At 34.4% G+C, this 491,478-nt stretch overlaps 4 protein-coding genes and 3 long non-coding RNA genes across 22 annotated transcripts in view; 4 read left to right on the top strand and 3 right to left on the bottom strand.

Moving 5' to 3' along the window:
- Positions 1-101,250: 101,250 nt before the first annotated feature.
- On the top strand, positions 101,251-446,513 carry LOC111050043 (glutamate receptor ionotropic, NMDA 2B). Of its 5 annotated transcripts, XM_039429685.1 has the most exons (22): positions 101,251-101,483; positions 165,276-165,334; positions 236,098-236,941; positions 247,199-247,370; positions 283,430-283,608; positions 286,103-286,290; positions 290,271-290,497; positions 314,214-314,397; positions 327,678-327,816; positions 339,484-339,713; positions 374,821-374,968; positions 379,551-379,734; positions 405,504-405,613; positions 421,442-421,557; positions 423,124-423,247; positions 424,438-424,598; positions 427,240-427,421; positions 431,000-431,235; positions 433,426-433,616; positions 438,024-438,083; positions 441,159-441,260; positions 443,012-446,513. In XM_039429685.1, exons 3-22 carry the CDS (start codon positions 236,657-236,659, stop codon positions 443,043-443,045), a joined length of 3,252 nt encoding a protein of 1,083 aa, XP_039285619.1. In that variant the 5' UTR covers positions 101,251-101,483; positions 165,276-165,334; positions 236,098-236,656; the 3' UTR covers positions 443,046-446,513. The 5 variants fall into 5 exon arrangements, with proteins under 5 accessions (XP_039285619.1, XP_039285620.1, XP_039285621.1 ...); XM_039429686.1 differs by lacking the exon at positions 165,276-165,334 and having other exon boundaries at positions 443,012-444,677; XM_039429687.1 differs by lacking the exon at positions 438,024-438,083 and having other exon boundaries at positions 443,012-444,677.
- On the bottom strand, positions 111,137-124,669 carry LOC111064509. 9 transcript variants are annotated; one of them, XM_022352253.2, is made up of 2 exons: positions 124,429-124,620; positions 111,137-111,994 (listed from the first exon to the last, which is right to left on the bottom strand). In XM_022352253.2, the coding sequence occupies exons 1-2, from the start codon at positions 124,480-124,482 to the stop codon at positions 111,278-111,280; spliced, it is 771 nt and encodes a 256-aa protein (XP_022207945.1). In that variant the 5' UTR covers positions 124,483-124,620; the 3' UTR covers positions 111,137-111,277. The 9 variants fall into 9 exon arrangements, with proteins under 9 accessions (XP_022207945.1, XP_022207948.1, XP_039285625.1 ...); XM_022352256.2 differs by lacking the exon at positions 124,429-124,620 and adding an exon at positions 118,797-118,933; XM_039429691.1 differs by lacking the exon at positions 111,137-111,994 and adding an exon at positions 112,060-113,387 and having other exon boundaries at positions 124,429-124,669.
- LOC120351696 lies at positions 126,585-128,310 on the bottom strand. The gene is made up of 2 exons (XR_005571475.1): positions 128,105-128,310; positions 126,585-127,068 (listed from the first exon to the last, which is right to left on the bottom strand). It is a non-coding gene; the product is annotated as an uncharacterized LOC120351696 (long non-coding RNA).
- Positions 131,511-134,019, bottom strand: LOC111064533. The gene is made up of 2 exons (XR_005571474.1): positions 133,405-134,019; positions 131,511-132,251 (listed from the first exon to the last, which is right to left on the bottom strand). It is a non-coding gene; the product is annotated as an uncharacterized LOC111064533 (long non-coding RNA).
- A 1,878-nt stretch (positions 446,514-448,391) lies between the features above and the next one.
- Positions 448,392-465,609, top strand: LOC111050045 (chymotrypsin A). The gene is made up of 7 exons (XM_022336280.2): positions 448,392-448,546; positions 451,163-451,263; positions 452,366-452,516; positions 454,248-454,342; positions 455,770-456,035; positions 461,267-461,418; positions 463,191-465,609. Exons 1-7 carry the CDS (start codon positions 448,523-448,525, stop codon positions 463,377-463,379), a joined length of 978 nt encoding a protein of 325 aa, XP_022191972.2. The 5' UTR covers positions 448,392-448,522; the 3' UTR covers positions 463,380-465,609.
- Positions 465,610-478,265: 12,656 nt separating this feature from the next.
- Positions 478,266-482,048, top strand: LOC111061488. Its single transcript, XR_005571473.1, has 3 exons — positions 478,266-478,541; positions 479,584-479,731; positions 481,862-482,048. It is a non-coding gene; the product is annotated as an uncharacterized LOC111061488 (long non-coding RNA).
- Positions 482,049-491,392: 9,344 nt separating this feature from the next.
- LOC111051765 (tyrosine-protein phosphatase Lar-like) overlaps positions 491,393-491,478 on the top strand; it is a 560,641-nt gene continuing 560,555 nt past the window's right edge. For 3 of the 4 annotated variants that reach the window (XM_039429679.1, XM_039429675.1, XM_039429678.1), the window contains exon 1: positions 491,404-491,478. This exon is cut by the window's right edge and continues 198 nt beyond it. The gene's annotated coding sequence lies outside the window, so the exon portion shown is untranslated. The other variant, XM_039429683.1, reaches the window with a different exon arrangement.

Below are 491,478 nucleotides of genomic sequence, written 5' to 3'. Positions count from 1 at the left end.
CAATAATGGAACTGTGTCTGTGAATCAAAATGATAATACATTTTTGTATTTTTTCTTGAAATTAGTAGCCAAAACATGTAGTGACAAAATAGATCATTTATAAGGGTACTCAGATTAATATTTTCATTTATGATATATTTTATTTTTCTCATAGGGTTACTACAATTCTTAGTAGGGTAGTGGAGACTTTCTATTCCATTCTAATAATAGTGATGTATCGTACCGTACGTATTTTATGTCGTAAAACGCTTTGTAGGCCTATTCATTAATATAATATTGAAATGAATATCAAAAACTTTCATTGAGTTTAGTGGTTCCATTACAACTCTAGACAAAATAAATATTAAAAACAATGTTTTGTAATATCATTCACCATTGTCACTCTTCTAAGCATTGGCAATCTGAGCCATGTTAGTTGGCTGCTAAACAATGTTTAATTCACCAACTAATTAATCCTGTGTCGAACATATTCAAGGGAGAGACCAGCATAATTACATCCAGACAAATTGGTGAATTTTGGTTAACTGCAGAGTAAAGCCTATTTCACCTATGAATAATGCAAATTGAGAGTTAATTGAAAGCGGACTCTTCCAATAAATGACAATCGTTTTAATAAGTGCTCAACCCTGCAGCATTCTGCTATTTACTCCAACTACTTTTCACTGTAAATTTTCACATGGAATACAATAACTATAATTATATGTAGGTAATTTAATGCTGTCAGAAATTCGATCAAATACAATAATTATACGGTATAGGTAATTGAATGCTGGCAGAAATTCGAATGATTCAAGAATCATTTCATTATGATTATAATATAAATGATTCAGATACAGTAGTGTATTTATAGTGGGTTATTGGAAAATTATTCATGTTTGCATAATCAGTTTTATAGATGAACTTCTAAAGTGATTCAAGATCGTTTCAATAGGAAGTATGAGAGGAGAAGACATCAGGATTTGTTCTTCTCATTTCTTACCTTACATTGATTTTTTACGATCTACACCAATCTGGAATCGATTTTTATTTACCACGAGCTGAAATAAATCGTAGTTTATAGGGCTAGAAGCAATGCTCCACTTAGGAATTTCACTTTTAGACTTCAGCCTGCAATCGCAGCGTCTAGTTGTGGGTTCCAATCTCGCTCGAATTTGGTCATTATATCATTGCATCCTATTACTCACGCACATGTGAATGCTTATGTGTGCATCATTCCACGAAGAAATTATAAAAAAACAATAAACAAGAAATAAATTGTCCATGAAAATGTTTTGGAAAAATACAAATTCCTACTTTTCAATCAATATCTCACCCCTCTCTATCCATCTAAAATATAGTATATTGTTGCATGATCAATTAATTAACGAAGGAGCATCAGCTCATTTTCTTTATTATTCTATTAATTTGATTTTTGAAAACTATGAGAGAGAACTGATTTAATCGTCTCCAAAAATCACTCCGATTTTATAAATTCAATCTGGAACGTTTTGCTGCTCCAACATATTAATATTATATCAATATGTTATTGAGGCCTATAAAAGTGGAAAAAAACAAGTGAATTGAATTGAGAAAGTTTTAAATAAAGGAGAACTTGATTCAATAATTGGGAATGGTATAATGCAGCACTTTGATCATTGAAACGAGGTGGTAATTGAAACAAGATGCGGATGCCTTGGCCCAATTGTAATAGTCTACAAAGCATTCAATGCTGCCGGAATGCAATTCAGGAAGTAATATAGATTGTTCTTCATTCCAAGATTACCTCTCAGGCTCAAAGGATTAAATAGTCAGCGCTGAAATTAGAAATGCAATATTCCTCCTCAATGCTAATAATCTCGACATTTCTAAGATCTCATATAAGCCTTGCAAAATGTTAATCAGAAATGTTCGAAATATGGTGGTATTTCAGTCATTATTGACTGATTACAAAGATTTGAAATTACTTGACTCATATGTCAGGCTTCTATATTTAGGGAACCATACGTATAATAATAATTGAGGTATGAGCCAGAGGTATGAGGTTGAAGTATTATCAAAAAACTTCTTGAAAAAGGTGAAAATGAAAACCAGTTGTTTTGCATTAGGAATAAACTACCTATAAAATGAAATTTACTACTTTATCGACCAGTAATACATTTCCTGTATTATTAACATAATAATAGTGATAAATTGCAGACAGGGTTTCTTGAATGTATGAATCTATATTCAATCCTTTAGAAAGGATCTCCTTCCACTCCAATCTTCCTAGCATTGTAGTATTGATTGGAAGAAAGGATATTCGTCATTTGTAAGAATAAATGGTTATCTGTTTCAACTCCGATGATTTAAGCAGAAGCAAATGGCGAAATTGCATTTCAAATTGAATTCCAACTTCAAACTCATGAATAATTCTCCAATTTTAATTTAGTAAAAATAATTCGATAGTCAACTTCCTATAAAAATATTGTCATTTTATCATGATTTAGGGTGTAAGTCATTGTATATTAAAATCCACATGAATAATGAAATCTAATCTAATCCACCTCCAGGTATTCTCAAAATAGTGCGTAATTGTAAGATTGCTTCTTGATTTATCAAATCGATATAAAATCGAGATTCTAAGTAATTCCAGAAGACGTACTCTTCAATCTTTGTAGGAGGCTCGGATCGAGTTGGATACATGGGCCATGTAGCCATAGGGTATAATGCCCTCAAGAAAGTGAAAATTTCCAATACAGCCAATTAGCTGCAACAAAGGAGTTCTACAGACTGCGCTGGAACGAAACTTCATTATGCATCTGGTACTGGTGCTTGTAGGGAGAGACTTTCGATTCTTCTATTCTCAAGAAATAAAGAAGACGAAACTTTGGTAAGCCTGTCTCCTTTATCACAAGTTTAGAGAGAATAATTGATATGAGGGATTTTTCAAGTTGTACGTATAGGGAGGGGAACTTGGAAAGTGCATGTAGCTGGGGACTTGCCAAAAGTTTTGCAGCTTAAAAAAACATCCAACTGGTTTTGAGAAGTGAGATGTACCTCACCCTTGTTACTTTTGTTATGGTTGTAGCAGTCATCATGATCATCATCACCATTGTCGTCGTCATGATGGTGACGTTGCTGGGTTGTCGTCACTCTTAAATTATTCCGTATTATTCTCCGACATTACTCTCTGCAAAGTTTTTGTTCTTCATCTCGCCGAGGTTTTGCGCTTTACAGCGTTCATTAGCTTTTTAATAAGCACTCAACCTCTTTTCTTCTATGATTCTCTGATATCTGAACTGGCTCACAATAACTGAATGTGTTTGTATGTGTGTGAGTGGGTGTGATGAGAAAAGGAAAAGTGATGAAAATGATGGGAAAAAGGAGATCAAGGAAAAGTGAATAGATGAAACAGTGGAAAGGGAGAAGAGGGAAATAGAAATTGCGAATATAAGAGTAAGAATTAAAGAATTAAATCCCGTGAGATAAGGGTGGGATGCGAAAGACAAAGGATGGATATTGTGAGGAATACTAGTGTGTGTGTACGCGGTTGTGGAGTTATAAATTGTATGTAGAGATGGAAAAATAAAGAGAGAAAATATGATGGAAAGGAAAAGGGAAGGTGAATGAGTGAGAGTGAGGAAGCCAGGGAGAATATGAGTGTGAATGATAGGTAGTGATGGAAAGAGGAAGAAAAGGATGAGGAAAACGAAGAAGCAAAATTAATGATAAAGATAGAGGGAAGAAAGAAATTCAGAGGGTAAAAGAAAGAAAATAGTGATAGATGAAAGAAAAACAAATCGAGTTCAGCCATCACCTCCTCCCTCCTCATCCTCGGGGCACCACATGAACTTCTTTTGTCCATGCCACCCCCCTCCCACCACTCACCCGCTCCTCATTGGCAACTTATCAACGCGGCTTTTGTCTCTCAGCGACATTTTCCTGCAGCTGATCTCCGAGATTTACTCAGGTTTCTTTATTAAAATCGCTACCAGCAACCGAAAATTCACCACCAAAACGTCTCGTCCTGATTACGTTGCCATAGAATTAGCGGTTCATCTCATTTATAAAACACATTCACTCAGACCCAAAGTTCCTATGCTGTGTGATGGAAACTGAAAACGATGAAATGTTGAGTCCTCTTTCGTAGATGGTGGAAGACTAACGATATTGAGTTCACAGCAAAGAGAGAGACAAGAGCGATCACAAGCAATGATGAATTCGAATAAGAAATTAGTATTTAATCTCATTCGGTTCGCTGATAAGAAATAACTTGATGCTGGAAGGATATGTATCAAGGAAATATATCTTGATCGAGGTTAATCAGATATGGTATCAGTAGACCTGTCTCAGTCTACTGGAATCTCTTTAATGTTCCACCTGAACTAAAAATTCCACACACTGGGATGAGTGTTTACTGATTAATACACGCAATGAATATCATTATTGATTTATTATAGAATAGTTTCATGTTCCTATACCACTAATTTTTTAGAACCAACTTTGTCGTTCAGAACAGAAATCCATTTACTTACTGTAATGAAGTGGAATATTGTTTGTTGATCTTAAGTTTCAAGTTACACAAACTGCTGCACAAACTTTGTTAAGTATTGTATTTGATCGGCTTTCAGTGTTATATAGCCTACTTGGAAGTAATATCATTGTTGCATTGTTAATTTCTATTCATGTCGCCTAGAGTGATGAATTTTAAGTTTGGGGAAAAGGACGAGTGAGGATACATTCGATCAAATAAATGTTTGGCGATCGAATCGCTAGATGCGAAAAAGAGGAAGAAAGATGGGAATCAGTGTAGAAGAGATTACAACTGACACTTTCGTAGGGGGAAACAAAGAATGTGTTCATCGCTTACAAAGTCTGGCTGTAAATACGCTTGAAGGCTTCTATTAGTATCCAATTAGAGTGATGTTTGATTTCCCAGTGGGCCAAGTAGAACGATAGAAGAAAGCAACGCTATAAAGTGTTATCAGCTTGATCCTAGGCTGGCTGAGCTGGCGTTCTGTTCAGGACAGTCATTCAGAGTTCAGCCTTTATCGATTCGCGTCTTCCAGTTGGCCTTTCAATTGGCCATGCTTCGCTCCCCAGATTTAATCCACTGTTTTTCTATTAAATTACGTCACCCAAGTTTTTCTCTCAGATAGAGATGGACTCAGATTTTTTCTAGAAAAATTCTCAGGCACGTTCCAAATTTGTGAAGCTGCGAAGGGTAAGTATTGTGCAGTATTTGGGAAAAATTCTGTTATCTCACGTCTTTTCTCCATACTAGATTAGCGATGATCTTGTGATTTTTCTTAGTGTTCAGTAACTTATTTCTACGAAGACAATAAATTCATACTTCGCGTGGGAATAAGCATGGAGACTTTTATCGAGATTGACTCCTTTTTCGTTTCGTTCCAGAATACTTCAGTGCATTGGAAACTCTAGTAACGAAGCTAGCTGGGTTTCAAGGTCTACTCTACCTCAAAATGCTGGCAAATTTCGGTATGTGAAACAAATACTAGGAAGGGATGTTGTGTTTGAGGTAGTACAAAGGTAAGAAGGAACATAAAGCCCTTCATGAATAAGGTGGCACGCAGGAGCTTGATTGATTGAAGAGTAATGCCAAGTGACAAATTATTTCGCTCGTCTGCCTTACCACGGCAACCGTGACTTGCATCTTGTACGAAAACAAAACAGAAAAGCGAGAAGAATGCAACGGAAAATGAAGACGAACTGCTACATCTGAGCTAGAAATTAATGTTCAGAAAAGAGGGAAAGTCAAAAGACTCAGACTGGAAGTGTGGAGAGAGGAGAAAAATGGTATTTGTTAATTTTATTTATTTGCTGAGGATGATGCCCACATGAGCTCCAGGCTTGTGTGTGAGTAAACTGATGCTGATGAGATCAGAATAAACTTATAGCTTCAAATGGGCTCAGAATCACTGTAAAGCTTATAAAATAAGCTTTTTAACTTATAAAATATTAAGAGTATACTGACATTTAGTGCAGTGCAGGCTCTTAAAGTGGTCATCATTACAACAGGAGTAGCAGGCACATATATCTTAACTTATTTCTCATCGATAGCTTTTCAGCACGACCACGAAGCTTATCACTACCCACAATATTTTCCTTAGATGTAAAAATATTCCATATTGAAAACTTTCCTGACTTCATGTTTATATCATTCATTAATAGTTGATAGTTGGAAAATTCCCATAGCATTTATAATAAATATTTGTATAAAAAATACAAACTCGAGTTTGTACAGGAATGATTGATTTTCCAAGTCCATCAATCTAAGCTCAAATATCCTTAGGAAAGGAGAGGATAGGAATTCTTGCTCAAACTACTTCTATTGAGCGAAAAGTGATTCATTCTTCAAACGAAAGCTTGAGTCACTTTGAAAGGAAGTCTGAATTTCTTGAAAAGGAAGTTCAAATTTCTTCAAAAAGAAGTTTTTTGAAAGTTTGACATCTATAGGTTTTGCTTCCAATCATGAGCAGTGGTAATGAGCCTGAGATTGCTGATGTATTGTTGAAGGTGTATAGAACCAGTAAGGTGAGTGTTCGGGAGAATTGAGAAAACAAAACGAAGGAAAACACAAGAAAAAAGAAACCGAAAAGGAGAAAATGGGAGTTTGGCTACCCAACAGTTTTTGGCGTCTGTCGTTTTTTCCATTAAAGGAACCAAAAGATAAGCTTGGTCGGGGCTTTACATCACCGTTTGAATGAAATGGATGCTCTAGATGTGATCAATGCACTGGCAGCGCGACCTAGCCTTTTTCCCTTCTCCAAGAAAACGCCAATTTTATTGCGGAAAGCCCAGTAACGCCACTGCCTGTTCTGTAAAATACCGCTTACGTTACAAACATATATCACTCACCGACTCACTCAGCGGAAAAGTGCTGGTCAATAACGGTTTCAAAGAGAGGAACCATCGCACGAGAGCTGAAAGATGTGTGGATTTTAAATTAATATTGATTATGTAATGCTGTGTACTGATATAGAGAAAATATAGCATATGAGTAGATATCCCATAGTATGGATCGTTTCGGTTCCAAATTTTAAACAGATTTTTGTTAACTCAAGCCGATCACTGTCGACTTATGTCATAGTCACCTCCAATACACAAGGCCCTGGCCTACGATATTGCAATGTCACAGTGTAGACCTAGAATCTAATACATGATTGGTGAAAAAGATCAGCTGGTATTTTCTAAAATCTTTTCCACCAATCATGCTATAGATCCTAGGCCTACGCTTCGACGTAGCAATATCATAGGCCAGGGCTTTGTATTAGAGGTGGCTATGCTTATGTCCATTACAACAGTTTTGGCCGGGTGCTTGTGTAAGAACAGCACATTATGAGTACAGTGACTATAAATAAATGATTATATAGTCTCTGTAAGTATGAGAGACTACTAGCGTCACATAGATTCACGAAAAATAACTACTAGGACTACCGGCTTGAGTTAACAGTGAAATTTGGAACATAAACGTCCTATACCATGGGATATCTTCTTATACTATGTTTTCTCTATGGTACAGACTTACGCGACACACGACCGGGTCACACGTATATACCATGCAGCGTTCCGATCCTACTCATGTCTCATATTTCTGTTGTGTGAAGAGGTGGTGGTGGTGGTGGTGGGATAAATCACATGACGGACATGTGTGACATGCAGCATTCTAGGCCGTTGTCATGACTGATCACAGCATGATCATGACTATTATGCAATCACTGATTGTCAAAGTTGTATTGATTTCAAACTTACTCAGTTTAATGTTGAATTTCATTATCTTGAATCACTATAAATTAATAATATATTTTGAAATATTTGAGTCATGTGATCGGATCAGGGTGGGATCGGAAAGCTACATGACAGGTGTAGTCCGGGCTTCATGCTTACTGTCTTACTACATCTATACAGATACAGAAAGCATAGAATCAGCTGATGAAAAGCATACAGCGTATGCTTCTGGCGCGTAAGTAAGACGAAGACAGTCTGATTAATGAAACTCGCAGTGGTCTTTGCTTTGAACCTATTACACTATATTGAATTTCTTTACAATCTTTAATTAAGAGAAAATCAGCCTATTAAACTTTATTGCACAATTTTTCAATAACAAAGGAAGATCAAGTATCCTTCAAGACTGACTGTGATTGATAGGTCGATTCTTCCCGTGTTATCTAAATTTTCCTTCCAATTCTCGTTCCCGATATTCATTTTGACCTCTAATTTGAGGAGAATGGACGTGATTGACTTTGAGTGCACTCTTATTATAACAAGAAATTTTCTTTAAAAACCAGAGTGGCCAGGGAACTACTCGGCTACGACAGTAGCAATTTATTCATGCTCATGGCAGCAACTCCAACAAGAACTTCGGTGATCCATCAACAAGAAATTGATGAGAAAACTTCGACAAGAACAAGAATCGAGCTTGAATGTTGACGTCTTTTGTTCTGGTTGCAGTTAATAAGGAACAAAGTTGTATCAATTGGACGAAATTAGGTTGCAGAGGTTCTCTACTTCAATAGGAGGCGTCACCTCGTTTTACAACTAATTGAATGATGTACAAAGCTGCCTTCAAATTACATTCTCTGCGGTTGAACACGAAACAATAGGAATGGCGGAAAAATAGAATCAGTATTGAGCCATTGTTATCTACGGAATGGTATGAGATTAGACAGGATGCAGTATTTCAATCAATGTTGTCAGTTTTCCATCAATTTCCTCCAACATATTTGGAAAGGGAGCAGTTTATTGTCTACATTAAAATTGCTCCTCAACTAAACTGTTCTCATGGAAATGTACCCTATTTCCCATGAGAGCTCCTCTAACTATATCATTTGGAAACATCAAATAATTTGGTTGCAATTGATTTCTTCATTTTCTGGAATGTTGGATGTTTTCGTTTCGGATTTCTGTTATAGATTTTGCTGGATTCAGTTTCAGATACACTCGAACTTTCCTTTCCCATAAACAGGCTCTCTTACAATCAAATACTTCTATGTGACAAAATAAAGCATTTCTATTTCGAGTAGAGAAAATTATTTTGATTATATTTCGATTTTCTGTAGCATTGAGTTTTCACATTTTTGCGAGGGTATTGAATTTGTATTCAATGAAAGCTGAGTAGAGAAGAAGAAAGTTACACTGTAACTTACTTGAAAATTCTGTCTAATGCTTCGTATCTAGAAGAAATAAAGTACCTATTAAAGAGCACTGTGAACTATACAGCTTTGCTCGGATCTATCCTTGAGGGAAATAATGATGGTTCTTAAAGAAGATGGCTTCTCTAGGAATTCCCTCAGGTTGCAGTCAGTAAGAAGAGTAGTTAGTGGGTTGGAATTAGTTGGTAATGGCAGAACATTGAGGAATAACGGGAGGGACGTAAACGTAAAGAATAACTCCATGACATTATAGAAGTAGGTGTTTACTTGCTATAAAAAGTTGCGAAATTGAGACTACATCCCAGAAGGGTCGGATCTTCTAACGTCATTCTTTGCTGCTAAAATAGCTTTGAATCTAAACGAATTCCCTACATGAATTCATAATATTATCAACCTATTGCTGTATTCTATTTTCTAGGAGCATAATGTGTTTACATTCTATAAAAAATATTTATTCATATTTATTTACATATATTTATTCATATACAAATACAATTCTAGGTAAAAACAACAGGCATTCGCCCAAAACTGCTCTAAACCTTAATTTGGAATACACAGTCTAGAGGTTATGTAAAAATGATAACTTAATTCACACACTATCTATATATAAAAGCGAAATGGCAATCACTCACTGACTGACTCACTTACTGGCTCACTCACTCGCAGAACTAAAAATCTACCGGACCAAAAACGTTCAAATTTGGTAGGTATGTTCAGTTGGCACTTTAGAGGTTCACTAAGAAATCTTTTGGCTATATTCTAACTCTAAGGGTGGTTTTTAAGGGTTTAAAGTTCGTCTTTTAGCATGTATATTCTTCTTATTCGCTTAATTATAATTGAAAAAAGGCCATACCATATGTTAATATAGAACTATAATCTAGAGAGAGTACAAAACAGTTGTTATCTGGTAACTAAATTAATAATTTTGTCAGGTTGGCATTAAGTTGAGTTGACTTTGTTAGGTTGGCACCAAGTTGAAGATTGAAATGCATTTATCACGGAAAAATTGATTGGACACTGCTACTTCAATCACAGCTATTCCTATATTATATTACTAGCCATCAGGCTCGCTTCGCTCGCCATATCTGTTTAGCCAGACGTTTAGTCTGGACCCCCGACTGGATCGTCCTAACATATGATAAAAATTCTCAAATGAAAAATGCAGGCGAGCGAAGCAAGCCTGCTGATCTCATCTTGGATGATCCAGTTGGGGGCCCAGGGGGCGGAGCCCCCTGGCTAGATGGATATGGCGAGCGAAGCGAGCCTGACGGCTAGTTTATAATATACGTCATCCACGATATCGATGTGATTGTGATATGCAACTTGTGCATCGATCACTTGTATGACGATCTAATGCGATTCACGATTCAATGCATTTTAAAATGCCAAATTTAGTAGATTGAAGGGTTTTGGAGGCGATAAAATATGAAAAAATAATATTTTCATGAAAAATATTGGGTGGAATTGAGGGAGATGTTATTTGATGGAATGGGATGAAATGAATACGGAAATATATGATTAGATAATTATTGGAGGAAGAAGATAATGTTAAAAATGTGAAGTGGTGAAAAGGTGGAGAAAGATAAAAATGATAGAATAAGGGAAATGAGAAGACTATGGATGAAAGAGGAGAAAGGTATTTTCATTGGGAGAATAGAAAAACATTCAAAGCAGAAATGATAGTTATACAAATTGAGTAATTAGTTGAATGGGTAGGATAGAAAGAATAGTTCATTCAATTGTGATGTCAGGAATTAGAGAGATTTACAGATATTTTTTGCCCAACGTAAAAGTTAATGAATATTCAACATTGCCATTTTTAGAACATAATAATTGATGGAACACCGTGCTCCCACAGGAATTTATTTTAAGAGTCAATTTCCGATATGAATCAATGCTATCAATCAATAGATTTGGATGATTGATATTGGGAATGAATGCTTTGCAGATCTCTTGACTTTAAATCAATCTTCATTCATCCCTCCAATCATTCATAATAGCAGAAAGATCAAGTATCTCATCACATAAAAGTGAAGCATATATAATGCAGATGTTTCCACTTGGAATACGGTACATAGAATATTTCACAAATTTTATTAGAGAAATGGCTTTACCCTTTGCTGTTGCGTTCCATTCCTTTTGCGATCTAAAATGTTGAAACTCAACAGAGATATTCAATATCCATAGAGATTCACAGAGCGAGAATTTTTTCCTGAATGCCATCAGCAGGCTTTCATTAGTAGATTCCAGTCTGGGGAAATTCGTTGATCAGTGCGGTAGAAAGCGCATTTCAATTCGAGGAATGATGAACGGAAAATATATCACTGATATTGTCTGATTTCATAAAGAGATCTCAACGGAATAATTTGAATTTGAGTCAGGTAATCGAGCTACTCCACTGATTGAAATATTTCCTTCAACTCGTATTGGAAATCTGAAATGGCTTTTAACTCTAATTAAAAGTCTTTCCAGATTGAAATATGAAATACTGGATTATCTGGATCGAGAATTATCAGTATTTACACTAATGGAGATTTTCGTGAACACTGTATTGTTAAATAGGTTTGATACTTAACTTACTATACGATCATTCATTCATTCTAATTTTCATTCTCGCTTAACGAGATTGATATCAATCATGTTGATGAAGTTTGACAAAATAAAATTTCAAATAGTAGATTTTTATGTTTTCCAGGAAATTTAGTAGACTTACTCAAAACTGGGTTACAACTTCACTTATACCGTTAAAAATATTTTCCAAGTTTTAGATTTACATTTACATAGGTTAGATTGAATTTAATTTATCATGTGAAATTCATACGGCCAACTCAATAGCATGATAAGTTTTATCAGTATTCTGTTTGATTAAACTATTTCGTTGAACCATATTCATGTGGTAATAAAATTGATCAAGAGTAGGCTACTATTATTTGTTAGAGGGTACTCGCTGAAGCTTTAAAGTTAACTCTATCTTCACAGTAAATTTCGAATTTTGATACATCGGCTTCACAGTAAACTCCCCAATAAATATTCAAAATGTAGAGTGAGGTTTAAACAGTTCAGTTTGTTCCAAGATCAAACTGAGAGAGCTTCCCGAGTAATATAATTTTCCTATATATGGTGTGAATATAATGGAATTGTGGTCTCCATAGAGCGGTATTGTATGACGATCTAATGCGATTCACGATTCAATGCATTTTAAAATGCCAAATTTAGTAGATTGAAGGGTTTTGGAGGCGATAAAATATGAAAAAATAATATTTTCATGAAAAATATTGGGTGGAATTGAGGGAGATGTTATTTGATGGAATGGGATGAAATGAATACGGAAATATATGATTAGATAATTATTGGAGGAAGAAGATAATGTTAAAAATGTGAAGTGGTGAAAAGGTGGAGAAAGATAAAAATGATAGAATAAGGGAAATGAGAAGACTATGGATGAAAGAGGAGAAAGGTATTTTCATTGGGAGAATAGAAAAACATTCAAAGCAGAAATGATAGTTATACAAATTGAGTAATTAGTTGAATGGGTAGGATAGAAAGAATAGTTCATTCAATTGTGATGTCAGGAATTAGAGAGATTTACAGATATTTTTTGCCCAACGTAAAAGTTAATGAATATTCAACATTGCCATTTTTAGAACATAATAATTGATGGAACACCGTGCTCCCACAGGAATTTATTTTAAGAGTCAATTTCCGATATGAATCAATGCTATCAATCAATAGATTTGGATGATTGATATTGGGAATGAATGCTTTGCAGATCTCTTGACTTTAAATCAATCTTCATTCATCCCTCCAATCATTCATAATAGCAGAAAGATCAAGTATCTCATCACATAAAAGTGAAGCATATATAATGCAGATGTTTCCACTTGGAATACGGTACATAGAATATTTCACAAATTTTATTAGAGAAATGGCTTTACCCTTTGCTGTTGCGTTCCATTCCTTTTGCGATCTAAAATGTTGAAACTCAACAGAGATATTCAATATCCATAGAGATTCACAGAGCGAGAATTTTTTCCTGAATGCCATCAGCAGGCTTTCATTAGTAGATTCCAGTCTGGGGAAATTCGTTGATCAGTGCGGTAGAAAGCGCATTTCAATTCGAGGAATGATGAACGGAAAATATATCACTGATATTGTCTGATTTCATAAAGAGATCTCAACGGAATAATTTGAATTTGAGTCAGGTAATCGAGCTACTCCACTGATTGAAATATTTCCTTCAACTCGTATTGGAAATCTGAAATGGCTTTTAACTCTAATTAAAAGTCTTTCCAGATTGAAATATGAAATACTGGATTATCTGGATCGAGAATTATCAGTATTTACACTAATGGAGATTTTCGTGAACACTGTATTGTTAAATAGGTTTGATACTTAACTTACTATACGATCATTCATTCATTCTAATTTTCATTCTCGCTTAACGAGATTGATATCAATCATGTTGATGAAGTTTGACAAAATAAAATTCCAAATAGTAGATTTTTATGTTTTCCAGGAAATTTAGTAGACTTACTCAAAACTGGGTTGCAACTTCACTTATACCGTTAAAAATATTTTCCAAGTTTTAGATTTACATTTACATAGGTTAGATTGAATTTAATTTATCATGTGAAATTCATACGGCCAACTCAATAGCATGATAAGTTTTATCAGTATTCTGTTGATTAAACTATTTCGTTGAACCATATTCATGTGGTAATAAAATTGATCAAGAGTAGGCTACTATTATTTGTTAGAGGGTACTCGCTGAAGCTTTAAAGTTAACTCTATCTTCACAGTAAATTTCGAATTTTGATACATCGGCTTCACAGTAAACTCCCCAATAAATATTCAAAATGTAGAGTGAGGTTTAAACAGTTCAGTTTGTTCCAAGATCAAACTGAGAGAGCTTCCCGAGTAATATAATTTTCCTATATATGGTGTGAATATAATGGAATTGTGGTCTCCATAGAGCGGTATTATATGAAGATCTGAGACACTTCCCATCCCCACATACCAGCAGTATTAATGTTCAAATGACCCTGCGGTTGAGCAACGAATAATAATATTTCGAATGACCCAAACAGAGTGTAATATGTAGGTTCAATAATAGTTTCTCTCTCACTTTATATACGAGCTCATAAATCTAAGGTGTAGTTATGGTAATATAATTATTATGTTATGTCAGCATAAGCTCATACTATTAATGTTATGTAGATAATTATCTCTGGATTATTACTTTCCAAGTCACAATCTTAAATTCATTGAATGGGATGTTATTTAATGAGATCTGAGGAGAAAAAGTGGAGCTCAGTCAAGCTTTAAGTACAGTACGAATCAACGTTATAAAATATTTCAACTAACTATAAAAAATGTATGAAAGAAATATAGAGGGACCATCCCTTTTCAATTCCATTCATTAATTCATATTGAACCCTATAAAAAGCACTTTCGATTTCCATCAAGATGATATAATGTCACTTTTGGGAACACATGCCCCACGTTGGTTGTGACATGTTTATGTAAAGCCGTATTTGACCTACATGTGCCCAGCTGGCAGTAGTCGGTAGAGCAAATGAGATTTGGATATTTTTTTATATTTATGCACCTGCTGAAATAAAAGATACCATATGGTTCTTACCAGCTCTTCAAGGAGCTTATATAAAATTCTGCAATCAATTGCTGTAGACTGCTGCTGCTTTATCAATCAGCAATTCTGACTGCCACTCTGATTAACTTCATAATTATAGATGCTGAAGAGGTAGATAAATATAAGGATTCTGAATATTGCACAAGACAATATGGTACCGACATCAATCCAATCCACTACCATCTGACAAAGGGGTCAGCAGTGTGAGATAATACCGAGTGTGATCAACGATGGTATTTTAGTCAGAATTCCTTATACTTTCTATGACTTGTAGTACTGCTTTGGCCTTATTCTATGACCCTGTGATCCAGTCAATTCGATTTTAGTGATTAGGTTGAACCATTCAAATAAATCTTGAGAACGTGTTATTTCTGAAGATTTAATGATCAATACTGTATATCACTGATTTATCCAACTCATTTGGTGAAGAATACAGTTGGTTGATAATTTTATTAATTTGTCAATAATAATAAAAATACTAGTACAAGATTGGTCATGCATGAAGACAGGATTAAAAATGAAAGGTACACCATTCAACAAATAAAACTTATAATTACAAATGAAATCAATAAGCAAGAATAAAATATGAAACAATAAATATATAAAACAATATGAGAAAATATGCAGGAAAAATATCACAGATGGCTCAATTAAAACTCTTATTATGCTTACTAGCATTGATTAATAATTTTCATAATTTTTCTATCAGCATATATTATAGATTTATATAGCTCACTCGTCCGACTTGATTTCACTTGTCGAATAAGAATTTATAATTCTGTATTCCAACAATATCAAAAACTTCAAATATTAATACTCAGGGTATGAGTTCGGCCGTCAGTGGAATTTAGATAAAATAATTTATCTTAGGAACTTTGAGCTTATGGTAATTATGTTTAAAATAATACTGATATTCAAATACATTAAATGAGCATATGCAATAATTCAAATAGTGATATATACTTAAATATTCAATTCTCATCAATGTTCTTAATAAGACTTTTTCCTTATTTATAACTACTTGTGCAAATAAGTTTAAATCAAGCTTGATCTCTAAATGTAACCTTCGATGAGCTAGCTTTAAGAAATTTCTATAAATTCGTTGCACTGAGGGTCCTCTAAAAATTATTTTTGTAACTCACCTGCGTCAATTTTTCACAAATTTGAAGATGTGGCATGGATTTGCCTCATGTGTCCTATGCCTTTTTTCTGGTGGGCTGCTGTCGTCTTTTCCATTGGAAATAATTACTTTAATAACTCATGTCATAAAGCGACTTCACCGAGTTATATTGACTGTTAAATAGGAACATTATAAATTTAAACTTTGGCAAAAATAAAAATTAATTATTATAAGGGATTCAGTCTAATGCTCTCATATTGGTTGGCGTCCCGGTCGATCTCTGGCAAGCAAGTGGGCAGAAAAACATAATTTATGATGACATAAATTGATACTGTCAAATAGTTCGCCATACAAAGGCATATTAATAAGATATATGAATATATTCACACTTAAATTTCATCCAAACATGCAATTTACAATAATATTATAAATTTTTATAATTTTAAAAAAGACTACGTGGTGACTTTTTGAAATATTTATTTTTAGCGCCTACCAAATACTGAATTCTGATTGGTACATCACCAGATTTTTGTACAAAATGTGCTATTGTATTAATACGCCTAATAAAACTAGATCCCATTTCCCTTTTATTTTTATTATGTTCTCATGATTTTTATTTGCTCATATATACACAATAAATATTTAGATTTGTTTTTAAACATTTATGTCCTTTATTTTGCATGCTAGAATCTACAAAACCCTTTTTGTCCTCGTTTTAACGAATACTGTTTACTTGCAATTATTTTGCTAGAAAGTATCTGACTGAATTGCAGATGTACAGCTTCACCGTTGTTGATATTGCCGACAAGCGTTATTTACAAAGAACTTAACATCAAATACAATATTATTATTTTTATTAAATAATTGAAAAATGATTTCCATTTCGAATTGTTACCAATAATCTCAGCCTTTATAGTCGTTATCACCTTATCTTTATGGTCGTCTGATAATACCATTGATGATAAAAGTTTCTGGTTTCCTTAAATAAGACCTAATAATAATTCATTTCAATGAATGAATTTTATTTGTGCCAAAATGTACCGTTATAATGATTATCACAATAGCGAGTTTATTTGAACATGAGACACGAGTGCTTCACAGTAACTACGCTGATTATTGGAAAAAATATCTCTAAAATTTGAATTTTTCGCACAAGCAATTTTCCAGCAATCCAATAACAACTCTAGTTTTGTTATAGAGAGCAGTTCTTGAAGGGTTAGTACAAGTTGACTGTCCCAAACTCATTCCATGACAATGATAATAATATCCTGATATAACTTGAAATTTCAACTTTAATTACGCTGATCCCCATCTTGCTCTCCAACTCCCATTGTACTTTTCCAAGAAAACTTCTGCGGAGATTATTTTCGTCCTTCTATTCCAACTTTCTAGCTTGTATTTCCGGTAGACTATCCTCATCTCTTTCCTCGCTCCGAGCAGTAATAAACGCCCACCCTTCATTAACTTTTAAGTGAGAAACTTCTACTTGTTTTCTCACTGCAACTTCTAATCAGTTATTGAAGGCTAATAAGATTAAATTTCAATAAATTCATACCGAAGTTAAGGCTTCTTGAAAGGATTAGCCTTCTTTTAAACGTCGACGTTCATTTAAGGATATTATTTGATGAATTCTTAGTAAGATTATCCAGGTCACTATAATCGTCTTCAAATAAATAATCATCACTATTTCATAGAAACCAAAACATTTTCTCCATAACTTTTTCCTACTCTGTTAATACCATTTTCACCTATGTTTCACTTTTCTATCTTTCCATTTGAATTTCTCTATCATATATTATTATGTGACGTCATATGCAGCTTTGTAGTGAACTATAGTTTACTGAGAATAATACTGCAAAGCGTATAATAATAATTTGAATGAAGGAAGAAGTTACTTATCTAAATTTATCGACATAGTGAAGACAGCACAGGTTACACTAATATAGGGTTGGGCAGGGTGGGCAGATGGGCAGATTTTTAAACGAAACTCGAAATTCACTTTCTAGTGTTTACCTTGGATGTTGCCATTATAAAAATTGAAGAGAAAAAAAATTAAAACATTGATTATGTACGAAATATAAAATCTGTCAAATGCTGTCCGTTTTTTGTCCTGCAGACGTTGTGAGAAGTTATCCATACTCCTCTGAAGTATTGCAATGCTCGAATTCCCAGTGTTATTGTTCCACTCAGGGCTTCAAGGGTTTGTGGTTTGCTTATGTATATACGCGCTCTTAGGTAGCCCCATAAAACTAATTATTGGACCTTACTTTTTCGAGAAAACGGTCGAACCGTCACTGTCAAAACGGATCGTTACCTAACTATGCTGTGTAAATTTCTCTGCCACCATTGAGAAGACGACGTATCAACAACGTTAATACTATATGGTTTCAACAAGACTGAGCGACATGCCATGCATCGAGAGCAGCTATTATGGAATTTGTAAGGCAGACCTTCCCTGGACGCCTCATCTCGTTGCATGGAGATGTGGAGTGGCCTCCTCGGTTACCGGGCCTGTTACCTTGTGACTATTTCTTATGGGCTACCTAAAAGTACGTGTATAAATAGCAGTGACGTAACGTTTCCAAACCGGGCCCCCCGCAAAAAAAATCCGGGCCCCTCTTCTAAAATCGTACCACCTTTCTCCAGCCCCCTCTCCCTTGATCCCAAGCATTAAACTCTAATGTGAACGTACATCTTTCATTAGTGAATTACATAGCTCAGTTGAAAAAAATAAAACTTGTTCTCGAATGAATTCTACAATTCAAGTCAAGAATTATGTTTTAAGCTACAAATATAGAATCCAAACTTTAGAGCTAGAACTAGAGTTAGTAAGTAGTATCTAGTCTTAAGATTCATGAATTATTAAAATAATAAAGATAATAATTTATAAAAACCTTTGATTTGATGTCTCCTACAAGCCTCCAAGTTCTGCAATCACTGCTTTCTGGTATATATGTTCAGGAATTGAATGGGAAAATAATTTATTTCCTCCAACGTTTACTTAAAGGTAGTAAATAAAGATAACGATCTACTTTAGAACCATTCTGACAATCTTTGTTCGAATCAGAGAGAAAAGAAGTAAATCTTATCTATAAGTAAGTGGTTTGAATAGTCTCAGTCTGGATTGTCTCACCGGATGTATAAATTTTAATGATTTGTAAACAAACAGCATTCCTAATTTTTCAATTAGCTCACTACCAGCACACAATTATTGAAGCTCTGTCAATGGAACTATAGTTATTATTACGAGTAGATTTGAACAATGGTTGTTTTTCTTTCTTGCCTTATTCATTATTTTCTACTTGTATTCTCTTGATATTAATTTATAACCAGACTGATAACATAGTTCTGTTGCATATTTCTTCTTACACAATGAATGAAACCTGTCATTTTCCACAATAAAACTTCTGTTTTTTTATCAAAAGTTACTTCCATGATTATTTAATTTTTCTTTTTAAAGTATGCAATATATAATTATCATTTCGGGCCCTAAAGTATGCAATATATAATTATCATTTCGGGCCCTAACCCGGGCCCCCTAGACCGGATAATTTTATTTTTTCAGAAAACCTATATTAGCCTACATATTATCCGGGCCCTAGCCCGGGCCCCCTAGGGCCCGCGCTGCGCCGCGGGGGCAGCGGGGGTGTACGTTACGCCACTGATAAATAGACAAACCATAGACCCTTGAAGCCATGAGTCGAACAATAACACAGGAAATTCGAGCGGTACCACGTGCCATGCTTCAGAGGAGTATGGGCAAGTTCTCACAATGTCTACAGGAGTGAATGGACGAAAACGGACAGCATTTAACAGATGTTATTTTTCGTACATAATCAATGTTTTAATTTTTTCCTCTTCAATTTCTATAATGGCAGCATGAAAGGTACACACTAAAAAATAAATTTTGAGTTTCGTTTAAAAATGATTGTGTAACTGTTATTTCAAATCATCCATACCTCCCTGCCCAACTCTGTACGATGAAAGATTTTCATTCATTTACTTCAAGATAAAACAATATTCATCTTGAAAATTATGACGGTATTTATAAGATCATCAAAATGAGTGGACAAAGCCACTTCGAATCAACTTTAAAAATAAATCAACGAATCAACTTAAAAATGAGTTAAAGGTAGTCAGAAATTTTTACGGTATTCATGAGATATGTGTGGACAAAGCCACTTCGAATCAACTTTAAAAATAAATCAACGAATCAACTTAAAAATGAGTTAAAGGTAGTCAGAAATTATTACGGTATTCAAGAGATCATAAAAAAAAGTTGTCAAAGCCACTTCGAATCACTTGGATTCTATGAAAGCCGTTGTATTATATGAAAAAGTCGTTTCAGCTATGACCCTTATTATACAGAGTGACAGTGAAGCTCGTGTGAACCACACTTTCGGAAGCGTAGTCGAGCAGTAGGCCTACTTTGAGTCGTACGAAAACCATCTCCTCTATTTGTAGGGTCGTAGACCTCTCATTATGATCTCTGCCATTTCCCAGGCACAAGTCTAGCCCTGGGTATTTTGTGCTCCCTCAGAAAAAATTTGTTATTACAGTGGATATCAAAGACTCCAGCCAAGGATACCCTGCAGTTATGGGAGATAATGTGATGAAGTTTTTCACACTACACATTCAATCTCAAAAATGCTTTCAGGCTCTTCATGGAAGCCGTTTGATAAAGTTTGAAGTGCACTCGTGATATGGAGTGTGATTTGTTCGCTCAACTCAATTTAGAAGTGGAACACTTTTTTTGGAGTTGAGTTTTCGAGAAATAAATCTCGAAACTAGAATAAAACGGAAGGGTCTGCCTTATTTGCTTGTCGCACTCAGCTTATTACTTTTCTCGCGCCAACACTGCATCTGAATACGAAATTCTTTTCAATGCATGAAACATTATGAGGGAAATATTAATCTGGAGCATTTCCAAGCAGTTGCATAGAATAATCATAATATTATTTGTGGTTCAGAACTTAAATACTTCCGGATTAGGGCGAAATGAATAACATGTTGTCAGAAGTGTGAATTTTCAATATTTCCAATAGAAATGGAAAATATTTCTTACGAAAACGTCTTCTTATATTTATCAGATTCAATTATATAGAAAATATTATTATACAGTAATTCAATGCTGCTCAATTCCATGAAATACTACATATTTTGGCGGTTTTAAAACGCCTTTTTCCTTTTGTAACTGTAAAATGAAGATAGAGACTATCCCTTGAAATGATGAACCGTGCTGCTGCTCAAGATCCCCCCCTAGAGTTCAACATGATTAGATTTACGTGTACCTAGTATTATTATCTTGTATTCATTTTAAATTTTGGAATTCTCATACCATCGGATCTTTTTTCTACGATTTTTATTCATAAATATGAATATAAATATATTCATTATAGTATAGTTCATATGTCAAATTGGGCAATATTATACACTGGATTAGACTATACATGCTAGGTACAACAACATTTATCTTGAATCAACTACTTTCATCGTTCAAATCCATCAATCATTGTTCTGATCACGGTATTAAGATTAATCTTTGTGAATGTAACCGAACATGTATAATTTGATACAGGAATTCATATGATCAACTCCAGGAGTTTTCGGTGCAATAAATTTGCGTTTGATGAAAAATATGAAAAATCACAGATAGCCAATACTATGACAAAATGTATGAATGCAATTCAACAATAGTTCTGGTCGATAGGAGAGATTGATGGTCAAGTTGCAATGTAAAGTGCACCTGTGTGCTTGAGATGTCTGTTGATGGCAAGAGTGATTGAGTTCGGACTTGAATGTTGCAACAAAGCCAGCCAGCATCCCCCCAAATGACAGGGAGCCACTCAACTGAAATGTCTGTCCGGAACGTGGCCCTATTACGTCATGGACGACGTCTGGACAAGACTCACCTTGGAAGCTGCAGCTAAAGCCCCCTGAGGATAGGGGACAGGGTCGTGACAGTGGAGGGGGAAACAAGGGGTAGGGGGTCAGGGGGACATGGAGCAGTGCCGTTAAAGCGATGACAACCGTCTGCCAATGTGATGGCACAGTCGTAGAGATAGATCTTCTGGAAGCTGTTTCGATTTTTTGTCGATCTGACCTTTCTCAAACTGGACTGGCATCTTATAAAGGTTCATTCGAGTATGACAAACAGGAGAAGACTATTTCTTATGAGTGTTATTCTCTCTAGGTCTCTAGGACGTAATATACGAACTAGATGTAGTTTCCCAGAAAACTGCAAACTGTCCTATTTTCTAGGAGCTAAGAGATCCCAGTAAATCAACCGTGACTAAATTATTCATCGGAAACAATTTTCGAAGCACTTGAATTGCACTTGAATGAGGAAGGATTCTCTAACGTACCTTTTGTTACATTGTAAAGGAAATAGCAAATAAAGCATTTAAATAATCATGAATGAATTAGAAGATTATAAGAGAGAGATAATCATGATCCTTATAGAAATACATTGTAGAAGTTTACAACTTTAAAATTGAAGACTATTCTTAAAAACAGTTTTATAGTATATTTACTCTGTATTCACAAACAATTAAAATAAAATTGAATATTTGCAATCAAGCAAAATGCAAACTTCCCAGTATTTATTATCGATTCCAAACAAAAAAGTTTTCTCTGTTTTTCAGAAGAATGTCTTTTACAGTTTTGTATTGATATTGTACACTTCCATTGAAATTATTCCTTCAGATATCAATGCTCAACGTATCTTCACTCTGATATCATTTAGATTACAGATGCTCACTTCATTTTCTGATGATTTGTATGGGAGTGAATTTCGAATCGTAATGGGTACTATTGGTGTAATTATGGTGTATTATTCCATACGCTTGTTAGTCAAGTTGGAACTGATTCCCATTGTATGGCATTCTCTAGCAAATTTTGTTTTCCTGAAAGTTGGAGTGACAATATGGAATACCTTACCGTTACCCTATAGTATACGACGTCCTATGAGATTACAGTCCATTCCTTGTCAAAACCAAAACAATTTTAAAATGAGAAAACTTATTAAGATTTCGACTCTCGTGAGTTAATCAATTTCTAGAATCAATCTGTTGATAGCATGATCTCTTGAGAACAGTGACTTATTACAATTACACCATTTTGGAGCTGCTGAAATCATTATTTACTAGCTCAGATTCGAACGCGAAGACTAATTTTATTGGAGAATTCAATGTTGTCTGAGGCGTTGAAAAGACTTATAGTCCAGCGGACAGAAAACATTCGTTAGATGTGATTCGCTTCTGATTCAGTGATAGGAGTGGATTTATTGTGAGAGAACCCCTGCAGATGAGCTCATTCATATTCAGTGCGAGAGAACATTTTTCAATTTGTCAGCCTTTACTTACACATTGATGGGATTGATTTATATAATGATAGTGACTGTTATTGTCACTACCATATAACTTTCCACTTCAAAGTAATTTATTATTTCCAATTTTTATTTGAAAATAAATGATCGAATACTGATTTTCAACTCTATGGAATAGATAACTCTGATCTATGATTATGAGGTTCATTTCCTGGAAACTCGAAGTCATATACTGTAGAACATCATGATGACAAGAGTTCATTGAGTTTGATGTGGCCTGTATGAATATGAGTATTGATTCAGGCTTTACTAGGGTTGGAAAAGTGTTCAATATTTCGCGAACTCTTGATAAACAGAAAATCCATAAAAAAGGTTGGGAATTTTCGATCACTTGTTTTAACTCTGAAAGGGTGGTTCACTTTGTTTCTTTCAGCTCGGGAGCTTTTAATCAGCCAGCCAATCATCTTTGTTGCCTCTTGTATCGACTTATCATTGCATATGCAATGAATTGAACACCCTTTGATGCTTTGAAGCTGCTCCCCTTCCACAAACGTTGTAAGTTTACTCATACATTATTCATAGACAAGAGAGAAAGGAAAAATACTAATTTTCCAAGTAAAAGTGCAACAAAATGCTGTAGAGAAGGAGGAGCTGTTGTTGGAAGGCATGTTGGTTTTAGCCACAAGACAGGAACGCGGTCAGTATAAACAAAGGAGTGCTCCTTATATGGCTGTCCTTGTCAGACGCACACACTCACATTGCCTTTACGTGTTGGGCATGCAGGAGTGAGTGGCCTACCTGTCCCTAAGCACGCCGACTATTTCTCTGTTAAAGGTAAGGGAAATTCTCCTCCCCATTCCCTTTAATTACCGCCATTTATCAAAAGCAGACACCTTCCGACCTGAAAGGAAACAAATTTTCTGCTCCGACCCAACCGATGCTTCCACTAGTTTTTTTTCTATTTTTTGGGCGGAAAAATAAATTATCAGAATATGATGGTCCGAAGTAAATATGAGAACCGGGACTGGCTTGATGTTATCTCCCAAATTTATGTTCGCTCAACTCAGAAGCACCGCAAATAAATTATCAAATGTCAGCACTCGCTGGAAAAAGTTGCGAAACTTGATCAATCTGCAACATTCCGGCTTGATGATTTTAATCATGTGCTGAGTGAATTTCAGAGATTATTTTTCTCAAACGTGTAATTTATTTTAAGATCTTGAGAAATCCTTAGTTAATTTTGATAAAGACGGCTAGATGCGATCGAAGATTATGCTGTAGCTTTAAAGTTTAAATCATCTGAAGAAAACTATGAATAATTGCGATATACAATATAATACATTATACAATTTAATAGGATACATGGCAACATTGATTTTTGATAGATTAATAGTCACACTTTCAAAAACCTTGTTAATATTTGTGGGTTTCACAATTCTTGTTGATAATATTTCTGAGAATGATTCATGGAAACAATATGTTGTTCGATTTCGATTGAAAGCAATTTGAAAATCAGTTTTATCACTTTCTTAATGATGTTCCACAGGTCTCCACATCTCCTTTATGAAACTGTTTCCTACTCATGAACGCAGTAAAATGACCGACTACTGATATCTTCAACAAATACATACGTTTCCTTATCAATCACTGTGCAAAGTTGTAATTCTTCTGAAAAGGTCACAAGTGGACTCCGCAAGCAGACGCTGTGTCAACATTGGAACATTCAGCATTCGGACATGAATCGATTCGAAAATAACATATATCTCTAGTTATATGCATAAATTCACAAATGTTTGAATAGCTACTATGAGTTATTGGTGCAGGCGTGTAAGTGAGTGAGTGTGAGTGTGTGAGGGAACAAGAAGAAGGGAAAGGAGAAGAAGAGAAAGAAGGAGAAGAAAATGTTCGATTCTGAAAGTAGAGAGAAGAAATGGGATTCAATCCCCAAGGGGTGTCTTTTCTCGGCTGCGTACTTCAGCCATCAGCTGCTGCGCTGCACATGCATCATCGGCGATATGTCTTCTACAAAAAATGTTTTCTTCGAAGAAAAATGTTTGGATAAATCGACAACCCGGTAAGAATCTTCTCGAGCAGAGTGCTCCTGTCTGTAAACAGAATCTAGAAAATTTGTAGTTGGAATGAGCGAAAAGGAGCAGTTTCACCGATAAACTTTTTCATGCGGCAATTGAGACTTTTATTATTTACAGACTTGTATAGAGGCGAAATAGCTAAAGGTGTTAGTCAAATCAATTATTGTATTACATCAATTATTATTGTAGCTTTATCGGACGCTGAGCTTATTTAGAGGTAGGAAATTCAAGTATTCTCATGTTTTATTTGTGAAAATTATAATAATTGGTCAATTCATGTACAATGTTCAAGCTAATATAAATTATAGCAGAGTGACTAATCGGAGTAACAGAAGACAGATATCCGCTTTCGAGAGATTCCAAGCGAAGTTCACTACAAGTCATAAGAGACATTATTCCACTATAAAAAATAATTAGAGATTGATAATATTAATAATCAAGATCGCCAATATTGTTAATATGAACCCTATGAAAAGTATAGTATCATACGGTACCCTGTATCATACGATTTTCACGAGAATCAAATATGTTTGTGTGTTTGAATAGATTACAGTACTTAATCTGTGTGACTGGTAATATCTCATGACTATAATATTGCGATGGAATTCAAATTCTGGAGGGAAAACTCTTAACGTTGAATATAGAAAAATGTAAATATGCTTTATGAATAATTTATGGATCGCCTGAGGTTTTAAATGTTTTGTACACATCGATTTAACTGGATACAAATTAAAGTTTTCCATTTTATCTTCACATGCTCCATCTGTGCCCAGGAATTCCACTCAATGTGCTCCAAATTTAAATGTGCTCTATGTGTTCAGTGTTCCCTACTATAAATATTGAGATAATCCTCGGTTGGGCTGAACCGTCATTGCAGCCGCCTTGATCCGTCCGCAGCATCCAACTGAAGAGAGCTATGATATAAAATGCACAGCTGTTTTTCTCTATCGACTCCGATCAACTCCCGATCTATCAATACAGGAATATAGGAAAGTGGGCTGACGGACGGCTCCAATGAAGGTCCTATCCTGAACAAGAAAATTTCCAAAATATTTCATATGAATAGTGCAGCAGAAGCTCCAACATTCTCTCATCAATACCAATCGATTTGGAATTTATAATTATGATTATTGTATTAATCTCTATAATCGAAAATTCCATGGTGTAATGTAAATATAGGAAGTGTTAATAAAATGTACAGAATCATGATAGGAGTTACATTTTAGCATTTTAATTATCATTTTTCATTAGAAATGGTGCTGGTATCATGATCCGTCATCAATGCTCTAAGAAATTCGAAAAATTAAAACTACTATTTCACAATGAACAAAGCAAAAAATGTAAAATATCCAGTGCCAGGTTGCGCAAAAAAGTTTTTATGGCTGATATTTTATTGGCTCATTCACAGAAGCTGAAGTAGACTTTGAAAGAGTCTAATGAATGAAAATATAATAAATGATAGTGTCTATGATGAGTGAATAAATGAAAGTAGGAAATCTTAAAGACTGTTTGAACTTAGCAGCTCTATTTGATCTGAAAATCGTTCAAATCAATCTCAATTCATTCTCCAAGACTAAAGATGGACTGTTTATAGTAGTCGTGTGCTGAAGAACATGGTAGTTGGAGTAGTTGTGCTGGAAGATCAGCATCATATTTATTCGCTCAAATCAAGAAAAAACTAAATAGAAACTTCTTTAATAAATACTCCTTTAATAAACTTCTAGTGATTACCGACTAGTAAATTATTATAGAAGAGATCCACTAGTTCAAGGGGATGATGCATTACAATAGTCGCCGCAATAATGGTCGAGTTCTGAGATGGGAGAGTGGTTGGAGGGCGGCGGTGCAGAATCAATTACCCAGAGATCTCGTCTGTTGTCATCCTGCTCACGATGATGGACTCGATTGCAAGCCTCTCGAATTCGCTTCGAGCGATCAGGCATCCACACAAATATAAGCCGCTTAATGCAGATAAGACAATAAGCTCACCAAACGGGTTAATCAGTTTTCATGAATTATTGCCGACTGGAATATTCTCGCACGTCACACCGACTACTCAAACATTCATGGAAGCCCAACTGTAACCATTACATTGCTACTCGACACTTGTTGAACTTGATTGAGCATCACAAGTTAATCTCTCTTGCAATGGAGTGTATGCTTCCAATTATGTGCCTAATAATTCGTGACTTTGTATTTTTGGTAATTCCTGTGGCAAGTTTAATTTTTGACATAATTTATCAATTATTATTGTTCTCATAATATTCCCATGATAATTCTCAAATGAATTTGCCACATTCAGAGTTGATTTACATGCTGATTTCCAGCATTTATTGGAGAAGTTTCTTTTTATTTTTTTCTTGATTTGAGGGAATAAACATTATGATATTCCAGCACAACTAGCCTACTTCAACTACTATGTACTTCATCACACTACCACTATCAACAGTTTTAACGTTCATCTTCAATCTTGGGGAATGAATTGAGATTGATTCGAACGATTTGCAAATGAAACGGAGCTGCTATTTCAAACAGTCTTTCAGATTTGCTACTTTCATTTATTAACTCACCACATACACTATCCATTTATTCACACATTCACTGAGCATACTAGTGTTGGAGAGACACCAATAGACCCAGACAAAGATTTTACCTCAAAACGCATAAGGCGAAACTTTCTCTCTATCAACTTGAGAAACGTTCCAAGAACATTTCAAATCTTGGTATGAGATTTACGGTTACAGCCTTTTTTCAAATTTTTCCATAGGGAATTTCTGCAAAATGTTTGTGTGGGAGTGTAAGTGCGCGTGCGCGCACACTGTGTGTCAGTCTCATGGGTGAGTTGAGATTTGTGGTCTGTGGCGTGTGAAGTGCGTTGACCGGACGCTTTTTTGACAAATGGTGTATGAATAGGCAAGTGACAGGCTGCCGTCACCTCTCCCAGAGGGCGGATACAGGATACAGCATCCAGCCGTTAGTTACACTCATGAACTCTACCTCCACTCAGCCAATAAGCACACAACAAGCGCTTGAGCGACTTCAAGCTCACACATTTGCTTTTGATGGCCAGTAAATAAATTTGCGAGCAGGCGACTCTTGAAAAGTCCTCTTTGATCGGCGAGTTTTTCCAGCTAGTTGTATTTTACTCAGAAAATGTGACCTCTGAATTTAGGTAGGTACATAAAAACGTCTGGAAATGCTCTTCTCACATACATGCACTGACTCAAATCAAATGCAAAAATGGAGAACAGTACAAAAAAGTTTCTCTGCTCCTACAATATGGTGTAGGAAACACATGTCAATGCAAAAAAATTATTACAGATGCTATCATTGTAATTACAATGTTCCCTAGTATCACCATCTTCATTTCAATAAAAGATTAAAACAAATAGTAATAGTATGAGGTAGTTCCAATACCTCATATTCGGTGTAATTATCGGTATCTGTGTCATTTTCATTATGATCAACCAATTTCTACTTTTTTCCATGGCAGTAGAAGTCTTTGCAATTGGATATTCGGTTGTGATGTTTATTGAGTTGGTTGTTTTCTTGAACATAATGGGAATTTTACCATCTAGTGAGGCATTTATTCACAATCTTATCCTCCACAATCACATAAGATTGCACAGAATACGAATATGATTGGAAGATAAGACATATATGTAATGTGGAGCTTACTCAACAACAATGAAGCAAATATAAGTCTATAAACTCTATTCATTTATTCATCTTTGCTGAGAATAAGTCTCGATAATGTTCACGAGAAATAGGGATGATGACGATGTAAGAAATAAATGACTTTACAGTTGCAGTTAGATTTCAAACTACTGTATAAATGGTTATGCAGATATAAGTTATTCATTTCATGACTACAAATATAAATGAGTAGAGAAAATAGAATTTGTTTGTCCTCTCGTGTTTTACGTGAAAAGTGGGATGGATTCATTGTGATATACCACATTCTAGCTTGAATCCTTGATGATGGTTTCATAATTTTCTTCAAAACAAATCATCACTTCACATAAAAACTGTTTTTTTACACTGGTGTGGAATGTTACAGAATGAGAAACAAGACACGTGTGAGTTTTTGAATAAAGTGAGAGTGGCTCCATTGAGAGGATTTTCCGTCAACCTTCTCGTTTTTATAATATTTCGACAGAATGAATTGCAATTTCAAAGGCATTCAACAAACTGAGATGGCTCTCGTTTCCGTTTCATTCCAGCTCCAGATTCAAAAGTATTTCCCAATTTTCGTTCCGACAAGGAAATAACTACGAGAAAAACAGCAACTTTTCAGAGGTATTTCAAGCTAGAAAGCTGTTCGTTGCAAACGTCTAGACACTGAAAAGCTAGAAAGACTATTTGAAGAAGATCTCATCTTAGTAGAAGTGTATGATTATGTTTGAAATTGTTAACCTTTTTAATGATTACGGTAAAACTCAACTTTGGCTTCGTTGAGCTCGTTCTCTCAATGTTGCTTCAACTTCAATGTTGATTCATTCGAATGTGGATTCATCCGATTGATTCAGTTGATTCATTTGTTGAAATTCATTTTTATCAGTGTACCCTGTTTTACATGATGAACTGTATCTCAAATATAATTTTAAGGATTAATTCAGATGAATATTTAGAATAATACTATAGATTAGTCAGTAAATTCCACGTTTGGATACATTAGAGATAAATTTTGAAGCTCAGCATAAATTTCGTTGCTGGAGAGAGTGCATAAAGGTTAAAGCTAAAATAATAACGCTGCCAATGAAGTATGGCCGTATTATTGGGTAGCTAAAAGCTCTCTCGATAGGTGAAGGTAGCCTCTAATTCACTTTATTATCTCATCTTGCACGTATATTGGCCGCATATTCCACAGTGCCTTCACCGTGTTGAAAGCCCAATAACAGATAATTATTCTATATTCTGAAAATTCCAATTACTCATTCTTATGATTCCTACTCTCAATAGAGTATTTATGGTTTGATCATAGATCTTATCACACTTCATACAAAACTTTATAGAATCAAATTGAACCGAAATATTTTTTACAGACTATAATCAAAGAAGATTTCCAATTGTTCATAGTGAGTGAGTAATGGTCATGGATATGACAGATGATTCATCCATGTCAACATGATAATATCGTCCCCTTACGATAATTCAACCCTCACCATGGGACGACACCTTGGAATTCAGATCTAATTATATAGACGTTGGTTGAACAATGTCCCCACACTGTGGAATGCATTACATTGAGACATTCATACAAGCGTGATTGTCTCAATCTCAATTCAATGATTACTCTGATTCACTCAACCTCAAGTTCCACTCAAGTAGAATAGATAGATAGATGAGAACAGCCTATGATTAGATTCAATCTAATCTCACTTTATTTTTCATTTTCAAGCATTCAAATCTTCATTATCATACATCATTACTCGATTGAATTGTTCTATGAAGAAGAGGAGAAAAAGATCTATCCAATACCTTGTTACCTTTTCTCTTATTAAATTGAAAAATGGATTTCTTCCTTTTTCTATGAACTATTTCATATATCCATTATTTTTGACGATTACCCATTTCAATTCATTACTCATGATTCACTTCCAAGTTATATTGTATGGAGTCTCATTTATAGATGAATTATTCAAGTTTTATAAGCATCCCAGTGTATTCGAATGGATTACTCTTAATGAGATGTTGTATTCAGTGCAGGTTTATCATGTTCAAAAACTTTCGTGAAAGAGAGAGAAATTTTACATAAGTAGCTGATCTGCTCAATTTGGAGCTACAAAAACATGCCCTCAATGAAAATATATTGCTCTGAATTCAAAAACGTCAATTAAATGTCTCTTTTTTATCTCAGTATTTCTCCTTGAAGCATGGTCAAATTTACTACTTGTAATGTGAAATTGAGAGAAAGTTGAATGTAACTAGAGGGATATTTAAGTAAGCAGTTAATTGCTCCAACTAGTTGGAATTCCTCTTCAACGGAAAAAAGAAGAGAAGGTACAAAGTATAAGAAAAGAATCGCTCCAGAACAACGTCTAATTTAGGAGAAAGGAAACAATTGAAAATATTTAATGAGGGTGGGAGAGCTACCTTCGTATTTTCCAGTTTCGTTTCTATGTAGGACGTGTCTTGCTTTGAAGACTCGCAGTGATTCTTTGCTGAGTTTGCAAGTATTGGAACCTCTCTTTCGAATCTCTTCTCTTCCTTTGTCGATTCACCCTCACAAAACTCACACAATTGGCGTTCTGTGAATAGGTGATACAGATTCTACCATTTTCAAAGAGAAAATTTCTATTTCATAAACTCTAGGATTGGCACATCCGCATCACGAATCTCATGTGACTTCCAAAGCTCCAGTGAACTGAGAATGGCAATGAGAATACTTGCCAATCGTAATAACTCCAGGAGCTTCAGGCTAACACCAGAAAAATTTTCGATCTCTCACGGTATTATGACAGGTACTAGTAATATTTCACCGGAAAAAAACTTATTTTCCAATAAAAAATGAAAAAAAAGTCCTGAGATACAAAAAAAAATTTAAGAAAAGAACTAATTTTTAAAACATTTATATTTTGTAGTACGAAAACCAAACCAATTCAAATCTCACATTAGAAACTCCATTTACCGGTCACTCAGTCATGGCTGCAGCTCTGTAAATTATATACAAAAATATTAGATAATTTATAGCAATTAACTACGATGTTAGTGGTCTCTTTAATTCACAATGTGTGATAATTCTATGGTTTTCTGATTCCGAAGCTTCACGTTTTGAAAAGTAGAATAGTGTAGCAGATTCTGATGAAGACTGAAATGAATTCTTGATAAATATCCAAACCCTTAAAAACCAGGTTGATGAATGAGATGAGGCATTAGCAGGGTTATAGTAACAGTATACTGAAAAGGCTGAGTCCTGAATGCTGTGTCGATATTTAGCTGCAGTATCCATGTTTTTTGAGAGCCGCTCCGGGATCATAAAGCAGAAGATGTGGATGGAGGGTACAGTTTGGAAAATAGCGGATAGTGGATAGAGAATAGGAGTTAGGGGAAAGAGGGTAGAGGATAGAGGATAGTAAATAGAGGTGATGTGGCTCGGCTTGATTTAGACAGCGCACCAACGATGACCCGAATATCAGGCTGACAAATGGACCGCGAATAAAAGAACTGACATCTCGTTGCCTTTTTCACATCCAGACAGCTCGACTCGTTAGTTATTATGCTCATATACAATTTTCACTCGACGGATGAGGCACTCTCCACCCAACCACATCGTTACAACGCTTGTACCCCGTTCCCGAGAAGACATCATCACTCAGATAAAACTTGGTGGTCCATTAAGTGTTGAAGGGTCAAGAAATCATAACCGCGTCTTCAATAAATTATTGAAGAGAATGAAAATGACATATTCATTGTATTTCAAAATGAGAGAGATAGTAAACACCCTCAAGAGCGTCATTTCGATTTTCATCAAATGATGAAGTATAATGGTATATAATACATAGAGTAGAGAGAGACTCACCTAAAGGCTACATGGAGTGAGTCCTCAATAGTCTCACATGCAGAAAAAAATCATGAGTGATTACAGGTGTTTCGAGCATAGTATACTATTTTGTTATTTATAAATACAATAAGTCTGTTGAGAAGAGCACTGTATTAGTTTTCCTTCGGCGATACCAGAGAAAACTTCTATAATGTATTCTGTGGCGATACCTACTGAATACCTTTGTTGACAATCCAAAGGGTCAATGTGGGCTTCGAGCGAAGTGATCCAGTAATCTAGTTATTAATACAGACAATAAACATGTTGGGAGAAAAACTGTACTTTTCTATTTGTGAATACCAGCAGAATACCTTTATTAATTGGAGAATCCAAAGTTATATTGTTGTAAAATGACTTATTAACAGGGAAAGTGGAGACGGCATGTTACTGACTGCCACTGCTTTCCTTTAAATAACTCACCACCAATTTCCATTTACCACACATTAATCAAAATTGAGAGTAATGGTAAGTGAAGAGCACTGGCCTTCAGTAACTTGTCGCATCTACTTTACCAGTGTATAAGTGAACGGCTCAAATGTTGTTAAAGCCAATATTGTTGTAAATTTATCAGGAGCTAATAATTACATTGATCTTTTGTGTTTTATTTTTCAGTATGAAACACGTTATTGGTGTTGAACGTATCTTAATGATGTGATGAAAAGGTATGTTAAATTTGTGCGTATTCTTTTGGAAGCGAAAAGGAGGAAGACGCCCTGCCCTGCTCTGCCTTTCTGTAAGGAGACTCTGCGCCGTGTGATTACGACGCTACATGAGTAAACTGGAAGAGAAAAGTGATGCTCTGCTCAAACTCCAACCTCTGCGCCTTTACTTGAGGAAGAGTACACGTTATTTATAGCATAATCTTTTTCAGCTGACCTGGATTAAGCGCGAGTCTGGTTGTATTTTTCTAGAGCAAACGCTTCTGAGTTTGGTGGTAAGTGATGCAAGTAATCGCATCATCTCCAGCTTACCTGTTCATGATGAACCAAAGAATAGTGAGAGTTTACAGCATTGAATACGAGGATGATTCACCTGAGTACTTGATTCTAATTGCACTGTAATTGCTGTTATCTCATATTAATTGAGTGTATTCTGGAGAGCGTTTTATTATAATAATGTGCATGATTCGCTGAGCATTGTCGTTTCTCAGAGTTCAGCAAATAATATTCGTTATACATTATAATTCATATATCTTGAAGAAAATTTAAAGTATAAAATCGGTTACTTTCCACCACAAACTGATTCCACTGTCTAACCAAACACCAGACAGCTACAATTGAGTATGAAATTTGTTGTTAAGGATGAATAATACTAGATTTGTGTAGATAATTCACTTTCAAATGTCATATATAATTCTTTAACTAATAAGAAAGTGAGTGTTTGAGGATCTTGGAGAAGTCACTCCGTTATCATAGCTGCCTGACTAAACATATTCTAATATGGAGTTTCGAAAAGTGAATTGATTATGCAGTTTAGAATTTTATATTTTTCTATACATTTGTGAGATAACATTATCTATTGAAAAATGTATGGGATATAATTATATGCAATATGATAAGATATAGTAAAATGTTTATTTCAGTTATGGTAGGACCTATGTGGAGGATATGATTAGTCTATTGAATACGGTACTGCTTCTACTAGAACCTGGATGATTATCTTGTTTTTGAAATAGACTGAATACACTGGCTGCTCATTGAGACATTAATTTTAGGAAAGCACCTATTAATTTACCACAGGTAAGATTTATATTCCATTCCAAGTATCAACGATGCAAAACAAACGGCCAGAGGCCAAGAGTAACAAGAGAGAGGTGAGAGAGAAAGAGAGGTAAGACTAAAATGAGAGGAAGAAAGAGAATGATAGTGAACCTCTGAGAGCGGGATTTAATTTGGAATGACAGCTCTGTGCTAATTATCATCATTCACGTTGCGGACCTCCATTTAATCAACGCTGTGCCATTAGCGATTTTCAACAGTTCAAGATGATTTACGTCAGCTAATCCTCATTCTGTCCTTGCTGTTTTGTCCTACTTGACGTTCACACAGATTTCAATATTTTATACATATATATTGCCACATGTGCCATTTAAGATCATAAATTGATCATAAACTGGAAATTATATATTTATTTATTTAATTATTCAGATTCACACAACTTTCAGAGAAGTAACACATGATTAAGCCCAAAACAATTTCAATTCCAATTTATACAACAGTCCAAATTTCCACATTTCCGAATCACACACTCCAATTAACAATCCAAAACAAGCAAGAAATATCCTTCAATTTGGAAATAATTCTAAATCGAATTAAACCAATTGAACTACAAACAATTAAAAAGTCAAAACTTTTGAGAAACTGAAAATTTTTAGACCAAATTATGATTGATGGTTTAGAGAAAAAAGTTATTGTTTGTGAAACTTTATCATTTCGAAGAAAGAATTGATTTGTCCATCTAGATCTGTCATAAAGGTTCCATTGAATATAAATAGATAGCCATACAGGCTTCATTGACTATGTAGAATAAACAAAATTTATGCTTTTACTTTGGGGTAAGGTGGGGATTAATATTGATTGATGATTTTCTGTCCTATTTATCAATTAACATTGTGGAGGAATATAATAAAATATTGGATTGTTCTAGGTTCTCCAAGGTGAATTCCATTCTGGAACATTTCACCGATTCGTTTACATGTGTATTCACTTAATGTGTCACATTAGATGTACTCTTAAAATAACTAGATTGTAAATGCTCTGGATGTTCCATGTACTTTATGATGAGATAACATTTTAATGATTTTTATTTCTAGAAATTAATGAAAACCTGCATTTGTTAATAAATCATGATAATTGATTGTGTGATACAGCTGTATGCTTTTGTTGAACCACTTCACAGAAGGCTCATGTAGAAACATCAATTCGTTATTTTAATGGAAGGATAAAGCTCAATAAAAAGCTCAGAAGTACTTTATTAGGAAAGTAGACGGCTATTGCCTACAAGAATTACTGCATTTAATCGATAGGCCCTCAATGGATTACAATTGGATTTATGTGCACTCAACTCAACTTAACCATCCCCTTTAAAATGCGTGCTGCTTTTGGAACGTTGCAGTCAGACTCTTTGAGCGCGTGACGGGTAGTAAATTGTATCAAATCGATTTCTCTTCTCTGTGATGAAGCAAAATACCAAGCAAGCGTTTTCGACAGCTGGAAATCAATTTGAAGGAGCTGTTAATCAACGGCAGCGTGCTCTTAAACTGAAATTGAATTTCAACTAGGTAAAGCTACTAGTCACTGGTAAACGCTCAATATTTATTTTTCATCAGAAACTAGTAAACAAAATAGTCAGTCTTCAGGAAAATTAGTTTTAAAATTCTACAGAGATTGCTTCATTCTTAATGGATATGAAATGCTACAGTCAACAGTGAACAGTGAATATTTACGTCAAGAATGTCTCCGTTCACCGTAATCTCATTCCCCGCAGTTTTCAAATGAAATCATTCATTTATTGTTAAAACATGATGTAATGTGAAGCTAGTTCCTAAGACAACGTTACTTTCAAATAGTCTCATGTTCGTCATAGTTTTCTGGTCTTCTGTTCGAATAAATTCAGCGCATCTATGACACTCCTATAGTTGGGACCATAACGCATTCAATCTATTTTATCCGTAGAAAAATGTTCGAGCTCAGCCTTGCAGTCTTGCTAACTCATTCTGATGCTGTTGAAATGAGTGTTTCCAATATGCATCTCATGAATTTTATCGGAGGTTTAATCCAATCAGTAATTTACTTGATCGGAATTTTTGCAACACAAATGTATTTTATTTTGAAAGAATAATGCTTAATAAAAATTGAAAATAATTCCATAATAGGTGCCCATACACTAGACAAACATAATCTTGAAAAAATAGTCGTGCTATGCTGGTTATTGAATTTACATGGACTTTTTCAATGTATATTTTATGACTCAATACATTCCATACAACCTTGAACCTGCAACTTTACAATCCACCCTTGAACTAAAGTTTTGGGTGGGTTGCAAGATCGTCTTCGCTTAGTCCAAGAAGCTGATGATTCTCTGGATTTTCCGATAATTCTAGAAGGCAAGACGCGTATGAGGTGGGATCGTTACCAGTGACGGGACGAAGTGGGAAATTGAGAAAACGAAGGGAAAGCTAACAGACCAGAAGCAGAAGAAAGGATGACGAGATAATGTTGCCAGGCACGTGAATAGAATAAAGTTGGAGAAGTGGTGGCGGAAATTTCCAATAGCTGGTGAAGAGATGAAGTTTATCACGAACGTCATGACCTCAATTGAGCCATATATCGGGACCAGGAGCTGCTGCTTGCATAAGATACACACAAACATCAACCATGAATACTGATTTCTAATGAAATTGAAAATTTCTCACTTTACTCACGATGAGTTCCACCTCCACGTGATAATATCATTATCGCATTCTGCAGGTGTCGATAGCTCGATCACTCAGTAGTTTATTATGGTTTGTGCTCTTCAATTTTCTCAAGTAGGTACTTTCGTAATTTTTATACAAGATCAATGAATACATGTATAGATTCGGAATGGAATTTTAACTAACTAGGAGCCGGAAATAGTGCTACGGTAATGCCTGGAAAATATAAGTTTAAAACGTCATCCATACTATTTATTCAATTGATTGAATATAGAAAATTACAAACTTACTATTACGGTAAACTAAACGCGTGCCCAGAAGAATGTTGACGAATGCTTCTATAACTATAACCTGAGCTGAAAACAGTATACCTTATGAAAAACGCATAAAGAACCCTTTTTCTTTCGCTACTGATCAACAGGTACCCGAAAGAGTTTACTGGCGATTGATAATGATTTAATAAACGAAACCAGTATTTTTAATTCTTATTATGAATTGGTGGTTTTTACAATATCAAGACTTTTTCATCCAATCTGTAAGAGTATGACGATACAAAAGATAGTAAAAATAACAATTAATAATAGAGACAACAGTTTATAAAAAATTTCGTGTTATGACATCTTTCGTCACTCAGATTGATTAACAAAAGATTCAAAATTATTATTCTTATTTTATAATGATCTATACTCTCATTGTGTTTTGAATAGTGAAATTGCGATATCAAAGAAGCCATATCAGACGTTGAAGACCACATAGAAGAAGCTAATGACCAATATAAAAACTTTTTCAACCACTAAAGCTTTTAGCTAGGTCAATCCCATCATTTTTAGATGGGCAAGGTGTCAGTCTCGTCTGAAATATAACAGTTGTGAGGCTCGTTAACGGGCCTAAATATATTTTTCAGGATAGGTGACTCTTTCAAATTAGAGAATCTCCACGAACAGTCATATGAAATATATCTTCATATAACTCGCTGACTCCATGTTAAACTGCCGTATGAATCAAAACTGCTCTGATCAGTGTAGTATTTATTCATATTATGGCAGTTTAACATGGAATCAGCGAGTTCCGAGTTAGCCAATTCTATCAGCGCCAATCATACTGTACACAAAAATCATCAGTATCCCTCAATACTATGATATTTTTTATGAAGCTATTATCATCATCATTATAAAAGTAGTTGAAATAATCAATAAGAAGCAACATTATTTATCTATTGTTCATATTTGATACTTCTAGAATCGTTATCCCTCATCGTCAATCTCTATAATATTGTATCTTAACGGCGACTCGTGGATTTTTTATGGTGAAATTAATCTCAGCCATAATATTATGATGGCGTTAAAAAGTTGATGAGAAGCTCGGAGACAAAGACAAGTGTGAAGATCAGTTTCAAGATCTACTTCGATAAATTGAAGGAGGCTGTAATCGGTTTCAGTGAAGAGAGAAAGAAATCTTGCAGCCTTATAAATAGCTCTCAGTCATCAAGCTAATGACTTTGAAAAGTCGATTGACTTGATGGGCATTAAATGTTATGATGGTATTAACTTCTGGAAATTAATGGTCCAACTCAATCCAAACCATCGCTGTATTAAACTTTTTTATCCCGAGTGGGTGGAAATAAGCTTGGAAAAAGAAAACTTTAACAGAAGGTGATTCTGATAGGGATGAGTGATGAAGGAATAATCTGCTTACCTCATCCTGTAAAAAAACTCACTGAAGTAGTATTCATCGTTCTCAAATTCATTACTATTGAATCAATCAGACAGCAATATCAATTTGATCATTGGAGTTATTAATACTTCTTCCATTTTGATCCTGTTATCATAATTCAATAAGCACTACCAACTCATAACTATAATATTGGATAATGATTTCAGGTAAAAATATATGATGATTGAGCATGACTGCTGATTGAAGTTTATAATAACTCCCTATTTTCTTATAATACAAACGATTTATTGTACTACTGCAATGATTTTTATTTACCTTGATTTCCATCAATAAAATTGCTCTGAAATGATGTTCATTAACTACAACCAGTCAAAAGAGCCTTCAACATTTCCTCTCCAATTATCAATCCCGTGCTCCGTAAGGGTTATTAAAAACTTGACCTACTAAAATCTTGAAGTTTTTAAAATAGTCGTGCTATGCTGGTTATTGAATTTACATGGATTTTTTCAATGTATATTTTATGACTCAATACATTCCATACAACCTTGAACCTGCAACTTTACAATCCACCCTTGAACTAAAGTTTTGGGTGGGTTGCAAGATCGTCTTCGCTTAGTCCAAGAAGCTGATGATTCTCTGGATTTTCTGATAATTCTAGAAGGCAAGACGCGTATGAGGTGGGATCGTTACCAGTGACGGGACGAAGTGGGAAATTGAGAAAACGAAGGGAAAGCTAACAGACCAGAAGCAGAAGAAAGGATGACGAGATAATGTTGCCAGGCACGTGAATAGAATAAAGTTGGAGAAGTGGTGGCGGAAATTTCCAATAGCTGGTGAAGAGATGAAGTTTATCACGAACGTCATGACCTCAATTGAGCCATATATCGGGACCAGGAGCTGCTGCTTGCATAAGATACACACAAACATCAACCATGAATACTGATTTCAAATGAAATTGAAAATTTCTCACTTTACTCACGATGAGTTCCACCTCCACGTGATAATATCATTATCGCATTCTGCAGGTGTCGATAGCTCGATCACTCAGTAGTTTATTATGGTTTGTGCTCTTCAATTTTCTCAAGTAGGTACTTTCGTAATTTTTATACAAGATCAATGAATACATGTATAGATTCGGAATGGAATTTTAACTAACTAGGAGCCGGAAATAGTGCTACGGTAATGCCTGGAAAATATAAGTTTAAAACGTCATCCATACTATTTATTCAATTGATTGAATATAGAAAATTACAAACTTACTATTACGGTAAACTAAACGCGTGCCCAGAAGAATGTTGACGAATGCTTCTATAACTATAACCTGAGCTGAAAACAGTATACCTTATGAAAAACGCATAAAGAACCCTTTTTCTTTCGCTACTGATCAACAGGTACCCGAAAGAGTTTACTGGCGATTGATAATGATTTAATAAACGAAACCAGTATTTTTAATTCTTATTATGAATTGGTGGTTTTTACAATATCAAGACTTTTTCATCCAATCTGTAAGAGTATGACGATACAAAAGATAGTAAAAATAACAATTAATAATAGAGACAACAGTTTATAAAAAATTTCGTGTTATGACATCTTTCGTCACTCAGATTGATTAACAAAAGATTCAAAATTATTATTCTTATTTTATAATGATCTATACTCTCATTGTGTTTTGAATAGTGAAATTGCGATATCAAAGAAGCCATATCAGACGTTGAAGACCACATAGAAGAAGCTAATGACCAATATAAAAACTTTTTCAACCACTAAAGCTTTTAGCTAGGTCAATCCATCATTTTTAGATGGGCAAGGTGTCAGTCTCGTCTGAAATATAACAGTTGTGAGGCTCGTTAACGGGCCTAAATATATTTTTCAGGATAGGTGACTCTTTCAAATTAGAGAATCTCCACGAACAGTCATATGAAATATATCTTCATATAACTCGCTGACTCCATGTTAAACTGCCGTATGAATCAAAACTGCTCTGATCAGTGTAGTATTTATTCATATTATGGCAGTTTAACATGGAATCAGCGAGTTCCGAGTTAGCCAATTCTATCAGCGCCAATCATACTGTACACAAAAATCATCAGTATCCCTCAATACTATGATATTTTTTATGAAGCTATTATCATCATCATTATAAAAGTAGTTGAAATAATCAATAAGAAGCAACATTATTTATCTATTGTTCATATTTGATACTTCTAGAATCGTTATCCCTCATCGTCAATCTCTATAATATTGTATCTTAACGGCGACTCGTGGATTTTTTATGGTGAAATTAATCTCAGCCATAATATTATGATGGCGTTAAAAAGTTGATGAGAAGCTCGGAGACAAAGACAAGTGTGAAGATCAGTTTCAAGATCTACTTCGATAAATTGAAGGAGGCTGTAATCGGTTTCAGTGAAGAGAGAAAGAAATCTTGCAGCCTTATAAATAGCTCTCAGTCATCAAGCTAATGACTTTGAAAAGTCGATTGACTTGATGGGCATTAAATGTTATGATGGTATTAACTTCTGGAAATTAATGGTCCAACTCAATCCAAACCATCGCTGTATTAAACTTTTTTATCCCGAGTGGGTGGAAATAAGCTTGGAAAAAGAAAACTTTAACAGAAGGTGATTCTGATAGGGATGAGTGATGAAGGAATAATCTGCTTACCTCATCCTGTAAAAAAACTCACTGAAGTAGTATTCATCGTTCTCAAATTCATTACTATTGAATCAATCAGACAGCAATATCAATTTGATCATTGGAGTTATTAATACTTCTTCCATTTTTGATCCTGTTATCATAATTCAATAAGCACTACCAACTCATAACTATAATATTGGATAATGATTTCAGGTAAAAATATATGATGATTGAGCATGACTGCTGATTGAAGTTTATAATAACTCCCTATTTTCTTATAATACAAACGATTTATTGTACTACTGCAATGATTTTTATTTACCTTGATTTCCATCAATAAAATTGCTCTGAAATGATGTTCATTAACTACAACCAGTCAAAAGAGCCTTCAACATTTCCTCTCCAATTATCAATCCCGTGCTCCGTAAGGGTTATTAAAAACTTGACCTACTAAAATCTTGAAGTTTTTAAAATAGGCCTGTAACCATCCTCGGTAAATCGATATGCAAAATTTCAAGTCGATCAGTTGAGTAGTTCAGACGTGTTGATGCGTCATTCATGAATTTCCGATCCCGTACGTGTATAATATAAACCAATTCTTTCCTGTCTTTTTGACCGAATGTGGTGAGGTCTATGTTTTAACTCGGATTTTCTTTTGTCTGTCTGTATGTAACGCGATTACGGCCAAACGCGTTGATAGAATTCGATGAGTTTTGGCAGGAATATTCCTTTTTTCAACTGCGCGTCTATTCATCGACTTGAATGATTGAATGAACTGAATAATGCTGAAGAAATAATAATATTATTGATTAAAAAGGATTAATCTTAAAATAGTTGAGAAATACTTTTATCAGATGGAAAGATTATCACGAAACTAGATAAATCATTTATGGGATAAAAATTCAAACGTGAACTGAGTTTATTAACATAAGTGAGATTTTGATCTCTGAGAAAACAAATAACAGTTTTTAAGAGTAAATTATGATTCAACTGCGAATTATGATTCAACTGAATCAATTAGAACACGTGACATCAGATACTTGTGGATGAGAAAACTGCGTGAGGTCTACTGTTCACAGAACTACTAGTATATTATTGCATGATCAACTTATCAAGAAAGGAGCATCAGCTTCTTTTCATTATCATTCTATTAATTTGATTTGAAAACTATGAGAGAGAACTCATTTGATCGCCTCCATGTATCTGACTGTGGATGAGAAAACTGCGTGATGTCTACTGTTCACAGAACTACTAGTTATTATGAATAAGACATTTTGAGAAAATCTCAAACTTGTGTCTTGAATGCATGCTTCATCAACTACAACTCTGTTTTTCAAATTTGAGATTTGTTTTCAAAATATGGATGTTAAATCGAATTTGAATTTACTCATAGCCTGATGCTTATGGGGAGCATGCAGCATCTTGTAGCTAACTTCTAAGAAGCGCGTGATGGCTATTAACTCTCACTCACAGTCAACACTGAACTTGCAAGAGTTTCGGTGAGTAAGACAGTGTGAGGCAAGAAAGGCTTCTTCTATCGTGAAAAGCGAGATTAAAATCCATTCAAATTCAGTTATCGTGTAATCTTCCTAATTCGAGAATGCTAGACTCAGACTAGAAGTTTTGTGCAAGAGAGTATTTCGTAGTTTAATAAATCAGTTTTACAAGTAAACTTCAAGTAAATTATGAATGAGTTTTATTTGAATCAATATTGTCTCTTCTCCTTATTCTAATAGATCAGAATAATTATTATGAAGAATGGCAGCTGTATAAATAGCAGTGATTTATTAATAAATTACCAATAATTAATCGTTAATAAGGTTCCTACTACCTTGATGAGTTATTTTGACATTACATCAATGGATTCACAAACAAAATTAATAGCAGGACTTCCTAACAGATCTGAGCCTTCAAAAAAAAAAATGAATAGATAGTGTGACGTTATTTTTGTGAATAACGGTTTGCCTGGCTTGGCTGCAGTTGGTAAAGCATGAGTAAAAAATTATATGACTCTGGTTGTGGTTCTTAGAACATAAACTAGACCAAATTCTTACGGGCTCGCCCAGGAGCTCCCGCAATTCCCTGCTCTGAAACAATTTATATAAATCTCTAGAACGTGTTATTTCCAAATATTCGATCATCAATGCTAAATATCGCTGTCTAAACCAACTTATTCGGTGAAGAATAGAGCCGGATGGTAATTTTCTTAATACTTTAATACTGGTAACTCGATAAATAAATATGAGATTGGTCATGCATGGAAGTGGGGAAATAAATAAAGGATACACCATAAAAAATTTGATACATATATTGTACAGGAAAATATCAATGCACAAATAAATGTAGAAATATATAGAGCAACAAGCAATAATCTATATAATAAGAGAGAGTAGGGATGTGTTTGTTCGTGTGTTCGTTTGTTCGTTTGTTCGCATCAAAACATGTCAACTTGTGGATTGCATACCGGAAAAACGGGAATGATTTAGATCTCCAAATTTTGAACATAGATTCTAAAAATATCAATCTCGTGCACCTGGAAGCCCAAATTTCAATTTTCCTTCTAGATTTTTCAGAATTAATGTTCAAATTCATCTTTGCTACCGTAGGCTACATGAAGTTCCATAGCCCAAAGTGTGTCTTTTCATCAGCAGGTTATAAGACTTCAATTTACAAACGTCTATGTAGCGCAGCGGCAAAACGCTTGCTTACGGAGTGATGATTCCTCGGTTCGAATCCCCGATAATTCCCATTTTTTTTGTTCTTAATTTTTTCCCTCGAAACGTATTATTATCAATTATTATTTTTTGAAGGAATTTGTTTTCATTACTATTGAACTTGGATTTTATCAAATAATTATTTTCAATGTAAAATTTTGCCACCAGTACAAATGAATTGGACATAGTCTTCATGCTGTAGGCCTATAATTGAATTTCATAAGAAAAACATGAATAGATCACAATAAAATAAGTAATAATTTATATTCTTCAGTTATAATGTACTATCAGACACGAATTCCCAGTGAAACTAGAATTGGGAAAACAAAACAGCTGCCTGATTCAAATTGAGGAGGATCCTAATCGAACTAAAATTTATTGATTTATTGGAAAAATCAATATGATTCTGTGAGGTTTCCAAGTATTATGTATTCTTCAGTTTTCTATACTATAATAAAGGAAAGAACTAGCTTATACACGTAAGGAATAGGGAATTATGTTTGACGAATTATCACGTCTGAAATATACTCAACTGATTAATTTGAAATTTTGCATATCGATTCTTCATTAACCGAGGATGATTATAGGCCTATTTTCAAATTTCGATTTTTTATTACGTCAAGTTTTCATTCCGCAGTTTCAAAATAGACCCTTGCCAAGCACGGGTTACCTACTAGTAGTAAATATAAGAACAAATATATCAAAAATAAAATATCACATATTAGCTCACTAGTTTTTTAGCACGAAACGTTACCATGTGCTTTTAAATCATTAATTGTATGCATTTATTCTATGCAGCTCAGATATCGACTTGCCGCTGCTTTTCGATTTAAAAATCTCACTATATATCTTCTTTCCAAAAATCATCAATTGATAAATCAAAAATCTCAAATATAATAATATGTATAGACCTCAGAATATATCTCAGGGCTTAAGGTTCGGCCTCTGGTGGAAATAGATAAATTAATTTATCCAGTGAACAAGAGCTACATTTGTATCTTTACAATTTGCTAATGAAATTAATGATTGAGTGAGCATTCATTCATTATAATATTAAATTTAAATATTTCTTTAATATGTGTATCCTTAGACATATGCATTTGATATAATTCATTTAACTAGTAATATATATGTTTCTTGTACCTTGTAAGAATGCGCAAGTTTTATAATAATTTTTAATATTTATAACCTTTCGACGAGCTAGCTTTTTATATTTTTGTTTCACTCGAAGCACTGAGGGCGCCCTAAATTTATATATTTCGATAATTTATCACTCACGTGCTGAATTTCACAAGATGTTGGTGGCGATCCGATTTTTCTGGTCATCCTGAATTTTTTGGTGGCCGAAGTCATCTTCTCCAAGGGAATAAATAAATATCTAATGACTTACGCTTTAATACAGCATCACTAAGTCTTATACAAGTTAATTAATGAATTTAAACTTTAAGTCTTTCAAATGTACAATTCAACAAAAGGGACTTGTGCTCTATAAAATTTAGTGGCGTTCCATGGCAGCGTCTAGCAGGCAAGTGGGGTCTGTCCTACCCTTATTTTCTACAACCATACTTCCGACTTACAAATTTGCATAAATTTAAATATTCAGTTACTACGCCATTAAAAAGATCAAATAGTCCGTGTCAATCTGCTAAATTATTACCTATATCTTAGGTATTACATTTTATAATTACTCGGACCACATCCAATACGTAAACTGAGTAGTGATAACTGTCACCTGGTCCTGCCGTCCATATATTGTTTACATAACTTATAAATTCTTATCATTTATAAAAATATTTATAGATAAATTTGAATCGGCTCGCTATTGCCGCCCATCGATTACTGTTATTTGATTGGTTCATGCAAAATTCATAAATGTATCCATGCGCCTATTGAATATCCTACTTCCTTAATATTTTTATTTATTTTTTGGTTTATTTGTTCATGCTCATTACAGATAATAAATATTTTTGAATTTTATAAGTTGTTTTTCCCTCTACAACAAGTTGCCATGTGCTTACCAAATCCTCTAGTTGAATACTATTTGTTTACAACAAATTTTTCCAAGGTGTCTGGCTAGATTTCACATTATACGGCTTGATCGATTATTAGGTTGCCGACCAGTAGGTATTATAGCCTAACCTCAAAATTTCAATACTCTATATAATGTAATAAATAGCAAATAGAATTCTTTTTTATTCGGCTGTTCTAATTTTAGCCATGGTACCCGTTATTATCTAATCTTTCACTTGTTGCTATCGCACTTGGCGATAATAGAGCAGCTGTTTGCTCAAGACCTATAAAAATTCTTTCCATTAGCAATTTTGCTTGCTTATCAAATTTTAATACGTTACAATAGTTGGTGGACTTGACGAATTTCCACTAAGAAAAATTCAATAATAAGCTGTTTGTGAAGGTTTCAATTCATCAAAATCTCAGTTCGTCTAGTTCCCGTTTAAAATACTAATACCGGCCACCAACTAGGTGACAATTTTTTGGTAGGCTCAGGCTCGGTATATAGAAGGTCCTGTATAGTGTTAAAGTACATCAATAAATAACTACTCATACGGATTGCATCAACTTATTCGATCATATGATCCATCAAGGACTGAAGCATATTTTAATAATTTATTTCTGATATTGATCAATTAATATTGGTCAGTGAATGCTGAATGTTAACACGTTCAATATCTACATTCTATGAGAAAAAAATCTGTGGGCACTCCCACCCACATGAATCTGGGTGTTTTCATGAGAGTTCCACACACATCATCCACTAAAACAACTATGTACATTGTATTCCGTGGCCAAACAGGTTGTGATAGATAAATGTTTACTTAAAATGCATTATCAGTTGTGTCAGCTTTGAACTTTGAACTATAGTAATTGAAAACTCTCTTGTAGGCTACTCGAAATGACAACTTTAAAAACTGTACCGTGGTTTGTGAAGTTTGGTTTATCATGGGAGCCAACATAGAATGCTCGCATATTGGCACATCCAAAAATTGAAAATACGGAAAAATAAGCAGCCTTTATTGAAAACCAGTAAGCAATGCTGTCAATATGTGTTATTATTTTTCGTCCACAAAGTGAGCTATAACGTAACTTTTTTGTAATCAATCACTAGAAAGTTTCCATCAAATACAACGATATTTTCCTCAAAATTGGAAAATGGAAAAATTTCAGTCTTGTTTTTTGACCGACAGAGGAAAACACATTTTGATGTTTCGATGAAATTTCTATAATTTCTCCGGACTCGATGTTCTTGTGAATGAATCTGTCCAATTTACAGGACCGGATTTAGGAATTTTGCCCCCCATAGGCCCAATATTTTCTCCGTTCGACTATATTTAGAGTTACTCACCTGAAACATACTTTAAAAATTTATAGAAGGCTTATCATGTTGATTGCTTGAACATTGCAATATCACGATGTAGCTTCAAATTTTGGGCCCAGATTCAAATATAGACAGAGCGAAGCAGATTTAAGCTGCAAGCCTCATACCACTATACCAAACCGGCCCAAGAACATATTATCATACTTCCATAGTATTCAACAATACATAATTTCTTCAGGAGTATTTTATATACAGTATTAATTATCTCTCAGTGTTCATTGCAAGGTGATAGGCTATTATTCACATTCTTTACACTTAGAGAAAGCAAGATTCGTCGGGTTACTCTATTAATTTTCGGTATCTATTCAGTTTAATTCGAATTAGACGAACATTTGCTGTGGTGGCATCAGATAGCTGAAGCATGTTTGAAGTTGCAGTAATAACTTTCCTAACAACGTTATGGGTGAGAGAAAGAAGCTTTGTAGCGCGGAAAATTCCATTGGGCGAACTTCTACATCGGCGTGCCTTCTCTGTCTCTCTGAGCCTGAGCCACGGGAATTGAGGCTCTGATAGAATCAGGCTTTTATGCTATCTTGATACGTCACCCTCTTCCAAAGTCTCTCAAGCTTCGAAAGCATCTCAGATTAAAGTCAGCCACAGGCTTCTCTTCGTCTCTTTAATTAATATTCTCAAGGATTTCGAACATTACGATATTATGTGAGATAGAATGAGACCCAGCACCGAACAATTCACAAACTTATTGCTTTCACTTCTTCCATTGTAGACACAAAGACCTTCATAAACTTGTATTTGTACATTGGAAGCGCCTTCCCATCTCTTTTTAAAAAGTCTGTCTAGAAATAGGTGATTAAGAAATCTTGTTTTTTTCATTGTAAACTGTATTTCTTATACAGTATAATAATCATTTAAGTTAATGTTTCTAAATTCATAGTCAAAGTAGCTCAATTTCAACGATTTTCATATCAGAATATACGGACGAACATCATATTATAGCGCGTAATATGGTGGAATATATTAAAAACAACTCATAACAATAAATCAATTGACCCAGTGAGAAGTAAAGAGTCAATGACTTTTCAATTGAAAGATGATTTTGAATAAATCCTCCCTCGTCAATGAAATCTTCAGACAACCACCCTTGATATAATGGCATGAGTGCATTTTAGCAGTTAATGAAGGTTAAGCTGTACACAAAAATCAATCATTGTTTCCAATATTTGAATGTGCACTTGCATAAGCTTTTCAGTATACGAGATTTTCCGTGAATAATGATCATGAAGTGGATTAAATGATTGATCTATTTCGAATATCCATCATCCAATAGTGTTAGTCGATATTTCGTCAATTAATAAATTTGTACTAGAATACTGAAGGTTTACAAAGTAACCTTACAGTTGTGTTGTGAGTGATGTTGTGGTACTTTTTCATAATGAAAACACAAATTTGAAATTGTCAACCACTTTTTAGTGGTCAACATAAAAAGTGGTTGACAATTTCCAATTTGTGTTTTCGTTTAAAAAGTACTCGTTCCGTCTAGACTAGAATCAGAACTATCTTTCACATGATTTAATCCAAACTAACCTATGCTCCGCAAACTTTACATTCATTAACAAATTCGTGAGTAGAGCACGTCATGGAGGATTCCAGTCATGTGCATCACATTATATGTTGATGAATTTGTGGAAGCAACCATCAAACCTTGCAATTCTCTTACTGAAATGTGTTCATGGCTTACCAAATCTCTCCTTGGCTACGAACAAAGCTTGAATGGAAAGGCTCATTTTCCTATCGAGCTGTGATATCACAGCATCCCTTTATTTTCCTATCAGCTAATAGTTATAGTATGCTTCTTCTCCCTCTTCTAGCCCATCCCATTTCCTCTTCCTCAATTCATCACCCTGCCACTTGAAGCCGTTATCAGCCGAAACTCGCAGCTATTGACTCCTCGGTGTGTTCCAAAGTGTTCTAGAAGACCGGAAATATCAACACAAGTCGCCAATCTCGGCAGCTGTCCATTAGTCACTGCGCTGGTGTGCTGTGCTCTCACACTGTTTGTGCTACCCTTCACCACCAACTCAGCTGGGATCATGTTGCCTCTAAAGTGGACCGTATTAACTCACCGTAATCTGGGAAATAATTCCGAGTTTCCTCTTGTTTAAAAATTCTGAACAGGCTTCACAGTCTGAGATTCGAATCTCTTAAAGTCTTTCTATAATAAATATTAGGCTAACTAGGAACAACGTTCACGGAAGCGTTTGGTTTGTGTTCGTCGAATTCAATCATCCTTTCAAATCAAATATCTTACAGCGAATCAACAAAATAACATAATTATTCATAATACTGTATAGCTTATAATTTAGAATGAAAAAAAAGTATATTTGTCATTGACAATTAAAGTGCAGTTTATGAGGTTATTTAACGTAAATGATCGTGATCTGCTCTTCGATTGTGAAATAAGTCCATTAAGTTGCTCCAGTTCACTCAAAAAACAAAACTAGTATGATTCTATATTCTCCGATTTTGTTGTGTTTTCAATCAAGATACAAAACAATATCAATATTGCTTCACATTCTGCAATTTCTTGTGATTCTCCAATCAAGATACAAAATTCAAAAATCCTTAATCATATGTCTTGCTCTACGAACACTCAACTTCAATTGAGTGAATACGAGACTTGGCTGTAACATAAGGAGTTATTACAAAAATATTTTCTTATAATTTCCAAGTGACTAGATTTTATCATTAGGGGGAATGAATAGTAAAATCGTTGCGGACGTTAGGTTCAGGAACATTGAGATGTCTCAGTGTTACGTTGTGGATTCACATGAAGTAGATTTTTTGGAGCTTTGATTCTTCAACTCGTTTCCACGTTATATCTTAACGATCACTTCCGCTTGCTCTAATGGGTGTATTGATGTACAGGACAGAATTGAACAGTACTTATGTGCTGTTTGTAGAAACAGTGTTACTATTGGTCACATAGAAAAACCCTTTCTCACAATAGCATGAAAACTCTAAAAAAGACTTTGTAAAAGTCCACATAATACTCCAGATAAACTTTGTAGAACTTCAGATATCGTGCATAAGATATATGTGTATGATATATATGTGGTCAATGCTTATGAGTCTATGATGAGAGACTGTCTTATAGGAGAGTCTTAGATATCGTACTTCAGATATCATACATAAGAGATTATGTGGTCAATGTTTATCAGTCTATGATGAGAGACTGTCTTATGAGAGTCTATCTCTTATGAGAGATTAGTTCCGTTGAGTGCTAGTGCTCTGTTAGATTGTATCTATCTAAAAGAGATAGACATCTGTGATTGTATCTTGAATGTACAGAAAGTAGTCAAATACGATTTTCAATCTCTCAGATGGCCTATTACCAGTCGTGATTCGTACAAAAACATGCAAATAGAAAATGTAGCTAGTAACGAATGATCCGATACTGAAATCAGTGAACTATGGCTGTGACTTCCCTTTTCAAAGCGTAGAAATGCTTTCCTCGGGCGTGAAAGCCCTTTTATCCACTTCCTCAAAACACACTTCCCCCGCCAACTTTGTCTTCTTGCTTCGCACAGTTTTGCATGCAGAAATAAACCGTGGCCATGAGTCAGGACTTCCTTTCTGAGCATGTTTTGCATTCAAATGGCGCTGATTTTGTACATGCATGTGAGGCTGGAACTACATCTACTTAGCCTATCTGCGACACACGTTCTCTGCTTTCCGAAAAGCACTCTTTCGCGCACACACATGCATGTGTGTACCAATGAATATGTTTGGAGCTGTTGCCCCCCGTTATTTAAGTCCGTATAATTTTTTCGAGTCAACGGAATCGTGGTAAGCTTTTTGTCCTGCATCTCCACTCCTCATGACACCTAAAGGCGCAGGCAATTCACCAGCCTCCATCATTCCACCAAAAGTAGTGTTGAATCTATTCTGAATCATAAAATTCAACATCACAATGCTAAATTGATTTCCCTATTTATGACGAGAGGTAGAAACGGAGCCGTATAGTATTCTTAATTTTCAAGATTCTTTGTTCCTAGTCCTACTTTTCTATTTCAAATGTGTACTGGTACTATTGTGAAGTTAAGGAGCTCAGCACAATACTTCCTTTTTACCTTACTACTCTAAATTCATTGTTCTTTTTCCTGAAAAAAGAGATTCAATTCAATTATTTCTATTCAACAAATGTACAGGAAACATTGAATAACGTCATATATAATGAAACAGCAAAACAGTCAATAAGAAATTTATCACAATCAAATCTGAAAAAATTGTTCAAATGAATATGAGAACAATCCTATCAGATATTTATCCAGCTTAGCTCTTAAAATCGTCAACTTCACTATGGAAGATTACGATTGTTCGTTTCATGTACAACCACATATCTAACCAACGTTTACTTAGTCTATTGTGAAATAAACTTTGTTCAACCTTTGTAAACTTCGGTCTGATTGTGGAATAAATTTAAATTTGAATATGAGTTGGTTCTATATGATGCACTTAGAAAATCATGAAAAACCTAATAAAGTGGAAGAATATTCCAAACAGTTGAAAATGTGTTAAACTGAACTGCTAAATTTTTTAAACAATAATTTTTTGAATCTGTCGTTTGTTTTTGTATGAAATCAATACCGATATATTGCTTTCAATATAATAAGTATTAGATATTTTCAGTTGATAATGGTTGAGTATGGTCTTGCTCTATCGAATCCAAGAACTTGAATATTCAACTATTCCCTGCTCTCTTACCATTTCTCCAAAAATCATAATTTTCTCCTAAAAAATATGATAGATTTGCTGATGAAAACTAAAATATAAAGCAGAACTTATATTTTATTTTCAGAATTATTATGTTTCGGTTTTACTGTGTGGGAAGCATTGTACAACATATTGTCAGACTTTATTAGGAACTGGAAAATATGATATAGAATTTCTTGGGGGAACAGATGGCTCATGAGAGAAATACCAGACTCTAGGGGGCCAGTAACAGCTGGATTGGACGGTCTACTGGCTTGGTTCATCGTTTCACATCCTCCTTATCCCCTTATTCCTATCGTTATTTCGTGAACAATTTTGTTTTCATATGAAAAACTTATTTGTTACAAAAATTCAAAAACAAAGGAATTCGTCAATATGAAACATCTCAATTTCGGAGATAGCCTTTTTTACCGTTAATACGTTAATATCTTTTGTTAGTCAAATCTCAATAGAAGAGCGTATAAAGATCTATTGTTCATGGATGAGTACATGGCATGTGCATCTGTGCACGACTGTGATTGTTTAAATTGCTATCAAGCCAGATAGTTACTGTTTTAATAAGTATCATCTTTGCTTTACGTCCTGGTCTCCCAATTTATTAATATTTTCAAGAGAATCAAGATAAAAATGTCATTAATTCATAAGATTTATTTGGATAGGCCAGGAGGACTCTGCAGTACTACATCAATCCTTCCCGTAGTACTCACGAATGTTTGTGGAAATTGAAGAAGATGCAGCTGTTGGAAAAAAATTGATTTGTTTCTACATGATCGAACGAATTATCTTATTTATGATGGAATCCTTATGCATCTTTTCATTCTCATGCTCTATTGTAGTCTTTACAAGATTAAATCTTTTTCTTTGTAGTGAGTGATACGTTTCTCGTTCAATCTAAAACGTAGGAGCGTTTAATTCATAACTTTTCGAATCCAAAGTCATGAATGCGAGAGTGGAGGCTATGAAGAGATGACTGGTTACCAAATGCATATATGTAGAGGATATAAAGAACATATAAATATCAGTATACTTTTAAATTCAAAAGGGTTTTGAGATTTATATTTTATTTATAATAAAAGTAGCCCTAGAGAATAAAGACAATGTAGAGGATATGTATTCATTATTATAAATAGTGCAATCATGATTGGAAACATTTGGTCAATAAGGGTTAACAACACGATAATATATATTATGTTTGACGTATGATTCGAAAAATAAACGGATTTGTCAAGGTTTCATGGAAAATCATCGCACAATAATAACAATGCTTGATCTTGTGCTGCTCGGTACTTTGTGAATAAGGTCATGTGAAACAGACTTACGAATCAGCTGAATAAGTTCGGATGTGATGAGCCCTGCAACTGTGCTATTTAATATTGATGAGATTTGGTTGTGTTGTTGGTACGTATGGAAACTGTGTTGGCCGTTCTCCAAGTTCGCAGTTTGAGTTGGACCAGTGGTGCCATGCCATGCCTCTACTTTATAGACCGGAGAGACAGCGGATATTATTATAGAGCCATGTGATTCAACTTCTCTTTCTATAAGGTTTATTTCTCGACCAAGTTTTGATTCTTTATTGGCTCAGTGTCCGACGATCTATTGACGATGGAAGAGAGAGGGAAATAGAGTTGCAAGACTAGTAGGAAGGAAGGAGAAGAGATGAGAGAGGGAAAGAGAGGACAGAGATGAGGAAGAGAGAGTGAGATGATAAAATGACATGAGAGAGAGACGATAAAGGACGAGAATGAGAGGAGCAAAGGAATGAGAAATGATAGTCCATGAGAAAAAGTTCACAAGAAGAGTAAGAGAGAAAGGAGAGGATAGAATGGCTGATTAAAGTAGGAATGGAGTCTAGAGGAGGGTAACGTTGACCATGGATGAGTCGAGGAGTGTTTGAAATATGAAAAAAAACTTGGGGTGGTAATGGATACAAGGTAGGCAAGACATGAAGAGATATGGTGCAGAAGCATAAGGTACTTGGAGTAAGCTTATTGAGTGAAATTGGTTGATATGTTAGGAATATGGATGAGATAAACAAGAAGTATCACGAAGTAAACAAGAGTATCGCGGGAAATAGTAGATGCTGACTACTCCAGAAAAGACGGATGAAAATGATGGAAAAGCATAACGAAAATGAAAATGTTTAAAAGGGAGTGAGTTACATTGAGAGCATGTAATAGGAGAGACTGTGGCGTGAGGGAATATATGAGAGACATTGCTGAAGAAAGTGAGAGAAGGAAATATTGATGGATCATGAAGCGAGGAAATAAGAAGAGAGTTTGAAGTATCAATAGAAAAAGAAAAATCGAGAAAAGAGGAAAGAGGGTCAACCAGTGAAAGAAGATTATGATTTAGTGTAAACATAACGTGAATATTATTATTATTATTATCAATGATATGTGGAAAAGTGATGGGATGGTACTGTGACATTACTTAATGTTAGAATAAAGTTTAAGACAAAAAATGTTCGTTAACTATTGATCGGAGAATCAGGAAGTCAATGAAATGTATTGCATTGAAAAATTGGCACAAGGAAAAATATAGAAAACAGAAAAACAAATAATTGGAAAGTTGATAGCTCTGGCATCAAATCAGAAATCTATTAGAACTAAACTATTGGCAGAATAGTGGACGCTCGTAGAGAAATCAATGAGGAAGCTCTGCGCCTGTGAATCAACCGAGATTTTGGCAAAGCGAACAAATGTGTGGCGAATGTGAAGAAGAAGGAGAATGAGGAGTGAGGAGGAGCCAAACATTTAATTAGTGAGCGTGGAGCAGCAGAAGATAATGGGTGTCCGCTGTCCGAACTAAACAAACAAGCGCGCTTCAAAAAATCAGTAGAAAAGCAGCAGCGCAGTGTGTGGAACGAGAGCTGGAAGGAATCCACGATGGCGAATAACAGCAATAAACAGAAGAGCGGGTGTCCGATGTGTCTGAGAGCTGCTCTTCCACAAATCCGTTCCCAATCTCATCATTCCACCAACCGATAGTGGCAGTGATCCTTTGTTGCTCCTCCTATTATCAGCTTTGATTTCCATTGCAGGCCTTCGTTCAAATCAAGTAAATAAATTTCAATTCACAACCAAGGATCCGATGAATTATATGACAATGTGTAGTTTTAATTGATTAATTTGAACTGAAAATAAAACCACAAAAAATGTATTGTTTGGAAAAAGTTGATGAAGAGAATTCTTAGAGATTTGAGAAATGTTGTCAGAAATTACTCGTGTTATCCCTCATCATCACTCTACTTATTAATCACGGACAAGCCTGATGCCAATGTGGCCCAAAAACCATTACTCTTACTCGCATACAGTGAGTTGAAAAGGTTGGATAGTGTGACCCATCACACTCAGCCAAAAATACAATTACGCAACACACAGATTGTTGCTGTAGTGAGATTTTATATGCTTTCTTGTTTTGTACAGATACTCTCTGAAGAATCCAAACGTCTTATTCCCCGTTGCATGAGAAATCAATATCTCCAATAGAAATAGTTGAGCACAATTTATTTTGCTCTGTCAAGAGTAGAATGTTGAGATGTTGAGATGACACGTCACGGGATGATAAGTTATTTGCAGCGTGCAGGAAATGTATGCGCGCGGCAGCCAGTGATGGCTGAAGGATTTGAACAGCGATGCGTATGACTGGAATGACTCAGAATAATTTTACGGTTGTCAAGTTGCGGCCGAGTTTAATATTTTACGTCAGGTGGAGAGAATGTAATGGGGAATGAAAAGCCGCCCAGCGTATGAAAATTGCAAATTGCGCGCGCGGCTTCCAGCATGAACAACGTCTGCGTCTTGTACACCAAACACAGCCAACATAGATTTGTAAATTCATTCATGAGTTTGATGAGATCATATAAGATCATATATGAGAGCTGTAAGGAATAGATGGAGGCATGAATGATGGTATTCTCTGCTCATACACTAAAGAAAATGAAAGAAATGAACAGGTGTATTATTAAAATGAAGCTATCAACTATCATATAATTCATGAATCCCAAAAAAGCTCTTGCAATACTTCAATGAACCATCCATTTTGAATAAGTAACGCAATAACCTGAAACAGCTTCAATAAAAAAATTGAGGTTAAACTCACGACCTGTCTCAAGATATAGGGGGATAGCCTACTTCCCATCTTTATTCCATTTTCCATCATCATTGTCTGTACAGAATAGCTCATGGTCTTCAATTCAAAACAAAAAGTGTTATATTGAAATCAAGAATTCAAATAATACAAGTTCAAGAGACAATGACTCCTATTGCCAGCTTACTGCATCAATACTGTGGTATGTACTGAACTCTTTAATTACCTAGTTGATGGATCCGGACAATTGCACATTTCAAAAGTGATTGAATAAGTTCAGTTGAAGTATATTCAAACAAGATTCCCACATGTCTGGTACAGTGAAAACGTCCTTTCCATAAGTTATGGGACTCTACATATTTGCCCGGCCGGGCTTTCTGGGAATAGTTCTATCTGGGAATATTTGAGAGTAGTTCTATCGCATCAAAACTATTGAGAATAACATTTTCACTGAACCGGGGATGGACACTGATACTGATGAGTGAAAATCCAGCTTTACCGAGTGAAGTTAATATTGATAAATTATGCATGATGACAAATAACGTGGATCTTGATAAGTCAAATATCCTTTGGTTGAAAACTCTTGAAAACAGGAAAAATCACTCTAAACGTCAATATTATGGGCTATGGTAATTAGATGAACAACATAACTCAAGGATTTAATAGTAGTTATGATGAACTGACATGTTTGATAAAGGAGAGTTCATTCGATATAATATGTATAAGCGAGCATTGGTTAGTAAATACAGCTGAGGTTGAGTCTATAGGTATTCCTGGATATAAGATTGCAAGTTACTATTGTAGAGCCAATATGACTAGAGGAGGAACAATGATTATAGTTAAGAATTGTCTTGATACTATAGAATTAAATGAAATTAATGAATTGTCTGTAGAGCATGTTTGTGAAATATCAGCTATTGAGATTCCTATCCTTAATGTAATATGTTTGTCCATATACAGACCTGACACTAATCTTGAATTGTTCTTCTCTGTATTTGAGGATGTATTATGTTCGCTAAATTGTGGAAATAAGTCATTGATAGTGTCAGGAGACTTCAATATCAATATCAAAGAAAGCAATAGAATTACAAGGAGTTTACTGGCTCTGACTGAAGCCTTTAACTTACACCCTGTAACCTTTGAAATTACCAGGCCAGGAAGAGATAATAGTGGAACATGCATAGATAACATTTTCACAACAATTCAAGAGGAGAATCGCATCTCATCGGTTCTGCATACAGTCATGTCTGATCATGATGCAGTTGTGCTGAAAATTAACAATGATGGTCAAGTACCAAGCTCTGTTGCATCATATAGATTTCTTAGAGTAATAAATAGTTCCCACTGTCAACATTTCTGTCATTTATTGAATAACTTCAATTGGTTGCCAATTTATACTTTCAAAACAATCACTGAAAAGGTAGAGTATTTTTTCATCATTTCATGCAACAGGTTGAGGTAGCCTTCCCAAGTAGAAAAATAAAGTGCAAGGGACGCTTAAATGGTCAAATAAACAGATGGTATAATGCAGAGTTAAAGAAGCTTAGAACTCAGTGTCTGACATTGTATAGAACGTATAGAGATACTGGAATAGAGAGGTATAATGAAGAATACAAATATTATAAGAATAAATATAGAGCTGCAATACATAATACTAAGCTTGAATACAACAAAAATTTTATAGGTAGTTCTAATAATAAGGCTAAGGCGATGTGGGATATAATAAATAACTCTTTGAATAGGAAAGATAAGAAAGAGCCGGCAGGAAGAGATATATCTCCTGATATGTTCAATAATTTTTTTGTAAATAGACACAATATAAATTATAATGTCTCTGAGTGTAATAGTAGAAATGATGTGCCACTTTTTAATCATAATAGATGTATAAGTGAAAAATTCAAGTTCCCAGAATTCACAGTTACCAAAGTGTACAATACCTTGATGAAGTTGAAAAATAGCGAATCGTATGATGTATATGGTTTAAAATCATTAATAATAAAGATTGCAGCCCCTTACATAGCGGAAATTGTCACCTACCTGTTCAATGAATGTATAAATAACTGCATCTACCCAGATTTCCTAAAATATAGTAAAGTATTACCAATACATAAGGGAGGCTCTGAAGGTGACGTCAGAAACTTTCGACCCATAACCATCATTCCAATTTTTGGTAAGGCTTTTGAATACCTAGTTAGTGAACCTCTTGTACAGTATTTTGAAGAGAATAAACTTTTTAGTTCAAGTCAATTTGGGTTTAGAGGTAATTTGAGCACAACATCTGCCATATCTGAGTTTGTGGAGTTTGTAATGAACGGAATTGAGGACAAGAAGAGCAATGTTGCCAGAATGTACGATTATTCATGTGCTTTTGATACGGTCTCGCATGAAATACTATTAACAAAACTTTCTGCCTACAATATTGATCATAAAGTATTGAAGTTTTTCAAAACATATCTAGAGGGGAGGTTCCAGTCAGTTTACCATTGTGGTCTGAGTTCTGATTTCTTATCAGTAGAACGAGGGGTACCTCAGGGATCTATACTGGACCAATACTGTTCTTAATTTATATTAATGACTTACCTACTTACTTGGAAGGCAATGGAAGAAGAATATTTTTATATGCAGATGACCTGGTAGTTATTATTAGCGATGGAAATCAGACAGATGCAAAGTCCAATTTGGAACGATGTAATCTTTTGATTGACAGTTGGAGTAAGGAAAATAAGTTACATATTAATGATAAAAAAACCACTACTATAAGTTTCAGTCTAGCCAACAGCCCAAACATTGAATCTACCCAGTTCCTCGGAGTTTTTCTGCAATCTAATCTTAAATGGAATACCCATATAGGAAATATATATAATAGAGTACTAAGAGGGCTTTTTATGTTGAGAAGGTTGGCTGGAAGTGTTATAATAGAGGTCTTGAAAACAGTTTACTTTGCGATTATCCACAGTCACCTAGCCTATGGTATAATTTTGTGGGGAAATAGTCCTTTGGCTGGTAAACTTTTCCTGCTACAGAAGAGAGCCATTAGAATATTAAACAATGAAGAGCCACGTAGTCATTGTAGACCATTGTTTATTGAGAATAAAATTCTGACTCTTCCTTCTATGTATGTCCTGGAGTGTCTGTGTTATGTCAAAAAGAACCTGGATAAATTTAGCCTCAACTCTGATAGGCATACATACAATACAAGAGGGGCAAGTAATATAGGTGTCGAATGGTGCTCTTCCAGCGCATCATTGAGAAGTTTCAGGGCCCAATCTCTCAGATTTTATAATGCCCTTCCGTCATTGTTAAGAGACCTAGATGCCACCCAATATAAAGATAGAGTTAGGAAAGGCCTAATAAGAAGTGGACTTTACAAGGTACCTGAATTTTATAAAATTTCACAGTCTATGTAAATCTGTTACTATTGTTTATGTTTAGGCTGTGTATACTTAGTTTGTAATCTTGTTTAATAAGTAAATTTTAGATGTAATTGTGTTTTAGCTGTGTAGACTTTTGTATTGTTAATTATTTTGTATTATTTTGTATACTTGTGACGATGACCAATGTTTATTGTAAACCAAATGGTAATAAATATATTATTATTATTATTATTATTATCATCATCTTAAGGAAGCAATGCCAGAAGAACTATGAGAAAATGACATTTTAATTTTAATTGGAAAATATCCGTGATGGAGTTCTTCGAATAAGATCAAAATAAGAACGAATTTCGGAATATCCTACATTTGTCCGAATTAATTCAAAGACTTTGATGGCTAGAACTCATCTCATGATGGGAATCGTTCATCGAATTTCCATCCTCATTCCCATCAACCCATTTCCATGACCAAGAAGCTCGATCTGCAGTTTTAAGTATGCCTTTGTAAAGTTATTTGAGCGCTCATCTCAAAGGGAACACAACTTACCCCCAGAATTTGATTTTAATTTTGGATCACAATCGACTTCAAAGGAATGATACAACTCATCTATTCTGGCCAACTCGCTCCTTCTCATCTCGAGATTCTTGAACCGACATTCTAAGCCTTCCACAAACGTTCAAAAGATTCGAGGATATTTCGTCGGTGAAGTGATAAAATTCTTATTCTTATTATCTTTCATCTTCATACATACGAACAGAGAAAACTTACACGTTTTGTTCTATTGTTTTATTCTATGATACGACATTGTTTAGTTTCCTTGAGCGCTATACAGTATAGTTGAAGTGATATGGACAGAATAAAAAATACTCAGATTAATTCATACTTAGATTAGTATGAGAAATTCATTTATTTCATTTGACATCTCATTCATCAGAATATTGTAAATCGTTGAGGTGCGTACAGATATACGCGCCGCGAACATGAGCAATTCACTTTTAATCAGCTGACTATATCTGTATTTTTACAGAAACGGTAAGATACAGTTATAAAAAGCTTGGCATTAGCTGATTAAAAGTGAATTGCTCATGTTCGCGGCGCGAAAATCTGTACGCACCTTTAGAGCTAAGTAAGTTAGCCAATTCTCCCTCGATTGACTCAAACAAGGCGTTTTAAAATTAGCCTTTCTCGCTCTGAGAAGAGGGTGCACACCAGTTGAAAAACTGCTCGATGAAACAATCACCAACATATCTATTACTTCCTTGCTTGAAGAAAGATACAGACTATCCTGGTTGTAAAAATTAGAATACTTCAGTCTTCACAAGTGGTTTTGTTTACCAAACATGCATAGATTTTCTTAATTTAAAATATTTTGGTAGCTTGGCGAATGCACATTTTCAACCATGAATTTGTTCATGAGATTTGAATTTTCAAATATCAAATTTTCGGCTTATAGCTGTAGGTTTGTACATAGAAGAATACTTGGGCAAAAAGAGTTATCGCTGGAGAGCAGCAGGATGGATTAATTAGAGATAGAAATTGAATATTTTAATTAATTTTCATTGAGATTTGAAGCATGAATCACATAACATAGGTGACATGACGATAACATTGGCATAGGTTCGTCAGAAATCGCACGCTATTTGTTATCCCCAATAATATAACTCTGAACTCGAGCATGAATTTATGTGAGGAGATTCCTGGATGCTTTACGTTATTTATATGTTGATTCATGATGTGGATTCATTCCAAATATAGTCTTCCTATTTGTTGAAAGAAGAGGTAAGAGTTTTTGAGTTTCATCCCTGTTTACCTGTAAGTTATTGATGTTTTAAAATCAATAAATGGTCACATGAATATGTATAATATTTATTCGATAGAGTAAATATTCTCATTGTATTTACGTTGTGAACATGAACTGCAACGCCCTCTCTCTTCAAAAAGTGGTTCACCATTGTTGTAGCTGTGTTGGCGAGTTTAACACTGATTTTTATTTCGGTTCTGATCCTTTCAGAGCGTGTTACTCCCTTGATACCCATCATGATGATCGTTACTTTGTCCACCCCAAGCTGTAACGACTGTTATGGGAATATCAGCGCGGCAAAATTCCTATAAAACGAGACCGCCTTTTATCAGAGCACCGCTTCAAAGTTTATGTCATTTCTCCGTGTTGTTGCAAACTTCACTGCCACAAAGCTTCTAATCAGGTTGAACTCTGCACTTGAATAGTCAAATGATTGAGTTGGAGGAGAAGCCATTCAAGTAATCACAATATTTTTCAGTATACTATGTTGAAGTAGGCGTACCTACTTTTTATTATTTTTCGCCACACTGCACAGAAAGCAGCTGTTTTCCAGTCCCTACGTAGATCTGAAAAGACATTGTTTGCAGACGACTCTCGTTTGACGTTAGAACAAGTTTCTTTCCGGCCAAGGCCGGAAAGAGTACCCTTTCCGGCCGCTAAATTCCAAGTGTGCTAAAACAGCTGATTAAAAAACTTTTTATTATTTGAGTTTATTATTCAATAATTAAAACATTTATAATAATATCATCTTATTGTCATTTGAAAAAATAAAAAAGTATAAACTCAACCTACCACATAATTGAACATAATCTTTTAGCTTATTTAGACAGATCAGAATAAAAAATAAAATTACTTGTAGGCCTACAATTTCCTTATATCAGATACCTCAGATTTGCTAGAGCTATGACCTTTCACTTTTGCTTTCAGAAGTGCATAATAAACTATTATTCTCATATATTTATATTGTTTATTTTTCTGTGTGGCGAAAAATAGCGTTTGCACCACGGGAAAAAAATGTTTTTCCGGCTCTCAATCTTTTCTAGTCCTCGGCCTACGGCCTCGGACTTGAAAACCGATTTCGAGCCGGAAAAGTCTCATTTTCGGCCCTAGGTGCGAATTATACTATTTCAAGTCCGAAAAATTCAAAGGAAGTTCATAAAGAAGACTTTTCCAATCAGTACATTGTGGCATTGCCTATTATGTTTGCTATTGTATCTGATAAGTTAGAATTATAAGACATAATATGAGATTATCAGGTTCGATTGCACAACAATGCATTTTGCTCCCTCGACAGTACCTACATAGTTTGAGATGTGTTATAAATATTGCTGCGTTCAAATCATTTGTTAGGGGAGATTTCTCATATAACGGGATATTATTCAAACTTTGCTGTATTGTGTAAGTGTTTTATTATATATTAGTGTATAAGCCAGTATATATTGTAATCTACATAATCAATCAATCAATATTATTATGTGGCAAGACCTATTGTGACTCATTCGGAAAGGTGTGTACAGCACTGGCATAAAATCCGAGATTTTGCGAGCTTCATCTGGGAGCTAGAATGCTTGTACCATGAACACAACTTACTTTCTAGTATTGTTTCCAATATGTTATGTACTGTGTAAGCTATAAATACTGTTGCTCAACAAAAAACATTCCATTTGAGTTAACACAGGAAAATAAACAATATATATATGAGAATAATTGTCTATTATAAGCACTTCCGAAAGCAAAAGTGGAAGGTCATAGCTCTAGCAAATCTGAGGTAATCTGAATATCAAGAAATTGTCCAAGTATTTTTATTTTTATTCTGATTTGTCTAAATAACCTAAAAGATTATGTTCAATATATGTAAGAGGTTGAGTTTATACTTTTTATTCTTCCAAATGACAATAAGATGATATTATTATAAATGTTTTGATTATTGAATGATAAACACAAAGAATGAAAAGTTTTTGATCAGCTGTTTTAGCACACTTGAAATTTGGCCAATCTGAATGTCAATGGAAAGTTTTTGATCAGCTGTTTTAGCACACTTGAAATTTGGCCAATCTGAATGTCAATGGAAGTTTAGGTTAGAAGTTCTATCCTACTCTGAAAATAGAATTATTTGAATAGTTTATAATATATATCTTATCTGTATTTTATTCATCCAAATAAAATGATAGTATATTATTACAGAATACTTTATTGAATTCTAAAAGCATAAAATGATTCCGTTTATCCACCATGTTCCATGATAAATGCTGTACTAGGAGGTTTGAGGTTAGATTCTATTATACTCTGAAAATTGAATTTGAATAGTTTATAATATCTCATTATTGTATTTCATTCATCCAAATAAAATGATAGTATCTTATTGCAAAAACTTTATTCAATTCTAGAAGCATAAACTGATTCCGTTCATAAACTATTTTGTAAACCGTTCACATCAAATCAGAATCAGCTGACTTCAAGGTTATTTTACAGCCCTAGGGCCGTAAAAATTTTACCGGCCTGGTCAGAAAACAATCACTTTCGGCCTCCATATGACGCACGTAAACCAGCTCATTACATCCAAGGGGGCGAAAACACTTATACATTGATGTTACAAAAACTTTCTATGAAACAAACTCCATCACTAAAATGACTTGAAAATATGTTTGGAATAAATAATATGTTTGGTTATTCGTATTCATTATCCGAATAACTATAAATAATATTCTGTTAAGAAATATCCAACGATAACTTTCATCAAGTCCTCACTACTTATTTACTACACTTCATTCAATTCCATTTATTTTTGTTTAATTATTTGAACAAAAAAACTATAATCGTAATATGATTATGACCATGGAGGAAAAACTAGGCTGAGCCTGTTTAGCTCCAGAATTTTTATAAGAAGTTGATGTTTTCCAAAGTATTATTAGGTTATGAAATAATGAATCCATGATGAATAATGATAGGATATTTGGATCACTAATCCGCATAATTTGACATATTTCATCAAGGATAGCGTATTCCAAGATTATTTCCAGCAAGAACTTACTTGTTCATAGCCAACCTCACATTGAATGATCAATATTAATCTTTTTGACTACGAAGTCATTTTGAAGTTACCAGAATCGAGCTAGTATAAATTTTGGTTGTGCAATACTACCAACTATCATCAGGCCACTACTATTTTCGTGTTGTATCAATAATTATCATCCTGTCTGATGTATGCAGATGATGTGAAGCTGTACAAAGCGATTTTGAGCCCTGATGACTGCCGTAGCCTTCAAATGGATGTTGATAAACTAAGTGCATGGTGTATGAATAATGGCCTTAGAATAAATATAGCTAAATGCAAAACTTTATCATTTACCCGGCAGGTAGCTTCACACAGATGCATCTATAGTATTGATGGTATACCGTTGGAGGAGGTAGAGTCTTTTAAGGACCTGGGTGTGATTTACAGCTCTGATTTTACATTCAATAAACAATAGACCTTTTGTGTAGTAGGGCCAATCAGCAGATGGGGTTTATCCTGAGAACATGTTCAATTTCAATGATGTCTCACCCATAATATTTCTGTATAAATCTCTTGTCCGAAGTATTCTTGAGTATGCGTCTGAAATTTGGAACCCTTATTGTAATGATCAAGTGCTACTTTTGGAGCGTTTACAAAATAAATTTTTAAGGTACATTTACTTCAGGAAATTCAATTTCAATTGTCCGTTTGACTTCCCTCTGACACTCTGAGAAATATGTTTCAATTGAAATCATTAAAAACAAGACGAGATGTTAAGTCTTTAATTTTTCTTCATAGCTTATTAAATAATAAAATAGATTCCCCATATTTGCTTTCATATGTAAATATTATATATCTACCATATCACGTCGCTCCACTTTCTCTTTTTTTGTGCCCCGGTCCAGAACTGTGAGTCACTATAATTCTCCAGTCAACAGAATTCAAAGACTTTTCAACTCTTTCTCTGGGCAACTGGACATCTTCTGGTTCTCTCGTGAAAAATTTTATAGAATATTAAACAGCCTATTGTGAGATATCCTTGCTCAGTCGTGTTGTCGATTATTTGTTGCTGTATATAGGTGTGTATCTATTGCACTATGTGCTCGTACATCTTACTCATTCTGTTGCTTCATTGGCAGGTACCAGTCCTCTGACATTCATTTGTTAGTTTTATCCATTCTTTGTAACATTTTTATTTTAATTTTAGAACCTTTTCATTTCTATATTCCGTTTTATAATTATTTTATTGTATACATCTATTTTTTTCTTCCTTCTCTTGTATTTCTATAGTTTTTTTTCTTTTAACAATATTGCAATTGAAAGTTACTTTGTTCATTTTTTTTCATTGTATTGTTGTATTGTTGTATTCACGTATTGTATCTTGTATTGTTGTATTTGTGAAGGAGACACATTAGGGGTAACCTGTTATATAAATAAATAAAATTATAAACTAAATAAACTAAGTTTATTAATAAATCAACTAGTAACCATCTTCTTTCATTATTATAACATAGAAATGTGTGACATGTCTAAAAAAGATAAGTGGAATGATACAAGTCATTTCTTCAGAAAAGTGTTGAGCAGACCATGAAGTAATCGTTCATCAATTCAATGATATCTGATTGATGAACGATGAAACTGATAAGTAAATATCAAATGAGTAAAATTCAAATTGGAGAATGTTGATGGAAAAGTAACATAAACAGTCTATTTTGACACCTGGTGTGTTATTCAATACTATACAGGACATAATGATTTAATGAGAAAGGGAATTGTTAATTGTCGAGGAAAAACGGGAAGGAAGTGGTGAGAGAAGGATTAAAAGGATTTCCCGACTGCGAGTAATGAATTGTGAATGACATGACGGCCCAGCTCATGTGTCATCGTCCCGGGAGTTCACGATGGCATAATAATAATTAAATGGCGTTGCTCTTTTAAAGTATCTTCCATTTTCCGCATGCCGGCAGCCTATACCCTTCTGCCGTGCCGAGTGCAATACGCTTGGGACTTCGTGGCAACTTAAGTCTAATTCCTTCAAATGTTCTCTTACCTCTCAGCTTTCCAGGGGAAGACTTTTCAACTCTTTCTCTGGGCAACTGGACATCTTCTGGTTCTCTCGTGAAAAATTTTATAGAATATTAAACAGCCTATTGTGAGATATCCTTGCTCAGTCGTGTTGTCGATTATTTGTTGCTGTATATAGGTGTGTATCTATTGCACTATGTGTTTGTATATCTTTCTCAAAATTTGAGATTTTTACCAGTCTCCTGTTAGGAAACGGCAATTGAAGTAACGTTTTACCCCTTTTATTTAATTTATATATTTTCATTTTTCTATTTAGAAAAAACTAAACTTATCAACAGGCCCAAGTTATCTACGATAACTTTTAACAATCTAACAATTAGATTTAGATCTGATATTTAAAATTGAATTTAATTCGACTAAAAAACCCTTAGGTAATAACCGAATAGGCGTTAAACGTTATAACAATTGCCGTCACCGAACAGGAGACTGGTAAAAAATCCTTAAAATGCTCAAGACACATTTGAAGTAATACTCGAGTGTAAAACTTTAAGTGTGTTAACTTTTCAAGTATTGAACTTCAAGAAATTCTCGCACTCCAATGAGGAAAATTTGGCGGAGCCCACGTAGCTTTTATAAATATTAATTGAAAGGCTTAATTCTAGTTATTCAACAGTTTCTTCTCCAGTTATTTCTTGATAGTTAAATTGTTCCTAGAATCGATCATCTATACGGCTATTGAGGCGAAAACTGCTTCAAGTTGAAAAATCCAGCTTGCATTTTTTTGTTTCCTTCACTGTGGAAGGGAAGGGATGAAATTGTTTTCAAGTGGGAGATGTTAATTATTGTCGAAAGAGAGAAATTCAATGTACAATAATTCAAGCCCACAAGTATTCGAAAACCGTGTCCTTTTGGTTGGTAAAAGAAAGTCACGTATTTCAACTATTGAGTTGATACATTCCAATAACAAATAACATTTGTGTAGCATAAGGTATCATGAGCTTCACTATGCTTATAACAATCACATAATGAGAAAATTGTATAATGGTGGGAAATTTAGGAGGCTGAAAGCTTGGAATTCTGTTTTTGCGGTAGGCTACTAAAGGTAGGAACCATTAAAAAACTGCTCAGCCTATCCAACTACACTACCATCCAATTACACAGAGCCATTGCAGTATCTCATCAGAATTCTCTCTCTGAATATTATGCTTTTTTCAGAAGTTGAGAATGGGACTCCTGAGTAATTAAGTTGAAAGCTTTCCGTACTCAGATCATTTTGTTGCAGTGCTAAATGAAGCACGTTCATCAATTCAATGATATCTGATTGATGAACGATGAAACTGATAAGTAAATATCAAATGAGTAAAATTCAAATTGGAGAATGTTGATGGAAAAGTAACATAAACAGTCTATTTTGACACCTGGTGTGTTATTCAATACTATACAGGACATAATGATTTAATGAGAAAGGGAATTGTTAATTGTCGAGGAAAAACGGGAAGGAAGTGGTGAGAGAAGGATTAAAAGGATTTCCCGACTGCGAGTAATGAATTGTGAATGACATGACGGCCCAGCTCATGTGTCATCGTCCCGGGAGTTCACGATGGCATAATAATAATTAAATTGCGTTGCTCTTTTAAAGTATCTTCCATTTTCCGCATGCCGGCAGCCTCTACCCTTCTGCCGTGCCGAGTGCAATACGCTTGGGACTTCGTGGCAACTTAAGTCTAATTCCTTCAAATGTTCTCTTACCTCTCAGCTTTCCAGGGGAAGAATTTTCGCCTTTGAAACTCTGAATACACTCCTACCTGCTCATTTTCTCTGACGGACATTCCGTGGATGAACATTCATTGTATGTTTGAGTTGCCGGTTGAGAATAATTATTCGAAAAATCTCAATAAAAATAATTAATTATTTGAGATGATTCATGTTTTATGATCAATCAGCTTCATATTTAATACTCCAATTCCATATAAACTACGAATACATAAAATGACAGAGCAGCAAAAAACGATCTAGATATTTATTCTGTTTGAGTTGATGTAGATCTTTGTTCTATTAAACACAAGCTGGTTCATAGAATGTAATTAGTTTGTATATCTTTCTCAAAATTTGAGATTTTTACCAGTCTCCTGTTAGGTAACGGCAATTGAAGTAACGTTTTACCCCTTTTATTTAATTTATATATTTTCATTTTTTTATTTAGAAAAAACTAAACTTATCAACAGGCCCAAGTTATCTACGATAACTTTTAACAATCTAACAATTAGATTTAGATCTGATATTTAAAATTGAATTTAATTCGACTAAAAAACCCTTAGGTAATACCCGAATAGGCGTTAAACGTTATAACAATTGCCGTCACCGAACAGGAGACTGGTAAAAAATCCTTAAAATGCTCAAGACACATTTGAAGTAATACTCGAGTGTAAAACTTTAAGTGTGTTAACTTTTCAAGTATTGAACTTCAAGAAATTCTCGCACTCCAATGAGGAAAATTTGGCGGAGCCCACGTAGCTTTTATAAATATTAATTGAAAGGCTTAATTCTAGTTATTCAACAGTTTCTTCTCCAGTTATTTCTTGATAGTTAAATTGTTCCTAGAATCGATCATCTATACGGCTATTGAGGCGAAAACTGCTTCAAGTTGAAAAATCCAGCTTGCATTTTTTTTGTTTCCTTCACTGTGGAAGGGAAGGGATGAAATTGTTATCAAGTAGGAGATGTTGATTATTGTCGAAAGAGAGAAATTCAATGTACAATAATTCAAGCCCACAAGTATTCGAAAACCGTGTCCTTTTGGTTGGTAAAAGAAAGTCACGTATTTCAACTATTGAGTTGATACATTCCAATAACAAATAACATTTGTGTAGCATAAGGTATCACGAGCTTCACTATGCTTATAACAATCACATAATGAGAAAATTGTATAATGGTGGGAAATTTAGGAGGCTGGAAGCTTGGAATTCTGTTTTTGCGGTAGGCTACTAAAGGTAGGAACCATTAAAAAACTGCTCAGCCTATCCAACTACACTACCATCCAATTACACAGAGCCATTGCAGTATCTCATCAGAATTCTCTCTCTGAATATTATGCTTTTTTCAGAAGTTGAGAATGGGACTCCTGAGTAATTAAGTTGAAAGCTTTCCGTACTCAGATCATTTTGTTGCAGTGCTAAATCAAGCACGGGGAAGTGCATCAAAATAGAGCTGATTATTTAATAGTCGGAAACCAGTTCTGTTAGTTCCATGCATTATTCAAATGAGAGAAGTTCAAACATATTTTTTCAGAAGTTATGATAGTATTGTTCTTCTGACATAAGCTTTCCAATTAAGAAGTGGTATCATACTTTCTAAATAGTAAATGATAACTAGGAAAAAAATATTAATTTTTGAACCTGTTTCTGTGTTGAATGATAAACAATTAAGTTCACCAAAAATATTAGGTTCCTACCAGACTGCGAATCATATAGGGTTGCAACTGAGAATAACTGATTTTGAATAACTTACTCAATTGTTGTCGCTTCTGGAATCCTATTGTTCATAAAATTATTATTGTTATAAGTTATCAGATATGAATGGTCATTGTGGACAAATTACACTATTCAGGAATGCCGATATTGATACCTCTTCAGTAATCTATAGAACTATTTTCTCTGTGATTCCAGCCTCTTCCTTTAATTGAACATTGAAACCGGTGTTGAACAAAACTCATACGAATCCTTCGATATATTCGCGAAAAAATTTCAATTTCCGGTTTTCAACAGTCATAAAATGATAATCATCGATGGTTGAAATGAGTTCGTGACATAACTTGGAACCCAATCTGTCCTGAAACCGAACATAATAATATAAATCAGTTCCTTCTATAGACCATCTAACCTGATTTAACCAACGCGCGCCTCTACACAAGAATTTACCATATGTATTATACGAAACATTTCAAAACTGAAAATAATTGATCCTGTCTGATATTGCACTAATTGAAAATTGATCATCTTAATCAGGTTTCAACTTTCGGAGAGAGCACGACCAAAGCACTACAATAACAACGCCATACCACGGTTACATTTTGGATTTTATTAACGCTCTAAGAAAAGAATGTTCAATATGAATAAATTCACAATATTAATTTACAGAGTAACATATATAGTACACTTTAAATGGATGGAAATATCGTTATTTGCAATGTTATATGGTTCAGCAGCCTTGTTCATTAGTTCCCAGCTAATTAGAACGTACTCCTGTTCCTGTCACCTGTACACAAAGCATTGTCAATGGGAGAGACTTGTTGCCAAGGGGCGGCCAGTCTAGAAGATTAATTCCTTATCTGGAATCACATTTGCCACAAGGACACCATCGATCTTCATCGCAGTACACTCACTGACTTCCAGCAGCCGTCCAGTCTCCATTAAGCCGGGACGAAGCGCTCGAAATTAGTTTCTGACCGGCAATTTGTAGATCGGTTGCGGCTGAAACTTGCCTCCGGTCGTTTTCACTTAAAGCCGGCGACAATGGCCTTGCACGGTGACATCGGCTCGATCACTCGGATACAGGGCTGATAGTACTAGTTCCAGACCAATCCGAAACTTTAAGATAACCGATTCACAGCTAGCTATTAGAAACTGAGTCTATTTTAAGGTGAGGAGTCAAAGTGAGAATTTAGATTGAAATAGGATATTACCGCTCAATATTAAATAATGTCAAAACTTATGAATTGGGTGCTCAATAATAGAGAGAGTTGGGAAATGGTCACTACGGTCTTCAGATCAAATGTTGCAGATTGTTTAGTCAAGTTGCACACCTTCTCGAAATTTGGGAACCAGCCTGAAACAGTTGCTTGAATTATCTACCATTCATCATCACTGTCATTCCCTAACAAAAGATGCCAGATTCATGAGTGTGGAATCTATTCCATCCACGTTAAACGCTGGAGTAGGTTGACTTGTTAATGTTATGGTCGCATCTATTAATTAGAGTGTGTTACATTTGTGTTACAAACCAACAGCTGACCAACCATTTTTGAACTGGGTTGAACCATAGAGCCCTTTGGAGTCGATGACCAGTCCAGCCTCTGAAGTATTAGAAGTGGTAAGTATAAAAATGTTTCAATTTTCAATACATATTGATAAAACGAATGAAATTCATGTCAAACATAATAGATCGAAGGCATTGAGTAATAAAACATTAATAAAGAACTGGACATCATTAGAGTGTTAGACTCTGATTGCTCAGCACTAAGGAATAAAAAATCTAAGTCATTGTGATAACTACCAGGTTGTCTGCCAGGAGTCGATCTGAAGCAGTATTGAAAATGTGAAGAAAAGGATAAAATCCAAGGAAGGGAGGGAGAGATAAATTTTAAGTGATATCATAATAATAATTTCGAGTGATCTGGCTGGCTCAGGTCTGGTGACAAAGTTTTCAGGTCGCAACTGATTAATTTCTGGGCCTCTGACATGACCTAGCGACTGATTTTTAGGCAGCCGGGACCGACGACTTAACGTGTCCATACGAAACACGGGAGTGACCCGAAATAAATATCTTGCCCGGGCCGGAATTTGAACCCGCGCCCCTGAATCATAAAGCCAGCATCTGATTCACTTAAGTTATTTAATTGATTAATTTTGTTAATTTAAGTGATGATAAGCAAGGAAGGGAGAATTTATTGAGTGGTAAGCGTTACCATCTTCTTCTTCTTCTTCTTCTTCTTCTTCTTCTTCTTCTTCTTCTTCTTCTTCTTCTTCTTCTTCCAAACAGGGATTAGGCTATTGCCTGTTTCGCCTCACATTCAGATTGTAATCAGGATAAAAAAAAAATTAAAAAATTAATAACATCAATACTATCTAATCGAATAACATCACTATCATCATAATCTACTGTTTTTTATTTTATAATAAATAATGATCATTGCCATTTTTTTCGTGGCCTGCCTATGTCTCTTTTGCCTACCGGTTTATACTTGAAAATTTTCAGTGGAAGCCTATCGGCTGACATTCGTTCCACATGCTATTTCCATTGCTGACGATACGATGCAAACCCTCATTCAGGCAGAAGATATTTAGTTCCTTCCGTATTTATCCATTTGGGATGATAAGGAGCATTCACAATCTTTGATAACTGAATATATATTTCATTTTGATTCCAACGACTACAATATTAAATTTCTCCTGCGAAAAGGTTCATGGAGATCATTCATCACAGGTGAGCCATACTCACTTGTAAATCTAGAGATTCACACTTGCCGGCCCAGCACATCATCTCTCACAAGACGTCTTTTGTCAGTTGGCAACTCGGTCGATGTTTGAATCCAGACCAGTGCGAGTGCAGAGCAGACACTGACGAGCGAATTTATCGGAGCAATGCACACGAACTGAGCGGGCCAGACAAAGGCGTTTGGCAGGTTCAAAGCTGCCATCATTCAATAACCTGCTTCAAACCAGGCAGGCGAGCTCATGCTTTGTTTCATTGTTTTGTCACATGTGACAACCGCTCTCAATGGCTGAGCTGTTCATGTGGGGCTGGGGCTTGATTATCAAGAAAACGAATAGTTCCCATAGAAGATTGCGGTTACTTTCATCTCAGAATATTCAGATCTCATTTGTGCCTTCATCATACTTTGTCACAATGAACATTGAGTTTCAACGTTTCGAAAGTTGAGATCGACGTTATCTCCATTTCGTGTCCATTGAATGTGGACTTGAGTACAATTGTGAACTATTGGATAAAATATGATTGTCATGAATCAGATGTGGAAGGTGCGTTACCACAACATGACAATGTAACTGATGAATTGGGAAAATGATTTGAATTAATTGAGTATGCGATATCTTCTTTTTCATTCCAGGATTTAGTGTACAAACCAGTTCCAGTTTTTAAGGATATAACTACTCCACTTACCTATGGAGTAGGTGATGGATACCTCTTCAGAAATCCACCTTATACTTTCTATGCCTATACTCCATGACAGCTTTTGTAATTCTATTATCTGGAATTCAAAAATATTTTTCCAGTTCACTCTGTTCATTTTAAGCTATGCAGATTGTATGCAATTCGATTAATACGATTTGTATAAACTACAGAAATGTTTTCAATATCATGGAACTACAGTTTCGATTGAAATTTCTATTTCTATTTCAATTTCAGTTTTTATTCAATCATGGTTTTGAGAATATTTTGCTAATAATGAATCATATTTAGGATGGGATGTAATGGACGGGTATTGTAATTGGGGTGTAACAACGGAAGAATGAGACTAATCAATATAACTGTACCTAGTTATTCAGTAATAATTATTATAATCATTATCATGATTATTGGATCAATCAAGACATGATAATCATATATGATGATGATTTTTGATAGAGATGCTGTGAACAAATTTACTGGAAATGTGTAATATTTATAGTATACCCAATATTTTAAAATGATTGACAATAATAATCTTTATCAGTTATTATTTTAGTGAATTTACATAAAAAAAGTTTGGAGAAGTGAGGTACAATCGGGTGCTATACTAATTCACATGTCAAAGTCTGCATACTTGGATGAGCTTCTAACTTCATGAGAATGTTGAAGCAATTTGAGAATGTGAGAGTATTATCAAAGTTTGCATGCTTGGATAAACTTCTAACTTCCTCAAGTTGTTTAATACAGAATTGTTTTGGAATCATTATAAATCAAGATCATGGAGATCCGATATCCAATTCATATTCTGCTTATTTAACAGTTGATTGATGACACATCTCAGGGTTTCCAGGGACAATGTGATTACATGGTGTTTGAGAGTATAGCAGGAAATATGTGGGAGACTTTTGTAGTCCTGATGAGTGTGTATAGACGGTATAAGAAAGAGAGAGAATGAAAACAAAAAGGAAAAAATTGTAGGACCGGTTTTAGTGGTGGGATTCGGAAAGACAATTCCCGCTCTTAAATTCTTCTCACCATTTTCTCTTTCCCTATAAATACTGTGAACAATTGGTGTTTATGTGTCAAGGGATAGTGCTTTTTGAGATACCGAGAGCAAAGACCAATGTAATATGCTATATAAAGTTGTATTACGTTTTTCTTCCAACTACTTGCGATCCACCGTATTTGAGCTGATCTCTCTCTTCCTCGCTCTTTACTATTTCCTATCCGAGACTATTTTTAAGTTTTGTTTTGTTTCTGTTTCCCCATTCCCAAGCTTCAAATATAAATAGCTGACGATAAAAAAATCATCTCTTGGTGAATATTTTCAGAGTTTTAGTGAAACTATGTGGAAATAGTCTTGTGTTGATTTGATCAATCTCTAGAGATCTCGTAACATGATGTTAAAAAGTCTACAGAATTGGTTTCTACATGAACTGAATCTTGATAAGCATAAGTAGGAAGTTCAAAATCCAATCAATACAGTAATAATTTAAACCTAATAGATTAAGAATAATATCACATCATCCGAACTGTCAAAAAGAGTTGTTTATGGAAAAATATTCCATTTTGAAAATGAATTCAATACAAAAACTTGAAATTGCCGATTTCTGTTATAGAGTTTTATCTTGAACTCACTGTTGGATTATCAAGAGTATTATTAGATGTGGATGGGAGAATTCCTTCTTAGACAAGTGATAATCTCAACTAAAAGATAATATTAGATATATTAAAGTCAATGAAGATCATCAACTATAACTGAGAGACATATTTTGTCAACGATAAGTATTTGTAAAAATGTATTTCATCCACTTTATTGGGTGGATGTGAAATGTGAGAATGAGCAATATTGTCCATAACAGTATTACCTTGAAGAAATCTGCGGATAATTCATTTATTCATTCATACATTGATAGAAACAATATCATTCTCAACTATGAATGATTCGGAAAGGAACAACAGGTTTTTTAAGCCCAAATTTGGGTAGACATTGTCCAAAAACAGGCTATGTTTATCACTTCATATGTTTTGGACAAGTTTGAATCCAAAATACACATATATAAGCTAGGAATTTGGGATTGAGATAAGTTGAAAACCAAATCAAATAAGAATATTCCACAAAACTATCACTGATAACTTGAAAATACTGTATTAATTATTGGAAATAAATTAATATCATGAAACAAAATAATATGTATTATGATAGGAAGCTCTGTAGTATGTGTAGATTGCCGATTAATTTGGGAAATATTTTTCCGAAATACAACTTCTATGCTCATTTAGCAAGCTGTCACTGTACCTGACTAACACTGTCTCTTTGTAGCATAGCACATCCTTTATAACTTGGTACGGCAAAAAACGCATGCTATCTCACTCTAGTCTAGAAGTTTGGAATGTTCAGTTTATTGTAGCCGTGGTGGACATTGAACGTTCACATTAGTCCCACGGGGATAATGATTCTTGTATGCTTCCTCCATCAAAAAACATCATCCGAAGAACTTTCCAAGCATTTTCCAATCGGTCCCACAGCGGAAATTCCGGCCTCACTTCTCACACATGAGAAAAGACTGGTGAGAGAACGTTTAAATGATTCATCTCATCATATCTACCATAAGAATCGTGGTTTCCTTCAACAATATTATCATGATATCAGGCTTTTAGAATGAATTTCTGCATTAGAATACTTTTGAAGAAATTGCATTATCACAGAATTCCTGAGTAGTTTGAAATCATCGTTTTCTCTTCCAGTACGATGATTGATACTTATCTAATGGTGAATTGAACCTTGAACAAACGATATTAATTAAAAAAAAAACATAATATAATTTTGATTCTCTGATATAATCTGAAATAAATCACATCTTGATCAGAACATTTTCATAGTCAATAATAATTATTATTGATGAAAAAATGAATAATATTGATTTCGGATGTTCAAATTTGATTCATGAGTTGTAAAATCGCTCCCCGGTGATTCGGAACACATATAAAACTGTAGGTCCACTCATCTCTCATTATCATCCACCTCATTAACCACGCACAAGCCAAGTACTAATGTGATAGCCCTCAGAAGAAAAAAAAACGATAAATTAATCGCGATGAATTATGATTGTGAGAGTTTTCATTTCATCATTTTCACACACGTACATTTTCCCTATTGATTTTTATTCGTTTTATTCGAATAGAAAGCAGTATCCTTGTGCAATAAATGCAGAATACTTCGGTAACCAGAGTAGATTCTCATTGTTCAGTGTTATTACCTCATTTCATGGAACCTGAGACCTTTTGAATCCAGCCTATTATAATATCACAAAAGCTCACCATAGTCCTGAACAATGTCTTGACAATTCTCTTGTAACACAAGCTGTTGAGTGCTTTGCAATGATACTGGCAAAGTCAAGCTTGTTTCCAAAATGTTAGCTAGAGTAACATTTGGGTTCACTGAAACACAGGAAAATTATCCTGTACAGGACTTCACGTGACTTCAATTTGGTCACATTAATGATTTACTTAGATTCGAATGGATCAACTGATTCATCTTCACCAATACTTTTTTACTGCCTTTGTTCGTCTATTTATAAGTTTTGAAACAGAAATTAGATCTCAAATCATGATTTTGAATATGATATAGGTGATTATTGTTGTGAATGTTATAATGGGATGGAGTTTCTTGAAACTGTTCTATGATGTATCAACTCGATGTAAAATTTGAATAGGATAGAATATCATGTAATGCTAATTATCCACTGCTTAATACTGCTGCATTATGTTTGATGTACTCTATTCAATAATTTCCATTATAATCACATGATAATAATCAATATTATTGAAATTATTAACACACTTTTAACATTATTAATGATTGATCAGTGTGCGTATAAACATAATAATAATATTAATGTTACTGAGGGTGATGCCCAACGAAGCTCTTAGGCTTGTGCCCAAGTAATGAGTTGGAGGGATGATGAAGAGAGACTACTTTTTAGGTAATCGGGACCGATGGCTTATCGTCTCCTCCGATAGACGGGGTGGCCGTATCTATGTGACTATCCACTGCTTATTAAATGATGACATTTTTCTATGTCATTTGATTCAAGTGATTATTACTGGAAGTCACATTTTAACGTGCGAAATGCTCTTAGATAGAATACAGGTCTTCCCTTCACTTGAGAGCTTTAATCAAATCGGCTGCCCGATTTGAGTGACCAGGTTCTTTTGTGAAGCGGGTTGCATACTCTACCCCTAAATCATAATTCTTTAATATTATAAAAAGAATAGTGTATTTGGCTTATACACGTACGGGATAGGTAATACACGAGCCTTCGAAACGAAAAAGGCAGTCATTAAGCAGGCGTATCCACTCACTCTAGACTACAAATAGCAATTGGAAAAATACTAGTGACAACCTGGGATGGAGAACTCGCTCATGAACTATTGTATTGTAATCTTTGAAACCAACAAGTTTCAATTATACAGTGTTGGTGGAAATCATGGACCAGCTGAATATTTATTTTACAAGGATAATTTGAAGGAAGTTTCATTGGGGATCCTATTTGAAATGGAAAATGACTTCAAAAATAAGTCCGTCGCTTCAACATCTTTGTTCCTCATATGAATCCAAATTCATTGTGATAGGCCTATATGGATTCGATACAGAGTTCCAAGAGAAAATGATTGGCTGAAACCGTACATTTATATCTCAACCCGTAATTAGTTTGTTGATGTAAAAGTTGTAAATAATGCTTCATGTTAACTAGCTGAAAACATGTTTCAGCAAAGGACTGACTGTTTGATAGCTCCCAAATAGCCTCAGTGCTGATGTTATGAATTAATGAATGAATGGGAATTTTGTAGTAACTGCAATTAATTCCTCAGCTGACTAAATGATGAATCACAACCTTTTTTTCATTTTGCCCTTTCAATGTAATTTCAAATTCTGAGAAAGGGCGAAAGTGTGACACAATCATGTTGTCCAACGAACTTGACCTGTGAAAAGGTTTGAAGAATACAAGTTCGAAATTTGATGCTAATTGATCAATTCTTTATAAAAGTTATTGTAGACCATACAAACAGACGGACAACGGCTTTGGTCTTGAGTAGGTCCAAAGTGAGAATCTGCTTACGCTCGTTCAATCAACAGTTAAGGAATTCAACGAGATTGTTCAATTCAATTTATTGTCACATCCAGTTACATTCAAGAGATCTTCTTGACCAGCTTCTTGACACTATGACACTCCAATTGTCAAATAAATGATCATTATCATCAGATGTATTGAAAATTGATGAAATTGCAAGGCATAGACACACACAATTTTTCCAAATGTGAACTATATCTGAGTGTGGAATAGAGAGATGTTTGGCTGAAAACGCATACACATCAAGAGCAGGAGCACTTGATTGCATGTTTACACATGGAACTTTGTGCCAGTATCTGTGATGAGAGATCAGTGTGTTTCACATGTGGAGGTTTCCATTATCAGCAGGTCTGAAAGCAGCGCTGACAAACTCGTGCGATGCGAGGCGAGGCGATGTTTGACGTGCGACGATTGAATGCGTCCCATCAGCGACGAATAAACTTTCATGTATACGAGATTATTCAGTTAGAAGCGCACATGCAAACATCGAACACAATTTCGCTCAGCAAACTCTGATTTTATTCATCAATATTTTCATACAAAATATTTAGGAAACTCAGATGCTGTTATCTCTTAATAAGATTATGATGTGAAATCATCTTGAATACAACGGAGTTCGATTATCTTCATTCTAGTATGTGTTTTGAGAAGAGCTCTATTAGTTCAAATAGTTCTCAAAATTGTACTTTCAACCGACAATGAATTTTCCTATGACTTCCTATTACTTAATTGGAGGTCTTCAATCTCACGAATTGTGTTTTCTTTTGAGGTTATGAACGGAGTGTATCAATTTTCATTTCTTCCCTCACCATGTCCTTCTAACTCCTTGGCAAAGTTAGGTTGAGAAGAAAACGGTCGACCTTGGAAACATAAAGGCATTGTCCAATCAGTTTTATGCACTTCAATCTTGGAGAGTTGTAGAGGGAGTTGCAGAAGTATAAGAACACCACAACTGCTAATGGACTGGAGAACAGTCGTTTTTCTTATTGTGCAAACAGATATCTAATGGACTGCACAATGAAAGGAAATCTATTAAAGACTGGTGGAGTGGGCTCTTCTGGAAAATTGACAGAAGCTAACTGGATCAATACAGTCATAACTGCAAGGCCGCCTGGAATAGTCCTTAAGTCAATTTGAGAAGTGCACTCGTAAATTCTCGAGTAATTGGATTATTCATAATTCCAAACTCTGAATTTCAAACTGAATTCCAAACTCAAAAGAAAAACAGTTTGTTCATGTTCCTGTTTTAATAGAAATTAACAAATATAATTTCTTCCTGACTGCGGTTTTTAACATGTTGTATACTTTGTCGACGTCAAGTTCAAGTTTCGTTTAAATATTAGCGTTTCCCACTTAATAAGAATGCAATTCAATTTCACAGTTTCAGTTGTAGGCTGTAGGTTTCAGTAGCTATAATATTGACCTTATAAGAGTATCAAGCGATATAAGAAATATCAAACCACTCATTTACAATTCAAGTGATGGACATCATCATGAACGATGATCTCAATTCATCAGCAAGATAATAGAAAAAAATAGTAATGATTATCACTCTCGGATTTCTACAGTAGAACACCACTGTCATTTCAATCTTACATAGAACACAAATGATTCCTACTAGTTCATAAATTGCGGAAGTCAAGTCATGAGTTCTCAAAACGATGAATCCAAGTGTTCAACAAAAAAATGAAAATATTCTAGGGCTCTTGGATGCATGATAGAGTGATTTATATGGGTATGATTATGAATGTAACAATTTTCCAATAATTTGACAAAACAAAACTAATTTAAACTATTCCCCTAGAATCAGAATATGATTAGTAACACTGTAACATTGATAACAACCAAGATTTCAAACAATAATATTTATAAGAATATATACAAAAATAGTCCATTCAAATCCATGCGAGTTATTCGAAAATGAATCACAATAAAAAGGAAGTTCTCAATGGAAGATATAAGTAGGAAATTAAGCAATCGTGGAATCTAAGATCAAGATGATAGAATGTAGCAGTAGTATGGGAACGGAATAAAATAGTAGGAAAAATAGGAGAAAAGAAGATATGATGGACATTAAAAAATAGGAAATAAGATGGATTGGATGGAGAGAACGTTGGGTTGGTACAGAAGAACGAATAGAATTCAAAATAGAAACGAAGAGAGTGAATGGAATAAGCGTGAGACAGTTAACACGATTTCACAGGACTCAGAAACTCTCGGAATAAGCAGAGTTTGCTCAGTTAAAACCTTTTCTAGCCCTTCCTCCTTCTACAGTCTACACCTTCAGTGCTATTTGCATGCCCATATCGATCCAAGCTATCAACTTGAGGTCGGTTTAAATGAATCTAAGGGTGAGTGCAGTTCATGTTGAGAGAGGGCATAATGAGAGACTCATACATGAGATGTTTTCATAATCACCAAGTTTACCATGCTTCATTTTTATTTAGGTGTGTAATCAAGTCAAGGAATGATGAAGGATAGCTTCGAGATTTTGAAAAATTCATTCTTACCCAACTGAAATGAATTATCGTTCAATTTAGAAGGGAGTGAAAAGAGAAAATAACTGTGCAATATCATTTCTAAATATTCTGGAATGATGCATCATCAACACCCAGTTCTCCTGGAACAATTATAATCAAAACTCCATTAGCCACAGGGCTTGTCGCTCATCAAAAGAGAATTCGGTGGGAAATTCAATCAATAAATCATTTATTTCTTTCCAAAACATACATGGGAATGTACATGGGAAATTGAATACTATCAGTATCATTTTCCACCATACTTAATATTTCACAAGTTGCTTATAAATCTATATCACTTCAATTATGTAGAGCTGTCGGATACAGCTTCCTATTCAGGATTATTTTCAGTATTAACTATTTATTCAAGTAAGTTACAATACATTCTGGTTCATACACAAATCAACAATAAATTACAGTACAACAGCCAATTATGCAACAAATTTCACATATTATGAAAACTTATTGATTACAATTAAGATTGAATGCAACATTAGAGTTTTGACAATATAGTATTGGAATATAACTACATAAATCAGCGGTGTTTCAACTAATTCGGTAGATTTTCCGTTATAATTATATCGCTTATGAAGATGGAGGTACCTTGATATGTGTATTATTATGACGTATAAGATATATACGGGACTAGGCAGTAACGGGAGAATCCGGCACAAATATGTTAGTACCAACTCTAGATTATTTATCCAACATGCCATCATGATACCTATTAGCGCAACAAAATTAAACAGAAGTAACATAAAAACATGCCCAGTTTCCACTGTCAGATACACGTAGCTCGGTGCCTACTGTATTGCAAGATAACTTCTCTGGGGGATGCTAAGGTACGGAATGAGATTCAGTCCACAAGATGAGGATGGTGAGATTTGAACGTGACCTTAATTCAGAAGCACAGACCAGAGCCAGTCAAGATATATACGTACGTGAACGATGCTCTGCGCTGGGTCGGCCATATCCTGCATACTATGCAAGTTTCACATGATGAATCTTATCTGTTAGGTAAAAAAATGTTGGTAAATTGAGTTAGTACACGGAAGAGTGGATGTTATCTGTGGAAGAAACTTTCTGGTAGTGTCTATTTATTCCGTATCCTATGCACGCCTCACGTACATTATGATGTACTCAGTTTCGTTGATAGTGCAGCAAAACTATAGTGATATACCCATTCCAAAAAATTCATAGAGGTCCTCCTAGTTGAGACCTTGAAGATAATCTTGAGAATGTAATTGATGAAGAGAGAAGAAAATGATAATCGGAAATGAAGTAAATATTTATTTTGATTTCAAAAGGATTCAATTTCTATAAAATGAATATTGGGGCTTCGCTGAAAATGTTCTCAAATAGGATTCGTGGAAATATTCATTACAGTGGAGAGGATCAATGGGAGAGTTTTTCGTTGTATACTTTGTAATTGAAAATAATCTGGAATTACCGCAGGCAAATTTACGGAGCAAGTATTCGGTCTCTTTTGAATGAACAGGAGAAGTGTTTTTCGAATCTCAAGTAGGCTGTTACATGATGAAAAAGAAAATCCAATTGATGAAATAATGGATCATCTCATTGACTTGTGATGAATTATTCACTGAATTAATTGCTCCAAGAATTCATTACAAAGTTATAGAGCTACTGATTATTTAGCTTAAACCTGAAATTAATGATGGAATGGATTTTTATGGAGTTTCTTTCTTGAAGAAGAGACTTGTCTATCTTCTCAAAAAACCCAGTAATCAATTCTGATTCTTAGAATCATCTTTCTTCACGAAAGATGTTTAAAGAGTCAAGAAATGCGGTAGTGTTAAGTATGATTACGATGAAAAATGCATGGGCTACTTCCGAATCACCGGGATTGATGAAGTAAAACACCAGTGTTAGGTTGCTTACGAATCACCGGGCAGCTCATAACTGATTATAAGTGAAACTGGACGTGAGCACCCATTCATTCAGGGGTAATGCCCGTTCGATAGTCATTTGGTAGTTCAAGTGATAAGATATATCACACAAACCGCTAGGCAAATTGCTTCGAGTTAGTTAGGGATGCTCATATCGAGATTCAACCCGGGTAACAATAATATACAGGGTGTTTCAGAAGTAGTGTCGAGAATTTTAGGGTATTGTACCTGGATGCTAGGAGACTACAAATGTCATATTTGAAGTGTCCAAAACTCAGCGGTTATCCTTATAGCTGCCATTTTGTTTTTTTCACTTAAAAATTTTTATCTCAAGAACGAAATGTTGTATTGATCTGAAATTTGGCATGAATATTTATGCTATAAAGACTCAACTATAAAAAATAAAAAAAAAAATTTTAGTTGAAATTTTTTAAAATGGCGGCCATATTAAATTTTTGATGACGAATATCTCGAAAACCGTCCATTTTACAGAAAATTTACAAGAGACAAAAAAGTTAGCAAATTTTTTCACAATTCCAATGATACCTAATTTATTAGGATTGGTTGAAGAATAACAGAGAAATTAATTTTTTTCGTACTGCATGCATGACCACTTTTCACCATTTAAAGATCAATATTAATTTTTTAATTCCAGATGTATTTAAGATGAAGCTTTGAAACTCGCTATGGCTCCATATGGGCAAACAGATGATTTTACAATGGTTTTCAGATGATAATGTTTGTCTTGTAAAAGTATTGTTGTTTCATTAAAAGTAAAGAACCAGATGTAGTGCTTCCTATTTCTTAGTCTCACGTTTCCTAGGTCTTATTTCTATCTTAAATTTCCAGTTTCAATATTTTCTTACGTTGCTTCTACACAAATATTTAATTATTGTAATGGAATTTAGTTCGCTGGAGTACACCGATATTCACTTCATGTATGGAGCAGCTCTTGGCAATGCGACCGAAGCAAGAAGAATGTATGCAGCTGCATTTCCAAACCGCCGTCTCCCTTCCGACAAGGTGTTCACAAGAACTCACAATCGGCTGAGAGAAGTTGGTTCATTTGAACGGAACAGGGTAATTGCTGGTAGGCCTCGAGCAGTTCGAAATGTTGCTTTTGAAGAGGAAGTATTGCAGAAATTCGATTTCAATCCTAGAACGAGTACGAGAGCAGTTGCAAAGCAAATCAATTCAAGTGCTTCTTCTGTGTGGCGTGTACTAAACAAGGAAAGACTTCACCCCTTCCGCTTTCAAAAAGTTCACTCATTGGTTGAACGCGACTATGAGCCAAGAGTAAACTGTGCCCGTTGGTTTCTTCAGCAAGACATTATCCAACCAAATTTTCTAGAAAATGTGTTATTTACCGATGAGTCCAGCTTTACAAGAGAAGGAATCTTCAACTCTCGCAACAGTCACGTCTGGGCCTTAGACAATCCTCATGAGGTCAAAGTGCGTGGTTATCAGCATAGATTTTCGCTGAATGTTTGGACGGGTATCTTAGGTAATCGCGTGATTGGACCATACATTCTTCCTAATCGTCTGAATTCTCCCACGTACATTACTTTTTTAAGAGACATACTACCAGAACTTTTGGAAGATGTGCCTCTTGCAAACAGATATAATATTTGGTTTCAACATGATGGTGCCCCTGCTCATTTCGGAAATGTTGTTACGGACTTTCTGAACATGACCTATCGTCAGCGGTGGATTGGGCGGGGTGGACCAGTACCGTGGCCCGCACGTTCACCTGACCTCAACCCTTTAGATTTTTTTTTCTGGGGCCATATGAAAGACCTTGTTTACAGCACGCCAGTAGAAAACGAAGAAGACCTTGTGGCAAGAGTGGTTGCTGCAGCAGGTGCCATTCAAGATGATGAAAATGCTTTTATAGCAGTTCGACGGTCCATGATTGAAAGGTGCAGACTGTGTAATCAAGTTGAAGGACGGCATTTTGAGCAATTGCTGCATTAGTATCAGTGAACCGATTTGAGTGAAATTAATATTTTTCAATGTAAAATAAAATTTGGAGGAAAGTTATTCTTGTATATTTCTGTAATAAGAACGGTTTTCATGAAATTATAAAAAAAATTAATATTGATCTTTAAATGGTGAAAAGTGGTCATGCATGCAGTACGAAAAAAATTAATTTATCTGTTATTCTTTGACCAATCTTAATAAATTAGGTATCATTGGAATCGTGAAAAAATTTTCTAACTTTTTTGTCTCTTGTAAATTTTCTGTAAAATGGACGGTTTTCGAGATATTCGCCATCAAAAATTTAAAATGGCCGCCATTTTGAAAAATTTCAACGAAAAATTTTTTTTTCATTTTTTATAGTTGAGTCTTTATAGCATAAATATTCATGCCAATACTATATTTCAGATCAATACAACATTTCGTTCTTGAGATAAAAATTTTTAAGTGAAAAAAACAAAATGGCAGCTATAAGGATAACCGCTGAGTTTTGGACACTTCAAATATGACATTTGTAGTCTCCTAGCATCCAGGTACAATACCCTAAAATTCTCGACACTACTTCTGAAACACCCTGTATATTGTATCATTTGCTCTCAAAACTGAGATTGTTCATTCTTCCTATAATAATGAAAGAACAATGGAATTGTAACAACGTGATAAGGAAGAGCAGATGAGGAGATCCCAATTTTTAAACTTATTTGTGCTTCATGATTCGACTCCTTGATCCTGATAACAATGGAAACTGGAGAGGCTAATCAATTCGAAAGTTACCCTCCAAGGACAAGACACTTAAACATTGAACAGTCGAGACACATACAGTCTTGAGCCCACTAATGAAGACCCCATTTGCAATGTCTTGTGAGCCCTTGTGGTTAATCTTTCTCAATTATACTGTTACACAACAAAGAAGAGTCGTTGTTAGGTGGGAAGGGGTAAATGCAAGAGATAGAGAATGAGAAAGAGCGTACAATACTGTGGTTACTAAAGCAAACTTTAACTGACCCTTCACTGTGGACCTGTGTAATATCCTTTTGGGATTAGGGGGGAACTTAACTTCCTAGCTGCTAAGATCAGCTGGATATTATGCGACCCAAGTTACTTCCCAGCAAATTGAACCTTGCAAATGAGTAGGGTATCTAATGCTATTTCTGATTAACGCGCTGTGTTCTTACTAATGAACTTGAGCAAAAATACATTAAAATTACAATAATTCATTTTTCTATATGAACCAGATTCAATAGTGTATTTATTGAAAATATATCAATTAATGACTGGCAGTCTACTTTGTGAAACTTGAGATTTCACTCGAAATATATGGATTTTAATAGAACATGACACAACAATGCAAAGCCATAATTTATTTGCCAACAATCAACATTTTGAATTGATGCCTAAAGTTGATCAAATCCTCATTGACACATTGATACTTGATCAAATCCATAATTTAGAAAAATGTTTCCCCATAATTTCTTTCCAGAAAATATTTGTCATACAAACAGTGTCAAACTTCTTTGTGTAGAAGATTCCATAAGAAAATGTATTTAAGATGAGGAGTGCTATCATAAGACTGATCAATTTCCATTCATATGATATTATTTGATAAACATGATTGGAAAATCACAAGGACGTTTTGGAGTAGAATTATTAATTTCTATCTTATTTGGAATTCTTGAATACCATCTTTCTCTCGCCTAAGAATATAATACGTTCAATGTCTGGAAGCTTCAGAATCGAGGACAATTCTTTCAGGAATGGAAAATAAAATGGGGAAAAGGTGGGTGATAAGTTTAAACAATAGATTACTTTGCAATACAATAGATTACAATGGTTGATGAGCCAGGAGTTGGCTGGAGGAAATTGAATTAGGGTTAATCAAGTACTATCTTTTATGTGGCAAACTCCCATCCTAGAGTGAATAAATATTCTTGGAATGAGTCAATTTAAGAACCAATGAGGAAAGAAAACTCTAAAGATGTCTACTCGACTAGATTAAAAATCTGGTGTGGTACACTCACACAACTTTCCTTGCTCATTGAACTATAAGCCTCATTATCAAACGAGAATAATTTATGGGAATAACATAATGACGATTGACGGCAACATATTTGCAACTACGATCAGACTACTGTATATATGTGTATATACAATTGTTTTCAGAGTACTTTTTCCTTTATGTAAATTGTGAAATTCGATGACTTTTTTTTAAAATTCGTCAAAACAGCTGTTCTACAGATGAAATATCTTGACTATGACTGTGTTCTTTTTATAAACTGCTCTACCTACCCACGGTATATGGAAGAAGAAAAAGTAAAAACCGTGTACCAACCTACCTCATGCACGAGAAGGAGGTTACAAAGTCCATTTCTCAAGGATTGGGTGGACCCCTCATCAGTACCCCAGGAAAAAGACTCATGTCAGTTGATAGAGCTAATAAATAACTATACAGGGTATGGATTTCAAAAAATTCGTTAGAGCCGTTTTTGAGAAAATCGTGAAAAAAATGTTTTTTTAGTAACTGTTATTTTTCTCAAGAGTATTACGGAGCTCCTGCAATTTTCTCATAAATAAGACTCATGTCAGTTGATAGGGCTTACAAATAGCTATCTATGGTATAAATTTGAAGAAAATCGTTGGAGCCGTTTTCGAGAAAACCGTGAAAAACATGGCTTTTTAGTCATTATCCGCCATTTTTCTCAAGAATATTACGGAGCTCCTGAAATTTTCCCAGAAATGAGACTCATGCCAGTTGATAGGGCTTATGAATAGCTATCCATGGTTTAAATTTGAAGAGAATCGTTGGAGCCGTTTTCGAGAAAAACGTGAAAAACATGGCTTTTTAGTCATTATCCGCCATTTTTCTCAGGTATATTACGGAGCTCCTGAAATTTTCCCTGAAATGAGACTTATGCCAGTTGATAGGGCTTATAAATAGCTATCCATGGTATGAATTTGAAGAAAATCGTTAGAGCCATTTTCGAGAAAAACGTGAAAAACATGGTTTTTTAGTAATTATCCGCCATTTTTTCCGCCATCTTGAATTGAATTTTATTGAATTTCTTATTGTCGGGTCCTCAGGGTATAAGGACCTTAAGTTTAAAATTTCAAGTCAATCGGTTAATTAGGAATGGAGTTATCGTGTTCACAGACATACACACACACACACATACACACACACACACATACACACACACAGACCAATACTCAAAAATCATGTTTTTGGACTCAGGGGACCTTGAAACGTACAGAAAACTTGAAATTGGGGTACCTTAATTTTTTTTGGAAAGCAATACTTTCCTTACCTATGGTAGTAGGGCAAGGAAAGTAAAAAGAGGAAGAGCTTCAATGATCTTACAGAAGTTCTATTCAAAGCTAGATCCTTTGCGAAAATACGGTAGTATTGAAAGTAGGTTAGTTACGAATATCAAGCCGAAAGATGAAATGTTACTTCATTTACATGACCTTCGTTCTTGACTCTGTTTTTCTCGTGTGCAAATGAGAATAACATCCGAAAAGGGTAGTGAAATCATTGGTTCTTTGTCTCACACAGTTTCTCTCCTCAATCAACTTCTTTATGAAATTTGGAATAGACGGTTATTGAATTCCAGGCTTCTGAGACGCAATACAAAGGCCTTTGTTGATAATACAAAGACGTCTCTCTTGAGACATTCTCTTTCAGAACTAGTCCAATAATTCAAATACTGTAGTTCCCCTGAATTTCGAGAAATCACTTTGATGCTTCCTCTCCCAAACACTGAGGCTAGAATTACACTGACTGTATGTTATCAAGCTTCAATTCTGTAGTCCAATTCAAATAAATGTTGGGTTTTTGTTGGAAAATAAATCGATGGAGATCACTAAATAATATTGAAATTGATCACCACTTCGTAAAGAATGAAAAATGAAATTTTTTAAATCCTATTTGGATTTTTCCATGTTGAAAAATGAATTTTTCCATTATCTTTGAATTTTAAATGAAGTTTAAAAAGCCAGAAAACGTTTCAATAATTGCTCGAAAATCAGATCAATTTTCTTTAAAATTGAAAATTTGAATATGCATTTCAATTCTTTCATTCTATCAGTCAGATGTATAGAATAGTTTTTCTCTCTGTCACTTAGCAGAAATTCTCCATGTAAATCATTGTGTAGTATTCAATTCAATTCAATTTCATTTTTCATGTTATGCATCGTATATAATACAATATTAACACCTTATAAGTCATCAACATCACATCATAAATACATTAAAATGTTACTACAATATTTATATAATATAGTCTAAATCATTTTGGTTTTCAATTATTCAGGTTCAGTAGTTATATAAAAATTATCTTGTTAAATACTTACTGTTTTTGATTCTATAAATTTATTTCTGACTAACTTTTTCATGCTTAATTTATTAAAACTATTATTTAACGTATTGCAAATACACAACACATAATTTGATGCATCTGAGTTAAGTAATAATTGAAAGTTGAAATTGGAACATTTTTTAATCCAATATTGTTCTACCAATTATTACTTTTCATAAATGAAAATATGTGTAACATCAGTTGTACAGATTGGTCAACACTTAATGGACTAGCAAATAATGGCTCTCAGACAAACTTATATTCTTCTGACATGAGAAGATCTCACTACACAAGATCTCAAAGAAATTCAAGAATGCCATGAATGAGGTTCTCAGGGAACAGAAAAGCTTTGTGAATAATGTAATTATCAGGGAACCCATGAAGAATTCAATTTATCGATTCCTCTGAAGGTGCGTACACATATACGCGCCGCGAACATGAGCAATTCACTTTTAATCAGCAGACTATATCTGTATTTTTACTGAAACGGTGAGATACAGATATATGAAAAGCTTGGCATCAGCTGATTAAAAGTGAATTGCTCATGTTCGAGGCGCGTATATCTGTACGCACCTTAATATTGTGCTTGTTGCTGCTGTTTCCATCCTCTGGAATGGACACATCGCTCTTCTCTCAATTTAAAGATAGACAACCATGAAAGAACAATTTTTACGACTTTTTAAGAGCAGTCCAAAGGTACGTCATTGTACTTTCAAGTACACCATGAAGATCATTAAGACACCAATGAATGGGTTTCTTGGAAAAATTCCATAATCAATGGCTCCCTGAATATGTAACTTCATTATTCAAATACTTGAAAAAAATGAATTTCATGGATCGTAATATTGTTGATATCGATTCAAATTTACTTCGGTATACTATACTATACTATACTTTTCATAGTTTTGATACATTCATTTATTCAGTTTCAAAATTAATTTCTTTAGAGTAATTTTAAGAGAATCAAGCTCAACTTTAAAAGTGAACTCCAAAGACAGATATAAAAAATACTCTTTCTCTCTCTCATAATTAATTTCATGCTAGAAGTTTTTATTAATTTCCCTATTTTCTCATCTTGCTTATAAGGTTTGTAGCCATATTGCTCTTTTTGCTCCTTCGATCCTATCATTCCGTCGTAAATGTTGTATTTATTTCTCAACAGATCTTGTTATTTCACATTTTAAGAATGCTCTACTTTCAAGTTTGTTCAACTTTTCTACTTATTATTATTATAATCATTTTTTTTACTTTTTTCATTTAAAATATTGTTTTGTTTCATTTTATTTTACTGTGTATTGCTTGTTAAATTATAATTTAGTATTGTATTGGAGGGTTAAGTGTACGAGAGGGCCGACTGCGCCCTAACTTCGCCCTCCCAGGTATAAAATAAAGGCAGTCATTCTATTCTATTCTATCCAATCCACGTAGTGGATTCCTATTCCTATCAAACCATTCTAGAGCATCAATTTGAGAAGAAATGATTTGAAATGGTAGAACGCTATTGCGTAAAGAAAGTAGTCTCCCGTTCAAGCAATGACTTACGCAATAAAACGAATATAATTTGAGGTGGATGCAGTGTGAACGGAACTGGAGCGAGGCCGCGTTGCAAAGAAGATGAAATGAATAGACTCTTTTTAATGTACTGTTACAAAACTGACATAACTTTTGCCCACCTACACATCTTCTCAGGCACATGCCGCAATAACGTTTCCACAAAATTTTTCCTCCACGTTTCCATTTTAGAGGAGAACGCATAATAGGCCACTTTATGGAAAAATGCTTCTTTCTCGAGCGTGATAGACGTTATCTGTTGCTCTCTGTGATTTTCCACGTTCACTTCTCTGGCACTTCTATTCAACAATGAATAAACTTTTCCTAATGTTCTATATGATATTTTCTCCAATTATTCTAGGTGATATTCACGTTGATGTTTCAGTTCTCAAACATTATTGAAATGCTCTATGCATTTGGACCTGAGATCCTAACAAATGTTCCTAAGAAAGGAGAACTAACCTCATTCATTGCAGACTCCACTGCAGGATATACTCATCAAGTTATTACGTATTGGTAAAATAAATTGTATGGATTGAAGATGAAGTTTAATCGAAAGTTTCAAGGTGCCTGCAGTACCCCTTATACCAGCTTTAAGCATATTCTTGAATTCCTATCTAATGATTAAGTTGGATCTACACACATGGATATGATTCGGAATCTGGTTATTTATTGCTTACGATCATGGAAACCTGTCTGGTCTCATGGCTAGATGCAACATGTGAGTTAAGCAGCACGTTCGATAGAGCAGGCAATGTAATTCGTCATTGTCGTGAACGGACGATCTCGAGAGAAAGCTGAGGAATAGTGAAGAACATCATTTGTAATACTTCTATGATGTCCACTATGCTCCATCAGCTAGTAACTAGTCTTTGTTCGAGTTTCCTTACCGTAGGAGGGTAAATACCCTGAATATGTTATAATTATGCTGGCGACTTGCTATTATAATCCTGGGATATGAGCGAGAATAGTAGAAAGGGTTAAAAAAGTTGAATTACCTTCAATCATCTTTTAAAATAGAAATTTCATCAGAATACAGGTTTTGAAGTACTATGATATATTCATACAATAAGATTCAACTTTTTTCCCACTTGTTGATCTTTATATTTTCAAAGGTATTTATGATTATAATTGCATCATATTCAACACATTCACTCAAGCCTCAACTCTTGGTTACTTGGTCATGAGCTATTTCCTATTAGGAGAAGAGAACATGCTTCACATAACAACGTCTTAGGGATGACAATCCCTTGTGAATGGGATGAGAATCATTAGTGAATTTTGAAATTATCACTCACAAGCCTATCATATTTTGTAGGGGAGGATTAATTACTACAGTTTGGCTTCTAGGAACTGAAGATGGATCTGAGGCATGGTTTGAATAAATTTTAGTGTATAGACTATTGTGCTTATGGTCATGCTATAGAACAGGAGATCCATTCAGTCAATAATATTGACATTCCTCTCTTGAAATTATTATCGTGGAGGGATTGTGCTGGTAAGCAATTTCTCTTTGGGAAATGCGAAGCAGCTTTGCAATGGATAGTGTTCGCGTTTGAACATCTATCCTGAAAGCCTGGAAGCAGTAAGTTTGGAACTTCTTCTTGGCTGTCTGTAATGAGAATCCACGTTTTCGTATATTTCGGAGAAATGCTTTCAGTGGAAAAGGGATTAGGGCTCCTGAAAGGTGAGACGAGCGTAAACAAAAGGATGCTTGGTGAGATGAGACTCGATCGAGAGGTGTGAGCTCTATCCTTTTGACGATTGACACGATATCCATCTCTTCAATTCGCCTTTACAAACGGGATAACACACATTTTACCATCCTTCCTTACAATATTCCACTTCATTTTATTGCTTGTGAAACGATATGCAGATAATATATAGTACTGGTCTACTAATCCCAGAATAAGTAGACGTATGAAACAACGGAAAATATAATTTACGCTCTTGGCATTGAAAAAGAACTATGTACATTGAATATGATCATCTTACGACTGGTGATGATCTTTCTAATAGATGTGTTATTTAATATGAAGGTAAAGAAAAAGCAGTTGACATTTTTGGGAATCTGCTTGGTAAATTAAACAAAACCTACTCAATCAATAGAGAAATAAGAGACGAACGATTCTCTCAACCGTCCAGCAGCTTATTAAGATTCTCTGGTAAAGTTGATCCGCTTGGATGAACACTTGATTAATATTAATAGATCAAGGTTGAGTTAACAGGAGGGGCATTGATGAATTTACGAACAAAAGTAATGAGAAAATGTCAAGCTCTGGACCTGAAAAAGTAGCTGTCAGGCCGCCTCATTTCACACTGGCTTGATCTGAAACAAATGGCAGAAACTTCCGCAACAATGACCTTAATGGCCCTAAAGCTTCCTTCACCGCACAAAATTCTCTTCTTCCATCCAACTTATGTGATACAGAATATTTTTCATCATCTCCATTGTAATATCCAATGCTAGACGAGCCGGCGGGGAGCTCAAACATGGACTTGTATAAAAGACGAATGCTCGCTTCCTAGATTCACCCCATTGTGCTTGGTGTCAGACTCTCTATCTGTTCAAATTCTTGCCTCGTTTCTGTTCCTTGGGGGTTTTCTCTGCTGATCAAAGCAACAGTTTTCAAGGAAAGGTCGAAGGTCACATCTTGCAACTCTATTATAACATTGCTTTGCATTCATTCTCGAACTAGAGCTCCATCTTTATTAAAACTTCAACCAGTACTAATCTCGAGAAAATACTTAATATCTAATAATACCTTAATGCCTAGATGAAATGTACCTATGTTTGGAATATAAAGAACTCACTGTTGACCGAGTGAGGGAAGACTATCTTCAGGTTGGGGTTCGGTGAAACTATCTTACATGCTTCATCAAGTAGTCTTTTTTCTTTAGGGCTTCTTTTAATATAAATAAAAATATAAATCTGAGTACCCTTTTAAATTATTTCGTCACGACATGCTCCGGCTACTAATTTCATTTTCATTTTGAAATAAATAAAACGGGTTCTTAGATTTGTATTTTTATTTATATTTCATCAAGTAGATCTAACGCATATATGATGATTCTATAATCTGATTCCTACATCGGAAACCACAATAGATGGAAAATATATATTAATCTTCAGATTGCATATAAATTTCAATTATATAATAATACAGTATACATTTATACTGTTGTATTAATTAGAATTGGAACTGTTTTGGGTGTGAGCCTGTGGTCCTTTTCTGTAAGTTGTGTAATTCTGAATGATTGAATAAATAAATAAACATGAAAATGCATATCACAATAAACCATTGACTATCAACTGCCTAGGTAGTAGTATGACCTCCTGTATTTGTAATAATTGAACCAACGGCTGCAGTACTAGACAGGTCAATATATTTGAGATCATCAACATAATTCACAGGTCTAATCGTATCTACAGACTTGGAATTATTCTCAGCTTGAAATAATGTGCGTCTGAATTAGGAATTTACTCGACAATTATGCTCATTTCATCACCAGTCATTAACGAGATCTTCTAATTATAATCATAATAATAATTATCTTTTTATTATTATTATTATTATTATTTTATCTTCTTCTAATTAACGAGAGCTCATCATGATAATTATACGAAAATGGATACATCGTACAGTCATATTCTGTGAGCAGTAAGTTTATTTTATTCCAAGTTAGTACATTAATCTAAGCAATATAGAATATTACTTTGTAATTATCATGAAGTATTGCATGGGGAGAATATTCCCCCATGGTACAATACTGGTATGTATCAATGAATAAACGATGAATTGAGTCCGTATGGATTCATAAAATACAATGTAAAGGAAAGCGTCCAGTGCAGTTGGGCTGTGCGTGAAATAGATGATTCGATGTTGGGTCTGTGGAGTGGATGCACATTGCACTGCACTGCGCGGCCTCCCCGCTTTGTTGATGTTGATTTGTGGCCTTGGCATGAATCAGGAAGTGAATTCATTAGAGAGGAAAACCGACGACTTTGGTTGGTTGCTTTGGTTCGGTAGGCCTGTGAGCATCACACGTCACCAGCAGCTCCACATCGTGTGAAATCTTCGTTGTGAAACAAGGAGTCAATCATTATAAATCACATACATCACCGAATCCATCGTCATCATGGCAATGATATATTATGATATTCATGGATTGATTTCATTATTGACCTAATTCATTAAATTAAATCCCCATATTCCCTTTACAATAATTCTCAGTAATTACAAAAAATACATAATATTATTCGAACATACAAAATTAAAAATCTACATCTCAGTACCCTCTCAAATTATTTCATCACAACTTGTTTCGGACATTAGATTTATATTTTTATTCAAATTGAAAGCAGCCCTTAAGAAAAACAACAAATTAAAAACATATTTATAGCGTGATCGATCAGCCTATAATATGTAGGTTTAACAATACTATTCTATGTGATTCATCGAAATATACTACAGTGGAGTGTTTGAATTAGTTGCCTATATGAACATTCCAGATTCAAAATTATTGTAGGACCAAATATATCTGTGTTCAAAAGTGCTAACGAATCATAACTCTTTTGGATTAATTTTCAATCAAAATTTGAGAATGGGATAGTAAGGACATAGTAATTTAGATAGATAGATAGATAATTTAGCAGCCACTGACCTCCTCTCAAAAAGGGGTTATGGACTCAATCATTTAAATCATTCAACTTTTTTGTCACGAAGAATGACACGAGGTAAGTAGAGCCTGGTTTTACATTTACAATTATTCTATGATTATGTGTTTTTGTCTTTGATGAATGAATGAATAAATAAACATGCAAACGACAACCAATAGAATGATATTTCTTCATATTGTTTACTGGACTAAAGGTTTTAAAAAACTTCCCCATTTCAATTCATTTCATGGAGTGATGTTTTATGATTTTATTAAATTCTTTGGAATATGAAAAACATGTTTCCATTATATCAGATTCATCTATTGCTGAATATGCTTATAATCTCTTATTTTTACGATGGCCTATCTATTTTTGTGACATGAAATCAAAGCCAAAGCTTTGAAAGAGTGACAAAACTGTCCTAATCCACGTTGCTGCCAGAAGAAAAGTGAGTGGGAGATTGAGGGAGTTTAGACAGAGGCGTTCTATTCCAGTCGATCGACTAACGAGATCAACGAGCAATTGCCCGGTTCAAGCAATCCTGCCTCAGCCTCATTCTTGTGCCGGCTTTCAACCTCAGCCACTGAGTGAGTTGATCCCTCACGTATCGCTCTGCCACATCGCTGATGCCTGAGTCCGGGCTTCGGCCGCTTTTAGTAAGTCGTCATTCCATCCCATGAGGCTGTCCAACAAAAGCTCAACTATATAAGATTCATTCTACAGTATAATAACTGATTAGATGTGTATGATTTCGTTATTAGGATTTTATAATGTACATCTCCTGCCTGACTTTATACTTGGGGGTTTTCTCTGCTGATCAAAGCAACAGTTTTCAAGGAAAGGTCGAAGGTCACATCTTGCAACTCTATTATAACATTGCTTTGCATTCATTCTCGAACTAGAGCTCCATCTTTATTAAAACTTCAACCAGTACTAATCTCGAGAAAATACTTAATATCTAATAATACCTTAATGCCTAGATGAAATGTACCTATGTTTGGAATATAAAGAACTCACTGTTGACCGAGTGAGGGAAGACTATCTTCAGGTTGGGGTTCGGTGAAACTATCTTACATGCTTCATCAAGTAGTCTTTTTTCTTTGGGGCTTCTTTTAATATAAATAAAAATATAAATCTGAGTACCCTTTTAAATTATTTCGTCACGACATGCTCCGGCTACTAATTTCATTTTCATTTTGAAATAATTAAAACGGGTTCTTAGATTTGTATTTTTATTTATATTTCATCAAGTAGATCTAACGCATATATGATGATTCTATAATCTTGATTCCTACATCGGAAACCACAATAGATGGAAAATATATATTAATCTTCAGATTGCATATGTATACAAATTATAAATTCCAATTATATATTAATACAGTATACATTTATACTGTTGTAATAATTAGAATTGGAACCGTTTTCGGCGTGAGCCTGTGGTACTTTTCTGTGAGTTGTGTGATTCTGAATGATTAAATAAATAAATAAACATGAAAATGCATATCACAATAAACCCTTGATTATCAACTGCAGTATGACCTCCTGTACTTAATAATTGTACCAACGGCTGCAGTACTAGACAGGTCAATATATTTGAGATCATCAACATAATTCACAGGTCTAATTGTATCTACAGACTTGGAATTATTCTCAGCTTGGAATAATGTGCGTCTGAATTAGGAATTTACTCTACAATTATGCTCATTTCAACACCAGTCTATTAACGAGATCTTCTAATTATAATCATAATAATAATTATCTTTTTATTATTATTATTATTATTATTTTATCTTCTTCTAATTAACGAGAGCTCATCATGATAATTATACGAAAATGGATACATCGTACAGTCATATTCTGTGAGCAGTAAGTTTATTTTATTCCAAGTTAGTACATTAATCTAAGCAATATAGAATATTACTTTGTAATTATCATGAAGTATTGCATGGGGAGAATATTCCCCATGGTACAATACTGGTATGTATCAATGAATAAACGATGAATTGAGTCCGTATGGATTCATAAAATACAATGTAAAGGAAAGCGTCCAGTGCAGTTGGGCTGTGCGTGAAATAGATGATTCGATGTTGGGTCTGTGGAGTGGATGCACATTGCACTGCACTGCGCGGCCTCCCCGCTTTGTTGATGTTGATTTGTGGCCTTGGCATGAATCAGGAAGTGAATTCATTAGAGAGGAAAACCGACGACTTTGGTTGGATGCTTTGGTCTGGTAGGCCTGTGAGCATCACACGTCACCAGCAGCCTCACATCGTGTGAAATCTTCGTTGTGAAACAAGGAGTCAATCATTATAAATCACATACATCACCGAATCCATCGTCATCATGGCAATGACATATTATGATATTCATGAATTGATTTCATTATTGACCTAATTCATTAAATCAAATCCCCATATTCCCTTTACAATATTCTCAGTAATTACAAAAAATACATAATATTATTCGAACATACAAAATTAAAAATCTACATCTCAGTACCCTCTCAAATTATTTCATCACAACTTGTTTCGGACATTAGATTTATATTTTTATTCAAATTGAAAGCAGCCCTAAGAAAAACAACAAATTAAAAACATATTTATAGCGTGATCGATCAGCCTATAATATGTAGGTTTAACAATACTATTCTATGTGATTCATCGAAATATACTACAGTGGAGTGTTTGAATAGTTGCCTATATGAACATTCCAGATTCAAAATTATTGTAGGACCAAATATATCTGTGTTCAAAAGTGCTAACGAATCATAACTCTTTTGGATTAATTTTCAATCAAAATTGAGAATGGGATAGTAAGGACATAGTAATTTAGATAGATAGATAGATAATTTAGCAGCCACTGACCTCCTCTCAAAAGGGGTTATGGACTCAATCATTTAAATCATTCAACTTTTTGTCACGAAGAATGACACGAGGTAAGTAGAGCCTGGTTTTACATTTACAATTATTCTATGATTATGTGTTTTTGTCTTTGATGAATGAATGAATAAATAAACATGCAAACGACAACCAATAGAATGATATTTCTTCATATTGTTTACTGGACTAAAGGTTTTAAAAACTTCCCCATTTCAATTCATTTCATGGAGTGATGTTTTATGATTTTATTAAATTCTTTGGAATATGAAAAACATGTTCCCATTATATCACTTCATCTGTTGCTGAATATGCTTATAATCTCTTATTTTTACGATGGCCTATCTATTTTTGTGACATGAAATCAAAGCCAAAGCTTTGAAAGAGTGACAAAACTGTCCTAATCCACGTTGCTGCCAGAAGAAAAGTGAGTGGGAGATTGAGGGAGTTTAGACAGAGGCGTTCTATTCCAGTCGATCGACTAACGAGATCAACGAGCAATTGCCCGGTTCAAGCAATCCTGCCTCAGCCTCATTCTTGTGCCGGCTTTCAACCTCAGCCACTGAGTGAGTTGATCCCTCACGTATCGCTCTGCCACATCGCTGATGCCTGAGTCCGGGCTTCGGCCGCTTTTAGTAAGTCGTCATTCCATCCCATGAGGCTGTCCAACAAAAGCTCAACTATATAAGATTCATTCTACAGTATAATAACTGATTAGATGTGTATGATTTCGTTATTAGGATTTTATAATGTACATCTCCTGCCTGACTTTATACTTTGAGGTTTTCATTTGTATTTCATACCTCAAATGCCATACCTTTCTCATTTACTATTGTGAGGGTAATGGGGGTAATGTGAATGAGCTTCTATAAAGTTGATGATTTTTCTCAGCTCTAATTTTAAAATTTATATCTTGAGAGAATCATAACTTTTGAGTAGCTTCATATGATATATGATGCTTATTTTTATCAATTTCAAAAAAGGAAGACTCATTATTATTCAATAGCGATAAAACTCTTTTGGACTTGAGAAGTAGAGGCTCAGATTGATATAGATCCTTGATGATTGATTTGAGTTTCTGAAATTATCGATTATTGATTTCTAATACTTGCTCTTTATCTGTTCTTGAAGGAATTGGATATTAAAGAACTTGTATCAGGGAATTATTATTTGTTCCTTTTATATCAGACTAATCTTCCAGCTATCTGTCATTTCATCGGGAATGACACACCACTTACATTACTGAAATGAGTGTGCACTTGGAATAAATTGAAATTACAGTATGTGACAGAGAGCATCTCGATGTAATCCCAGCTATCCTTGAACCAAGTTAACTGGAGACTTCTGGGAATATGCAAAACTCTTCCGGAAACCACAACCGTGAATATCAGGGGAAAAATTGAGATAAGAGGAGGTTTTGAATTATTCACCGTAAGTAAAGAGATTAGAGCCGACTCGGTCGCATTTTCGCCTAGCGTCAGCTCGGAACTTTGCTTTATTATCAAATGGAAATGGTTGGAAATACTGCACTATACAGCTCAATTTCTCTTCAGATGAGCTTGGCTCTTAAGTAAATTTAGAATGTGTCTTGAAATCTGAATTTTCTCATCTAATCATTGAATCACATCTTCTCCAGTTTGGATAGTGTTATTTATTGTGTTTGTTATACTAGGAATACTTACATCAATTCCTTGAGATTGAGAATATTGAGATTTTCAGAGTATTGCAATAGTCAATAGTCGTATGTGAATATTAATTTATTCTAATTCCACATCGCAGTCGGAACAAAGAGGGTAGTGAACTCATGAATCCCACTCCTTGAATCTCCCAAAAATTATTCCATTGCTCTCCAGTGTTTATATGCAATAGTGTATTAGTATAATAGTGTATATGCACTCGTGCCTGTAGGCATGGATACTCGTCACACGTGAAAAAGCCTACAAACGATATAAGTTATGTATGGTTCCATTAGGCTCATATATATTCTGCAATATTATTCTTTGTGCTTTTTTTGTAATGAGATATAATCAACATAAAACCATGCATAACTCTCAATATTCATAATAATATGATGAATACTCTATTTGTAATATGTATCCACAAATAAATAAAAAAAATGAATGGAAAATTCACTGAAACACCATTGAACTTAGTTTTCCACAAACATTAATGGATAGTGAAGAATCCTGTTAACAAAATATTGACAAATGAAAATACATGAATAAATGAAGAAATCAAGAAAGAGAAAAATTGATTTTAATGAGCGTAGAGTTCGGATTCTAGGTCTGCTCTACCACACAACCCATAAATATTATTATTTCCTCATAATAGAATAAAAAATATATAACCGAGAACCGACGGAACAACCTGGTAGGCCTATCAAGTGAGAAAATTCTAGCTTTGAGGATGATTCGTATTCCAATATAGCATAATAAATCTAGCTACTTATGTGTGTGAGGAATTCGGGTATGCCAGACCTGTGGTTGATAGATAATTGTTAGGTTAGTAGGGAGTCTGGCTGTGGAGGAATATGACTCTGGGTGGCCCTGAAGGGGGGGGGGGCAGAGTCATGCGCGCTGAATAGGCAGCAATTTTCGTGACCCCTCGGTCGGTCGGGTTCGGCTAGTCGAGCGCTTCTCTAGTGTTTCTCACAGACCCCCCAAGTGCGCGCCAACCCAACGTAACGCACATTGTCTGCCCGCCGCTACACCCCCGGTTCGGTCCAAATCGAATTGGGCCGTGTCAAGTTTAGCCGGTAACCCCAATAAAACGTGCACTGTAGATACTTGTCGGAATGTCCTAATTAAAGTTGGGAAAACATTCTTGGAGAAACGTCATGGTGTAAAGTGACACATCACTCACTTGGATAAACATCAACTACTAGAAAAGTGAGTGATACTTTATTCTACTCACTTTTTTCATATCACATAATATACACCTATATAGTTATTATAATTATATAATTTCAAATAGAACTATTTGAATTTGTTTGATACTTATTTTTATCTGTATGTGTCAGCCAATATGATTGTATGAATGAGAACTTTCGATTTGTTGGAAAAATATATTTTTTGAAGTCTGTATGCCTTATGGAAGAGTTCGATATCATATTAAACTACTCAAATCGCATTCTTAGAACGAATAACACATTGAACTGAGTAAACTAAAAGGAAAAGTTATTGCCTAATATTTCCCCAATTTATTGCTCAGTAAAATTATGTAAGTTTTGTATAGAGTGTATAATGTCCATACATTAACAAGTTTCTCAGAAACTTATTATTATATACAGTAACAATACTCTCCCAAATCTACTTAATCATTTGGAAGAATCAACTAGTACCGTTACGGTACTATTTTGAGACAATTTGTATTTTTAAAAAATGACTTTCATTTTACTTACCAACTCCAGCTACTAAGTGATTCATTTCATTCTGGTAGATTTCTAGACATTTGCCCATCTGAATTTCTGGGGGTGTTTCATTTTGGTGAAAGACAATTTAATAATCGCGAATGATCGAAAGCAAGAAAAATAGAGGAAATAATTGGTTTATTCACTAGCACTTGGAGCTGAATTTAAGAGTATAATTTTCAAGAATGTTCTCAGCCGAATATGCTTTGTTCACTCAGCAACTTCACAAAAGTACTTGGTATGCCTTCACACAACTTGGTGTGGCGCACTCACACAACTTTCCTTGCCGTTTTGAAAATTGATCCCCTGACGCTGGTGTTCACGCGCATCTCGAGTCTTCTATTCATAGATCTGAGCCAGCTGGTGACAGGACAATAACGCTGGAGACACACGAGGTCTGCTATCTCTTCGTAGTGAATGATTTAATAGAATCAACAGTTTGCAATTGAATAATCACGTTTTCTCGACATTCGAGCTTATTTTCAATTTTAGGTGAAAATGGTACTGAACATTAATTGTAGAGATTTCCATGCTCAATCATTTCCACTCAAAAGTTTTTCTTTAAATTGTATCTAAAGCCTGATAATTGGGAGTCCAAAATCAATTGGGAGTCATCTATTTGCATAGATGGGGCGGAGCTCCAGAAATTTTCACACATATGAGACTTGTGGGAGTTGATAGAGCTCATCAATGAATATTTTAGGTATAGATTTGATCAAAATTGTTGGAGCTGTTTTTAGAAAATCGCGAAAAACCCTGTTTTTCACCTAAAAAATTTGCCATTTTAGCCGCCATCTTGAATTGCATTTGATCGAAATTGTTCGTGTCGGATCCTTATAGGGGTAGGACCTTGAGTTTTAAATTTCAAGTCATTCCGTTAACTGGGAGATGAGGTATCGTGTACACACACACACACACACACACACACACACACACACACACACACACACACACACACACACACACACACACACACACACACACACACACACACACACACACACACACACACACACACACACACACACACACATACATACATACAGAACAATATCCAAAAACCACTTTTGTTGTACCTTGAAACGTACAGAAATTTAGAAATTAGGGTACCTTAATTTTTTCGGAAAGCAATACTTCCCTTACCTATGGTAATAGGGCAAGGAAAGTAAAAATGGAAAATTCAGATTCTGATGTACGGACAATGATGCAAGGATTAAGGATTCTCTCCCACATGAATGTTGTTGAACTCTCACTTTTTTGAATTGAGATACTCTGAAATATAAAAATGGTAGAATAGAGATAATTTTAGATTTCAACCAACTTAATTAAGATATTCAATTATGACTGGATATTTTTAGACAATTAAAGAAACAACATTTGCAGCAATATTTTCCATCTTTATTAAAGATAATAGTTTATTTGAGATTTTATATTCACACAATTCATGTAATCACATTTGCAGCAATACTTCATAGTTATTGATAAACGAATAATGTAATATTATGAGAATAATTTCAAAAAAGTGTCGTAAAAATTAAAAAAAAACACAGATCGGCTCCAACACCCGGTTCATGTTATTCATTCATTCAGAGTGAGAGATTACACATATCAAACCTCAATTCCATTCGCATGCGTGGTCCAAGGGTGGAAGTAGTCAATAATCGGATTAGGATGACTCGTTGACTGGATGGATCAGAAATCTACTTGTTCTGTTTACGCAACACGAATTGTTATTCAAGCCAGGAATTGGGTCACAGCCAATCTGACATCAGACGCAACCTTATAATCCTTGAACTACTGAGATCATACACAGGCAGCCAGAAGTTCTACTCGTGAAAATAATACCTGATTGCCTTAAACTTTATTATGGAATGTGATTAATAGGCTTCACACTACTGTAGCATGTTGTATTGTCTTGTCCGCTCATCTGGAATAGTTCATGATGAGAACAATAACAAGGCCAATAAGAGTACTCGGATGCTGGGTATTGAAGTGCAACAAACATCCCAGCAAAACTAGGTTAATGGGATTGAGATACATGGGAGTTCAGATGAGAATATAGAACACAATACAGAAGGATTGAGATTAAGTTGAATTCCTGAGCTCTGATCTATATCCCTTCTGAATACGTGTCATCGATAATTATTCTTACACAATTATTACATTTGAAAGTAATACAGTATTAAATCTAATCTTAATACATTATTGTATCTTATGCTTCAATTTCATAGAGATAAGCTATTGTCAATGAATTTCTATTTGAATATTTTGATCTATCACCCACTGCAAAGGAACTGATACTCAAAATATTCTATGAGATTCTAAGAGATTCAAGACTTAGAAAGTGGGATTCCTAAATAGCTCCAAAATAGCCGCTAGTGAATAGTGAACCATTCATTATGGCTTGTTAGTTGACTTGATTCTCAGAGTTTAATATTGTACTTAATTCTCAGTACCCCATTGTGGGGCGAGGTTTACGTAGGAGTAGAATGGTACTCACAAAATATAATATCGGAAATATGAAAATAGATAGTATTCAGAAGGATTGCTGTGAAATCACGCAATAATTGGTACTACTACACTGTATAGAGATAAATTACATCATATTCATGATGGGAGTATGTATGGAAACACAATATCAATCGAATAAGAATTAAAATATATTGAAGCTGTTTATAATAATTACTACTTGGTATAGTTTACAATGAACTACTGTACCTTACTGTCTAGCTGATTAATACCCTTCAATATCTTCCTTATAGAAATAATCTTCATAATTTCAATATTATTAATTATAAATATAAACCCTCTCTACCTGATCAAACCCTCTTAACTGTTGATATTCCCTCATTATAGAAAGATAAGAGATTCAAGACTTAGAAATTGGGATTCCTAAATACCTCCAAAATAGCCCCTAGTGAATAGTGAACCATTCATTATAGCTTGTTAGTTGACTTGGCTTCAAATTCCATTCATCTTCCAAGAGCTAAAAGCGAACAGTATATAATTGTAAAATTAAAAAAACTTACTCTTTTGTTATATGAAATGACCAAAAAACACCATTCATAATACACCTCCCACATCCATATCTGATACAAAATCATGATTGGCACGCGGTGAGTGAAGGGGTGGAATATGATCAGGTTTTTTCCATTTCCAGTCTGACCCTGTATTGAGTTATTCCAGGTATCATCCACACCATTCATATTTCCAATATGCTGCTTCATTCATACAGCAGGAGGGAGAAAATTTCAAACGTACTGGATGAATGAAACTTCTCTTTTTCAGCAAATTTGCTGCATACTTCAATAACGTTTCATGAGTGGGAAGTCGATGACTTTGTACACCACACTGCACTGCCTGATGTTTGCCTACCTCAGACAGATCGGCAGTCTATTGTTTGTGGAAGAATTTGTTCGATTCGATGTGTACGATGATGACAAATACAACTCTCTTGCATTCGTGTTGCACTCTTCAAACATCCTGAAAACACCAATCGATTCGTATTGGAGAGATCGCATCAACAAATGATTAGTCACTCAATAAAGCAAGACTGTTCTACATTTTCACACTTGTAGCAATGGAAAAAAGCTTCCATTCAAAAGTTACTGAATTTCTAAGAGCTACCATTACTTCAACTGTTTGAATTTTTAATTCAATGTAACAAATCGCATATCGAAATGGAATGCAAATTTTACATTCAAAAAATATAATTTATTGTGAAATCTCTAATCTCAATTATTCATCCACTGTAACTCTAAAATCCGTCATATTAACTCAGATTCCTCATATAATTATGAATATCAGGGAAATAGCTTTGCTCTGAAGTACAAAAGCATAAAAAATATATCAGCCTACGATAAAATTTTATTCATAGTTCATACAGAAATGTTCTATCTAATCACAGTAAATTGAGATTAATTCCTATAGGAATGCAAAAATTTCCTTCACAAAGGCCCGGTTGCTCAAAAGCCGGTTAAATTTTAATCCTGATTAATTTCACGTGAACCAAATCAGTGAAGACCATTTCAAAAAGATGAAATTCATCAGGATTGAAAATAACCCGACTTTTTTGCAACCAGCACTAAGTACCTGATTGAATGATTACAAATGTTGAACAGCTGAGTCATAATTTTGACACAGTCCCACACACATGAACTCGCTCACTCACTTCCATCATCAACAAACGACGAAATAATTATCATCAGCTGCTACAAGGATGAATAATAATTATCCCTTTAATGTTGTTCAGCGAGTTTTCCCAGGGATGAGACCTAGTGCAATCGAATTTTTATATTATAACCTACTATGTTCTGAATTTCGTGAGAATCGTTAGAGCCGTTTTCGAGATCCGGTGAAATACAAAAATATAAACATCTAAACATATGAACAGAAATTGCTCGTTTAATAGTATTGGATTCTATACATGATTTATTTGAATATAATAAATTCATGTGTACGGAACTATCCACAATATATTATATTTCAGATAGTTCCGTAATTTGAATTGAATGAATTAAGATTGCATTGGCAGTCCATGTATATTCCAATAAACATAATGCTTCATGCTTTTATAATGGATAGTGAATTTTGTATGATTTGTCTTTTTCGATGCAAATAATTGTTTGAGAGTGTCATCATCTGCTTCACTGGTTATTTAATCCAATTACTATTTCATCACATTACTTCTTATTCCTGAGAGAATTTATTCTCCGCATAAACTGAGACTGTTATGTTACAACTCAGCCATTTCAACAAGGATGTATATAATATAACACTCTATGAGCTGCTATGAAAGCTGTGAGTATCAAATGGGTGATATTCAGTCTAATCCATAGATTACAAATTATAATAATACAACATGTCATTCAAGTTCATGTGAATATAATGTTTCGTATATTATTGAGCAGAATTCTGTCTACCGTACCCCTGTATCAAATTGATTTGTACTTGGATATTCATTCTATTGAACCAAACGTATAGCTTTTCAAGATAAAATTTTGTACCAAATCCAACCACCATAATCGACCATCATTTTATAATAATACAAAACTCAGAGATTCCCAGCTATTGTTAGATTACTTGAACTTCAATAATCTCCATGAATTATTATTCTCTCGTAGGCCTACTGACTCATATCACTTCTATCACAAGACTTGGAAATAAAACAATTTGATTAATTTTTGGAGTTATGAAGAATTTTATAATTTAATAGAGAGTCATTATTTGCTTCACTGGTTATTGAGTTCAATCACTATTTCTCCTCACGACTAATTCCTGAGAAAATTTCTCCTCCGCATGAACTGAGACGGTTATGTTACAACTCATCCATTTCAACTGCGTTGTTATGATAATATTATAAAGTGCGATTGAAAAGTATAGTGCGCTTATAAAGTAATAAAAATTGGTGTGATTATTATTATTGATGGAAGGAAAATCATTACTCATTTTTTTACCGTGAATTGTTCTGGCCGAGACATTATGTCACTAATCTGGTGAATTGAATGTTGGAGAATGTTGAAATTCAATTCAACCGCAGATTAGAGGCTGGTGATCCACTTGCAAATGTCTGCGAGTGAAACCAATCAATCACTCAGCTTCAGGCAACTCAAACTTGGGTGAAGTAACTTTCAGCTAGTTAATCCACGGCTACTAGCAGCTAGCAAACGTTTGATCTGCATGTTAATCTGGCTTGTTAATGACATAACGAGAAGCGTGATTATAGAACTTTTGCTGAATCTTAGATGGAAAATTTGAAGTAACTATTTGGCAAAATTAATTTGATAATTCTCTTACATAACAATTTTCACAGATCGTTGCTGTAACCTCATTTAATTTCGACTATGTGGAATGCTGATTAAAACTACAGTAGAACTCCAATTATCCGAACTCCAACTATCCGAATCGCCAATTATCCGAATCACTTTCAGAAAAAAGAAAAATTGTCCAAAAAAGTCTAAATGCGCTATTATTCTTCCCCCCGCGAAGCCAGTGTTTGCGCGTTCGCTCACTATTGTCCTTCCCTCTGCGAAGTCAGTGTAGGACAATGTGGTATATTGTTTAAAAACAATGATTTTTATTCCTAAACTTGTACAAAAGTACATTTTATTTATATTTGAAACATGTGGAAATATCATGTTTCTTTCATTTAATTCAATAAAGAATAGTGCAATATCAAAACACTTTTTTCTCTCCAATGGCAATTTTTTCAAAAAAGCTCCGATTATCCGAATGGGTCCCGGTCCCCATAAATTCGGATAATTGGAGTTCTACTGTAGTCAGCCAGTTGGCTGTGTTAGTTACAACCGATTTCGTATCAAATCGAATAGCTCGTGAGTCCTAAAACAAACACGAAAGTTTGTTATGTTGAGTTTTGTGAATAAACAGAAGTTGTTTAAAAGTGTGGGAGGAAATGTAGAACTTCAACCAAAATAAAAAATTGTTAGGAGAGAGATTCAGATTCCTCTATTCATGTGTTTAACGAAACAAATTCAACTTACGTTCTAGCGTTAAAATATTACCAGGAAAAGTAAAATAACATGGTGAATAATATTAACCTGAAGAGATTTACATGATATCAAGCAAGAAATATGATGAAATATGCAAAAGTTGCGGTATTACAGTAATATTTTCACATGAAACAGTGAAGTTCGGACTTTTAGATGTCCATTTTCAGAGAGGGTATCGAGGATATCCTCCCCTATTTATGAGATTATTGGAGAGAAACACGGGATAGTATTCCATGAATATATTGTGCAGTGTATAAAGAATAAAATTTCATGTTTCACTCATCAAATACTATTTCGAGATATTCTTGAGACTGCATTGAGTTGCTACGAAATCAGAATGGGCCGAGCAGAGGAAGAGCTTTTAAACTCTAAATCAAACTCAAATTACACGGAACAATAAAATTCTATTAATAGTTGATGGTTATTCGAAATTCGATTGACGGACACTTTTGTAAGTTAGTGATCAAAAGATACAGGTAATTAGAATATTTGGCTGCCCACTCTGAATGAATATGTGTTTTCGAATAATATAGCAATAATGGTACTGTTTTCAAGTAAAATTCTAAAGAGATCATGATTTCTCAATCTAGCTAAGCTTGTAGAGTGAGACAAACAAAAAAAGGCGCAATCCATTTTTTATTTCTTCAACTCGGAAAAACAAGTGGGCAGAGTGTTCAGCACGAATTCCCATCAGATTCGCATTTGCAACAAAAAGTCTGTATGGCTTCTAAGTAGAATTTCATGGGTACGAATGAAGCCGCTACACCAAATAAATCCCCTTTTCAATTTTGCATTTTTCATGTCCATATTGCAAGACCCGCAAACCAGTCCTGCCAACTCTGGAATACGATTGCTGCTCTCCTAGAGTTCATTGCTAGTGACAATGATGTGTTGAGAGGCGTGAAATCCTCCCACATTCCTATAAACATTTCAGTAGCCTTAGAGCTACATTTTTATGACTTGAGCTTGGAAAACGACTAATGGCATTTGAGCTGGTTTTCCAAACATTATCATGTCATGTGAGCAGATTATAATGTTCTACACATCAACTCATTGTAGAGAATCATATTTTTCAAATGAATAAAGCATAAAAGATTGGATGCACCCCTACATATCGAGAAAGCATGAATTGCCGATTATTTGATGCTGGGGAAGAGTTAGAGGAGTTGAATTCTGAATTTAAGTTCTAGAAGTGATTGATTAGATAGAAATCTAAATTCATCCAGTTCACTAACAAGTTCTATATTGTGTCGAAGACAATGAGAATAGGTGATTTGCAATACATGTACTGTCTTTGTTTGAACGCTTACTTGTTAATTGTGACGGGATAACAATATATTAGTGTAAGATTTCAGTAGCTACTTCACCTTATACATATTATGTAATGTCTGTCACCTAGGACTTTTGACTCCCTGGTACGGTGTTGCTTCAAATATTGGTGACTCTATGAGCTAGTGGTATAAGCCGGCAGGTTCGCTTCGAGCCACACACGTTTTTTAAACAGGTATCTGAGCTATCTGGATACTAGGCGCAATCAGTCATTATCAGAATATTATGAGGAATGATGTATTTTAATGAACCAAGGGCTGCGATAGAAGGGACCACATCAGAAACGATGATATCCGAGCAGAGCTAGGAATTTACAGCTTGTTGGAAAAAGTCACACAATACCGGAAGCAGTGGAAAGACCATGTGGAAAGAATGCCGGCAGAAAGGCTTCCACTACAGATATTGAATTATAAACCGGCAGGGAAAAGATCTATTGGTAGGCCACGGAAGAGATGGCAATAAATACACTACTTGTTTATATTATAGCGTAATTTTGTAATTGAAATATAGATATTAATAAGCTGTTTGTAAGTCGGAACAGGCATTAACCTAATCCTTGTACGTAAGATGATGATGATGATGATGTATTTTAGATCGTATTTTTAAATGCAAATACTGCAAAGATTGTATTATCTCAATATTATAGCTTCAGTCAAATTATATCAGACACTTAAATATCGACAACTACTAGAAAAGTCTGGTGCAACGCATATAACTGGAAAAACGTATACTACATCAATAGTAATCCAATTATATTTTCATCCTCTAACCCAACACGTCCAAGACTTCAACAAAAGCTGTGTATCAAGTTTATTGTTTCACTGCTCAGTCGTTCTTGGAAATACTTGAAACGTAGTAATGTTAGGTAATTAAGACGCTGTGATGCTGGTTAGCAAAAGTGCCTTGAAGGAAAAGGGAGGGACTAACAGAATATTCTTCCGAGTGGGAGAATTTTAATTCAGTGACAAAGAATATAATTACAATGACATGAATTAGCAGCTTATTTTTTATGTATGTGCTATAGTTTAGTGCAGTAGAATATTCTTATTTTCTGTTAAGCTTCTTTGCATTTTGTTTTAGGCAAACACAAGTGGAATAAATAACAATAGGTAATTGCTGACGTTGCGGCGTGCCACTACAACGTCTGTGTACCTTTATGTGATACATCGATCTGACCTTTACATATTGTTGTTGTCAGCCTCTTCTAGTTTTGATCAAACATATAAATTATGAAGAACCAAGCCATGAATAAAAATGAATGAAACTCAATGGTATTTAATTTGTATGTATGGGTTTATTTTTGACTTGAATGGAGAGAAAAAAGTACGCAACATAAACATGGCACATCGTTTGTGTTAATCTCTTTATTATATCGAAGTTAAGAGAGGAGGAGAGAAAGATTATTCTGAAACATGCAATAAAAATCAATCATGCCTTACAAGTTATCTAAATATTCATACTGCTTTTTCAGATCATTCAATTGTAATGATATATTTTCAATAGATTCCTGCATTATTTTTCGCCATTCCATGAATTCTTCTATGTCATTATTGAAAGTTCCCTCATCGAGAAGCTTGAACAATCTCAAATAGAAACGTCTTTCATCATGCGTATTCACATTGTTGGTCATAACCAGCCACAATCTGTTGAAAATCGCCGTGTTAAGATTGGCTTGTAATTTTGAATCCTTACTCAAGGTATCAATGAAAGTCTCATTCACAAATTCAAGATCTGCTATCAAATTCTTACAATCCAAAAAACTCATAACATCATCTACGTATCTATCTTTATATCCTCCTTCCGGATATCTTGCTGGCATAGAATCAGTGTATCTAGAAGGAGGCCAGTAGGATGTGATAAAAGCATCAATCAGTTGTTTCATATTGGAGTCTTTTGACAAGAAGGTGTAGTCTTGGATGTAGGTGTGCAGGTACAATTCAAACTTTTTGTTCGCTCCGTCATCTTTTATGAAATCAGAGACTTCTCCTGGAACGAGATCGTTGAAGTAAGGGTTACTCATAATGAGGGCGGCAACATATTGTGGTTGCGATTTCTCGTATTCCTCGAGAATCATACTTTCAATAGACTGGATCGTTGTAGCAATTTTTCCTGGATAATTCTTTCCGGCTTCTTTCCCTGCTACGTCCGGCATCTGTAAGTGATAGTCAAATAATAGTTAAAGTAGTAGTCAATAATCAGTAGTCCTGACCGGCCAGGATGGCCGAGACGACTGAGGCGTTGCACCATTCAGTCTGCTAGCGCTACCTGATCAGGGATCGAATCCCGCCGGTAGGTATGAACGTTTCATCATTATTATAATCAAATGGCCCTCGCACTTTCCATCACCCACACACACGCAAAAAGATCATGTGGATATAATGGACATCAAAATAAAAAATTATCTAAGATACATACCAGTTCAGACTCGTAATAATTTCAAGCATCAGAGCTGTTTGTCAATAGCTATTCATGTCTAGTGTACTACATGAGTTGCATATAACTGTTTTTTTTTATATTTTTTGAAAACCTATCCCAGGATGAATAACTTTTATGTTCGAAATTACCTCACTTTTCTCATAGTGCTTGGAGAAAGGAACTAGTTTTGAAAGCTGATGAATGATGCTAGTAGGACACTTCAGCTAAGTTTTGATTGGAAAAAATTGCTTAGTATGAGTTCGATCATTCGATCATTCAACTCTATTTCTGTACTACATTAGTTTATTAATCAATCAGTCTCTTCTTTAAGATTCAAATTTAACTCAATGAGTGTAATATTCATAAGCAATCAAAAAGATGAATGTGTTTGAAAAGAAAAATGCATGATTTTGTAATGTTCTCAATTCTATTGTTTTATAGGCGAGATATAAACATCACATCCAGAGATTGTTACTTATTCGGTCAATAAGCATCGCAAGCTCCATAACATCGTTTTTCGCCACTTCCTTCTCTTTCTTAATGAAATTTTGAATTTGACTATAAAAGTTTGAATCATCTATGACAAGAAAAAGCTTTTTATAAAATGTCCTCTCTTCATCCATGTTGTACGCATTTCTCATCCATATATCCAATCGATTATTGATTATTGAAACAATTTTCTGGTGATATTTTGTCTTGTTCAATAACAATTTCAAACGAGAAATCTGATTTTCTCCATAATTATTATTGAATTTATAATCATCCAATGCATTCTTCAGTTCGTTGATGTATTCGAAATTGGGTTCTCTCATAAATGACGTGACAAATAGATCTCCAATCAATCGTTTTTCAATGAAATCGGTCAATAAATTTGATAATGAAGAATATTTGGCCAAAAGTTCATAATGGATGCAGTATGACGTCATGTATATTTTGAACTTTTCAAATGCCTCTTTATTCTCCAAGAAAGCATCCACATCATTCTCTTGTAAGCTCTTCAACAGAGCATCACTTCTCAGTATCGCTTGCATTAGAAATATTTCATCCTGGTCGTCATACACTTCCATCATTATATCGTATACCTTTTGTCTCATCATTCTCATCAAGCTCATTTCTTCTCCGAGTCCAACCTGTAAGACATGATAATAATATATATAATCATCCAGTATGAAATTCAATTAAGCTAAAGAAATTGTTTTTCACTACATGGCAAATGAAAAACAAGCTACCTTTTGTGAATTTGAAATATTTGGAGACCTTAAACAAGATGACAATGATCTTTTTTTTTCTATTTCTCCTCTCCGTTTCTTTGTTATCTCATCTTTCCACACCAAAATATTGAGTCGAGCCATTTCTATTGATGATACGCAAGTCACTATTCATGATAAATTATGGAGCTGCCAAAATGATTGCTCTCGATTTGTTCACTCTCCAGTTTCTCCGTTATCGTCTCCAACGTCATGAACGTATTAAACGAACCAGGGAAACCTCGCTAGTTCTACCCTGAAGCTAACCACTCAGAATAATAGTCAAAGAAGTAAGAAATGTTTTAAAATGAGGTATTTATCTTCCTCAGGTATTATATGATTTATTATATAAAATATATATAAGTTATCTATCAAAAGTTATCATGGAAAATAATGTTAAAAAATCTATCAAAAGAATGGAGAAAGGAGTTATAGTATTGATATTGTAAGGCATTGTTTCCATGTTTTCTGTAGAGTGAGAGCTTGTGAATGCGACGCTCTTGATCATAATATACTATCAAAAATTATATTGTGAAATTGAAAAACAAGGAGTAAGACTCCAATCATTATTCTCGACGTAGAAGTTGCTGAGATCAAATAAGATAGCCCATGTAAATGTGATTTTACATCCCATTTATGCTGGCAACGTCCTTAGGATCTGAGGATTGTGGAAACCAGGCTTTCCATTGGAATTGTGGGAGCGATAAAGCTTGCCAAACTTCCTGTGAGGCAGTTTCCTTGCAGCAAGCTCTACTAGAATTTCCACTAGAACGCGCAAAGAATGGATTGCATAAACTATGCAAACTCTATATACAGTCCACATTCTTCTCAAAACTATGTGAAACAATAAACTGTTCAAAATTTGTTAAATTCTCTATTCAAAAATCGTCAACGTGGTTTTGCTGTGAAAATCGTCAAAATCTTGTTGTAGATTAGCATGAATCCAGATCTGATTATAAGAAGTTTGTATAGTGTTATGTGAGAAAACTTGAGTATTTATTCTCTTAAGGGCAATAACTCTGGAATATTCACGTTATCAAAAGCATGATACGTTGAAGCCAAAACAAATTGGAATCCAATTCATCTAAATATCTTGCTCAACTGCCTGTAAGCTTTGTTGAACTTTATAGAACGTTCAAGATCATTATTCATGATCAAGGTTGATAATTTCAAGGAAAAGATTTCAAATTATGATTTGCACAGTGGAACCAATGAAAAAGAATAAGTTTTTCCATTTTCGTGAACGAATTATTCTCGTACTAAACAAAAGTTCTCGAACTGAGAACTATACATTACTCTGTATTATATGAATTTCAATAGCTGTGCAGTAAATTCACGTCTGGTTTTGGCAATGAATTCAGGTAATGATGAAATTTCATACACATGCATCCATTGAATGGTATAAATAATTTCATAGAATTGGTTGTAACATTGATAAAATTCAGCACAATGACAAACGAGCCATTATTATGAATCATGGACAAGATTATTCGTCATAAATAATCTAATATTGACTGGATGTAATCTGTAATCTGGACCTCATGGATTCCACTCATTTGTTCAACGAAATAATATCTCATTAAGAAAAGTAGTTCAGTCACGAATTGTTCAACTAGAACTTCTCGTTCCAGCTGATTCATATGTAAATTGAAGAGAGCTCATTATTTGTGGGTAACTTTGTTTGCAGAGTTGCCATAACAGTGTGGAGAAATATTTGCATTTTAATACAGACCAGAGCTTACGACGGGTCCGAACTGGCCAGGACTCTTTGTCAACACACACACATGTTGGAAGACTAAATTAGAGCACAAAAGGAGAGAGGTGATTTTCTTCGCATGCCACTTCCCACCGCTGTTCGTATTGTCTACGAAAACGTGGACAATAATCAAAACATGAAGAAAATATTATTCATGTTTCGTACATCAAGTTGAAACCCAACTTTCAAATGAGCACACATGGTTCTCTGTTTTGGTTGCCAATTACAATCATCTCGAACCTTGTTAATTCTTGATGCGCTTTGGATTTAGATATAATATTGGGATCAGATTGGATTAGATTAGATTGGGATGAGAGACAAGGAGAAAATAATGGATAGCACAGAGAATGTTTCAGTACGCTTGTATGTCAGAATTATCTCTGTACTACTAAGATATTCTAAATTACTAAGTTATCCATTTTTAAATAAAGTTATGAATAAGAGAATAGAATATACTCTAATCGTTTATGTAATCTTCAAAAAAAAATTCATGACAACAGGAAATGCAGCATTCAAAAACATCAATATTGTGAGCAAAATACATTATCAAGAGTATCTCCAACAATTAATTTCCAATGTGATCATTGATCAATATTTATCTTCTTCACAATCTATTATTTCTTGTTTCATGTGACTGATGTGGAGATTCAATGTCCTCATTTTTGTTGTGGTGTCTGTTTTCCAAGCTAAAAACTCTTTTATATCATTATCAAACAAACCTCGATCAATCATTTCAAAAAGCTTCTCATAAAAATGTCTCTCGTCATCAGAGTTATATTTGTTCCAATATACAACCTCAACTCGATTTTTGATTCCATCTTCAATGTTGAACCGAAAATCAATGTCCCTCTTGAATTTCAAGATGAAATCATCATTTACAAACTTCAAATTCCTAGTAGCGATTTCATCTTCGAAGAAACATTCAATATCTTCCAAATACGACTTTTTATGTTCAGCAACATGTAGCCGAACCGTGATGTATCCCAGGTCCAACCAGTAGGTGACGAAAGCATTGACAAGATCTATCATGTTTTCATTTCCCAACAGAAACGGTGAGTTACAAATGTATTGATGTAAGTACAAACGGAATTTTCCAGAAGCTTCAGCATCATTCAGGAATTCTTTAAGATTCTTATTCTCTATGAGTTCAGAAAAAACTTTGCTTTGGACTAATATTTGTGAAAGAACTCTCATCTCAGCGACTTGTCTGCTTTCTCCTAACAGCTTTCTCAGATTCTCCAACTTTTGTAGAGTTTTCTCCTCAAATTCCAGACTTGATTCAACAGCTCCAAATTTAGCCTGAAAGATATATAAAGAGCTATAGTTGTCGGGATCTCTCTTTGATTCCACTTTCATGTGATAATAATACCTTTGAAATTAATAGTCGATTTGATTTGATTTCTATATATTTTGATACTTAAATTTTCCTTCTCAATGATTATAATTTCTACTTTAGGATCGGCCTCTGCTATTGACTAATAATCTAAATTCAGGCTATCCTGATGAATGATAATCATCCAAATGATGATCCTTCCCATCTCTAATTTATGAATGTGTAGCAATTCTAATTATTTAAAGGCTGTAACACTCATCATGAAATATTTATCTTGGGTAGGAGAAAATTCAGAATTCTTTTTCATTCTGTGAATTTTTTATTTTTCCAATAATGGTACTTGTACATAATATGAACAATAGAATCAAAGCATTCAAGAAACAGTTTTCAATTCTTTAATACTTCAGATAAGTATTCAACTACTTCCTTATAATTCAATGTGGTGTCTTCTAACCAGTCGTCATATGCGAGCAATGCGTCCTGAAAGTCCCCATCATCTATAGCTCTGAAGAGCTTGTCATAGAAGATTCTTTCATCCTTGTAATTCAAATTGTTTTGAATGGCGATGCTGATTCTATTATCTATTGTTTCCTTGATTTTACTCGTCATTCCGTTACTCTGAATCTTTCCTACAAATTCATCGTTGACGAAGGATAACCTACATTCAGGGCTCCTGATGAATTCCATAAGCTTCAAATGATAATCTGGTTTGCTAAACCCTTCCTTAGTATACTTTGATGGTTGTTTCAGCTCTCTTGTATCCCTTTCTGAGCTGATTTCCCTATTCGGCCAATAGTCGATGAAGGCATTGATGGCTAAAATCAGATGAGGTATCCTATTCAATTCAATCAATCCTTTACAATAAGCAAACACAGATTCCTGGAAAGTTTTAAAGGATCCCGTCCGTATATTAGTCCAAGTACTTGATTCATGAGTATTCTTCTTCAAAAAGTTGTGGAATGAAACACTATCAATGATGAACTCTGTGAGAGCTTCGACCTCTTCCTGGTTGTAAGCATCCAGAATTAGTTGTCTCACATAAGTATTTCTGTTCTCTCTGTTCTGTTGGTCTCCACTGACTTCAAGAATCACCTAAAAGCAAATGCCTATTAAGGCCTTGAAATAATGAAAATTCAAAGATGATTTAACATGTGATTCAGAGACCATTGCTGAAGTGGATAGTCAATACAGTGTAGTTTGAAAACTGTTATGAAATATTTCACTATAATATACTACGGTATTGGAAACTTTTCAGTGCGATTTCGATCCCAAGTGTTTGCCTGCCTATAGGAAACATGGGAAACCATAGTTGGCTAGGTATCTTCCTCTCTTTTTTTTCTCTTCTCCAACACACCCAACCACAGAGTCCATGGTTTTTTCATATTTGTAGCATTTTATTGTATTCCATTTGTTTTGTAATTCTCTGTCATTTTGTTTTGTCTTGTTTTGTGTGTTTTAATAAATTGAATTGAATTGGAAGGAATTCCCTCAAGCTCAGTTTTCTCACATGTTGTGAATACCAGCTAACGGGTTTTGGGGGTTTGTTCAATGCCATGAAATTCAATATTATCTGTGATGCACAATAAGAATTCTGAATTGATTGTGCTCAGAAATTATTAACTTTTAATTGAATGGTATGAGATGTAGCTTATTGTATTGGGAGATGGAAAAGGAAGGATTGGAAAAATTCCAAGAAGCTACCATATTACTTATTATTGACATTTCAAAGTTCGATCCAACTATAATCATTAGGAAAAATGTAGTTCATTGGAAAAAACACTAGATCACAATAATGCCAATTCTATGGTTCTCGATCACTTATTCAGAAATATGAAATTCTTCTTATTGAACTATGTTAATGATTATGAGAAATCATATTATTTTTTATTTTCATGTATAGCTCTCCGACTTTTGAACTTCTACCATAAGAATAAGCTATTATTCATAGAAAGCTATCATCGAAACGAGTTTGAATATCGTTTTGTTACCTCTGATCATCAAAAAAGGAAATAATAATATTTGTGAACATTTTCATCTTTCCTGGTAGAGTAGTTCAAATTGAAGTTCTATGAAAGAGCTACTTCTTATCAATGAATGTTCCACAGTTATGGAAATCCTTTATCATTAACAATGAATTGTGAAAGCCATCTATGGAATTATCGCTTTACAGAATATAGGATCAGATAGGTGGAAAAATACTCACCAGAACCTGGCCTGCAACAAGCATTAGTATCAAGAACATGTTATGTTGATTCGCTCCCGAATTCTATCTACCAAAAACGTTTGCGAACCTAATACCACAGAGTAGAGAAGCACTGGTATGTTTATTCCGTGCTAATACCTTTCAGAACCTCAAATAATCAAGAATTGGATTTGACGTTCGACTATAGGTTATCGATTACGGAGCATCTGAATAAATATTACGTGCTCCATATCATCAATACCAATTCCATTAAAATATTCAACTCTTGAAATGAGCATTCATAGAAAATGCGGGAATTGTATTTGAGAGAATTCAATACTATAAACATTTCCAAGTAATAATGATAGAAGCCGCTTCTGAAATTACAGCTTAACATGGATATATTCTTCATAAACAGCCCGAACAAAAAATACTGTAAATTAATCAAATAACCTGAATATAGCTTAGTTTCGGTTGGTTTAAGCTATTCATTTCGCACCTGATGAATTGTAGGGACTCGATCATCATAATATATTGAATTGATGGATCTTCTCATTTGATCTATCTCTTATAAAAATGAATTTATCATAGCCACTGCATCCCCCAACGTCCGGCTGCGCCACCCCTCAACAACGCATTTTACAACTGTAAATGGGTGGGTAGCAGCCTCTGCGCTTCGCGCTTCGACTGAAGGGTGGCTGACTCCCCAACGTCTTTTTCTTCGACAGTACAGGGGTGGATATTCATTTCATGCATCTTGGAAGAGAACAGTATATCATTTCTTTCGAAAGCAAAGAATCTAATTAGATTTCAGAGAAGGAGTGTAACAGAATATTATACTTGATTACATTTTGAATATTTTATCGTATAACACATCTTATCTCATCAATTTGTATATGATAAATGCTTATGAATATCTAGCCTTTCCCAACACGGTATTATTTAGAACATGAATTCCTTCCTAAACCTCTAAGAATAAATTAATTCCATGTTGAGAATCTGTTACAACTGATAGAAAGGCGTAGTAAGTACATATACCAAATAATAACTCTGTCTCATACCACATACATATATATGTTTTATTCATTTCTCCAGGGAGACTCGATAGTTTTTCTACAGAAATAAAAATCCCTCAAAATACGAGTATAAATATTGATATAGTAAGGTTCATGTGATAATGACAGTGGAGAAAGATAGGAGAACAGAGTTGCCGATTCTCTGTCTTGCTATAGCAGATACCTGACACCGATATATCTGACAAACTATTGTTGAAAATGATAAATTATATTTCATTCGACGAATAATTACATTAAGAAAATGTAACGCTGTGATGTAGCGTTGCGGAGCGAGAAGAGAATAGGGCTATCTGCTTTGTTGAATGATAGACAAGGATAGCAATGTTCATCAAATACTGCCATTATAATGTGGACCTCACTATAACATCACTATAGCATCCATATTATCTAAAATATCTAAATGATAGTAGAACAGCTAAGATGAATTATCAATAATACCAATTAATAATTAGTATTTTTACAAAATTGCTATCTCTGTAGAGTAAAACTTAAACTGTCTTTGTTGATGTTCCATGGTCTCTGTGTATAACTTAATTAGACCGAAATTTATTCTTGTAATTTTTTCCCTCCATTCCTCAAGTCTATCGATTTCTTTATCGAAAACTCCCCTATCGACTGCGTCAAAAAGTTCTTCATAGAAGCGTCTCTCGGCATTAAAATCAAAAATCAATTGTTTCTCAACTTCCATACGACTAATGAGAATAACAATCAAGTCTTTGTTATCAGCAACTCTCCTTATGAACTCATCGCTGATAAAACTGTACTCTCCGCTATTTCTGATATTTCTCAAATAGAATAGAAATTTATAGAGATAGCCGATGGACGAAGGATCCACCCCAAGCTCTTGTACTTTGAGATCGTATGTTGATTGTGACATATTCCTCGTCGGCCAAAACTTAATAAAAGATCTGACAGTCCTCGTGAGATCAAGATCATTCCTAAGCAATTGTTGACCACGACAATATGTGTACATGTAGCCCCGGAACTTATCATACGCAATTTCATCATTATAGAATTGTAACACATCAATTTTGCCTCCGAAATTACGATACAATATTTCACGAAATGATTTGCTGTTCACTATATAGCCAGCAAGAGTCAAGGTCTTCTCCTCGGTGTAGGCTTCTTGAAGTAACTGATGTAGTCTTCTCGATGAAATCACGTATTCCAAGATCTCTTCTTCATATTCTTTATCCGATTTGACCTGAAATAGAGCAAGATTTCCTTGGAATATCATCTAAATTTTAAAAAATTTCCGCTTCGTGTTTGTTTTAGAACATTAATGATATAGCATATTTCCATAATATTACAATACAAACAGAACACATGACATTGGCCGAGCGTGCTATCTACGAATATTCAGGTGCTATCAGGGAATATACAAAAGAGAGTAAGAGAGCTCTATTAATTAGCTCCTATTATGAATACGTTTATAATATAATATTTCATATTATCAAACTGTACTCCAATTATTAACTTATACTGACCAATAGAACTATTGTACTATTACTTCAGTGTTTATATGTATGCAAATTTTATTCTAATCATTAGAGCCTAAAGTTCAGGTGAATCGAAAATACATCTCTACATTAGAATAATACAGGATATGAAACAGGTGAGGATGATTTCCATTGATTTTCAAATTTTCTTTGAATAAAACCATATTTATTTGTATTTATCAAATCATATCCATACATTGGATGAGCTCATAATATGCTTTCCTCAAATTCTCAATTGATAGTCAGTTTGACGAAGTAATGTGTCTTGTATATAGTATTCGATTTTTGCAAATATACCATCATCTTCCATGGCATTCGCTCTCCAAAGGTAATAATTTTTTATTGGTTCATTGAAAATTCCCATATCAATGGCATCAAATAGATCTTCCATGAATCTTCTCTCATTGTTGTAATGAAAAATATGTTCTTTGGCTATCTCTATTCTATTAAAAAGTATTTTATCCAACCAAGTCAAAGATTCCAATTTCTTGATAAATTTATCTGTGATGAATGTCAACTGTTTAGTGACATGAGCATTTTTGATGAAAATCATGAAGCATTGAAAGTAATATCCTCCCCGATAGACTCTTTCAATACCAACTCTGACTGGATCATACATTGTTAGTGACATGTCTCGCTTGGGCCAGTAATCTACGAAAGCTTTCACAGCCCTTAGAAGTTCAGCATCATTTTTCATTTTTGGCCATTGCCGGCAATACTTATAAACCTGCGACTGCAATTGTTTGAAAAATTTCTTGTCTTTGTAAAGTTGTGCAGCCGTAATTTTTCCATTGAAATTAATCTTGAGTATATTATGGAAAGAATCACTATTGAAAATATAGCTAGTGAGAACTCTGATTTTCTCCTCCGAAAATGCTTGATTGACTGTCTGATCCATTTGTTTCAATGTGAACATGAGACTTTTTCCATGGTCAGCAATATTCGCATTCACCTAGAAATATTAAATCATTGAATGAACAAGAAGAAAGTGCTATGTGAAGTATCCTTGTTGTAAGTGAATAATTTTTCTACTAGCAAGAATACATTAGATCACAATGAATGATAATTCCATCGGCAAAATGGTCTAACAATTACTAAACGACACTTGTTAGGGCTATGAATAATTGTGGTAAAAAGCTATAATGCTACATTACTTTCTATTGATATTTTATTTTGCACAGTTATCAATAAATTGGGACAGTTTCTTGAATTCCCATATCACTTTTTTATGGATCACTATTCCTTGATCTTTTGAATTCTGAGAGTGACTTTCCGCTTATTGTACTTGTAAAATGTTGGGAATTCAATGGAAGGGGGGATGTAATGGCGATAAAAAACAAGGGTTTCATAGATTGGGATATCGGTGGAGAACATTCGACCAAGATAAGTCTTTAGAAGCATTAAGACTTTCAAAAACATGCATTCAAGAAAATCGAGATAGACTCTTTATTCCATTATTTGAATGATATCTAATTTGAAAAATTTTATACCTTCTATTTACAATATCGAATAATAATTATTATCAGGTGAATATTCAAACATTAATAGAATTTCATGAGAACAGAACGTTCTAATATACTCCATATCCACTATATAAAGTATAATAGTTGTGTAATCAAGACTTACCAGCAAAATGCTGTTGACAAAGGTTGCTCAATGTAAATTATTATGAGTCTATTCAAGAAAGTATTATTGAACTTCTCTGCTCATGAAAATCAATGAAATATCGGAATACCGTATCATTGTCATGAAGCGGTTTGATACAAGTTATTAATATATTCAGATACTGAATATCAGTTAAATAAACACTAGTTATTAATATATATTCAGATACTCGGTTGCTGATCCAATTAAGATAGGAACTATTCTCTCTCCGATGTGGGGAAGAATTCGATAAGTTTGTAAGAATATTATTCCTATACAGAGATTATTCCTTTAAATCTCATGCAACACAGGAATTCAATCTGTAGTCGGATACCAGATTTTTAAAAATATGATTGAATCATAGAATCTATATAGCCTATATATAAAAGCGAAATGGCACACACTCACTGATTGACTGACTGACTCACTCACTCACTCACTCACTCACTCACTCGCATAACTAAAGATCTACCGGACCAAAAACGTTCAAATTTGGTAGGTATGTTCAGTTGGCCCTTCAGAGGCGCACTAAGAAATCTTTTGGCAATATTTTAACGCTAAGGGTTGTTTTTAAGGGTTTAAAGTTCGTCTTTTAGCATGTATATTCCTCTTCTCCCAATCTCTTAATTATAATATTGAAATTTCCATATCATATGTTACTATAGAACTATAATCTAGATAGAGTACCTCTTCGAAACAGTTGTTAACTGGCAACTAAATTGATAATTTTGTCAAGTTGGCATTAAGTTGAGTTGACTTTGTTAGGTTGGCACCAAGTTGAAGATTTAAATGCATTTATCGCGGAGAAATTGATTGGGCACTGCTACTTCAATCCTGGGAATATTATATTACTAGCAGTCAGGCTTGCTTCGCTCGCCATATCCGTTTAGCCAGCCGTTTAGTCTGGACCCCCGACTGGATTGTCCTAACATATGATAAAAATGCCCAAATGAAAAATGCAGGCGAGCGAAGCGAGCCTGCTGATCTCATTCTTGGACGATCCAGCCGGGGGTCCAGGGGGCGGAGCCCCTGGCTAGACGGATATGGCGACCGAAGCGAGCCTGACGGCTAGTATTGTATAATTCTGTAGGTAATAACATGATTCATTCAAAACTGTTATAATAGGATTTTGTTTTAAATCACGAATACCCTTATAGTGGTTTCCGAATATTTCCTGTGAATAGAACTTGATGGGTTGAATCTCACCTCTTGCATCTCACTTCTTGCATTTCACTTCCAGAATTTTACTTCTGGATCAGCAGCAACAAGCACACAAAGATCAGGTGGATAGCTTTTTGAAAATAAAAGTAATTCCTAGCCCAAATGTTCAATATTCCTTTCCAGATCTCAAGTTATGATATTCTATTTGGGATACTACACATCGTGTTGGTAAATTCAAATTTATCTGAACAAAAATGAAATGTTCTTTCTCACCATAAGATACATTGAGAGTAGGATGAGAACTCTCAACCAGCAACTCTGATCCATGATCTAATGTTTTGTTACTTTTGAATGGAATTGTAGAGCATATAGAGCCAGTAGATAACTAACTGTTTTGAACAAAAAATTCCAATGCGATCAGAAACTCAGTATTTCTAACGATCAACGTGATAATTGAGATTATAAGCTCTAGAAAACTCTGTATGATTAGGTGCTACTGTATCAATAGAACAAACATGATTCTAGCAGTGGAGCAATAAAACTTGTTTAAATAATTTGGAATGGTGTTTGAACGTCACTTAACTTTGCGGCACCTCGTTATTGTATCATCATCTGAATTTTAAACTTGAATATAACTTGTCGGATTTTAGGTGCATTTGATATTCACTGTTTGAGCGCTTGTATCACACTGGATTGTAGTTTGGCGGAATGACTGGTCAATGCTTCTATCAAAGAGCATATAGAGTATTTTATGTTCTGACACATAATATTGATACATACTGATAAATAATGCTGATATAAGAAATGTATCTTTCTTTCGTAACTTGATTCTCAACGAGATATTCTCAACAATAACTTTCTATTACAAGAGTAATTTTTTACTTTACTATTGTATTAAATGGAGAATGAAAATAATGCTTCTCACTTTAGAAAAGAAGGATGAAGTAAATACTAATTGTCCCTGTACAACAATCTTATCGAAATAACAGGGATACAGAAAATGTGTTGTCTTGTTTCATTATGAATTAGCCTGTACGCACATTTCAAAAGTTATGGTTGTATAATATGAGAAAAATAATCAAATGAATTCATCCTTAGTTTCACGAAAGTATGTAGATAAATACACCATATTAATATTATTGTGTTGAAATTTGGTTTTGAAAAAGGCTCCGCGCCATTTCAACATTTCTCATCAGTATTGGAATTGTACCAATTACTGTTCCGATTTTGGAACCATGTTGGCCTATGAGAATTACAATTTTGTATGATATGCCATATATAGAGAATTATAATACTTCAATAATATTCCTTGTTTTATTGGTTTTGTTCTAATAAATATTAGCAGTGATCAGAGTGGACTTGGATGGTACTTGCTGTGAATATTTCATAAATATTGTTGTTTCTCAATGAATCTCTCAATTTGAAACAGATTTTCAGCAGTTGCTGATATCCTCTCCAATAATTCTTATCCCACTTTTCACTTTCTTCAACTTTGAAAACACTGCTAATGAAAAACTATGGACTCCAGGTTTATTTTCCATGATATGGGAATAGTCAATAGCAGTGAGAATACTAGTTGACTGAAGGTATAGGAAAAGTAAGATCGTACATCAATTGACAAAAAGATTAGTGCATTAACTTGAACAAAGAGGTTTGTAGCCATGATATAAAGGTAGTTAGAATACACGAATTCTAACCACCTTGTCATGGTATGTATGCGAATAACATAAGAGAAGAATCATAATAAGAAATTCAATTGCTCAAATTAAATTCTTTAATTCAATTTCTTTATTTGAATTTACATTCGTTTACAATATTAATTACAAAATGTAAAGAATTACTGCTTTGTCAGCATAATACATTTCAATATATCGTGATTTGAGTTTTGATTTGGCTATCCTGCAAGAAATCAAGTACAGGAAATGAGCCTGCGTTTTTTCCTGAAAATTATATTATGGAAAAACACCAAATTGCCTTTTTTCGTTCGGGCTACGCTTGAAAAAGAGATAAGAAAAAAAATCCTATCATTTTTAAAATTGTTATTCACAATTCGGCTATGATGCTATTATCAACATGTTGTGATAGACAATTTTAGAAAAGGATAGTAAGATTTTTTTCCATTTCTGTGGAAAAACAGTACAGTATTAGTTTGAATTTTCTACGATACCTTCAATTCTTTTAATCCTGAAACTTTCCAGGAAGTTGGTTCATGCTTGTAAACTTCCCTTGATCATGTCATGGTCAGTGAGGGAAATAATTTTGGGGATTTTGTAAATGTTAGAATCATTTAATCATTGTGCTTGGGAAAATGGTGATAAGAAAAATCATGTCTGTAAGTGAAATAGCCCTAGTGTAACACTATTCCCTATTGTATTCATTCATTAAATATCAACACTCATCTTCACATTTCGTGGAATGATTGTTATCTATTCAGATTATTGTTCACATGATTAAAAAAATCTGGAAAATGGAAGAACATTCATTTGGAAATTAGACTATTACTATTCCTATAAAAGGAGATGAATAGCTATCCTGATGATATCTATTGGTATACGAACAATTCTGCCAATCACATATATAATGTTAAAGATTACTAGTGAAATTATGACCATAGGTTTGAGTACAATGATAGCAATCAATCCCAGAATCAAAAAAGTCAGTGCCGGAAAAGGTGCGAAGCTTCTTTTTTCTCGGCTCTGAACAAGATAATCTGGGGATTGGGTTGCCTCACTCATCACTTCAAACTCCAAACCGTTAATTGCATCACTGGATTCTGGTAGACTGAGTCCAACTAGGAATTCAAACTGAGTGCAGGCCAGAATCAGGAAAACAGCGACAAGTGATTTTCGTAGTCCGGTAGATACCATTTTGTCTCTGCAGGATCTCTGGTATGTCAAGTTCAATAAAACCTTCCTGTCGACGAAAAAATAACAAAATAAATTTGTCAACTCCATTCTCCAATTTTCGACTCAAATAAACAATGAAAACATTAAGGACAATAAGGCCCCAATACAGTCTTCATAAGGCATAATCTGCCTTTATATTCAATTTGGATATTGTTTCAGTTATCAGCAGACCATTATCAAACTCCCGTTAACTTGAATCTTGAATATTGAGCAGTACAATAATTATAGTGATGATGTAGCCCTCTGATTGACAAGAAACACCTAGTATAATTTTCCCAATATGGGCATAAGACCACATTTTTAAATCATGTTATATAGTGAACTATTATTTGTTGCTGTTTGATGATTATACATCATCATGTAATTCCCAACTGCTCTCTGGTATTTTGAATTTTTTCGATAAATCAGTAATTTTGACAATATGAAATCATTACATTCAATATGTTTGAAGAATGTTCAGACTCTATTGTCTATAATAATAGTATGAAGTTGACTACGAGATAAATTATGCACGTGCATTATTATAGAATGTCTCTAGGCTGTGAAATGTTATAGACATTACATGTGGAAAGTGCAATAGTTTTTTCCGATGCACATTACAACCACATCGACAAGCAATCAAGTGGACCAATAGAGGCCAAATCTCAACAAAAGTATAATCTGGTGAGATTACAAGTCAAAGCCAAAGTATAAAGAAGGACAATCAGTTATTGAGTGATGTACTAGAAAACACGGCTATTTATTTACAATAAATTTTCATTTTATAATGGTTTTACAAAGTATGGAATCAAGAGAATGTACTTTTGTGAATGAAGTGATTCAAACTACTTCATGATAAAACTAATACCTTTTTTTATTGCATCTGTCTATGCTGTCAGCTCAAGCATCAATTTTATCCTACAGAAAATATGTTCACTCAACGCAAACGAAACTCTTTATTAAGAGTTAACTTATTAAGTGTTTTAAAAACACTTAATTAAGAATACAACCAATAGAAGAAATACTTCAAGAGGAAGATAAGTGAAGAAACTTAAGAAACATACCACTGAAAATGAATCTCCCTTGTAGCTGATCAGGCGACTGAAGACCGTGTGTTGTGAATACGTTGGGAAGTGATACAGTATTATAGCAACTCGAATTCAATTAGATTGTAACTTTATATTCATAAATATCAATTAATTCGTATGCAACGTGAAACTCAATATGACAATGAGATGATTTGATGAGAATAATAGCATTGATAATAAATTTATTATTAGCTCCATTCAGCCTACGTTTAACGTTCGTGAAATCAGGCATGCATTGAAAATCAGATTTACAACGCTTCAAAATGGAAGTTTAGTATTCGATGGGACAAAATATAAGAGCAATCAAAGTAGAGTTAGCTTGCTTCCGTCAAATGATTAACAAATCTTACAAAATTAAGATTTGAAAATATTATTGTATTCCAGACTGGTTCTTTGAAATTTGAGATACAATGATATAAATGATGTACAAAACTTACAATACATTCATTCTCAATCCTTTCGAGTTTCAATCTACTTGAGAATTTTAGAAGAATAAATTGAAAACGCAATGAAAAACTAGAGGGAAAGAGATATCTGAATTAGCAGCTCCATTATCTAAGCAAAACCTGTAGGTACGTAGGTATAGAACCGTATGTCGAGTTTTAGACTTTAGACTGTATAACCTGTTTAAGTTCACTTCGACTTTCAAGTTCAGTCGTTTTTAAAAACTCTTTGGTGTAATGTGAAGCCTTCACAACATACACGGAGTTTCTAGACTCTAGCTGAACCTCTCGAACAGGTTTGAACGTTATCTTTCAATTTGTTAGAAAAAAAACTGGGGAATGCAGAAAAACGCCGATTTTGAACGTATCTTTGTTGTCATTTGAAGTACCAATTCGTACATCTTAGTTGAACCGTTGTAATAAGATTCCAAACTGTTCTGTCCATCAGTTCTTATAATACTGAGAAAATACAGATAAATAATAATAATATAGAGTGACCTGGCTGGCTCAGGTCTGGTGTCAGAGTTTTCAGGTCGCAACTGATCAATTTTAGGGCCTCTGACATGACCAAATGACTGCTTTATTGTCAGCCGGGACCGACGGCTCAACTTGTCCATCCGAAACACGAGATTGGCCCGAGATAAATATCTTTCCCGGGCCGGGATTTGAACCGGGGCCTCTGAATCATAAAGCCTCTAAATCATATTATCTGATCCACTCAACTACGGCCACTACAGATAATACAGATAATGGCTGAAAATCGCCGATCTTTTGCGTATCTCAGGCATTATTTTTAACCCTTAAGATAAAATTTCAGAACCATAGCTGAACAATTTCAGCATTTTATGTTGATTTTCTCCCGGAAAAGCTGAGGAAACACAGAGAAACGGCGATTCTGGGCGTATCTTTGGCATAATTTGAAAGCCCTTCCAATTCAATATGGAAGTAAATAGAAATAATTATACAGACCTTAGCCTGAACCTCCAAGGCTAAGTAAACTTCTTACAAGTTTGCTTGTAAAGGAAGGTTTTTGATATTTCTTGACAGCTTTTCTCAAAATCTACTCAAAAGGATCTATATTTTCGAAATAACACTTTTTCTTCCAATTGTCTCTTTTTCAGGCCTTAAAAAACTTCAATAATGCATCGAAAAATGAATGCTAATTATGAGGTTGTGGAGCATCATATTTTCTTGTATTTCCTTTGACTTTTGAAGCTGATCTAGAGATAAAGTGTTGAGTGTGAAATCTCCAGTTACGCAGCAGCATGTGATCAACATTTCAGTTGATAAAACAAATTTGGTAGATTATGATTCAAGAATTGGAAATTTGGAACTCATTTGAAGTTTACAAATAAGTCCATGATTGAGTTTTATTTATTCTCAATTTCTGAAGAGGATTTTAGATTAAATATTTAGGGGGCTGCTCGAGCCCCCTTAGCCTCCCCTACCTACGCCCGCACGGACGCAGTATCAGATGATTCGACAGAGTACTCTGAGTTGTGTTTAAAGGGCGAATAATGAAGTGAATCAAAAGAGAAACTACTGCAGATCTGCAGCACTACCAGAGAAAAAAAATAGAAAAAATTCTTCATGAATAAGGAAAAATATTGTATTTTCATCTACTACTAGCGAGTTGATGAAAGAATATTCAATGTATTTATAAACACAAGCGGTGTGGCCAAGCCACATGAGGCGTTTTCATACGAGTCGGCAGAGCAGGAAGCTCTTCGATTGGCTAATTGGGTTTGCGTTCGGAAATCAACTGATAATCAGCCAATCGGAGAACTTCAATATGATTTTAATATGTTGGTATTCAATAAAAATACTTTTTTAGGCTTTTCAGGCAGGAAGCTCTTCGATTGGCTAATTGGGTTGGCGTTCGGCAATCAGCTGATAATAATCAGCCAATCGGAGCTTCCTGCCTGAAAAGCCTAAAAAAGTATTCTTATTAAATACCAACATATTGAAATTATATTGAACGATTCTTCAACCATTTCTGTTAGAAACTTGAAAATGACATTCGAAGTTCCAATTGAAAAATTGGTTATGGCTGCAGGTTATATGACCAACAAAAGTAAATGTGGTGGATCTGACTTGAAATTATATTTATCTGTCATCTAAGAATATGAAAATCAAAGTACCTTTTTACAGAATTCCATTTTATTACTGAAGTGTAAAAATAATAAGAGTAGTACTTACTTAAATAGCGGATATAAATTTGATTATTTATTGCATTATTTTTGCTGAATTTCTCGGTTATAAATGTTCTCCATCAATCTGTAAACTTATTTAAATTGTGAATGCATTGCATTATTTATGCGGTTTTCTCGGTCATGAATTTTATATAGAGTGATTGATAGCATTCAATAGATAGGCTCGACAAATTAGGGGTATCACAAGCAACAGATATGTCTGATTGATTATAATTATTTAAGTTAATGATATATTTTTGAACCAATTTTTCTAAGGTCATTCAACAATTGAACATAAAATTTGATTTTGAATCAAGCAATCAGAGGAGTTTGTCAAGGATAAATCAGCCAAATTTTTTTTATATCGTGTGACCTGGCTGGCTCAGGTCTTGTGTGAGAGTTTTCAGGTCGCAACTGATCAATTTCAGGGCCTCCCACATGACTTAACGACTGCTTTTTAGGCAGCCGGGACCGACGGTTTTACGTGTCCATCCGAAACACGGGGGTGGCCCGAGATAAATATCTTGCCCGGGCTGGCATTCGAACCCGGGCCTTTGGATTACAAAGCCAGCATCTAATCCACTCGACTACGGCCACTCCATCAGCCAAGTAGAAGCACCTTCTTTGAAATGTAGCTTCCATTGCAATGCAACTGCGTGAACTCTCGGTTAAAATGTCACCATGATTTTATTGGAAAATTTGGTTCGAATACAGAATTTTTATTTCTGGAATGAATAGAAGACAAGGTTTTGAGTGATAAAGTTTTATTACCCACTTACACAATCTTCAAGGTCGAATTTTTCCAAAACTCTTACTACCATCTTAGGAATTCACAATACATAACATGTCAATAATTCTTCATTAAAGTTTATAAAAATCATTTCCTGCTAATTTGCTGTACAATTTGATGAATATAATACATAAGTTACATATCCAGACTAATTTGCTCCATTAAACTAGAAAAGATCTCCAGAAAATAATTTATGGCCAAAAGTCAAAATGTCCATCCATATATTTACCAAAACACTTACTATTTTGGCAATTACTTTTGAAATTACTGGTGCTAATGTTGGAGCGAGCTTTGGAATTGCTAAAGCGGGTAGTAAGATAATGCCAGCTTTAACCAAGAGGAAAACTACTACAACAGGAATTAGGACTAAAGCTAAGGGTTTTAATATGAGTGCAGTTAGCAAGCCGAAACCAAGTAGCTCTAAGAGTCTATGAAGTCCAAAGCCGTGAAGGAAGCTTCTTTTTTCTCGAGTCAAGAGAGAATCGTCTGGTGATTGGTTGACATCACTCATCAAGTCATTGGGTGCATCGGTTGATTCAGGCAGACTCAGTCCAACAATGGAGTGAACCTGAGTAAAGATCACCATCAGGCTGATAAAAATGAGTGCTCTTTGCAGTCCAAAGCAATCGCGCAGTCCACTCGAAACCATTTTGTCTCTGCAGGGCAGCTGGTATATCAACAAATGATGAGGGATGTTCCTGTTGAAAAAATACATGATCAATTATTTTTTTCGAAATGTGAAACGTGAATGTGCAAGTTCGTGAATTACAGTGTGCAGCGTGATTTAGTAGCAAATTATAGCTATGAAAGATTATATGATTAAGTTATTAAAGTACAATGAATATGAGTAATATGAAAAATGATTAATTATCAATTTATACAAATACAATGAATATAAGTAAGAAAAGCTCACATTGGGAACTGGAAACATTGTGAAATCTCGTGAATTACATAGTACAGCCAGTGAGAATAGAATTTAATTCTTAAAAATACAATAAATATAAGTAATTAGGAAATCATATTGTTATTAGGTAATACAATTACAAGGAATATAAATAATATGAGAGAAACATAATTAAGTAATAAACTGAATCAGGCAATAAAGGGAGATTAATATTCCAATCTGAGAATACAAGAAATATCAGTGGAAGAATTAATTAATTGAAATTCAATTGGAGAATATTGTACAAATTGAGAAATAAATAAGTTTGATGGAAACATTGAGAATACGAACAAAGCAGATGATGGAAGCTGATAATAAAATGAGTAAACTTATTCTGTCAATTATCTCAAACATTTGATCCTCCTCCAGTCAATTAATGAAATTGTCATGATAAAAACCTCCAATATTGTTTCTTTTTCAGAAGTGAGTTTCTGTACAATCAATTAGATTCTTTTCATGATTCTCAGTAAATAATTAAAATTGCCTGATAGTTGAAGAAAATTTTTTCAGAATGAATGATTCCAGCTGAATGCTGTGTCTCGATATGACCCAAGTAATAAACTGAACCAGGTAATGGAGGGAGATGGATAATTCAATCGTAAATACAATCCAAGACCAAACCAGACAATCTCTGAACTGATAAAAATAATTTGTTTGTTGTATAATTTTTATAGATTTTCTGATTTTTTTGAATATTTTAGTGGAAGAACTATTTGCTTTACTGAATGAATAAGTTAGTTTAGTATGTAATGAGTTAATAATTAACTCAAAAGTTAATTTATGAAGTTTATAAAGTTGATTCATTTTTTTAATGGATTATTAGTTCAATATTGGAAAAAATTGAAATCTAGAGTATTTCAATTTGAATGTATTCTATTGATCCTGATTGCTATTGAAGGCCTACTCACCGGTATCACTGGAGATGAGTGAATTCTGCTCAAGAACAGTCCAAACTTTGAGCTCTCGAATGGAGCACTAGGGAAATGATCGAGAAATCTGAATAAAAAATTCCCATTTTAATAGCTATTTTGATATCCGACCAATCGGAACTCATTGATTTTATTACCATGGAAATCAATTGATCTTCATCGGAATAATGAACCGAGTATACCTCCTCATTCAGCGTATCAAACCATGAGCTCTATTATTTTTTTCTAAAATCAAGCACATCGCGAATATCCATATTAGATTTAAAATGATGTTTTCTGATTGAACATATCGATTTGAATAATGCTCTTCTGGATAAAAGAGGCAAAAGAGGCAATCATCATTTCAACTATCAAGAGCTGATTTAAAAACAAAATTAATAAGAATGTAAGACATTGATCAATTAGATGAAGAACCCGGCCTTCCAATAAGTAAAAGCACTTTTCCAATCTGGTTTTCTAGTCTAGTCATTCAGGAAATGAGATTTGTCGAAACTTCACGAAAACATTCCACCTCATCGATGGACAGATTCAGCTGCCAATCAGGAATGATATTAATTTATAGTAACAATTTTAGAACTGATAATCTTCACAAATTCATTTAGTGGGCAATAACGAGAAAATAAGTAACCAAATAAGACCTATTCAATTATTTTATCGAAAGCTCTCAGAAATGTCACTTTGTGTGAAATAAACCTTTCGCCTGATATAAATCCATCACAACGCTGGAGGTACCTCATCAATTACCAAATTCATATGAATAAATCATTCTGTCGAGATTGGTGAGATTGTATTTGGAATTTGAAGATTCGAGACTTGAATTAGAGAAATATGTTAGAAGTTGGCCTTTCTGCTCCTAAATATCTTATAGGTAGGTATACTACCTACCTATGTATATGCCTTCCCACTTCAGGGAATTATTGAGTCAAGAATGTGTTCATGTTCGGGCAAGGATGCGGAATCCTCAGTTATGATAAATTTGCTCAAATATCATGGAATGTTAACTAGATGATTAAATACGTGATCCAAACTCACATCAGAGATCTAACTGGCCGGATAAAAATATCTTAATTGCATGCTAATAGATGAAGTGATTTGAGCGTATATTACTTTTGTAAAGGTCCTTGAACTCACAGTAATTTCTTGACCAAGTTTCACTTTCAAACCTCAGGAGTCAAGATTATACAATCTTCAGTGACTTATCATCATGGATTAGGGCTCTATATTACTCTATATAAAAATACTTGTACTAAAGTACTTGCAAGTACTTGGGCAAGTACTTGAGTACTTGCTCTACTTGTAGAGCTCTAAAAGCTCTATTAGTGCAAAATTCATAGTTTAAAATTCACACATTTTTCCAGAACTTTTGGACACTACAAGTTCGCACTTACAGCATAGGGAAATTTACATATTTGTGTGTATCAGATTTTCCCACCACTATCATGGAACTGCATGAAATACATAGACTGTATTATTCTTGTCCAGAGTAGGTCCAAGTACTTCAATAATAAGTGAAATATTCTGAATCTATTCAACCAATTTTATAAGAGGTCTCTGGTGCTGAAAGTGAAATCTGCGTTATTTTGTCTTCGATCTTATTCTTAAATGCTCAAGAAATATTTAATTATACGCAAAATTGATTCTCCACATAATATCACGACACAAAATTAATAATATCTTGTCAATATAGGCCTATTCTATCAAAAATATTGATACTTAAAGTTCACGCAGTCCCTTTACCATTATCTCTAAGGAATTGTTTCATTGCTCCAAATACACATCACACCATGTTGAAGTCAGATACAGTATATTCTCAAATAAATGAGAATGTAGAATGCTCTCTCTTACCAATAGATTTATATGATCCACCTAATGATCAATCAATATCTCTCTCTCTCTCTCTCAAAAAAAGCTCAAACAAAAATGAATTCTAGAAGGGTAATTATTGCTTTTTGCAGCTTGAGAAATCATATTGGTGATATTTGATAAAACTGTACTGAGGGAGTTGTTTTGATCCCCATTGCTTCCACTATCATCGATGGCCTTCGTTTCAGTTCTCGTTGCAAAAGGCCATAATATGTCCATGCCTAAGTCTATGCCTAAGGGAAAAGACCTTCCACTTATTCCAGTCATGTTCTTGGAATTCATAGGTTGTATTTCGTCTATGATTGGTGTGACTGATTCCTCTTCACTACCTGTGACATTTCTCTTAACAAGAACTGTTTCTGATCCAATGTCATCAGCAGCATGAAGAAACTTGATCTGAATACAAGTCAAAACAACGACAATGAATGTCTTCAGCAACACAGAGCTCGAGATGCTGGTCATCATCTTCTTTGAAGGTTTGCAGAATCAAGTTCACTTCTGGTCTATGAGATCTACCTGTGAATAAAGCATTCCAAATATCAAATCAAATTGCCAATAGTTTCAAGACAGAATGCATAGACAGAATGACAAAATTCACACGGCAATAGACAGAATGCCACAAATATTAAGACTGAATAGGAGAAGTTCTGACCCAAACCAAATACATATTTCAAGCCATCAATGAGCCTCATGACTGTTAGCCAAAACCGAAAATTCATCTTGTTCATCTTAACAATTACTCACTTGGCATACCGTGATCAAAAATGCGGTTCCCTCAGAGCGTAACCTTGTCATTGCACTGCGACTTGTTTGACCTCTGCGAATCACCCGAATCGGTTATCGTTGAAACGTACAACGTCAATTTTACGCAAGCGTATATCACGTTATTGTCTCATCTAGACACTAGAGCTCAATCAATACCCACTATTACTTAGTAATAGTAAGTAATCATACTTAGTAATAGTAGGTATTGGCTCAATGCACTTTAGAGAAAACTATCCTACGACTTGACTTGTTCGAAATGGAAACTTTATCTCTATCAATAATGAAACTTGACTTACAAAACTATATTACTAATATTATCTTATCATTTCTAATCAAAAAGCATTTGGAAATGTGATATTCACATAGAATAATTTCCCTGTGTGTTTTTTTAAGATGAGTACAAATCAACAACAAGCATCGGATTACTAATACATATTGACTCATAGAAATATAAATTAATTATAACTATAAAAAATTTATCAACCCAAATACAAAATTCTTCAAAAAAACTATATATGGTCTGTAAATTTTTGTGATCTTTATGAAAGTGTTTTCATAACCTCATTTGGACTATATTAATCAAAATTAGGAGAGAAACAGTTTTGAGTTTATCCTGTTGGTTCTCTCCCAATCATTAATTTGATATTGTGATTGTGGAATGGAATAAATAAATAAATAAATGAATAAAAAGATAAATGAATAGAGAAATATTGAACATGGATAGGTATGTCTGTAGGGAATATTGTTAATAGGAAAAAAACGGGATTGTTTGGAAATTTTTCCCAAACAGGTAAAGCTTTGGGCTTTATAGTTTTCCGAAGGATAATATAATATATTTTGTAAATTTTCATGTGATGTAAACTTATGGACGCTTGAAAAAGTTTAAAAATCGATCAAGATCAATCAATCAGAATATTACTGTCATGTCGTCGAAAACAGTATTAATAATAATAATTTCTATTGCCAAAATTAATACATGCTAACATTTCATAATAGATAAAGTATAAAATCATTCTATTAATACCTTAGAGATAATTCGATAATGGAAATCAAATTTTAGAAGAAAGAAGCACATATTAAAAACAAAACAATTTAAATACACTATTGTCATCACCCTGCAAAGGAAAACTCCTGTCCGCTCAGTGAGAACATCAATTCAAAACAAAATCAAGTCAATATAGAAAAAAGAAAAACAAGGGAGTTGATAGTGGAAAGTAAACTACAATATATTACTGATGTCAAAGAAAACGTTTTCAACGATTCATTCAGTGAAATGTAATCTATTCAGGCTATATCAGCTCCATTTGAGGAATAATCTTGGACAGAGAGGAATTATATAAATATAGACTATAGTATCAAGACAAATAGTAGTTGAGTTGATGAAAACTTGACTATTATTAATTATTCATGAACAAACAGAAGAACCAACTTACCGCCAAAAATAGCAACAAACACTCAGCTCTGATCACAAAACAGAATTTCCAACTGATGACCGGATGAGAAGTTATAATTGAATCCTTTACAAGTTATTAATTCGTAATTGTAATATCAATTTATTCCTTCAATCGTGAAACAGCAAATTTGATACGGCTTGTTGCTTTGAGTGTGATTAATTTCACGATATAATGCGAGCTCATATTTATTCTTTCTCTCTCTTCCTCATTCACCATCCATCACCATTCACCTTCCTCATTCTTCTCTTCCATCATTTGCCAGTTGTCATACTTGATAGAGTCAGCTTGCAGGAATAATCTTGTGTATGTTTTTTTATAATGTAGGTACCCCTTCGATACACTGCAATGAACAAATCGCAAATTAGCTATTGAAATGGAATCTTCTAATTTTGAATTTTAATAACTCGTAGTTATTAGTCCTTCGGATTAATTAATTCAATGTTTTATCAAGTTACTTTTAATTGAGCAAGTTCAAGTTCAACTTGAGTCATGAACTTTAATGGAAACTTAACAGAAAGATTGGAGGCGTATGAGATATGGCTCTAGAGGAGAATTTTGAAGGTATCAACATGTAATCAATGCTACAATTCTCAGAAGGATGTATTCAGAAGAGAGTCACTGTATAATGATAGAAGTGAGGAAGCTACAGTTTGGATCAGGATCATATCAAGGTAGTGCCAACCTTACAAGCCCATGACCCACTTAAATTTAGAAAAAAATCAGCTTCTATCACCTCTATAGAAAAAAGGATCAAGATTTGATTATGAGCCTCCCCCTTCAATAATTTGAAGAAAGCAGAAACTTAACATCATTATGATAATAATACAGTTTATTTTGCAGGGGAGAGTAATGGAAAGGAGAGGAATCGGCAAAAGTAGGATTCCAAGGTTGAGTTTTGGAACCAGTTTGTGAGACTGGTTCTCTATAAAGATACCGCGGAATGGTTCCGTGCAGCCGTGGATTAAGTGAAATTAGTTATTACTAACTAGTAAAGTAGTATAACATTTAGTCATAGTCACAGTAATAGCCGGAAGTCTGGAAATAGATGGCTATATTGAAAAGAAGAGGAAGACCAAGTTCGAAAACGTTCAATTGATCAGAGAAAAACTGGTTTAATTTTCCCTGTATCAACTTCATTTTGCTTGAAAACTTACTGAAATAGCTTCATTGGATAGGGAACCTTTTAAAAATTCCTACAGCTACTAGAATTGGTCCAGCCATGGGAAGTTTCCAACTTTAATTAACTCTCATCCGAAGGACTCATTAAAAATTAATTGTGACAAGAGTTGTAGTGAGCAGATCGATTAGCCCTTGAATATTTCAACGTGACCGACTTCAATGTTGAACCTACATCAGGGTTAAAGTTGCGAATAATTTTTTTTACATTCTCACTTCAAGAATTTTTGAGTTGGATTCGCATCTCTCTCAATATGCTTTGACGAAGAATGGTTTTGAAGGACAAGATTTCATTTGAAATCCTGAAATCTCAATTCTTGCGAAATACAGGTCGCACCTGGTGCTGTGGTAGCCCACTAGTCCATTAGAATTCCCACATGTGGAAAGGTATTGAGCATGCTCTCTCTCGTACGTTTACAATTCAATTTACTCACCTTCTTCTGTTTCATCTCACAGAATCCATTCTCTTGAGAGTATGTACAGTTCATTCTTCATTGATTGAATGTTGAAATTGTAAGTATTGTAACTCTTATTACGTTCACGTTACGATTACAATACCTTTTTTCCATCAACTGAAAAAAATTGATACGATTTATCGAAACCATGGTAGGGAGATTTACACCTTATTCATTCTATGACTTATTATTTCGCCTCCATGTGATCAACATTTTTTTTTCTCAAGGCTCTCATGCTATTGCAAAATATAAATCGAAATGTTCTATTACAAAAAAGAACATTCACAATAAAGTATTAATAAATGTATCATGATTTTTTTGTTATCTTCATCGAGGACCTATAAAAAGAGCTGAAATTTGATCAAACTCGACGAATCATGTTCATGATCGACTCTTAATAATATCTATAATTACGAATTATGAAAGTATTTTGACCCGGCTAATGATTTTGTCCCTCCCTTATTCCATGATCAGAGTTGAATAGCCACCTAATGACTGCGAGTGTTGAACTCTGAATAATTAGTTACTCATGGAATTCTTCAATATTGTTTCTTTGTCAACATTAAATAATTCAAACCTTTTGAAATCAGAAGTGAAAATGAGTTGATAAGGGAGAATATTTATTGTTTTCAGTGGATTAATATGAGAAGGGCTTATACTTATCTCATAGCATTTTAATATCAAATCGGTGCTGTTACGGATATGAATTATGAAAGTATTTCTGTTATGAGATTTCTGGTTGGGAAAATCAGAGCGCTTACTTAGCCTCTCAAGAGCCTCTTGTTAGACTAATGTTTTTCAACAGCACTACTCATCACCATGGTTCTCACGATACACATTTTTCCATATTTTACTAGCTTGTCAGCTCTTTTTTCATCTTTGTGGACAAAGCAGCAAAGCTTTTTTGGGCCACTTTTCTTCATCCGTTGTACAAACATTGCGCAATCCACATCAATTATTCACTTCACTTCTCTCTTCTTCCCTTTCCGTTGCTCCATGGAATCGTTTTTGTTTGGAAGAATGATCTGAAGAGCTTACGTTGGCTATAGGTGGTGAGCATTTGGAAATGATACTGCGTTTAATCGACAATATTTTATTTGAATTCTAATAAATTTTCGATAGAATGAATGAAAAATTGTTGGTCGTTTATTTTTGTCATATTTCATTCATAATATTGAATGATATTCACGACTATTGTGTGATTTGTCACTTGAATTACCATCGTAAAAGCCCAAGCTCAACTTACATGTGTATTATTCTTAGCAGTATGAGATAGCAGGTATATCTTGGGCTTGTTTTCTCGCAAAAATTTTCTAAATAGCCCATTCAAATGAAAGAGATGATTTTTTTATTTAAATTGGTCACTTGTATGGAACATTTGAAAAAGGTAAATATTAAAATCTTTCCTGGTGGGAGAAGAAAATAACGTATTCTGAGAAAAGAATGTAATTTTCTACTTGAGTAATTGAGTCGGATGCAATCAATGGCCTACTGGAAATTCTAAGATTGAATGACAGATAAGAACAAGAAGCTCTGACAGAACTCCAATAAAATGTGAATTCCACTTTTTTCTTATCTCCATCACTAATCACAAATGTTTGCTAAGAATTTATGATGATCCTGAAAAATGATCATTGTCATTAATCGATAAAGACCTACATTCTCATAGTAGTTTTTGATAGTTTACTTTTTATTATGCCAATTTCGGACATCTATATTGATCATTTTTAAATTCAAAATTTGTGTCTTCATTTGTTTTGCTTTTGGAATTTAAATCTTTGTAATGAGACACATAGTACATAGGCTAACTAAGATTTGGAATGTTGTAGCCCATGTATTGAAATGGGTACAGTTTTGAGCATAAGCCTGCTGAGCCATTTCAAACGTTATAATTATTGTACAATATGGAATAAATAAATTAATCAACGTTATAAACGATATACTGCTATCATGTTGGAGTGGAACCTCTCAGTTCCCTCTAATAAATTATTATTGAGTCAAAGATTCAATATTATTAATTATAGTAGCCTGTTCAATGCTTCTCATATTATCAATTTCACTACTTGAACGCAAACTTTCTTAGTATTTTATCACATGCTACACAGACAATGGAATGTTTGAGAACAATGTTGTGAATATATTCGTGATAAAATTCGATTAGATGCGTGTAATAACTTTCAGTATGGACCACGCTCCATTAGCAGAGTGTAATTGAATGAGATGTGAGCTGTGAGCTGTGATGATTTGCATTCATTGAGGCTGCTGCAAACCACTTCATTCTCTTTGTGGCATCATTTCGCGCCAAAGGAATCGCCAAGTAAATAATCCAGGTGAGCTTTGCCAGTATAAATTCTCAACACATCTAAGTTCTTATGCATTAGTCCAGTTTGAATAGGATCGAATCGAATTATTATTTGCCATAATTTAGAACAATGATAAAAAAAACATCAAATTACTTCAATAAATACATGGAATAAATAATAATATTTCTCTAAAAATATCCAGTTGATCAAAACAATCATAGTTCCATGGTAGAAGTCAAAAGATTTCATAGCTCTGGCTTATTATTCATCTGTAATTCTCAATTTTCTATGAATATTATCATTAGCCCGATAATTATACTAACGTCCTCGCTGGACGTTGATGTAATTGAATATAGTTAGTTTAATTCGATTTTAGTTTTGTAATAGTTGATGATTGTAATGATACATTTTGTATTGACGGCTCATAAACTACTTACTTGAGATTCTTCTAAGGCTTGTCGCAAATTGAGACGCGACGCGACTTGACATGACGTCACGTTACTCTGCTTGATAAGTTGATCAATCAATCAATCATTTTATTCATTAAAATGCATTACAAAATTAGTCCGCTAAACCTAAAAGATTTCACAGCAGGTGCCTACAAATATAATAAAATACATAAATGCTAACTTTAACAATAAACTAAGGAAAAAATTCATGAAACTGAGAGTTTAGGAATTTAAAAAGAAGTATGAGGTATTAGATGGTCTAAGGATGATTAATAGGGTATAGGGTTAATGGAAATTGGGAAAAAAGGAAAACTCAAAAACTTCAAATCATAAAACAAAATTAGATTTAAAATAAAATAAACTTGAAACTCGATAGTATCACATGTAATCACATTAAACATCCCCTATCATTACAACAAAGTTATAGGTATTTTAGTATCTCATATTGTGAATTCAATTCCCCTCCCCTATTCCCCATACTAGGATGATTTTCATTTTCAACTCCTTATTCAAAAATTCATTGATATTCTTCATGATTGAAACAGTTCCATCTAGAATATTGAGCCCTAATACGTGAATTGTGTGTTAGATGAATTAAAAACATTCCAATTGAATCATTAGAAAAAGAGATAATTAGCATCTTTCTTACTACTCAAATCATTTCTAATTGTGGCCACAGTTGTATTGAGTGTTCGAAGTTGAATAAATATATTACATATACCTCTTAGAAAAATCCTTTTCCATCAATCTTATTCACTCGATTACTATTGTTATTCTATAACATTTTCAGACACCTGATCATTTACACATCCACATCTACATTGCTTGTACTATTGTTGTAGGAGAATGTATCTTCGGAGATGTCAGCTATTCGCACTATTACTAACAGTAATTCAAATCCATGTCTCGGATGAATCATGGACCTCATCAAATATGAACTTCGATGGACATCACAGAGCACCTCAATCAAACATACAACTACAGCCACTCTACAGGATTAGTCCATCCATGGAAACTCATGATTCCTTGCAATCTTCCGCAAATACACTGGACTAATAAATTATAAACTTTATTATTGCCAAACATTTGTGAATAAACTCGATTTCCATAAATAAACAGACATAAATGAACATGTTAAAATAAACTCGACTGATACTAATAAATTCGACTTGTACGAGCGCAATAGTTCAATACATGGATGCGATTTCTCTTATAAACCACTTTTCAAGATATCGATTTGAGCTGATTTTATTATAAAGTTTCTTTTACAAAAATATTGTATCTTCTCAGTTACTTTAATTTAATTTTCACAGCCACTAGTTAACTAAGGTATCTTAGAGACCGCAATATGCATTGCAATAGTTTTTTCACCAACTGACAACATGGCTCGATCTAGAATCGCTATAGGTCGTCTCATTTCTGCTACAGTCAAAGTTATACACTTCGAAATTATGCTTGAAGCCTATAATCGTTGAATAAATTGTTGTTTATCTCCAGAGTTCTTTACAATTTATTATGAGCGATCAAGATAATTTGATAAGGGAAACAACAGCTAAATCAATAAACAATCTCCTCAATAATAATTGATAAATGGAATAATGTTGAGGGAGATTATTTAAAACTTCTTCATGTAACTTGAATGCACTTCCGTTTCTCATCTATTAACGCGTGGACAGTAAGGAATGATCTCAATATTATAGTCCATAATATGATTGGCTGGTATACGAGAGTCTTGATCAATTTTGTTTTTTTTTGTTTATTTTTACAAAATAAATTTGAACATATTCCCTGATCAAAAATTACATGTTTTTAGTAGCATAGTAATTGAAATAATAAATGGTGATTACTGATGAGATAAAATACTCCTTGAAATGAGTGTTTCCAACAATGGATAGTAACAATCATGAAGGAATTTCTCAAATAATGGGAAGATCCACCATGGGAAGAATCCAGAGAATGAATGTTTGGAGTCCGAAAACGGTTTCATTGCAACATTCTCTGGAAAAAGCACGACAAAATTCTCGCCTCAACTCATTAAGCCTGCTTCCTCATATATGAGGCGGATTATTTGATTACGCGGTTTCTAGAGGATTCACATCTTGCTTTTACATCTCGCCATCTTCATTTGCATTTATATTCTACCACAAAGACCCCATCACAGTCGCCATTTTGTTTCTGAATGCAAGATGTTAATAGTGACTTCAACTTACAAGTAGTATGTGACTCTCACAATCACTTCCAGAATAAAAGTGCAGTGGATACGCTTAGGAATGAGTTACAATAATTAGCTGGAATTGAAAATTGAATGGAGACGTACAACATAATATTTTTAATCTGTCCCTATGAGTTCAAAAACGTTAATATTGTGACCAAACCATAAGACCAGTTTATTTATTTAGCATATGGCAGTATATACAACACATTTATAATCACAAAATTCGAAAAAAAGAAAACAATAGAAAATCCATATATAAAACGAATGAAAATATCTTAGTCACTTTTGACCTGGAAATTAGAGGCATGCTTCCAGGGTATTTAAGTAGGCTATTGATGCTGGTTTAGCCACCAGGAAATCTTCATGTGGACCCGTCTTTATAAGACCAATAAAGAAATATCCCATGGAACAAATTTTATATTTTCGGCCACCAGTCTGATTCCAAGAACGGCCTTAAGACAGAAATAATGAGATTTCCTATTATTAACTATTTTTCTGGGGGCTGGTCTCTAACGGTTGAACGAACATGAGCATATGCAGTCGACTTACATTGTTTTGTCATTAGAGATGATTGTGATCACCGCGAATTGCTTCGAGCAAAATGTTTCGAATTGAGGTTTTCGTATTTTCAATTCATGTTGTTCATTTCTTTATTCGCTGCTCAATTTGAGGTTAAATTATTTTTCTATTGTTGTTAATTGTAATTTTCCAGTAGCTTATTAATTCTTATTGTATGTTTATTCTATTCTTATTTTGTTATGTTAGAAATCTCTCGCTGATTAAGTGTATGTGCATGCACGTTCAAGTGGCTAGCCTTGGTCTCATGATTTGGTCTGAAGGTCAAACTCAACGTGTGGAGGGAGTTTTTCAATTTCAACAGTTCCAAGTTTTACCAATCGCATTAATAAAACATAAGACCTGTTGGCCTATTTCAATGGAGTTCAGCATTGGATAATTATAATCGTTGATGATTGAAAATTTCATTATTAAATGAATAAATTTTGTAAAATTCATTTAAAAAATATTGTAATATGGATAAATCTTAATGATGGGTTGAGGGTTGAAAAATATAGGCTATCGAGAATAACAATGGACAAGTTTTCTACAACCGATGGATAATAGAAAATCAATGCATATTGACAGTCTTGAAAAAACAAGTTCACAATCATTAGTATCAAATAATATCATATCAAATCAAGCTATTGAGTTCTTCCAAGTTATGAAGCTCGATTATACAGCAGAAACACTGTAGAAAATCGTTTCCGAAGAATGGTGAAGCAATACAGCTTTAATTTTCGGATTTTCATGGTATAGGAGAAAGTTCCACAATAGAAACCCAATAAATTTGTATTCGAACCGGAACTTATTCTATCATGAACTTTCAGATTGGAGATTGGGAAGAATCGTAGCACTTTTTATCTGTCACAGAGTAAAATATCCATTCGATTATTGAAGTTGCGGATCGCTGCCGAAAGTTTTCGGAAAGAAAATATTGGAGTGATGTTGAGAGATGACAAATTTGAGTTGAATATTTCTTCTGGAAGGAAATATAAGTTTATCTCAAGATTGTTCAAAAGTAATAACCTATCGATTGATGTGCAAAAGTCGATCGATGTTCGATTAATTTTATGATTTCCCTGTCGCAGTTTGAAATTGTGTAGTGGATTATCGACATGTTTTCAAGATTGACTCAAGAACGAACACTGGAGATCAAAATTGAATGAGATTCGAACACAAGCTTCGTGTACACCCGACCAATATAGTACATCATATACTACTCTTATCATTCCAGTCTTTGTTGAAGTAGAATCGCCAGGATAGAAAATGCTTATCTGTACGGTTTGAGAGTTGAGAAATAGTTATTTGTGCAACTAGTGTGCAAAGTGTCAGTTTGCTGCACCGAAAGAAACGTTTACGCCCGAGCCGTAGGCGAGGGCGGAATGGTTTCTTGAGTGCTGCAGAGGAACTTTGCGCACGTATTTCACATTAAGTTTTTCCTACAGTTACCATTGAATATGAGAAGTGGGTAATTATGGGTAAAATTGCCTGAAATCTATCAAATGTTTTTTCTGTGTAATTTTATTATTGATAAAAACCTTAATCCTAAAATCCTAAAGTCCTCGTTGTCCTTGGTTATAATATATAATGAATAATAATTAGCGCGTTGTGCTTGGTTGCACCTCTGCTCACTATAGCAGCCACAGCAGTCACTGTTACCAACTTCATTTTGATTTTGCTGCATTGTTGCTCCATATAACCTACTAAGTATTTTGTGTTGCCATGTTGCAAATCTGGAGTGCAGAAAAATTTTTCCCGCACTAGAGCGGAAAAGTGATTCTTTGCATTCTGTAATCAGTGCAGCAATGGCCACTTTTCAACGTAACTGTAGGAAAAATTATATAGTTGGATCCAACTTTCAAGCCTATTTTGTGTGTATGATTTCGGCCTATTATGAAATGATGAATGCAATGAATAATACAGTACTTGGGATCTGGAATGGATTATTTGTGGTTGAATAAATCATTATTATAGTGCAGTAAAGAGTTCACAGGAGACCGACATTGTAGGAGGCTGGTTCCAGATTTAATCTTAACTACTTTTTGTCCTTCTGGGCTTTTCTGGAGCTCTCTCAATACCGACTGAGATGAGGATAATATATACATGAAAACACAGGCCCACTGGGAAGATGGTGTTTTCAAATTTTATTATTTATGACGAATTTTCTCATAACAATGAATTAATTTCTATCCCGTTTGAAAAGAATAAATGAAAGAGAAAAAAAAGATATGTTAGGTGATCATATACTCATACTTCAAGTACCAGTAATTAACATATACATGAAACAAGTTACTGCTGTTGACTGGATTACTATAATCAGGATTAATTGGGTTTCACAGTGAGTATCTTGTAGATAAGCGTAGACATCCTTCATAAGAAAATATCTTATAATTAGCTAAGAATGGCAAATTTTCTTTATATGAGCAATAAGAGATTCGCTGGGCTAGGTGATTCAAGTTGAAGGGATACTAAGTAAACTTAATATCATACAATATTCTAACACGACATATGGAACCACAGGTAGGTATTATAGGAACTGTATAAATAGTACTAGTGAATGATATATTGTTGATTCCAAATGTTGATTCATTCTAATTGAACTAGTTTCAATGACAAAGCATCATTTTCAGAAAAGTCAATCACTGAAGATTCTGCCTATAGTATAATGAGTATAAATTCACCAATTGAAGTCTATGCTCACCAACCACTAAAGATACCTTGAGCATCGAAACTAGTTTGGTTGAGAAAATCACATTCGAAATAAAAAGATATTGTTCATTCATCACTCAAAACTTAATATGGTTGATGAATTAATGATTCTTATAATATAATATGATTTCAATATTATATTCTATATGAGCGAGAAATCATATTATTCACAGTGATTCGAGCAGCACACTCGAATATTGTACCTTTGCGATCCACATGTACGTAAATCTATTTCCGTCAGGATATTAATGGTATCGAGTTGTTGGTAATTGGTTGGAGCGTTGAATCGATGGAATTTCTCTTGCTCCTTCTCTTCTCCAATTCACTTACTTTCTCTCTCTCTCTCTCTCTCTCTCTCTTTTGGTCCATTTCTGTCTGCGAGCTGGGAGGCTGGGAGCAGATTTGCCGCTGCCAATTACTGTGGGATCACTATTAACGAGACACACCTTTCAGTCGGTGTACACGCAATTAACTTGTGGAAACTCGCTGTTACCGTAACACTGACTGGACAGTATTTACAATAGATGTAACTTGCCCGGAAAAGCTGCTCCCTCTGAAAAAATCACTTACTTGGAACACTGGATACTGCGATTGATGGAAATTGAATAGAAGGTTCCATTCCAAACTTGGATGAGAAATAATACTTTTATTTATTTTTTATTCGTGGATACAATATTAGAAATCATATGAATATGATTGGGTAGCAACAACAGGCTTGGCCAAAAACTATTCCATTCCCAAATTTCGATCGTGTCACATGTCCAAAAAATAGGATCATAGTTAAATATCTGGACAGCAGGTTTTGGGTTTTCAAAAATCCGGTCAATGACGCTCCAACAGCATCAACTATATCTTGAAAGATCTGGTCATACTATTTTTCATGCGATATTTGATCCAGAATTATAAAATCAATGACTCAATTAATCTACTCGTTTGGTATTGTCTTTCTTTGATGATATTGCTCTCAGTAATATCATACCACAGACAAGAAAATTGTTCAGACTACGAAAATAAGCAACAAACTTGCATCATACTCGTAGATCATACTCTTCTGAATTGTAGAATCATCTTTGAGCGTGATGACAAATTCAAATCTCTCTAAAATCTTGATATATAGAGGTTTTCAAGATGAATCATCATGCAGGGTTCAATTGAATTTATGGAAGCAAATATCCAAATAGATGCATGATTATTGATTGTATTTAGGTCGATTGAAGAGTCACGCAAGTCAGTTGAAGAATTTATTTGTGAGTTGTAGTAATTATATCTCGTTAGGTTTCTAATATACACGCTTTGAAAATCGATTAATTGGCTTATTAAATATGATTGATACAAGTCGAGAGTGATGGCTGATTTTCGGAGTTTCAATAGCTCTTAATTAGTAAATTGCAGGGAGCTCATTCAAAAGTCAAAATAATTCAGCCTGATGATGTGTTGCTCATCAATTGAAGAGACATATCCCCGATACTCTGATTCACTTATTATTAATTCTGTGTTATTATTTATTCGGGAATGCATTTTTTTAATTAGTGATCCATACGAATTGATGGAATTATCACTGCAAATAATAAATATAGGATTGATAATACTGTACATAGGATCTCGTCGAACTTGCTTGATTCAAAAATTTTCAATAACACAAGAAGAGAGTATCGAATGAAATCCTGTACTCCCTGAAAAATTCAAGTAACCAATAAGATAAATCAATGCTGGATCCAACTTTTATTTTTGTAGTTTTTTCACGATCTCGTTAGTTTGAAATCAGTGCAGTTTCTCGTTAACTCATTATATCAGATCTATCCTATGTGAATTGAATAATTCAGATCTGGCTGTTTAAATAATAATAGTGGTAATTGATCTTTTATATAATATAATATATATATATATATTATATATATATATATATATATTATATCAATGATAATCATAGTAGCTTATTTCAGTCAAAAATGATTTTTTTATCACACCATCTACCGTCATCCTAACGGGTTAATACTTTTCCTTTGCGGTATGAAAATCATCATGAGAACTGGACAGTTTTCGAGATTTAGCGCAACAAATAATTCTAATTCTAGAGATATGCACATCCACCATTAATGATTTCTTCCAATTTCCCGATTTGATCATCGACACAAGTCAAACTGATTTGAAGTAATCAAAAATGAGGCTTTTAGTTTATTCATTTTTTTAATAAAATCCCTGCACTTGCTCCCGGCTCAGGAACTGTGACTCTTTCAAAAAATGACAGAGTCATTTCTACAGTAAATGAAATTAGGCTGCCGAAGAAGAAAATGGAATTCGATTATTCAAAAAGCATTTTGTGAACGGTTTTTCTTAATAATCGTCATTACTCGATTTTAAATTCACAATTACATACTATAATTATATTCATATAAGTGATTGATTCCAGAAGTCATTGTCAATTACCAGTTTTTTTCTATCATCACGACAAATAAACCAATATTCAAATCAAATTGGATCCAACAATGATTGTTGTGGATGTAGATATGCAATAATTTTCACAGTAGATTCATTCAAATAGTCCATAGCCTGGCAAGAATCAGAATTGTTTCTGGCTGGAGTCCCACTGATTTCATCTCAAGCTCTATCCATTCAAAAGATTATTCCAAATTATTTTGGCCTGAAGTCAGTAATGGAAGTTGATGGTATGATTCCATTCAATTAAACTTGGTGAGTCCTCAGTAGTTATGGATGATTCAAAAGTTGTTTCAATATATTGCGACTATATATGCTATTATTTATTCGTAGATACAATTATTACAAATCGTATTATAAATATCATCAGGCTTGGCACAAATTTATTCTATTCCCAAATTTTGATGTTCATCAAAGTTTTCATCACAGATCATAATAGTATTAAGTAAAAATGTAAAACTGCAAAGATTTAATACTGAATCCGAACAAATCATCAGTGTGCAGTCATAAATCCACTATACAAGATGTTCAGAATGTATTTTATTGCACCTTTTCCTAAGATTATGGATGCGAATGTTACGGTTACGAATAAGTTAAGCTTATAAGTGACAAGAATATCTATCCAAAATAAATATTTGAAATAAATTATTCAACGCATTACATAGTTTCAAATTCATATTGTACTTTATCTTTCACTTTTTATGTACCTTTTTCTACCAAGGCATCACCTTGTACTTCATATAACCTGCAGAAGTATCCTCTACTTGTTCGTGTGCAGGTAAGACTAGAGCCAGTTTTACACACACATCGATTTTAGGACGTCCTTGCTGTGCATTTTGCCATTCTTATGAATTCTATGAGATTAAACGAAACTTCACAAACAATCTTTATAATCTAATGGAATTTTCAAGGAGGCAAATTGTGTCCAAAAATCTATGTGTGTGGCTTCAAACTTACCTGAACACGGAAAAGAAACGAAAAAGTAGGGGATACTCCTGTAGGTTATATGATGACCAAGGAGATACTTTGGTAGAAGAAGGTAGGCCTACGTAAAAGGTGAAAGGTGAGGTACAATATGAATATTACAATTTATATATGAGGTCATGAATTATGGCTCAACTGGACTAAGAATGGAGTATAATTTTTACACATAATTCATGTATGTACGCGACTGGACTCCCAGTGATATAGTAGGGAATATGGTACAGTAATATAGTACTTCCACTATATGATTGGGAATACTGATGATCACAAGAGCACTTATAGAGTTACCTATACCACCTTAAAAAGAGTATTGTAATATAATACACCTATCTCTTGGCATGTATATGCTTATTATTATTAATTCATTGGCAAGTTGCACCGTGATCAGAATCGAGAAATAAGCCGTGAGACTGAATGTTATGTATGACAAATCACTAGTCAAGTAAGTGATTCCCAAAAATAATGAAATGTGACTAAGAATCACCCTATACTATATAATCTAGGTAAGAAGGTGAACACTTCCTATTGATTATGAAGCTTCAATATTTATTTCTCAGCTTTTCCCAATAGACAGTCTACTAAGACTTGAAGCTCAACAGTTTCACAATTGCTAGAATACAGAAGCTTTATGCTACTATGAGCACATTAATCTGTTGATATAGAGTATGAATAATGTGCGCAAATGATACCATTTCTATATCCTAATGATAGGCGACGCCCACTTCTCCACCAGATTCCATTGTTCTGCAATGATCCATTAAAATCTACGGGACCCGAATAATAAATTTATCATCCTTCACTGTCATCGGCAATGTATCTTACAGTGGCAATATTCTTTGGTGGCCCCAGCACTACAGTGAGTGGCTCTTGGAATGGGATATACAAGCCGAGAAAAAAGCCAACTGCGAATGAGAGAATTCCTCTTTGAGGCGAAAAGAAACTTGACATACGTGACTGGAATAGCGGTCTCATTCGAGTGAGGACTGAGGACTCTGAGAACGTTCAAGTCTCGTAAGCATGCTCGCCATCTCACACAGAGTGTCTGAGTGCGCATCTCTTCAATGCGCTGTGATTAATCAAGACTACGTAAGTTATACGCTTTGCAACGCGTGGTTAATTCTTATCACTTCACGACCTCTCCACTATACAATATACATGAATTCGCTGCCTTGAAATGAATACAGGCTCTGGGTTGAGGTTATCACCACAGAAGTGAAAGGGAAGTAGAGTCAAATGTCGAGGGAAAAAGAAATAGAAGAGAGTGGAAACCTATGTCGAAGAATAATGTAGAGCTTTTCTTCTCAAGTCTAGAATTGATAATAAATTATTGTAACACCAACTGTTAACCAAATAATTTTTTTCATAAATGAAAAAAATTATAAAACCAAGAAGCCTCATAAAGAAATGACTCTATTTTACTTGTTTGATTCCAATTACAAAAAAGTTATCTGATCTCCTTCCTATACAACTTATTCATTCCTGTTGGGTGGTTTCTTATCTTGTAATAAAGGGATACCGTTCTATATCCATCCAAGTATTCTTGAATCTATAGATCAGAATGTGGATTCTTAAAATTTTGCAAATCATATAATATAGAATCAAATCATGATCTATAAATCATGATTTTATAGAAATTTATTCATGGGATGCTGATGTATGGAATTTTCATTGACAAAAATATTATTGCCTCTATCACTCGACAAATTCATAATAAGTGAGCCATTCGATTCCAAACCACAAATAACTGCTACTCCTAATGAATAACTCTCTCACATTCACTCAAAATAAATAATTCCGAAACCATTGAGAGAATTTGTGAGAGAAGAGAACGAAGAAGCGTCGGGTCTTAGTATTGGTGGAGCTAATTTATGAGAGTGAAGTATAAAAGAAAGACAGTGGAGCCCATACATCAGTGACGGTGGCGCAAAAAATTATTATTCGTCGATCTATCACGACGAGCTCACCCAAATGAGTCCACTGATCTCCATCGTCTTCCATTTGAATTCTTTATGGCTCCATTAATGGAAGAAAGGTAATTTGAACAGAAAAAACCACCCTTGTGTCAGTCTTGAAGACACCAGTATTTCCATACTGCTCAACTTGAATCGCTCTCTCAATAGCAATTAGAGCAGAATAGCTCGAGCGTTCATTCTATCCATTGAGTTCTCTCTTCCATTTCTTATTATCACTCTAATTACACCTCCTATCAATGATGATGTTCCAGTTCATCAGAAGAACCATTTGTTCTGTTGCTTTATGATGTGCGGTTATCGTCTATTGTATGATGCAAATATCAAAGGGCTTTGAAGTCCTTACTTTCATTATAAAGAGATGATTGATAAGGAAATGTAGCTACCCAGTGTATTGAATTTCAGTCATGAAATTCATAATCAAAATCTCTTCTAGTGTATCATAAGAGTGTTGAACATTTTTATGTCTAGCACAGTGAAAAGAATGTTTGTCAATGGTTGAATCTGTGATGATATCTGAATACTCGTTAAACTCTCATTCCTGCATAATAGTGTCAATGCAGTGTTTCTATACCATCATGCTAAATATGATTTATTTCATCACTATACGAACTGAATTGGCTCGATTTCACACTTATTCGCATCCAGGCTAAGACATTTCCAATCGAGAAATTAAAGTCGAGTTGAAATAGAATACAATCGGAAAAGTTGAGGTCGGATCCGTATCCATTGTTCAATCAGTGGAAAGAGTAAGCCCTGAATAGCATCTATTTGAGTTAAAAACTTTTGTAACAGATTTAACTACCAAAATAGAAGAAGAAGAGGCAAACTTGTTCTCATAGAAAGCCCTCTTCTTACAGTATTCTTCCATGATACTTTGAATGAAGAAACTAATCATTGAATCCAATCTTCCGATATTATCAATTTCCAATAATAGGATTTTTTTTCGTTTCAAGAGTATATTTCTAGATCAATAGAATCCTTATTGTAATTATTCACATTCAACGCTAGCTGTGAATTCTGGCTCAGACATGAGATCTAACACAAGCCTACTGTTATTTTTTCCATTTTCATATACCATAACTTTGTATTGATGACTATTCAAATTTATCTAGTAATATTATTCACCGAACCTGATAAACTCATTCCCATCATTTGATAAACTTCTGATACAAAAGCCAATATTAATATCGCTGACTTGTGATAAAATAACTTATAAACGGGAGAATCTTCAGACTGCTGGGTTTACAGCTTAGCATACCCGTTGAAATAACAGTGGTATATAGAGCTATGCAACGGCTGAAAAGACAACAAAAACGAAAGAAATTTCCTGCCTCGCGAAGCGAGAATGAGACTTATTCTTCTCTGGAGATAGAGAGAGGAGTTTTTCCACTGACCGAAATGCCTCTTCGCATTAACAGAGGCAAAAAATAAGCACAAATGAAACTACGCTTGGGAAAATAATAGAACCTTCTGATAAATTTAGAGAATGGGAAGCTCTCTGAGCTTGCCTTGCCTTCAGTGCCGTAGTCATGGGTTTTCACAGCTCTTGCGCTCATGAATCTAAGCGTTCATGGAGCGTATCTGCAACCAATACAACTGGTACAGAAAAATAATGTATGCCTCTCTGTGGATACTGTAATTTGAAATTGAATCAAATAATTGTATGACATGCAGAATTGTAAAATATATCTTTCCTGTCCCACATTATGAAGTGTGATAATAGGTTGAGCCTTCGATTACCTCCACATCATGATGAATAACTATTTATGAGTAGATTACTATAATGAAAGACTCACTTTGGATCATCGAAGAATACGCTGGTATTTGCATCAAGCAATGAATTATCAAATCTAAAATTTCTTCCATCGTCTTCACATCTCACTTTTGCATAAGATATTCTTCTCTGGTACTTGTGACTGACTTTGAGTAATTTTCATGTGGTGAATTCCTCACTATTTCCAGGTCTCCTAGATTCTGGTGAAGGGAGAGACAACGCTATAATGATTCTATTCAATGAAGATAAAATTTGTTGCCAAAAAACAATCTATCTTACACGAGTATTTTCATTCATCCTATTCTTCACTCGTTCCACACACGCTGATAAATTACTAGTGCCTTGAGTCTCATACTATCAACTTTCATCCATCAACTCTTGAGTCAATCATGTAAGCTCCTAGGCATTCATGGAAAAATTTTAACTTTCTAACATGAATAATTTTCGAAAATAATATCTCCTTCGTGGAGTAAGAACGTTCCATAATTCAAATTCACTTAACGAGAATGATAATATTTCACTCAAGCGCTGCATTATTTGTTGGGCAAACATTATCAATCATGGTCACTGTTCATTCACGTGCTTGCTGACGTAAGCAGAAACCTGCCAGTGCCATGGTAACATGAATATTGAGCCTGTCAGAGGGTATCAAATCGTTTTTTCAATAAGCTCGAAAAATATATTTGATGGCTGGAAAGGTGAGTCCAGAAGTGACATCATCTCACACTTTCTTTTTTCGAGACAATAATATCCATTTCACTGTACTATCCACCAGAGAAAACTCTTTTCTCAGTTGTCTTGGTGGATATTTTTCCATGAGATGCAATAAAGCATGTAATATGCTCTGAACTATCTCTTTAATTTCTCCATGATTTTATTCATGTACGATGAATTCTATAAGTTTTTCATCTATTGTGATGTTGAACAAGTGAAAATTGTGTCTCTGAATATTGCTTCAGTATCATTATAATAGAAAAATATGGGCTGATGTGGTGAAAATTGCTGTGAAAGCTTGTATGTGATGAGAGCTTGCAGGTGTCACTAAACTATTATTGCTCAGAATGTGAATTTGCTTCCACGATTACTGATAATTGACTACTGAAAATTGAAGTGACTATTGGAAATAGTGTAGTGATCATCGCCTGTTGAAAAAATGTTGACAAGAAACGAAGATTGACAAAAACTGAACTATCATATAATGGGAGTCTCTTAGGTCCCAAGAAACGTTCAGAGTATTTTATGGCATTCATTTTACATTGAATAATATACCAATCATAAATGTATGAACATTTTCAACAGTTATATTCTCTATTGGTATCGGTCAAATATTGGTCATTATTGGTCTCTACCTACTTCATTCATTCAAATTGAAGTACTCTACAATTTATTTCAATAGTCAGCTCGCCTATGTAGCAGTTAAGTAATAGTGAAGTTACTTTGAAGGGCAATGGAAAACATTCAATGATAGAAGACCACACAAGCATGATATTCTCCAATACGAGTTCGAATGATTTTTAATATCGAGTTGAAAAAATTCATTCAGCTCCAATAACAGGCGGTTGAGCCTATGCCTTTTATCGGTTTCCAGAGTTATTGGAGAAAATCATTGCTGCAATTAAGTTTTCAACTCAATTCCAGCGGTTGGATTAAGTGCTCAACCTGAGGCTGGAAGCACAATTCAGATGACAGCACTCCAATCACTATTCGCCAAGTTCGCCAAGTTTAAATTGAACAGAAGCTTTGAATCAGCTCAACCAGAATACAGTTCATCTTCACTTGCGATTGTATTCGCTCTCGCATCGATCGGCTTGATTGCTCTGTTGCCTCGCCACCGAATCAGCGCCCGCAACTAATCAACATTATCATCGCCATAACACGCCATTACATGTGCTCGCCCATTAACTCACAAAATATGCTAGTCTACCTTAATTAAACGTGAAATATCACTGATATTGCGCATTGTTCAATTATATGGATATCATTCATTGTATGAACCTACGATCGAAAAATATGTTCTCGGTTATTCCTTTTGGGGAATGGATTTTCAGAGAGCACTGTAAAAATTTCTATAATAAAATTATACAAGAACACAAACGTATGATTCATAATGATTTATAAATTATACCAGATAAATTATACCTGCTGAAGCGGGTTAGACCATTTGAAGAGAACAGAGCATACAAAAATCGAGATTGACCCAAATGAAAAAAGGTTAATTCTTATTCTTATGAGCTATTATTGAAATATTTAATTTTATTGATGAGTTCAATTGAACATGCAACCGTTAAAAATCTGGTGTGGTGCACTCACACAACTTTCCTTGCCGTTCTGAAAATTGATCAACTGACGCTAGTGTTCCCGCGCATCTCAGGTGTACTTTTCTAAGATCTGAGCCAGCTGGTTACAGGACAATAGCGCTGCAGATACACGAAGTCGGCTATCTCTTCATAGTGAATGAATTAATAGAATCAACAGTTGCCAACAGTTTTCAATTGAATAATCTTTTTTCTCGAATTTCGAGCTTATTTTCAATTTTAGGTGAAAATGCTACTGAACATTGATTGTAGATCGAACATGATTTTCATGCTGAATCTTTTCCACCTGAAATTTTTCGTTTAAATTGTATCTGAAGCCTGATAATTGAGAATCTAAAATCAAACTTTACATAGATGGTGCAGTGCTCCTGAAATTTTTACAGATGTGAGACTTGTGACAGTCGATAGAGCTTATAAATGACTTTTCTAGGTATGAATTTGATCGAAATCGTTGCAGCTGTTTTCGAGAAAATCACGAAAAACCCTTTTTTTGACAACATTTTCGCTTCTTTAGCCGCCATCTTGAATTGCATTTGATCGAAAATGTTCCTGTCGGATCCTTATAGTATAAGGACCTTAAGTTCCAAATTTCATTTTATCTCGTTAAACACACACACACACACACACACACACACACACACACACACACACAAATACCCAAAAACCACTTTTTTGGACTCAGAGGACCTTGAAACGTATAGAAATTTGGAAATTGGAGTACCTTAATTTTTTGTACCTTAATACTTTCCTTCTATGGTAATAGGGCAAGGAAAGTAAAACTAATGTATGTATTCAAGTACTAGGTCAAAATATACCTACCACTATGTGCGATACTATTCAAGTACATACATTATTTTCAAGGACCTTAAGTTCCTAATTTCAAGTCATTCCGTTAATTGGGAGATGAGATATCGTGTACACAGACGCACATACACACACACACACACACACACACACACACACACACACACACACACACTTTTTTCGGAAAGCAATACTTTCCTTACCTATGGTAATAGGGCAAGGAAAGTAAAAATGAAACTTCTAGAATAAAGAACTGAATAAATATTGAGTTTGATATGGATAATCAAAACCACTGAATTCTAATAATTAATAAGCATTCGCTTAATAAATATTCTGATGCATTCCATTGGGAACAGAAGTGTCATTGGTGAAGTACTCAAATTATTCGACGATTAGTTATGCAAAAGCGGCAGCGATTATCATCTTTGCTCTTATCGCATCGCAGACTGCTGCAGCGAACTTTGGCATTAGCAAATTAATAACTATGAGAATGCAAGCCGTCAAGATCGTGAGAGATTATTAGACCGTTGTGGGTTGACGAATGGAGGAGAAGTCAGGCTAACCCGTGACATCTTCAAAAGTTCTCGAGCGCAGCGAACAAAAGCGTCTGAGAAGCGCGGCTCCATACTTTCATCAGTCTTATCACTTTTCGCTTCTTCATCCCATGAATTCTTGTATCCTGCCATCGCGACAAGATAAAGCCCGCAAAACAGGCGTCGTTTCTGTTACAACTTCCTGTTCGCAGCCTGATTCTCGTCTGCTCTTGCTATAATTTTGGCAACACACTTGCTCGTTGCGGCTTCCCTATGGATAGAGGTTTCACACCTTATCATTATAAACTTTGAATTATTAAATATACCACCTTTGTTAGAAAGACTTTCTTTCCCTTAAAATTCATGTTATCAAAAGAAAGTTAGATAATTGTGAATAGCCTAGTTGACATCCTATTCCGTTGTAAATATTACGAGCACGTGAAATGAATATTTCTTTGATTTGAATTGATTTCTCACATTTGATTGAATTACTTGAACAAAAATTTGCATTCTAACTATGAATCGGATGTGAACATAAGGCTTATCTGTGCTTTTCATATTTTACAATCAATTTCACCACTTACCTACTCTAGAGACATTTCTTAGACTATTTGATATCGTGTGAACTGTCAAAACAATTTTACTAAACTGCAACATTTAGAAATAATACGAGTAGAATAAAATAGAATGACTACAGATGGAAATTACTGAGATATTGCAATTATTCAAATGATTATGAATCAATAAACATTATTGAACGAAAATCCAAATTAAATGCTATAATTCACCCCGAAGACTTCAGCTACTGCTTTCCATCTAGCTGTTTACCCTGTTGTCAATATTATTTGCAGTAGCAGAAGTCTTCGGGGTGAATATTACAGCATTTAATTTGGATTTTCGTTTAATAATGATTATTAATTCATTAGCATTTGAATAATTGCAATAACTCAGTGATTTCAATCTGTAGACTGGCTGGCCGCTATGGCTTCGTATAAAATGAACGCTGCTATCCAGATATTGTCAGTGTGGTGTAAGGGTAAGCATTCCTGACCGGCAATTAGGAGGTACTGGATTCGATTCCCGGGCTGACAAATAATTTTTGAATAGTAGCGCTCATTGAATTTCCATCTAGCTGTTTACCCTGTTGTGAATATTCTCAGTAGCAGAAGTCTTCGGGGTGAATTACAGCATCTAATTTGGATTTTCGTTTAATACTAATATAATTATTAAAATAGAATGACTTTTTTATTTGAAGTGGCGAAGCTCTGAAAAAACGATTTTTTTAATACGAGAAGAATAGAATAAAATGACTATTTCATTCGACGTGGCGAAGTTCGGACAGTAATTTCCACTCTACTTGAACCACTTGAACTCCATCTAACCACGAAACTGACATAATTCTATCTCACAAAAAAGTTACGAATTGATTTTATTTGTTTGGTTGTAGTAAAGATAGGATTCTACTTCGCAATAAAAACAATAATTGCACCTTGAAGAGCCCACAACTTTGTACCAATTGTTGAATGAATGAGTCGGGATGCACACACAGAACAGCATACATGTCACTCCCTCCTGAGCCCTGACTGACGACTCATTGTTTTCATCTCTTTTTGAAGAGGCTTATTGGATGAAACAATTGATTGTCCATTGTCTGCTTTTGTTTTACTCTTGCGGAAATATTTCATGTGTTATCAGTATAATTAAGCTGTTGATAAGGATGCTTTGTTCACGTTAAAACAATTCGGATCTCCCAACACACCCTTTACATTTATAACAGCCTCGTTCATCTGGCATCTCTATGAAAATATTCCTCTTCAAGCCAAATACTACGGTCATCTCATCGATATTCCACTCGAAATTTGTACCACGCTAGAATAATAATGTCAAATACCCTCATTTATGATCATAGTTATATCATTTTTATAGGAGCGGTACATATTTGATAATAAGAAAACAACATTATAATAATTAACGAGTAGGCAGTTATTTCAATGGCATCTATGGAATATTAGTGTGGTATACTTGAAATAAATACACTATTTTTCATCTTAACGAATCTTTATTGAATCTTTACGGATACACCAGATTGAGTTACCGTAGAGCTCTAGTATCAACATTATCAAATTGTCTAATTTCAATAATTGAAAGTGTCTTGCCTCAACCTTGAAATTTTTCAGGGTCACTATCGAGAGCAGCATTATTTTTCAATTCCAATGTACCTCACATTAACTATTTTAAATATTTTCATCATCATCATCAAAAGAGCTCGATATTCTTCGAGCAATTGTTCAGCCCAATTTTCTCATATTTATTTTGAAATATTTTAATGCTTCAAAAGTATGTATCATTCCAGAATAGTTTACTCAACAAATTGTTTGTGTGTGTTTTTTTGTGCGTCTGGTGGCTAAAATGGCAAAAATGTTGTCAAAAACAGGGGTTTTCGCGATTTTCTCGCGTGTGTGTGTGTGTGTGTGTGTGTTGTGCGTCTGGTGGCTAAAATGGCAAAAATGTTGTAAAAAACAGAGTTTTTCGCAATTTTCTCGAAAACGGCTCCAACGATTTTGATCAAATTTATACCTAAAATAGTCATTGATAAGCTCTATCAACTGTCACAAGTCTTATATCTGTAGAAATTTCAGGAGATCCGCCTCATCTATGCAAAGTTTGATTATAGATTCCCAATTATCAGGCTTCAGATACAATTTGATCAAAACATTTCAAGTGGAAAAGATTCAGCTTGAAAATCATGTTCGATCTACAATCAATGTTCAGTAAAATTTTCACCTAAAATTAAAAATAAGCTCGAAGTTCAGGAAAATGTTATTATTCCAATAATTTCAAACTGGCAACTGTTGATTCCATTAAATCATTCACTATGAAGAGATAGCAGACTTAATGTGTCTGCAGCATTATCACCAGCTGGCTTAGATCTTTGAATAGTAGAATTGAGATGCGCGTGAACACTAGCGTCAGTTGATCAATTCCCATAACGGCAAGGAAAGCTGTGTGAGTGCGTCATACCAGATTTATTTTTTTTGCGGATGATGTACATACGAACTCTAGCATATGCTAGCGTGGGTAATGGGACGTGCGTGGGTGATCAGATGGTCGAAACGTCCATGCCTACCAGTAGGTTTTTTACCCATGACCAGGTAGCGTTAGCAGACTGAAGAGTGCAACACCTTAGTAGTCTTGGATTTGTTTTGCACTTACTTTGCTGCTTTACCTCGTTGTCATTTATGGCAATAATGATTTTCTATTAAGATAAATAAAAAATATGAGAATAAGGTATTTATCTATGAGGAGATATCCTTCAATTTATTATTGAATGGATCATTGGCTGAAGGGAGGAGTCATTCATTTACGTAACAAAACATGTTGATTATCGTTTATCTGGAGTCATTCTTGAATTTTCATTTCTTTGCGCGAGTGACTCGTAGGTGCATGTGAATTGACTAAGCCAGTCGGAAGTGACCGAGTGCGAACTGAACTTTTCCGTCACGTTTGGTGAGAATTTCTGATTTGACAGAACCGAGCTGAAGTGGAAAGCCCAATATTACCAGCTGGCAAAGAGGGGACGCAGCAGTAGTAATTGTACGTCTCGCCAGATATTTAGTGTTCAATAAAGGAACCAGCAGCCAGCACGCTACGAAAATTGCCTTCTCGCCTCGGCCGGCTCGTCTCAGGGGAATGACGGCTGAGGCGATCGTCACTTCAGCCAGCATTCGGCTCTAATATATCTCCAACTTTCAGGCTGACTTTGTATTAAAGTGTTCGGAAGCATCTCTCGTCCAAGCTGGCAATATCAATTGAGCTGAATTGCATTTCACAAGTTCTGCCGACGACTTTGAATTCATTTTAGAGTCGTCAAAGAAGTATGTTCCCTGTGAAAGTTGTTGATGAGAAGAAATGTGAAAGGAATTTATCAGAAGTCAATGATATTCTATCATTGATATTCAGATGCAAGATGGTTCAAAGCAACCATGATATTATTTAGATTCTACATTCCTTCTTACTCAATGCTACATCAATCAAAAATAGTTTTCCAGAAGAGTGCAAGTTAATGCAGTTCAATTGAATGATAAATTATTTCCATTAGACATGCTATGATGTAGCAGATGCGATATAATGCACCTGAACTGTAGAAATTTATAATAGTATCCAAGGTACTTGTATTCTAGGTACATTGATAGTATCCATAGAACGAGATTTGTCATATTTTTTGGTTCACCATCAACCACTAATGAGAAATCTTCACTAAAATTGATTTTTTCGTGCTCACATAAGCTCATTGCTCATTATGCATGAGTAATGAGAAGCGCGTTGGTGAATTGATGAGATGATCAGACGTCCATTGCATCGGCGGGACTTGAACCCACGTAACAGGCAGTGCTACAAACACGCGCATTTCACCAACTTTTCATCAGCACTGACAACTATACTATTTTTATTATAAAAAATGAAAATCTTAGTATCTTTTTTAAAATTTCACTCACGGCATGCCTCGACATTTATGTCATCATCAAGTAAGTTGATGAAATAAATAAATTGAAACAAAGGTTACTTAGATTTTCATTTTTTGATATTTAAGAATAGCCCTAGCAAAAAAGGTGATTATTATATCTGTTATATCTGTTAAGGTCATTATTATATCCATCTCATTATATCTGTATTTTTACAGAAACAGTGTAATACATTTATAGTAAGAATAGCATCAGCTGATGAAAAGTGGAATGCACGTGTTCGAGTCTGTACCTGATAGTCAATCTGGACTATTTCTTCAATAGTCCAGCCAATCACGTTCCAAATGGAAAGGAATTGATCGCAGTCAACCCACTATTCACAAAGTATCACTTGAATTTTTGGAAGTCAAGCCCAAGTTGTAAGTGAAGAGAAATCGCAATCAACTATAACAAAGTACCTCCTCAATTATTATCACTCTGCACTTTCTGTATGATAGACTATACCAGTCTTCCAATCAGTCTCTCCGTATGCAAGTACAACTTTGACATCAGCCTGTAAAAGGGGTTGCGAAGACAAGAGTGTAGTTGGTGATCCATAATCGAGTTAGGTGGAAAGTTGTGTGACAGTTAGGTGACAGCAGTTTCTCCCATCGATCATTACGCCAAATCGGAAGTTGGCCACCCCGTGGTCGATTCGGTTTATTGAGCTTGGCTGCAGACGGAGCGCTAATGAAGAAGGCAAAGGGCTGTGAGGTCGGCTTCCCGGTGAGTCTGTGGTGGCGCTCGCTTGGATCGTTGAATCGGTTCAAAGCGCTTCGCAGGTCAACACCTGACGCATTCCGTGAGAGGTCGCACCAAACATCCTCGCTTTGTTCGAAATTCACTTGCAGTTTGCAAATTTGGACTGTAAATTAACTTAATTCCAAACAAGTACTTTTGTGAAAGCACGTTTCCATGAAATATATTTCGTTTGTGTGTGGAGTATGTCATGAATTTATCTGGCTAACCGCATCTGCTGATAACTGAATCAAATGGAGCTTTGACCACAGATGAATGTATTACAGATCAAGTTTTCATGAGTTGGCTGAAACATATTTGTTGTGAACTTGATGGTCAGGTTCATCACATCTGATAATAAGTGAATCAAATCATGTTCTATTCAATGACATCACATATTAAGCCACTTTGATCAATATCGGATTGGAACTTAAGTGGAGTGAAAACTATTGCATGCAGAATTATATCTTAGAGATATAATAATTAATTTATTGGTTTGAATACTCTTGAATTCACTGGAATGAGGCTTCTTAAATGAATCAGACTATATTTATCCGTTCAATTGGGATTGTGCAGTGAGATGATAAGGAATATTCCATGTCCTCATTATCAGGAAAGCTCATGGTTTGTATCCGGCTTTTCCTGGTACTCTTCCTCATTTTTCTTCTTAGAAGCTGGTTGATTGATAAACAATGAGTAAGAAAAGCATAACAGGGAGCCTTATTTCAAGCTGGGCTCACGAAAATGGGCAATTCTTTGTTGAAACTGATCGTTAAGTTGACAATAGAACGCCTGGAGCGTTTGAAAATGAGCCGCAGAATTGTAGGGGTTTGGCGAATGCGTTTCTTGACAGGCAATTCATAGAGACGCGAAGAAAACCGAGGAATCGATTGAATGTATGGCAGGAAAGCCATCTCGCTCACCGCTTTCGCGACGGAAAAACTATTCAGCAAGGAGGAAAATTGGAAAAGTTGCGGTGTCGGGAAAGTTTCAGATTTGTTATGGAGAGGAGGCTGTTTGTGCAGTCGTCGATTTGCATGGATCGTCCTATCATCGCTCACCAGGCAGGACGAGGATGAGACATATCGAGGCATAAGGACGAGGCAGGATGATGACGAGGCAAGACCAGGACGAGGACGAGGAAAGACGAGGACGAGGCAGAACGAGTGTGACGCAGCCACAACAGCTGCATTCCTGTCACACCAGACACCGCCACTCATCACTTTATGAGACCGCTTAGCTGTTGAATGTTTCATTCGTTGCCAGTTGCAGGTTCTCAGAGTATGCGCCGCATAGACATTGACTAATGGAAAATAGAATAATAGAGAGAATAATCAATCTTACCAAACCGTTATGATACTGATATCCTTACCATGATTATCTTAATCAATAAAATAAAACATGAATCGACTATTAAGAATTATAATTGTCTTGAAAAAAAAATTATTCATTTTAATAAATATTTATTTAAAACCCATGAAAATAATTCAAAATTGTGAAGGATGGATTCAATGTTATGAAACCGATGATGTTCTGAAAGTGAACTATAAAATGTACGAGTATTATATTATATATGCTTCATTTGTTTGACTTTGAGAAGGATTATTAACTGACTATTGGCTTACTTTATTCTTTTGTAATAATTGTGTCGACAGATGAATAGCTGAATCGAAAATTGAAAAAAGCTGATTACTGTTCTATAGGATTTTACTGTAGTTCATAGATTGTAGTGAAAAATTTCCCGAGAGACATTTTATGTATATAAATTCTACCAACTGCCCTACTTATTCATTCATCTATGAGGATGTTTTGTTATTGATAGTTTTAATTGATTTTTTTTGCAGATCTTGAACAAATGGAAGAAGTGGAAGCTTCTTGAAGACCAAAAAAATGCTTCATCACGGTTAGTAATCTTCATTCGCTAATTAACGATAGGAGGATCCTCTCTCTAGAATTTCTGAAGTGCATTCTCGAAACATCTAGTTATTATTCAATAATGATCACAAATCATAATGTCTAACAATTTCTATAACATCTTCGAACCTGTTTAGTAGATAAAACTTGTAGATGAGATTGAACAAGTAAAGTGGATAGTGGAATTCAGCCATCTAATAGTTTATCCTTGTTTCATAAGTAATCAATTTGAATTTCTCAAATATTTAGTATACGAGCACTATTGAATATCAAAAGATTCAGTCAACTGTCATTAATGAACCAAAGTAGAATGTTTGCTATGTTTTTCAGAGGATTACATAGAGAAAATAATTAGAGGTAGAAATTAACTCAATTATTACACCCCCTTCATCATCTGCTCAGGGAATTCTCTTCACGAAACATGAGACCATAATAAAAAGCTAGGAATGAACTCAACAATATCATTATTCCTATCTGCTCTAGCTATTCCCTCTTCTCAACACAACTATCATCACACAAACTATTGAAAGCAAGTTTTTTCCACAGTGCTACAGATTATGAAGCCATCAGACATCAATGCATTCTTATTTTTACAATTTTTTTATTGTTTTTCATCACGGTTTTTGCAATTTCTGCCCCTCTCAAGAAATGACCAATTAAAGAATAATTAAATCATTCACTGGACATTCATCAACAATATACTGGAAAATTATGATCAGATTTTTGGAATAAGGAGTAGAAGAATCCTTACTTTGTGAACCCTTGGAGAATACAAATGAGCAATATACGATACAAATCTACAAGTAATTATCATTGTTTTAATAGAATTGTGATATATCCTTCGAGAATTAAAATGAGCAATAATCCATGTATGTTACATGAACTATATTTATTGAATATGATACTTGAATATTTATATATCTACATAAAATACCTCTAGCTTTGGATCAACCAGAAATGACTATTGACTAGATAAACATGAATCTGTTCTATTCTTCTGCTAATACAGAATATACTGGTTCAAGTTCATAGTGATAATATTATTCTACTACTTAATCCAAATTGCAGTCTACTGTTTATGTTGTCTTGGAGTTTGGAGTCGAGAGGTGAAGTGAATGAGGATTGTGGGTGCTTTGTTGTCTATCCTTGAAGTAACGGGAAGAGATTACGGTACCCTACTTCAAGTGTTTCAAACTAGAGTGCTTTCTCGGTTTTGATGAACTAACAACTCTCCGGGTCTTTGAATAATTAATTATCATATCAACTGTTAACCATCCTCTAAAGGCTGTTCAATGGTTGAAGAAAATAATTTGTGATACTTGAACAGGCTCAAACAGATTGATTCACGTCGATCGTGATTTGCGAGTGAGTCTCCTGAATCAAGTTATGGAATTGAGTGTAAAATGCTGTATTACTGTAAAATCACCAAATTGCTTGATAACCTTTCCTCTTGAATGATTTTTATTGAACTATTTTCATGAACTATATTACATTGAATAATAATAAATAAGCTATGATTCAAATCAATGAGTAATCCAGATATTGAAGAACAAGAAGTACGTGGCTGAAGTTGGATTCAACTGGAATTATTTTTCTCATTTAGTAGAGGCTTATATTTTGTATTCTAGAAAAATGTGTGATATCATTGAAGAGTACAATCCGTAGTAATTGAGTTTCTCTCTTCAAGCAAGTAATGCTTGGCAATTTAAAGGCCTAATATATTATATTTTCAGATAATAAGTCATGAGTTTGATAAGATTTCAGTGTGTTTATTCGCCAACTGCAGATGATAATGTGTCTATGACAATCAATCGAATATCAAAAATCATTAGGCGAAAATAAATGAATATCAGAGTAGATGGTGATTTGGTGATCAATACTCACTCACATAAATGGAAAATCTATATTATAATATTCACTCTTGGATTTTACAAAATTCTCTCTGCAAAATATCCATGGACCGATTCTACTTCTTTTCTTAGAAATTGCTTATCATTCGATTCATCTTTTTATCTCTCCCCTCCACTTATCCATTCTACGATGAACTTGTCTCGGAGGTGACAAAAATCAATCGTGTCACCGCCTCAAAAAATCCTTACCTTCTAGAAAATCTTACCCGTTTAGATACTCCCACTGAAACTTGAACTGAACAGAGGATAACAGCTTGCAAACACATTACACTGCGGCGTTGTAACGCTAGCACTTATCTCGATAGACATGAAAAGTACGATTATGTGTAAGTGCAATAGCTCGCGATAGTTCTTCCTCCGTAGTTTGAGAAAGTTCTATCACCCTGTTCTATGTCCCTGTTTCGCCTGAGGCAATGTCTAAATGTCAGTATCCATAGAATCCCAAGAGCTCGAGATTTCATGTTTTACAGCTAGGATCTATATGGACAGCCGCAGGATTATTCACATTTCACCTACAACAAGACTATGAGATAAGAAATAAATCAATAATCATTATATCTGAACAAATGTTCAAGAATGTATATATTCATAAACTTTTCAAGGAAAATTTCTTCCCGATACCTTATAATTGTGTTCAGAAATTATCAACCATTAGAATGTAAAGAATGATTATATGTTTACTAACTTATTATTCATCTGGACGAAATCCTGATCTAGAAGTGTTTTGGGATTATTTAAATGTCATAATCAGGATGATGATACTCGTGTCTCTCATTATTCACACTATGACGCTGTTAGTTCAACACAAAAATACAAGATAACTATAACACTGGAATGATATTAATATAAAACATTCCCTCTCATGAGTTGTACTAACTAAATTGTATTCATTTTGTACAATAATAAATATACACAATCCTCTATCAGCTGAGAAGATCAGAGTCAAGAACTAATATAGTTTTAGAACTGAGATCAGGATCATAATTACATTTTTTTTGATTCTCAACCGATGTTCTAGCGGAGTAGGATTTTTTAATCTTTGATTTTTTCGGTAATGATGATAGACTACCATCTCAAGTAAGAAACAGAGTGGAGTTGAAAAGTTTTTGTCGTTGATGTGATTGGTTGCAGCATTCATGATAATATATCTCTGACTTTCGCTCCATCTAGCAGGAGTTGGTCTGACTGATGCAGGACTGTGACTGTGAGCCTCGTGCATTGCCTGGTACCAATGCCACCTCAGCCGTGTAATGCCTCGTCGCAGCCAATAAATCTCGCAGCCAATGTCATTCGATTTCGGCTACTGGGAATAGTCTTTCTCAATACTCTGCTGAACTTGCCCGAATTTTTGTTCACATTATTCAAATCAAAATTGTAATAGAAGCCATCAATTCATCCCTCTCTTGATATAATAGAAACTATTAGTTTCAGAATCTGAAATCACTAGAGAATATCCTACCAAGAAGTTGATAGGTTGAAAGACAGGAATCAAATATTGAATTGTGTTTTTCACAACATTATATTATTGTATGATTCATGTCATTTTTCTCTGTTGACGGGTATCAGTCATGAGAGTTCTGTGTGTATGTAAGAACTAAATACAGTTCACCAGTGTATTTCAGGCCTCAGTGTGAGTGTGCGCCTTGGTCGTGGCTGGGCATAGCTTGTGTTCATTCAGTCTATCATGTGAATTGAGTACGTGTCATATTATTCTGTGTGTGCACACTGCACTATAAATCAAGTATTCCTTTCAACAAATGTGTATTTCACGTATACAGTTTATTAACAATAATTACCACATTCATTGATTGTTTGCTGGGAAGCAGATGCGGGATGATTCCCTTTGAAGTATTTCTTCTTTGAACTTGTCCGTGTGAGTTGATAATTCGTAGGAAGTACGATAAGCTTGAGAATGTTTAATGAATTGGAAATATAGTGAATGTATGTTAAGTAAGCCTACAAAATACAGGATTTGATAATGTTCATCAATAGTAAACCTTAAATTTGATTAATACATGTATAATATTATTTTGCCGAAGCATCCACTTTACAAAAGAATATTGTAGTCTCGTTCCAGTAGGTAGTAGTAAATGGTCAGATTTTACTATTCATCATCGTGTCCCCTGCATTAAAAGGTTCACGAATATCACTAGGTTTGACAAATTCATTAAATACGAAAATCACCTTGCAATAAGCAACAAAATTATTCTTAGCAATTGTATACTTCAAGTTTTCACAGTCACTCCAGAAAAATATTGAAGGTACATACTGATTATTATCCTAATGACCGTGTGAATCGACTTATCAAATCGGATTCACTGTGAAAATAGAATATGAAGGAATATTTTAAAGGATTTTGACATTTCGACGATGAGCGTATGCAGGAAGAATGATATTGAAGAGATACTTCTCAACAATATTATGGGAGTGGAATTGTTGCTCTGTAATCTTCTTTCGCCAAGAGGAAAATGCTTCTCAAATTGAAAGCTGCTAAGATTTCTCCTCGGGGAAATAAATTTAAAATGTGACAAGCTCCTCGATCGTGATCTCGCACTCCATTTCTTCCTTGGACTTAACAGCTATTGTGAATCAAATATTTCAAATCAATGAATCGTTAAATAGGGAGATACATTCAGAATTGAATAAAGAGAATTATTCTTTCTCTGTTGAATAGAGAGTACATTCAGAAATTTTATAAATAAGAAATCTGAGACTTATTCAAATTGTATCAGTTCTCACAGTTCCAATATCGGAGCAATAAGAAAGATATAAGAGAGAGGAAGATTCAGAAATCTTCACATACTCATCACTTCTAGACGATTTGAAGTTTCAGTTAATCTATTCACGCCTCTTTACGTTATTATATTATTTCTGCGAGGTGGAAAAAGTAACTTATTATCTGAGACTTGAAAAATTCAAGAATAGCTCTGATTTTCCTCACATTTTTGAATTTTGTGACAAAAAAAATCCTAATTTCCTATAAAAGTAGCCTTTTATGTTCCTCATCATCATTACTGCAAATATCAATCTTCACTTGATGACATTCTGTCTAGCAAAGTTCATATGTGATCTTCAATATTGTACAAAAAATCTATCCATGACCATACGAGGTTATATCCCAAAACCTCTTCACATAAACCTTGAACAGAGTAATAAAACCGCCCAAAAATAATACCGGCTCATCCCTTTTTATAGCAGTACAAAAGCTAACATCTGCGGAAGCGTTCAAGGGGACTATAAGATAAAAACTGAAAATTTATTGTATGGCCGAAAGTAGGGTTTTACTTGGAAATGATAAAGATGATTTTCCGTTGGACAGCATATATTGCTGAATCGTGTGTCTCAGGTTGTTATAAAACCTCGTCTTGTACCAAGATTCTATTATATTCTGCTCTAATTCCCATCGAGTGATCTTTTTAGAAGACCAAATAATTCAAGTAGCCCAACGGATTAGACCGATAATTTCTGTGAACCTTTTTGATTCCACAAAGAATTTATTGATAGAATGAATTTTCATCAAGACTGTATCAGCAGCTATGCAGCACATTCAACTTTACTTTAGTTATTTTTATAGAGGTGGCTATGAATTCAGTGATCAAATCCAGAAATATCAAGATTTATGAAAACAAGTGATTTTGGATGAGGTAAAATTGATCGCAACAGCTGATAATGTACTGATTGTGTTTGATTTTTTTTCTATTTTTCATTTATCAATAACAGTCCCTCCAAACTAAGAATAAATTCATGCCTCCTGAGTTTTTTGGGGGTTTTTAATATATATTTTTGGCTGAAATCGCTGGAAATGAGTAGTAAGTGAATATCTGCATCAACCAATAAACTTCCCTCATGTCTTGAAAATTGAGTTGCTCAGAAGAGTGAAGCAGGCTGTTATGAAGATTCCGTGAGATCCAGCAAATTATTTCATGAAGAAATCTGAAAGTACATAAAAATATGAATTAGTAAAGGACTGTTTTCTCTGCTTTTAAAATTTTATTTAAATTCATATTTTATCCTTTTCCACTCAAATTCCAAGAATAATCAATAAATTTTAAGTTATTATGGATAATTTTTGGATGACACAGTTGGGAGATTATGTGGAAATGTGTGGTGAGCTTGTAATTGATTATCTTTTCTACTTGATGATATATCTGATTCTAGTTTGGGTCATATTTTTTCTGCTATGCTTGACAATAATACTCCGTTATAAAAATAATAGGCCTCAACAAAATGTTTTGTACAAATGAGTCATCCTAATCTGACTCAAGCTGACTTGTGTCAGCGGAGTTATCCTCAGTCAGCAACTTGATGGAAAATAAAACGTATAGTTTCAATGAAACGATGAGAGTTTTTCTGTTAGTGATAAGTTTTTTCTTTACAGAGTACATTCCATATACGAACTCCGGCATTGTCAATAGTGTTGAATTTCATTGATACTCAAGGGTTGAGCTCCAATATTTTTGGCTGAAATCCTGGAAATGAGTAGTAAGTGAATATCTGCATCAACCAATAAACTTCCCTCATGTCTTGAAAATTGAGTTGTTCAGAAGAGTGAAGCAGGCTGTTATGAAGATTCCGTGAGATCCAGCAAATTATTTCATGAAGAAATCTGAAAGTACATAAAAATTAATTTCTGTTGAATCAATGCTGTAGTGTGGTTTATGAAATACTTATATGACAACTTTTTAGGAACAGAAAAATTATGAATTAGTAAAGGACTGTTTTCTCTGCTTTTAAAATTTTAAATTCATATTTTATCCTTTTCCACTCAAATTCCAAGAATAATCAATAAATTTTAAGTTATTATGGATAATGTTTGGATGACACAGTTGGGAGATTATGTAGAAATGTGTGGTGAGCTTGTAATCGATTATCTTTTCTATTTGATGATTTATCTGATTCTAGTTTGGGTAATATTATTTCTGCTATGCTTGACAATAATACTCCGTTATAAAAATAATAGGCCTCAACAAAATGTTTTGTACAAATGAGTCATCCTAATCTGACTCAAGCTGACTTGAGTTATCCTCAGTCAGCAACTTGATGGAAAATAAAACGTATAGTTTCAATGAAACCGATGAGAGTTTTTATGTTAGTGATAAGTTTTTTCTTTACAGGGTACATTCCATATACGAACTCCGGCATTGTCAATAGTGTTGAATTTCATTGATACTCAAGGGTTGAGCTCCAAGATGTTAGGCTTCAGGAGACATTCAAAATGATATCAATGATATAACATCTATTGTATTCACCATCGATTATGATCTTAATAAATGAGACTCAACTCCTCATCAGTGAGGCGTCTCTAATTCGAAGTTTTGGGCTTTTGAAACATTTAAAAATTGATCAAATTTCAAATTATTATGAATTTTAAGTTCGATTTATCATCATCTTAGTTATTATATTGAAAAACATGGACATGCATAGTTGGAGTTGAATAAAATTGATGTGAGGGCACTGATCCAATTATCTGTTGCGATTCAAGTGAAATCTTTCCGAACATTGATTCAGGAGGAGAAATTCAATTTCTCTCATATTATTCTGAGAATTTCGATTCGCCTTAAACGAAAGATCGCATCTCTGTGGACAGTTTGGAGTTTCACCACAGGCAGCTTGGTATCGCTACTTGATCTTGAAACATGGTATCGGTTTATTCACAGAGAAACTGATACATTGTTCATTGTTATGCATAGAGAAGCATTTTCCCCGAGAAAGGATATTATCGTCGACAGGATAAATTCAAAAACAATAATAATATTTTCCGCTTCCGAAAGATCCGTGGGCTGGAAATCGTTTTCTTGCGGCGGCTACAATAATTCATTGACTGTCACTTGGGTTTATCTTTTTCGTTTTTACTCTTTCGTTTTCAAAAGCATCCGATGTTTCCTATCTATAGTCGTCGCATCATCGAATTTTATTTTTTGGATTTATTATCATGTTATTTATTGCTTTCGTTTATCTGATAACATTTGTCTTGAACCAGTCAATAGACATCGATTCACTAATAGCTGTCAGTTAGCTGTCACACAGCTGTTAGCTGTCACTATTAGCTGTCAGTTAGCAGTCAGACAGTTAGCTGTCTTGGCATGATGACGATCGTTTGCTCATAGGATAGGTCTGAATTAAAAAATCATATTATTAATATTAGTAATAATGCGAAGACAAAATAATACTGTACAGAGTGAGGCAACAGCTATATGTGTGACAACAGCTTAATATTTCTGTTACAAGGATGAATTGGGATTTTGATTGGGAATCCTATTTGAATTGAAAAAACTACTTTCCTGTGGCTTCAAAATTTTTTTCCGCTATCTTGAATATGACATTTTGAATTCAACAAAAATGACCATGAATGGCGAAAACCGCACATCGATATCTCAAACCGTATCAAAAATATTCACATTCAAAGATATTGATAAATCATACAAAAATGTAATTCAACATTTTTACTATGTAGTTTGAACTGTCGGATTTCCAATGTAATCATCCAATTACATTTTTGTACTATTTATTAGTATCTCCAAATGTCTTGGAACGGTTTGAGATATCGATGTCTATCTATCAATACGTTATTGATACACGTTTTACTACGATTTAGTTAATAATATAATGCTCTTTCATTGTGATTTGGCAAAATAAATAGAGTTATTTCTTGTGTAGAGCGAAGCGGTCCTACTACTCTAAAGTCTTTGATTTTTTTTATATGAAGAGAAGTGTACTCCAATAGGGCTTATACCTAGGTGTGCCCATCTTTATTTCGCTTCATATTTTTGTCCTCTGAAGCAAAACAAATAATGTTGGATAAGTTGTTTTTCAAAGTGGATTTTCATTAGTATTTTCTATTTTTGTATTTTCAGCCGGTACAATGTTTTGTAATAATATGTTGTACCATATGTTGTGCGAAATAAATTATTTTTTAAATTTAATTGAATTGAAATTTTCCTGTAGGTTGACTCCCATCTACATCTCTTTCACTCTTTTCATTGATTATTATTTCTCAAGACATCTCTTCTATAATGTCATCTCACCTTCAGCTAATATTATTTGTTTGCTCATTCTATCAACAAATCGTATAAGAACAAAATGGAGTCGGCAGAGTGAGAGAAAAAGACAAGTCTAGAATAAATAACAATTTTCACCAAAACAAACAAGAAGAGAAAACTCCTGGGGAAGCTACATTGCAAGGACACTGACAGGCACATGTTTTCTCGCTGTAAAGATTTCCACGTGAGGAATTATTCATTCCCTTGAAGACTAAACCATGTTTTCCAGCTCAGCCACATTATTCTAGGAAAATCCTCGCTGATGGAACTCGTGATTATGAGTGTCTAAACTATTGAAATTCATAAAAAAGATTGAACAAAAGTTAAATATTTTGGTAAGCTGTGAATGTTTATGAGTTTTCTGATCTGAATAGAACCAAAGTAATAAGTACCCAAGTATAAGTCCCAGATCTGTGTGTGAGTTGTCATCATGGTAAGTTGATCCTTGGACAAGTGTAATGCTGTGAAGCTATGTAAATACTGTTGTAGAAGCTATACAGTATTGTACTGGGAGTTGAATTGGATGTTTAAGATATTTTTGTCTATTCCCACTCAATTTTCAAAATATGGTAAGTTCGAAAATTCGAGTCATGAGTTCAAACGTGTTGCTTAATAAGAATTAATCATTTTTAAGATTTTAAGTGTTTATAGCTATAGATGAATCATGCTCTATCAGCTATAATACTTTGGATAATAATTCAATAATATTGTTCTAATCATAGATTTCCAAATTTAACCCCATGTAACTCAATGATATGTTCGATAGAAGGGTGAAGGGTGTCTGATAGGAAGAGTTGTGCCTGTGATTGATAAACAGATGATAGCTGTAGGGCACCCAAGCCCAATCATCTCGTTCAGATTTTGACAGGACTGATAATTGTTTTTTGTTTACATCATCTCTCTGACAAGCGAGAAAATAGGCCAGCAATCAGAATCATAAATGTGTTGCTGCAGTATCGACGACATCAATATCAACATAAACGTGATTGAGCTGCCAGTCACCAATCAACTGAGGAGGCTTTCAAGAATCCAATCAACTGATTACAATTTCATTGAATTGTTGATTTGTTCTTATGCGATTTGTATGTTGTTTGACTGTTCTCTAGCTCAGCTTCACTATAGAAAAGTAGCTTAAATTCATTGACATCATTTATATTTGATGTCCTTCGATGTACATTCTAACGCTCCATTACTCTGTGTGAAATTAGACAAATTACCAAAATATTCTATACTTTTCAAGTGAGATAAATCAGCGCGATTATTTTACTGAGTCCGTACTAGCTTTGTCTCCAATTTTCTCATCAATGACATGCTAAGTATAAATTTTTATGACTGAAAATTCAAATCTCCCCTCTTGCATTATCAAACTGTATGAATCATACCATGTGAGTCAAATACCCATGTAGTCAGGATTCCTGTATTAGCTTTGGTGTAATATTGCAAGAGTGAGAATTCTAAAGATATTTATTTCATTCAGTGCTTGATTTTCTTGAGATTTTGGAAGCTTTTGAAGTGTTCGGGAATTTTAATTATCTAAAGAAACAAATTTCTGAAGTGGAAAGAATCTTATGAAAAGAGACATTCGTATAAATTTTTCGAAAGCTATAAAAGAGAGAATGATCTGAGCTGTCAATATTCTGTCACTTGACGCTACAGCATTTATTCAGGATTTATTTCAACATATTCCAAAAGAATACAGGCATAAGCTTTGGAAAACTTACCACGGAGGATATTTGAAAAATCAGTTCTTGTACCTTTCAATTAGCTTTCAATTAGTTTCTCTCTATCTTATCGCAACTCCGATTTTGTACATAGTGACACTAAAACTGGGAAGTATCATCTATGTTAATTTCAATACTATGGAAAAAAGGTCTATGTGAGCGCGAAAACTCCCAAAATTAGCTCTGGAGTTGGAGACTTCCATGAAATGAGTATTTTAACATGTATCAGATGGAAAATAGTTGTGTGACCTGGAATCTCAGCTTGCCAAACGCTATGAATCGGAAAATATGGAAAATTTCATAAATTATAATATAAGTCATTTATAATAAGTAGAGAATACTATGAACGCTAACGTGGTTATCAAATTCGACAGAGAATGCATGACCTATTTCGAAGTAGCAGAAACGTAATTCTGCAAATTAATGGGATGAGAAGTTTGATTGAAATTAGTCTGTGGTCGGAGGACAATTTGGTCGAGAATTATACATGAGAGTGTTAGTAAATAATCAAAGGCCACTGGAAGGCCTGTCCTGTTTTCGTATGTGATGGGAATCATTCGGTTGCATAATTATTGAAATTTCATCACAGCGTTCTGATGAACGGATTCCAATCCTCCAAAAGCAAACATACGTGTTTGTGTTGACGTTCTAGAGCCTCTACAATAATAGAAAATGTGAGATGGAATAAATATTTTAACCACATTAACGTCCAAAGAGTGTAACAAATACGTAGGTGGATTTAGGTAGATGAAAATAGCTAACCACAAACCACATATTTTGATGGAGATTCTGAGCGTTATGATTAATAATTAATCCAGGAATAATGCCCATGAGATGTCAAATCGCATTGATGATTTTGGTTCCTGAAAACTCAATACGAATAATGATGCTCAATGAAATGGATTTATTATTTCGTTGTTGACAATAATTTTATGAGATTCATCTTCATGAATTGTGGAGTTGTGTATGAGTAATCGAGGAAATGTTAACTTCAGCAACAAGAGGACTAGATTTGTCAAATTGACGATGGATGGCAGTTGTAGAACAAGACTAAAATGTAATCCGTTAATAATCTCTCAATCTATAGAAGAATATACAACACATTATTTTGTTATCCACATCAACCTCTCTTACAACTGAGTTACATGACTGAGTTATTAGCACTACATTCAGTTGGTAACAACATTGATAATTTTGAAATATTTTTAGTCCTTTTATACTACAGACTATTCTTCCGGTCGGTGCGTGGCAGTATTTTGTATGGAAAACTCATCATTTCCTTAATTAGTGGAACCGCATTTATTGCATGGAGTAGAGCCATTCAGTATCTGCAGTTGGCACCATGGTTAACAAAATTCACATCGAATTCATCGTTCAAATTTTAATTTACTCTCTGAGCTGTCATATCATAATGTCAAGACGTCTGCTATGCCTATCAGCTTAGGTAGGCCTTATTATATTGCAGTGTTCTGTACTGTACATGCCCACTAATATAACTATTTTCCACTCGTTTTTTTGCAAATAGCATATAATTGTCTGTAATCATTATGTAGAAATTCGTATTGTGTAGTTTTCAGCTCTTAAATTTTCAACAAAATTTGTTTTCAACCCAATATAACCTATGAGTGTTTGGAGTGTTTGTTCACCTATAGGATATGACACTGTGTATTGCGGCAATGCAGATCATACTTACATAATTATATCAAATTTTGGTGGGTTCTGAACCACTGAGAAGCGATTTTCAACTTATATTTAGAGGAGTCGACTCCTCATGTGGTCACCAGTTCAGCTGGAGTAATGAATCCCAACTTATATGGGTAATAACATGCAGAGCCAACCGTTCAATCCGGTTGGGCAGAACATTTGACTGAAGATAGCTGTTTCCAGAAACCATAAGTTTCAATATTTCGTTTGAGATTATATTTGTTAAGATTGTTATAATCTCTCAAAAGTCTTATCCAACCATGAAAATAGTCCTAACAATAATACATTTCTAGGCTCTATCATTCATTGTGAATACATCTTAACATAGAAGCATGCTTTCATGCTGTCTGAGATGCTACTCATCCGGAATGCTCAATTTAACACGGAAATTGAGCTTGACTAACTAAACTCGCTTCGCTTCCAAGCACTAGAGAGTTTCTGTCGAATCGGGTCACGACAGGGAGAAAGAAAAAGGGAAGAAGTTCACATCAAGTATCCATTCATCACTCTCTACATTTTCAATCCACTTCTTTCAATGGAGCTAATTTCGCTCAGCATCCGACTCAGTGTAACAGTGTAAGTTACTGGCTAACATTCAATGTGAGGATTTCAGAAAATCTTCTGGAAACTTTTTGAGTTGATTGGTAAGATTGAATAGTGAATGTTGAGATAAATGAGCTCCATAATTTGTCAACTCAAGCTACGAATACAAATTGTTAAAAAGCTATATGCTATTGTTTTCATGATGTTATGGATCATATAAATATAAGAACAAAGGTGAAAGTGAATTCCTCTCTTACTCCCGTACTTGATCTGAAGTGTGATTACATGAATATGTCTTCAAAAGTTGATTGTTCAAAGCCGTGTCTAGTTTTCGTGAAACATAAGACATAAAACTGAAATAGAAATGAGAAATGAAAATTGACTAAAAATTCATCTTGCTCATTCAATAACATGAAAACCATTTTCATAGATTTTTTTTATGATATGAAAAAAATATTGTAGTTGGTTGAATAGTTCATCCAAGTTACAGTTACTCCAGCTTTTAAGTTAGCTAGCTTGGTGCCAGGTAGCGGAGAGAAAAATGAGAATTTCGAACCGTTCATTAACGATTGGGGATTACTTGAAACATCAACTGACTAAATTTTCACTATGATCTATTATTCTAGCGAGCGAGCGGTTCCAATTTGCGATTTCTCTCAAGTACGTGATTCCGAAGCTGAAACAGCAATCATCCCTGTTCAAACAGTTTTGTGGAGTGTGGATGTTTCCCAAGCCCTGGAGTAGTTTCTCTATAGCATCTCATGTGGTTCGGTTGCAACATAATTATTAATTCTCACCAAAAAAATTGTTCCTTGTAGGATTTTCCTATTAATGCCCTACAGTAGTAGTTGACTCATGATGGAAATGCATTTTGTTTTTGCTTCTTCTCTTACATAATGAATAATATGCTCAATAATATAACTGGATAGCGACAAATCAAATCAAGTTTTATTCAATTACATCACTAACATAACAAATTCCGTTACAAATACTGTACATGCCTATACCTGCAGGATCGGCTACATCACGTTATAATGCTATATTTTACATAGAATCATTATGAAAGAAAGGAAGAATACCATTTAAGTCTTCAATTATCAGCGAGTAGGCAAAAGAAATGTTGGCAAACCACGCAAGCGGTGGCAATAATAGGATTTTTATGTTTATTCGAATAATTGTCTTTATAAACGAATGTCAGGCAGGCTTTCGTTCTGGTTACTCGACTGTCGAAAACATATTTGTTCTCCATAGCATTTTTGATTACTTTTTACAAGTTAAAAAAGATTTAAAAATTTTTTCATCGACTTCAAAGGACCATATGACAATATTTATTTATTTGAGATATATGTAATTATTTATTTATTTATTTATTTATTTATGGAGACAACAGGTTACCCCTAATGTGTCTCCTTCACAAATACAACAATACAAGATACAATACGTGAAATACAACAATACAACAAAACAATGAAAAAACAATGAACAAAGTAACTTACAATTGCAATATTGTTAAGAAAAAAAAACTATAGGAATACAAGAGAAAACAAGAGAAAACTACAAGAGAATATGAGAGCACAAGGATATTATCCCATAATTGCTCTCTGATAGGAATGCTTCATTTTTTAGATTGTATGAAAAAATTAATAAATATTTTAAGGGGGATTTATAGCGATAATAGGTGTAGAATTTTGTGTAACAGTGGTAGAGGATTGTCGGCCGAATTTGCAATAAATAGCGGCGTGAAACAAGGCTGTTTAGCCTCGCCAATTTTATTCTCCCTATATTTATAAATGATCTTTGCGATTATATAGGTGGAGGAGTATCTGTGTGAAACCTAGATTCAAATGGGCTCATGTATGCTGACAATTTCGTTATATTAGCCGCTACCCCGATTCTCTTGCAAAAAATGATAAATAGATTAAGAAGTTATTGCATCAAGTGGAACTTAGTTGTAAATATGGAACAAATCTAAAATTGTTGTCTTCCGGAAAGGTGGTAAACTTGGAAGAATTGAAAAATGGTTCTATGGAGATGAGATTGTGGAGGTTGTTAATCACTATAAATATTTGGGGGTAATATTCACGTCCTCCCTGTCACTAAGAACGTATTGGGATGATAGGATAACAGCGGCGAGATATGGTATAAATAGTATGTGGAGAAGCCTAATCCAGGATGAGACAGTTCCCCTTTCAGTCAAGTGGCATGTTTTTAGTGCGTCATGTAAGTCTACAGTGACATATGCAGCGCAAGTGTGGGCTACTTGCATAGTGACCGAGTAGAAATATTTCAAAAATATTTCATTAAAAGATTATTTGGCCTTCCCAAGAATACCCCTGACTATGTGATCTATTTAGAGTGCGGTATGGAGCTGATGTGGATCTACACTTTGAGAATTCATATTGTAACATATTGTCATTTGGATGGATAAATAAAAATCCCTAGCTGAAATATTTATAGGTCTAAGTGAAGTATTTGGCTAATATCGCCAAAGAGATAACATAAAGATTAGATAATATCAGACGTCCTGGCTAAACTGTACAACAGCCTAAGAGGATTGAAATAATTTTTTGCTAATATATAATATTATATAAAATATTGAAAATTGAGGTTAGGCATAAAAATTTAGTGATCGGCGACCTAACGATCGACCGAGCCATACAACGTAGAATCTGACCAAACACCTTGGCAGAAATTTAATGTGGCAAAACGGTATGCAATTTGAGGAACTAAAGGTCTTACGTGGCTAATTATTATGATGTATGAAACAGATAATAACATATAAAAAATTAATTAGCATGTAGAGAGCATATTTAAAAACCCAATAAAAATAATTAAATGTATTAAGGAAGTAGGAGGTTACCAGGCGCATGAATACTGTAATAATTTGCATGCACCAATCACATAATGGCAATTGATAGGCGGCAATAGTGAGCCGATTCAAAAATATTTGTATATATTTCTACAAATAAATAGAGTTTATGAAAAAATTGTTGTATAGTCTATGTCTTGGAAATGGCCCGAAGGCAAAGAAACTATTATATATATTACATAAGTAATAGTTTAATATTTTGGCACGGTCTATTTGAGCCTTGAATGGCGGAGGACTAGAACATTCAAATTTTATGCAAATTTGAAAATCGGCAATGAGAATTGTAAAATTGAGAAACGAGAACGACACTCGCCTGCCAAATGCCACCATGAGAGGTCACTAAAAATTATAGAGCGTAATACCTTGCTATATCTTGTAATAATTTAAAGTTAAATTGAATTACTAAATTTCTTATAAGACTTTGTGATGCTCTTATAAAGCAAAAGTCATTTTCATTTTTAAATAATTTTGTAACCCCTTGGAAGAGACGACTCCGGCTACAATAATCCAGGACCACCAGGAGTTGGATCGACATCAGCAGCTCATAAGAAAATTTCGACACGTGAGTGAAAAATATTGAAATAGTGATAGGGCGCCCTCAGTGCTTCGAAATTACATAAGAATCAAAGCTAGCTCGTCGAAAGGGTTTCTAATAAATTAAGAAGTTGGTAAAAAATACTTGCGCAAGTAAATGTAGTATTAAAGGTATTTTATTGGAAAGTAACAAGTCAATCTACATATCAGAAGTCCTATAAATCAAAGAAGTATGAAATCTAGGCTATTAATACATATTCATATGATCATTAATTTCTGCAATATAATTTGCGATAGTTTGTTGTAGCTCTGATTCACTAGATGAATTGCTCTATTTATTCCGTCAGGTGCCGAATCTCGTACCCTGAGATAAAATATATATATTCATTACAAAGAAATCTATTAGATACCCTAGAATTTAATATATATATTTGGATTATTGGTTGTCAATTTATCAAGCTGATTTTAAGAAATCTATTTTAAATGGAATTGTCCAAGTCGACAAGTATTAGCAAGCTGATATCGCAGCTACATGCAAATGAATGCATATGATCATAAAAATGAAAGCACATGGTAACGTTTCGTGCTGTAGAATTTAGAGAATAGTATTTAGCCTGTGATATTTTATTGATTTCGATTATTGTTCTATTTTATATTATATATTTTTTATCGCTCTATATATTTTTTGCTCTGATTTATATTTTGCAATATTTGTTAATATATGTATCAAATTGTTTATGTTGTGCGTTTTTTTTTTGTTCCTCAATACTATAGGATAAGTACCATATATATATATATTTTTTAATGAATTATCAGAATTATAGTGGAAGCTGGGCCTATAAAGATTTTTATGAGACTGTATCCTATGAAAAACCACGACCTAATTTTTATAATTATTAAAATATTTCATGCTCTACCGACTAATGCCAAGCAGGAGGCTAATCGTTATTCAAATATAAAAAAAAATAACGTGACAATATGAATTATATTAATAAAGTATTCAATTCAGAGAGTCGACGTAGAATAGCGTATCAATTCTTTGTCAGGAAATGCGGTTGGTATAAGGTTTGGCATAGTCTCTGTCAGCGCTATGGTATAACCATAGAATAGTCCGATAACATAATACAAGTGGACAGATGATTGAATTCCATCAATTAGATGCTACAAGAAGTAAAGCAGAGAACTTATGAAAGAGATTCTTATGAAAGACATTGTGAGCTGTTTTTTGCAATATTATGTACAGTATTTGCTTTGTTCAATCAAATAAATCATCTTTCTATCTATCTATCTATCTATCTTGAATAATTAGCTATATGTGAGTCGAAACAGGTTAAAGCCTAATCAAGTAAAAGCCGAGGAAGAAGAAGAAGAAGAAGAAGAAGAAGAAGAAGAAGAAGAAGAAGAAGAAGAAGAAGAAGAAGAAGAAGAAGAAGAAGAAGAAGAAGAAGGAGAAGAAGATCATTATGAAACAGATTGATGATCATCATTTCAACAAGTCATAATCAAAATACCGTAATTATACTGTTGTTTGATTTTTTCAGATTCTAACTCACTCATAGGTGAATTTGATTCTGCTCCTTTTTCTTTATGAATGTAAATGCACTCAACATAATCTAGTAGAATCGACTAACGTGGATAGAGGACATTCTGAACTACATGATGAATAGAAACATTAAACATCATAGCTACATTTACTCATTATTGTGATGATCATCCGAAATCTACAGATCTTATGTCAAAATGTGATTATTAATTTTATTTGATATTTAAATAAATTTCCGACGAGTGATAACGAAGGTTAATTGATTGTACCACTTGATATGCTGGGAATTGGTGGCTTCAAAACTCATTTGATTTATTCTGTTACTCCAACCAAATTTTTCAAAAATTGTTTGAAATCACAAATCAAATCAGAAAATTTCTGGTTTTAAGTATAAAACGTAGCAATAATACAACCAGAGCGTTTATCAAAATCTTTCACAAAGTTTCAAGTTGAATAAACAATTTCGCATAAGATTATTTCCGGTTACATGAATTAAGAATCAATACAACTCTACAGTTCACAAAAGATTATTTATAGAATTCTAATACGTCATTTGAATATTTATTGCAAGTTGGCAAATGTTAAGGATAGGAGGTTCAATATAGATACCCACTTTGAAAATCTTCGAGTTGGGGCTTTTCGAGTAGGAAATGGTGAACTTTTAATCACCAGATAAAACGCAAATTTCCCGGCACTCGAAAGGCAACTGAACGAGCTCTCCGCTGCTCGGAAATGAAGGCAGGTCTGGAGAGTGCCATCACCAAACTCATAAGCTGCACAATCAAAATTTGAATTACAAATTTCATATTCCAACAGACAATGAGAACTCATCTGCTGCGGTCGGACTTAATCACTGCAAATATATTTGATCCACCGTTAACACTTGATTGAGTTCAACTTTATTGCTCAACATGACAACTCCATCAAACACTTCAAACTAATAAACTCTTCAACTCTCATGAATGCTCTAGTTTGCAAATGTATAACGGAAAACACAGAAGTTATTTCGTATGTCTAGAACCGAGACACAGAGCAGCATAATTGATTCAATACGAGAAACGATTGGTGCTTCGAAATATACGGTATTATTCTTAGGACCTCAAATGTTATCAGGGAACTATTTGAAGTAGCTCTCGATCATGATAATGATGAGTTTTGTTGAACGGGCATGAGCGAGTTTTTACTTTCTACTCAAAGGAACTCAAATATTGTCCGTCTGTGTGCTTGTATGTTTTACAATAACTTTGAACACATTGATCAATCAGCTTCAAATTTCGAAAAGATACTCGTATTCTTCAAACCTTTTCACATATCATGTTCGTTGAACAACAAAGTTCAGGCCTACCAATTCCTTTGTATTTTTTCATACAAAAAGGATAGGATCTTAATATTTATAACTAGACTATGCATTGTGTATCATTTGGGCTTATGCCAAAAAATACATTCAGAAGTCATACGGAGTATTGTAAATTGACTCCATCCAGAGATTTAAATAGAACAGCTGGTAGATTATCAGCGGCATTTTTGAAAATTATGTGAGACCAGCAGATAACATGGGTGTGCTCCGAAAGGGTCCAATTGAGAACTCAACAGACTAAGAACTTGATCTACTGAAATCTTGAAGAACTTAAAATAGGCACAAAATCATGGTAAATTGAGAATCTGTATTCAAAATTTAAGGTTAATCAGTCCAGTAGTTCAGACGTGATGATGCATCATTTGTGAATTACCTATCTCGTATCGTACGGGTGTAAGCCAATTTTTCCTTCATAATAATTATTATAGATTCTCTTAGTCTAGAAGATCATTGAACGAGCGTAGTGAGTTCTATTGATGACTAGAGTCTCGAGTCGTTGTCCGTTTGTGGGTTTGTTTGTTCGACATTGCATTGTTTTTATCAATCAACTGCAAATTTTCAACAATATTCTCTGAACCATTATAATAATATAGATCGAGTTTGTTGGCCAACGAAATCGACTCACTTTTTCGTCATTCTTGAATATATTACAGAATAACATTTAGAGTGGATGAGAGAACATTCTATCATACAGTTGACTGCTAATTTGTGTTTTGGCAATTATCACACAAACTGTCTTTTTTGCGCCGACACTTGACTTAAGCTGTCTTGAATTCTGATTCTGACCTAATCAGCCCATATGGAGTGAGCTTTAAAATTCTATTCATTCACATTGAAAAAATAATGATCATTACAAATTGCAAATTTCAAAATCAGTACAATAGGTCATGAACGAGTTCTCCAACCAAGGGGCTTCAATAGTTCAATCACTGTTAAAATGAGGTATTCTACGTGCAATCAAGAGTTGGACTCAGAAATATTATGTAGTGTACAGTAACTGTTGCAACCTACTTGCAGAATTGAGAACTACACCAGTGGGCATTCCAATCCACCAATCAGAAGAGAGTATGGGTATCTGGGAGGTGTGGCTTGCTGTCATTGGTCCGTTATTCTCACGTTATTATTCTGCATTCTCTATAATATTCCTGTTCTCTTCTATGAAATTCTATATAATTCCATTTGGTGAGATTACAATGCTATATGTTGAACAGAGAATCATCGGCTCCTTATCAATTCAGTTTTTATCAGGATCTGGTGAGAAGTCAGAAGTGTTCATAGTTGAGATTTTCAATAATATCACAATAACCATTGAATATAATGTAATGAAAACTATAATAATATAAGAAATAAATCAAATTACAAAATTATCTTTATGTCGAAAAATTACCATCCTCCGGTTTCAATCTTATTAAACATCGAGAATGGGTAGACAAATTTTGATATTACTGTATTCATCCCACTCATATCATCCAAATTTGAAAACCCCTCAAAGATATCGAGAATATAGCGATATCGATAGCGAGAAGATATCTATATCGATATATCACAATCAAGAGGAGAGAAATCTATTTTGCGAGGATCAGTTTGATTGTAATGGGAAGAAATTTACGTGCTTATAAGTGTAATTTTTCATATTTTGTTTCAGCTATCTTAGTGGGAAAGGTTTAATATGTACAATCACTTTTATTGACAAAAATGGGTAGTCAGATTAAATTCAAGCCTATAGTCTAATTATTATGACCTCCTAATATCTGGAAAGAGTTATATCTTGTAAAACATTAAAGCAAGAAAACCACGGATCATTTTCAAAATTCATACTTTATTCATGCTCTTCCCATTTAAATGTTTGAAGAAACTCCAAATTCCAAAATTCCCAATATTTGATCGCTGCATGAGAAACTGGAAACTTCTGTTTCAAGTTTCCTATAGAATATTAGATACTAGCTTGTTTTATTAAACTGGAGACCGTACCATGAGCTTTTTTCCTGTGCTGGCGAGGAAGATTTACTGGAGAAATTTATATTGCAGAGTACAGCTACTGCGAAGTTGTGTTGTTCTTCAGCTTAAAAAGTTTACGCCTTGGAGATATCAGGCTTAATTGAGGAAATGGGAAAAAACGATGACAAATCTTCATTTCCAGCAAAGAGTTATGAATGGAGCGTAGAATTCAATTAAAAACGTATTATCTTTGTGATGTTGTGTTTTTCTGTCTTAAAATTCAATGTTTCTCATGTGATTAAATGCTCAACTACTGTGATGAATCTTTCAAATAGAGCTCATGAAAAGAGAGAGAAAATTGTGATTACCTTTTAAAATAAAGAATTTGCTAAAGGAATGGTTAGCGACCGAGCGATAAAGCTTACTTATCAATAACTGTATATTAGATAAGAGTACCGTTCTGTACTGAATATTTTCTAGAAAAATTATTCAATAAAATTATAATTATTTTGCAAATAAAGCACAAATTGTTTATGAATTGCTCATGATTTTGAGGTTACACTTTGTTTACTATCGATCAGATGTTTTTAAACAGTTCGAACGCAGCTGACTGATTCAAAGTATTGTCAAATGTCATGCTGGCTTCACGTAAGATATAATACCATCTCTAAAAATTATAAAACTATCAATAAAGGACCAAGAATTTCAAATAAAAAATAAAATGTATGTATTATCGTTGAAATTATTTATTATTTAAGAAATTATATTATATGTCAGGTCTTATTGTAACTAAATAGGTCATAGCATGAAATTATATTATTGATAAAACGGCAGAAATTAATTATAACAGTCTCAAACCTAATAAAAATTGTATAAGAATATTAATTTATTAATGATTTAATTCAACTGAACCACATGGTAATTAAATCTCTTTGGCAAGCCTAAGCCAATCATAGTGCATAGAAATAGCACCAAGAAGGTGATCGTTTGAAAGCAACACATGTTAATCTATTATCAGGCAACAACCCTGTCTTATCATTACGCTAGCACATGTACATTGTATGAGAGAAACTATGTCTAGAAGATTAAGCAGTTTTAAGAATTACATAAATTGAATTATTATTGTAATTAAAGGAATTATATTCTACTGCCTGCCACTGACATCATGTCTACGTCACAAGCGTTCTACCAATGGCAAATTTTTATGCAAATTATTACATCGAGATTCTGAGAAGCAAGGTCTAGCCAAGAAGCTTAGAGAAAAAAGACAGCACTTCCCTTTTGAAATCCTCACCGTTCAGATCTCTTTTTATAGTTACCAAGACCTATTTGTGAAAATTTCTTGTTCGATTTTTATATGTTCTATTTGTGAGCCGATATTTTAGGCCAATCTATTTGTTATTTGTAAATTTATACTCATCAATCGATAAATTTAAAAGCTTAAAGTAAATTATCCCTTAATGAATTTGGTGAAGGAAATATTAAATTAAAATTCCCCACGTGCTGAAACCGAAGCCTGGATCCGCTGCCGATCAAACGATTTTTGATCTAAAGAAGAAAACCACGACCGCCAAGGAAATTCACGTGAGTTATAAGTTTTAAAAGGGGCCCCAATCTACGCTTCGAAAATATTTCAGTGCAGAAACATAAATTTTTTCTTCGTTGAATTATTGGCCACGCCGACAAGCGCTTTTAGTCATTAAGAGCCTAGAATTTATTCCTATTGAATTTATAAGAACTTGTAGTTGATTAGCTATCATCCGCTGCCAGAACCACGACCCCGAGCATTTTAAAATATTTTATAATTCATTTTTTTCACTATTTTTTCAAAACTGTTCAATTTTATCAATTGTAAAATTCTGTTGAATCACGCATGGAATCATGCAAGCACAAGAAAATTTTAACTATTCTATTAATGCTAAATTATTATCAACCTGTAAATCAAATTCTGAACCTGCACTGTATGATTACATATTTTATGATAATATATTTCAGTTTTGTTAATTCGCTTTCTGAGTTCGATTATTTCTTGAGCCTGTCAATTATTGCGTCTGATACGTTCTATATCATCAAGAACCGATCGAATACGATCATTGGAATAATTGAATTAAGCTGGATATTGGAACAGGTCTAAGTGGATGTAGCGAGTGGGGTCAGATCGAGATATTTATTCTTTGTCCTTACCTGCTCATATATCAGCTTTTATCTGTTACCTACCTCGACTTAGGAGCGAACACATCAATTGTACAGCAGATGCAGCCAGAGATCGTATAAATTCCTACAATAGAGCTTAAAACCCGACAAGACTCTGTTCTCGAAGTATATTCTGAACGATATTTGGTCCAAATACCGTATTTTAATCCTTCAGAACTTATTAGAGACGCAGTCCCGTAAATTATCTACATCGGGATTTTTGCTCGACCTGTATGATTTTGTATGCTCATTCTTCACAGGTAATAATTTTAAGGTATCCGTATTCAGTGTTTAGCGATCGCTACACTGCTTATAAAAATTTCATCACTATACAATTTGTCATTAGAAGAATCAAGGGTGAGCGAGCGTTTAGGCCTCCCGCGATTCCGACAATTGTATTGAATCTTGTAGTGAATCAATCAGTCTGGTGTACACTCAGCGTCCACACACGCAATTGCAAAATTTATAGCCTCTACACCATTGACTCAGTACAAGATTCACTCTACATGTGTGAAGCCGTTAAAAAACGCACCACATGATTTGCCGGCCCAACGTGAGGCATTTAGATACAGCATTACATCACCCTACGTGTATTGTCCTATCCTTGGAGGTGAGAGTGACTCCCCCAGGAAGAGCTTCACATGATTTGGCGCCCAACAGTGATAGGCATTGAAGAGGTGGATAATCGACTACGAGGATTATTTAGTTGCTCAGTATACTATAGCGCTGACAACGGGAAAATTTTTTGGAAAATTCATGGTTGTGAATTTCTTCAAATTTAATATTAACTGTTCACTGTTATATAAAATAACAAGAAGTACCATACCCAATTTTTGAACAGAAAAGAATTTATTGATTGATGAATTTTTAGAGAAAAAATCGAACTCAGAATTTTATTATCGTGTTATTCGAAAATTGGTCATACTATAAGTCATAGGTATAAGAGATATCATAAGAAAGGTCATATTATTTGAAGAATATTAGGTCTATATTGAAACAATTTATAAAAATTTACAGAAAAGAGGATTGAAGTTATTTATATTTTTAAATTTTTAAAACATAAAGAGGGAAGTAAAATTAAATCACGGATATATTGTGGAATTCAAGCAGAGCATCACTGCTTTTATATAAAATTTTGCAAAGAACACTAGCCTATATATAGAATTGCGGCAGGAAATTATAAAAGTAAAATATTTATAATAATAGTAATAATAAATTATAAGAGGCGTACCTGTATTACCGCATAAGTGTTCACTGTGTATCCTGTATGTTCGTGTCATTTTTATGTTAACGATATTGCTAACTTGACTCATTTTATCACTGAACACATTGCTAAACCACTTTTTCTGTATTTCACTCACTACGGCGCTATAACAATTTCTATTGGATTCCTACCAATTATTTTGTATATCACAACACTTTCACGTTTTTTATTCACTGCACACTTTCGTTGCGCTATTTTTCCGCAAACTATGGCAGGAAACGACCAGGTCAATCCAAGTCTGTCGGACACCGAGGACCTCTCACCCGATTGTTCGCCGCCATCCGCATCCGCCACCGCATCCGCCGATTTCCACCCCAATGTACTGGATGATTTATCTTTGACACAGGTGGAGGAGAGCTGCATCCTAGTGGAAGATCCGTCGGCAGCCCAAGAGCCGGAGGACGAAACATCGGGAGAGCATATGGACGACGACGCTCCGGAAACAGGAACTCCCATTTCTCGCACCGTTGCTCGGATGAAAAACCAGCAGATGACCGTTAGATATACGCCCGCTCCCGCACTGGATACGGACGCCCTCCTGAAAGCAATAGCCAAGATGAATGAACAAACAAAGGAAGAATTAAAAGAAGACAATAAACAAGCAAGGGAAGAATTAAAGAAGGAAATTCAAGAAATAAAGAAAGACAGTAAACAAACAAAGGAAGAATTAAAAGAAGACAATAAACAAGCAAAGGAAGAATTAAAGAAGGAAATTCAAGAGGTAAAGAAAGACAACAAACAAACCAATGAAGCAATAAACAAGCTGAATAAAGAAGTTCAAGAAGCAAAGAAGACAAATGAACAGGGTTTGGAGAAATTGAGTCAACGAATGGACAGAGCATTCCATGACACCGATAATACCATCAAAAAATTAACTGAGCGTCTGGATAAATCCATTGCAGAAACAAATAACCGATTGGATAGGATATCCGAAGATATGCATATGGGAAAAATCAACGTCAAAGTCAGCATTAAGAAACATCTACATGTGGAGAAGGATACAATAAAGGTGGTTAAATTCAAACAAGCAAATGAAGAGCTAACGAAAATATATGAAAAGAGTTTTGAAAAACCGGAACAAAGGTTGGAGGAAGCAGGATGTTAGCACAGCAAATCAAGGAGAAAAGTCAGACAATTAGAATCAATAGTGGACCAGAGACTGAGCCCATGCATGCAGAAGCAAACATACTCAACGAGGAGGTCATAAAACAGGCAAGCGAACATGACACATGTATGGAAAACCAACCCACCGAGAATATTAGGACTGGGATCGCACCACACCCGCAGAACGCCGAGAGGAGCCGGACGACATCATCCGCCGAGCCGAGGACGTCATCAATGGCATAGAGGGACAGCCCATACCACCGCGCGCCGGACGCCAGGAGTCCAAGGATGTTGCCCACCACGTTGAAGAGCAGCCCGGACCGCCGATTGCCCACATCACTGTCCCTCCACCGAAGACAGCATCTGCAACAGATAAACCAATACTCATGAAGATAGTTTGCCAGACAATAGAAATAAAACAAAAATTCACAACAAATCAAATCACCACCAAAACTGAAAACCCTGAATCAAAACAACAAACAAGACGTCAAAGAAGAAAATCATCTAATAGAATTCATCTACACCGCCGTCATATTAGGTTAAAATCTTACATCAAGCTTTCTACTAGCATGCAAGAGAGAAGAACATTATCAAGAAGGCCTACAACCACCGCAGTCATGTCCGGTTAAAATCAAGCAGACTGTACACCAGCATGCAGAAAGGAAAATATTACTTAGAAGAACCCACAGACACCACCAGCATGTAAGGTTTAAGGATAGCAAACTACATGTCACCGGCCGACCAAGAGGAAATGAATTTGTAGGAAATGATCTACACCATAGGCACATTCGTTTTAAGCCAAGTTTGATAAAACGGATAGTTGCAAATTGGAATGGAAACTTGAAACAAATACCGAAATCAAATTTAGATGGGGGCTTGAGGAGAAAATAATTTCGAATTAACTGAAAATTACATTTGTGGAATACACCAATTATCAAACTTCTTCATAGTCACAGCCTACCCACCGAGTCATATCTTTGCAGACTAGCATCTTTTTACTGCAGCTTAATCATCAACATAACCTAAACTTCGCCGCATCTCAGCTAATAGGAAAATATTATCAATCTACTTCAAATGAAGAAATTATTATCAACTTTAAGTCAAGAAAATAAAATTACAAAACAACTCTAAAAATTACCAACCTGATCAAGCCATCCGCCTCATGTCACAGTCATCACAGGAACAATCGCCTGGTATCATCTGCACAACTGAAAAATAGAAACAAGAATTATATTATCCACAGAAAATAATTATAAATTAGAAATAACATGAAGTTAGTAGTGAATAGGAGGAAGAAAATAAACAAAGTTTATTTGAAAAAATGTGTAAATCTAACCTTGAAATACAGAATCAATAGAAAAATCTATTCAGAACCAAAGCCTGTTCGATAATTTTCTTCGTCCCACCAACCAATGTGTGCGAAATCACAGAGTCAATGTATAGGAATCAAAGCAATATCGTTATTCAATTAATGTAACCTATTATTTAATGTGAAATTATAAGCAAAAACGCAACCAAAAATATATATTTATGTTAATTTGCACGAAATGCGCATGTTCTATGTCATATAAATCTGTATTGCTAAAAAGCAAAAAAGAAAATGAAATTCTTACCTTTAAATGTGAAATTTATATCGTTGCATCAAAAGATCATGAATTGAAATTCAAATTGATAAATATAATCTTGAAGACTTAATATTTGTAACCAGCATTGATAAAAATCAAGAAAGCCATTTTAAGTGTAACCCTGTTTGTACACAATGTACTAAGCGCAAATAAGGAATTGCTCGAGTCAAACGGTAGACGATTGTCAAGTCACCGAAGTAAAATCACACTCTCACCCAATTTATGTAAAAGCCAGAATAAAGAGTCGAAACCTGTAATAACTATGAAAAATGATGAAAATCTATATTTGTTACAAATACTGTTTGAATCCTGAGAGGATAATATGTGAAATTTTGTATATTTGTTATAGTTATGGGTCTGCGCATAAGCCACCCGTGAATGGAAGTTGTGGAGTTGTTTTAATGAAGGATCCAAAGAGACCTCATTAATTATTGTATTTCGATTGTATCCAATGGAAGGAACAATCAATTATTTATTTTCTCGTAGCCAAAAGTGCACGATATATTGTTTTTAGTGTTAAGTGTGGAGTTTTCGTAGAAGTAAGGAGATGAAATGGTGTATTCATCACAATATTGGATTTTTCAAATAGTCATTGTTTCGACTCGTCTCCCAATTACCTATTTAAAATATCCTGGGGGCTTTTGTGTGATGAATCTTTCAAATAGAGCTCATGAAAAGAGAGAGAAAATTGTGTACACTCAGCGTCCACACACGCAATTGCAAAATTTATAGCCTCTACACCATTGACTCAGTACAAGATTCACTCTACATGTGTGAAGCCGTTAAAAAACGCACCACACTACTTACAAGTGTAAAATCATTCCTTCAATGAGATTCAAGATTTCTTCAATGCTCCCATGATCAAAGTCCACTAGGGTATTCAGATTTGAATATCAAAATTCATAATTTCTACATTTCTCTCAATAATGATCGAAAATTAATATGCATCAGGAGAAATAGATATCCGTCCCATGTTCCGTCTTCAATTTCAATGGATGAGTATGATATTTATAACTAATTCAATTATCAAATTTAGAATTTTATATTCGGTAGCAGAATAAATAATCATCGTGGGTATGCAAACATTGATTTGTATAGCTCCATATGAGAACAAGAACATTACTTTTTCGTGAGTAGCCTAGGCCTAGAGTAATCTTCAAGTTCTTTATATCAAATCAATGGTTCTTATCACTGTAATGGGTCAATAAGAACCTATCATCTGAAGGAACTTATTCAATTATGATATTTATCAATCTTTGTAATACTCATGAGTGCACATCTATTTGATTCATAGATCGTGTTTTTGGTTGAGATTAGCCAGTTTTTCAATTGAAATGGAAAAGACATAATGATTTCAAGAACTCTAGTGGGTCAAAAAATTAACTCTGATTTTCTGAACAGATCTTTTAGGATCAAAAGCATTTCTACTGTTCATACTTATTGGATTGAGTCTCTTACACACTACATATTGTCACCACTGTCATTGATAACTTGAAGGGTGATTATTGATAACTGTCAATAATCCGCGATAATAAATCAATAATTATCAGAATATTTGGACTAGAGTAATGAAAATTTTTCCATTATTTTTTAATATTTGTATTCCAATTGAATTTTTCACTCCATTCAAATCGATTTCCCACTTCAGGGTTATAAATTAATCATGAGAAAATATTTTTCACAATGCTTTTCACAACTTGAGAACCGAAATACATTTATCGATCGGTAAATTACCATGTTGTTGCTCCACTAATCCACTAATATTAACTGTTTGCAAGTCAATTGTTATTCCTGGCAAGTAGTAAGACTCAATAGTTCACAAGAAGGTAGTTTGGAGAGAGAGAGAAAGAGAGAGTGAGAGAGAGATTGACTGATTGATTACTTGCCCTTATTAGGGCGGAGTTAGGACTCCAGGTCCTCTCTGCCACACAGCCCTATGCAGAAATTGATTGATTGAGTACTTTATTTATGTAGATTACAATATATACTGGCCTATATACTTATATACAATAGCTTACAATACAGAAGAATTATATATGAATTCACATAATATAGAGTAAGAAAATTGAACTGTATACGATATGAAAAAAGCAATTTGTAATAAGTATAGATAATTATATTGTTATGCATCTACATAAATTGGCGGAGCTTTGGGCATATCAATATCCATTCTTTGGAAAGAATATTAAAAATATCCTTCCCACTAACTCTCTACCAAAAGAGAGAGAGAGAGAGAGAGAGAGAGAGAGAGAGAGGAGAGAGAGAGAGAGAGAGAGAGAGAGAGAGAGAGAGAGAGAGGATTTAGAAGCTGGTGCTGGTGTAAAAGTGGGTAACAGTACGCAATTCCAAATGAAGGATTTAGAATGCTTAACCGTTTGAGGCAAAGCTTGTCCCTCATTCGTGACAAAAATCTATAAGGGCTGGTGAGTGAAGGGACAGGTAGAGCTGTGTAGAAAGGAGAGCGGTGTTAGTTGATTGGAGCCTGTGCATTTGCAGAGTTAAGTCATTCTGTCGGCGCGCTTAAATAGGTCGGCCGATTTGTATGCAGGTGAAAGCCTGTTTTCGAGGCGGCTGCTGAAGAAAAGATGAAAAAAGTTCGCATATTATTTTATCGTGTGATGATGATCAGGAAAAGGCGGGAGATAATGATGGAAGCGAGGAGAACTTGGTGATGATTAAGAGGGTGGTGCGAGGAAGGTGGAGCTCGGCAAGGGAGATTGTTGATGATAGAGATAATGGGGTCAGAGAAGGAGAGAGGAGTTTACTGGCTAGAAAAGGATGGAGAAGGAGAGTTAAGGCTGGAAATGATCATTTTAGAAAATTAAATTGGAAGGTGAATAGAGTCATGGTGTAAATATCCTTATACCTTCAATTTGATTAATATTCAAAATCCAAACACACTTCTCTTCAAAATAAGGCCGGATGACTGAATATGCTTTGTGCTAATAAAATAGACAGCAATATCCACTGAATCTCCATGATTGCCTACTAGTTTGATTTTGCAAAACAATTAACTTTTTTCCGACAATCATTTCGATTCACTAGAAAATGAAGTCATTTTGTGTGCCGGTCAACCTGTGGGTTCTCTGGTACGTGCTTGTGAAACCAGAACGTTAGGCTGGCCACTAACGGTTGAACGTGCATGCACATACACTAATCCAGCGAGACCTTTCTAACATATAATAAACAACCAATACGAATAGAAAACCACTAGAAAATTACAATTTAGAATTATGGAAAATTAAATTAACCTCAGTTGGAGCTGCGAGGAAAAGATAAACAACATTAATTGGAAATTCAAAACCCTAACCTCAAAATAAAATTACTAATGAGGAAGTATTTCGAAGAGTTGAGGAAAAGCGATCTCTTTGACGTATTTTAAAGGACAGACGGCATTCTTGGCTTGACCATGTATTTAGACACAACGAATTTACGTTAAGAATACTGGAAGGTATAATAATTGAACTAAGGGCTCGCGGAAGACCCCGACTACAATATCTGAAGCAACTAACCAAAGATTAGATCCAGAGCTACATCCAACTGGTAAGTACAGCTCTGTACAGAAAACGATGGAAGCTGGCTACCAATCGAGTGATTGAAGCTAAAGAAGAAGAACCTCAAAAATGTTGCTGGAAGCGTTCCGCTGTGATTACAGGTATGATGACAAAACAATGTAAGTCGATTGTGTATGTGCATGCTCGTTCAACCGTTAGTGGCCAGCCTGAGATATACCAAACTAGTAAGTTAGAAAAGGTCAGATGGAAAACGATGAAGTTGAAATCGCTGGGATTGAATTTGAAGTAGTATGATCAAACTGAATTTGATGTTACCAGGTGTTTTGTCCAGTGGCAGAAATTGATTTCATTTTGATGAACGCGACGCAAAAAAATCTGGTGTGGCGCACTCACACAACTTTCCTTGCCGTTATGAAAATTGATCACCTGACGCTAGTGTTCACGCGCATCTCAAGTCTACTTATGAACAAAGATCTGAGCCAGCTGGTGACAGGACAATAACGCTGCAGACACATGAAGTCTGCTATATCTTCATAGTGAATGATTTAATAGAATCAACACTTGCCAACAGTTTGCAAATTGAATAATCACATTTTCTAGAATTTCGAGTTTATTTTTGATTTTGGTGAAAATGTTACTGAACATTAATTGTAGAGATTCCCATGCTGAATCTTTTTCACCTGATTTTTTTTTGTTTAAATTTTATCTGAAGCCTGATAATTGGAGAACTAAAATCAAACTTTGCATAGATTGGGTGGAGCTCCTGAAATTTCTAAAGATATGGGACTTGTGGCATTTGATAGAGCTTATCAATGACTATCTAAGGTATAAATTTAATCAAAATCGTTGGAGCCGTTTTTGAGAAAATCGCTAAATACCCTATTTTTGACAACATTTTCGTCGCCATCTTGAATAGCATTTGATCGAAATTGTTCGTGTCGGATCCTTATAGCGAAAGGTCTTCAAGTTCCAAATTTCATTCATTCCGTTAATTAAGAGATGAGATATCGTGTACACAGATACACATACACACACACATACAGACATTTTAGCCGCCATCTTGAATAGCATTTGATCGAAATTGTTCGTGTCGGATCCTTATAGCGAAAGGTCTTCAAGTTCCAAATTTCATTCATTCCGTTAATTGAGAGATGAGATATCGTGTACACAGACACACATATACACTCATACACACACACACATACAGACCAATAACCAGAAACCACTATTTTGGACTCAGGGGACCTTGAAACGTATAGAAATTTAGAAATTGGGGTAAGTTGATTTTTTTTCGGAAAGCGATGCTTTCCTTACCTATGGTAATAGGGCAAGGGAAGTGAAAATTTCAAGAATTGATGTGAAATGACACTGTACTAGTAATTGAATGATGAAAATCATTGTCAGCAATGGAATATTAGTACCTCTCGATCCCATTTATTTAGGCGGCCGTAAGTGTCAAAGCAAGGACCCTCAATAGAGTTGACGTACTCGAACAATGGCCGAACTAATAAACAGAGATGACTTTACGGCTGTTCCCTTTGTTCAGACTTGGATTAACTACGGCGTAAAGCAGTCGACTGTCGTGAATTAATGCTGTCCACAGCACACAACCGGCGCAAAAACGTTAATAAATCTAAAGTTTTGTTGCCAGATGTAGAAGTCCAAGTCACACCCTTTGTCTCGACGGTTTCATATATTTCTAATGAGATTAGCACGCGGCTGGCTGTAAGTAACCAGGCTAATTGCTGGGAACGCGCTTCTCAACATCCCCCACCACCCACTTCCACCCCAAGCCACATGAAATACGATTGTTGCGAAATAAATTCACATGATAGTTATCATGGAACAAGTACGGCACTCAAGTGGATGCATTGTTCAAGAATTAATTCGAGGGTTGGGGTCAGAATGAGAGTTACAAGGTCAGAGGTTGTGATAGAAATGACATTTGTATTGTGTGGGATCATCTTAGGTGGTGGAAATTCTGATAGATCCAACTATTAATGATTTTAAGGCGAACTGAGTACTGATGAGAAAGCAGCTGTTGCGAGGGGCGAGGGAGGAGGATGCCTAGGGCGTAACAGTAATGAGGGCGTGTTAGTACTCAGTATTGTGAATATTTCATTCAATTTTGATCAAACGTTCTTGCCTCAAATGAATGATACTGGGGTTCTTCGTTAATTATTATTCATTAACACGGAAACTTTGAAACGGCAGTTACATGAATCCTTTCATGATACGTGATGTATCTGATTAACTCGAAAACCACTGTTGTTACATAATTAGTTTCCAGGTAGACACACATTTATGAATCTACATGAAATGTTCAATTAATATTCGGTACCATCCAAGCCAAAATTTTTCCTTGTACTATCAATCTGTTTTGGAAATCAATCGATCATGTACTCCGTGAGAGGTCGAGTCAAAAAGATTTTCGACTTGGTATCTGGAAATAATATTAAGAATTAAACGTTAGTTCTGTTCGAGATATGGTCTGTTGAATTTTGTTAGTTCAGGATAATAAAATCGAGAACATACAGCCAATCTACACACCAGACATCCTTTATTGTTCCGTATCATCATTAGGATAGATTATTTGCAGTGGAATATATTCTCATCCTTTCCACCAGTGATGTGGAGGAGCTACTAAAATAACGGATGCCACCACTAGCAACTAGGGATAATTGGAATCTTGAGAAATTCAGGAGCACCCTTCTAAAACTTCCACATTAGTACAATGCCAACATGGAATTGATGTTGATAATGAGTGTGCTGATAACTAAATTGACCTATTCCACTTCGCCAAGCCATGTATTGGACTAGGATTCAAAAGCTACAGGAAGTTTTAGATTGCGATGTGTGAATTCTGAGCATTTGTTCGTGAGAAGCACATCATGAATACAAATAACAGTAAAAGTTAATGTGGACTTCCCTCATGATCTTAAACCTGCTTTATTCTCAACGTAATAAGGATCAATGTTGTTGAACGTTGCCTGGCATACGTGTTTGTTCAAGATCTGAAGTGTTACATTACGAGGTATAACGGATCTTTAAAACTCATGCACTATGAAAAGTGGATTTTATCAGACACCTATCTGTGGAGCATTGTGAGGACATACTAATAATAATCTTTTATTTTGTTCCAGAAGGTATAAACTTTGAATAATTGCTCGTGAAATGGTGTTCTCTGTTCACCTCAGTCTTCTATTCTATTGATGCATACACTTTTGTGAATTCATATCACAACAGAAACAGAAATAATCAGCCGAAAACGATGAAATAGAATCGTAGAAATGAATTATTCCAGAAACTCTAGAAACCATTTACTTCATCAGTTCCCAAAAGATGATATACAGTATGGGGTTTAAATATCATGAGTGAGAATTCATGTGACGAAAAAAACCCAAGTCGATATTGAATTTTTCAATTGAAGTTTTATTAAAGAAATACTTGAGCATTTTTTTTTTGAGTGAGCCATTCAACACCTGAAATTAATCAATTTTTCCCTGCACAAGAATAATTATAGCATAAAATTAATAATGAAATCATTCACCAGCTCAATGAATAAACTCATTTTTTACTCGTTTCATTCTATTCGTTGTATTATTTGAATCAATAAATGGATATGAATATGTAAATACTATGCAATTGAGTGATCATATAGTATCATAAATCAGTGATCATTTAAAGAGCGAGCAATGTTATCGTCTACACTCTACAATATTAGCTGAAAGAACGGTTTTATCACATTGCGTGGGATGTGAATGCGAAACTCTGACGTGCGTGCCAACTTTTTGTTTACAAGTTGAACATTCCAGAAGTTGAGAGATACCCATATCTCTACATTGACTCTGCACGCCCTCTCTCTCCCTCACTCATGATGTTTTTCCACATCCCTATCAGTGTTCTCAACCGCTCTATCCTTCTGGAACATCAGCTTCATTCCATATTCTCCTCGTTTGAAGCTGAACGGCTTTTCCGAATTATTTCTGCCTCCGGTTACAGTTTGCAAACATTTCTCATAGTTTGGTGATTTTGGGAGTATTTTTTCTGGTTCACGCCTTCCAAAAGTTTCCTCTTTTTGAAGGAATTGAGGATTTGAATAGACTGATTTCTCCCTTTATCACAAATCTTATGATGAGTTGTTAAAGTTTAATGCTTGGATATGAGAGAAGGAATGACAAAACTTCCTGTTTTTCTTAAAGCAATGAAAATGTCATTTTACATCATTGTTATATTATAATTAGGGGAGATGTAAATCAAAGCATATGCCTCACTGTGCTCGACTGACTATTACCAGCCAGAAACAGCAAATTGGAATGGGATTTCAAAGTTTGAAAGTTTTGAATTTTGATGATGTAAACTTGAACGCCCAATTTATGAATTGAAAATATTTTCATATCAATTATTGCTGATAGTCATGAACATTGATTCCATAATTTTCGTTTCCCGACTTCTGTCAACTTCATATTTTTATCCATGTATTTCAATTAATTTAGAATATGTGACCTGTTGTGATTACGTGAAATGTGAGAAAATTATTATGTGAAAACGTGAGATTTGGCCAACTCAACCCATTAAGAAAATCATCAAGGCCTTCATTTCCATTCTCCATTTGATTCTACCTGCTGGTTGATTATACCAACCAGGTTTTTGTGAGGTAAACTATCTTATTACCAATAAACATGATCTTCCAGTTTAAACTTAATGTTATAATCCACTCGATCAAGTGAGTGAATATATTGTGAATTTAAATGTTATGTTTCCAATTACATAGCATAAAATGTTATTCAATTCCATTGAAACCGTGTTTAAGTCTTTATCATTAATAAAGCAAATAAGCAAACCCTATATTCGATGGGGTGAGTCAATTTATTATGAATTTTCAGTGAATATGTTCCAAATTTCTACACACTCTACGAGCAATAGCAACTCTATCACACATTGTCTAATGAAGCTATTTAATCCATGATTAAGCTGAAATATACCTCAACCACAATGTGGTAATGATTCTGCACGACTTGCATGACATAAGCGGTACATTTATGGAGATATCTGTATTATGTATGGGGGACATGCATATTTTGTGGTTCCACGAATTGGATACATGCATTCAAATGCCAACTCTGTGCCTGTATATGAACAAATATGATGTGATACATTCATCAATATTCTGGTGAACTCATTCAGCCTTCAATACATTCATGCTACTAATCGTTTCCTTTCAGAGTGCGGTCTATTCATCCATCAAACATCCATTCCGAATGAAGCTACATTATGGGACCTATCATCATTATACTCCTTATTAATCAGAAACACGAGGGGAAGTTTATCATTCATTCAGGTTATTAATCTCACAGAATTTGTGATTCATATGGAACTGATCAAACTCAAAAGATACAACAGCAAGGTATCCACTGCCTACAGTATTCATGGAGTGGTTGATTAATATTAGATTCGAATAACTAAGCAATGTATGGTTAATAGAACCATGAACATGGAATCTGTGAGTTTCATCCTAATCACAGGTAGTGTACTCCAACTCAGTTGCAATTAGATTTTTGGAATCGGTTTCTATCATACCAACAACATTTACTAAAATATTCATCTCAATACATTATTGTATTAGACCAAGGTTTTAAGATTCATTGTGGAAATCATCCAAATTTCATTGGAATTTTTTCCCTAGATTTATTTCACACATTGAATGAAACCAACTCGATATTTTTAAAACCACTGATCCATTTAGTTTCTCACAAAAGACAGAAAGATTGTTCCAAACGTTTGAAAATAACTCTGGATGTTGTTCAACATCATCATCTAAATTTGATTAAAAACACCTCACACCTTCCATAAACATTAAATTCATCTGTGATCCAGTACATATGTCATGCAGTCACAAACCAGTCCACTCCCCCCTATGAATGTATTGTTGATGTTCCATGATTTGGATCATCACAAATAGAAAACTTATTGCGTTTCAAATTGTTTGATGCTTGGATAAACCACGTTTTGTTGGAAAATGGTACTGCCATTTTTTTAAAACACTTATTATTGTCAAAACTCGTATTATGTTAATGCCAAGGAGACTGTATACTGAGCGAATCAATTTGTTTCATGACACTCACAGCATCAAAAACGTCCACCGGTTTGGTAGGTTGGCTACGTTTTTTCTTCCCATCAAAAACACAGGTCGGGGTTGGAGCTAGCCGGTTCTCTTTACGGCTACTGCCAATATTTTATATCTATACTTCTCCCTGCTACAATATAATATGAGGTTGACAGGAGTGCAGAGGAGAGAAGTTTCAAGTATCATACAGTCAAGTTATCTGATGGAGCGCTCCTACCTGTCCTTGCAGGAGGCACACATGAAAAGTAGAATACTTGAATACCTCCTGCACTTCAGCTCACTTCTTCCAGCTTTCTCTCTCACTCTTCATATCTCTCATACTCTTCTTCTCTCACTCTACATATTTTTGTCCTCCGTTTTGCAGAAAGATGGAGTTGAGTGGACGTTTTTCTAAATTGGAATGACACTAGCATGCTCTCTTAAAGGTGACCTACTGTTGAATAATTGAGATTTGAATACCTCAAACACCGATAAAAAAACAACTTTATCTCACATAGAAATTTGTATTATTTTGGATGCAGAGCGAAGTGTTTCTTCCAATAATTCAAAATACCTTCATTGGTCGTAAGTAGACTCCATCAGCAGCACCTTGTGAATATAATATCGAACAGTTTCATTAAAATTCCCACTTGAAATATAGGATAATTATTCATTGATAGAACACTTGAATTCAAAGGAAATTATTATGATGTTAAACAATCATAGCTTCGAATAGTATGTTCTTCAAAGCAGCAATTCTCCAAGATTTTATTAATTACGCACTTCATAATGTTGGATGAAAAAGTTTATGAAAGTACTCCATCCCATAAAAACCATGATTAATTCAATGAGAGGTATTTTGTCAGAATCACTAATTCTCTCTTTTCTCATATAGCCTAGAATATAGAAAAAATCCAGCATTATGCTATTCCATGCTATCTTTTCTCTATGCTTATACCCTATGAAATTCAATTGCGACTGTTCAGTAGCTTGCACCAATACTTGATCCGGTATCAGACTATACGAGCCTGATAGACGAAGCTATCTTCTGTATCTAAATATCTGTCAGATATTTGCCCCTCTGAATCGATCATTGGTTCCAACTAAATTAATTAGTTAATGTTCCACACATAAAATCATTACAACAGCGAGAAATCTCCTCTTACTCCAATTAAAGGCAGATGAGCTGTTCAAAGGACATGTGTTAAATACGCGAAGAACTTGCTTATCAGTTTAGCGTTGCTGAATTGATAATGAGATAAATTCTTCAGACACCAAATATTTATCAAACTTGAGTGGTTGTCGAGTTCAAGTTTGGTCGAAGTCGGTTACAGTCAAGCAAGTGGTCTGTGAATGATACGCCTTCCGATATTCGCAAGTTCACTTGAGCTTAAAGCCATTAACCCTGCACCAAGTTTATGACTCACTTCGTTTCTATCCAGGAACAGTTTTGGTCACAATCCAATCCAACTTTAGACGACAACCTTACATTATCAATGATTAGAATGCGACTTGAGTGAAGACACTTCTTGGTTCTCAGCATGTTCATATTCAAACACCAGAGACAATGCAGTCATCTCTATTTTGGAGGAAATTCGTGTGTTCTAGAATGTGCCGCCACTTGATTCCAGCAATGCATAGATTACTTCACGTGGAGCTTAAAAGCTTACCATTGTAGAAATGTTATAATAATATATTAGTGGAAGTTAAAATTATTCTTAACTTTGTATTGACAAAATCACTTTGGTATTTTAGAAAATCTCGCACAGAAAAACTTATAGAAATAGAGAAGCACCGTGATATTAGAGAGTTCTGTTTGAAAAATGATCTTTTAAATACACCATTTCATCACTCCCAACATATTCTTAATGTATGATACTTGTGAAGTGTCAGTCTGTCACAAACGAATGTAAATCAGGTAATTGGCTAATAAAAATGAGCTTATTTGAAAAGAATATTCGAAGCTGTCCTTGAATCAAAAAACCGACTAGAATTCAAGGCAGAACCTCTGAATTGTTCATATTTCATCATGAGAATTGGATGCTTTGTCCTGAGATTGTCATCATCATCTTTAGTCATCTCCTGAAACGTTCTTGGATATTAATATACTTTAATTCTCGTGAATAAGTTATGCATCTGTGTGAATCAATAAGCATATTATTTGACCACCCACTAAATTTGGCGGCCTTACTGTTAATGTATAAAGTAATAAACTGTTAATATAGTAACAGTAGGCGGCCTCAGGTGACCTCCTTTCTTGCCTACCTATGAAACCAACCCTGAGTGGACTCACATTAGTTACGGGTTCTCAATCATCATAGAATAGAAGCAATTTTCTAATTCATAGAAAATTATATTATCAATGGAGTTGTTCCCCCACCCTACCAACAAGAGGTAACCCGTCTATTCATATTATAGCAGGTGCATGAAACTTGACTTATCTGAGTGGTTACTCATCGCTTCAAGAGCTCCCCACAAAATTCCCTTATTCAGGGAAAGTTTTTTGAGAAGAGATTTTTAAAGAGAATATCAATAATTCATCCAAAATTAATGAGAATCCTTGTCAGCTACAGAGACTGTCGGAACCTGATCCTCTCAGAGAGAAGGACGACAATGAATTTCGCAAACTGATGCCGGTTGTATAGTCTACATCTACAGTCTACAGGCTTCCGTTCTCCGACTAAGGAAGTCACGTGTCCTCTTGATGACAAGTGCTGTGCTTTGTTGACAACATTGTGAGGCAAATCCCTGAAATGTCAAACGCTACAGCTCGACTAATTCAAGCCTTGGGGAGTTGTCTGCTGCCGCCACTGGTTGTTTACAGGATTAATGGCTCAAGCTTGGTTGGTGGCTCTGGTGCACTGTGCACTCTCAATGTGAATATCATCGTTCTCCCAAATCTGTAATGTGTATGTGCTCACTGTCTATACAAGTTCACTGGCATACAAGCGCAGATCTGCAACCACGTTCAGGGTTCAGGCATGTGGGTGTTGTAAACAGAGAGTGAATCGATATAATGGCTACAATTCAGAGCAATGACGGTTTATTAGAGCTCGGGCCATTTGCGGAATTCGTTTCAACAGTTTGTATGCTTACCTAGGAATCGCTCCTGTTGCAACTGGAGGGCGATCATTCTAGCTAGATTATTCATTTGATGATCCTGTGAGATTGATGGAATCTGAGGTTGATGTTGACCTCTTATGGAAGAGATGCATTTCGATGATCGTCCTTCATTAATGTGTATCGTTGGATTTTATAACAAGTCCTTTATTCAACTGGTGAAAATATTATCTACAGTTGATAAAATCAACTTACTATCTTTGCCGGCTGTCTGATGATCCAATATCCAATTATCACAATAGATAATAACTTATATGATAGATAATTTTTACTTTCCTTGCCCTATTACCATAGGTAAGGAAAGTATTGCTTTCCAAAAAAATCAAGGTACCCCAATTTCAAGTTTTCCATACGTTTCAAGGTCCCCTGAGTCCAAAAACATGATTTTTGGGTGTTGGTCTGTGTGTGTGTGTGTGTGTGTGTGTGTGTGTGTGTGTGTGTGTGTGTGTGTGTGTGTGTGTGTGTGTGTGTGTGTGTGTGTGTGTGTGTGTGTGTGTGTGTGTGTGTGTGTGTGTGTGTGTGTGTGTGTGTGTGTATGAGTGTATGTCTGTGAACACGATAACTCCATTCCTAATCAACCGATTGACTTAAAATTATAAAATTAAGGTCTTTATTTCATGAGGATTCGACAATAAGACATTTAATAAAATTGAATTAAAAATGGCGGATGATTACTAAAAAACCATGTTTTTCACGGTTTTCTCGAAAACGGCTCTAACGATTTTCCTTAAATCTCTACCATGGATAGCTATTTATAAGCCCTATCAACTGGCATGAGTCTCATTTCTGGGAAAATTGCAGGAGCTCCGTAATATTCTTGAGAAAAATGGCGGGTAATCACTAAAAAACCATGTTATTCACGGTTTTCTCGAAAACGGCTCCAACGATTTTCTTCAAATTTATACCTATTCATAAGCTCTATCAACTGACATGAGTCTCATTCCTGGGAAAATTGCAGGAGCTCCGTAATATTCTTGAGAAAAATGGCGGATAATTACTAAAAACCCATGTTTTTCACGATTTTCTCAAGAATGACTTGACCGATTTTTTCCAAATTCATACCCTGTATAGTTATTTATCAGCTCTATCAACTGGCATGAGTCTCTTTTCTAGGAAACTAATGGGGGGTCCACCCCATCCTTGAGAAATGGACTTTGTAAACTCGTTCTCGTGCATGAGGTAGATAGGTAGAGCAGTTCATAAAAAGAACACATAGTCGAGATATTTCATCTGTAGAACAGCTGTTTTGACGACTTTTAAAAAAATCATCGAATTTCACAATCTACACAAAGGAAAAAGTACTCTGAAAACAATAATTAGAAGTCTATAGAAGTATATAGAAGTCTGATCGTAGTTTCAAATATGTTGCCACCAATCGTCATTATGTTATTCCCCTAAATTATTCTCGTTTGAGAATGGGGCTTACAGTTCAATGAGCAAGGAAAGTTGTGTGAGTGAACCACACCAGATTTTTTAGATTGTCAGCCAATAAACATCAGCTCCAGTATTTTATGAAATTCTTCGCGGATGAAATCCCAATTCATTTTATTACCAGTCCTTTCCCCCCCCAAAAAAAACTGAACAATGAAATTGATAAATGGGTGAGAGCAAACTTATCTATTTCAATATTACTTGATTACTTTGTTGTCAATGTTCTTTCTATTTCAATTTTATTTCTGTTAATTTTGTAATAACAACTTAACTCTTTCAACTTGTACTCTTTTGTTCTTGTACATGTACATAATATTATATGATAATACTTTTTAATTAAACTCACTACTGGCGTTCAAGTGTTACTTATGCCAGTAGAGCAAAGATTTCAGTATTACTTTGATCAATATTATCACTTTGATTGTACTGTATAGTTCTAAAACTTTGTACTTTTGTTTAATTTATTACTGTCTATACTGTATCTAGTTCCCTCATGATCAATAGTTTTTTCTAAAGATAATGTGGGGAAAATTGATGTTCTTTTTCACCCGGAAGTTCTCATAGTTGCGTCCATTTTTTGAATTGACAGCTTGAAATGTTAACTTTATTACTGTTTATACTGTAACCTATTATTTTGTGGTTGTAAAAATGTCTGTGAAATTATTCGACAAATAAATTTCAATTTCAATTCCAATTTCAAAGCTGATAATGAAATCCGGAATAACAATGCAGCAATTCAATCATTATTTTTAAATTTGTTCAGCTAATATCGAGTGATAATGAGATATCCTTTATTTTCTATGTTGAGAGAGTTGAAAAACTTCTGAGGGAATCAAAATACCCACCAAGCGGTGGTGTAAATCATTCGAACTTTTTAATTTTCATGGAATTAATTGATATTTTATGGGTACAATGAGAAATTCAATAAAAATTTGAAGCGCGTTGACCTACATAACGGAAACGGTACTCCTTTTTATCTGCAATATTCTTCTATTATCTTGAGAAACAGGGAAGGCAAGTGAGATGCAATGATGATATTACAGAGTTCTCCTTGGAGACATTGTGGAAATTGTGAGGTTGGCTGGTGTATGGCTGTGAAGATAGGAGACAGAGACGTCGAATGAACGATGCATTGACGGGATAAAATATGGTTCCACTTTTTTATTGGCCGTCCTCTCCGACCGGCCCACCATTTCTTTGTGCGGTGACCTCAAACTCTGATCTGTGTCTTCCCCTTTGGACGCAACTAAGATAACTTCCGGGTGAAAAAGAACATCAATTTTCCCCACATTGTGCTGAGAAAAACTATCGATCATGGGGAACTCGAATTGGAGACAACAGTGGTACTATGTAGGCTATTATTATAAAACTTCTATCATAAAACTTATATCCAGCATGGAAGTTCAGCAGCTTTATAGTTTCTGAACAACTATTAATATGCTCCGCCACAAACATTCTATTGATGCTAGTATACTTCTTCCTCATTGAGTTATTCAGAAGTGCATCGTAGATAGCTTTATTGTTGTTGATCATAAGTTCAAGATTCATGAAAAAAACTTTAAGATAAAAAGTAGTGATATTTCTTTTGATTATTCATTGATATTCTCATGATTTCCTAGGAAAAACTGTTCATCATCCATGAACGGAAATACATTCAAATGATTTGAAACTGATTACCCAAAGCATTAATTAATGAACTTCATATAACGTATTTGTTTACAAAAATGAGCTTCCTGAGGCCCACTATAATGTATTGATAATGCATTCTACCGTTCAAGTAATAAACTGTTCCAATTACGTATCTTATTTGAAATCCAAGATGTATATTTTTTTCCAGTAACATTGATTCAATTAATGTAAAATACCATAAATATTCGATTTGAACTGATGATGTTCAATCTGAAATAGAATGAGATTGGTTATAAAAATCTATCCATGTTCTATTGAATCATATTTAATAGCTTTCAAAGCTCATCAATTATACTAATTGCTGTCGAGGGGAGAAATTGTTGCAAGCAACACACAAACACAATTTTAGTGTTTATCAATGATTAGAAGATTCTTGAACATGAGATGTGTTCTATATATTAGTCATTTCAATAGCAAATAAGAGAGAGAACGTTATTCCTTACAATTGAAGTGAGAAACCGTCTTACTGTTTAGGTTCCACGGTACAAAAATATATTAAGTAGTGAATGCCAGGCTTATTCTAGTTGAGAGATCACTGAAGGATTATGGAATGTATGCATGGTAGAGCACACAGCTTATTAGAGTTCAGAATTAAAATTGTCCATTCTTTTGTTAACTAGTGCGAGAACTGGAGCTTTTCAATTATTTCACAGGATTTGGAGTTTTGAGAGAGTTTTCACAAACAATCAACGCTCTTTGTTTGTTCTCCAACTGGACAGAACTTGTAAGTCCCGAGACTTTGGGAATTCAATACTACAAACAGAGCTTGAGTACTGAATTCATCTTGTTTTGAACGTTTCTAGTGAAAACAGTCCATCGCCGGAAAAAAAATAATTTTTCAAAATAGTTTCTCTTCCAGAACGATACTTAGAGTAGATGAGTTAGAAAGTTTACTCAATCAGATTCTACTTCTATAAGAAAACGTAATTTGATCAGTGGAATTTACACTGGAGAATCGATTAGGAATTCAGTGATTCATTGAAAAACCTCAAAATTTTCTTCGGCTTCAGAAACAATAGATAATATCAATATTCCACTTACGTGTACATATTTCTCATAAGTGATTGTCATTGAATTCCTGTAATACTAGGATTAGGCTCTATTAGCCAGTACCGACACCTATTCCTTTCTTGATCTTCCTATGCCTCACTTCCATTCGGCTTTGTACTCCCATGCTAATATTGGGAGCCTATTGGATGGCATTCTGAATAAATGAGTAGACCAATTTTACCGATATTTCTTCAGAATATCCAATAGCGTTTCTGCATTCAGCTCCTATTTCATTATTGACCTTTCTTATTTTATCCAGTCCACTACAATACTGAACTGTAATACTGAACTATATAATTTAACTCTATCATACTTGAAACTGGGAAGAGTTCCATGATTTTTACTTCAGATGAAAAAAAAAGATTTCTCTTGTCATATCATCACCTGATGATTAGTTCATTATTCATTATTATTGTCGTATGATCTGAGAGTATAGAATGTCGATGAATGTAATGAATGCAAATGAGAATATAGAATACTAGCCGTCAGGCTCGCTTCGCTCGCCATATCCGTCTAGCCAGGGGGCTCCGCCCTCTGGACCCCCGACTGGATAGTCCAAAAATGAGATCAGCGGGCTCGCTTCGCTCGCCTGAATTTTTCATTTAACCCGGGAGGGGTCGCGCCTAGATATTTTCTTTGCACTCATGAAAAGTATGCATCCCCCCTCCTAAGTACCTTCAAATGGACTCTCCCACTAGACAGTGATCCTGTATTACTCGTACTGGTCGAATACACCCAGCGCGACTTTTCACGTTATCCGTATACGGGTCGAATCCACCCAGTGCGACCTGTCTCGTTTTCCGCATATGGGTCGAATCCACCCAGCGCGACTCCTTGTGTGTGCTACTTTTACTCCTCAAACGTGAATGAAATGGAAGAGGAACGAGTTTTGAGACTTTTAGAAAGTGTTAAAAAGAGGAAAGACGTGAGTGAACAAGAAAGACTAGAAAATACAACAATAGAATCTCAAATTTTATCGTACTCTGTCACATATTACTGCACCTGGTCTAATCCACCCAGCGCGACCCCTCATGTGATTTTCACCTGCGCGACCTCTCTAGGGTTAAGCATGCCTCATTCCATCAGAAAGTCAAAGTACTGAGAAAACGCAGAAGAGCTGAGAAAAACGTTAGAAAAACGCTGATTTTGGGCGTATGTTTGATTAAATTAATATTAAAGTCACCCATCACAAAATTTGTATACCCTAGCTAAACATCTGTACCAAATTTGAACATTTTCTGTCTATTACTTGGTGAAAGAACTAATAAAACGCAAAAAACCCGCTAATTTTGGGCGTATCTTTGGTGTTATTTAGAATTCCTTATAACACAACATTATTATACCCTAGCTTAGCTTCTTTACTAAATTTGAACAATTTCTGTTCATTTGTTCTCGATAAATCTGATAAAAAGCAAAAACGCTGGAAAAACGCAGATTTTGGGCGTATCTTTGGAATTTTTTCCAAATCCGTTCTTAGTGCGCCTCTAAAGGGCCAACTGAACATACCTACCAAATTCGAACGCTTTTGGTCCGGTAGATCTTTAGTTCTGCGAGTGAGTGAGTGAGTCAGTCAGTCAGTCAGTCAGTCAGACATTGAGTGCCATTTCGCTTCCATATACATAGATAGAATTACATTTTGTACTCTCTATGTATGTTATTCAAAATAGAAGAATTTTATTTTCCCCGAATTATTACGCTATATGCATTTCATTTTAATTGGAAACGTATACGAAGTGTATAACTGACGTATCCACTCATACAAATTAATTGCTATATTGACAAGATGATGTATCATGTTTCGTACAATATTCGTATCACATAGTATTTGAAACAATGATTGTTCAACAAATTATGGTCATCATTCGAAAATTTGTCAACTGGACAAACCAGACACTCAGAGAAACAATCAATTTAGATAATGGCTGTCACTATTCTATGCAAATTACAGTTGGTAATCGTGTTACAAGCGGCACTCGTTTGGAAGGAATTTACGATGTGATCGATGCGAGTGGATGTGTTATCATGGAATGCATGAAATTTATACGATGAGCAATAAATTGAGGGATGGCTTGACCCCGATACAACAGATCGTGAGGAACGAATAACGACGGCGTGTCTTCTGGGTTCTGGCTGGTGCGAATTGGAAAGCCATTGCTTGTGAGCAATAAATTTTGAATTGATTCCAAATAGTACCACTTTGGGGCGCTCCATACCAAAGAGCTCAAACACAAATATTCAGATTAGGAAGCACATTGGTTTTGGAAGCCACTAATTTCGGCAGATAAATCTTTAAATGCCCGCGCTGGCGACTACCCCATTTGAAGGGCGGCCAAATCCGTCGCTCTCAACATAAATCCCCAGTCTCTTTTCTCCTTTTGTCGAGTCAAAATCCCGATATTTCAGGCCATGTGAGTGTGTGTGTGTGTAGGTGCGTGTGCGTTGGTGAGAGTCGATAGCCCGTCTTGCTGTCTTTCTCGGCTATTTTCCAGCTATACAAGAGAAAACCTCGTGATAGCTCTTTCCAACGACTGAACTTGAAATCTCACCACCATTCGCTGTTCAATTACAAGATGAAGAGAAATCAATTTCAACTGGCTTTCCTCAGGGAAACCCTGCACTCTGCACTTTCCAGCTTTTTCTCGGTGTTGGTTGTTGTGAGCCTCATATAATAAGTGGTCTGCCAGTGTGTGTGTTCTTATAAGAGATGTTGACTTCCGGAAGAGAATTAAGAAGTCTCCAAATAATCCGGATTCACTCTTTCACCCTCTTGACTCCAAACCTTTTTTCTTGTGGATTCTATCATCAATGCTTTATTGTATTTGTTGGGAAATCTCATAGAAAGATTTTCATGATACGGGGAGTGTATGGGAGTAAGAGGATTATGAGGGTTCCCTAAGGAATGTTTGCCATTCCTTTCAATACACGTCCCCGCCTTCAAATTATCATTGTTCGACTGTCTTCAGTGTAACTTTTCCTTGAATTATATACGTTTTGGAAGTCTCCTTCAGGTGATGAGAATCTTCAATAATTGATGAGAGATTAATGAAATCCATCGAAAGAGAAACAATGAACTACCTTCAAATCGATGGTGAGAAACAATTTGATTGAAGGAAATCAGTTCCGAGGGAAAAATGGATTTTATGAAAGGAAATGGAAACTGAGTAGATTACTTGATCGCTCTTGCATTAATTAGGACAAAATTCTTAAATCCTGAACAAAATAATTCAATTCATCGTGGCCTACATAAAATGCACGTATTCAAATATATACTAATCAAATTATACAATCTCAGAGGCGTATCAAATGAACATTATGCTTCTTAATCATTATAATTGATATTAATCTATGTATTTCATGGAACTATTTCGGTTTAGCAAGGTCTTGAGAGTTTTGTCTCCAAATTGGATCATTTCATTACCATGGAAAATTTAAAAACTGCTTTAGACAATATTGTGTCCACTTGACATTACTATTTAGATTGTTTGTTACTAGGGAAGAATAAGATTTTCCAATCGCATAATCTTCCATAAGTGGTGTTACTTCAATCCACTTGATGGAGTTGTCTAAGATATTTGTTCATCATTCATGTCGATATCGTGGTTCAACCAGTGCTGATGACATTGGGCTCTTGTCCATTCGGTATTATTCCAAATTTTGAACTTATCCAGATACGGCTAGACTGCACTTGTGACGAATGTTACAGACAACTCTGTTCTGTTGAATTTTGCGAACTCCATATTCACTCGGCTCAATTCGAAGCATGCACTGGTAACAGAGTTGTTCGCATAATCCAGATCAAATTCAATTCTGGAAAGCGAATTCGAGTGTTTCCATGTTAGAGACAAGCGGAATTTTAAACTGAATTCTGAAACTCTGTCTGGCTAGTGAGTGGTAACTGGCACCATTCGCAAACACGAAAGTTGAAATTGAGAGTAGTCTTGTTCCAAATTTCAACAATGATCACGAAAATAATTGTATCTCATATTCTTATCCTCTACAGTTCTACATAAATCTGATGATATGTCATTTCAATACAACTCATAGTTTGAGATAGCTTGTTGTGACTCCACGAGGTAAAATTTATTAGATAATATTATTTTATTTGTGTTGATTTCACAATCATGCATTTCTTGCATCAATCAGACTTGAAGAGAAATCAGGAAGCTAATTAGAGAGTATCAATGGTCGAAAAGTATACAGAATGATTAAAGTACGAGTAATCAAGGAAATAATGAATCAATGAATCAATATTGATAATATCTTATTACAATATTATATATAAATTTGAAAATCTAAGTTTATTAGTATTTTCAATCATTGTATGTATAAGCTTCTTAACTCTTGAAACAGGCCAAATGATTTGTATATTACCTTAGAATTGTTTCTATTAAATATGTCTTCACTAGTTATAACCTGATTCTTCCTCAATACAATCGTCCTGTGTTGTACCGGTACTGTGAAAACTCAATATCCTAGGTGATACTATATTTCATCTTTTGTTCTCAAGCATTGTTTCGAGGGAACAAGTTTCTAATTTATCCCCATGAATGAGAAAAACTACGAGCACCAATACTAATCCATTCCATGGAATACCATAAATAATCCTTTGCTCCGAACGGGATTCCTGTTCCGGGTGTAATATTCCAGCAGAATTAGAAGCCCGCTTTTTCGGAGCAAGGGCGAGTCAAGATTGGCTGGTTTCATTTCTCACCAGAATTTCCAGCTCAGTAGATGTTTCACGCTTCGAGGATCCGTGGAACTGACAGTCGAATCAAGCTTAGGCGCGTTGCAAGGCCTTGCCTGGCTTATATGGAATCCCCATTAATCTCTTGCTTCTCCATTACTATACAGTTTTCTATTCATGGAGAACTAATCCAATCGATCACAGGATCTCATGACATGAACCAAATTTGAAATGATTATAGTTTAGCCAATTTATAATGCCTGGATCGTGTAAAATTGAAGTGAGTTACAGACTCAGGCTAGTTTGTGGGATAGGATGACAACCAGAGTTAAGGGCGCATCTCATGACAGTGCATTGATCAATTATTATTAAGCTACACATGAGGAAGATTTGAACATGGAAAGTGTTTTAGACTATTAACGTCGATGAGTGTTGGTTTAGTACTCTAGCAGCTAAAAAATCTGATCAATGAAGGTTGAGCTCTTCTGTCATAGGCTGATACTATACAGACCGAAGTTTTCATATTTTTGTCATGGTCCAATGACAAGCCAATTCTGACAGTCTAATAATGTCCAAAAATATGATAATGATAATCTTAGTCTAACAGCTAATGATCAATTGTAGGGCTTCTCTCATAATATACACTTGTATGTTGTTGCTCAGTGTTCTAGCTTTCAATTTAATAGAGATTGATTTATAATGGTGAGAGTCTTGAGGATATTAAATTGTTTGAATGTGTTCGCGATCATGATAATATAGAGTCGTTATCATTTGAAACCATCAGGGGATGAATTCGTTCGAGTACCTCTTGTCATGAGTCTAATCTATAATGAACCGTTTGAAAAACTAGATTCCAATAGATAATGGTTCATCTCCTTGGTGAACAAGCTTTTGATAGTGTGATAATGAATGCTTCAGTTATACAGCCTAAAAACAATTGTAAAGTATTAAATCTGGGTAGATAAAAAGCCCTAACAGAAACAGTAATAGGTCTGAAAATAAAGTAACTGGCTAATATCGCCAAATAGATAATAACTAAGATTAGATAGCATCAGCTTGTTCTGGCTAAATGGTACAAAAAACCTAAAAAGGATTTGAAGGAATTTTATTGCTCATAAATAGATTATTATATAAAATATTTGAAGATTGAGGTTATGTACATGTATTCACGGATCGGTGACCTAGAGATCGATCAAACCGAGAAACGTAGAATCTGACCAAAACCCCTTGGCAGAGCTTTATTGCAATCAGATGGTGTGCAATGTGAAAAAACACCTGATCACGTGGCTAATTATTAGGTAGCATGGAATTAATATTAATGTATAGAATATTAGCTAGCATGTAAAGAGCATAAATAAAAAACCAAATAAAAATAATTTAATGTATTCAGGAAATAAGAGGTACCAGGCGCATGAATACCGAATAAAATTTGCATGCACCAATAGTAAAACGGCAGTTAATAGGCGGCAATTGTAGGCCAATTCAAAAATATTTATATATATTTCTATAAATGTTCGGAATCTATGTTGAATTGTTATATAGTCTATGTTATCGATATGGCTCGAAAGCAAAGAAATTATTAATCATACAATCTAAGCAATATTTTGGCATTTTTTGTAAGATCTATTTGAACCTAAATGGCGGAGGACTAAGATATTTAAATTTTATGCTAATTTGAAAGTCGGAAATAGGATCTGTAAAACTTGAGAAAGGAGAACCAGCACTCGCCAGCCAAATGCCACCATAAGAGGACCCCAAATATTTTAGAGCGTAGTACCTTACTAATGATTTTGTAAAAGTTAAAGTTAAATCAAATTATTAAATTTCTTAAAAGACTTCGTGATGCTATTGTGAAGCAGAAGTCATTTTCATTTTTAATTAAATTTATAACCCCTTGGAGGAGACGATTCCGGCTACCATATTCCCGGACCACATGGAGTTGGATCGACATCGGCGGCTTACAAGAAGATTTTCGACACGTGAGTGATAAATTTGAATTAGTGATGGGCGCCCTAGTGCTTCGAATTAATCTGATGATCAAAGCTAGCTCGCCGAAAGGGTTTTTATTATAAATTAAGAAATTAATAAGAGTAATACTTGCGCAAGTAAAATTAGTATTAAAGGTATTTATTGAAAGAAAAATATAGATCAATATTTCAGAAATTTCTATTAAATCAAAGAAGTACAAAATCTAGGCTATTAAAACATATGCATATGATAATTTTTTTTTTTTGCAATACAATTTGCGATAATTTATTATAGCTCTAATTCACTAGATGAATGGCTCTACCTATTCCGTCAGGTGCCGAATCTTGCACCCTGAGATAAAAATATATATTCGATACAAAGAAATCTACTAAGTACTAGAGATTTTAATATATATATATTGGATTATTAGTGGCTAATTTATCAAGCTGATCTTAAAGCACACACTTTTAATTGAATTGTCCAAGTCGACAAGTATTAGCAAGCGCATATCGCAACTACATGCAAAAGAATGCATATGATTTTAAGATAAAGGCACATGGTAATGCTTCGTGCCATAAATCTAGAGTATAAAATTTAGCCTGTGATATTTTACTGATTTCAATTATTGTTCTATTTTTATATTATATTTTTTTTTATCGCTCTTATATATTTTTTGCCTCGATCTATTTTTTGCATTATTTGTTAATATATGTATGAAACGTTCATGGTGTGCAATTTATTTTTATTCCTCAACACTATAGTATAAGTATCATATTTATATATATTTATTATTTATTGAATTACAAGAGTTATAGGAGAAGCCCATATCTAGGCCTATCAAGATTTTTTAAGACTGAATACTATTAGAAAACCACGACCTAATTATATCAAATCTCATGCTTTACCGACTGATGCCAAGCAGGAGGCTAATCGTTATTTAAATATAAAGAATAACGTGACATAAAGACATGCCGTACCAACGTGGGACTGATGATGAGAGCCAAGCTCATTGAATAATTATTTGAAATTAAGTCAATAACCATATTGAAAATTATAGATAACTTATACGAGTTTTGAGGAAAACTGGCGAAGGGAAATTTGTATTACTTTTGGGGAATCAATAGCTTTAAATAAGAGAAATTATATGTTTTAAAGAAAATTTTATATTATTAGTACTGTAAAAAAAAAAAAAAATACATGTTTATAGAGAGAGATTATATTTTATAAGCCTAAACTGCTATTACTTTCTAGTCAAAAATATATTATGTGTTTAAGCCGGTTGGAAAATAAGTCACAGCCTGTAAACTAGCCAAGAATAAATTAAAACAAAACATTGGGGGCGCTAGAGCATTATAAAAAACTTAAGTATAAATACCTTGTTGTATGAGTATCCAAACACTTTACACATCACTGTTTCACTGTAAGTCCCGGTTTGTGTCTCTTTTTAAGCATTTTCGCTTATCATTTATCACTTTTTAATTAGCATTTATCATATTTGACATAATGAATCACACTCCCGCAAACTCTGAAGTTTCATATATGTACGGCGGTTGCACAGATCCCACTTTGTCGACTCCAAGCACATCAAACCCCACCACGGTAGATGCCAATACGCCACGAGAAAGGGAACCAGGAAGCGTCGGGTCGATAGTCTTCGATCCACCAGGTCTGCAACCTCTATCATCCACTCGAATCGACGCCGCTGACACACCATTGAATCAACGGATAGTAGAGATCAACTTTGAAGGGGGCGAGGAGCAGCCTGCAGAACCCGCATCGCCGGAGGCCGAGTCACACCTGAGCAAACAAAGTATATTTTCAATCACAGAGTTAGATCCGCTTCAAAAGGTAATAATGGAACAAACTAGCAGTACTTTCAATATTATGTTACAAAAAACAATGGATAATATGATGCAGGAGATTAAAAAAGAGATTGCTACAGTAAAAGAGGAAAATAAACAAACAGTGGAACAGGGCATGAAAGAGACCGCAGGCGCTATAAAATCAGTAGAACAACGGTTGGATAATATTGAAACTAAAGTAGAGAATCATAGGGAAGAATTAAAAGCAATGATAACCCTACAAAAAGAAAGTCAGGATAAAGTTACGGCAGGATTATCGGAAAGGTTGGATACGGTTACATGTGAACTCAATGAAAGGATAGATAACCTAACCACACAAATCACTACACCCATTCAGGATATAACAAATAACATTAAGGCCGATTGCCACCAAGAAATCCACAAACAAATTACCGTTGCCAATCAAACCTTAACAACTACAGTTGACAAAAATATTAACAGTATTAAAGAAATACAAAATAAACAGATAATATGTCCACAAAAATGAACCAACTGCAAGGTAGCATAAATCAAAATACAGAAACCTGTAAAGCTTTAAACGGAACTCTACTAATTCAAAAATCCACTCTGACTCAATTAAATCAAGAAATAAACGCAAATAAAATTACACATAATAGTCAATGGCAGATAACACAGGAAAAAATAATAGCATTAGAAAATCATATTCAACAACGACCTCAAGGGATTCAAACAGACAACCTCAACGTACATAGTATATTACAAGGACTGGGAAAATTTGATAATACTGATCGCCATTTGCAACCTCAACCATTCATTGATCAGATAAAATTAGTACAAACTCTTGCACCTACCTCTTGGAATTTTTGGCGTCTTCGTTTGACTAATTTATTGATTGGCGAACCCCTGATGTTCTTTCGGAGTAGAGCCCATGAATTTACATCATTGGATGAGTTTGTCGCTGTCTTCCTGGAACAGTATTGGAGCAGAAGTAAACAGTTGGACGTGCTAGCGGACATTATATCATGCGATTTCAACCCTAACTTAGACGGTGCATGTACCACTTTCGTCACTGCCCTACAGTTTAAAAATTCTCAATTGAGCGAGCCCATTAATGAATCGGCATTAGCAAGTATTATTTTAAAGAAGCTACCGTATCAAGTTAGAATGGCACTCGCCACACAACCCATTACTGATTGTAAGCAGCTGATAAATCATTTATATGGCATACAGTCTGCAATGGCAATATCAAACCACCGTTCAGACCAGAGATACGCACCAAATCAACATAACTCAAAATTTAATCAGTATAACAGCCAAAATATGAACCGGTATCATATGATCGCTACCGATCTGCTCCTCAATTTGAACGCCGCTATGAGCACAGGCAAAATGGTAACTGGAATAATGAAAAATTTCAAAATCGCACAACCAACCACTATGCCCAGCAGAGCAATCGTAAGAATCACTATGATGGCCGTGATCGATTAAACTCACATAATAATCACACACAAAACAATTACAACAGAAATTATAAACCGCCACCTCAACAAGTAAGTACAAATTATACATTAGCACATGCAATAGGATTGAATCAACAAAAAACCCGGAACCCAGCACCCAACGACCCGCCACCAGATATACAGAAAGCTACAGCTAATAAACCAGGACTATATGATACCCCCGATATAACACCTACAAGCTCCAATGAAACAAACCAAGAAAAGCAGGATATTTCAACGTCATACACCACATTCAGAAGTGATTTACCGAAAACAGATTAGAAGAACAGAAAATATTAGAAAAACAGATGCCAATACAAGACAGCCTACCACTAAAAAACGCCGCCCACCATGCAATTAAAACCAGCCGCAAACATCAACCCATATTAAGTATTCTGTTTCCCACCGAAGAGCAACCCGCCACCAAGAGTCACTACTAAATATAAGCAGTCACCAGGATCATGCACTAATTAAGGAGTAGTGAATATAGAAAAGGTAAAAATGTAACAGATCGCGCCACGAACCTACAAACAGCCTATCAGAGACCGCCACCATACTACCTGTTTTGACCGCCACCATGCACCCGCGCACAGAATCCATGCACCCGCACCATGGACACCACCGAAGGAGACAAAGGACCCAAAATTTTTGACCAAGAGGCTGACACCAGGGAGGATGGACTACCGGACAAAAGGAGCGACCACCGCAAGGCCCGGAGACGGAGGCGCCCGAGGACACCCGACCGGCATCAGGACGAGGAGGACGGACTAGCGGACACAAGAGGCATGCATCATAAGGCCCGGAGAAAGAAGCGAAAGAAACGGAGGAACCACGCGCGCGCATACCGGCCGCATGCACGGTTCAAACGCCCGAAGAGGACACCGGACCGACACCGAGGAGGACAGGAGCGGACCGACGGCGTGCATCCGCGGCACATACGCTTCAAGAGGGCCAATCAGCGATGTGACCGGCAAAATGGACGTAATAAATGGAATAAAAACGGAGCTACTAAAAGGACTATTACGGATTCGTGCATGGGCAACAATAATGGAATGGATTACTTGTGGATATTGATGGACAGAAAGTGGTCAATAAAATTAAGAGCAATAAGGAATTATATTAAGAAAGAGAAAGTACCTGGATATTATATGATGAGAGATAATACTATTAAGGAGATAATAAAGGTTGATATATTATACTATTTGTTATAATGGCTGTGATATGGATAAATACTGTGTTGTGGATAAGATGAAAAATATTGTATTGTTGTTGTTAAATGAAACTATATTAATGATTGGAAATTAATATTATAAAAATGTTATTGTCCGGAGCATAATGAGTTATAATGAGCCGAAATCAAGGATATTAGATGAAAATAAGAGGAAGGTGAATTAAAATACAGGATGAATCAGAAAAGAACAGATTAAAGAAATAATATTAAAGGAACAAGGAGTTATTTGAAGAGAGAATACACAGATACAAGGCTTTAAATTTATGATGAAAAAAGTTATCAATTAGGACTGCCCAACAATCAACAACCGGACAACAGATACCTCACCAGCCTACAACATCTACAAACAAAATGCAAGAAGATGCAAGTAAACCACGGGATTTCTACATGCAATATCGTCGAATTTCAAATAAATATGATAAGAAATCAAGGAAAACATTATTATCAAACCGATTACTAACCTTCCTTAATAAACTTAATCTTGGCATAGGACCGCATGGCAACAATCCAGTGTTTTAATTCCTTCCAGCCGTTAGAAGCCTGCAATAAGAAAAAGAATAATTTTTAAATGTGTAATTAAATTAGCTACATCCACTAAAAAAGGACACAAGCGAGGATAGTATATTAAAATTTGTAAATTACCTTTAAGAGAAAAAAATGCAGCAGTTAGGTTAATTATGAAATTCGACAGCAAATTCTGTAGAATCAGTGACCAGCTGGGCAAGGCCACCTGAATCAAATATGTAATGCCTGCAAACATATGATTATAAAAAAGTATGGTTACCCCGAAAATTGTTATTTATCATTGTTATTTATTATTGACCTGATCACGTGGCTAATTATTAAGTAGCATGGAATTAATATTAATGTATAGAATATTAGCTAGCATGTAAAGAGCATAAATAAAAAACCAAATAAAAATAATTTAATGTATTCAGGAAATAAGAGGTACCAGGCGCATGAATACCGAATAAAATTTGCATGCACCAATAGTAAAACGGCAGTTAATAGGCGGCAATTGTAGGCCAATTCAAAAATATTTATATATATTTCTATAAATGTTCGGAATCTATGTTGAATTGTTATATAGTCTATGTTATCGATATGGCTCGAAGCAAAGAAATTATTAATCATACAATCTAAGCAATATTTTGGCATTTTTTGTAAGATCTACTTGAACCTAAATGGCGGAGGACTAAGATATTTAAATTTTATGCTAATTTGAAAGTCGGAAATAGGATCTGTAAAACTTGAGAAAGGAGAACCAGCACTCGCCAGCCAAATGCCACCATAAGAGGACCCCAAATATTTTAGAGCGTAGTACCTTACTAATGATTTTGTAAAAGTTAAAGTTAAATCAATTATTAAATTTCTTAAAAGACTTCGTGATGCTATTGTGAAGCAGAAGTCATTTTCATTTTTAATTAAATTTATAACCCCTTGGAGGAGACGATTCCGGCTACCATATTCCCGGACCACATGGAGTTGGATCGACATCGGCGGCTTACAAGAAGATTTTCGACACGTGAGTGATAAATTTGAATTAGTGATAGGCGCCCTAGTGCTTCGAATTAATCTGATGATCAAAGCTAGCTCGCCGAAAGGGTTTTTATTATAAATTAAGAAATTAATAAGAGTAATACTTGCGCAAGTAAAATTAGTATTAAAGGTATTTCATTGAAAGAAAAATATAGATCAATATTTCAGAAATTTCTATTAAATCAAAGAAGTACAAAATCTAGGCTATTAAAACATATGCATATGATATTTAATTTTTTGCAATACAATTTGCGATAATTTATTATAGCTCTAATTCACTAGATGAATGGCTCTACTTATTCCGTCAGGTGCCGAATCTTGCACCCTGAGATAAAAATATATATTCGATACAAAGAAATCTACTAAGTACTAGAGATTTTAATATATATATATTTGGATTATTAGTGGCTAATTTATCAAGCTGATCTTAAAGCACACACTTTTAATTGAATTGTCTAAGTCGACAAGTATTAGCAAGCGCATATCGCAACTACATGCAAAAGAATGCATATGATTTTAAGATAAAGGCACATGGTAATGCTTCGTGCCATAAATCTAGAGTATAAAATTTAGCCTGTGATATTTTACTGATTTCAATTATTGTTCTATTTTTATATTATATTTTTTTTTATCGCTCTTTATATATTTTTTGCCTCGATCTATTTTTTGCATTATTTGTTTAATATATGTATGAACGTTCATGGTGTGCAATTTATTTTTTATTCCTCAACACTATAGTATAAGTATCATATTATATATATTTATTATTTATTGAATTACAAGAGTTATAGGAGAAGCCCATACCTAGGCCTATCAAGATTTTTAAGACTGAATACTATTAGAAAACCACGACCTAATTATATCAAATCTCATGCTTTACCGACTGATGCCAAGCAGGAGGCTAATCGTTATTTAAATATAAATAATAACGTGACACAATTAAACGCCTTAAGCACAAGTCAAAACGCAAAAGAGATACTACAATTTTGTGATTCCAATTCATTCAATAGTTATATTTACACGAGATCTTGGACCAATTTGGGCTCTAGAAATGCTGTCAGAATTGATGGATCGACACAGAATGATTATTAGGAGTGATTGAGTAGAGTTCCAATCCCAATTTCCACAAACACGCTGGAAACAAAGCTAAAAAGTCCCCGCAGGGATGGATTGTCAGCTTGCGTTGATAACAACAATTCAGGCATGTTAATTGCGACGCACTCCAATCTATTAATGCACCAGTGTTATCAGACGCATATGTATCGAAACAGGGTCACATACCACCATTATGTTATTGGGCAATGACGTCATCCTGTACTGGAGGAACAAATCGTTCACGCTGATTTGTATGTGACAATGTTGCGTGTGTGATCAGCATTAGCAATATTAGCAGCAGTGGCAGCATCACTAACTGCTGTACAATGGTACCAGATGCACAATATCAGCAGGCTCGCTTCCAATACATTGCATTGAGCAGCATTGTATTGTTCCGGGCTGTAGTCAGCTAATATTGCTGAAGCAGGATGCTGCATTATTCCCTCCAAAGCAATATGAATACAAATAACATCGCTTGAACTCGTCGGCGTATATTCATTACGTAAGTTTTCATTAGCACGGTTTCATTGACTTGAAATAATATTTAGTACGACTCAGCCACATGTTGTTTCGACAAGAGTGAATTTGATATTGAGCTGATGATCAACAGAAAATGAGGACAAAATGAGTAATAATTGAGTGTAGAAAAACCTAACCAACTCCATCAATTATTTATTCATTGAGAGTATTTTCAACTGAGATGATATCCTATCACAAATAGCCCTCTTATAAAATACATTATGTATGAAATTACAGTGTAAAAATGAACTAATGGGAATATTCCGAGCAAATAACTATGATTCTAGTACAACTCTTCCTATTTATGTTTCATAGAAAATGAAGATCGTTGGAGATATGAGAATATCAATGTAGACTTGGGATTAAATCGGTGTTTATTTTATCGGTACTTTTGGAGTTATTTTACTCAAGGAGATTCTATGTTAATCCATGAATGGACAGATGAATAATCTGAATTAGATAGTTGTTGACTGTCAGTAGATCGGGTTGTAAGGCCGATCTGCAAAGTAGTGGACTGTGTGGAAGTGTGTAGATGAGATCTATATCTGATCTAGGCACTGACAGCTTTTCATTATTTGCTATGAGCGGATTTACAACCTTGAATGTGTAGATCCGAAAAAATACCTCTGGTTTACTGTGCGTCTGAGCACAAGTAGAATGCACAAAGTAGTGCAATAATGATGACTAATAATTGAAGAATGATAGATAATAAGTTTCTTATTATCCGAATGTAAGGCTGATATTTGAATGTAACTATTGGAATGCTTAAAATTATGTAGTTGTAAGTAAAATAAAAAAAATTAGGAATGCACTCAAGTTGTTTTTATTGTACCTAGACTTTTGCTAGTGTTTAAGAATACTGATACAATGTTTCAAAAATGATGTTACCTCTGTGAGCGCAAAAGATTGAGTAATACAAAGATAAAGTTGGGATAACAATGTAATGTTAAATACACAAAGAGTATACTGATGCTGAAACTAATAATAGAATAATAATGACAATGAGTAAAGATTGAATTGAACGTACAAAATTTAGCAATGTTTAAAATGAATAAAAATTTAGAATACTTGAAAAATGATAGTAAATATGAGAATCTTAACCTGAATAATAAAATCAATCGAGAGACAAAAATCCTAGATAAAAAGTCCTGCAAAATTCTTAGTAATCTTAAAGGTATGAAAATACAGAAATTATATGAATATGAACAATAACTAATTTCACAGAAAATGAAACTAGGAATTCAGTTTAGGTAGAATCCAATCGTACCTGAAGCTTTCAAGCTGTTGACTATGTAACACTGAAAGAGGACAAATATAGCAACTTGGCTATAATGTAAGCAGAAGGAGCAGAAAGTCTGTCCAGAACTGAAGGTTCGATTAATAATTAAAAATAGAAAAGGTTGAAAAATACCAATACAATATTGAAAGGAGACGAAGCTCAGCATATTGTATTACATAGCGGGCTGGGAATGACAGCTTAACGCATGTCAAGTTACATGGGGAATATTACTATATGTAGAACACATAAGTAATAATAATAGAAGATAAAAGAAATTGAATGATTGATAGTATTTAAATAGTTATTATTTAGGAATAAAAAGTTAATCAGGAACAAAATTGAATGGGATGAAGACTACAGTAAACACAGTGCCTCTGAGAGGGTAAGTACAAAATGTGAATAATAGAATAAGACTTCCCTGAATAATAATGATGTGTTGCCAAAGTGATAGGCCTACGGTGACTCAAATTCGAGGATGAAACTTGACTCCTGTCAAGTACATTGTAGTTGCAGACAGCTGCTGGGCTAATAGAAGTTGAACGATGAAGATATCTGATTATATCCTGATAAACGGTGACCGATGCGGAAGAGAACTTGACTTGAATACGTTGAGATATTGAAAGTTGAGACTGTTCCAATATTAAATTGATAATGAGTATAACGACGAATGGGCACTTCACAAATTGAATGAGTTTCACTGGTTGAATGTTAATTGGAAAAAATTCCACCATGAGTTAAGTAGAATAAAGTTTGAGGTTATGTCCTAACGTTGATGTAATTGCAGTGAATAAATATTTGAAAAAAGAGATAAAATGTTCTTGACGACTGAAATCACTGGCATCAGTAAGAATTGAGAATGACAAAGTTCGACTAAATAACTGATGAGTAGCTAAGACTGAGTAGCTAAAAATGAGTAGCGGTTGACAATGACAGGCAAACTGCACTTGCGCAAATTTCCTGAGTTGAAATGTTGAATAAGGTAAGCTGCACTTGCACAAGACTTCCAAGTTGAAAAATGTATCTCCTATGAGCATACATGAAGAATGAATGTGACCGCTAAAAAATGTGTACTGATGCTCAGAAATTAAGTGATAAATAATAAATCAAAAGTTCATATTGAGGATTGTTGAAAGCTCAGTGGAATTCATGTTGAAATTACTACGTTATTAATTAAATATGATGAATAATTGAAAAACGTTTTGTACCAGAAAGCATGGCGTGATTTGCAAAAAAAGGGACGCTTAGTAGAAAAGTACCGAAAGGTAAGTTAAATTCTAGAATATGGTTGAAAAGTTCACTGTTGAAAAATGCGTTGAATGGTTCTTGAATAAGCACCACAAAAATAGGACATGAATGATGATTCCAAAATGGATAAAGTTTTCAAAGATGGACGCGTTAAAACTGAGATGTACATCGTATGACTGTACAAAGAGATGATTGATTGATTGATTGATTGAGTACTTTATTTATGTAGATTACAATATATACTGGCTTATACACTTATATACAATAGCTTACAATACAGCAAAATTATAGATGAATTTACATAATATAGACTAAGAAAATAATTATTGAACTGTATATGATATGAAAAAGCATTTGTAATATAATAACTATAGATAATAATCATATTGTTATGCATCTACATAAATTGGCGGAGCTTTGGACATATCAATGTCCATTCTTTGGAAAGAATATTAAAAATATCCTCCCCACTAACTCTCTACCAAAACGTTAATTTCGTTATTTAAACTAAGGATTTATTTATTAATGGAAATATTGTAAAAGTTTTAATCAATATGAATATTAAGAGAAAAAAAAACAGAAAATTGATAGAGTAAAATAATTATATAGGTAGATAAGATCAAATAATTGATTAATAAAATGAAGTAGGCTGAAAGTAGATCAGGGTTATCAACTTTCAGTAATATACAGCATTATGCAGTGGATAATTGAAATAACATGAGTTTATATATATATATATATATACAATTCGTTCTATAACATGGTTTAAAGGTTTGTATTTGTGGGATGGGTGGGGGATGGATGTCATGTGATCGTTCTAGGGCCGGACAGTTTCAGTCATTTGTTCCAAAAGATGTTTTTTAAAGTTAGGATGAAGCTCGCTCGGCTCTCGATGGACCTGATAGAAACAGGAAGTGCATTCCATGCACGACAGGCACTGACTAAGAAGGATTTTGTGAAAATAGTAGTTCGATGATTGGGTATCCTTAAAGTACTTTCTCCGGTTCTAGTATGTGAAGCATCTATCCTCCTACCTTCAGAGACAAATTTGAAATCATCTTTAAAATAGTTCGGATTACCGTATTTCAAGATATCTCTAACAAGCTTGACTATTCGAAAAAGCCTCTGATCGGGAAGCTTTAATGTTGAACTAGCAATGTGGGCTGGGGTGATATGATCATGGCGTTGGAGAGAGTAGACGAAACGTAGACAATAATTTTGGCAACGCTGTAGTTTATCATTCAGAGTGACTTGCATATCGTTAAGAACAGAATTACAATACATTAAATGTGGGAAGATGAGAGATTGAACCAATAATAATTTAATGTTTCTAGGGAGGATATCGTGCATTTTCTTCAATGCATGCATGGCTGAGAATACCTTTTTACAAGTTTTGTTCACTTGTTCTGACCAGTCAAGAGTATTATTCATAATAATGCCTAAATTTTTAACTGAGCTACAGTAAGGAATGTCATTACCGTCTACACTAATTTTGTGAATCGATTCAAGGTCAATATTGTTTATAAGACGAGAATATCCAATTATAATGGGTTGTGTTTTGATGGGATTAAGCTTAAGGCCATTTTTCTTTGTCCATTCCACTATCGAATTGATATCCTGATTCATTATTCCAACTGTTTCATTAATTTTTGTTATGGGACAGCTTAAATAGATTTGAAGGTCGTCTGCATAAGTATGGAAACTGGAGAATTTGATAATGGAAGAAAGGTCATTAGCATACAAAGTGAAGAGGAGAGGGCCTAAAATTGAACCTTGTGGTACTCCATGCATAACGTTTTTCCAAGTGACTTTTTGTCACCGACAGATACACATTGTTTCCTACCTAATAGATAGGATTTAAACCAAACTAACGAGTTGTGACTGAAACCAAGAATAGCCAACTTATTCAGAAGGACTGTATGATCAACAGTATCGAATGCTTTAGAAAAATCAAATAGGGTGAGGATGGTGCATTTTCTTTGGTCCATAGCTAACCTTATATCATCAGTGACACGAAGCAGAGCTGTCTCAGTTGAATGGAATTTTCTAAAGCCTGATTGAAAGTTATGAAGCTTACTATTGTTGTCTAGAAATTTTACAACTTGAGCATGAATGAGTCTTTCTAGCACTTTGGACAATGCAGGTAAAATACTGATTGGTCTAAAATCCTCAACTTTATTGGGTGATGGAACTTTATTTAGAGGGCGAACCAGAGCAAACTTCCAGTTTTCAGGGAAAATGCCTTCTTCAAGTGACTTGTTGAAAATGTATGTAATGGTTGGTAAAACAGCAAATAACATCTTCTTGATAAATTTAATAGGAATTTTGTCTACACCCATAGCATTACTATGAATACGTTGAATTGCTCTGAAAGTGTCTTCTTCTGAGATTGGATGGAAATGAAATTGATCAGTGATTGGTAAATCTAAGTTTGTAACCTGCTCTTCAAGATCATCAATGTGATTAGCAATGACAACTTCGTCGCGTTGGTTAGAGTGTGAAACGAAATGGTCATTTATATTATTCAATGGTAAGTCAATTTGTGGATTCGATTTCTCTTTGCCAAGCCCGAATTCTTTTATTCCCTGCCAAAGTGATTTAGAGTCTTGTCTATTGTTTGTCATAAACGAATTCAAGTACCTAATCTTTGAGTTCCGTAATTCCTGTTTAACCCTATTTCTAAGGCTCCTATACTCTATCAAACTGTCCAAGTCAAATGTCTTTTTAAATTTTCTATGTGCTTGTCTCTACGTCCCATCATCTTAAGTATGTCTTCAGTCATCCACGGTACTCGTCGTTTTCTATTAATCCTCCTTGTCACATAAGGTGCATGTTTGTCATACAAAGTCAAAGTCCAATTCTCGAAAGTCTTGACCATGTCATCAACTGAGGGTAATGCTTCAATTTGATGCCATGGAGTCTGAGCCACATCAGTCAGGAAGGCGGCTTCATCAAAGTTTTTGAAGTCTCTATAAGTGATAATTTTCTGTTCTGGCTTGGGTATCTTATGGGAAAGTACACAGTAGATCAAATCATGTCTAGAAATAGCTGGGACTGAGATTTGGCCTGCTTGAACAACCTCATTGGGATCACTAACAATGAGAAGGTCAATGAGTGTGTCTGATTCATTAGTATGATGAGTTGGATCGAGAGGTAAAATAGTCATGTTTAGGCATTGGAAAATTGTAGTCAGTTGAAAGTAGTCAAAGTTACGATTTGTCATGTTCAAGTCGGTGTTCATATCCCCCATAACTAGTATACGGTTATAACAAGGCATAAGAGAAAGCAAGGCACTTTCGAAATCTGTGAAATGACCTATTTTTGGTGGGCGATAACAGATACCAACGAGTAATTTATCAGTACTAGATAAGGATAATTCAAGTAGCATAAACTCTGGTCTGGAACAATACTCTTGTTTAGATGTGATTAAAACTTTTGTTTTGATACCTTCTTTCACATAAATTGCTACACCCCCACAAGCTTTATTTAATCTATCATTCCGGAAAAGATTATATCCAGGCAATGCAACAAAATTTGATGAAATACTAGGCTTCAAAAATGATTCGGAAATTCCGATTATATTGAAGTCCTGAAAACGGAAGATTGCTCTGAGTTCATCAATGTGGCAACTGAGGGATTGTACGTTAAGGTGAGCAGCCTTGAAAAGTTTTTTGAAAGAGTGGAGCTTATTTGCTAGAAACATACCTGCGTCATTATTACTATTATTGAAATAATCATACCTACTTGAGGGCGAGCGAGCTGACGTGTCAGTGAGAGGCATCATGGAAGCAGCAGACCAATCGTGAACCGACCTCAGAACAACACATGACGGGGAAAATGGGGATGAAACTGATAAAACTTAACCTAAATGAAAAAGTCTCTTGATTCGAGTGCATTCAGCATGCCTTGACAGTTCGGCTCCCTTCACTATTTAAAGCACTAGTTCAAAACAAAATTCACTAAACACAATAAGATGTAGATGTGTGGAGTTCCGGTGATGAATAATCCTAATGGTGAATAAGACGAAGATTGAGGAAGAACTGGTAGTGGGAGATCTGGTCCAAGTGGAGATAGAGCGAGTAGGTATCCAGTAGTGGAAGAATCGGGTCCAAGTGGAGGTAAGCGAGAAGGAATCCAGTAGTGGAAGATCGAGTCCAAGTGGAGACAGAGAGAGATGGAATCCAGTGGTGGAAAATCGAGTCCAAGTGGAGATAGAGAGAGATGGAATCCAGTAGTGGAAGATCGTGTTCATGGTGGAGATAGAGCGAAATGGGATCCAGTAAAAACTGAAAAAGAGAAGAAAAAGCCAGCAGAATAACGAAAAATCTTTGAAGAAAGTTATCAATTGAGAAAAGATACATAATACAACTGATAATGAATAATATCCCCATAAAATTGAAGAGGAATGGTATGATTCAATGTGGAAAGAATCGAATATTATATGGATAAATATATGGATATTATAATATAATATATGGATACTAGTAGAAGGTAATCAGATAGAAAGAGAAAAGGTAGGAAGATAAACAGATATAGAAAGAGAAATAAACATTTGAACATGCTGGATAGCTAGTGAAAAAATCACAGGGAAAATAATGATAACAATGGGGAAGAAAAGAAGAGAAAGAAGGAATGTGCACAAATTGAGAAGAACTTATGAAACTGAACTATAGAATAAGAAATAGAACATCGTATTGTGATCTTGAATTAATCAAGGAGAGAAGAAGAAGAGAAAAGAAGAAGAAAAGAAAAAGAAAGAGAGAAGAAGAAGAAGAAGAAGAAGAAGAAGAAGAAGAGAAGAAGAAGAAGAGAAGAAGAAGAAGAAGAAGAAGACGAAGAAGAAGAAGAATAGAAAAGAATAATAATCATCATCGCAAACAACAATATTCAAGTAATCATTATAAATATAAGATCAAGAAGAGAAATTAGAAAGAAAAATAAGAAGTAGAGGAGACGATGGAGAAAGTGTAGATTATTTTAGATGAGTTTTAAATAGGATTGAACGGTGAAGTGTGAAAAATATTATATAGTATTAGAAGTATAATTAACTATTGGGAGTTGCAATAACAATAAAAGTAGTAAATTGAGAAGTGTAATAGTGAGAGAGTGAGTCTTCTTGCCAAAAAACTGGTTGAAGAGACAGGAACTGCCCAATAGCGGAAACATGACGTCCACGGCAGTCATGAGCACAAACTCAACGAATGAAGTGAAAATATAAAATCGATATTAAGCGAACTGAAGGTGTTGAGGTTGAAGTGACTGTTGAAGTATACCAAAGGAGGTTCAAAAACAATGAAAATACAATTCAAAATACTTATAGACGAATATTAAACTAGAAAACATTGAAAGAAGCAGACGACAACTAGCGCTACTATCGATCAAGCGATCAATGAAACCGTGACGTCAGAGATCGCATGACACGTGAGAAAAATGTCTGCGGACTGTAGCAGCGGTAGATTCAAATGCTACAAAAACAAGATGGACGACCATAAGACTGGCTAAAGTATGAGACGAAATCTAACAATAGTCATCTTACTCATTTATAATTACATCAATATCATCCTAATCAGCTTAATCATCTAGCTTTAATCTTATAGTACATCAATTTTTAGAATTTTTACTGGTGACTGATGACTTTGATTGTCATACATTTCAATGGTTAGTTGTTCAAAAAATATGAACATGTTTCAAGCGTGATTTCATTTCTTATTCTTTGCAGATTATCCGATTCTCCTCAATCTAGTCAATTAGGCTTATGTAGGGATTCAATTTCACTCTGGTAGATCATTCCTATTACTAGGAAAGGACGAACGACAATTTTATTTAATGAATACTCACTCCCAGATCCTGCTTGAAATCAAAATGATTCTAAGCTAACGTAAGCGAAGGAGAAATATGATGAAGTTACATTCACATGATGAACTCCGAGTAGTTTGATAGCTTCTGCCAGAAACACCTGAAGATGTAAGCCCAACATTACACCTAATTAGAAGCTCATACATTCTAGGTAGCAGTGACAAATTCTGAGCGGTGCGTGGAAACTAAGTGGGGTAGGGGCTTATCCAATCTGGGTGAAGGTATAATCACTTCGAGAATTCGGGTTGGAAACTATGCTAGGCAATATTGGATCAGAATATCCCAAGTTACTCTGAGCTAAAAGCTGTTCCTCCTGATATGTATTTTCATAGTCACACAAATATGATTCCAGGAACGCATAAATGTGATCACAGTTGTCACGTTATTCTTTATATTTAAATAACGATTAGCCTCCTGCTTGGCATCAGTCGGTAAAGCATGAGATTTGATATAATTAGGTCGTGGTTTTCTAATAGTATTCAGTCTTAAAAAATCTTGATAGGCCTAGATATGGGCTTCTCCTATAACTCTTGTAATTCAATAAATAATAAATATATATAAATATGATACTTATACTATAGTGTTGAGGAATAAAAAATAAATTGCACACCATGAACGTTTCATACATATATTAAACAAATAATGCAAAAAATAGATCGAGGCAAAAAATATATAAAGAGCGATAAAAAATATAATATAAAAATAGAACAATAATTTAAATCAGTAAAATATCACAGGCTAACTTTATATTCTAGATTTATGGCACGAATCATTACCATGTGCCTTTATCTAAAAATCATATGCATTCTTTTGCATGCAGCTGCGATATGCGCTTGCTACTACTTGTCGACTTGGACAATTCAATTAAAAATGTGTGCTTTAAGATCAGTTTGATAAATTAGCCACTAATAATCCAATATATATATATTAAAAATCTCTAGTACTTAGTAGATTTCTTTGTATCGAATATATATTTTTATCTCAGGGTGCAAGATTCGGCACCTGACGGAATAGGTAGAGCCATTCATCTAGTGAATTAGAGCTATAATAAATTATTGCAAATTATATTGCAAAAAATTAAATATCAAATGCATATGTTTTAATAGCCTAGATTTTGTACTTCTTTGATTTAATAGAAATTTCTGAAATATTGATCTATATTTTTCTTTCAATGAAATACCTTTAATACTAATTTTACTTGCGCAAGTATTACTCTTATTAATTTCTTAATTTATAATAAAAACCCTTTCGGCGAGCTAGCTTTGATCATCAGATTAATTCGAAGCACTAGGGCGCCCATCACTAATTCAAATTTATCACTCACGTGTCGAAAATCTTCTTGTAAGCCGCCGATGTCGATCCAACTCCATGTGGTCCGGGAATATGGTAGCCGGAATCGTCTCCTCCAAGGGGTTATAAATTTAATTAAAAATGAAAATGACTTCTGCTTCACAATAGCATCACGAAGTCTTTTAAGAAATTTAATAATTTACTTTAACTTTAACTTTTACAAAATCATTAGTAAGGTACTACGCTCTAAAATATTTGGGGTCCTCTTATGGTGGCATTTGGCTGGCGAGTGCTGGTTCTCCTTTTCTCAAGTTTTACAGATCCTATTTCCGACTTTCAAATTAGCATAAAATTTAAATATCTTAGTCCTCCGCCATTTAGGTTCAAATAGATCTTACAAAAAATACCAAAATATTACTTAGATTGTATGATTAATAATTTCTTTGCATTCGAGCCATATCGATAACATAGACTATATAACAATTCAACATAGATTCCGAACATTTATAGAAATATATATAAATATTTTTGAATTGGCCTACAATTGCCGCCTATTAACTGCCGTTTTACTATTGGTGCATGCAAATTTTATTCGGTATTCATGCGCCTGGTACCTCTTATTTCCTGAATACATTAAATTATTTTTATTTGGTTTTTTATTATGCTCTTTACATGCTAGCTAATATTCTATACATTAATATTAATTCCATGCTACCTAATAATTAGCCACGTGATCAGGTGTTTTTTCACATTGCACACCATCTGATTGCAATAAAGCTCTGCCAAGGGGTTTTGGTCAGATTCTACGTTTCTCGGTTTGATCGATCTCTAGATCACCGATCCGTGAATACATGTACATAACCTCAATCTTCAAATATTTTATATAATAATCTATTTATGAGCAATAAAATTCCTTCAAATCCTTTTTAGGTTTTTTGTACCATTTAGCCAGAACAAGCTGATGCTATCTAATCTTAGTTATTATCTATTTGGCGATATTAGCCAGTTACTTTATTTTCAGACCTATTACTGTTTCTGTTAGGGCTTTTTATCTACCCAGATTTAATACTTTACACAGTATAACGGCAAAACAAGGCGTTGCTCGGGAAATATCTCCTTGATGGCTTGAAGTGCATCGCAAGACACTCGAGTGGGTAGTTCCGCTTTATGATGGGCCAGAAATATGGGGCTGTTTATGTTTTTCGGCCTCCTACCGGCCACTGCTATTTCGCCGGTGCTACTGACACTGATGGCAAATCGATAGACACACGCACGCACAACCTGCACACCAACTATAGCACATTATCAAGAGTGATGATGAGTTGGTTAAGGGTTGGGAGGGGGTGTCGAATTGTGGTGAAGGGGTGGGGATGTATCGCACGGGGATTAGAGACTGCGGCGTAGATATTTCACGTTCGCGGACAGTAAAACCTATAAAGCGTTTCGATTGCTCGCATCCGCCACTGAACATGCCGAAAACCCAAAACGCTTTTTCCGCTCATGCATTATTTAGAGGTCCGGCTATTCAGCCACGCGAACATGATTTCCAGATGACGACATTACGACCACCCCTCACTTCACCCCCCACCAACATCACCACTGCAGCATCTGTCACTCTTGTTTGCAGCACTGGAAAAATATTTTTGTAACTGTGATACCATCAAGATGAATCCCCCGACAAGGATTATGTCACCTGCTCTCTCGTCCGACACCAATTTCTGTCCCAATATCTCTCCAACAATCACCAACCTTCAAATGATCCAATCATTCCTGCGTCGAATAGAATTGCTCACCTATCAATCCACAATGCGGATTTGATGGCTTGGAACGTTTGTACAAAAATATTGTGCTGCATCGCCGGATGTTATTATTACTCACAACTTTTTCATGTAATCATGAGCGTTCACAGAAGAATTTTGCTACCAAATATCAAAAGCACAACTGAATACTGATGCCCGAGTAAATTTGACTGATTACCTCTCTACTGATTTTCCATTAATCCCCTTAATCTCAATTTCACCTTCTATGTGGTAATATAAGAAAATCGCTTGATTATGAATTCCGATTCTAATTTGATCACTGTATTTCCAATTACTCAATTATATCTAATTACTTCACTAGATGAAATTATAACCATTCCCTTTGATCATCATCATCAGTTACTCACAACTCTCTATATTAGAGGCTATATTAGAGTTTTATGATAAAATATGGTACAATATGTTTCACCTTTTATACTGGTTGATGAGATCATCAGTCATTATTTGCTATAGAAAACTTCATCTAAAGAATGAGGGTATAGTACTGTATCAATGAGTAAAACAAAATGAAAACATAATTATAAAAAATAAATATTTGTTAAGAATAAACTGGATAATTCTTTTGAAAAAATTCAACTAGTTGGGGATGAATAACTCAAGTGAATATTATTATGTTGTTCCTAATGAATTGCTTTGCTTTGTTCACAGGTTATTGCCGTTTGTCTTTGAAACTTCCATGCACAAATCTTCGAATTTCAAGAAATGATGACACGAACATACTCAGCAACGCTTTTTTCAATCCCATTTCAATAGAAAAACACACAGCCCCCGTACTCTTGAATTAATAAAGATGGCATTATCTTCAAATGTATTCCAGGAAGGCTCAGACAAATTCTACTTCAAATTTATGTGGTAGTAATATTCAAACCGTGATGTCGACTCAATACTCTCAACCGTTATCCTGAAGAGCATATCAATTCTTGAAATTGGACCGGGAAAATCCAGGCTGTGAGTGAAGCAGGAAAGAAAAAGCTAACGGAATAGTAAATTGGGAACCCGAAGAGAGGGAATCTATAATAGGGCTGTTACGTATTGAGTGATTTTAGGCCACTTTCTCGAAGAGATGGAGGAGGTTTTTCCATTGAAATACGCGTATAAATATTGATATCAGTTGATTACGTATAGAGTGATTTCGGGTCTGTTTCTGGAAAAGGGGAGGGAGGTTTTTATATTGAAATACGTTTATAAATATTGATATCAGCTAAGGATGAGGTGGGTGCTTCTAATGGCGTTATTAGCATGCAGCCCACTGGTGCTGAGTTGGCGAAATCAGTCGGGGGTGCGGATTGGCACAGGACGGGCAGGTAGCCAGACTGGCGGGGGCAGTGTGTTCGGCAAGCAGGGGGGCCGCGGGGGCAGTGGCATCAAGCTGGGCAGTGCCACCCGCAACATTACCACCCCCCTTCCACCACCCACTGCGCCATCAACCATTGAGACACCGACCACAGGCACCTACCATCAAGAGACCGCTGCTAGCAGCAGAGTACTACAGGTACAACAACTTCCCATGTCATAAATCCATTAATCATAATTATCAAGAAAAATTGTATTGCCTTACAAAAAATGGAATTAATAACTTTTTGTGTAGTTGAGAAGTTGATATTGTGGTAATTATTCATATTGAATGAAAAAGACTAAGAAATTGTTCAAGAAATAGTCTATTTAGCTGGAGTAAAGACAAAATTGATATTTGGGATAAAAGTGGGGTGTAGAAACTTAAATGTGGTGATTGTAATGCTTGTTATGTGGGTCAAACTGGTAGAAGTTTCAAAAGTAGAATTTAAGAACACATCAGAGATTGGAATAAACAAAATGGGGAATCTAAATTTGCAGAGCATTTGATAATAAATAATCACAAGTTCACCGTTAAGGAGAATGTTGAGTTTCTGCATGTTAATAACAAAGGCAGATCTTTGAATATTCTAGAGGCTTTAGAAATAACGAGAGTAATTGAGGAAAATTCCTAGTATAGTTTAAATGACCAGATTCATTTCAACCAATACAACACTACGAGTTCAGTTTTATCATAAAATTGTAAGCATACATTAGTCAATAGTTTTTCCATTTACATATTAATTTGTTTTATTATATTTCACACTTGTTTTCTTGGTTCTTAAAATGTACTGAAAGTACATTTTTTTCATCATGGCGATTCTGTTGCTTAAGCCGCAATTTTGTCACACCGTTGAGTGGGAGGAGACTGTCTAGCTGGGCCAATCGCAGGCGTTCATGCCCTTCACCAATAGCAGTACTCGCCTACTAGTAAAAACTCTGCTGCTCTTGTATTTAGTTTCAGTTTATCAGAGATTGACAATGGTGTAATAGCCGAAACCGGTCTCCCTAAGTATCAATAAATCTGTGGTTTTTTGACAATTTCTTAGTCTTTTTCATCGTGTAACATATTTAAATCTGGGTAGATGAAAAGCCCTAACAGAAATAGTAATAGGTCTAAAAATAAAGTAATTGGCTAATATCGCCAAGCAGATAATAAACAAGATTAGATAGCATCAGCTTGTTCTGGCTAAATGGTACAAGAACTTAAAAAGGATTTGAAGGAAGTTTACCACTCATAAATAGATTATTTATAAAATATTTGAAGATTGAGGTTATATAGATGTATTCACGGATCGGTGACCTAGAGATCGATCAAACCGAAGAACGTAGAATCTGACCAAAACCCCTTGGCAGAGCTTTATTGCATTCGGATGGTGTGCAATGTGAAAAAACACCCGTCCACGTGGCTAATTATTAGGTAGCATGGAATTAATATTAATGTATAGAATATTAACTAGCATGCAAAGAGCATAAATAAAAAACCAAATAAAAATAATTTAATGTATTCAGGAAATAAGAGTTACCAGGCGCATGAATACCGAATAAAATTTGCATGCACCAATAGTAAAACGGCAGTTAATAGGCGGCAACTGTAGGCCAATTCAAAAATATTTATATATATTTATATAAATGTACTAGATTTTGTGTAAAAATTTGTGTAATCTATGTTATCAATATGGCTCGAATGCAAAGAAATTATTAATCATATAATCTAAGCAATATTTTGGCATTTTTTGTAAGATCTATTTGAATTTAATGGCGGAGGATTGGGATATTTAAATTTTATGCTAATTTGAAAGTCGGAAAGAGGATCTGTAAAACTTGAGAAGGAAGAACCAGCACTCGCCAGCCAGATGCCACCATAAGAGGACCCCAAATATTTTAGAGCGAAGTACCTTATTAATAATTTTGTAAAAATTAAAGTTAAAGTAAATTATTAAATTTCTTAAAAGACTTCGTGATGCTATTGTGAAGCAGAAGTCATTTTTCATTTTTATTAAATTTATAACCCCTTGGAGGAGACGATTCCGGCTACCATATTCCCGGACCACATGGAGTTGGATCGACATCGGCGGCTTACAAGAAGATTTTCGACACGTGAGTGATTTAATTTGAATTTAGTGATGGGCGCCCTAGTGCTTCGAAATAATCTGATGATCAAAGCTAGCTCGCCGAAAGGGTTATTATAAATTAAGAAATTAATAAGAGTAATACTTGCGCAAGTAAAAATTAGTATTAAAGGTATTTAATTGAAAGAAAAATATATAGATCAATATTTTAGAAATTTCTATTTAATCAAAGAAGTACGAAATCTAGGCTATCAAACGTATGCATACAATATTAATTTTTTGCAATACAATTTGCGATAATTTATCATAGTTCTAATTCACTAGATGAATGGCTCTACCTATTCCGTCAGGTGCCGAATCTTGCACCCTGAGATGAAAATATATATTCGATACAAATAAATCTACTAAATACTAGAGATTTTAATATAGATATATTTGGATTATTAGTGGCTAATTTATCAAGCTGATCTTAGAGCACATATTTTTGATTGAATTATCCAAGCCGACAAGTATTAGCAAGTACATGTCACAGCTACATGCCAAAGAATGCATATGATTTCAAGATAAAGGCACATGGTAATGATTCGTGCCACAAATCTAGAATATAAAGTTTAGCCTGTGATATTTTTATTGATTTCAAATATTGTTCTATTTTTTTTATATTATATTTTTTATCGCTCTATATATATTTTTTGCCTCGATTGATCTTTGCATTATTTGTGTAATATATGTGTGAAATTTTCATGGTGTGCAATTTATTTTATATTCCTCATCTCTATAGTATAAGTATCATTTATATATATATATTTATTATTATTGAATTACAAGAGTTATTGGAGAAGCCCATATCTAGGCCTATCAAGATTTTTTAAGACTGAATACTATTAGAAAACCACGCCCTAATTATATTAAATCTCATGCTTTACCGACTGATGCCAAGCAGGAGGCTAATCGTTATTTTAATATAAAGAATAACGTGACAGAAAGACATGTCGTACCAACGTGGGACTGATGATGAGAGCCAAGCTCATTGAATAATTATTTGAAATTAGGTCAATAACCATATTGAAAATTATAGATAACTTATACGAGTTGTGAGGAAAACTGGCGAAGGAAAATTTGTATTACTTTTTGGGGAAACAAGAGCTTTAAATAGAGAGAAATTATATGTTTTAAAGAAAATTTTATATTATTAGTACTGTGAAAAATTACATGTTTATAGAGAGAGATTATATTTTATAAGCCTAAACTGCTATTACTTTCTAGTCAAAAATATATTAGGTGTTTAAGCCGGTTGGAAAATAAGTCGCAGCCTGTAAACTAACCAAGAATAAATCAACAAAACATTGGGGGCGCTAGAACATTGTAAAAAACTTAAGTATAAATACCTTGTTGTAAGAGTATCCAAACACTTTACACATCACTGTTCACTGTAAGTCCCGGTTGTGTCTCTTTTTTAAGCATTTCCGCTTATCATTCTTATCACTGTTTAATTAGCATTTATCATATTTGACATAATGAATCACACTCCCGCAAACTCTGAAGTTTCATATATGTACGGCGGTTGCACAGATCCCACTTTGTCGACTCCGAGCACATCAAACCCCACCACGGTAGATGCCAATACGCCACGAGAAAGGGAACCAGGAAGCGTCGGGTCGATAGTTTTCGATCCACCAGGTCTGCAACCTCTATCCTCCACTCGAATCGACGCCGCTGACACACCATTGAATCAACGGATAGTAGAGATCAACTTTGAAGGGGGCGAGGAGCAGCCTGCAGAACCCGCATCGCCGGAGGCCGAGTCACACCTGAGCAAACAAAGTATATTTTCAATCACAGAATTAGATCCGCTTCAAAAGGTAATAATGGAACAAACGAGTAGCACTTTCAACATTATGTTACAAAAAACAATGGATAGTATGATGCAGGAGATTAAAAAGGAGATTGCTACAGTAAAAGAGGAAAATAAACAGACAGTGGAACAGGGTATGAAAGAGACCACAGGCGCTATAAAATCAGTAGAACAACGGTTGGATAATATTGAAACTAAAGTAGAGAGTCATAGGGAAGAGTTAAAAGCAATGATAACCCTACAAAAAGAAAGTCAGGATAAAGTTACGGCAGGATTATCGGAAAGGTTAGATACGGTTACATGTGAACTCAATGAAAGGATAGACAACTTAAATACACAAATCACTACACCTATTCAGGATATAACAAATAACATTAAGGCCGATTGCCACCAAGAAATCCACAAACAAATTACCGTTGCCAATCAAAACTTAACAACTACAGTTGACAAAAATATTAACAATATTAAAGAAATACAAAACAAACAGATTAATATGTCCACAAAAATGAACCAACTGCAAGGTAGCATCAATCAAAACACTGAAACCTGTAAAGCTTTAAATGGAACTCTACTAATTCAGAAATCCACTCTGACTCAATTAAATCAAGAAATAAACGCAAATAAAATTACACATAATAGTCAATGGCAGATAACACAGGAAAAAATAATAGCATTGGAAAATCATATTCAACAACAACCTCAAGGAATTCAAACAGACAACCTCAACGTACATAGTATATTACAAGGACTAGGAAAATTTGATAACACTGATCGCCATTTGCAACCTCAACCATTCATTGATCAGATAAAATTAGTACAAACTCTTGCACCTACCTCTTGGAATTTTTGGCGTCTCCGTTTGACTAATTTATTGATTGGCGAACCCCTGATGTTTTTTCGGAGTAGAGCCCATGAATTTACATCATTGGATGAGTTTGTCGCTGTCTTCCTGGAACAGTATTGGAGCAGAAGTAAACAGTTGGACGTGCTAGCGGACATCATATCATGCGATTTCAACCCTAACTTAGACGGTGCATGTACCACTTTCGTCACTGCCCTACAGTTTAAAAATTCTCAATTGAGCGAGCCCATTAATGAATCGGCATTAGCAAGTATTATTTTAAAGAAGCTACCGTATCAAGTTAGAATGGCACTCGCCACACAACCCATTACTGATTGCAAGCAGCTGATAATCATTTATATGGCATACAGTCTGTGATGGCAATATCAAACCACCGTTCAGACCAGAGATACGCACAAATCAACATAACTCAAAATTTAATCAGTATAACAGCCAAAATTATGAATCAGTACCATATGATTGCTCACGATCTACCCCTCAATTTAAACGCCGCTATAATCATAATCAAAATAACAGCTGGAATAATAGAAGTTTTCAGAATCGTCAAACAAACCATTATCCACAGCAAACCTATGAAAGAAATTATTATTATGGCCGTGATCGATTTAACACAAATAATGATAACACTCAGAATAATTACGACAAAAATTACAAACCGCCACCTCAACAAGTAAGTACAAATTATACACTAGCACATGCAATAGGATTGAATCAACAAAAAACCCAGAACCCAGCACCCAACGACCCGCCACCAGATATACAGAAAACTACAGCTAATAAACCAGGACTATATGATACCCCCGATGTAACAAGCACAAGCTCAAATGAAACAAACCAAGAAAAGCAGGATATTTCAACGTCATACACCACATTCAGAAGTGATTTCCCGAAAACATTATTAGAAGAACCGAAAATATTAGAAAAACAGATTTTAATACAAGATAAACCACCACCAAAAACCAGCTGTAAGCATCAATCCCTACTGAGCCTTATATTCCCCGCCGACGATCCATCACCGCAGGAAGAGCAGCCCGCATATCCTGAGACCGCCACCGAAGAGTCACTAATAAAAATAAACAGTTACCAGGAGGAGACCGCCATCAAGCATCCGCCCACAGAATCCATGCACCTGCACCAATGGACACCACCGAAACGCACAAATGACGGGAAGGATGACACCAGGGAGTACCGGGAGGACGGACTACCGGACAAGAGGAGCGACCACCGCAAGGCCCGGAGACGCAAGCGCCCGAGGACACCGGACGGCCGACATCAGGACGGAGAGGACGGCATTCGGGAGAGGAGCATGCATCGTAAGGCCCGGAGGCGGAAGAAGCGACGAAGGAGGAACCGCGCGCGCCGATGGAGGCCGCATGCACGCTTCAAGAGGCCAAGGAGGATTCCGGACCGGCACCGAGGAGGACAGGAAGAAATCACCGACGGCGTGCATCCGCGGCACATACGTTTTAAAGGCTATGATCAGCGATGTGACCGGAAAAATAGGCCAAAGGAATATGACAGAAACGGAACTGATAGGAATAATATTATGGATTCATGCCGGGAAAATAATGGAGTGGACTACTTATTGAGACTGATGAAGGATAAACGGTGTCTAGGAAGAGTGAAAGAATTAAAAAATAATATTAAGAAAGTGAAAGTACCTGAATATTATGCTATTGAAAAGATGATAAATGTTTGGATTTGGTGTTTAATATTTGTTATTATGGCTGTGATATTAGTAAAAGACTGTGTTGTGGATAGGACGAAAAATATTGTATTGTTGTTGTTAAATGGATCTATTATTGATGATTGGAAGTGTTATATTATTGAATTGTTTATTATGATGATGAAGCCTAATAATGAATTTAAGTGGATAGTCTTGAAAGAAAATAAATGGAAGGCTTTGGATCAATTAAAAGAAATAATTAGTAAAGGAACAAGGAGTTGTTGGAAGAAAGAGTATACAAGATACAAGGGTTTTATATTCATGAAGATAAATTACCAATTAGGACAGCCTCACCAACGGATAGCAGATAACCTAACCGGCCTAAACCATGTCAACAAGCAGAATGCAAGAAGATGCAAGTAAACCACGGGATTTCTACATGCTATATCGTCAAATTTGAAATAAATATGATAAGAAGTCAAAGGAAAACAACACTATCAAGCCAATTACTAACCTTCCTTAATAAATTTAATATTGGTATAGGACCTCGTGGCAACAATCCAATGTTTTAATTCCTTCCAGCCGTTAGAAGCCTGCAATAAGGAAAAGAACAATTTTTAAATATGTAATTAAATTATATACATCAGATAAAAAAGGACACAAGCGGGGATAATAAAATTAAAATTTGTTAATTACCTTTTTAAGAGAAAAAATTGAGCAGTTAGGTTAGTTATGAAAGTCGATAGCAAATTCTGATGTAACATGTAACACTATGAATTGTAGAACAGCGAACAGCTGACCAAAGCCACCCAAATCAAATGAATGTAATATCTGTTGAACATATGTTTATAAAAAGAAGTACTGTACCCAAAGAGTTATTTATTATTGTTATTTATTATATTTATTAATGTCGATATATTTATTTATATGTTTTTATATTTATTACTTTTAATTATGCCACGTTTGTTACCTGAAAAGACTTAAAGTGAATACCAGTTACCAAAACCAAAGAGCCATTAGCAAAAGAAAGTATTGTACCTGATGTATAGAAAATTATTTATATTAAGACCTAAGAAATACTATAAGATATAAGCCCAGAAGTTTATGAATCGAAATTATTGTCTAAAAGGAATCATTTATGAGAATTATGAAATGTGTGTAGTTAAGTTGGCGGCCCTGCAAGCGGCGAATTTAAAAATTACTGTGTTGTAAATGTTGTCAGGAGGAGTGCGTTTAGAAGTTTATATTTATGATATTTTTATGTGTGTTGAGGAGGAGAATTTGTTATTGTTTTTGATAAAGGTATAAAGGAGATGCAGCAAATATGTCTGCGAAATGTGATAGAAGTAGGAGAGTATAATTTATAAATAAAGTATAGTGTATATCAATGTATTGAAGGGTGGGTTTTCATTAAAAACATTGTGATTCTCAAATATTTTGAATTCAAACCCAGGGGCGCGTGTAACATATTTAAATCTGGGTAGATGAAAAGCCCTAACAGAAATAGTAATAGGTCTAAAAATAAAGTAATTGGCTAATATCGCCAAGCAGATAATAAACAAGATTAGATAGCATCAGCTTGTTCTGGCTAAATGGTACAAGAACTTAAAAAGGATTTGAAGGAAGTTTACCACTCATAAATAGATTATTTATAAAATATTTGAAGATTGAGGTTATATAGATGTATTCACGGATCGGTGACCTAGAGATCGATCAAACCGAAGAACGTAGAATCTGACCAAAACCCCTTGGCAGAGCTTTATTGCATTCGGATGGTGTGCAATGTGAAAAAACACCCGTCCACGTGGCTAATTATTAGGTAGCATGGAATTAATATTAATGTATAGAATATTAACTAGCATGCAAAGAGCATAAATAAAAAACCAAATAAAAATAATTTAATGTATTCAGGAAATAAGAGTTACCAGGCGCATGAATACCGAATAAAATTTGCATGCACCAATAGTAAAACGGCAGTTAATAGGCGGCAACTGTAGGCCAATTCAAAAATATTTATATATATTTATATAAATGTACTAGATTTTGTGTAAAAATTTGTGTAATCTATGTTATCAATATGGCTCGAATGCAAAGAAATTATTAATCATATAATCTAAGCAATATTTTGGCATTTTTTGTAAGATCTATTTGAATTTAATGGCGGAGGATTGGGATATTTAAATTTTATGCTAATTTGAAAGTCGGAAAGAGGATCTGTAAAACTTGAGAAGGAAGAACCAGCACTCGCCAGCCAGATGCCACCATAAGAGGACCCCAAATATTTTAGAGCGAAGTACCTTATTAATAATTTTGTAAAAATTTAAAGTTAAAGTAAATTATTAAATTTCTTAAAAGACTTCGTGATGCTATTGTGAAGCAGAAGTCATTTTTCATTTTTATTAAATTTATAACCCCTGGAGGAGACGATTCTGGCTACCATATTCCCGGACCACATGGAGTTGGATCGACATCGGCGGCTTACAAGAAGATTTTCGACACGTGAGTGATTTAAATTTGAATTTAGTGATGGGCGCCCTAGTGCTTCGAAATAATCTGATGATCAAAGCTAGCTCGCCGAAAGGGTTATTATAAATTAAGAAATTAATAAGAGTAATACTTGCGCAAGTAAAAATTAGTATTAAAGGTATTTAATTGAAAGAAAAATATATAGATCAATATTTTAGAAATTTCTATTTAATCAAAGAAGTACGAAATCTAGGCTATCAAACGTATGCATACAATATTTAATTTTTTGCAATACAATTTGCGATAATTTATCATAGTTCTAATTCACTAGATGAATGGCTCTACCTATTCCGTCAGGTGCCGAATCTTGCACCCTGAGATGAAAATATATATTCGATACAAATAAATCTACTAAATACTAGAAATTATAATATACACCTTGTTAGTATACTAGGTGATAGGTATACTAATAATTCTAGTAGAACTAGTATACTAGTATCAGTGTTTTTTTGGACCAATTATGGTATCATCCAGTTTCCAAAATGAAGTATCAGAAACATATCAAGTAGTCCTGTTGAAATAATAATGAAAAATCTAAAATAAAACATATTATTACTGAATAACAGTATAAGTATGAAATGCATTGTATGGGAAATGGATATTGATGATAAAATCATCCCAACTATCAATCCTTGCTTTACAATGGGTGAAGATACTGTCCAATTGATTTGCTTTTATAATATGACTCGCATCACCTGCCGTGGTGCCAATCCTCGTTCTAAAAATGCTGTGTGGAAATGCTGAGTTCTGGAACCACTACTTTGACTCACCTTGAATAATTTGAAATCAAGCAGACAAATTCCTGTTTTATCATATTGGAATATACGTACATCTTTCATTCTGATATAGATTTGAAGATACAATTTTTATTATTGTACAATGTGATGTGATGTAGTGGAGATCTGTTGTAGTTGAAGATAAATTTCAATATAATATTAATGTATATTCCGGATGGTAATTCACGCAGGATTATCATTAATCCTCCCATAATGATCAACAGTTCATAAGTTTCACATAACGTAATCAGTATACACCCGATAAAAACGCACGTAACATGTTCCCAATAACAAGATTTAGAGAGAAGTAACTATAAACAATCTACTCATGGTGATGGTGACAAATTCACTTTTGAAATGAAACCGGGATTGTCATCTTGAATGGCAAAAACAATGCGATTCCATACAAGCACTGTAGAGGTAGCTGTTTACACATTTCTGTGGTGACATCATAATATATGTTTCTCTTGGTCACCCAAATCGTTATAATCACATTAGGCTCCTTCACCAACACATTCATGTTAGTAGTTGGAATTTCCCACGTTTCTCGACATCCCAAACATATTTTTGTATTACTGAAATTTACTAGAGGACATTGATTTTTTTTAATCTATTGACTTCAATGAATTTTCTCGGTTAATCACCATAATCTCTTTACAGATTGGACTAGTACTACCTCATCAGGCATTTCTCCGGAGAGATTACAATAAAGCTGTTAGTCAAACGATTGCAACTCTGCTGAGATCTTCTAAAGGACTTCGTTTGCTGCATTTTAAGAAGCATGAACTCAAAGTTGAGCTACGCATGATGATATCCACGCCAAGTCCCACAGGTAAGCCCTGCTCAACCACAAAGTTCTTACTTAAAGTTGGTTATTAGTTTCTAATGAAACCGATATTCTTGTTTATGTTTTGTTGTTAAACGTTGCACTTCTTTGTTTGATGACGGTCTCCGTATAGTGGCTCACCATTCAAGATCAAATTAAACAAAAACCGTTTTGTAATAGATTCATATAAAGTCAATGTCAGCCAATCAATTATTTATAATTGAGTGCAAATAGATTTGCTGGACTTGATACTGTATGCAGAGTGACTATTATTCGCTATACTATGAAGTCAACTGTTTCGTCGATGTTGTCAAACATATATGAGTTAAACAGTTAACATAGGTTCCATTTTGGACTTCATAATTTTCTTGTATTTAGCTTCAAATGGATAAACCGTTATCTCAAATTGATGGAGTATTAGATGCGAGAAACAGCTTTTTGAGCTGTAAGATACCTCGCTTAAGTAAAGTTGAGTCCTCTAAATGAATAATTCCATTAAATATTTAATAATATTCCACTATCCAGAATGGATAATCTTCAATCTCAATATTGAAAGACTATATGCAAGAAACGGGTTTTAGCTGTGAGATAGAGTGAAGTCTCTGGATGGAAAATCTTCATTACTATTTTTATTCAGCAGCTTGCATTCACTCGTGTGTTTTACAACAGTCTCATACAAACAAGGGATAAACGATAAACACGATTCTCACACCTGGAATTATGTTCTGCTGGTACTAAAATCTCCCCATATTTACAATGTAGAGTTAGGACCTGGAACACAATAACATACTGATATGTATATCTTAATTGTATTTCAATAACAAGGAACTTTGATACAAATTGAGGGGTTTGTGGATAAAAATGTATACATCACATAACTTATTTTTCCAAATCATCATTCACATTCACATTCCAAAACTAGAATGAAGACGGATCCTGAATGATTCTATAATCTATATTCTAATATAATGATTCTATAGTACAGTATGAAGATCAATAGTTGTATGGAAGATGTGATTATCTTGTCAATTTGTTGAAATTATGAGGTTCAATAGTTATCTTATGGTAAGTAGAACTTAAATTCTTAGTTCAGTGAGATGATGGGAAAAATATAATTTTTCCATCATAAAAATAATAATGAGTCACAAGTTGGTGGGAAAATTATTGTTGAGCACCATCTTGAGTTTTCTGGTGAAATTCCATTACTGTTACAATTATCGAATGGAATATGAATAATAAAAAGTTCTTCAATTCTGAGAAGCTTAGAATGGATGAAAGTAGCTTATATTTCTTGAAAAATATACTACACTATTGTATCACTCTCCGAAGTTTTTTTAGAACATTAAAAATCTCTGATATACTTTAAAAGCTTCCATTTTGTCTTAGAGATTTTCTTCAATGTTCAGTTCTTGAGAAGTAGACATCCATTATACAAGACGCAAAAGTTGTTCTGCGCCAACTTGAATAAACACTGCTAGGCTGCTAGGCATCGACTGAACGTGCTATTCTTCTGAGCTAGTTTATCACTGCGAGTTGAGTCAAAGTTGTAGCGTTGGATCAGAAAGATTTACGCGTCCTTATTTGCCGCTTGTTTCAGTCGCTCCAACATAGTTCATTTGTTTAATTCAGCATTTACAAGAGTTAGAGTGGTGTTGGACCAGAAGTAGAACTTGCCGCGGCGACTTGAGCTCCGTTGCTATCCATCGATTTCGCCATCGGCAAATTCGGTGTTTGCTCTCGACGTTCAAGTAGCAATCGGTCCAACCAGTTTGACACCCTTGTTCGAGCACCCTCCTCCACCCCCTCCCCCATCGGACACTACAACAGCTGAATATTTATTATACGCTGTGAGTTACATAAAGTGGAAGCCGGACTAGTAACAAACTGCTACCATAAATCAAGTAGTCATTTCGGAATATACTGCGTTCATTTCATCGTGTCGAATAAATCTTTTCCACACTGTCACTGCTTTTGGTAAATAAATGCGCACCAAGATAATTCACAGCTTGCCTCCTTTGCTCCTCCACCCGCTTATTAAGAAGAAGGACGCACTTCGTGAGCGGACTTAATTAAGTGCGATGGGGACAGTTGACGTCAAAGGACTTGCAAACATTCGCACGTTCTACTTGAGAGAAAGTGGCGTTCACTCATTTAATTATCATAAGTTTCGAATAAAGTTAAAACTTGAATTTTACTGTAACATCTCGAATGAAATCAAACTTGAGCCACACTTTAATGAAGTAACGCTTCCCTCTTTAAGTATTCCCACGACTGCGAAAGAGGTCAAACTATTATTATCATTTCTATTAGTTTTCACATGTTTTGTTCGGAATTCTCATGTTCGAGTAACGTTGAATGTTTGAAATCGAATTTTACATGTACCAAACACAAATAAAATCAAACCAGAATAGTCAATAAAACTTTAAACATTCATGCTAACTGAACACTCTCCTCAGTATTTCGTGACACGGAAAATGCATGTATTTCAGAAGCTATTTTCAATGATTTTCAACATTTTTGAGGAATTTTACAATTGATTTATACATCTATTTCTTCCAGATAGCTAGCTATCTCACTTTAACGAGAACTACAAACTTCAACAACTATGAGGATACTGGATACAGTATTTGTGTGAGGGCTGACTAAAATTTGGATTGTCATTGGAATTGGGAGCCGTGGTACACCAGATAAACAAATAATAATTTGAACCACTAAACTATATTGGTAACTTCAATGAACTATCTTCGACAAAGTTCCCATCTACAGGTTTGAAAATTGGCTATAGGCGGAATATATTTTTTCCCATGATCAGATAGAATTGAATTTTATTCAATAAATATTGGAGTACTTCGGAAATAACTTCATTTTGTATGAGAGCAATGAGAGTTTAGTCTTCCAATAACATAAGAAATATGTATTTATGTTGATGATACATTTCAAAAACCATTTTTGCTTACAGCCAGCATGAAACTGATTATTAGAATTACTATTCACACCTCCAAAATTGAAACCTGATTTTCCCATCAGCACTTAGCAGCATAATTCGCCAATAGAGTGAAATTAACTCGAATATGCTGCATGTAGACTGAGAAGCTGAACATGACAACAGCGTCGCTTCAAAGTAAATCCTCTCACTCAGCGTCTATCGAATTTGTTGATAGGTTAGAAGCAGCTTCAGAAGCAGGCAGCTGCTCAGGTACGCTTATACTGACAAGGTCTAGAGATCCATTAAGTAAGATGCCTGTCATCAGAGTGAACTTAATTCGAGTAGAACAAATTGGCTGTTCAACTACTCAACTTCTCGCTTCGATAGTTATAAGGGTTATCACCGGCTTCCTCTATCAGCTAGTACTTAGCATGTATCAAGTGTCAGGTTCACTCAGACCTTTTCAATTGTACTATTCCAAAAAAATTGAGTGGAGGTTATATCAAGGTTTTATTTAATAAAATACGATGAATCAACCTCATTTTATGTAGCAATGTTTATCTGGAAGAAAAAAATATTAGCTTTTTGAATGGGATTCAAGTGATGGGATGAATCATTACCACACAGTACTGTATCACCATTAATCAATCATTATGAAATAACTCAATTTATTCAAAGTGCGGTGATATTAAGTGCAAAATTTGACTATAACTTGGTATTTTAATCATTCTAAATTCAAAATTTTTAGCTTATATAATATATTCTTGGACAGAACTTTGAACTTTAAATTTCCTCAGTAAGAACATAACCTATTTTTTCGGACATTATTTATCAAATTTTGGGAACAGAATAGTTTTGGGCTATGCCTGTTGTTCTATCCCGATCATCATATGATTTGTAATTATATCAACGAATAAATAAATAAATAAATTATTGCAAAGCTGGTATGTATCACATAGATGGAATAACTAGCTCATACTAATAGCTCTAACCTCAACTATGATTTCATAACGTTAAGGTTCAAAAACTACAGAAAATGTAGAAGAAAATTGATTTTCGAAGCTTAAAGAGGAAAACTTCAGAACTAGCGATATAAGTTTCAAAAGAAGTGAGATGAGTTAATTTATGTACTAGAGTGACCCTATCAAGAAGCGATATCAGGAATCGGTGAGCTAATGGTAGTCCATCAATCGATAGAAAAAGTATGGAAGAAATAATAATCAAAAGATGAAAGAGGATATCATCATGCACAGGGGCAGAGAAGCAGAGTGTACTCGAGTCTGATCTGATATGTTTACATAATTTATTATATGATTGTACTTTCAACACAAGTTTCGAAGTTGCGGATTGATAATGAGTTTTCTCTCGTGTAATCCAGTACCACATACAAGCTGCATGAATGTTCTCCCAGATAGCATCTTCAATACTTCAGGCGATAGAATTATTATCAAGGGAAACGAATATCACCAGACAGAACTTTACAACAACTGTTGTTTTTGATTGTCTTGCCCGCGAACTTTCCAGTTTAATGTGGCGTGAAGGGAGCGAAAGGAGAATATTTTGTAGGGAGGAGTGGCAGAAACCTGAGTGCACATTCGTGTAAAAGTGGTATATACATTGTGAAATACTCTTGAATTCAAAGTTCAATGTGGGATTGTTGCGAGAGGATGATACTATTCAACTACAAGAATTTCGTCGCCTCAGAGTTCGCCCAATTTTTGAGTTTGGAGAAAATCGATGGACGGAGTGGAAGAGGAGGTAGGAGATGGAAGATAGGAGATTGGAAGTAATGGAGGAAGAAAGAGTTGGAGAGTGTAGTATGAGCAAGAGTATTCACTGCGGATGAGTTGTGAGCGAGTGCCAGCAAAAGCACGATAATGTTCCACCATGTGAATCTAGTATGCTCAAGTAGATACAGTGGATAGATAACTTGTCTCTGTATCGAGGACGGGTTTGAGACTCACAGGTTTTCTCTTATATTGAACTCGCGCATCGGAGACGATTTCAGTTCAGATCCGAGTTTTATCACATCAGTAATCATTGCATCCAGCTCGGATGCTGATTTCAGCTATCAGAGGGATACAATAAAAATCTCCAGATATCTTATTTTGAGGATTTCATGCACTATAATAATAAACTAGTAGTTTATATTAGTAGGTTATTTCTCTTTAGATTGATTTGAAACGTTTGCGGAGTCGCAATCAATCTCTAATAATAACCTAAAAGCAGTCACAGAAATTCTACGATTTTCCGATGCCGGTGAGTGCAAGTAACTGAGTTTAGAGATTTATCATAGAGATGAGAGAGCAGCACGAAAATCACCTTTACCTCTTCACTATTCGAACTAGCAGTTGCTTCGTTTTCCAATTCAGTTCTAGAGGAGTGAGCCTAGTAAGTACTTCACAAAGTTTACTAAGTAACATGGAGTTTGATGACTAGCATAGCATAATTTTCTATCATCTATTTCTAGAAAACTATTCAGTAAACTCGAATTTCCTTTTCATGCTCCAAGAACAAAGCAATTGCATTCTGAGAAACTATACGGGTCTTGTCGATACATAATTCCATATCAGAGAAGTCTGGAATATTCTACTGGAATAAAGTGAAGTTGAGCCTGAAAAGAGCTTGGAAAAAACTAGTCATTATAACTGAAGACCTACCGTCCTGAAAGAAGAGAGCTTGAAATAGGACGTATTTTACTCGAATACTCTTACCCTACAATGCTCTTAATTCAACTCGTACTACATATTGGTCTACAGAATTGTAAGGCACATTCTGAAACATTGATACGAGTATTTGTGTTATGATGCTGAGAATATCATGATTTTTATGGATACGCGATGTTAATCAAACAACGTTGCAATGATTCGAAATGTAAACTTGAATGTATTTTCGATGATTCATATATCTTTCCGAGTCGAACAAAATGATGAAATTAAATGGTGAGTAATAAAATGACTCATAATTCATATATGTTTTATAGCATCATTTAGATTGTTAGGTTATGTTCAACCGTTGGTGGATATGAAAAAGTACACACCTCTAACGTCATCGGCATCTCTACGAGAGCGTTCATCTAAAGGTACGTTTTCGTTTATGCGAACTTTTCCGCAGTCGACGACGGCAAGCATTGTTGACATTCATATTGTCCAAATTTCAAGTGTGCTAAAACAGCTGATTAAATAACTTTTTCATTATTTGTCTTTATTAATAAAGAAATAAACATTTTCAATAATATCAAAATATTGCCATTTAAAAGTATAAAAAAGTATAAGCTCAACCTGCTCCATTAAAACATAATTTAACATAATCTTTTAAGTTATGTAGACAGATTGAAATCTACCCAATCTGAGATTCTCTCCCTGTCATGGTCGACGACGGCATTTACGCATAAACGAAAACCCACTTTAACAGAGACGACTGAGCGTGTCTGCACAGAAAACAAGATTGCAGGTTATGTTTTTTCTTGGTTACCTACTAAGATCTTCGAAATCCGCTACCGGTATTGTAGAAGTTATTTTCGTTTTTATAAAATGGAAAGTGAGAGTGATGAGGAGTTTGTTCTAACTCCGCCGAACATTCGACACGAAGCTGAAAATGTAACTGAAAATTTGCTTCCGGAAAAATCAAAGGAACTATACATCAAGCGATATGATTTATTCGTTGAATGGTGCAAGAAGAATTGTGGTGGAACAGTAAGAATTTCAGAAAACGTAATCCTTGTTTACCTCTCACAACAAGCACAGGTATGTAGCCCAAGTTATTTATGGACCATTTATTCAATGTTGAAAGCAACAATTATTGTGAAACACAACATAGACATCAGTAATTTTACGAAAGTGGGTGCTTTTCTGAAAAAGAAAAATGTAGGCTATCAACCTAAGAAGTCTAAAACATTCACCAAAGAGGAGGTAAATAAATTCCTGTTAAATGCTCCAGATGAACAATACTTATTGAAAAAAGTAGCCTTGATTTTTGGTATTTGTGGAGCTTGCCGAATGGGTGAATTGTGCAATATGACTGTTAGTGACATTGAGGACAAAGATTCAATTCTCATAGTTAATGTACCTGATTCTAAAACCAACAAGGGACGTGTTTTCACTGTGATCAATGGCACACAACGAGACATAGACTACTTATATTATTTCAGAAAGTATTTAAATTTAAGACCAAAGACAACAAAATCACCCCGGCTATTTTTAAGTTTTAAAAATGGGAGATGCTACAATCAAGCCATGGGGAAAAATTCCCTGGGAAAAATACCCATGAGTATTGCACAATACTTACAACTTCCCAATCCTAACTTGTATACTGGACACGCTCTAAGGCGGACTTCAGCTACTTTGCTGGTTAATGCTGGAGGAACAATGACCCAGCTTAAAAGACATGGCGGATGGAAGAGTACTACTGTCGCCGAAGGCTATATTGAAGAATCAATTGGAAATAAAATACAAACAGCAAACAGGATTTTGAACCAAACAACAAGCAACATTGATTTAAATCACACTTCATCTGGGCCTATGCCAGTGGCCACAACACACCAGCTTCAATCCAGTTCCAGCGATGTTGATGAAACTTCAACTAGGCCTATGCCAGTGGCTGCTACGCACCAGTTTCAATCCAGTTCCAGCGATGTTGATGAAACTTCAACTAGGCCTATGCCAGTGGCCACAACACACCAGTTTCAATCCAGTTCCAGCGATGTTGATGAAACTTCAACTAGGCCTATGCCAGTGGCCACAACACACCAGCTTCAATCCAGTTCCAGCGATGTTGATCACACTTCAACTAGGCCTATGCCAGTGGCTGCAACGCACCAGTTTCAATCCAGTTCTGTTCTATCAACCCCGAACACGGTCTTTCAAAATTGTGATGGGTGCACAATAACAATAAACAATTACTATCAGAAGTAGGCTTTTACACTATCAACAATCATCTCTATCAACAATCATCTCTATCAACAATCATCATCTATACTATAAACTATAAACTATCTATATATAATAGTTAATACGCGACATGGAATTTTGTGACTCATAAGGAAACTATAAACTATCAACTATCAACTATCAACTAGCAACTATCAACAAATTATTATCAGAGGTGAGCTAAATTTTGTTTTTAAAAAATAGTGTGAAAGCGTGAAGATGTAGTAAAATTATTCATTGTTATAGGTATTGGTGTAGGTGGAGGAAAAATGTTGTGTGCATCACGGGACTAAAGTACTTATTCTCCCTCAGGGAAATTGTCGCCCTCGGCTACGCCATCGGGCGACAACAGTTTCCCTCAGGGAGAAAAAGTTGCACTTTAGTCCCTAGATGCACAAATAACTATTTTGTTGAATTTCATATAATCTGTTATCATAGGTTCAGATGAAAAGAATCCAAATTGATGGAACTAACAAGAAAAAATTCTTTTATTTCCCTATTTCTAATCAATGCAAATGATTCAACCTGTATCCTTGAAAAAGCAAATGTTGAAACGTTGTATCAATTTTATCTCACAAGAAATTCAACTTATCGTATTGAACTATGATGACTGGTTCACTCTACTGATGGATGATGATAATTTATTCCAGATCATTAAAAAATGAAGCAGATTATCGGAAGATGAATGTAGTATCACTGATCGATAGATTGTTCAAATCTTCCCCTCACTTTCAATATAATTATCTTGATGAAAGAATATTTGAAGTTGTTTCTTGGCAGATTAAAATCTATTCAGATCCGATCATAGAAGCTATTCATATAGAATTAACAACACCAGTACTCGAATAATGCAGACCCAATACATCCCTCGGTGTGCCTCTAGAAGTTTACCGTTTAGCACCGTGCCTGCTATGCAAATGAGCTCAAACAAGGCAAAGCACTCTGATGAAAGCACGTCACAGCATTCGAACTCCATGATTTTGGCAAATCATCATAATTTTGAGGAAGCCCTTCTCGCGAATCGTGAATGATTGCTACTCACCGTTTCTATAACAAGATGAGTTATTGAATGCAATAACTGCTTTCTACAAACCCTACGTCATTCAGCTATTGGAAAATTGTATCCTCGAATGGAGTGATTAGTACTCCAGTCTCTCGTTCCAGCTAGAATGATGATGAATTCAACAAGTATTAAAAACTCACAAATGAAATGGAACGAATGAATGGACTTAGTCATTTAGTCTGTTGGATTAGATCGACCGATTTGGGAAGCTTTAAACAAAGATTCGTGTGAGAATTCGAGTTCGTAATAAGTTACTCAGGAATAATTATACTATATTTAGGTACAATATGACATGTACTGATATCATAATGTTTCATTCAATATCGTGAGTGAAGCATTGATTGAAGCTATGTGAGATCAGTAGTTTGTATGATGAACGTATTGTTATGCTCTCTCTATGCTTACATGGGAGAGTATTATCAGAAAAAATTACTAATGAGATTGAATATGAAAATTCGAGTATGAAAAAACGTTAAGTGTAAATAGGAATGAAGGAACAGGGATTAGCAATAAGTGAAAGCAAGAAAATGACAGGTTCTACCCTCCCTTAGGATTTTTTTTGTCTTCTGTTGGAGTAGCATTTACATCTTGAAATGACCCAGTATCTTTCTCATCTAGTCTGTAGAATACGGAACATAATCAACTATACTCTGTTCAATGAATGAAAAACACGTAGTTCGATTCAATTGAATGGCAATCTTCCAGGCTCCTTTCACATTCCTAAATTCTCTATCATCCATGGATATCAAAAGGTTATAATAATTTGAAACTTTTATGAAGAGGGTTTTCCAATTCCAGGAAAGTTGACTGCCCCATTTCACTTGATTACATAATGTTTCTTTTGTCATAGCCTGAATGAGATGTTCCCTTATCTACCCCTAATTCAAGACGAAAATTATCTCAAATTACAAGTTGAAGCCTGAAGTAATAAATGTCATCCTATCCTACACTCTGCTTTCACGATCAGATTGGAACCGAGCACGTGTGAAGAGAAATAATAAGAATGAAGAGTATCATTTTTTCTCTCAATACTTCCTTCCAAGTTACTTTAATTCCAAAAAGAGCTCGTTTGATAGAATTGAATTGATTCAAAACTCAAAGAAAGCCAGGTTATATCAAATAAGTGTTCCAAATGAGAATAGATTCATTGCTTTTTAATGGGAGATTCGATCAATACTCAAGATTTAACACTTTAAGTTGGATTGTTTTTGTGTATGTAGTGAAAACCATAAACTTTGTCAGCTCATAAACTCAAACTTTTTCCATTGTTAGCCACTGATTTTATTCCCAACATCTGAACAATAACGTTGGGAGTTGGAAAGCAATATTTCACTTTCTCGTCACGCCACTCCAAGCTCCAGTAGGCTGCACGCTGCAGGTGTCTGAGACAGGAATGGCGAATTCCAGTTCCAGAATGGAAATTTATTTGTTCGTAGTGTGATGTGAGAATTCCTGGAGAAAATATGGCTGACTGCAGGGCACGGAGACGTATCTGGAATATCTCGGCTGGAACAAGCCGGTAAATGTCTCTCTCCACAGCACAGCTTTCTTTGGGAGAATGTCAGCCATGAATGGGTGTTGCAACTGCTTCTACACACCAGACTGACGTTAAGACTCTTCTGTTAACATTCTCAAATTCTCTCTGCTGTTAAGCTGATATGCACTGGAATGTGAGAATTAAGCTCAGATTTGAAATACTGCATTAAATCAATCTGAAAACATATGTGTTGATTATCGAGATTTGATGATTCTGCTAACAATTGTTCATTGTCGAATAATAATCACTTATAAATAATGGAAGCTTGAGTGATACGATTCATTTTATTTCATCATGTATGACGCTAGGTGACAATCAAGGAATAGCTAGAGAGAAATTAAGAAAAGCATATATTTTGCTCTATTTTCATGTTCATTCTTCAGCTCTCATCAAGCTACAATTAATATTTGATTGTTGAACGAGCTTCTGGGATGAGAGTTATCACTTTATTCACCGACTTGTATACTGTGTTGATATTACACTTGAAAAAGGTGGTGGGAAGATTCAAAAAAACATCTTGAATCAGTATTTTAGTCAATGATGAGGGAAAAAGCTATGCATGTAACCAACTATCATTTACATTATTTCTTAAACGGTAAGCAGCATTAATTAACACGGTTATAACATTATATCCTCTTGAATAAATTCCTGGTTGAGGTGATACTAGTATGAATGATTCCACTCCTCTTTCAATATTTCTTAAATTTTCTTGAAGAGTCGTGTTCATTATTGTGGTAGCCATCCTTGTGAGAGTTACAAGAGAAAATGAGCCTGACAGTGCTTGCTATTTTTCTTTGTTGTGCTGAGTTCTTGTTGAGCCAAGATTGTATGTGACGTATCAATGGCTACGTCAGCGAGGAACAATAAGTTTCCCTGGAATAGAAGAAGCAGTCGAACACAGAAGGAGAGCTATTTTCTTGCTCGCTTCCGGTAGTGCGACAAATGGCTGGCTAATGCATTTCAGTCAGCCAAAAGGGACATGATGTGCTTTGTGGAATTCCAATAAAGAATAAGGGCCAGTCTTTCGATAAATAGGTACAATGTAACAAAAGACACATGGTTCGATTCAGGTTTATTGAGCTAGTAGAGTATCCTCATCGGGGATCGTTTGAGTTTCTCCGACCGGGCTTGAAATTTTCAACAGGGTGAATTTTGCTCCTGATAGAATATCGAGAATCGTTTCTAGACTTGCTTGATGCGAGTCTCAGCCTCTGGTTGGTTTTCAGTGAATGCAGCTGGTTTTCAGTTATTTTTAGTCTCAGTTTCAACGATACTATCATTTTTAGTATTCATAACTTCCAGAAATGTTTCTCTCATTGCAAGGAGTCTCATACAATCATTATTGATAGAAACTACAAAGATGATCAATTTTCATTCCAATACAGATTTTATCATGTATCCATTTCCCACAAAAAAAATTCATTGAATCAACTTGTCATCGGAAATCAGGATTCATGAGGAATGAGGTACTCCACATTATTCCACATAATTGATCCCCGTGTTGTTCTACCATTCGATGGTACGATAACGATCCTAATGAGATGATATGATTAGTCTACGATTAGTCTCCGCTAAGCTATTGTTCGAAAATCTGTCTTTTTCTTTTCTAAGCATGAATTGATAATTCCACTTCCGAAATATGTGGCGATAGTTCTTAATCTCTACTAGTCATGAGTATAATATTATGATACTATTGATTGAAATAATTTACAATCCAAAATATTTTATTGTCCGATTCAACGTTGATAACAATACGTCAACTTATCACGAAGAGTGAGATATTGAAAGGATTGCTTTCCATTGAAGGTTGAAGTATCCTTGATTTGGAATAATATTATTATTTCTCATTGTTCCATTGAGAGATTACATGATAGGAAGAGGTACATCGACAAATAGAGAAACAGAGAGAGAAGATAAAAAAAAGTTTTCACGTTGATTCACGATGAATATTCAAATCATAGATGCTGAAGATAGATTATCGGGTGAAAAAGCAATGACAATTTGAAAAAGCTCTTCACTTCTTGGAGCCATAAAGAACTTGAAGTGAAATGATATTTTTCTCTCTGGCTAAATTCTGGAACGTTTTTAAGATGGAACAACTGACTTATTCTCAGTCTCTGTTGATCAAAAGGAATGAAATCTCAACCATATAATGAAAATTGCATAATATCCATGGAAGGATATTAGTTAAAGCCTTCTTTTCATGGATGTTTGTCTTCTCTGTTGGTTAAGTAGATAATAAATAATCAGGAAAAATGTACTTCTAGTTAGATTGAGGAACTAGTTGCTGAACTAGAAGACATTTACAAAATTATCTGAACTATTATCTCCTGATAATGATCGATTACAAATCAAATGCTCTATATAATATATGAAAGTGGGATTATAATATTATAATCTCATTCGACAATCATAAATATTTATAATGACATTCAGCCATCTCCGACAGTGAATCGATTTCAACACAAGTCATTAATTTGTTTAAGAGAGTTATTTGAATAACTCATTCATTTACAGGAATAACTAAATTCCTGGCCAACAAATTAAAAAATTGATTGTACATTCCTTTTTAATGGATTTCCATTGTTAAGAAATGAATATCTAGTTGAGGATATGAATAGTCTCTTGGAAAATAACATTCAAAGTGTAAAATCAGTTTCAAAACCTCTTGAATTCCATTCAAACTCTGATTAAGCAAAATTTTTCTCAGCTGAAATTTCTGTTTTTTGACGGCGAAACATGTTAGTCAGAAAATTGAACAACGAAAGTAGTAATTTTTCTATTCGGGGGATGGAAGGAGAATTAAAGATCTACTTTTTAAAACCTTTAATGCATGAATAGGCCGATCGGAAATACAAGAAAATATTGAGTGCGTCTCTGCTGCAATATTGCTCATTTTGTCTGTCAAACTAGTTAAGCTTATTTGTGAACACTTCAAAAACAACCAATATTAATAATGTTTTTCTGCTAGACAGAAAAATTTGTTGGAAAGTAGGGCTGCAGCGACTGAGGAAACTCAGTTCCGAACTGAACAGCAAGAGCGATCTAGCGGACTTTTCACGAACTACGAAGGGTAGCTGCGTTGGGTGGGGCGCCACAGTAGCAATCCTATTAGATTGGTGCGGGTTTTCGACCGAGCTCACTTCAGTGGCGCAGCTTATCGAACGAGCACCACCCAGCTACTTTATTCTCTTATTGTGCTCATTTCAAAACGCACATCAAATTCTAATCACAGTATAATTCTAATTTGTAACTAAAACCTCCAGACTCGCTTCTCTGTGAAGATGTCAAATGTACTACTGCACATTCTAATTCAAGATTGTGGATTAAAACTTCATTGATCCTCTTTGTGATTTGGATTATTCCAATCACAAGTGAGAACTCTATAGAAGGTCAATCTGAAAAGTTGCTGACATATGAATGTAGTCTTTACCACTCATTTAGAATAAGTGTAATTTATTTATCCCTGTTAACCTAACTAATCCTTTAGTAGAGGATGAGAACAATACTTTAATGAATATTATAGGACGATGTTATTTTATTCAACATGACTCAATAATATAACACCACCATATAATCCATTATCTTGTTCTCTTTTTCTCACAGAAGGATTGAGTACTTGGGCTATAAGAAGATTTTATAAGACAATATTAAATGAATTAATCATTCAAATTGGATCCGCCATCTTGAATGTAGGTTAATTGATTTTTGAATTGAATGATAGTGATGAATACAAAGAAAAAGTAAATGGCAAGAGTTGCTCATTGATATTTTATATACTGATGAAAAATAGAGAGGATACGAGCTCCTGCAATATGGATTGAAATATGAAGTTGAAGTAAGGAAGATGCATGAAATACATACTCATCCTTCATTTCTCGTTGATTTTAATTCGATTATCAGCATAATTACTTTGGAAGAAATTTTCAAAATGATTATTATGGCCGTATTCATGATTGTTTATAACTCCAAACCAGAAAACTAGCAGCTCCCATTGTATTTTATGAACGTAACTCCACAAAATATAAACGCCATGCAAATTATTCCTGAAAACATAGCCTATTTCTTCAGCGGAAAGATATAGTGTATGCTTTCCAGTGTTCATATTACTCTCTGAATAGGTCAACATTGGAAAGTTGTCGACATCTCAGCATTACGTCTGCTTCCTCATGGATTGTAAACAGGTCGATAACCTGGCAACAAAACATGAAATTTCCGGAATGACCTGGAGCATTCTAGATAGGGTTTCATATTTATCGTAAAGATAAACCCAAAAGCTGAGAAAACGTGAAGTCACTTACAGAGAGTTGAGTGCAATCCAGTACAGTAATAATACAAGCTTTCCCCCACATAAACATTTCATGTTGATTGTGAAATCTCTTCACGTTTTGAAATAAATATTCTCTCCACATTCTCTTGCAGCAAACAATAGCTGGTATTATCATTCCTACACGATAACATCTTCATATCATGAAGTGAGAAGGTGTAGTATCTGATACAGCTCTGAATTCTCCACCAACACTTGAAAAATAAACCGTACGAATGTCATACACGAAGAGAATAATCTGATTCTAAGGTACAGTATTTCATTTATTGGAGCAATTGACTTTCCATCTATCTCTCTCTCCTAAGAGGAAGGAGAGAGTCAAAGTCGATATTTTCTTTAGTTTTTTGGACTTATAACTAGCGAAAACTGTACATCTTTTGATATGAAGTACTGAATTTTCCAGAATTATTGGAAAAATGTACAATCATATCCCGAAAACTATGTATTTTCTCATCCTATATCGGCTCTTGAATGTGAGAGTGAATGGGAATGCATAGCGCATGATAAAAGCATTGTTCAGTAACTGAAAAATTCAATTCTATTCCAGTATTTTTATCCTTTGAAGTCCTAAACAACGTTTAAACAGAGAGGCCTTGATAATTCATAAGACTTGGCAGGATAATGCAATTAGACGCAAATTCAATTTACATCTAAATCAGGATAACTGGATGGTGACGAATTTCCTCTGAGGAAAGGAGTAGGACTCCAAATTGAGCCGGAGAAACAGGGGTGCATTGAGAGAGCGCTTCTCACACTACGAGTTCATTTGTTTGAGGACAATCCCTTAATTTTCATTCCTCGGAGACTGTAGTCATGATTCGAGTAAATTGAAATTCCTCTTCCGACAATGATGTAATTAGGAATTCAACTAAAAAAGCTGGGAAATCTGTTAATTTTTCAAATAGGTTCAGTTAGGGTCAGTTGAGTTGGGTGAAATATTTTCTGGAATTGAACTTGAAGATAGATAATTCAATAATCAGATTCAGTTCGTTCTATTTCGAGTGAACTATTAAAAATTCAGATTAATGAATTGCGATTAATTCCCATTTGAAAGTGGATTTATATGAGGATTATCATGCTAAATGAGAAGTATAATAATTATTACTATTTGTTTATGTATTTTAAAGCAATTGAATATTCTATACAGCTCTTTAGAACAATAATTGATAAGATTAATTTGTGACAAGAATAAGGCTTTTGAATAAAAATTTTGTTGTTGTTCGTTGGAGACTCTCCAATTCTCTACTTACGTTAGTTTTGAAGAAGATTACGACGTTCCAATGAAGTAGAAAATTAAAAAAAAAACACAGTTGAACTCTATAGTTGACTATAAATAAACTGGTGACCCCCTGGGTTGGAAAGCTTGCTCTTTAACTGTTGTATTGATCATTGAAATCTGCAACTTGTAATAATTATGTTAATCCATAGAATTCTATAGATTACTCCGTATGGGTGAATAATTCAGAATATGAATTCGCAAACCTCAAACTAACTGATAATACTATCGTTGACATAGCAACTGCTGTCTTAACTATTATTAATATCGGGTCACCACGCTTTGCTCATTATTTATCTATTGATAAACAGAACACAATTATTTTAAATGATTGGGGAAGAACTAACAGGCACAGCCCAAAACTGTTTCTTCCCCGAATTTCGATTCATACACTATAAATAGTCCAAGAAGTAGGTTATGTTCCATACACTTGAATTCAGGTCCAATTTTCAGTCCAAACATTTGAAAAAAGAGAAGTTCCAATTTAGATTGTTTAGAAACCAAATTGAATAACAAATAACACTCACTGATTACTTAAAACTGTAAAATGATGATTAACTTTGAAAATTATGATATACTCTAATTTAGAATGATATACCATGTCATGTCAACAAATCAGATCATTTTGATCAAGTCGATTAAAATTTCTAGATTATATTTTTGAGATAAGCTGATTGATTCAACAGCTGAACATAATTCTGTCTCTCTCCCACACAGGCACTCGCATCTTCTGTTATCGACAGACGATGAAATTCTCATCTGTTTTCCCAAGGATGAATAATTATCATCCTTTTTATATCCTTCAGCGAGTTTTCCCAGGGATAAGACCTAGTGCAATCGAATTTTTATATCATAAACTTACTATGTTCCAAATTTCATGAATATTGTTGGAGCCGTTCTCGAGATCTGTTGGACTTAAATAACCATAAATAATCATATAACCATATAACCATTGTGACATTTTAAATTTATTAAGACCATGAAATAAAATAAATCGGAGAAATAGAAGACATTATTATTGACAAAGGCTAGGAAGAGTATCAAATGTACTGTTACCTGATAGCAATAAAGATTAATATACTTATCAACAGCTGAAACTGAGATAAGAGCACCGTTCTATACCGCATATTTTTGGAAGAATTATCTATTGAAAATTATAATTTATTGCAAATAATTTGTAAATTGTTTATAGTCACCCATCAAATTTAGAGGTTACAACTTTGTTTACGTTAGTGAACAGCTGATTTGAATGCAGTCAAGAAATTAGTTGAAATAAATTCTCTTTACTACTGACCTTACGTTTGAAACGATGATATAATTACTTCTAAAACCAATAATTATTGTAAAAAGGATAAGAGTTTCAAAATAAAAATATTGTTATTATTGTTAAAATAATTTTTTAATGGAAATGTACAACATACAAGCGATATCACTAGTGAGAATATAAATATTCATTTTTTGTTATTTATGATTGTAATAAGAATCTCTTGTATGGAATATTAATATTTTATAATAATAATTATCATAGAATCAACCGCATGGACCAATGTAAAAATCTCTGTAACCCGTTCTGGCCAATCATAGGTCAGAAAAATAACATCAAAATGGGATGATATTCAAACATGATATTTTATTTTTGTTATCAGCAACTAGAAAAGTCTTATCACATGCGGTAACACATTGTATTTTGAATAAGGATGAATATGAAGAAAAATTTTTTACTAATAGAAGGCAGATAATTTAAGTTTTTCTATTGTAAATCAAGAACTATTCTCTTACTCATCTCTGACGTGATGTATACGTCATACTAGTTCCACCAATAGCAGAATTTCTATGCAAATTAAGTAAGACGGAACTGCTCAGCCAAAAGTTTTGAGAAGAGAGACACTGACTTCCCTTTTAATGCCTTCACCGTAAAGACCTTTTTCTTAAAAGTTACCATTTTCTAATGAGATTCTTGTTCGTTAAATTTATGTATTTTAATGTTGTTAGCCTATACCTGAGGCGATATTATTTGTTAATAATTATTCTATCAATTGATTGCTTCCATAAATCTAAATTCTATTATTCATTTTTTGATTGGTGAAGGAAATAATTAATTCCTAAAAAAACCCCACGTGCCAAAGACCGAAGTTTGGACGAGCCATCGATTATAAATTAAATTGAAGAAACTACTATTCCAAGAAGGATCACGTGAGTTCTCTTTTCATTTTATGAGGCCCCACCCTTCGCTTCGAAAAAGTACAGGAATTACTTCAATTTTACTTCGCTAATTAATAATGGCCACGTCAAAAACGCTAATAGCATAAGTGTACTGGATTATTATTGTGAATTTTTGTGGTCGTTTAACTGTCCTTATCTGCCTGAACCACGACACTGATCAAATTTCAAATATTGTTATATTTCTGGTTAAATCATTTAGAATTTTTAATTTATCTTTAAGAATTTTTTAAACTTTGTAAAAGAACGTGCATGTTAGCCCAGCATCATAGCACAAATTCAATTAAGTCTGTCAACATTGAATTATTCAAAACCTGTTTATCAAATCTTGGAACTGCACTGTTTATCAATTATTATTATTGCTCAGATCGAGATCATTATGTTCTCTGTCCTTACCTGCTAATATATCAGCTTTTATCTATGCCCTACTTTGACTTAAGAATAAAGTTCCTACTACAGAGCAGAAGACGCTGCAGTGTAAAAAATCACACAATAGAGCCTGAAACTTGAAAGATTCTGTCCTCGAAGTATCTTCTGAAAGGGATTTGGTTTATCGAACCCATCCTAGACCTTTATTAGTAACGCAATCCCGCAAATGATATGCATCAAGTTCTATGCTCAACCTGTTTGATTTTGTATACTGTCTTCAATACAGGTAATAATTTAAGGTCTCTAAATCTTGCTGAGATCATCAGCTGAAATCATGTGCTGGCACATAGAGGACAGTCTGCGTTACAGCTCCCAAATAACCTAATCTGCTATAAATTCATGGAAAATTATCGTAGAATGCAATAATTGATCGAGCTTACTGATCACAAAAATGTTTTTCATTCACTTCCAATGCTATTTTGTCCTGGAATAGGTCGAAGGAGTGATATAATTTCGTTGTCAAACGACCTTGATCTGTTAGGAGGTTTGAAGAATATGTGTCTATAACTTGATCAAAGCGTTGGAAAGTTATTGTGAAACCTACACACAAACAAACAGACGGACAACTATTTTGGCTTTGAGTCAAAAGAGGAAAGTCGCTGACGCTCGTTCAATTCTGTAGTTGAATTTTTTCCATGTTTTGATAGACTCCAAGTTATTCACGGCAAATATTTATTACAGCATCATTCACATGAGATTATGTTTATTGAGCATTCCGGAATCAAACAATCAATCCAATTGGAACGATTTCTAAAGTGAATCACAGAGAAGAGTTCCTCCTACTTTGTGAGTGAATTCAGTTCCTGACCATCTGATGAAGAAAAACTACTGCTGGAACAACAGAAAAGAGTTTCTTTTCATATGCTCAATATACTTTCTGGGCTCAAACATTATCAATATCAATATTCCATGTAAACATTAGTAAAAATTGAATGGAATGTCTGATCGTTCAAGGTAACGTGCAACATTTTACTTATAACATTCTTCAACTTTAATGATATGCTCCATAACCTCAGATACACTACGAAATTCCGATATTCCAATTTCAATTTGATGATGGATTTTCTATATTCTGATACAATCTATACATTGGTGTGATGTCCTGAAAACATATTCCAGCTCGTAGAAGTGAGTAGCCTATTATTGATTTAATAGAAAGAGCCTTCCTTTCATGGGAAAAATAGCATAAAATAAGGAAAAAATAAGAGATACACAGAATTCTAGAGAAAGAACGTAGAATTTAATTGTGAAGGATTCACTAAGGAGTGAGAGAAAAAGGGAATGAGAAATCCAGGTTCGATGTTCACAATCAGGATAGTCCTTGGGACAAAAGCAGTGCAAAGGAGCAGGTAGAGAAGGTCCAGTTCCTATCTGGAGACAGAATGTAGCGGATAACTGCCTTCTCAATTATTCAGAAGCTCTGACCAAAGTGGAACCTGTTGAAAGCTTTCCTTTCGTCAGCTAAAGAGAATCTTTAATGGAATGCTCAGTGTATTGTCAGGTCTGTTTTGCCCAGCATTCCAATGGTTTCTATTGTTGTAAAATAGTTTAAGGTAGGAATCATGCCTATTTCCGAGAACAGCTATTAATTAATATTTCTCTGCAGTATCAAATAATGATCAATCACTAAGAATTACCCCTAAAATGGTTCTGCTACTTATAGATGCTTCAGATACAAATACTCGAAGTTGGATACTGGAGCTTCACTTTTTGTATTAAACAATACTATAGTCTTATTCAAGGATACTCTATCGGATCGACAAATGATATTTTATTTTTGGATTTAAAATTGGAAATAGTTCCAATCCACTGCTTATTTTTTTCTATTTCACTGCCTGTTAAGATTTGTAAGACTTGATATTAAATCAAAGCTTTTATAGGTCCACAGATTTTAAAATAATTAAAAAGATCTCTGAAACTAACTCTCCTCACTCTCTTGTAATATTCATAAATGAAGCACTCAATCAATTAATCTCCTTTCTGGTTTGAAAATCACTCCATTCCAATCTGTTACTTTCTGAATATTACAACTTTTCCAAATGCATCATTTTGAATGAAGCTAACATAAGCAAAATTATCAATATGAATTCGACACAGTTTTTTCATCTCTTCAAGCACATTGAGTACAATCGTAAAACTTGCTGAAAAGAACAACAATGAGCTGAGGTCCAAAGCTGTCTCTATTCGAATCTATACAACGCTGCCCAGATATTAAGTTTTGGCTAATTTATTCATAGCTTGTAATTCAATAATTTTCACAGTAAACACAAGAAAATGAATTTGGAAACTCTTAAATTTTCAATGTAAAGACGATAGATGGAGTGAGCACAGTGCAAAGACGAGACGATGAAAAGTTTATCTGAGACATTAAGAAAAACCTACAACCTTGGAAAAGTAGTGAATAATCTTGCACCCGGATACATAAAGGAATTTATGAGCAATGTGAGCAGAAGCCAATTGGTCAACAGTGCATTTTTCTTGAAGAAAGATCCCCGTCTGCGGATCGTGGTGACGGCGGAACGTACAGTAGTAACTGATGGCTGGGTCGTTGCCATGGCAACCTGAGGCTGCTTGGTTGTGTATATGCGCACGCAACACAATCCACCCTGAGCGTCGGGTTCGCCTACCTACCCTAACCAGTGTAGTGCTAGTGTCCGTTGGATAGGGACGCGCGTGATTTTCAGACCTCCTCGTAGTTTTCTCATTTTAGTGCGCCTTTTTTCTCTATCTCTTTTAGGTCATTCTCACTTTCCTTCATTTTCGCGCTTTCCTTGACCTAATGACAGCCTCGGAGGCTTCCCTCTGGAATTTCTTTGAAATTCGTTGCTAATCTCCCCTTTTAACTCCGAACCCCCACCGCCTCTCACCACAGCACAGTCACCGCGCCCGTTTGACAACGCGGCCTTTTGACCTAGTCGGGTCAACTTCATTTAACACCAGCTGCAGTGCGTGCGATAAGCTAACTGGCAACCCAACACCTTTCAAAAAGAAGGGTTCACACTTCATTGCCCACATCCAAACTATGACACAACAACTAGAGCAGTGTACTTTTATGAGTGTTGCCTGAAAGGGAGACGACATTATCTTCTATTCAGTAATAATTTTGCGTGTTGATATTTCTCTTCTAGGCTATGAATACTTTCACTCACCAATATTGATATGACAACACCACCAAACCTTATTACTGTAATGCATAAAAAGATTCCAAGATTCGAAATGAATAGATCAAGTACTCGTGTTTAGTATCTCTTCAGTATATTACAAATAAGTTCTTACATTTGGATGTCTCGATGAAAGTATAAAGAGTTCAATGTTGAAATCTCTCATGCTCCCTAGTTAATCAATATTGTATTGGAGAAAAATTAAGTTTATAATAATAATAATATTAATTCTGTCACACTCAGGTATAAAATAGCAAGGACGTGATCAAGAACAACATTTTTTCCAATATTTGCCTGTATCTAGGAATAGAAATATTTTGTATGATTAGATAAATATCTCAATTGTTTTTAGAGAAACTAACAATTGGTTCAGTTTTGAAAAGTTCAACTCTTCCATTCTTAATTATTGAGCTTTCAGGGTAATACTTAAATTATTTTGCCACCTTATTCGAATATCCCCAGCAGGGTGAGACTGAATTTTTTAAATTTACTCAGTACTGTATCAACTCGCCGAATCTTGTATCAGTAATATCATTCCACACGAGACGACTTGAGAGACTATCACAATGTTTAAAAGTTTCACGAAGCTTGAAAATATACTGACTCTAATGCAGAACATAAAGTGATACATTTAATACCTCGAATTAGTAACTCAACTGCTATAAACGATCATTAGAGAGTAAAAATAACAAAGAATTATCTCCCATTACAATTTTAGAGGAAAGTTGATTACATCTCATCATCAAATGGTTCATAATCTAGAATCTATTCTACATGAATAATATTATTCTTATTCCATTTATGGAATTTATGGAGTTTATATCAGACTGTTTGCAAATATTTGTGAAATAGGACACCAAATTAATGGCATTCGGTCTGCATAGGAAGTTACAGAGCCATAAAGATGAAATTGAACATTTCCTAAACAGGAAATGGAATATCGACAGTAGCACAACGCAGTGAGCTCAGTAAATTATTGCTGTTCAAGGCCCAATAGCCACTACTGAGATTTTTCCCGATGAGAATCACAATCGGATTGTCTCTCTAATGGAATTATGATGTACGCAAGTGTAAAACTCATAATGGAAGATAATGCTCGGATTAGAAATATCGCTATTGTATTTTCATCCCACAAGCTTCCATTGTTTATTCATTGAATCTCTCCATGTCGATAGCAAAGTGCACATCCACATACACTCAATTTCCACTCACACATGTTTCACATTTACTCACAAAAACTTCAATTCTTTTTCACACTTTTAAACGATAACTGTAATGGCTGCACCACGCACCACAGTCATCAATATAAAACAAGAGAATAAAGTAATATCACTACCGACCTATATTCCTGCATTTCCGTGTCGATTGACAAAGGCTATTCTAGGAAGCTTGTGTGGACTGATATCAATCTCAGTTCTTGCGTAAAATCCCCCTTTGAATATCGATATCAAACGGATTAGTGATTGTCAACATGACTAATTGAAACGTAGCGTTCATGTGAATTTTTTCTGCGTACAATTGGCATGTATTGGAAGGATTATGTTTGGAAAACAAGACCTACTGATATGAAATAAAATCTTTTCTCATCTGAAAATGTTTATCAATGTTATATAGGCTAGCTCTCAAGCAGCTTTAGTTTACAAATGTTGTTCTTGATCATCATCGTCATCATCATAATCATGACATTATTGAATCTTTTCAAATGCGTATAGAATTTCCCCTCTAATTCTGCTATAGTGGATCAAGAAATACCTAGTCATGAGTAACAGGATAATGCTACTTCAATCACAAATTCACCTTCAAGCTCTTTCAATCCTCCACATACAATCAAAAATCCCTAATTTATTTTATTGATATAACGATATATTCTTGGAGTAATATCATTTAAAATTCTGAAATTTGAGTCTCAGATAGAGAAAACGTTGATAGAGATCATTTTTAATGGGCCTAGCTTTACTGGTTACACACCAAAATAATATACACAAGAAAGTATGTTCAAAATTCACAAGAATCCATGTTCGTCTCCCACCTTCACCAGTATTCTTTCATCGATGCTTTACAGGTAGGGGAAATGTGAGAACTATAATAAATTCCCTCCTGGTAGAAGATTGTAGCAATTACCATGACGCTTCATCAGAGAATATATCTAAAATTTCCCATGATAACACCCTTGAATAAGAATACGGATCTCTGGGACAAAGTGAGGTAATGGGAAAAACAGAGCAGAGAAAAACGGCAAAAAAATTGGTCCGGCGAACGTGAAAAATGGAAGCAAGAACGTTTTTGTTGGTCAGTTTGTTACTGATAGTGTTGGGTGCAGAGGGCTGGGAGCTGCGGAAAGATAAGAACAAAGGTCAGGTGGAGACATCTCCTTCGGACCAAAAGCATCCGAAACACGGGAATTTGACGGTCGGCTTGATTCTGCCGCGTACAGCGTTCGGCGTGAGGCGATACAACAGCACCATCATCAGCGCAATTCAAAGCCTAAACAAGGCGCGCGGCCCCAAGCTCAAGTTCTTCAAAAAGTATGAGTTTTCCCCGGCGCAGGTCAACAGCCAGATGATGTCGCTCACTCCCAGTCCTACCGGTGAGTTTCTCTGTACAACATAAAAAATAAACAATAAACAATAAAAGATGAATGTATTATCAATTATAAAATGGATAGACGCTCAATCTCTATCTCCAATGTTACTGTTCCATATCACATTATCAAAATGTTTTTGATCCATTGGCCATTATAAATCAATTAGATTATTACTGCAACATTGGGGACGATATTAATGTAAGTAGAGCACAAGTTTAGAAGGGTGGATAAGATGAGAGGCTTGAATAAAAACCAATTAGAATTGATTTTCATTAAATCGTATGAAATTTTAAAAGGTTTCCTTTGAACCTGAAGATAGCTAAGCTAAGCTGATTTCACATTATAATTGGTGATGGGCTTTTGATTAGTTCTGTTCTATTCTATTTCCATTCTGCTATGTAACAAAGTAATTTTTTATGTATCATATTCCATCTCTAACTAGATTCTCAAATCAAGATTTCCACTACAGTTACTATAAATTAGACCCACTCTTTGTATTATAGTGACTGATTCCACTAAAATTTATTTCACAATACTCTATCAATCATATTGAACCAAGGAAATTATAGCAGTTATGATATACTCATGAAGATCATTGTTTCACATATCAACAATATCATAATTCGACTCAATCCAAATATTTATGTTCGACAGTAATGTTTAATTGAATTCAGTCCATGTTTTGAGTAAATTCAACAGCATAGTATTACTAGGCTGCCATATAATTTGCAACTTACTATGGAGATGCATCATCATTACATAGTAATGTGAAAAATGTATCAAATATTTATGAATACACATTTACTAACTAGCCTACTTCACTTCTATAAATCATCATGATCCAATTTACATGGACACAATATGCAATCAAAATACGATCATTATTCTGATAACGCTTGATGCCGAACCGAACTCACATTTTCAACAAGCGCTTAATAATAATGATAGTTTTCCATGTAAGCTGAGGTTTTAGAAGCGGTATACCCTTACAGTACAGCTCCAGTGAAACACAATAGGTGATTATAGAGTCATAGGATTTAGTATTGGTTACCAGTGTAGATCCACTAGTATTAAATGATTAGCATACCTTTACAAGCACAACAGAGGATCAGCTCCCAATTCATCGATGGTTTGTTGAGGATTACGCAGTGAATAAATTAACAAATTTGCTAACACTGTCGAAATTAACTAATTTACTTGCTCGCAAATGGCATAGAAAGTTTATCGTCCAATGAATGCCTCCAACATGAACTTCTAACTTCCTTTGACGATAATTTATCGTGCAAAGTTTTGACTCTATTCAAGTAAGCACGAAATGAGCCACCTCCTTACTCAGTTCAAACAAATTGCATCATTCAAAAGAGATGAAAAGGTGGATGAGTGCAGAATTCTAAACGTTAGGTGAGTGTGACCCAACAAACCCAAGCAATGATTACTTCTCACTCATTCATTCGCTTGAAATTGTAGGAATGATATTCTACAGTTTAGATTGTTAATAGGATTTGAATTGTATAACTGATATAATATTGATTGGTAATTGATGAAGTACTATCTGAGGAAATTAAAGATTTTGATGCTCATAGAATTTAGTCGACATTATTACGAGAAGAATTTGATATTTATTGCGTTACAGCTATGTGTTGTGATGCTCATTATCTTAACCATCCTCTCACCAGACAAACATTAAAAATGTTCCAGTCTTTCACAGATCATCTCTTGAACGCTTATGGAAACTCATTGCTGGATATATTGCGTCAAGGCTAGATTGCTCATTTGATCAATGAAAATAATGTCTTTATTGTTCCTGCTATGCTGTTTATGTAATTGGAATCGACAAACATTCCAATTCAAATTCCAAATGCGTTTTCAGCTGGACTATGTGGTGGAGAGGTTCAAGGATAAATCTAAGTTCTAGCATTGAAAGAGCATTGCTCTTTTCGGATGGTTGGATAGTTCGATGTTTTGTTGAAGTTAATATCTCGCCAAGATAGGAGACAATGGGAGGCTAAAGGGAGATTATTATTATTCTCACTCGAAAAAGACTGAGAGAATGAAGATAATGTGATTGTTATTGCATACAATAAAAAGTTCCGGGAATCACTTGACACAAGTCAACAAAGTTTATCAAAACTCTTTCCTGGAGACTTAGAAGATATAGGAGGAAATGGTGATCAAGGAAAAGTTACTTCCAAGTCGAGAAAATCCGCTCTGCATCATTTATGGGAACCACCTGTTCTCCACAGAGAGGGCAAAATCCCAGAATCCATCCTAACAAGTGCCTCACAACGAGTTACAGTGACTGATCAAACATAACCGTGTTTTGTGGAAGGTCAACTTTGTCGCCGGAGAGGTGTTTGTTGATTTCCGAAGTTGAGAGGTTGACTGGTACAGTTAACTGACTAGAACAATATAAACTTCGCAATAGCATACAATAGCATCAAATTCTGCCCCATTGCGATGAAAATTATTGCTGAATTGTAAAGTGACGAGTGAACTCTATTCTCTCGAAGCATTTTGACAGGTTGAAGATCTCAATATTGTGAAAACCACATCAGCTCTCTCGTATTCAGTGGGAATACAATTGATTTACATGAATTCTTTGTCTCACCCATAGCAATACATGTCAAGACTGACAGGCCAAGGTAAACATGATAAAGCATTCCGGAACGATCACATTGGGATAGTAGGAGATGTTGAAATATCAATATTTAGTTGGTGGTGAGTGAGATAAATATTCATATTTCGTTGGCGCTAAGTGAGATATCCATCAATCAGCTACCTTTATCAAATGTGAAGAAGCTATTGAAGATGAATCAAAGCTCTCTCATGGTGTAGATAGAGCCTCGATTTTCATGTCATTTATAAATGCTCTATTGTAAGAAATCCATTATCCAATGGAATAAATTCTACTCTGATGTGAGTTGATTATGGAGTCGATTGATAAATTGTCATACAATCAGCTATTGTTGCTTATTTGAGAAGAATACTCAGCAGTTTTTGTTATTCTTCTGTTATTTTTAATCACGAAGGAATATTTTGAAGTGAAACATTTTTAATAAGATGATGCAGATCTAGATATAGGGAGAGTATTATGCCAACATTGAGAAAGTCAATACAGAGTTAAGAATAAGACAAAAATTTGACAAAAAAAAGACAAAATCAGCCATTGGAATTGTCCCAACAATGTTCCATGAATTATTCATTGTCTCATGATCCTGCGAAGTTGTACATTGATGGAAGCTTGAATGAGCGATACCAATTCCAGCAGTTGATCTTCAATCTGTTTTACAGTATGGCATTCGGGCTTGGGGGGGAGTGCTATGAATGCACATTTGACAAAATTTTTATTATCCAAAAACACCTTATTAAAACTATTTTAGGTAAACATCGTCTTTATCCAACTAGTTTAAAGTGTTAACAGTCCGTCAATTATATATTAAAAACCGCATAATTCTCATTAGAAATGATAAAGATATTTTTCTATTCCGTGAATCAAACCTCCAGAAATAGGTTTGAAAATATAAGAATGGATCTTAATGTTTGCCGGAGACAACACTTTTACCTAGCTAATGAATTAATCAATTAAATTCCAGATTACCTTATGGAGCATATTAATCGAAATTCTGTTGAATTGCTTAAGAAGAGAACTATTGAATTTTACCAGTAAAATCAAGGACATATACTTTTTGAGTGACTCTTATCTTTGTTTCAATAGTACCGTATGTTTGCCATCTCTCTTTCTTTCTCTTTTAATTCTTTCTCTTTTTCTTTCACCCTTATTCCACTTATTTATCATCTTCTTTTATTGAATATTATATTATATAAATTCTTATTTCATCTTTTGTGAGTTCTTAATGACTCATATTGGATTTTCATTAGCAACTCTCACCTGCGCACAGGATTTTCCTTGCAGGTGATTGGTTCCTTTTCTTTTTGCTGAAAGTTTTGTTTTTTTTGTATATTTATTGTTGTTGAAAAACCAATAGAGAGTTTCTGATTTTGATTTTTGATTTGATATAAGTTGATCATTATATGTGACACTACGGTTAGTTTTCTTGAATAAATATAACTATATCGATCACTGTTCAAGAATAATCTCATGCCATTCATGTGGCAATCGATTCTTTACAAATTTTCTACAGAGAAAAATGATATCTTTTATTGCGAGTCTCTCGAGAACCTAACGGCTCTGAATTATGATTGCAATAATATTTATTTTCATTCCATCGTTGATATCCGGAGTATTTGCTCTGCCTTTCCAACAAACACATCCGTTCTTGATGAAAGAACTCTTTTATGTCCAATTTCATAGCCTGAGTCTCACATTCACTTTATTGATTTGTACGATATATCAATTCATCCCAGTTTCTTATGAACGTGACCATTTATCACGCGTAATCCCTTTCATAGGAGATGGGATTGGTTTGGTACTGAGTCTATCACTAGCAAGATCATGAATCATGTTGGTGAACTGTGTGCTCAGAGCACCACACAGGGAAGAGTTCGTGGCAGCTGGAAAGATATGATTCGTTCTGGGCTTCCACTGATCAAACGATGAATTGAAATGTAGGCTGAAGCTGTCTCCCATATTCTTGAGAAAAACCTGTGTTCTAGAAATATAGGGTTATTGAACATTTCATCATAAAGAGGTCAAATAATCACAGAGGTACTCTTTTTGAATATAAATATCGGGGAGTAAGCTTCGCTCTGGAGTACAAAAGCATAAAAGAATTATTATGAAAGAAGAAATTATAATAACATTCATACAGAAATGTTTTATCTAATCACAGTAAATTGAGATTAATTTCCAGAGGAATGCAAAAATTTCCCTCACAAAGGCCCAGTTGCACAAAAGCCGGTTAAATTTTAATCCTGATTAACTTCATGTGACCCAAATCAGAGAAGACCATTTCAAAAAGATGGATCTATCATCATTAATCAAGATTGAAAATAACCCGGCATTTTTGCAACCGGCACTATGTACCTGATTGAATGATTACAAAAGTTCAACAGCTGAGTCATAATTTTGACACAGTCCCACACACATGAACTCGCTCACTCACTTCCATCACCAACAGACGACGAAATAATTATTATCAGCTGTTTTTCCAAGGATGAATAATAATCATCCTTTTAATGTCGCTCAGCGAATTTTCCCAGGGATGAGACCTAGTGCAATCGGATTATAAACCTACTATGTTCTGAATTTCGTGAGAATCGTTAGAGACGTTTTCGTGATCTGGTGAAATACAAACATATAAACATCTAAACATATATACAGAAATTGCTCGTTTAATAGTATAGGATTTCGGGGATTGGATAGAGAACTTAATTATAAAAAACTTTTATTGTCGTTTTGATAATTGATCACCTGACGCTAGTGTTCACGCGCATCTCAAGTCTACTATTGAAAGATCTGAGCCAGCTGGTGACGAGACAATAACGCTGAAGACATACGAGGTCTGCTATATCTTCATAGTGAATGATTTAATAGAACCAACAGTTGCCAACAGTTTGCAATTGAATAATCAAATTTTCTCGAATTTCGAGCTTATTTCCAATTTCAGGTGAAAATGTTACTGAACATTAATTATTGTAGAGATTTCCATGCTTAATCTTTCCCACTTGAATTTTTTTGTTTAAATCATATCTGGAGCCTGATAATTAGGAATCTAAAATCAAACTTTGCATAGATGGGCGGAGCTCCTGGAATTTTTACAGATTTGGGACTTGTGGCAGTTGATAGAACTTATCAATGACTATTTAGGTATAAATTTGATCAAAATCGTTGGAGCCGTTTCCGAGAAAATCGCGAAAAACCCTGTTTTTGACAAAATTTTTGCCATTTAAGCCGCCATCTAGGATTGAATTAGAACGAAATTCTTCGTGTCGGATCCTTATAATGTAAGGACCTCAGGTCCCAAATTTCAAGTCATTCCGTTAATTGGGAGATGAGATATCGTGTACACAGACATACATACACTCACACACACACAGATACAGACCAATACCCAAAAACCACTTTTTTGTACTCAGGGGACCGTGAAACGTATAGAAATTTAGTTATTGAGGTACCTTAGTTTTTTTTGGAAAGCTATTACCTATATAATTGCCTATGGCAAGGAAAGTAAAAAGTTATCATTAATTCGTTTATTGAAGGAATTTTCCTTAGATACCTAGAGTATTAAATACTTGATGATTGAAGACTAGATTTACTGAAACTTCTCTCATAATGTTATAGATACACAGATTTTTATAGAAAACCGATGAGAGATAATCATTTCATCCAATACCAAATAATCCAATTACCAGGTGGACTGAAGACATCCCAGAATATCACCTTATTTTGAAACTTTGATCCCTGTAAAATGTCACAAAATATGTTGTATCACATCGCAATATGTTGTATCGTTATCACTATTATCTTATGAACAGACCATTATTTACTCTGTCGACCGTTATTTTTTCAAAAGCATATGCTTTGTACATTGAATTAGAATTTATAATCTATTAATTGACGGTGCTCAACAGAAACACGTCGTTACATCAACCGCCATTATTTTCCAAATGCTAAGCTCCACTTTTTCGAAAATTACTTTTCACAATGTCATATTTTCAACTTGCAATTTCCAGTATCAATTCAGAAGTATTTTATGAGTGTGCTCCCATTCAAAATTCATGACCCAATCCGCTTCCAGCTCATCAAATTATTCACGAATTTCTTGAGAATAACCGTCATAATTTGTTGAAGATCATTGTTGCTATGCTCAAAACATTTTGAAAAATCAAATTACAGTTGCAAACTGAGAGAGCGCGTACAAACAAGAAGCCATTATCTCATCCGACAAGAGAGTAATTCAACTTCTGAGTAGAGTGATTCATAACAGCAGCTGAGCGATGTTCTCCAGCGAAACTTTTGTGAACCTGCTCCTCATTTTGAGCTTGAAATATTATTGACGTCACAACCACGGATTATTGATCATTCAAGACGCCTCATTTTTCCTTACACAGTCTTGAGAGTACTGCCACATTTATCTCTCCTATTTTTCTCCCACGAGAAAGCTTCATGAATTGTCAAGTCATTAACAGTTTCTTGTTCAATTTAGCGAGAGATAATTCATTTAATAGCTCACAATGAATCACATTTCCATTCATTTTCCTCCGTGATATATTGAACTAAATCGGCACAATATAATTCCCAATCCAATTCAACTGTTGCTGATTAATAATGACCTTCGCAATCAATAAACCCCTTAAACCTGTTTCTCTATCTTGATTTTCTCAATCTCAATCAATCTCATCTATTTCTCTGTATTCAATTGACTAGTGATATCCAAACTTGGACCATTATTTTAATCCATCCAATGAGGCATGAAATGATCCAATGATGTATAATTTTCATGAATAGTGATAGTTATGAAAAAATAACAAGTTCATACAACGAAGATCAAAGTATTATTTTCTAATTTTTACATTAAGATGGTATGGAGTAATTGTTCGAATGTCTTTACTGGAGGCATTTAGAATCTCCACAGGGAGATTGAATATTAGTATATATATTAAAATATCAGTATCAGGTTGAGCAGTCTCTGCTTCTTAGGGATCTAATCATCTCTGTACTTTACGATCTGCCAATTCTCATGAGTGATCTCGATATGGTGATGTACGTGTATACTGTTAACGATGTCAAACCTGTACAGTACATTGCAAAACTTAGGAAGCTTATGATAATATAATTATAATAATTATGAACACGTCATAAGTAGGTTCTGCTCGTCCTAACAAGATAACTTTTAATGAAGATGGCCTACATGGCTGGAATAACAAGGTAGGAACTTCATTTGCTCGAGTTTTGAATTTTGCAAGGATGCATGTTGGCATGATGATGGTGGCTGGAAGACGCTCAGTGTCACATGCGGGACTACCGAGTAAATTTATAGGCCTGGAGAGTTCGCTGCTAGCCTAGAATGTCGCAATGAAGAGTTATGTATTCTAATGAGAGCTGCACCCTATTCGAAATTGAGGCGCCCAGCTCCAAGACAGTTGATTTATTGATTCACTCCGCAGCATGCACTTCCACATACAAGCCGACACAGACCGCCATCTACTTTTGAATTATCGTTGTGGACTTCAGTTAATAGATACAAATTGTAACATCAAGGTTGAAATATAGTTTGCAAGAGAATTCATGATGTTTTTTGAACCTGAGGATTTTTATAAAAACATCAGTTTATGATCAAGTTTGGTGATCATATCATTGTGTTATAGACTACATCCACCACACTCTTGAAGGAACGACTTGAAGTATTAAACCTTATCGATGAATCTGTCGTTAATCCATCGTGGCTCCATCAATATATTCCAAAGACCTGGAAGGTTCCTATTCCTCCTCAACTGAAGCAATAATAATAAATTGAGGAATGTATGTTTTATTTGAACGTGACTCAATCCCAACAGTGAAATAGAAAAGTATGATCAGTTGATTCACTTTAAATGAAAAACAGCTCATAAGCAATCCTATCTAAATTCGGCAGAAAACTAGGAAGATGTAAACCTTTCTCTCTCTCCTAATCATTTCAATGATGAGTTTCTTGTAAAAAATTGAATATTGTGATATTGATTGTAAGCTCTGGAAATGAGAATGTACTGAGAATGAATGATCGAAAATCCAAGCAGTAGAAACTAATTTTGGAAGGATATTTGATATGATTCTCAATCGGACAAACCCTATGGCTTCTTTTCTAAAAACAAATTATACCAGCCAATGTCAATAGAGTGAATAGACCTTCTCCAAATTAGAGACTGAGGCCATAAAAAGCAGAACGCTCTGATTGGAGTTGGTAGCAGGTAGCAGGTGCTCGCAAGCGCACAATGAATGTTGGAAATTATTTTTTTGTTCTCTGTTAGAAATTTATGAACAGACAGCGCTGGTGCTGAGTATTCAGTTGTGAATATTCCAACCTGAGCAAGGATATTGCAAGTTCTAGGGGCTGAATATGCTTTTCTATGTATATTTATGCTCCAATATATTTTATGAAAAGCATACTGAGAATGTTGGAGTTCCTTGGATACTGATGTGTATGTTTCATAGTGAGTTGGGTAGAAAAATAGGAAAATGTTATTTCGAAAGAGAGCAGAATAGTCCTGACAAACCGACAAATATGCAAAGATATCTATCACGAGATATCTTGCAATTGTTGCTTCCCAAACCCATGGGAATTCAGATTTGTACTGTATGTAAGAATAAACTAGTTCACTCTTGGGGTTAATTGAATGTATCTGCGCTGTCAATGAACTACATTATTGAATTACATTTGGAGCACTACTATCAAAGTTAACAGTGAATGCATCAATAAGCTCAACAGAATTTAATAGCAGCTCGATTCCAAACTGTAGCATACAACTCATAGAATCTGGGCTCCAATGCTTTGTTGCGCATGTAATTGTCGAAGAGCTCTCTACTGCTATTCACTTCCAAGTTTCCCTTCAATAGAATTCTACTGTAAGCTACACCGAGAAATTTCCAGAGACATGAACTCGCTATTCTCATTTCAATGAAGGCGTGTATCAGAATGAAAAACTTCACGCTAAGCATTCATGAAAACCTTACTCAAAGTCTAATAAGTTTTCTGCAATGTTTGAATGGATTAGATCCTATATATTCCCGGAGAAGATGAAGGATGGAGTATAATATATGAATGTGGTATAAATAGTATTCATATCACAAATATTACTTGATTTGGATTTTCCGACCGTCGTGGTAGAGTGGTCTGCGGCTCACAACTTCAGTCCGCTTCGCAGTGCCTTGTCGTGGGTACGAATCCTGCCCGGGAGCATGGACCACCTCATCCCATCATCCAAGCACAAACAGTAGCTTATGTGAGCTTTTTTAAAATGTTGCACGCATCAACATCGTTCTCAGCTTTGGTAGATTTCACGAGAAACAGGAAACAAGATTGAAGAATGAAGGAACAGAGCTTTATAATTCAATGACAATTATTAGCAAAATTGAAGATTACGTATAACTTTAACTTTTCTTCTGAGAAGGAACAGCTTTGCATTAGCAGAAATATGAATTGCAATAATGACTTCCAATATTGTAATGGGTAGACCCAATAAATAAAATTCCAAAGAGTGTAAAATCCATACATTCGGTGTTGCAGGATATAGTGTATTGTGCAGGATGTAGTGTGCAGAAATATAGTGTATTGAAGTTTTGTGCCAAGCCATAATTGAACCAACGTAGTGATGTCTATGTTTTAACTCGGATTTTCTTTTGTCCGTATGTATGTAACGCAATTACGGCCAAACACGTTGATAGAATTCGATGAGATTTGACAGGAATAATGATTCCTTTTTCAACTACGCGTCGATGTATACACAAGGTTTTTTGAAATTTTGCATTTTAAGGATAATATGGAAAGAAAAGGAATTCCTCCTTACTCCGATATCAATCAGCTGACAAGTGGATTACACAGATGTCCGGAGAAGCCGTGTCTATTTCTGTAAGGTCCATAGTTTCCATCAAAGTCTTTGAAGATGTATGCATCTTTGAGGTTTTTGGTTTCAATATTTTGTTTTGCATTCTTGGTATTATTATGCGTGCCCATCAGTAAATATTCTCACATTTGAAAAATACTAATTCAATAGGTGATTAAAAAAATAATCAATCTAACTCAATAATGCTGAAGAAATTATAATATTCTTAATTATAAAAAAATAATTTTCATCAGATGGAAGGATTATCACGGAACTGGATGAATTATATCATATGGAATGAGAATTCAAACGTGAACTGAGTTTGTTAACATTTCAAACAGGTGACATCAGATACTTGTGGATGGGAAAACTGCGTGAGGTCTACTGTTTACAGAGCTACTAGTTTGTCTGTTAGTATCTCATTATATTGATTTTGAATCATGGAAAATTGAAATTGAAATGAGGCGCTTAAATCTGATTACTAAATAGTGTGATGACATTCACACAACCAGGGATTCATTCAATTTCCGTTCTCTAATCCGACTACCTTACTAAAAGTCAAAAGCACATAATATTGTGAAAGTTGTGAGTTGAGAGCCAGCTCCGCTGAGGGCTGCTTACGTTTGATGTAAGTGAGACCACAAAGTGATATCGCTATCGTGGTTAACAGCCAAGCCCAGTTTTCGATTAATCATCTCTTCGATATCGCTTACTAAAACTAATCCATCAGATATCGACAGTTTGTTGGTAAAGGAGTATTGATTTCAGTAATAGTGAAATTCAGCACAGCAAATTGGCCGATATCCAAATACATTTGCTTCATGCAGATCAAGAAGAGCGATGATGCTGTTCGCAGTTTGTTCATGAGTTATTATTAGTAAACGAAGATGCTTTCTCGGCTCTATTTTATTGTTGTTTCTATTTCTTGTCACACATCGTAAATGCATCATAATTCACTTATCAGTGAGTCTTGTATTTATTGAAGACTGAAGAGCTCATATCATTATAATCGATCTTAACATAAAACTACAGAATAGAGCATACACAGAACCGTAGAATTTAGTAGAAAGGTTTTCTCTGATTAAACCTATTATCATAGATGATTAACCAGACACGTTTATTCACTCTGTTTCAGCTATCCTCAACTCGCTGTGCAAAGAATTTCTCTCAGTAAACGTTTCTGCAATTCTTTACCTCATGAATTATGAACAATATGGACGATCCACAGCCTCAGCCCAATATTTTCTGCAGTTGGCTGGTTATCTGGGAATACCTGTCATTGCGTGGAACGCCGACAATTCAGGCCTGGAGAGGGTGAGTGATCTTCCCAATACATATTTCACATTTTTTGCCTTTTTCTGGATGATATGGAAGAATGGTTTATAGCCTAGTGTCTTCCTATAGCTGGGGATATGTGGAGCAGCTGGAAACATTGCAATATATTACTGTATTTGAGGAGTTTTCCAAGAGTGGGAAAAAATCACAATGATACTACAGCCTATGAATTCAAAAACGCTTCACTTTATAATTATGTTTTGATTCGCAGCAGATTTCACACTGATCCATCAGTGTTATTTCCTATTATGAAGATGAGACTTGATACGATAAAATTTATTAGTTGGTGACTCAATATAAATCATTCATCCACTCAATGTAATGAATATACAAGGGTTCCTCTGATTAGAGCTTACCTATTTCTATTTGAATCACAAGCATCATTAATATTCTCAGGAAATTAAATATATTGCACAATGTGTATGTCGCCATTTTGATGAATCTGATGAGAACAAACTGAGATGAGAATATAGTTATAAGAGTTTAAGCTTTTTGGAGTTCAAAGGGAAAAGAAATTTCGTGTAAACCAAGTCTTCTGATTCATGAATCAAAGTCTTATCACCAGTGATTGGTTGTGTTAATTGCCCTGACTGTAGGAAAATATTGTCACAGCTACTACCTATAATAAGCGCATCCAATGTGCACTAACTGATCATTAACATATCAATAAATTAACATATTGATTAATATTTAACATATCAATCAACACATTAGTTTACATGTTCCTTAACATATAGGGATGTTCTGTATTCCTATATTGGAATTATTTGATATTTCTCATATCACTTTCAATGTTTCAAGCATTTTGGAGTGGAATTCCACTGCATGAGATACTGAGGATTATATTGATGTAATGATACTTAGTTATGTTCGCTTAATATTTCAGTACAAAATTGTACTGCGTCATACTAATTTGATGAAAAGCAAAGTACATGAACGTATATGAAAAAACATGAAAATCCACGAGGCAATAACAATGGAGATTTAGTCTCGCTCCCATTAATACAAGGACCAATTGAAACGATTGTTCGGAACAATAAATTTCCTAAAATAAGAGGGTTACTATTTCAACAGGGGATTTATCGTACTACTCGTATGATTCATGAGGTTTCAAAATGAAAGTAGAATGTGTGTTAATGTATTGATGGGTGTGAATGCGCCTGTGTGTGAGGGTGTGCATAACTGACGTGTGTGAGTATATAAGCTGTGGCGAACTGATATGAAATTCGAGTGGATTACATTGAGCATCAGAATGTGGTTGCCAACTTCGAATGGAACAGGTGCGTTCCGTTTAATGGGTTACTAACTATTACTCCACGCCAGAGTTATACTGTCTATCTCTAAGAGCTCAAACTCAAACTGTGAACAACTCATGTGTCGGATCTGTTTGAAGGAGAAATTTCTGCCTAATAAAATACAAACTGATGGTGTGAACTGCATAATCCAACCTCAACAAAAAGGGAGACTCACGGCTCACGTTCAGACTGATGACGGTTAATTCAAAGCTCACCAAAGGTCTCGAACTTCATAATAAAATACTCTGCTCCACCTGAAATGTTTTGCCAAACCTCCTACTCTCATCAACACCCAAAAAAAAGCATGGATTGTAGGTGGGCCACAGATAATAACTATTTCAAATGCAATGATTTTCTTTGATATACTACAATAAAGCTAAAAGTGACTCCAATCATGGATGGCAATAATAATATTATTTCAACGAGAGAACATTCAGGGATGCGTCTTTCCAGATAATTTAATAATATACTGTGGCTGAAAATCTAATAAATAAAATACTAGTAATCTAATTTTGAATAAAATATAAATTCACTTTTTCTCAGTCGACTTGATATGAATATTTCGACCTGCTGTAGAGGCTGAAGTCAGTGTTGATGGTTGATAGAGCTCTGAAGAAAAGTATCTTGACCTTGCTATTCTCGATCAATTCTTGGGATAGTTCAGTACCTTTCAAATGATATTGAAACACGTCATACATTTACCTCCCACTTCGAAGACGTTGAAAATTGTTAAATTCTGAATGAACTGGATTCAATTTTTTTATAATGATTGTCATTGGAATTAGTCACATAGACTGATAGTTTAGAATAAAAATCAGTAATGTCTTGTGAGGATCAGTTTTACTGCTCTAGAATTTGAATTGATCAGAGTTTGCCTGTTCATTGTCATCATAAAAGATACATCGGTATATCCATTCTATATAAATAGTCTCAAACAAGTGAACTATTTCTGACTCATCCCATCCAACTGTGAGAATCCTCTCCTGATTATCAGTTTAGTTGGGAAAGGATTCAAGAATTCACTCCACAATAAATTCCATTTACCCGCGATAAATGTCTTTACTATCCTTTATTTTCAGAGAGAATAATACAGTATTACAAATTTACTAATAACGTTAGGTAATTTTCCAAAAACTTAATTGTTGAAACAAAAAATCGTTTTGTTTTTGATTTGACAGAGAGCTTCACAAAGCAGCCTACAACTGCAGCTGGCGCCATCGCTGGAGCATCAGACAGCGGCCATGTTGAGCATACTGGAAAGATACAAGTGGCACAGGTTCTCGGTAGTGACGTCACAGATCGCTGGACACGACGATTTCATTCAGGCAGTCAGGGAGAGAATAACAGCCATGCAGGATAGATTCAAGTAAGACTATCAAAATTCTTATTTATTTATTTATTTATTTATTTATTTATTTATTTATTTATTTATTTATTTATTTATTTATCTATTTATTTTTTTATCTATTTATTTATTTATCTATTCATTTATTTATTTATTTATCTATTTATTTATGAAAAACATGCAAGCATACAGGATTTCTCCCAAAATTCTTCTGAAGCATGTTCTATTTAAATTAATCAAATGAGACCGTTCTGTGAGGTTCGCTATGTTCCGTTTCTATGAGGCACATGTCGTAATAGACCTACACCAATGTCTAAGCTGGCTTAACTGCTAGTTATGTAGTAGTAAATCGGCTCCTCATGACTTGAGACTTAAGAGATTGGAATCAGGATTATATTGACCAATAGCATAGTTATATTACGATAAGTCATGAAGACCCCGAGCAGTAATTGTGTACATTGAAGGCCTACTATAATATTGTTATATACCTCTAGATAAATAAATGTACGTGTCTATTTTCTTATAGACACGAATTTATAAATTCGTGTCTATTTCTGCAAATTGATACATTACTATTATATCAGAGTCAATAGAGATTATTATCTAATATTATTGTTCTCTTATACAAAATCCATTCTCCCACTACAGTAGATCATTTATAACTGATTGCTGATTATACTGAGACAGTATTGATTTGGACACAAACAAAAGCTCTCAAACATTGAATATCCAATTCTTGAATAAGTTGATATAGCTGAAGATTTGAAATGATTCATGAAAAGACCCTGACAATTCATTGAATTTTGAATGTTCAATGATTCATTGGAAATTTGAATGAGGATGCTATCATCATCTTCTTAGTTTTATACTCATTTTGCAATTCAACCTCTGTTATGAGTTTTTCTCAAGGAATAGAGAATCAATAATGGATAGAGAAATTCGCAGTCTTTGCAATCTCATATCATTTGCTATGATTCTTACCATCGCTGATGAATGAAGTGATTGAACCTGGTGAACATGAAGGATAAATTAAGAGGAAAATCATACTGGCTCCTGCTTCCATAGAAGCTCCTGAATTTATCATGTCTCACAATCTTGATAAATCTATCAAAATAATCACGAACTACCAAAAATGTGAACAAAGTCCAATGTACTAATGGGAAGTGATACGATATTTCACTTGTTTCCATCCTGATATGTCTAGCGGAATAGTTATCTTACATTCTCGAAAAGACTTGAAAAATTCGATGAATTTGGGCTCACGGATAACATTTCCGAACGGCTGAGGAAATTTCAGCAGCGTTTGGGGATCAGGGATCAGGTTACGAGTGACTATTATTCGGAAACAGCGGAATTAGATGTAGACTGCTTTGCGAAGTAGCGAACGATTGGAGCGTAAAATGAGCTTCGTTCGAAATTAGATTATCGATATTGCCGTCACGCTGCTGCTAATACTGAGACGGTTTAGCCCATAAATCTACCTCAGCCCTACTCACCAGGACGCCACTTTATCTGGTAAAGCCCATGTGGGGGTGAATTACACTCTACAAAAATCAAGTGTTAATAAAATAATTTATTGCTAGTAACAACTAAGAACCGCTGATTCAAAATTCAGCAAATCTGGTTGTATATCAGATTGAAGCTTGCAAGTAGTAGAAGTTGTTTACATAATTTTTAAACTTTTATCAAGTTTATTTATTGGAAAAACTCATTTTCCACATTATTTTATTATATATTATTGGAATACAGTAATAAGAATGCGATTCTCTCTTTTTATCGTTATCATCCCTGATTCAATATATTTTTCGAGGAAATAATTAAATAGCAAGGACAATAATTGAAATAGAAACATACAGATTCTGTCAATTCCACAAGTATTTTTGGTACAGTACCATTTATTTCGTGGCCACACAGGTCACATCATCAAGCTGAATCATGAAACGGTTCCACAATATCAATAATGACTCTTTGGAATTTTCAGGGACAATTAAACTACAAAATTGATTATTCATTCATTTATTCTGTAACAAACGACACTGATTTAAAAACGTTGGTGGATAAAATATTGAGGCAATATTTGTGTGTATTTTTTCTTCCAAATACAGGTGATGACACAGTTAATAAAGTAGGTGGTTATAGTCTTCCTTTACTTGTCCAATTCTCGAAGTAAACACATATTAACATAGAATTCTGAATTTATGTAGATCAAAAACCGAATCGAATGAAAAAATCGTACTCAATAACGACAAAAAAATTTATTTATTAGTAGTGAGGCGCTTCAAATAATTCCCAAAAATTGATTGAATCACCAAAGAAAATGTAAGGAAAATATATTGGTATGTGAAAGAAGAAACGCTAAGTTCTAGATTCTGAAGCATAAACTTCAAGAGCATGAAAGTTGATAAAGTTAAGATATAGAGCGCATATTGAGAGAAAGATGGAACAACTTCGTGTGGCAAAATCATTATTTAATTTATTCCTAATCCATTGACAGCAATTATACGCCCCTCTTGCCACAGGGAACGCTGCTTCCTTGTTCTTTACATTCAATGGTAGAATCTTAATTCTATTTAGCGCTCAGTCCTAGATTCCAGAACAAAGGATGTCTTCATCTTCCATCAAGAAAACGGAAATATTAAAAGATCCGTAAAGCCTATCTTAGTGAAGTTACAAGAAGAAGGAAATGCCTGGAATAATTTGCGTTGCTCCACTCAAGTTGGATTGTATTCGTTTTCCTTGAGAGAAGCCCCACAGTCAGCTCTACATGCAATCTAGGTTGTATTATAGTTTCAAGAGATGGAATTGAAGGATTCTTATCATGAAAGTCGAATTTGGCTGGGATCTAACAAGCAGCAAACTTTGAAGGTTTCAACAAGAATTATTAGTGAGGATGAGTAAGGGTATCACCCTCACCCTCATATCACTACTCATGCACCAGTAAAATTTCTTGCTTTTTGATTATTTTGCAGTTTGTGATATGAATAATGAATGATATGGCAGGATTCAAGAATGTGCAATATTTGAAATAATGATCAATACTCATTATAGCTTTTTAAATGTAATTCGAATATGACTTTACTGAGAAACCTGATTGAATGATAGAAAATAAAATGCTCAGTGACACATCTCTCGTTCGATACGTTCAATGCCGTCATAATATTATTATATTACTCATTTTAAACATAAACCACTGGATTCCTGATGATTTCCTACTGCAGTCCTATTCTTCATAAATTCACACATCTACAAACCTCAAAAACCAAATAATAATTCAAAAAACAAATAATAATAATTCTTTCTCTTTTTTTTTTTTAATTACTGAATAAGCAATAACTGCTTATATCCAGTGATACTTCCATTCTCTAACATCCATTTTATTATTATTTAACGGCATCTTGGTGAATCTATGAACTTATTTATGTATCTGCGGTGAAATTTAATACTTAATTGTGATTGCATGTATTTGAGCTAAGTACAAGTTCTATTCTGCGTAAGTATTATCATTTTCAGCTTCTCTCTGGAGGGAAATTCTCTCTGAATTTCTATTCTATCATTAATTTATTTATTTATTAATCTCTATCATTTATTAATTAATTCTATCATTCATCAATTTCTAAAATTAATAAATTATTATTACTGCGGATGAAGCCCACATGTGTTCTTTGTACATGGGTAATAAAAAGTGCGTTAATGGATTGATTAGATGATCAAACCTCCATGTCATCGGCGGGATTCGAACCCACGAACCAGGCGGTTCTAGCAGACCGAAGTTTGTAACGCTACTTACTACTAGACCAACACAACCGGCTTGTTCTAGCAGACCAACTCACCCAACCATGTTCAATAACAGCAATAGATTGAACAAATTATCTATTGGAATGAGCAACAAACTAATCTTCACCTTGATTAAAATAAATAGGGGACGAATAAATTGTGTAAGAATTATTTTGTCAAATATTCTTGTTATATTGTAATACTTACCTGATTTTCAATGTTGACAGGTTCAGTCTGATGAATGCTGTTCTGGTAACAAAACCGCAGGATCTTCTGCAACTTGTCAACTCCGAATCCAGAGTGATGCTGCTCTACTCGACCCGTGAAGAGGCCATCCACATCTTGAATGCCGCCAAAGAATACAAAATCACCGGCGAGAACTACGTCTGGGTTGTCACTCAGAGTGTCATCGAGGATCTACAGACTCCCTACCAGTTTCCGGTTGGAATGCTGGGTGAGTTGATCAATATAAATTCCATTCACTTAGATTAATTAATTTGCAATTCGAACCTTTGAAATATATAACTTACTGTCCACTTTTTATCAATTGGAATCAAGTTATGTACTCATTCACCTTCATTCATGATCAAATTTTCTTCTCTTTATTTACTGGAATTGTCCGGCCAGGGACACTGCTTGGCCGCCGGCAGTGGTGCTGTTTGAACAGGATCCGGACATCTACTGGAAGATGCGCCCAGTCTCTTGCCTTATCGGGCTTTACATCTGACCCATACTGTAAATTTGGCGAGATACAGACAATGGAGAACTTGGTTCCAAACTGCCCTCTGTTCCCATGTGAGGGAGGATTGCAGGAGGTGCATGCAGCAAGTGATATGGGGCTTAAATGGATCGAAGGAGTATTACAGAGAATTGACATTTGAGGCAGACCCATGGAGGCCATTCCAAAATATGCAGTAATACTGCATATAGCATATTGTCCTTCGATGTACATCTTTAATGTTAATTTTGTTTGTGTTTTTTAAATTATGACAAGTCACTTCTGACGCTTCCACATGCTGACCCATAAAGCATAAGCTTATATATATACTGGAATTATGAATGGATAAAACTATTCTTTATCACAACATCCACCGTAAGCTGATATGAAATATCAAATTAATATTCTTGGTATGAAGAGCTCCATTCACAAAACTCTACCCATTTTCAAAAAGGATCTTCCTGTTTAACTTTGGGCATCATATAATATGAGAGATATTCGAGATATAATATTGAAATCTATATTATTTATCTGTGAAAATCTTGTAGTTTTGGGATAACTTATTATCGAGAAAGGGAAAAGGGAAAATTATTATTCTATCCAACTTCCATCTTTTACAAAAGAGAAAATAACTCTTTTTTCCAACTATTCCAGCAAAAAACTCTCTTTGTTCACTGGAGTTCTCCTCAATCTCAAAACTTTCTTCATGAAACTTATTCAGTCATAATATTCGGCTCTGAATGTACTCTCCATTCACAGCAAACCTTCAATGGACGTTTTCATTCAGAGGACTCATTTACCGCTTTGCACACAAAAGTGAATTTTGTCTAGTAATTAACACGAAAAGCGTTCCATTATACTGATTAAAATACACACAAAGGTAATTAAACCAGAGCCGACCTCTCCTGAGATTATTCAAACTATATTTCGGAAATCGGAGTGGGAAGCGGCCTAATTTCAACGCTTCCATGACTTAGTATGAGGCAAGACCAACACTGTTCAAAAGGTCATGGGTCAGAAAGTGACAGTGTCATCCCAAAATAGACTGATCCGGTTATAAATGGAATGACATTGCATTCACGGCATGCTAAACAAGCTGCTAAGAGCACGGGATGAGACTGCTTGCCTCATGATCAGCACACATAAACTCATTACAAATTCTGGTTGTACCCAGTGCATGATTTCATGTTGGAGAGCACTATTACGATACACAGTGCTATTTAGTTTATAAAACGTTGAAAACAATTAAAAGTTTCTAATCCTATCTGTATGCAAAATTGCAATGAAAATAAAAACATCGGATTGGAGAATTGTTCTCACTAATTGGGAGTAGAGCTCACATACGCTCTGCGCATGATTTGAAATGCGGAGAGAGTTGTAACTAATGAAGGACGTGAGCCAGTAACTGAATCAGAACAAACTGCTAATGTAAAATTGGTTTTCATATGAAAAATTAATCCAAACTCAAAATCAACATCTCCAACAGATCAAGTAAATAAATCATCAGCAAAATTATCCTCGAAAAAATATAAGTCTGCTTGAAAACTTCAATCGAGTAGAAGATTTTTTGAATATCATGGAAGATGGAATAATATTATTAGGTTATCTTACTTTATGCTCTTTACCTTGGGATAATTTTGAGGGTCGTTCATCAATAACTGATGCATTTTACTTCGATTCACAATTCTACAATAAGTGTTTGTAGGCAGGTGTGCGACAAGGGGGCGTTGTTTGACACTGACTAAACGTTTGTAGAGGTAGCTCAAAAACAGTAATAGATGGGGATGTCCAAGAAAAATGTCTGCAGTGTTTGACGACCTTTATTGCGTGGTTCCCAATTCTTGGCGAGGGAAGGGATTGGAGCTGAATTTTGTAAATTTGGGGGAGGTTATTTCCACCGCTGCTGTGAGATTCTTGTATCTCTGAAGTGACAGCAGCTGACAACTTTGTTTTTTCAATATCAAGACGTTAGAAAGGATCACTAATTACAGTAATTGTGTTCATGTTTCTTCCTTACCGTGTGTTATTGAAGAACAGGATATCAGCTCCTGTAGCTCTAGTGACATTACGTACTTACAGCACAGGATAGAAGAATATATTGTTCTCCATCTATGCCTTGAGCCTTGAAACCAGCAACTTTTATCATGAAATTGTGGGACCGGTGGGTGAGGCAAGTCAAGCTACTGTCGTTTAGATGAATGCAGGAGTCCAGTGAATTGCATTTCTGCTATTAGTACTTCCAAATGGTACAAACAGCAATTCGTAAATTATAGACATGCAATTTGCAATTTGAGAACAACGAACTCTTGTAGATATCACTTATAGCACTTGACTTAGCTCACACTTCTCATTCAACTGAACTAGGAGGTTTCGAAGTAGCCTATTTACAAATGAAGTAGGCTATGTTGCAGTTAACACCTTACCTGAAAACAAATTATTATTTCCATTCAGATCCTATGTGATGCAATTTTCATATTGCGAATACCTTTCAATTTTAACTCCATAATATTTTTATAGTGAATACGATACTACTAGAATATAATAATAAAGCTTGAAATCAATTTGATAACTCTTTATTAATATCATATAGGTGTTTAAGTAACACCTATAGCGTAATTGAGATTATTTTGCTGTGAGACTTGATAAACCAGTAGTGAAGACATCAATTATTCCCTTTTGTATCCTACAACACGAGGATGTTGTGTATTAAACAAGTGATGGCTTCATGCAACAGAAGGAAACAGGAAGGAATTGCTATTTCCTACCTTCGCGCGTTGCCTTGATTCCTCTGTGAAATCTCGAGTGATAATTTGATTTTCAAGAGCTCAAAAGCGTGATTCGAGGGAGATTCCACTGTTTTGATAATCCCTAAATCTCATCAAAGTCCTTTCTCTCTCAAGCTCAAAGCTTTGCATTCTTTGATTGTTATAACGCTCGAAACACGATGCCAAACAACAAAACGTTTCCTCAACATCTCTGAAAGTTTGATAACAATGAGGCTACATCACCGATAATTCAATTTTTTTCTTGTCATTCAACAAAGTATTGTGACTTTAAGCTCGTTCCAGTAACAAATTCATGTTAATCCTAGATCGATAGAATCTATTGTCCTCGAATTATAGCAAATTATATGAATATCATATATATTTCTCGATGGAACTATACAATAATGCTATGCAGCTGCAAATTGAAGATTTTCGATCCGGTATAATATTTGGAAGTGGTTATCATTAGAAGCATAGTATATTTTATGAAAGTTATTTCTGTTCAGAAAGATATAATAATTGAGAAATTTATAATTGAAGAATAATGTCAAATCATATGCTTTTATTCATGAAATGATAATGATAATATATAGTTACTATAATTTACGAAATTTATCTCACAATCTGTATCAAGAATGATCGGATTTACTCTATGACAAGACTTAACCTATATCGGATTATGTGTAACCTTATCTTAATTTGGGAGAGGCATAGCACAAATTAATCTTATTTCTTCTCTTCCTATCATTTTCATGATGTACTTATTGTATTGATAAATGAAGAATAAAGACGTGGTATCTCTATTATATTAAAGCTGCAAATGACAAAAAATTTACAGGCTTGTTGCCTCGCAATAGTTTCATATTAAAGTGAAATTGGAAGAGATGTTGTCAGATCTACATTATTTATTTGAGCCAAACAAAAGTTTCAATGTACTCGAGGCATCATTATCAGTCGTCTGCTTCGGTTGGACTGGAGAAAAAGATAATTATGGTGCCTTAAGTGCATCACAACTTCAGGTTGATTCAAATGAATCATGTGGAACTGACAACATTTATTTTATTCCACCATAATGATCGGATTCTTCGTGACTAGAGAATTCATAATACTTTTCTCAAATCCTCTGAACACCTCCATTTAATTCCATCCATGCAAGATAAGTTCCTTATATTGTAAAATGTTACCTTGATATTCACGTTTAAGCGTCGCCAAGGTGAAGGGAATAGAAGTGGAGTGCTATGATGAGAACGGCAATTCCACTGAAAGTAGTGAAGAGTGAGAGTGAAGGACGTTCTAAAATATGGAAGGATGTGTAGTGAAGAGGGATGATGTAAGAGAGGAGTGGTGGGAGGATAAACGCCAGCTGAAAATGCAAAATATCTTCAAGGGGGAAACAAAAGGTGATTTTTAAGCTTTTGTCTGCGAGATGGCAATAGAGAAAACAGTGTGAGTGAGAAAAGATGATGAGAAGCAGATGAAGTCACAAAATAAGAGAGAATGGAGCTGTCGAAGTAAGGAAGCATTTCAGTAAATGCCAAAGCTGATTCTCATCAGAATATCTATCTTCTTACAATATTCTCCACACATTTATGGGTTCGTTCGCTCTGGGAATCTTCTGAACATCAATACTTTTTACGATGGTTCAATAAACTAATAAATATCGGATCGTTCGTCTGATTGGTGAGTGTTGACAGTGCTAAATTGTCTTTCTCAGTACTAATGAACCATTCACTCTATACAAAGCTCTTGAGGAGACCCACTTCACTGATTCTTCAAATAAAATCAAACTGAATAAACAATATAATTAATCAATTCGTACATCTCACCATTGCTTTTAGGAACATTTTTAAAATAATTTTGAGAAACTTTGAAAAAATGAACCATCATATTCTAGTCAATTTAAATTGCAATGAAAATCTTCCATATAATCTTAATTAGGATGAAACTTGTAATACTGGAATAAAAAATACTATTGAGCTTCCAGGCTGGAGAAATCGCTCATGAACTATCGTACTGATTTTGGAATGCGCAGTTATATTATGTGAATTGATAGAACTGTATAGATTACTCTGTATTGGTGATGGGTATGAGTAATGAGTCAATTCTTGAAAACGATACTCAAGAATATCCGTCACATTAACATTCTAATCAAATAGAGAATATAATACAACCGCTGCCTTTATTTCCATCTAGGAGGGCGAGTTTAGGGTGCAGCCAGTCCTCTCTTACACTCATTCCTGCAACACAATGCTTAATTAGTTGAATAAAATGATGAAATTGAATTGAAAAATATCAAAATTCAAGACAGACAGCTGAACCACCTCATGGTGCATAAAGGACATGAAGGATAATTCACAAAACAGAAATGAGAAATCATCTGGATGAATAATCACTACAAATTTCTTATTCACTTTCAATGTTATCCTGTTGTGTTCTGAAAAAGGAAGAAGGCGTGAGTGAATTTCGTTCGCCAACGCTCTATAAGTCTTTAAAGGATATGTGTTGAGAGTTTCAAGTTGGTAGATGAAACCGTTCAAACGTAATCGTGCAACATATACACACCCACAAACAGACAACGACTCGAGGCTCTACACACACATCGATTTTGGTCGTACGATAAAAAATCGAACGACAAATTCCAATGGTAGCGCAATGAAATAAATGGGTGATTACAAACACATCGATCAACGATTTTTATCTTACGGACGTCGTGTAGTGGTCGTCTCATGTCTCGACTAAACACGACGTCGTGTAGTGGTCGTGAATACAGTGGCGCATGTGATCAAAGCGGCAACTTCATACACATCGAATTTGTTCATACGATCTTTTATCGAACGTTTGAGTAGAGTGATCATATTATAGCAATTTAAAATAAATAATTTTAATGATACAAGGCCATCTGATCCCAAGACAGCACTGTAATGAGCATGCGCACGTAACGAGCCATTCAGCTCTTTAGTTCTAATAATTTGCTCTTGCTTTTTTTAGATTATAAAATTATGAATAAAATGAGATCATTTGGAATTCTCTATCTCCAATGATTACTGAGTTATGATTTTTCAAAAATGAGTGAAATTTGAAGAAAAAATCAATTTTGTTGAATTTTAGTTTTTGATCAACAATATCTTCCGATTGTTACTATCTAGATGTAGAATTCAAAATCCCTCTGCACGTTTTTTTGTGCTCTACAATCTGAGATCAGGTAGAGCGCTCTTTCTCATATGGATTTCCAGGTACACCTGACAACAATGCTCCTTGTATTGTGAAAAACCTAATTTTCAGCTTCAACCATCATCACCAACTACATTGTCCTCATACTGATATTTCACACATTGACATAAGTTCATGAGACTATGTTCTATGAGAAACACCCGTTAGATGCACTTCATTTAAGTATTTCCTAGTGGAGAGGCGCGCTTAAGGACACCTCAAGGATCAAAATTTCAAACACCTATAACTTTTGACACAATGCTCAGATTTCATCGCACTACACTTCATTCTTCTCGGCTCATCAAGGCAATCCAAAATCATGCATCATAAGTCATATTCGGTTGAAAAATGGCAAATTTCTTGTTGAGTGTACTTAAGCCCCTATTCCAATTTACAAAGATTGCCAATTTCTATATTCAATGCTATGTATCTCGGTAATTATAAAAATCATCACTTGATCTTGAAATGTACAGAAGAATTCTCTCTTTCATCTGCTGTACTCTGTCATCTGCTATAGGAGGTTGAAGAGAACAAAGCCCTTCGAGTTGGTGTAGTGCTAGTGGAGTGATTAAAGTATATTGAATAAAAGTGTAGTGAAATAATTTAAAGTAGTGAAATTATAGATTGGAACTGTAGGCTTCACTGGAAGACTTTAGCAATAAAAAATTAATTTAGGATAAGAAATAACAGAACAAAATTAATGGTTAGTCCTAGTGACTAGTTTTAATATAAATAAAAAAAAATAAAAAAAAAAAAATCTGCTGTACATGATTCATGAAAAATATGTTCGTAAAGTGAGATTTGATTGTGGAAAAAAAAATCCGGAAATTGTAGATCTTTTTCTCATATTATCAACGGTTTTGGCAGTTCTATGATTGGGGAAAGCGATTAAAGATTAATTTTAGACAACTGAGCTCGTAGAGGATGAATTTATCCTACAATTTGGAATCAATCGTGAGTTTCTATGATGTATCAGACTCGTTTTATAAACTCTTGATCAACAGTAAAATCACGAGAAAATTTTTAAAATTGAAATCGCCATTTTTAAAATCTTCTGTAACTTTCGAATTGTATTGGAATCAAAAGTATCATTATTATTGGAGTGGATAGTGGGGGACAATTTTCACATCCTCACTGGATTTGGAAATTTATCAGTGGGAAATTTATAATAGGGGCTTAAGTACACTCAACAAAATATGAAGTGTTTGAAATTTTGATCCTCCAGGTGTCCTTAAGCGCGCCTCTCCACTAGGAAATACTTAAATGAAGTGCATCTAACGGGTGATTCTCATAGAACATAATCTCATGAACTTATGTCATTGTGCGAAATATCAATGTGAGGACAATGCAGTTGGTGATATGATGGATGAACCTGAAAATTAGGTGTTTTTCACAATACAAGGAGCATTGTTGTCAGGTGTACCTGGGAATCCATATGAGATAGAGCGTTCTAACTGATCTCAGATTGTAGAGCACAAAAATACGCGCAGAGGAATTTAGAATTTTACATCTAAATAGTAACAATCGGAAGATATTGTTGATCAAATACTAAAATTCATCAAAATTGATTTTTCATCAAATTTCACTCATTTTTGAAAAATCATAACTCAGTACTCATTGGAGATAGAGAGTTTCAAATGATCTCATTTCATTCATAATTTTATAATCTAAAAAATATGCAAAAGCAAATTTTTCTGTCCGATCACGAGATTTGGCAGAAATAGCTGATAACTGGAAAATGAGCCGAAAATACGAGGTTTTTGGGTCACTCTGTATATAGCACAAGGAAATTTTGCATGAAGAAATTGGTTCTGGACTTCTCTTATGTACTCAAATAATAATATATTAAAAAATCAGAACTAAAATATAAATTGCATGCACACCCCCTTTTTTATGTCTATGTATAGTAGAATATATATACTATAAGTTCGTTACGATCGTTCAATACATTGTACATCGTACAATTCAAAAACAAGATTACTGCCAAATGGCAGGGTTTTGTTATTACGCTTGTCACTCGGTATCCGATCAAGATAAATTACTGTTCTCTCTATGGAAATATTTGGAAAAATGACACATTTCAATTGTATTTTTGTATTTCTTCAACTATGTATTTTGCCTAGTCCTCGGTTGCAGCAAATGTGCACGGAAATATGCTTGAAGTATGATGTGAGTCATCGATGACTGGAATGATAAAGTAAATCGTCATGTTTATATATTTTCTGTATTCATAGAAATCTACTACTGCAGAAGAAAACTATAGGATAAAACCAATTCATGTTTTATCCACTTAGATAGTTTTATACACTGTAACATATTTAAATCTGGGTAGATGAAAAGCCCTAACAGAAATAGTAATAGGTCTAAAAATAAAGTAATTGGCTAATATCGCCAAGCAGATAATAATCAAGATAAGATAGCATCAGCTTGTTCTGGCTAAATGGTACAAGAACTTAAAAGGGATTTGAAGGAAGTTTACTACTCATAAATAGATTATTTATAAAATATTTGAAGATTGAGGTTATATAGATGTATTCACGGATCGGTGACCTAGAGATCGATCAAACCGAAGAACGTAGAATCTGACCAAAACCCCTTGGCAGAGCTTTATTGCAATCAGATGGTGTGCAATGTGAAAAAACACCCGTCCACGTGGCTAATTATTAGTAGCATGGAATTAATATTAATGTATAGAATATTAACTAGCATGCAAAGAGCATAAATAAAAAACCAAATAAAAATAATTTAATGTATTCAGGAAATAAGAGTTACCAGGCGCATGAATACCTAATAAAATTTGCATGCACCAATAGTAAAACGGCAGTTAATAGGCGGCAACTGTAGGCCAATTTAAAAATATTTATATATATTTATATAAATGTACTAGTTTTCGTGTAAAAATTTGTGTAATCTATGTTATCAATATGGCTCGAATGCAAAGAAATTATTAATCATATAATCTAAGCAATATTTTGGCATTTTTTGTAAGATCTATTTGAATTTAATGGCGGAGGATTGAGATATTTAAATTTTATGCTAATTTGAAAGTCGGAAAGAGAATCTGTAAAACTTGAGAAGGAAGAACCAGCACTCGCCAGCCAAATGCCACCATAAGAGGACCCCAAATATTTTAGAGCGAAGTACCTTATTAATAATTTTGTAAAAAGTTAAAGTTAAAGTAAATTATTAGATTTCTTAAAAGACTTCGTGATGCTATTGTGAAGCAGAAGTCATTTTTCATTTTAATTAAATTTATAACCCCTTGGAGGAGACGATTCCGGCTACCATATTCCCGACCACATGGAGTTGGATCGACATCGGCAGCTTACAAGAAGATTTTCGACACGTGAGTGATTAAATTTGAATTTAGTGATGGGCGCCCTAGTGCTTCGAAATAATCTGATGATCAAAGCTAGCTCGCCGAAAGGGTTATTATAAATTGAGAAATTAATAAGAGTAATACTTGCGCAAGTAAAAAATTAGTATTAAAGGTATTTAATTGAAAGAAAAATATAGATCAATATTTTAGAAATTTCTATTTAATCAAAGAAGTACGAAATCTAGGCTATCAAACGTATGCATACAATATTTAATTTTTTGCAATACAATTTGCGATAATTATCATAGTTCTAATTCACTAGATGAATGGCTCTACCTATTCCGTCAGGTGCCGAATCTTGCACCCTGAGATGAAAATATATATTCGATACAAATAAATCTACTAAATACTAGAGATTTTAATATATATATATATTTGGATTATTAGTGGCTAATTTATCAAGCTGATCTTAGAGCACATATTTTTGATTGAATTATCCAAGCCGACAAGTATTAGCAAGTACATGTCACAGCTACATGCAAAAGAATGCATATGATTTCAAGATAAAGGCACATGGTAATGATTCGTGCCACAAATCTAGAATATAAAGTTAGCCTGTGATATTTTTATTGATTTCAAATATTGTTCTATTTTTATATTATATTTTTTATCGCTCTATATATATTTTTTGCCTCGATTGATCTTTGCATTATTTGTGTAATATATGTGTGAAATTTTCATGGTGTGCAATTTATTTTATATTCCTCATCTCTATAGTATAAGTATCATATATATATATATATTTATTATTATTGAATTACAAGAGTTATTGGAGAAGCCCATATCTAGGCCTATCAAGATTTTTTAAGACTGAATACTATTAGAAAACCACGCCCTAATTATATTAAATCTCATGCTTTACCGACTGATGCCAAGCAGGAGGCTAATCGTTATTTTAATATAAAGAATAACGTGACAGAAAGACATGTCGTACCAACGTGGGACTGATGATGAGAGCCAAGCTCATTGAATAATTATTGAAATTAGGTCAATAACCATAGTGAAAATTATAGATAACTTATACGAGTTGTGAGGAAAACTGGCGAAGGAATATTTGTATTACTTTTTGGGGAAACAAGAGCTTTAAGTAGAGAGAAATTATATGTTTTAAAGAAAATTTTATATTATTAGTACTGTGAAAAAATTACATGTTTATAGAGAGAGATTATATTTTATAAGCCTAAACTGCTATTACTTTCTAGTCAAAAATATATTAGGTGTTTAAGCCGGTTGGAAAATAAGTCGCAGCCTGTAAACTAGCCAAGAATAAATCAACAAAACATTGGGGGCGCTAGAACATTGTAAAAAAAAAATTTTAAGTATAAATACCTTGTTGTAAGAGTATCCAAACACTTTACACATCACTGTTCACTGTAATTCCCGGTTGTGTCTCTTTTTTTTTAAGCATTTTCGCTTATCATTTTTATCACTGTTTAATTAGCATTCATCACATTTGACATAATGAATCACACTCCCGCAAACTCTGAAATTTCATATATGTACGGCGGTTGCACAGATCCCACTTTGTCGACTCCGAGCACATCAAACCCCACCACGGTAGATGCCAATACGCCACGAGAAAGGGAACCAGGAAGCGTCGGGTCGATAGTCTTCGATCCACCAGGTCTGCAACCTCTATCCTCCACTCGAATCGACGCCGCTGACACACCATTGAATCAACGGATAGTAGAGATCAACTTTGAAGGGGGCGAGGAGCAGTCTGCAGAACCCGCATCGCCGGAGGCCGAGTCACACCTGGACAAACAAAGTATATTTTCAACCACAGAATTAGATCCGCTTCAAAAGGTAATAATGGAACAAACGAGTAGCACTTTCAACATTATGTTACAAAAAACAATGGATAGTATGATGCAGGAGATTAAAAAGGAGATTGCTACAGTAAAAGAGGAAAATAAACAGACAGTGGAACAGGGTATGAAAGAGACCACAGGCGCTATAAAATCAGTAGAACAACGGTTGGATAACATTGAAACTAAAGTAGAGAGTCATAGGGAAGAGTTAAAAGCAATGATAACCCTACAAAAAGAAAGTCAGGATAAGTTACGGCAGGATTATCGGAAAGGTTAGATACGGTTACATGTGAACTCAATGAAAGGATAGACAACTTAAATACACAAATCACTACACCTATTCAGGATATAACAAATAACATTAAGGCCGATTGCCACCAAGAAATCCACAACAAATTACCGTTGCCAATCAAAACTTAACAACTACAGTTGACAAAAATATTAACAATATTAAAGAAATACAAAACAAACAGATTAATATGTCCACAAAAATGAACCAACTGCAAGGTAGCATCAATCAAAACACTGAAACCTGTAAAGCTTTAAATGGAACTCTACTAATTCAAAAATCCACTCTGACTCAACTAAATCAAGAAATAAACGCAAATAAAATTACACATAATAGTCAATGGCAGATAACACAGGAAAAAATAATAGCATTGGAAAATCATATTCAACAACAACCTCAAGGAATTCAAACAGACAACCTCAACGTACATAGTATATTACAAGGACTAGGAAAATTTGATAACACTGATCGCCATTTGCAACCTCAACCATTCATTGATCAGATAAAATTAGTACAAACTCTTGCACCTACCTCTTGGAATTTTTGGCGTCTCCGTTTGACTAATTTATTGATTGGCGAACCCCTGATGTTTTTTCGGAGTAGAGCCCATGAATTTACATCATTGGATGAGTTTGTCGCTGTCTTCCTGGAACAGTATTGGAGCAGAAGTAAACAGTTGGACGTGCTAGCGGACATCATATCATGCGATTTCAACCCTAACTTAGACGGTGCATGTACCACTTTCGTCACTGCCATACAGTTTAAAAATTCTCAACTGAGCGAGCCCATTAATGAATCGGCATTAGCAAGCATTATTTTAAAGAAGCTACCGTATCAAGTTAGAATGGCACTCGCCACACAACCCATTACTGATTGTAAGCAGCTGATTAATCATTTATATGGCATACAGTCTGCAATGGCAATATCAACCACCGCTCAGACCAGAGATACGCATCAAATCAGCATAATTCAAAATTTAATCCGCATAACAGCCAAAAATATGAACCGGTATCATATGATCGCTACCGATCTGCTCCCAATTTGAACGCCGCTATGAGCACAGGCAAAATGGTAATTGGAATAATGAAAAATTTCAAAATCGTACAACCAACCACTATGCCCAGCAGAGCAATCGTAGGAATCACTATGATGGCCGTGATCGATTAAACTCACATAATAATCACACACAAAACAGTTACAACAGAAATTATAAACCACCACCTCAACAAGTAAGTACAAACTATACACTAGCACATGCAATAGGTTTGAATCAACAAAAAACCCGGAACCCAACACCCAACGACCCGCCACCAGACATACAGAAAACTACAGCTAATAAACCATGACTATATGATACCCCCGATACAGCAAGCACAAACTCAAGTGAAACAAACCAAGAAAAACAAGACATCTCAACATCATACACCACATTCAGAAATGATCTACCGGAGACTTTGTTAGAAGAAACGGAAAAAGAAAGCAGGCTACCGGATATACAAATGCAAGCGTATATCGATATAGAAATATATGGAATGAAGGTTCAAGCATTAGTAGATAGTGGTTCACAATGTAGCCTCATACAAACAGACTTATTCCAACGTCTGAAAGAAAAAACAAAATTAGCTACTCTACCGTTAACCAACGTATATGTATCAGGTATCAGTCCAGGACGGCGAATACATATAACTACTCAATGTTTACTGGAAATAAATCTTCAACAACAACGATTCGCATATACATTTCTTGTATTACCTGTTTCCGGTCCGCACATAATAATAGGTACAGATTTTCTACAACACTTCCAGGCCTGTTTAAATTTCCAAACCTCGAAATTTCATGCATTTACCGAAACCGAAGCATACGAAGTCATAGTACCCCTTGATCTGAAGAAACGCACTGAAGGAATCGCTGAGGTACATTTCGCTCACTACATGGAAGGCGTGCCGAGGGAGTGGGGTATCCACGGAATGGAAAATGCTATGGAGTGTATGGAGGTATTAAGCCTAACAACGAAGGACCGAGCACCGTCAAGAGCCGACTCTAGTACCGAAGAATTGTTAGAGATACTGATAAACAGAATTCATCAACGTACCGATTGGCACCCTGACACTAGACAGGAAATAATTCAAGTATTCCGCAAAAATGCAGACGTTTTTTCCGAACAACCTGGCCTAGCTACTCACTTCAAATGTTCACTCAACGTTAAACCACACGACACGTATTACCGCAAATCATACCCCATACCCTTCACCTATCGATCCGCCGCCATAGCAGAAATATCTCGCATGGAACAACTAGGAATTATAGAAGAATCCACAGCACCCTATAGTTTGCCGATTGTGTGTGTAGCCAAAAAGGATGGAACCGTGAGACTCTGTCTGGACGCTCGCGCCTTGAACCGCATATTGGATGATGACCGAGAAGGACCAGACCAAATTGAACAAGTTATGCAAACCTTCCATGGCAAGACCATATATTCAACGGTAGATCTGAGCGCAGGATATTGGCAAGTCCAAGTAGCACCGGAATCGCGCGATTATTTATCTTTCCTGTTTAATGGACGCAATTATAGGTTCACTCGTTTAGCGTTTGGATTAAGAAATGCTATGGCTATATTCATACGATGTTTGAGACAGGCGCTAGGAGACGATATCAGTGACTACTGTACATTGTACGTGGACGATGGATTAATAGCCTCACAGAATATACGTGAACATTGCCAACATTTAGATATAGTATTTGATAGATTGATAAATTGCGGATTGAAACTCAAATTATCTAAGTGTGAATTTTTTGCGAGAGAGGTGAAATATCTAGGACACATAATTACACCCACTGGCATATCACAGGACCCGGACAAATTATTAGCCATCAGACAATTTCCATCACCAACCAACCGTAAACAATTGCAAAAGTTTATTGGATTTTTACAATTCTACCGCCGTTTTAATAAACAAATGTCACACTACACTGCTCAACTCAGTCATATACTGTCTAGTACCAAGCCTTGGATTTGGACTAACAAAGAAGAGATTATATTCCAACAACTAAAAGAAGCCTTCCTAAATTCCGTCGTGTTGAAACACCCTAACCTAAAGAAACCTTTTTTCTTGAATGTCGATGCATCAGATTATGCGATAGGCGCAGAGATTTTCCAAGAAGATGAGCAAGGAGAGAAAGGAGTGTTAGCATTTTTTAGTAAGACACTTAATCCAGCCCAGCGTCGTTATTCTGTGACCGAAAAAGAGTTGTTGAGTATTGTGGAAGTATGTATTAAGTACCGGACATTGTTACTCGGCAATAAGATATTTATCAATACCGACCACAAAGCCTTAACATTTTTCAAGACAGCCAAATTGAATCACAACCGCTTATCTAGATGGTTTCTTGCGCTTCAAGAATACGACATCGAATTGACCCATCTGCCAGGAAAGAGAAATCAGACCGCCGACTTTCTATCCAGAGAAATAGACGCTACATATTGTCAAGATACCAATCTAAGATGTTTTGCCGTAAAAAGTGGAGAAAGCATACCGTATCCTCCCAATATCCAACCACGAATTCATACCGCCATGTTAACACCTGAAAGAATCCGTATCGCCCAATATGAAGACCCAAGACTGTCCCGGATCCGTGAACTGATGGAAGAAGGAGCTGCCGAACCGCCCGACTACCTGCGACAGTATACCCGCTACAAAGGATTTATGTTCCACCGACCGGCTAAAAATACTTACGACTGGCGCCTAATTATCCCCGCTAATATGGAAACAGATTTGATAAAAGAAGCTCACGAACGCATTGGACATTTTGGAACTACGAAGACCCTCCACCTACTAAAAGAAAGCTGTTATTTTAAAAGCATGCATAAAAAAGTGGCCAAAATAGTGAAAGCTTGCGATATATGCCAGAAAGCCAAATACCCGCGATACCATATCAGAGGTGAAATGAATCCCATTCTCCCCAGCGCACCATTGGAATTGATATCAGCGGATATATATGGTCCATTGCCCATGGCGCAATACGGAAAAAAATACATATTCGTCCTTACATGTGTTTTTTCAAAATATACCATGCTATTTCCCATAGGCAAATTGACCGGAGAAGTTTTGGCCCGATGCATAACGGAAAGATGGACAAGTGAAGTAGGAAAGCCCAAACGAGTACTATCAGACAACGCAACCTATTTTTGTAGCAAGCAGTGGAAAGAAATACTTCACCTGGCTAATATTAAATGGTCGAGGACATCTCTTTACAGCCCCAGCGCTAACCCAGTAGAGCGACGTATGGCAGAAATCTCTCGTTTTATGCGGACGTACTGTAATGAAAAACACCAACAATGGGTTAGGTATATACCATTTTTAGAAGAATGCTATAATAATAGCCTAAATGAAAGCACCGGTCGTACGCCTTATGAGATCATATTCGGTAAAAGGAATAATACATTTATCGAAAAATTAATTGATTTTCCAAGATCAGAAGTGAGTAAGTTAACAAACCCCAATATCCATCATCTGGTAAGGTTAAAGCTAGAGCAGAAGGCAGATAGCAGAAAGAGATTCCACGACCGAGCCTATAAAATATTTTCATATAACATTGGAGATGAAGTTTTAGTAAAGAGCCACAGGTTATCAAATGCTTTGGAGAAAGTAACTCGCAAATTCTTTTTAATTATTCAGGGCCATTCACTATAGTAGCCATATCGCAGCATAACACAGTTCAGTTACAAGAGAGTGAGAACACGCACATTGTTTGGTGGGAAAATGTAGCCAATATTAAGCCATATCACAGAATTTGAAATAAATATGATAAGAAGTCAAAGGAAAACAACACTATCAAGCCAATTACTAACCTTCCTTAATAAATTTAATATTGGTATAGGACCTCGTGGCAACAATCCAATGTTTTAATTCCTTCCAGCCGTCAGAAGCCTGCAATAAGGAAAAGAACAATTTTTAAATATGTAATTAAATTATATACATCAGATAAAAAAGGACACAAGCGGGGATAATAAAATTAAAATTTGTTAATTACCTTTTTAAGAGAAAAAATTGAGCAGTTAGGTTAGTTATGAAAGTCGATAGCAAATTCTGCTGTAACATGTAACACTATGAATTGTAGAACAGCGAACAGCTGACCAAAGCCACCCAAATCAAATGAATGTAATATCTGTTGAACATATGTTTATAAAAAGAAGTACTGTACCCAAAGAGTTATTTATTATTGTTATTTATTATATTTATTAATGTCGATATATTTATTTATATGTTTTTATATTTATTACTTTTAATTATGCCACGTTTGTTACCTGAAAAGACTTAAAGTGAATACCAGTTACCAAAACCAAAGAGCCATTAGCAAAAGAAAGTATTGTACCTGATGTATAGAAAATTATTTATATTAAGACCTAAGAAATACTATAAGATATAAGCCCAGAAGTTTATGAATCGAAATTATTGTCTAAAAGGAATCATTTATGAGAATTATGAAATGTGTGTAGTTAAGTTGGCAGCCCTGCAAGCGGCGAATTCAAAAATTACTGTGTTGTAAATGGTGTCAGGAGGAGTACGTTTAGAAGTTTATATTTATGATATTTTTATGTGTGTTGAGGAGGAGAATTTGTTATTGTTTTTGATAAAGGTATAAAGGAGATGCAGCAAATATGTCTGCGAAATGTGATAGAAGTAGGAGAGTATAATTTATAAATAAAGTATAGTGTATATCAATGTATTTGAAGGGTGGGTTTTCATTAAAAACATTGTGATTCTCAAATATTTTGAATTCAAACCCAGGGGCGCGTGTAACATATTTAAATCTGGGTAGATGAAAAGCCCTAACAGAAATAGTAATAGGTCTAAAAATAAAGTAATTGGCTAATATCGCCAAGCAGATAATAATCAAGATAAGATAGCATCAGCTTGTTCTGGCTAAATGGTACAAGAACTTAAAAGGGATTTGAAGGAAGTTTACTACTCATAAATAGATTATTTATAAAATATTTGAAGATTGAGGTTATATAGATGTATTCACGGATCGGTGACCTAGAGATCGATCAAACCGAAGAACGTAGAATCTGACCAAAACCCCTTGGCAGAGCTTTATTGCAATCAGATGGTGTGCAATGTGAAAAAACACCCGTCCACGTGGCTAATTATTAGGTAGCATGGAATTAATATTAATGTATAGAATATTAACTAGCATGCAAAGAGCATAAATAAAAAACCAAATAAAAATAATTAATGTATTCAGGAAATAAGAGTTACCAGGCGCATGAATACCGAATAAAATTTGCATGCACCAATAGTAAAACGGCAGTTAATAGGCGGCAACTGTAGGCCAATTCAAAAATATTTATATATATTTATATAAATGTACTAGTTTTCGTGTAAAAATTTGTGTAATCTATGTTATCAATATGGCTCGAATGCAAAGAAATTATTAATCATATAATCTAAGCAATATTTTGGCATTTTTTGTAAGATCTATTTGAATTTAATGGCGGAGGATTGAGATATTTAAATTTTATGCTAATTTGAAAGTCGGAAAGAGAATCTGTAAAACTTGAGAAGGAAGAACCAGCACTCGCCAGCCAAATGCCACCATAAGAGGACCCCAAATATTTTAGAGCGAAGTACCTTATTAATAATTTTTGTAAAAAGTTAAAGTTAAAGTAAATTATTAGATTTCTTAAAAGACTTCGTGATGCTATTGTGAAGCAGAAGTCATTTTTCATTTTAATTAAATTTATAACCCCTTGGAGGAGACGATTCCGGCTACCATATTCCCGGACCACATGGAGTTGGATCGACATCGGCGGCTTACAAGAAGATTTTCGACACGTGAGTGATTAAATTTGAATTTAGTGATGGGCGCCCTAGTGCTTCGAAATAATCTGATGATCAAAGCTAGCTCGCCGAAAGGGTTATTATAAATTGAGAAATTAATAAGAGTAATACTTGCGCAAGTAAAAAATTAGTATTAAAGGTATTAATTGAAAGAAAAATATAGATCAATATTTTAGAAATTTCTATTTAATCAAAGAAGTACGAAATCTAGGCTATCAAACGTATGCATACAATATTTAATTTTTTGCAATACAATTTGCGATAATTTATCATAGTTCTAATTCACTAGATGAATGGCTCTACCTATTCCGTCAGGTGCCGAATCTTGCACCCTGAGATGAAAATATATATTCGATACAAATAAATCTACTAAATACTAGAGATTTTAATATATATATATATTTGGATTATTAGTGGCTAATTTATCAAGCTGATCTTAGAGCACATATTTTTGATTGAATTATCCAAGCCGACAAGTATTAGCAAGTACATGTCACAGCTACATGCAAAAGAATGCATATGATTTCAAGATAAAGGCACATGGTAATGATTCGTGCCACAAATCTAGAATATAAAGTTTAGCCTGTGATATTTTTATTGATTTCAAATATTGTTCTATTTTTATATTATATTTTTTATCGCTCTATATATATTTTTTGCCTCGATTGATCTTTGCATTATTTGTGTAATATATGTGTGAAATTTCATGGTGTGCAATTTATTTTATATTCCTCATCTCTATAGTATAAGTATCATATATATATATATATATTATTATTTATTGAATTACAAGAGTTATTGGAGAAGCCCATATCTAGGCCTATCAAGATTTTTAAGACTGAATACTATTAGAAAACCACGCCCTAATTATATTAAATCTCATGCTTTACCGACTGATGCCAAGCAGGAGGCTAATCGTTATTTTAATATAAAGAATAACGTGACAACACACAAAATGCAAATTTCTATGCTCTCGATTTCTTATCGTTAGTTGAAGTTACAGAGCAATTGATTAATTTTGTGGAGATGAAACTACTGTATTTTTATCCCAGCAGATATATAATATTAAACTTTTATCCGATCATGGATGAATTCCATATCATTTCCGATTTCAGTGCTTTAACAATCAATAAATTACTTACGTTTTTTTGACCAGGTCTTTGTCAGATGGGAGGACAGATTTCCAATGAAATCGTACAAAGTTGAATAGCCTATCTCTTATTCTCTCCTAATTTTTATTTACTTCCCCATCGTTTCTACAATTCACAAGCACCTAAATGAATAGATTCTCTTCGAACACTCATGTAATTTGTTCGTTACTATTCCTACGTGTATTGCAAAGCTTGTTCTCGGAGCAGGGAGGAATTTTCTGGAGAGATCAATCTCTTCTATCGTAGTTTCTCGTGTCATGAGTTCACACCTGGTTGAAGGCAGAAATCGATTTCCAGCAGGAATTTATCGTGAAAAGATTAATGAAGCTATATAAGTTTGGTCAGCAACACAATAAAAAAGTAATGCTGGAATAAGAAGTGAATGGTGAAAGATCACCCATGGAAGTCATTAGGGAGGGTTGGCCTAGAGTGAAACGATGGCACTATCTATATTTCTACTCTATAGCAGGACAGGCCTGAGAATAACGGATTATCACTTCTGGCGGCTTTTTTGCGATTTTTCATTGCTGTCACCGTTTACTTACGAATCGAGTCATTTACTTGGCGAGATCAACTTGTGAAAATCAATTTGTTAGTCACTGGCTTCTTTCGGCTTTTGCATTGGCCTTTTCCACTATTGATCTACTACTTTATCTTTTTTCAACTTCAGCTCCAAATATTCGATCATAATGTGATCTTAAATTCGAGTTCTTAGAATGAGTTTGTCTTTAACAATCCTAAAGCTTTTGTGGGATCATTCAAGAACAAATTTGAAATCTTTAAAATGTAGAATCGTTAAAACGTAAATTTAAAATCTACCACTACATCCATTTATTTAGCTAGAGAGCTTGAGCTCCGTATATCCCAACATCATACCATCGTGGATTAAGATCACAACATTAATTGAATTGAGTTTGACTTTACTAATCCTGGAGCTTTTGTTAACATCATCATTCAAGAACAAATTTACAATTGTAGAAGCTACGGTGACTGAAAAAAGTGTGGTCGTGAAGTGGAATCAAGGGTTGAATTTTAATTATTTTCACGAGTAGAGTTCAGGGGTCACCAGCTGTTTCTTCCTTCTTTCTCTATCCTCCTAATCCATTTATACGAGAATAAATTTAGAACTCATCAGGACTAGAAAATAATAATATAGGGCCTATCACAGGTTTTTCGAATAATCCAGATTATTTTTCTGGCAATTGTTTAGTTTTTTTATGGAGGTCGAACAATTGCAGTGAATGCATGAATAATCACAATTCAATTCATCCTTCACACATTTGAATTGGACATGATAGAGATCTTTGAGGAAGGGAAGCATCTCTACAATCCTCCGTATTGTGTCGATGCTTTTCCTTCCTCGAAGACCTTTATTATTTTCATCTACAACAGCCGAGCAGCTAACCTATTGCCTGCAAACCTTGAATATCGAATACATACTTTTAAAAAGGATATAATATATCCATATTATGTGAAAGCTTTGTCAAACAATAGACAATAAAGCTTATGTTGTTATAATCTTCCAGTTACAAATTAAATGAGTTGAATAAATTGACAGAAGTCATGAACTGAATTGTTTGTTACATTAATTTATGTTTGTTATATTCCAATTTCCCTCAACATTGCACAAACACAAGCCATCTTAGCGTCCAAACTATGCTAAACAATATGGATCAGATAAGGGTTTGGAAAGAAACAGTGATACAATTTCCGGTTGGTTTTGTAGTGTCACTCAATAATCGATTCTTTTGTTAAGGAATGATGGTTTAATTATTCCAAGGGCCAGGTGTAATTATGTAGAGGTGTTGAGACTTGGATGATTGTCCGCATTCCTGGAATGCCGGCATTAACCGCCAGCCACCTCTGCTCTCCCGTTTCACTCTTCCTGGAAACGATATCAGCAAAATAGTCTAACCATTCAAAGATTTTGAAGAGGATTTGTTGTGTTTCCCTCTCACTATACCCAATAATCGATTTTTTATCTTGAGTACATAATTCATTGAACGTTTTGAAACGTTGACATTCGTAACATCGCAGAAAGCTAATAATCGCATAATATTGCATACTCGTATCTAATACTGCTATAATATTTATGATGGTGGTGAGTGATGTGGATCGCTCAATGGATTATTTCCTTGTAAAGAAAATCAAATAGAATCTCACATTTCGATGAAATGTTTAATATTCAGGAGTCCCCATTTCTTGAAAATAGAAAGTGATTGAATCCGAACAAACTAGAAAATTTATCATAATTTATTCAACCTCGATAGCACACGAAATCAAGTATTTTATGTCCACGGTTATCAGTTGAAGTTTATTAAAAGTTATGTAACTGGTATTTATTCGACGAGATCCTTAGAATGTCTCTTCACTACGCTACGTAGGACAGAAACTGAAACCGTAGAACAGATGATCCGTATATGATGATCAATGTCAACTTCCTAGGCATGGTCATGAAATAAAAGAATCTAGGTTTTCTCTGGTATGGTATAAGAGGAAATTCGTGAAGGAAAATTGAACAGCTTTCGTTGTGAATGAGGATAGGAATGGAAGAAATTATGAAGAAAGGGTGTGAATGTTTTTATGTTTTCCTCCACAATCCAAGTTGCTTCTGTGGTCCCTTCTAATCACTTTCCTATTTAGCCCATTTGGATTGTGTAATTATGTTGTAGGCTGTTACTGAGATTGTTATTAATTGGAAGCACTTTCTATCATCACCAGCAATTGACTTTGAATCAGTTACGTTAATCGTTTATACATAATTGTGCCCGTTGCTCTCCCGTGATAGCCATGTAACTCAACCTTGATTATCTTACCCGATGACAGGGTTTGTCGTAGATTGATTGACTTGGAGCATGAGGATCAATGAGCTTGCAGGCTTTGTTGACTATGGTATCATCCATCAGACGAAGGGCAACGGCAACCTTAGCTCTTCATGTCATTAGATTAATTGAATAATCCATGCTGCTACATTACATTGCGCTTGACAGTGGAAGTGGTAGTCCTAAGCTCTGGCTTTTGAGCCAACGGCAAGTTCAGACACCGAAATCATTATTATCCGTGTTGTTATCATCTCCAACAACATTGTCTACACTGAATATACATGTTTTGAAATTAATAATCATGTTATTAACTCTCACATTTACATAGTCCATTTTAAGTTTACGAGTATTCAAGCTGGATACTATAGAATCATGATCCGTTATAAAAACGTTTCCATCCCAACAAGATTTTCATTCTCAATGATTGTATATGAACACCTTATGATTCCAGATAGGAATCACCCATTTTTGAGTTTTAAATAGAATACACTGCTCTGAGTATTATTCTTAAATTTGTTTTTGTCTTTGAGGAAGTTATTAGGAACTTTACTGAAAGCGGTTATCAGTAATGAAGGCTTTGGGGTGGAATAGAATATCAGAATAAACTCAATGTTTATGAATACTTTGCTATTGCAATAATGCTTTTGTTTTTTGAAATATTAATACTCTTTGCTATTGTCAAGATTGCTATTGTTTTTTGAAATAGGTGCTTGAGAAATTTGTTGATTTTGAAATGCAAGGATCGAGGATTATTGTATCCATTCCTTCACCGTCCATTCCTACTCTCCTTGTCATTTCAGAAGAGTAAGGAGAGAATTGCTTTTCAAAAATTATTAGGATACTCCAATTTCAAGTGAGAATTATTGATGAGAGGATTGCCAATGTATATGGAAAGAAATAATATGCAATATAAGGAGAAAAGGGAGGCCAAGGAATAGATTGACAGATAATGTAGAGCGGGATTTGAGAACACTTGGAACTCGTAACTGAAAAAGGCAGGCTGAAGATCGGGAGGGTTGGAGAGGGAGGCCAAGGGTTGTAGCGACCTGCAGAGCTGATGAGTGCAGTGTACCCCAATTTCAATTTCTCTACATGTTTCGAGGTCCCCGGAGTCCTAGAATATGATTTTATAGTACTCGTAGTTTTCATTTAATATGTTTTTTTTTTTTTTGTTAATATTCAGGCGTTCACTTCGACACATCAAGCAACCGTTTACTCACCGAGATCTCAACTGCCATCAAGGTGTATGCCTACGGTGTGGAAGACTATCTGAGTGATCCGAAGAACGCGAACGCATCCCTCAACACCCAGTTATCCTGCGAAGGAGTGGGGGAGTCACGCTGGAAAGCTGGTGATCGCTTTTACAAGTAAGTAGACCCAAACACAATACATCTAAAGTCCTTATTTATTCTGGAATGGATAGGGATGAATGTTTGATATAACTGATACCTACCAACTGACTTCCTGACCACTGACTACTGAATACTGACTACTGATCACTAACTACTGATTACTGATTACTGACTACTGACTACTGTGCAGCTGCGGATCCAGGATTGAGCTGATGTGGTCAGAGGTTCACCTCTAGAAGTAGAGCAACATAATACTTCTCTCCAGAGAACAGATTATCTTTTTCGGTTATGGTAGTATATTTCAATTAACTGATATATCAAGGAATGAAATATTAAAAATGCAAATGTATGCTTTTCTACTCAGTTTACTTCAAGACCAGAGTTCAAGATTTTCATTATCCAATTTTCTAATTCTAATATACTATCTATATTTTATACATTCAATTAAAGCTTTCATTCACTCCCATTATTTCGATAGGCAAACAGATAACCAAGGTATAGGCTATAATATTTTAGCTCCCATCTGTAGCTTTATTATATTTGTGGATTATAACACATCTAAGGAGTATAATAAATTACAAATCCAACAAAATTGAATTTCCAAATGCGCCATGAAGCATAATGCATTCTTATCTTGGCAACTCACTCCTATGGAAATCTCAAATCTGTTTTACAATCTCAGAAAATATGCTATTCCAGAAAGGAGTCACTCATTTGAAAAAGCTACAACTATAAATTTCATCCACACTGAATAACATATGAAATTTATTGTGGCTTCTTAGGAGTGTAATAGAACTACATAATTTTTATTATTTGCCATGAATTTTCACAATGAATAGATAAATTGTTGACGACGGTGAAAATTCATGACAAGTAAAATTATGGAAAAAATGAGAGGCTCTAGGCAGTCGGTGGTAAGGACGGGACCTGGAAACATCTACAACAGATCAACCAGCCCGACTTCTCCCTACTGAGAGAGTCTCCCATTTGGGTAGAGTGAGTGCCAAATTAATTATATTATTTTTATCTGAGGGTATATCTTGTCAATATTATTTGAAATCATATTTTATCTTTTGAAAATAATTCTTTTTAAATTATCAATAAATATTATATTATTCATTCTACATTTAATTATTTTACAATTAAAACCTTTCTCATGAGATAAAGAGTAAGATCCAAATTTAACCTCTCGTTAGCCAAGCGATATTTAACCCCTCATTTATTTGATCAGTACATCTTATTTATCAATTATAATATAACAGCATTATCTTTTATTAATTTCTGTATCCAACTCCTAGAGAGTTAGGACCTGTAATTCTTGTTGAATACAATCAATATTAATTATTTTGTTACAAATTTTAAATTACATCATAAATCAAATTAGTTCAACCAACAATTAATCAATTCCATTACAGGAGTAACACAGTTTTGACCATAAATCTGAGTACTCAGTGACAATTTATTGACTCAGAAAATGTCCGTTCTGGAATAATACCATGTTGAGAAAGGGAGTCACGTTTCTCTGTAGGTTATTTTCTTGAATAACGATTCCACCCCAGAAAGGTTGTGATAAAGTGAGCTGGTGCATAAAAACTGCATGATCGATAATCAGGCTAATGCTTCACTAATCCCCAGCAAAGGTAAACGATATCTTTTTTATGAACGCACACCCTCACTCGTTCTCGCTGTTCCTCACTTCTTCACCATATCTCCCTCAAACACTCTCTCTCTTTCTCACTCTTCTCTGTGAAACACTCTCTCATTGCCTCTCTCCATTAAAGGTAACGGCTATTTTCCCGAGTGGAATTGCTCCAGAATGTAAAATAAGACAGATGGGATCGATAAGTCGAGTTTATAGGTGTGCACTAAGCCAAGCTCAGTTTTTGTCTCGGGTTTATAGTAGCTCCACTTCAAAGGCATTGGGTTTTCTTCGAATTATCATATTATTATGGTCATGACACTTAATTCATCATTTTCGCAGATCTGAGAGGTTAAACCACCTTACAAATGATAAGATTTTTAGGAGATGGAATGAGTAAAATTTATAATTTATTTATTTATAATTTTTACAAAGTAGCACTGATTGGGAAAGAAAAACTAAGAATACTCCTTGTACTATTTCGCTCCTAAATTTAGATAACATTTTAAATGTCCAAAATAGGGTTATGGTTTCACTTTCCTAAAATTTAGTCCATTTTCACTGAAAAACAACGAAAACTGAGAATTTTTAACTTTGACGGTTAAAAACAGAATGAAAACCAAAAATATCACACTCAAATCACCATTAATTGGAACATTTTTGCGTAATTTGACAAAATTTAGAGCCAGAAAAACACAACTCACTATTCAGAACAGCTTACAAATGATATATTTAAATATATATATATATAAATAAATATTTTTGGAATATGTAATAATAAATAGGTTCTTTGTGAATATAAGTTAGCCAAGAATAGAATAAGAAGGTTTTTGTATAATATCAATATGGATCTTGTTGTGTGGATGAGGTACAAGAAATTGCAATAGAACTCTTACATTTAAAATTATTTTATTGCATTTGCACGGTCCCAAAAAAATGCCAATACATGCAGAAAAATATGAATCAATGGATGAATGAGTTTGATATAAAGAGTGAGTCATATGTATGGGAACCCTTCAATAAATTGCAGACTGTTGTATATAATACTGTAACTTCCAGGATGAGTTATTGGTCAAATACGGTACTCTGCCTCAGTTTTAGTTTTTATGAAGAAATAATTGATAAAGTTTAATCAGCTACCATTTTGGATAAAAGTATCATAGAAAATTGAAAAATTGAAAATTGAAAAATTCTATTGATGTCATCTTATTCGTTTTGAAAAGGCCTTTGAAATGATGAACCACACACAATGAATGTTTACAATCAAAATATTCGAGTTACAATCCCTAAGTCACCCCCTTATGAGGGGTTGAAATTAAGTTGTACGTCAGAAGGAAAATTATCTGATCAATAACTCATCCTGAGAGTTACAGTTTTATATCTACAACAGTCGCCAACTTATTGAAGGGTTCCTATACATATGACTCACTCTGTATATATAGTCCGGGCGAACATGTCATGAATAAGGCACTCCGTGGTCACTTTTGGGTAACAGCCGTGAAGATATCTCAATTTCTTCGTTAGGACTAGCATAATAGGATCGTGATGGTGATAAGTCGAAATCACAGGCAAACACCTCGGAAACAAGATGGCCGCCAAAATTTTCAGGGTTTTGCTATATCGCTTGTATTTTAAAAACCGTTGAAGATATTCAACCGTTTTTTCAGTCGAAAATGTTTTTAAAATCTTTCTCTACAATTCTTGTCTATACAATTTTCCTCTAAAACGCATATTTTCTAAATTATAACCTTCAAATGCCATGAAAAAATTTTCCAATTCTTTTTCAAATTTCATTCCATTATAACTTTTTTTGTGCAAGAGTTACAGATAAATTTTTAATCTATGAAATCTAGAGCGTTCTTTCAACTTTGGATGGATTTATCACCAAAGTGTTTAGAATTAACCAAACTATGATGTTCGAGAGATCGAGAGAATCGTCTCATTTCGACTACTCTTTTCATGTTATCCAACTTCAAAAACTTGAAACATGCATTTTTCGAGGACAATATTCCACTTTCCACCCTGGTAATGTATTTGCAGTGGACATACACTAGTGTTATTGGTACAGTGTCTTAGAATATTTCCGAAGCTTCAAAATTACATCTAATTGAAGGCTGTAAGTTCATATTCCACGGTTGAAGCGTCATCAGAAGAAAGAGAGAAAAGTACTGTTTGCAGCTGAAAACACACTTTTTCCACAAAATGCCAATCCCAACATAATTAGAAAACCGTGTAACTCATGACTCCTTGAAGGTACAGACTTGGGAATGGTATCAATCTCTTTGTATTGTAGTGTAGAAAGAGATTATCCATGATGGCAATCGCAAAAATGTTTGTCATCATGAAAAAACAAGATGGCGGCAAAAATATGTCGATTTTCAAAAAATCGTCTGTAATTCTAATAATGTCGAGAAATATCGGATCTATTTAGTCATCTGGAGGCTCCAAAATAATCATACTACAATATCCGGAAGATTTATCCAATTCCAATAACTTTTATTTTGTTGAATCTCGTTTGGTGAAGAACATTGTTGGATATAACGAAAATAATTGAAGAAAATATCAACATGCCAACTACTCACGTTCTTCTTTTACTGCTTTTGATTGGCACTGCTTATGTGTTTGTGGATGTTTAGTCCAATTTTCCTTATTATACTCAACTGTTTGACAATATTGCCATCCTAATGTCTCCCTATTGATTCAAAGAGCTATGACCTTGTAGTAGCGACATCAGAATAGATACGGATAAGCATGAACAGAGCATAATTTGCACCCAATAGAATCTACCCTTCCCTTCATCTAGCAATCCCTCTCACTCTGTGCTGTTCCTTTTCTCCTGTTCATCATTTTACTGTCTCACACTGTTCCTCTTTCCAGTACATCATATTGTTGCACACTGTTCCTCTTCCCTTTCCATTATATTGTCTCACACTGTTCTTTTACCCTGTTCATCATATTGTCACACACTGTTCCTCTTCCCTGTTCAACATGTAGTCACCAGTGGTGGAGAGAGTGCCAATTGCGAATAGGAAGGTGGCAGCAACGTAGCCTGTTTGCGAATCTGACTGACAATCTGGGTCACGTTTACCAACTCCGACTACAAACAGTGGCGCGATGATTTTCAATTTCCATCTGAACAGCTTCTGCTGTATTAGGTGAAGCTTGTTGAGCCAGGCAAAGCTAGAGGGAGTGAGATCAATGCCAATGTACCGTCTATTAAATGGAGCACTTCAATCAACAGAATATCAAATGTGTCGAAAAGATGCAGTTACGAGGTGTTAGAGTAGCAATACGGCCATACAAGGCTCATGAAAACTCAGAACATTCATTGAGAAACCTGTAAGCCTATCTTTACTTAAAACTATAGCAGTAGTCTTTGAAATTATCGGTCTATTTAGCCTATTTTCTGAAATAGGCTCTAATCTACAAGGCACTATTCTTACGTATATTCATTCATAGAATCTTCGTGAGAAGTTTTAAGAATTTTTCCATTTGAAATGAAGTTTGCAACATGAATTGAATCTATTTGGCACTTGAAAACTTCTGAAACTTTCAATTGGATATAATTGTGATACTTCAAAATCGATTCATGATATCCTCATATTGGGTATTGATTGAATGAGCTTCTGCATAAAATTATATATAAAAGAGTATCGGAATGGGGGTATACCACTATATTTTTCTTCGACTGATTGATAACTTACTTATCTTATAATTTTCATAATTTATTCCAGATTATTTTTTGGTTGATGAAAGTAGATTGAGTTGTCAGAATTCATGATCAGTTATTGTTTTTTTCGCTGAGACTGTGTGATATACATGGAATAAACTTCTACTGCATATTGTATGATATGAAGTGTGGTATGGAAATAGCATCGAAGATTGAAGACTGATGTTACATGCAAAGGAATTTCCTACGACGAGATGAACCGCAAAATGCTGCATGGTAATCTGTCACTTGACATGCATGACGTTCGGTGTCGGAAGAAAGTGGGAATTGTTCAATATGAATATTGTATATTCAATACTCAATGGAAGTTTCCCACTAGCGGAGTTGTCTGTTGCAGGCTTCTTGTCATCAATAGATAATCAGTATTATTGTTTTTTTTGAGGTTCTAGGATGATTCAACCTCATCATGATTTCATAACATACATGTCGTAATATTATCTGATGCGGCTATTGTTTGGAATACAACAGATAGTCTCTATGGCTATTTTTGAAATACTTCATTTGAAAAAAAACAGACTAGCGAATGAAAATGTCTAGCAAATTCATATTTTTATGAGTTTGTTAGAGAGCTTTTCATTTTCATCCAACATTAGGTTCAATACTATTCAAAGTCAATATCCTATTGAATTGTCAAACTAAGTTCATAATCAAACAGTTCAAGAATGAACTACAAATACCTTATTCCCTGATATTAATTTTACAATAGAAGTTATATTTGGGAGAATACCTTTCAATGGTAATTCATTGTCTTCCTTGATAAATAAGAAGTACCAATGAAATATTCACGTAATGATTACAGCTTGAAACTCCAGAAATGTCTAGCTTTCGTTTGCTCAGTCATGAACTGGAAATGTATCTCAGAGAGTAGCCTATACAACAATCGCTAATCGGAAATGAAACGTTAGAGAAAGGAGAGTTTTCCATCCATTGATCTCTGTTTGTTTTTGATCAAACAGTGTAATTTGAATTTTATCCATTCCACGGTACATTAAACTTTGATTATCTATTGAAAAAATGTAATATATTACATGAAGCATGTAATCTTCCACAGCAACTCATGATATGAATGGGAATGAGGAATCATAAAGGTGGAATACCGGGTCTGCAGGTCACATAGAGCTTTGAACCCCGAAGCTGCTCTGACTGCTGACCCATTGTCTGCTATGCAAAAGAGAATGAAATATCGGATCCCTTTTATTCGGTGCTGGTCGACAGAAATGTTCAATCCTCCCTCTTTACAATCAGTTGGAATGGTTCCAAATTTCATGGGATTTGAAGGCATTTTCGTTGAATTATAACGAGATCAACAGCCTTCACAAAGCCAGCTACTCTCATTCAGGCAACTGTGCACTTGGTGAGCTCAAGAGTAATAGGATTATTGAGAAGTTGAGAAGACTCATGTATGTGCAATTACTGTACTCGCTCTCCAATTACTCTTATCCTGAATTCAAATCATTACTTCTGACAGGATATCAATCACAGTCCAAAGAATTAACTCGACGTTGGCAAATCCCGATTCATTCAACGTGGGAAAGATGTAATCATGTTTTAATCAAGAGTTATCACTTCGTAGGACGGTTCTAGTAGTTTGTAAAGCGGAAAGTTGAGATGAATATTTAGTTAGTAAATAGAATATTCATTCTCCAGTCTTCATAAGAAAGAGAAAACAAACAATTTATTGCCAAAACAAAATTACAGTATTATAATATATTAAGTTACAAAGTGATAAACAAATAAGAAAAACTCAAACTTAATTATTAGATCAAAACTTAATTTATCTTTATTTTGGCTACTGCTGGCATAAGTAAGAACTTGAGAGCCAGCAGTGAGTCTACATTATTAGATTTAACAAGTTTAGCGCTTAACTAAAATTTGTAGAATACTTATTCTATTTGGCTTTTTAAATAATGATATATATATATATGATTGAACATCATCAAAAACTTACGAATAACTAAAGAATACTTAAGAGTAACTAAATCTATTGTAGCGTTAATTTAAAAAAGAAATTCCTGTTTATCCACTCTTCCACAGTTTTGTGATATTTACCAGTTGGTTTTTCTATAATGAAATTTGACGGAACTAAGTTGATGAAAAGATTACAGTAATAAAAGAATTGATGCCTACATGTAGTGAGCTTGATCAAATGCATATTATATCTATTGAAATGATTTACTCGCATATTGTAAGGGGTAGTGCGAGCTGAAAATAGAGAGTGATTCTTGTTTATGTAGAGTATTACGGTTTTCATGAACGTTTGCCTCAATGTTGGTACATCAAGTTCAATAAAAATATCTCGGCTTGGGTACAAACGTGGTCTCCCTAGAGCTGCTCTTATAATATGTTTTTGGAGGACAAACAGTTTTCTCAAGTGCGTATCAAAAGCTCCACCCCACACCTCAATGATATATTGGAATAAGGAATGTGCATATGCAAAATAAATTTTTCTTATTATCTCCTGTTTTTAATTTTATTTATTTTATAGAAAATATAGATGAGATATTTCAATTTTGAGCAGAGGTATTCTAGGTGAATGTTCCATTTGATATGGCGATCTACAAAAATACCAAGATATTTTATAGATTGCACTCTTTCCAAAGGTATATTTTCGTGGGCGACCTCATTCATTATTTGGGTGCCATTGTTATTTTTCTTTGATTTTTTTATAGAAAGTTCAAGATCTATTGATGGTTGACCAATTACGGTGGGTGAGAAAGTTATATATTTAGTTTTCTTTGCATTTAGGGTTAGTATATGATCTTCAAGCCATTGTTGAACTATTTTCAAACCATTATTTGCAACTTTGAACGTTTCTTCCCATGTGTCTCCGCTAAAAATCAAAGTTGTATCGTCGGCGAAAGATAAAATAGTACAATTTTCAAGGTTTAATTTTAACAGGTCGTTTACATAGATGAGAAACAAAATCGGGGATAGTACTGTCCCTTGAGGAGTACCGAACTGAGAGGTGTAACTGATGTCTGTCTGTCCATTTAAAGTGAGATACTGTTTCCTATTCGACAAGTAACTTGAGAATAACTTATTCACAGAACCTCTTACACCCACTCTGTCCAGTTTATAGAGGAGTATGTTGTGAGGAACTGTATCAAAGGCCTTGGATAAGTCCATAAAAATAGCCAGTGTTTTTTTGTTTCTATTAAAGTTATCAAAAATTATATTGTTGAGATGGATTACCGCATCTTTGGTTGAACTATTTGCTTGGAAACCATATTGATTGTTGTCAATGATTTTATGTTTATCTAGGAACTCATTAATCTGATTTTCAAAATTTTTTCTAGTATTTTAGAAATATTACTCATTAAACTAATCGGTCTGTAACTATCCGGGTTTCCAAGGTCTCCAGTTTTTGGTAATGGTATAATTTTAGCTTCTTTGAATTTTTTAGGGAAATATCCTTCACTCAAACATTTGTTAAATATATGAACTAAAGGTGAGGTTATAGAGGGTGATATTTTTTTGAGGAAAGGTCCTGTAAAGTTATCAACACCTGGTGTAAATTTATTCTTGAGTTGATCTATTAATAACTCTATTTCATAATCGTTTGTGGGAATGAGGAAGATACTTTTTACATTAGGATTTGCTATTGACTTGGGAATCTCTATATTGTCTGTATTATCGGTTATCTTTTTAGCGAACGATTCTCCAACACCAGCGAAATATTTATTAAGAGTAGTAGCATCTAGATTTATTGATTTTGAATTTTTTTTCAAGTCGAGTAGTTCATTAATGTATTTCCAGGTTTTTTAGAAGTTCTAAAAATCACGCTTCATCCTTCGTGATTTGATGATCAGTGAATAAATATAAATTGTCCGTTGACTACATATACACGAAGCCGCCATTCTGCTTCCTAGTAACGTTCTACTGGTGACATTTTTCAAAGTTATTCGATTTAGTTCAGAAAATTCTGAGAAATGGTTCCTATTATTACCTACGTATTTTTCGAGATTTGAGGGCCTGAGGTTTAATTTTTTTGGAAAAATTTGGCAATAAATCAATGATATTTTTATCAAGTAGAAAAATATTCTCAAAATATAATTTTTTTAGTAAGTTGATTCATTTTTCCAGTATAAGTTATTACAAAAATGATTGAAATTGGGAAATGGAACCTGTAATTGGGAAATAAATCTGTAATAAGATTTTAAAATCCTTTGGCTCAGCGTATATAGCGACGATTGATTCTAGTGACGTATTGTGCATTATGAATTAAATATAATATGGGTAAATTACGTTCTCATTGTCTTTCTCCAGAGAATCTTCACTAATAGCTGGATAATTATAGCTGCTATGATAGAACCCTAGAACTCTAGGAACGTTGAGAACTCTAGAACCCTCATCCTTGGCTTTAATGTTAACTGCAGAAGAGCTTTAAAATCGACTCCGGCTTTTATCGACTTGGAGCCAATAAAAACAACGAACAATTCTCATAACTCATCCAGGTAATGTAGGTCTTGATTCTTAGCCGCCTCACACCCTCTTGTCCAGCCTTGCATTTGAGTTGAAACTTGTGGAATTACTTCCGACGCCGGTCGCCAAGTAAAGTTCACACGTTTATGTCACCTACACGCCATTTTTGCTGCCATTTTATCGCTGAAGCTATAGTGGCGGGGTGTTGACGACATGATGGCTGCAGTCCAATAGTTCCTGTCATTGTGTCGTAACCCCTATTTCATGGAGCACTCTGCCTTGCTTATTGCCATGGGCTAGTTTAAGCTACGAGCTAGCTTAGTACAGTATAAACTACTCCAAATCCTCAAAATAGTCTCATTATTGGATAATGTTAATCATATTGACACATTTTTAATGATCAAAGTTACTTGGTGATATCATATATTATGAAGATTCGGGGAAAATTGATTCATATTGAAGTCATCAATTGATTATATTATATTCTATCATATTAGAGACAGTTTCACATGAAAATTCACGTAATATATCAGGTATGGTACTAGGCTATTAAAAAATCCAGATGATTATTATTGAAAATACTGAATTCCGCTCATTTAGATCGAAATTAATTTGGGAATCACCACAAAACTGAATCACTCAGCTTCACAAATCACAATAAATTTTATTCAGTCTATTATTTCGTGTATGTTTGAATAAGTAGCATGAAATGTAGACAATCAAGTTTCTTCATTACGTATGCATTTTGGAACTTATAAAATATGAATTATGTGATCATTTAAATACTGATAGTTGATACTATATAATTTATAGTATAAAATATTATCAAATCTATTTTCTACTTGTGGAGGTAATGGAGAACACGTTGAAACTGATCTTATCTACCTGAGAATTGTACTATATCGAACAGGTAAGCAGCATTTGAAACTGATACGGTTGGTTTGAAGTGCAACTCTTGATCATGACAGCCCGAAATTCAACTTGGAGCTTTTGTAATTAGTATTGTGAGAGATAGTTTATTAATTATTCCATTGTTGAACCGGCACATTGGATAATGCTCCCTCATTGCATCATCTGTCATCAACTTGTATGAGTGTATCGAAATCAGTTTATTAGACTTCAGTCCTTGATGCAGAGACATGCATGAATATTCAAGTCAACAAGTTATTGATTGCATCTCAATAACAATATTGAGAGTATATTGTTTATTGATGCATGCACAGCCTACAACATGAGAGCTGTTGTAATTTCAAGCAATTATTACATCATGATACATGAGTAGGATTTCAGCTAGGCTATTGAACTTGTTTTAGCGTATTCCTAACGGTACATCGTTTGAAAATACTTGAAACTAGCTATTGGGAAACGACATTATTTAATTTATTCTTTTGTAATACTCGATATTTTCGTATAGCAAATCATAAAAAACAAAGAATTTTGAGAAACACTTGTGCATTTGAGTGAGAATTTCCATATCTCTTGAGAAAATACTTGTACATTTGAGTGAGAATTTCTATCTCTCTTCATTCGGCACGTGCGTTTAATGAAATGGAGTAGCCTACTTACTAAATAATGATGTGAATATTACCCTTTTCTCTCCATCACATTATTGTTCTAGATTGCTTTCCTCTTTAGAGCGAGTTATCTCTGCTCTAAAACCTTCCATCACAGAACTGCTGCCTGTTGAACAGATATTAGTCATCCACTTGTGTGAGAGCCCAACCCCACAAATTGAGAGCTATTCAATATTCGTCTCTCAGCCTCTCTGCTGAGTTGCTCTGATATGTGTTGATACAGTGGCGTTGGGACACAGTGTTCAGTTCACAAATTTCACATTAGATGCGTCATCATCGGAGGGAAGCCACAAACTCATCAACTCACTGGCGTCACTCGTCAGGGCGTCACGTTCACATTGCCTCACCTTAAACTGCTATCATCATTGTGGAGTTGGGCTTCGTGAAATGAGTAAACGCTCGATGAAGCTAATTCATATTCAAGCACTCTTCCATTGAAACATAACCTTAATCATTAATCCTCCATATAGGTACTGTCTCTCTCATTGCTGAACCTGGATATAAATTCGCTCATAATCATCCTTCTTCGAGTTCTTCCCGAGTATATAGGACATGATTGTGTCCATATTATAATTTGATTCATTCAATCAAAATTGGATTCAGCTTAAGTCATTCATATTTTTATCAACTCTCTACAATTGCATTACTTGTAGAATTGCATTCACAATAAGCTTAAATTGGTATAATGTTCTGCTCCACTGTTTTATGGACAATTCTATTTTTCAATAACCTTAAAGAGTTTCTGCAAAAGGCAACGTATCATAGAATTTAAGATCATATTTATATGGGAAACAGTATTAGGATAGGAAGCGGAGTTACATGACAATCACGTGATATCTATATAATAAGAGAGAGTAGGGTTGTGTTTGTTCGCATAAAAACATGGCAACTTGTGAATTGCATACCGGAAAAACGGGAATGATTTAGATCTCCAAATTTTGCACATAGATTCTAAAAATATCAATCTCGTGCACCTGAAAGCCCAAATTTAAATTTTCCTTCTAGATCTTTCAGAATTAGGCCTGATGTTCGAATTTCATTCATGGGACATACAATTTCATGTGGCATACTTTGTTGTAAAATGTGATTGTATACAGGAAGCTCATAGAGAAATTCATAGACACTGGTAGCAATATGGGTTTCGATACAGGAAGCTCATGTTTCGATACAGTAGTTTTGATACAAATGCTGGCAGTCTATGTATCAATGATACTGATAAGATGTTACAGGACATATACAGATCACATGCCAAAGCAACATAATAATTATATTATAAAGGAAAGAATTGGCTAGAAATTCACAAATGACGCATCACCACGTATCAACTACTCAATCGATTAACCTGACATTTTGCATATCGATTCTGAATTAACCGAGGATGATTTTAAGCCTATTTTAATTTCTTCAAGATTTCAGTAGGTGAAGTTCTTAATTAGACCCTTGCGGAGCACGGGTTACCTGCTGCTAGTAATAAATAAACGTCTCTCAAAGTGCAAGGTTTGTTCAGTAGCAAAGAGTAGATCTTCATGAGATGTGCCGGAAAAGCCTACAGGGTGATCAATATCAGTGATTCAATTGTAAGTAAGAAGGGAAAAGCTTGATGTCTGCAATAAAATTTTCAGGATCTCTCCCCATCTTTTTATAGCTGTTAAAATGCTCATTTACTCTGTTAGGTTATAGAGTGTTATTTTTTCTCAGACCCTCAATAATTGAGTCAAATTATTTGAAGAATTTTGGTATTCAATGGACATTGTTCTAATGAACATTACTCACATAAATATCATAATCTTGTATTAACTGATCTCTCCGATAAAATTTCTTGATAATTGATGAAATTAAAATTAGGAGCTCACTGATTGTTGAAATTGGAATAGCTTACAATCATGTATGATTACAACTGATGAATGAACAATGAATTATTCTGTTGCAGGTACTTGAGGAACGTCAGTGTTGAAGGCAGCGAAGGCAAACCGAACGTTGAGTTCACAGCTGATGGCGTTCTAAAAGCAGCTGAACTGAAAATAATGAATTTGAGGCCTGGAGTCAGCAAGCAACTAATTTGGGAGGAGGTGAGCAATTATTCATCACTGTTCTGTTTCACTGAACAATTTTTTCTCAAAAAATCAATACGGTACTGATTTAGATTAAATATTCAAGTTCCAACGGAATGAATTATATTGGTTATTTATTACCAATGAATCAAGAGCTATCAAGCTATTGCTGGTTGTATCAATCGGTGGTCTGGGAATCTTGAATTTTCATAACAATTCATTTCATATGATTCCCTAAGGCCGGTTACAGAGCTTGACCGACCGTCAGTGCGTACGTCAATCGCTCTTGTCTTTCCCATAGATATTCCATGTATCCGTACAGAGCAGGACTGACGGCACGCATGATCACGGTCAGGACCATGCGTTTTATACTGCGTACGAAAACAATCGGTCGAGCTCGTGCGCATCCGTTCCATCGGTCGACTGACGCGTTATTCAAACAAATAGAAGCTTTCAGAGCTGTACTGATCAGTAGCCCGATCGCAACATAACCAATGTGCTGACACCTCTTCCCGACAATCAGCTGATATTGGATTGAATAGCATAATGAATGAATTCAATTAATAGTGTCATATTTGAATTCAGAGTTTTTCTCCAATCATTTCTAAATTTTTATTGGAGAAATCATATATTATTGATATTATCAAAATTTATTTGATCCGTAGCTTAAAGTGACTGCAAGTATTCCCAATGGTGATACAAGCTCGAAATAACTCATCAAAATTTCTGATTGACATTCTGAGGTAGTTAAAAATGTATCTTCATCACCAAGCAATGATAGTTGTATATAATGGTACTAAATTCCCCCTGAAATGCTCTTTGGGCGACTATTGAGTGAACTTGATATCTACGTCTTTTAATCTTTCGTTTACGAAGATAATAAGCTGCAATTAAACAATCTGTAAAGGCGTCCATTTTGTGAGTCAGAAAAACTGATGTATGGTCAGGATGGTGCATACGCACTGACGGTCGGTCGAGCTCTGAATGTGTAAATCTGATTCATCGATGCGTATGGAAAGGATGGTACATATGCACTGACGATTGGTCGAGCTCTGTAACCGGCCTTAGAATTTCATAATCTAATCATACCTGTATGGATGGTAAAATCCACTACCAGAACGCTCAGCTTTCCTGGTTATTGACTGAAACTGTGTGATGTGCAGTAGCCTATGAGAAATAATACATATTCAATTTAAAAAAGAAGGTCGATTCCAATGTACTGTAATGGACTTCCTGGGGGGTGACCTCTTGTAATGGTCTCCACGTTGTTTGAGGTTCACCTTCGCCCGGGAGCAGGAAGGCCAATACGGTGGAAGAGTGGAATGATTCCGGAGTAATCGGTCTGGGAGGTAGTTATTCTCTCCTTTCAACTCGATTAAACCGTCCTCATAGAACTCAAAAAATATATAAGGATAATATCCAATCACAAATGATGGAATGTGGTGTAACGTGGCGTTTGCGAATATATCAATAAGCTCAACACTTCCGGCTGACCCCCGCAGCCAAGAATATAGTTCAGGGAGACCTTTGCTCGTCTTATAACTATACCTTGTGAGTTTGCCAAACACAGGATAAAATGAATTGCTATAAGTTGATAATAAACTGCAAATATAATGCGCACAAAAAATCCACACTTTATACAAAAAATCACTGTCTAATGTGTACAACACATTCAACACTGTGATGATAATTTGAAGAGTTACTATATTTAAGTTTTTAGCAGGATATTTGATTGAACAAAGTCCAGATATTGGATTGGAGAGATTTGAAAAATAAGTTAATTACTAGCCTTGAGCGATTGAGACTCAGGGGGCTGGCGTGGAAAGCAAGAAATGAGATTACAATTAATACAAATTTCATGTATTGTCGGAGACTCTCAGTTTCAAATAATTCGTCGTTAGCGCTTTGTTATATTTTATCGATGCACTTCACTGTGCATTGGGCCCAATACAAAATGATGAAATGAAATTACTCACTCGATGTCTTCGGATGAAAATTAACTGGACCTCGGATGTGGATCGCTCACGTTGTGGCACAGGCAGAGTGTCGGCGGCTAAGTTCGGTGACGTTTTAAATTTTTATTTTTCACTTCACTCCGTAATTAATCAGAAAATATATAAGAGACGGTATTTGGTGCTGATTTACAATTATATGGGACATTTACTTTAACATTTAAAAACAGTTAAACGGGGAACATTCAACCATGGTTGTCTACCGCTAGATGATCATCTCGGAAGTGGTTATTTTTCAAGATACTTAAGTTCATACACCCTTGAATAATTAAATCTGGGCTTCTGATAGGTTGAAATAATTCAAAATGGCTTTCGTCACAATGACGTTTGCAAATAAAGAAAGTAGTTCCCAGAAGTAGTGATTCAAAATCAGTAATTTACATAAATCCGAAACCGGGATATTTTTTAATACAAACAAAAGTCGAACCTCTTATCACTAGAACATACCGTATGAAGCTAGCTTCTCCCTTATCAGACAGACATCACACTCACGTGGTGATTACAAGAATCACTGACCTACGATAACATTGGCACAAGCCATGTGATACAGTGATGTGAAGTGCGAGGAAATAAAAAATAATTACAATAAATAAATTTTAATTCTACGAAAGAAAATAAAGCAATAGCAAGAGAGGCTAATTTTGATAATAACGGTACAAAGATAAGCGCTTGACAGGTGATTGTCTGCTTATAACAACAATTCAACTACTATACACCGGTGAGTAAACACTACTTTAATTTATTTATTTTATTGCATGTTGTCTATCAATATTTTCTTATTCAACATCTTCAAGATATTTTATAAATTCAAACATAAAAAATAGAGAACATTCTTCTCGTCTTATTGACAGGTAAATAATTTATGAGGCTGTGCCCCTTTGACATATTTAAAAACATGTTGACTAAATGAGGTTAGTTTTCCAATAATATTCCTACTCATAACAATAATTTTATATGGAAAAGATTGCACAATAAATTCATTATTATATATAAATGACATACAAGAAAAGATACATAGTGAAACATTATAAACATAAGGTGAGATAATAACAGTAGTTATATTAGCTAGGTCTTGTATTGTTTACAACAGCTTCTCATGATAGAAATATTTCTATTTTCTATAATTTGATTTCCTAAAATTTATTTGTCAATTTTAGTTCCTTAGAAAGAAGGATATCGTGACAGTACCTAGAATACATTCTATTCTAGGTACCTTGGTCGATTCTAATCCTCAGTTTGTGGCTTGTGTAGTTGGAAAATCATAATTTAATTCGTTTTATTCCATCACAGTATGAATAGTATTTTGATTTTACTTCAGCAATCCTAATTTCGACACAGGAGACGTAGGCAGTTAGTGGTCAACTATAGTCTATAGTGAGGTCCACGTTATAATGGCAGAGATTGATTAGCAACGGTATTACTATCCTTGTCTATCATTCAACAAAGCGGATAGCGCTATCTCTTTCTCGCTCTACTATGTTGCCAGATCGTCTTTTAACATGTAGAATTAATAATTAATAAACGAAATATCGTATCTTGATTATGAAAATTCATTAAGAAATTATTGAAAAATATGATTTCTCGCTTGATAAAATATAATTGATTATTTTGAACGAGAATGAACCGTTAATATTACATCAATAAACCTGTATCAGTTACCGTATATAGAAGGCCTTGACAAGACAGAGGATCGGAAACGTTTTTCTCCTATCTTTCTCCACTGCTATTATAACGTGGACTTCACTATATCCATATTACATCAATCTGAGAGATTCCCAATGAATCATACAAATGAGAAATGTTCAATTACGTATGATTAAGGATGATGATTAGGCTTATAAAATCAATAACTGTTTTGTTAGTGGGATCAAACTCGTCAACCAGTTGGAAGCTCTCGTTAAAAATATTATTTTTCATACATCAGAATATAGGCAAACTTGTATGAGAGATTATCTTATGATTCACTTCACTGGAAGGCTTAAAACCTTCCGAATTGAGTAGTCCTCGTACTTCTCCTTTACTCTCTCGTTATACGTTAGTAAAGTGTGTTGTAGTGAATTGTTTGCTATAAATTCCAAGATCGGCTGTGAAAGTTCACAAATAACTAACTATATCCTCATATAAAACTGTGATATTTCAAATGTTATGGGTCTATGTGCTGATGGAAAAAATAATGCTCTACCGTAGAAAATAGCTATCCGTGACGGACTGGGTGAGTTCATCCCAATAACCTAAAATTAATTCCGTTAAGGAACCCATTAGGTGCACGTTATTTCCACAAAATGGCCTTTCTGAATTGAATAACAATTCGAAGAGAACAGAAACCCATTTTTATTCTCTGTAACTTTTATTATAACACAACCCCAAACAAAAAACCATACATCAAATAAATTATTATCAAATAATAAAGTAGAGTCGATCCATCAAACCACACCGCGATTCTAGTCTCTCAATACAATATAGTGATAAGCTATTATATATTCTCGATAAAAATTCTGAAAACTTTGTGAGTTGGAAATTTGGTGGTGTAAAACTAGAGGAAGTTGCATGATCATGAATAATGAGTCCACCAAACAAAACTAGTTCTATGAGTAGGGTGTGAGTGCCATTTGGGCCAACAGTTTGTAGTCTCAGACAACTACAGAAAGCACTCAAAATGATGAGAGTTCAGTTGTTTGTGAAGTATAGCCTGCACTTCCTGATGAATATTTCAAATGTGGTCCGATCCAAAACAAAATATATGAGAGAATATCAATTGCGGGTTTTCTAAATCATAAATGTTATCAAAGCTTTCACTTCAGTAGACCTGGCATCTCTAGTTTGCTACCTCTATAATGTATTGTTTCATCATCAAAATAATACAATTATCACAATAATTACTCAATTGAGGTCAAAACCTATTTCAGTCGATGATTACAAGATTCAATCATAGTTTTCGGGTGAGCTTGGAAGCTCAATAAGAGTCTATGTAGTTCGTAAAGTAATTTGATTTAGATTTTTCTCCTATTTCGAGATTTTCATAATTAATATCACTAAACATGATAAACCAGGTTCCTAGAGCCTGAAGTACACAATAATTTCTAATTAAGTCACTTCTTATACGAGAATAATTAATTTCTGTCTGATGCATCATAGTCATATTTGTGAGTTCAATTTCCCTTTTCTTAAAGATGTACTAAATGAACAGCATGGATATACAGTACATCATACTTGGATTGCTATCATGTACTAGTATTCGTAGTGATAAATCCTTCGTAAGATTTGATAATCAGGATGATCAATATTTTATATCGTGTTTGGTAATTTTGCCTCATCAGTTCAAGAAGTAATATAGAGCTCAAACAATGATAGTATGGAATCATCTATTCGGATTTTTAATGATACTGGAAATTATCACGGATTCAATTGCGAGAAAATCTTTCAAAAATATACTTTTCCATTCCAAATCAAGAGATAGGAAAGATCTGCTCTCAGAGGATTTGGGTAACCATTCAGATAGAATCATTATCTGAGAAGAGAAACTCCTCTTCTTTTGATTAAATAGGAAACAAAAAAGGAATCAAATCTCTGAGACGAATGGTTACTTTGAATAAGATTCAAATGATAATCATTTCACAGTGAATTTCCTTTCCAAATAAGAAACTGGGAATAAGAGAACACAAAATAAAAACACTTTCCAATTCAACAATCACATCTCTTGAGTTAAACAAATCGATAGCTAGGCAGACAAAGTAGGAATATTTCGAGCGAAATACGCCAATGAGCTTTCCTGTTGATAGAGGAAAAGGCTGGAAGTGGGTAGAGGTGGAAGGCCACGTTCTGAGATGACGTTATACAAAATTAAAATGCGCCTTTCATCCCGGCCAACAAAGGGATGCGACTGAGTAGTGAGCAGCTTCCGCCACCGCGGAAACCACAAACACCGCAAGAGATGGGCCCTGGTGAGGGTTGAGATGGGCCCTACTTTCCAAGGACGTTTCCTTCCGCGTCTACACTTCACTTCACTCATCACTAATTGCCTTCTACTAAAAATTTATTACACCTGGGAGCGATATGCTCACTCTCTTGCTATTCTCTCTTGCTCTAGTCTCCATATGGCTCTTCATTACCACACATTAATGAGATCGCTAAAAGGAAGCGTAATTTTCTCTCATGAAAGAGACTTTTCCGAGTTCGCTGAGAAGAGTCTGTGAGAGATCGGAAAAAGGATGAGGCATGAGCCTACAGTTTTCCAAGGGGCGATATACTCATATACTTGCTAATTATCATATACTCAATTATAGATAATAACGTACACGACTTCAAAAATGAATGTTATTTCACAATAATTCATCTAAAATCCAATATCACATTATACTGTTATGAAATGATATGAAACTCTCAGTCATTCCTCCAATATATTCATAAAATATATCCAATTCTCATTTCTACAACACAACAAATCTTCTGTATTTTCGGAATCGGACGCAGGATGCTTTGGAGATTTCAAGAGAACAGCGAAACACTTTGCTTTCCATAAATCACCTGCGCGACAAAAGCTCATAAAATGACAGGTGCGAAACGTAGAAAAGATGAATCGTTCTATCACATCTTCAATACACATTCTTTTCATTGTAGAAGAGTGCTTGTTACACTTCCACCATTCTCTGAAAAGTGCCAATTCATTCCTTTCAGGTTCAAGATATCCAGCTTGTAATATTTATGTATTTTGCAAATTCTCATTGTGAATCACGTTTATTGTTATCGACAAGAGAGAAATTGGAAGTATGAAATTATTAAGTTCCTCTTCTCCCAATCATTTTGAGTATGAGAATTACTTTGAAAATTAATCATATATAATGGAAGTTGAAGTGACAAGTAAGTAAGATGTCTCAATCGCCAATTATAATAATTAAAGAACAGAAATTTTGTGCAGTTACTCATTACTTTGACTTTCAGAGATCCGGAGATACAGATTTCTGGGTCTTCAAACGCATTCCGATTTTACTTACAATTTAATTTCAAATCGATTGATCTGTTCTAGTGAACTTCCAATATTCCTGGATCAGAATAATGATTATTACTCATTCCTCTTACGATTTTAGACGATTCCTCAATCATAGATCAGAATAAAATTTGAAAAACCCACTTCAAAAATGATTGATCAATACTCATATTATTCCCATTCATTATTCATCTAACGTGTTCATGACAGGAAATTATATACTGAAGGTCCTATGACTATCATAGGACCTTCAGTATATAATTTCGTTTGGATATAGTTTGAATATGATCACTCGAGATAAACAAGTCTTGTTTCGAAGAGTTAGTATAATATATTTCAGTGAATGATGTTTTATAATTGTTTTTTCTACTGAATTTACTGGTAATTTTCGGGTGGTATAAGAAGAATTATTTTACCACTCCAGATGGAATATATTATTATCCATTATTTTGGAAGAAAAAAGGCGTTTCTCATTAAAGTTTACCTGTCATGTCGACGGAGTGGTCTAAAAGGCGTCACACCCCTCAGTTCGCTAGCACTGCCTAGTCCTGAGCTCGTATCCCTCTTGATATGAAGTCTTGATCATCTTATAAATTACCCACGAACCTATTGCCACCCATGGCACAAGATAGACTTTATGTTGGCTTCATCAACAATAGAAAAATCATGATTCCAAAATAAGTGCGGTACAATACATCAAATTGAAATATTATAGAAGATTAGAAGATAAAATGTTGAACCTAATCGACAGAACTCTGATTATGAGCTTTAATCCAATTGAAAAAACTCAATAATAATTATTTTAAGTCAATAATGTCAAAACAATATGAGTAGGGTATTGTAGTTAATATCTTTCCATTGAATGCCTTAGTCTTCTTTTTCTTGGTTTCAAATTAATCCAACCCAAGTTGTAGTGTCGAAAATTTCTGCCAGCTGCGTGTAGATTGTAGGTTGTCGGTGTGGGATAAATCGAACCAGCAGATGACCGCCATTGATCATTGGCGGCTGGTAATTGAATCCTGGTCACTGGCCACGCAGGTTGTGGCTGTGAAGAATATGAATGACTCACACGCTCACCCATTTCAAACTCAAGAGAATCACTCTTACGGTCTGCTATTCTCCGCAGATTCTGTTCAGTTCGAGTGGAGAGCAGTTTTTGAAAAATTGATGAGCTGGAAGCTGAAGCTGATCGATAGGCTGTGACTTATTTTCTCCATCAGACTGATTTCTAGCTGGACGTCAGTGCATTAGCAGCCAACTGAAAACTTCAATTGCACTCAGTGCTCTGAAAAATTTGCCCATTATTACTCCTATATCAACTTTTCACATTGAATTCTAACTGAGATTTATCAAGATCCAGGTATGGAATAACTTAGTATCATCAGCAACTAAGGTCCGTCCATTCCATTCCATTTCAGTTGAAAATATTTATTATATTAATTTTAGAGTTTTCAATTATTATCATCATTAACACTATTAAACTTATTCATTCTAATCGTCCTTCAATTCTGTAATGTGATTGCATTGAGTTTTACTTAGATCCTGGTATGGAATCACTTATTACCATCAGCACCTGAGATCTATATTCCATTCCAATTTCAGTTGAAAATCTCCATTATAATAATTTAAAATTTATACTTAATTATAATAAACTATTATGAACTTATTCATTCTAATTCTTCTACAATTATGAAATGTAATAGCGTTTAGTTTATCACGTTTAAAACATTTCAAGTGAATATCAAGCTAATTTGAAATATTGTTCATTCTATCATTCATATTATTCCAAGAATAGTTTCAATAGCCCAAGCCTGGGGACAAAGCGACACAACTGGACAAGTACATATAAGACTTGGTTGCTCATATTCAGATGAATAGAACATCAAAAGCTTTCACAAGACAACTGAAAGAATTCTATGATTTCATTCATCACTGCATAATATGAATCGATGGGGAAATTTTTTAATTTGATTTAATGGTCATACTGTAACCAAATAATTCTATTGTCAATTTACTATTTACTATTGCACGATAACAAACACTCTCCCGCCCCTATGTTTCAAGTGATGGAGACGATGTATTCAGCGATTTAATAATTTATTTATTATCCGTTCTCTAGAGAGCGGACTATAATTTATTTATTAATTTAGAATCACCGGTTCTCATATGATATGATTATAGGATGAAAAATGTTGCTGTAATAGGAACATGATGATGAAATATACTCAATAATTATATCTACAAGTTGGAATCCATTTGATATGGGTAGGCTACTTAGAGATTCCGAGGTTATGCCCAGTGCAAGCTAGAGTTTCATTTCCACAGCACGTTCCATTAGGAAAGGCCAAAACTGAAAGTTTAAATTGAAGTTTTGTTCGGTATCACGTGGTGCTGAAAACTCTTGAGAGAATGTCTGGCCCTGCCAACAGTGAGCGTGTACTGGGAATGAGTCGAAAAGTTGGATTCTTCTTTGAATCTTCGACTCACCTGCAAAACAACCAACTTGTGGCTAAAAGCAAGGCGGAGGCTTTCAAACTTTCATGAAAGAGAGCTAGGATCCTTTTCAAACAATTACAGTTCCTTGGAGAGAAGTAAGACCAAAAAGAAATTTTGCATGGAGCTACAAATTTTGATCTAGAAATCTAGTTAACATTGCAATGAACGTTAATTTAAATTTTCACTTAGTCATCTTATTCTGGATAAATTCTATTTGAATCGAAGGCTAAACATCATTTGATTATATTTATAATAATATCTATGCTTTCTTTGAAACTGGAAGATATTTTCTATGGAATGATTTCACTCAAATTTGGAAATTCAGTAGCTATTGTGCATTCTTAGGTCATTTGTATTCCAGTAATGTAAGTCTGATCATACTTTTCTTTGATCCTATCCAGACTCTAAATCATCAATAATTAACATGATCCTTAAAAAATTTTAAAAATTTTCAAATGTCTTCGGAGTAGTGGAGCAGTAGGTTATTAGAGAAACATTTATTTTTGAAAAATATAAAGTCTTTAATAATGCGCTGGGCTATAATTATAAGCATCTGAATCAAAATACAATAATACCTCGAATATTATTCTCCTTAAGTCCGTGAGTACCTGGGATGAAAATGAGATGAGTATATTCCAATGCATTCATAATAATTGTTAAAATCATCAAAGTTGTATTCCAGGAGCAAATCAAAATCAAATTGGTCATCCAGAAGCTTTCCACGTATAAATGTTGACACGTGATTCTCAGATTGAAGAGAGGAAGCACCCTTGTTATTGATAGGGAACTCATTGAATCATAGCGCCTGAATCGTAATCGGATTTCAGAACAATTATTGATGCCATTTCCAATATTGTTGGAAGCAAACGATGTGGAGTTAGCCTATACTGGTTATGATGCAGACTCCACCTCTCATCATCGAACTCTGATCCATTAACCACTTTGTGGAGTGCTATTAATTATTATTGTTTGGAACTTTCAATATCGTGGAGCTCCACAAACCAGAAGTAATTTCATACCTTTTCAACCTCCACTGAGAACTTAAGAGGTTTGCGGCCTGACTCATTGATAATGCAATTGTTATCTATTTTTATTCACGTCCTCTTCTGCTTATTAATCTTCTTCTCTAATGGCTGTTAAGAATCGCTCATTCTTCACTCTTTTCAGAATTGGAGTGATTGGGAATATTCAATAGCGTGAACACTCTTGGAAATATACTCTACATCATTATATCAGCTTAGATTCTTTCAGTAATCAATCATTTGTGAGGAAGAATGAACAACTGACAAATTTCCATCCCTTAAAAATATCGCGAAATAGATTATTCTACTCTGGAGTTGCAGTGATCCAATTTTGGAAGGATGATTCGATATTTCACGGGCCATTTAATTTATTTGTTGGAATCGTAGCTGCAACAGGAATGCCATTATCATCGATCAATGTCAGTCATGTATCTTATTCTGATTACGAAGGATTGGATTATTTCCAATCGAATCTCAGTATCATTCCAATTATACTTGGAAGTCTCTTAATTGAGATTAAGACTAATGAATCAATCCATTTCGACTGATAATCATTCAAAACTCTTGAGGATGAGCATCGATCTAATCAAATGACCTCAATTATTAACACAATGAGATGAGTTTTAATTCTCAATGAGGGAATCTTGATTTATGAAAATCAAGGGTATTCCGATCAAAAGTTGAAAATTACATGTTGCATGCTCTTATTGATCTCTTCATTAGCAACGTTTCCACCATTTCGTACTCTGTTCATCTGCAAATGAAGTTCAAATGTTTGATTGAATAAATCCCAATCTACTGTTCCAATAGCTTGAATTCAACTGAATGGTTGTAACAAAATCAACAATAAGTTCATCAATGGATACATTATTCTATTTTGCAAAATAATATAGAGCCTATGCTAGTTGGGGAATTGAGCGTTCTATCGTTGATAAACCAGTTATAGATCTTGAATTGTTTATAGTCTCGAATATCCAGTTTACTCCAATACTGGGAAATAGATTTTCCTGGATATAGAACTTCCTGGGAAATAGATTTTTGTCAATGGGTACGTTTAATCTGATCGTCCATGGTGATTCACTCCTGATGTGCCTCAGTGGTATCAGCCGATATTTATGATCTATCTCCTCATTTACATTTTTTAACTTCGAATTCACTTTTTTACTTGCAGATAGGAGTGTGGAAGTCTTGGGAGAAAGAAGGATTGGACATCAAGGATATAGTGTGGCCAGGCAACAGCCACACTCCGCCGCAAGGCGTGCCTGAGAAATTCCACCTGAAGATCACCTTCCTCGAGGAGCCTCCCTACATCAACCTCGCCCAGCCTGATCCAATCACCGGCAAGTGCAACATGCAGAGAGGGGTCATCTGTCGGATAGCCAAGGAGTCCGACATGGCTGAGTGAGTTCCACAATAAATTTTATTCTTCCAGTTCTCAGCTCTCTTTATAATCGGATTCCAAATTCAAGAGTGGGTTTCTCTCTATACGAGGAAATTATATTCTCGAATAAGTTATTTCAGCTTTGCTGAATCAAGTGAACTTTGGGAAGGTAGGTACTAAGAGGATTGAAATTCAGTTTGACTTGATAATTCTCAAGTATATGGAATTGCAGCAGCATAGAAAGAGGAGCTTCATAAATTTCTCTGGAATATTACCAGAAATAATTCGTGCAAACTGAAGCTCAAAGGTAGAAGGTATACGTTTTATATCGATTAGTTTTAAACGTGTAGTTCACACAAATCAGACATCAGTCAATAATTAGACAATTCATTAGAGGCTCGATTCAATCGAATCTACTTAATGTATATAACATGAGAAGCTTCAAATTCTATCACATTGGAAATCCTGGATGGAGATAGGTCTTTGCGGAAAAAATAATACATACTTGACATTGATTAGTGTAAGATTACTCCAAGAATGTTTGTGAACTACTAGTTCAAAACAAATCAATTATTTAGAAGTCATGATAATATATTTTTCATTTCACAAGAAAATTATTTTCCGTACCGTAATAATTATTTGATATTAGTAGAAATTTGCATGTAGGTCAATGCTAATTTTGCATCAGTCCATGCAAAATATACAATGGAATATAATCAATTGATAGCCTACCTCAAGACCTCAAGGATGAGTAACTATTGAAATTACCCAGATAAGTCATTCATTTATCAATGGTGATTATGATTACAAGATTCAGTAAGCTTCTCTATCGGATGTTTTTCAAAATAAGAATATTGTTTGAAAAAATCATGAGACTATGATACCTCGGCAATGTTTGAAATCGAATTTTGAAACTTGAGACTATAAAAGTTATCGCCTCCAACCACTTTAATCAAAAGAGTTCTTATTCTTATCTTTTATGAGATGCTTCTAAAGAGTATTATCATTAATGTTAAGGTACCAAGGTCTATTACAGCCTAACCGTTATGACTGAGCAAGAAGAGAGAAATAAGCACTTATTTTAATGAACTCTCTGACGGTGCGGAACAGTGGACCTGCAACTTACAAAGCACGCAAAGCATTGAGTTAATTCTCACTTTTTCCTTGGTAAAGTTGCTTCGGAAGAAAGCAACTTTGTCTCTGTAGAGTCTCAGTAGCCTATCATTAACATTTTTGGAGACAAAATTCCCTGTTTTAAGATGTTTCATTAGGTAGAACCAACCAGTCATAGCATGGAAGAACGCTTTTATCTTCCACGTGAATAATCACTGTTATTCATTACAAAATTATACTCATGTACTCATGGATCATATTGAGCCAATCTATATTTCAAGGATAGTGATTGATTTCTCTCGCAGTCAGAACTATTTCAAATCGCACAGATCATGTGAGCTTCGCTCTCTCGATTATAAATCACTTCTCGATGGCTCGGAAGCCATTTCAATCTGTATTGCATTATCTTCATCATCGATTCATCATTCTATCACAGAAGCGCAAAACTAGGACTCTAGTAAGCGACAGCAAATTTATTCAAAGAAAATCCAGGTTTTTGATTATAGATTTTCCATTCTGGGCTGAATCGATGAGTCATAAGGACCCATAAGGACCAACTATGTTTAAACGGTGATTGATCAACCCTTTCTTTAAACCCGGAAAGTAGCACATTATTATGAATGCGATATTTTCTATTAAACCTAGAGAAGTGTTGAACATATTATATGGTTCATAGACCGTGAATGTCCTCCTACTTTTCATATTTTTGTAGCGAGGAATTTTTAGAGCTGCAATGAAAAAATTAAATTCCCATCACTTGAGTGTTGTCAATACGGTTTCGAACCGTATGTGTGAAAGGCTGTATTTGATATGGAGATGTCAGAAGCAAGTGCGAAAAGAGTTCCGTAAATGTCGTCTCCACAGCCTGGAAAGCTTGATTGTGAGCTTCAGAGTGAATATGGAATGAGATGTCTTTGAAAAAAGTGAGAAATGGAAATATTTTATCATGACTGCTTTTCCCTCTTCAAACACCAAAGAACAATTTTTTGTATATCTCGTATGCACTTTCCACTGCCGAGTATTTCATGAATCTCATCTATGTCGCCACAAAGTAGTCTATCTTGTCAGCTGAGGATGAAACAAAATTCAAAGTACGAGTAGATGATTTGGTTACGTTGGATTTCTTCTACTGGGGTTCATGAGAAAAGATTCATATTGAATATTCTCATAGATGATCAAAATAGGAGTGATGTTGGAAAGTTCTCATAGACCTGAACTATCATTCTCGATCCAGTAATAAGACCGAAAATATATGTAGTTCACTTAAAAAGTGAATTTTGCACTCCCAGTTATGTTGATTCATGAATATTACTTATCACATCATTATCATGAATACAGTCTCATTGTCTGTTTCAATATGATAGTCCAAAGCATACTAAGAGCCATCATAGCCATCAGATCACAATAATTGTTATTCAATTGGTCAAAAGTGATTAAAATTTATATTTCTGGGAGAATTTTAATTCTTCATGAACTTATTGTGCTGTGAATTTCACGATCCTAAATAATTCCATCCTAGATCGCACATGAGCATTCTGAACAGGTTGAATACTTAAATTTCCTGAGATTACAAAGCAACAAAACATTGATTTACTAACCACTATTTCCATTTATCTATGACACTATCACCAGTTCAGCAATGATCAAGAAGTGATTGTGAATATTGTATTCCGCTATCAATAGAGTAGGATTTCAATACAATTCTGGACAATCGGGAAAACATTCCTGCATGTCGAATAGGAATGACATGATACATAAAATAACTCGATAAGTGTTTTCAGAATGAGATTTCTGAAACATTCTAAAAAGCTGGAAATCGTTGTCAAGAAGTCAGAAGTTGTGAAATTAAGGTACGGATCAACAGCAAAAAAAGTCTTATTATTTCCTACATGGCGCTCTTATCAGTTAATAAAGGTAAAATTCAATTAGCTTCTCGCTGGAGATTGAAAAACTCCAGTTCTTCTTATCCAGTTGACTCTCGAGTGAGATCCGGTACGTGGGAAGGTATTTTCCAATAAAATAGCTCTTGAACTTGAGAGCTCGCCAGAGAGCGTCTTCAGAAATGCTATTCGGAAAGTTGAAGAACTGGAATTCAATGGTAATGTTGAAGCTTTTCAATTCCACAGCTCCCAGCATGACTGTCTGTTCCTGAGGTTATTACAAAATGCATGAATGATGATTTCGTCCAGTCCTACTCTGACTGACATTCATTCTTGCCGCTGTTTAATCATAACTCTGGATGTCAGTTTCTTCATCACTTTTACAAGTGATTCTTAGGTTCTAATCTCTTCCTAACATAAATCCTTCTCGTGCTCGGATATCACAATCAATATAGCTTCATGGAGAAGCTTCAGATATTGATTGGAAAAATACTGCGAGAAATGACCTTTGAATCTAGAGAATAGAAGAGGCGAATAAGTTTCACTCGTAATCGATCTGAACTTCACTTCAGCATGGTCCAGCCATTCTGATTTGAACGAAATCTATTATTATTCTTGATTATTTTTTATCAATTCATATCAATTTTTGATATGATATATAGAAGAAATCGATCGATTTGTGATAGACTAATCAAGATGGAACAATTTCAAATATGGCTTCTTTGAAATATAATTACCAAAAGTGATGGAACGGCGTATAAGAAATACCTATACTAATAAGGAATAATTATTGTGAGTGATCAACAACCATTTTATCAATTTGTCAATTGAGTCTGTCAGCCCTAACTATTCAGACACATGAAAAATTGAAAGAGACTAATTATTGAAAAAATATTCAAATGACAATGTTGCACCTCTCAATCATTCGATTTAAAATAAAACATTTTATTGATATTTTCAATTTGAATGAGAAACAGAACCTCTCATTTTACAATCGACTCAACTATCTGACAGAACACTCTCTCAAGAAGTGTCATTTTTCTTCATTTCACGATGTAGGAATAGTATTTGAAGATTAATAACGGTTAGTTCAAGGAAGAGATAAAAAAGTATTTTCATTCTATTGTAGATGCATGTAAACTAGACACGATGATACACGTTCAGAGAAAATTCATACTTGTATTGTTTTATTTTATGACACGGTGATATGTGAAATTGAAGCAACTTCGGCAATCAGAAATGAATTTGAAAGAAAAATTGATAAAACATAAATCACATAATTCGAAATAGTCCGTGTCAATCTGCTAGGTTATTGCATAAATATTATATAATATCATATTTTTTAATTATTCAATTTACATCTGTTACATGAACTGGGTATTGTATAACTTACAAATTCCTATCATTTTTATAATAAATAAAGTATATTTTTGAATTGACTTGCTTTTACAACCGGTCAGTTACTGTATTTTGATTGGCTTATTCCAAAATTACAATGTATCCATGCACCGAGTAGAATATACCCCACTTCCTTGTTATTTTTATTTATTTTACATATTTGTAGATGCTCGTTTGATATAATAAATATTTTTGTATTATTTAAATTGCTTTTCCTTTTACGTTAACATGCCATGTGGTTACCAAATCCTCGGATCACATTTTAAGCGAATGCTATTTGTATACAACTAAATTTGCCACAAGTGTCTGGTTAAATTTCAAATTATACGGCTTGACCGATTATTTAGGTTGCCGACCAGTAAGTATCATAGAGCCTAACCTCAAAAATTCATTATTTTATATAATTAAATAAATAGCAATAATACTCTTTCCTTTTTGGCTGTTCGAATTGTAGGCAGGTTACCCATTATTATCTAATTTCTCACTTGTTGATATCGCACCCGGCGATAACAAAGCAGCTGTTTGCTTGAGACCTATAAAATCTTTTCATTTAGCGATTTTGCCAGTTATTCAAAAAATTCTGTTACAAAGATTAAGAATAAAAAACTTCCAATCCTGGCTATCATGTTATTGATGTTTCTGACGAGCTGTTAAAGTGTTGTAATGAAAAGCGATGATTTCACTTCACTAGTACGATACACGGGGAAGCGGCCAGAATACCACACATAACTTCTAATAGGATTATATCGGTGTTTGTCAGTTGATCGTAGGCATTTGAATGGAATTGATCAATTATTTTGATACAGAATGATGAGCATGCTAGCTGGAGAGAGAACGAAGCTGAAAATGTGGGTGGAAGAGAGAAAGCAAATTCACGTACAAAAATTAAGACCTACAAGATCGTGTCTATGCAAGGGGCCGGATTACCCATAACGGAGTGGCAAAAATTTCCAGGCTACTGATCATGATCCTTTGTACGTGATCTGAATTTTAGACAGCGCACTGAATATTCGTCGGTCGGGGAGCAAAAACAGAACATGGCGGGCGAAGATGAGAACTATTTCCACTTTGATATCGCTTTCAGTCGGAGTGAGCAAGCAGTACGTCGACAATTGTATAAGCCTATGCTGCTTCAGCAACAATCGTGTCCTTAGAAAAACAGGCAGCCAAAAACATCCACTCTGTGGAGCGCTGAAAGCATGTTACTCAGAAATAGGTCAAATTCAGCTACATTGCTGCTGTACATCTAAATTTGGCATTTAGCCCATATGAGGCTGTTTAGTAGTCAGCCTCAGGGTGAAACATTATTAGCATCAGAAAGTAATCAACTCACGGACCCGGAAGCGGAAATCATAGCCTGGTGCATATTGAAAACCATCTTTCATTCGAAGGTATTGTTAGGTTCATGAAATGAGCTCCAATATTGGGGAGCATTAAAACGATTAGCATTTTACTTGCAGAAAACGTCAACACACATCATAAATTTGATAATTAGATTATAGTTATCGCTTCAAAATTATTAATCTTTGTTAATACTGATTATAACCTATATAAACATAGAAAAATATTAGCATAAAAGATCTTACAATACTAGAAGTGTTATCCAGGAATTATAGAAGTTCCCGGATTAGAAAGCATGTGACTCACAGGTTGCAGCATGCCACATTTCTATGATATCATCATCCAAGAGCTAATATTGTTGTTCACTTACTTGTTGAAATCCGGCAGACGATAATGTAGCCGCCAGATGAGAGTAGAAGATTTCTAATAATTACTTTGAAGGAGTCGTGGGGAGTTGATAGGAATCCTGAATCTAAAACCCAAAAAACAACCAACAATATAAGTACTCGAATCCTACCCGTCACAATAATAATAGGGAACATTTTCTTCCTGGTTCAGGCAAGACATTGGCTATATTAAGTAGATTTGTAACCCTACTTTGATATCGTTGAGAAGAGTCAAAACCAATATAAACTTTGAAGGAAATACAATATTTAAGAGCAACAAGAAACAGAACTCTTCAATGCACCAACAACGTTGATCAAACTATCATGATTTTCCAAAGTGAGATAATAAAAATGTGTGGCATAGATTCTTCAAATGAGAAAAGCCTTATTGAATCAATGATTTAATAATTTGTTAATCAATGATTTAATAATTTGTTAATGGAGTATATCAATAGGGCTACTTGAATTGTTCGATTTCTATAGAAATAACTAGTACCCTTTTTGAACTTTTTCATATAGACACTACTTATTTCAGCCCTCATGCTTTTTGACACTTGCAAATAGCATGAGTGCTGTAACTAATAGTGTTTTTTCAAACCTTCCATAAGTTTACTATTTTCTAGGGATGGGTATCGATACATCGATGTTTAAAAACATCGATGTTTCCTCATCAAACATCGATGTTTTTAACATCTACTGTTCGATGTTTTTCACTTATCGATGGTTTTACCTAGACATCGGTCATCCGATGTTTTTCCCAACTAAAAAGTAAAAACAATTCTAATTTTTTAATTTGATACAAGTTTTTTTTTTGTTTGAAGAGCATTATCTTGATAGCAATAAGCAATAGTAACAGAATTACAATCAATCTCTATCATATTTAGTGTAGTATTCTGTTTAGTGTTTTTTGTGAATAAAGATCACTCTTGTGAAAGATCTCGCATAAATTTTGATTTCATCAGATTGCTATTTTTATTTTTCAATCAGGCTCTCTGTATTTTTATGTGAGACTGTTGGATACTCTTGAAGATTTACATTACTTCTGTGGCCCGTATCAAGGTTAGATAGTTAGTTATTTAGAATTGAATAAGAGGTCGGATTCTTCGTTTCTTAGGAAGAGTTTTTTCTTAGTACAATTATTTCCTCAACATGTGTTTAACACTAATTAATCTAGCTCTGGAAAAGTGGTCCTCTTATTGTAAGGAGTGCAGATATCCATATAAAAAAACTTAATCAATTTTCATTTCCTTAAATTTCTATCAGGTATTGAATGAATACGATATGAGTATCAATGATTGCTAAAATTAGCTTAGGGTGAAATTTCAAGACCGAATCCTCAAGGATATCCCGAGAGGTTTCAGACTAAACCATGAAGTTGACAAATCTTGTGAACTGGAGTTGATGTATCTTTCTAGTCACAACCTGACTTCAATTATTCGAAAGACTGTTACTTGAATACCACAAGTCCAAAATTGCTGTGATTCCAGTTAGTAACTGTTGAAATATTGGAATAATAGCTCCAGATAAAATTGTGGTCACTTTAGAAGCTCTTTTTGCGCTCTACAATCTGAGATCAGGTATAGCGATCTATCTCATATTCCAGGTACACCTGACAACAATGCTCCTTGTATTGTGAAAAACACCTAATTTTCAGCTTCAAGTATCATCACCAACTACATTGTCCTCACATTGATATTTCGCACAACGACATAAGTTCTTGAGATTATGTTCTATGAGAATCACCCGTAAGATACACTTCATTTCAGTATTTCCTAGTGGAGAGGCGCGCTTAAGGACACCTCAAGGATCAAAATTTCAAACACATAACTTTTGACACAATGCTCAGATTTCATCGTACTACACTTCATCCTTCTCGGTTCGTCACGGCGGTTCAAAATCATGCATAATAAGTCAAATTCGGTCAAGAAATGGAAAATTTATTGTTGAGTGTACTTAAGCTCATATTCCAATACACAGAAAATGACCAATTTCTATATTCAAAGTTGCATGTCTTGTGAAATACTTCTGATAAAATTTCCAAATCTAGTGAGAATGTGAAAATTGTCCCCCTCTTCCCACTCCAATAAATAATACTTTCGATTCCAAAACAATTTGGAAGTTAAGATTTTAAAAATGGCGATTTCAGTTTTTACATTTTTTTCGTAATTCTACTGTTGATCAAGAGTTTCTAAAACGAGTCTGATACATCATAGAAACTTACGATTGATTACAAATTGTAGATAAATTCATCCTATACGAGCTCAGTTGCCTGAAATCCATCTTGAATCACTTTTCGCTATCATAGAACTGCCAAAACCGTTGATATGAGAAAAATATCTACAATTTCCGGATTTTTTTCAACAATCAAATCTCACTTTACGAACATATTTTTTCATGTATTGTTTACAGCAGATGAAATAGAAAATTCTATTGTACATTTTCAAGATCATGTAATAATTTTTATAATAAGGGGTTACCGAGATACATAGCTTTGAATATAGAAATTGGCCATTTCTTATGTATTGAATATGAATAAGTACCTACACTCAACAATAAATTTTCCACTTTTCGACCGAATTTGACTTATGACGCAAGATTTTAGACCGCCTTGTCGAGCCGAGAAGAATGAAGTGTAGTACGATTAAATCTGAGCATTGTGAAGTTATAAGTGTTAAGAATTTTGATCCTGAGGTGTCCTTAAGCGCTCCTCTCCACTGGGAAATACTGAAATGAAGTGCATCTAACGGGTGATTCTCATAGAACATAATCTTATGAACTTATGTCATTGTGCGAAATATCAATGTGAAGACTATGTAGTTGGTGATGATGGTTGAAGCTGAAAATTAGGTGTTTTCCACAATACAAGGAGCATTGTTGTCAGGTGTACCTGGAAATCTATATGAGATAGAGCGCTCTACCTGATCTCAGATTGTAGAGCACAAAAATACGCCCAGAGAGATTTTGAATTACTGTATACATCTAAATGGTAACAATCGGTAAAATCATAAATCAGTACTCATTGGAGATAGAGAGTTCCGAATGATCTCATTTCATTCAGAATTTCATAATATAGAAAAAAGGTGAGAGCAATTTTTTCTGTCGGATTACGATATTTGGCAGAAATAGCTGAAAACTGAGCCGAAAATACGAAGTTTTTGGGTCACTCTGTATCTAGCACAAGGAAATCTTGCATGAAGAAATTGGTTCTGGACTTCTCTTATGTACCCAAATAATATATTGAAAAATCAGAACTACAATATAAATTGCAAGCACACCCCCTTTTTTATGTCTATATTGACTGGACTAATCACTCAATCTGTTATAGAAAGTCTATTTTTGAGAATTTGCTGGAATATCGGATTCCCTCATATTATGAGAAAGAAGCACAACCCATTACTGAAACATTTTTGGGGAGATCTACAGTGGATGCACAATCTTGTTCTTCATCGTTGAAATTTGCTCTATTCACATCGTATCATGTTCATTCTGTATACATAATAGTAAACACCACCTTGCACCCTACAAGAGTGAGTACCGATCCTTCTCTATGTACGAGTAGGTCTGAGAAGCAGAATGATCTCATTTCATTCAGAATTTCATAATATAGAAAAAAGGTGAGAGCAATTTATTCTGTCGGATTACGATATTTGGCAGAAATAGCTGAAAACTGGAAAATGAGCCGAAAATACGAGGTTTTTGGGCTATCTTGTATCTAGCACAAGGAAATCTTGCATGGAGAAATTGGTTCTGGACTTCTCTTATGTACCCAAATAATATATTAAAAAATCAGAACTACAATATAAATTGCAAGCACACCCCCTTTTTTATGTCTATATTGACTGGACTAATAGTCTAGTATCATCCATAAAAACGTGGGGCGATAAACGATGTTTAAAAACATCGATGTTCAAAAACATCGATGTTTACTGTTCGATGTTTTTCACTTATCGATGTTGGGATAAAAAAAACATCGATGTTCAAAACATCGATGTTTTGTCTTTCGATACCCATCCCTACGTATTTTCCCTATTATTTGCTCTCTCATCGATATCCTCTCTTCTCCATGTAATGTTTTCTTTTTCTTCCCATGTCTTATATTGTTGAGATTTCGTTTTTACGTCTAGTCATCATCCAAATAGCTGCAGTTCATAGACTGTCATCTTTGAAATGTATAGTGTACAATAATTATACTTCTTATTTATTCTAGGTTCCTCATGGAAAGAAATCTCAATGTGATTATTCATCAAGAATAATTGTTCGGACGGCAATATATTCTAACAGCATAAAAATTATTGTTATCAAATTCAGAATCAGAAATCGTATTATTGATTGATCTCTTATAATTGAGTTCATTGTTCTGATTGACCGTACTTTGACCTTCTTAGTTTTATCAAAATACGAGATAAAGATAGCTTAGGGTTGCCTTATCTTTTTCTCTCCCAATATTGCACACCTTAGTAGCATTTGTAAGAATAAAAAGAAATGGTGTTTGGAAGAACAAAGTTGTATTCCAGTTGTGAATGTACTACATTGTGGCGAACGCTCCCTAGCTTCCAGGCTGTAAGCCGAAAAGACCAAGCTTCCTCTTTTAATCAGGACTTACGGATTTAGTGGAATGAGATAAGCCGAGTATCCAAAGAGGCCGAATCTGTCAGGGCTTGCCAAATATTTGTTTGAACCGCTCTCGACTGTTGATAATGGTGGAAGAGCAATCACTTGCTTTGCCATTTATCTCACTCATCTCGTCTTTCCTCCTCTCACCACCTCTTCATAACTGCGATTCTGATTCCCTTGTTGCCCGCCCCACCACCACCATCTTTCATTTGCTACATTTCAGTTAGGCTGCAGGTTTTCCAATGCAATCAACATGTACCCTCTAGTCTTTTTATTCTTTTACTTCTCAATGTATTGTAGGCTTCAGTTCCGTACGCCGATAATTTATTATTGAAAAAAACATATTACAATACGGTGAGTATCAAGGAGAGTATCAACTTTAATGGGTTGATAGGATTTTTAGATGTTTCCTATTAAAAGGACAGTCTGACTTGGAAAAAAAATTCTATGAATGACACTTTCTTCTTATTAATATATGAATATATAATTATAATAATTATATATTATTATAATATTATCATGTTCAAAAACATCGATGTTTACTGTTCGATGTTTTTCACTTATCGATGTTAGGATAAAAAAAACATCGATGTTCAAAACATCGATGTTTTGTCTTTCGATACCCATCCCTACGTATTTTCCCTATTATTTGCTCTCTCATCGATATCCTCTCTTCTCCATGTAATGTTTTCTTTTTCTTCCCATGTCTTATATTGTTGAGATTTCGTTTTTACGTCTAGTCATCATCCAAATAGCTGCAGTTCATAGACTGTCATCTTTGAAATGTATAGTGTACAATAATTATACTTCTTATGTATTCTAGGTTCCTCATGGAAAGAAATCTCAATGTGATTATTCATCAAGAATAATTGTTCGGACGGCAATATATTCTAACAGCATGAAAATTATTATTATCAAATTCAGAATCAGAAATCGTATTATTGATTGATCTCTTATAATTGAGTTCATTGTTCTGATTGACCGTACTTTGACCTTCTTAGTTTTATCAAAATACGAGATAAAGATAGCTTAGGGTTGCCTTATCTTTTTCTCTCCCAATATTGCACACCTTAGTAGCATTTGTAAGAATAAAAAGAAATGGTGTTTGGAAGAACAAAAATGTATTCCAGTTGTGAATGTACTACATTGTGGCGAACGCTCCCTAGCTTCCAGGCTGTAAGCCGAAAAGACCAAGCTTCCTCTTTTAATCAGGACTTATGGATTTAGTGGAATGAGATAAGCCGAGTATCCAAAGAGGCCGAATCTGTCAGGGCTTGTATTATTTGTTTAACCAAATATTTGTTTGAACCGCTCTCGACTGTTGATAATGGTGGAAGAGCAATCACCTGCTTTGCCATTTATCTCACTCATCTCGTCTTTCCTCCTCTCACCTCCTCTTCATAACTGCGATTCTGATTCCCTTGTTGCCCGCCCCACCTCCACCATCTTTCATTTGCTACATTTCAGTTAGGCTGCAGGCTTTCCAATGCAATCAACATGTACCCTCTAGTCTTTTTATTCTTTTACTTCTCAATGTATTGTAGGCTTCAGTTCCGTACGCCGATAATTTATTATTGAAAAAAACATATTACAATACGGTGAGTATCAAGGAGAGTATCAACTTTAATGGGTTGATAGGATTTTTAGATGTTTCCTATTAAAAGGACAGTCTGACTTGAAAAAAAATTCTAAGAATGACACTTTCTTCAAATTTATATCATGGATAGCTATTCATAAGCCCTATCAACTAGCATAAGTCTCATTTCTGGGAAAATTTCAGGAGCTCAGTAATATTCTTGAGAAAAATGGCGGATAATGACAAAAAATCCATGTTTTTCACCGTTTTCTCGAAAACTGCTTTAACGATTTACTTCAAATTCATACCATGGATAGATATTCATAAGCACTATCAACTGGCATGAGTCTCATTTCTGGTAAAATTCCATGAGCTCCGTAATATTATTGAGAAAAATGGCGGATAATGACCAAAAACCAGGTTTTTCACGGTTTTCTCGAAAACGGCTCTAACGATTTTCTTCAAATTCAAGCCATGGGTATTTCATGATTTAAAAAAACCATGTATTTCATGATTTTTTCTAAATAACTTGACCGATTTTTTTTCAAATTCATACTCTGTATAGTTATTTATCAGCTCTATTAACTGGCATGAGTCTCCTTTCTGGGAAACTAATGGGGGGTCCACCCCATCCTTGAGAAATGGACTTTGTAACCTCCTTCTCGTGCATGAGGTAGGTAGGTAGAGCAGTTCATAAAAAGAACACATAGTCGAGATATTTCATCTGTAGAACAGCTGTTTAGACGACTTTAAAAAAATGACGACTGAAAAAATCATTGAATTTCACAATTTACACAAAGGAAAAAGTACTCTGAAAACAATTATATATACACATATACAAAAGTCTGATCGTAGTTTCGAATATGAGCAAGGAAAGTTGTGTGAGTGTACCACACCAGATTTTTTCACTCATCATCAAAGTAGGAACCTATAATCACAACATTCAAGTGGGAGCTAAACAGTGAAATCATGAATTTTGATTTCAGAATTCACTAGAGATTGCTCTACGCTGGTGATTCCACGAATCGAATGAACTATCCTCATTATCATAACAGTTATCCTCATTCCTATAAACAGGGAAACTTCAAGCATAGTCAATTTATTTACTCTTGATGCTAACAATATTTTGTAATCCGAGTTCAGCACATGTGGGTTCTGCATATTTATAAGAGCATGTATTCTGTTCAATATTCTCCTTCCATAATTTACTCTGATAAACAGAATAAGAACATCGAGGTCTCTCTTGAACAAGGGTTCAGTTTACCGTAGTATAAAAGCAAGAAAGATCTTGTACTGCTCTTGTCTTGGCAAGACGATGTGTAAGAGAAAAAAAATGATGAGATGGTACAGTGATAGTGAAATAGCTGACATCATGTCTCTATTGTGTAATATCATAAATATTAATTCCTCATACGTTACAAATAATGCCAGGAAAATCCACTGTTCCATCTTGGAAATCGAAATGAATAATGAAAAGTATCTAAAATCTGATAAATCGTTGAAATATCATTATTTGCAACTAGAGTTAACATCATAATGGCATAATGGATTCGATTTAAAAATGAGTAGTTACTCTTCCAAATGAAAACTGTGGTTGCCAACTTTACATAATATAATAATATGGTGAATCTCACAATCTCTATCTTATAAGAAGTGAATGATCGTAAATCTTATATCTCCATCTTATGTGAATGATCGAGCCTCTAGAGTCACAAGTATTACGTGCATAACGAGGGCAAAATGTAAGAATTGAGTATGTCTAGGTTTGTGCTGGGAGAGGCGTATAGGGAAGTGGGAATCGATCTTACACAACAAGAAACCAGCATTAGACGACGCCCCACTCTAAGGAGGAGACTTATTTGATGGAGTTTTTGGATGGATATTGTAGTTTGTGTATAATGTTTTGATTTTGGTCTGTGAAATTATTCGAAATTATTGACTTGACTTCACACGAAATGCATCTTCTTCGAAAAGTATAATAGTTTATTCTCTATTCTCGTGAAAAATATATTAATATTCTATTGATATTCTTTATTGGTCTATAGAAAAATAGAACAGAAAATAGAAAAATTCTCTATTCCATACCAATGTAAGGTACATAATATAAATGGAAGGTAGACTGGATTCCTTATGATCACTTATAATTCTATGTGATTAAATTTCAACAATAATACAATAGGAGAATCATTCCAAATTCAGATGCATTCTATTGTATCCGTACGTTCCATATCCTAAGAACATCTCTATCCGACTCTTTCCACATTAACTGCATCACTAGATTATCACTCGTTTGAGTGTGATAATTTTGAGGCACGTTTGTATATATCTTAAATCCATGAGACTCACTACATTGGAAATGTAGGGACTGATACACTTATGATTCCCACAATCAATCAACACACAATGCATTTAATATAATGAATGCCCATAGGTGCGTACAGACTATCTACATAGGTAGGTATGTTTATGTTTTTGAAGAGACGGATTCAAAGATCCAAAGTTCCTAAGAACCTCACACGTCAAACGAAGCTTATTGTGTGTCCCAAAGTATTTTAGTTGGGAAAACCAATTCCTGTGTCCTCTACAAGGTCCAGGAGTTTTTTCTCATACTAACATCCCATTCCTCACCTAGTTGCTTTCAGCCAAACAGAGCCCTTCCTCAAGCTCCAAGTCTTTCGCAATCCAGTAGGATATGCTTAGCAGTCTCTTCAGACTGATTACAAAGCCTACACATCTTGAAATATAGCATTTATGAATATATCCTTAATGCCCATAGGTACGTACTGACCTATGTGTCATGAACACGAGAATTTCATTTTTCATCAGCTGATGCTTATTATATCTGTATCTTACTGTTTCTGTACGTATGAGTGAGTTCGAGGCGCATAAATCTTAAGGCACCTCTACAATTATTTAAATAAAGTTGTTAGTAGTTTTTAGATTGCTATATTATGCTTTTTTGAAAGTTGTTAAGGGCTCTAATGTCTGAGAGTTCACAGAATTACTCTTATCTGAGGAATATGGTACTGCAGATTTCTTTAAAAGATAGCCAGTCCTGACCTGTTGCATTTGAGTCTACTCCTGTTTGTTCAGCGGGCTTTTCCATTCTATTATCCTCTTCCGAAGCTGTGTTAAACAAAACGTAGCAGTTCCCGCGCACTTCTCAGGAATCCGATAAGTACTCAAACAAATGAGACAAAAGTTACGAGGATATCTTTTTCACTCAGCCATTTTATTTTTGTCTGGAATGCAAACTCTTCTCAATAGCAGAGTAGTAGTTCGCTTGAGCTGCATTACAAAGCAGAATAAAGAGCTGTCCTCGTCCTGCAGCCTGATTGGCTACACTCTCTCTGTTTATTCTTCATTGGAGTTATGATCGGACTCCTTCGGGAAATTTCTCGTCGTTCCCTCTTTTTAAACAATTTACAATAGTCGTTCCCTTCTCTTCCCTCTTTCTATACTCTCCTCTCTTCCTCTATCTTCTTCTTGGCCGTGAGGCCTTTTAGGGAAAAGTCGATCGATAGTCAGGCGTCTATCACTGCGTTCTGCTCTTGATGAGTTCCCTTTTCCTTCACAAGTTCAGGAACATATCCAAGTTTGAGAGCCTCTCTTACTCGTTCTGTTGTCTAATTTCAATTCTATTTTCCTCAACTATTTTACTACTTGATCTCCATTTCCCTTTTCAATTTCCTCCTTCATCCACTTATTTTTCTCATAGAAGTGAGGTCCTAGATACTCAAAGTACACTTGAATGGAAAAAAATTGTTGATCAATAGGTTTATGGTCAGTTGATCAATAGGTTGATAATATGTTCCTTCAATATGAACAAATTATATCTGATTAAACAGAACAGATTGGTCTTGAACTTAATCTTAGTAGAACACATCTAATGAGAAGAGTGAGTCTTGAGTAAAGAATTATGATTGTAATTTAACATACTGAATGAGAACTTTTGAAAGATATTTTCAATTCACATACATGAAGTACTTTTCGTTTCATCCCATCTCCTTCTTCACCTCTCTTCCTCATTTTTATTTCCCCTTTCCCCATTTCATCTGACAAAAATCATTTCACAATCTCTAAAAAATTGTTGATCAATAGGTTTATGGTCAGTTGATCAATAAGTTGATAATATGTTCCTTCAATATGAGCAAATTATATCTGATTGAACAGAACAGATTGGTCTTGAACTTAATCTTAGTAGAACACATCTAATGAGAAGAGTGAGTCTTGAGTAAAGAATATTATGATTGTAATTTAACATACTGAATGAGAACTTTTGAAAGATATTTTCAACTCACATACATGAAGTTCTTTTCGTTTCATCCCATCTCCTTGTACACCTCTCTTCCTCATTCTTATTCCCCCTTTCCCCATATTATCTCACAAAAATCGTTTCACAATCTTCACACTTTTTATGTTCATTCCTAACTATCTTCAAATCACCTTGTCTTCTTTTGAACATGGAGATCGGAAATTTGTATTCTTCCGCGATTCAATTTCCATTCCGAGTAGGTCGAACTGGATCTGTCAACTGCAAGAAAGAGGTGAAACGAGAGCTGCGATTGGTGAAGATCGGAGATGAAGGATGTGAGTGACTGACTGAAAGAAAGAAAGCATTTGTTGAGCAAGAGATGTCTGATGTCATCTGATGGAAAAGTGATGCCAGAAAGAATCTGTCAGCATTAGAAATTCTGTTAGGTCTCTATTGGATCAGATATCGACATGACATGAACTTCCAACGTTGTTGAGCGAACTTTAAATTTTGTTCATCTACTTCGGAAGTTGAGGATAAATACTACTTATTATAGAAATATATCTCAATGTCTCCACAACTTTTTAAATCATGCCCTGAGATTGAAGAAAAGTACTCAAAATCTCCTTTAGAATTAAAGAATAACACTACGTTGAGGACTGTTTGAGATAGTATCGACTGAGTTTATATAATATCTGTTTGAGAAAGTATCTTAATCGAGTTTTAAGGATAGCTCCAGCTGTTATGGAAAATCTCATTTGAATACCTAATAGGTATAGAAAAGGATTCGGAGTTACTCGTAAGTACTGTATCACATATTTACAGCACCCTTTTTCAGTTTTCATCAATATTATGATCATCATAATAACCAAAATAATATAAGGAAATTGGGTCGGACTTCGGCATAAGAATCTCACCTCAAAAATCCAAGATAATGGCATTCAGAGGAAAGTGGCCAGTCAGATAGAAAATCGTGATAGAAAATTAAGCATTACATCAAGTGAAAAACTTCAGCTACTTGAGATGCCGCATTCCATTTGATAAGGATGAAGATATTGGTGAAAAAGTAGCGAGATTCAGTGCGGTCTGTGGCACTATAGGACGAACAATAGGAATGCGAACGAGACAAGATACCCAGCTGAAGTTTCACAGAACAATGGCGATACCGTTAATAGCATCGGTAGCGAGGCATGGATTTTAAACAGACAAACTGAATCTCGTATACAAGCTGCTTAAATGAGATTTTTACGAGCGATCAAAGGTTGTAGTAGACTGGATATAATAAGGAATGCCAATATAAGAGCTGAATTGAATGTAGAACCGCTATTGGATATTCTGAAGAAATATTGAGAAAATTTGTCCACTCATTTATTCAGAATGCCATCCAATAGGCTCCCAATATTAGCATGGGAATACAAACCCGAAGGAAAGCGAGGCATAGGTAGACCAAGAGATAAATGGATGCCGGTACAGGTCAATAGAGCCTAATCCTTGTAAGATGATGATGATGATGATTATGATGATGATGATGATGATGATGATGATATTAGGAAGAAAATATACAACAAGTCTAGAATTTCTCCTTTTCTAGACTTTGATGAATAGTTTTCATAGACTTAGTAGAGCAATCAGTTCTCCGAATATTCCATTCCAAGAGTTCCAAATTCATGACTTATCGTGTAGAAATTACGTAATAGATGCTTCAGACGCTTTTAAATTACATCTACCTACATGATCACAGCAAACATGAGGTTCGCCATACTCAATCAAGTTAATTCAATGATGTTGTCAGTATTGGGAGGAGTTGTAAGTCATGAGGGAGTGTATTATTTCGGTGGAAGCTATAAAGTCGTCTACCCGGAGCCTGAACTTGATTCAGAAGACGTTACGTTGATAGCAGTCTATTGGCTATCGCTGTCGTTCAGTACACCTGTGTAAAACTCCCAACAGATATATTCCATCCGCTATTCAGAATTCCGATCACGTTCGCCCTGATCCTTGTGCATTAAATTGAGCATGAAAATATTTCTGTAACGGGCTCTCTCCACGTGCAACGAGCAAACTGATGAAGGTTGATTTTATCCTCTAGCATCCACTATCACTTTGGCTGGCAGGATGGCGTGAATTACTTTATCAATTCATAGTTTTGTAGACTTGGTTGATCATTTAATCTTTCTGAGCTGAACTGTGAAACTGTAATTGCCTTAGCCTATCAAAAAGATTGTTAATATCGACATAGGATAATGTTGATTGATATTTTGGCTGTTTCCTTTAATAATCAGGATAGGGTTGAGAAAATAATTAATTGAAAAGCTCTCATCCACCCATTATCTATTATCCTAAAAATCTGGTGTGGTACACTCACACAACTTTCCTTGCTCATATTTGAAACTACGATCAGACTTCTGTATAATTATGTGTATATATATAATTGTTTTCAAAGTACTTTTTCTTTGTGTGAATAATTGTGAAATTCAATGATTTTTTAGTCGTCATTTTTTTAAAGTCGTCAGAACAGCTGTTCTACAGATGAAATATCTCGACTATGTGTTCTTTTTATGAACTGCGCTACCTACCTACCTGATGAACGAGAAGGAGGTTACTAAGTCCATTTCCCAAGAATGGGGTGGACCCCCATTGTTTTCCCAAAAAGGATACTCATGCCAGTTGATAGAGCTGATAAATAACTATACAGGGTATGAATTTGAAAAAAATCGGTCAAGTTATTTTTGAGAAAATCGTGAAAAACATGGTTTTTAGTAATTATCCGCCATTTTTCTCGAGAATATTACTGAGCTCCTGCAATTTTCCAGGAAAAAAACTCATGTCATTTGATAGGGCTTATGAATAGCTGCTATCCATGGTTTAAATTTGAAGAAAATCGTTAAAGCCGTTTTCGAGAAAACCGTGAAAAACATGGTTTTTTAGTCATTATCCGCCATTTTTCTCAAGAATATTACGGAGCTCATGGAATTTTCCCAGAAATGAGACTCATGCCAGTTGATAGGGCTTGTAAATAGCTATCCATGGTATAAATGTGAAGGAAATCGTTAGAGCCGTTTCCGAGAAAACCGTAAAAAACATGGATTTTTAGTCATTATCCGCCATTTTTCTCAAGAATATTACGGAGCTCCTGAAATTTTCCCAAAAATGAGACTCATTCCATTTGATAGGGCTTATAAATAGCTATCCATGGTATGAATTCGAAGGAAATCATTTGAGCCGTTTTCGAGAAAACCGTGAAAAACATGGATTTTTAGTCATTATCCGCCATTTTTCTCAAGAATATTACGGAGCTCCTGAAATTTTCTCAGAAATGAGGCTCATGTCAGTTGATAGGGCTTATGAATAGCTATCCATGGTATAAATTTGAAGAAAATCGTTAGAGCCGTTTTCGAGAAAAACGTGAAAAACATGGTTTTTTAGTAATTATCCGCCATTTTTTCCGCCATCTTGATTTGGATTCCATTGAATTTCTTATTGTCGGATCCTCATGGTATAAGGACCTCAAGTTTAAAATTTCAAGTCAATCGGTCAATTAGGAGTGGAGTTATCGTGTTCACAGACATACACACACACACACACACACACACACACACACACACATACACACACACAGACCAACACCCAAAAATCATTTTTTTGGACTCAGGGGACCTTGAAACGTATAGAAAACATGAAATTAGGGTACCTTAATTTTTTTTGGAAAGCAATACTTTCCTTACCTAGGGCAAGGAAAGTAAAAAACGTTAGGTATTGGAGAAAGAGCGCGACTAGGCAGGAATGTGGGAGGATATAGTGAGTGAATATTTATGAAGATACAGCAACATGAGAAATTTTTTTTTTATTTTATTTAAGATCTATCGAGCTTTAATACATTATAGCATTATTTTATGACATTATGTTTATATTACAAAAAATGCTGTTACAAAACGAAAATGGATTTGATCAAATAAACAATCATTGATAATCCTAATTGACTTGATAAGATGAGAAATATAGTTAACAGCAAGAAAAGAAGGCTGTATTAGATGAAGTTGATGTATATCTTCACTGAAATATTTTGAATAATCACATTCTAACATTATTTTGCCTCATATCCTCAAAACGTGAGGAGGAAATGAAATGAAAACATTCTTTATTTGGCGTAGTAGGCTATTTTTAGTCCTCTCTATCACTCAACCTTTATATTTCGAATTTTCAATAGAAGGACGTATAACTTGGTTGAACTTCGTTACTAAAGATTTTTTCAATGATGATCTGATGATAATCATTTGATCATCATGATCAGATGTTCATTTCTCTGATGATCCACTTCTGACCTAAAGCCTCTGCTATATCAGCCCACATCCATTACCTCTATTCTCTAAAATACCATTCTTATAAAACCGGCAACCCTCGATAGAATATTGTAACAATCTCTTGGGAAGCTATTGGTGTCGAGGTCGCGCTGATAAGCTCCAAGATGAGTTGTGCTCAATGTGCATGCTACTCTCGTTTTGAGGGTCAAAAGGTTGACCATTTTAAGAGACGAAGAGTTATAAATGATTCCTTTCATGACTTTAAAAATGAGTTTGAAGACCTAAAGCTGTAGGTCCACTTACATCCTCCGTCTAATTATCCACGCACAACCCTAGAGCTCATGTGGGTTCACTGCATACTCAGCAAACAAAAAATAATTTCGTATTTGAAAGAGCTGATGTTGAATCATCAATGTTGACTGTTGATTTCCCTTGCATCCAAACGGCCTACCTGTTCTACAAAGGGTTTGGGGAAGAGTGTTTTCAACGAATGCTTGCAGATGATGTAGAGCGGAAAAGTATTTTTCTTTCACCGGCTACTTATATCCGGAGTGTTGTGAAGTGGAGGGGGGATGAGTGAGCTGGTGGAGTGCAAGTGGGCCATCCCAGCATGCAATGCAACTCCTCTAGTGCCAACATCAGCATCCAGTCACTTGGCCGCTCGCCAAATAGACCGGGAAATGACGCAGGGTGGCAAGGCAGGTTACATTCCAAGGGAGACGTTGACAATGGCGAAAACAAGTTCACGAGTACCTTTCATTTACTAGTGCTGTCTACCGGCTTATCGCCTTCCACTCAACGTCAAGAAAAACGCGGCGTGTTTGTTATTCTTTCGGGCTACAAGGGAAGGGAAACAGCAGATCGTTAAGAGGGTAGAAACAGCGAAATCGTTCCGACATCAGTAGCTTCTACAACGTAGTTTCAAATGTATCAACTGTAAATGTTCGCAGCATTAGACTTAGTTAGCATATTTATGAGTTGTCTGGGATGGTTCTATTATTACTCTAAAACTCTACATAAATTATTCTAGAGGTAATGACATTTCTATGTAAGCTTATGTATGCAAAATAGTACTCAAATTGATCATTGTGTGTCAATGGGTTCAAGGGAAGTAGATGAACTAGATTCGCGTCAAACTATTTCACGATCTTCGACTTTCTTTATTCTTTTATGGATTCAGTGGTACGCAATTATTGAAAAATAATAATTCGGTGGAGTATCAACAGACACTTATTCATGAGTTCTGCTGCGTGTAAGTGAGTCAAGATAAAATCTGCTCATCAGCCTCCAGACTATATAGCAATAGTATATTCATCAATGGATGGAAATTATTATCTTCGAAGTAAATAGCAACGTCGCACTATCTGTTTGAATTCTGTTGTACAGAATTAATTCGATATAGCAGAAGTACAGTGGGAAATAGCAGGTGACAATTAGCCCTGTAACTTGTGTGAAACAACATGGTGAGAACCAAAAAAATATTATTATGATAATATTAATACTCGTCTGGCTTTTATTGGTGGGGAGTGCCTGACGGAATTTCAACCTCGCCTGAATATATCATTTAAGCAGTCAATAGGCCTTACAACTGTCACACTTCAGTCGGGACCGACAATATAAAATGCCCATCCGATAATATGGGATCAAAAATATGTAAGTTTATGTGTGGTGAGAAACAGATGACTCCTTTCCATATACTGTACAATGTACAACTGTCCTTAGTATCCATCAGTCTCCTGGAAATCCAATGCTCTGAAGGATTCTCCATCACTGAGAATGCAATGCAGGTAGTCAATTAGTAGTCTGAATAAGTTTAGTTAACTAATTTTTTATTATGATATTTTGGTGAATGATGGAAATCTTCATACTTGATCTATATAATTGATTTTTGTTGTTGTTTTTATGAAATATATTATATTATATGTCCCTATAACCAACGATAATAATACTCGCTTCTCCCTTACGGATAATCTAATCATACACATCTCTTTTTTACCATACATTTATCAGATACAAACATAGAAAACCTCATAGATAATTTTCAGTACACATCATAGACAATCATACATATCTTTACTTTACCATACATTTATTTGATACAAACATAGAAAAGCTCACAAACATAGAAAAGCTCACAAACAAATTTCTTAACGAACTTTGATGACATTTTCAAGCATCTAATGAAAGAATTCTGGATAATCTCTATTCATTATTTTTTGACTGCAATAATACTTACTTACTCCAATCATAATTCCATTAGAAGAGTTTTGCTCTAAATTGTCACTACGATTACATTGTAAAACACGATTGTAAAACTACGAATGTAGAACTCGTATATTCAATAGGATAGATTTATCAATAGGAGATGTAGACAATATTGTTGATTCTTTGTAAGATCTTCATAAAACAGTCATTCTGATGCTTTGTGTAAGGTTATTTATCATTTTCTCATCATATATTTTTCTGTTAATTCAAACAATATGGGTCAATCGGATTGTAGAAATTCATGACAAATAATCGGCTACATTACAAATGCCAGAACGAATTATCTAGCTATTCTGGATATCTGTATTTTATCTGGATATCTAGCTTTTAAAAACACCAACATCATGCATATGGCACAGTTCCAAATTGATATTACAAAAACAAATTGAATTATTGAGTCTCCAACTTTGCTCATTCAATTAAAAATTTGTTTACCGGTTTGATTGTCTTTCAGTTTGAACATTGGAATAAAAGAGGATGTAGCCTACCTTTTGTTCGCATGTCAGCTTTCGCCGATACAGCAGTCCATAAACAGCGAAAAACTTTATTCGGGCTCTGTTTATTCGGTGAGCCAAACTACGGAGACGCTTTGTTTCAGTCTCCTCAAAGTGCGAATCGAACAAAGAGACAAAGCTTGAAAGTACACACTGACCACTGGCTTTGTCTTGTAGTTTTCTCTTTCACTTTTTACCATCCTGCATCGCGTTCTCTCTGTCTCTCAAACAAACCTTTGTCAATCCAATATTTGTGGTGGGTTTCGGACGCAACATGTTTTCGCGTCGGTCCAATCGAATGAGTCGAGTTACTGTCAGCCTGAATAGATAGCTATTGCCTGAATCTGCGTCGTCTGTTGATAGCTTCTTCCCAGCGCCAGAAAAGCTTGTATCCTGTTATTCTCCTTCACAGGAGAAACTACAGGAGACTAGAGACTATACAGGTACAGAGAGAGATAGAGATTGGAGGCTACTATTGCAGTTTCTGTGTATCGCTGTCAAAAGGTGGAAGGACGCTATTCGATTTGGATTTCAAAATAAGTAGGAATCTAAACTGAGAATTCCCAGACCCTTTTAAAGCTCAACTCCAGTTTTCTGTCTGTGATATTTAACGGTTAGATCGACGAATTAGAAATGAGGACCTATTGCAATTCATCATTTCCTGGACCCTCAGATTGAGAGTTACCTAGTTAAATAGAGCAGTAACTAGAATCCCCTATTGTTTTTTAAAGGAAGAAGAACACATCATTTCCAAAAAGCTCTATGACAGCTTGTGACGAATATTTCTGTCTTTTTGATGATTTTTGGAATGTTCATTCATATCTATTATAGGTATCATAAGAGAGAATGGATATAATACAGCAATAGTGGAGAAAACAGGATAGTCTTCATTTATGTGATAGAAACATTTTAATGTAGACAAGTATTATTGAATGATTGACAGAATTTTTAACAATTGGATACGTAAAAACAGGAATATTCCATATTTCGCAGCATTTCAACTTTTTAATTCTGTTAGAAGAATATATGAAGCTCAGGATGAAGAATCATTTCCACCAAGTTTTTAATTATCCTCTAATTGCATGAGTTACTTGATACTTTTTTCATATCAGATCCCATAATAATGATAAGTTCAGTATTGATTCGCTTTTTTAGAAGGTAAAAGAATCCGGGTAACGAGTTCTTCAAAAAATTCCTTGACTTGATTAAATACTAAAGTCTTGAATAATGATGCTTATTTTGAACAGAATACATCAAGCGAGTTTCAGCTTTGCTCTGTTCAAAGGCGTATAATTAATTGCCGACTAACCACCTTACATTTTTTGCAAGTTGCAAGTCGCTCTGAAGTCTGATGATGCTTCGTGTCAGTTTGGAGCTGCTTCGTCTGTTTCCACAGAATCACCCTGGCTAATCCACTTCAATGTCATAACCTTTTCTGACATCATTTTACAATTCAAATGAGTTATGCATTCATTATCGCAGGTTTCTCGTGTTTCCTGAAGTTTTTGTTCAGAAGTTTCAGTTGAGCAGTTTCCACTCAATTGCAGTATTTAAGATAAATTTACATCGTGTTTATCTCAATCTCTTCTAAACAATGAGAAGAGTTCTGAACAATGAGTCTATCATCCAACAATTGAGCTATAATGCATAAATAATGCCTTCTGCAATCTAAGTCTTCACAATGTGGCATGCGTTTATATTTCCGAGAAGTACAAATCTCAATTTCCTTTTTCTAGAATAATTTTGCCTGGATCACTTTGATCTTATTCTCGCTGTGGAATATCATGAACGTTCTTTCAGTACAATACTCCATAGCTGCAATTGGCTAACCAACCTTCTCAATCGAATAGCTGGGAATTATTGTAGTGTCAAAAGAATAAAACATTTTCAGACATGTTATTGATCGTTTCTTCAAAAAATCATATTGTGGTAATTGATTCAGAGAGAGATTTTCCAATTGAAGATTGAAATCTATAATATGGACTATCTGAATATTTTTGTCTATGCTAAGCTTTATCAAGAGAAAATAGAATAAATATTATCACTGGAGTAGATAGTTGGAAGTAGTTGTGAGAGGTAGAGATTCCTCCGTATTTCATCTTATTATAATGAGTCACATTGAAAAATTCCGTAAGTAAGGTGGAGATGTAGCGAAAGCCAGGTATTTGGAGCAGCGTCGAACTCTTTCTCAAGACGAGGAAGTTTCGTCGAAAACTTAATTTCGTCTGGAAATCAATTTTCTATTGCCCGTTTCCGAACTCATTCTCCACACCTTTTTTAAACGCTTGATGTTCTCCCCTACCAGTGATATTCTCGTTTATATAGCAGCCAAGAAGCCTTCAAAGTTCTAGAAAGAACTTTTCCACTTTGTCAGTGACTACATGGGGACAAACTAAAGGTTATTTTAGCCCTGATGGATTTTTATTTGTCAAATGACATTTTCGTTCATGTATGCATCAATTCCTGTTAAGTACATCATTCAATTCAATTTGATCAATTGATGGAGAATTTATCTATTTAGTTGGCGAAATTTTAGACGCATTCTTCAATGGGCAGTTCCAGTTCATAGGATGTTCTTGGACACTATAATTCCTCTTCATGAGTAGCTGTGGAGGGGATTTCGTGGTAATCCATGCTGACTGAAAAGGCTAGATACTTTCCAACCACAGATCTGTTAGAAATTGAGATACCGGTTTCTGTTTTTTTGTCATTATCAATCTCTGGTGAATCTTGAGTTCACCGAATCGAACAACCGAAACCGGTGTCTCGATTTTTTATGAATCTGTGGTTGAACAATATCTAGTATTTTTTTCCACCAGACCATCATTCAATTCGCAATGCACAATCACGAAACACCGACACAATAATTGTTACACTGAGTCACTCTATTTTGGAATAGTTTTTTACTGTAGTCCAGAGATGGACTTTTCAGCAGTCTCTGAAATTCAGATACAGTAAATAACTTAGCTCCAATGTTATATTGAATGTCATATCTAATTATGTTTTATTTAGAAATCATTTTTCGATAATTTAATAACTCCATTAAAGAAATGAATAAGATTATTCACTAGAGGATATTACCAACTGAATGGAACCGTTGTATTATCCCAGGACTACACTCTGGTTATGTTGTGGTAGACTTTTTTCCAAAAACTGGAATAGGTTGAATCAGAAGCCAACAATGGCTAGCTGCCTTATTCACCAGAACCCAACTGTCAGAAAAGATATCATGACAAGTGTCACTTCAGATAAGGATCATGTCTCCATAATTCTAGATATGCATTAGACTAAACATGCTCTGATGTCACATTTGAAATTCAGATCACATGTGTGTAAAGAATGCAGAAGCATTGACTTTTACATAATAATGTTATGATATTTTTCCGTGTTTGACTAAATTGAAAGATTCCGTGGAATTGTACGACGTGTCTCCACACATCAATGGGCCCGTTCTGGGTACATGAAATGTGGTAACTTGTCCGATTCTCAATTTTCCCGGTAAAAAGTTCTGCGTCCCATGGGAAGAGTTTTGACATATTCTGTACCAGAAACTAGTAACAAATTCTTGCCCCACAGTCGAAGCCTGGTAAATTGTATCAGTACCAAATTGAAGAGCTCTCATTAGTCGATTGGATTGTAGTCTACTTGCTTCTCTGCTCATGCGCTGATAGCTTGTTTGTTTACCATAGCATAGCCATAGAATACATAACCAACAAAATTATGTTTGATAACCATTCGTTAAATGATTTTTCTCTCTATAGAATATTTAAGAGTGATGGGGTGAAAGGAAAGCACACTTTTCTAGACATTAAGTTCGTGAAGCAGTCTTCGTTTATTTACTCAGCTAGTAAACGACACATTTTGGTGTGAATCAACTTCATAAGTGCGCGCCAAAAGCTTGAATCAAAGATTTTAGAATGGTGTTCCATAGAAACATTTTGCACCAATCACGTGATTGAACAATTTACCACTGGAACTAGCACAATTTACCATTTTTTCGTGTTCTCAGACCTTGCCCATTGATACTAAATCATTGAAATTTGTTGGGTGGAGCTCCAAGATCAACAAGCTATAGTTTTCTATCAATTCGGAAATTAATATCTTCCAAGATTTCAACTGTAGGTGCTCATGAAATCTCAAAAAGTGGAGATGATAAGAATCCTTTTTCTAAAAAAGTGTTTCATTTTGATAGTATATCCAAAATTGATATTCTTTGAGAAATGACACTGAGAAAAGTCTTCAAAAGTGTGATGCACAGCCTCCTATCAAATATTTTTTTCCAAATAAATGTTTGTTCTTATACTTCTAATATTCAATACTGAGAGGGCAAAAAGTTTTAACTCTGAAAGTGAAATCTTGTAGGATTGAGAGTTATAATAATTTGTATTTTGACTTTCTAACAGTTATTATCTCAGGAGCAAGAAAACTTCTGCGAGCTTCGAAAGATATGCATCAGATTATTTCCTCATAAATTAATTATACAGATGTATTACTTAGCTGACCAGCATTGTGATCGCAAATGTTTGATTTCTGACATCAGACCTTCAAGCCCATTTGCACCTGTCAATACTACTCCAAGGATTTTAAATGGAAACAATGGCAACATCTTTATCGACAGGACTGAAATTTATTGAAGCAGTCTTCTGTCTTTTCAAATTAAACTCGTTATTAACAAACGGAGAGCTTACCTCGGATGGCATTATTCAATCATCAACAGCGTTTCTCCGAAGTCCGACATTCCATTAGTACTAGTTCACGAATTGTGTCACCATTAGTGTCCCTTTTCCATTCAACGTGCGTCCTGTTCAATTCAACATCAGTGGTATGCCTCTAAAACGCATTCTTCAAGACGCATGCCCCTAATGTCACTAGCGTTGACACGTCAGGGCTTTCTACACAAGGACCGAACTGCACTAACTTTCTTCTTACTGAACTTCAATCCGTTAACTTTGCTCATAAAAACTTTCTGTATGTATGAACATGTTGCAGAACGAACTGGAAAGTTACTGCTACTGTAATCTGAAATTTGTACTGCACACTTTTTCGCTATTCACGCCTTTTTAACAACCTTCGTTGTAGAAGTTCTTGCGAAAGATATTGATTTTCTAGGTATAAGTATTGAATCAAGGTGCAAGAGTGAAGAAGTTGCATTGAAAAAAGGTTTCCATTGCTGAAAGATAGTATTAAATTGAGTAGTAATTCCATATAATCGAATATTACAGAGAGAGCTTAAACCAACGTTTACTCTAGACTGAACGTTGAGCATCCCAAACTTTGAATATCAATTTCACATATTTCCTCATCAATAAGCGAGAAAAACAATTTTTTCAAGATTCTCTTTCCTCTGCGTAGTAGATTCTTCTTTGCGTATTCTCGCTTCATCACAATAAATGAGATGGTAATGTATTTCATGAATCAGAGATTGTTAATTCAATTGATACAAATAATACATTAATTATTGATTCAAAAATACACAATTGGTCATCAAAATAATTCAAATCTACGTGGCTTCTCCTTGCAAGTCTTCAATCGAATTGAAGTGGATATTGTGGAAAAATTTGATAGTTGGAAATGGAGAAATGTTATAAGTATTATATTTAAATACAAATAACATTTTAAGGGAAATGGACGAGGTATGATGGGAATTCTATCCTTGATAGGAAATCAGAGCATCTTATTCAAGATTGTGTAAAACGAGGATTTATATATATGTTCGTAGGAATATATCATATGTTCGTAAAAAATACTGATAATCTTCAACTGTCGTATTATTGTGTTGTTTGCAATGACAATGTTAGATTATTATCTTTAAGTAGTAAATACCACACATCAAAAAGTGTAACAAATGGAAATGTTTCATAATCAATGCAAAACTATTCTGATGATATTCATTTTCACAGAAAATACCAATGGATACTAACAAAATAGATTTAGGCTCAACAATATGTTGGAATAAGAAATTAAATTCTTGAAATGATAGTTTGCTTTCAATCTGAGCACCAGATAGCAGCTGCAAGATAAAGACCATTTTCAACAAAAGCTATTCAAGGTGATGATGGTAATCACTGTTTCACACCAAACAGTAATCGTTGCTCATTAGTTGGTGAGTTTCTAATGTAAATGGTGCATTGTTCAAGTAGCGTAACAACAATCACTCTGCGACATTGCAGATTGATTTCGATGTCGGCAGATGTTCTGAATGGCAAACGGAGCAGAAGTGTAATATGCATGTCTCTCCCTGGTAGGACGTCCAACTCAAAGCAGATGGCACAACAAATAATAATATCAAACAGTGGACCAGCGGATGCAAGCTATTCACTGAACTGGGATTCTACATTGCAAACAACACAGTTCACTGTTCAGCTACCGAAAGCGCTGCAGCTCACAGTTTAAGACGTTCATCCGCTCCATGATTTCTGTACATATTCATTCCATCTCTATCCTCCCATTCAAATTGACTTCAATTGAAAGATTTTAATATGAACAAGAAATCGAAGCTCTCGTTTAATTTGTACAGTTATCAGTGACCTTCTCCCTAAGATATACGTTCTGTGGACTATTGAACATTTAATATTATAGATATAATATGGTATAATGTATTCAGTGCATTATTCATTGTTTATATATTCATGCAAACTTATGCATGGATATTAGACAATATGAATTGTATTATCAGATAATATTCCAATAATATAGTATTATTAGATAATATTCACTGTATTTTGTGGTTTTATTCTAATAAGAATTCTGATCCTCTTACTTTCCAGTGAAATAAGATTTTTGGAAAATTCTAGAACAAGTTATTCAACTCTGATTATCAAGTCTATACTGTATTCATATGAATTATCAATTCAGACTTATTACTTGGCGTTTCAACTTCATAGTCTCACAAAATAATTGTTTAAAAATTTAGAATAATAGTATTAAATGTCATTCTAAAGGAATACAAATTATGAAATATCTATTTTATCAAGTTCCACGCTCGTGATCATCTCAATAAAAAAATTAACTTTTGAATTATCTTTTTCAATCAGAGCTCATCCGCAGTTATTGGAAATTGTTTAAACGCTTATTTTTCTGTCGTCGATTTGATTCAGGAAGAAAAATCGCTCTCTGAATGAACTACTCGTGAAATTTCTGTTGAGGATGGAGTGTTTGCTCTGATTACAAATATCATAGCTTGTGTTGGTTTTTTACCGATAAGAGATAGAATTTTTAACAAAAGGTGGCGCTTATTTGTCGAGTTGCCAGATAACAATTCAATGATGGGAGATAGGTTGTCAATAACATTGCTCTGACTTCCACTGACGCCTTGCATCTAACCCGATTCACGAGTAAAAATGATAGCAAGCTGGCTTCTTTCTGAATCTCTAATATTTCGCACGTGCTCTCCAACACAATTCATACGGTACTTGGCCAATTTGTACAGACTTCGCGACTGAATGTGAATGTGAACACTCCTATTCTCAAATTGAAGCAGATCACACGTTTTCGGTTCACTGTCCAACTGTAACATTCAAATAGATACCAGTTCGAATGCACTAGATAACAAAGTAATTATAACACATATTACATAATATATTGTTTAATATATTGACATACACCAGCTAACGTAAAGGGATGGATTCACAAAAATGAACTAGACTTCATAAAAAATCACCTCAATGAAATCATTTATGATCTCTAAAACCCTCAGCCCTGGATAAACTCTCACTTCAACAGACTGTTGAAACAATATTTTTTGGAACAGTATCTTCATCATCCTCCATTAATGAAATTCTCGAACGTATTAAAACACTCGATTCAAAGTATCACTGCCTGTAGAAAATATTGAACATAACCTAGCACAGTGAATAAGCAGTAAAGATCGAACGTCTCTGTTTGCTTTTCGTCAGCTGTTCCATAGAGAAACAACGCAAGTCAGTGACTAATGTTGTTTCTCAAATGATATGAAAATCACGCTTGTAATCTAATCGAGAAGCCTGACTTATGTGGTTTCTCAGGAGAACTTTGTATTCACCTTCAAAGATTAAGATTCTGCATTAAACCAATTTTGACCAAAAAATGACTCATGTTGTTTCTGAAATGACCTGTTCTTTCAGCTGAATTTCGCAAAGGCCAGCATCCATTCTGTATGAGAGGCTTATTGAATTTGGAACTATTTTATCAAATGACTAGCCGTCAGGCTCGCTTCGCTCGCCATATCCGTCTAGCCAGGGTGCTCCGCCCCCTGGACCCCCGACTGGATCATCCAAAAATGAGATCAACCTGACAAAATTTTTAATTTAGTTACCAGAACAACTGTTTCGAAGAGGTAATCTCTTTAGATTATAGTTATATATTTACATATGGTATGGACATTTCAATTATAATTTTAAGATATTGGAATAAGAAGAATATACATGCTAAAAGACGAACTTTAAACCCTTAAATACCATCCTTAGAGTTGAAATATCGCCAAAAGATTTCTTAGTGCGCCTCTAAAGAGTCAACTGAACATACCTACCAAATTTGAACGTTTTTGGTCCGGTAAATTTTTAGTTCTGCGAGTGAGTGAGTGAGTGAGTGAGTGAGTGCCATTTCGCTTTTATATATATATAGATAGATATTTAATTGTAGTGTAAAACTTTTCAAATTTTTAAATCAATATGCAATTTACCAAAAATCACAGAGACTATTCATCACAATCTTGTTGATAGTAAGTGATATTTCTCAAAACTATATTACTTAAGATGTGTAGCCTACTATATTGTATTCAAGATTCATTTATCATCGAATGCAATTTAGGAATAACAACATCATTTAATAATTTATATAGAATTCCAAACAATTAATTCCCACTGTAACGCATATCATCATCGAATGCAGTTCAGAAATAACTACAGCCTGCGATTGCGATGATTTCTCTCAGAATTCCAAATCGAGTTCAATTATCAGTTATGGAGAACATTCAGCAGAACGTCATTTCAGTAAGATTCTGTGAAAAGGGTTGTTCCTCTTTCAAAGAAATTCTGTTCTTAATGACTCAAATCACATCATATTCACTGATTTCTAATGCAATTTTCCAATTCAATTTTAAATAATAGGTACTTCATTGCCGAGATTGAACAGAACAGTGTTCCATTTACAATGATATGGATAAGTAATAGATGGAAGCTACTGAATACCAAAGAGGAATCGTGCTCACTTAAATCTAGAGCTGATTATAGATACAAGAAAAAGAATCATGCTCACTCAAAACTATTACAATGAGGAAAGTCAGTAATAAAAGGAAGCAATCAAATGAGTATAAAAAATAATCATGCTGAATCAAATCTAGCTACTAATGAATACGATGAAAAGAATCATGCATTCAAAACTATTCTAATTCTGATTGGAATTTTGATCGAAGCAGCCACTTCTACAGCATGAGAGAGGCTCGTCAAGCTGCCACGTAGAGTGTTGCAAGACCTAGTTTTGGAATGGGGAGCCTATACTGGAGATTGCTTCCATTCAAATGAGAGCACTGCAAGCGAGAAAACGTGGAAATCAGCGTCGACCGCATTTTGAGTCGAGAGAACTGACTTCTAGAGGCGCCTGTATAAATTCCCTTCACTCCGCCGGGAACTGGGACGCTCGGATGGGTTGACCTCAGCAGCCCGAATATTAAACGGCACTAGTGTTAGCGAGAATGCTTGCACACGATAAACACGCTAAAATATGAGCCAGTTTCTCCCCGAGGTGACCCAGGGAATCTCACTCAGGCCTTCTCACAATTCCTATTAAGATTCTTCCAGACGTTTACAGACACACAGTGTGTTACACCCCATTGTGTTACACAGACTGAATTTATAAAGATCTTGTTCAACGTTTAACATCAAGTGCGCCTCAACAATCTTTGATCAGTAGTAGTTTTCAACTTATTCCATGAACTCAAGAGCTGCAGTCATTAACCGTTAACTCTACAGTTGCAACTATCGTCACACTACATCACAGGTCGGATATCAATGACCGCTCGAAAAATAATTTTGTGAATATCAGCCATAGAATTTAAAAGAAATTCTCAGTACCATGGAAATATACATGATAGCACAGCTACATAACTTTACTCAGAAGTAGTTAACTTTGAGAACACTATTCACTGATATGTTGATCAAAAAACAGTTAGGATAAAAATCACGTAGGATAATCGATCAATTCATTCGAAATATATTGAGTGAAATATATATAAAGAGTGACTTTCTGTTTTTTGTGTGTTATGTATGTTTTTATACTGAAGCGAAACCAAACAGAATAAACCGAATGAATGAGTTCTTCAGTTAAAGTCCCATATTTATCAAGTAACTCATCATTGTGGAAAGTTGTTATTGATTTGTTTAGTTCAAACGTTATCAGTTTTCTTCAGCTTTTTCAGAAAAAATTGTCCAGTGGATGAATTATCAAATCATGACAACAAATAATTAAGACAATATCGAAATCTCCCAGCACACATTTACCATGCAAATAATTTGCATCGTTTATGAAAAAACTGACAGAAATGCACCCATATAGGATAAAATATAATTATGTCTGATGAATGCCGATGTCATACCACGTATTTTTTAATCGTGCAATGCATTTTGTATGACTTATTGAAACTCTCGTTCAGCAACAATATGAATGGAAAATAGGCTACCGCAGTGTGGATGATCAATAGGGCTTGATGAAGGTTCAACTCGGTTATTGAAATATATTGCAATTTTGTGGTAATCACTACACATATGAATTTCGTCATTGATTGGAATGCTTTGAAATTGCGAATTAATTTTAGAGAGAGCTCTCCCCCACTCCTTCTTACAATCAAGCATTGCAGGTGTTTGACATTTTTCAATTAGCATACATTTTCAACCCTTGTTACGTCCTCACATATGCTACACGTTTCAACGAATAAAATAGTTTCATCTGTCATAGGAGTCATGCTTATGGTTTTACATTCAAAACAAGAATTCTCTTTTCCTCAGGAGGATTGTGGTTTGTCTAAGTTTGTCATTGGTGAGCCAGTAAAGTGAGACTATTGGAGAAATATTTCAGTGATAATTGACATTTTTAAAAGAGAATAATGGAGATAATAGAATTTCATTCAATTTGTCCTTGATTATGAGTCTTCAAATCACGAGTTAGAATGTAAGTTGATGTTGGATTTGAGCTGTGAGTCAAGTAAGCAAGAGAACGAACGTAGGCTTAAATAATACCGTGTGTCTTAAATATTCCATGAGCGCTTGCGTAGGCCTACACTATACTATTATAGAAGAGAACATAAACACTCCTACAATAAAAGCTCATAACATTCAGCACAAAAAAACGAAAATCATAAAATGGAACGTTTCTCCTGTTCGTACGATTCCTAATCGTAATTCCCCTGTCTGACATCAAATTGCACGAGTTTTTATATCGTTCATCATAAATGAATAATTATGATTGAATTTTCATTTTGTCATTTATCAAGTTATGAATGATGTTGGAAGAACAATATTCCATTTTTTCAGAGTGGATGTTGGCTCAGCCCAGCGGAACAGTAGCTTCTACCAGTGCTGCTCAGGATTTTGTGTCGATCTTCTTGAAAAATTCGCCGAGGAATTGGGTTTCACCTACGAGCTGGTCAGAGTAGAAGACAGAAAATGGGGAACACTTGAGGTAATCATCCAGTACAATTATTGTGGAAAAACTGAGAGATTCATAAATCGATGCATGTTTGGATGATATGAAGTACTAATTCAAATTATCATCGTTTTCATAATCATATTATTTTTCCTCCACCTACTGTCTAAAGTACTCACTTTACTCCCTGAAACCTAATACTAAAGTGTCACTTTTTCGCTCTCGGTAGTAAAAAACAGAAAAACTCCCTAGGGAGTAAAAGTGACTCCATTTGAATAACATGGGGAGCATCTCTATTTTGAAACTTACATTGTAATAGGTTAGAAGGTCTAAGCTCAGATGAGAAAGCATAATAGAGGTGTCTGTCATTGAGTCAACTGAATTCAATACCACAACCAGAAATTTGATTAACTCATGAAATATATGTTTGTATGATAATTATTATATTCTTAATATTAGTAGACGATAAAAATTTGTACAATTTTAAAAATATTTTATTCTATTCAAAATACCAGCCAACAAATATTTTTGATCTGCAATTCAAATCTGAACTGCGTGATCTGGAGCTGATATAATTGTTACAACTTTTGCCGATAGATAGTGCAATCGGCAGTGCCAATCAGACGACTGGTTTTTAGGTTTTAGATTTAGGTTATGTTGTTAGGAATCATTGTCACCAATACGTAAGTTATTAGAATGATTTTATTTGCAGTTTCTATAAAAAAATGTAGATGGAGGAAAAATGTTGTGTACATCACGAGCGAAAAATACTTTTTCTCCCTCAGGAAAATTGCTGCCCTCGGCTTCGCCTCGGGCTTCAAACTTTTTCCCACAGGGAGAAAAAGTCTTACTTTTCACTCTAGATATACAAATAACTATTTTTAAGCATGAAATGTTTTCAGGAGCGTATTTAGAGGGAAAGACTCAATCCAGTATGAAATTTCATTTATATCAAAAATTTGATCCCGCTAGAGCTTAGATCGATAAAAATTGAAGAGCTCACTCATATTAATATCTCACCTATGAACTGAAAGTTCCAATCTTCTTCAGAGATCTTATTTAAAAAAAAATGTTGTGTGAAAAATGCGAGGAATAATCGAATATCAATTAGTACTACAGGACTCCAAACAATGTGAGAAGTTGAGAACAAAGTTCGAGGAACTTCTCTCCTACTGATAGAATATGCACTAATCCAATAATTTATACTCGTACACTGTCTACATTAGGAAAACATAGTGTATATTGTATACTCGGAATATACTAAAAACCTGGAAAAATCTTGAATCATCGAGAATCCAACAGATTTTCAATAGTTTCTCATTCACAATAAATTCAACCAAAAACATGGAAATATTTTTAGCTGGATGCCATAAATAAAGTTTGCAGCAAAATATTCACCATTCCATTAGCTTGTTTTCTTCGAACCGTTACACCACAACATGCAAATCCATCAGAACTTTTTATTGGAGCAAAATTGGAATGATTCATGAACTTTGCGTCGCCTGCTCCATGGTCCTGATGGTTTTAATCTTTACTGCTGAACGTTTAGTCGAGAGAAGATAATGGGCTAGATTGAATCTGGTAAGAGGTGATCGCAAACTTTCCTGCTTTAAACTTTGTTTACAAGTTCAGTGTGGAAAACAGGGGTTGATCCGCTGCAAGCTATTCAAGTTAGTCCAGCACTGATGAATTATTATCCAGTGCTTCATGAGATTGTACATTAATCTCGGCCATATTAGAAACTCATTAATTTGCTAGTCACGTTTTTTTAAATGTATGGTATGAGGTATGAATACTCTTCCCGTTGAGCTATGCAAAACACAATATGATGAAACACTTATTATAAGCTTAGCTGATACTTACAGGTAAATTATTTCTTTCTACGTTAAAGCTCTCTTGAAACATTCTCATCTGTGCCTTGTTTTCATCCCTTACTTGATATAGAATTTTCAATATGGCTATAAGTCATATTAAATATATCACTGCTTAGAAGAATGCCGTATGTGAATTCTCTGGAAAATACCTCCTCACAAGTGATGATTCCATGCTAGTCAAAAGAGTGTAGAAAGAGGAATACTGTAAAAGAAAGTACAATAATGTGATATTTCCTTATTATTAGTTTGTACTCTCAATCTTCCAAAAGGCTGGAATCTGGTATTCTAAATTCTGTGTTCAACTTTGAAATTGATTGAATCATTGATAATGTTTTTAATTAAAAAAACAAAATGACCAAGTATTTGGCGTCTTAAAGAATAGTATTCCTTTTTCTTGACTACCAATCACATCATTCGTTTTCGTTTTGAATAGTATCAACTCCAAGTATTATAACTTTTGGATTTATTTCATTACTCCAACATTTTTTTTTCCAGAATAAAACAAGCTTGGAAAATTGTGAATATTTCATTATTTTGAATCAAGACAGAAAACGAAGTAGGCTATAGAGGTAATAATTGCGTGGAACTCAAAACGATTCGAAGAATCATTGAGACATGAGCAATTGTTCGGTCCATGAAAGTGGAATCAGCATGTTGTGTGATACAGAGAAAACATTAAATATAGAATCTGCAAATAAGACTCTGATTGAGTTCATTGAAATCTAAATGAGATCTTCATGTCAGCACTGCCATCTGAAGATCTCATTCAGCAAAACGAATGTGATGGCTTTCCTGGGCTATCCATTCAGATCCAGAATAGTTCTCGATGATAAAGTCCTGGAGCAAGTACACTTGAATTATTTGGGTTGTGATATAACCTATGGATCAAGACTTGAATGTGAAATTGAATGGAAAAAATTCATTTGTGAAACAATAAATTCAAGAAACAGAGCCAGGAAAGAGGCAGAACTCAAATTCTATAAGGTTATTGCTATTCCAACGCTTTTATATGGCTCTGGAACCTGGATACCTGAGAAGAAAGAATTCAGCAGGTTACAGGCTGCCGAAATGAGGTTTTTAAGAGCAGTTAAAGGGTGCACAATGTCGATGTAAGAAGCGAGCTCAACATAGTCTCCATATGGCAGAAGATTGAGGGAAATCGACAAAACTGGAAAGATCATGTTGAAAGGTTGGAGAGCGACAGGATTCCCAGAGCAGTCATGTCGTACAACCCGGTTGAGAGGAGAAGACAGTGTGGGCAGACGCCGCAAAATATGGATTTGATTGGCAGTTTGAGATCGGAACAGGCAAATAGCCTAATCCTTGTAAGAAGAAGACGACGACGACTCCAATTTGAAAAATAAATATCTTGAATTGATAGCCTGGATGACTGATTTTTTTCTCTGTAATAGCTGTGAGAGCTTAGATATAATATGTGATCACTTTTCTCCCCTTCAACGCTTTCCATTGTGAATCAGTCAGAGTTTCCCAGAATCTAATCATTGTGACACAATATGGGTTTATGCATTGCATCCATGTTCTCAAATTCTCGCTCAGTTCGGTTGAAGCGCAGTGAAGATCCGGATTCTGCCTCTAGCTCATCACCGCGATGCAAAAGCCTCAATCAAACATTTGGCACTAAATAAATAATTATTGGTTGTGGTTTGCGGTATCCCCACCCTCTCCCTCAGACTGTCTTCTTGCTCTTGCTGCGAGAATCAATTCACGCTCACCTAGACAAACTTTGTTGATCAAACATTTGATCAACCATCCAGTGCACTCGTAATCAAATCTGTTCGCACCATCTCATATAATCCGTAGCTCCAATTGATAACTCCCGACATCAACTTATCGATTGCGGACTTCGATTCCAAGTTGACATGGACTACTAATAAGTTTGCATTACTTCCTTCATCATTAGGATAAAGTTCCTGAATGAGAAGGGGGAGGGGAATATAGGATCAATGCTAGCTTATTACGAAATTCGCAGTTATTGAACTACCATCTGTTCCGAAAAAATGCTTGATTCTTGTTCTATGGCACGATTATTCATCTCCTGTTTTCTTCAATAATTAATTATAATTGCTTTTTTTCTTACGTTTCTTTCTGGTCCACTCTAACGTTCTTCTATTGCATGGTGGAATGTAGTTATGATAATTTAATTCAGAAAATGAACAAGGCCTAATTTCACATCTCGTCACATTTTTCACCCTCTAGAAAGCAATTGAGTTTATAATGAATATGTGCAATGTTTTTGTGATATTAATTTTTTTGATTGCCAGATCCTCTGATAATGATATTAACTAACAGTCATATTCAATTCAAACAATTTCGATCACAGTCTCTACAGGCTCAATAATAAAAAGAATTTGGATAATAATCAGCCATACCTTAGCTCTATTGGATGTTTAGAGATAATGAATTACTCCCGAGTTAATTACTATGAAATTTTATCTGTCACAGATAAGAATCCAAATGTCTCTTCAACATCTATCATTACTCTAATGAAAATACGGTATATTAATATAAAAATACAAAAAAATGTCAATCCTCCAATTTGCAATACAAGTCATTGAAATCTCGGATATTGTATTGTAATTTTTCCCAACTTCTATTTCTATCTTTCAAATTTGGAGCTACAATATTTACCATCTCTAAAGAAAAGTTTGAGCATGATACTGGACTGTGCCTTGATATTGTTCTAGGGACAGTTTTTATTTATAGAACGTGTTGTGTGATTGCAGAACGGAAAATGGAACGGCCTGATAGCGGAGCTCGTCAACCGAAAAACGGACATGGTAATGACGTCACTGATGATTAATTCGGAAAGGGAGGCGGTGGTGGACTTCACTGTGCCCTTCATGGAGACCGGAATCGCCATTCTTGTGGCCAAGCGTACGGGCATCATCTCGCCTACTGCCTTTCTCGGTGAGTCGTCATACATGCACATGCCACTTGCACAGTGAGCTTCACCTCTCTTATCTCGCTGCTCGTGCCCCATGGAGACACGTAGCCTTTTCTGTCCCGATATGAAACATGAAAATGTTTGACGATCCCTTTCCTAGTTTATTCCGCCGCTCCTGGTTGGTGAGTTCCATTATATAGGAAACAGAGAATGGACTACACTTTATCATGCGTGAAGTATAACTTTTCGAATGAGGTTAGTCAAAATACGTTTCGGTCAATTGTTCAGATATATTCATTATAAATGTGATTGATATCATTATTTTCAATATTGTTTGTTTTTACTCCATCCTTCAAAGTGTTCTCACTATCTTGAATGTATGATAATTTACCCATGAAATCGTAAACTAAAACACCTCTCCCTCAGAGAATTGTCTAAATCTGCTCTAGAGCTCTCCGGTTTACTTACTTGCTCCCATTATATTGTCATAAATGAATAAATAAATAAATAAACCTTTTATTGCAACTTTTACAGTATTTACCTATTGGTACATAGTAAAAATAAAATAAAATTTTCATGGTTGCAAATCAGCTTCCGCTGAGGTTACTTCTTTGGTTGGCACCAAATGAAATATGAACATGATAAATAACATTTACTTTTGAAATTTAGTCTTTGTATAGCCAAACACCGCCGTACACCTTCTTCATCCTCTCCCATTCCGTCCTCTCCTGTGCTACCCTCTGCCATGTTGCTCCACCGCAGACTCTCCTAAATTCCTCGTCCCATCTGTTGGTTGGTCGTCCTCTGCTTCTCTTCAGTGTTCGTGGATACCAGTCTATTATCTTCTTTGTCCATCTGTTGTCTTTTGTTCTCGCTATATGTCCTGCCCAGTTCCATTTTCTTTCTACTATCAACCGTCCTATGTCCTCAACCATTGTCTCTTTGGATATTCATATTTTCGTCTTTTTATCTCTTTTAGTAACTCCCAACATGATCCTTAGCATTGCTCTCATACCAGTTCTCATTTTCCTGATAATTTTTCCTGTGAGAGTCCATGTTTCACAGCCATACAACATAACTGGGATTATACACATCTGAAGTAATTTTCGCTTATTTTCCATAATAACCGTGGAGCGGAAAAGGTGATTAAATCTTTTAAACATTGACCATCCCAACGCAATTCTTCTTGTGATTTCTCCCCATTGACCGTCTTTTCCAATTCTTTGCCCTAAATATATGAAGCTGTTGACATTTTCGATAATTCTTCCTTGGTTCAAATCAATTACTTCATCTGCTTGACAATTGAAACTCATAACCTTTGATTTTTCAAAATTTACTTTAAGGCCTATTTGTTTTGTTTCTTCCATCATCTCATTTAACATATCCTTAACTTCACTTGCACTTCTTCCTATAAGAACAATATCATCGGCAAATTTCAAGCAGTTCAACCTCTCCCCATTGATATCTATGCCTCTATCTTGCCATTCTAAATTTTTGAAGGTTGTTTCTAAAACGGCATTAAATATTTTTGCAGATGGCACATCACCTTGTCTTAATCCTCTTTTCACACGTATCTCTTTACTCTCTCCTCTTACTGAACATTCTAATTTCATATTCTCATATATATATTTAAAAATTTGTAAATATTCATCTTCAACACCAAGTCCAGCTAACGTATTCATAATAGCGTTGGTTGTTACACTATCGAATGCTTTTTCAAAGTCGATGAATAGTAGGACCATTTGGAAATTGTATTCCCTCGCCTTTCGTATCAATTCCAGCAGTACTAAGATATTGTCTAGTGTAGAGAAATTTTTCTTGAATCCGGTCTGATCGTTCTGTGTTGCGGCATCTAAATTTCTTCCTATTCTGTATGTTATTATTGCAATGAAGACTTTGTAAATTGTACAGAGGAGACTTATTGGGCGATAGTTCTTTACTTCTTTTCTGTCTCCCTTTTTATACAGTAGTATTAGGTTAGCCTTCAACCATAAATCAGGAACTTTTCTATTTTTTAGACATATATTAAACAACTTGACTAGTATACTGGTTACAGCTCTTCCTCCCGCTTTTATTTCTTCATTTGTAACTCTGTCCGGTCCTCCCGCTTTTCCTTCTTTTAATTTGCTTATTACTCTCTCCACTTCACTTTCCAGGATTGGAAGGCTATTTTCTACTTGACCTGCATCCAGCTGTTCCTCTCTCCTTCCACTGCACTCTGCCGATGTGTCTGTTTCAGGCCCCTGTATACTATATAATTTTTCATAGAAGTTACAGATTGTCCTGAGAATACCTTCCACTTCTCTCTCTTCCTCGCCAGTCTCATTTTTCATCGAGATCATTATATTGGTGCCTAGCTGTTGTCTTCTCAATGTTTGTTTAATACTTCCTCTTGATTTAATTGTGTCTTCTAATTCTTCAGTTTTCTTGAGCGCTGTCCATTCTTTCCATTTTCGCCTTATTAATTTAGAAATTTCAGTGAATTCAATTCTATCCCTATCAGACGTTTTCAGTCTTCTCCTTTTTGCCAAAAGTCTGATTATCTCTCTTGGAGTTGAACGTCTTCTGTTTCCTTCTCTGTCGTTCAAGGTATCACTTGTACTTTTAATAATAGCAGATAGTTTACTTGATATGTCTTCCATATCGGAGCATTCAGTATTCATTCCATGAGCTAGGTTTTCTTCCAATTTCTCTTCAAATGATTTCATTTTTAGTGCTTCTGAACTCAGTCTCGTGCGGACTTTTTTGTTGAATCTTCTTCTCTCTTCTATTTTTATAATCATCTTAATTGGTCTATGGTCACTTCCTATGTTAACATCATTCTCTACGTCCACATCTTGTACAATGAGTTTTTTGTCTGTTATGAAGAAGTCAATCTCATTCCTTGTTTCTCCATCCGGACTCATCCAAGTCCACTTTCTTGTTTCATTTTTCTGGAAGAAGGAGTTCATCAAATACATATTTTTCCCTTCAACAAATTCAACAAGCCTATCTCCTCTTTCATTTCTTTCACCAAATCCGTAGTTTCCAACACATTTTTCACCGTTGTTCTTGCCAATTTTTGCATTCATATCTCCCATTATTATATTGTACCTACATATATCCTTTCCTAAGGCATCATTCAGTTCTTCATATAGTTCTTCAATTTCCTCATCAGTTGAATTTGATGTTGGTGCATAGACTTGTATTATTTTAATTCTACCCATTCCTTCTTTGAGTTTCCAAATTATTGTCGATATTCTGTGAGTATGTTGCTTGAAGCTTATGATTTTCTTTTTTGTCGCATTGTTTATTAGAAAACCTGTTCCTCCTGTTGGACCATTGCCATTCACGTACAGAACAATATTATCATCATCCAGGCTCAAACATTGTTCTCCGTCTCTCCTTAAATCTTGAATGTATGATAATTTACCCATGAAATCGTAAACTAAAACACCTCTCCCTCAGAGAATTGTCTAAATCTGCTCTAGAGCTCTCCGGTTTACTTACTTGCTCCCATTATATTGTCATACTCATCTCAATTAGAGGATTTGGAAAGTAATTTCAATGAAACTAGAATAAATTGATATTAAAAGAAAAATATTTAAAAAAATAATTTCTGGAATTAAAATTAAAAATCAAGACTCTCAATTAAAACTCCTCTTCTTAAAACTGACGATAAATGGAAAAATACTTATCGTGACTTATTAATGTCACTAGTTGGATGAGCATAGCGAGGTCACAATTTTGACTTGAAGGTCGAGTGGTCCGTTTGTACTTTCGACAGTAATTTTTGTGTACTTCCTTCAATGAAATTTAAATTTAAACCATTATAGATATTGGGTTCTTTGGTCAACGAGTTTGACTTACTCCTTCGTCCTTTTTAAGTGAGTAGCCTTAAGATAAAACGTAATGGATAATGACATTGGAAGTGCATAAAAAGTGTATTAATCCATCATGATAGACCACAAATCAGCTTTCATCTTATCAATAACATTCAATTAACAACTGAATGCAATTTGAACCTGTGCAACATAACTCAATGCAATACTGCTCTTGTCCAACTGCTTCCAATAGAACAGCCAACAGAATATCAGCGTCATTTTAAGCGAGCTCTTCAGCCTAGGGGCTCACTAGTCATTCTCTGCTACAATACAACAGAGGAGAACTATCTAGAACTATCTTTGGATTGAGAGTATCCCCTATGAATCCGTATTTTAACATATCGCTCACAAAACGGTACATTTTTAATCATCCGTGATTCATTTCACTCTAGACCAATAGCAGCCTCATTGGGAACCAGTAATCAACATGAGTTGAAAATATATATCAGAATCATGACATGGAATTGGGAATTGGAAAATCCTGTTTTACGAATTGAAAGCATGGAATCTAATAATTTTTATTGGAATTGGTTTGATGAGCAACAGGAGACTAGAATGTCAGGTAATATACTCTCGATAATTGAAAATTGAAGGCTGCAATATAATTTCATTCTCTTTGAACTGACACATTGTGAGTGATGTGCAGGAAGTACTTCAAATTCCATCATTGTGTGAGAGACAAGAACAATGATGCTCACTTCACCTTTATAATCGTGTTCAATGTGCAGAGGATGTGTAATTTCCATCCAATTTGGCGAGAATTGGTTAGCAGGAAGTGAGCCGTGAGAGAATGGAGCAAGTCGCGACCACTCTTCTGACGACTCATGCGAAAATGATTAGGAACACCTGATTCAACATTTAATTTGAAGCAGCTGGTTGAAATAATTGAGAGAACGTGGCCTCTTCTCACTGTCCTATGGCGGCATTTACGTTCCATTGTTGTAATTAGATAGCGTTTTATTCCACGTAGAAACTCAAACGACTCCTGTCTAACGAGCGTTAACTGGAAACTTTGATCATCGTTGGCTTTGATCATATATGAGTAATTCATAACGGCGACTTCCCAACCACTATAGTCATTACAGAGCAGCCCTTTTACTCGTCACATACAGTTGATTTCAATTGAGCATCATATTATAATTATTTCAACCCCTTTGAATACTTTACTACTTACACATTTGTACGATTGGAATACAATTTTGAATTGGATTTTCTTTGTGTGAATAAAATTGAAAACCTTGAATTTCACTTGTATCTTATATCATTTTGAATTCATTCTTCACGCACATTCAGGTATTATTTGGAATTATTGGGAGAGGAAGACCCAGCTTCCATCAATCAAGAAAATTTCAGGGTGGTGTTTAAAAAATTGATTGACTGTCTTATTCAAAAAACTGCTATTTTAATCTGATGTCTAAATGCGATACTTCATGAAGATATACAAAGATATTAATTCCAACTTCCTTGGATCACGAATAGCATTGAATTTTTATCTCCATTTCTGTGACCAGTTTCATGTTTACTTTGTTTTGTGTATGTTGTCTGACCCTTTCTGATAGTGTTCACTCCTTCACTTCGTAACATAGTTTCAGACGTATGATGTCAAGCAATAATTCAATGGAAGGCATTGAAATGCTCAATCAACATCTTGGAAATATCTCAATATTATACTAGCCGATATCTAGACTATATCAGATGACGTTGCTAGTTCAGGAAGATAAATAATTGAAATAGAAAAAACCCTCCATTGAACAAATAGATATTGTTATTCTCCTCACTAGGAATATCAGTGTGCCATAGTATAATGTGTTTCCTCAGAGATCATAAAATCCTACGAAGATTATAAATAGCCTAACAAAGCTCTCTATTTCAATATTATATCTAGGAAAAATTTGGTTTGTCAACTAGAAATCTCCTCGAAAACAAGATAATTCAAAGTTTACGAGCAGTGATGCAAGTAGCTACAAAGACAACATATCGATTCACAGACACTAAGCGGCGGCTCAAACTTCACAACTTCTAGACCGTAAATATCACAGTAAAAACGTCGAGATGTTGAACGTCATCAAACACTTGAGCGTTTTGTTACGAAGTTGTTATGGAGTGGAAAGTGGAAGTCGACTTAACGCTGAATAGGAAGGGGAAACACACGTTAGTCTGCTTTCCTCCACTTCCTTGATGAGTAGAATCTCTGTGAATGAGAGGTATTGGAAACAGGATTATAAATAATGTTCATGTCGTTGCAAATACTCAGGCACTTATGATAAATTCCCATTAAAAGCCTGATTTAATACTACCATCTGGCTTCAGACTATCACTAAGATGTGTTTAAGTGTTCATGTGGAATTAATTCATTCTCCTCAAATAATGAAGATAAGTGTTGGTTCCACCCTACGCATGTAAGCATAATCAAGGTTCAAATTCAATTCTTGTAGATGAGTCTCTCTGAAGCGTTTATTTTGAAATGTTAGCTCTAAAGCTGAGAAATTTGGTATATTCGAGTTCCTTCGAACGATTTCTCAAGCTCGCTCCATCCTTACCAGGCACATGAGACCATAATCACACTTGTGGAATCATTGTTTCCTTCAAGTATAATTCAAGCTTTGGAGCATCTTGTTTCAACTGTTTGAATATCTCGAGATAATATGACAATACATCACTACAGTTTGATGATTTGATGATGAACGTTTATGTTATATTATCAAAGATATTGTAATTACAAGACAGAGTTTCAAATGCTGAAAGCTATGTGAGATATATATCAGTTCCTATTTTGAGAGGTCTTGAAATAATTGAATAATTCCCCATCAATGAAGGTTGAAGCAGAATTTCTTCTCAGTCAAGTAGCATCAGGATTTTGTTGTTGATCTATACTATCACTATACTATCGTATACTATCCTCGGGTGAGGATCGCCATAAACCAAATATCTTTGACCATGAAGTTTCAGAATAGAAGTAGTATATCACCAATGAATTCCACTTCTATAATAAAGACTGAAAAAGCTTTGATCTGAATTCTAGTGGGAAGCTAACAGCATGGTTTAGATTCTAATTTCCAGATTTCCCTTATGGAACATGTATGACATCAATAAAATCTAATGCTAAGGATTGATGAATTGTGATATCTTCATTGCTGAAATCGTTGACAGGAATTCACTCCAGATTCCGTAATTCATATATCCTTCGAGATATACATATTTATGCAATAAGCGGTGATATACATTATCTATAAAGCTGCATATTAAATTATGTTATAAGCGGAAGGATTCCATTGATGCGAGAGTGAATTGGACTCCATTGTACTTCAAGTACCAACACCGCTGTTAATACGACGGTGTAAATTAATTAGCCTTCAACCTTCCAACATCTCACATGTCACGTTTGATGATTGGTTCGAGCTCAATAACTTCATCTACATCCGTACATGTTCACAGACGAGAAACTATTATTTGCTACTAGAATAATGTACTATAGCATTACTTATAGCATTATTTGTTTATCTGTTTGTTTGTTAACACAATTACATTACAAATAATATAAATATCATCAGGAAAGAACAACAGCCATAGCCCAAAACTATCCTGTAATTATCCTATTCTGCATTATTGTTTGTAATCTGTCACAGAATCATTCCATTGCTGTAATGAGGGTAATTAGGTTCAATTGTAAAAATCTCTAACACGTGTCTCGATAATCATTATTGTCTAAATATATATATATATATATATATAATATATATATATATTAAAACAGGAGACACGATATAAATATATTGAAAACACTTAAAAACTTACATTAGAAATGGGGGAAATTTTCCCAACGACCGTTGGATTCAAAACTGCAGTCTGTGCTCGGTTGAGAAAGGAGACCCAGTCTCCGAAAATTTCCCCCATTTCTAATGTAAGTTTTCAAGTGTTTTCAATCTATTTATATCGTGTCTCCTGTTTTAATTTATATTAAAAACTTTAAAGTGTCTTCTATTATATATATATAATATATAATATATATAAAAGCGAAATGGCACTCACTCACTCACTCGCAGAACTAAAAACCTACCGGACCAAAAACGTTCAAATTAGGTATGTTCAGTTGGCCCTCTAGAGGCGCACTAATAACTGATTTGGAAAAATTTCCAAAGATACGCCCAAAATCTGCGTTTTTTCAGCGTTTTTTAGCATTTTCTCAGCTTTATCGAGAACAAATGAACAGAAAATGTTCAAATTTAGTAGAGAAGCTCAGCTAGGGTGTAATAAGGTTGTGTTAGAAGGAATTTGCAATAACGTCAGAGATACGCCCAAAATTAGCGTTCTTCCAACGTTTTTTTTTTTTGCTTCTTCTCAGATTTATCGAGAACAAATGAAAAGAAATTGTTCAAATTCAGTACAGAAGCTAAGCTAGGGTGTAATAATGCTGTGTTTGAAGGAATTTGAAATAACGCCAAAGATACACCCAAAATCTGCGTTTTCCCAGCGTTTTTTGCGCTTTCTCAGCTTTATCGAGAACAAATGAACAGAAATGTTCAAATTAACTACAGAAGCGCAGCTGGGGTGTAATAATGTTGTATTAGAAGGAATTCGAAATAACGCCAAAGATACGCCCAGAATAAGCGGTTTTTTGCGTTTTCTCAGTTCTTTCATCGAGAATTAGACAGAAAATGTTCAAATTTGGTACAGAGGTTTAGCTAGGGTCTAAAAATGAAGTGACTTGAATATTTCATCAAAGATACGCCCAAAATCAGCGTTTTTCCAACGTTTTTCTCAGCTTTTCTGCGTTTTCTCAGTACTTTGACTTTCTGACGGAATGAAGCATGCTCAAGTGAAAAATGCAGGCGAGTGAAGCGAGCCCGCTGTGGTCATAGATCAGCTGAAGATCCATAGATCAGCTATAGATCCATCTCGCCAATGGCTAGACGGATATGGCGAGCGGAGCGAGCCTTACGGCTAGTATTGTAATAAAATAAAGACCAGAGAGACACAGCCGATAATCCATCTTCAAATTTCGTGAACACTTTAGAACAAGAATTACTTTTTTATTTGATATTGTTTATATTTTGTTTCACTGCTGAAGATAATGCGTCAACATGAGCTCTGAACTTGTGATTGAGACATAAAAGGAAAAACGGAAGCTGCTCAGTCGCTTGGATACATACAGTTTTAAATGTGCTCCGAACTACCAGATAGTGATTTTGTAGCGCATAATAATTGTCTCAAATAGAACGAGCCTCGAGTAGACATTTTTTTATTTATTCAGCGTATGGCAGATACTCAACACATATGAAGCTTATGAATCTCAAATGCCTTTATATATATTTTCAATCTCTTGAAATGTTTTGAAGTTTTTGGTCAGGAGAACAGAAGTTTTTCTGACCGCCATTATTTGCTAGTTCATTTATCGTTACGCAATGTGCACCATGGAGGCACCATATTTGAGTTATAAAAACTAATAGCTGGAACAATTTTTAGGTTGAAACTCAATCTTTCAATTTTCACAAAAAGAAACCCATCTTCAAAATCATCTTCACTATTACAAATGTCTAAAATTGCTTCAAATGGTTATTTATCACACAAAAAAAATCCAAATTTAGAATTTATGTTTGAAAGGAAGACTCAATAGGACGGCACTCATATCAATCGAGACTGCAAGGACACCCTTACATAATGCAATTACACCCTTAACATAATAGCACCTTTACATAATATTGTATAATATTACCGCAGGGTTTTGATATCATGTGCCCATAAAGCCGAATGTTCCCTAGAAGTGAACCACAAAAATAGAGACTTTGAGATTCTCCATGATCATCGTGTAGTTGAACGAACACAATGGTTCCACGTGTAGACTGACTCTGACTAATTGATGTAGTTGCTTATCAAGATGATGATGAAGTATTTGATTGATCGTTCACTCGAAGTCTGCGGGCAACAGCAGCCGATTGACTAACAGCAGTCTATCTAAGTTTGTTGCTCGCAACTGCATCTGATAATAATGGCTGCTTAAGTTCAATTTCCGGAGGCAAACTCCATTGCTGCTCTTCCAGTACGTGATAATGGCTGAGAAGACCATAATGAGTCAAACATTTTATGATTGAAACAATTCATGTTCTCTCCAGTCAATGTTCGGCCTAAAACTTTTCGACCAGACCCTGAATAATACACTTCTTTCGAATCTTCAAAGCTAGTAATTTAGAAAATTCACTTCTCAATTTGATGATGAATTTTATTGTTATAAAATTGAGTTTTCAGTTAATAAGACCTCGAGAAACACCAAATGTACAGTGAAGCACACATTATTCGTCTGTATTTTATGTGAAGTTGACGATTGGACATTTCTTCAAATTGTTATGCTCACATTTATAGTTTGAAGCTGTCTCTATTTTTTATGTCAAAAAATAGTTTAGATTTTTTGAAATCGTGTTATGAACACAATAATATACAATTCGATTTTAAGTAAAGTTAATGGAACTATAGGTCTACATCCCACTGTTAATATGATGAGTTTGGAAATTTTCTACTAGCAATATCAGTGTATAATAATAATATCGAGTAAACTGGCTGACGCAGGTCTGGTGTCAGAGTTTTCAGGTCGCAACTCATCAATTTCAGGGCCTCTGACATAACCTGACGTCTGCTTTTTAGGCAGCCGGGACGGACGATTTAACGTGTCCATCCGAAACACTAATATCAGTTCATAGAAGCATAAATAATTAGTAGAAAAATAACCATTCACTTATAGATGTAGGCCCACTTTGGAATGACCCAGATAGAGTTGATAATGGATCATTCGACCAAAAAATCAATTTTTGATCACAGAATCGTCATTTGAAAATCGGATATATATATATAGCACTGTTGGAAGATTCCAAGGAACTATTGGAGAGAAATAATGTAACTTGATCAGATACACAGTTCCCAGGCTGTATGATCAGACTAAGCTGTCTAATTAATTATCATTCAAGGTTTAAGCCATTAATCGACCCAATTGAAAAGCATTACAATAAATGCGAGCATAGATTCAATCCTTGATCAATGTCAACTATGTTGAAACTGCTATTGGGCTATAGTCTCTGAAAAATGCATTGAGTGTAAGAGAGGGCCGGCTGCGCAATAACTCCGCCCTCCTGTGTCCAAAATATGTCCAAAGCTCCGCCAATTTATGTAGATGCATAAAAATATTATCTATTTTATCTATAGTTATTACAAATTGCTTTTTTTCATATCATATACAGCTCAATAATTATTTTCTTGATTTATATTTTGTAAATTCATCTATAATTTTGCTGTATTGTAAGCTATATTGTATATAAGTGAGGAGGTGATATTCAAAACCTCACATGTCCACTTTTGAAAAAAAACTTGCTTGCACTTGTATCATGTTTGTCTTATTGAACTGCATATGATTTTGATGAAAAAAGTATCAAAACCACTCATGTCCCATTAAAATATAGATATAAAAACAATTAATTGAGAGCAGAAGCTCACATGTCCAATGCCTTGATTACTGCAAACTCCCATATGTCCAGCCAACCAATCACAGACGTTCATTTAGTCACGTGACTGGGAAGTTGGAGTTCACATTTTGTTGTTTGAGGTTATGTTACTGATAGTAGTTCTCTGTTGAACTTTCAAAAGTGAGTGGTGAGTTTGTAATCAAATTATTGTTTTATAAAATGGATTGTGAAGACAATTTAGTTCTGGTTGGTGAAGCAAATCAGGGTTCGCGAAAAAAATTGAAATCTGCTGTTTCAAAGCGTGAATCTCAGAAGAAAGCCAAGTATGGACTTCCCGTCGGCAGTTGTTTATTTGTTCCATGCAACCACAACAACAAGACATTGAAATGTTTTAAAATAAGACCCAAAGACGCATTTGATTCTAGGAAGAGACTGTACAGCCTAGAATCGAAACAACACCAGGATGAATATGTAAGTAGACATAGGCTATACATCAATCAAAAGTGAAAAGACATCGCCCACGCCAGTCTGCTAGAGGCTCAGGTTTGGGACTAGCACCAAAAGATAAGCCCCACTCGTTCCAAGCAAGTTATAAGTTTCCAACATCTAAAGGGGACAGAGTTCAAGTTTGTAAGACTTTTTTACACTTAACAAGATTTTCTAGTGACAGAGTGAGACAAATTTCTAAAAAACTCAAGTGTGACAAGCCATTCAAGGAGTGCAGAGGGGGAGATCGAATTAGTCATAAATCAAAATTAAAAAAAGAATCCATCCGTAAGTTCACTGGGAGTTTAAGGGGAAAGGAAAGTCATTATAATCGTAATAAATCCAAAAGGATCTATTTGAACAGTGATCTATCAGTAAGAAAGCTGTGGAAAATTTACAATGAGACAACACCAGATCCTAACCTTCGTGCTACTGTTTCTATGTTCAGAAAAATATTCTGCTGTGAGTTTAACATTGGATTTAGATCTCCAGCCAGTGATGTATGTGGCTATTGTACTATGCTAGGAAACAAGTTGAAACTAGCAGAAAATGCTCCTGAGAAACAACAGCTAATCACTCAAAAACGTATTCATAAATTGAGAGCTAAAGCTTTTTATAGTCTCCTTCGAAAACCTGCTGAAGGAAATGAATTAAAAATATGTTTTGATATGCAACAAGTACAACCCTTACCATTCAGCAAGCCTTTTACTCAAGACAATTAGGATTCTACAATGTCTGCATAATGGACTTGAATGTGCAAAAACCTTATTTTTATGTTTGGACAGAGGATCAGGCAGGACGTGGGTCCACTGAAATAGCATCAGCACTCTTGAACTTTTTGAAAAACCAAGATTTGGATGGAATAAAACAGATAAGTATGTTTAGAGATGGGTGCATCGGACAAAATAAAAACAATCACGTATTGCATGCAATTATGTATTACCTTGCACAGCATAATGGCAGTATTTGCAATATATCTCTCACATTCCCAGTGCGAGGCCATTCATTTTTACCAGCCGATAGAGTCTTTGGCAGAATTGAAAAACAATTGAGAATCAAGCCTACCATAGTCGACAAGAACGAGTATTTCGAAATCTATGAGAAAATTGTGGTGGTCAGAAAACTTGGTTTTGACTGGGAGTTGTTCGATATTAAAAGCCTCACAAGTTGCTTGAAGAATCTTCCCCAAATAAGTGACATGAAAAGAATTATTGTAAGCAGAACTGCCAGGAATGAACAAGTAAAAATAAAAGTGAACAGTAATAAATTCTACAGATTTGAGGATGCACCACAAGATCAAACATTATTGAAGAGAGGTTATAAATGGAACAATATATTACATAAGACCCCACTGGATAAGATTCCCCTTGTACATCCTATAAGTGCGGCGAAAAAAAAGGACATTTGTGATTTATTAAAGGTCCTATATGGGGAAAAATGGGAAGAGGATGAAAGTTTAAGGTTTTACAAGAAAGTATGTTTTGATATTCCTGAAGACAATGCAGAAGATCATCCCGGTATTGAATGTGATTGTCTGGAGGATGATTGTGCAATCCATATTTAACATTACACTTTTATCATGTGAGTAAAATAATTATAATTGATTCTGTAATGCGGTGTTATCTGTTACTCGCTACCTGTGGTGGTGGAAAACGACAATATATTTTTGAAATAATGTCAAATTCTGTTACTGTATTTTTATCAGCTGACAGGCAAAATGGGCTACAGGAGGCTAACCTACTAGTTAGCTAGTTGGAAATAGGAAAGTGATTGACTTCAATAATGCTGTCCCTGTCCGACAAATGAAGGAACCATCCAAAACCTTTCTTATATATCACCAGAATATTTATTCCGGGTTTGAGCTGTACATTTCTCAATTTATTATCACATTTGAACTAATAGATTTTCTCAGGACTCTCAACTCCTTTAAAACTATAATCATGATCTGAAGATAAAAATGCAACTGAAATGATAAATATATCATATTATCCGGATATTAATTGTGATAAAATTTCTCACTGAAGCGAAAATTAGTTTCGTGAACTAGGTCCTGAAAATTTGGCAAAAACTCCAGTTGAAAAATACTGTATTTGTCTTTCGAGAAATTGTGAATGATGATAAAATATTCGTATGGAAAGATTAAAAATCTGGTGTGGTACACTCACACAACTTTCCTTTCTCATTGAACTGTAAGCCCCATTCTTAAAGGAGAATAATTTAGGGGAATAACATAATGACGATTGACGGCAACATATTTGAAACTACGATCAGACTTCAGTATATGTGTATATATAATTGTTTTCAGAGTACTTTTTCCTTTGTGTAAATTGTGAAATTCGATGATATTTTTTTAAAAGTCGTCAAAACAGCTGTTTTACAGATGAAATATCTCGTCTATGTGTTCTTTTTATGAACTGCTCTACCTACCTACCTACCTCATGCACGAGAAGGAGGCTACAAAGTCCATTTCTCAAGGATGAGGAGGACCCCCATTAGTTTCCCACAAAAAGGAGACTCATGTCAGTTGATAGGGCTTATGAATAGCTCTATTCATAGTGTAAATTTGAAGAAAATCGTTTGAGCCGTTTTCGAGAAAACCGTGAAAAACATGTTTTTTTTTAGTAATTATCCACCATTTTTCTCAAGAATATTACGGAGCTCCTGCAATTTTCCCAGAAATGAGACTCATGTCAGTTGATAGTGCTTATGAATCCATGGTATGAATTTGAAGAAAATCGTTAAAGCCGTTTTTCAAAAAACCGTGAAAAACATGGTTTTTAGTGATTATCCGCCATTTTTCTCAAGAATATTACGGGGCCACCGCAATTTTCCCAGAAATGAGACTCATGTCAGTTGATAGGGCTTATGAATCTATGATATAAATTTGAAGAAAATCGTTAGAGCCGTTTTCGAGAAAACCATGAAAAACATGGTTTCTTAGTAATTATCCGCCATTTTTTCCGCCATCTTGGATTGAATTTTATTGAATTTCTTATTGTCGGATCCTCATGGTATAAGGACCATAAGTAATTTCAAGTCAATCGGTTAATTAGGAATGGAGTTATCGTGTTCACAGACATACTCACATACACACACACACAGACCAACATCCAAAAATCATGTTTTTGGACTCAGGGGACCTTGAAACGAATAGAAAACTTGAAATTAGGGTACCTTAATTTTTTTTGGAAAGCAATACTTTCCTTACCTATGGTAGTAGGGCAAGGAAAGTAAAAATGCGTAGTAGCCTACTAGCACTCTGACAACTAATGATTACCGTACAGTATATCTGGTGTAAACCCAGCAGGCACTGAGTCTTAAAGTTGACAGAGCTATATATGTAGCTCAAATTTGATATAGCTCTGCTACATTGCTCTCCAGCTATATAGTGTAAACCTTAGACCAGTTATAGAATAGACACGGCCAATTGTATATTCACACTAAAAGTCGATGAAGCCAACATGTACTGCAAAATTCGCCCACCTTGACGTCACAACAGTGACGTCAAGCATCGTATAGAAATTGTTGTTAAACATAGCTTGTTTTCCATAGCAGATTATCATTTATTTATGTAATTATTATTATGAAAATTGTAATCTCCTGCGCAGCATATAATTGCACTGAAATTTTTAGGAAAAAAAGTGGAATATCTTTTCATGTGTAAGTTGAAATTTATACACATAAATATTGTAAGTTGTAACTGTTATATTATCCTTGGTTATGATGTAAGTGAACTCATTGCAGCATGACATTAAATTAGTTTTGTAGGCTACCGTACCTTATTATTTTCAAAACACATTATAACTTTGAAGCCGATATCACATAACACATCATAAATTAACATATTATATCGTTTTTGCCCGTAGCTAGAAATAACCTAAAACACCATGAATCTGAAATAGACACAATCTGAAAGTTTTCAATACGATGCGTGACGTCACTGTTGTGACTTCAAGGTGGGCGAATTTGGCAGAATTTGTTGGCTTCAGAGGCTAGACTTCCCAGCGTGTCTGTTCTATAACTAACTGGTCTAAGGTGTAAACGTAAAGGTTTAAGCTTAACATAGATTGAAGTATTATAGATTGATATGGAATCATCGTGAAAGTAACTGTTAAATTACTCTAAAATACAATGATTCTCCAAAAAATTTCTAAAATATATTCATTAAAAATAATTGTAAGCTATAATATTCAATAAGAAATTGAAGCGAGTTTCAACACAAAACTCTGGCGAGAGGCAGCACCTATAAAGTCAGTTCCAGTGATATATTCTGCACCAATTGCATTGAAATTCATTCAGTAAGCTCTTCACGCATCAAAGAAGGTTTCTTGATAGTAAAATTTTCAAAATTCATCTTCCAATTTGATGAAAGTCAGTGATCCAAGTTGCACTGACGGAGAATCAAGTAGAGAAAAGCTTAATGTAGTTATAGAGTGTGACGCTAGATAGCGCTGGCAGCAAACATGATACAAGCCAACGTGATACTGTATCATTCGACAAGCAACAGATGGGAAAAATCGAGGACACTAATAATGTAGAAAGAGACTACATTTAAAGAGACCTCCACGTTGGAGGTGAAGAAAGATAGCAGATCAACGTTGCCGATCCTGTGTCTTGTCAATGCCTTCTGTAGACGGTAGCTGATACAGGTTTATTGATGTAATATTGATTGTTCATTCTCGTTTAAAATAACCAATCCTATACTATTAAACGAGCAGCATCTGTTTACATGTTAAGTTCCAAATTTCAAGTCATTCCGTTAATTGGGAGATGAGATATCGTGTACACAGACGCACATACACTCATACACACACACACACACACACACACACACACACACACACACCACACACACACATACAGACCAATACCCAAAAATCATGTTTTTGGACTCAGGGGACCTTGAAACGTATAGAAAACATTAAATAAGGGTACCTTAAATTTTTTTGGAAAGCAATACTTTCCTTACCTATGATAATAGGGCAAGGAAAGTAAAAATGATGAAATCATTCTATCTGTTCTAAAATTTCTCCCTCTATATATTGTAAAGCTGTATTTTACTCGCCTCACATATGTAGAGAGATTTGCCAAATCATGTAGTGCTGTATCTAAATGCCTCACGTTGGGCCGGCAAATCATGTGGTGCGTTTTTTAAAGGCCTCACACATGTAGGGTGAATCTTGTACTAAATCAACGGTGTTGAGGTTATAAATTTTGCAATTGCGTGCGTGGACGCTGAGTGTACACCAGACTGATTGATTCACTACAAGATTCAATGCAATTGTCGGAATCGCGGGAGGCCTAAATGCTCGCTCACCCTTGATTCTTCTAATGACAGATTGTATAGTGATGAAATTTTTATAAGCAGTGTAGCGGACGCTAAACACTGAATACGGATACCTTAAAATTATTACCTGTGAAGAATGAGCATACAAAATCATACAGGTCGAGCAAAAACCCCGATGTAGATAATTTACGGGACTGCGTCTCTAATAAGTTCTGAAGGATTAAAATACGGTATTTGGACCAAATATAGTTCAGAATATACTTCGAGAACAGAGTCTTGTCGGGTTTTAAGCTCTATTGTAGGAATTTATATGATCTCTGGCTGCATCTGCTGTACAATTGATGTGTTCGCTCCTAAGTCGAGGTTGGTAACAGATAAAAGCTGATATATGAGCAGGTAAGGACAAAGAATAAATATCTCGATCTGACCCCACTCGCTACATCCACTTAGACCTGTTCCAATATCCAGCTTAATTCAATTATTTCAATGATCGTATTCGATCGGTTCTTGATGATATAGAATGTATCAGACACAATAATTGACAGGCTTAAGAAATAATCGAACTCAGAAAACGAATTAACAAAACTGGAATATATTATAATAAAATATATGATCTCACAGTGCAGATTCAGAATATAATTTACAGATTGAAAGTAATTTAACATTGACAAAAGGAGTTAAAAATGTTCTTGTGCTTGCATGATACCATGCGTGATTCGACAGAATTTTACAATTGATAAAGTTGAACAGTTTTGAAAAAATAGTGAAAAAATGAATTATAAAATATTTTTAAAATGCTCGGGGTCGTGGTTCTGGCAGCGGAGGATAGCTAATCAAACTACAAATTCTTAGAAATTCTATATGGATAAATTCTAGGCTCTTAAATGCTAATAAGCGCTTGTCGGCGTGGCCAATAATTTAACGAAGAAAATTTTATATCTTTCTGCACTGAAATATTTTTCGAAGCGTAGATTGGGGCCCCTTTAAACTTATAACTCACGTGAAATTCCTTGGCGGTCGTGGTTTTCTTCTTTAGATCAAAAATCGTTTGATCGGCAGCGGGTCCAGGCTTCGGTTTCAGCACGTGGGGAATTTTTAATTTAATATTTCCTTCACCAAATTATTTAAGGGATGATTTAACTTTAAACTCTTCAATTTATCGATTGATGGAAATAAATTTACAAATAACAGATATATTGGCCTAAAATATTGGCTCACGAATAAAACATATAAAATCGAACAAGAATTTTTTACAAATAGGTCTTGGTAACTATAAAGAGATCTGAACGGTGAGGATTTCAAAAGGGAAGTGCTGTCTTTTCTCTCAGCTTCTTGGCTAGACCTTTCTTCTGAGAATCTCGATGTAATAATTTGCATGAAAATTTGCCATTGGTAGAACGATTGTGACGTAGACGTGACGTCAGTGGCAGGCAGTAGAATATAATTCCTTTAATTACAATAATAATTCAATTTATGTGATTCTTAAAACTGCTTAATCTCATAGACATAGTTCCTCTCATACAATGTACATGTGCTAGCGTATATGATAAGGCAGGGTTGTTGTCTGATAGTAGATTAACATGTGTTGCTTTCAAACGATCACCTTTTTGGTGCTATTTCTATGCACTATGATTGGCTTAGGCTTGCCAAAGAGATCTAATTACCATGTGGTTCAGTGAATTAATCATTAAGAAATTAATATTCTTATACAATTTTTATTAGGTTTGAGACTGTTATAATTAATTTCTGCCGTTTTATCAATAATATACTGTTCATGCTATGACTTAGTTAGTTACAATAAGACCTGACATATAATATAATTTCTTAAATAATAAATAATTTCAACGATAATACATACATTTTATTTTTATTCGAAATTCTTGGTCCTTTATTGATAGTTTTATAATTTTTAGGAATGATATTATACCTTGCATGAAAACCGGCATGACATTTGACAATACTTTGAATCAGTCAGCTGTGTTCAGGCTGCTTTAAACATCTGATCGATAGTAAACAAAGTGTAACCTCAAATTCAATGAGCAATTCGTAAATAATTTGTGTTTATTTGCAGAATAATTATAATTTTATTGAATAATTTTCTAGAAAATGTTCAGTACAGAACGGTACTCTTATCTAATATACAGTTACTGATAAGTAAGCTTTATCGCTCGGTCGCTAACTATTCCTTTAGCAAATTCTTTCATTTTAAAAGGTAATCACAATTTTTCTCTCTTCTCATGAGGTCTATTTAAAAAATTCATCACAATATATAATTTTTTTTTGATTTCTGCCTCTCATGACATATACTTGGACCATTTTCCCAACAGTATTCTTGCAAGCCAGAAAACATCAAATACACTTTCATACGAGGAACAGTTTTGGAACAGTACTCATTCATCTGCCATTTTATTACTAGAAAAGAGTAAAACGGTACCAATTCTTGTCTCTGACAGAACGGAGCTATCAACAAAAAAGCTTATGGCTGCCAGCTTCGACCGACTCAACTGGAAATCATAACTTTTACGTGGACTCGTTCCTCTTCTATTCGAGAGAATTGATTGTGAATCATGATAATCAATGTAATCTTTTTCTTCCATGAAGCGTGTGTAATAAATTATAATGTCAGCTGAGTCATGTATTATTTATTACTGGATAGACAAATACATAACGATAGATCTAGTAACATCATTGATTTTTACTTTCCTTGTCCTATTACCATAGGTAAGGAAAGTATTGCTTTCCGAAAAAAATTAAGGTACCCCAATTTCTAAATTTCAATACGTTTCAAGGGCCCCTGAGTCCGAAAAAGTGGTCCTGAGTACAAAAAAATTTCGAGTGGGAAAGATTGAGCATGGAAATCTCTTTAATTAATGTCCAGTAACATTTTCACCTAAAATTGAAAATAAGTTTGAAATTTGAGAAAATGTAATTATTATTCAATTGCAAACTGTTGGCAACTGTTGATTCTATTAAATCATTCACTATGAAGAGATAGCAGATCTCGTGTGTATCCAGCGTTATTGACCTGTCACCAGCTGGCTCAGATCTTTGACTTGAGATGCGCGTTTACACTAGCGTCAGGTGATCAATTTTCATAAAGGCAAGGAAAGTTGTGTGAGTGCGCCACACCAGATTTTTACATGATGACTGTTATGCACTTATCTGGAGGTCATTTTCATCCACTGTTCTCATACTACATAAGTTGAAAACAGTATGCCTATTACACTAGAGGAAAATTACTTATAAAACAATGTATCCTATTCATAGATTGTCCAGTATATTATTTCTGACTTTTATACTACAAAGTTCGAAATCTAAATCATACAAGTTGATATTCTATTTTCGATTTTTGCGACTAGTAACCAGAGAGTATAGAATAAAACTACATTTCTCTAGAATGTGACTACATTCTATACTCTCTGCTAGTAGTTTGATCGCTGAAGATCGTTGTCTTGACTATTCGCTTCATCTTCTGCTTTCGAGAAAAGTAAATATGTCCTGTTTTGAATAATATTAATTCATCAATGTAGAGTGAATGGATAGGGTCTAGTGAATGTAGGGAAATGGAAAAGATCTGGCTACTCTCACATGTAAAGTGACAAGTGACTTGTTAAATTCACATTTGGAAGTGACAACATATTTTTCATTTCACCTTAATATCATGGAGAAATTCCATAAAATATCTGTATCTAGTGGGAATTTTAAAGTGAATAATATCTCCTGATTACTTCATTGTTATAATAATGATGAACCTCAGATGGTGAGTGTTTCCAACCCTGTGGCTCCTGGTTTCATTCTTATATTGAGTCTACTTTCCAATTTCTTGAGTCTCTTTTCCAATTTTCAGGTCAGATAATAAGCCCAATAATGACATCATGTCGAGTACTATGTCGAAAGGTCAACAGATTTTGGAATGCTAAATAATGCTGAAATGCCCATCAATGTTTCCATCCCGAATAATGTTCAGAGAGAATATCAAAGTTGAAAGTCATGAATGGCAAATTTCGATCAATTTCAAAGGGTGGACTCATTTAATATTTCCCGCATATTGTAATTGAACAAAGCAGGTTCAACCACATTCACCGAACAGTGCGTTTTGTAATATCTTTAAACATTCATATTTGAACTGTATTCAGCGTTGACCTTCCTGTTCCAGAGGACAACAAATATAATAAAGCCTAATTTGGAGTCAGCGCTCTGGTCTGGATCAATTCTGTTTATTAGCAGAGCGATTAAGCCTTGGTTAGCGCCGCTATCATCCACCGTGAGCTGCTACACTATTTCCAGCGTCAGAGCTTGCATTACCACGGCTCTTGTTTATTTGCTTCAAACCACTGCACAGTGGTGGTTTATACAAGCTACTGCTTAGCATCTGATCAGAATAGACAGCCCATACGCCAACAAATCCAGTTGTAATTGATCTTTGTAAGCAACGAAACTGCTATGCAAATATAGGCTACAGAGAGCCAACGAAGATATTTCAATGTGTGTATTGATTGTCAATAAGGGGCATGGAGTGGGGCCGGCGTGTTTTGATTCGATTATGGACAAGCCCATCGTTGGCATCCACGAACCAGGAGGATGGCATTTGCTATCAATACTCCAAGTATGCTAAAAAGGAGGTTCAATTATTCTACTACTGTGGATCCAAATGCATTATGTATGAGATTTTCAACAAGAATTTTGAACCATTATTTTAATATCTCAATATAATACTGATTCTTTTTGTACTCAATAATAATTCTATTCAATGGTTTTGAGAACATAATTCTTCCTGACTTTTGACTCATGATGCGAAACCTTATTAGGTCAACGGTACACAAGAAATAGAAATTCCAATCATCCGTAGAACAAATTTAGAATGCAGGATATCTAATAATTCCCCACGATGGGTGATGGACAATATTCTTCAAACGATCATACCAATATAAAATCTGGCATGAGGCAAAAATGGAAGTGAGATTCAGAATGTAGGCCTACCTTACCTTCCAAAAACAATTAATAAAATTTTAACAACACATTCACTTTCCAGTTAATTTCACAGACCAATGAGTATTGTTGTCATCTCCGTTTAGTTGTTGAATTACTTCATGTTGTCACATGAACAATAATGGTCAGTAACTTGGGATGCCATCAACAATTTCTCAACAATCTTGCTCCTTAAAACAACCATCAGACTTATCCAATGCATAACAGACTCATTGATTATGAAATCCATTATTCATTCACCAATTCCAACCAGATGTATTTTGATGAATCCGAGTTATATAAAATTCCCAAGTTTCCAAGCCATCTCAAATGAGTCCTGTAGTCTACAGTGAACGTTTCCACCGAATGAGCATCCACGGCGAAATGTTTTGTGAGCAAACTGAATAGATAATCATTGACTGGTGTGGGATGGGACTCGATAGATTTCAGGAACTGACTTTAGGAATCTCTTGGGAGACATGTCAGGACGCTACCAGCATCGAAATTCGTATCGAATCGATGCTTGCAAGATAATGTGACAGAAGGACGAAAATCTCTTCGCATCTGAAACGACCTCAACAATCTAAATCATTGAGCTATCTCAACATACATTCATCTCAGAATATTAGGGCATTCATAATGGGAGTCTTGATGCCAGTACAAATGAAATGCATATTCAATAATAACATATCTTTGTTCAATAACGAGCAGAACATACTATTGTACCACATCAATAGGGAGCTACAGCACAATTGATTGCAGTCGAGTAAGTTGGACCATTAGAACTTCAACTTCTCCCATTCCTCACACAATATAGTTGAATAGTATCAAGTTCTACTCGAAAAGTTCTATTCCACTATCATTCTTTTCATATATTTTGTTATTCCCAACCAATTGATTATTCTTGGAATTGCAGACTTCTCAGCTAAATTTCCTCGACTTAATCACGCATTCTCCATACAAATAGGCCTACCTGGTTGAATGTGAAGATTGTTCCAGTTCGGAAAGTCCATTCAACTTCTCATGGGGTAGCTCAATTTTCCTCACATATCTGGCACTTTCCAAGATTCCTATTCTCAATGATTTTATATTGATACCTTTTATGATTTGTTGAGTATAACCACATCCGTCTCTGGTATTGATCCTTATAAATTAGATAATGAATTGTTCATACAACTTTTCCCAACCACTAACTCATTTCAGGGTTTTAAGCTCACCACTACAAGGAACAAGCTAGAAACAGAGCTTCGTTGTGTTGCTGTACATGTACAGTAGCCAAGCCAATCGACCCACTCCATTTTCTAGCACTTTGTATGCGGAGATGTTATTTGCCGTTTTGTATTCATCCATGGTAGACATTCAATTCCTTTGTCTTTGGATATCCGATTCATCTCCTTGAATCCCCTCATCATTCCACTCATCTTGATTGTTTCTTTTTCAATAGCTTTACCAGTGTAAATTCTGTTCGAGCAAAACTCCATGAGCAGGGATTGCTTTCTCTAGAGATAAATTCAAAAGGGAGAACTGCGTTGGCGTGAATTGATATTTTTCAGAAGTATTCTGGTATTCTAGATATTGATATAAATTTGTTTGTTTGTTATTGGAGTGAACCTGGTATAGTGATACCACCAATTGGAAGTCATATATTTCATGAAGAGTATACGCCTACAAGTATTTGAAATCAAACATAGTTTTGGAGTTGAGCTATTCATGGGTTCAGCAGCTTAATAGAGAATTTTGATCAATTCCAAAATACTCACCAGGGAAAACTAATTTCTTTGGATGTTGAATGACATATCCAGAGGAGCTTATTCTTGAATATTCAAGAACACATTACATATTTTTCATACATTTCCACTAATAACATTTACAATTCACAGTTTTCAAAATGATACCTCACTATACTCGTATAATATAATTATAAAGACAATGGTTATTCTCACGAGAGGAATACTCGTTGATAGACTATTGTTATTCTCAGGGAATAAATTATAAGTGATTGAATTAATATTGTAGTACAGTATGTTTTCAAAGCATTGAAATATCAAATATCAAGCATAACAAAAATCATGAACTTCCATCTCATGCAAACGAATTAATATTGTAGTACAGTATGTTTTCAAAGCATTGAAATATCAAATATCAAGCATAACAAAAATCATGAACTTCCATCTCATGCAAACTCGTAATCACGTTAGTAGTATATTTGTCGTACATTGAAAAGGATAAAGAGAGCTGTTTCTTCTCTTTATTCAGTGTTTCATGGTGGAAACCCTATGACATCGTTGGAGTGCGAAGACACACATTCAGGTTAGGTGAAGTAGGACGGACATACTTGAGACTAGGGTTCACTTTGGGGCTCTGGCAGATCAAGTGGATAATCGAGTTGTGTGCACTGTGCAGAGACAGCAGAAAGACCAGAGCAGAAAGGAAGGAGATAAAATGAGTGGAGAAGTAGTTTCTGAGTATGTGAAAAGAGTCCAGCAAAAGGCAACAGTTGGAAAAATGGAACAGTTCCGGTGAAATGCTATTTCCAGGGAGGTGAGGAGTTGTGATATGGGGAAGGGGAGTAAGCCCTGCAAAAATATGTGGGAAGCTCTTCAACATTAAGCCCAGAGTAAGCTGATGGTTGGTTAAATTTGAAAAAGATGGACACTCAAATAAAGCGCATGATGATCGTTTTCATAAATTTGATTTCTATCCAGTCATTTCCCATCAAATACTAGTTTTTTCACATCACAACCCACCCCCACACACTCTCCCACATACAATCTTCATCCCTATACGATTCATATTGTAATTGCTTTAAAAGCTGCATGCTACCTCTAGTGCTATTATTATTTGTACATCTGAAACAATGAAATAATACCTGCTGAATGATTATGGATAAATTCTCTTGCTGTATAAGCTTTTCAAGCGTTTTAGAATCCAATTTGGTTGTTTATCTCCCAGGCTAAATGCTGGTTATAATAAAAGGTTCCTAATATAAGCATCAAGAGTGCACTTTCCATCTTTTAACTTCCACTATCAATGGATTTACTCCGTTCTTTAGATATTTATTCAGTTTTCAACATCAAAGTTAGAATGGCTTTGTTGGTTAATGATAATATTCGATCTCTCATAGTTTTACTCCAAACATGGACCACTCTCATCTTCTTTAATTCCTGGGTAAGGAAATTTATAAAAGGGAGAGGAAGTATCTCTACGGTTGAAAATGTAATTGAATTGTTTCCACTAATCAGCAAAATGTTTTGGATTTTCACTTCAGGCCCGATTTCTAAGACACTTATCAAACGTTAAATGCCATTAAACCTAAAGATTTGATGGTTTGAAAATTTTCAAATCCAGGAAATCGAGAATCTCAAGAGTCACAACGTTTTAACAGGTTTTCATGATATTTCAATTATAATTTCATAATTATATAAAGAATTCATCATTTTTCAACCGATGATTCTACAGACTTTTGTAATCAATGAACATTTAAGATAGTATCTTCAATGTGAATTATAATTCCCTACTTTGCAGATTCAATCATTGATCGTAGATAATTTTGGATTGGTAACTCTGAATTCCATCAACAGAAAATATAGGATGTATGGATTGAAAGTGGAATCATATAATAGGATGCTTCCCGTATCACAAGTAATTCCTCTCTTCCATGAGGTTATAATACTGTTCACAATTGCAATAAACTGGGAAATTGAAATGAATCTAACATGTGAATGGTTTTTGAATTGCAGAGCCTTTTGACACGGCTTCCTGGATGCTTGTTGGAGTGGTGGCTATTCAAGCATCGACGTTCACAATATTCCTGTTCGAATGGCTGAGTCCATCTGGATTCGACATGAAGGTGAGCATTCAAAATGGAACAATAAAAAATTTCATCAAATTATAATTTGCATGAGAACGACGTTTTTAGAACTCGCTCGGGTTGAATTTGTAACTTATATTGCAGGAAATGAAACCTCTCTTGTTCCTCTTGTTTATGGGATGGAACATCGTGATTTATGGAGTTCTGAATGACTTTGTTATGTGTCTTCCCGATCTGATGATACGTTCACATAAACATCTTTTATTGTTGTAGGATGGAAATAGGCTATCCTTCCAGATTCATAATTTTACACAGTTTTCATCCGTTTTTCAATGAATTGTAACAGGATTCCCATGGTAGTTTGGATGATAACGGTAGCATACCTATAACAGAATGTATTATGTGCTAGTGAAATTTTCACAATTCCAGAACATTTCAAACTCATGTGATAGTACAGCTCTGTAACATCCTATCCAATCAATAATATTTCAAATCAAATTCCATTCATTGTAGCTCGGGAAGCATCATTTAATTATTCAGTTTGCTGAACCATAGACAATCCATCTTTCCTTTATGGTTAAACTTCGTGATATTTTTTACGAATTGAAGGCGGAATGTATAAAAATATTCTAATCAACCGTTTCGTGAATCTTGAATATCCGTTCAATTGAAATATATCTTCTTACAATTTTATTACATATTAATTTGTCTCACAAATTAAATGTTGAAATGTTTACTTTTCTCAAGTAGAATTTGTGAGAAATTGAAAATATACCAATAAAAAGATATTATATGGGAATCTCATAAGTTAAAAGTTTAAGAATCTAGTGAGATTTTTCGTATCGCATGTTTTATTTTATAATTTGTATTTTCTCTGAAAACTACCATTTCCAATAATTTCTCTGAGTGTTTATTTTCAAATGTTGTGAGTTGATAATTTAATTTTTCTACAAATTCTTACAGAGATTATTATTATTATTATTAGCGTATGGCTTTGAATGGTGAAGTTGTGATTTCCAAGACACTCCTCATGTCTCAATCATGCACCTGCACAATATTCACCAAAGCTCTTTCATTCTCTTCAATTGAGCGTATAATATGATAATCAATTTGGAGATTTGTCTCTTTTTCTCCAGGTCATCGATACTTAAGTGGTATCTCTATTGTTTGACCAATATTTTTTCAAAAATATAAACCATGCAGTTTTACTGCTAAATCGTGTGGATGGAGTGCAAGGTTGATAGGTGGCCAGTCAGGTCACTCGATATTATTATCATTATCAACATATTTTTAGGCTACTTATATTCTATCTATCCATGTGATTCATCGCGAAGCACGGGTTTGTACTAGTCAACAATAATACTCCAATGCATCATGATTTATTTACTTTTGAAAATCCGTTGATGATTTCTCTCTTTCTGATCCATCACGATTCGAATTACATTCCTAAAAGTATATATTTTTGTACTTATATATTTTCCTTCCGTGTATCATTATCAATGAACCAACAATCGTGAAAAATAAATTTGAATTATAAGCTCTGACAATATTAGGCCTATAATGTATTTTCGTGCTTTATCTGAGATGAGAAAAGTTTTCAGCTTGCCGTGAATGAGGCCCGTATGATGAGGCAGATCATGGAGACCTCTTTCCAACAGGAAATTTCCATTAACAAGCAGGGGAAGAAAAAACAAGTTTTGAATCGAAGATTAGATATTGGGCTCAGCTGCTGTCAGGAAGATTCAATTTCCCAAACTCCGTAGTAGCGATATTCCTGTTATCCCTCAAAGATCGTCAGCTTTGATAACAGTTTTGAGAAATCTGATTCGGAAAAATCTCCCAATATTGATATTCTCAGCATTTATTGAGAGAATTATTAGCATTATTTATTGAAATCAGGGCAGGAATGTATTCTAGACTCATTGAAATCAGTAATGAGAATCGGTTGAATTCTAACACTTATTATTAAAAAGAAACTTACTCAAAACCATTTACTATGGAGTAGCAGTCTCAAGTTTCAGTTCGAGTGTCAAAATCTCCTCTCTGGGAAAAATATGTATATTTTGAGAACTTTTCAAAAAAGATAGACATCATCTGAAGAAGAAAACTCATGTCTCTAAAGAGAATAGTTTACAAAAGAAAATTGATAATTCTTTAATATTGGAGACCTGATTGATGGTGTTTTTCTGTAAATAACAAAAATGGTTGAAACCATTTATCCCGTTAGTTCTATTTTCCTGCCCTTTCTATCTACTAAGCAAGGATCATATTATCGCTCTCTCAAGTTCTGTATGATTTTTGTCTACCAAGGGTAAACTCAAGTTTAAAAACATTTACAGCCCTACAAAATAGTGATTATTATGTTATTCAATCATTCATAGAACTCTGCCTACTCCTCAATTCACCAATTGTGAACTTGAAGCACTTCTTCACAATATCAAATTTTATTATCATGGAAGTGGAAAAAATAGTTTGTTTCTCAAAGGCAGATGCTTCTTCCACACCATATCACAATACTTCACACAATAGTTTCTACATCTACTTTATTCGTTCCCCAATATTTTTTCAATGCAAAGCTAATCTTTTCTACTTGCCCTTATTTTTGAGGTGTTTTTCTTATCCAAAGATGTATCTTGTGTCACTGGTTTTGAACACTTCAAGTTTTCTGCCACTCGATTTCCCCTCGGCTCGATCTCATCTTCCGCTACATTCTTCAGTTTACGTCCTCTCTCCTTTCTATCCTCAACCTCCGTTTTTTTCATCCTTGTCACTCTATCTCTCTCATCAGTTAACCTCCTTTCTCTCCCTTACATCCTTAACCTCCTTTCTTCTTCAGCCTCGTCTTTCTCTGGCCTCTCTTCAGTTAACCTCTTCTCGCCTTTTCATCCTTAACCTCCCTCCTCTACCTTCGTTTTTCTCTCCCCTTTAAGCCCCCTTTCAGACCTGATAAGTCTTGTGGAAGATTTTGCTGCAAATCAGGCTCCTTTGTGAGCTGTTGAAGCCTCTCACTAGCTCACTCCTCACGTTAGTCCACCGCGACAATAGATCTACGGCGTCTTTTTCTCTCCTCCTCTCCTCCTTCTCACACCCATCCTTTCCCTGTTCTTTTTCTTTGCCACTTTTTCCTAACGATGCTCTTGAAAGATGACTCAATAAATTGAGCTTTATTGCATCCAATCACCTGATTCTATTCAGCTGCTGATCGGAACTGGAAACATCAATTTGTGGAAAACTGTATTGTCCATTCCGGTTAACGAGAACCATTCCAAAACCACCGTAGGCCTATAAATTGTGAAAGCATCAGACGTTTCAATAAGACTTCACTTGAATTATGGTTCACGTGAAACTCACAATAACTAAAAAGGAGTTTCATACAGATTCTCATCAAGCATTGATTGGTTTCAAGTGATAGAGTTTGTTGTTTGTTTGTTTTTTGAGTGAGTTTGTTTTTTGAACTCTGTAGAGTTTGTTGACTGTAATGCCAAAAATGTACTACACAAATATAGCTTCTCTGCTCGTTGTCTGTGGTATTCTATTGATGCTGAATTGGCATTGCATATTGAATTCCCATCCACACAATCATGTTGATAATACTAGGAATTCTTTAATCGGAAGACTGTGAAGTTTATAATCAAATTATTATTTCTCGAGTAATCAAATTTTTAATTTTATAATTGCAATTTCAAGGCACCTATTTGTGCATCATATCATCCTGTTTTGGAGACTCAAGGTCCATTTTTATATGCAGAGAAGGACTCCAGTAGAGAAATTTGGAAATTCCTCCATATGTAGGAAACCGAGCGAATAAATCCCATAATTTAGAATAATTTTCAATTATTATCCAAGCTCCCCCCTACACTCATTCCTGATGGATCGTCATTCATTTTTACTTATTATTCATGTCATCAAAAACCGATTGTTTCTATAACCAAATTTCCGTTACATATTGACATGTAATATACAAATTGATAATATTGAAGATCTACGGGCATATCATGTAATAAGCTACATAGTGGCATATAGATAATATGCCTTTATGCAATATGATAATATGGAAATATGGTAATATGGTTTGTGTGTTAGTTTGTTTGTTCCCTATAGACTCGAAACTACTTGACAGAACGGCATGAAACTTTGGGAATATGTTGTGTGAATATTGGGGATGGTCTCCAACCAGAAATTTTAATAGGGGGGCTAATAATAATTATGTATTAATCTATTTTACAGACCTTTGTTTTCAAAATTTTCGGCCGAGCGGCTAACTATAATTTAGCATCTAAAGTTACCAGCTGTGAAATAAACACGTCACCCTGTCATAGGTTGTCTACTGGTATTAAAACGGCAGTTTGGAGTTGAAGTTAGTGTAGTTGATTGGTACCAGGATAGATAATCGTTCCTTAGAAGACCTATACAAATAATTATCACTCCCCTATCATTAAGAAACTGGAAAATGTTGGAAAAAATTATTCATCTCATGAAAGGGAGTTGTCCATATTGCATTCATTAATTACTGAAGAATGACAGACTGAATTATTTTTTTTCCAATTTAGCTTAGCTTACTTATATTCATCCTGAAATAGAAGATGGAAAGAATATGGAATTCTGTGTAATATTGGCATATTTCCTGGACCATCCATTGACAGTCAACAACAATGAAAACATTCAATTCATTTTTGAAGCACTGATTCAACCTACCGGTATCTTTTTTTTTTAATTCAACACTTTACTGATAGATATTACTACCAATTGATTGAGAAGAATATGTTTCGGAATAATAAATGCTGCATGACTAAGCACATGGGAAGTCTATATTAAGAGGTAAATGAAAATATTGATTGTCAGATAGATTTCATGATTCACCAAATAAAGTCAAGTGTGACATAAGATAAATTGACTTTTTGGCGGTACCCGCCAAATAATCTTTTTAATAATCTTTTTATTTGATAAATTATACAATGTTAAAATCACCTCGCAGCTCGGAAAAATCTTTAACATCTCATCATGTGATTTAAAGCTTCTCGGTCACAGAATATTTCATCATAAATAATATTTTATTCCGTGTCCACAAATACAGTACAGGTATGTTTATTAATTATTATAGATGCATTATTGCTCATTCTATTAACGATGTAAGTGAAGAAGGTTATATCATTTTCTGAGAGAAGGCTCATGATTCAAGTTTACAACTTAAACAAAAATGATACAATGAATTGATACTGATGATGCTCTACCAATCTTTGTCTCCAATAACAAGACTCAAATTTCAATCAAAAATCATCGAAATAATTTATCACTGTAAAATTTTGAAAGAAAAACTAATCGACCCATCATTTCCCAGTCAACAATCAGTCTTATGTAAACATAGCTGTTCAAATATTGGGCGTGGATGTAAATTGCTTTTTATGAATTCTCTGTCATTCGCGAGGTACCTCTAGAGCTGCGTTTCTGATGAATGTAAATATCCTTTTAAAAGAAAACATCAAATACTCGAGTTGAGGATCAAGTGGAGTGCAAATTGAGGTAGACGAGTTTCTCTCTTATTTGCACTTTATTCCAGCAACTTTTATCAACAGATTCACTCGCAACTCTTCCAGGTATCATCCATCCATTCCAACTGACGATTCAAAAATTAATACTGTTTTCTGTGAAACCAGTGGAAAGTCTGGATTTTCAAATCAAATCAAATTTATTGCCCCAGAAAATGATACAAAAATGTTCAATTACTGGATTTCCAATCATGATCTTTGTAGACAACAATCAACTTTTTTTCATTTCCCGTTTCCATTCTCATCACACTAATTATCTTCCACATTCTAATCTTCAGGGCTTTCTACAACCCTTATCATACACCTTTCCGCCCTCCCTTTTAGTATCGTGTTTAATGTCCCACTTCTGTGAGATTTCAAAAGACTACGACTTTTTACTACCTTTCTTTTCGTCTCTTGATAAACTTCATTTGTTATCTTCCATTCTATTTCCACTCAATTATCATGTCTTCTTATTTCTTCTCGTCTTTGTTGTCCTCTCATCTAAGAAGTAAATCAACTCCATCACATAATAGAAGCTTTCCGTATTATTTCATCTTTCATGCTATGGTTTTATGTTTCGCATGTTGTATTCAATCACTTTTTCGCTGCTAAGCAATTGAAATAATTCTATATTCAATCAATAAGAGATCGTCAATGAATTTGTTGTTAATTTTTGCAAAATTTACATATTTTAACAATACAGTTAATATTAAGATACATTATTATTATAAGGAAGTTTAATTACATTGAAATTAAACAACAAAGAGGCTAGAATTTTATTGTAGTACTTTGTAACATAGATAAACAATAGCATAAGTAGATATAGTATATGGTATAGATATGGTATAGGGCGTTTATGCCACAAGTTTTACTGTTATCTCAAGCCAATAGTCCACGTAGTTCTTTCCCATGAAGCTGTGTGACGCTGGTAGTCTCTCATTTTGTGCTGTTCTTACACTCTCACCCTGTCAAAACAATAAAACTCGACAATAATCGACAGTAATCGGCTTAAGATAACAGTAAAAGTTGCGACATAAACGCCCTATACCATGAGATACTTACCCTATTGTTACTCTATGTTTGTAGTTTATGATCTGGATAATATTAGTCCTTCCAACGCTTCATACAAAATCATTTCACATCAGATCAAGAACAATCAGGATTCTTCTTATCTCCTACTACTTGAGAACACATAATAATTTTTCACTTCCTTGATCAATATTTGTAGGCTATATTATCTTATGTTATGACTTTAAACGCCAAACGAAAACGTTGAATCGATCTGATGGCAAAATCCTAATTTCTTTCAAGTCATCAAATTCCCATGAATGTTTTAAGATTCCAAAACTAGCTCTTCCAAATCTACCTGATCCAATTACAATAAGCCCATTTAGTGCACTGAAACCAAATGTTAATCTCACATGCTTTGAAAAAATAGTATGAGTATGAAAAGTTTTGAGGGAGGGAAGCAAAATACCATTCTACAAGACTGAGTCACTCATTCATGTCGAATACAAGACTGAAAGGATAAATATAAAGGTGTCCACTTGAGATACGAAAAGGCACAATAATGAGATTGGAGTTGGACAGCTCAATCTGTTGAAGTACGTGGTCAGAATACGGAGAGTGAAGTTGATAGGAGATTGTATGTTCCAGAAGGGAAAGAAGACTAATAGGTGGATAAAAATGATCTTGGAGACCTTACGTGACATGGAGAGATTGACAGAGGCTGGTCAACGCTCCTAGCAATGGAACAGATTGGAACCCAATTTCTGTGGACGAAGAGTAGTAGGTGAAATGGAGAAACGAGCCGTGTTCATTTTCATTCATACTTTTTCCTTTCAACCAGAATCTGAGGCTCCATCAACATTGAATTAAATTAGCACAAGTACTCGATGCTTCGCTTGCTCCGAGTTTCCTATAATTGAACGAATTCGAGTGGAGGATTTTCCATTCAATAAACTACTTCATGAGTTCATAGTCATCAATATCAACTCTTCTAAAATCAGCTCTATTCGAGCTGTTCTGATAAATTATTTTTTTCTCACGCCTGTGAGCTTGCAAATTAATTTCAATTCCAATAATTCTATAGATTCCATAATATAATAGAACTATAAACATCTTTATTCTTTATCTCCGCTAAAGCAGCCGTATTTCTGAATGAAGAAGATTAATTTATAAGCAGATGGAATTAAATAGAGAATGCATCTATTCAATGCTGATGAATATAAAATTATTATTTAACGAAAATCCTAAATGAATGCTGTAAATCACCTCGAAGACTTCTGCTACTGCAGACATTGACAACAGGGTTAACTGTCAAAGGTGATTGTCAGTTTGGTGTAAGGGTAAGCATTCATGACTAGCAATTGGGAGGTACCGGGTTCGATTCCCTGGCTGGCAAATAATTTTTGGATAGTAGCTCTCATCGAATTTCCATCTGGCTGTTAACCCTGTTGTCAATGTCTGCAATAGCAGAAGTCTTCGGTGTGATTTACAGCATTTATTTAAGATTTTCGTTAAATAATAATTATAATTCATAAGCATTCTGTAGATTAATCCCAAATGAATGCTGTAAATCACCTCGAAGACTTCTGCTACTGCAGACATTGACAACAGGGTTAACTGTCAAAGGTGATTGTCAGTTTGGTGTAAGGGTAAGCATTCATGACTAGCAATTGGGAGGTACCGGGTTCGATTCCCTGGCTGGCAAATAATTTTTGGATAGTAGCTCTCATCGAATTTCCATCTGGCTGTTAACCCTGTTGTCAATGTCTGCAATAGCAGAAGTCTTCGGTGTGATTTACAGCATTTATTTAAGATTTTCGTTAAATAATAATTATAATTCATAAGCATTCTGTAGATTGGATTGGAAAATATCAAGTGGGCTACTGAGCGTTTAAATGTTTTTAAGCACCTTAAAGTTTTAAACCATTTTTCCTCTTGTTTCCTTATTTGTTTGACAATTACTTATGAGGATGTCCAATTCTAATAACCGTTGCAGGGATTTCAGAAATTAGTTCAACTATAAACATTATTCTCTGAACGCTTGGATGCTTCTCATTATCATTCAGGAATACGCACTTGTTTTCAGAGAGTTGTGGCTCTGGAGCAATGGGAGACTTGTGATTGGCGAGGAGTTACATCCTACGCCGATGTTGATTTTGATTTTGGAGCGAACAATGGTTGGCAGACGAGAGAAATCAGTGCCAGAAAAAGTACACTCGTATGTACTTGGCGGCCATTTAACAAGGCCCGGAGCAGCATGGCAACAGTGTAACAAGAGAATGCTCTAGACTCATGCCTCGATGAGGGGGACGAGAGGAGGAAGTCCCGGGGGAAAGCCGGCTAGTTTCAGAGACAGTACGGTAAGCTGAGAAGGAAGAAGCGATGAGATGTGGTGTGGTGGGACGGAGAGGATGAATGAGGTGAAGAAGTTGAAGGGTATGTTAGCGAAGGGTCAGAGTGGTAGAATGTGTTAAGAGAAAGAAACCTCAACTTTCTTTTTGTCTCCACTCTCTCAACTCTTTCTCTTATCTCCTCTTTTCGTCCTTCAACCCCCTCTCACGTCAACTGTTAGGAGACTCCAGAAAAAAGAAGGAAGTAACTACCGGCAGGCCTATCGTCTCAGATTAACGAGTGTCCTAGTTTCTTGTGCCCTTTTGTTACTCGTACCCTATCTACATCGTTGGAGGCTTATCTCAGTCTCCAATCTCATTTTATCAGCAATGTCCCCGAAATATTTTCTTGTTTTCAGACCAGCAATAAATACGAATAGCGAATAAACACCGATCCTGCTGCGCGGCTGGTTTCCTAAACAAAACACGGGTTTGCTCATCTCCAATAAAATTATCTGTGTTATTTCAAATCAAGAGTCTTCCCCTTTCATTTAACAAGTCTTGCATCACCTTTGTTGTAATTTTCAATAAATTGGTCATAAAGATGTTGGAAATTTTCTTGCAATAACTATTGCAAGCTCTTGATTCTCCTATGATAGTATGGAAACGTTAAGGCTGCATCAAATATCTGAATCATAGTATTATACAGATGAACGTTTATTGGCTCTAATACATTGACGATTTATCACGGAAAGATTACAGCCCACTCATCATGTTGATTAATGTTTATTGAGAGTTAAGGTTTGATATTCCAGCTAAGAAGAAACAAATACAACTAATCACAGAAAAAAATTCTATAATTTAAGCAAATTAATACAATACTTTATTCGAATAAAACTTTATTTTGGGAGAGTACTCAATTTCTAAATAAGATGCAGTAATTGAAAAGCTCATTTCTGAAGGAGATGGTCAATTTCTGAACATTCCGGAGTTTGAATTGGAAAAATATTAAGTTTCAATATATATATTTAACTAATTTAAAATTGTGAAACTTTTGCTGTTGTCATATTTGTTCCGGCACCGAATTATCAGAATTCTCATACAAAGAGTGAAGGATAAGTAGCTTGAATCAATTCACTGGAATAAATATTAAAAATAACCCAGAGCTAGAAGAACAACATCAAAGCAGAATTCTTTATAACCTACATGAATGAAAAAAGTTGTTCGTTACACGCTCTGTTGACTACTGAGTAGTGAGGGAAAGATGATAATAATTCAGGCTAATAATAGTGGGTGCTTTCCGCATGGAATTGAGTGACGTAGTGAGTACAGTAGCTACTCAAATTACTGATGGCAGAGCTGTGAGTGTGTGTGTGTGTGTGTGTGTGGGGTGTGTGTGTGTGTGTGTGTGTGTGTGTGTGTGTGTCTATAATGTCCTCAGAGAACTGTCATGTCAAAAGCGAAAATACAGATATTCTCCATCACTGAAATTGTCTGATTCCTCCCCTCGTCATCACTTCCACGTTGGGGCGAAAAACTGCATCACGTAGATACCACGTTCCATTCACGGCCTAATGGAAATTTTCCAATGTGGATGAGTCTGTCACGATTGAATTTTACATTCCCTAAAACCAGGTAAAGTAGAAGAGAGCCGAATTGAGAGAGTATTAACTCGAATCTTTGATTATTGTGTTTCAAAGAAATGTTTGTTGGCTATACATACAAAACTTATATTCCAATACGCATACTTAAAATGAAATTAATCATTCGTATCTTTCTGAGAAAATGAGCTTGAGAGTTGGTGAGCTTTATTGCAAAATAAGTTGTTGTTCTGTAATAGAATTTAGTTTTTATCATATTTTTCTATAATGAATTATCAAATTCATAATTAGTCTATTTACTGTTTTAATGGAAAGATTTCAAATCGTATCCTATAAATTACTGGCTTTGAGTTCTCGGGTAATAGTTGACAAAATTAGCTAAACTTCAAGAGACATTTTTGATAAGAACAGAAATATAGGCTAATCATATATTTATGAATAGAGTGAGTAGTACTTTTCAAGGACCTTTACTCAGTCTGTCAAAAACTAATTCTGATTGCTCAAAATAAATTGATGGTCCATGCAGAACATCTTGAGTTTTAGCTGAACAGGTTATACCGTGTTCCGACTGTGCTTGATTGGATGAGCAAGTACAATGGACCATAATGAGTTTTTTCATGTGGTAATCACTAGAACCAGAATTCCGTAAGCAGAGACGGATCAGACTCATTGAATAGATGAATATCTACTCATCAAATAGGCTAATCTCTGATCCTGATGGTCCATAACGAGCCTTTTCTTCTGTAAAGATCACGTCAATCTACTACACCAGGCTTCTCGTTCCATTTTATAGTCTCTCGTCTTGAAGTGGAGTTTAATGATGAGTAGGAGTTTAGAATGTAACGAAGAGCAGAGATTACCAAGATTGGCGAGAACGCTTTGTGCCCGGGGCGGATTGAGGCTGAAGCCCCGCAGCAGTGGAGAAGGGTGCTCGGCAAAGGATTGCAGCTAGCAGCAGACGTTGAGCAGATAAAAGGCAATAAGGGTGTGTAAGTGTGTTTGTGTGTGTCGAGTACAATTCAAGCGGCAGCGAAGGCTCAATTTAATAGCGCGCCTTGAGGGCGGAAACTAATTTCGTGTTGACCCCGGCAAGGCCACAGAGTCCTCTCCATGAATTCTCTGGACAAGAGACTCCTCTGCTGCTCCATTCACCGCCACCCACTGCACCAATCCGGCTCCTTTCCATTCCCGTCCCTGTGGTTAACGAAAGACTGACGATGGCCGTTCTGCTATTCTATTCGCAATCTATTCTTGTGGTACATAAAACGCTCAAGCCAACCAGCTGTATTTGTTTTGTCTCTCTCGATTTTGTCAGCCGGCTGGTAGTTTTGGAGAAATTGATTTTGAGTCCACAACAGGGAATCAAGCTGTAGAGCGTTCTTCATAGATTTCCATTCTTTAAAAATAGGGAGTCAATATAGTCATAACAAATATCTCCATTCAAGGAGATATTGGTAGAATATTAACCTAATGATAGTATAATGAATGATCCTTGATTGAAATAATTCATTTGCTACAACTTCATTGAATATTATCTAATGAGCATGAATTATTCCACAAAGTAAGAGGTTTATCGTATTTATTTCCATAATAATAGCTCATAATTGAGGTATTGTGTTGTGAGAGATTAAATTCAATAGTTGCTTAACTTACATGAAGCTATAATAATTATATGAAAAAAAAACTATAAAACCAAAAGGGGCTGATAGAATTTTCATCAGAAAATTGATTAATCTCTTTGGCAAAATTTTACTGCGCGAGCGAACTCTGTATTTAAGCTATTTTTGGAGATATCGACTCAATTTTTTTTCTACTTGAAAGAGGACAAAAAGTTGAAGCTGGGAAGTCCAAATTTTATAAAAGAATTTGAATTTGAACTAAATTTATCTCTACTTATACTTACAAATTTATCTACTCTTATTCATTACTGTATAGTCACGTATGATTTTATGATCGCAGTGGACATCTACGAACATCCAAAAGTTACTTATCAATTCACATGGAGCGCTAGTGTTGTTATACGTGAAGAAAATATCGATATCAAAATAACATCGATAAGTCGATGTTCCTTTTTATGTATATCGGTACTCTTTGAAATTGTAGACATAACCTAAAAGCTTATTATTGGAAAGTGAAAACAAAAGTAAATTGAAAACCGTAACTCATAAATGTATTTGAATAAATTGAACTGTAATTTAAGTTTCATCAGTGTTATGTGCTTATGTCACAGTCTTATGTCTAGTTTCATGTCCCAGTCTCAGTGTTATTGTTTTTAACCATCAGTATTATTTCACCAATTTTAAACTGTTTCTGAATATTCAATCATCATGACAATAAATATTAACAAGGTCTTCAACAATGATAGAAAAACTCGAATCCATTTCAGGTGTGAGATTTAACAAAATTTTCATTAATATGTTTCAAATAATTCAAAGGTAATAAGATTTAACTTGGATCATCAGTCAAATCTAAATCAAGTTGCTTTGGTTCTGATATGTTAAAGCTTAAGCTATGTTCTTATAAGCTTAAGTTAGAGGGGTTATTAACGGATGGTCTTCCAAAAATTCGGCTTTTTTATAACCCAATAAGTCAGGATGCCTAGTAATTTATGGGCCATCACCAAGCTTTAATAACTAATATAAAAGGCTATTAACTGTAAATTATGGCCACCAAAACAAATCAAAATATAACGCTTGGTAGGGTTGCCTTTGATCAGTCATGCCACAAAGTTAGGAATGCTGTACTTGATATTAATTTGACTTCTTCAGCTTTTTTCTCTGTCAAAGAGGTATCTTCTCATGGCTGTTGTTTGCTGTGAAAACGTCTTTGACTACCGCACTAAAAACATAGAAAACAAATTACCGTATCTAAAAAGTTCAGTTACCTAAACTAGGTCTACAAAAACCTGGGAATGTATGCTTGTTGTTGAGAATAGACCAATTGATTATGAAAATTCTATTATCTTGTTTATTGCTATAAGCATAATTCAGATGAAAGTTTCCTGATTTTAAAAAGTAAAAGCATGGAATAACGTATAGCTTTTTCTGCTATTAAATTGTTTGGAATTTACTTAATAAATTTGTAAAGTTATTATTGAATTTATAATAATAATTTACTATTATTATAAATAATAGTAATAGTATTATTAACATAGGCCTATTTGACCGAGCGAAGTGAAGCTAAGATTCAAGTCGAAGGTTTGGCATTTCTCTTAATGTTTGAATGTTTATATGTTGCGCATTTACGGCGAAACGTGGAAATAGATTTTCATGAAATTTGACAGGTATGTTCCTTTTTTAATTGCGCGTCGACGTATATACAAGGTTTTTGGAAATTTTGCATTTCAAGGATAATATAAAAGGAAAAAGGAGCCTCCTTCATACGCCAATATTAGAGTAAAAATCAGACTATAGAATAAAATTATTATTCATCATAAATCAGCTGTCTAGTGGACTATAATACTACCCGTTCAAAAACATCGAACATCTTGAAAATTTAGGCTATCTCTCCATCAACGTTGTAGACAGTTGCGGCCAGACCTGATAACAGCGTTCACACTCACATTCCGGGACGACACGTCACGGTACGATAGGAGAGAAGGCTCTATGTTTATTTAGGATTTTTTTTAGACATTTTAAATTGATAAATCATTATTAATTTTTGAGAAAACTTAACAACAGGTCAATGTAACTTACTGAGCGCGAGGTCTACTGTTCACAGAACTACTAGTTATAATATGTTATAATAAATATAATTTATTATATTAACATATTATATATTATTTATTATAGTAACACTTATTTATTCAAGTGTTATGATCTCAATTCATATTAAGAGGTATATAGGCCTAATATTTATTATATTTTATCTGTGGAAAATTAAGTATATTAAGGCCTTCAATTTATAAAATGTTGATATAGGTATATATAAAATGTTATGATACTCCGGTTGAAGATTCCTCCACATTTTCTCGTATTAAAAGCATCTACCAGTCTCGGCAGCCAGTGGGTCGTTAAGAGACCACCCTTCGTAATAAATATCCTAAGAAGAATAATGTTCAATATTGAAGTCATGGTCTCGGTCACAGTAAAGAGAGACATAAAAAATAGGTTTGAATGACTAAACTCCGCCTGTATAAAAATTCCGTTATTTCTCTTGTGTCTCTGGCTTAAAAAATAGGTTTCAACGGGAACTCCAAGAAATCATTGATTCAGAAAGTCATCATTGGACAAGACTTGGCAAAAGTGGAAAGAGTAATCAAACTGCAAGTTTCGGAAAGGTCGAGAGAAGTAACGTGAACATTCATTGGACAAAGTTAACTTGGCGTTGTGGTCAGTGTGAAGTTAGCAATTCTGCTGCCAATAAGGGCAGACAGCAAACAACATCTGTTGGAAGCTTGAAACCTCTATAAAAATTGTTTATTGTATACAGTAGATTATATTTTTGTTCACAATTTGTAATAAAATATTGAATACCGTATACCTTTAACTATTCCACGTACAATAATGTACTACAAAAACCTGAAAATGGATCTTTATTTTTTTGGAAATGAACAGAGAATTTTTTCAACTGATAATGGAAATTCTATTATACTAATACCGCAGATTCGACTTGCATCGATGTCGAAGTTTTTACTTACAAGCTGACTGAAAATACTAGAAATTCTAAAAATTTATTACTTGTAGCGCCGCATACCTAAGTGAATAGTCTAATACACTTGCAAAAAAATTATAATAGGCAACAATAAAATAATTAAAGAGCTGGAAACAAACACATAGAATGATATAAACAGAAGTCTTTTTCAATTTGGAAGGAGAGAGTATTTCAAATCAGTGTTTGTTTCTTGCTGTACTTCTTTCTCTTAATTTTGTTATTCTCTAACTTTCAGAATAAAGATTTAAATCAATAGAACTCTTGACAAATGTATAATAATATTATTATATTCACGATAATCAAAATTAAATTATGTCAAACCACCATATTTCTATAAATAATAGTTATTATATTAATCAACATTAATTTTCATTTTAAAAATTCTTTCCTCAAACATTGAAGAATCATATTTGGAGTGAGGAAAAGTGAACTAGCACTTGATATTTCATTTCACCCAAATAGCCTATTAGAAAGAAATAAGTATTAAACTAACCAATAAAAATAATAGATTTTGTACAAATTCCCATTTATTCACGCTATTATATTGCGTCAATTGATTAATTTTATAATCGCCGTCTAATTTCATCACAATAAAAAATTAGGATATGTATTATTTCAGTTCTTGAAATCAACTGGATCCTTTGAATTATGTTCTACAAACATGAGTTGTTTGGTAATTCCCCAAAATATTTTATCTATATTATTAGTGGGATTAATATTAAAGTGAGTATTTTGTGTTTGTTTCAGAAAGTGGCACCGGGAACAAATCACAGATTCTCTCTGTTTCGCACCTATTGGCTGGTTTGGGCTGTCCTTTTCCAAGCTGCAGTCCATGTTGACTCACCCAGAGGCTTCACTGCCAGGTGCAGCATTATTTATTTTTAATGCACAGTATCAACGATTTCTCATATTGTAGATAAGTCATTCATACAACGATATCAATCACAAACACCTACTGCCTAATCACAATAGGTTACTGTCTGAGGCTAGGCGCACACTAGTTAGTCAAGACAAGTCATGATCAGACACGTTTAGTCACAATACTTTATATTGTTGCTTATGACGCAACTCACACTGATTAGTCATTGCAAATAATTAGACATGTCTTCATAAGCAACTATGTGAAGTATTGTGTCTGATCATGTCTTGTCTTGTCTTGACTAACTGGTGTGGGCCTAGCCTGAATCGGATTCTCTTTTCAGACTGAGCATTTTTTGGTTATTTTCCATAGTTACAAATGTTTAATCAAATTGAAGAACAAACAAATTTTGATTTTGAATTAAGGCTATTCGGTACACCTTTTTTTATTAGATAATCTCTCTCAATATGATTGTTAAGATTATTTTATGAGTGAGAAAAAGTGGCAACTGAAATTTTTAAGTTGTCTAATAAGCGAGTTATGGGTCGTTGAAGTGCTAAATCCGTTTTCTTCCCAGATCATAAACGGTTTCAACTATATTAACAGAACTCCTCTTAAAAATTCAAAAAATGTATCTTTCCAAACTAAAACATTTTATTCCCCATATTCATAAATGAAAACTCGCTTATTGAACCACTTAAAAATTTCAGTTGCCAGTTTTTCTCACTCTTATAATGTTCTCAACAATTAACGTTTTTCTTAATCATGTAAAACACTTAATTTTATTCCAATAAATCTTTTTACAATCCATCTCCTTGTAATTGAATTCATTCTTTGATAGTAAATTCTCTCAACATGTCATGTTGTTTCTATGCCATTCATCACTTCACTAGTCGCGCTGTGCCAATCTCAAATAAAAGTCTAATATTTCAGACATTGACTTTTGATGTCTATTCAGATAAGCTAAATTTATTATTGATATAAGTATGTATTGAATCATGAAGAGAATAAAACATAAGAGAGAAAGATTGCATCTTCATCTATGATTGAATGATTCCAAATGGAATAAGCCTCACAATAATAACTATGTTTTCCCTTTTTCATGGCTCAAAGAAGGTTTCACCTAAAAATAAGTTCTCATGTACTGAAGAAAAATATAAGTTATTTCTATTCAATTTATTATATTATGTCACTCACGATCTTATCAAATTTCATCTAGATAACTTGAATAGGGCTACTTGAATTTCTAATTGTAGAACATCACTAGTACCGTAGTACACTTGTTATATTTTCATATAAAACACGATCGATTTATGGCACATTTCGATCACTTATGCCATTCTCAACTGTCAAAATTAATTACATATTATTTCTTTTGTCTACAGTTAGAGTATTTGAATGAATAAGTAATGGTTCTGAAAGATGTATTTCTATTGTTGTTTTTAACAAATCTCTGAAATACAGCAATAAATATATTTTGACGGCAATTCCATCATTGTTTGTACAGAAAATAAACTTCTCATGCGTAATTTATAGCAATATTGATAATTTGTATGTTTTTTTGTGCCAGGTTCATGACGAACGTGTGGGCCATGTTTGCTGTGGTGTTCCTGGCCATCTACACTGCCAACCTAGCTGCCTTCATGATAACCAGAGAAGAGTTCCATGAGTTTGCTGGAGTTGATGATCATAGGGTATGTCCTTACATTCAATTGTCATGATCACGTGTTTCCATTATTTCACTTCGAATTAAACTAATCAAGCACAATAAATCCTCCTTAGAGCTTGGTGTATTTGACAAATGAATAAACTCAAGTATTTCGGATAGGCTATAGAGCAGTCAATTCCATTCATAAGAAAATGTAATAATTTGGAAGTTGATAAAACACTTGAAACACTTTTACAATGACAAAGCAGTCGAAATTCTCAGTAAATAACTATTATATACCCAATAAAGTGCTTTCAGATTTGACGTTCATCTTTAAAATTCTATCTACATTATAATTCAATACAACAATTTAATAAATAATTATTATCCTACTGTATTTATTTTTATTTGATAATGTTCTAACTCATAATCCTATTATACGAATACTACCTTTAACAGAATACCAACGTATTACTTTTCTCCCTAGGAAGTGAATTACTTTATTGAAGGTAAATCATTTTGATTTTTAGATTAGGCTAAAGATACTAACACTACAGGCCTATTCATAGCGTTACTTTCAAACGTCATGCTATGCGAGTGTTTGGCAAGCGTTGATAGGTTTTGTATAATAGAATATTGAAAATCTCTTCTTGAAACAAAAGATTTGATCAAGATGACATAATATATAACTATTGTTATAAGTATTAGTGTAGGTATAGCCGGAGGGGAAATACTGTTTACATATTGAGACAAAAGTACTTTGCTCCCTCAGGAAGAAAATGTCCAACCTACTCTGTAATGTTTTTCAGTAGTATTTTTCATTACTCATGTTGTTATTCAATTCCTTTTAGGAAACATATCATTATTATATACTTTCATTCCAGTTATTGAATTAAATGCTAGGGAAATGATAATGCTCGTAATTTTGATAATTAGTTAGGTATTAACCTTATTTTTAAGTTATCGATTGATATTACTGAACTTGGAATATCATCCCACCCAGTTGATTTGCTATTTTTTAATCCCGGAATAATTTTTTCAACCTCACTTTTGCTTAATTTCCAGAAACAAAACTGTACCTTGTCCTTGAGCATTTCTCTGAAGATTTATACTTACCCTCATAAATAGGTATAGCATAAATGAGTTATTGAATACCGTACTACAGAACTGTTTCAAGGGTCATACTTGATTATTCTCATGTTCTCATGTCCATTAATATACATTTGTCTTTTATAGTTGGCAAAACCATTTAGCACGAAGCCAATGTTCAAATTCGGAACTATTCCATTCAGTCACACGGACTCAACACTGAAGAAGTACTTCAGTGAGATGCACAACTATATGAAGCAGTTCAACAGATCCAATGTGCAATCAGGAGTTAATGCTGTCAGAGCTGGGTAACTATATCATCTTCTTCAATAAATTCTTGTCTAGTTTACAATAATTTATTATTACTCATAGTTAAAGTAGAATAGATAGATAGATAGTCTTTTTTAGTTGCTTTCATTAAAGCTTACTCCAACATCACACCACATTATTCTACTCTAATTAATTTATCAATTAGTTTCGGGGGTGAATTAATCATTCTTCTTAGTTGTTGATCAGATCAATTTATGCCTATACATTCTTTTGCCAAGATTCTTTCAAAAATCAGAGAGCTTTTCCTATAGTATATAATTTTGAAAACTAGAAATTTGTGATATTTAGTAACTTTTTCAAACCAATAACAAACTTTCTGCCAATGCTATTCTAGTCAATTCACTGTGCCTCAGTTTATCATATCAGATAATACATCATAGTTGTTTTAATTCCTGTAGTTTAGAGGTTAGAATAGGTATTGCTTGTTAAAAAAGAAATATCCGATCTTTGGATGAAATCTTTGTGAGTAAACTGTGGAAACTGAAATAATAAGGAGTTGAATTCCCATTGAATGTATGAGTTTATTGTATGTTTATCTGAAATATTCTCATTATATTGTTTATACAATTCATTTTACAATTAAGTTCTTAATACGCTAATAAGTTTTTATTTATTTGTTCATTAAAACTTACAAATCTTCATAGTGTATCTCATCATAATGTTCATAAAATGGTGCTTACCTACTGCTTTTATCTATTCTACACAATTTTCTGTACCTGCATTTAATCAACATATTAATAAGTAGTTAATAAACTCAATCCAGTATATGAAGATTCCAAATTCTCATTATTTCAGCTCTTAATCATTTGTCATCATTACTCCCTTACTAATTACTCCACTACATCAACTATTGTGGGATGTGGAGTAGCTTTCATATAACTATACGATGGAAGTGTAAACTCAGCAGGCACTAATATTAATATCAATACTAACCACTAATATCTTCAACCTAATGTCAATGAAGATTAGCTGTAAATCTTGAGAAAGCCAGAAGCCGCATAATTCTCTTCACTCACATTCAACTTCCAAGTTGATCAAGTAATGATACTGATGATGAAGTTTGAAACCTTGAAAGTTGGGAGTTGGACTTGAATGAAGAATGTATTTCTCTTCGGAGAAAATACGTACTGTTCATCCATATCTGCTTCTTCAATTAATAAACTCATCTTAATCCCACCAAGTAGTCGAAATGAATCATCTATAAATCTCTTCCTGTTGACAATATAATGGTTTTTTTGTAAACTTCAATCTATACTAATGCTATTCATAAATTTCCATTATTTTCCATCAATAGCTTACACATTATTTTGATTTTGCAATGTAAGGTTACCTTAATCACAATTGAATCATAAATGTTTTATATGGTCTCCACTCTCCATGCATAGTGCCGATAACAGTGAGTTGAAGGAACTTTGCCATAAATATTAGAGTTTATAAGCTAAATATTCATTAGTGACCGGCATTTATTTTAAGAAAAAAGTTTTCTCAATTTTAAACTTCATAAAATAGAAACTCAGGAAGTGAAAGTGCAAATTTTTAGTGAGAAAACAGGAAGAACCCAATATATAACCTATAAACTTGAATGTTTCTAGGAAATGACATTGGGTAATACGGCGAGGCTGAACATCCAAAAGGATCTCTCTGCCGATAAAAGCCATATGAATAAATAAATAAATCTATTTTTATTTCATAAAGGGATGAGAAATCTGTATGGGGTTAATCATTAAGCACTTAACACCACTAAACGGCATTCTTTCTCAGATATGGTGTCAAATACAATGGAATCTTCATAAGAAAGAGACTTTCAATTTTTATTTTGAATATTCCTATTGTAAATTTCTGTCTATGTGGAAGAATAATAGAAATTGATAACAGTTGTTCATCATAATAGTCTATAATGTCCTTCAACCATTAGACAACATCATTATTTTTTTAAATCTTTTCAAATAAAATTCTTAACAATAATAATTCTAAACAATTTGTAGTCAAATATTATGTATACTCTGAACCTGGTATAACTTGAGTTCTATTAATTTATCCACTAGATCAAAAACAGACAGACAGACAAAAGATTTTTTAATTCCAAAAAAATCAATTTACAAAGTAAAACTCTTATGTACTCATTTTCAATATAAAACAACAACAAAGAATAAAAACAACCTCATGAATACACTAAGCCAAATAAATATTTAAAAAATGGTCTGCATGGGCAAAAAATGCCTGTGCGCAAACCAGAGTTGCATATTACAAGTTTTACAGAGAGAAAGGAAACACTAATTTTAATGCATTCAGTATCTTATTGAATATTATTATTACATACAGTGAATTATTGAATAGCTCAAAAAAGATTAGTTAGTGTAATGGTGTATACAAATTGTGATATTGGATAGAAAAATCTGGCACTATCCCAAAAATTATTCTCTTCTTAAATTCAGTTCCTCCAGTTGTCCAAAGTATTAAATATCCACAATTCATCAGCGTCTTCATTCAACTGACCTCAATTGTGAGCTTTCTTGAATAAATTGAAATCTTTCTTTGTCATAAGGGTCATGCTCCATTCAAAGAGTTGCACGAACAAAATAAAACATTTTCGAATAGAATTATTTTATTCTGTTACAGTGAATTAGATGCTTTCATCTACGATGGAACTGTGCTCGACTACTTGGTAGCACAGGATGAGGACTGTCGCCTCTTGACAGTCGGGTCGTGGTATGCCAAGACCGGCTATGGTCTTGCATTCACTCGCAACTCAAAATATGTTCAAATGTTCAACAAGAGACTGCTAGACTTTAGAGAAAACGGTGAGTATAGATTGCTTTTGATATAAACTCTATTGTCACAAATTTTACATACCCGGTACATTTCTTTCAATTTTCCTCCTCCAATAAAGGTTAGAAAACTAATAACTCTTTTCAAAAATCCATATTAATTGCTGTAACTGCCACTGCAATCCAGAGGTTGTCAGTAAGGTGTACCTGTCCGTCAAACAGGAGGTACATTGTCCATGTTCGATTCCTAGTCTGGCCAATAATTTTTGGATAGTGGCTCTCAGTTGGATAGTTCACTTTTACTGTGTGATTCACGTTATAAATTCAGCACCAGACTAATATTGGTTTGTTATTCTTGTCTGTCATTGGAAAAAGCAGATCTATCCTTTTCAAAATCTGCACTGATGCCAAATCGTTTGTAGGCTATGAAGAAATACAATTAACTACCAGATTTTATTCAATATCAATAATTATAACAATTTATTATTGAATCATGAGAAGATTATCTTGGTGAATATGATATGTTCGAGATAAAATTGATCATTTTCCACAATTTGTACTGTATTAGATAGACCGGGATGACTTTCGAATCACATGTATTCATCTATCTATCTATCTATAAATTATGCCGTCCTATTATTTTCACTCTACTGTATTATCTATCTTGATCGCCATCGACTTGAAAACGAGAATATCACTACAGCTGTTGCACTGTTGTCAATATTTGTAGTAGCAGAAGTCTTGAGTAGGTGCGAACAGAATGAGTAAGGATATGATAAAATTGGTTGCACTTATGTGCGAGTGAACGCTAGACCATGCATAACCAAGCGTGCAGATGAGAAACAAAATCTGGAAAGAGCTAGAAACACATTGTGACGTCCCTGTAGCTGCTTACACTGAACGCCACCAGCAAATGTGTGTGCTCCCACGTCTCTTTCCAGATTTTGTTTCTCATCTGCGCGCTTAGTCAACCATGGTCTCGCGTGCTCTCGCACATAAGTTCATCCAATGTGATCATACCCTATTGCCAGTTACATACACATCGATTTTTGGAAGTTCGATTTGTTGCTGTCCTTATAAATTCTATTATATTGAACATATAACTTGACAAACATATGATGCAATCATGTGTTTATCATGTTTCTTTTAATATGGTAGAATTTGTAAGGACGGGAAAAATTCGTACGTCCAAAGACGATGTGTGTGTAGGCTTAAGTTGCGGTGTGGATTTTGGCTTCAATCGATATTCTAATAAGCTGTTGAAGATTCTTATTTATTGAACAACAATAATATTATAAAAATGCATTAATCATAAAATTATTGGGAATGTAGAAACAGGCTATACTAACCGGGATAAAAACATTTTAAAGTTGTCACACTGAACGGAAATCGAGACACACCTACCAGTTCACTCACATGCTATGTGCTATACTGTGTTAGTGTTGTATGAAGGTCGATCACGATCGCCACTTACACTGAAAGCTACGTTTAGAAAGCCCGTTCTGATCACATATTCAGGAGTAGTAGACAGTCATCAATTTAGATTTCCATTCAACATTATTTAATTCATATTGAATCATTAATAATACATTTTAAAATTATATTAAATGAGATTTTGGAAAGAAAACTTGAAATCGCTTGAAACCCAAAACTAGTTGTGTTTTATATCAATAGTTTTGAGAAAAGGCTACCATGTAACTATTTCCATATTTGTTAAGAATTCAAGTAGCCCTATTGAAATTCTTTATTGTATATTTTTCCATTCATTTTATAGTCCAGTCACTATAAAATCCACTCACTATACTGGTGCATGCAATTTATATTGTAATTCTGATTTTTTAATATATCATTTGGGTACATAAAAGAAGTCCAGAACCAATTTCTTAATGCAAAATTTTCTTGTGCTGGATACAGAGTGGCCCAAAAATCTCGTATTTTCCAGTTTTCAGCTATTTCTGCCAAATCTCGTAATCGGACAGAAAAATTTGCTCTGAACGTTTTTCTAGATTATAACATTCTTAATAAAATGAAATCATTCTCTCTATCTCCAATGAGTACTGAGTTATGATTTTTCAAAAATGAGTGAAATTTGAAGAAAAATTCAATTTTGATGAGTTTTAGTTTTTGATCAACAATATCTTCCGATTGTTACAATTTAAATGTATAATTCAAAATCCCTCTGGGCGTATTTTTGTGCTCTACAATCTGAGATCAGGTAGAGCGCTTTATCTCATATAGATTTCCAGGTACACCTGACAACAATGCTCCTTGTATTGTAAAAAACACCTAATTTTCAGCTTCAACCATCATCACCAACTACATTGTCCTCACATTGATATTTCCACTATGAAATAAGTTCATGAGATTATGTTCTATGAGAATCACCCGTTAGATGCACTTCATTTCAGTATTTCCCAGTGGAGAGGCGCGCTTAAGGACACCTCAAGGATCAAAATTTCAAACACTTATAACTTTTGACACAATGCTCAGATTTCATCTTACTACACTTCATTCTTCTCAGCTCGTCAAGGCGGTCCAAAATCATGCATCATAAGTCAAATTCGGTCGAAAAAATGTAAAATTTATTGTTGAGTGTACTCAAGCCCATATTCCAATACACAAAAAATGGCCAATTTCTATATTCAAAGCTGCATGTCTTGTGAAATACTTCTGATAAAATTTCCAATTCTAGTGAGGATGTGAAAATTGTCCCCCTCTACCCACTCCAATAAATAATACTTTAGATTCCAATACAATTCGAAAGTTACAGAAGATTTTTAAAATGGCGATTTCGGTTTTTTACATTTTTTCGTGAGCTGCAAAGTCAAAAATTGTGTCACAGACACCCCCTTCAAATGTCATTGTCAAACGATCAATTGTTGCAGCAATGCAAATTTCACCCCCTACATTGTAGCTGCTATAACAATGAAAGGAAAACTTGGAATAGTAAAATAATATATCATTGACAGTCAATGTCAATGACCCTCTATGACGGTCAAGTCCTTAGGATACATCGTTTTTGAGTTTTATGTGAGAAACCAAAAAATTATACCTTTAAACCACCCCCACCACCTTAGCACAGAGGGTAGGGGTGAGGACTTTTGATATGTTTAGCTCCTTACTACCCTAAACAGAACTGTGGGGTCAAAAATTGTCTTCCAAACATTTCCCTCTATACCCTTTTTTGAGCATTCATTGCCTGGACTATTTACGGAACACCATCATTCATTTCCAAAACCCCCATCTTACTTACTCCTCCTGTTCTGCTGGATAACTTATAAATGGTTCCAATATAATATTATATTTATCTGCTCAGAACATAATTCATTAAAACATAAGTTGTTAAATAGCTTGATGTATATCTACAGTGTGATTATAGCTGAATAAGTAGTTATAATTTATATACAGACATTTTCCTTAAATGTTGAGTGTTGAGCAAATTGATTTAAATTGTGCACGACCCTCTATTGGAGTATTATTCTTCCAAATTATTGTAAGGTTTACATTTCAAATGTTTTTAACATGTTGCTTTCTGAGAATAAAAACTTTTTCATTCATTCCATATCAAAGTATGAAAATGATATCATTCACCAACTTTGATGTTTTTGCAGGAGACCTAGAACGACTGCGCAGGTACTGGATGACAGGGTCATGTAAGCCGGGCAAACAGGAGCACAAGTCGAGTGACCCCCTGGCGCTGGAGCAGTTCCTGTCAGCGTTCCTCCTTCTCATGTCTGGCATTCTCTTGGCCGCCGCACTGCTTTTCCTCGAACATCTCTACTTCAAGTATGTTCGAAAACATCTCGCAAAAACCGATGGGGGAGGCTGTTGTGCCCTCATCAGCCTTGTAAGTAGCCCTCCAATCAACCAACCACTTTGTCAATCTTATCATTCACAAAATATTACAGATGTCAAGTCAAAACAGGCTTTATTCCATTATACAGATGGAAATTACTGGAATATTGCATTTATTCAAATGCTAATGAATTAATAATTGTTATTAAACGAAAATCCAAATTGAATGCTTTAAATCACCCCGAAGACTTATGCTACTGCAAATATATTGACAACAGGTTAAACACTCTTTGCAGTAGCTGAAGTCTTCGGGGTGATTTACAGCATTCAATTTGGTTTTTCGTTCAATAATTATTATTTATTCTATTGCTAGATTCGACTTCTACTACTTCAAATATATTGACAACAGGGTAAACACTTTTTGCAATAGCAGAAGTCTTCGGTGTGATTTATAACATTCAATTTGGGTTTTCGTTCAATAATAATTATTCATTCCATTGCTAGATTTTAAACATGATGTGTATGAACATTCTCAATGATAATATAAAAGTATTAATAATGGAGTATTTTCATGGCAACCCCATGAATTGTTTGATTATTATATAGATATAACCAGTACCCGTTTTAAACTTTTTTACAAAAGTTTAAAAACGTTTAAAAGGGTACTAGTTATTTCTTCAAATTATAAAATATCAATTGAACAAATGTGGAATCTGCAAACATAGACACTGATGCGTTCGCTGAGTTGCAATCCGAACAAATGTCCTAACTCATGAATTCTTCTTCTCCATCTAATTATATTTCCAGTCAACTAACTCGTAATACTTTCAACACCATCAGTGGCGAGATGACATGTTCATGAAATAAAAAATATTTCGAGTGAAATCTGAATGGGGGCATGGAACGTTCAAGAGATAACAACACCCCTCCTTTAACGCCGGTGGAATAGGAAACAATAACTGTCAACCCATGTCAATTTTCAACCAATATTAAACAATAGATCTTTTTATGCCCCGACTCAGATAGGTTTGGAAACATGAAATATATTCTCAAAACCTATCCAAAATCCAACACCCTGGTTCACAACTTGGAACTCGACATATATGTATCGTTTGAAAAATTTCAAGTAGTAGTTTGATAATAATTATTAGAATTGGCTCAAAATTTTGTTCCATAATAATGAAATTCAATCATTTTTCTAAATGAGCTCTATTTTTATAAATTTAATAAGAATGACTTGAGAATTCTGTTTTGAAAAAATTTCTATATCTCTGATGACCTGATACGAATAATTATAAAATCGTTAGGCTGTATTATACTAAAATAATTTATTGCGTGAAACTCACCATTTGATTGCAGGGTTTGGTTTTTACCACATGAATAGCATATCCTCTTATTCGCAATTAGATTTTACATCAATAAAAACTGGTATATGCCTTCACGGTTTAGATATTTGATAAGCTTTGCTTTGTGAACTCCAAGTTACACCCAGAGCTATAGAGTATAGACTGTCTAATAATTGGAAATCATAACTTAGATTGACCTGTACAGACCAAGGAAATGGGAATCCCCGAGTAAAAGTCCAAGTGTGGAATAACGTCACTAAACATAACAGGATGGGGGCATACGCTTTATTGTAAAAGGGTCAAAAATTTGCTAAATCTACTGCCAAAGGGTCTCGCAGTTGTATTGTTTTCAATTGATCCTATGCCCCCATTGAGATAGGTTCTACCCTTTATTTCTATTGTTTGTTACATGCATTATTTGTTCATGATTTAATCCTGGAATAAGTCAGCAACAAATAATATGCTATATACTACACTATTTTGCGATGGACTCCTATCATAAACCCCATACACAGTTATTCCTGGTATAATTGCTCTGTTTGGTTTTTATAATTACTCATGGACTCTGTGAGGCTCTGATTACTCGAACATTACTAACAATATCATCCACTCTTCACTCTGATATTTATTAGGCAACTATGATTCCAGTTCAACTCTCTCCCTCCTACTAGAACTTAATGGTATTGTATCTCTCCCTGTAACTTGGAATTGTATTGAGGGCTCAGTGTAAGAGAGGGCCGGCTGTGCCCTAACTTCGCCCTTTAAGATTTTAAATGAAGGCAGCCAATCAATCAATCTCATCATGCAATTCACTGTATCATCCCGAGTCTTTTCTGGTTTTGGTTGATCTGATTTGAGTTTTGCTTGGCTCTACTTTGGTGGTGTGTGTTGCACAGAGTATGGGGAAGTCGCTGACATTCCGTGGCGCCGTTTTCGAGGCGCAAGACATCCTGCGAAATCACAGATGTCGAGATCCAATTTGTGACACTCATCTGTGGAAAGTACGTCATGAGCTGGACATTGCGCTACTCAAAATCAGACAGTTGGAGAAAGAAATGGAGTATCATGGATTGAAACCAAGTAGAAGGTGAGCTGGTTACGGATGGTAGGGCTAATATTGACCTTAACCTAATATTGCTTTTCATCTATCTAATTTCACAAATATATTCAATAATTAGAGATTTTACTGCCCGTAAATCAATTGCTTCCAACACTCGAAATGAACCAAGATATACTAATAAGCTAGTTAAATAATCTACTAGCACGCAATAAATTGCAAAATGAATTACAACAAATTATTCACAATGAAAATTGCAAAACATTAGGCCTAGTCTAACCTTAAAAGATTATCTATTATTCAGAAATGTGTCATATCACCTGAATTTGCATGGAAAATAGCTCAAGATTGACTTAATATCTAACTTTATAATAAATTCAGTATCATTCGTACAAATAAATTAAAATTATCGTGTTTTTCTTTATGAAGACGACGTAGTCATAACGTTAAGAATTGATTGTTCAAATTGTTGAGATAAAATAACGTTCAATTCATCCCCCATCTGAGCATGGGAAAATAGTGATCATATTAAAAATTATATTTTTTAAACCGGTGTACAAAAATAATCATTTTGAAGATGATTTTTTGAACTATTAGGAAATATTAATCAATGACGAGTATCATGACTACAATAATGAGATAGGAAATAATCATGCTCTTTTAAATAGAATTTATATTAAAATGTCTCATCTGTAATATGTATCTATAAGATTGATTCTCTGTTGTTAGAGAGGATTGCTTTTTTGAACTTGTAGCAATATTATCGTTGAAACACTATTTGACAAAGTGGTGAATAGCATCAACACAATAGTATAACACCATCGAATACATAACAATGAGACACCGTAGGCTACACAGTAAATGAATACCATGCATGCTTGAATGAGTGCTTGATTGACTTGATTTTCAACATTTTGAACACAAACAATTCAATAAGGGAATGAGTCTTGTCATTTAATCCAACTAATCATAACATAACATTTAACATACACTATAACATTCAACTCTCTTATCTCTTATTTATAATATATATAGTCATAAAAACGATAAAATAGATTCATCAGCAATATTGCTGTTCAGTGATATCAAATCATCACCCAATATTGCTATAATGCCGTTCTTATTATATATTAGATACTTAACAGTCATTTATCCCCTTTGGAAGAATAAATGAGACTATGCTATCTCTACAAGATGTGCAAATTACAATATTAAAAAACCATTGAATATTGAAAATTCTATTTACTCTGAATACTAGTGCTTTTTGCATACAGTTCAATATATTTTCAAGCATGTTTGATCTAGAATTTTATCACACGTATTTTTGCGATTTCCGACGCACACAAAAATCATTTACTACGCTTCTTGAAATATTTTTATAATGTTGGATTCAATAATGTTAACCGTGAAGCTTTAATAGCATTCTTATTAAATTGACGAACATTAATTGAATTGATTTGAAAAACCTTGGAAATAGTTATGAAACGTTGAAGCATGATATCAGTTGAAGCTTTTATAAGAATTTCAAAAATTAAGCATTTAGATTTTTAGAGAATCATAAATTATCTTCTTTAAAAGACTCCACTTAATCTTCTGAATCAATCACATAGCTCAAGTCTAATTCTTGGGGCCAGTTGCTCAAAAATCCAAACAAACTTAACTGCTGTATAGTCACATCATCTAGTGGTCCAATGCAATGAGAACCGACGAACCAAAATAATGTAATCCAACGGATGTTGAATTCAATAGAATTTTTGTTCATCTGACCTTTAATTATTGTAACCAGTGAATTTCTGTGCTATTTTGCTAGATAGTGTTTATGTGGTTTTGAATGTACTTCCATAAAGGTGATTTTGGCATGTTTTCATCAAACAATATTTGAATTTTGAATGACACTTCACACGCTGAACAATTTCAGCTCTTCTTAGGTTTTCATAACAAAATAATGAAACAATAAAACTTGGTAAGTCTATTAATAGATATATTCAGAGTTTATATACATATAAATCATTCACATACAAATACACTATGTATAGCAGTGGTTGAAGTTGGTTGATCTTGATACCCTCTAGGCAAAATATCATAATGAATATCGGGGCACCGAGCTTCGCTCGTTATTTTTATTTATTGATAAACAGAACACAATTCTCTAAAATGATCGTGTTTATATTTTACAGCTGGCTATATGTCATCTTATGAATTTCGGGGATGCGATTTTTTATTTTTTACATACTCACTCGCTCACTCACTCTTTTACTATCCACAGCTGTTTCAACCAAGGATGAATTATCCTTTTAATGTCGTTCAGCGAGTTTTCCCAAGGATGAGACCTAGTGCAATCGAATTTTTATATCATAAACCTACTATGTTCCAAATTTCGTGAAAATCGTTAGAGCAGTTTTCGAGATCCGTTGAACATAAATATCCAGATATAAAAATACAGAAATTGCTCACTTAATATAATAGGATAATGATTGTAATTGTTAGAAATTGTTTATAATCACTTGAAACATATGCGGAGACTCTCATATGTACAGAGTTGGGCAGTGAAGTATACATGATTTGAAATGGCAGTTTCACTCTCATTTTTGAACGAGACTCACTTTTTTCTCCTAGATAAAAATCAATGTTTAATGGATTGACAGTGACGATTCCTCAAAAAACGTAATGGCCAATAATGAATTTCCGACCAATTCCTCACCAAAGAGTAATTTATTCAGCATTACTACAAAACCGACAACTGCAAACAGGAAAAGTCAATCTTCTTCCACTAACGCTATTTCTACTGCAGATGAGGCAACGTCGTCTCTTGCACGGCATTCTGTCATATTCTGTCATCCCACAATGTATACATAAGTGTTTGGAAAAATCAGCGCAATTTTACATGAGTTATTTTTGTACTTAATCGAAGTAAGAGCTTCTTCCTCTACAATTTTAAAAATGGCAACATCAAATGTACACACTAGGATAAAAAACTTTCTTTTGAAAATGAGTGTATTACTAATATTTCAAATTATCCATAATTGATTGCTCAAACCTGTAACGTTGTGAACAAAATGATTACATGAATAATGCTATTTTATGTTTATTTTTAATGTCTTCAATTACTTATTCAAAACATATTTTGATTTTTCCTTGGTGCGGATTACATTATATTATTATATTCAATTCAAATGATTTCTGACTAATGATTTGATTTGTTTCCACCCCTGCTACTAAACCTACCTAATGGTAGCCATTCTGCTCAGGAAATTCTCATTCCTTAATTTCCTTAGAAGCTCTTTTTATTTCGAAATGATCCTTAAAAATTTGATTGCCAACTAAACCTACAATTATTATTATTCAATTTCCTATTTCATATACAAAATATATTTTGTGCAGTTGTTTAGACTTCTGTGTGTTTCTCGTATTCTTCAATCTCCACATTCATGTATAGAATTCTGTAGCTTTCATCTACTTAGAATCTGATCTTCTTTATTATATGTAGTACTTTCTAGTAATCAATGTAATTTCCAATCCATCATTGTAAAAGTTAATTCTAATCTCAGATTATGCCCTGAATATCATATCTACCAAAGTTTTAAGTACAGTAGATTCCAATGTTATCAAATTGTCATGTATTTGTCATTTTTGTCGCCCGGGTATTTCTTGTAAGATTTGTTGTCATCTCTTATTGCCATGTATTTCGCTATTGTATCTCTTTTGCCAGTTTTACTAATCCTTCAATTTTATAGCTGAGTTGGAGAATATTTTGTAATAACTTATCGAAATTATAACTTGTATCAATTGAGTTTTCAGCTAGTGAATTGAGGTGGCTTTATGCTATTCAATGGATTTGATTTCAGACAAATTCATATCCTATATGGGCCTTTTCACTCAGTGTATGTTACTCATGAGTATAGAACATAGTTAGAATCGGGAAAAGTTTTGCGCTAAGGTTTTTAGGTTATTTATTCATGATATCAATGGAGTTCAAATAGGAAACAAAAACCGATTCCGAATCTTCTCTTCTTCCTAATTTTGATGCCAAAATTATCATTTTCAATGTCCGCATCTTTGTACAGAGCAGGCACGGAATTGTTGGTGTTTGAATGCAGTGTACACAGATTATAAATAAATTAATTGGTAATTGACTTGATTCAATTTCTTTTATTTTTTTAAGATTCTATGCCCTTTGCCCAGTTTTGTAATTATTGTAATTAAAATTTCTCCAGAGATTTCTCCTCAAAGCCTCAACTCTTCAAAATAAACTGTATAGACAGGGAATGCGAATTTTCAAGGCTTTACATGGTACTTGATCAAATGAATAAATATTCTTAACAAAAAAGTTACCTCTATTCACTAGTTCATCTATTTGAATTGTATTGAACGCATGTAGTGATTAAAAGCATGTGCTATGTACCGGTACAGTAGAGATTTACTCTTTATGTGTGAAAGGGCGCGGAGACTACAATGCTGCTGTCCGTGTTCTTCCAATGCTGAACGATCTCCCATCGAGTAAGTCTTCTCAGTTCGTAAATATTGTAAAACTAGATGGTGTATCTATGTGTTTCTGTGTAAATGTTTGTGTCTAATTGTGGAAGCTACATAATGTCTTCGGGAGAGCTAATCTGCAATGCTGGTATTTATCATAATAATTATGTGTTACAAAAACACTAATAACTTATTCACATTTTTTACTACACTTTTTGGGACATATACTACCAACTTGATGCTTCACAAGATTAGTGTTCACTTGTAAAATAACTTATTTCAAATGTGAATCTGCAATGAATTGATCAGCCTTGTACGGCATCTAGCATCTCTGTTGGTGAGATGGTTCAGATCCTGATTGATAAAAATGGTCCACTCCTCAAAAAAATATTTTATTTTAGAACATTTAGCATGCATCATTGTCAGCTGCTAAGTTAATTTGAAATGTTCTCATCTCAATAACAATACATGAAACACTCACATTATACTATTAGTCCTTTAGTGCAGGTTATATCAGGCAAAAAGCCAACACATGAAACACTCACAGAATATTATTGGGATTCCAGTCAATGTTAATCAGAGACAAAGCTAATGTACCTGGACATATATTTGAGTATGTGGTGATATTGTAGTATAGTGGTAATTTAGTATCTAGGGACACAATGTAGGCTCCTCGTTTTTTCCCCTCTATTATATTAGTTACTAAATGGAATTTCTTAAAATTAAACTATTAGTAGTTCTCCCCTATCTTTCCCCTATCTCCCCAACAAAAAATCTTTCTTGATTCTACAGTCGATAAATCATCATTGAATAAGAAAACAAATTTTAAAATAATAGTGTGCTAAAAACATCAAATGTCAAGTTTCTCTTGTAGACAATCTAAGAATGCCTTGTAAGAACAAGTTACAAAATACCAATCATGAAAATATCACAAAATAGTCATGTACCAGTAAACCAATTAATTTGTAAATATATCTCATATTTAAACAGAAAATATAAGCAACTATTACATTATTTTTGTGTATATAAAGTTTTTCTATACCACATTTGGACTCTCGTTGACAAATAATTTCAATAGTCTTATCCTCATATCCACAAGGTCAGTACCATTACATTGATGTAATAAATAATAATTATAGTGTCATAATATAACAAATCGCTCAGTGATCCACATCCAAACATATTTTGACGAAAGCGTTTGTGAGTATAATCATAAAATTGTTGCCTATCGTTTCGTATGTTAATGCAAAAGATTTTGTGACGGTAAGTACCTTATAATGAAGAAGCACTTGTGTTGTGATGCATGAGAAGAATGGAGAAAGCATGCTCAAATTTGGAATAATATATCTCTAAAGTTGTTACATGATTATAGCTTTAACATTATTAATTGTTTAGGTATTCTTGAACATTTTCATAAAAATTATTCTAAAAATTTTTGTTCAGAATTTAACTTAAAGACCAGGCATGACACCTCAATGTTGAACCAAACAAACTTCTGTGAATGAATTTTCTAATATTAACCTGTGACTTTATTCTTTACAATGAATAATAATAATTCACTGCTGACAATTCACAAAATTTGACAGTTCGAACTTCTGTATTCAATTTGTATTATATTGTTTTCGTGTCATAATCCTTATATAACATATTCCATAATCAAATTAGTAGAATTGATGGTGATGTTGTGAAATCTCTCCATAATAAGAAAACAAAGATATTGTCAAATTTCACTAAAAATTTATTAAAAACTTTAAAACAGAACCATGGTTTCACGTGATGCGTTGGTTAACCACGTGAAACCATGGTTCTGTTTTAAAGTTTTTAATAAATTTTTAGTGAAATTTGACAATATCTTTGTTTTCTTATTATTCCATAATCAATTTATTCATTATCCCTCTAGTTTTCTACAATACACACTTTTTGTGCATTCGTATACTTCCACTGTAGATAGTTCACTGTATTTGATGTTCATGATTCATGTTTGTACTCTAGTGGAAAATATTCTAGTCAAAGCCTGTTGTGCTTTTTATCAAGTATTGTTGTACAAATTTAAATAAATAAATACTATATTCTTTATATTCCGTTCTGTGTTATTCAAAGTATAAAATTTGTTATAAAAGCTAATTTGATAATTTTCTCAATTTTATATATTTTCCAATAGCTTTGAAACTAAAATCATATAAATTATTGAATTCAGACGTTTTAGGTTCCCAAAAGCTAGACATGGAAATATGTTATAGAATTATTTACTAATACTATGCCACAAATTTGTATCAAGAAAAAATTAATTAATTCGGTATTCCAAGATTTTAGAGTGTAATATTATTAATTATCATGAAGAGAATGAAATTATTACGATAATTCTGAAAGTTCTAAAATTCTAGAAAATCAAGAGAACATTAAAACTTGAATCATACAGGTAGTATTTAGTTTCAGAATTATAAAAATATTACTAATAAACCAAGAAGTTAGTCATACTACAAGGTACCGTATATAATGTTTCGTTAACCCAAATTCTGCTAATCCTGTAAAAATTAACATGTTTTCTTTTTATTTTGAGGAAAAATTAACAACAAATTGATATGTAATTTTATGTATAAGAACTATATTATTAATGTACTTATTAACAGTGAGTAAAACCTTTTATGATAATTCTGAACGTTTTTTATAGAAAATCAAAAAAACTTGAATCATACAGTAACTTATTATTTATTTAGATTCAGAATTATAAAAATATCACTAATATACCAAGAAGTTTGTCAGCCTACAATGTACCGTATAATATACGGTTAATATACTATATTATAGTGTTTCATTAACCCAAATTCTGCTAATCCTGTAATCCGGTTTGTTTTTTTTTTTTTTGAGGAAAAATTAATATTTTAAATTGTAAAAACTATTAATAATCTACTTATTAACTGTGATTAAAACCTTTTCTATTTTGAGGTTTCAATGTAAATAAAAATTAATAAGTAATCTTTTCAATCATCAATTATAATGAAAATCCAATGGTTACATATTTAACTTTCCAGTTTCTTGTTGATTCTAAACAATGAAGCAGCGAATTTTCTGTTGATTCCACTATGAATTATTTCACAGGTACATGAGTAGATCAGATATTCTTGGTCTCCGAGATATGACGAGAAACCATATTTCTTCAACTGAAAAAAGCGGTCGATTCAGCTCACCACAGTTTCCAAGGTGAGTAGAAATAGAAACAGGAATCCCATGATTTATTGTTTTGAATAACAGCTACCAAAAATTGTTAGTAGCTTGGTATCCATCATTGGTGAAAAATGAAGATTTACTGATCTCACACTGCAGCTGCCGAAGTACTTTTGGACACAGCTAATAGGTTCAGAACTGAACAAGGAAGATGCCAGATGAACATCCACCGTTGAGGCTTTGCTGACTCTTCTTTCTGTGATTGTGGTGAGGTGCAGACTGAGTCACATATTTGAGTCGAGCCCATTGGGTGAACACTTTTTCATATCAGGATAGTTTACGCTAAGTCGGGATTTGACGTCATCGTTCAACGAATACTAATCTATCGAGATGTATTTTGATTATATCGATGTATCGATTTGTTCAATTTCATTATTACAATCAACAATCAATAGTCTATAACTCATTTTTCTGTATGTATAAGCTTATTAGCCATCTATAATCTCGTTAATAATGCTATTCACCAATACTTTACAAGAATTTAAAGACAAAATAAGGGCACACGAAGTGGAAACAACATGCAAATATAATCAGCGTTTATCTGAACTAACTTTTCTGTTTGTCAAACCTTACACTTTCATATTTTTTTCACAAAATGTTCTACAAAGATCAGACTTGGCCCTTGGAGATGGCTTTGACTCAATAATCTCAAGTGTCAAATGTAGCACTCTGTATAAGAAGATAAATTATAAAACTGTATCTACAATTATGCTCTTTACCATACACATGAATAATCGTACAAACCATCAAAAACTGAGCTCTTTTATTCCAATCTTATCGAACTTCAGGATAGTTTTCAGATAAATCTTGTTTCAACACAATCCCAATCACCTTATTGCAATTTATTTATTCATATTGTAAATGTAATGAAGATTAAGTATTACATCTAGCCTGGTATTTAAAATTTCCTATGCAAATATCTTAACTCTCCCTAATAATGAATGTAGGTCTATTCATATCATCCAATTTCAAATCTATTTTCTGCCCTAGATGATGCCCGCAGAAGTATAAGTATGAGTCTAATCCATCCTCTTGTTTGTGAGCAGTGAGATAAAATCGTGTAGGTCTACATGTATATGTTTTGTGAATCCTCTGTACATTCTCTATCTTAATCTATCTTAACTGACTGTGCTACAGCAGTCCACACATTTCATACTCACAGTAAAAAGAAGAATAATAATATTCTTCCAAATATCGCGTGTCATACAGGTGGGAAGTAAACTTTCATCAAAGGCATGGAAGAAAGAACCCTTCTGGTTAAGGGGTATGAACTCCATAACTAATCATTCAAATTGAAATCGCTGTTAAATAATAAAGAACGCTATCATTCAGTTATTTAATCACATATTATTTTCAACGTTTCACATTGGAGGTTGAATACAGCCAATACATGATTTATATTCGTCAATTACATTCTAACCAATAATCATTTCCGCATTGAAATCATATTATTTCATCATAGAATAAGTCGACTGTTGGAATAAAACTTTGAAAAGTGGAAAATTGATTGAGATTCGTAATTTCATCTTTGAAATTCTACAAAATGTTATCTACAAGAGTATCAAGCTATACCCCACATTTTGTGAGAATATTTTTCACCAATAGCTTTATTCGAAACTTCAATTCATTTTAATCATATATTTTACAATCATATTGTAACCTAATAAATTGATGTTTGTAAAGAATATTCCTTATTGTTAATATTTTGTTATTGTTGACTTTTGCAGGACGGAAATGACAGAAATGGAAACTGTTCTGTGATGCTAGCTCAGGCAGTCACGGAATGATCAGCCATCAGAATATACTATATAAGCGATAATTGTTGGTATTTTTTAGAATTGTTAAATATTTCAAACAACTTGGTATGCTTCCTATTTATAATAACCTTTAAAAATTTATCATTATTGTAAACAGGAGAAGTGTTAATATCATTATATTTAAAAAATATATATAAATGAATGTTAGAAATACATGTTGAAAATGTCGTATTAATAATAATAATTAAATCAAATAAAATTGAAAATAAAATATAATATTTAATAATTTATTTCAAAGCTGCTTGCAGGATCATTTTTGTTGATTTATCAATGCAAACAATTATCGATATGCATGACTGTACTTCGAGAGCTAACACAAATAAGTAACAAATAATGCATTCCATGTATGTGTTTCTATGTGCTATTTAATGACTTGAGCTTACTGTTTGTTATAATGTACCTCATGGTGCTTATTTATAATGTAGATAATAAAATCTGAAAGAAAAATATCATTGACTATTCATCGTGATTTTAAAATACTGGTAGTTGAAATGTTTGTACAGATGCATTTATTGTAGTTACAATATTTATTTTTAAATATTATAATTTAAGGGGGAACAATGCTTTTACACTGGAAGAAATACATTAAGTAAAGTATTCCTTTAAATAATGTTTATAATGTGTATGTCTATATAAATAATATGTACATAATACAGCTATCCAAATATCAATGGTGAATGTGTCATTCATTAGAGTTAAAATACATACTTCAGAAGCGAATCATAATTATGTCAAATAAATGTTCCATTATTTTAAAAATTATAAAAAGTACAATAGTGAGTAGCAGTCAAACTGCGTCATCTAATGAGCGGAGAAGGTAAAATATAAAGTATAAATTATGAAAATTCAAAAACATCAATCTACCAATAAACTAAAAAATTCGTTGAATATTTTTTTTCATGAGGGGAAAATCGTGTAGGAAGTGAATGATTTTGTTCGTTCATGTTTAAGCTACTTATGGATAAACAGAATCGTTCCAGAAGTACTGGTGAAAATATCCGCTAACTATTGTATGTAGACTTAGTTTACTGATATAATATTTACTCTGTAAATTAAAATACATTATATTTGTTATTCCAGGTTAGTATTGAATTTATCATTTCTTGAACAATTATCGGAATAAGTACAACATTAATTACATTTTTCATTTAGAATGTAATGTAGGATACTGGAAAAATAATTTTTGTGATTCAGAAATTGTTACTAGGTGTAGTTATATATTAATGCTCAATAAGGAATGACGAAACTAGGATAGGATTATGAAAACATTTATTCATTGAATAATTTATCCATGGAAAACAAATGACTCGTATTCCAACGGAAATCCAATTTCCAAACAGCATTGGCCTTATCAAAGAGATTTCTGAACTTATTACTTCTTTTTGAGATTTCCCGGCATGTATTTTTCCAACAAAAAAATCGTTTTTGGTTCTCAGTCTATCAAATATATCAATATTCCATGTACTAGATATTTTTCAGCTTAATATGATTATATATTCCTATCATTGTATATTAAAATTTGAGTTTACAATGCTAAAAAGAGATTGAGTTTCAAGTTGTAGAAATTAAAATTGTATATTCAATACAAATTAGTATTTTTTAATGGTTATCAGTTGCAACATTCGAAAAAATAATTATATTTTGATAGGCTACAGATACAGTACTTCATAGAAACATTTTCAGTTATAGTAAATAATTATAGTTGTTATGATGATGTTGGTGAGAGTCTTGCTCCATTTTCAGGATTAATTTCTTAATATGTAAAATATTTTGAGTATCATTTGTGAATAATTTAAGAATAATGCATTCTCCATTGTAATAAATCATAAGGACTGGGGAGTGAGTTATGTTATACAGTAACAGCATTGTTGATTAATATCACTATACTAGAATATTGGTTTTTGTTAATAGAAAGCGTTTTCAGGAAATTAAGAGGAATTATTTATTTAAGTAACCTATCAATATGAAGATAAGTGGAAGTTTCGTGAAAAATAACTAATTATAGGAAAGTTAGTGCCAATCAGCGTTATGATGGTTAAAAAATTCAATTTATTCTAGTACCCTAAGTACTTATTCTTAAGTTAACGTAATGTCATGTCATTATATCGTACATTTGATGAGATTTAGAAGAACATTTTATTGGGAAGCCGACAACTATAGATATCCCTTTCTATAAAGTTCTAAAATATTGAAATGTTGTCTTGTTTTCTAAAATATTTTCCAATTTATATGTTGATGTGTGTATCATATAAACAATATGATATTATATTTTTACAAAGTTGTTGATATGTTGATATATTGTGTACTGTTAATATAATTATAACCATGATGTTTTAAAGTTTGATTATAAATTTTATCAATACATCATAATATATTTATCATGTATTCGAATAATTTGTTATATAGTAAACTAAACATTTTTGAAAGAGCCAATATTATCATTGATTCATCGATAATAATCTGCTATTCAAGATTTTTACCAAGCTCATTTTATCAGGATAGGTATGAGTCAAAGGCAATTGTACTAATAAAGTTTCAATGAAAATTCAAAGCGATTGCATGCATCAAATGCAAAGTGAGGAAGCTAAAGTATTTATCCCATTTGAGGAAAAATAAATTATGCTCCAATTTAACTCTCTCAAATTAGTAAGGTTACTGATAATAATTCTTGTTGAAATTGAAAAACTAAGTAATAGAAAGTGACATTTGATCCAAGAAATGTTCCGAACATTTTATCTAGTTATAAAAATAATGTGATATCTTCGATTTTGTTCATTATCAGAGAACCTGTCATTGTGTTAATTATCCTATTCTATAATATTAATTGTTTTCAAATTAATTATATGAATATTAGTTACATCCTCTCTCATGATTCTTCTTCTTTGGAAAAGTTTTCCAAAATGATGTGAAATAAAATATTTTATGAAGATAAAAATAATGTGATATCTTCGATTTTGTTCATTATCAGAGAACCTGTCATGGTGAAATCAATATCAATAGCAATGTATCATTACTGGATGAGTAGTAACTATTGAAGATTCAAGTATCAATGGCCTACAATATGTTTTGTGATAATTCCTTTTTCTACTGTGTTATTCTTCATATTTTCGTATTTCAAGTATATAAAATATCATGTTGATCATTTCCATAGTTTAGAAACTATAATTCATTCGACATTAATTCACGATTGAATGTGTACTTATCGGTATTGATATACTCACTATATTAGCCGAGTGATAATAAATATAATTTAAGATGTGAATCTTATTAAAATAATGAATGTCTATAAAGTTGAATCAGGTAATATATTATTATTATTGTTGATGACTGTAAATAACTGAACAAGCGATGTTAGTTGGTTGAAACAGATGAAGATAATTGTTTGGTTGATAAAGATGCTTTCAAAAGAGAACTAATGTGTTATTTTATCTTATGATTTACCTTGCATATCTTTATCTAGTTTTTAATTAAGCGTTCTTCACTATATTATATCATAAACACCGGTGAGTTCAATAAGTAGGATGTTGATTTCTCAAATAGTCATGTATAATATTATCCATAATCAATTCTGGGTTCTTCGATAAAGTTTGTAGAGTGAATATTGATGCTGCATGCGGAGCTTTTCCATAATTGAAGAGATTTGAAATGTTGTCATCTAATAATAATTTTTATTTAAATAAAGTGGATGATTGACAACATCTCAAGTCTCTTCAATAAAATACTGGGTTCCATCGCGAACTGTGATTATCAATCAATTTAAATAAATTAGTGACTAGCCGTCCATTTTTTAAGTCTCATGCCCGGTTCCACTAAGCTTGGTCCACACCAGACATTTGAGCATGGTCAAGCCAGGAACGATTTACAAGTGTGCACTGGAATTCATCGATAGTATCTATCGTCATAGAAATCACATGTTGCAGTGCACTCATTGTAAAACGTACTTGATTTAACCAAGTTCATATATCTTGACTGCGCTTGTAAAATCGGGCTCAAGTCCAACTTGAAGGGAAGATGTTTCTAGACATTACTGTAGTAGTCAATCGAATTATGAAGAATTCGAAATGAGAAATTAATGTGAAAGTTCGAGGGTGAATAATTCAACCATTTTTCATGAATTATTATATTATTGATTACAACTATTTTTTTTTATGAATTTCCAATTTCATTGATGTTTTCATACTGTTAATGACAATAAAAACTGAGAAAAACTTAGAAACAATTTTATAAAATCATTTTAGGCCTACTAATGAAAATGAAGAGAGTATTCAATGCATTGAGGTGCTTTGCTCTATCTGTGCATTATTATAGGTTTGGAAAGCCTACTATAAATGTTTGTGTAGTTTCACTGTACTCAATTGTACATAGGCTATATAATTTTATATAAAATACCAACAGGTTAGAATTGTTACAAGTTTGAGTAGGCTGTATATTCAAATACCCTGTTTTCAACTTAATTTTAATTCTCACAACATGTTTTGACTATTGATGTGAAATTACTGCTGTCACTTGAAAATGACAAAACATGTTGTTAGAAATAAAATAAAGTTGAAAACAGGGTACCTGTACTTCGGGTTTTATTTTTATGAGCTCTTATCACCAAGAGAGTAAATTTTGATTCATTTATTTACCGGTATGGTATTTTCTGGGGCTATAGGTACTCAATATTTTTCAAATGATTTAACTAGTATTCTTCTACTCATCTTCACATGTGTCTATAAGAAAATATTGAAAGGATATTTAGACTACAAGTTAATTCTTTTAAAAAATGATCTCATCCAAGATGGTGATCCATAGTAGTGAATAACAGAGCGTTATATCTATAATAACTATGTAGATACCGTGTAGCAGTAATAAATAGCGCAGCTTTTACTGTCAATTGCGGCAAATTACCACAGCGTGATAATAGGTACTTGAATAACAGGTCCAGGACTGTAAGGTCTCATTACGACATTGAACAAACATCTTGAACAATTTAATAACAATATCAACATTATTGTAGTTGCAGAATCCTTGTTAGATAGGCACTTGGATTCAGTCGTGAACATGCTGCCCCATACTTGAAGATGTCTGTTGTGGTCAGAAACGAGAATCAGCATTACCAGAGTAGTGTGGTGTTTATAATTGAAGAAAGTCCATGAACCGTACTCGACCTTCATACATGCACGATCTCCGAAGAGATCTTCTCAGAGAGCTGGCTCAAACGGTTACTTTCCCCTGGATAGAGAAGGAGATAAACAAGGAACTATTACATGAGATTGTGAGAGGAGTGGTGGGCGCGAATGATAGCGGAGGAGAGGGAATATCTTTTGCAGTCGTTCTGGTCCAGTAGTGGATCTGAAGTCTGGACAGACAACAAAATCTTATCTTGGCCGCTAACGCACACAGTTTCTCTAGCGTTCTTCTTGTTTTCGAATACGTGAAATGAAACCTTCCAGTGTTATTGCGGTAATTATATTGAGTATCACCTAGACTTCCCTATATTCAATGAAACCGGTTACTGCAAAGTTCGTACAATATTGTTTACAGCTGAAAATATCATCTATTATATTTAATAATTCACTTTAGTAATTAAAATTGGAAAACTTTCATTCACTTTAGTAATTAAAATTGAAAAAATGTCATTTTACATTACATATTTACATATTTTCAATGACATTTCACATATACCATAGGCGTACTCATTCCACTTCAAACCCGTATTCACTATCGTATTATTAACTTCAATAACTCTGTGAAAATTATACATGTGTTTATATCTTCCATTTCTATTCCGATTTTAATGTTCATTTGATGAAGCCAACATCAGCTATGAAATGCTCTGTTCCATTCATTTATTTTTGGGTCACATCATGGAATCGATTCACAAGTTTTCAACTAAAAACATAATATTCATTTGAGTGTGGAGCAGCTATAAAATCAGTAGTAATTCATAGTCAACTTTTAAAGCGATTAGAGAATTTAATATTCTAGTGAATCGACGATTGAAGTAGGCCTAGAACGCCTATATGGGCCTATATACGTAGGCTATACGGTACCGTATCAAAATCAATTCTAGGCCTATATTGTTTAAGAAATTGATAAACCAGCCCTTGATCCATAAATTAAATTAAATTTGATTTCCTTCCATTCAGTACCGTACATATATGAATTGCTTCAAAAGGCTTTTTATACCTTATTGTATGAATATCAAAAATGGTAGAACTAGTTAATTAGAGGTACAGTAGAGGCTAATCAACAGCTCTTTATTTTGTTTGATTCTATTACTTTTATTCATTGAAGTAAATACCAGTATTCTATAAATACTTGTAAGTTTGTAGTCTATATTTTTTTTAAAGGCAAGAAAATACACACACTAATAAACATTTAAAATTAAAAAATTGAGTTACCATGAATAAATTGAGCGCAACAAAAATAATAGGAATCTGATTAAGGAGCGGTATTATAATTTATTATCATCATATTATAAAATACGGTAGCCTACACTATGATCATGATGATGTAAGTCCACTTCCGTGTGTAATAAAAGAGACATCACAAAATGGCCTTTCCTCAGGAATTATGACGATGAGAGCGCTTGCTAATGAATTACTATAATCAGCGTTTCCTCTTCTGGAAAAAGAAAGCACAGCACCCACGTTTCTACATGAGGAAATGAGCGGGAATTTTGTGTGAAAGTGGGCAGCTAATTCTGTCACCCAATTACCGGATTCATCATCTTAGTTCAGAAATATTCCATCAAAAGCTTATCAAATAATAATCTCAAACACTTTATTATATCCATTAATGTAGGCTACAGTATAGTTTATATCTACCATGCACTCAGTCAATAGTGAGTATAAAATAATATGCATTAGGACTATCTTGTAATTATTCAAATTAATAATAATTCAATATTGGTCAACTCCAAATGAACAATTTTTATTCCTTCTTCCTTTTCAACAGCGTTTACTCATCCTTTTTTGTGGAGATAAGAGAAATGAAACGTTAATTTGTTTATTCCAATAGAATAATTATATGTCATTAATTATTGGAACTTTCAAAATATGAATATTACTTACCTAAGTAGGTAATATAATTCAAGAAGTAGCTATAACGGAACATATCAACGTTTTGGGAATTTTTCATTGAATTTCTGACTGATGCTTCTGATGCCATGACCATTCAGACATTAATTACCTTCAGTAATTACCTTCATTAATAGTTCAGTATAGTACCTAATATCGAATATTTGATATGAAATTGAATTCATAATAAATATGTACCGTATACTTTACCGCGCAGTGTCTCACTCACTTTTTGGGCATAAAGACTAATATGAAACATAAATGATAGGCCTAGTATAATGATGAGACTGGATCTTAATATCAAGAGCAATAATGTATAATATAGCTCACGGTATATAGAATCAGAATCAAGTCGTTCTATATGGGCTATTATAATTTATAATTCAGCCTCCTTATTTGAAACTGAAATAAATCATTCGCAAAACAAAATAACTCTCCATTTATTATACAATAATGCATAGAAACGATTGAGTCCTTATAATATTCATTACTCATCAATTATATGAAATATAATCACTGCAAATGTTATAGCAAATGTAATGTTTTAGTTTTTGACTTTTTCATGTACATTTTCATGTATGTTTTGGAAAGAAATAAATTATTAAAAAAAATAATATATATATAAAATATATACCATATATTTATATATATACCATATTCTTATCAAATATATATATATATATATAGGACTTCATTAGGCTAATTAAATGAATGCATTTAATTTAAATTATTATTATTCCAGGTTTGCATAGAAACAATGATCTATGGGCCTATTTGCCTAAATGTGCAAATTTTAGTTTTATTATGGAGTTATAGTTACTATGTTAAGTCAAAAATGAAAAACTAAGTGAAATATCACCAAAAGCGATTACGGTACTCTAAAGTTTTTGAGGGCTAATTGGAAGATAAGGTACCTATAGCCTACCTCTACAGTGTTGCATGGGTTATAGTGTATTATATTAGTGTTCATAATAGAACAATATTTTCAAATTTTCAGAGAATAATTTTCATTGCAATCGCTTGCTCAATAATACTTCTGGTTGAAGCAAGACATGCTCAGATATGTGAATGCAAGGAGTACTGGTCATGCGTTCTTGGGTAAGTGGGTTTTAACATAATTATACTCAGTATTCTCTTATTTTAAATTTAAGTCAATGAAAGATTAATTTTGATAATAATGAAGGTTAACATTCATTCATACATGATCTCCTCCAAATAGGGGGTCTTGATTCGTAGTATGATGCTGCAATTACACCTGGAGCCCATTTCATAAAAGCTCTGTTATACAGAATCTACCTATATCACTTGAATAGGCTACATAAATAAACTTTCATTGCCAGGCAAAGGCAACATTGGCATTTGAAAAAGTCAAATCTGATTCTAGATTCACAGTCAAGGTAATATGCATGGAAATTATTATAAGTCAATAATAAGTCCATTATCTGGGAACTACAGTAATTTTAGAAGACTTGTGAGATAAAAAGTACATTCTTGTACAGTACCTAACGTCTGTTTCATAAAGAACTATATATTTGTGTGCATTAAAAATAGGTTTTCAAGTGGAGCTAAGATATTTTCACTTCCAATATTCTGTATGAGACTTATATTTATCATACTCGATCGAGTTTGAAAAAATGTAAGAACTTATATATAGGTAATCATGTTGCACACATTCTCTCTATCACTCAACTTATTATCCAAGATAATTATATAATAATTCGGCCTACTGATAAAGCGCATCTTATAAGTTTCATGTGCTATGGAAATTGTGAAATGTTTAGGATAGGAATCTTTCAAACAATTATTCATATTGTCCAGCATGTTGAGAAATATAAATTATTCTTTATTCTTTTAGACAACTTACTTCTGATCACAAAAAATTCATTGCGCTTTTGCAAAACTAGTAATATAGGCTATTTGGACTACTGAAATATTTTAAAATTTTGCAAATCAGGATTATTTCGAAATCTAATTGCGCTCGACAAGACTAATACCGTTATATGAAGTAGAGACCTACTGAAATATTGAAAAACTATTATGAAGTATTGTAATGGAATATGTCAATTTTTCCATTTTCAAATACCATAGACGGTGAAAAAATGGTGTTAGCCTACATTGAATAGAAAATATATTCTAGTCTATACGGTAATTTATAATTGGACAAAATTGTGATTAAAATGTCTGATGATTTCATGAATAGTGGGGGAGAACCCACAACATACTGCGGATCGAAGGAGACCGATGTGTGTTGCTCTCCAAAGCAGAAGAACAGAGGTGAATGTGGCTTGAAAGGTCCAGATGCAGGCCACAATGACAAGAATGAAGCCGGACCTGGAGAATGGCCCTGGCATGTAAGTGATTCGTCTGCAACATTCTCATATCTCATCAAAATCATCAATGTGCTGATGGATGCATAGATTCGTTTAATTTATCTACACAATATAAGAGTATTTTTAGCAATCGAATTGGTGGATTCATTTGATTTCTCTACAGAATCAGAATGTATTTTGAGCAATCTACGGTATTTATTCAATACTAGCAGGTAACCCGTGCTCCGCAAGGATCCAATTGAAAATTAGATTGAGATATTTACAATAGGCCCATTCAGGGATCTCGGTGTAGTGTTCACCAGTGATTTTACTTTTAATTGTCATGTGGACTTCATATGCAGTAGGGCTAATCAGCAGATGGGTTTCATCTTAAGGACATGCTCACCATTTAGTGATGTTACCCCTCTCTTATTCTTATACAAGTCACTAGTTAGAAATCTCCTAGAATATACCTCTGAGATCTGGAGTCCATATTGCAATGGCCAAATTCTCATTCTGGAGCGTTTACAAAACAAATTTCTGAGATATATGTATTACAAGAAGTTTACTGTCTACTGTCCATTTGATTTCCCAACTGATACGCTGGGGTGTATATATTTGGAATTGAAATATTAAAATCAAGGAGAGATGTCAGATCCCTTATTTCCCTTTACAATTTACTAAACAATGAAATTGCTTCTGCTTATTTACTTTCTAAACTTAATATCTACATTTCATCCATAGCTCGTCGTTCTTCATTCTCTTTTCTTGTAACACGCTCCAGAACAGAAAGTCATTATAACTCTCCAATTAATAGAATCCAGAGGTTTTTCAATCTCTTTTCTGGGCGCCTAGACGTCTTTGGGTGCTCTCGTGGCAGATTCCGCAACACTCTGAAGGGCTTAATTTAGGATATATAATATGTGTGGCCAGGTTTCCGTATGACATTTTTCTTTCTTTCTTTTTTGTGACTTTTTTCTTCTCAGTGCCTACATGATTCTTTGTTCTTTCTAAGATATTTCAAGTGCATATATTCCCACCTCTCATATTTTCTCTTGGAAAATAATTTCAGCAATGAATATAAAATAGGCGCTTTTTTGTTATATAATTTATATTGTTCTCATCTTATTTTACTCTTGTTTTATTCTCAGCTTGTTGTTTATTTCAAATCTAATTTTTTAATGGAAAATGTTGTAATGTTTCAAGGAGACATATAAGGGTTTAACCTGTTGTCTCCATGTGTGTATTTATGCAAATAAATAAATAACCATCCTCAGTAAATTAAGAATATTCATGCACAATTTCAAGTTAATCAGTTCAGACGTGATGATGTGACATTCGTGAATTACCTATCCTGTATGTGTATATTCTTCAAAGAGATTTTTTGCACATTCATACATCAAATAGATAATAAATTATTGAATATTAAATTATGTAGTTCAATTCAGAGTTTTTCATTCACATTGCAATAAGTTGAAAATGTCAATAACTTATGTAGGCTATTATAATTATTATATTACAGTGAATTGATCAATGTCGTAGCTTTCTATTGCCTTCCCATACAGTGGCATCATTATGATAAAGAAATAATGCATTTTTTATTGTGTATAATCTTGAAGAACAATAAACCTCAAACAAATCAATATTACAAGGCTATTTCATACCCTATATTTTTAGCAATAATAATTATTAATTAATTACAGATCAAATAAGTGGCTTCTAAACATATTGTATTCTATAATATATATTTTTTTAATGTGATAATCCTTCCAGGCTGCAATTCTGGAGCGCAATGCTGTGTATGTTTGTGGAGCATCACTACTCGATGAGTATTGGATACTAACAGCAGCCCACTGTGTTGATAAATAGTAAGTTGTAAAACAATACCATAGGTGAGATAGAAAAATCTATAGATTACCTTATCTTTCCTTTCTCCTTGGCTCTTTGAAGTCAATTTCTAATAGTCTGACTCCAAGTTTAAGAAGAACGTTCCCAGCATATGGAGATCAAGGAAATTACCAATTCAAGTAGATTAGCTTTTTCATGATCTTAAGTTGAATATTATTATTATGTTAATATTATCAGGTATATTATTATAATATATTATCTTGTGCCCTTGAGCACATGAGCTTTACAATTAATAATGTTCATTTGAGTCTTGATTAACCCATATAGAGGTTTGTTTTGTATTATTCTGGACCAGAGGGTCCAGAGCTCAGTGTTTAATATAAACTATACCTAATCTATTACAAGCTTTCATTATTCATATTATCTTGAATGAACGAATAGAATAGAATAAAATAAAAAGATTAAAACATGAATTTATGCATGCGAATGGATATAATGTGCAGTAAAGATGAATCAATAGGATAAATTTATTATTATATGAAATCCCATAACAGAATAAGGTTACCGTATATACTTTGTAAAAACACTACACTCGCATGGGCTACTTTTTAACAAATCAATAAAAACAATATAAAAATATGGCAAGTTGAAAAATATTTTCAACTTGAAAATGACCAAAGTTAGGGTCGAAACTAGTTGTTGAATTATTCTAAAGTTTTTGAAAAATAAAGGGTACTACAAGATTTTTATATTGTTTTTATTAATCTGATATACTTTGATAGAAATAGGCTTATACTGTACATTTATTTCAAGATGTGAGTTTATATTGGAATTAGATAACTTACTTCATTGGGTGATTGGGTAGGGATGAGTCCTTCTAGTGTTGAAGTACGGTATCTTAAGTCGTATATTATTATGCCAAATTATCAAAAATCAGGCATTAAAAGGACTTGATAATGATTCAGATCTGCAGTAGAGGTCAATAGAATAAATCTGTGGTAGAGCAGTGTACTCCAAAGGTTCAAACGTAACCTAGAATCCCTTCTTCTAAATAATCCAATATTATAGCCTACTCCATGTCAGATTTATTCCAACTGCCAGTAGAAGAATATTTTCAAATGCATATTTGAATTGCTATTGTGAATTTTTTCCTTCTTGTCTTACCTATGTATCTGCGCATTGATAATTTCACAAAAGTGTGAACTGAGATCATGAAATATTGAAAGTTTTCTACTGTGAAGACCTATTAGGCTACTGATGTCTGGTACTGGTAATCTTCCATTGAGTTAGAAAAACGTTATACATCATCGATTCGATGCACACATATAGTTTTCACAAATTAGATCCTATCAAAACACAATTGGGTGGATACTTGATGAAAAATTTTATAATAATTATGGTACCTATGTATTGAAGCTATGAAGTTGAAGTTGTGTTTCCTTCTTAGTGACCCAACCGTTCTGAGAGCACGACTAGGTGAGCATGACGTGAGCAGTGTACAGGAGCCGGTTCTCCACGAGGAGAGAGACGTCGCCCAGATTGTCGTCCATCCTGAATTCGACAACAAAACGCTCACCAACGACATCGCACTGCTCCGACTCAAATATCCAGCTGATCGCAAATCCAACATCGATGTGGTCTGCTTACCAGATAATCAAGTTTTTGGCACAAATAGCACTTGCTACATAACCGGATGGGGCCGCCGGTCTGAAGGTAGGCCTACAAAACAACATTTCCAACTCATTCAATCGACAATCAAATGCTTGATAGTGCAGTCGACTATCTCTGAAGTTTGACGTCTTGTAGAGACACCCTGGCTCTACCTTTGGAAGAGAAACCTTTGACCTCTGGAAGTTGCAAAATGTACAAATCAAATATAATAATAATAACATTTGTTATCAAGAAAGTTACATATCAATATTGACACGGTAGTGAATGCTTAGCCAATCTGCTTACTGAACTAGAAAAAAAACTTTTAATATTGGATAGTTATTATAAATTCACTCCACTATTTGGATGACAAACGAAATGAATACAGATTCAAACTGGAAAACCAAAATAAACAGACTCATTCAATGTAACCGAAAAAATATATATAGAGGGCTACTATATAGAAGGCTGATATATGAGCATGATAGCACAGACATTTCAGAGCTTGACAGATTAGGTTCCCTTGCTGTAGACAAAAATCTTAGTCTTTGTTATTAGATAAAATGACCAACAGTCAAATTTCTTCAATAGTCTAAATGAGTTTATTTACTCACTTGTGACAACGGATTCAAAACCAACACAAAAACTTGGTCAGTTTTGTAGCCTACTGTACTCGTTTTCACTGTGAGTGAATGAATTGATTTAGGGCCGTTTGCACAGTATAGGCTAAACTCGATTAAGTTAATCGAGTTTAAGTTAATCTGAAAGTTTAAACTTGAATCGGTTTTCTCAGTGCATTTACTAATCCAGTTTAAGTTAAACTAGTTTAGCGTTAAGTTGGTGATAGAATGTCATCGTTTATATAAGGAAGGCTGATTTTTACAGGAAATTTGTCATTTATTTTGTTTACAAACCATCAGTAAATTATTGAGGTTATGTAGCTACCTACTATATTTTAGTTTCTTGTTCTTGTTCAAAATCCAGAGCTGTACGGTTATAGAAGTGAAAAGCGATCAAGAAATTCTTTAAAAACTTATGTTTATTTGGCACCAGAAAATATATTTTAGAATGTGAGATGAAATAGTTATTTGTGCATCTAGGGACTAAAGTGCAACTTTTTCTCCCTGAGGGAAACTGTTGTCGCCCGATGGCGTAGCCGAGGGCGACAATTTCCCTGAGGGAGAATAAGTACTTTAGTCCTGTGATGCACACAACATTTTTCCTCCACCTACACCAATACCTATAACAATGAATAATTTTACTACATCTTCACGCTTTCACACTATTTTTTTAAAAACAAAATTTAGCTCACCTCTGATAATAATTTGTTGATAGTTGCTAGTTGATAGTTTATAGTTTCCTTATGAGTCACAAAATTCCATGTCGCGTATTAACTATTATATATAGATAGTTTATAGTTTATAGTATAGATGATGATTGTTGATAGAGATGATTGTTGATAGTGTAAAAGCCTACTTCTGATAGTAATTGTTTATTGTTATTGTGCACCCATCACAATTTTGAAAGACCGTGTTCGGGGTTGATAGAACAGAACTGGATTGAAACTGGTGCGTTGCAGCCACTGGCATAGGCCTAGTTGAAGTGTGATCAACATCGCTGGAACTGGATTGAAGCTGGTGTGTTGTGGCCACTGGCATAGGCCTAGTTGAAGTTTCATCAACATCGCTGGAACTGGATTGAAACTGGTATGTTGTGGCCACTGGCATAGGCCTAGTTGAAGTTTCATCAACATCGCTGGAACTGGATTGAAACTGGTGCGTAGCAGCCACTGGCATAGGCCTAGTTGAAGTTTCATCAACATCGCTGGAACTGGATTGAAGCTGGTGTGTTGTGGCCACTGGCATAGGCCCAGATGAAGTGTGATTTAAATCAATGTTGCTTGTTGTTTGGTTCAAAATCCTGTTTGCTGTTTGTATTTTATTTCCAATTGATTCTTCAATATAGCCTTCGGCGACAGTAGTACTCTTCCATCCGCCATGTCTTTTAAGCTGGGTCATTGTTCCTCCAGCATTAACCAGCAAAGTAGCTGAAGTCCGCCTTAGAGCGTGTCCAGTATACAAGTTAGGATTGGGAAGTTGTAAGTATTGTGCAATACTCATGGGTATTTTTCCCAGGGAATTTTTCCCCATGGCTTGATTGTAGCATCTCCCATTTTTAAAACTTAAAAATAGCCGGGGTGATTTTGTTGTCTTTGGTCTTAAATTTAAATACTTTCTGAAATAATATAAGTAGTCTATGTCTCGTTGTGTGCCATTGATCACAGTGAAAACACGTCCCTTGTTGGTTTTAGAATCAGGTACATTAACTATGAGAATTGAATCTTTGTCCTCAATGTCACTAACAGTCATATTGCACAATTCACCCATTCGGCAAGCTCCACAAATACCAAAAATCAAGGCTACTTTTTTCAATAAGTATTGTTCATCTGGAGCATTTAACAGGAATTTATTTACCTCCTCTTTGGTGAATGTTTTAGACCTCTTAGGTTGATAGCCTACATTTTTCTTTTTCAGAAAAGCACCCACTTTCGTAAAATTACTGATGTCTATGTTGTGTTTCACAATAATTGTTGCTTTTAACATTGAATAAATGGTCCATAAATAACTTGGGCTACATACCTGTGCTTGTTGTGAGAGGTAAACAAGGATTACGTTTTCTGAAATTCTTACTGTTCCACCACAATTCTTCTTGCACCATTCAACGAATAAATCATATCGCTTGATGTATAGTTCCTTTGATTTTTCCGGAAGCAAATTTTCAGTTACATTTTCAGCTTCGTGTCGAATGTTCGGCGGAGTTAGAACAAACTCCTCATCACTCTCACTTTCCATTTTATAAAAACGAAAATAACTTCTACAATACCGGTAGCGGATTTCGAAGATCTTAGTAGGTAACCAAGAAAAAACATAACCTGCAATCTTGTTTTCTGTGCAGACACGCTCAGTCGTCTCTGTTAAAGTGGGTTTTCGTTTATGCGTAAATGCCGTCGTCGACCATGACAGGGAGAGAATCTCAGATTGGGTAGATTTCAATCTGTCTACATAACTTAAAAGATTATGTTAAATTATGTTTTAATGGAGCAGGTTGAGCTTATACTTTTTTATACTTTTAAATGGCAATATTTTGATATTATTGAAAATGTTTATTTCTTTATTAATAAAGACAATAATGAAAAAGTTATTGGATCACAATTTGATTTGTCATTCATTAACCTAATTCATTGGAATTAGGTTATGACGCCTTCAATGTTTACGTTTTGCCTCACCCGTATGGCAAAATCGCGTCCACACGTACATTCAATGCTCGCCCGAGGCGCCTTTGAGCACGCCAAAATACCGACAGGGTTCCGGTTCGCCCACATGCCTCAGCGAACAGTGTCCACACGTGCGAATGCAAGCCCATACACGTATGCTCACCCGAGGCAAACGTACGTGTGTACACCGTTTTAGATGAACGCTCTCGTAGAGATGCCGATGACATTAGAGGTGTGTACTTTTTCATATCCACCAACGGTTGAACATAACCTAACAATCGAAATAGAGCTACTTATTTCCTAGAGCTAAAATATTCCAAAGATCGAAATAGAGCTCTTTTACTTTTCCTCTACCGACCACGACAGTGTTGCCACATTCCTCATTCTTCAATCGCGGCGTTGTCGGACTTCTTCCCATGTTAATCTTATGGGTTTATTTTTACTCCCTTGGGAGTAAAAGTGATCACTTTTCCCGCTGGGAATTATTTTTAGTCCCATGGGAGGAAAAGTAGTACTTTAGTATTCGATTCCAGGGTGTAAAATGAGACTTTTGATAGTAGGTGGAGGAAAAACTTATTTTGTTACGCTTGAATCTACTACGGTCTCTCGAAAGCAATATATCTCAGTTATGTGTTATTAAAAACATGTTTTCCAATCAAAGACCACTGTTGAAAATTGTCTTAATTTCTATCAAGTGGTTTATTCAATCAAAATACTAAATTGGCAGTTGCTGTACTCAAGCAAAACCGTTAAAAAAATTCTCTATCTCAATTTAAATTATTTGTTTTTTGCCCAATTTTTCTCAGTTTCAAAATTTCTTTGCAGTCATCTTTATTAATCGCATTGAAAACTTCTATCAATTCCTCCATTACAATTATTTTTACATTCAAATAATGATTCACTATTTAACCTAAATTAATAATAATTATCGTCTACAGAAGCATTAAAAACAACCGTCGAAAAATAATTTACTAACAGCTGTTTCCCTATCAAATCTTTACAGATGTCAAGTTAATCCAAATTATTTGGTTTAAACCTCCTGCTTTGGAGGTTTAAACTTTCCCAGAGTTTAAACTCAATACAGAGTTTAAACTGATACTGTGCAAACGGAATTTTAGTTTAAACCAAAAGAAATCCAGATTTGGTTTAAGCTTTAGCTTAAACTTACACTGTGCAAACAGCACTTAGTATTGAATAAATTCAACTGCTGGTCGTTCTTTTTTATAACAAAAAGGATTTAATAATAGTAAGAAGTTCGTGTTGAATAATAACATAAAAAAAACTTTTGTTCTCCTAATATTTATTCTCCTTGATCCGTACTCCTCAGTCTATGTCAAGCAAATTAGAAATAATAGCATCAAGTGAATTCACTTCACAAGTTATTTCCTCAATGTGAATAATTTCCTCATTGCCTATTCGCAAACTCTCAGCAAAAAGTATCAATATGAATAAAAACGATGATATCCTATTATATTAAGCAAGCAATTTCTGTATTTATATATCTGGTTATTTTCATATCTGGCTTTTTTAATATCTGGTTATTTATGTTTAACGGATCTCGAAAACGGCTCTAACGATTTTCACGAAATTTGGAACATAGTAGGTTTATGATATAAAGATTCGATTGCTCTAGGCTTCATCCTTGGGAAAAATCGCTGGACGACATTAAAAGGATAATTTATTCATCCTTGGCTGAAACAGCTGTGTGGATAGTAGAAAAGTGTGTATGTGAAAAATCAAAATATCGCATCCCCGAAATTTATAAGATGACGTTTAGCCAGCTGTGAAATATAAACACGATCATTTTAGAGAATTGTGTTCTGACATACCACAGCCTATTATCTAAAATAAGCTATGGTCATAGCCTACTATAGATCTAAAGTAAGCCATGATTCTGGTTATCAATAAATAAAAATAACGAGCGAAGCTCGGTGCCCCGATATTAATATATAATTATTATATTATAATTAACAAACATGTAAACTTCTTACATAGTTCTTATTTTTTCATAATTTCGCAGATACCAAGCACTCAGTTATTTTAAAAGAAGTGCAAGTGCCACTATGGAGGAACGTGGACTGTGAGAATGCACTGAAGAAACACTTTGGACCACGATTCACCTTGTCCCAAACATCTGTCTGCGCTGGAGCTGAAGGGAGAGATGCATGTGATGTAAGTTTGACTAAATTTCCATGCACCTTTTCTAATCAATCACTGGTTTAATAGAAAATATTCTCTATTGCGAACCTGCAACAATATTTGAGAATTCAGAATACAGTTTAGGTTTATTTATATTTGAAAAATTATACACTTCTCTTAAGTATATGATTATCATTCATAGAATGAACTGTACTGATAAATAAAAAGGGGTTATGTCACAAAATGTCGATTTTGACTTCTCTACATGTTCTTATTCAGAAAAAATTGCTCCTTTTTGGTATAAAGGATTTAAGTCTATGTAGTATTATTGTTTTAGATTTATTCTCATGGTGAAATGGATACATCTCAGAAAAAAATCATTCATGTTTGATATAAATGATACAAGTCAACTTAAAACTTTGCGAGAAAGGAATATGTATAAATGATACAAGTTAAAATTATATGCTGATATAAATGATACAAATCAACTCAAATCAAAATCAAAAAGGGTTAAGTCATAAAATACTTTGATACAAAGGGTTTAAGTCGTACACATTATTTTGTTTACATCTGTATAAAAATTTTCAATATGTGAGAAGCCATTATTGGACATAGTAAACATGTGAAGATATATGTAGAGCAACGATTATAGTGTTCTAATACTTTCAATAATGATTCATAAATTTCATACAGAATTTTTTGAACTTCGTTTTTTCTCTCCTGAAAACTGACTCAACACCTTTATACTAATTAGTACAGAATTATTATCTTCATCATCAGCTATCATTTGACTGTACTTGTCACTTGACAAACAGAAACAAAATTATTATAAATAACAAAGGCCTACTTTCAGTACGGTACCGTAATAGAATGACTTCATAATATGTTTTTTAATTAACTTTTCAATTATTCAAATAAGTTTGTTATTTTCAAAAGAAGTAGAAGTATTTTATCCTAAGAAGGGTACCGTACTATTCTCACTACATTTTATTTTATGTAATAATTTAGTAAATTAATTTGGAATCCTACCTACTACCATTGAATTTTCACTGCTCCTGTATTTTCCATTAATACTGTATTCAACATTACTTTGTGAAGTATATCTAGGCGACGGTGCTGCTAATCTTTCTATCTATCTTTCTCTGAATGTCAAAATTAATCCTATTTCTCTGATTGAAGAAGTCTCTCCATTTCTTGCTTGGCCTTTTATTACATAAATTTCAACATATCTCTCTGTGAATGCTGTTCTCTGCACTGTGTGGTAACATTTCTGTACTGTTGTTACAGGGAGTTGTAATCAGGGATTGAAGCAATTTCTGGCAGACGCTTTTTTAACATCAAATAGTAAATACTCTACATTCTGAAAAGAGTAATATGTTTGCCATTCAATAAATAAATAAATATTTATTTCCCCAAAAAACTAAAACTACAACATAAATTACACAAAAATTAGATAAATTACAATATTATTATCAATGCCAAACTATCACATCATCATTAACTTAATTCAATATTAAAAGCCCATAATGGAATATGTAGTGAATGAACTGTCTCAGAAATGTGGTACTTTGGATAGTTCGTACCTTATCATACTCACCTCATAGTTTAGAAGAGAATGTTGTATTGAATGCATTATCAATATATTATGAATAGAATATTTAGAGCCCAACATGGAATTTTAGTCAATGGACTGTCTCACGAATGTGATACCTTGATAGTTCGTACCTCACCACACTCACAGAGAAGAGAATGAAACCTTGAATACTATTTTAAGCATAACAATTTTGCTTTGTTGTGATTTGTAGGGTGATGGAGGTGGTCCTCTGGTGTGCGAGGAGAATGGCAAGTGGTACCAAGCAGGGGTGGTGAGCTTCGGAGTGGGGTGCGGGAGGCCGGACATTCCCGGAGTCTACACCAAGGTGCAGCGATATCGGGCCTGGATCCTGGACACCATCCTCCAGCATAGGGTCAAAAAGTCATCTCAGCGGTTTTGAAAATCACAGTTTACGAACTCGAAATCAAGATAGTGACAAGCCCTTATCCATCCAATCAACTATGTTGGAACCTTATAGGTGGGATAGCAAAACAGTTTCCTATTGAAATTGAACTAGCCTATGGTTATAGTATAAATCAATAGTGTTACTGATATCAGTCAAGCCGGTTTCACATATATCGATTTTTGGACGTACGATTTTTTGTCATCCTTACAAATTCTTTTAGATTATACATAACTTGGCAAACAGATGCTGTCTTCATGTGTTTGTCAAGTTCCGTTTCATCTGGTAGATTTCATAAGGACGGCAAAAAATTGAACGTCATAAAATCGGTGTGTGTATCGGCTTAACTGATATCAGTATAGTCATATTGGTCACTTGTAGCACTATGGATGTACTCAATCAAAATTATATAAAATGGGGTTTTCTCGTTATTTTGGTAATTTTTCATGTTGTCAATTCAAACTTTATTATCGAGTTCAGTTTGTCAAGAACTAAGCCTCAACGAATTAAATATGTTTTGTCACAAGTCAAGAAATAATAGGCTCTCAATAGATGACGTTGGTAGTCATTCTGTAACATCTGCATTCCATACAATCAGAATAAATTCAGGGGACAGTTTGTATTTACCATATTCAACACAGTTTGTAATTACCATATTGTCTTGATTTGCTTACAAGTCATGTTGTACACTACCATACATTATTTTGACTGTACAAATTATATATATTGATGCATTGAATATATTTCGAATTGACAAAAATAATATAAAATTTCATTATTATTTTTACAAGTCTGTTTAATTTTTCCCACTTAACTCATCTTTCCCGTTATTGTGTTTTTTAGAATCACATCTGCCAATAATCGAGCATCACTATCAATCATGCTGCAATATTTATACTCTATCGTTATCTACTTATTTAAATTTATTCATAATAAAAGTGACTTGTTGCTTATATGCTAGTGGAGAGATCCAAAGTTTGTTCCACTCGATCTCGCCTCCTCTATTCTCTCACGTCAAACGCTTCACGTCAAACTCTCGCTTTATTCCCGGACAATTTTTCCAAGTTATTCAATCTATCAAGTTCAAAAGCTTACATATCAAACCAAAAACAAACACAGAATCGCGTGGCCAAAATCTTACCTTTCTTGAAACTATTTCTTTGATTCACTTTTTTCAAATAATTATTTTTACTGTTTCAATTTACCTCATTGAAATCCACTTGTTTCAACTAGGTTATATTTTTGTAAACAAGGCTTCAATCAACCACTAAACTACTACACGCATGAATCTGTGAAACACAGTTTGTCAGGCAACTTGGATGCGGCATTAAATATCGATGTTACAAATTCTATCGGGCGCTCATCAAGTGAATGGCGGAGTTTGCTGGTGGGCTTAGGAGGCGACTGGAGCGGAAACTGAGTCACTGTAAGCGTGTTCTAGTTGTCTGAATCCAAAGTACATACTTGTAGTGATTAGGAAGTTGGTCCTCTTCAAGTTGTGACCCAGTCAGGCAAACTTTCAAGTTGGCTGTGCTGCGAGTGAAACACTTAGGCTAAGGGCTTGACATCGACCGAACTGCTTCAGATTCGCATCATACCAACTTGCAGCTCTCATTCAGCTATTAGTGCACGAAACTGTCACAACAAACGGCCAAGTCAGCTTACGGTCATCGCTTATTACCGTAGCGTCGATTCCGCTCTGTTCACAACTTACCTGAGTCATGAATATATTTGACAACTTATAAAATATTTTGAATTCTTCATATTTTTATGTTCAAGCTATTCTAAGTTGGCATATTTCAAGAATATTGAAAACTTTGATAGGATAGTTGAGCAGTCATTTGAAACCATTTCAATTGTCAACCTTATTTCAGTACTGTAGTGAACCAACTTTATCTACATTCTATACTATACTAGAGCTATATTCACTAGGTTGAGCTAATGCTATGCTGATACACACGAATCACTTGTATACTGACACAACTAAAGAAGGCGACGTTTCTACAGTTGAATACACATTTCATTGATTTGAGTATAATAATAGAATTGCAAGTTTGTGTTCTTCCTTTGGCACTCATGTTACTCAGTAACATCATGTTAGTCACATATCAGTTACTATTAATGGATAAGTTGCATTCAAATTCATGCACCAAATTATTGTATAAGAGAGTGATGCCACTGAACAATCAAAAACATTAAAAAAAAATATATTATCTGATGAGATCAGATAAAAATCAAAAATTTATGATCGGAAGAACATGTTTTCCTAACAAAAAGTTTTCATTTTGATAGATTGGTACAAATCGGGAAACATCACCAGTAGAAAGTTTATTTTTACCCTTTGCACAGCCTTTTAATATAAAATGCCATTTATTACTCTAATCAAATGCAAATATTCTATAATTTTCTCTAATTTATAATTGGGTAACGTTGGGCGAATCTGGTGGTGTGTGACTCTTGAAGTTTGTAATTTGGCAAAATGAGTTTCGGAGAGGAGAAGAAAAAGGAAGAGCGTAGGAGTGTCAAAGAGAATGAGGGCTGTCTGCTGTGTTTTGTATGAAGTGGTTGGCGCTGGTGCTGGTGCTCTGCTGCTGCTCATTGCTCGGCGGTGGCAAAACTCATGCGAGTGGAGCGAGAGAGCAAGTTGACTTGGCGTGAGAGGGAGAACACTCATCAAATAGCCAGAGGGCGGACTCCGGCTCCCAACGCAAAGGAAGTGGTTGCAACGAGGATGCTCAAGGAAGAAGAGAGGAAATGAGGATGTGAGGATGAAGGAAGAGGGAAACATTGTCCTCGTTGGATCCGTTCCGTTGCTAACTTTTCTCATGTTAGTTCACTCGACTCATGATAACACTGGCATATTTATTTTTCGTCAATGAATGAGCTTCTCGTTTGAATTTTCACATGACCTTTGCACAACCCTCGAGCAGTCGCTCTGCAAAAATTTTAGTATATGGTGCTTTGTACACTTACTACCCAATGCAGACTATTTTTGTTACGATTCCTAGATTCTTGTTCAAGTCCTTGTTAAAATATTATTCATGAATACGGAAAACTTTGTTTGAGTTATCAAATAAATTCTGAAAACAATACATTATTGTACCGTTTGTGTGCTGTGTGTGATAGTGGACTTATATGATTCAATGTAATTGATGGAGAAAGAATATGGATGAGAACTCGGAATATCCATCCAACAATTGACTCGTGATATTTTTCAAAATTATCCGATTTGTATATCATCAAGATATCAAAATAAAAACGTTTTCTCAGGAAAGCATTTTTTTCCGATCATTACTTTTTGAGATATGAGCGCCTAAAGTTTAAATGTTTGGGACAGAACATTTCAAATTCGGTAAAAGATAAATCCATGAGATCTATGAGATTTGGTGGATAGATTCTTTATGGTATTGTTGATTGAATAGAACAAAAATATTTTGAAAATATAAATTTTTGAAAAAAGTTATTCAATTTACCAAAAATAATTAGTTATTTTTGGTAAATGATTAACTTTCTCAATAACTGATATTTTCAAAAGATTTTTTCTATTCAATCAACAATACCATGAAGAATCTATCCCTGAATCTCATGGATTTATCTCTTACCGAATTGGAAATGTTCTGTCTCAAAAATTTAAACTTTAGGCGCTCATATCTCAAAAATTTATGATCGGAAGAACATGTTTTCCTAACAAAAAGTTTCATTTTGATAGATTGGTGATATACAAATCGGAAACATCACCAGTAGAAAGTTTATTTTCACTTTCCTTGCCCTATTACCATAGGTAAGGAAAGTAATGCTTTACCAAAAAAATTAAGGTACCCTAATTTCAAGTTTTCTATACGTTTCAAGGTCCCCTGAGTCCAAAAACATGATTTTTGGGTGTTGGTCTGTGTGTGTGTGTGTGTGTATGTGTGTATGTCTGTGAACACGATAACTCCATTCCTAATCAACCGATTGACTTGAAATTTTAAACTTAAGGTCCTTATACCATGAGGATCCGACAAAAATAAAATTGAATTCAAAATGGCGGATAGTTACTAAAAAACCATGTTATTCACGGTTTTCTCGAAAACGGCTGTAACGATTTTCTTCAAATTTATACCATGGATAGCTATTCATAAGCCCTATCAACTGACATGAGTCTCATTTCTGAGGAAATTGCAGGAGCTCCGTAATATTCTTGAGAAAAATGGCGGATAATTACTAAAAAACCATGTTTTTCACGATTTTCTCAGAAATAAATTGACCGATTATTTTCAAATTCATATCCTGTATAGTTATTTATCAGCTCTATCAACTGGCATGAGTCTCCTTTCAGGGAAACTAATGGGGGGTCCACCTCATCCTTGAGAAATGGACTTAGTAACCTCCTTCTCGTGCATGAGGTAGGTAGGTAGCGCAGTTCATAAAAAGAACACATAGTCGAGATATTTCATCTGTTGAGCAGCTGTTTTGACGACTTTAAAAAATCCATCGAATTTCACAATTTACACAAGGAAGAAGTACTCTGAAACACATTATAGATACACATAATATACAGAAGCCTGATCGTAGTTTCAAATATGAGCAAGGAAAGTTGTGTGAGTGTACCACACCAGATTTTTAGCCTTTGCACAGCCTTATAATATTAAATGCCATTCATTACTCTAATCAAATACAAAAATTCTATAATTTTCTCTAATTTATAATTGGGTAACGTTGGGCGAATCTGGTGGTGTGTGACTCTTGAAGTTTGTAATTTGGCAAAATGAGTTTCGGAGAGGAGAAGAAAAAGGAAGAGCGTAGGAGTGTCAAAGAGAATGAGGGCTGTCTGCTGTGTTTTGTATGAAGTGGTTGGCGCTGGTGCTGATGGTCTGGTGCTCTGCTGCTGCCTTTTGCTCATTGCTCGGCGGTGGCAAAACTCATGCGAGTGGAGCGAGAGAGCAAGTTGACTTGGCGTGAGAGGGAGAACACTCATCAAATAGCCAGAGGGCGGACTCCGGCTCCCAACGCAAAGGAAGTGGTTGCAACGAGGATGCTCAAGGAAGAAGAGAGGAAATGAGGATGTGAGGATGAAGGAAGAGGGAAACATTGTCCTCGTTGGATCCGTTCCGTTGCTAACTTTTCTCATGTTAGTTCACTCGACTCATGATAACACTGGCATATTTATTTTTCGTCAATGAATGAGCTTCTCGTTTGAATTTTCACATGACCTTTGCACAACCCTCGAGCAGTCGCTCTGCAAAAATTTTAGTATATGGTGCTTTGTACACTTACTACCCAATGCAGACTATTTTTGTTACGATTCCTAGATTCTTGTTCAAGTCCTTGTTAAAATATTATTCATGAATACGGAAAACTTTGTTTGAGTTATCAAATAAATTCTGAAAACAATACATTATTGTACCGTTTGTGTGCTGTGTGTGATAGTGGACTTATATGATTCAATGTAATTGATGGAGAAAGAATATGGATGAGAACTCGGAATATCCATCCAACAATTGACTCGTGACATTTTAGAAAATGGATTATCGTATATTTAAAACTGAGAAACTGTGATTTCCCATCTCCCAATGTTTTTGGAAAAGAGTAGATTTTCTTATAGTTTTTATTTCGGGAAGTCTAACTATTGAATTTTGATAGGATCATGCTTCATACATTGAAAACAGAGACACAATATTCTCGTACCATACAATCTTGAAAACTGAATCGAAACTTGAATCTTGAAAATGATAGTAAATGTTGTTTCGATTCTCCTCACAAAGCAGAAAAGTGATTTCTGCTCTCAAAACAATAGCTATACAGCTATAGGCTACCACATGAGTAGAAGTTCCAAGAATTGTGTAGGCCAGCTGACTTACTACACTATGTAACTGATACATCATAAACTTGGAATTTTCAAATCCACTTACAACAATCTTTATATTTATCTTGGTTGATTTCTAAAGAAATAAAAACTTATGTATTTGCTAAGACTAAGTTTCCCAGTAATTGATTAGAAGCAAACCCCATTGACTGTAGACTTACAAAAATGTCACGTGGTTACATACACGGTATATAGAAAAACTTTTCATCTAAATACCGTGGTTACAGATGTCATCCATCAATATTATAATTAAGCGAGCAATTTCTGTATTCATCTGCTTATTTTTATATATCTGGTTATTTTTAATATCTGGTTATTTTTATATCTGGCTATTTTTATATCTAATTATTTATGTTCTACGGATCTCGAAAACGTCTATAACGATTTTCACGAAATTTGGAACATAGTAGGTTTATGATATAAAGATTGCACTAGGTCTCATTCTTTGGAAAACTTGCTGAACGACATTGAAAGGATACCCAGTCAGCACACCACGTATATAATACGTATTTTTTAGGTCAATCTTGGTAAACTATATCAAGTATTTTAAAATACGTATAGTTTACATATATTATACATGAAAATTTTAAGATTGAAAACTTAATGAATTTCTGTTGGAGTTGAGCTTAAATGGCTGTGTCACTGATATTTGACTGAATTGAAGCGATTTTATGGCATATTCGTCGATAAAATGAATGTATACTGAAAGTAAATGATTCACATCAAATATACTTAACAGTAAATACATATTATTTATGTATATTTACGTACAATATACATTCAAGTATTCAAAAAAAGAACATAATGAATTCAAGTTGTAGCTGAGCTAAAACAATTGGGCTACTAATTTTTGTTTGATTAAAAGTGATTTCATGGCTCCTATTTCTTAATAAATTGAATGTATACTGGAAGTAAATCATTTACATATAATATATGTCTCATAATTGACATATAATTTATGTAAATTCACGTAAATTATAGATACGATCATTTAAAAAGAAATTGTTGATTAATTTTAATTGTAGTAAGGCTAAAAACGCTATGTTACTGATTTTTCATTGTTTCATATAGCGATTTTATGGCCTATTAGTCAATAAATTGAATGTATACTGGAAGTAAATCATTTACATATAATATACGTCTCATTATTGACATATAATTTATGTAAATTCACGTACATTATAGATATGATCATTTTAAAAAAAGAGAACTTGATGAATTTCAATTTTAGTAAGGTAAAAACCGCTGTGTTACTGATTTTTCATTGTTTCATAGTGATTTTATGGCCTATTCGTCACTAAATTGAATGTACACCGGAAGTAAATCATTTACATATAATATACGTCTCATAATTGACATATAATTTATGTAAATTCACGTGAATTATAGATATGATTATTTTAAAAAGAGATAACTTGATGAATTACAATTGTAATCAGGCTAAAACTGCTGTTTTACTAATTTTCATTGTTTCATAGCGACTTTATGGCCTATTTGTCAATAAATTGAATGTCTACTGGAAGTAAATGATTTACATGGATTATACTTTCCAGAATTTACATATAATTTATGTAAATTCACGTAAATTATAGATACAATTATTTAAAAAGAAATTATTGATTAATTTTAATTGTAGTAAGGCTAAAAACGCTATGCTACTGATTTTTCATTGTTTCCTATAACAATTTCATGGCCTATTCATCAATAAATTGAATGTATACTGGAAGTAAATCATTTACATATAATATACGTCTCATTATTGACATACATTTTATGTAAATTCACTTACATTATAGATATCAACATTTTTAAAAAAGAGAACTTGATGAATTTCAATTTTAGTAAGGCTAAAACCGCTGTGTTACTCATTATTCATTGTTCCATAGCAATTTCATGGCCTATTCGTGAATAAATTGAACCAATGTCTACTGAAAGTGAATCATTTACATATAATATACGTCTCATAAATAAATAAATAAATAAATAAATAAATAAATAAAGCCTTTATTGTTCCACTTCACAAATACAATTATACAATAACACAATATGGAAAGAATATCCTCATAATTTACTTAATGAATTCTCTTCATAAATGAATATATATTTACAATAAATTATTTAAATTGAGAATATTAGATACATTTTCTTTTGTCTTTTGTGGAAACCAAGCCCCTACTAGGCAAAGGCCTCTCCCAGGTCACACCATTTGTCTCGATCCGCCGCCAACTGCATCCACGTTGCACCGGCCACCTTGACGATGTCGTCTTGCCACCGGACTCGCTGTCTGCCGACTTTGCGTGTTCTGCCGACCGGCTGCCAAAGCGTCAGCCTCTTCGTCCACCTATCGTCGCTCAGTCTGGCCACATGGCCCGCCCACTTCCACTTCAGACTCCGCACCTTTCTCACCCAATCTTCTGATTTGGTTATCGCTTGAACTTCAGTGTTCCTCACCTTATCAAATCTTTTGATATTTAGAATGCTGCGTTCCATGGATCTTTGGGTGACTCCTATTTTTCTTAAAACACTTTGTTTACAAGCCCATGTCTGCGAGCCGTAGACCAGTGTAGTGAAAACACAACTCCTTAGTATCTCCATTTTTGTACTTGTGCGAATATTTCTATTCTTGAGTATGAATTTTAAAGCCCAATATTTACTCCAGGCGATCGCACATCTCCGCTTCACTTCTCTCTCCGTCCTGTCACTGAATGAGATAAGCTGCCCAAGATAAATAGTCTCGTCCGCCCACCTTAGTGGACATCCATCCAAAATGATAGCTTCCGATTTTCTATTTGTCATCAAATAGGTTTTTGAGGGGTTTATAGAAAGGCCAGCTCGTCTGCTAGCTGCTGACAGATCGGTGAGCATAACTTGCAGTTGTTGGGCCGATTTTGCAATGACTATGATGTCGTCTGCAAAGCGTAAATGACTCAAACATTCTCCTCTAATATTTATCCCGCATTTTTCCCATTTCAATTGTCGGAAAATTTCTTCCAAAGCAGCATTGAAGAGCACCGGCGAGAGTGGGTCACCCTGCTTAACACCTCTCTGAATAAAGAAACTCTCTCCCGGATTATCCAACAATAGTCTTGCTGTGCTGCCGTTGTAGAAATGTTTTATTATATTAACATATGTTGATGGGACTAATTGCGCTTGTAGAGTCGTGAACAGAAACTGGTGCTCCAAAGAATCGAATGCTTTTTTATAGTCAACGAAGGCTAAGTATACACCAACTTGGAACTCTTCGCATTTCTCAATAAGCTGATTGACACTCTGGAGATGATCCAACGTAGAGAAGCCACTTCGGAAACCTGCTTGTTCGATTGGCTGTTGTCGATCAAGTATTGGCTGTAGACGAATTTGAAGCATTTTCATGAAGAATTTTCCAAAACACGATGAAATACTAATGGGTCTGAAGTTGTTAATGTCGAACATGTCACCTTTTTTGAACAATAGTAGAATATCTGCTTCTTTCCACTGTGAAGGCACTGACTGTTCCATGAGAATTCTATTGAATAGAGACAGGATCGTATCCTCTGACAACGAGTGCAGTGTTTTCAACATTTCATTTGATATTCTATCTCTTCCAGACATTGTATTCTTCTTCAATGTTTTTGCAACTATCGTTAATTCATCACTGCCCAGCAGAGATATATCGTGGATGACGTCTTCGTGGTTGCATGGAGACATCACTCTCTCCTCCACATCACTTGAGTATAACTCTTTATAAAAAGCAGTGGCAGTATTAACAATACCTAGCCTACTCCGTTCTATCTTGCCTCTCTTATTTCTCACTCCTATCTTCCATTCTTTAATATCAAAGAGCTGTTGTCTCAATTTCTTCATCGATCCATTGCAATCCAGCACTGATTTGATCAAGTTGTCTTCATATGCTTTGAGGTCTTTTCGTATGCTGTATTTCACCAATTTGCAGATTATATTGAATTCAATTCTGTCTCGATCATTCTTATTCTTCTTCCTTTTTAACGTTTCTCTTTCTAAAATCAGTTGTTTAGTTTCATTCGATATTTTCTTTGGTTTTATTTCAGTGACTGGTTCAAAGATATCTCTGAGATGAAATTCAAGTTGGGTATAACTTTCTTGTAGGTCAATTCCTCGCTGCTCCTTCCATTGGTGGATTCTTGTCTCAAAATCAGGCAGCTCATTCAACTTCAATCTAGTTAATCTCGTCGTATTTCCATTAACTGGTGATTTTGGTCCCTTCCTGAAGTAATCCTTCGACATTTCAACAGTTATCAGCCTATGATCAGTGGTGAAGCGTAGTTTTCCTGAAATGTTGATATCCTTTATCGTGCCTTTATTTTGCGCTAAAACAAAATCTATCTCATTTTTCACCAGTTGATTAGGTGAAATCCAAGTCCACTTCCTGCTTTTCCTTTTTTTGAAAAACGTGTTCACTATTTTCAAGTCATGTTCTAAGCAAAACTCGACTAGTCTCTGTCCTGCGTCGTTTCTGACACCATAGCCGTATTTTCCAACTACCCGACTCTCACCAGCTTCTTGACTTCCAACTTGACTATTGAAGTCACCCAAGATCATATTCACGTACTTCCAATTCCTTTTTACATTTTTCAAAGCAACCGATAGGGACTGGTAAAATGCTTCTCTATCTTCTTCCTCGGCTACTGATGTTGGAGCATATATTTGGAAAATATTCAATATTCTTCGACCCATTCTTAACTTGAGCATTGCTAGTCTCTCAGATATTCCATTAAATTCTATTATTTTCGTCTTCAAATGTTCTCTGATCATAAAGCCAACACCTCTTTGACCTTCAGTCTTTCCAAAATGATAGATGATGAATCCACTCCTTCTATGAATTATCTTCTCCGAATTTCTTCGCACTTCAGCCAAGCCTAGGATGTCGATTTTTGTTTCTGCCATGGCCTCTTCTAGCTCCACCAGTCTCTCTTCTGTTCGCAATGTTCTCACGTTGAGTGTGCCTATTGTTAATCCTGGGAGGTATTGGTCGTTTTTCCCCTCGATGACCGGTCTTTCTGGGGAAATGCTAATAGTTTTATTTAATTTAGTTGTAAAATCCTTTTTGCTGTTTCTGTTGATTGGCCTGGTTTCCGTTGATTCCTATTCTTTCTTGCCCGAACTCCTCTGTTCCTCCTTATCTCGAAAATAACTATCGATTGATCCCTTCTTTCCTCCTGAACCTTTTTCCTTACCAACATTTTTCCCTGTCAACCCCGTCTCATCTGTTTGTTTGAATACTTTCGTTTGATGTTCTTCCTTCAGTGGAGAGACGCTAAGCTCACGTTTTTTGTTTCCTTTCTTGTTATCAATCACGACCAATTTGTCATACTTGATAATAGCGAATTTTCCGTCTTTTCTTGCTTCCAACACTTTCTCTCGTAGGCTTTTTCTTATACGTTGAATTTCTTCCGGGAAGTCTTCTAAAATGAATATTTTTGAGCCCTTCAGCTTTCTACTGTTTCTAAGGATTTCCATTCTTCTTCTTGTAGTAGTTAATGAGAGTAGAATAGGTCTGCTATCATTTCCTACACGCTATGCTACTGATTTTTCATTGTTTCCTATAACAATTTCATGGCCTATTCATCAATAAATTGAATGTATACTGGAAGTAAATCATTTACATATAATATACGTCTCATTATTGACATACATTTTATGTAAATTCACTTACATTATAGATATCAACATTTTTAAAAAAGAGAACTTGATGAATTTCAATTTTAGTAAGGCTAAAACCGCTGTGTTACTCATTATTCATTGTTCCATAGCAATTTCATGGCCTATTCGTGAATAAATTGAACCAATGTCTACTGAAAGTGAATCATTTACATATAATATACGTCTCATAATTGACATATAATTTATGTAAATTCACGTAATTTATGAATATGATTATTTCGAAAAGAGAACTTGATGAATTTTAATCTTAGTAAGGCTAAAACCGTTGTGTTACTGATTTTTCATTGTTTTATAGCGATTTTATGACCTAGATTCCTTAATAAATTGAATGTATACTGAAAGTTGATGATTTACATGAAATATACTTTCCAGAATTGACATATTATATTATTCACGGTATGTATATTTACGTACAATATACATTCAAGTATTTAAAAAAGGAACTTTATGAATTCTAGTTGTTGTTCTAGAATTGGGCTACCGTACTAATTTCTGTTACATTAAAAGTGATTTCGTGGCCTATTCTCTGAGTACCTACATTGAAATCATTTGAAAAAAAAATTCGAAATCATTTGGAATAATTGATTTGGAATGCTTCAAAGTACGGTTCAACTGAAAATTATTTCTAGCTTTTTCATTCAATAGTGTGATAAGAAAATTGATTTTTTGAGGTTAAATGAAATATAGGCCTATATTAGGCTGATATTGGGAATATATCAATATTGGAAAATCTGATTCCAAAAATAAATGATGTATAAGGAAAATAAAACATTACATGGAAGTAATTACAAAGGGTTGTGAGTGTGCTGCAATTTTTATAGTTGATGGGATGTAAATTGTTCTGGAAGTCAGGGAATGAAACTATAAACTATAGAATGTCATGTACTGTATAATGTTTATAGTTCAATGAGTCAGTGGACTCTTTGTGAAGATTCACAGAACAAAGAATGAAAGACAGTTGAAGAAGTGTTGGAGAGGGTGGAAAAGAGTGAGTGAGAGGCTACAGGCAGCGCGTAAGCGAGAGGGATTCATATTGAGTTATAATGGGGACAGAAGACCAAGTAAGGAATTTGCTGGGACAATGAAATTGATGAGAAGGTCCTTTGACAAAGTGAGTGAAGTGGCTTTTTCTATAGCTGTTGACAAGAGAGAAAAACATACAAGAAATACATTCTTCTAACACTCTGCGCCCCTCTCCCACATCGCCAGTTGGGAACGTCGAACGTGTTCCAATCACGTAGGTTGTCGTAGACTCAGCAAGCCCGGGAGATTTGAACTCTTCTGAATTTTTATTCTGAGAATAAAATCTGTCAATACAGCTTGCACTATTAAAATCAGGACTATCTTTTGTCGAAACCAATATTATTGACCGAGCGAAGTGAGGTCCAAGATTCAAGTGGACGGTTTGGCATTTTTCTTAATGTTTAAATGTTTTTATGTTGCGCATTTACAGAGAAACGCGGTAATAGATTTTCATGAAATTTGACAGGTATGTTCGTTTTTAAATTGCGCGTCGACGTATATACAAGGTTTTTGGAAATTTTGCATTTCAAGGATAATAGAAAAGGTAAAAGGAGTCTCCTTCATACGCCAATATTAGAGTAAAAATCAGACTATAGAATTATTCATCATAAATCAAGTGATTACACAGATGTGTGGAGAAGCCAGTCTATTGCTGTATTTCCATGAGGTCTATAGTTCCATACAAGTACTTGTGGATGAGAATACTGCGTGAGGTCTACTGTTCACAGAACTACTAGTAATAAACAATAGAAGTGTCACCATCATAAGTTCAATCACACTACTTGAAAATGCCGCTAATGATGGTGAAGCATATTATGTTCAAATGAAAATAGTTGGAAGGGAACTGTAATTATTTTTATTCATTATGAGTACAATCTGTATAGGCAAAGGCACTAATGTAGACTATTTAGTATATTTTAAGTGGCACATTTCATCCATTAACTCTCCTATTTTATACAAGTTAATATTCCTGCGTTTGATAAAGTGGTTTCTTCATAGAATCTAATCAACCCAACACAGAGGATCCAAATTTTATTCGCATTTTCTTTTCGTTTTCTTTTGGTTTGAGTGTAAACGCATTCACAGCATTCGAAGCATTCATAAGTTTTGACACAAATATTGATAATTATTTTTTTTCTATTTTGCATTTTGAGGAAGTGAGAAAGGATAAACTATATGGACTAGATCCATGTTTATATTTCATTAAAGTATTAAAACCAGCTCTATAACATTCAAGCGAAGGAGCAACTTGGAAACATTTTAGAAATCAGTTACTGTTGAAAAGAAGTTAAAATTAATTCTTCAATAGCCTATCTTTGTATTTCTCGTAAGTGAGAGCGGGACTGTATTAGGGTTTGAATATAGCCTATAAGTTTGGCAGATTTCTCATGTAGCATTGAACCAATGTCCATTGAACCAATGTTAAATTGAGACACAATTGAAATTTTATCTTCAAAGAATGTTTTAAATTACAAACAATTTATCACGGACGCTTTCATAATCTTTTGTATTTCCTTTTACAACCTGCAAGCAGCAATACGATCCTATTTATATGAACGGATCTACCATGTTTCAGATATTAAACACCCATATCAGTGATTTTTGCGTTTTCTCAGTACCTAATAGTTATCGAGATGAAATTGCAGTAGAAAGTTTTATAATTTGGCACATAATGCTCATTATCTACTAAGGTGTATAGGATATAGTTTCGTGAAAAATGAAAATGTTCTTAAATTCTCCCAAAACTCGGCAATAAATTGTCGAAACTCATTTACCCCGTCAAGTAAAATATTAAATTTTTCCTTTTTCTGGTAGAACCTCTCATGAAACAACAATCCATAAGGCAATTCATAATAGGTTTCTGCTCAAGTATATGACAAAGAAGAAGATACTTTATTTCCAAGCATTTGGTATTTTAAATTTTTCAATCAAAGAGAAAAAGAATACATAAAAATTTTGATTACGAGGACCTTATTTCTTGTACAATAACTTCAGTGAATTAAAACAAAACATTAAATGAAATGATAGCAAGCAGTTCGTAATGGAAACCAACATTGAGGAAATTTATTTATTCCATTAAAATTATTACTAAATAAGTGTTTTTTTTTCACGTGGTGAATTCGAAACGAATGCTTTTCAAAGAGGAACTATATATAGGTGACTATGGTAGGTAGTGAAATTCGAGAAACGGGAAGTCCAACAGTTTGGAACGTTGTCTCTGTCTCTCTATTATGCCACACTGAATCACTCTCTCTCTCTCTCACACACACACCCCCCCCAAACTTTCTATTCTCCACAACGGTATCCAACCACCATTTTCTCTTTTTGAAGTCAAAGATTCTGGTGCTGGTATTCGTTCGTCTCCAGTTCATTTGCCTCTTCACAACGTTTAGAAGTAGCATCGCGCTAATTTCGAGATTGATTTCTGAGATTGTGATAAAATTGGCAGATGGATTCAGATAAATAGATAGGCTTAGTAATAGATTTTTGAGTTACTAGGTTTGATAAATAGGGAATTGATTAATAGAGAGTAGATTAGGTAGTTCATTGAGTTTCTGTCAGTTATTGTATCTGTTGTGTTTCTGTGGTGACTGCGTCTGTTCACTGTTCAGGTGAGTGAGAATTTATTACAATAATACTTGCATATATCTTGTTATTATAATAAATCTATTTATTTGATTAAATTGAGAAAAAAACTGATTGTACAATTTTCAATTTTTATGACTTCAGATCCTGAAAGATTTGAACTAGAAAATTTACGAAATATTTTATTCTCAAGCTATTTCTATCAACAAAAACAACAAGAAAAAAGCTCATAGGCTTCTCAGATTGCGAATCACTCTTAATCTATTTTTTGAGAACGAAAAATAAGTTAACTTTCATCTCATCGCTATTCTCCTATTTTTGAATGCCTTTTCTTTTCATTATGAAGATAAAATTTGAATTAAAGGATAGAATCTCTTCTACAATTATTTGCAATGAATGATGTTGAATACAGTTGCATATACTGTATTCCATTTTCAACATGTAGGAACCTAGTTTATTTTCGAGAAATGTTTTCATTGTCAAGTTACAAAAACACCAGAGCAGCAATAATAATAATTTTTTTAATAACCGTGAAACCTATCTTGGAATGGAGGACAGGATCTATTTCACAATTATTTGCAATAAATCTAATTTACAATTATTTAATACAGTTGCATATTCAATTTTAAACAGTTAATTGATTTCAGTGGAAATTTCACATTGAAAACACCAGTATAGCAGTAATAATCATTATTTGATAACCGTAACCGTAAGGTTTGACTAATGAAGAATGAAAGTGAAGTACCGTCTACTGTATTCATATGCATTTCAATAAATATATTTTTGTTTTACAAGGACCTGTAATTAGCAAACTAAATAACTGACAGGAGTTAAAAATCCTTCCTCTCCCAACAATGAAATTATATTAATAGAAAGGTGAGCAAGGATTAAATAATGTTATATTCAGCTTCACAATTAATGTCGTTATTGATAAGTTCTTATAATAAACTAAATTTTCATGTCATAATTCAATAAATAAATGAATATGGGATGAATTAAGTCTTCTGAACCTCCTGAATAGGAATTTCTGTAATCTAAAATCCTCATACATGTCTTTTTCTCTTGTAGGTGGACTTCCTACATGAACTTGTGGGAGGGAATGTGGAGACGCCGCTCGTCCGGCTGACAATGAATGAAGTTGCCACCAACTTCTGCAGGGAACGCGGGAAAGGGAAGAGGTCCCTAAACAGCCTTCTGAGAAACAAAATTTTGGAGAGTAAGTGTGCTTATAAGTGTTTTATTCTTCAAGTCTTCAAGTTATTATTTTATTCTTCAAGTCTTTTTAGTGTTTATAGTTGGCGTAACATATAAGATTGGGATTGGGCCCTTCATCCAAGAAATAGCAGCGTTGTCAGATTGTGTGAAATTATAACTTCTTCTAATGCAAACACATGCGACTAAATGAAGAAAATTAAAGCCCTGCTTCAAAAAACTCAAGCAGTGTTGCAAAACTGCATATTTCTATGGTAATCCAACTGACTGCTGCTCGAATACCTGATTCTAATACGCCTGAATCGTTCAAAAAACAACCTTTAACATACAATGCTTCATGCCTACAAAGCTTTCCTTACTTTGAAACTCCTGAGAGGCCAAACAATGAGGTCTTCCGACTATTTTTGAGGATTGGGAAAATAATATCAATAATTTTTTGAACAACTTTTTCGCTTTCAACACCCACTTATCTTCTAAAACAAAAAAGTTTCCAGATCGTCAAACGTTTGATGACGATTTGAACCCACAAATGTTTTCTGCTCGAGTTGACTCGACATTGATAAGCACATTCATGGATTAAAACAAAGTTATATCGGTCGTATATGAAAAAAATAAAAAGCAATAGAAAGCACGAATTCTCCTTGTCATTTTGATATAAATAACTTTACTCCTTTTAGTTCATCCCATGATTGTGATGAGAGAACTTCTCTCAGAAAAGTGATATTTGAAAGGACAAAAAATGCAATTTTGAAAGGAAAACATATTCATGCAATTTTTCAATTTTATAAAAAATACAGTATTATTTCCCTTGAATCCTTTCACCCAGGAACTTTTTAATACTAACCTAACTTGCATATCGAGGATGACTTGCATATAGAGGATGGGTCTAATCGGGAATTTGAAGAAGTTCGAATTTCCCACAATCTGACAACACTGCTATTTCTTGGATGGAAGGCCCAATCCAAATCTTATGTTACTATGTTGGCTATGCCAACAACAAGCAATAAAAATAGTGTGATAGCCTTTAAGTAAAGAAGTAGAATCTCTGGAAAGTTATTTTTGTTATTTTTGTTTCCCTCACCTCGAAAGTAATTGTTATTGATCCTTTCATTAGAAATGTTCAGAATAGATTATGCTAGTGCTCAAAAAATTAAATTGATTGATAGCTACATTAAAATCTCACCTATCAAATTCTTTTGCTTAAAATGTTGAAAATGTGGAGAAATATAGCAATATAGTTTGCTTAATGGACATCAGAAGCCTTCTTATGTGTCCATTGAATGTTGAACTTTTGTTTGGCTAAGTTGGTCGAATCCACTACCATACTTCAGCCAACTCTCATAAGATTTACATTGAAATGATTTGCAAATCATAAAGTAATTTATGGTACCGGTATATAGGTTACAAAAATGTGTTTTACCATGCTTGTTGACTCTTTATGGAGTAGCCCACTCCCACACTAATGTTGATCTCTGTTGTAATGTTCATTTTCAGTTAATTGCCGGTATTCCATAAAGAGTCAACAAGCATGGTAAAACACATTTTTGTGTGTAATAATAAACAAGGCAGTCATTAAACTTAAATATTCTTATAAAATATTCTTATTAGTGTAACTTTTATAAACATACTATATACTTATGTGCCTTACTATACAATTATTTCCAACATTTTATAACATGAGTTCAAAAAGGCTGCTTTTTACACACAAAAAGTTTTATACCACGATTATTGGCACTTTATAAAGTATACCCACACAAATATTGTTAATCTGTGTTGTAATGTTCATTTTCAATTCATTCAGTGTAACTTATAAGATATAACTTATTTTTTTAAACCCTTTCCTTTGAGTTAAGCCACAGGATGCGTTTGGTAAAAACGGTTCATGAAGGAACACTTTTTGCTCTTGGCAAAACAACATGTTCACATTAACGGTAGCCAACTCAAAACAAAAATGCAGACCTGTGGTAGCCTGTACACCATAAATTACATAATATAAATTAGGTACTGATGATATTTTGCGGTAGCCACACAACAATTATTATAAAAACCCTCCATTTTCATACATGTTAATATGAATGTGCGCGACTCAATGAACGCTCTGTATAGTATAACACATTGTAAAATTCTGTTTCAGAAGTTGTTGCTGCGTCTCTGGAGATTTCACGAGCAAGCTGTTTGAAACCAGGGTGTAAGAGTGGCTCTGGCAGGCTGGGACCAGAATGTAATTTATTAAAAACTTCAAAAAATAAAAGAATTGACTAGAATTTATTTGTCACGTTTTATGAGATTGTAGTGGAATAAAAATGTATTTTCAAGTTGTATTCTACTGTTTTTTGCTCGCCTTATTTCCATATTTTCTCAAATTTCACTGGGAATGCCTGCTCATAAAAGTTATGTAACCACAATCAAATTTATCATGCAATTTATTCATTAAAACAACCTTGAACCAATAACAGATAAATAGCTTACACTTTGCTAGCATTCACTTCACTCCCTTTTATCATGATTATTTATAGAGATGATGTGGAACTCTCATCTATCAAATGAATCCTATCTATCTAAAGGGGAATCTTACAACTGATCTTATCAACTGCTAGTTCAAGGTTATTTTATGAAATGGAATTGAATGAGAAAATGTTATTGATGATACATAACTTGGATAGTACAGTGTATGGAAATGAATGTATCACACAAATAATACATGAATAAATTAATGTGTTTGTCAATAATTAGATGTATTAGGCAACATGTATAAATGAGTTACCTCAATCAAATGAGATATTTGTATGAAATACATATAATAGATGAAATAGTGTGACATATTTACGTATCAATCAATACATAAATTAGATTTAGTTTTCAATACATAAAATAGATGTATAGGTCAATACATCAAATATATGTATTGGAATATATATATATATATATATATATATATATATATATATATATATATATATATATATATACTATATGTATCAAGAAATACGTATAGTATACGTATCAAGAAATACGTGTAGTATATGTTTAAAGAAATACGTATAGCATACGTATTAAGAAATATGTATAGTATACGTATCAAGAAATACGTATAGCATACATATCAAGAAATACGTATAGTGTATGTATCAAGAAATACGTATATATACGTATCAAGAAATACGTATATTATACATATCAAGAAATACGTATATATACGTATCAAGAAATACGTATAGTATACATGAAAAGTCGGGACATTTATACGTAAATGGGACGTATTCAATATCAATGTTATACGTATTATTTACTTTGATTGACATTGGCTAATACATAAATTTGACGTATTATTTACGTCTGTATGCTGACTGGGATAATTCATCCTTGGAAAACAGATGATAATTTCGTCATCTCTCGATAACAGAAGATGCGTGTGCCTGTGTGGGAGGGAGACAGAATTAATTCCAGCTGTGTAATCATAATCAATCAGCGAGAAATTTTATCTAGCTAGACAATTTAATCGATTTGATCAACATAATCTGATTTGTTGACATGACATGATAATCCTCCTAAACTGGAGTATATCATAATTTTCAAAGTTGATCATTATTTGACAAATTTCAAGTGATTAGTGAGTGTTATTTTGTTATTCAATTTGGTTTGTATATAATCTTCATTATAATTTTTTTGTTTTCAAATGTTTGAACAGAAAATTAAACCTGAATTCAAGTGTATGGAACATAACCTACTTTCTGAACTATTTATAGTGTATAAATCAAAATTCGGGAAAGAAACAGTTTTGGGCTGTGCCTGTTAGTACTTCCCCAATAATTTTGAAGAATTGTGTTCGGTTTATCAAGAGTAAATAAATAAATAACGAGCGAAGCTCGGTGCCCCGATATTTTGAGAGAAGAGTTCATTGAAGTTTGTTCATGTTCAACCATATGCTGAATCAAAATGAGTCCAGATCTCGCCCACAGATTAACATAAAGGCAGAAGTAAACGATAATTTGAAGAAGAAGAAGGTTGAAGTGGGATGTGTAACTTGCGAATTTCGAAGATTATTTAGAGAGGAGAGAGAAATTTAACCGAATTTGAGCGCAAATCAAAGTTGCTGGATTAAGACCGAAGTTGCGGTTGAAGCTTGGAACACTCGATGCGCTCTCTATAGTCGAGGAGTACTGCGCTAACTATTCAAACTAAATGACTTGTAGACTCCGAAGAGACTTTCTGTTCGAAATGTGGATTTACCCCCACCCCCCTGCATTACACTGAGTCACCGAGGCACGGATGAAGTGGAGGCTTAGCGATTCATATAAATACTAATGAATGACATTTTGGAGCCTGAATTGGAACATTGTACGAATATTGAATATTAAACAACGAATCCTCCAATTTCCAGTATTCGATACAGATTTGGCATCAATAGTTTTACATGAGTTGAGTACTGTTTGCTTTTATCTTGAATACAGTACAGACTTTTCAATGAGACTTCTGATCATTCATTGATCAAATCAAAAATAAATTTTTACTTAATCTAGTTCCAAATGAAAAACAGTTCAAGCACACAATAAAAGTAAAATTTTGAATATAGTAAATAAAGTAACATCGTCATTGAACTCCTATTATATGCTTCAGCTGAAGTTCATTATACAATTTTCTGAGAAATATAAGAATTCTTTATAAGATGATTGTTATTCTGGAACACATTCAGACCACCATGGGCAAATCAATTCACTCTAGAAGGCAGAAGAGATTCATGAACTGTGATAGCAGTATGTGGAAAGGGTGAAGGCCTGAAGTGATTTCTCTCAGATCGTTTGACATTTTCATTTAAGGGAGCCATAGATATCTCTGAGAAAAGCAACAAAGTGGAGCTCAGCTCAGCCTGCCTCCTTCTTAAAAAGCGCAGCCTCAACTGATTGGGTCCCGTGAACTGAGAAAGGAGATAGAGATCTTATGGTCGTTTTTCTCCCACTAGCAATCAGGCTGTTTGCAATCCTCTTCTCTGCGCTTATCCTCCAAAGAAACTCAAAGGGATGAGATTAGAATAGTGAAAGTATGTCATTGTGATGCTAATAGTTCTCATTATTGGTAATTGGAAATGAATTAATATGCAATAAATTTTCCAATATGGATTGAACACAAACAAAAAAATATTAATGTTGTTGATAAATATGTGATTATTTATTATGTTTCATCACAACAAATTTTCTGGAGATATTATCAAATCCCCTTCACATAAATCAGTCCTTATTCCACATGAATACACGGGGGAAAATAAGTGGTAAAGAGATAATACTATGGAGAGATGATATAACAGAATAAATAGATGAATATACCAATCCACATGGATTCCAGGAACTCAATATACAAGGGTCCGAATTGATTTGATAAATAAATTCTTCATTCTAGGGATAAAAAGTAAAAATCCAAGTACCCTTTTTAAAATTGTTTATTTACGACATATTCCGGCCATGACAATTTTAAAAGGGTACTTAGATTTTTATTTTCAATTTCTATTCAAGAGTATTCCTATTTTAATTAGTATTTCTATCCAGGAATACCGCTTTTAACAATCTCACTGTGATAGAATCACATCATCACATAACGAGTCTATTGATAATCTGATCTGTTTAGTGAGAAGAATCAATTGTATTATAACGGCTCTCATGGTATTTTTGACCCAGAAAGCTGTGAATTGAATTTCATCTTTGAATAGCTAATAAGTTAGATGGATCAGATTATTTCAAATTCCAATAATCACATGCTTTGATTGTAGCTGAAGAATATTATCGTGGATAACACAATCCCACAAAAATAGGAAAATTTTTGTTTATTTGTATTGTTGTTGCTATTGAATCAAAGATAATGAAATTGAACAAATCATCCAAGAGATGCATGGAAACTAGTTTTAGAGGGTTAGCATCATATCATTAATGTGTTATTTTCATCCTATTTTTTACAGCAACAATGTTAAGTCAAACATGTAATACAATGATACTCCGGTGGAGTGTCAAAGTGGAAGGGTTCATGTTTTCCGTACAATTGGTAATAATTAAACTGTTATGAAATTGCCAGAGCAATGAGAGAAGATAATAAAGTTTTGGTGGGTTGGAGGCGTTTGCACATCATAACAGGTTGGAGTTGTAGTGGAGTGGAGGTTGGAGCAGGTGGCGCTGGAGCTGGAATGCTTCTGACATGTACCAGTGAACAATGAGAGCGAGAGGGACCGACTGACTGAATGGTGTCGAGAGCCAAGAGATATGCAATTATAGTCGGCTGGTGGGAGGCAGGCTGACAGTTCATCGCTTGACAGAGCAGTTTTCCAGGCAAATTAAGTTTTACCGAAGTTGTCTGCAAAGTAAAGAGAGAAGTTTATGCAAGATCCATTCAGCTCTCGCGCTCCACGACAGGATTGTGAGTGCGCATGCGCGTCTAAGAGATGGTCCCATGGTCGACGTCTGCCTGTAGCAGCAGCAGTGGCAGCAGTAGAAGCAGCCCTTGCCTTTGCAAACAGCCAGACACGTCTTTAATTTCAACCGAATATCCGGACGTACCACACCATCACCTACCAACCCCTTCGATACTTTTCCTTCTCTTTCTGCACTAGCACTAACATTTCTCTTTCCATCCGTTCTCCTTTTCCCCATCGTCTGCACCTCTTATAACACTACTCGGCCTTATTTATTTCCCGGTAATTAACTCTCCTCTTGTACACTGCTCGAGGCTCCACTCAAAACACCCCCTTGCCCCGCCATGCACTCTCCACCCTTAAGTGACCCACATTCATCAGGAACTGTCTGTACCTTCTACTCATCCAACCACCAGTTTGTTGGTATAGGATATTCGAAATGAGATAAATCAACAATGTACGAATCAATCCATTTCGAAAATTATTGAAATTGCTCCAATGAATAACAAAACAATTGAGAATATTATTTATGAAAAACCCGAATAGAATATTCGCGGAATGTTTTTAAATATGGTGAATTTTATGATATGTAACATCAAAGTTAAAGTAAAAACTAAACTATAGTTATTGTTGAGTTGAAAAGATGAATTATCATTTGAAAGGATAGCTTATATATGTTGTCTTTCTCATAAAATAATTCTTTTAACCTTTTTTTGCTAAAGAATAATATTATTCGTTGATAGGAAATGACATTGGGTATGAAAAATCCATTGGCAAGGCAGAGCATCCAAAAGAATCTCTCTACCGATAAAAGCCATCCATAATAATAAATACATGATAATTCGTTCATAAGGAAGGCAACTGTTCATACGTCAAGCTATCCTCTCAATTGATTTTTTTCTCATTGTAGAAGAAGTCTCATTGTAGAGGAAGGATAACTTATTGAGAAAATGTTCAGTCAATAGGGCTGGAAGTGCTGAAATGTTTTCAACTGGTGGATCCAAGTTTTCAACATCGATAAATATCACAATACAAACGGTTTCCCACATAATGAGAAGTGTGCTCATCGTCAGACAAGAATTTAAAAAATTGGAACATCTCCTTAAAAGCTCTAAATATGGTTTTTTTGTAATTTTCTCCTCTGAGCGAAAATTGATTTGATTGAACAAACTAATCTACTCTTGATATCTTCCTTCCTGATCAGCAACAATTATTTGATGAAATCACAGCTCAAAATCAAGCTATAGCCCAATCCGTTCGAATGAATCGGGTTGCAGTCGTCTGACTGTTTGAATCTGAGAAATTGGAACAGTTATCGACCAAAATGGCATGATATTTCTAACTACTTCTGGTATCATGGAAATAAATAGAATTATCCCGAGAACATATCAATTTTAATTACAGAATAATTCCTTCCACAGCATTTTTCGAAGCAGAGATCGATGAACCAGAAACTTTGAGATTCAGCTATTCCTCTTCAATCTGCCGTTCATCTATTTATCTGTTCGATTCGGCCGCTGAGAATATCATAGATTCATAGATTGAGTCAGCTGAGCTTTAGTGTTTACAAGTTTGTGTTTCTTGAATGGTTCCAAATTTTCTTAAATAACTCAATATTATTCGTTACAAGTGGCAATTGAGTGGAATATTTCTAATTAATTTATTAATTCAAGCCATCTGAATTCAAAATTTATACCTAGTTTTAATGTTTATTTTGGACTAAAATTTTATTAAAATTTTACACGTGAAATTCTAACCTTATCTTGGACATTGTCACTTATAAATTTGGAAGAAAAATAGCACAAGGACTACCTTATTATTTCATCTTTCAATGTTATTACATTAGTGTCATTTGCATTGTAAATAAATAAATTATTAAATAAATTTACATTCTTCCTTCTTCTGCCCTCCACAATAACGAAATTAGATTTAAATGTTGAATAGCTAGCTCTTCACTGTCGTTAATTAGAAAAGTTCTGGTAGTCAAACAATTTGTTCAAATTTGACATCAGAATGATTCTCAAGGGAAGCAATTTAATCAAAAGTCAAGTAAATAGAGTATCTTTTAACTCGCAGGATGGTTTCATCAGAGTCATTCAGACTCTCTTGACGGTCATCGTAACTACTGTAATTGAATTGAGCTTGATAAAGAGCATAAAAAGTTGGGCCATTCTCGTCCTTAACATCAATAAAAAGTGCTCTTACCCGCTCTTGGATACTTCAACCTGAAATTGATGTACTCCTTATTCTATGCTTCTCGAACTCTAATGATGTTTGGTTATACGATGATGTGGAGCAATCGTTGATTCTCTGTGAAAAATAAAAAAGACTATACCAGAAAATATTGTCTAAGCACTATAATTTATTGTATATCGATTATGAATGTTAATCCCGGTATTTGTATTGTCAAGTTCTACGGACTTGTCATGATAGGAAAATAATTGTTCAGGTAGGTAAGATTAACTTTTAAAAAGATATTCATCCTGAATTAAATGATCGAAAATTTAAATCTTAATAGGAGGCTACCTATTAAAATAATGTCGATCCTCCATCTTCATTATTCAGTTATTTTCCATCCACGTTCATAATACACTTTGTTAGCTTGTGTCACAGAAGACAGAATACAGTAAATTATAGAAGTTTTCTCTGCTTGTGTATTGTATACACTTAGTCAGCTTAACTATGGCCACTAGCATTTAAAAAAAGTATTTTCAAGTGAATTTGAGGAAGTCGATAGAAAAATATTTTGGGTACTGAGATCATTTCAGAGTAACTCAATCTCCATGATTTTGAAATGTTAGGAAGAGTGTTATGTTATATTTGTGTTTGAACCCAATATGTTGTTTTTTAAGAACTCCGATGTGTCGGAAGCTTGGAAAGACTTCTTGCTCTCTTGACTGGAGCAGTTTATTAGGTCTCCCACTCTTCAGCTACCTTTATCACTGCTTCCATCAAGCATCAAGAAGGTGAGACTGATCGAAATCCAATAATTCCCCGATGAACAAGCAGTGTGCGTTAGTTTCTTCATCAGTTCCAGAAAGACTCAAGGTCTTACTCAATTCTAACGAGAAATTCCCGTTCAGAATTGCTTTTTCTCTTCTTTTCTTTTTCCCCTGGTCAAGTCTGGCCCTTTCGGACCGACACAAATAATCACTCACACCCACTTTCTCTGTCAGGCTGTCTCTTTCTCACGATATCTTACTATTTCTTTCCTTCCCATGCTTTCTCACCCACTTTCTCGCGAGATCGAGTTTCTTTGGAGCTTCTCTTCTCACTGAATTCATGTAATTCTGCAATTGCGATTTTTTGTTGAATTCACGAGTTGGTTCTGTTATAAAATTAGTTGTTTTTGAATATTGAAAATAATGGAGACTTCTGCCGTGCGAAGAATGGTAGCTGAACTGTTCACTATCATTTAACCAGGGAAACACTTCTCAAATGGAAACTTTCTGGATAAGGTACATTCTTGATTAGGCGCTTTAATAATCTTCTTCCTATCGTAACATTGTGATTTGGATAGCTTTATCCACCAATGTAATATTATGATTTAAGAGGTGCATTAACCATTATTGTGGTTAATCATAAATTTGTCGATGGAAGAGTATTTGAAGTGGAATTTTGTTTAGGAATAAAATGGAAAGCTAAATGGAAATATAACTTGAAAAATTTAAAAGTAAATTAAATTACCAGCCCCACTTCTATCTCTGCTCAGCGTCTTTACTCCGTCGGCCAAAACTGTCCGATCAGCTTTAGTTTTTAAAGTTAAATAATAATAATATCAAGTGACCTTGCTGGCTCAGGTCTGCTGTCAGAGTTTTCAGGCCGCTACTGATCAATTTCAGCGCCTCTTACATGACTTAACGACTGCTTCTTAGGCAGCCGGGACCGACTTTTTAAGTAGAGCACTCTATTCTCTTTAAAAAAATGAAACTTTTATTGGTTGGGGATTTGTCAAACCTTCTGGTTTATGACACTAGGTTCGGAAATGAATCAGGAGAATGAAGATTCAACAATCCAAACATCCCAAATCATCATAGATGAGTGCTCTATAAGTTTGTTTTTAGGACTTCATGGAATATAAAATATTATCATCAGGAATATATATATATTTATAAACATCATAGATATAATCACATCTACCGCTAAACCTCTGCTATTTGTATATGTATTTGTATTTAGCTATTTGTATTTGTATAAGTGAGAAAACCAAATTATTTTATCAACTCTCATGAGTTAAATAAGTTTATGTTGAATAAGTTGTAGCCGAACTAACTACAAGATGTTGATGGAGAATTTGAGGTCTCCAGGAATAGCACAGAGTTTTCTTAGAATTAGGTAAACAGTCTGATGAGATGAGAAATACATTTTTGCTCATCCAGAAACTGAAAAGGAACCATTTCTCTCTGTTGGGGAAATAGTTGTCACCCAAGTGAAGCCGAACGCAATAAAATAATAAAATGCTGAGGGGTGAAAAGACCTTTAGTATTATAGTGCGAAAATGAATTATTCCTCATTCACGTGCATTAATAACTTCCAAAAAAAATAATTATCTCGACTATACCTCAATAATATCATACTCCAAGGAGAGTACTTTACTTCAACATACTGTATATCCTAAGGCGATGTTATGAAAAGCCCGTGCAGACCAGATTAGACACGATGTTAATGACGATTATGTTTGAAAGAGTATAATGTTATATTTCTCCGTATTATATAGCGGTATTGCCTATTCCTTCATTGGTTTTTGTCTCCTGGTCCCTGGAGATTGAAGCAACTATTCAACTTATTTTGTAGAGCAAGTAGACCTGGTACTTTCGATTATTTCAAGTATTTTGGTATTCAAGCTATTTTGTACTCAACATTATTTCTGTATTTATTCATTGTATTTATGTACATACATTGTGTTCATGCATTTATTGTATTTATTTTGTATTTGAATTGGAACAGCCTAGTACTTCTGTATTTTTTTCAAGGGAGTAGAATACGACTTCAGATTTCAGGTGGAGGAGTATTACTTTTCACTCAAATTTTTGACAAGAATACGTCGTGGCAATAGTCTAACTCGTTGAGTATTTTGAAGATTTCTCTCTGATGCTGGATGATGGGTTTTGGATATCAGGCATAACTTACTTCCGCATGGTGATTCGAAGGGAAAGAAAGTTGAAATTGCTTGCTCCAATTCCAATACGGCGTCGGAGGGAAATTCTTGGCAGTTGGGAAATTTGGTTTGGTAAGGGTGGTAGTGACGAACAGCCCTCGCGTTTACGAAGCGTTCAGTGGTGAACTGCTATCGAATGAGTTCGTTCGGTTCTTCGCTGATTACGTTCACGATCTCAACATGCCGGTCTCAACATGCT

The sequence above is a fragment of the Nilaparvata lugens genome, chromosome 5 (assembly GCF_014356525.2).
Source record: "Nilaparvata lugens isolate BPH chromosome 5, ASM1435652v1, whole genome shotgun sequence".
Taxonomy (NCBI): Eukaryota; Metazoa; Arthropoda; class Insecta; order Hemiptera; family Delphacidae; genus Nilaparvata; species Nilaparvata lugens.
Note: the sequence above shows the minus strand (reverse complement) of the source record. Positions and strands in the feature narration are given on the sequence as shown.

Bases quoted from the DNA above. Each gene is read 5' to 3' on its own strand.
- LOC111050043 (XM_039429685.1), top strand. From the start codon at position 236,657: ATGAGGTGGGTGCTTCTAATGGCGTTATTAGCATGCAGCCCACTGGTG. The intron at 247,371-283,429 runs GTAAGCCCTGCT...ACTCTGTTTCAG, and splicing joins ATCCACGCCAAGTCCCACAG to CTATCCTCAACTCGCTGTGC. The intron at 374,969-379,550 runs GTAATCATCCAG...GTGTGATTGCAG, and splicing joins GAAAATGGGGAACACTTGAG to AACGGAAAATGGAACGGCCT.
- LOC111064509 (XM_022352251.2), bottom strand. From the start codon at position 124,482: ATGGATCAGAGTTGCTGGTTGAGAGTTCTCATCCTACTCTCAATGTAT. The intron at 121,056-124,428 runs GTGAGAAAGAAC...GCTCTATTTCAG, and splicing joins TACTCTCAATGTATCTTATG to GTCAAATCGGATAAAGAATA.
- LOC111050045 (XM_022336280.2), top strand. From the start codon at position 448,523: ATGAAACCTTCCAGTGTTATTGCG. The intron at 454,343-455,769 runs GTAAGTTGTAAA...TTTCCTTCTTAG, and splicing joins GCCCACTGTGTTGATAAATA to TGACCCAACCGTTCTGAGAG. The intron at 456,036-461,266 runs GTAGGCCTACAA...ATAATTTCGCAG, and splicing joins ATGGGGCCGCCGGTCTGAAG to ATACCAAGCACTCAGTTATT.